Here is a 565,268-nt window from a genome sequence, read left to right on the forward strand (position 1 = left end):
ACAAGGCCAAGGCGTCCCAGACAGACAGTGGCAGGACAGGAATAGCTCCTGTTCCCTGGAGCCTGCTGCCCCTCCTGTATCGGAGCCCGGGAGTGAGCCCCTCCCCAAGGCCCCTGTCATGTGATGGGAGTGAAAAGAAGAGCCCCGCCAGGAGGGAGTGACCCTTCCCACCCCACCATCTCTGCCAGAGGCGCCACTCTTGGGAGGTGACCTGGGAGGGACAGTGACGGCGACTCCCAGCCTTGGGCCTGAGCAGCACTGGGGTGAGGGGAGCCGGCGGGGTGAGGGGGTGGGGCTGTCTCGGTACCAGAGGTAGCCCACGGCAGCCAGGGAGTGGGCGAGGACGGCGCTGGGTGACGAGTCATCGGGAAGCTCCTCGATGAGCTCCTGTGAGACGCAAAGGAGACAAAGGAGCGTGTGAGATTCAGGCCCAACTGACACCTCCCAGTGAGGAGATGACACAGCCAGTGCCCCACATGGCCAGCAGGATCCCCCACCGCCTCCCACTCCCTTCCTGCCCATCCGACTTGTCCCCCTTCCCGGATTCCTACCCAGCTCGCTCCCAATCCCCTTCTCTCCTCCTCCCTGTCAAAAATGCCCCCATTCAGCCCCATCCCGACGACCGAGCTGGGACCATGTGATTCCTTGGCCCCCACTGTCAGCTGCCCTCCAGCCCCACAATTCCCCCCCGCCCACTACTGACCAATCTCACAATTTCTCCCTTCTCTTCTCCCAAGTCTTCAGCCCCAGCAATCCTTGTCCTCTGCTACCCCCTCCAACACCACCCAGCCCCCACCCATTAGCCCGGCCCTACCTCTGCCAATCCCATGTCTCCCTCCTCCCTCCAGCTGCCGTATTGTGTGTCTCACTCACCAGGATCCTCTTCACCACAGCCACCTTGCAGCAGCGCGGCTCCAGCGTGTCCTCCCCTCTCTCCTGTGCAGCCAGACATGCGGGGTAGATGGCCTGAAGGAACAGGAGCTGCTGCCCCTCATCCTGGACCCACCGGGAGTGGGGTATAGCGAGAGAGAACCTGTTAGCTCGGGACCTTCCTGCCCCACCCAAACCAGCTCCTGGGCTCTGGCTTCAATGGGGGATTGTGGGGACCCGCCTATTGTCCAAATCCCCCCCCACTCCTACACAAGCAGGATCAGGAACTGGGACAGTGCCTGTGGGGGGAGAGGACCTGGGCTGTTGTGGGACAAACACCCCCATCTTGGGGGTCCCACATCATGGGTGTAAAAGGGCCCCATTAGGGATGGTGGATCAGGAGGGACAAGACCCTCGGCAGGGGGTGGGGATGCTGGGAAGGGACAGGGCAATCTTGGTTCCAGCCCAGGTGGGGAACATTTGTACCTTATCTCTGCACTGGAGCTGCTCTCGGATGACCTTGAGAGCAGCTTCATCTTTGGCCATGTCCACCCCTTCCTCCTGCTCCGAATCCAGGGGGGTCCCTGCACCAGGGAGGGAAGGACAGGGGCGTGGTGGGCAGAGCAGGATTCAAGACCCCCCTTCCCACCTCAGGCACCCAGGGCAGATGGGGCCCCAAACCTCCCTCTCAGGGATGCCTTCAGCCCCCAACAGCTGCAGAAGCCCAGAGCAGAGCCCTCCCTCCACTGGCCAGGACTCCAGGGGAGGTGCCGATTCCCCCGGCCCCGGAGCAGCAAAGACCAAAGTGGCAGCAGCTCTTCACACCCCCATCCCCAGGTCCCTGTGCGGAAGGGGCAGCTGTGTGACGGCTGCTGCTGTCCGTGGGGTTCGCGGGGCTCAGGCCAGACACCTGGGCTGGGGACCCTCCCCAATATCACTGGGAGAGCGTCTGGGCCCAGGGTGTTCACATCCCGTCCTCACCCCTCCCGGAGCCCAGCCTGGCTCCTCACCTGGCACAAAGCAGTGGACTCCATCCGTCTGGCTGCTGCCAGACGCCCAGGTGCTGCCGCTGTCCCAGGCTGAGCTGCCGGTGCTGGGACAGGGACCTTCCCCCTCCTGGCCGGCGGGGGCTGGAAGGTCCTCAGAGACCGGGCAGGGCGATGCCTCCTGATGGGAATGAGGGCTGGGGTCCTGGGGCCGCTGCTGCCCACACAACAAGCCCCAGAGCCACCCTGCCCGGCGCCCCTCCTGGGCTGGGTCCTGTCTGCAAAACCGCAGCCTGGGCCAGCTCCACTGGGGCCTGGTCGGGGCCGCTCCCAGCTCGGCGCCTGCGCCGGGAGCTGGGTTCCTTTTCCAGAAGGCCGGGCACTTCCGCCGTCTGGCCTGGACGGGACCTGCTTCCCCGCCAGCGGGGACACAGGGCTTGCTCTGCCCCTTGGGAAGGTGGCAGCTGCTTCCCTCAGGCTCTGGGGCCACCTGCAGAGCCTTCCTCCGCAACATCCGCAGGAGCCTGGCCATCCTGGAACCGAGCGGGGAGCAGGTGTGAGTCTGGGCTCAAGGCAGCCTTTCACTCATGGGCCTTTTCCGTCCCTCCTCCTCCCTGCTCCAACCACAGCAGCCCCTTCTGCCCCCACAGGAGTTCAGGGAGTGCCATCTACACACACGGGCAGGAGTTCATTGCATGATCTGCTCCCAACGTTCCCCCTCGTAATCCCTTCTGCTGCAATATCCAGGAAGTCTCATCCTTTTCCAGCAATGGGGTCAGTCCCAAAGACCATCGGTTCCTCTGCACAAGCAGCCCCCTCCTGTCGTCCCAGGCCACTCTCCCACCCAGGCTAGAGAAGGAACAGAACGCAGGAGTCCGGACTTCTCCTGGGAAATCATTCCCCACGTCAAAGACACAAAGACCCTAGGCACAGGAAGACCAGGGCCCTCCTCGTTCCCCATTGATTTCCAGGCTCAGCAGCTCACAGGGTCTGGCCCAGCTCCGAGACTCTCAGCCTGGGGAACAGTGTCCCACAAGGGAAGGGCTGGGAGCCCCATTGCTGGAACCTTTCCAAACACACTGGAGACGGCTCTGGAGAAGCCCCTGCCTGGCCTAAGAGGGAGGGGCTCTTGGGGGCTGTTTGCAAAGGAAATCCCCCTTTGGAGATAGTCTCTCCCCCAGACAGACAGGGGAAGCCACCGAGGAACCCGAATGCCACTCACTTGCTCTCAGTGATGGTACGATGGATGGCGGATGTTCAGGGTCAGCAGACGTCCCACGCCCTCCTCCTCACTCTCCAAGCCCAAGGCAGGCTGGAGAGGGTGGTGACCTCAGGAGTTACCCTGCCCAGCCAGCAGGCAGGGTGATGACACGAGGGCGATCGACTGGCTGTGAAAACAAGAGTCTGTCTGATTGCCAAGGGACAGAGAAAGTCAGCCAGCAGCAGGGGGTGCAGAACACGGCCCTAGGGCGGAGGTGACAGCGCCTCCGGGATCCTGACATCCCAGCACTTTACTCACCTTCCTGGAGCCTCCCAAGCCCACTGGGCTGTAGCGACGGGACCCCAACCCTACTGACGGCAAACGGGCCTCAGCTACCGGCTCAGGGTCACATCGAGTGTCAGAGCCATGGATGGACCCCTTCACTAACCACGGCCACACACTCCCTCCCACAGCTGGCAATTGCAATCAGGCCCTAATGTCTGGTCCCCCTGCCTTTGAGAGAGAGGGTCACTCCTGCTTCCATTGCTGCCTATTGATCTGTGGGACTTTGGGCAAGTTGCTCCCACTCTCTATGGCTCTCTGGGACTCACATCCCTGAATGGGCTTTAAAAAAAACAATGGTTCAAGTTTGGCCCCAACTAGTTCTTGTTTCTCGAGACTAGCCATTTCAGCAAAGTTTAGAATTCTTGACATTCAGCACCTGGAAACATCCCTTTCTCCTTCGCAAACGGCCTTAACATCCGTTATCTCACCCAGGCTCCCTGCTGCCTGGAGTTAGAGAATTGACCCTGTTCCCATTGGACCTATCCAAGGTGTCACACAGCAAAGCGGTGACGGAGCCAGAAAGAGAAGACAACAGTCCTGACTCCTGTTCTGACTAACAGACAACAACCTCCCAGAGGCAGGGATAAAGCCCAGGAAATAAGGTGTGAACATTTGCATGGAAACCGTTTTCTGTCAGAAAATCCATTCAGACAAAACCACTTTGTTTCTTGAAATCATAACAAGTAGGATGAAAATTCTTTGCAAAAATATTTGTTTGCAAAACAAGAGCATCTCCTGTTTGTCACAGTGCAGTCAACTGTTTCGTCGTACACAAAGGGGACACACTATGATCTAGCAAAAAGAAAAGGAGGACTTGTGGCACCTTAGAGACTAACGAATTTATTTGAGCATAAGCTTTCGTGAGCTCCAGCTCACTTCATCGGATGCATCTGTAGCTCTCGACAGCTGTAGCTCACAAAAGCTTCTGCTCAAATAAATGGGTTAGTCTCTAAGGTGCCACAAGTCCTCCTGTTCTTTTTGCGAATACAGACTAACACGGCTGCTACTCTGAAACCAACTATGATCTAGAAAATTAGATGAGATGCTTCAGTCTGAGCTAAGTAGTTGCTGCTCTTCACAATTTCAAAAGAATAAAATACAAAGAAAAGAGAATATTAGGTCATAATCGGATATGGCTCAGTGTGATCGGACACCTCCTAGTCTGCACTGCTCCGAGTGACACTCTTTAGTGGATCCCTTGCATCCACCCATGGCGAGGTAGGTGGGAGAGGATTGTTCTTCGTACTTGACAGAAGGAGAAACGAAGGCTGAGAAAGGGGCAGGGACTTGTCTTAGCTGATGCAGCCAGTCAGTAGCAGAGTTGCTCTCAAATGAGCTACAGACCAGAAATTGTTCATAGTAATTCTGCAGCAAGTATTTGAGAAGAATTGGAATGTTCGAGAGGATCATGAACTGCTCCGAGACAATGAATGGAGAGCAGCATCCACATTGGTCAGACATATAACTGGTTGTGACTTATTTGCTTGGTCATAAAAGAGAACAACAAAGACCAGAGTTTCCTCCCTGTCAATAGCCCCCTCCTCAGCCAATCAGGGTTGAGACTTTGAAGGGTGGGAGGCTAAGGGTTCTCATCAAATAGCCCAAAGAATGGCCCTGGTCACCACCGAGGCAATCACTCTCGGAGCCCTATTCCAGTCTCCTCTCTGTGAGGGCCTCCCACAACCCCCCCGGCCCCCGCTCCACACACAGAGCTCCTGGTGGTGGGAGGAGAGCAGAGGAAAAGGACAACGAAAGCAAGAAGAGAAAGGTAGGAGGGACAGAGGAAAAGGGAAAACAAAAAGGAGAAACCCCAATGTCCCCAGTGATTCTAAGGGACAAAGTCCTAGGTCGGAAATAAAATGCTGCCCCCACAATCGAGTCTTTTCGTTTCCTAAAAATCAGCCGGCACCTGATGGATCAGACTGAACAGGTTCCAAACCTCTCCGAGGCTCTTACCTTCTATACAGGGACGTCTGTTTTTGAGCAAAACCACTACAAGAAAAGGAGAAAACTCCAAAGAGGGTCCTCCTTGCGCTCACGAACGTGAAAGTGAATGCTCTCTCAGTCCTCCAGGAGAGACCTCGAGAAGGAGACGTGCTGAAGCAAAGCCACAGGGATCTCCGAGCTTGCCCCTGTCCTGCACCCCTGTCCTGCCTGGCTGATGTCAAGATCTCTCTGTGAGGTCATCGCCTCCCCACCACCTTTGTCCAAATAGGCTGAGGTCCTGCCAAAGGCCCTTGTGATGTCACTGCCACACCCACCCCTCCCCTGCAGTGCTGATGTCCTGCCCCTGTCCAGCCACACTGGATGTTTCAGCCGCTTCCCCGGGATCACCCCTCTCAATGACTCTTCCTTGTGGGGATGACACTGACTACACAGTAGAACACAGAGGTTCTTCCCCAGGCCGCAATTAGGTTTTCACAAGTTAGTCGACTTTATGGCCAGAAGCAACCGTTAGAGCATTTAATCTCATCCCCTGCGTATCCTAAGGCCTCCTGTATATCAGAAGAGCTGGGCTTTTCTTTTACTCAAATGTTTTCCAGAAAGGCATCTAGTCTTTATTCAAACAGATCAAGAGATGGAGAATTCATCATTTCTCTTGGTAGTTTGTGCCAATGACGAATCACCCTCTTACAAATCCGGGTCTTATTGTCATTATACTTTTTCTGATTTCTGCTTCCATCCATGGGGTCTTGTCATGCCTTTCTCTGCTACATAAAAGAGCCCTTTTATACTCAACATTTTCTCTCCATGAAGTCAAGCAATTCACCTCTCATTTGTCTTTTGTGTATACTAAACAGATTGAGCTTTTTCAATGTCTCATTAGAAGGCACCATCCCTATCACTCAATTACGAATCTTTTCTGTACCCTCTCCAATTGTTTTAACATAATATTCAAAATGTGGACACAAGAACTGGATTCAACATTCCAGCATCAGTCTCACCAATGCTCTTTCACTTCCCTTTCCATCCTCACTACTCTATCCAGCCAAGAATGGCTTTAACCTTTTTTACCACAGTTTCATATTGACAGACCATGCTGAGCAGCTCGTCCACTATGGCCCCGAAATCCTTTTCAGGGTCGTTGCTTTCCAGCGGATTGTCCCCCATTCTGTAGGGTGCCGCCTGACTCCTTTGTTACTGAAGCTATACGGTTGCATTTGGGTTTATTAAAACCTAATTATTTAGTAAGTATTTTAGAAGAACTAGCCGATTAGAGAGAGAATCATGAATTACTCCAAGACAATGAATGGAGAAAAGCGGCAAGAGCAATCAAATACATGTTTGGTTATGGCTTATTTCCTTGGTCTTAAAAGAGAGTAACGAGGACCTGAGTCTCCTCCCTCACAATAGCCCCAAGCTCCCCCAATCAGCACTGAGACTCTGAGAAGCAGAAAACTGAGAGTCCTCACCAGATGTCCCAGGCCACCGCCGGAGAGAGTCACTCTTAGAGCACCATTCCAGCCACATGTCTTTGAGAGGGCCTCCCGCAATGAGATTTGGAGTGCAACCCCCCATCCCCAACTCCACACGCACAGACAGGTCCTGGTGGTGAAAGGAAAGCAGGGGAAAAGGACAAAGATGCAAGAGAAGACGAGAAAGGAGGGAGAGACAGGAAAAGGGAAAACAAAAAGGAGAAACCCCAGTGTCCCCAGTGATTCTAAGGGACAAAGTCCTTGGTCAGAAATAAAATGCTGCCCCCACAATCTAGTGTTTTCCTTTCCTAAAAATCACCTGGCACCTGATGGATCAGACTGGTCAGGTTCCAAACCTCTCTGAGGCTCTTACCTTCTATACAGGGACGTCTGTTTTTGAGCAAAACCACTACAAGAAAAGGAGAAAACTCCGAAGAGGGTCCTCCTTGCGCTCACGAATGTGAAAGGGAATGCTCTCTCAGTCCTCCAGGAGAGACCTCGAGAAGGAGACGTGCTGAAGCAAAGCCACAGGGATCTCCGAGGTGGCCCCTGTCCTGCACCCCTGTCCTGCCTGGCTGATGTCAAGAACTCTCTATGAGGTCATCGCCTCCCCACCACCTTTGTCCAATAAGCTGAGGTCCTGCCAAAGGCCCTTGTGATGTCACTGCCACACCCACCCCTCCCCTGCAGTGCTGATGTCCTGCCCTTGTCCAGCCACACTGGATGTTTCAGCCGCTTCCCCTGGATCACCCCACACAATGAGCGTTCATTGTGGGCTCAAGTCGAACAAAGTAAAACATCAGAGGCTTCTCCCCGTGCTATGCTCAGTTTTTCATAAATTAGCAGACTTTATGGACAGAAGAGACAATTAGAGCATGTCATCTGACCCCCTGCCTATCACATGCTTTCTGGAGAGCATAGGAGCTAGTTTTTGACTACACATGTTCCAGAAAGGCATCTAGTCTTCATTAGAAGACATCAAGAGGTGGGGAATTCCCACCACTTCCCTTTCTAGTTTCTTCCTTTGGTGATTCATCCTCACGGTTGAATATGTGTGCCCTCTTTCTAATATGAATTGGTCTCTTTTGAGTTTCCAGCCACTGGGTCTTGTTATTCTTTTCTCTGCTAGATTAATGAGCCCTTTCATACCCGATCTTTTCTCTCCATGAAGTCACTTCAACACTTCAATGACCTCACCTCCCGATCTTTTTTATCATCTAAACAGGCTGAGCTCTTTCAATAGCTCACTTGCAGGCATTTTTCTCCAGCCCTCAAAACGTTTCATTGCTTTTTGCTGCCCCATCTCCAATATTTCCAAATCTTTTTTCAAAGGTGGACGCCAAAACTGGATGCAGGATTCCATGATCAGTCTTCCTCATGGTGTGTCACCCATAACTATTTCACATTTGGGGACAATGTATACCTTCAAACCAGTGGCACTGCTTTGGATACCCGCATGGCCTCACAGTATGCCCATATTTTTATGGCTGACTTAGAATAACGCTACCTCAGCTCTCGTCCCCTAATGCCCCTACTCTGCTTGTGCTACATTGATGACACCTTCATCATCTGGACCCATGGAAAAGAAGCCCTTGAGGAATTCCACCATAATTTCAACAATTTCCATCCCACCATCATCCTTAGCCTGGACCAGTCCACACAAGAGATCCACTTCCTGGACACTACGGTGCTAATAAGGAATGGTCACATAAACACCACCCTATACTGGAAACCTATTGACCGCTGTACTTACCTACATGCCTCCAGCTTCCATCCAGGACACACCACACGATCCATTGTCTACAGCCAAACTCTACGATACAACCGCATTTGCTCCAACCCCTCAGGCAGAGACAAATATCTACAAGATCTCTACCAAGCATTCTTACAACCACAATACACACCTGCTGAAGTGAAGAAACAGACTGACAGAGCCAAAAGAGTACCCAGAAGTTACCTACTACAGGACAGGCCCAACAAAGAAAATAACAAAACACCACTAGCCATCACCTTCAGCCCCCAACTAAAACCTCTCCAACGCATCATCAAGGATATACAACCTATCCTGAAGGACGCCCCATCACTCTCACAGATCTTGGGAGACAGGCCAGTCCTTGCGTACAGACAGCCCCCCAACCTGAAGCAAATACTCACCAGCAACCACACACCACACAACAGAACCACTAACCCAGGATCCTATCCTTGCAACAAAGCCCGTTGCCAACTGTGTCCACATATCTATTCAGGGGACACTATCACAGGGTCTAATCACATCAGCCACACTATCAGAGGCTCGTTCACCTGCACATCTACCAATGTGATATATGCCATCATGTGCCAGCAATGCCCCTCTGCCATGTACATTGGTCAAACTGGACAGTCTCTACGTAAAAGAATAAATGGACACAAATCAGACGTCAAGTATTATAACATCAAAAAGCAGTCGGAGAACACTTCAATCTCTCTGGTCACTCGAACTCAGACCTAAAAGTGGCAATTCTTCAACAACAATAAACTTCAGAAACAGACTCCAAGGAGAGACTGCTGAATTGGAATTAATTTGCAAACTGGAGACAATTAATTTAGGCTTGAATAAAGACTGGGAGTGGATGTGTCATTGCACAAAGTAAATCTATTTCCCCTTATTTCCCCCAGTACTGTTCTTGTCAACTGCTGGAAATGGCCCACCTTGATTATCACTACAAAAGGTTTTCTTCACCCCTCGCCCCCTCCCCCCCACAGCCCCCGCTCTCCTGCTGGTAATAGCTCACCTTTCCTGATCACTCTTGTTACAGTCTGTATGGTAACACCCATTTTTTCATGTTCTCTATGTATATAAAATCTCCACACTGTATTTTCCACTGCAGGCATCCGATGAAGTGAGCTGTAGCTCATGAAAGCTTAAGCTCAAATAAATTTGTTAGTCTCTAAGGTGCCACAAGTCCTCCTTTTCTTTTTGAAGATACAGACTAACACGGCTGCTACTCTTCCATGCCTCCACCCACTTTAACCCAAAACAAACTCAGGTTTTGGGTCAAAGGGGGTAGAGGCATGGAAGAGAGTATATAGTGACTAAAAAATTGATTTTAAAAGTGTCAGAACAATATTGTGAAACCAGGAAATTCCTATAGTCTTGACAATCTTTCACGAAAAACCCTTGCATTCCAAAAATAGTCACTTTTCTACAGACAATCCTTCCTTTGGAAAAGATTTTCAACCGTGTCTAGAAATCGCTCCCAGGTCAGTGTCTCTCTGAGTGTGGGGTGCACTCGTTTGCCCTCCCCTTCCCCTGGGGATGTGTATGAAGCACTAGTTGGAGGGGTACAGAAGAGGTATAAATAAAGATGATTAGGTCTTGACGAATACACATGTGGACTGTGTGTGGGGAGAGAGACATGACTGATTGTATTGCCCTGAAGCAGTGCACAGCTTCCAAAGATTTGGTGAATGCTTCTCTGGGGGTCTGATTCTGCAAACCAACTTCCAGGAGCATCAGATGTGCATCTGACAAGGCCCTGCTCCCTCCTCATGTCCAGGCCACCTGGCCAGTGGCTTGGCATGAGCAACTCTAAGGCTGGACTGCCATTTTCCTACCCCTGCCTCTATGTGCATTGTGAGCAGCTGCACTGCAGCACATCCAAGTGGCTAAAGAACAATCAACAGGCTTCACTCTTCTTCACTCTCTCATGTCTGTACCCGCGTGACCAAAGTTGCAATATTACAACAGAAAAACTTCAGAAACAGACTCCAACGAGAGACTGCTGAATTGGAATTCATTTGCAAATTGGATACAATTAACTTAGGCTTGAATAGAGACTGGAGGTGGTTGAGTCATTATACAAGGTAACCTATTTCCCCTTGTTTATTCCTCTAAACCTCCCCCCCCGCCCCCCCGGTTCCTCAGACATTCTTGTTAAACCCTGGATTCGTGCTGGAAATGGCCCACCTTGATTATCATACACAGTGTAAGGAGAGTGATCACTTTAGATAAGCTATTACCAGCAGGAGAGTGGGGTGGGGGGAGAGAAAACCTTTTGAAGTGATAAACACCCATTTTTTCATGATCTGTGTGTATAAAAACATCCTCACTGTATTTTCCACTTTATGCATCCGATGAAGTGAGCTGTAGCTCACGAAAGCTTATGCTCAAATAAATTGGTTAGTCTCTAAGGTGCCACAAGTCCTCCTTTTCTTTTTGCGAATACAGACGAACACGGCTGCTACTCTGAAACCTGACTACACAGAGTGCTGTCAGTTGCACAACGATAAAATGGAGAAATGTTGTGTGTGTTTAACCTCTTTCAATCAGTGGGCTCTTAAATGTTGCAAATAATTTCTAGCTCAACCAGAAGTTCGGGTCTTGAGGTAGGAGTCTCCCAGGCATTGTCTTCACTGCAAAAGTGTGTTTACATGGAAATAGCTATCTTGATGTAAAATCCGAGTGGAGACAAGGCACAGGTGGCTTTAACCTCTGTGTCACTTGTCCAGGTAAATTCCAGGCTGAGTGAATAGCATTCCTGGACTAGCTACACCAAGGTAAAAGACACCTCTCCCTCACCTCTACTAGTACTTTACATTGAGTTCGCCAGCTGAGTGTAAACACATACTTTTTGAGCTGGGAGGCTGATTTTTTTTGTTTGTTTTGCTGCTTTTTGGTGGTGCGGGGGGAGGGCACTGAAGCCATAATAGTGACATTCTCTAGCCTGTGTTATTTGTATTACTGTAGCACATAGGAGCCCCAGTCATGGATCAGGACCCGATTGTGCTAGGTGCTGTACAAAACAGTACAAAAGACAGTCCCTGCCCCAAAGAGTTGACAATCTAAGTATAAGACAAGAGACAGATGGAGACAGACAGACAGGGGAGTGCAAGAAAATAATGAGACTGTATTGGTCGGTATGATAGGCAGTGATCTCAGCACCCCAGGAGACAGGCTGTTGAATTTTTGGTAGACACCAGGGCAAAGAAGAGCTTTGATTTGGGAATTGCAGGTGGATAATGAGGTAGGTTTGCGAATGTTTAAGGGGCTCTCCTCCCAAGCATGTAGGGCATGTAGCAGAAAGCATGAAGGTGGTTGTCTGAAAATTTAACAAGTAGGTGTTGCTGGCAGCATGGACCGATTGGAGGTGGGAGTCAACACCTTGGTACGGTGAATGAGAGATGTCCGGTTGGGAGAGGACAGTACGTGAAGGGCCTTGAAAGCGAAGACAAGCAACTTCTGTTTGATGCAATAGAGAAGGGGGAGCCGGGTTAAATGGAGGCGGGGCTGAGGGCGGGGCGCACGTGGATCGGCCGCTGTTGTGATGACATCGGGCACTGGCGTCTCAGCTGTTCTCTTAGGTCGCGCTGTGGCTGTGAACTCACCCGGCGGGATCCGGCTGTGAGCCGGCCTGGCTGGTGCGCGGGACCTCAGCTCCTTCCCCCCGGCTGCGGCGCCGGGCGCTCTTCCCGCAGGGTGAGACGCTCCCGGTCCCAGGGGTCCCTGCCTGGGCCACCCAGGGCATGGGTGGGTGGGTGGGGGTGCTGCTCGCTGCTCCACGGTGATCGCTCGCTGCGCGGCGGGTTTTGCGGGCTGGTTACAGCCGCAGGTGGGCTGGGGCAAGGGGGCACCGCGGGCCCGAATGGGAGCCGGGGCTCGGGCGGGGGCTGGGGACCGCATGGGGAAGGCAGCGCGGTGGTGGGGGCCGGTTCTTCGCCAAAGGGCGGGGATTCTGGGCCAAAGGGGGGCGATTCGGGGGGCGGACCACGGGCCGAAGGGCGGGGGCGGGGTTCACATGTGGCACCAGGAAAGGGATGAACAAAATACCTGAAAGGAGGATAGGTGTGTTACTGCCTCAGTTTCCATAGATCCAGGTTTTTTAGGTCTACTTCTGAGTCCTCAGCTTGCCTAATCCCTATGGTATAACACAGCCCCAGTGCATGAAATGCAGCCACCTCTGGGTTGGGGCAGCTGGTAATAGTCATGCAGCAAGGTTGCCCAGGGATTGCTTGCCAAGTACTGAAATATAACTGCCTCTGGGGTTGGGTGCAGCAGCTGGTTGACAGCCATATAGTAACAATGCGCAGCAATCGCTCGTCCAGTGCCGAAACGCAGCCATCTCTGGGGTGGGACTCATCAAATGTTTAAATGTATAACAACGTTTTTGCAAAAAAATTTAATTGCATTTTTTCACTTAGAACAAACTCAGGTTTTGGGTCAAAGGGGGTGGAGGCATGGAAGAGAGTGATTTTAAAAGTGTCAGAACAATATTGTGAAACCAGGAAATTCCTACAGTCTTGACAATCTTTCCTGAAAAACCCTTGCATTCCAAAAATAGTCACTTTTCTACAGACAATCCTTCCTTTGGAAAAGATTTTCAACCATGTCGAGAAATCACTCCCAGGTCAGTGTCTCTCTGAGCGTGGGGTGCACTCATTTGCCCTCCCCTTCCCCTGGGGATGTGTATGAAGCACTCGTTAGAGGGGTACAGAGGAGGTATAAATAAAGATGATTAGGTCTTGATGAATACACATGTGGAGGGTGTGGGGGGAGAGAGATATGACTGATTGTATTGTCCTGAAGCAGTGCACAGCTTCCAAAGATTTGATGAATGCTTCTCTGGGGGAAGCAGTGAAACTGACTACACAGAGTGCTGTCAAAAGAAAAGGAGGGCTTGTGGCACCTTAGAGACTAACCAATTTATCTGAGCATAAGATTTCGTGAGCTACAGCTCACTTCATCGGATGCATTCAGTTGCAAATACAGTGGGGAGATTTATATACACACAGAACATGAAACAATGGGTGTTCCCATACACACTGTAAGGAAAGTGATCACTTAAGATGAGCTATTACCAGAAAAAAAAGCAGGGGGGGGGGGGAGAAAACCTTTTGTAGTGATAATCAAAGTGAGCCATTTTCAGAAGTTAACAAGAACATCTGAGGAACAGTGGGGGGGGGAGAATAAACATGGGGAAATAGTTTCACTTTGTGTAATGGCACACCCACGCTCAGTCTTTATTCAAGCCTAAATTAATTGTATCCAGTTTGCAAATTAATTCCAATTCAGCAGTCTCTCCTTGGAGTCTGTTTCTGAAGTTTATTGTTGTTGAAGAATTGCCACTTTTAGGTCTGAGTTCGAGTGACCAGAGAGATTGAAGTGTTCTCCGACTGCTTTTTGATGTTATAATTCTTGACGTCTGATTTGTGTCCATTTATTCTTTTACGTAGAGACTGTCCAGTTTGGCCAATGTACATGGCAGAGGGGCATTGCTTGCACATGATGGCATATATCACATTGGTAGATGTGCAGGTGAATGAGCCTCTGATAGTGTGGCTGATGTGATTAGGCCCTATGATGGTGTCCCCTGAATAGATATGTGGACACAGTTGGCAACGGGCTTTGTTGCAAGGATAGGATCCTGGGTTAGTGGTTCTGTTGTGTGGTGTGTGGTTGCTGGTGAGTATTTGCTTCAGGTTGGGGGGCTGTCTGTACGCAAGGACTGGCCTGTCTCCCAAGATCTGTGAAAACGATGGGTCATCCTTCAGGATAGGTTGTAGATCCTTGATGATGCGTTGGAGAGGTTTTAGTTGGGGGCTGAAGGTGATGGCGTCCAGGATTCCCAGGATTATGGATTTTCGGTAGCAGATAGAATACCCCTGGTCGGGGCTCTAGGGGTGTGTCAGTGTAGATTTGTTCCTGTGCTTCTTTAGGGAGTTTCTTGAGCAGATGGTGTAGTTTCTTTTGGTAATCCTCAGTGGGGTCAGAGGGTAATGGCCTGTAGAATGTGGTGTCAGAGAGTTGTCTAGCAGCCTCTCGTTCATATTCTGACCTATTCATGATGACGACAGCACCTCCTTTGTCAGCCTTTTTGATTATGTCAGAGTTGTTCCTGAGGCTGCGGATGGCGTTGTGTTCGGTACGGCTGAGGTTGTGGAGCAAGTGATGCTGCTTTTCCACAATTTCAGCCCATGCATGGCAGTGGAAGCACTCTATGTAGAAGTCCAGTCTGTTGTTTCGACCTGCAGGAGGAGTCCACACAGAATCCTTCTTTTTGTAGTGTTGGTAGGAAGCTTTCTATGGGTTAGTGTGTGGTAAGAATTCCCTGGGAATGGTGGGTAGAACTAGACATTAACTAGGGTGTCTTGATAACTTTTTCCCTTAATTTTGAAATGCAACTTTTCTCCTTTGTTCTCACTGGACTGAGCCTATTTTCTTGGAAAAAAACAATGTGGCCAGATGCCGCTGCCCCATTCTGGGAGTGTGAGGTGCCCATCTCCCACCTAAGCCCCCAAGTGAGCCATGGACCAGGGAAGATTGGCATTCAGCTGCCGATCTTGCATGTGAGGCCTGATCCTCCCAGCATGGCTACCAGATTGGGTCCCATTCAAACAGCTGTCCAATGAAAGAGGTGGTGGTGCCCACCTTATAACTTCAAGCCCAGTGGTTAAAGCCCTGAGCTGGAATATGGGGAACCCAAGTTCAGTCCCACCTCCCTACCAGGAAGTATTTGAACTGTGTGTCTCCCACCACTCAGATGGGCATGTTAATCACTGTGACGGGGTCCCCAGACTATGGGACTGCTGAGCCCTCTGTCCCACCAACCTGAGCTTCCCCTCACACCGTGATGCTGATGAGAAGCTACAAACCTCTAGCAGGTGCTGCCCTTACTCTGCCATCCACCGGCAGGGACTCACCCAACCGAGTTACACGAATGCTTTTGCGAGCAACTCATGAACCAACAATAGAGAGGCTCCAGCTGATTCCTCCAGTTCCTCAGCCTTGCACCGCAGAACTTTACCATCTTGCACAGAAGCCTGGCCAGTGTCAGTTCATTTCACCCAGTCCGTCCCCCCTTGATGTGGAGAGGACATACACTAGCCTTTGTAAACTGACCTGAGATTTCCCAAGCACTTCAACCAAAACACACTGTTTTAGGTAAAATATAAAAGAGATTTATTAGCTACAGAAAGATTATTTTAAGGGATTATAAGTAGCAAGTGTAGAGATCAAAGTTGGTTTCTCAAGAAATAAAAATAAATTTGCAGTCTGAGTTCTACAAACTAAATAGGATTTCAGTCAAGCAGTGTCTCACCCTGACAGATGGTACAAGCAGGCTACCGATCCTCACTACACAGGCTGGAATTGCTGTCCAGCCCGGGACCCTCTTCCCCCATTCAAAGTCTTTGCTCTTCAAATGTTCCTCCAGGTGTCAAGTTGTTTGGGGGATGTGGGGGTGGGGGGGAAGGAAGAAAAGCCAAGTATTAGGATCCTTCAGCCTCTCCTGTTATAGGTGTTCCACTTGGGATAAATAATGAGAGTGATGGAAACAGAGGGGTTGGATCCGGGGTCTCCCCCTGCTCAGGTGGGTGCCCCAACCATTGGACTACAGAGACATTCTCTTTCTCTCTCTGTCCCAGGGACTGTTCCATGGTAGATAAACACTTAAATGGATACTGGCCAGAAAGTGAGAATACTCTGGGGTCCTGTGGTCAGGGAGCCCATCTGAGGGGCGGGAGCTCCTGGGGCCAGTCCCCCAGCTCCAGTCGCTCCTTCATTATTTACCCACCATGAGCCAGCTGACATAGGGGAGACTGAAGAATCCCACCTTCAGTCTGTACCATAGCTCAGTGGTTACAGCACCCACCTAGAAACTGAGTAACCCCAGTTTAAATCCTTTCTCCTCCTGTAGCAAAGATGGGGGCATTGAACCTGGGTCTCCCACGTCCCAGGCAAGTGTGCTGTCACTGGCTTAAAGTTATGAGGTGGCCAGCAGCACCAAAACACCCCCCGTCCCGCCCTCCACCCACAGGTTGTGTGCAGCGCAGCAGGGGCCTAACTCGTTCCCAGAAGAAATGCCTCAGGCGGTGGGTTCCCATTCGTGGATTGCTAAGCAGAGATGGGGGCCCCCCAGCAATGCAGACGTAGGCACTTATCTTTGTGAGAGGGGCGGGGCTTAGGACACAACCCTGTTGTTCGCATCTCCCATTGGCTAGTTTAGATGGCTCCCCACCTACCATGCCGGCTCTTGTGGATGGCATTGTAAGGTATCTGTCTGTCTCCGTTCATTGTATAGGGAGACTAGGTGCCTAAGTCAGGCTTTGTGGGTCATAGTATTGTTCTTGTGATGTTCTAGGCACCTAAAGATGACGTGCAGTGACGCCCAGAGTTGCAACATCTAAGTCCCTTCATGGATGCCACCCCTAGTCATTGAAATTAGAAGCTCACAGAAAACAAAGTCACAGCCCTGGCCAAGAGTGGGGTGTCTCCCTTTAGATCCCATCTTTGTGCTGCGGGGAAGGAGGGGGGAGGAGGTTCCAGGGGACATAGAATTAAGAGGCCATCGGACTGGGTGGACAGGATGATGACAAGATCATAGATGCTTGGGTGTGTGAGGCTAGACAGGCTGATTTCAGGGTCCCCACTGGGATATACCCCCCGTCTCTCAGGGACACAGTTTGAGCTGGCTTTCCATCCCCAGCCAGAGCCAAGGGCACATTCTCTCCCCAGGGACGGAGCCCGGCGGGAAAGTGAAGATCGGGGCCTCATCTCCAGCATTAATAAATGTCACCTGCCCCTGTTCACAGTCCAGACAAACCCGGATCCTGCTGGGGGCCCGGCTCAGGTCTAGGGGGGTCATAGGGGAGGTGAGAGCCTGGTACTGGCCCTGCCTCTGATCCACAGCCCAGATCCCCTCCTTAGGGCTAAGGCTGATCCCTCCCTTCCTCCTCACAGACTCTCTGGCCACCCCCACAGCCCAGAGTAGCCCCACCCCCACCTCTACCTCCCAGTAATGTCTCCCTGAGGTGAACCCCTCACAGCCCAGCACACAGCGCTCAATGTCAAATCTCTCAGGATTCTTGTGGTGGGGCAGATCCTGCCATGTGTCTGCCCATCTCACACTTTTCCGATCCTTAGACAGGACAAGTTGTGGATGAGCCGTGTCTGGATCCAGCGTCACATTTGCTAGGGGGAGAGAGAATCAGAGCGTTAGGGGCACAGCTCCGCCCTGCGGGAGTGTCTCATCATATCAGTGACAGAATCTGTCCCCGCTGGAGTGTGAACCAGGAAATCTCCTTCCTCCAGGATTTACCCAGTTCTGAATGGGGAGCAGCTCTGAGATCTCAGCATTCACTCCTGAGTTTCACTCCCCAGTCAGAGACAGGTCAGTGACAGAGCATAAAGATTTACTGACCCAGTCCTGAGACAGAATCTTTCCCCTCGTGCACCCATCTATCCCCAGAGTGGGGATTAGAGACCCTGGAATCACAGGGAAGCCCTAGGAGATTTCCCCTCACATCATTCACATGGTCACAACTATCTTTTCTCTGATGTACCCTCCCTCCCTTGTATGTAAAGTCCTGGAGCTTGGACGTCTCTTGTTGACACCAGCCTGACGCCTGCTCCATCCTGCCACAGGTCGGAGATCTGTCGATAGTGACATGATTCCATAGATTCCCTAATTAAAACTCTGTAACTAGTCATCAGGGCCAGACAAAGAGAATTATCATTCTAGATTTTATTTCTAACAGACAGATTTTTATTTATGAGCAAGGAGCTTCTACAAGAGAAGAGAGTTGGGGTGGAGGGGCTGATATAAATGAATGAATGGAGAACGTGGATGAGATGGTTAAAAACAGCAGAAAGTTGGGATCTGATGGAGAGAACAGAAAGGGGAGATCACTATGAATGGAGAAAAGAAGCACAAGCTGAACACTGATCACAGGGACTCCTTGGTTTGAACTCGTGTGTCTGGTCAGGGCTCTTGTTCCTCTACCTGACACTAGGGCGGGGATCCTAAGAAACAGTAAGTGCTCAGGTTTCAGAGTAGCAGCCGTGTTAGTCTGTATCCGTAAAAAGAAAAGGAGGACTTGTGGCACCTTAGAGACTAACAAATTTATTAGAGCATAAGCTTTTGTGAGCTAGAGCTCCGATGCATCCGATGAAGTGAGCTGTAGCTCACAAAAGCTTATGCTCTAATAAATTTGTTCATCTCTAAGGTGCCACAAGTCCTCCTTTTCTTTTTAGTAAGTGCTCAGTCACTTGGAGCAGGGACGTTTCCAGAGTTATGGGAGCAATGTGTAAGCAGGACATGTGAGGATGGTCCATTCCTCTCCCTCCTTTGAACCTCAGCACCCTCCCTTCTTCCACCTGGGAAATATTATAGTTTTCTCCTTGTTTATTTGCACAGCGAAAGGGAGCAGGATCCCTCATTGACTAAATATGATTTTTAATTACCTGCATCACCCAGGGATCTCCTCCACTCTGGAAGCAAACACATAGATAGGGATGAGAATTAAGCCAGACAAATGCAGTATCAATAGGATTCATTATCATAGAAAAGGCTGTATCAGTGACAGACACGAATAATAATAATAAAAAAAACACCCTTACCTAGCTCTGTTCGAAGTTTACCTAAATAATAAACAAAAAAAAATGCCACACTCAAGACACATGTACAGTCCTGGCTTCCTACCCGTTACCGACGTAACAAGTTATGCAATTAGTATTGGTTGTGTCACTTATGATTTTCAAGTTGACATTGTCACAGTCATTGAAAAATCTTTCGTAACATAACATTGGTTCTGCCAGGAGAAAAACTGAACTTACTGATAGTGTTGAGATGTTTCCCTAAAAAAAGAAAACATAAGTACAATTATTAAGAGACATTTTCAGTGACTCCAGATTTCAAAGGATCTTTTCATTATGAGTCCTCAAGTAATAATAATGTTGCCCCTCCACCAAGCTGTTGCAGCTCTCCAGGGACTTGCATGTTGGGTTCCCAGTGGAAGAGAAATCAGTGACACAGGGTCTGGGTACCTTCTTAGTGTAATTTGATTATTTACATACATAGACCTGACCTAGAACACAGATGGTCACAAACAGCACACAGGCAATCAAAAACCCCATAAGGCAGGGATTTTCATAGGAGCCGAGGGGAGTTAAGAGCCAAAGCATATTGAATTCCAATGGGAGTTGGGAACCTAACTACCTCAGGCCCCACGGAAAATCTAGTTAAACTAGTGCAAACCTAGTTTTAGGCTTATCTTAAGATGAATAGGAACAGTTTTAAACTAAACTGAAGTAAGGTCTTCTTAAATTCATATGTGTCCACATAGGAGCTTGCTCTGGCTTAAAAAAAAAATCCATTTAAATTCACATCTTAAGCTGGTGTAACTTTCTCATGTAGAAAAGTCTAAACTGTCTGTTCTAAGGAGAAATCTCATTCTGATTACACAGCATTTTCCCCTTTGGAGCTTTACCTTTTAATTTGAACAGAAAAAGAGTAAGGCCGACGAACACCAACAAAATCACCAAAGTCACACTCCAACCCACCATCCAGGGAGATGCTCTTGGGAAAAAAGAATCTGAAACACAAAGCCCACCATTAGTTTGAAAACAGTAATAACCAAAAGTACACTTGTATTGTAGGAAAATGCGTCACATCAGGATTTGCGTCAAATATGTGTGGAAAAATTTGCTCCCTGCAATATAAAAACTGGCAGAAACCAATTTTAAAAAGAGGTTCTGGTCACACTCTTTTGGTAGTACTGAATGATGTATTAAATACTAAATACCACCCTACACCTCATCCCCTCCTCTCTCTCTCTCTCTCTCTAGGTGGAGCTAGTCACATCACTTGTTGTTAAACACATTTCCCATTATAGGGTCTTCTTTTCCTTTGCTCATTACTTTGCCGAACTTTACCATTTGGGGAGAAAATTTCCATGCTGGGTGTCTGCCTCAGGCTGAACTTTTCTTTTTGAAAAGTTTCAGCCAAAATGGTTCCACTATTTCTGAGAATGGGGTTAGGGAACACCACATTGTTCTGATCCTTAAAAAAAGAAAAATCAGTGTGTGTGCACACATGGGTATGTGTGTGAATAATTACCTATATAATTAGTAGTGGGCTTGTTTATATTTTAATTCTGCTTCCCTTACACACGTTCTTAATTTTGTTGACTAACCGGGGCTTCTGACCCCATCACCCAACCCAGGAGCCAATTCAGGGAAAAGTGATTCCTTCTTTTTATGAAATTACTACTACAGTTAAAACATGTAGGAAGAGAAATCATAATTACTCATCAAATTTCCCAACAGAAAACTTACACGTAAGTAAAATTTAAACTTTTGTAACACCGGGGAATTTCAGAGTAAAAGAAAATCTGAGGCTTTACGAGTGGAAATCAATAATTAAGGGAGAACAGATAAATATCCAAATACTCTTCACTTCAGCACAGGAATTCCTGGCATAGGAACTGATCCACTAAATGGGGGCATAGGAACTGATCCAAATCTTATTGATGTCTTTAACGGGCTTTGGATCACGCCCACAGGGTTTTGTTGTTGTGGCAACCCCTTTCCCTGTGAAGTTTGCTAAAGGGTGAGAAATCAAACTTCATATTAAAACGTGGACCTTTTAGTGAGTGACACACTCAAATGATTGTTCCCGGGGCTCCAGACTTTCATGGCCCTGCCTTGCTTCTGACCTGCCATGAGCAGAGACTCAACAAATCTCCTCTGTGTTGAAGAGATCACAGCATATCACTTCTCCCTCTGCATATTCACTGGGGCAAGAAGCCTAGTCCTTGATCCATCAATCCACTAGGAAGCAGAAAGTCCAACCAATCAGTAGGGCCCCCAATATATCTTACCACTGCCCTGTGGTGACTGGATGAGAATGAAAATCTAATGTGACTTTAAATATCCATTTCATGTAATATGGGACTACAAACACTAATCAACCTGTTCGAATCACAATAACATACATATATAGTGTTACTGCAGGGCACTTCCATTCATTAACATGTTTGGATTTCTTTTACATTTAACCTTAACCCTGAATCTACTGGGTTTAAAATGCTTGTTTTGGGGAGAACTACAATATCCCTGGAATGCATTTTACCCTAAAGTGTGCTCTCCACCTAAACTTTATCTTAACGTAGCTTTTTGTGAGGGAATATTTTAACTTGTGTATTATTTAACCATCTGATTTCTTCCTGTTGGATATTACAGCGTGGGGTTTTGGTGGTCACTGACCTGATATATAAAATGTTATTGATTCTTTTTCTCGGTTCAGGTGGGTGTTCCTTATGGCACAGGACAAATTCTTGTTTGAATTTTCTGTTATAACGATAGAATTTTTTATTTCAAAGAGACCATGTTGCTCTTCAGATTTGGTTTCAGTTGATGAAGATAAAGGCTGCCCTTTGAGATTTCTCCACAGCGCCTCGGGCTCTGGGTACCATCCGGCCGACTGACACACCACTTGGATCCCTCCATCCTGGTGACCCTCAACAGAGATGCGAGGTGCAGAGCCTGAAGCTAAAATGAATCCATGTTAAATCAGATAAATATACAGCCCAGCATATAAAAGTTTACATTTTCAACAAAAGGATTGAATACACTTTCTTTATGGCTGATATTCATGGAAACATGTCTTCAACGGGACTTGAGCACTTGTTAAACCTTTGCTTAACTGTGCTGCAGTCCTGGGGTCTCCGAGGTGGAAGCGAAAGCCTTACAGAATGTTGGAGCGTGTTATCAGCAGTGTTGTCGGTGATGTGAAGGGAGCAAGGAATTCAAGAGATTTTCCCCTTGAGTTCTGATTTTATAATGTTGGAGGCATATTTGTTATGCTTATGACCTCTGGGTGGCCAATGTGAGGTAGCTATTTGCTCTGAGACGCTTTAATGGTGCTCCGGGGAGTTGTGGCGTACGTGAAGGAGTTTCTCAAGATGGCAGCTCGGTTAGTTGTCACTGTGAACATGTACCAGAATAAAAGATCCCCTTTTTTAGTTCTAATCTCTTTTGGGTCTCCATGTCCACTGAAGGCAGGAGAAGGAATGGGCTTAATCTGCAGCAAGGGAGATTGAGGTTCGATATTAGGAAAAGCTTTCTAACTGGAAGGATAGTTAAACTCCAGAACAGACTTCCAAGGTCGACTGTTGAATCTCCGTCATTGGAGGGGTTTTTTAGACCAGGCTGGACAAACCCCTGTCAGGGACGGTCTAGAGTTACTTGGTCCTGTGTCAGCATAAGGGGGCTGGACTTGAGGACTTCTCAAGACCCCTTCCAGCCCTACAAAGGCGATGAGGATAAAATGAAAACAACAGGCACCAAGTTCTACACATTGCGTGAGTAAGTGAAAACCTCTTTTTTTTAATTGTAAAGAAAAAATGGCTGCATGTGGAAAAAATGAAAGAGCATAATGTATTCCAGGAGGACTGGATTCAGTACTCAGAGACAGACTCTCTCCGTACTTCATCACAAATGATACAGATGATGATAACAAGAAACACGCCATTTTATTGAGCGTTTGTGGAGCAAAAACCTATAAACAAATCCTTTCGATGCCTTTTAAATTATTATGGTAATTTTTTTCCCAACTTGACATCTATATTGGCTCCATTACACAAACTGTTATAGAATGGAAGAAATTCCAGTGGGGTCAAAAAATAGCTTTTGCAGAAGCAAGGAAATTACTAAAGTCATAAGACTGGCCATACTGGATCAGACCAATAGTCCATTTAATTCAGTAAGCTGTCTTCCAACAGTGGCCAGTGCCAGGTGCTTCAGAGAGAATGCACAGAATAGGTGATCATCAAGTGATAAATCCCCTGTCACCCATTCCCAGATTCTGGCAAACAGAGGCTAGGAACACTTCAGAGCATGGTTTTACATCCCTGCCCATCCAGGCTAATAGCCATTGATGGACCGATCCTCCATGAACTCATCTACTTCTTTTCTGAACCCTGTTATAGTCTTGGCCTTTACAACATCCTCTGGCAAAGAGTTCCACGGGTTGACTGTGTGTTGTGTGAAGAAATATTTCCTTTTGTTTGTTTTAAACTGCTGCCTATTAATTTCATTTGGTGACCCCTAGTTCTTGTGTTATGAGAAGGAGTAAATAACTCTCCCTTATTTACTTTCTCCACACCTGTCATGATTATATAGACCTCTATCATATCTCCCCTTAGTCGTCTCTTTTCCAAGCTGAAAAGTCCCAGTCTTATTAATCTCTCCTCATACAGAAGCCGTTCCATACCCCTAATCATTTTGGTTGCCCTTTTCTGAATCTTTTCCAAGTCCAATGTATCTTTTTTGAGATGGGGCAACCACATCTGCATGCAGTATTCAAGATGTGGGCATACCAGGGATTTATATACAGGCAATATGATATTTTCTGCCTTATTATCTTTCCCTTTCCTAATGATTCCCAACATTCTGTTAGGTTTTTTGACTGCTGCTGCACATCGAGTGGATATTTTCAGAGAACTATCCGCCATGACTCCAAGCTCTCTTTCTTGAGTGGTAACAGGTAATTTAGACCCCATCATTTTATATGTATAGTTAGGATTTAGTTCATTATGATAGTCAGAAAGGACTAGTATTGTCTGGTGACACGTCACCATACGAGGTGGGTGCGGTACTAGCCCACCAAATGCCAGCTGAATCTGAGCGTCCCATCAGTTATGCACCAAGGTCACCAGCTTCAGCAGAAAAAAAATACTATTCCCAACTAAAATGAGAAGGGCTAGCTGTGGTTTGTGGGGTAAAGAAGTTCCACTCTTACCTATATGCCAGGCATTTTTTTATACACTCAGACCATTAACCTCTGAAAGGTCTGTATGGTGAGAGCAAACCTGTACCCCAATGGCATCTGCCAGAATCCAGAGATGGACTCGCTTATCAGCTTATGACTATGAGTTTGAGTATAAACCTGGGAAAGCATTCACTAATGTGGATGTTCTGAGTAGATACTGAATAGCCTGGCCAAAGTACCTCAGCCTACAGAAACCCTCCTGCTTATTGCACTGCTGTTCACTTCTGTAATTGATGCAGCGCAGATAAGAAAGACAGAGAGGGACTGTAGTGGGGTGGCTGCCCCACTCCTATGCTAGATGGGGCTTCAGCAGGCCAGAGAGGCTGCGCAGGTGGGCGGCCAATCAGAGAAGGCCAATCAGAGAACTTTAAAAGTTTTGCTTTCAGAGAGTCATAGATTGTAATGCCAGACAGGACCACTGTGATCATCTGGTCTGACGTTCTACCTAACACAGGCCATAGGGCTTCCATTAATTCATTCTGTTTGCCAGAAGCTGGGAATGGGCGACAGGGGATGGATCACTTGATAATTGCCTGTTCTGTTCATTCTCTCTGGGGGCCCCTGGCACTGGCCACTGTCAGAAGACAGGACACTGGGCTAGATGGACCTTTGGTCTGACCCAGTAGGGCAATTCTTGTGTGTTTAAGTCCATACGCTGGGATTCAGCTAGAGCACATTTGATAACCACAGGTACTGGAGCGGGGGCAGTGTGTCTTGATGCCAATGGAACCGTCACTAAACAAAGATTTTTTTTTAATTATTTTAATGCAATTGAGGTGAGGAAATGTGCTCTCTTCACTACTGTCCCAGCCGAGACCAATTGCAGATCAGCTGATACCTGCAGCAAAGAGTGGCATATTTTGGGAGCAAACTCATCTTTAGGCCTGCCAGAAGCCTGTTGTGGATTTTCAGAGTTTGTTCTGATAACGTTTAACAGCATAAGCAGAACTGCATACGTGTAGTAATCATGTCTGTGAGGAGAAAAAAAGATAAAAGTAACAAAGCAAAAAAAGAGTGGTTTGAAGTAACCCTAAACCTGTACTGACAGAGGAGGAGAGAACATGGAAATGGGAGAGTAATTGTCAAGGCTAATTCCCACTCTGGCACTTCGAGTGCAGAGGGTGGGGGCCCGCAATGACTCTAAAAATTAATACTTGCCACTCCAGGCTTGTACTATTTCAAAGATTACAACATTTCTCTGACCTTGGATTGGTAGATGCTGCCACCACCAAGTGCAGAACCCCTTTGAGAGCCCAGGAAGGCGCACTTGGGAATTCCTTCCTGTAGGGTACCCTTAAGCCCTTTCTCACACACACACACACCTGCCCCCGGGAACAGCTGAGAAAGAAAAAAATAAAAAATCAGCTGTTGCCATCAGCTAATTAAAAAAAGTGCACAAACCTCTTAAGACACAAAAATCCAATCCTGTTCTTAAAAAAGGTAAATTTTATTTTAGAAAAAGAGAAAACACATCTGGGAACTCAGGCTATTGCTAGATTTTAAAAGAGCAACTACAAGGATTAAGCACCAAGAATAGCTTTCTTGAGGTCCAGCTTAAAGGTTACAAGCAAAACAAAAGCACCTGGGGTTGGCACAGGGGAATCCACAAGCCATAAAGAAATAAAAGGGATAAACCTAATCACGTCTTCCTAGACATTTCCTGCTCTACTTACGTATCTGGGGTTTCAAATGAGTAGTTTCTAGGTATGATACTGATTTTCATGCCTGGCCCAAGCTTCTTACAGCATAGCTGCTGCCCTGTCCGCCTCTCCCTGGGAGAGCAACGACAGACAGACAAAAGGGGAGTCTCTTCTCCATATTAAAAAGTTCTAGCCTTCCCATTGGCTCTTTTGTCCAGCTGCCCATTCACTTCCTTTTACCTACGCATAGCAGTGAGACTCTTTAACCCTTTACAGGTAGAGCAATTAGAGAACAGCTACTAAAAGGGATTTTATAGCGATTGGCTGACTGGGTGTCCATAAAAGGGAGCTACCGCCCCCCCACACCCCATTTATCACACTGATACATACATATAATATAACCAAGTTATAAATAAGCTTGGTTAATAAAGGGAGGTTGAAGCTGTATTGTCCATTGTTGGAGGTGACTGACGGGATCATCCCAATTAGCTTCCAGCCTGTGAATAATTGATTGCTACTTGCTGAGTGTTTTGCCTTAAAGATTTGTTAGACCCACCTGCTGAGTAAGTGAATCTCAATCCAACAACATGAACTGTTTAACTGAAAATGTTTTAGTATGAACAGATAAATTTAAGGATAATGACATAGAAAAATCTTGCCTCTCTCTCTGGCCCAATGACTTTTCTACTATTTATAAATATTTAAATAGTCATTGGGCCAGAGAGAGAAAAAGAGACTGTAGTCCAGTGGTTGGGGTATAGCCATGGGAGGTGGGAAAACCCCAGTCCAGACCCCCTCTTCCAATGGTTTGTCCAGATTGGATAAATAATCAAAGATTAATTAGAGCAGGAGGACTAGCCCTTGGGTCTCCCACCTACCAGGTGGGTACCCTAACCACTGGACTACAGAGAGTCTCTCTCTCGCGCCTAATGACTATTTAATTTAATGATTACTTTGAGGATCTCAGGGGCACCTAAATTTTGGACTGAAGTGGGGAGTTAGGTGCCCAAGTGCTTTTTTTTTGGGTCTGGGTCTAAGAGCCATCTAAAAAGAGACAGACACATGTTACTAACCTGCTACCTTCAATTCCAATACAGCTTCTTCATGAAAGACACCATCTTGAACAAAACAGCGGTACTGTCCTTCATCAGAAAGTCTGATATTGACAATTCCCAAGGCAACGTTCCCATCCACAATGCCAGCTTTCAAAAGCTCTGTCCTTCCATGATATTCTGGCATCTGCTGCCCATACTCATCCTTCCCATGCTGATACAGGTGCACAAACGAAGTGAACTCAGATCGGAACCATCTCACTTCCATGTTCTCAGCGCTCATCTTGGGGGACAAGTGACAGGGTAAAATAATGTCCTCACCCATGATGGCTGTGACAGGGTGATCAGGTCCAATCACTGTGAACCGGGCTGTAAAACGCACCAGGGCACAGAAAAGATAAAATAAATATATTAAATATTCTGTGCATCTATTGCAGTGCTCTGTCATTGAATAGGATGTGTCCTGAATTTATATATATGAATTTTACAACAAACAATGCATTTGGATAACCATAATTTGTATATCCATAATTTATATGAGTTTAAATCAGTGGTTCTTAACCTGGGGTGCACACACCCCCTGGGGGTGTGAGATGCCCTTTCTGGGGGTGCAAGACATGCCAGATTGTTTTAGAAGGTAAATCATCGAAAACACAAATTAGGCACAGGCACGTAAGTACAACTACTTTGTTTCATCACCTATGTATTTATTAACGATCACTGTAATATACAAACAGAAAATCTATTTTCAAGTTTTTAAGCTAATGGTAGTGAAATTATCTCGCTACAAAATACAGTGTACCGCCACGTTGGGGGGTGTTTCTTGACGCATGCACAGATGATGATGTGGCAGCTTTGTTTGAATTCAGTTAGCCGCTGTTAGCGCGCCGGTTACAGTTTACTTCCACAGCAAAACTCCAACATCTCTGGGTCGTACTTGTGGATTTGTGTGTGCCCACTGTACTATTTGTGGTGAGTAATAACATAAAACTACTTTACATATATTTAATATGCATTTAAAAGTGTATAGGCCCCCCATCTCCATTGATATATTTTTTCATTTCAGTAACCCTTGCCATGTTGAAGAAACGCAAACGGAATGACGACTATGTTCGTTACGGGTTCATTTGTACAACAGAGAAGGATGGAAATCAACGACCGCAATGTGTACTGTGCGGCTCGTTATTTTCAAATGCCAATCTCAAACCATCGAAGCTGTCTGAACATTTCAACAAACAGCATGGTGGTGAAGCTGCTGGACATGACATTGACACCCCGAAGTCTACAAGGGCACGATTTGATCATAGCGGAACCTTGAGGACGTTTGGGTTTGTGTCACTTGAGAAGCCCTTGTTACAAGCATCCTATCAAGTTGCATATTTGCGTGCCAAGGAAAAGAAGCACCCTACAGTAGCTGAGGAATTAGTGAAACGTTGTGCGTCGGGAATGACAAAAATAGTATTGGGACGAGATGCACGAAAGAAGCTTCAGCAGGTGCCCTTGTCAAATGACGTGATCCGTTCTAGAATTCATGTGATGAGCCAGGATATCTTGCAGCAAGTTCTAGAAGATATCAAAGCCAGTCCTCTTAAAGTGAGTATTCAGCTTGATGAGTCAACTGACGTTGATGGCTGCAGTCAGCTGTTGGTGTTTGAGCAGTACGTGAAGGAGAAAGATCTTAGACGAATTCTTGTACTGTGAACCATTGCAATTAACTACGAAAGGAATCGATGTGTTCAGTCTCATCAAAGACTTCTTTTTGAAGCATAAGATAATGTTTGAAGTGTGTGCATCAATTTGCACCGATGGTGCCTCTGCCATGCTAGGAAAAAATTCAGGATTTGTTGCCTACGTAAAGAAAGAAGTACCTCGTATCATGATCACACATTGTATGTTGCACCGTCGTGCCCTTGCCGCAAAGACTTTGCCTACAGAATTGAAGGATACTTTGTCTACTGCGGTGAGCGCAGTAAACTTCATCAGAGGACGTGCTCTAAATCATCGCCTCTTCCATGCTTTTTGCGAAGAAATTGGGGCCGAGCACACTGTCCTTTTCCATACAGAAGTGAGGTGGCTTTCCCGTGGCAGAATGCTTACTCATATTTTTGAAATGTGCGAAGAAATAAGTCTCTTTTAATCAAAGCAGAAATTTAGTTGATGACTTTGAAAATAGAGAGTTTATCCTTTGCCTAGTGTACATGGCAGATGTATTCACACACCTAAATGAACTCAACACATCTATGCAAGGAACTGGGATGAACACGGTAATGACCAGAGAGAAGTCATCTGCTTTTATTCAGAAACTTCCAGTTTGGATAAAGCCTGTTGAGAAGAAATTTCACTAACTTTCCTTTTCTTGAAGAAACAGTTGTTTTGGAAAATGAAGGAATGACCATCGCAACTGAAGTGACAAAGCATGTGCAACAGCTGAGTGACTCTTTCTAAGGATATTTTTCCACGGGAGATCTTGATGTGGCAAAGAAATGGATACTGGATCCATTTCTCTTTAACCTGGATTCCATCAACGCTAGTGATTTCATGAAAGATGATCTCATTGAATTACGAGCCAATGGTCGAATCCGAATAGAGTTTGAGACAATGAAGCTTGAGAATTTCTGATGTGCTAAACTAGCACCATTTCCACAACTGGCAAAGACAGCGCTGGAGATCCTTGTGCCATTTGTGACTACATACATGTGTGTGTGTGTGTGTGTGTGTGTGTGAGAGAGAGAGAGAGAGGATTTTCATCACTCTTACACATCAAAACAAAGGCCAGAAACCACCTAAATGTGAGTGATGACATGCGTGTGGCTACTTCAAAAAACGTTCCTCGTTTCTTGAACATCATTGAACAAAAGCAACAGCAGAAGAGTCACTGAGCCGGTAAACTTTAAAATGAAAAGTGTGTAATTTTTCATGTATTCTTAAGTTTACTGCGAAATTAAAATAAATATAATTATCTCTCTTTCATTCTATAGTTATGACATATCTAGATTTAAAGAACTGACCTACTTCAACGACTTTTGATAAGGGGTGCGAGAACATATTTTGAGAACCAAAGGGGTGCAGGCTGCAGTAAAAGTTAAGAACCACTGGTTTAAATGGAAGCTGAAATATGTTTTGCCATTACCCTTACAAGCGGCTCCTGACAGATTTAACTTGCATAGCATTAGCAAACATTTCAAATCACTGCTTTCTGTTGGAGATTGTTTTAAAGTTTTTTGACTGTTCTAAAAATATTTAAACTAATTTAAAGAACATTATTAGGGTACCATTCAGGAAATAATTTTTCTTCAGGAAGGGAGCAAAAACACATGTTTAATTTTAAGGAGATGCTTAAATGCTTTACTGAGTTAAAGCCTTAGGTTGCCAAATAAAGCACTGAATATGTTAGGAACCGACAGATTTAATGTTGCTGCTTTATTTCTCTCCACTTGTGTGTACGATGCAGTCTTCAGTTACGTGAGCTTACTAGCCTTGCCCCAGAACCCCCGCTTCATTCAGAGCCTGTTCAACTGGCATCCATGGAGAGGAAGAGGAGAAGGTTTCCTACAGCCAACCACTTGCTTGACTTGCTGCTCACAGGGCGTACTTTGCACTTGAGCTCTGTGAACTCAGCTGGGGTGTTGAGCTAATACTTTCCCTCCTCTCTCTGTTTTTCATTTTAAGTATCCTCACACCTTCTTGTCAACGGTCTAAATGGGCCACCTTGATTATCACGACAAAAGTTGTTTTTTCTCCTGCTGATAATAGGCCCTCTTAATTAATTAGCCTCTTACAGTTTGTATGGCAACTTCCACCTTCTCTGTGTGTGTGTGTGTCTATATGCACGTGTGTGTGTGTGTGTGTGTGTGTGTATATATATATATATATAAAAATCTTCTTACAGTATGTTCCATTCTATGCATCCGATGAAGTGAGCTGTAGCCCACAAATTATTTATGGTCTAATAAATTTGTTAGTCTCTAAGGTGGCACAAGTACTCCTGTTCTTTCTTCATCCACCCAAGGAGAAGTATGTGCAGGAGGCCTTGTCCCATCGCTTGAAAAGCTGGAAGAGGGAAACAATGTAGCTGACATGAAGATCCCCAGGGGTTATCTCCTGGGTCCACCCTGACAGACACTTTGAATGGGCAGATCTTTATAACGCTGTCACTCTTAGGATTAAGAGGGTAACTCATTTGTGTATATGTTCACTTCTTTTAACCTGTATATAATTTCTTTTTCTTAGCTAATAAGCCTTTTGATAGCTTATTACAGGATTGGCTTCAGGCATTGTCTTTGGCGTAAGATCTAGGGTACCAATTCATCTGGGGTAAGTGACTGGTCTCTTGGGACTGGAAGCAAACAGTGCATGATTTATGGTGTAAGTGACCTTTTATCACTAAGTCCAGTTTGTCTGGATGACAAGATAGGCTGGAGAGTCTGAGGGGACTGTCTGTGACTCCATGGTAAGACTGGTATAGTGACCCAGGAGTTTACATTTGTTACTGGCTTGGTGAAATCTAATTACAGACCACACCGCCAGCTTGGGGCGTCTGCCTTGTTTGACAGTCTGCCCTGAGGAAGGCACTCATGGCCGTGAGTCACTCCAGAAGCATGACAGTGGCTGAAGAGTTATTAATCCTGAAGTCAGGGGGAGACATTTTAATGTTACCTCATTTCAACCTCATCAGCTAGTCAAATTTTGGAGCCTCAGGGATGTTCCTGTGGGATGTACGCCAGATCTACACTACAGAGTTAGGCCGATTCAGGGCAGCTTAGGCTAACTTAACTATGGAAGTGCTACACTTACATTTTGCGCCTTCTGACACAACTACCCCGCTAGACTGACTTAATAACTCCACCTCCCCAAGCGGCATAGAGTCAAGGTTGACGTAGTTGGGTCAACGCGGTGTCAGTGTGGACACTGCATTGCCTACATTGACTGTTTCCAGCTCTCAGGAGCCTTCTTACAATGCCCTACACTGACAGTCCAGTCGATACAAGCACTCCTGGTGAGGACGCTCACCGCCGATACAAGGAGCAAAGCGTAGACACGCACAAGTATGCCGATGTACGATAGGTCGATGTCATTTCGTAGTGTAGACATGCCTCAACAAATTGGCATAGCCTGGTATTCTCTTTGATGCAATCTCGTTTATTGAAAGGGAATGTACCAAGTCCTGCTTTTCCAAGTGCAGGAGGAACCAAGAATACATGGAACAGTTTCGTAGCTTACACTCCCAACCTTCCCTAACCAACAGACCCAGAAGTTCTCTCTCGAGCTTTTCCCAGGGTCGCACTGTGCTCACAGGCTCCTGCTTGGCTTCCTTGCTTGCTTGTCTCCACCTCTCTCTCCTTGTCTGTTCTCAGTTCTGTGTGTTCGTGCTCTCACACCCACATTTGGTCAAAATACCCAGAGGATTCCTCCCTGCCCATGTCCTTTCACCCTTCACATCATTGGTGCTAGTCTCTGGGCAGACTCTATTAAGCCTTGTTTTAGGTGTGGCCCCTTTTATTGCCTCTTACAACTGTCTTAAGTGAAAGGGTGCATTCACACGTCAGTTTGAATAAGATTTTAACTCAACCCATAACAAAGTTTCACCCAGCTCATAACAATTGTTATTTATATTTTCTTGGTGTTGATACACTTGGGGATTTGTGCTAATTTTTGTTCACTTTGGAATAAACTAGTGAAACAGAGAAATTTTATCAATCAAAACAAATAAATCAATACTCTAAGAAGCAGCAGAAGCCATGGACATTCCTACCTGATTCTAGCTTGTGAACATAAAACGTAATGAAGAAAATGATAAAATGGGGTAGAAGGGTTCTGGCTCTGGAGCTGTGGCAGATTGAGAGAACTTTCATCTCACTGTTACTTGATCCAGATGACAAGAGAAAAGAGAGAAAACAAACAGTGTATTGAATGTAACATAGTTGCAATGATTTAAGACAAAAATGGTAGCATAATCCTAACCAGCAAACCATAACCTTGTTTTAAACACTTTATTTGACCCCTTTATACAAGATTTGGTGCCACTACAGGACCTTGGTTGTAACAATGATCTATACGGTCCCAGTTCACGTCAATAACATCACAACAGATTAGACCAGTGGTGGGCAACCTGCGGGCCACACGTGGCCTGTCAGGCTAATCCACTAGTGGGCTGCCAGTTTGTTTACATTTGCACGGCCGCCTGCACTTCCCAGTGGCCGCAGTTAAAAAATGTTTAAACAAAATGATGTTTTCATTAGAAAATGAATTTAAAAAAAACATTAAAAATGAATTTTCCTATGATTGGAATGTTTCTAATTTTTCAATGAAATGATGCTAAATGAGAATATATAGTTCAAATTGATTGAAAAAAGAAATTCTAATCAAATTGATCAAAACAATTTATTGACCCCTCCCCTATTCTTGCTAAAAGAAGAGTAACAATGATTGAAAAAAAAATTTGTTTCAATAATATTTGATTAAAAATGAAAAAGTCTATAAAATATTAAACAAAACAAAAGTGAATTATTGTTGTAAATGTGTTTTAAAATTATTTTTTTACTACCTTTAGTCCTATAGATTTCCTCAGGAAATCTCCCCTCCACACCCTTCACACAGTAGGAGATGATCTGTCAACCGCTGTGTAAATATGCCTCTTTCTAAATTATGTCATGAAGCCCTTATTCAGCAGCACACTTGAGCTCATGGTCTGCTTTAGGCACATGCTTAATCCCCCTCACTTCAGAAGGAGAACAGGATGCAAGTTTCTGTCTTGACTGATTGTGGAAATACTTTCAAGGGAAAAAAGGAAAATGATCAGAAACAACAGGATTCAGCGCCACAGGCAGAGGTAGAAACGGGCACGTTAAGAGGCAGAAGGACAGAACAGCCGGGAGTGTGGCACAGTGAAGCTCGTCCGGTATTCTCAGTACAGGAAGTTACTTGTTACAAATCTCCCTGGGACGTCACTGAGAACAAGGTCGGGCCCAGGGTTCTTGAATGAAACGTACCCGCAAAAGAAACAAATTTCGAACCCAACCTGCCGCGCAAATCCCGAGTTACGCCGCTAGGACAAGAGTCTGAAAGGCATCGGAGTGTCAATCGTTGTGAACCTACTTGTACTGTAGTGTTTCCACAACGTGTAAATCAAATTACACAGGGTTATTTAATCGTTGTGTTAGTAACAATCTGGCCAGGCAATGAGCAGTCCACATGAGGGGATACAAGCAATCATTTTGAAGCGAAATTAACCTACCTGATTGGTCCTTCTGGAGAAATTGTACAATCTCCAGGGTGGGATCAGACTCCGTGGGGTTTGTTGCGATGATTTCCACTGTCGGTGACTCTTTCAGTCGATCCCATTGCAGGGCTGATTCCCTGGCTACCAAATCGCTGCAGTTTCCCCAGCTTTTCCTCGCCCTTCGGGGGAGAAATCTCTGGGCTCCGACCAGAGCCCGGGGCTTCCCTCTGGCAGCGCTGCCCGAAATTGAAAGCGAAAGTCAAGTCACCCAGGCGGTCAGGTGACGAGATTAACATTTTCTCTTAAAGAAACAGCCACCGCCCAGCTGAGCTGGAAGGGTCCTGCCAAGCCAGCAGCCTCCAGCATTCAGGGGGGCCAAGATACCCAGAGCCATGGCAGTTCCCTGCAATCCTCTGCCAAAGGTTTCTAGGGAGGGCTGCTTTATTTCTTCCACCCTGGCAGGACCCTTTCCCGCACCCCTCAGGGTAACTAAGTTCAGCAGCCCCCTTGCAGTGCACAAGCCAGCCGCGTCCAGAGCCGGGCGGGTTCCGGGTGCCGGAAGCAGCTGTCTCTGCCTTTGTTTGTTAGTTTGTTTTGGCCATTCCATTTACTCTAGTTCACAGAAAAGCAGGACGAACACACTCTTCAATCTCATTCCCGGATTCAGATCACTTGGGACACCAGATTGCTGGAGTCTGCAGGGACAGACCCTTCCACCTCAGCAGGACTGGAGCTGTTTCTGTTAGAGAAGACTCGAAGGGCACGGCTACACTGGCAGATGTAGAGCGCTGGGAGTTAAACCAGCCTTCGGAGAGCGCGGCAGGGAAAGCGCTGAAGTGTGTTCACACGGTCAGCTGCAAGCGCACTGGGCGTAGCCACATTTGCGGCACTTGCAGTGGCATTGGGAGCGGTGCATTATGGGCAGCTATCCCACAGAGCACCTCTTCCCATTCTGGGGTTGTGGGAAGGGGGCATGCGGTGCAGGGCATTCTGGGTCCTGTCCCAACGCTCCATGATGCATCGGTTCACATCCCAGCAATCCCTGTGCTTCCGCCCACATTTGGCGCCATCTTTCAACATTTCTTGTACTGCATGCTCTGTCTTCCCTTCAGTCTGTGGGAATGGAGCCTGAACTGCTGAGGAATGCCAATTTGAATGCTGCCCCTGCGACCTGCTGTTTCTACAATGAGTTGGACCCAATACTGCGGGGAAGTCGAAACGCCCATTGTGATCCTTGGAGACCCCGCTTATCCTTTAATGCCGTGGCTCATGAAACCCTACCCAGGGAGCCTTGAAAGCAGAAAGGAGCAGTTCACCAACAGGCTGAGTTGGTGCAGAATGACTCTGGAGTGTGCTTTTGGCAGTTTAAAGGGCCGCTGGTGCTGCCTGTATGGAAATCTGGACCTGGTCAATGACAGCGTCCCCGCGGTTATGTCCACATGCTGTAACCTCCATAATATTTGTGAAGGGAAGGGTGAAAGATTCACTCAGGCATGGAACTTGGAGGTTCAACACCTGGAGGCTGAATTTGAACAGCCAGAGAGCAGGGCTATTAGAGGGGCCCACCGCGGGGCTGCAAGGATTAGGGATGCCTTGAGGAAGCAATTTGAGGCTGAAAGCCACCAGTAATGTTTGGTGCCCTGCACGAGAGTGAAGTGCAGTGGTTCCAATGTTAGTAGGAATCTGTGCTTGCAACACTGACTTGCAGTGCCTGTTGCTTTCATGGGCTAAGGTATCTTTTACTTAATGCAATAATAAAGAATGTTTTCAAAGCCAAAAAAGCCATTTATTGAAAATAAAATTCATTTATTGAAAAGGAACACAATTGCTTGGGAAACAGAAAGGGCAAGGGAGTGGGGTGGGGAATAGTTCAATCACAGATTGCGTATGTCCTGTTCTCATACTCAGTCTTCCTGTCTGGAGTGCTGTGCAATGAGTGTTGCACTTCTGGCTGGCTAAAATGCATGGTGATGGGGGTTGAGTGCAGTGGGTAAGGGTTGTAGTTTGCAGGGCTGGGTGGTGTGGTGAAGCTACAGGTGTTGAAGGCAGCTGGTGGCGATAAGAAAGGACAGCTACCTTTTCCATAACTGGTGTTCTTTGAGATGTGTTGCTCATGTCTATTCCACAATAGGTGTGTGTGCTTGGCATGTGCACTGGTGCTGGAAGTGTTTCCCCTAGCAGTACCCGTAGGGGGAGCACCCCGCGACCCCTGGAGTGGCGCTTCCATGGCGCGGTATAGGGGGAGCTGCATGCTCCCCACACCCTCAGTTCCTTCTTGCCAGACATCTCCGACAGAGGGGAAGGAGGGCAGGATGTGGAATAGACATGAGCAACACATCTCGAAGAACACCAGTTACGGAAACGGTAACTGTCTTTTCTTCTTCAAGTGATTGCTTCTGTGTATTCCACAATAGGTGATTCCAAGCTATATCTGTTGGAGGTGGGTAGGAGTTCACAGATTCCCGGGACGGAATACGGCCCTGCCGAACCCGGCGTCATCCCTGGTTTGGGAGACAATTGTATAGGGCGAGGTAAACGTGTGAATTAAAGACCAAGTAGTGGCCCTACAAATGTCCTGGATAGGGACGTGGGCCACGAAGGCAGCCGATGAGGCCTGGGCCCAAGTCGAGTGTGCCTTCACAATCGGTGGTGGAGGAACACTGGCCAGATCATAACAGGTGTGAATGCACGAGGTGATCCAATGGGAGAGGCGCTGGGTGGAAATCGACCGACCCCTTATGCACTCAGCCGAGGCAACAAACAGTTGAGATGACTTTCTGAACGGCTTAGTCTGTTCCAGGTAGAAGGCCAGTGCCCTACGCACGTCAAGCGTGTGGAGCAGTGTTCCTCATTGGACGAGTGAGGGCAGAGGACAGGCAGGAAAATGTCCTGGCCCACGTGATAGGCGGAGACCACCTTAGGGAGGAATGCAGGGTGTGGGCGGAGCAGAACCTTATCCTTATGGAAAACTATGTACGGGGGTTCGGAGGTCAGAGCCCTGAGCTCCGAGACCCGCCTGGCTGACGTGATAGCAACCAGGAAGGCCACCTTCCATGAGAGGTGAGACCAAGAGCACGTGGCCAGAGGTTCAAACGGGGGCCCCGTGAGATGGGATAACACCAAGTTCGGGTCCCACTGTGGGACAGGGGGCCTAGCATATGGAAAAAGACGGTCCAATCCCTTAAGGAAACGTCCAGTCGTAGCATGGGAGAACACCATGTGTCCCTGCACCGGAGGATGGAAGGCCGATATGGCCTCCAGGTGCACCTTGACTGATGAGGGTGCCAGGCCCTAGGTTGTCTAGGATAAGCTGGATTGGGGCAGGCACTGGGGAAACACGCTGCTCTGCAGCCCATCTAGAGAACCTGGACCACTTCACCAAGTAGGTGCGGCATGTGGAGGGCTGTCTGCTTTCCAGGAGGATGCACTGGACCCCCTCCGAACATGTCCGCTTCTCCCCGCCTAGCCACTGAGCAGCCACACCATGAGGTGGAGAGCCGCTAGGTTGGGATGGAGGAGATGGCCCCGGTCCTGGGAGAGCAGGTCCGGGCGGAGCAGCAGTGGCCTCAGCATGACCAGTGTCAGGCCCATGAGGGTCCCGTACCAATGCTGTTGGGGCCATGCTGGGGCAATTAGAGGACCCATGCCTTGTCCATTTTTACTTTCTCCAGGACCCTGCTGATGAGAGGGAATGTGGGGAAGGCATAGAGAAGCTGATCTGACCAGGACAGGAGGAGGGCATCTGAGATAGCGCCCTGTCCCATATCCCCCCAGAACAGAACCGGGGGCAATGCCTGTTCTTTGTCGTCACGAACAGGTCCACCTGGGGTGTTCCGCACGCTTGGAAGAGCTGGTGAGCCACTTCTGGGTGGAGAGACCACTCATGTTGGGAAGAGAAGTCCCTGCTCAAATGATCGGCTCGCGTGTTGCAGACACCGGCAGGTGGAAGGCCCTCTGGGAGATGTCATGGGCTATGCAGAAGTCCCATAGTCTGAGGTATAAACTGTTCAGGAAGGACAGGTACGGGAGGAAAGGTGGAGGAGTTTCACTGAATGTAAGAGAGCAGTATGATTCCTCAGAGCTCCAGTATGAAACTGGAGAAAAGCCTGTTGAGACTCTTTGGGTTAAGTTTAGAGGCAAGCGCAACAAGGATGATGTCGTGGTGGGTATGTGCTATAGACCACCAGATCAGAAGGATGAGATAAACAAGGCTTTCTTCGGACAACTAGCTGAAATCTCCAAATCACAGGCCCTGGTTCTAATGGGGGACTTCAATCACCCTGACATCTACTGGGAGAGGAATACAGCAGTGCATAGACAATCCAGGAAGTTTTTGGAGAGTGTTGGGGACAACCTCCTGGTACAAGTGCTGGAGGAACCGACTAGGGGCCATTCTCCTCTACAGCTTACAAACCGGGAAGAATTGGTAGAGGAAGTAGAAGTGGGTGGCAACCTGGGCAGCAGTGACCATGATATGGTTGAGTTCAGGATCCTGAAAAAAGGAAGAAAGGAGAGTAGCAAAATACGGACCCTAACCTTCAGAAAAGCAGACTTACACTCCCTTAGGGAACTGATGGGCAGGATTCCCTGGGAGGCTAATATGAGGGGGCAAGGAGTCTAGGAGAGCTGGCTGTATTTTAAAGATGTCTTATTAAGTGCCCAGGAACAAACCATCCCAAAGTACAGAAAGAATAGCAAATATGGCAGGCGACTAGCTTGACTTAACAGTGAAATCTTCAGTGATCTTAAATTCGAAAAGGAAGCTGACAAGAAGTGGAAATTTGGACCGATGACTAGGGAGGAGTATAAAAGTATGGCTAGAGCATGCAGGGGTGTAATCAGGAAGGCCAAGGCACAATTGGAGTTGCAGCTATCAAGGGATGTGAAGGGTAACAAGAAGGGTTTCTACAGGTATGTTAGCAACAAGAAGAAGGTTAGTGAAAGTGTGGGACCCTGAATGAATGGGGGAGGCAACATAGTGATAGATGATGTGGAAGAAGCTGAAGTACTCAATGCTTTTTTTGCCTCGGTCTTCACAGAGAAGGGCAGTCCCAGACTGCTGCACTAGGCAACACAGCATGGGGAGTAGGTGAGCAGCCCTCAGTGGTGAAAGAACAGGTTAAGGACTATTTAGAAAAGCTGGACATGCACAAGTGCATGGGTCCAGATCTAATGCATCCAAGGGTGCTGAGGAAGTTGGCTAATGTGATTGCAGAGCCATTGGCCATTATTTTTGAAAATTCGTGGTGATCGGGGGAGGTCCTGGACTATTGGAGTGCCTATCTTTAAAAAAGGGAAAAAAGAGAACCCGGGGAACTACACACCATCCAGCCTCACTTCAGTCCCCAGCAAAATCATGGAGCAGGTCCTCAGAGAATCCATTTTGAAGCACTTGGAGGAGAGGAAGGTGATCAGGAACAGTCAACATGGATTCACCAAGGGCAAGTCATGCCTGACCAACCTGATTGCCTTCTATGATGAGATAACTGGCTCTGTGGATATGGGGAAAGCGGTGGATGTGATATATCTTGACTTTAGCAAAGCTTTTGATACAGCCTCCAACAGTTTTCCTGCGAGCAAGTTAAAAAAGTATGGATTGGATGAATGGACTATCAGGTGGATAGAAAGCTGGCTAGATCGTCAGGCTCAGCGGGTAGTGATCAATGGCTCCATGTCTAGTTGGCAGCTGGTATCAAGGGGAGTGCTCCAGGGGTTGGTCCTGGGGCCGGTTGTGTTCAGCATCTTTATGAATGATCTGGATGACGGGATGAATTGCACCCGCATAGAAAGGTCTATGCTTTAACCCTCAGTTCTCTGTGCTAACCTAAGGACTTCCTATGCTGTTTCTAGATGATTAATAAATCCTACTCTTTGGACAATGCTGTTTGAGTGTCACTGCAAATGCCAGATGAGGTGCATTAGTCTTTGAAGAGTGGACGAGTCTCCCGCAGGAGTCTATCTCAGCTGGACTTGCTGAACAGAGCTCCTCGTGTGAAGCAGGAGTGCTGGAGCTCAGAGGCTCAGTGTAAGGAGGCGGTGAGACCCCCAAGGGGGTCTGGCACACTGAACTGATTCCTCTTAGAGATTATTTCAAAGCTGGGGGCATAGCACGGATCCTGTGGATCTGTGACACCTCCTAAGGTAGCCAACGGGTGATGCTGATGAGCAGGATGTGTCCTAAGCCTTGCCCCTCTCACAGAAATAGGTGTCACAGTTCAGAGCAACTGCACCTGTATCTCCCCTCAGTGATTCAGCAAGGGCACCCACTCTCAGGCTCCCAGCTCCCCAGCCATTGCTTCTGTTGGGTGGAGACCCAAGTCATTCTCCCTTCTGACCAGGGTAAGTCCAGGCTGCGCAGTGCCCTGCCTTCACTGTGTAATTCCCAGCCCAGACAGGTTGCCCTCGGACACCTGCTTGCTTTCCCTTCAGAGATGGATACAGTGTAATTGCTACAGGAATAAACAACCACCCAGCTCTTTCTAAGCAAGCTTAGCTTTATTCTTAAGGTAAAAAGATGACATTAAAAATAATAGAAGGACCTACGCACATGCTAATAAGCTTATCGGGCATCCCCCCACCCTAGGGGTTTCCTTGTGGTTCAAGCTCATCAGAGCTTCAGCTCAGAACAAGCACCCAGTGTTATGAGGCCTCAGCAGGCCAAGTCCTTCCAATCCTCCCCTAAGGATTGAGGCCCTCGGGGGACCAGGTTTCTGTCCATTTGCTGGACCAGGAAGAAGGCCCTGTGTCATTTTAAACTCAGGCTTTTATACAAAAAGCTTTGCTTTGTCTCTGGGTCTCTACAGAATCCAGTTCCAACTAGCATATGCAGACTTGGGGGGTGGGGGAAAGAGCGACTTCAAGGGTTGATAATGGGGGAAGTTCATTAGCATCCCTCCTCCCTACATACAATGCAACAACAACACTCACGCAACTGCAATTTTAAGACAATGGACCCCAAAAGTATTAACCCTCATTCAATGAGGTCTAACTTAATTCAAGAAAGTTTATTCTAATTCCATAAGGTGTGTTTAGATAACAAATATTCTGCTAGTAAGCCGGCAGACATCCTTCCAAAATCCATAGAGTCGCTTGTCAACCATCTTGAATAAGTTCTCAGTTCAGATGCCATGGGGTTGAACTTTCTCATGCCAATTCTTACCCCTGCTAGATCCCCAAACCTTTGCATATAAACTTGACCTGGTTCTCCCCCTCTCTCCTCCCATGCAGTGCCTAGGCTGCCCCAATGCTGGATGGAGGTTCCCTGCCCCCTGAGTCAAGGTGAGCTGAATTCCCTCTCCCCTCTGGCTCAGGATCTTTCACCATCTCCCAAGCAGCTTCTGATCCACCGCTTGGGCATTTCCCCCCTGGCTGGGTGCCATAGATTGGCAGTGCTCTGCAGCTGCCTCTGTGTCCCTCCTTGTGGCCTGAGACACTGCCAACCTCATGGTCTGTACAGCTCCTGGGTCCCTCCGATGGGTTAGCAGAGAGCTTAATTCCCAGAGCTGAGCTGTAGGGCCCAGCGGATTTCCCTTTCAGTCAGTAGGTTCTGTCCCTTCTCTGGAGCAGCAGGGATCTCACCCACTTGCCTGCAAACCTGGGGGTGTCACCTAATTGCTCTGGGACATGGGCGGTGGGTGAGTGACCGGCTCAGGGAGGCTAGGCCCCTGGCCACCACTTCCACCTGAGGCCATGGTCCCCACTTCCACTTCCCCCCAAGGCCAGATCCCCCTGCAGCCGTGAGCACCACCCAGAGCGCTGATTGGCCCCCCCCAACCCCAAAGCACTGGGCTGGCAGATGGCATGCAGCCCCCCAGAGCACAAAGCGGTACCCAGCCTCAGAGCAGCAGCCCCCCAGAGCACGGGGAAGGCGCAGACACCCCCCCCCAGGCCTGGAGTGGCAGGTGGCAGGCAGCCCCCCTTTGCCCCCAGCTCTGGAGCGCTGGGTGGCATGGCCCCAGTGCCAGGGCCCCCCCGGCACTGGGCAGCCCCAGCTATGCCAAGTCCCAGCCACCCTACCCCCAGCCCCAGCCGGCTTCCCTTCCTGGGAGAGGAGCAGCCTGCCTGGGCTGGGGCCAAGTAGCAGCGGAGGGAGGGGGCCTCTGGGCGGAGCATGGGTGGGGCCACGCGGGGCTGGTTGGGCAGGCTCAGCCTTCCCCTGCCTATTGAACGCGCCGCCCATGCTCTGGGAATCTAACCAGGGAATGTGACCCCCCCCCCGTTCCCCATCAGCTGTTCTGTCTGCGGTTTTGCTCACATCCTTTTGCCTGTTGGAGCTACCTGAGGGGGCTGATCCAGCCCTTCTGTGTTCACAGCCAGAACATCATTCCCCACAAGCAAAGAACGTGGCAAACCGGACAGCACAGCTACAGCCCGCACCCCCGACCCTTCCGGGGGCTGGGTAGAAATCTGTGACACAGGCAGCAGGAAGGCTTTTACACCCGGAGCCTCCATCCATAGTTCACACCCTGGGAGCGTCTGACGGTGTGGGGTTTCACTGCGTGGGGCTTATCTATGGTCTTAGAAATCCTGGTATCTCTCCTTCCAGTGTATGTATGTCTCCCCATTAACCTTCCGCCACTCCGGTCTCCAGAGCCTGTACTCGGTCGCTGGGGGCCAGGGGTTGCTTGCACCTAATGCCCACATATGCCACCTGCCCACAGGGGAGGTAATAACAGACACTGCATTCAGTGTAATGAACTGGAGAGCCCCCATCCTGCTGCTGGACTTCTGCCTGCATTACTTTGATTCTCGTAAGGGGGGTTGTATGTTTGCTCCTTGTATCTGTTTTTCTTTCTTGAGGGCTGGAGGGAGTTTAGAGACTGTTTATTAGGTCTATCTGGCTATCACGCTCCCTTTCTAAATTCCCTCACAGAACTCCCTTGTTTGCTGCTTCTCTTCACTAGCTCCTCTGGTTGTTTATGAGCTGGCTTTTTAACCCCCTGATCTCCCTGAATTAGACCTGCCCCCTCATCAAGGGATCCTAAAGGGATCAGGGGAGACGTACACGTGCTGGCTTTGGTCAAGGTAGAGCACCTAAAATAGCAGAGTAGCCGTGAAGGTGCGGGTGGTGGGATAGGCCAGACACCCAAGTACGATCCCGCCCCAGACTCTAGGTAGATACTTGAGCATCCAGCCTCTCCAGCTGCCCCCGCTGCCACAGCGACACTGGTCTTTTTAGCTCACAAGCTCAGTCAAAGCTTACGGGGTACGTCCACCCCAGCTGGAAATTCCACCTTCAGCTGCAACGTAGACGTCCCCAGAGAGAGAGCTGGGGCTGTGTGTGTGGGATTCAGTGTGAGGGCAGAAGCAGAGCCGCTGAGCAAGGCAGCGGGCAGGGCAGTAGCAGGAGAGAGAGACAGTTTGTAGTGAAGGAAACTCACATGGTCACCGGGCTTCCTCCGGAAAGGTCCACTGCATGCGAGCAGGCAGGAGGGAGCAGATGCTGACTGTCAGCCGGGGCCTTAAGCAACAGTGGCAGGATTCTCCCCTGCCCTGCCCCTCCTGCTGCCATTTACGCCTGGGCAGAGTGGGGGGTAAACCCTGCCAGCCAGAGTTCTCCTCTCACACCAACAGTGGCATTAAAACCAAGTTAGCCCTCACTTTGCACAGGTGTGAACACCGACGCAAGAGGACAGGCAGGGGGGAATCAGACCTGATGTGCACTAGAGGGAACAGGGTGGTGGCCAGGGGCACTAAAAGGGCTGCCACCCCTTCCTCCTGCCCCAGCTTTCAACCACTGCCAGGGACTGCTGCCCTTAGCTCCACTTTGTTCTAGTCACTAATGTTTTGGCCACTTAATTTCTGTCTTTCCTCATGGTTTCTGCTCTCTGCAGGACACCTTGTGGGCTATTGTCATCAGTCTGGGATCACAGAATTATTGAAATACAGGGTTGGAAGGGGCCACAAGACCTCATCAGTCTAGGCCCTGAGCTGTGGCAGGACCAAGTAAACCCTAGACTATCCCTGCCAGGTGTTTGTCCAACCTGTTCTTAAACCCCCCCCCCCCCCCCGGTGATGGGGATTCCACAACCTCTCTTGGAAGCCTATTTACAGTCCTCTTTGGAGCAGCCCTTAGCAGATTGGAAGGCTGTTCTCAGATCCCCTCTCAGCTTTCTGTTCTCAGGACTAAACATGCCTAGCTGTTTTTTCAACCTTTCCTCAGAGGTCAGGTTTTCTCAACCTTTGATCATTTTTTGTTGCTCACCTGTGGACTCATCTTTCCTAAAGAGGGGCACCCAGAATTGTACTCACTACTCCAGCTGAGGCTTCAGTGCGGGACAATTACATCCCCTGTCTTACACAGAACACTCCTGTTAATACTTCCCAGACTATTGGCCTTCTTCACAGTTCTGTTACATTGTTGACTCCTATTATTATTTGTGATCTACTATGACCCCCAGATCCTTTGCAGCCGTACTACCTCCTAGCCAGCTATTCCCCATTCTGTAGTTATGCATTTGATTTGTCCTTCCTAAATGAAATACTTTGCATTTGTCTTAATTGAATTTCATTTCATTGAACTCAGACCAATTCCCAGCCTTGGTGTCTTACAAGCGGAAGCTGCAGAGGAAGCAAAGGCCGGCTGTAGTCAGAGCGTGAGCCGCACAGCTATAAATTCTCTTTCAGCCTTGTCACATCCTGTGCAAGGGCTTCGGAAACAAATGAAACAATTCTACAGTTAAAAACAGCCACCTTCCAAAATTCCCTTGAAACTGCACTTATGGTGCAAAGTCACTTTAACTGGCTGAGAGTGATCCGGAAGAGCTGGAGATCAGTGACACAGACAGTCACTGCAGCTGAGTACAATGAGACCTTCAGCCTTGATACTCTCAGGGAGAACCCAGGCCCCATTTAAGTCAGCAGCAGAATTCCCCTTTGCCCTCAGTACTGTGCTGCGATAGGCGGCTGGAGGAGAGGCATTGGCTCATCCCAGTGGTGTCCCCAATGCATCTCTGGAAGGACCTAGCCACAAGCATTCCATGCTCTGTTTGTTCTGGTTTTGTACAGCACCTAGCGCAATGAGGCCCTGGTCTATGAGTGGGGTCCCTAGGCACTATTATAAAACTATTACTCCTCCTCTTCCCCTCCTCACAGTCTATGAACCTCAGCTTCACACCACACTTCCCCTCCTCCCTTCTGCCTCTGCACCTTACCTCTGGGCAATCTCATTAAAAACCATGGCTTTCATTATCATCTTTATGCTGACAACTCCTAGATCAGCCTATCCACTCTGGGTCTGTTTCTGTCAGTCCAAACTAAAACCTCCAGTCTGTCTCCCTGTCTCTGTCCTCACTGGTATCCCACCATCAGCTTAAATGCAACTGGTTAAAACAAAGCTCCTAATCTCCTCACATCCACCCTCCCACTCACCCTCCTTTCTCAGTCACCAAGGGCAGCCCCACAGGGGTGGTCACTCAGGCCATGAACTGGGCTTTCTCTTCGATTCAGCCCTCTCTGTAGCCCCAAATTTACCACTTCTTCCTTTAAAAAATGTCTTCAAGATCTGGCCTTTCCAATCTGGCCTTTCCAATACAATTGACAGAGTTCAGCAGAAAAATAGAAGTCTGAACTCTCCCCTTGCCTAACCATTGCCAGATGGCAATGGCTGGACGGCACCGTGGCACAGGTAGATTAACTATACAAATACAGGGAAGTGTCAGACTTTAGGGTTTCTGCAGCCAGACACAATGTCTGCACTAGAAACACTGTGGCAGCATAGGAGGAAATCCACCTCCCAAGGTCGACAGAAGCAGTGTACCATGGACCTAGTACTGTCTTCGCCAGGGGTTAGGTCGGCTTAGCGCAGTGGTTCCCAAACTTGTTCCACCCCTTGTTCAGGGAAAGCCCCTGGCGGGCTGGGCCGGTTTGTTTACCTGCCGTGTCCAGAGGTTCGGCCGATCGTGGCTCCCACTGGCCGCAGTTCATGGCTCCAGGCCAATGAGAGCTGCTGGAAGGGTGGTCAGCTTGTCCCTTGGCCCGTGCCACTTCCAGCAGCTCCCACTGGCCTGGAGCAGCGAACCACGGCCAGTGGGAGCCGCAATCGGCCGAACCTGCGGACGTGGCAGGTAAAGAACCCGGCTCGGCCCGCCAGGGGCTTTCCCTGAACAAGGGGCAAAACAAGTTTGGGAACCACTGGCTTAGCGGCATCTCTCAGGGGTGTGGATTTTTCACACCCCTCAGCAACGTAGCTGGGTCGACCTAATTTTCAAGTGCAGACCTGGCCTGTGGCTGTGGGCCTGTGACAGCTCCTGCCAACATGGAAACTCCGTGAGCAAACACTCATTTAGAAAGAGTCCTCCCCTATAGAAGACCGCTCCTTGCCCAGGACATACAGATGGTCCACTGGGGTGGGGCATGGGGGTGAGAGGCTGGTCCTGGCACAGGACAGAACCTGGGTTGTTTGGTGACCTAACTGTGCATTGGCAGACTGTCCAATATTGGGGTGTGTTTTTAAAGTGTCGCCTTAACTTAGAATCTCCAGGCTTTTGAACCTTAGCGGTTTTTGAGAAAACTACAGAATTCCCTTAGTATGGGGAGTTTTCCCCTTCCGTGATACTTCTCTCCCCTGCCGCCTTTAGCTCCAGTTTAACAAAAGCGCTCCCCTCCCCCCAGTCTAGAAGTTTCCTCAGGTCTTTGAGAATGGTGCTGCGGGGCAGGGACTTTTCACGGTTTGTTCTGTAGCAGGAATTTTTGCAGGGTTTTAATCGCCAGATCAGGCCCAGATGGGGCTTAAAATGTCTCCCCTGGACTCTGCCCTGGGCCCTTCAGCTCCTGCTGAAATAGCAGCTCAGCCTGGCCCAAGACTCTGGCCCTTTGTGCTCCAGAGTGGGAGGTGGATGAGTTAGTATCTGCAGCAGCTGAAGGGTTAAAGGAACCATCTCTCGTGTGTGGGGAGCTGCAGCCCCGGCACTTCCGCAGGGAGGGTGTTTGTGAGAAGAGGGGAAGTGTCCCAGCAGCAGAGAAAGCACAGCAAGAGCTAGGACTGGCAGAGTCTCTTTGCATATAGAATAAACGTATGGGCTCAAAGTTTTAGAACTGAAGGATGGAGCTTCCTGCGCTGAAAATGGGAGCTCAGGTCTGTACCTCCGTTCTGGAGACTGCAGAATGTGCCTGTGAAGGGCCTCACTGCACTGGCTGGTTGTGGGCTTAATCCCCCCGTGGGTCCCTGGTTCATGTGAGAATGAGAGCTACCCTGCCGGTGGAGAAGCACGTGGCGATCGCACTGTGGAAGCTGGCTACTCCAGACTGCTACCGATTGGTCGCTAACCGGTTTGGAGTGGGAAAGTCGACCGTTGGACTCAGCAACATGCGTGACATCGTGGTAGGCTTTGCACAAATGGGCTTCCCTAACTGCCACTTCACTCTGCCACTAATTCTTCCTCCTCCTCCTCCTCAGACCACTGAGGGGGCACAGACCGGCCACAACAGCACCTTCTGCCTCAGCACCGCAGCCTTAATCCCAGCCAAGTGCCGAGGGCAGGCCAGAGGGTAGGGGCCTGGAGAGTGAGCCCAGCTCATACTCATCCTGCAGTAGTTTGTCATGTCCCATGGGGCTGTGCCTGGCTCCCCATTGCGGGCTGAGTGAGGGGCAGGCTCACTCTACAGCCCCTCCCCTGTTTGCACCAGGCTGGGTTTAGGGTCACAGTGCAGAGGTGGAAGATGTCGCTGCAAGTGGTCAGAGCCCCCAGGTCACAACACCCACAGCAGGGAGCCAGGCCTTGCCCTGTGGGACAGAAAACACCACTGCAGGGTTTTGGGGGTGTCAGTACGCCCATGAACCCCTGATAAAACCGCCCTGCTGTGAACTTTTCCTCATCTCTGTGAGAATCCCATGTCTCATTCTTTATAACCCACTAGATGGGCTCTCTGGCCTATGAGACATCAGCAACGTTTGCTGTTTGCAGTCGGCATGCTCTTAGCAGGTATCTGAAAAGATGTGCAGCTTTCCGAGTCAGGGCAGACACTGTAAATTCCTCCAACCAACCCGAAGAGCTCTGGGATCTGCATGCCCCCAGGAGTGGGTCATGGGGCTCCCAGAGGGGAATGTGCCCTAGACATTGCCCCGCGAAGGTGTGCAGCTCCGAGCATGCTGAGATATATGGCTACAGCTGCACAAACCAGAAGGTGCAGGGGTCAGAGATAAAACCCGACTCTACCTACAGCCTGACAACGTGTGTCCCCAGACTGTGCCATCAAAACAGAGACACTCGGGCTGTACCTTCAAAATGAGATCGACGCTAGCTTGTCAGGGTAAGTTGAAAAGTCTGGACACCAACGGCTTCTGGGAAAACAATGCAGCAGAAACCAAGGTGCAGCACCTGGACCTTTCTAGCAGTTGGCCCCAAGACCTTATTGCCTATATAGGGCTTGATCCTGCTTCTATTGAAGTCAATGTCAACACTCCCACGGAGCCCACAGAGCAATAAAGCTACTGTGACTGCACTAAAAATCCTGCCTCTGATGCTCCAACCTGAGCTGTCGCCTCTTGAGGCTGGTGATCTGGCTGTTCAGGCACCTTAATTCTGGCACTTCACAGTGTTTGCACCCTTGACTTCACCACCGGAAGTTTTTTTTAATGTCGTTCTCTGCATGGAATTGAATCTCAGCTGTGCCATCATGCAGTGCCAGCCTGCGCTGTACGGCCTGCCTGCAGAGTGCCCTCACTGCGGGCAAGGCAGAGTTCAGGGACAATAACTTAGTCTACACTTGCAATTGAACAACAAAACTTTTGTCATTCACAGGTACTTAACCTGCCCCCCTCCCCGCCAACGATAAAAGTTTTGCTGTGGCAAGTGCACGTGTAAACGGCGCTTTGTCGACACAGCCTTGTCGCTAACAGCTGCATACTGTAGATGTAGCCTAAATGGTCTCCGGTTTACACTGTCTAAAGGACAGGAGAATTTGGCCAAAGCTTGCCACACAAAGCAAAGAGAGGTTTAAAATGGGAGGGGCTTTGAATCCTTAGCGTTCTCTAGCATTTATATTTACAGAAATTTACAGATAAATTTATATTTACAGAAATTTACAGATATATTTACAGATAAATGCCAGAGAGGGAGAGGAATTATTTAAGCTCAGTACCAATGTGGACACAAGAACAAATGGATATAAACTGGCCACTAGGAAATTTAGACTAGAAATTAAACAAAGGTTTTTAACCATCAGAGGAGTGAAGTTTTGGAATAGCCTTCCAAGGGAAACAGTGGGGGCAAAAGATCTATCTGGCTTTAAGATTAAACTCGATAAGTTTATGGAGGAGATGGTATGATGGGATAACATGGTTTTGGTAATTAAATATTCATGGTAAATAGGCCCAATGGCCTGTGATGAGCTATTAGATTGAGTAAGATCCGAGTTACCCAGGAAAGAATTTTCTGTAGTATCTGGCTGACGAATCTTGCCCATATGCTCAGGGTTTAGCTGATCGCCATATTTGGGGTCGGGAAGGAATTTTCCTCCAGGGCAGATTGGAAGAGGCCCTGGAGGTTTTTCGCCTTTCTCTGTAGCATGGGGCACAGGTCACTTGCTGGAGGATTCTCTGCTCCTTGAAGTCTTTAAACTTCGATTTAAGGACTTCAATAGCACAGATATAGGTGTGAAGTTTTTTTGTAGGAGTGGTGGGTGAAATTCTGTGGCCTGCGCTGTGCAGGAGGTCAGACTAGATGATCATAATGGTCCCTTCTGACCTAAATATCTATGAATCTATAAATTTCCAAAGCATCAGTAACCCTGACTTTCTACCTGGGTTTTGTGACATCCCCTCTTCTCCTGAAAGATCCCCTCAGGGCACTTGTAGCCCTCTGGTGAGTGTGTGTCACTCACACCCCCCTTGATGGCTGACCCACAGGATTTGTGGGTTTTTACAGCTCTGAACTTCACAGACTGACTCTTTAGCTCCAGCTGAAGGGACTTGTGCGAAGCGCTGTAGGTCCCCACTTCAATCCTCAGTGAGTGTTGGGGTGGGTTAGACAGTTCCTGCCTGTGGGGCAGGGGATATGCTCTCCCTCTACCCTTACAGCAATACACATCAGATTGGTTCATATTCTTCCTCCTCTCTCCATTGCCCCCTGTTCTCCCATCCCTTTTCCCCACCTCCATCCATTCCTTCTCTCCTTCCCTCTCCCTGTCCTTCCCCCTCTTTTACTCTCATTCAGTTTCAGGGATTTCCCCACCCACCCCCTGAATTTTCCCAACACCCCCCCTCAGTTTTGTGAACTAATTACATGCAATGTTGCCACTTTAGTGATTGTTTGGAAATTTGAATTGAAATTGAAACATTAATACACACTTTAAAAGCATATAAAGTATATGATAAAATACCTGTATCTGAAAAAGTATACTAGATTTGAAAAGTATGAACACAGACTAGCTTCCTTATACAGCTTTTGGTTTTTTTGTGACAATGTCAGTGCATTCGTTTAGGTGATGTTGGCCAACCTAATAATTTCAAATTATGATCTGTAAGCAAAGTCTAAATGAGCTCTCTCTGACAGCTAGTGATGAGCTGGGGGCTGGGGGAAAAGGCTTCAGGACTAGATTGTATTTACAGTCACACCTAATCTACCTAGGTATCCAGCAAACAGAGCTGTGTTGCCCAAGTGACAGATTTTGGCTGGGGTTGGGTTACAAACCACTTGACTGTGTGGGGTAATGAAATCTTGCTATTCTTATTGTATGAGTACAGGGCAGTAGAACTGCCCTTAGCCTGTGCTGATTGAGGGCAAGGGAGAGGGTGGGGACAGGTGTTTTGCCTGATGGTCTGCCTGAGTCACCAGTACTATTTGACCTGCCCCTCTCCCCTGTTTAAAGACGGAGCTGATTAGGCTTCATAGAGAGTCTTTTGGTTTGTTAAGGGACCACTAGAGCGGAAATCTCTGATAGTCTGGTCTAAGTGCTTAGACCCGCTGTGGGACAGTGTTTCTGTGGAAGAGACGGCCCAGGTTCCCCCCACCGAGAGCTGAAATCACTGAGAGTTGGGTGGAACCGTGAGAGATCGACTCTCAGAGGTCACAGTGGCAGGTGGCAGCGGAAGGTGACAGCACAGGGCCTTTGGGGCAGAGCAACAGAGCGAATGCTGGCATGACAAACAGCGGCCAGAGCATTGGACTATGTTTTAGTGACTTTTCTCCAGAAGCTAGATTTGTGACTGGGAAACTTATATAAATATATGTTTCCTAGTACACCAAGATTTTTAAAATGCATTATTTGCCAAGGTCATTATCTCACATCATCGCTATCTCAAGAAGTCATTATCTTGGGGAGTTTCTGTACTAAACTTTTTTTTATTATTATAATTATTTTTTATGTAAAAACGGCTATATTGGGTCAGATTAATGGTCCATCTATCCCAGTATCCTGTCTTCCAGCAGTGACTGTTCCGGGTGCTTCAGAGGGAATGAACAGAACAGGGAATCATCGATTGATCCATCCCCTGTCGTCCACTCCCAGCTTCTGGCGAACAGAGGCTAGGGACTTTCAGATCATGATGTTGCATCCCTGCCCTTCCTGGCTAATAGCCATTGATGGAGCTAACCTCCATGAATTTATCTAGTTCTTTTTTTAACCCTGTTACAATTTTGGCCTTCACAACATCCCTGGCAAAAAGTTCCACAGGTGACTGCGTTGTGTGAAGAAATACTTCCTTTTGTTTGGTATAAACTTACTGCCTATTAATTTCATTGAGCGACCCCTGGTTCTTGTGTTAAGTGAAGGGATAAATAACACTTCCTTATTCATTTTCTCCTCACCAATCAAGATTGTATAAGACTCTATCATATCCACTCTTAGTCGTCCCTTTTCCAAGCGGAAAAGGCCCAGTCTTCTCTCCTCATATGGAATCTGTTCCACACCCCTAATCATTTTTGTTGCCCTTCTCCGTACCTTTTCCAATTCCAATATATCTTTTTTGAGATGGGATGACCAGAACTACATGCAGTATTTAAGATGTGGGCATGTCATGGATTTATATAGTAAAAGTGGAGGAGCTTGGTTTGCCAGACTGATCAGCAAAGCCAATACTGACAACCGACATGAAAAGGTTGCAAAACACCATGCCTCTGGACTGCACCAACATGCAGAAAGCCTGCTAAGCCAGTCACTGTCAAAGCCAATTTTAGAAGAACTTAATGAGGCTGTTAAGAATGCTGGAGACACAACTCAGTTTATGACAGGTTTCAGAGTAACAGCCGTGTTAGTCTGTATTCGCAAAAAGAAAAGGAGGACTTGTGGCACCTTAGAGACTAACCAATTTATTAGAGCATAAGCTTTCGTGAGCTACAGCTCACTTCCTCAGATGCATCTTGGCAGTTGTCTTAAAATTGGTACTTGGCAGTTGTCTTAAAATTACTGCAACTGTTATTACTGGCTTTGAAAAGTATCCACTAAGATAGGACAGATCTAAGTCGTGAGGCTGGTGGACTACTTTTGTTACGAAGTTCAGAGAAGACTCTCGCCATTCTCTCTCTTGTAAGTCTATTGTTGAATCCACCTGGGTCATTAAACAATGTCATCCAGGCATCTGCTACAACAGTAGTAGATCTTTGTCCAGAAATAGAAGCTATCCTTGGATCAATCAGAGATATCCATTGAAAACGTACTGGAAGAAGCAAAGACTTCAGTCCAGAAGTTGACTAATGAAGGTACTTATATTGACTCCATAAGTGAAGAGGACAATAAATGTTTGTTAAGCCAGATGAAAAAGTACACAGACTTGATTCTTACAACTCTACAATAGAGATTTCTGGATTCTATTCAACCTCCACGTAGCTTTTACAGATGCCTGTCTTATAAAACACTCGCAGTTGAGTGGAGTGAGGCACTCCCAGCAATGAGGCTGCTATGTGATCAGGACAGAATAGAGAATTTTGAACACAGAGTGGAATATCATATGACGAACGAATGAAGATTTAACTTCAACTTCTTTATCATTACTAGTGGTTGGACCCAATCTTTGTGCTGTGTTTCCTGGGATGAAAGAAGTAGGAATTCATCTCTTGCTAATCCCAGTCACAACAGCTACAGTTGAGCATATTTTTTCCTCATTTAATAGAATTTTGTGTTCTGAAAGAAGTCGCCTTCTGCCTGATCATGAGCATATCATGAAGGACTGGAAGTAACAGACACACAAGAAGACACCAAAGAGTGCAAAATTACAACAAGAAACCAAGACCGATGTGGACGTAATGCTTCATAGTAGGCTTGAGTAGCCAACTTTCATTTTTGTGACTATTTTAAAACATGAGATAAATCTAATAAAATGGTTGTGAAACATTTTCCAGCTTTTACTATGGTGCCATACAGCCCACCTTTGCCCTCACGGTGTCAGCCCTCATCGGCCCTCACCACCACCACCCCCAAATATTCCAACACCCCCCCCCCAATTTCAATTCCTGGGGTAAACACTGGGGGGAATATTTTTCACCACAACCTCCAGGGCGGTAATTTTACAGGTGGGCCCCTTCCAACTGAACAAACAGCATGAGCCAATTCCAGGAAGGGAAACACCCCATTGCTGCTGCAAGCGGGGCATAGTGTGAACTCAGGAAATGGAAACAAAGCCTGTCCCACTGCCCGGAGGGAGCCATGGCTGCAGAGAGCCCCTTGGAAAGTCTCCAGGAGGAAGCGACATGTCCCGTCTGTCTGGAGTATTTCACAGAACCTGTCACTCTGGAGTGTGGGCACAATTTCTGCCAAGCCTGCATTGCCCAGTGCTGGGAGGGACCCAACACAGCCGCCTCCTGCCCTCAGTGCAGAGAAACTGTGCAACAGGGAAACCTCAGGCCCAACAGGCAGCTGGCAAATGTTGTAGAAATTGCCAGATGGCTGAGTTTCCAGGCAGCGAAGGGAGCAGGAGGGGACGGGGTGTGTGGGGAGCACCAGGAGACTCTGAAAATGTTCTGTGAAGAGGATCAAACCCCCATCTGTGTGATCTGCAGAGAGTCCCGGGCTCACTGCACTCACAGAGTGGTTCCCATACAGGAAGCTGCCCAGGAGTACAAGGTACCAAGTTGCTGTCCGGTCTAATGAGTAATAACTTTGGATTTGAATTACAGGGAAATGGCATCACAAGTTGCCCGAGACAGGTGTAACTGTGTCATTCAGCTGTGTGTAGCCTTCATTGCATGAAAGATGCTGTACAAATTAATGAGACTCCAGCCTGGCAAAAAAGGCAAGAGATGAAGATTTTAAAATTGTCTGATGTGGGAAAGTTTTCTCTGAGCAGCTGAATCCTTTTCAAACCCAGCTCCCACCATGAAATAAAGGAACTCTCTGCAGACTGGAAGCTATTAAATGACAAATGAGGTTTGACTCACAGGAGCGGCCGGCCAGTCTATGTGAGAGTACTGCCTTCAGGCTGGAGAAGGGGGAGCTACAAGCTGTGGCTGTTATTACTGATTGTATCACAGTGTTTATTATGGTTATTTGCATCCCCTACAGACCCCAGATGAGATCTGACCTCGATTGTAGGGGGTCCCGCACAAAACCCAGCGAGGGACAATCCCTGCCCTGAGCCATTTACTGTCTAACTGGATAAGAGAGTCAAAAGGTGGGAGGGAAAACTGAGGCACAAAAAGGAGAAGTGACTTGTCCAAGGTCACTCAGTAGGTCAATGTCAGAGCTGGGTATAAACCCCCATTTTTACAAGCCCAAGCCCGGTGCCCTAACCACTAGGCTATGTTGCCCCCCTCACCCCCCCCCAGCAGCACTGAGCAGTGATGAAGTGCAGACAGTAGGAGGAAAAGACTCCTTGATAAAAGCCCAAGGCCCAGCAGGGAGAGGAGGTTTCCCACTGCGATTCTGAACTCCCGTGTTGCTCCAGGAAGCGTTAAACTCAGATGCTGCCGGCCTGTACTAGAGGAGATCACTGGGCTAAACACTGTGTGGACTCCAAGCACCTTCAGGCCACACACAAAAGGGCTCCAGACAGTGCAGGTCCATGCCAAGTACCACTGGGATTAGACTGGGTTGTAGCCAAACTAACCCCAGGCTGGAGCTGACGGGTGCCAGTCTGACCTGTTCTGTGGTGTACGTGGGCAAGGCCCAGCCAGAGTGGTTCCATGAGTCCCACCAGGCAGCCTTTTGAAATCTCCCAGAATCCACTGCTTCCGGGATTTTTACTAGGGAATGGAAAAGTGGGGACCTGCCCAGGGGGCATTGCCACTGAAAGGGTTTAGGGCAGCACTGGGGCAAACCCCAACCGTTCTTTATACAAATCTGCCTGTCTAATTAGGGCGGCCACTGGGGCATCCCCAGAACATAGGACATGCCCACGCCTGCCTGCATGGGCCCTCCCACGCCTGAATTGGTCAGCCTGAGTGGGCCCACCACCACCTTTGTCAGCGCACCTCCACTGGCATCATTCTGCATGGAAGTGCTACTCCCACCCCTGCCCCCACCCCCACTAGTGTTCTCCTGCGTCCTCAATCTCCTCTTCTCTCTTTTTCATTGGCCAAAGCCACGTCCAGTGCTGGGTCCCTGCCGGACAGCGATAGGGCTCCACCAAACTGGGACTCTGCAACTTCAAACCAGACGAGTGGCCTCCCGACGTCTCATGGGGTTTGCCCTGGCGCTTGGACCAGCTCTGCCCAACCAGTGCCATCCCTACAGCTTCAGGGCTGAAATCCCAGCCCATATTGAAACCCTGGTGGCTTCTGGGATTTGTATCACTTGGTTCGTTAAACCTTCTACAAAACAGATATATTGATTCACCCCCATGTGACTTTAGTGTCCTGTTATGTGCTGTACCACTAATCAATTCACAAATACCAGTAAAGCTTGGTTATAATTGAGTCTCTCTCTAATTACTGAAAAGACTGAACCTGAATTGGTAACAAGTCTGAATATGACATGTTCCTAGTCTGCATTGAGAAGGTTTCATCTCCTTGGTGGTCCTGATGACACAAAATGATTAGGACCAACAATCATCTTGGGTTTTGGATGGAAAAACAAACAGCTCCACACCCCTCTCAACCATTCAAATAAAAGCTCCCAAATCATTTCTGTTTCTTCAGGAAAGAATCCAGGCCCATTTGAAGGCTCTGAGGGAAGAGAGAGAAAAGCTCCTGGGATTTAAAGTGATTGGAGAGGGGAAAAGCCTGGAGTATCTGGTAGGTTCCTGTTGATATTAACCAGCAGGGACTGGCCGTGGGAGGTCTGTTTGGAGGCAGACTCCTGTGTGGCCTTGGTGAATGTGGACTTGTGTGTGTTTCTCCCTGATCATGGATTGCTGGGTTAGATTCATGTGTAGACAAGTCCTTAGCTTCCATTTCAGTTGATGAGTTAATGTCTAGCCCTTGTGGCTTTCCCAGAAATCCTCTCCAGGTGAACTGAATGTCCCTGTGAGGTGCTGTCCACTGTGTCTGGTCATTTCGTGCATTAACATGTTTGTTTCTTTTTTGACCCCTGGTGCCTCTGTCAGAGGCTGGCTCCTGCCTCCTGCTGCTCTGGGTCTGAATTCCCAGACATCATGAATAACATAATATGCTAACATGGCAGGCATGGAAATCTCCCTTTCAGAGATATAGGGGTTGAAGGGGAAGCTGTGTCACCTCCCTGCGGGACTGGCTGCCTCAGGATAGTGGGGATGAAATATGGGCCTTTCACTGCTGGGGCCCTGGTTATCATTCAGCCCAGGACAGCCGTGGTCAAGAGTCTTTCCCACCTGAGGACTGTTTGGAGACCTGTGTGGAATGAGCTGGGGAGGGGGGAGTTGGTGTCTCAGTCTAGTTCCTAGGGGACAGATTTCTACAGCTGGGAGAAGTCAAGAAATTCTAACTCCAGGCCCATTAGAGCAGAGACTCACTAGTAAGCACTTATCATGAGTCACACAATGAAATATAATCACGTGAAATTGTGTCTCTCCAGGTGGGAGAAGGGGAAGTTCCAGCAGCCAGAGGAGATTTCTCCTGAACTGGAAGAGCAAGTCAGCGATTTCTCCCAGAAAACTCTTGCGCTATTGGAGGCTCTGAGGAAGTTCGAAGGTACCTAGAAGGGATCTAGGAGGGGGAACTGGGATCAGTGTCTGAGACTGCGGGAAGAGAATGGCGCTGGTCTATTGGTTCATAATTAGATGATGCTTCTATTTAATTGTTGGATGAGAATGCCACACACTTAGGGTCCAAGACACTCAGATTGAATAATTCAACCCCTTATTTGTTCCAAAAGCATGTCTTGCTATTACAACTACTACCGAAGTAAAAATGACAGACATAATGAAAGAAATGCTGCCCAGCTACTTTCTCCAGGGGCATAGGCAGGTCATGATGCATTTCTCCTATGATGCTCCAACTACCCCTCACAATGTCTAACGTATTATACGCATCCAGATTATATATTTATTAGTTCTTTTCCAATAACCTTTGTGTGTTATGCATTGTATCATCTAACTGGCAGGACTTTTGCTGTCCGAGCTATTTTCAAGTTATTCTCGTTTCTGATTCGTTCATTATCAGTCATTACACACTGATGTGCACGGGTCACTTTGACCCTTTTCTCCACATGGGATTTTTTGGACTTTGCTCACTGCTTCTTGGCAGTACATTTTGGGTGTCTGCTGTCTTTAAGCACATTGTGTGGTGAAAACATCTCCTTGTCCTACATAGCAATTTATGAACACATCACTTAATAACAAGGTCACTTAAGGCAACATTTCCCTTATATCAAACACAATGATTTCTGAAAATCTTATTTAATCCTATAAAAGAAAAGGTTCTACCAATCCCAAAGAATCAGACACATCATCTCCCAGGTTAATGAATGTTTCAGATCTTACCCAAATACATGCTACAGCCATTTTTTATTAACTAAACGAAACTTTATTAAAAACAAAAGAGAGAGAGAGTATGGTTAAAAGATGAATACACATACAGACGTGAGTTTGATTTATCGAGGTTCAGATCCATAGCAGAGATGGCAAGCTTTCTAGCTGTAAAGAGTTCTTTCAGAAATAGTTCATAGTCCAATGTCCAATATCACCTTCAGGGCGTACCAGCATAACTGAGACCTCAGTCTTGCGACTCAAACTTCCCCTGATGAAGCCTAAGCAGATCTGAGATGACAGAATCAGGACCCAAGGATCTTTTATACAAGGTCTTTTGACAAGTTGGGAGTTCAAAAGGATGTTGGTTCCATTGCTGGGAAATGCCTAAATGAGAGAGGAAAGAGGTTTCAGACCTTTTTATATTAAACACCCGAGCGTGTCTCTGTTTCTGTGTCATGATGAAAACACATTTCTAGGAGTTCAGAGTGGTGATGTTGTTATAAATATAAAAGCCTGAAATCTCACCTCTCTTATCCTTTCCCCCTCCAGACACTCTGCTGTCTGCACTGGAGAGAAAAAGAAGGCAACCATAGGAACTCACAGACAAGGTGAGATTGCAGCCTCTTCCCAGTGCTGGCCCCTCTCTGTGGCCCCAGCCCTGCTCCCCTTCCCCCGAGGCCCTGCCCCATGGCCAGGCCAGAAGCCAGAGCTGGGCTCCCACCCAGGGAGCCCGAGCAGCACTGGGTGCACCCTCCACCTGCCCTGGTGTGGCACACTCTGGGGAGCGGGGACATGGGGCGGGGACTGCTCTTAGGCCCCCCAGATACCCACCCAGGGCAGGTGGAGGGTCAAGGGCTCTCCCAAGCAGCCAAGGCTCCCAGCCTGGCCAGGGGTCCCAGGCTTGGCGGGAAGAGGAGTAATGGGGCAGGGCCACAGAGTGGGCGGGGCCACTGGTGGTGGGCCCTCGTGTCCCACCCCCAACTTCTACGAAGGGTCCGGAACGCCTGGGGAAATCCAAAGCTGACATCGCACAAACAATCTTGACACTGACCTTAGTGCTGAGTTCATGCCCATGCTGATGAACAGAAACACTCCCTGAGCAGCACCCAAACAGAGCTCTCTGCCCTGCGGGCTGACACATCCCTCTGCTTCACCCCAGTGCAGGGGGTCTCCCCATCACTCTTCTCCAACATCCTGCCTTTCCTTTGGGCAGGGCTGGGCTCTCCCATGAGAGCTGCTCACTGCTTCATAGACTTGGGAGACGCTCTCTCTCTGACACTGCCAGCTCCTCCTTTCTCTCTAGGCTGGGGATGGGGCTACCCCACCCAATGCCACCTGCTACTCTCTGGTTTTAAGCAGCTCTTCCCCAATGCTGCATCTTCCTCTCTGTTCCCCAGTGTGGGAGTGGAGGCTGACTTTAGGGGACAGATCTTTCCTCTGGGATATAAAGCTGGTACCTGCCTTCTCTGCTCCTTCAATAAAAGCTTCTGACACCTTCCTGGCTGTGTCTCTGCCACTGGGAATGGAGCAGCCCCAGCAGGGGGAGCAGGGAGCTGAAGCTTCTGGAAGCAAATGAGAAACAGAGTGAGGAAGTGCAGTGACATCTCTGCTCAGTCCCAGGTGCCCAGGACAGAGGCAGCTCCCTGGGATCCAGGACTGTCCTAGCCAGAACAGGGCTGCTGGAGAGTGTAAGAAATGGTCCCAGCCTCCCCCAGGGCTGAGCTCTGCCCCTAACGCTCTGATTCTCTCTCCCCAGCGAATGTGACTCTGGATCCAGACACGGTTTTTCCCCAACTCGTCCTGTCTGAGGATGGGAAAAGTGTGAGACGGGGAGACACGCGGCAGCGACTGCCCGACAACCCTGAGAGATTTGACTCTGCGCTCTGTGTGCTGGGCTGTGAGGGATTCACCTCGGGGAGACATTGCTGGGAGGTGGCGGTGGGGGGTGAAGGATGCTGGGCCGTGGGGGTGGCCAGAGCGTCTGTGGGGAGGAAGGGAGGGATCAGCTGTAGCCCTGCGCGGGGGATCTGGGCCCTGGAGCAGTGGGAGGGTCAGTTCCAGGCTCTCACCTCCCCTGCGACCCCCCTGCCCCTGAGCCGGGCCCCCAGCAGGATCCGGGTTTGTCTGGACTGTGGCCGGGGGCAGGTGACATTTATCGATGCTGGTGACGAGGCCCCGATCTTCACTTTCCCGCCGGGCTCCGTCCCTGGGGGGAGAATCCGCCCCTGCCTCCGGGTGGGGGGGGATCCCGGCTCCGCCTGCGTCCCTGAGACATGGGGAGGGGGCGGGGGGAAATATTCCAGGGGGGACCCTGAGATCAGCCTCTCTAGCCTCACACACCCTTGTCTCTATGACCTCTGCCTGTGGACTTTCTATCATGCCGCCTCTATGACCATGGAGGTTGCTTCCCTCTCAACTCTGCACCGCCTGGACTGTCAAACCATAGAGAGCATGGAGGGAGCGAGGTAGAGAAGCCGATCTCATCTCTGCCCAGGGATTGTGCGGCCTGTTTGTCACTGTCCTCTATGAGCCAGGAGGACTCTGGGGATCCTGGGTCTGACAGTGCCACTGAGACATGGCGGGGAACAGCCCACTGGGCATGGAAAAATGGGTCTCTCTAGCCACAGTCATCCTAGCCCCTATGCCCTGGAGGACTCCTGTCTACCCAACCCTCTGGCCTCTTAGCTCTATGGCCCCTGGAAGCTCCTCCCTCCTCGCACCACCAGGAATGGGAGGGGGGAGAACTCCTAGGGGTGCAGGAGGGGGAAAGGGGCCCTGAGGAGCAGAGGTGGGGGCTGTGGGGTCACAACTAGTGGAGGGGTTGGGGGCAGAAGTGATGTGGGGTTGGGGGGCAGAATTAATGTTGGGCTGGGGACAGGCAGATGTGGGGTGGCAGGGACACCGAATTAGTTAATTGGGATTTGGCATTTTGGGAAGAAGCTGGGAGCTCTGCACCAGCCAGGAGCCTGGGAGAGGGAGACCAAGGGACTGGGGAGTGCGCATTCATCCCAATATCCAGTAGAAATGAGTGGCTAGCGTAGACTCTTCCTACATCGGTAGAAGGGTTTTGCAATCAGTGCAGTAAATCCACCCCTAGGCGAGGCAGTAGCTAGGGCAACAAAGAATTCCCTTGACCTATCTGCATCTACATCAGGGGTTAGATTGGCCTAACTACATCACACAGGGTGTGAAAGTTTTCACAGCTCTAAGCAATGTAGCTAGGCTGACCTAAGTTTTAGGTGTAGACCAGGTCTCAGGAAGAATAAGGGTATGTCTACAGTCGCTACTACAGCAGAGCTACAGCTGGGTCACTAAAGTGCCATAGTGTAGATGCATCCTGCATTGACGGAAGTGTTTTTTCCATTGCTCTAGTTAATCCCCTTTTCTGAGAGGCCGCAGTCAGGTCACCAGAGGAATTCCATTGTCTGCACCAGGGGTTAGGTTGATCTAGCTATGGCACTCAGAGCACACAATGTTTCCCAGCCCTGAATAACGTCACCAGGTTGACCGAAGCGTTAAGTGTGGCGCAGGCCTAAGAGCGGTTTCCCTGGAGCTGGCTGAAAACACAGGGGCTGAGGGATGGGCTGGCAGCTTGGTGTGTGAGAGAAAGAAAGCCAAGAGAACCTATCGTGAGTGTGATCCCGGCAGGAAACTGAGTGACAGAGCTTGCTTCAGGCACAGGGTTCCCTGTGTTGGGGACACTGGGGCACGGCCAATAGGTAACTCGAGGGGATGGAAGACCACGAGTGTTGATGAAGCCCCCTCGCACTAGGCCCAAGTGTCCTTGGCCCCCCCTCCCGCCTGGAGGCACTCGCAGCAGCTCTGCGTACTAGGCCCAGGTGTCCTTGCCCCCTCCTCCCCCCCCCCCCCGCCTGGAGGCACTCGCAGCAGTTATGCTGAGGATCTGCAACAATATGTTGCAGAGTCAGACTGCCTGAAACTAAACAAGGCCAAACAGGGCAGATATGGAAGAACAATGTTGAATAAAGCAGCTTTATGTATGGTTTAAGAAATGATACAGAGCACAAGGGCACTAGCTGGGAACTGGATTGGCTGGCTATATGGATACTTAGGGCAGCTTGCTATTGGATAAGTATGCTGGGAAAAAGGATGTATAAAAGCCTGTGTAACTTCCTGCTCTGTTGTGCAGGATTTGAGATTTTATTCTCCCTGTACCTTTTTGCAGCTGCAAATAAACTATTCTGCTTCTCCACACCGTTGTGATTATTGGGTGTAGCACAGCGGGTAGCAAACCAACCCAGCTGTTGTTCAGCCTCTCGGCACTGGGTGCCAGCAACACCTGGAAGGGGAGACGTGGAGTTCTCAGTAAAGAAACTGTCTGCAGTTGTTTGTTCAGGACACAGGAATGTGTGGACATTGTTTGTAAATAATAAAGATTGCACCAAAGAAATAGCTGACTCCTATAATCCATTTCTACTCCCAATGGAAGAATCTAGCAACGCCCCAAACACTGGCTGACTGCTCATGTCAAAGGAGCAAAGGTGCAACCCGAGTCAGAATCTAGACCTATGGCAGCAAATGCGTTGGTGGGAAACATTTTCGGGGAGCTCCAGCAGCAAAGAGCCTGTGCAGAGGGGCAGATTGCTGCTCATTGTGGACTTGAGCATGTCCAGCTTTGTGTGATGAGCAGGCCCCATTGTCCCATCTCTCCAGCCTCACACTCCTCTGCCCAGAGTCAGACAAAACCCAAACTAGGATCCCTGGCTTGTATTTTCCCCCACCAGACCCAGTCCCCACAGTGATAATGAACTCAGTATTGGCCCAAGGAGAAAAAATGACAGGAAGAGACTGGGGCAGCTCGAACGGGGTGGAGGATTGGGGTGGGGAATGGGTTGGATTGTTACTTTCCTTTTTGTGTTTGGAGTTTTACAAAGTTAAAACCTAAAATCTTCTTTCTAGCTCTTACCTCTTGTCTTGAATGGGCTGGGCTGTAACCTTTAGACTGCAATGACATAAATCTTAGAAGATTTACCATATCACCCTGTGATGGTACACCCCATAAGGCTTTATGGAATTATGCTTATGAATGTATATATGACATAGCTGGAATATGTTTTATGCTACATATGCCATGTAACATATCTCTGTAAAGGTTATGTTCTACTGAATCTATTCCTCCTCTTTGTATACATGTATCATTTTTGTAGCTGAAGTTATGAATATTGGCTGTGTACTTGCCTGATTTCTAAGTAGCCTTAGTAAAAGCATTTGGCCAGCTTCTTGAAAAAGGAATGTGCAAGTTAAGTGCCCAATCAAGAATCACTTAAGCTAACAATGAACTTTGAGAGATGCCAATCCACGTCTGAGCTTCCCCAGGAATGTGGCTTGGCTGGTAAGGAACTCAATCATGCAGGGACATGTGACTTGCCCATGTGACTCCAAAACTCCATTTTGTAACTGGATTCTACACAGGGAGAGGGAGGGGTGTCCACCCAGAGGAGAAAGTCTATACAAATCCCTGGGAGACCCCTCTGTTTTGTCTTCAGCTGGCTCAAGAGATAGCCTCTCCACCCCCAAGGATACCTGGAAAGAAACTGGAAGAAAAGACAGTAACTACAGGGGGTGTGAGTGATTGCTGGACCCAGACTAGAGGGAGACTAGTCTGTAAAAGGAAGCTTATTGAAACATCTCTGAGGGTGAGGTTTTATCTGTATTCAGTTTTATTACTGTATTAGAGATAGATTTGCGTGTTTTATTTTATTTTACTTGGTGATTCACTTTGTTCTGTCTGTTACTACTTGGAACCACTTAAATCCTACTTTCTGTACTTAATAAAATCACTTTTTACTTATTAATTAATCCAGAGTATGTATTAGTACCGGGGGTGGGGGGTGCAAACAGCTGTGCATATCTCTCTATCAGTGTTAAAGAGAGCGAACAATCTATGAGTTTACCCTGTATAAGCTTTATACAAGGTGAAATGGATTTATTTAGGGTTTGGCCCCATTGGCAGTTGAGCATCTGAGTATTAAAGACAGGAACATTTCCTAAACTGCTTCCAGGTAAGCCTTGAGCTCTTAGGGGATGTGGTTCAGACCTGGGTCTGGGTTTGCAGCAGGCTAGCGGGTCTAGCTCAAACCAGGCAGAGTACTGAAGTCCTAAGCTGCCAAGGCAGGAAAGCAGGGGCAGAAATAGTCTTGGCACATCAGTTGGCAGTTCCCAAGGGGGTTTCTCTGATCCAACCCGTCACACACCCTTCGGCTCAAGTTTTGCTCCAGATTAATGAGTTGTTGCCATTTTCATGCCTTGTCAGAACCACACACCAGCTGCCTCTGACCTTAACCCAGGGAGCCCCTGTAGCCTGGCTGGTCCCAGGCGGGTGATTAGATGTTCAGCAACACACAACCAAGCCAAGGCTCCTCTGCACACACATTGTCACTGAAATAACTCAAGGGGGTTTAGTTCCCACCTATAGTTGTTTCAGTGCAAGTCTGTGTGTGGCTGTGGATGCCCTCATTGTGTGTTAATATAAGCCTTCTGCCAGGGGAAGCTGGCAGCAACCAGGGCTGGGTTCAATATCTAGGGATTCCTCTTCAACAATACAACACAGAACTGGCTCAAGCCCCCACCCAGCAACCTGGGGAAATTACACACCACCCCTGGGCACCTCTGGGAGGCAATACTTCCCCTCTCACAAGCACAGAGTCCGAGTGTAGAAAAGAATCTTTTAATGAAAGGAGGAAAATCACACAGCATTCATTTGGGAAAACGCTGCAAGCTGAATTAATAAACATAAAACCATGAGCAAAAGAACCACACTGGAGTACATTGGGCAGTGACCTTTTGTCTCAGGTTCTTAATTCGAGCAACCAAAAGTTCCTTTAATGTACCCATCCCTTCTCCCTCTGCCGCACTCACAGTGAAGACCCAGAATTTAAAGAAAAAAGAAAAGGAGGACTTGTGGCACCTTAGAGACTAACCAATTTATTAGAGCATAAGCTTTCGTGAGCTACAGCTCACTTCCTCAGATGCAGGACAGTGGGGTGGGAGTAGGTATTGTTTCATATTCTCTGTGTATATATAAAGCCTGCTGCAGTTTCCACGATATGCATCCGATGAAGTGAGCTGTAGCTCACGAAAGCTTATGCTCTAATAAATTGGTTAGTCTCTAAGGTGCCACAAGTACTCCTTTTCTTTTTGCGAATACAGACTAACACGGCTGTTACTCTGAAACCAGTAAATGTTTGCTTTTTCTCGGTGCAGATAAGCAGCTTGCTCTCTGAAACAGAGCTTTGAAAGGGCACTTCTGCATTCCTGTAGCTGATTTCACAACAATGAGAAGAGAGGCCACTTGACTTAAGGGGATTATGGGACGTTTCCAGAGGTCAATCAGAGAGCAGTAACGCAACTCCTCATTCACACTGACTTGTCTCACCCAATACACATCAGACGTTATCCCTCTCAGGGAGGTGGAGTACCAGGAGCGCTCTAGCCAGGGAGTCAGAGCGCTCTAAGTGCCTTGCCGGTGTGGACGGGGAGTAAGGGAGAGCGCTCTGGGCAGCTTTATTGCAGTATAATGTGCAAGTGTAGCCAAGGCCTGACTTGTGATCCAACACCAGCCAAAAGTGACCATTTTGGCAAAGCACTCCCATCATGCTGAACACCTAGTCAGGATGGATGTGTCCATGCAAACAAGGTCAGCTCCTGAAGTCCTGTTCCCCAGCTCACCAGTAGGTGTCAGGGGAGAGCTCATTCAGACCCTGCTTACATTCCGAATGTCCTAGTTTGATTGAGGGCACGTCTACGCAGCACCTGGGAGGTGTGATTCCCAGCTCGGGTACAGGTAAACATGCTGACACTGCGGGAGCGAGCACACTGCCAATAGCAGTGAGGCTATGGCAGCAAGAGGACGGATTGGACTAGCCGCTGGAGGGGAAGAAGCCCCAGTGCCCCATGGAAGGGGAGTCCCAGTGGTGCAGGGGGGCTGCAGCCAGCGCTCCAGGGCACAGGCTGGTGGAGGGGCTGTCTTTAGGTTGGACAGATTGTGCTGGAACCCTATGTCCTGGCCCCAGCATGGGGATGGATTTCACCTCCCCATCCCCCCTGCACTTCAGATGGAGAACCCCTGCAGAGACCCAGTGCACTCCTGGCCAAAATAACCTCCAGAACCAACCTCTGGAGATTGGTCAGGAATGCTGGGGGAGGGACCAGGGTGTTGAGCCGGTGCCAGAGCATGGACAGGACCAGTCGGTTAAGCACCAGCGCTCTCCCCCGGAGGGAGAGGCACTGGAGCAGTCCTGTCCAGCCCCGCAACCTCCCCGTCACCCTGCCCTGTGAACCAGGCCAGTTCTCCGGCGGAGACGGATGTGGGGCAGAAAGATAAACGCCAAGATAGAGCAGCGAACCCGCGCTCCACCGGATGGCCTGAAGCATGGGTGGGAGGGAGCTCGCCCACCCTCCTCCCCCAACCACCAGGCCAGAGTTCTTGACCCAGTTGACCCGGGCAGAGGAGGCTGCTGAATAAACAGCTTGGCAGGCCTCCACCCACACCAGGTCATCCGGGTCCTGGACCATGAGGAGCATGTCGTCAGCGTACACTGCCAGGACCGGCCGCACCTCCAGCTCACATAGCACCAACCCCATCAACCGCTTACGAAGGAGACGGAGGAAGGGCTCAATGGCCAGAGTGTACAGCTGACCCGACAGTAGACACCCTTGACGCACCCCTTGCCCGAAGCTGACCGGCTCGGTCAGGGTCCAGTTGAGCCTGACCAGACACTCCGCGTCAGCATACAGCGCCTGGAGAAACCCCGCAAACTGTGGCCCGAAGCCGAATACCTGCAGAGTGCCCAGGAGATACCCATGGTCCATCCGGTTGAACGCCTTCTCCTGATCCAATGACAGGAGGGCGAACGACAGACCATCCCTACACCCAAGCTCCAAGAGATCCTGGACCAGATAAAGATTATCGAAGATGGTACGGCCTGGGACAGTGTAGGTCTGGTCAGGATGGACCACGTCCACCAACACAGACCGCAGCCACAGCGAGATGGCCTTTGCCACAACCTTATAGTCCGTGCTGAGGAGCGAGACGGGACGCCAAGATCGTGGAGGTCCCCCTTCTTTGGCAGCAAGGTGAGCACCACTTGCCTGCATGACAGGTGGAGGACCCCACTCTCCAAGGACTTGGCCCAGAGGGTGGGAAGGTCTGGGCCAAGGACATCCCAGAACACGTGGTAGAACTCCACGGTCAGCCCATTCATGCCCGGAGGTTTATTGGTGGGCATGCAGTGGAGGGCTTCCGAGAACTCAGCCAGAGCAAGAGGCAGCTCCAGCCGGTCCTGGTTGCCCATGCTGACCATCGGGAGTTCGTCCCAAAGCACTCCGCAGGTATCAGCGTTGGTTGGATCCAGGCAGAAAAGGCTGGCGTAGACGGCCCAGGCCCTCTCACACATCTCCACCGACTCCATGAGGGGGGGTACTGTCAGCCACCAAAAGACAGATGATGTGCTTTTTAACCCCCCCTCTTCTTCTCCAGGGCATAGAAGAAGCGGGAGCCACAATTCATCTCCCGCAGGAAATGGATGCTGGATAGAACAAAGGCACCCCAGGCCTGAAGATCGTCAAGGGCCTGGAGCTCCTCCCAGTACACTCCACAGAGGGGTGGATTCCCGGGGCTGGCAGCCAGACACCTCTCCAGCTCTAAAAACCTCCCGCTCCAACTGCTCTATCACCACATCCCTCCATTGGCTGGCTCCCCGGGTGTGGCTATGGCAGAAGAGCCGGGCATGCACCTTCTCCACATCCCACCACCATTGCACTGAGGGAAAGGCCCACCTCTGGTCCTGCCAGGCCAGCCAGAACTCCTGGAAGGACGTCACAAAGCCCACATCCTCCAGCAGGCTGTTACTGAAATGCCAATAGGCCGGCCCCAGCCTCCCGGAAGCAAGCAAGGGCAGCTGGCTCCTTAAGAATCTCTGCAACTGGCTTAAATAATCATTTAGAGTGAGAAGTTTCTACTCATATCCAATCTCTTTAGTATATAAAGCTCAGATTGTATTTTGTTTATTTGCTAGGTAATCCGCTTTGATATGCTTGCTATCCCTTATAATTACTTAAAATCTATCTTTTGTAGTCAAGAAGCTTGTTTTTGCTTTATCTAAAACCAGTGTGTGTGGGAGTCATAACTTGGAGCACAAAGCTGTGTATATTCCTCTCCACATTGAGGGAGGGGGAGAATTTCAGGAGCTTATGCTGTGCAGTTCCCTGTGCAGCACAAGATGGTATAATTTTGGATTTAAACTCCGGGGGAGGGGGTGCCTTAAGAAGTGGGAGGAGCCTTAGCTGTCCCTTCCCATGCAGAGCTGATCACAGAGTCTGTATGAACTCCAGATGGGTGTGTCCCTACTATATGTGTGCTGGTAAAGTGCACACTGAAGCCTGGGAGAGGGCTTGGCAAGCTGGTCACAGCAGTACAGTGTATAGGGAGCAGAGGCTGGTTGGATGTGGGTGCTCAGTGGTACCCCAGGTCCAGGTGGCAGCCCGGGGGGAAACCATCACAACCCCCACCCCATCTACTGCAGTGTCCTGTGTGGGGGTAAGAGAGACAGTTTCTGCCCCACTCACCCCGCGCTGCATCCCTCTTGTGACTAAACCTCTGTACCCCATGTTCACCACTTGCTTATGGTTATGATATATAGTGTACAAAGTATGCCTGGTGGGGGATCATTGGAAAACTCATGATCTGCTGAATATCACGCTGTTGAAATGCGTGTAACACCAGTGCATGTAGAATGGTGAGATTTTACTCTATGTTTGTTACTAGGGTGACCATATTCCAGGTTCTCAAAAAGAACACTGATGAGGAGGGTAGCTGGGGGAGGGTGACGTTTTGGGTGCTGGAGGGGGTACTCACAAGGTGAGGGCAGTGTCAGTCGCTGTCAGTGTCAGGGCTCTGGCACAAGCCCAATACACAGAGACAGCTGTCAGTCAGCGCCTACCTGTGGGACCCCCTCCCCAGGGCTGGGATCTGGGGCCTGGGTGGGAGGGATCTGGCAGCAATCAATCAGCTGCAGAGGCAAGGGACTGAACCAATCAGCTGTGGATCTAAGGGAATGGACCGATCGGAAGCAGACCAATCAGGGCTGTTTCTCAGCTGCAGTGCATCTGCTCTGCAAAACCCCTGGGCATTTGCTGTTATGGGAAAACCCCACTCAGCAGGCTCAAAAAAGAGGCTCTGTCTGGGAAAACTCAGACGTATTGTAACCCTATTTGTTACTCAAATATGTCGTAATTCTGGGGAACACCCATAGACAAACTCCTCAGAGAGGACCGACCATTGGTGTTAGAAAACTATTATCTGGCATCTACCAATAGGAAGAAAGGGGTAAACAAAGAAATTTACAATTCATCTGAAGGCGGTTTGGAGCTAACGTATGCCACGGAGTTGCCTGACCTCATGATCCAGCAAAGACTTTTCCAGTATAAAGGGTGGGAGTATGAGGGGGGGGGGGAACCTCTGGCCATCTCCCCCCATCTCTACTCACAGCAGCAAGATCCCTGGAAAGACAATCACTGAACTGGGGGGAGTAGTCCTAGCTGGAAGGCTTTCCAGTGAGTATGGACTGCTGAAAGCTTTGGGGTGAGAGAAATCCTTTTGCTTGTAAGGGGACATCTACATGCCAAACCTAAGTTGACCTATATTATGGTTGACTTACAGCCACTAGAGTAATTACTGTGGTAGCCAATATCCACACTATTCTCCTTGGGTCGGCGGGGCGCATCCTCACCTGGAGCGCTTCCACTGATGGAGGAGCAGTGTGGGGAGCTGAGAGCCCGGTCTCTCAACTCCAGCCACAGCTCCCTCCCAGGAACGTGGCTTCCCCAAAAGCTCTGGGTGGGCTGCCCCCTGCTCTACTCCCCATTCCCCGGTGGGCTGCCCCCCCCATTCCTGTTTCCTGTAAAGAGTGAGGGAAGCCACCTGGGGCTTCTGCCCCACTCCCCCACCGTTCCCCTCCCAGTTTGACACCAGACCATTGGTAACTACTCTGAGTTAACTCTGAGATAACTACACTCTGAGTACAGTCTTTCAGCCAGTTGTGCACCCACCTTATAGTAATTTCATCTCGACCAATGAATTCCTCTCTGCTGGTCAGAACCAAGTGTAACCCAGCTGCCCCCTAGTTATTTCCCCCACCATCGAAAAGTAGATGTTGTCCCTGACGTGTTCCCAGAACATATTGCACATTGGGTGCTGCTAGGGTGGCCAGGTTCCCGGTTTTCGACTGTAAAGTCCAGTCAAAAGGGGGACCTGACAGTGTCCGGTCACATCTACTGACTGGACACCCAAAGTCTAGTTACTGCGGGTGGGGAGGCACTGGGTCATCACTCGCACCAGCCCCTACTCAGCCGGGGCTGCTTCCTACCTGCACTGGGCCACTGCAACTCCCTGCCCCGGCTCTACAGACAAGTCCCTCCTGACCTGGGCAGGGAGGGTGGGGAGAGGAGTGGATGGGGGGCAGAGCCTTGCAGGAAGAGGAGGGGTCGGGGCAGAGCCTCGGAGGGAAGAGGAGGGGCAGGAGTGCAACTTCGGGGGGAAGAGGCGGGGCAGGGGAGATTCCGGCACTCCTGCTGGACTGTCCGGTTTTTAAATATTACCAAGGTGGCAACCAAAGTAACTAGCTGAGAGGCTGTGAAAAATATTAGCAAACCTACAAATATCACTTTTCACAGCAGCAGACTTACTAGCTAGCAATAAATAAATTATGATTTTCATGTGTATATGTGTAAGGGGATTGTTGGCATCTTACTGAAACTTAATGGGGGGGGGGGGTCGGTTGGCCCTCTCCTAGTACCAAAAGCAAGGGGAATGGCCAATGAGTAATCAAGATCCTGAAACTGACAATGGGGAGGGGCCAATGCTCTAGGTCAGCCTGATTGACAGGGCAGGCAAGCCAATGAGGGAGTCAGCAGCCCAGGTATCATCCTCTGTGTCAGCTGGAGCTACTGGGACCAGAGCAGGGCCGGAGGCGCTAAGGAGAGAGCAGAGCTGGGCTGGGAGCAGAGCAGCACCAGCCAGAAGCAGGGAGGGGCAGCCCAGGGAGCTGAGCTGGGGGCAGAGGGAAGCTGGGGCTGGAGCAGTCTGGAGCCGGGGGCGGTGAGCAGCTGGAGAGAGTGAGGGGGACCCTGGGCTGAGGGCCCAGTGCAGGGAGATGCCCCCAGCCAAGGGGCCTTGCAGGCCAGACTTGGAGGGGGAGCATAACCCGGACAGCCGGAGACTGACACTGGGAAGAAGGGTCCTGCCGCCTAGAACCTGAAGGCACATGGCCACCACCAGAGCACGTGTCCAACAGGCAGCATCCTTGCAGCACTGCCAGGGGCTGGGCAGGAGGCCTGGCACATGTGAGGAACAGACTGTGAACTGCCCTGGCATCCCAGAGACACCTGTTTGTGGTTCTCCCTGTGCCCACAGAGCAGGATGTTGCGTTTACCTTGCACCTTTCCCATTTTTTCCTTAATTTTTTTTTTATTACTTGCTGTTTAATAAATTGTATTCGTTCTGAACTCTATGCGATGGTCAGAGAAGAGGGCAGGGAAGTTTCCAGAATGAAGAGAGCACCCCACAGTGGGAACACCCTTGCCCCTGTCCTGAGTGATCATGACAAGGTTGGGGGTTGAGTCCCACAGGAATCCTGGGCCCAGCCTTGTCAGGTTTACAAAGACTCTGCCTCACAGAACAGTGGAAGGAGAGTGCTCGAGGTCAGGCAGGTCTCTGGGTAAAGGGAGTGGGAGCGAGGACTCAGATCCTTCTCCTAGTCGATTCCACCGAGGTGGTGCATAAGCCAGGAAAGTTCCCCACCATAGCAGGACTGTTCCCTCACTTACTTATGTGCAAATCTCATGGTTTTTCCTAAAGTTAATTAAGTATTTTAGGAAAAAGCGTCAGAGCAGCCACCAGCAAGAGCTGCTGGCTGCACTCTGAGGCCACCAAAAATTTGGTCATGAGAACCCCTGGGCTAGATAATTGATTTGTGATGGTCCCTTCTGACTGTAAAAACAATGAGGCGTCCTTGTGGCACCTTAGAGACGAACAAATTTATTTGGGCATAAGCTTTCGTGGGCTAGAACCCACTTCATCAGATGATCATAAAGTCCATGAGTCTAACACAGGGGTAGGCAACCTAGGGCACGCGTGCCAAAGGCAGCATGCCAGCTGAATTTCCGTGGCACTCACACTGCTTGGGCCCTGGCCACCGGTCCCGGGGGCTCCGCTGCTGGCCTGGGGTACCGGCCGCTGGCCCCCTGCCAGCTGGGGTTCTGTCTGCCGGCCCCGCTCAGCCTGCTGCCAGCCCTGGGTCCTGGCCACCAGTCCTGGGGGCTCTGCTGCTGGCCTGGGTTTCCGTCCGCCGGCCCCGCTCAGCCCACTACTGGTCCCGGCCACCGGTCTGGGGGGCTGTGCTGCTGGCCTGGGGTCCCAGCCATTGGCCCGGGGCTCTACAGCTACGCCCAGCTGTGGCCCACTGACCCCAGCCTGGGGCAGTGAGGGGTGCAGACAGGGGCAAGAGGGAGCACAGCTCAGCACCCTCACCTTAAAAATTGTTCCAGCTCCACTGTACTGGGATATTTTTAAGTCCTGATTTGCTGCTTACATCACTCTCACGCCACGTGGAACAGCGCACTGCCTTGGACGTTGAGATTAGAACGTACATGCAAGAACTGGAATCAGAATTTTCTCACAGATTTCAAGATTTCCAGCGATTTGGCCCAGTGCTTTCTTTTCTAATTAAACCGGCAAAGTTCAACGAAAGCAACGTGGATTTGTCTGTATTTCAGTGGATGGGTGTTGAAGATTTTGAAATGCAGCTCATTCAGTTAACAAGCTCAGAATTGTGGGCATCAAAGTTTGGAGATCTGCCGAGTGCACTTGAATCCACTGAGAGAGATTATGGGGCCTCTATTCTGACCTGCTGGACACCCCTGCCAGTGAAATTTAACTGTTTGAAGAAAATTGCGTTTGCATTCAGCATTTGAATCCACATACCTGTGTGACCAGGTATTTTCACACATGAAATCTGTCCTCTGTCCCTCTCAGAGCCGGTTAACAACTGATCACTCAGAAGCCTGTGTGCACCTTAAATACGTGCCAGACATTGGAAAACTCAGGAAGGAAAAGCAAGGGCAAGGATCACACTAAACTGATAAGATCTGCACTTTAATTTCATTTTAAATGAACCTTCTTAAACATTTTAAAAACCTTATTTACTTTACATACAACAACAGTTTAGTTATATATTATAGACTTATAGAAAGAGACCTTCTAAAAACATTAAAATGTATGACTGGCAGGCAAAACCTTAAATTAGAGTGACTAAATGAAGACTCCACCCACCACTTCTGAAAGGTTGCCTGACCCCTGGTCTAACAGAAGCCGGACACAGAGATGCTGCATTTGTTGGGTTGATCGCTAGGACCCAGGAGCGGCTGGGGGGCGGCTCTGGGGGGAGCGATCGCTGGGGTCAGTCCCCGGCAGCAGGAAGTGACTCGCAGCCGCTGCGGGGACTCTGGCTCCCGGCGAGATCCCCGCGCCCCGGCGGCTGGTGCTGGGAGCCCGGAGCCCGGGCTGCAGCCGGGAGAGGGGAACCTCCAGCCGGGCCCTGCCCGCTGCTCCCCGGGAGCCTCTCCCAGGGCAGAGCCCCCAGCCCGGCCAGGGCCCCTTCCCGGCCCGGCCCCTGCCCCGGGGGGCCCCGCTCGGAGGGAAGGTAAGAGAGACCCGCCCCCCCCCGTCACCCCCGGGCTGCAGGGGGCGGGTTTGGCCCCGGGCTGCTCCCCGCGGAGCCGGCTGCGATTCCCTGCCCCGGGCCCGGGAAAGCTGCCGCCAGCCCCCGGTGTGTGCGGGGCGGGGGGGGGGAGCCACCCCCGGGGGAAGGGGCAGGATAGAAGGGGTCAGAAGAGGGGCGGGGGGCGTCGGCAAGCGGGGAGAACAGGGACGCGTGAGAGGGCAGGAGGCGGGTGAAGGGGGATCCAGGGCAGGATGGGATGGGGCGGGGGGGCAGTGGTTGCACTGAAGGGAGGATGGGGCAGTGCCTGGGAATCAAGCTGCGGAGTGGCGGGGGGGGGGGGGGATTATGGGGCTGAGGGGAACAAGGCTGGAATAGAGGGAAGATGTAAATCGGAGTCACTGCGAAGGAAAGGGGGGCTGTAGGGAGGGGAGGCTGGGGGAAGATGCTGAGAGCAAGAGGAGACTGGCGGGGGAAGGGAGAGCCCAGGGGCAGGGTTAAGGTACAGGAGCAGCTTCCCCACCCCATGGGGTGAGGGGTCTGCCCTGCCCAGCAGCCAGTGGGGATTTTCCCCCTAGAAATGGCCAAACCAGCAGTGGGGGGTGGGCAGGGTGACCATCCAGCCCGAATTGGGCAGGAGAGACCTGAAGTACAGAGTTTAAGTCCCTGTCCAGGGCTGAATGACTCCCGCACACCATTTGTCCCGGATTTCTGCCCGAGGCTCAGGGGCACCAGCCTGTTCCCCCTTAGCCCCCCTTGGCCACACGGCCCCAGGCCCTGCTCCTTCTCTTTCCCCGTCCCCTCCAAAGTCCCACCGGTTGGCCAGGCCAGAAGCTAGATCTGGGCCATAATAAGAGTCACCCAGGGAGCCAAGGCTGCAGTGATAAGAGCTGCCTGGGGAGCCCAAGACCTCCACCTCCCCTGGGCAGGGAGCTGGGCTTCCTGAGAGCAGCCCCTGGCCTGTGTACCCACTCCCCAGGGCAGCTGGAGAGTCTGGGGCTCCCCAGGCAGCTCTTATCACATCCTGGCCTGGCCAGGGGGCAGGGCCTCAGGAAGAGGAGGAGGTTCAGGGGGTGGGACCTTGGGGGACAGGGGGTGGGGCCATGGAGGGGGCGGGGCTTCTGCATATGTCTAGCTTTTGCCTTTTGAAAGGTAGTCACCCTAGGGGTAGGGGGCAGGCAGGAGACTTCCCTGAAAGGGCCATGAGTTTACCAGGCAAATGTCCACCCAGAATCCCTCCCCCCACACACACACACCCTGCTCCCAATTTCATATTTGCGTTTAAAGACAATCTCCTCATTTGGGGGGTCTGACACCTGGGTTGTCAGGACTGAACAGGTGCTGGTCTGATTTCAGAGCAGGATTCAGTGTCCAACCAGAGACACTGCGAGCCGCAAGGAGTGGAACTGGGGTTTTGTTCGGGTTCAGTTGCAGTCAGTGTATTCATTTCCAGTTCAAGACACCCCAAAATAATTCTGTTACCAGGCAGTGCCCGAGAAGGGGGAGGGGGTTGTTTGGGAGCAAGCCCTATGGCTTGCTTCAGTGTGGAACTGAATTTGGGGCATGGGGCCTGCCTCAGGTGGGACAACTGGAGGGAGGTGCTGCCCCAAGGGATGAGGACAGGTGAGAGGAGGCCTGCCGAAGGGGAATAAAAATTGAGCAGCCTTTTTCCTTGGGCTTGAAGAGTTACTGTTAACTTCTGGGACCAGGGAGCCCCCCATTTCTTCTCTCCCACCTCCCTCCCTGCTCCTGTGGGCTGCCCCCTTCCCTTCTCCTTCCATTCCGGTAGCGGTCACATGTCTGGGTGTTGTTTTGTTGTCTTGTTTTATAACGAGTGATATCAGAGTAGGTTTTATTTTATTTTGTCAACTATGGAGCTGAAAAATTGCTGAAACTTTATTTTAATTAGTGGACATTTTTTTTTCCCAAGTTCGACTCCGATTCTGGTTGACTGAGTAAGAGGAAAAATGATGGTTTAAGTCTGGTTCCAGTTCCATTAATAAATACCGGTTCAAAGTGGTTCTCTGGTTCTGTTCTGGTGTGAGTCCTGGTGGGCAAATGAAATTCTCAGCTGCTGAATTGTGCCTGGGGTCTGCGGGGGCAGCTCAGCGAGGCCCAGTCATGGGGGGCGCCTCTGGTTACTGCTAAGGCAGAGGAGGTTGGTGTCTGTCTCTCTCTCTCTGCTCATGATATTAGCGCCCGGGAGTTAGTTGAGCTTCCTGGGTCAGAATCTGCTGTCTCCTCCCTTGTGATCCTAGAGCCCAGACTGAGCAGCTGCTGCTCCCCCAGGATGGGTCTGTGCTGGGGAGAGACCTCATTAAAGTCCTCTCTGTGCCCAGCCAAGATGGGGACTTCCCCTGGTGGCTGCAGCTAGCCCCCTAGGCAACCCTGGGCTTTTCCCACACCAACTCCTGAGCCGGAGCCTGCAGGGCAGGAGAGAGAACATAGGGAAAGTGCTGGGGCGGGGCAGGAAAGTGACTCCACACAAAGGGCCCCTTTCAGGGACTTGCAGGTGAGTTTGTAGAGGAGGGGGAGGGGCTCCCCATGAGTCTGTGGGTCCCCGAGCTGCTGTTCTCAGTGACACAGCCAGGCTCACCCTGGAGAGCAAACGCCCATGGGAACGGGACAGTCCCCAGTTCTCCCAGGCAGAGGAGGCAGGGATGGAGACAGGAAGGGGAATGGTGAGACCGAAAGGAGCAGCAGGAGCAAGAAGTGGGGAGGGAGGTTCCCAGCCCTGTGCGGATCCCTTCCCTGCATCCCCCTGGGCAGAGTGACTCTCCTGGGAACAAGGTGAAGAGCTGACACAGGGACACACTGCCCTTGGGGCCAATGTCGGGGGGAATCCCCCAAAGTGGCTCCTTTGAGTCTGCTCTTTTCTAGCATTTGTCTTAGATACTCTGTCCCTGGGGGGTTTAAAACTGTCTCAGGGGGCTCAGTGCTGGTGGGAGGAGCCATGTCAGTGTTGGAATAAAGTGACTGAGGGTTTTCCCAGCATGGCAGAGTCCAGAGCGTCTGTCTGCAGAGAGAGAGCCTGGGGGGAATCGGGGTGTGACATGGACTCAAGCCCCTTCTGAAATCTCCCCCATCATCCTTCTCACCCTGACAGGCTGAGGAATCGCATCCACGTTTCACTGGTGACAGGGCAGGGAAATGGCTGTGATGGAGCCAGCTCAGGTAGGGGATTTTCAGGCAGTTGCAGGAGAGGATGTTGTAGAGGGTGAGGGGCAAGAGAGACACGGGGTGTGATATACTCTCTGGGACACATTGAACCTAGGCCTGATTTTCTAAAATAGGCCCATTGGCAGGAGGGACATTCCCCCATTTCTGAAACAGGAAACACCCCCGTGGGCAGACCTGGGAAAACTGACCAGACTCCCAGTGCTGGAGCCTAGATCCATTACCCAGATGCTGCTGTAAAATACAAAGGGAAGCTGGGGGGATTCCTGTCCTGGCTCAGAGCTCTGCTTCCCGTATCAGCCTGTGGCTGGCAGGCATGTGGGAAATGAGAAGACCCTGCCCTGCTCCGTCTGCTGTGGGGGCACAAAGATCTCTCACCTTCTCCCCACCCCCTGAAGCCTCCTGGCTGCTCTGATTAGGGTGAGGGTAGGATTCTGCTTTTCTGGACCTCTTCCCCCGTGACTAGTGGGATTGTGGCTGGGGCAGCAGGTGCTGAGTGGGAGACTCTTGTTGCTTCAGATGCCGGTGACCTTTGAGGAGGTGGCTGTGTATTTCACTCAGGGGCAGGGGGCTCTGCTGGACCCTGCTCAGAGAGCCCTCTACAGGGACGTCATGCAGGAGAACTACGAGACGGTGACTTCGCTGGGTAAGCAATTCCCATCCCCTCGGTTATTAGAAGTTGTGGGGTCTGCTTGTCTGACTCTGGTCAGATTCTTCCCTGGTCAGTTAGATTTGAGGAGGAGGGTCGCAAAGTCCACAGCTCCATTGTGAGAGACTTTCATCTCCATAGTCCATTCGAGGGAACAGGAGAGTCAGAAGCCTAATGGACAGGCTAATTCATCCTCATCTCTCCAGCTTTCAAGGGTCCAGAAGCAGAGTATTGCCCTGCCTGTATTGTTTCTCCTTCACACACTGTTAATCTGCCATTTTGGGACGAGCTCCATCGCTGGGGCGGGCTCTCAGTGCTGCAGGCTCCAGGGTGCTGGGACAATCTGTACAGTGCGGGTGCTCAGAGCCATTGAACCAAACTGTAAACCCTGGATAGAATGGAAACCACTTCAAGCCAGGGGGTCTGGCAGCTCCCCCAGCATCCCTAGCTCCAGCACCGATGTGCTGGTTTGGAAATAGGCAGGAGTTTAACACCAGAGCTGTGTGAGCCAGTAAGTCCCCCAGAGCTCATCTACCCTGAGAACTCCTCATGAGGTCATGACAACACCCCTCCTCCCACCTCCCTCCCCTCCCCTCCCCCCGCGATGTCTGCTACTCCCAAAAGGTCTGAGTTACCACAATCCCACGTAGGGCCAGGCTAAACTCAGAGAATATTCCCTGTGACAAATACTCTACCAATGTACCATGCACCCTGACCTTGCTTGATTTCACTCCCTGAGCAGGATTTCCCATTCCAAAACCTGACCTGATCGCCCAGCTGGAACAAGGGGAAGAACCATGGGTCACGGGTCTCCAGGCCGCTGAAGAAAGGAAGAGTCCGAGAGGCACCTGCACAGGTGAGGAATCAGGGAAACTGAGACAGAAACATCTGGCGAGTAAAGGAAAAAGCTGGGACTCCCAAAAATGTGCTGTGAACGACAGTCCTCAGTTCTTCCCCCTCTCACCCAGGTGAGGGCTGCAGTCAGCAGGTGTCATATGATCAAGGCAAATATCAGTCACGGCTTCCCACCCACCCTGTTAGCTGTCAGGAATTTCCTCCCTCACTTTCCTTCCCTGGGAGTGTTTGGGTGGGATGAGGAGGCAGAATCCAGTGTCTCCATCTGCCCAACAGTCACTGTGTTGTGTTTTCCCTCTTTGCTATTCCCCTTTCGGTCCCTTCTCCCCAGCACAGGCAGTGACTCCTGTCTGGGTTCTCTCTCTCCCAGCAGGTGATAGGACAGTGCGTGAGAACAAGGAGCAGAATCAGCAGCAGGAAGGTCCTGGGAAAGTGAAACCGCAGGGGATGTTTTTGAGAAGAGCTGAAGGGAATTTTTCCCAGTGCTTGGAACAGGGAAATACCTGGGGAGATCAACACAGATTAAAGATGCAGCTGGGAAGCTATCCGTGGAGGAAACTGGATGAATCCATTCAAGGTGGTGGAGGATGCAAAGATCCCAAGGAAACCACAGTCCAGCAGACAAACCACAATGAAGAGAAACCCTACAAATGCCTTGACTGTGGGAAAAGATTCCGTTTTAGTGCATTCCTTATTAGACATCGGAGAACCCACACAGGAGAGAAGCCCCATAAATGCCTGGACTGTGGGAAAAGTTTTGGTGAGAAGTCAAACTTTATTACGCACCAGAGACTACACACAGGAGAGAGACCCTATAAATGCCTTGAGTGTGGAAAAAGATTTAGTCAGAGATCACAGCTTATGGCACATCACAGAATCCACACAGGAGAGAAGCCCTATAAATGCTTAGACTGTGGGAAAAGCTTTACTAGGAAACCATATTTAATTATACACCAGAGACTGCACACAGGAGAGAGACCCTATAAATGCCTCAAGTGTGGGAAAGGTTTTATCGAAAGTTCATCCCTTACTAAACATGGAAGAATCCACACAGGAGAGAGACTCTTTCAATGCCATGAGTGTGGGAAAGATTTCATTCGTTGCTCACACCTTATTAAGCATCAGAGAATCCACACAGGTGACAAACCCTATAAATGCCTCGATTGTGGGAAAAGTTTCACTGACAAAACAAAACTTACTAGTCATGAGAGAATCCACACAGAAGAGAGACCACATAAATGCTTGGACTGTGGTAAAAGCTTCATTGAGAAGTCACTACTTATTATACACCAGAGAGTGCACACAGGAGAGACACCCTTTAAATGCCTTGAGTGTGGGAAAAGTTTTAGTCAGCGGTCACTCCGTATGGCACATCAGAGACTGCACACGAGAGAGACACCCTATAGATGCCTTGAGTGTGGAAAAAGTTTTAGCAAAAGTTCATACCTTACTAAACATGGGAGAATCCACACAGGAGAAAAACCCTATAAATGCTTTGAGTGTGGAAAAAGTTTTAGCCAAAGTTCATACCTTACTAAACATGGGAGAATCCACACAGGAGAAAAACCCTATAAATGCCTTGAGTGTGGGAAAAGTTTCCGTTTGCAATCAGGCCTTAGTACACATCAGAAGACCCACACAGGAGAGAAACCCCATAAATGCCTGGACTGTGGGAAAACTTTCAGTCAGCGCTCACACCTTACTCAACATGGGAGAATCCACACGGGAGAGAAACCCCATAAATGCGTGGACTGTGGGAAAACTTTCGTTCAGCGCTCACACCTTATTAAACATGGGAGAATCCACATGGGAGAGAGACCTTTTAAATGCCTTGAGTGTGGGAAAAGTTTCAGTAAGAGCTCAGCCCTTACCAAACATCAGAGAATCCACAATGATGTAAGAGACCCTAGAAATAGCTTGACTGTAGGAAAAGATTCAAGTTGACTTCCCGCATCAGTGATCCACACAACAAAGAGACCTTGAATGTCAGAGAAGGTTCCTTTTGGTGCTCCCAGAGTATCAGGCATCCGCAAATCCACACAGGGAAGAAACCTCTGAGATATTCTCAGTGTGAAAAATGCTCCAAGTGGAGCTAACACCACATTGGACATGGGAGTCTCCTCCGCACAACAGGGAAATTCTCTCAAAGCACTGACTAGGGCTAGCCATGGTGACAAACCCATTTCCTCGTTCCCACAAACATCAGGGGCGTTTGGCTCCCAAGGACCCAGCTGCCCATCACTGCGGTGAGGATCCAGCATCAGCCGAGCTTCAGCTGGTCAGTGACCCTCTGGTTCTGCCTGGTCGAAGCAAACCCCAAGCAGAGAAGGAGAAGCCCCCATGAGCTCCCCCTCCTGCTGCAGCCCTGGCTGCTGAGCTGATGGGCCAGAGGTGGGGGAAGGGAGAGAGAAACCCCTCCAGTCACTCCCGCTGCGTGGCTGAAGTTCCCCCCTCTCTCTTCCCTTCCCAGCCAGGATCCCCCTGGCATGGAGATGAGGAGAAGGACACTTGGGCCAGGCCCCGTCTTCAGTCTAGACCCCTGTCCCCACCCCCCATCTTCCACCAGGCCCTGGGCTGGGCTCCCCTACTGACCTGGGGCTGGTCCCTGCAGGGGGAGTGTCCCTGGGGGTTGGTAACTCCTCCCCTCCCCAAATTCCCCATAGTGCTGGGCTCTGGGGAATCAAATATTGAGGGACCAGGCAGATGGGTTCTGGGGACGACACTGGGGATTGAATGGTTGGGGCTGGGGGAGCTGGGAAGCAGGGGAAGCTGGGTGCTGGGGCTATTGAGTGTTTGGGGATGATGGGATAAGAGGTGAGGGAGAGCACAGGGGTAGAGAGGTGCTGCCTCTCATCACTCTCCCCCTCTGCCCCTTCTCCCTGCCCCCTCTGCATTCAGACAGCACCATTAGCAGAGACAGATTCCTACTGGGCATTTTCTTGGAAGCCTGGATTTCCTACCTCTGCTACAGCAGCATCAGCCGCTGAGAGGGAAGCAGCGTTGCCTAGTGGAAAGAGCACTGGCCTGGGACACAGGAGACCTAAGCTCTATTCCCCACTCTGCCAGCAGCTTGCGGGGTGACCTTAGAGCAGGGGTCCCCAACACGGTGCCTGTGGGTGCCATTGCACCCACCATGGCATTTTTGTGCTCCTGCAGGACACCCCGCTGCTGAAATGCCACCGAGAAGCGTTGCCGTTTCTCGGCAGCATTTCGGCAGCGACGCTTCTTAACCGGTGGTGGCATTTTGGCGGAGGGGTGTCCGGCGCCCGCCACAGTCTTCTGTAAAAGGTTGGGGACCTGTGCCTTACGGTGAGGGAATCAATTGGGAGTGATAATATCAGCCTCCGAGTGTCTGTCTAGGGCAGGAAAAGTTGGGATTAGCTAGTGCCGTCTCCTTTGTTCCTCCACCCTTTTTGCTAGTCTAGACTGACCCTGAGCAGTTTATTCCAACCCCCATTAGCAAAGTGATGGTTAGAGTCACTAAGTGCCCTCTTTGCAGTGAGATTGTCTCATTCCCAGACATCCTCACACTGCTCCAGGTTATGCTGAAAAGCATTTAATTATTTTGTTCTTATACACCAGAATTCAATAGATTCTAAAACAGCTGGAGCAGGGATAGTAAAATAATGTGGTGTTTTATCTTCTGTGTAGTTTGAGAGGGACTGGATGACTCTGGGGGATTCCCTCCTGCCCCCATCAACCTCACCCGTCTTCTCTCACAGAGCAGCCTCTGCCCAAGCTATGGAGAGTTTATCCTTTTCCCTTTCTACCCCTCCACCTTCATCTGTGTCATTTACCGCAGTGTCCTTTGCCCACCATGCTTAGGAATCACGCTTTGATTTTTTGATCCTCAATCAGGCCCCTGGGTGCTGGCGAAGAAAATGCCACATTCCTGAAGGGGAAATTCAAATGAACCCCAAAGCACAGTTTCAATCCGAGCCTCCATCTATTGGTAAAGTGGCATCTGGAGTTTTTCCAGCCAAATCCAGATCATCTGTAGACAGGACGTTTTTGGTTAGGTTTGTCTTTTTTTCCTTTTTCTTTTATTATGATGATGCTAAAACTTATTTAATAACACAGCCAAATAATGCGGCTGTGGTGAATAAAGCAGGTTTAGCCTGTTCAGAAGAAAATGGGTAAATTTGTTCTCCAGATTCTGAGTTTTAAGGTTCTCTGGGATTTCACTTTATGAATGGGAAAATGGTTTGTAGCCCACCCTGCATTGTGGGGTTTTCTCTCTTTCCCAAAGGCTATTCTGTCACATATTTTAATATTAGATTAGTTGAGAGAATGGAGCTCAGATGTGACTTCAAAAGACAAATGATCATTTGCCAAAATAGCCCATTCTGATTTTCTTTTCACGTTTCCCGAGCCTGTGTCATGAGATTTTCTTGTTCTTTGAACAATGACAATTATTAGTATCTATCAATAAAAACACTGAGGGCGAGTGCTGGATATGCACTCCGAGAGTCAGAGACTGAAATGGGGAAGGAAGTGATTGCCTGATCCCTGCAGAGATGTGAGATACAATTAGGATGGGGAGAGGGTGGGTGGGTGGCCAGGTCCTTGAAAGGGCACTCTTTGCTCTTGTGAGCCAGAGAGCTGAGGCTGAGAACTGTGAACTCACTGCACATGTCCCAGAAAGAGAGGAAATGTCCTACAAGTGCTGGGTGAAGTCATCCTTGAACTCTAAAGGGCTACTAATGATGCCCCAGGAGGACTGATGGGGAGAGGGGTCGCTGTCTCCCCATTGCTGAGAGGAGGAGGGAAGGCAAATGCCTCTCTCATGGATTGTGAGTGTTTTTATACTAGCTTTAACTTGTTCCTCTTCCCCTGGGGCCGATGTGTGGCTGGAGCACCAGTGTGCTGGGCTGGGGCTGAAATGCACGGTGCCAAGCTGGGCATTGGATGGTGGTAGTGGTGGTGGGGATTTAGCTTTTATTTCTTGCTTTGAAAAGAATAAAGTAGAATTTAGTTTCTCAAACTCCCAGTGTCCCTTGTCTTTAATAATGTGGCGGGAGCCATGGGTCTTTAATGGACACAGCAGCAGCCTGGGAGGTGTTATTTTGCCATCCCTGAGCGCCAAATATTGCAGGATCTGGCTGTGATGTTTTTCCAGGATGCCCTGGACTGTGAATCTCCTTGCTATCCCACCGCTCCCTGTGCCTCAGTGCAAGGAAGACATGCTTCTGCTGAACTGCGTGTCAGTTCCCTGTCACCTCCAGCCTTTTAGCTCCCCACCCAAACTCCCCAGGGCTCTGCCAGTCCTTACTTTGCCTTGCAGGTTAACACTAGGCATGACCTCGTCCTCCAGCTCCTCTGACGTGTCCTTCTGCAGTGTCCAGCCCCTCTCCACTGGACACTCAGAAATTCCCAGGTAAGCCGGCCCCAAAGGGACAATACCAGCTTGTTTGATTCAGTTGAGGATCAGCCCCAATATAACATCACAGCACTGAGATATAGTTTTAGTGAAAACAAACAGGAGATTATTACCAAGCAATAAGACCAACTGGTTACACATCAAATATAAGCTATAACAGGAGCTTGACTTTAACAAGTAAAATCCACGGCTAAAGCATTCTCCCATGGTCACCAGTCACCACCGCTGGGATCCCCCTTTTTATGAATGCAAAACGTTCTCTCCTGTTTGCTTCCTGAAGGCTTGCAGGGTGCAATTCTTGTCCCCCAGATATAGTCCAGTAAACTGCTGAAGTGTACCTCCCTCCCATTGATTCTTCTCCAGTGTGCTTTTTCTGTTGGTCCTATATGCAAACTGGGCTTCAGTTGTGTTCACCTACAAGACATCATTTACATATGAATCGTGGGAGGCAGATGACTCGATATCCCTTTGTCTGGCAAAACTTGTTTGTCTACCCTGCTTTGATTCAGACTTTAAAACATATTTTCCAGTATATAAACATAGTTCCTTAAAGATCATCTGCTCACACTTCTTGTAATGATCATGAGGAACAGTGTGACATGAGCCTTTATTGGAGACCACCCATGACCCATTGTGGGTAAATACTATGAAAGCAGTGCATTAGGTGTAGTGAGTTTGTCAGGCCTGATAGGCGTTGCTGTCATAGAACGATGCTCCCTTTTCCAGTTGACATTGAGGAGCTCTTAGGGTCATGCCAGAGCTTCCAGTTCTTCAGGTTTTCAGACTCTTCTATGGGTCTGTGGGGAAAATTTGTCATCTAAAAGGGAAGTCGCCTCTGGCTAGCATTTCCCATTTGCCTGCCTCCCATGGAAGGAGAGTCAAGCTGCCTGGGGAGGCATTTTTTTGAACCTAGGTAGAGCAGTTGTGGGTAGGAATGATAATAGTGTGTTTTGTCAAAGGGCTGTGAGATCTATTGATGAAAAGTGCTATCTGAGAGCCAGGCAATGTTCAGATTTATTTTTGACCTAGCTCAGTTCAGTCTCCCAGATCCTAATGGAGGAGGCAGCAGCTCGTGACCCAGGATGAACAAAGGGAGAGTTGGAGCACGGCCTCCTCTCTCTGAGCAGGGCCCAGACCCCTCTGCACACAACAGCTACTGAATCAACTCCCTCCACTGCCCACCCCTCCAGACCCCTATCCTGGAGGGATCAAGGGAAGTCCAGGCTGGATTAAGGCATAGGCAACCTAGGAATGAGTCTGGGGCTCCATTCATTGGCCGGGGGTGGGGGTGGAGAGGGCCCTCAGGAGCCTGCCCCACAACAGGGGTAAGAAGGAGCTGTGTTCGCTACCCACTCGGGTTTGGTTTAGGCTCACCCCCATTTCAGGCAGGGGGTGGGAGGAACACTGCTGAGAGAGTGATGTTGAGAGCTGGTCGGTGCGAGGGCTGAAATTGACTGAATGATGCTATAACCTCACAATGCCACTCACTCAATTTTGGACCCAGTGCCCCTCTCCCATTATGATGCGTGTTATGTTGTCAGACGTTTGGCTGCGTGTGTGTGTTCTGTTAGTGTGCTGTCCCAGCTCTGTGCAGGTAGCTGGCACAGCAGACCTCGAGCGAACCGCCCAATGACCACAAAATCCATTAAGGTACGAAGGCACCCAGCCAGGTTTATTATCGGCAAAGCATGGTCCTAGTATCCCTCAGATTCTACCGGACCACTAATGCATGTACACTTATAACAACGAACCCAGCTCAGTCAGTTGGAGGGACTTTCCACTGCCCCTGAGGCTGGACAAAGACACTTCCTCTGAGATGCATTTTTATACACCAATACGAACAAGTTACGTATTGCTCCTGACGTTACCAGGGTGCCACCCTCTGACATATTAGGGTGCTACCCATTGCCTTGTGCGTGTTGGTTCGATCAAAACATCCCTATTCATCATGCTGCCATCATGACCTTATCTTTAGGATGGGTCAGTATGTTCCTTCTATCTCTGGGGAATGTGCTGGTATTGAGGTGTTCTGGTACCACCTTTCTAGAATGTGTTTGCATGCATGGCCTGTGCCTAGTACTTCTTAGGTATGTGTGTTTCTGTAATATCAGCCCTGCTCTTGCCAGATTCTGTGAGCAGAGCCTGCCTCTTCCTCACAACTTAACATTGTTTATATCAGCCAAGTTTCGACTACTTTAGCCCAGGCCTCAGGCCTCATACCAGGCCTCTGATACATGGGCTTATGTTTCAGGCCCTCTTCTTACTACATTCCCCCACTTTTTGTTTTTTTATGGGGAGGATGTTTACCCATCATCCCAGAGAACCATAATGCATGGACTGAAGATGACCCAGTGGGCTAAACACTGTTATGTGGTCAACTTACTTTGCCATCCATACATTCATGCCCCATCTGTCCCTTGGTCTGCACATTCCTTCATATGACCGATGGACAGATTTTATTTTCCAATTGATTGTAGTCCCTTATAGTGGGCCTGGGAATGTTAGGCCCGGGACCATGACTGAGGAATGTAGTATTATGATTGAGCCTTAGAGGCACTCCCAAATAATTAATATATATGAATAATATGGATATGGCGTATATATTTGTAGCTTATATGGGTATATAGGTATGTGTACATATGACACCACCTTATATCCAAGCATAACCATGTTTTTCCAGTCTGCTGGTGTACTCTGGCCCTTTAACTTTGGTGACACAGATAGAAACACACTCCTATTAGAGCAATTGCAGTTATCACCTGTATCATCATTAGTAGTCAGCTGAGTGTTTTGAAATACTGGGCTAGGCATTGTTATAGGGTGTTCCACAGTGTTATGTATAGGAGAAGTAAAACATGAATTTGAAGTCGTGACACTACAAATGATGCCTTTATATATAAATGTCTTAGTTACTACACAGTACTGCCCATGTATGTTATAAGTTACTCTTACTGCTGGTGGTCACCCTCTGGTAAGCTTTGCTGGGCAGGGAACAAGAGCTGCTAGCTTCTCTGTTCCATGGATTGCATTGCTCTGTGACACACCAGTGGTTGACATAGATCCAGTTAAAAGAAAAGGAGTACTTGTGGCACCTTAGAGACTAACCAATTTATTTGAGCATAAGCTTTCGTGAGCTGTAGCTCACGAAAGCTTATGCTCAAATAAATTGGTTAGTCTCTAAGGTGCCACAAGTACTCCTTTTCTTTCTGCGAATACAGACTAACACGGCTGCTACTCTGAAATAGATCCAGTTGTTTTTTATGGGTGCTGCCTTTCAGATAACCTACTGAATGGACAGTAACCAATGGATCAAGTATTGCTGTGTCAGGATGTAGTATTGATATCCAGACACGGAAGAAGATTGTTTTGAATAACATGCGCCTCTGTTAGGATGCAGTGTCACTGACCCAAATTATGACTGGTACGGACAGGCAATTTGTGTACCCAGTTTGTAGGTACTATAACTTTTCTGTTTGTTTGTTTAACGCTTTGTTCTTTCCTTGCCTTCATGTTGTTTGCGGCCATTCATTTGTTAATTTTTACCTGTGCGGTGGTTACACAGTTTCGCAATGTTATGTGCCTTGTCAATGATGTACAGCAATACAGTACTCATACGGTTGCTTTTACATAGTAGCCAAGTTTAACTTAACAAACAGTGGTTTTTAGCTGATTGCCAACTTAGTTGTCATAGAGTATCAGAGTTGGAAGGGACCTCAGGAGGTCATCTAGTCCAACCCCCTGCTCAAAGGGGAACCAATCCCCAATTTTTGCCCCAGATCCCAAATGGCCCCCTCAAGGATTGAACTCACAAACCTGGGTTTAGCAGGCCAATGCTCAAACCACTGAGCTATCCCTCCTCCATATAGCCATTGTCCATATATGGTAGACTGAGGTGTATTTGACCAGTCTCTTATTTATAAAGCACTTCATTTTTCATGATGCTTGCGGGTTCCTTCACTGTATACTGATATCTTCTGGTGTTTTTGTGGTACGATATCTTCTGGTCTCTTTGGTCTGTAGGATGCAACCTTAAACAGCTTACGTTAGTTAACATAATAAAGTTTTTTGTTTGGTTGTTTGACATTTCTCTTGTTTTTAGTAACCCAAGTTTAAAACACAGATTAATTTAGTGTGTTTACAATGTAATAGGGACCAAGTCTTTTATAACTCAAGCTATACTTTTGCAATTGTTGTGTAGACATTCACTTTCACTTGAGGTGCATTACTAATATTTTACACTAAGTGGAATGCTTAATGGCTAAACTAGATGCTCACAATCTTCCATGAGAAGGTGCATTGCTTTCCCTTGCTGAACACTTTTTGAGCAAAAGAGTTAGTAACTTAATTTTTACCAAGCTTTTTAGACGTAATTTGCTTGTGATGCCAATTTCACTTTTGTTAACTGCTTAGAAACACAAACGTTAGCAACCACTACTTCCCTTTAACATAAGTTAAAAGAGAATAAAAATTAAACCAAAATGAATTTTAAATACAGGTCGATGCAAATAATTTGAAGGTATAAAAGTTTTCTGACACTTGGTTGTGTTGGGGGAGACAAAGGTGGAAGTGTGTTGAAAAGGTGGAAACCAGTTCAGTGACAGTATTGTTTGCTACTTTTCCCTCCTGTGCACTTACTTGTCCCGTTCTGACAGGCACCAATGAAGGTTTAGGTTTTACCGGAACCTGGCTTTTATCATACAGGGGTGGTTGCAATGTGGTGGACACTGTTTCAAGCAAGGACTCAGATCCTTCTGCTATTCGATTCCACCAGGGTGGTGTATAAGCCAGGAAAATTCCCCACAATAGCGGGGACCATTCCCCTGCTTATCTCTGTGCATATTTATTGGGTTTTTTTGTAAAGTTAATTAAGTATTTCAGGGAAAAGCATCAGAGCGGCCACCAGCAAGGGTTGCTAGCCCCACCCTTGAGGCCACCAAAAATTTGGTGGTGAGAACCCCTGGGCTAGATGCTCAGGACGGGCCCTTCTGACCTTAGAGTCTGTGAGGGTAACAGGAGCCGGGCACAGGGATGCTGCAGAAGGGTTGATTGATCGCTAGGACCCAGGAGCGGCTGGGGGGCGGCTCTGGGGGGAGGATCGCGGGGCTCAGGCCCGGCCCCAGGAAGTGACTCGCAGCCGCTGCGGGGACTCTGGCTCCCGGCGAGATCCCCGCGCCCCGGCGGCTGGTGCTGGGAGCCCGGAGCCCGGGCTGCAGCCGGGAGAGGGGAACCTCCAGCCGGGCTCTGCCCGCTGCTCCCCGGGAGCCTCTCCCAGGGCAGAGCCCCCAGCCCGGCCAGGGCCCCTTCCCGGCCCGGCCCCTGCCCCGGGGGGCCCCGCTCGGAGGGAAGGTAAGAGAGACCCGCCCCCCCCCGGCACCCCCGGGCTGCAGGGGGCGGGTTTGGCCCCGGGCTGCTCCCCGCGGAGCCGGCTGCGATTCCCTGCCCCGGGCCCAGGAAAGCTGCCGCAGCCCCCGGTGTGTGCGGGGCGGGGGGAGCCCGGGCCGGGCTGGGGGCTGGGACAGCCACACGGGGATGGACGGCGCACTGAGGAGGGTGGGAGCCGGGGTACAGGGGGTAAAAGACCCCCAGATGGGGTAAGCCAGCTGTAGTGCTTGCAAAAATCAGGGGAGGCGGGGGCAGAGGGGCTTTTCCTCCCCCTTTTGGCAGGATCTCAGCTCCCATTTCCCCGGCCGTGTCCTTAAAGGCCCAGTGCATCGCAGAGCCTGGACAGGGCCCCTCTCCCCTCCTGTATACGATGTTACTGATGTTAGAGGAGACTTGATCCAGTGCAATATTTACAGACCCTCCCCCGCCCCGAAAAAATATCATTGTCACACTGACTTTTAGTGTTTAAAAGAATCCAGTCCACAGTTTCTATGTTTGCATAACGCCGCCCAGTGCTTCATAAATGTGTTTTAGCCAGGGTGGCTGTTCCTCTGTGTTTGACTCCTCTTGGCATCCAGTCTATGATGTTTCACTCCTTTAAATTCTTTCCTTATAAAAATGTTCTTTTTATTACTCTGAGCTCTTCATCCTAAACTTCATTAGCGTTGTGCGGATGGACGTCATTGTGCCCTGGAATTCATATTTTTAATAGCAAATAATCATGGGAAATATTCATAGATGCTAGTATACCTTCAAATCAGCGGCACTGCTATGGGTACCCACATGGCCCCACAGTATGCCCACATTTTTATGGCTGATTTAGAACAACGCTTCCTCAGCTCTCGTCCCCTAATGCCCCTACTCTACTTGTGCTACATTGATGACACCTTCATCAACTGGACCCATGGAAAAGAAGCCCTTGAGGAATTCCATCATGATTTGAACAATTTCCATCCCACCATCAACCTCAGCCTGGTCCAGTCCACACAAGAAATCCACTTCCTGGACACTACGGTGCTAATAAGCGATGGTCACATAAACACCACCCTATACCGGAAACCTACTGACCGCTATTCCTACCTACATGCCTCCAGCTTTCATTCAGACCACACCACACGATCCATTGTCTACAGCCAAGCTCTACAATACAACCGCATTTGCTCCAACCCCTCAGACAGAGACAAACACCTAGAAGATCTCTATCAAGCGTTCATACAACTACAATACCCACCTGCTGAAGTGAAGAAACAGATTGACAGAGCCAGAAGAGTACCCAGAAGTCACCTACTACAGGACAGGCCCAACAAAGAAAATAACAGAACGCCACCAGCCGTCACCTACAGCCCCCAACTAAAACCTCTCCAACGCATCATCAAGGATCTACAACCTATCCTGAAGGACGACCCACCACTCTCACAGATCTTGGGAGACAGGCCAGTCCTTGCTTACAGACAGCCCCCCAACCTGAAGCAAATACTCACCAGCAACCACACACCACACAACAGAACCATTAACCCAGGAACCTATCCTTGCAACAACATAGGGCTGTGGCCACCACTTGCCAGGATACAGAGTGTCAGTCATTCTCTGTGCCCAGGCAGCAAGTCTGCAGTCACCCCTGCCCTGTAGGGGTCTTCACAGTGATCACACACCTGTGTCCCACCACCTTGATGCTTGAGTAACACATTGGGGAAATTGAGGTGCACACACACAGTATTCCAAGAAAACATTAAGAACATCCCCACTTCATCACACCCTGGGATATCAGTTGGCTGCTCGGCACAAGAGCATGCTCATGGCTGATGTGTGGGAAGGGTTTTCTGAGAAGTGTTTTGAAAGGAAGGAGACCCTGATGTTCTTCACATCCAATGAACCCAGGTGCTTCTGCTACATGTGGCCACATTACAGAGACAGGGCTAGATTCACAATGGCATGTAGGCACCCAAACCCCAGGCTAAGCACATAAATCTGGGATTAGGAGCCTAAATCCTAAGAACTAAGAATGATTCAAGGAAGAACACTAGATTTGTTTATGTGTAAACTGATGGCTCAAGGGAATATACCAAAGTTGTATTGTTCAAGCTAGACAATAGTTACTGATCATTCCTGGTTATGGGCAGTGTTCCTTCAAGGGAGCTCACAATGCAATTTGGCAGCTTCAGTATTTTGGATACCAATAAAGGATTTATTAAAGCTAACGTTAAAAAAAAATTACATAATACACAGGTTAAGAAAAGAGTCTGTGTACATCTGAGTATAGTGCTTAGAAATATCCACTAATACGAAGTTTGTTTTAAAAGTCAAAGATACATGAAGTACATAGTCAGCAATAACTCAAATTTAGGGGAATAAATTTAACAATACAGTGTAGATATTAGAATCCGAATACTTGGATACATCACTCATGAAATGAGTATACAGAGAGTTGTTTGTCGAAAGCAAATATATCATTGAGTGTAAATTGTCTCTCGGTAATTGAGAATTTGCAGGCGTGGGTTCGTTAACATCTGGAGCAGAGATTCCCCCATCATGCAGTGCTTCCCTGCTTTTCTGGTCCCAGAGTTCAATGCGGTTCTTGCCTTGGAATCTCTGTTCTCCATTCTGTATGCTAATGGGGGTGCTTCCTTGTCCCATCTTCTATGAAAATGAGGCTAGGGGAGTTGCCTTAATCCCGTTACCCTTGTCCGGACACCACCTTTTCATTGCTTTCTGTAAGTCTTTCTTCTGATTGGTTTTGGTTCAAGCAGAGGCACCGGGGCGGGGTGGTCCTTGAAGAGTCAGACAGGCCGGATACTGTGCCCTGGTTCCCCAAGAACACAGAGCTGATAGGTAACACTGCCTGCCCTGGGACTGGGGGCAGAGTCCAAGGCGGCTCGTTAATTGGGTGTTGCCACCAGAGGGCTCTGGTTATTGCTAAGGGAGAGGAGGAGGCGGGTGTGTGTCTCTCTCTGCTCAGGATATTAGAGCTCTGGAGTTGAGCTCCCTGGGTCTGAAGCTGCTGCCTCCTGTATTTTGACCTGGGAGCCCAAACCTAGAAGCTGCTTCTTATCCAGCAGAGGAGAGACCTTTGTTAAATCCCCCTCTGTGCCCAGCCCAGTTGGGAACTTGCTGTGGTGGCTGGAACCAGCCCATGGGGCAGCCCCGGGCTCTGCCGACACGAGCTCCTAAGCTGGAGCCTACAGGTGATGGGGGGGACCTGGGGGAAAGGGCTGGAGCCGGGCAGGAAAGTGGCTCTGCTCAAAGGGCCCCTTTGAGGGACCTGCTGGTGAGTTTGACCTACGTGGGGAGGGGGCTCCCTGTGTCTGTGCGTCCCAGAGCTGCTGCCCTCATGGATACACCCAGGTTCAAACCTCTGTTAGCAGTGGCTGATCTGCCTAATGAGACCAAAGCCCACAACAATGGAGCAGTCACCATTTCTCCTAAGGCGAGGGACAATGATAAAAAAGAAGAGAGGAGAGACTGGAAGGGGCACCAGGAAAAACAAATGGGGAGGGAGGTTCCCAGCTCCCAGACCTGCCCAGATCCATTCCCTGCACCCTCCTGGGCAGACTGACTCTCCTGGGAACAAGGGGAGGAGCTGAGAGAGGGAAAACCAGTTGCTGACTCTGCTGAACACGGCACTACTTGGGAGGGAAAGGGGAGAGTTAGAGGGAGTGACACAACAATGTCAGGGGGAATCCCCCAAAGTGGCTCCTTTGATTCTGCTCTTTTTCCGGCATTCAGCTCAGAGATGCTGTTACGGGGAGAGTTTAAAAGTGCCCCAGTGGGTTTAGTTCTTCTGGGAGGGGCCTGGCCTGGATGGTAATGAACTAATTGGATTTCTTCCCAGCATGGCAGAGTCCAGAGCATCTGTCTGCAGGGAGAGAGCCTGGGGGGAATCAGGGTGTGACATGGACTCAAGCCCCTTCTGAAACCTTCCCAATAGACCCTCTGGCCCTGACAGATTTCACTCGAGATCATCCCGTCTTCCAGGAGACAGGGAAGGGAAATGGCTGTGATGGAGCCAGCTCAGGTAGGGGATTTTCAGGGAGCTGCTGGGCAGGGGGAGGGAGAGGCAGGGAGGAGACAGGGTGTGATAAACCTGCTGATTTTCTGAGTAGGAGGGGGCATACCACCGTTTTCCAGACTCCCAGTGCTGGAGCCTGACCCCACTGGCCAGAGGCTGCTGTGAAATATGAAGGGAAGCTGTCTGGATTCTTATCCCTGTCCCTGACTCAGAGCTCTGCTTCCCATATCAGCCATATTATATGGCTGGCAGGTGTGTGGTAATTGGTAAATGAGAAGACCCTGCCCTGCTCCATCTGCTGGGGGGGTCAAGGAGCTCTTACCTCCCCACCCCATGAAGACTCCTGGCACTCTGAGCAGGATGGGGATGGGATTCTGCTACTCTGGCCCTCCCAGAGCTTCCGAGATGTTTTTTTTTTCTTTCTTCCTTTCCCATGTGACTAGTGGGATTGTGGCTGGGGCAGCAGGTGCTGAGTGCGGATCTCTTGTTGTTCCAGATGCCGGTGACCTTCGAGGAGGTGGCTGTGTATTTCACCCAAGGGCAGGGAGCTCTGCTGGACCCCAATCAGAGAGCTCTGTACAGGGACGTCATGCAGGAAAATTATGAGATGGTGACCTCGCTGGGTAAGGGATTCCTGTCTGCTCAATTATTATAAGTCATGGTGTCTTCATTTCTGACTCGGGTAAGGTTCTTCCCTGGTCAGTAGATTGAAGGAGAATGGGTTCCATAATGTGCAGCTGCCATGTGAGAGAAACTTTCAATGGGACACGGGTGTCAAAACCTAATGGAGATGCTAAACCATGCCCACCCCTCCTGCATTCAATAGGGCAGAAGTCGTTCATTGTCCTGTCTGTATTGTTTCTTATTGACACATAAAATCCCTCTCCCTTTCCCTTCTTGAGAATAGCTCCAACCCTGGAGAAGACTCTGGGCTCTGCAGATTTAGAAATAGGAAATGGTATATCTCCAGAGCTGTGTGCGCGTCAGCAAGGCCCCACAGCACACAGATCCTGGGAACTCCTTGTGAGGGTGTAACAATTCCCCTCACCTCCCCAGATGTCTGCCTCTCCCAAGACGGCTCAGTGACCATATTCCCGTCCTGTTGGATTCCGTGCTTCCCCAGCAGAGCATGGGGAGAGATACCACTCATGGAATGCCCTTTGTGACAGACACTCTCTCAATCCTTCATGAGCCCTGATCTGGTCTGATTTCCCCCCTGCACAGGATTTCCCATTCCCAAACCTGATCTGATCTCCCACCTGGAACGAGGGGAAGAGCTGTGGGTGCCCGATCTCCAGGCCTCCGAGGAAAGAGAGATCCCAAGAGGCCCCCACACAGGTGAGGACTGACACAGAAACCATCTGGGGAATGAAGGAAAACGTTGAGAATCCCAAAAATATAGCGTGAGTAAGAGCCCTTAGTTCTTCCTCATCTCAGCCAGGGCAGGGCTGTAGTCAGCAGATATCGCTCATGGCTCTCCACCCGTCCTGTTCGCTGCAGGAGTCTCCTTCCCAACGTTCCTTCCCTGTGAATATTTAGGTGGGATGTGGAGGCAAAATCCAGTTGCTCAGTGTTTACAGTGTTAGCGTGTTGGGTTTTCCCTTGGTGCTATTCCTCTTTCTCCCCAGCACAATGACTCCTGTCTGGATTGTCTCTTTTTCCCAGCAGGTGATGAGAGAGTGAATGAGAAGGAGGAGGGGAATCATCATGAGGAAGTTCCTGGGGAAGTGGAACCACAGGGGACCTTTGTGGGAAGAGCAGACGGGAGTTTATCCCAGTGCCTGAAAGAGGGAGAAGCCTGGGGAAATTGGCACAGGTCAGAGAGGCAGCTGGAAAACCACCCAAGGAAGAAAGTGGATGAATCTATTAAATGTGGGGGAGTATACAAGGATACCACAGCCCAGCAGACAAATCCGAAGGAAGAGAAACCCTATCAGTGCCTCGAATGTGGGAAAGGATTCATTCTGAGATCACACCGTGTGACACAACAGACAATCCATACTGGAAAGAAACCCCTTCAATGCTTGGACCGTGGGGAAAGCTTCAATAACCTCTCACTTCTTAATAACCATGGGAGGAGCCACATGGGAGAGAAACCCTATCAATGCCTTGAGTGCGGAAACTGTTTAAATTGGAAGTCAGCATTAATTACACATCAGATAAGCCCAACACGAGAGAGACCCCATAAGTGCTTAGAGTGTGGAAAATGTTTCATATGGAGGTCACACCTTGTTAAACATCGGGCATTCCACATAGGAGAGAGACACCACAAGTGCTTGGACTGTGGGAAAAGTTTCATACAGAGGTCAGACCTTATTAAACATCAGGCAATCCACACGGGAGAGAGACCCCATAAGTGTTTGGACTGTGGGAAAAGTTTCAGGAACAGATCAGCCCTTTCTAAACATGAAGCAATCCACACAGGAGAGAGACCCCATAAGTGCTTGGATTGTGGGAAAAGTTTCATACAGAGGTCAGACCTTATTAAACATCAGGTAATCCACACAGGAGAGAGACCCCATAAGTGCTTAAACTGTGGGAAAAATTTCATGAGGAGGTCAGACCTTCTTAAACATCAGGCAATCCACACAGGAGAGAGACCCCATAAGTGCTTGGACTGCGAAAAAAGTTTCCTATGGAGGTCAGACCTTGTTAAACATCAGGCAATCCACACTGGAGAGAGACCCCATAAGTGCTTGGACTGTGGGAAAAGTTTCATACGGAGGTCAGATCTTGTTAAACATCAGGCAATACACACAGGAGAGAGACCCCACAAATGCTTGGACTGTGGGAAAAGTTTCATACAGAGGTCAGACCTTGTTAATCATCAGGCAATCCACACAGGAGAGAGACCCCATAAATGCTTGGACTGTGGGAAAAGTTTCAGAAACAGATCAGCCCTTTTTAAACATCAGGCAATCCATACAGGACGGAGACCCCATAAGTGCTTGGACTGTGGAAAAAGTTTCATACAGAAGTCAGACCTTGTTAAACATCAGGCAATCCATGCAGGACAGAGATCCCACAAGTGCTTGGACTGTGGGAAAAGTTTCATACAGAGGTCAGACCTTGTTAAACATCAGCTAATCCACACAGGAGAGAGACCACATAAGTGCTTGGACTGTGGAAAAAATTTCATACGGAGGTCAGACCTTGTTAAACATCAGGCAATCCACACAGGAGAGAGATCCCACAAGTGTTTGGACTGTGGGAAATGTTTCATTCAGAGGTCAAACCTTGTTAAACATCAAGCAATCCACTCAGGAGAGAGACCCCACAAGTGCTTGGACTGTGGGAAAAGTTTCACACAGAGATCACACCTCATTAAACATGGGAGAATCCACACAGCAGAGAGACCCCATAAATGCTTGGACTGTGGGAAAAGTTTCAGAAACAGATCAGCCAGTGTTAAACATCAGGCAATCCACACAGGAGGGAGACCCCATAACTGCTTATGCTGTGGGAAAAGTTTCACACAGAGCTCAGACCTCATCAAACATCAGGCAATCCACACAGGAGAGAGACCCCACAAGTGTTTAGTCTGTGGCAAAGGTTTCATATGGAGGTCACACCTTGTTAAACATCAGGCATTCCACACAGGAGAGAGACCCCACAAGTGCTTGGACTGCGGGAAAAGTTTCATACAGAGGTCAGACCTTGTTAAACATCAGGCAATCCACACAGGAGAGAGACCACATAAGTGCTTTGACTGTGGGAAAAGTTTCAGAAACAGATCAGCCCTTTTTAAACATCAGGCAATCCACACAGGAGAGAGACCTCATAAGTGCTTGGACTGTGGGAAAAGTTTCATACAGAGATCAGACCTTATTAAACATCAGGCAGTTCACACAGGAGAGAGACCTCATAAGTGCCTAGACTGTGGAAAAAATTTCATGAGGAGGTCAGACCTTGTTAAACATCAGGCAATCCACACTGGAGAGAGACCCCATAAGTGCTTGGACTGTGAAAAAAGTTTTCTACGGAGGTCAGACCTTATTAAACATCAGGCAATCCACACAGGAGAGAGACCCCATAAATGCCTGGACTGTGGGAAAAGTTTCAGAAACAGATCAGCCCTTTTTAAACATCAGGCAGTCCACACAGCAGGGAGACCCCATAAGTGCTTGAACTGTGGGAAAAGTTTCATACAGAGGTCAGACCTTGTTAAACATCAGGCAATCCATACAGGAGAGAGATCCCACAAATGCCTCAACTGTGGGAAAAGTTTCATACGGAGGTCAGACCTTGTTAAACATCAGGCAATTCACACAGGAGAGAGACCACATAGCTGTTTGGACTGTGGGAAAAGTTTCATACAGAGGTCAAACCTTGTTAAACATAAGGCAATCCACACAGGAGAGAGACCCCACAAGTGCTTGGATTGTGGGAAAAGTTTCACACAGCGATCACACCTCATTAAACATGGGAGAATCCACACAGGATCTAAACTTCTGTGACACAGGGAGAGAAAGGTTTCAGAGTAACAGCCGTGTTAGTCTGTATTCGCAAAAAGAAAAGGAGTACTTGTGAGCTGTAGCTCACGAAAGCTCATGCTCAAATAAATTGGTTAGTCTCTAAGGTGCCACAAGTCCTCCTTTTCTTTTTAGGGAGAGAAAGGGTTAAGCAACTTGCATGTAATTGACCCAGATTCAACCTTTAGAGATATGTTAGAAAAGTGTTTCCACATTAGATAAGCTTGAGCTTTGAAATGTAAACTTGTGTTGTTAAAGACATGGAAGGAGATGGTAACTGTAGTAGTCTATGTTTACCTTTATCTTGTTAGAGGTTAACAATGGAACCTAACGGTTCCTGTCTAGGGCTGTATTCTGTTAAGTCAGAGATCAAAAGGGAATATTAACATGTAAATGAAACTTGGGTGTAATAATGTCATCGTCTGCATGTCTCTTTAAAGTTTGTGATTAACTGTCTATGAACTGCTTTATGGATAATTACCTTATGTTAATCCCTGAAATTAATTACTGGTGATGTTTAGGAAATAGAAGCTTACTTCAAAAGCCTAGTGAACAATAGTTCACCCAAGGACTGTGTGCTGACGAGAGGCTGCAAAAATCTGTATAAAAACTCTTGGGACCTGATCTTTTTATCTCAGATCTTCTTAAGCTTTATTTGGGGGAAGTTCGAATCAGAAGACTGAGATCTCCAGTCCAGCTGGACCTCCCAGATATCGAACATTTGGACATTGGACTAGAACATGATGAAATGATTCTGAAAAGGATTCTATTCAATTCTAAAGCACCATCTCTGCAGTGAAACTGACCTAAGGACTCTAATCATGTCTGTGTGTATAATGATCTTTTAACCAATACTCTCTCTCTTTTCTTCTTTTAATAAATCTTAGTTTTGTTCATAAGAATTGGCTGTAAGCGTGTTTTTGGGTAAGAACTGAAGTATTCATTAACTTGGTGGGTGATGTGTCTGATCCTTTGGGATTGGTAGAACTTTTTATAAGATGAACAAGATTTTTAGTAATCCCCATCATGTTGAAGTGGGATGTCTGGGAGGCAGCCCCAGGCTGGGTTGCTTCAAGGGAGCTGTGTTTTGGCCTCTGTGTAGCTGGTACAGTATTGTAGAAGCTGTTTGGTTGCTGGCTTGGTGAATTGAAATATTGGAATATCCACCAATTTTGAGGATTGTCTGCCCCATTCTTTGCAAAAAGAAAAGGAGGACTTGTGGCACCTTAGAGACTAACACATTTATTTGAGCGTAAGCTTTCATGAGCTACAGCTCACTTCATTGGATGCATTCAGTCGAAAATACAGTGGGGAGATTTATATACATAGAGAACATGAAACAATGGGTGTTAGCATACACACTGTAATGAGAGTTACATCTACCAATGTGATATATGCCATCATGTGCCAGCAATGCCCCTCTGCCATGTACATTGGTCAAACCAGACAGTCTCTACATAAAAAAATAAATGGACACAAATCAGACATCAAGAATTATAACATTCAAACACCAGTCGGAGAACACTTCAATCTGTTCGGTCACTCGATTACAGACGTAAAAGTTGCAATTCTTCATCACTTAAGATGAGCTATTACCAGCAGGAGAGTGGGATGGGGGGAGAGAAAACCTTTTGAAGTGATAATCAAGGTGGGCCATTTCCAGCACATTTCCAGGAGTTAACAAGAACGTCTGAGGAAGGGGGGTGGGGGGAGAGGAATAAACAAGGGGAAATAGTTTTACTCAGTATAATGACTCAACCACTCCCAGTCTGTATTCAAGCCTAAGTTAATTGTGTCCAATTTGCAAATTAATTCCAATTCAGCAGTCTCTCGTTAGTCTGTTTTCGAAGGTTTTTTGTTGAAGGATAGTCACTTTGAGATCACAAATCGAGTGACCAGAGAGATTGAAGTGTTCTCCGACTGGTTTATGAATGTTATAGTTCTTGACATCTGATTTGTGTCCATTTATTCTTTTACGTAGAGACTGTCCAGTTTGACCAATGTACATGGCAGAGGGGCATTGCTGGCACATGACGGCATATATCACATTGGTGGATGTGCAGGTGAACGAGGCTCTGATAGTGTGGCTGATGTGATTAGGCCCTGTGATGGTGTCCCCTGAATAGTGGGCACAGTTGGCAACGGGCTTTGTTGCAAGGATAGGTTCCTGGGTTAGTGGTTCTGTTGTGTGGTGTGTGGTTGCTGGTGAGTATTTGCTTCAAGTTGGGGGGTTGTCTGTTAGCAAGGACTGGCCTGTTTCCCAAGATTTGTGAGAGTGATGGGTCGTCCTTCAGGCTAGGTTGTAGATCCTTGATGATGCGTTGGAGAGGTTTTAGTTGGGGGCTGAAGGTGACGGCTGTCTGGGGAAGACAATGGGGACTGAATGGTTGGGGCTGGGGGAGCTGGGAAGCAAGGGGAGCTGGGTGCTGGGGCTATCAATTTTTTGGGGCTCATGGGATAAGAAGAGAGGAAGAGCACAGGGGTAGAGAGGTGCTGCCTCTCATCACTCACCCCCTCTGCCCCTTTCTCCCTGCCCCCTCTGCTTTTAGACAGCACCATTATCAGAGACTGGTTTCCACAGGGCCTTTTCTTCGAAGCCTGGTTTTCCCACCTCTGCTACAGCAGCATCAGCCTCTGCGAGGGAAGCAGCATTTCCTAGTGGATAGCAAACTGGCCTGGGACTCAGGAGTCTACTGGGAATAAATGGGGAGTAATCATATCAGTCTCCGAGAGTCTGTCTAGGGCAGGAAAAGTGGTTGGGATTAGCTAGTGCGTCTCCTTTATTCCTCCACCCCTGTTCTAGTCTAGACTGACCCTGAGCAATTTATTCCAATCCCCCATTAGCAGAGTGATTGTTAGAATCACTAAGTCCCCCCCTTTGGGATGAGATTGTCTCATTCCCAGACATCCTCATATTCCTCTAGCTTATGCTGAAAAGCATTTAATTATTTTGTGCTGTTTCTCCCGTATACACCAGCATTCAATAGATTCTAAAAGAGCTGGAGCAGGGATTGTAAAATAATGTGGTGTTTTAACTTCTGTGTTGTTTGAGAGGGACTGGATGAGTCTGGGGGATTCCCTCCTGCCCCCATCAACCTCACCTGTCTTCTCTCACAGAGCAGCCTCTGCCCAAGCTGTGGAGAGTTTATCCTTTTCCCTTTCTACCCCTCCCGCTTCATGTGTGTCATTTACCACAGTGTCCTTTGCCCACCATGCTTAGGAATAAAGCTTTGATTTCTTTGATCCTCAGTCGGGCCCCTGAAAACTTGAGAAGAAAATGTCACATTCCTGAAGGGGAAATTCAAATGAACCCCAAAGCACAGTTTGAGCTTCAATCCCTATTGCTAAAGTAGCATCTGGAGTTTTTCCAGGCAAATCCAGAACATTTCTAGATAGGAAGTTTTTGGTTAGGTTCGTCTTTTTTTCCTTTTCTTTTTTTTTCCCCATTACGATGATGCTAAAACTTTTGTCAATAACACAGTCAAATTATGTGCTGGTGCTGAGTAAAGCAGGTTCAGCCTGTTCAGAAGGAAATAGGTAAATTTATTCTCCAGATTTTGAGTCTTAAGATTCTCTAGGATTTCACTTCATGAATGGGAAAGTGGTTTGTAGCCCACCCTGGTTTGTGTGGGGGGGTTCTTTTTGGTGAAGCCTGTTCTGCCACGTATTTTGATATTAAATTAACAGGATGTAACTCAGATTTATTGAGGACTTCAAAAGACAAATGATCACTTGCTAGAATAGTCCTTTCTGATTTTCTTTTCACGTTTCCCTATGTCGTGAGATTTTCTTGTCCTTTGAACAATGAAAATGATCAGCATCTATCCGCAAAAACACTAAGGTTGAGCACTCCGAGAGTCAGAGACTGAAATGGGGAAGGAAGTGACTGCCTGATCCCTGCAGAGATGTGAGATACAATCAGGATGGGGAGAGAGTGGTTGGGTGGACAGGGCCTTGACATTATCTGATTAAAATATGACCATGTAGAGCATTGTTGCTACCACTGTGATAAAATTGCAATGAATCTTACACAAAGTGTGCTGTGTAAGGTGTCAATGGAAAGGGCATGATTTGCTGAATATGACTATGCTACTTGTATGTATGTACCATTTTTGTATTTGAAGTTATGACTACTGGCTCTATACCTGTATTACAAAAATGTTTGCTCCTGGGTAACACCCACAAGGTAGTTCACCTGCACATCTTGGAGGAACTATTCAAGTTGAGTGGCCCATCAAAAGAACACTTAACTCACAATGGCAGATGCCAACCTGCGCTGAACGGACTTTATGTAATGGCCTCTTCTGTGAGTGACTAAACGAAATCAGGCATGGACATGTGACTTGCCCATGTGACTCCACACACCATCTTGTTCCTGTGGTTTGCCACAGTGAGAACAATGAGGTTCCCTTCACTTGAGAGAAGTTATAAAAGGCCCTGGAAACATCTCTGTTTTGCCTTTTTCCTGCTCAAACCTGTGGACTATGGACTTATACTAATGGGAGCATTCTAACCAAAGAACTGAGGACTTTCCAATGATTTGGAAGCAGCCAGAGACTTGACTTAAGCCAGCAGTTTATTCCATCCCTGCTACAAGCCTGAACCAAGAACTTTGCATTTATTGTATGTATTTGATTCCTTTAATCAAATTTTAAGTCTCACCTTTCTTTCTTTTTCATAAATAAGCCTCTAGATTTTAGATACTAAAGGATTGGCAGCAGCATGATTATTTGGTAAGATCTGAGTTATATATTGACCTGGGTGTTTGGCTGGTCCTTTTGGGATCAGAAGAACCTGCTGTTTAATTAAATTAATTGTAAATAACCACTCATTAAGTTCAGAGTTTTTGGTGGTGATATAAGGGCTTGAATGCCTAAGGAAACTGCTTTTTGGACGTCTTGTTAGCCAGTGTGGTGAAACAGAAGTTTATTTTTGTTGCTGGTTTGGTATATGTCATGGGAGAATAATCACCAGTTTTGTGGTGTGTCTGCCTCATTTCTCAGCAGTTTGTCCTGAATTTGGTATTTTCAGTTGTGACCCAGGGAGGCACTGTTACAGGCACAGTTTGCTCTTGTCAGCCAGACAGCTGAGGCTGAGAACTGTGAACTCACTGCACATGTCCCAGAGAGAGAGGAAGTGTCCTAGGAGTGCTGGATGAAGTGATCCTTGAACTCTAAAGGGCTACCAATGATGCCCCAAGAGGACTGAAGTGGAGAGGGCTCGGTGTTTCCCCATTACTGAGAGGAGGAGGTCAGGCAAATGCCTCTCTCATGGATTGTTAGCGCTTTTCTACCAGCTTTAACTTGTTCCTCTTTCCCTGGGGCACGTGTGTAGCTGGAGCACCAATGTGCTGGGCTGGAGCTGAAATGCACCATGCTGAGCTGGGTGTTGGATGGGGTTGGGGGGGGGGGGAATTTAGCTTTTATTTCTTGCTTTGAAAAGAACAAAGTAGCATTTAGTTTATCAAACTCCCAGTGTCCCTTGTCTTCAATAATGAGGGGGAGGGGAAATGGTCTTTAATGGACTCTGAGGTTGTCCGGCTGTCACCCATTGATGCAGCTGGGGAAAAGGCTGGTATTCTGGGGTGTATTAATGTGTATTAATGTGAGTGTTGTGTGTAAGTTTGCAGGAGGTCGTTGTCCTGCTCCGCTGGGCACTGGGGAGGCCTCAGCTGGAGTCCTGTGTCCAGTACTGGGCACCACACTTTAGGAAAGAGGAGGACAAATTGGATCGAGTCCTGAGGAGAGCAACAAAAATGGTAAAAGGTTGAGAAAACCCGACCTGTGGCGGAAGGTTAAAAGAAGTGGGTCTATTAGTCTTGAGAAAAGCAGACTGGCCATGGTCTGCAGACCTGCTAAGGGCTGTTATACAGAGACTGGGGATCAGTTGTGCTCCGTGGCCACTGAAGGGAGGATGAGAAGTAAAAAGTGTTAAACTGCAGCAAGGGAGATTTAGGTGCGAGATTAGGAAACTTTCTAACCATGCAGGTATTTAAGCTCTGGAATAGCTTCGAAGGGAGCTTGCGGAATCCCTGGCATTGGAGCGGGGTGGGTTATTTGTTTTTTTTTAAGCCCCTTGGAGGTGTTATTTTGCCCTCCTTGAGCTCCACAGGCTGAAGGTTCTGGCTGTGACGTTTTCTCAGGGTGCCCAGGACTGTGAATCTCCTTGTTGCCTCAAGGCAAGGGGGACGTGCTGCTGCTGAACTGGATGTCTGTTCCCTGTCACCTCCAGCCTTTTAGCTCCCCACACAAACTCCCCAGGGCTCTGCTAGTCCTTACTTTGCCTTGCAGGTTCACACTAGGCACAACCTTGTCCTCGAGCTCCTCCATCATGTCCTTCTCTAGTGTCCAGGCCCTCTCCACTAGACACTCAAATTTCCAGGTAAGCTGTCCCCAAAGGGATCATACCAGCTTGTTTCAAGATTAGATACAGGCACTAACTGTGAAATATCAGTATCACCAGGCCTTTTAACATAAAGTGTGTTGTCATATAATGAAACAGTAGAACCACGAAGGCTTTTACAACGTGTTCTTATGTATCACTCCTAATAGGTTCAAGGGTTTTTCCAGAAAACCCTGCACATTGTACATTTTTACAGTTCTTGGTATCCGCACCACAGTCAGAAAAGTTAACATTAGCATTAAGATTAAATTTATTACAAGTGTACATTCACAATCAGTTTTGTTATGCCTTTGGCTCAATACCATTGGGGTTTTGGCATTTTAGGGTTAACCTAAAAAGAAAAGGAGGACTTGTGGCACCTTAGAGACTAACCAATTTATTTGAGCATGAGCTTTCACGCTGTAGCTCACGAAAGCTCATGCTCAAATAAATTGGTTAGTCTCTAAGGTGCCAGAAGGACTCCTTTTCTTTTTGCGAATACAGACTAACACGGCTGTTACTCTGAAACCTAGGGTTAACCTGTGGCACATAAACTTTTTCCCTTTCTCCCTGTTCCCGAGGGTCAAAATTTGAACTCTTTTGTGTAAGAGAATCCATTGGCTGGCTGGGTGAATCCTCTGCTAATGGCCGTGGGCAAGTCTTTCTCCCCCCAGTCAGTCCGGGAATTTGCATCAACACAGACACTAGCTTGTTTACTAGTTTTCAGATCCCCAAGTATTACCAATCCCAAGGCTGGACTCTGTCTTAAAGAGATACTATCCATTTTCACTAGCATGTTAGATTCAAGGTTCTTTTGTCCTTCCATTACCAACCTCTGCTTCCACATGGAATCAGATGTCAAGTCCATTACGAGACTACAGGTCATATTCAAATTGTCTAGAGATGAGAGTTTACCTGCTGTCCCCTGCATCCTTGTGGATTCAGTTATAGGGCTGTTCTGCTCTGAAAAACCAGTAACCCGATCTTTCCTCACTACCTGAGTCACAGACTGCTTACTTAAAGAATCGACATGGAGACATTCATGTTCCAACAACATTGTCTCCCCAACAAGCTGTCTAAGTATATAGGGCTGTTTAAACTCCCTAACAATTTTTTTTTCATCTGAAATCTTTTCAAAGCAAGGCCAGTGGATTCATATACATTTGAAAGACTCTGGCCCTTACAGTGTGGTTCCCCTCCGCCCTGGAGAGGGACAAGCTCCTCTGGACACCAAAGTGGGCGGAGCCAGCGAATCCTGCACCCGCCCCCTAGAGGTCAAGGCGCAGGACAGGAAGTATAAAAGCCCAACCCCAGAGCTCATTACAGGAGCAGCTGCTGGAGAGGCTAGATGCTTGTAGCCTAGCTGGGAGACCCCAGCAACAGACTAGAAGGCTGGCCCGCTTGACCAGAGCCCGGAGGAGCTGCCTAGTCTGCCCCTTGCCAGTTACCCACAGGAGCTGCCAAGCCTACCCCTCGCCAGTTTCCCTGAAGATCCCATGGTGCTGGACCCCCCCGGAGGACACCATCCAGAACCAGGTACCTCTGGAGGGGGAGTTCAGAAGTAGCCCATGGGCAGCCGACCCTAGTCTGGCTGCAGCACTGCCAAAGCCTATGTCAATGTGTTGAAGCCAGGATCCCTCCCTGACTCACTCAGCAGCTGGCCTTCTGCCGCTGCTAGGGCCCTGGGCTGGGACGCAGTGGAGTGGGTGGGCCTGCGTCCCCCCTGCCACCCAGCTTGTGGGTGGCAGTCTCCCCCTCTCCCAGGCCCCACTGAGCCAAGAGCCTGGGCTTATTGTTTACCTGCCTTTGCTCAGCCTATGCCTGAGGTCCTGAGCCATTGACTCTTTGCTGCCCTGCTCAGACCCGGGGCCTGCTAATTATATAACTGTTTGCTCACCCCCTGCCTGAGGACCTGAGCCCGTGACTCACTATTGCCTGCTGACCACGGGCCATGCGTGAATAACTGTCTGTGTTTGCCTCTACTGCTGCCATGGCGAGAGACTCCCGCGGCCAGGCTAATTCCCTGTCACAACTGGAAGGAAGTACCGAGGCGGTGTGGTCCCCCGCCTTCCCGGAGACGGATGGGCCCTGGCCAAACCCCTCCACACGTGGTGGAAAACGTGGGCAGTGATCCCCCGATCCTGGTGAGAAGGGATTGGAGGAGGAACGTGCCCGGGATGACCACGGATATGGACAAGCTCATTAAGTTCCTGGCCGTGAGCCAGCAGCAGGCAGCCCATCTCCAGCAGCTGGTGCAGCAGTTAGGGGTGCAGCAGCAACAGCTGATTTTGGAGCTGGGGTGCCAGAACCGGGACCACCAGCAGCAATGCCTGCAGCAGCTGGTGACTCCGCTCCCCCATCCTGCGGAACCCCAGCCGGGAGATGCCGCTGGGACGTCCAGCATAGCCCCGCCGATCTGGGTGACCAAGATGGGCCCCAACGATGACCCCGAGGCCTTCCTTGTGACCTTTGAGAGGGTGGCGTGAGTTGCGGGGTGGGTCTGAGACCAATGGGCCACCCTCCTGGCTCTGTGTCTGACCAGGACTGCCCAAACTGTGTAATGCGGGCTATCGACAGAGAAGGCACGGGCCTACACTCGGGTAAAGGCAGCAATTCTGGATGCCTTGGACATCAGCCCAGAAACCTTCTGGCAGCAGTTCCGGAGTCTGACCTACCCTACAGGTGCCTGACCTCAGTTGGTGGCCCTGGAGCTTAGGGAGGTGTTGGATGGGGCAGGGGTGTGGACAGGGGTTGGGGCAGTCAGGGGACAGGGAGCAGGGGGGTTGGATGGGGCGGGAGGTCCCAGGAAGGGGTGGTCAGGGGACAAGGAGCAGGGGGGATGGTTGGATGTGTCAGGAATTCTGAGGGGGGCAGTTAGAGGGCAGGGGGCCAGGCTGTTTGGGGAGGCACAGCCTTCCCTACCTGGCCCTCCATACAGTTTTAGAACCCCGATGTGGCCCTCAGGCCAAAAAGTTTGCCCACCTCCTGACCCAGATTGTCCCTGGGGAGCTCCACTTTCTGCCTTGCACACATCCCTGTAAGAATCCGGACAGCCTGGAGAAGAAAGACCTTTCCTTGAATCCATACTAATGGCTTCCTCTTAGAGAAAACAGGCTGACAGGGTCACTAGCCATGTGGGCTTTTCCTCTCATGGCAGAGAGTGAGGAACGCATTTTGAGACTTTGACCTCCGAGTCTCACGCACAACGCCCACTTGCTTTGAAATTAGCTCTTGTCTGTTAATGTTCCTCATTTTCATTCCACAAGGCTTCTTCCTCGTTTGATGGGTTATTTCATTACAGGGGTATGCACAATGCAAATGTTTGCTACTACATTATAACAAGGTATAGTTAAGTGAAAAAATGCAAGTAACATCCTATTGGTTGTCATGAAGTTTAAACACCAACTACACACGTATACATTTAACAGTCACTTTGATCTATCCTATCCTAATACACAAGTGAATTGGTCTAGGGCTCTGGCACCTGCTCTGCCAGTGTCAGACAGTTTACACCAGGAAACCTGGTGCAGGGATATAGAGATGCTCTGGCTAATCCCAACCACGTTTCCGACCACAGAGAGAACCTCAGAGAATGAGGCTACATAGGCAGGGGTGAGATCTCCACGTGTCCCACAAAAGGCCCTGTGGGAATCGGCCCCTCTCAGTGGTGCTGTCTGAATGCAGCGGGGGCAGGGAGAAGGGGCAGAGGGGGTGAGTGAGGAGAGGCAGCACCTCTCTACCCCTGTGCTCTCCCTCTCCTCTTATCCCATGATCCCCAAACACTCGATAGCCCCAGCACCCAGCTCCCCCAGCCCCAGCCATTCAACACCCAGTTTCCTCCCCCTAACCCATCGGCCTGGTCCCTCAATATTTGATCCCCCAGAGCCCAGCACCCTGGGGGATTCAGGGAGGGGAGGAGTTATCAGCCCCCAGGGACACTCCCCCTGCAGGGAACAGCTCCAGGTAAGTGGGGGAGCCCAGCCCAGGGGCTGGTGGAAGATGGGGGGTGGGGACAGATGTGTAGAGTGAAGGCGGGGCCTACCCCAAGTGTCCTTCTCCTCCTCTCCATGGCAGGGGGGTCCCAGCTGGAAGAGGAAGGGAGAGGGGGGAATTTCAGCCAGACAAGAGGGACCAGTTGGAGGAGTTTCTCTCTCTCTCTCTCTCTCTCTCCCTTTCCCCGCCTGTGGCCCATCAGCTCAGTAGACAGGGCTGTAGCAGGGCGGAGGGGCTGATGGGGGCTTCTCCTCTGCCTGGGGTTTGCTTAGACCAGGCAGAGCCAGATGTTCACTGACCGGCTGCTGCTGGATCCTCACCCCAGCGATGGGCAGGTGGATCCTTGGGAGCCAAATGCCCTTGAAATGCGTTTTTTCACCATGGCCAGCCCTTGTCAGGGCCCTGAGAGAATTTCCCTGCTGTGTGGAGGAGTCTCTGATGTCCAACATGGTGTTAGCACCACTTGGAGCATTTTCCACACTGAGAACATCTCAGAGGTTTCTTCGCTGTGCGGATTTGCTGATGCTGATATTCCAGGAGCACCAAATGAACCTTCCCCGACGTTCAAGGTGTCTCTGCTGTGCAGGTCACTGAAGTGTGAAGTAAAATTGAATCTTTTCCTGCAGACAAGCTATTTCTAGGGTCTCTCTCCCTTGCAGATTTCTGATGTTTGGTGAGCTCTGAGCTCTTACTGAAGCTTTTCCCACAGTCAAGGCACTTATAAGGTCTCTCCCTCGTGTGGATTCTCCCATGTAGAGTAAGGTGTGAGCGCCGAGTGAAAGTTTTCCCACAGTCCAGGCATTTATGGGGTTTCTCCCCTGTGTGGGTTTTCTGATGTGTATTAAGGGTTGATTTCAAACTGAAACTTTTCCCACACTCAACGCATTTATAGGGTCTTTCTCCTGTGTGGACTCTCCCATGTTTAGTAAGGGATGAACTTTCCATAAAACTTTTCCCACATTCGAGGCATTTATAGGGCCTTTCTCCCGTGTGAATTCTCCTATGGTTAGTAAGCGCTGAGTTTGTGATAAAATCTTTCCCACAGTTGAGGCATTTATAGGGCCTTTCTCCAGTGTGGATTTTCCCATGTTTAGTAAGGTATGAACTTTCCATAAAACTTTTCCCACACTCGAGGCATTTGTACGGTCTTTCTCCTGTGTGAATTCGCCCATGTTTCATAAGGGATGAACTTTCCATAAAACTTTTCCCACACTCAAGGCATTTATAAGGTCTGTTTCCTGTATGGATTCTCCTATGTTTAATAAAATACGAGGTCTGACCGAAAGTTTTCCCACAGTCCAAACATTTATGCAGTTTCTCTCCCATATGGGTTCTCTCATGTCTAACAAGGTGTGATGCAGTAATAAAAACTTTCTCGCACTGAAGGCATTTATGGCGTCTCTCTCTTGTCTTCAGACATGGATGTCTAATAAAGTTTGAGTGCTGAATGAAACTTTTCCCACACTTAAGGCATTTATATGGTCTCTCCGCCATATGGATTTTCCTATGATTAGTAAGATGTGAGTGCTGACTGAAGCTTTTCCCGCAGTCCAAACATTTATGGGGTCTCTCTCCTGTGTGGGTTTTCTGATGTGTATTAAGGGTTGATTTCAAACTGAAACTTTTCCCACACTCGAGGCATTTATAGGGTCTCTCTCCCGTGTGGATTCGCCCATGTAGAGTAAGGTGTGAGCGCCGACTGAAAGTTTTCCCACAGTCCAGGCATTTATGGGGTTTCTCTCCTGTGTGGGTTTTTTGATGTGTATTAAGGGTTGATTTCACACTGAAACTTTTCCCACACTCGAGGCATTTATAGGGTCTCTCTCCCGTGTGGATTCGCCCATGTAGAGTAAGGTGTGAGCGCCGACTGAAAGTTTTCCCACAGTCCAGGCATTTATAGGGTTTCTCTCCTGTGTGGGTTTTCTGATGTGTATTAAGAGTAGATTTGAAACTGAAAGTTTTCCCACAGTCCAGGCATTTATGGGGTTTCTCTCCTGTGTGGGTTTTCTGATGTGTATAAAGGGTTGATTTCAAACGGAAACTTTTCCCACACTCAAAGCATTTATAGGGTCTCTCTCCTGTGTGCAGTCTCTGGTGTATAATAAGACATGGCTTCTCACTGAAGCTTTTCCCACAGTCTACGCATTTATAGGGCTTCTCTCCTGTGTGGGTTCTCCCATGGCTAATAAGGTTTGCACTGAAACGGAATCTTTTCCCACACTCAAGGCATTTGTAGGGTTTCTCTTCACTGTGACTTGTCTGCTGGATTGTGGTTTCCTTAGGATCCTTGCATCCTCTGCCACGTTCAATAGATTCACCTAGTTTGTTCCTAAGATAATTTCCCAGCTGCATCTCTGATCTGTGTTGATCTCCCCAGGCTTCTCCTTGTTCCAAGCACTGGAAAAAATTCTTCTCAGCTCTTCTCAAAAATATCCACTGCGGTTCCACTTTCCGAGGACCTTCCTGCTGCTGATTCTCCTCCTTGTTCTCACTCACTGTCCTATCACCTGCTGGGAGAGAGAGAACCCAGACAGGAGTCACTGCCTGTGCCTGGAGAAAGGACAGAAAGGGGAATAGCAGAGAGGGAAAACACAACACAGTGACTGTTGGGGAGCTGGAGACACTGGATTCTGCCTCCATATCCCACCCAAACACACCCAGGGAAGTAAAGTCAGGGAGGAAATTCCCAACAGCTAACAGGATGGGTGGGAAGCTGTGACTGATATTTACCTTCAAAATATGACATGGGCTGACTGCAGCCCTGACCTGGGTGAGATGGGGCAGAACTGGGGGCTTTTGCTCATGGCACATTTCGGGAGTTCCAGCTTTTTCCTTCTCTCACCAGATGTTTCTGTCTCAGTTTCCCTGACTCCTCACCTGTGCGGGCCCCTCTCAGGCTCTCTCCTTCCTTAGTGGCCTGGAGATCCGGGACCCACGGCTCTTCCCCTCGTTCCAGCCGGGCGATCAGGTCCGGTTTGGGACTGGAGAATCCTGCGCAGGGGGTGAAATCAGGCAAGGTCAGGGAGCATGGAGCATTGGTAAAGTATTTGTCACAAGGAACATTCCCTGAGTTTTACCTGATCCTACATGGGACTGTGGTAACTCAGACCCTTTGGGAGCAGCAGAGATCTGGTGTGTGTGTGGGGGGTGTTGTTATATTCTCACTAGGAGGTCTCAGGCATGGGCAGCGGATATCAGAGGCAGGGGGAGGCTGAGCCTCCCCAAACAGCCAGGTGTGGCCCCGCCCACATTCCACCCCCAGTCCCCCTCCTGCTTCCTGCTCTGCAGGCGGCCGGCTCTTCCGCCTCCTGGCGCTGGGAAGGATGGGGCTGCGCTGCCCGGCAACCTGGCACTCCGGGGGGCCTGGGGCCATGCTGCCCAGCAACCATATTTCCCTCTAAGGTGCATGCCTGCAGAGCCATAGATGAGATAATGAAGGGCCACACAACTAATTAGTGGAGCCGTGCAGGTGTGACTCCGCTAATTAGGTGCCTCCTGGACCCTGGAGAGAGGATGTGGAAGGTGAGGGAAATAGGGGGTAGGTGGGGGGAAATAGTTTCTACACTCCCACCCACTCCCTAAGTTTGGAGTGTCTCAGGACTCCCACCCCCAGCTGGGCTGCATGCGGCAGCCAGGCAGAGCCGCGACTTTCCCCAGTGGCCGCCTCTCTGCAGCTCCAGCTGGGCTGCGGCGGCAGGGAGAGAGTCTGATTCTCAGTCTCTCCCAGCCCTAGCTGGACTGTAGGGGTGGGGAGAGACTTCTGTTGGAGAAAAAACACTGTTACTGCTTCCTGGAGTTAGTTTTTTGAAAAGAATCCAAATAAATCATCTCTTCTCCTCTGCAAAACGGTCATTAAAAGTCACATTTAATAACGTTTTTTGTAATCACAAAAGTGACAATGTATTCGTTCTGCCTAGCTTTTGCACTGGATGCCGTTCCAGAATTACTTAACTGGTACATAGGTTAATTAATGCTACTTCCACCAGCTGCTTAAAACGTTTGGACTTCACTTTGCTTGGAACATGTATTGCAGCTTTAAAGTTTGATTTGCAGTATCACTCTTGTATTTTCTATCCTGTCATGTCCCAGTCCCAGCTCCAGGGTTGCAGTGGCCTGGAGAGATGCCTCATCCTAATGGAAAGCACTTGGATTCCAGACAAGTGATTTCCATTAAGCTTTCACATTTGTTTGGGGAGAGGATTGGAAACCATTAAGGCCAGATCTTTGCTATCTGGTCTAGTTCTGGCCTTTGACTCATAAGTAGTAAGCACTAGGGCAGTGATCTCCAACCTTGTTACTCCCAAGATCACTTTTTGAATTTAAGGGCAACCCAGGATCTGCCCTGCCCTTTCCCCAAAGCCCTGTCCCACTCACTCCATTCCCCCTGCCTCGTCACTCGCTCTCCCCCACCCTCGCTCACTTTCACCAGGCTGAGGTAGGAGTTGGGGTTTGGGAGGGGGTGTGGGCTCTGGGCTGGAGACGAGGGGTTTGCAGTGTGGGAAGGGGCTCTGGGCTGAGTCTGGGGTTGGAGTGCAGGAGGGGGCTCTGGGTTGGGGCAGTGTTGGGGTGCAGGCTCTGGGAGGAAGCTCTGGGTTGGGGAAGTGTTGGGGTGCAGGAGGGGGTACAGGGTACTGGCTCTGGGAGGGGGGTCAGGGCTGGGGCAGAGTGTTGGAGTGTAAGAGGGGGTGGGGGTGCTGGCTCTGGGAAGGCGGTCATGGCTGGGGCTGAGGTGCAGGAGGGTCTTCGGGTACAGGCTCCAGGAGGGGGCTGAGAGCTGGTTTGGGATGCTGGCTCTGGGAGGGGGATCAAGGCTGGGCTTTGGGGTGCAGGAAGGGGTTTGGGGTGCTGGCTCAGGGAACGGACTCAGTGCTGGAGTTTGGGGTACGGCCTGCCGCTGGGCAGCACTTACTGCTAAGGCAGGCTCCCTGCCTACCCCAGCCCCACACCGCTCCTGGAAGGGGCCAACGTGCCCTATGGCCCCTGGGAGGGGGCGGGCAGAACGTTGCTCGGCACGCTGCCCCTCTCTGCAAGCACCGCCCCCGCAGCTCCCATTGGCCACAGCCCCATCCCCAGCGCCGAGCCACTGGCCCACCCAAGAGTCAGGCCGGCCCCAGAACCAGGCTGGTCCGCTGGCTCCCTCAAGCAGCAGGCCAGCCACAGTGCCGGGCGCTGGCCAGCAGCACCAGGACAAGCCACCTCACTCCCTATCCCCCTGAGCAACAGGTGGGCAGCGGGCGGTGCGTGGCCCTTCCACCCATCCCAGAGGACACGGCAGGCGGAATGGTGGCCTGGCGTGCAGGAGTGCTGGGGTGGCACCCCAGTGCTGAGCGGCCGAAGCAGGCTCCCTAGAGAGTAGCCTGCCTGGGTGGGGCCTAGTAGCTGCACTGCAGGTAGGAGGATGCAAAGAGTGGGCAAGGCCACCCATGGCTATTTAGGTAGGCACAGCCTTCCCTTGCCTACATTACACAGTGCCCATGATGCCAGGGGTTCTCAACCTTTTTCTCTCTGAGCCTCCCCCCTCTGCACCCCAACATGCTATAAAAACTCCTCAGCCCACCTCTGCCAAACCAACTGTTTTTCTGCATATAAAAGCCAGGGCCTGCATTAGGGGATAGGGAACAGGGCAATTACGTGGGGTCCCACGGAACATGGGGCCCCGCAAAGCTAAGTTGCCCAGGCTTTAGCTTCAGCCCTGGGCTTCTGTCCCATGCAGTAGGGCTTCCACTTTCTCCCCTGGGCACCAGCAAATCTAATGCTGCCCCTGCTTGGCGGCCCCCCTGAAACCTGCTCATGGCTCCCCAGGGCACCCTGGGCCTCTGGTTTAGAACCACTTCACTTTGCAAGCCATTCCTTCCTAAGCCATCCGGGCAGTCAGCTATGCAGACCCCACAGCTTCTAATAAGCAAAGGCACAGGAATCCCTTACCCAGGGAGGTCACCGTCTCGTAATTCTCTTCCATGACATCCCTGTAGAGGGCTCTCTGAGCGGGGTCCAGCAGAGCCCCCTGCCCCTGGGTGAAATACACAGCCACCTCCTCGAAGGTCACCGGCATCTGGAACAACAAGAATCCCCCACTCAGCACCTTCTGCCCCAGCCACGATTCCCCTATTCATCAGGGAGGAGGCCTAGAGAAGCAGAATTCCACCCCCACCCTGCTCAGAGCAGCCAGGAGGCTTCAGGGGGTGGGAGAAGGTGAGAGCTCCTTGTCGCCCCCAGCACACGGAGCAGGGCAGGGTCTTCTCATTTCCCACCCGCCTGCCAGGCACAGGCTGATACGGAAAGCAGAGCTCTGAGCCGGGGACAGGGACATGAATCCCGACAGCTTCCCTTCGTACTTCACAGCAGCCTCTGGCCAGTGGGGTCAGGCTCCAGCACTGGGAGTCTGGTCAGTTTTCCCAGCCCTGCCCAGGGGGGTGTTTCCTGGTTCAGAAATGCGGGATTGTTTCCCCTCCCCCGCACCCATCAATGGGCCTGTTCAGAAAATCAGGCCCAGGTTGATCACGTTCCAGCAGGTTTATCACACCCTGTCCCCTCCCTGTGTCTTTTCTGCCCCTCTCCCTCTACAACAACCCCCCTGAAGCTACCTGAAAATCCCCTACCTGAGCTGGCTCCATCACAGCCATTTCCCGTCCCTGTCCCCTGGAAGATGGGACCATCTGGAGAGAAACTTGGACGTGATTCCTCAGCCTGCCAGGGTGAGATGAGCAATTCGGGAGGGGGGGGTCAGAAGGGGCTTGAGTCCATGTCACACCCCGATTACCCCCAGGCTCTCTCCCTGCAGACAGACTGCCACGCTGGGAAGAAACCTAGTTAGTTTATTACCACCCAGGCCAGGCCCCTCTCAGCAGAACTAAACTCACTGGGGCACTTTTAAACTCTCCCTGTAACAGTGTCTGAGCGCAATGCTGGAAAAAGAGCAGAATCAAAGGCGCCTCTTAGGGGGATTCCCCGTGACACTGTTCCCAAAGGCAGCATGTCCCCCCACTCTCCGACCAGCCCAGTGATTCAAGAGAAATGAACTGGCTTTTCCTCTCTCTGCTCCTCACCACGTTCCCAGGAGTATCACTCTGCCCAGGGGTGAAGCAGGGAATGGATCTGTGCAGGTTTGGGAGCTGGGAACCTCCCTCCCCAATTCCTGCTCCTGCTGCCCCTTTCAGTCCCTCCACTCTCCCTTTCTGTCCCCTTCCCACTGCCTGGGAGAACTGGTGACTGCCCCCATTTACATGGGTGTTTGCTCTCCGGTAGACAGATCTGCTCCTGGGACAACTAACTGGGGTTTGAACCTCGCTGTGTCACTGAGGGCAGCAGTTCTGGGACCCGCAGACACATGGGGAGCTCCCCCCGCAACCCCCACATACCCCACTCCTATCCAGTACAAAACTCACCAGCAGGTTCCTGAAAGGGGCCCTTTGTGCAGACTCACATTCCTGCCCAGGCCCAGCCCTTACCCCCAGGTCTCTCTCCTCACCTGCCAGCTCTGGCTCAGGGGCTGGTGTCAGCAGAGCCTGGGGCTGCCCCAGGAGCTGGTTCCAGCTACCGCTGAAAGTGCCCACCTGGACTGGGCACAGAGGGGCTTTAATGAAGGTCTCTCCCAGGCCCTGACTCTGCTGCTCAGTCTGGGCTCCCAGCTCAAAATGGAGGCGGCAGCAGCTTCTGACCCAGGGAGCTCAACTCCAGGGCTACTTGTGGCACCTTAGAGACTAACCAATTTATTTGAGCATGAGCTCACGAAAGCTCATGCTCAAATAAATTGGTTAGTCTCTAAGGTGCCACAAGTACTCCTTTTCTTTTTGCGAATACAGACTAACACGGCTGTTCCTCTGAACTCCAGGGCTGTAATTACATGAGCAGGGAGAGACTCACACACCCCGGCCTCCTCCTCTCCCTTAGCAATAGCCGGAGCCCTTTGGTGGCAGCAACTAACAACTGAGCCTCCCTGCCCTGCCCCTGCAGCCCCCAGGACCAGGCAGGCAGAGGCTGATCCCACTGGCCCATCCGCACTCGCCCTCTGCCAGCGTCAGCAGTGACTCCGGTCTCACACCGGTGTGGCCGAGATCTGAATCCGGCCCGGAAATCAGACCAGGGCCCTGGGCAGCCCCAAACACTCAGGAAACAGACTCCAAAATCAGGAGTCGGTCTTTTTTTATTTTTAATCTAATAATAAGCGCGGGGGGTGGGGGGTTGCACAGAAGGAAGGGGGATGGCTGTGCAGATTTGCCTTGTAGCTTCTGTGCTCTGAGGGGTTGTTCGCCAGCCAACGCACCCCCATGCTTTTTTGACCATTTCTAGGAGAAAAAAAATCCCCACTAGCAGCTGGGAGGGGAATCCCCCTCGCCCCCCACACCCCATGGCGCGGGGGAGCTGCCTGGTATCCCTGGCTCTCCCTTCCCCAGCCAGTCTGCTCTTGCTCTCACCGTCTCCTCCCTCGTAGTGCTGCTCCCCCCCCCCCCATCTTCCCTTTATTCCAGCCTCGTTCCCCTCCGCCCCATAATTCTCCCCTTGCCCCCTAACTCCCCTGCAGCGCCCTGTCCTCCCTTCAGCCACCCCTCCCCAATCCTGCTCCCTGCATCCCTATCCCCATCCTCCCGGCCCCTCACACATCCCTGTTACCCCCGCCTGCCCCCCCCCTTTAGCCTCCTTCCCCTGCAGCCCGGGGGTGACGCGGGGGGGGGGCGGGTCTCTCTTACCTTCCCCCCGAGCGGGGCCCCCCGGGGCAGGGGCCGGGCCGGGAAGGGGCCCTGGCCGGGCTGGGGGCTCTGCCCTGGGGGAGGCTCCCGGGGAGCAGCGGGCAGGGCCCGGCTGGAGGTTCCCCTCTCCCGGCTGCAGCCCGGGCTCCGGGCTCCCAGCACCAGCCGCCGGGGCGCGGGGATCTCGCCGGGAGCCAGAGTCCCCGCAGCGGCTGCGAGTCACTTCCTGCGGCCGGGCCTGAGCCCCGCGATCGCTCCCAGACGCATCCCAGCTGCTCCTGGGTCCTAGCGATAATCCCGTCGCATGCAGCCGCCATGCCGCAGACCCTGCCTCCTGGGGCCCCACTTACCCTGGGCACAGTTGGGGGCATCGTGCAGAAAAGCCACAGGATCAATGGGAGGACAGAAAGGAGACTTCCCTCATCCTGGGGAGTGGGGGACAAGGGGGCCTTCTATGGAGACCGGGAATTGTTCTAGAGAGTCCCCAATATCAGGAGGACAGAGGTGATGTGGGGTGCCTCCTGGGCACCCCACCTCTCCTGGGCACAGGCAGTTTCTCCCAGAGCTCTGTAGACGTCCTGCAAAGAAACCACAGGATCAAAGGGGGGACAGAAAGGAGACGTGCAGATCCTGGGGAGGGGGGAGAAGTGGGGTTTCTAGGGAGACTCAGGGTTGTTCCAGAGGATCCAGGGATGACGGGGAGCCTGGAATACTCTGTGTATGATTCGCTCTGGTAACAGACTGGCACAGGGAGCAGTTGGTCACAGCTGGTCTCTTGTCGCCACACCCCACTCATAGGCTACCAGCCCTGGGCCTGAGCTCCCAGCTCTGCTCCCCTTGCTTGGGTCATGGAACTGTCAGAGCTTTACCACTGGGTTCCTCTGGTTATCTGTGGTCCAGATAGAGCCCGGGGTAGGTTAAGCAAAACCCCTCATATCCGCCCTCTAATACACTCTTCTCTTTGCCCTTGCAAGAGATACTAATGTAGGTACACTCCAACCTCACAAGAAGCACAGTGGGGACACACAACGGCAGTTTAATTCTAATGCTTTCATAAAAGTAGCATAACTTGTTGCACAGAAACTTGCCACTGAAGGCATACCCTTGACTATCTAATCCTTCTTCCTCAGCCTCCAGAGAAAGAGACTATCTTCTATGCACCTGAGCAGCCCTTTATATATGGCTCTCACTGGCTCTGATTGGCTGCTGCAACAAGCCTCCCCTTGATTGGCTCTCTCAATAAGCCTTTTCCTGGCTGGGTTCTGCACAGCCTCTCCAAGGCTGCTTTAACCCTTCTGTTAACCCACCGCAGGAAGCGGTGCAGGTTGCTGCATCTAATCAATTCAAAAATTTCAGGGAATGTCTTAGGCAGCCATATGGAGATGGTGGATGATGTGGGTGAAAACTGGAAAATTATAAGGGGAAATAGGGGACCCGTGGGTAGATGCATCTGCTTCAACCAGGTCTGCACGTGTTTATAGAGCAAAGAGCCAGCTGATGGCAGCCACTAAGGCCTGGCTCAACAAATGGACTTTGGTGATGCAAAGGCCAAATTTGAGAAGTCTAGAAAATCACTGGAACAACAGTAGGATTCACAAAGCCTGAGTTGATCACCTAGTGCTCCCTGTACAATCATAGAATCATAGAATATCAGAGTTAGAAGGTACCTCAGGAGGTCATCTAGACCAACCCCCTGCTCAGAACAGGACCAATCCCCAACCAAATCATCCCAGCCGGGGCTTTGTCAAGCCTGACCCTAAAAACATCTAAGGAAGGAGATTCCACCACCTCCCTAGGTAACGCATTCCAGTGCTTTACCACCCTCCTAGTGAAAAAGTTTTTCCTAATATCCAACCTAAACCTCCCCCACTGCAACTTGAGACCATTACTCCTTGTTCTGTCATCTGCTACCACTCAGAACAGTCTAGATCCATCCTCTTTGGAACCCCCTTTCAGGTAGTTGAAAGCAGCTATCAAATCCCCCCTCACTCTTCTCTTCTGCAGACTAAACAATCCCAGTTCCTTCAGCCTTGCCTCATAAGTCATGTGCTCCAGACCCCTGATCATTTTTGTTGCCCTCCGCTGGAAGCTTTCCAATTTTTCCACATCCTTCTTGTAGTGTGGGGCCCAAAACTGAACACAGTACTCCAGATGAGGCCTCACCAATGTCGAATAGAGGGGAACGATCACGTCCCTCGATCTGCTAGCAATGCCCCTACTTACACAGCCCAGAATGTCGTTAGCCTTCTTGGCAACAAGGGCACACTGTTGACTCATATCCAGCTTCTCGTCCACTGTAACCCCTAGGTCCTTTTCTGCAGAACTGCTGCCGAGCCATTTGGTCCCTAGTCTGTAGCGGTGCATGGGATTCTTCCGTCCTAAGTGAAGGACTCTATACTTATCCTTGTTGAACCTCATTGGGGGTGGGTTAATTAGCTCTCCTGCTGGCTTAGAGCAGGTACACAAGAGCAGCATTTCTCAAATGTGGCCACCATGGCCACATGCGGTGACCAGGGGCTTTTCTTGGGGACACAGCCTCCTGGGTGGTAATTTGTGGGGGGAGGGGGCAAAGCCTTCTGGACCCACAAATGCTGGAGGAGCAGGAAGCCAGTTGTGAGTTCCCCATCTTGTTGGGGGCCGTGGGGCTTGGGTTTCTGGCTTCAGCCCTGCAGTGGTGAGTGGCAGGCTCCAGCTATGGGGCTTCAGGGTCCAGCTCCGGCCCTGGGCTCAACCCCCTCTCCCCATCTCTCCTGCCCCCCACTGTCTCCTCCGGCCCTGGGTTCTGGCCATGCAGCAACAGGCTCCAGACCTCAGCTGCAGGGCTTTGGGTCCCGGGCTCACCATCACCTCCACCACTGTTGGTCCCCGCTGACACCCTACTCACTTCCCATCCTGGGCTTAATTTGTCCCCCAGCTTGCTGAGTCTGAGTAAGTCTGATGTGAAAAGTGATCCTCATATGTTTGTTAACCACGTTTCGCTGCCTCCCAGCTCGCTAGCAAGTCTGCTGCGGTGAAACGCGACGGTAACAAACATGCAAACATCACTTATCACAGCAGCAGACTTACCAGCTAACAAGTCTTTTAAAAGACTGTGTTTCTATTCTCTGTAGGTCCAGTAAAGAATAGAGGCAACTCAACTGTATATTATTTTTATTATTCTCTAAAAAAAAAAATCCTACAAAATAAACTACAATGATTTGGACATGTATATATGCATATTTATTTGTTTTTCATAAAGTGAATTAAGTGTTTTAGGAAAAATTATCAGAGTGGCCACCAGCGGGAGTTGGTGGCCATGTGCTGAGGCCACCAAATTCTTGTTCTGAGAACGCCTGCCCTAGAGAGCTTACAGTGGTGCAGCTGCATCAGTAGCCATAGCCTAAGAGTGCTGTCTAATCTCTTGATCTCTTTTTGGCCTAGCAAAGTGAGATCCTGCACTCAACTCGGTGGCACTGGTCTGTTTCGATGGCTGCATCTGATCAATTCCAACATTTCAGGGGATTTTCTAGGTGGCCATCAGAAGAAGGCGGATGATTTTGGTGACAATTGGGAAACAATGAGGGGGAAACAGGTGACAAACCTGAGTGGGCAGAGCACCAGTCCCTGACCCAGAGCAACAGGAGCTTCCCTGTAGACATCCAAGTACCCGACGGGGAGCTGCAGTCAGTGCCCACAGGGGGGAGCCAGCTGGGAGATGGGCAGAGGGGATCCCTGGGAGAGGGGCAGACATGAGGGGGTTTAAATAGAGCTCAGGGCAGGTTCATCTGGTCCTACAGGTAACCAGCAGAACCAAGTGGCAAAGCACTGACAGCTTCATGACCTGAGCCAGCGGAGCAGAGCTGGTAACTCCAGCCCAGGGTTGGTAGCCAGTGAGCCTGGTGTGGAGACAAGAGGCCAGCTCTGACCAACTGCTCCCTGTTCCAATCTGTTACCAGAGCGAATCACACACAAAGTGTCCCCTGCTCCCCGACACCCCTGGATTCTCTGGAACAACCCAGAGTCTCCATAGAAACCCCCCTTCTCCCTCCTCCCCGGGATCTGCATGTCTCCTTTCTGTCCCCCCATTGCTCCTGTGGCTTCTATGCACAATGTCTACATAAGGCTGAGAGAAGCTGCCCAGGGGAGGTGGGGCCTTAGGAGGCAGGTTATGGGGCACAGGGGCTGCATTAGATGGGTTGATCTAAGTCAAGGAAAGTGTGGGCCCCTTACTGAATGAGGGAGGCAACCTAGTGACCGAGGATGTGGAAAAAGCTAATGTACTCAAAGTTTTTTTTGCCTCTGTCTTCACGAACAAGGTCAGTTCCCAGACTACTGCACTGGGCAGCACAGCATGGAGAAGAGGTGACCAGCCCTCTGTGGAGAAAGAAGTGGTTCGGGACTATTTAAAAAAGCTGGACATGCACAAGTCCATGGGGCCAGATGCGTTGCATCCGAGAGCTAAAGGAGTTGGCGGCTGTGATTGCAGAGCCATTGGCCATTATCTTTGAAAACTCATGGCGATCCGGGGAAGTCCCGGATGACTGGAAAAAGGCTAATGTAGTGCCCATCTTTAAAAAAGGGAAGAAGGAGGATCCTGGGAACTACAGGCCAGTCAGCCTCACCTCAGTCCCTGGAAAAATCATGGAGCAGGTCCCCAAGGAATCAATTTTGAAGAACTTAGAGGGGAGGAAAGTGATCAGGAACAGTCAGCATGGATTCACCAAGGGCAAGTCATGCCTGACTAATCTAATTGCCTTCTATCACGAGATAACTGGCTCTGTGGATGAAGGGAAAGCAGTGGACATGTTGTTCCTTGACTTTAGCAAAGCTTTTGACATGGTCTCCCACAGTATTCTTGCCAGCAAGTTAAAGAAGTATGGGCTGGATGAATGGACTATAAGGTGGATAGAAAGTTGGCTACATTGTCAGGCTCAACGGCTAGTGATCAATGTCTAGTTGGCAGCCGGTATCAAGTGGAGTGCCCCAAGGGTCGGTCCTGGGGCCAGTTTTGTTCAATATCTTCATAAATGATCTGCAGGATGGTGTGGATTGCACCCTCAGCAAGTTTGCAGATGACACTAAACTGGGAGGAGAGGTAGATATGCTGGAGGGTAGGGATAGGATACAGAGGGACCTAGACAAATTGGAGGATTGGGCCAAAAGAAATCTGATGAGGTTCAACAAGGACAAGTGCAGAGTCCTGCAGTTAGGACAGAAGAATCCCATGCACCACTACAGACTAGGGACCGAATGGCTTGGCAGCAGTTCTGCAGAAAAGGACCTAGGGGTTACAGTGGACGAGAAGCTGGATGTGAGTCAACAGTGTGCCCTTGTAGCCAAGAAAGCCAATGGCATTTTGGGATGTATAAGTAGGGACATTGCCAGCAGATCGAGGGACGTGATTGTTCCCCTCTATTCGACATTGGTGAGGCATCATCTGGAGTACTGTGTCCAGTTTGGGCCCCACACTACAAGCAGGATGTGGAAAAATTGGAAAGCTTCCAGCGGAGGGCAACAAAAATGATTAGGGGTCTGGAACACATGACTTATGAGGAGAGGCTGAGGGAACTGGGATTGTTTAGTCTGCAGAAGAGAAGAATGAGGGGGGGATTTGATAGCTGCTTTCAACTACCTGAAAGGGGGTTCCAAGGAGGATGGACCTAGACTGTTCTCAGTGGTAGCAGATGACAGAACAAGGAGTAATGGTCTCAAGTTGCAGTGGGGGAGGTTTAGGTTGGATATTAGGAAAAACTTTTTCACTAGGAGGGTGATGAAGCACTGAAATGCGTTATCTAGGGAGGTGGTGAAATCTCCTTCCTCAGATGTTTTTAAGGTCAGGCTTGACAAAGCCCTGGCTGGGATGATTTAGTTGGGGAATTGGTCCTGCTCTGAGCAGGGGTTTGGAGGAGATGACCTCCTGAGGTCCCTTCCAACCCTGATAATCTATGATTCTATGATCGCTAGGACCCAGGAGCCGCGCAGTGGGTTGATCGCTAGGACCCGGGAGCGGCTGGGGGGCGGCTCTGCGGGGAGCGATCGCGGGGCTCAGGCCCGGCAGCAGGAAGTGACTCGCAGCCGCTGCGGTGACTCTGGCTCCTGGCGAGATCCCCGAGCCGCGGCGGCTGGTGCTGGGAGCCCGGAGAGGGGACTCTCCAGCCGGGCCCTGCCCGCTGCTCCCCGGGAGCCTCTCCCAAGGCAGAGCCCCCAGCCCGGCCAGGGACCCCTGCCCCGGGGGGCCCCGCTCGGAGGGAAGGTAAGAGAGACCCGCCCCCCCCCCGTCACCCCCGGGCTGCAGGGGGCGGGTTTGGCCCCGGGCTGCTCCCCGCGGAGCCGGCTGCGATTCCCTGCCCCGGGCCCGGGAAAGCTGCCGCAGCCCCCGGTGTGTGCGGGGCGGGGGGAGCCAGCCCGGGCCTTGCTGGGGGCTGTGACAGCCACACCTGGGGGACGGGGGCTGGAGAGGGGCAGGGGGGGTGTGTGGCCAAGGAACAATTGCCGGGGGTAACGGAGATGTGAGGCCGGGGGCAGGAAGGGGATGCAGGGGCAGGATGCGATTGGGGTCGGGGCAGTGGTTGCACTGAAGGGAGGCTGGGGTGTTGCAGGGGAATCCAGACCGGGGGGTGGTGGGGGTGGTGGGGAGGGTGAATTATGGGGCTGAGGGGAACGAGGCTGGAGTAGAGCGAAGATGTGAGGGGGGGGCTCTGGGAGGGAAAGGGGGGGATGTGGGGAGATGAGGGAGACTGTGAGAGCAAGAGGAGACTGGCGGGGGAGGGGAGAGCCCAGGGGCAGGGAGAAGGTGGAGGGGTGGGGAGAGATACAGGGTAGCTCCCCCACCCCATGGGGTAAGGAAGGGTGAGGGGGCTGCCCTGCCCAGCGGCCAGTGGGGATTTGTTTCCCTAGAAATAGTCAAACCAGCACTGAATTGGGCAGGACAGTCCTGAAGTGCAGAGTTCAAGTCCCGATCCCGGGCTGAATGACTCCCGGACACCATTTGTCCCGGATTCCCTGGGCCAGGGCTCCGTCCCTGCCTAAGGCTCAGGACCAGCGCCAGCCTGTTCCCTGTGGGGGGGATTGAGGTGTTATGAGGCCCCGCCCCTTACTCCTCCTCTTTCCCTGAGGCCCCGCCTCCTGGTCAGGCCAGAAGCCAGAGTCAGGCTATAATAAGACCCACCTGGGGACCCCAGGCTGCTTTGAGGAGCCCCAGAGCCTCCACCTACTCTGAGCAGTGGATCCTGGGGTGGGATACACTCTGGGGGATATTCTCTTGCACCCCAGCCCCCTGTACAGGGCAGGTGGAGGGTCACGGATCCCCATAGTGGCCCCGAGCTCCCTGAGCGTCTCTTATCATTCCATGGCCCGGCTCTAGCTTCAGGCTTGGCCAGGAGGTAGGGTCTCAGGGGGAAGAGGAGAAGCAGGGGGTCCGGCCTCCAGGGAGAGGAGGGGCGAGGTTACAGAGGGGATTGGGGCTCCTGCATGTGTCCTCCTTTTGCCTTTGAAAAGGTGGTCGCCCTAGGGATAGGGGGTGGGCAGGAGACTTCCCCCACAGGGCCAAGAATTTACAAGGCAAATGTCCACCCAGAACCCCTCCCCCTCACACACACCCTGCTCCCAATTTCATGTTTGTGTTTAAAGACAATCTCCTTATTTGGTGGGGTCTGGATCCTGGGTTGACAGGACTGAACAGGGGCTGGTCTGATTTCAGAGCAGGATTTGGTGTCCAACCAGAGTCACTGCGAGCCACAAGGAGTGGAATTGGGATTTGGTTTCATTCGGTGGCAGGCGGTGTGTTCGGTTCTGGATCAAGACACCCCGAAATGGTTCTGTGCCCCAGAAGTGGAGGTGGGAGTGAGCCTTGTTGCTTGCTTCAGTGGGGAACTGAATTTGGGGCATGGGGCCTGCCTCAGGTGGGACATTGGGAGGGAAGAACTGCCCCAAGGGGTGGGGATGGGTGAGAGGAGGCCTGTCTAAAGGGAAGAAGAATTGAGTAGCCTTTTTCCTTGGGCTTGAAGAGTTAATTTAATTTCTGGGACCAGGGAGCCCCCCACTTCTTCTCTCCCACCTCCCTCCCTGCTCCTGTGGGCTGCCCCCTTCTCTTCTTCTTCTACTGGGACAGGCCATTCCGGTAGCAATCACATGTCTGGGTGTTGTTTTGTTGTCTTGTTTTTGTAACAAGTGAGATCAGAGTAGGTTTTATTTTATTTTGCCAAATATTGAGCTGAAATATTGCTGAAACTTTATTCTAACTGGCAGCCGTTTCACCCTGAGGTCGATTCAGATTCACTGAGTAATAGGAAAAATGCTGGTTTAAGTCTGGTTCCAGTTCCATTAATAAATGCCGGTTCAAAGTGGTTCTCTGGTTCTGTTCTGGTGTGAGTCCTGGTGGGCAAATGAAATCTGCAGCTGCTGAGTTGTGCCTGGGGTCTGCAGGGGCAGCTCAGCGAGGCCCAGTCATGGGGGGCGCCTCTGGTTACTGTTAAGGCAGAGGAAGCTGGTGTCTGTCTCTCTCTGCTCATGATATTAGCGCCCGGGAGTTAGCTGAGCGTCCTGGGTCAGAATCTGCTGCCTCCTCCCTTGTGATCCTGGAGCCCAGACTGAGCAGCTGCTGCTCTCCCAGGGGGTCTGTGCTGGGGAGAGACCTCATTAAAGCCCACTCTGTGCCCAGCCAAGATGGGGACTTCCCCTGGTGGCTGCAACTAGCCCCCTAGGGCAACCCTGGGCTTTTCCCACACCAACTCCTGAGCCAGAGCCTGCAGGGGATGGGGAGAGACCCTGGGGGGAAAGTGCTGGGGCCGGGTAGGAAAGTGACTCCGCACAAAGGGCCCCTTTCAGGGACTTGCAGGTGAGTTTGTAGGGGAGGGGGAGGGGCTCCCCATGAGTCTGCGGGTCCCCGAGCTGCTGTTCTCAGTGACACAGCCAGGCTCACCCTGGAGAGCAAAGGCCCATGGGAACGGGAGTCACCAGTTCTCCCAGGCAGAGGGGAGAGGGAAGGAGACAGGAAGGGGAATGGTGAGACTGAAAGGGGCAGCAGGATCAAGAAGTTGGGAGGGAGGTTCCCAGCCCTGCCCAGATCCATTCCCTGCATCACCCCTGGGCAGAGTGACTCTCCTGGGAACAAGGGGAGGAGCTGACAGAGGAAAAGCCAGGTCCTGCCCTGGCTGAGTCATCCTGCTGCTGGTGAGACATGCTGCTGTGGAGGCCAATGGCAGGGGGAATCCCCCAAAGTGGCTCCTTTGATTCTGCTCTTTTCTAGTGTCTAAAAGAGTCTCAGGGGGTTCGTGCTGGTGGGAGGGGCCGGGTCGGTGTTGTAATAAAGGGACTGAGGGTTTTCCCAGCGTGGCAGAGTCCAGAGCGTCTGTCTCCAGGGAAAGGGGGTGTGACATGGACTCCAGCCCCTTCTGAAACCTCCCCCATCGCCCCTCTCGCCCTGACAGGCTGAGGAATCACGTCCACGTTTTGCTCCAGATCGTCCCATCTTCCAGGAGACAGGGAAGGGAAATGGCTGTGATGGAACGAGCTCAGGTAGGGCATTTTCAGAGAGTTGCAGGAGGGGGTGTTGTAGATGGGGAGGGGCAGGAAAGACATAGAATGAAGGAGGGAGGGGACAGGGTGTGTAAACCCCCTGTGACACATTGAACTTGGGCCTGATTTTCTAAAAAAGGCCCATTGGTGGGGGGGGGGGGATTGCCCCATTTCTGAAACAGGAAACACCCCCCTGGGGAAGGCTGAGAAAACTCAGTGCTGGAGCCTGGACCCACTACGCAGAAGCTGCGGTGAAATACGAAGAGAAGCTCTCAGGATTCCTGTCCCTGGCTCAGAGCTCTGCTTCCCGTAACAGCCTATGGCTGGCAGGTGTGTGGGAAATGAGAAGGTGCTGCCCTTCTCCGTCTGCTGTGGGGAACAAGGAGCTCTCACCTTCTACCCACCCCCTGAAGTCACCTGGCTGCTCTGAGCAGGATGGGGGTGGGATTTTGCTTTTCTGGGCCTCCTCCCCTGTGAATAGTGGGATTGTGGCTGGGGCAGCAGGTGCTGAGTGGGGGATACTTGTTGTTTCAGATGCCAGTGACCTTCGAAGAGGTGGCTGTGTATTTCACCCAGGGGCAGGGGGCACTGCTGGACCCCACTCAGAGAGCCCTCTACAGGGATGTCATGCAGGAGAACTATGAGATGGTGACCTCGCTGGGTAAGCGATTCCCGTCCCCTCTGTTATTAGAAGCCTTGGGGTCTGCATGTCTGACTCTGGTCAGGTTCTTCCCTGGCCAGTTGGATTGGTGGGAGAGGGTTGCATGGTCCACAGCTCCAGTGTGAGACACCCTTTTATCTCCACATCTCCTTCCAGGGAACAAGGGAGTCAGAAACCTAATGGACAGGCTAATTCGTCCCCATCTCTCCAGCTTTCAAGGGGCCAGAAGCAGGGTATTGCCGTGTTTAAAGAGGCTGGTTCTGGCAGGACACAACTGAGAGTGCCAATTCAGGACAAATTGCTTAAAGCAGGGCAGTTACGGCCCAAGGCTGGGATTTCTGTGCACACCAAGGCAAACCAAACCAGCCAAAGAGAGAAGACTTTGGTTTTACCCCACTGGCTAACCACAAGTCACACAAGCAATTCCCTTAGACACTCCAGTTTCCTAGTGTCTCCACCAGTGCCACTCATTATGGGAACAAATGGTTATGAAAACCAATACCCCAGTAAAAGAAAAAAGGTTCTTTCGATCCCAAAGGACCAAGCCCCAGACTCAGGTCAATATACAAATCAGATCTTACCCACAAATCACGCTGTTGCCAATCCTTAGAATCTAAAATCTAAAGGTTTATTCATAAAAGGAAAAAGATATAGATGAGAGCTAGAATTGGTTAAATGGAATCAATGACATACAGTAATGGCAAAGTTCTTGGTTCAGGCTTGCAGCAGTGATGGAATAAACTGCAGGTTCAAATCAAGTTTCTGGAGGACATCCACAGCTGGGATGGGTCATTCAGTCCTTCATTCAAAGCTTCAGTGTAGCAAAGTCCCTCCAGAGATCAGAAGCAGGATTGAAGACAAGATGGAGGAGCTGCAGCTGCTTTTTATATTCTCTTACCATGTGGTCTGTCTTTCTTTGTTTCAAAGACAAGCTGTCCATCACCTGGCCTGGAAAAACCTCAGAGTTCTGTCCATAGGCAGGTCCCTGCATGCCTTGCTGAGTCGCAAGGTGTGTCTGCCTTCTCTCAGTGGGTCAATTGTATAGCTGATGGTCCTTAATGGGCCATCAAGCAGGCTAGGCAGAGCTGGCACCAACTTGTCTGGGGTGTCACCCAGAAGCACAGCATAAGTTTGGAATACAGACAATATAGAGACGATACTTATATCTTTAAATACAAAAATGATACATGCAAACAGATAGCATAATCCTAACCAGCAACCCTTAACCTCATCTTAGATACCTTATTTGACCCCCTTTATACAAGGTTTGGTGCCACTTTGGGACCTTGGTTGCAACAATGTTCTATACGGTCCCAGTTCACGTCAATAACGTCACACCCTGTCTATATTATTTCTCCTTCATACAAAACTGTTCACTGGCCCTCTTGGGACTAGTTCCATAGATGGGGAGGGCTCTAGGTTCTGCAGGCTTGGAAATAGGCAGGAGTTTAACACCCGAACTGTGTGTGTGTCATCAAGTCCCCCAGAGCACACCTATCCTGAGACCTCCAAGTGGGGGTGTAACAACACCTCCTTCCCAGCTCCCAGATGTCGTCTGCTCCCAAGAGGTCTGAGTTACCACAGTCCCATGTTGGGTCAGGTTAAACTCAGGGAATGTTCCTTGTCACAAATAATCTACCAAGACTCTATGAGCCCTGAGCTTTCCTGATTTCACCCTGAGCAGGATTCCCCATTCCCAAACCTGATGTGATCGACCGTCTGGAACGAGGGGAAGAGCCATGGGTCCCTGATCTCCAGGCCGGTGAGGAAGGGGAGAGCCTGAGAGGCACCTGCACAGGTGAGGAGTCAGGGAAACTGAGACAGAACCATCTTGTGAGTGAAGGAAAAAGCTGGGACTCCCAAAATGTGCCATGAGTGAGAGCTCTCAGTTCTGCCCCATCTCACCCAGGTCAGGGCTGCAGACAGCAGGTGTCGTATCATCAAGCAAATTAGCAGCCACGGCTTCCCACCCATCCTGTTAACTGTTGGGAATTTCCCCCCTGACTTTACTTCCCTGGGAGTGTTTGGGTGGGATGTGGAGGCAGAATCCAATGTCTCCAGCTCCCCAACAGTCACTGTGTTGTTCGTTACCCCGTGCTATTCCCCTTTCTCCCTGTCGTAGGCAGTGATTCTGAATTCTCTCTCTCCCAGCAGGTGATAGGACAGTGAGTGGGAACAAGGAAGAGAATCAGCAGCAGGAAGGTCCTCGGAAAGTGGAACCGCAGGAGATAGTTTTGAGAAGAGCTGAAGGGAATTTTTCCCAGTGCTTGGAACAGGGAGAAGCCTGGGGAGATCAACACAGATCAGTGATGCAGCTGAGAAACTATCCCAGGAAGAAACTAAATAAATCCATTGAACGTGGCAGAGGATGCAAGGATCTCAAGGAAACCACAGTCCAGCAGACAAGTCACAATGAAGAGAAATCCTACAAATGCCTTGACTGTGGGAAAAGATTCCATTTCAGTGAAAACTTTCTTAAACATGGGAGAACTCACACAGGAGAGAAGCCCTATGAATGCCTGGAATGTGGGAAAAGCTTCAGCGAGAAGTCAAACTTTATCATACACCAGAGATTGCACACAGGAGAGAGACCCTATAAATACCTGGAGTTCGGGAGAAGTTTTAGTCAGAGGTCACTCCTTCTTCCACATCAGAGACTGCATACAGGAGAGAAACCCTATAGGTGCCTTGAGTGTGGGAAAAGTTTCAGTTTGAAATCAACCCTTAATAGACATCACAAAACACACACGGGAGAGAAACCACATAAATGCTTGGACTGTGGGAAAACTTTCAGTCAGCGCTCAAACCTTATTAAACATAGGGGAATCCACACAGCAGAAAGACCGTATAAATGCTTGGATTGTGGGAAAACTTTCGGTCAAAGCTCGTACCTTATTAAACATAGGAGAATCCACACAGGTGAGAGACCGTATAAATGCCTTGAGTGTGGGAAAAATTTCATTCGTCACTCACACCTCACTAAACATAGGAGAATCCACACAGGTGACAAACCCTATGAATGCATCCACTGTGGGAAAAGTTTCATTGAGAGAACAAAACTTACAAGACATCAGGCAATCCACACAGGAGAGAGACCCCATAAATGCTTGGACTGTGGGAAAACTTTCAGTCAGAAGTCACAACTTATTATACACCAGAGACTGCACACAGGAGAGAGACCTTATAAATGCCTTGAGTGTGGGAAAAGTTTTAGTCAGAGCTCAAATCTTATTACACATCAGCGAACTCACACAGGAGAGAGACCTAATCTATGCCTTGAGTGTGGGAAAAGTTTTAAGCACAGTTCATCACTAATTAATCACAGGAGAATCCACACAGGAGAGAGACCCTATAAATGCATTGAGTGTGGGAAAGGTTTTATAGAAAGTTCATCCCTTACTAAACATGGGAGAATCCACACAGGAGAAAGACCCCATAAATGCCTCGAGTGTGGGAAAGGTTTTATAGAAAGTTCATCCCTTACTAAACATGGGAGAATCCACACAGGAGAAAGACCTTATAAATGCCTTGAGTGTGGGAAAAGTTTCAGTTTGAAATCAACCCTTAATTCACATCAGAAAACCCACACAGAAGAGAAACCCCATAAATGCCTGGACTGTGGGAAAACTTTTGCTAGGCACTCATCCCTTATTAAACATGGAAGAATCCACATGGGAGAGAGACCTTATAAATGCTTTTACTGTGAGGAAAGCTTCAGTAAGAGCTCAGAGCTCACCAAACATCAGAGAATCCACAAGGGTGAGAGACCCTAGAAACAGCTTGACCGCAGGAAAAGATTCAATTTGACTTCACACGTCGGTGACCCACAGAATAGAATGTGGGGGAAGCTGCATTTGGTGGTCCTGGAGTATCAGGCACCTGCAAATCTGCACAGTGAAGAATCCTCTGAGATGTTCTCAGTGTGGAAAATGCTCCAAGTGGAGCTAACACCATGTTGGACATCAGAGACCCCTCCACACAGCAGGGAAATTCTCTGAGTGCCCTGATTAGGGCCGGCCATGGTGAGAAACCCATTTCCTCGTTCCCTCACACATCAGGGGCATTTGGCTCCCAGGGATCCGTCTGTCCATTGCTGGGGCGAGGATCCAGCAGCCGAGCAGCAGCTGGTCATTGACAGACTCCCCAGGCAGAGGAGGAGAAGCCCCGATCAGCCCCTCCTCCCTGCTACAGCCCTGGCTGCCGAGCTGATGGGCCACAGGTGGGGGATGGGAGAGAGAGAAACTCCTCCAGACGCTCCCTCTGGCTGGCTGAAGTTCCCCCCTCTCCCTTCCCCTCCCAGACGGGGTTCCCCTGCCATGAGGATGAGGAGAGGGACACTCTGGCCAGGACCCACCTTCACTCTACATACCTGTCCCCATCCCCTATCTTCCACCAGCCCCTGGGCTGGGCTCCCCCACTTACCTGGGGCTGTTCCCTGCAGGGGGAGTGTCCCTGGGGCTGGTTATTCCTCCCCTCCCTGAATCCCCCAGGGTCCTGGGCTCTGGGGGCTCAAATATTGAGGGACTAGGCAGATGGATTCTGGGGAGGAAACTGGGGATTGAATGGTTGGGGCTGGTGGAGCTGGGAAGCAGGGGGAGCTGGGTGCTGGGGCTATCGAGTGTTTAGGGATCATGGGATAAGTGGCGAGGGAGAGCACAGGGGTAGCAAGGTGCTTCCTCTCCTCACTCACCCCCTCTGCCCCTTCTCCCTGCCCCCACTGCATTCAGACAGCACCACTGGGAGGGGCTGATCCCCACAGAGCCTTTTGTGGGAGGCCTGGAGATCCCACCTCTGACTCTGCAGCATCAGCCTCTGAGCATCTGTCTATGGTAGGAATCGTTTTCAGGATTAGCCAGTGCATTTTTGTGACCCTGCACTGGATTTCGTAGTGTAAACTCACCCTGAGCATTTTATGTGTAAGACTAATGTTTTGTCATGGATATTTTTAATAAAAGTCACGGACAGGTGACCTGTCCGTGACTTTTACTAATAATATCCATGACAATATGGGGAGGGAGAAGGCTCCATCACCCATGCTGCTGGGGCTCTGGGGTCTTATGGTGGGTGGGCAGCTGCGGGGGCTCTGTCTGGGAGTTCCCCCCATCATTCTTGGCTTGGAGCTCCTGGGCCTCCCGCCACCTGTGGCAGCTGGGAGCTGTGGGGAGCCCCAGCCGCCCATGGTGACTCAGGACCATGGGAGCTACCCACGGCGGCCGGTAGCAGCTCTTGGCTGCCACAGGTGGCAGGGGGACCCCGAAGCTCCAAGCCACCATGGGCTGAAGTCACAGAGGTCTCTGGAAGTTGCAGATTCCATGACTTCCACAAATCCATAACAAAATCATATCCTTACTTATGTGTTCTGACCCCCTCCCATTCGCAGAGTGATCATTAGTCCCTGAGTTCCCTCTTTGGGGCTGGATTTTCTCATTCCCAGATAGTCAGTCTCACATTACTCCAGGCCCTGCTGAAAAGCATTAAAGTGTTTGTACATTTTCTCCCTTATGCACCAGAATTAACTAGATGCTAAAAAAGTAGGGAGCAGAGACAGTAAAATGTGGTGTTTTAGCTTCTGTGCTATTTTAGGGCAATGGGGTGAATCTGAGGGATTCCCTCTTTCCCCCAGCACCGTCACTCTCCACACTCAACACAGCAGCTTCTGTCCCAGCAATGGAGAGCTTTATCCTGTCCCCGTTCTACCCCTGCACCTCCCAAGGTGTCACTTTCCGCCGTGTACCTGGCTCTCCATGCTTAGGAATCACAGTTTTGATGTCTATGATCTTAAGTCAGACTCTGGAGGGCTTGAGAAGGAAGTGTCACAGACCTGGGAGCGGGCGGGGAAATCCCAATGAACCTCAAAGCACAGTTTGACTTGTAGCCCTGTTTCCATCTCTTGGTAAAATTGCTTTCAGTTTTTCTTTAGGCTAGTCCAGATCATTTGTAGATGGGTAGGTTTTTTGTCTTTCTTGCTCATACTTTAATTATATTGATGCTCAAACTTTTGCAACTAATACAACCAAATAATGAGGCAACAAATGAAGCCTTTTTAGCCACTTCAGAAGAAAATAGGTACCTGTTTCCCCCCTGATTTTGAGTCTTAAAGGATTCACTGAGATTTCACTTTATGAGTGTGAAAGTGTTTTATAGATTGTGGGTTTTTCTCTCTTCGTGAAGGCCGTTAGGTCACATACTTTGATATTGGTTTAGTTTGACAGGATGTCGCTCAGATTTGTTGAGGACTTCATGAGACAAATGGTCATTTGCCAAAATCATCCTTTTTTAGATTTTATTCTAATCTTTATATAACCCTTTGTCATGAGATTTTTGTGTGTGGTTTGAACGACGACAGTGATCAGTGTCTCTCAGCACAAGCACTGATGCTGCGAGCTAGAGTCACAGTGTGAGAGGCTGAGACTGAAACGGGGAATGAAGTTACTGCCTGATCCCTGCAGAGCTGTGAGATACCGTTGGGAGGGGGAGAAGTTGGGGGAACAGAGCTGGGAAACTGCTGGGTTTGCTCCTCAGAGCCAGACGGCTGAAGCTCAGAACTGTGAACTCGCTGCACCAGTGCCAGAGAAAAACTAGAATTGGACTGTGAGTGTCGCGTGAAGCTGCCCCTGAGCCCTAAAGGGCCATGGACAACATCCCAAAAAGAATGATGGAGGAGGGGGCAGCATCTCCCTACTGCTGAGATGCCAAGATTGGGTACATGCAAGAAGGGAGCCAGGGATGTCAACAGACCTGGGCCAGCCTTGGAGCCAGGCCGACCCCCAGCATTGAGGCCAGAGGGAAATGGGGAACCTGACAGCCCACCTGGTCACCGTGACACTGCATCCCGTATTCTTCACAGAGATACTATTACAGGGGTGGGCAAACTTTTTGGCCTGTGGGCCACATAGGGGTTGCAAAACTGTATAGAGGGCTGGGTAGGGAAGTCTGTGCCTCCTCAAACAGCCTGGCCCCTGCCCCCTATCTGACCGCGCCCACTTCCCACCCCTTGACTGCCCCCCTCAGAACCCTCCACCCATCCAACCCCCCCTGCACCTTGTCCCCTGACTGCCCCTCCCAGGACCCCTGCCCCCCCGGGACCCCACCCCCCTATCCAACCTCCCCGCTCCCTATCCACACCCCCACCCCCTGACAGGCCCCCCGCAACTCCCATGCCTGTCCACCCCCCCTTTCCCCATCCCCTTACAACCCCCCCCGAACCTCCGCCCCATCTAACCGCCTCCTGCTACCTATCTCCTGACGGACCCCCAGGACCCCCTGCCCTTTATCCATCCCCCCAGCCCCTTACCACGTGCCGCTCAGAGCAGCATGTCTGGCAGCCGCACCGCTCGGCTGGAGCCAGACACGCGGCGCTGCAGGAGCGTGCAGCCCCGCCACCCAGAGCGCTGCCTGCATGGCGACATGGCTGCGGGTGAGGGGGGACAGCCCAAGAGCCGGGCAGGACTGTCCCGCGGGCCGGATGTGGCCCACAGGCCGTAGTTTGCCCACCTCTGTACTATTATGATATGGTTATGGCACAAGTAGGATGTATTTTATACAAGATAGGACATGTGAGATATCATTGAAAAGGTTATGATTTACTGAATATGATTATCCTATTTGTATGCATCTATCATTTTTATATCTAAAGTTAGGAATATTGACTGTGTATCTGTATTACAAATGTGTTTACACCTGGGGAACGCCCACTAAGCAAAAGATTGGCAGTCTAAATGGCTGGCTAGGAAGGGCCATTGGAGAGAACAATAGATCTTCAACGAAGCTAAACTCCCACCAGGGAGCCTTCCTGAGGAAGCTACAAACCACCTCCAAGTTATGGCTGCTGGGATGCTACAGGGTCATGTGACCAGATCACCCGGTACTGGACTCCATCTTGGAGAACCAGTGTTTTTCCACTGAAAGGCGTGGGACCAAGCTTGGTGATAAAGGATTCCCACCATATGCAAAAGCTATTTAAGGCAGGGGAGTGACATCATCATGGTTCTTCCCTTATTCTCTGCCCAAAGGAGACTCTGGGAAACACCTGAGGAACAAGCACTGAACTGGGGGGAAGTGCTGAACCCAGGCTAGAGGGGTTTCTAGCCTGTGAAAGGAATACCTGGGAATTTTAAGTTGCAAACAAGGGCAGCTGGCCCTCTTTAAGAATACCTAAAACTGGCTTAAATCATCATTTAGGGTGAGAAGTTGCTATTCATATCCAATTTCTTTAGTATATTAAACTTAGATTGTGTTTTGTGTATTTGCTAGGTAATCTGCTTTGATCTGTTTGCTATCCCTTATAATCTTTTAAAATCTATCTTTTGTCGTTAATAAACTTGTTTTTGCTTTATCTAAAACCAGTGTGTGTGGAAGACATAACTTAGAGCAGAAAGCTGTTGTCTATTCCTCTCCACATTGAGGGAGGGGGTGAATTTCAGGAGCTTACGCTGTACAGTTCCCTGTGCAGCGCAGGATGGTATAATTTTGGCTTTAAACTCCAGAGGGGGATGCAGGAACTCTCAGGTGCCTTATCTGTGCCTTCCCATGCAGAGCTGATCACAGAGTCTGTATGAACTCCAGCTGGGTGTGTCCCTACTATATGTGTGCTGGTAACGTGCAGACTGAAGCCTGGGAGAGGGCTTGGCAGGCTGGTCACAGCAGTACAGTGTATAGGAGGCACAGGCTGGTTGGATAGGGGGGCTCAGTGGTACCCCAGTTCCAGATGGTACCCTAGGAGGAACCTGTCACAATCCCCTCCCCATCTACTGCAGTGTCCTGCGTGGGGACAAGAGAGACTGTCTCTGCCCCACTCACCCCACGCTGCATCTCTCTTGTGACTAAGCCCCTGTACTTCATGTTAACCACTTCAAGATGGTTATGATATATTGTATATAAAGAGTGCCTGGTGAGGAATCATTGGAAAACTGATGATCTGCTGAACATTATGCTGATGAAATGTGTGTAACACAACTGCATGTAGAATGGTGAGATTTTACTGTATGTTTGTTACTAGGGTGACCATATTCTAGGTCCCCCAAAAGAGGACACTGATGCGCAGGGAGCTGGGGGGTTAGAGTTGTGGGTGCGGGGGGGGTATTCATGAGGTGAAGGCAGTGTCGGTCACCGTCACAGTGGCAGGGTGCTGGCATAAGCTCAGAATGCAACGACAGACATCAGTCAGGACCTACCTGTGGGACCCCCTCCCCGGGGCTGGGAGCTGGGGCCTGGGTGGGTTGGATCTGGCAGCAATCTATCAGCTGTAGATGCAGGGGCATGGACCAATTGGGAAGTGACCAATCAGGGCTGTTTCTGAGCTGCAGTCTGTCTGCTCTGCAAAACCCCAGGACATTTGCTATTATGGGAAAACCCCGCTCAGACAGAGAAAGCAGGCTCATAAAAGAGGTTCTGTCTGGGAAAATCCAGATGTATGGTAACCCTATTTGTTACTGAAATATGTCATCGTTCTGGGGAACGTCCACAGACTAACTCCTCAGAGATGACAAAGGACCGACCGTGGGTGTTAGAAAACTCTTATCTGGCCATCCACCAATAGGAAGAAAGGGGTAAACAAACAAATTTACAATTCATCTGAAGGACGGTTTGGAGCTCATATAAGCCATGGAGTTGCCTGACCCAGCAAAGACTTTTCCACTAGAAAGGGTCTGAGTTTAAGAAGGGCGGGGGGGAAAGGACTCTGGCCACCTCCCCTTCCCCATCACTACTTTCAGTAGCATGATCACTTGAAAGAAAATAGGAGCATCATTGAACTCGGGGGAGTAGTCCTAGCTGGAAGGCTTTCCAGTGAGCATGGACTGCTGAAAGCTTTTGTGTGAGAGAAATCCTTTTGCTTGTAAGGGTATGTCTACACGCCAAGCCAACACCTATGTATATTAGGTTGACTTACAGCCACCACAGTAATGACTGCGGAAGCCGATGTCCACATGACCCTCCTTGGGTTGGTGAGGCGCGTTCTCACCAGGAGCACTTCCACCAACCTAAGAGGGGTAGTATGGGGAGCTGAGAGCCTGCTCTGTCAACTCCAGCGGCAGCTCCCACCTAGGAGCCTGACTGCCCCACAACTCTGGGTGGGCTTCACCCCTCTCCCCTCTCTGTTCCCTGCAAAGAGCAGGGTAAGCCACCTGGGGCTTCTTGACCCCCAGCGTTCCCCTCCCAGTTTGACACCAGATCATTGAAAGCTACAGTCTTTCAACCAGTTGTGCACCCACCTTATAGTAATTTCATCGAGACCAACGAATTTCTCCCTGCTGGTCAGAACTGAATCTAACCCTTCCCCCATCATCAGAAAGCAGAAGTTGTCCCCGACGCATTCCCAGGACTTATTGCACAGTGGGTGCTGCTAGGATGGCCAGGTGTCCAGTTTTCGACCGGAAAGTCCAGTCACAAAGGGGACCTAACAGTGTGCGGTCAGATCGACTGACTGGACACCCAAAGTCGAGTTACTATGGGTAGGGGAGGCACTGGGTCATCACCTGCCCCTGCCCCTACTCAACCGGGGCTGCCTCCTACCTGCATTGAGCAGCTCCAACTCTCAGCCCCCGCTCCACAGGCAAGTCCCTCCTGACCCAGGCAGGGAGGGGGAGAAGAGGAGTTGACGGGGGGAGAGCAGAACCTTGGGGGAAGAGGCGGAGTTGGGGCGGGGCCTCAGGGGAAAGAGGCGGGGCAGGGGAGGTTCCGGCTCTTCTGTTGGAGTGTCCGGGTTTTAAATATTACCAAGGTGGCAACCAAAGTAGCTAGCTGAGAGGCTGTGAAAAATACGAACAAGCATACACATATCACTTTTCACAGCAGCAGACTTAACTTGCTAGCAATAAATAAATTACGATGTTGATGTTGTCTCTGGGTAAGGGGACTGTTGGTCCCCCACTGACACTTAGTGGGGTGGGGGGGGTTGGTTGGCCCTCCCCAGCACCAAAAGAAAAGGGAACAGCCAGTGGGAAATCAAAATCCTGAGACTGACAGTGGGGAGGGGTCAGCACTCCAGGTCAGCCTGATTGACAGGGCAGGCAGGCCAATGAGGGAGTCAGGAGCAGTCCAGAGCCGGGTGCTGTAAGCAGCTGGGGAGAGCGAGGGGGGACCCTGGGCAGTGGGCTTGCAGCCTGGACTGAGAGGCAGATCATAACCATGACTGGGGTCGATGCTGGGAAGAAGGGTCCTGACACCCAGAGCACAAGGGCACCTGGCCACCTCCAGAGTAACTCTCCAAGCTGCTGAATCCCTGCAGCACAGCCAGGGCCTGGGCAGGAGGCCTGGGACGTGCGAGGAACAGACTGTGAACTGCCCAGGCATTCCAGAGGCGGCTGGTTGTGGTTCATCCCACAGAGCGGGGTGATGTGTTTTCCTTTCACTGTTCCCATTTTTTTATTACTTGCTGCTGAATGAATTGTATTTGTTCTGAACTCTGCAATGCTCAGGGAAGTGTCTGGAGCGGAGAAAGCACCCCGGAGGGGGGACACCCTAGACCCTGTCCTGGGGGTCGAGCCCCACAGGAATGCTGGATCCAGCCTTGTCCGGGTTACGGCGACTAGAGTGGAAGGGGAGCCCTCAAGGTCATTCAGGTCTCTGGGTGAAGGGAGTGGGAGTGAAGACTCCACCTGGGTGGTGTATAAGCCAGGAAAGTTCCTCACAACAGCGGGACCATTCCCCCGCTTACCTCTGTGCATATTTATTGGTTTTTCCTAAATTTAATTAAGTATTTTAGGGAAAAGTGTCAGAGCGGCCACCAGCGAGAGCCACCAACTCTGAGGCCACCAAAAATTTTGTCGTGAGAACCCCTGGGCTAGATGATCCTGATGGGCCCTTCTGATGTTAAAGTCTGTGAGTGTAAGGGCTTGTCCCCCACCGGCGAGATTAAAGCCCTGCCATGGCAGCGCTTGAAGGTGGCTTGTGTAGTCGTGGCACAGCAAAAAACCACCTCCGTGAGGGGCGTAGCTCCCACCCAGCGCTGGTGCGCTGTCTAAAGGGGCGCTTGCCGGAGCTGAAACTTGCAGAGCTCAGGGGGGTGGTTTTTTCACACCCCTGAGCGAGAAAGTTGCAGCGCTGTAAAGTACCAGTGTAGACAAGCCCAAAGAAGCCAGACGCAGAGATGCGAAGCGCGGTGCGGGGGATATCGCTAGAACCCAGGAGCAGCTGGGTGGGAGCGATCGCTGGGGTCAGTCCCGGCAGCAGGAAGTGACTCGCAGCCTGTGACGACACAAATCTCAACCCTCCCCTTTTGCAACTAGGTGCAGTTTCCGCCACGCAAAGTGACCATCTTGGCTACTTCTCAGGACTTGCTACTGCCTGGCCACGGTTGCACATCAGGAGGGATGGGGTTTTGGTGGAAAAACACTCACGATTTGCTTCCTCCTTGCTGATGTGCCAAATTGATTTTACCACCTGGTCCAGGGGTTGCGAATCAGGAGGGATGGGGTTTTTGTTCGAAAACAGTCACAATTCCCTCCCTCCTAGCTAATGTGCGCGGTTGATACGTGAAAAGGGAGGTAAGGTTTGGGGGTACCGAGCATGCCCATGAGCCCAAGGTGATACCACAGTGGCCCCTTTGATTTTATTCCCTGGCTTCCTCCTTGCTTATTTCCAATGACTTGGATGCCCATGCACCTGCCACTGGTCCAGGGATGGTTGCAAATCAGGAGGGATGGGGTTTTGTGGCCGAAAACACTCACGATTTGCTTCCTCTTTGCTGCTTTTATAATTTGCATTATACACATGGACACAAATACTGAGAATATTTTTTTTCAAATGAAAAACATTTATTATTATAATCTGGTATATAAATAAAAACATTTCTTTTGGTTGCATTATGTTTTGAACAAGAGACATTTAAACACAATGGGTTTTGGGGTTTTTTGGTAAAGAAGGGAACTATGCACAATTTTTGCAGTCGTATTCTTTCTTCTCATCAGTCAGGTAGTCTTGACTGGTTCCTTCTGGAATGCCGGGCATATGTGCCCACCTCTTGCAAGAATCACACTGGACCTTTGCTACATAACAATTGAGAAAATGAAATCACAGAAGTTATAATGTTACACATACTTTGCATTCACCCATGCTATTCCTTCCACATGTCAGCATTACCTAACAGATGTCTATCAGCATGATGAAAATGTTTACTGATGTGGAATTTTTACAAGAATCATGATCCTTAGGCAGTTTATGGCATTTATTTCTCATACAATTCTGTTTCTTACCATCATACAATCCTCACAGTTTTCCCTGTTGACAAGGTTGCAGAATGTGCAGTAGTCCTCCACACTTTCTGAAAAATCAATATAGCGCAGTGAAATGATGAATACGTTATGACCAACACTGAAAATGCAAACCTTGAGTTATTAATTAATGTCAATATTTTAATCCAGTCACTGGTTTGAATATATCTTTTCTTTTTTGAGAGTCATATTTTCTCAAATTTTTACTTTACTGCAGCTGTATATATGAATACCAATTTCATTCAGCTGGTCGATCAATAGGAACCATTCACCCCATTCAGATTTTTGAGTACTTGAAGATATTATTGATTCATAGTCACCATTACAGAACCAGACCTGTGAGATATCCCACTTCAGGGATATTAAGATAATGTCTGCTACGTGACATAATTCCACTCTTCCTGTTATCTTCACATGTGCCTAATGAGTCCACAGTACATGGTAGAAAGTAATTACCTGACTCCTTCTTTAGAAGAATTGCTATATGTTTTCTAAACGCAGTATTAGCCTCTTGGGTTGTTTCTACCATACTGATGTCTTTGTGCTGCAAATACGTTTCTGCAAACTAACAACACTGATATTTAGAATAAACATCATAATGACCAGAGGTGAAAGTGGGCCGGTCCAGCATACCGGTAAGAACCGGTACCGGCCCGTACACGGCTGACGTTACACTTCCTCTCTGGCAGTGCGTTATGCTTTAACATCGCTGCCCCCTTTATCACGTTCCCCCGCACATCAGCGACCCTGCCATAGGGTCAGGCAACGCTGTTGCATGCTACTGGCAGGGCCGCTGACAGTGGGGGAGCAAAAGGGGCCCTGTGTTCTGGCAATTTACAAGAGCCTGGTGCTCCTGGCCACTGCAGCAGCAGCAGCTGTCAGGAAGGGCTGGCTGGTGGAATCTGGCCCCCCAGCACCGCACCTTCCGCCGGAAACCCCATCCCTTCTGGGGGCCACAAGCCCACCCCACACACCTTGGCAAGGATGCCAGTGCAGTGCCCACTGGTAATCTCTGGCATTTACTTTCACCCTGGATAATTACACGTACATAACAAATGATAATGGCAATTTGGTATTCAATACCTTGAAGATGAGAGGTCCACAGTTGTGGCCATCACTGTGTCTGGGATGCTGAACAATTTTACTATTCCAATCAGATGAGGATTTTCTAGTTAATCGTTTGATGAAGTTTCTGAAATTTTTAGAGAGTATATTAGCAGACTGCATAAATGAGCTTTTCTTTCCTTTTTTTTCTTTCCTCTCCGGTTTCTGGACATAGATACAAATCAGTTCTATCTCTTTTTAATTAATGATTGAAATGACTTATTGCTCGCATATATACACACTTGCTTTCATAGGATTGTCTCACTCTTACACAATGTATCACCTGATTTGCCATGCCCCATGTTGATAATAACACATTCTCACTCATGCAATGTGCTACTGTTTCGTGTCCACATTCTGTGAAGTCGTTCCCCACAGTCAAATCACACAAGTTCACTCAAAGTCCATTACTAAGCATATTCAGTACAAGTCCATGCTGTTTCAATTTTTAGTTGTCGCTAACGGGAAGATATTACTCACTATTGTTACATTCCCTTTTAAAAAAAAAATGTCAGCAGAACAGTTCATGTCCACTGTAAAAGTAAGTATCTACTAAATCACCTCCAATTCCTCAGGCATGTTCTTTTGTATCTCATCTCGTCACACAAGGGGTCAATTATTAACAATTCTGTTTTTTTCACCAAGGCTATCTGGAAGTGTAAATATATTCACAAATTATACTGGTAATGCGATTATTTCAAAAATTTTATACTGACTTATCAAAAATCATCATGCAATTAGCATATTCTCATTTGTAATGTCTCAGTAACACACCAGAAAAAAGCATATTGTGAAATCATTGATCAATTCAATACAGACTGTATTCTTCCAAGTTACATTATCAGCGAAACTCGGACAGGAGCATTTTATTTTTAACATTCACATTCCACTTTCCTTTGCATGCACTGAACTCACTGAAAACCCGCAACACAGGGAATTATATCAGTGCTACCATAATTGTGTTACAAATCTCTTATTTAATACCACATTTATTGCCCACAATCCAGAAGTAGAATACAAAACATCTTCCCGCAAGAACCCAATGACCTGGTGTGTGGTAAGGAAGCAACGATATACCATTCTGAAGTAATTCACTCTGTATTTATTTTAAAAAAATTAGAAAAACAATTATAGTTTCCAGTGAAGCACACCATGAAATGTACATTACACTGTATTTCCCAATTTCATTAGATGCATTACTGTTAGAGTACTCCTCCACATCAAACATAGCCATGTATTTTCTGTTTCACCCTGGGTTTAACTCACTGAATGAAATTGTGCTTTGCTCATGCTACCTGTGAAAGTGTGTTAGCATTTACCTTCCCTTTCATTTGTGGAGCCCTGCCTGAGAGAATGACAGTGGAAACTACTGATGAGATGGCTTGTACCTGTTGACAGTCAACAAAGTTATTAATGCATTAATAATTCTGGCACATCAAGAACAGAATGAATTTAATATAGACAGACATGCAAGGGATCCTTAGTGTTACAAATCAGGTATGTAAGAGAGCCCTGTAAAAAGAAAAAGATTTGTAATCAGTGTGCTGTCTTACTTAATGTAGAAACTGATTAAGCTGTTTGCATACTTGTGTTTAACTGTACAGCCACTAACTGTGGCCCTCAGTTAGTCTAGTATTGTATGTCTGATATGCACCTCCAAATCATAGAATATCAGTGTTGGAAGGGACTTCAGGAGGTCATCTAGTCCAACCCCCTGCCCAAAGCAGGACCAATCCCCAGTTTTTGCCCCATATCCCTAAATGGCCCCCTCAAGGATTGAACTCATAACCCTGGGTTTAGCAGGCCAAAGCTCAATCCACTGAGCTATCTCTCCCTCCATCACTCCCTCCCACAAATACATTTCAGTAAATGTTTGGCAGCAGTAAATACACTGAAATGTTGCAATTTCAGGTTTATGTTGATATTTTAAGGGTATTTGGACTTAAATATGTTGTGCCACATATTCACGTGATTGTTTACTTATTGAATCAGTGTACACTTTCATGTACCTTCACGGTAAGTAGCCGACCTTTCCATCCGCTTTCTCAACCACGGAGCTCAAATATGCATCAATAACCTACAACACATGATGAAAGAAAAGGCACAATTTCAATAATATTTGATGAATCAATCCCGTTAACAAATACATGATTAGTGGTACTTAAATGTACCTCATCACTTATCCAGCTTCTCGGTTTCAGGCAATGAAATGCAGAGCCATGCAATTTAACGTTTCTCACTTTGGCCTCCAGTCTCTCTGTGTGTTTGCCGGTCATTACAAATTTGACTAGGAAAAAAATATTAACCCATATTATATGCATGGTAATACAGTTTCCTTTTTCTCTGTTTTACTACTGTGAATGCCACCACTTTGCATATGAAAACCTTTAACATAGTTCCATGTATGAAGTATGTTAATCTATTTAAGAAAGGTGCGGTAACCAATTACCTTTCAGAATCCATTGCTTGTCTTCCACCTCCTCCATAAGCATGTCATCAAAATTGTCATCAGCATCACTTGTATCATGGTTTGAAACATCTTGCCCTATATGCTCCTCTTCTTCCGTTGCTGTGACCTCGATGGTTTTCACCGTGCTGGCGTGAGATACAGTGCCCTCCACATTTCTAATCTCTTCTGAGGGTGTTTCTGGTTCAGTGTCACCAACTGCAATTTCAGTTCCGATTTTTCCCTCTGTTGTGCTTTCAGCAGCTAATGTGGGTGGCTCTTTACATGGTTTTAAGTGTGTGACACTGTACATGGTTCCTAACCGTTTCCCTGAGATAGTTTGTAATTTCACTCTCTTACCCTCAACAGTCGTAATTTTGTATGGTCCCTGATACCTAGGTTCCAGTACTCCTCCTTTTCTTGTTCTCTTTCTAGCGTTCAGTAACAGAACAGAGTCCGCAACATCCAATGTTATTTCCCCATATTTAGAAATCTTTCTTTTAGCATAATGTCTTTGTTGTTTTTCTTGTGCTTTAGAAATGTTACTTAGGGCCAGTGCAATGTCAGCATCATGTCTTGATTTCATATTTATGCTGTGCTCTTTGCAGAAATCTTCCCCAAATGTATTCATATCTGGGATCTTTGTAAACAAATGGAGAAGGGGTTGTATTTGTAAAATGAAGACACACTGAATGCCATGTGTACATGAAAGGTGCTGGTAATAACATACACTTACCGTGTAATTCTCTGAGACTTCTTCTGGAAGCACTGGGTCAGCACAAAACATTAGTCAAAAGGGTGAAATTTTTGTTGTTGCGTGTACTTTAGTTCACAAAGAAAACAAAATGGGGTCAAGTAATTCATCCCAATTACTCCCATTGTCATCAACCATCTTCTGCAATGCTCTGCAACAAATGCTCATTGACTGGTTTGTTTAAAAAAAGAAAGTCACACGTAAGGTCTTGACTGAAACAGATTATACATAATCAAAAAAGTGTAATACATGATGGAAAAGACTTTCCATGCAACACATTGCTTTTAAAGATCTTTTTGTGAGTTGCATCTTCTTGCATAGCACACTGTACTTGCCATTAGTACTGTAATATTCCCACCCATTCACTTACCTTTAGATGGATTTATTAGCATTTTCAATCAAGCCATTGGTTTGTGGGTGGTACGGGCTGGTGAAGCTATTCTCAATCTTTCACAGATATACAGGTTAAACTGAAAGAAAATAAGTTACACCATAAACTTACCTATAGACTTGTGTTAAGGAATGTTCCTTTGCGTATTTGACACTACTTTTATGTGTAATTAGCAACAGGAATAGCCCATCTTTTAATATTTGGTTTGTGCGTTTCTTTGGTAGATATGAAGACACCGAAAAATGATTTTATAGCAACCCTGACGGTGACCAACAACAGTTTATAAAAAAAAAGTGTGGTGATTGTTTGAGATCAACGGGTGACTGGAGAGTGAGTTCGACTACATAGTACAAATAACCAGAAAAAAACCCAGTGATTACCTTATTATTGAATTCCGGACCAAGATTGGTCAGTATCTGCTGTGGGCATCCACGTCGAACAATCATTTTGTACATGCCCTTTGCCACCTCAGATGCTGAATTACTTCTAAGTGGAAAGGCTTCCACCCATCTTGAAAGATAATCTATGGTTGTCAGTATATACTGGTATCCATCCTTTGTTACTGGTAATGGTCCTATTAAATCCATGCCCACCAATTCCCAGATCCGAGTGACCTACATACAAGGGTACCAGTTACAGTCATACCACACATGTTTCTTACTAAATGTTCTCAATAAACCCATATGTCATAAGCAGAGATTGTAAAGCCCATTTTTAAATACAGAAGAAGAAGAAAGAAAGAAAAAACAAAGAAAGAGAAGTACAGGAATGGGTAACCATACAAGAGTAAAGCTGAAGAAATATCCCCAGCCAGTGCAAAGGCGCATTAGAGGTAATTGCTGCACTGTGCTTTGCCCCTTGTATGTAATGGGCTCGTTTCAAAATCAAAGCCTCATTGTGTCGCAAGCAATAACAATGGATAATGATAAACAACAATGTGTCTGATTCCAAAATTCACCTTTATGCTTTTCAAGGAGGTATCCAGATTTAATTCCTTTCCCTCTTTCTGGCAAGTCAGACATGGTGCAATCGGTTTTTGAAGGAACAATATGATGATATTAACATTTTGTTATGGAAATCGTATTGCAAGGGAACAGAGTTCAATTTTGCACGCCAAATATATTTTTATATTTCTTTTATACGTTTTGAACTTCTATTTCAGTTGTAAATAGCCTTCTTCAGGATTTCGTTTCATTCCTTTACTTACCCAATTGGCATTGTCTTTGGTCACCCCTGGCCAATAGTGTGTTGATGTCAGCATATTCCTCGTTTTGAATATTCCTAGATGTCCACCCAATAGACTGTCATGATTCCTTTCAAAGAGTTGCGGGGCTTCTTTCATGGTATGCATGACGACAACCTTTCTTCCTTTTGCAGAATGGAACAATGTCCCCTCTGTTGATCATAGCAAATGGAGCATGGAGGATGATTAAGGTTTCTCGGGGCCCTGGGTCAGAGCAATTGTTGGGCCCCTACCCACCCTGTCCGAATTGTTGGACCCCTACCCACCCTGTCCACTGGCTGCACCACCTATGGCCCTATCCCTTTCGTCCTCTTCCCCAGGATCTCACCCATGTTCCACCTAAGCTCCCCACTGTTTTGCCTGCCCCACAACTCCTTTGCTCATTTCCCACCACTCCGCTCTCCCACACAGCCCCAAGACTGGAGAAGCTCTGTCCCCGTGTCACAGCCCCAGGGCTGTACCAGGGAGTGAGAGCTCCTCCAGTCCCAGGGCTGCGGCGGGGGTTTGGATGCTGCGGTTCTTTAGGGGACCAGGAGCGGGGTGCTGAACACACTTACTGAATATTTGTGACTCAGCTTCTACACGCAAGCAATGACGTGTGAACGTGGGATTGTAAGGGCTGGATTCACAGGCAAGATAAATGCAGCAAAAGGCAATCCTAAAATTTGTGAACTGTTATGAGACTTCACATAGACAAATAGTGATAAGAGACTCTTTTAAATACTCAAAATGTGTGACGCGGAGTTTGATGGAATGTAGGGAAATTATTTCACGGCATCGAGTCTCCTGTAGCAGTAAAATAGCACCGGGGCAGCAGGTTTTTATATTTTTGGGGGGCTGTCGAGAAATGGTCCAAGGGAGTTTTGCTGTGGGAGGGGGCTTGGGGTCAGTACTGGGTTTACAATGGTGCCGTGGCACCAGGCCCACCCTGGGAAGGGGCCCATTACAGGCCCCTCTAACCCATCCACGTAGCCGGGTCTGGCCCCTCACCTGGGGCAGTCCAGCACACAGGCCTTGCTGTGCGAGCAGCTCTCAGCCAGCAGGTTCCACGTGCCTGTAGGGGGCTCATCAGCCGCAGCTGGGGGCCACCATGCGGGCTCGGTAGGGCTGCTGGCCACGGGGCCAATGGGTGTGGGTGGGATCTCGGGAGTCACGTCCCAGGGATCTGCCCCGCTCCCCAGCACTGCTCCAGCTCTGAGCTGTCGCCGCTGCCTGGGACCTGTGGGGCCCCACCGGCCTCCCCGGGGGAAGAGCCCCCTGGGACTGGTGCAGAGGCTGGGCCAGTCTCAGCCAGTCACAGGGGACAGTGTGGGGGGGCTCAGCTGGGTGGGTCCTGCCAGGCAGGTGGGTCCTGAGGGAGCCTGGCCCGGGTAGGCTCTGCTCCTGCTCCAGCCTGGCTGATTGCACCACGTCCAAGGGGCCGGAGTTATCCTGCCCCAGGACCAGCTCTGGCTGCGCTGCCGGCTCAGCCTGGCAGACGCAGTCACCTCCCATCAGGGCCGGCTATTGTGGCTGGGGGTCAGGGTGTGGCAGAGTAGGTCTCTAGTGGGTCTGGGAGGGTGCTGGGCAGTGCGGGGTGGGGAGAGCTGTGTGTGTCGGGGTGCTGGGAAGTGTGGGGGGTCTGGGAGGGACACTGTGCAGTTGTGGCAGTGGGGCGCACTGGGCAGTGAGGGGATCTGTGAGGGGGGCTCTGGGCGGGGAGGTACAGGGCACTGTGCAGTTGTGGGAGGTGGTCGGCTAGGGGGGCACTGGGCAGAGAGAGGAGCTGTGGGGGAGTTCTGGGTGGGGGGGGCTGTGCTTGGCATAGTGGTCTGTGGGAGGGTACTGGGCATGGGGGTTTGTGGGGTCTCTGGGTGGTGTGGCACTGGGCGTAGCGAGTCAGAGGGGTGCTGGGCAGGGGGGTAGCATGGTGCAGCATGGGCCCGCCCCCAAGGGGAAGAAGCATGATGGCAGTGCAGGGCTGGGCTGGCCAGTGTGCGCCTGGCAGCTCCCGGTTTGTAAACAGTGTCCTTGTACTGGGCTGGGTGGAGCGGGGCTGTCCCTGCCGTGCCATGACCCATCTTCCATTGCCCCCAGCCAGCCCCTCGCTCTGAGGACTCTGCCCCTCTCCCCCATGTCCCCATTGCCCCCATGGGGGCCCACAAATATGTTTAGCACCAGGCCCACAAAAGGTTAATCCGGCCCTTTTCAGGGTGCAGGCTCTGGGATGGAGTTGGGGTGCAGGAGCGTTGCAGGCTATGGGGAGTTTGAGTGATGGGTGCAGGCTCTGACCTGGGGCAGTTGATTGTTTCTTCCTAAATGGAGTACTTTGCATTTCTTCTTTTTGAATTTCATCCTATTTACTTCAGACTATTTCTCCAGATCATTCTGAATTTTCATCCTATCCTCCCAAGCACTTGCAACCCCTCCCAGCTTGTTATCATTCACAAATTTTATAAGTGTACTCTCTATGCCATTATCTCACTCATTGATTAAGATTTTGAATAGAAACATACCCAGAACCGATCCCTGCAGAACCCCACTCCTTATGCCCTTTCAGCCTGACTGTGAATCACTAATAACTACTGTCAGAACTGTTTTCCAACTAGTTTTGCACCCATCTTATTTTAGCTCCATCTAGGTTGCATTTCCCTAGTTTGTTTATGAGAAGGTCATGGGAGATAGTATCAAAAGCCTTACTAAAGGCAAGATAGACCATGTTGACCACTTTCCCCCATCCACAAGGCTTGTTACCCAGTTAAAGAAAGCTATCAGGTTGGTTTTACGTGTGAGACTGCTTAAATTAGCTACATCAGATGGCCTTTATTAGCAAAGCAGGACCTGTGGCTGCTGCAGGAAGCCCGATCCTACAGATAGCATTTTCACACAGATGTGTAAGAAACTGCCACCTGTAGGGATGTGCTGCCTGTAACTGCTATATTTGGTGAAGCTAATTCCTACAGGTGGCAGTTTCTTACGCCCTAGGTATGTGAGGCTGCTATCTGTAGCAATTTGAAACCTGTAGCAGAGAGAGCGTGAATTCTTACCATTAGCAGTTCCTGAGAGCTGCGAAGGGCTGCACCTGTGGACGCTCAGGTAAACAGTGTCTTGCAGCCAGCTAGTGGCTTTCCCTTACAAGCCGCAACACATAGTTTGAAAACCCCTGGCCTAGCACAATAAGCAAACCTACCCTGCTATTTTCATTAGGAGCAAAAGAAACTAGTGCTGAATACTGCAGCTGACAGAATGTGTTGTAAACAAGTATCACACAGATCTGTCTCTTGTTAGAAGAGCTTTCTGCTAAACTCTGCACATGCCCAGCCCAATCACACTCCCTACCTTCATCTGGCTTCTCTCACTCAGCACAAACCAAAATCCACACAAGATGACATTTGGAAAGATGACAGTTTCAGTGGATGAACCTGCCAGATAATAGCTGCTCCTGCTACTGGAAATGTAGTGGGGGAATTGTCATAAATATAAAGGGAAGGGTAATCACCTTTAAAATCCCTCCTGGCCAGAGGAAAAATCCTTTCACCTGTAAAGGGTTAAGAAGCTAAAGGTAACCTCTCTGGCACCTGACCAAAATGACCAATGAGGAGACTTTCAAAAGCTGGGAGGAGGGAGAAAAAAAAAAGGGGGTCTCTGTCTGTCTGTGTGATGTTTTTGCCGGGGACAGAACAGGAATGGAGTCTTAGAATTCAGTAAGTAATCTACCTAGAGATGCGTTAGATTATGATTTCTTTAAATGGCTGAGAAAAGAGCTGTGCTGAATAGAATGAATATTCCTGTCTGTGTGTCTTTTTTGTAACTTAAGGTTTTGCCTAGAGGGATTCTCTATATTTTGAATCTAATTATCCTGTAAGGTATTTACCATCCTGATTTTATAGAGGTGATTCTTTTTTACTTCTATTAAAAATCTTCTTGTAAGAAAACTGAATGCTTTTTCATTGTTCTAAGATCCATGGGTTTGGGTCTGCGGTCACCTATGCAAACTGGTGAGGATTTTTACCAAACCTTCCCCAGGAAGTGGGGTGCAAGGGTTGGGAGGATTTTGGGGGGAAAACGTTTCCAAACAATGTTTTCTCAGGAACCCAGATAAAGTTTGGTAGTGGAAGTCCAAGGGTAAAATAGTTGGTACCTTGGGGAAGTTTTAACCTAAGCTGGTAAAAGTAAGCTTAGGAGGTTTTCATGCAGGTCCCCACATCTGTACCCTAGAGTTCATAGTGGGGAAGGAACCTTGACAGGAATATACCAGAGAAATTACACTGATCAGGCCTTCTGAGAATTTACCAGGGAAATCCAGAAACTTCATAATTTGGGATTCTGAAGAAAAGTACAGGGAAATGAGAGCCAGGATTTCCACTGACTTGCTGTGTCACCTTGGGCAAATTACATCACCTTGTGTGCCTCTGGTTTGTCCCCTCAACTTTCCCCTGCCGTGCTAACTCCAGAGGAAATAGGCCAACTACAATTCTGATTTCAGCAGCAGATCTTTTTACCCCTCTGGATCTATCGCCAGGTGTTAGATAGAAGTTGGTGTGCCTCCCACCTCTCTTGTGTAGTGTACAAAAGAGATCGAGAAATGATTTTTGCAAACAAACATTCCATTCCTACATGGAAACTATTGACATGCTTAATAAATGGAAGTGTGTCAACAAATTCTTTAAAAACAACTGTGTGGTAAGCAATACCTTTGAGAAACCATTCTTTGTCTTCATCACCACGTCATCAAAATCACCTGGGTGACTGCTTGAAACTCCTGACACTACACACCCCTCCTCTTCCATGTGTGTGACCTCCACTTGGTTGTTGTGAGGCTTGTGAGATACGTTGCCTCCCATTTCTCCTAACTCTGAGGTTTTCACAGTGTCATCTACAGCAGTTTCCTTTTCCATGTTTCTCTGTGATATGTTTTCCATATCTAATTTTGGAGGCTCTTTAAATACTTTTAGTTGGGAGATACTGTAGCTCACGAAAGCTTATGCTCAAATAAATCTGTAAGTCTCTAAGGTGCCACAAGTACCCCTTTTCTTTTTGTGGATACAGACTAACACGGCTGCTACTCTGAAACCTATACAACATTGCTTTACCTTTCCCTAACTTGTTTTCTAATTTAACTCTCTTACCCTCTACAGCAGCAATTTTGTATGGTCCCACGTAGGTAGGTTGTAGCTGCCCTCCCTTTCTTGTTTTCCTTCTCGAATTCAGTAACATGACAGTGTCACCAACCTTGAAGGTTATTTCCCCATGCTTATGAGTCTTAGTTTTGGCATACTGTATTTATTGCTTTTCTTGTGCTTTTCTTGTGCTTTTGAAATATTACTAATAGCCAGTTTAGTTCCAGCATCACGTCTAGCTTCAATTTTCATGATATACTCTTTGTAGTATTCTTCCTCGAGTTCCTCAAAATCTGTTGGTTTTGGAAACAAATGGAGAAGGAGTTGTTTGTAAAATGAACAATCACAGAATACCATATGCACCCGAAAGCTGAAGGACACTTACCGTGCAGTTGTCTCAGACTTGGTCTGGGAATCTTGCCTCAAAGCCATACAGTAGTCGATAGGGTGACAATTTGGTTGTCGTGTTTGGTTTTGTTAGCAAAGAAAATACGTCACCAAGAGATGCATCCCAATTAGTCGCATTGTCATCAACCAACTTGCACAATGCTCTGTAAAAAATGGTGATGGATTATTTGTGGGGGAAGGGGAAAGGACTGTCTTTACTGAGAGAAATTGTATACAATCAAAAAGGTGTAAAGAGGCCATCCTAGTGCAGTGGGATAATTCCTTTTACTTGAAATAAAAGACAAGCTGAGTTTCAATGTACTTAACATTTGAAACAATTTGTAGCTTCTGTCCTAGTGCATTCTCCTTTCTATTAATACTGTAATGTTCCCTGCCCTAAAATGACCTTTTGATGGATTTGTTTGTGTTTTCAGCTAGTCCGTTGGTTTGTGAATGGTTTGGGCTGGTGAAGCTAGGTTGTATTCCCCGTGTTTTTTGTGCACATCTCTAGGTTAAGCAGAAAGGGGGGAAAAAAATGTATGCCATAAACTTTCCTTTGGACAGGTTTGGTGTGTAACCCTAACCCTTTCCCCAGATACCTTATGAGGCATGCTTTATATGTAAGATCACGATGATATGAAAACGTGGAATATGGGGTACACTCCCCCCAGGAATAGAATGTCACACATTCACTTTCTGATATAGCTGTAAAACTACTCTTAAAAGTTTTCTAAATAAAATCCCTGTTTAAAAATGTATGATGTGTACCTTCTAGAAATGAAATTTAAATAGAGTCTTCCTGACTAGTGATTTAAATTATGATTTAAATAAATTTGATTTAAATCAAATCCACCATGGTTTAGGGCCAGCGTCATAGCCTTATGTACATGTTTATTACGCAAGAAATCTTAAGGGACACTTTCACTGTATGACAAGATGGTTAGTTGCCATCCTCAAAATACCCATTAGACAAACACTTGATACCAAACACATTTTTGGAGAACAGAGAACCAATCCCATATTCCTATATTTTCAGGACTGTTTAAAAAACATTTTGCAAGTGGAATTTCATGGCTATTGCATGAAAAACCCTTAATGAAAGTCTGAACATTTAAAAAGAAATCTTTATTAGTCCCTTTCCACCTCATAGTAAGTCACACAGTCTATTAATAAAAAAAAAAAAACCACTGAATGCACACACAACATTGAGAGTAGTGAAAAGCATTATAAATAGTATGTGAAATACTTAATTCCTTTGGCAAGCAAAATCTACCATTGTGCTTTATACAGACTTCCACCTCTGTCACTGTTACACACACAGAAGGAGCAAAGAGGTATCACCACAAAAATTACACTCAAAACTGTGGTACTCACATGTCACCTCATTGCTCTCTCATTTAATTTTTGAAACATTTTCTTTAGCCTTTGTCTTCACTGTTAAAACTTAACTTTTCTTGTGGTGTTTTGATAAGTTTTATTAGCAGTGAGAAAAAGGGGGTCTGGCAGCTCCCCCAGCACCGCTAGATCCAGCACCGATGTGCTGGTTTGGAAATAGGCAGGAGTTTAACACCAGAGCTGCGTGTACCAGAAAGTCCCCCAGAGCTCATCTACCCTGAGAACTCCTAGTGAGGGCATGACAACACCCCTCCCCCAGATATCTGCTGCTCAGAAAGCGTCGGAGTTACCATAGTCCCATGTAAGGTCAGCTAAAACTCAGGGAATGTTCCTTGTGACAGATTCTCTACCAATGCTCCATGCTCCCTGATCTTGCCTGTTTTCACCCCCTGTGCAGGATTCTCCATTCCCAAACCTGACCTGATCGCCCGGCTGGAACAAGGGGAAGAGCCGTGGGTCCCGGATCTCCAGGCCGGTGAGGAAAGGGAGAGTCTGAGAGGCACCCGCACAGGTGAGGAGTCAGGGAAACTGAGACAGAAACATCTGGTGAGAGAAGGAAAAAGCTGGGACTCCTGAAATGTGCCGTGAGCAAAAGCCCCCAGTTAGGTCTGCCCCATCTCACCCAGGTCAGGGCTGCAGTCAGCCCGTGTCATATTATGAAGGCAAATATCAGTCACAGCTTCCCACCTATCCTGTTAGCTGTCGGGAATTTCCTCCCTGACTTTCCTTCCCTGGGAGTGTTTGGGTGGGATGTGGAGGCAGAATCCAGTGTCTCCATCTCCCCAACTGTCACTGTGTTGTGTTTTCTCTTTGCTATTCCTCTTTCTGTCCTTTCTCCCCGGCACAGGCAGTGACTCCTGTCTGGATTCTCTCTCTCCCAGCAGGTGATAGGACAGTGAGTGAGAACAAGGAGGAGAATCAGCAGCAGGAAGTTCCTGGGAAATTGGAACCGCAGGAGACTTTTTTCAGAAGCGCCAAAGGGAATTTTTCCCAGGGCTTAGAACCGGGAAATGCCTGGGGAGATCAACACAGATCAGTGATGCAGCTGGGAAACTGTCCCAGGAAGAAACTGGATGAATGCATTCAACATGGCGAAGGATGCAAGGATCCGGAGGAAACCCCAGTCCAGCAGACAAGTCACAATGAAGTGAAACCTTACAAATGCCTTGACTGTGGGAAAAGATTCCTTTTCAGTGCAAACCTTATTATTCATCAGCAAACCCACACTGGAGAGAGACCTTACATATGCCTTGAGTGTGGGAAAAGTTTTAGTCAGAGCTCCCCACTTATTACACATCTGAGAAACCACACAGGAGAGAGACCTTATAAATGCCCGGAGTGTTGGAAAAGTTTCAGTTTGAAATCAACCCTTAGTACACATCAGAAAATCCACTCAGGAGAGAAACCACATAAATGCCTGGACTGTGGGAAAGGCTTCATTCAGAAGTCGCAACTTATTATACACCAGAGAGTACACACAGGAGAGAGACCATATAAATGCCTTGAGAGTGGGAAAAGCTTCATTAAGAGCTCAGCGCTTACCAAACATCAGATAATTCACAAGGGTGAGAGCAACCCTACGAATAGCTTGACTGCAGGAGAAGATTCAATTTGACTTCACACATCAGTGATCAACACAACAGAGACCTTGAATGTTGGGGAAGGTTCATTTGGTGCTCCCGGAGTATCAGGCATTTGCAGATCTGCACAGGGAAGAAACCTGTGAGATGTTCTCAGTGTGGAAAATGCTCCAAGTGGAGCTAACACCATGTTGGACGTCAGACTCCTCCACATAGCAGGGAAATTCTCTCAGGGCCTTGACCAACGCTGGCCATGGTGACAAACCCATTTCCTTGTTCCCTCGGACATCAGGGGCGTTTGGCTCCCAAGGACCCAGCTGTCCATCACTGGGGTGAGGATCCAGCAGCAGCCGAGCATCAGCTGGTCAGTGACCCTCTGGTTCTGCCTGGTCTAAGCAAACCCCAGGCAGAGGAGGAAAAGTCTCGATCAACCCCTCCTCCCTGCTGCAGCCCTGGGTGTTGAGCTGATGAGCCGCAGGTGGGGGAAGGGAGAGAGAGAAACTCCTCCAGCCCCTCCGTCTGCCTGGCTGAAGTTCCGCCCCCCCAGATGGGATCCCCCTGCCATGGAAATGAGGAGAAGGACACTTGGGCCAGGCCCCACCTTCACTCTAGACACCTGTCCCCACCCCCTATCTTCCACCAGCCCCTGGGCTGGGCTCCCCCACTTACCTGGAGCTGTTCCCTGCAGGGGGAGTGTCCCTGGGGGCTGGTAACTCCTCCCCTCCCCAAATCACCCATGGCCCTGGGCTGTGGGAGATCAGAAGTTAAGGGACCAGGGTGATGGGTTCTGGGGAGGAAACTGGGGATTGAATGGTTGGGGCTGGGGGAGCTGGGTGCTGGGGTATCGGGTGTGTGGGGATTATGGGATAAGAGGCGAGGGAGAGCACAGGGGTAACGAGATGGTGCCTCTCCTCATTAACCCCTCTGCCCCGTCTCCCTGCCCCCGCTGCATTCAGGCAGCACCACTGGGAGGGGCTGATTCCCGCAGGGCCTTTTCTTAGAAGCCTGGATTTCCCACCTCTGCTACTGCAGTATCAGCCTCTGAGAGGGAAGCAATGTTGCTTAATGAATAGAGCACTGGCCTGGGACCCAGGAGACCTAAACTTATTCCCAACTCTGCCAGCAGCTTGCGGGGTGACCTGAGACAAATCTGTGCCTTACAGAGGGGGAATAAATGGGGAGTGATAATATCAGCCTCCAAGCATCTGTCTAGGGCAGGAAAAGTGGTTGGGATTAGCTAGGGCATCTCCTTTGTTCCTCCACCACTTTTTCTTGTCTAGACTGACCCTGAGCAGTTTATTCCAATCCCCCATTAGCAAAGTGATTGTCAGAGTCACTAAGTGCCCCCTTTGCTGTGAGATTGTCTCATTTCCAGACATCCTCACATTCCTCCACTTTATGGTGAAAAGCATTTAATTTTTGGTGCTGTTTCTCCCTTATACACCTGGATTCAATAGATTCTAAAAGAGCTGGAGCAGGGCTAGTAAAATAATGTGGTGTTTTACCTTCTGTGTTGTTTGAGAGGGACGGGGTGAGTCTGGAGGATTCTCTCCTGCCCCCATCAACCTCACTCATCTTCTTTGACAGAGCAGCCTCTGCCCAAGCCATAGAGAGGTTATCCTTTTCCCTTTCTACCCCTCCCGCTTCATGTGTGTCATTTACCAAGTGTCCTTTGGCTGCCATGCTTCGGAATCACACTTTAATTTCTTTGATCCTCAATCAGGCGCCTGAGGACTCAAGAAGAAAATGTCACAAAACCTGAAGGGGGAATTCAAATGAATCCCAAAGCACAGTTTGAGCTTCAATCCTAGCCTCCATCTATTGGTAAAGTGGCATCTGGAGTTTTTTGAGCCAAATCCAGATAATTTCTAGACGGGAAGTTTTTGGTTAGGTTTGTCTTTTTTTCCTTTTTCTTTTATTATGATGATGCTAAAACTTTTGACAATAACACAGCCAAATAATGCGGTGGTGCTGAGTAAAGAAGGTTTGGCCTGTTCAGAAGGAAATGGGTAAAATTGTTCTTCAGATTTTGAGTCTTAAGATTCTCTGGGATTTCACTTCATGAATGGGAAAGTGGTTTGTAGCCCACCCTGGTTTGTGGGTTTTTCTCTTTTTGGTGAAGGCTGTTCTGTCACGTATTTTGACACTAAATTAGTTTGACAGGCTGTAGCTCAGATTTCTTGGGGACTTCAAAAGAGAAATGGTCATTTGCCAAAACAGTCCTTTCTGATTTTCTTTTCATATTTCCCTAGCCTTTGTCATTTTGTTCTTTGTTCATTTCTTGTTCTTTGAACAATGAAAATGATCAACATCTATCTGCAGAAACTCTTCAGGACGAGTGCTGGATATGCACTCTGAGAGTCAGAGATATGGAAGGAAGTGACTGCCTGATCCCTGCAGAGATGTGAGATACAATCAGGATGGGGAGAGGGTGGATGGGTGGGTGGCCAGGGCCTTGAAAGGGCACTCTTTGCTCTTGCGAGGCTTTGAACTGTGAACTCACTGCATAAGTCCCAGAGAGAGGAAATGTCCTACGAGTGCTGGGTGAAGTCATCCTTGAACTCTAAAGGGCTACAAATTAAGCCCCAAGAGGACTGCTGTGGAGAGGGGTCAGTGTCTCCCCACTGCTGAGAGGAGGAGGGAGGGCAAGTGCCTCTCTCATGGATTGTGAGTGGTTTTTCTACTAGCTTTAACTTGTTCCTCTTTCCCTGGGGGCCATGTGTGGCCGGAGCAGCAATGTGCTGGGCTGTGGCTGAAACGCACCATGCTGAGCTGGGCATTGGATTTTCGAGGTGTGCGGAATTCAGCTTTTATTTCTTGCTTTGAAAAGAATAAAGTAGAATTTAGTTTCTCAAACTCCCAATGTCCCTTGTCTTGAATAACATGGGCGGGGGGGAAATGGTCTTTAATGGACTCACTCAGACGCTGTCTGGCTGTCACCTATTGACGCAGCTGGGGAAAAAGCTGGTATCATTCTGGGGCGCAGTAACATGAGTGTTGTATGTAAGTTGCAGGAGGTCATTGTCCCACTCTGCTCGGCCCTGGAGAGACCAAAGCTGGAGTCCTGTGTCCAGTTCTGGGCACCACACTTCAGGAAAAATGAGGACAAATTGGATCAAGCCCCCAGGAGGGCAAAATAAAATGACCAGAGATCTAGAAAACCCAACCTGTGGAGGAAGATTTTAAAAAGTGGGCCTATTAGTCTTGAGAAAACCAGACTGGTGATGGTCTGCAGCCTTGCTAAGGGCTGTTATACAGAGACTGGGGATCAGTTGTGCTCCGTGGCCACTGAAGGGAGGATGAGAAGTAAAAAATGTTAAACTGCAGCAAGGAAGATTTAGGTGCGAGATTAGGAAACTTTCTAACCATGAGGGTATTTAAGCTCTGGAATAGCTTCGAAGGGAGCTTGTGGAATCCCCAGCATGGAAGGTGGGTGGGTTGTTTCTTTTCTAAGCCTGTTATTTCACCATCCCTGAGCTCCTCACACTGCAGGTTCCGACTGTGATGTTTCCTCCAGATGTCCCAGACTGTGAATCTCCTTGTTACCCCCCCCCCCCCAGCCTCGGCGCGAGGGAGACGTGCTTCTGCTGAACTGGGTGTCTGTTCCCTGTCCCCTCCAGCCTTAGCTCCCCACACAAACTCCCCAGGGCTCTGCTAGTCCTTACTTTGCCTTGCAGGTTCACACTAGACGTAACCTTTTCCTCCAGCCCCTCTGACGTGTCCTTCTGCAGTGTCCAGCCCCTCTCCACTGGACACGGAGAAATTCCCAGGTAAGCCGGCCCCAAAGGGACAATACCAGCTTGTTTGATTCAACTGAGGGTCGGCGCCAATATAACATCACAGCACTGAGAGATAATTTTAGTGAAAACAAACAGGAGTTTATCAATGAAGCAATAAGACCAACAGGTTACACATACAAACACCAGGTATATCGGGATTCAGACAGTCTGAGTTTAACTTTAACAAGTAAAATCCGTGGCTAAAGCATTCTCCCAGGGTTGCCAGCCGTCTTCACTGGGATCCCTCTTTTCACAAATGCAAAACGTGCTCTCCTGTTTTGCTTCCTGAAGGATTGCAGGGTGCGGTTCTTGTTCCCCAGGTATAGTCCAGTAAACCGCTCAAGTGCTCTCTCCCCCACCCCCCTGTATTTGTTCTCCAGTGTGTTCTTTCTGTTGGTCTATATGCCAGTGGCTCTCAAACTTTCCCAACCATTGTATCCCTTTCAGGAGTCTGATTTGTCTCCCAAGTTTCACCTCACTGAAAAATGACTTGCTTACCAAATAAGACAAAAATACACAAGTGTCACAGCCACCGCACTATTGCTGAAAAATTGCTTCTTTTCTCATTTGTACCTTATAATTTTATAAAAGAAATCAATTGGAATATAAATATTGTACCTACATTTCAGTGTGTGGTCTATAGAGTGGTATAAACAAGTCATTGTATGAAATTTTAGTTTGTCCTGACTTCGATAGTGCTTTTTCTGTAGCCTGTTGTAAAATGAGGCAAATATCTAGATGAGTTGATGTCCCCCTGGAAGACCTCTGCATACCCCAGGTGTACACGTACCCCTGTTTGAGAACCACTGCTATATGGAAACAGGACTTCAATTGTGTTCCTTACAATGCTTCATCTACCTATGAATTGTGGGAGAGAGATGAAAAGAAATCCCTCTTCTGGCAAAACCGGTTTGTCAGCCCCGACTGGATTCAGACTTTATATACCAGAAACTGTTTTAAACTTAATTCCTTAAAGATCATCTGCCCACGCTTCTTTCAAGGATCATGAGGAACAGTGTGACATAAGCCTTTATTAGCGACTTCCCATGACCCGTTCTGGATAAATACTGTAAAAGCAATGCATGAGGAGTGGGTCAGGCCTGATAGGTGTTGCCCTCATAGAACAATGCACCCTTTTCCCCTCAACACTGGAGCTCTTAGTGTCATACCCATGGACAGCGGGTAACCCCCCCCCCACGCCTTCGGGGAGCCTAGTGCCCTGGCTCCACCCCTTCTGCCAGAGGCCCTGCCTCTGGCAGCCCCCCTCACCCACCAGAGCCCTGAGTCCCCCCACTCCCACCATGTGCTGGAGGAGGACCGGATCCAGCCCCCGCCTGACCCCAGGCCAACCCAAGCACCAGTCCAAGCCGCTTGCCCAAGCCACCCTGAGGAGGGACACAGCAAGCAGTGGGAACCTCCAAGGGTGTGGAGGTGGAGTGGGCAAGAGGCAAGGAGGGACTCACAAGGCAGCACCTGGGCAGTGGGGGTTTCAGGGAGGGGAAGAGGCGGAGTGCACGTGGGATCACCACAGCCCAGGCGTCTGGTGGTGGCTAAGCCTGCTGCCCATGCTTAGACCAGAGCTGCTAATTCTTCAGCTTTTCAAACTCTTCTAGGGCTTGGTGGGGAAAATGTTTTATCTGCAATGGAAATCCCCCCTGGCTGGCATTTCCCATTAGGGTTGCCAGGTGTCTGGTTTTTGACCAGAACGCCCAGTTGAAAAAGGACCCTGCCCGCTACAGTCAGCTCTGCCAACCAAGCCGGTAAAAGTCCGGTCGGCGGTGCTGCAGGGCTACGGCAGGCTCGTCCCTACCGGTCCTGGCACTGTGCTGTGCCCTGGAAGGGGCCAGCAGGTCCGGCTCCCAGGTGTGTGTGTGAGGGGGAGCATGAGGGTCTGTGCACTGCCCCTGCCATTGGCTGGGAGCGGGGGGGGGGGCAGTGCCTGTGGGTGAGAGTGCACAGTTGTGCCCCCCCCCCCCGTAGGAGCCAAATCTGCTGACCACTTCTGGGGTGCAGCGCGGAGCCAGGATACAATGAGGGGGAAATGGGGACAATCCTGAGTGGGCAGAGCCATGGGGAGCTGCAGTCAGTGCCCACAGGGGGAGCCACTGGGAGATGGGCAGAGGGGATCCTTGGGAGGGGGGCAGACATGAAGGGGTTTAAAGACAGCCCAGGGCAGGTTCATGTGGACCAGCAAGTCAACCAGCAGAAGCCAGAGTCAAAGCTCTGACAGCTCCATGACCCGAGCCAGGGGAGCAGAGCTGGGAGCTCCGGCCCAGGTCTGGTGGCCACTGAGCCTGGTGTGGAGAGAAGAGACCAGTTCTGACCACCTGCTCCCTGTGCCAGTCTGTTACCAGAGCGGATCACACACAGAGTGTCCCCGGCTCCCGTCACCCCTGGATTCTCTGGAACAACCTGGAGTCTCCCTAGAAACCCCCCTTCTCCCCCGCCCCGGGCTCTGCTCGCCTCCTTTCTGTCCCCCCCGTGATCCTGTGGCTTCTGGGCAGGGCGTCTACATAGCCCTGGGAGAAGCTGGAGGAGCCCAGGGGAGGTGGGGCCCCAGGGGGCAGGGTCTGGGGCAGGCGGTTGCAGCGCGGTGGGTTGATCGCTAGGACCCAGGAGCGGCTGGGGGGCGGCTCTGGGGGGAGGATCGCGGGGCTCAGGCCCGGCCCCAGGAAGTGACTCGCAGCCGCTGCGGGGACTCTGGCTCCCGGCGAGATCCCCGCGCCCCGGCGGCTGGTGCTGGGAGCCCGGAGCCCGGGCTGCAGCCGGGAGAGGGGAACCTCCAGCCGGGCCCTGCCCGCTGCTCCCCGGGAGCCTCTCCCAGGGCAGAGCCTCCAGCCCGGCCAGGGCCCCTTCCCGGCCCGGCCCCTGCCCCGGGGGCCCCGCTCGGAGGGAAGGTAAGAGAGACCCGCCCCCCCGCAGGGTCACCCCCGGGCTGCAGAGGGAGGAGGTGCAGGGGTATGTGTGGGCAGGCGGGGGGAACGGGATGGAGGGGGCAGGAGGCCGGTGATGGCGATGCAGGGGGCAGGGTGGGATGGGGGGCAGTGGTTGCTTGCACTGAAGGGAGGATGGGGCGATGCAGGGGAATCGGGAGGACCTATGGGGCTGAAGGGAAAGAGGCTGAAATAGAGGGAAGATGTGGGGGGGCACTGCGAGGGAAAGGGGGGGGGATGTGGGGAGACTGCCTGGGGAAGGGAGAGACAGAGGCAGGGAGAAGGCAGAGGGATGGGGAGAGATTCAAAGGCAACGCCTCCGCCCCACGAGGCACTGGGGATTTTTTTTTCTCCTGAAACTAGTCAAAGCAGTATTTGGGGTGATCAGGGGACTAACTCCGCAGGGCTCAGAAGCTACAAGGCGAATTTCCACTCCCCCTCCCCAATTTATTATTTTCAGACAAACCCGTGATTTTGGGAGGTGTGTCTCCTGAGTGTTCGGGGCTGCCCAGGGCCCTGGTCTGATTTCCGGGCAGGATTCAGATCTCCGCCACACCGGAGTCAGACCGGAGTCACTGCTGGCTCTGGCAGGGGGTGAGTGTGGATGGGCCAATGGGATCAGCCTCTGCCTGCCTGTCCCTGGGGGTTGCCGGGGCAGGACAGGGAGGCTCAGGCATGAGCTGCTGCCACCAGAGGGCTCCGGTTCTGGCTAAGGGAGAGGAGGAGGCGGCGGGTGTGTTTCTCTCCCTGCTCCTGTTATTACAGCCCTGGAGTTGAGCTCTCTGGGTCAGAAGCTGCTGCCTCCTCCATTTTGATCTGGGAGCCCTGACTGAGACGCTGCTTCTTATCCAGCAGAGTCTGAGCCTGGGAGAGACCTTCATCAAAGCCCCTTCCCTGCCCAGCCCCCGTGGGAACTTTCTCGGTGGCTGGACCCAGCCCCAGGGGCAGCCTCGGGCTCTGCTGACAGCCCCTGAGCTGGAGCCGGCAGGTGAGGCGAGAGACCCCCGGGGGACAGGGCTGGGGCCAGGCAGGACAGTGACTCTGCACAAAGGGCCCCTTTCAGGGACCTGCTGGTGAGTTTGTATCGGAGGGGGAGGGGCTCCACCTGTGCCTGCAGGTCCCAGCAGGGCCAGTGCAAGGATATTTTGCACCCTAGGTGAAACTTCCACCTTCTAGAGGCTGCTGCCGCCTGGCTCCCCCCCCCCCCCCCCCCTGCACCGAGCAGCGCCCGGTTGCTGCTGCTCTCGGCGGGCCCCAGCTGAGCCTGGCCCCTTGCGTCTCCTCCGCCGCGGCGCCCCCCGCCCGCGTCCTCCCGGGTGGCCACGGCGGCAGCAGCCGGGGAGCCTAAGAGGAGGAGTGGCCCCCGGGCAAGCGGGGGAGACTCCGAGGTGAAGAGGCTGCTTGACCCTGGCACAGCGGCCCGAGCACTGGAGACTGACCGGGACCTGCCCCTAAGCAAGAGTGTAAAACGAAATGTTTGAGCGCCGCTTTTTGGCGCCCCCAAATCTTGGTGCTCTAGGGAGCCGCCTAGTTCGCCTAGTGGTTACACTGGCCCTGGGTCCCAGAGCTGTTGCCCTCACACAGCCAGGTTCAAACCGATCAGTCTACTGAAGAGCAAATGGCCATGTAAATGGGGCAGAATCAGTTCTCCCAGATAGAGGGAAGGGGAGAGAGGGATGGTGATAGAAACAGAGAGTGACTGAAAGGGGCAGCAGGAGCAGTAAGTGGGGAGGGAGGTTCTCAGGTCCCAGCCCTGCCCGGATCCATTCCCTGCACCTCCTGGGCAGACTTCCACTCCTGGGAACAAGAGGAGGAGCTGGGAGAGGAAAAGCCAGGTCCTGTCTCTCTTGAATCACTGGGCTGCTCGGAGCCTGGGGGGATGTGCTGCCTTTGGGGACAGTGTCAGGGGGAATCCCCCAAACTGGCTCCTTTGATTCTGCTCTTTTTCTAGAATTCGCCTCAGGGATGCTTTTACTGAGAGAGTTTAAAAGTGCCCTGGTGGGTTTAGTTCTGCTGGGAGGGGCCTGGTCTGAGGAGTAATAAACTAACCAGTTGTCTTCCTAGCATGGCAGAGTCCAGAGTGTCTGTCTGCAGGGAGATACTCCTGAGGGCATTATGCACCAAGAAATTAAAAGTTTTGTGCACAGTATTTTAAAATTCTGCAATTTTTTGGGGTCAAATAAATAAGGAAGCTCCAGCATGGGCATTAGGGAGCACAGGCCATTGGCTGCACAGAGGTGGGAGATCACTGTGCAGCTCCGCGCTTCCAGTACATGGACTCAGTGGTGAGGCTGCACCCAACCTTGACACAGCGCAAGGACTGGGCCTGCCCCAGAAACACCCCAGAGCCCTGCCCCCCATGCCAGGTGCACCAGGTGTGGGCAGGCAGGCTCAGCAAGGCAGGATCCCAGTGGGGAGGGTCTTGGTGTTGGAGGAATCCAGGTGTGGTTTGAGAGGGTCCTGTGTGGAGCAATCTGGGTGGCTCAGTGAGGGATCCATGTGAAGGGGGGATCTGGATGCACAGGGGCTTGTTTGGGGTTTATGGGTGGAACGGTAATGGGACTCTGCAGGGGGGTCCAGGTGAAGGTGGTTAGGGCTCAGCAGGGTGGGGTCTGGGTGTGGGTGGGGGATAGATCTCAGCAAGGAGGTCTGAATGTGTGGGCGATATAGAGCTCAGCCAGGGGGTCTGGGTGTGGGAGGCTTAATGGGGGCATCCAGATGCTGGGGAGTGGGGCTCAGTGTGGTTGCAATCCAGGTGCATCTAGTTGGGGGTAGGTAGGGTGGGGATCTGGGTGCGGGTGGCTCCTTGGGGTGGTCAAAGTGCAGGAGGAGTGGAGCTTGTCGGGCTGGGTGCGGAGGTGGGCGAGGCTCGGTGGAAGAGTCTGGCTGTGAGGGGGTCTGGATGCATGGGGATTGGGTGGATGCGGGACCAGCTCCCTGTACAGTCATCCCTTCCCCTGCAGCTGAGGAGTGATGGGTGCAGGAAGTGTGGGTGGGAGGGTGAGTTCGCAGAGCTTCCTACATCAGAGGAGAAATCTGGGGGTGCGTCTGACATGGCCTCAGGTGCCGTGCTGGAGAATAGGAAGTCCCGTCTTCTCCAGCCCAGCCAGGACTAACAGCTAAGCCCAACGCAGGGTAGGAGCCACCCTACCCGCCCCACAGTGATTTACCTCTCTGCCAGCTGCCCTGTGCACCAGAAACATACTTCTGGGGAGGGTCGCATGACTGCTTTTGTGGCTTCCCTTTGCTTCCCCATCAGAAAGTAATTTTTCTGCAGGGAAACAAAAATATACGGGGGACATAAATTCTGTGCATGCGCAGTTGCACAGAATTCCCCCAGGAGTAAGGGAGAGAGCCTGTGGGGGAATTGGGGTTTGAAATGGACTCAAGCCCTTTCTGTAACCTCCCCAATCTCCCCTCTCACCCTGACAGGCTGAAGAATCACATCCAGGTTTCAGTCCAGATCGGCCTGTATTCCCACGGGAGAGAGAAGGGAAATGGCTGTGTTGGAGCCAGATCAGGTAGGAGATTTTCAGGGAGCTGAAGGGAGGGTTGTTGTGGAGGGGAAGGGGCAGGAAACACACAGTGTGAGGCAGGGAGGGAGGGGATAGGGTGTGATAAACCTGCTGGGACAGGTTCACCCTGGGCCTGATTTTCCAAACCGGCCCATTGTGGGGGTGGGGACACCCCCCCCCCCATTTCTGAACCAGGAAACCCCCCCAGAGCAGGGCTGGGAAAACTGAACAGAGTCCCAGTGCTGGACCCTGAACCCATTAGCCAGAGGCTACTGTGAAATACAAAGGGAAGCTGTCAGGATTCCTGTCCCCCGCTCAGAGCTCTGCTTCCTGTATCAACCTCTGGCTTAGCAGGTGGATGGTAAATGAGAAGACCCTGCCCTCCTCCATCTGCTGGAAGGGACAAGGAGCTCTCAGTTTCTCCCCACCCCCTGAAGCCACCTGGCTGCTCTGAGCACGGTTGGGGTGGGATTCTGCCACTGTTGTCCTCCCAGAGCTTCCGAGATGTTGCTTTTTTCTTCTTCCTTTCCTGTGTGACTAGTGGGATTGCAGCTGGGGCAGCAGGTTCTGAGTGGGGGACTCTTGTTGTTTCAGATGCCGGTGACCTTCGAGGAGGTGGCTGTGTATTTCACTGAGGGGCAGGGGGCTCTGCTGGACCCCGGTCAGAGAACCCTCTACAGGGACGTCATGCAGGAGAACTACGAGACGGTGACCTTCCTGGGTAAGAGATTCCCGTCCCCTCAGTTATTAGAAAGTTTTGGGCCTGCATTTCTGACTCTGGTCAGGTTCTTCCCTGGTCAGTTAGATTGGAGGGGTATGGGTTCCATAATGCGCAGCTTCTGTGTGAGAGAGACTTGCATCTCCAAACCCCCTTCAATGGGACCAGGATGCCAAAACCTAATGGACGTGCTAAACCATCCACACCCATCCCCCAGCTTCCAAGGGGATAGAAACTGTGTATTGTCCTGTCTGTATTGTTTCTCGGTTGCACACACAATCCCTGGTCACCTCCCTTCTTGGGAATAACTCCAGCCATGGGGAGGGCTCTGGGCTCTGTAGGGGTTTAACTCCTGGGAACTCCTAGTGAGGGCGTAATAATTCTCCCCACCTCCTCAGACATCTGCCTCTCCCAAGGGGGCTCATCTATGTTCCCATCCCCTTGGATTCCAAATTTTCTCAGCACAGCATGGGAACAGGTTCAATTCATAGAATGCCCTTTGTGACAGACACTCTCCCAATCCTCCATGCACCCTGATCTGGGCTGATTTCACCCCCTGTGCAGGATTTCCCATTCCCAAACCTGACCTGATTGCCCGGCTGGAACGAGGGGAAGAGCCGTGGATCCCCGATCTCCAGGCCTGTGAGAAAAGAGAGATACCAAGAGGCACTCACACAGGTGAGGACTCAGTGAAACTGACAGCGAAATGATCTGGCGAGTGAAGGAAAAAGTTGATAAACCCAAAAATGTGCTATGAGCGAGCGCCCTTAGTTCTGCCTCGTCTCAGCCAAGGCAGGGCTGTAGTCGGCAGATATCGCTCACGGCTTTCCGCCCGTCCTGTTAGCTGCAGGAGTTTCCTTCCCAACTTTCCTTCCCTGTGAGTGTTTGGGTGGGAAGTAGAGGTAGAATCCAATTGCTCAGTCTTTACGGCGTTAGCGTGTTGGGTTTTTCCTTTGAGCTATTCCTCTTTCTCCTGGAGTGTCTGTCTCTCCCAGCAGGTGATGAGGAGGGGAATCATCATGAGCACATTCCTGGGGAAGTGAAATCACAGGGGACCTTTGTGGGAAGAGCTGAAGGGAATTTATCCCAGTGCTTGGAAGAGGGAGAAGCCTGGGGAAATTGGCACAGGTCAGAGAGGCTGCTGGAAAACCATGCGAAGAAGAAAGTGGATGAATCTATTATATATGGGGGAGGAGAAAAGGATCCCATAGCCCAGCAGAGAAATCCCCAGGAAGAGAAACCCTACCACTGCCTCCAGTGTGGGGAACAATTCATTCTGAGATCACACCTTGTTACACATCAAACAATCCATACTGGAGAGAAACCCCATAAGTGCCTGGACTGCGGGAAAAGTTTTAGCCGTAGCTCACACCTCATTGGACATTGGAGGACCCACACAGGGGAGCGACCCTATAAATGCCTCGACTGTGGGAAAAGTTTCATTGAGAGCTCACACCTTATTAGACATCAGAGGATTCATACTGGAGATAAACCACATCAGTGCCTGCACTGTGGGAAAAGTTTCATTCAGAAAACAGACCTTATATCACATCAGACAATCCACACAGGAGAGAAGCCCTATAAATGTTTGGACTGTGGGAAAAGCTTCAATAACCGCTCAAACCTTACTAAACATCGGCAAATCCACACAAGAGAGAGACCCTATAAATGCCTGGACTGTGGGGAAAGTTTCAGCCACAAATCAGACCTTACTGAACACTGGAGAATCCAGATGGGAGAAAGACCCTATAAATGCCTTGATTGTGGGAAAAGTTTCACACAGAGATCAGGCCTTGTTACACATCAGAGAATCCACACAGGCGAGAAACCCTATAAGTGCTTGGACTGTGGAAAAAGTTTCACACACAGATCAGCCCGTAATAGACATCAGACAATCCACACAGGAGAGAGACCCCATGAGTGCTTGGAGTGTGGGAAAAATTTCAGACGGAGATCAGCCCTTATTACACATCAGGCAACCCACACAGGTGAGAGACCCCATAAATGCTTGGACTGTGGGAAAAGTTTCCCACACAGATCATCTCTTATTAGACACCAGGCGAGTCACACGGGAAAAAGACCTTATAAATGCCTTGACTGTGGGAAAAGTTTCATGCACAGATCAAACCTTATCTTACATCAGAGAATCCACACAGGCTATAAACCTCATGAATGCCTTGCTTGTGGGAAAAGCTTCAGTAAGAGCTCAAACCTCACTAAACATCGGAGAACCCACAAGGGTGAGAGCAACCCTACGAATAGCTTGACTGTGGGAAAAGATTCAATCCAAGCTCACGCTTCAGCGATCCACACAACAGTGGGACCTTGAATGTTGGGGAAGCTTCATTTGGTGCTTCCATGGTATCAGGCATCCGCAAATCCGCACAGGGAAGAAACTTCTGAGATGTTCTCAGTGTGGAAAATGCTCCAAGTGGAGCTAACACCATGTTGGACATCAGAGATTCCTCCACACAGCCGGGAAATTCTCTGAATGCTCTGACTGGGGCTGGCCACAGTGACAAACCCATTTCCTCATTCCCACACACATCAGGGGTATTTGCCTCCCAAGTATCTAGCTGCGCATCCCTGGGGTAAGGATCCAGCAGCAGCCGAGCAACAGCTGGTCAGTGACCCTCTGGCTCTGCCTGGTCTAAGCAAACCCCAGGCAGAGAAGAAGCCACGATCAGCCCCTCCTCCCTGCTGCAGCCCTGGCTGCTGAGCTGATGGGCCAAAGGTGGGGGAAGGAAGAGAGAGAGAGAGAGAAACTCCTCCAGATGGTCCCTCTGCCTGGCTGAAGTTCCCTTCTAGAAACAAGAAAATTACTACAAAAATAGTAAAATCCTATGTACAAGAATAAAACACAGTCTTCCTGGAAAGTTTGGACAGCACAGCGCTAAGTATGATAGACCGCAGAAGCTCTGACTCAGACCCTGTGGGGTGAGAAGGAACTGACGATGCGGTCAGTCTGTCCCGCCCCTTATCGCCTGGGGTGGACCCACGAGGTGGTACAAGGGCACGTGCGTGGACCAGTGGACACTCCTACTTTGAAAAGCTCCAGCTCCGGGCCCAGAGTATGTGCATAATCCTCCTGGAGTACAATAGGGACCATCACTCGAAGAGGAAAGACTAGGCTAGGGCACATGTTCACTGTAGACACTTGTCCCCACCCCCCATCTTCCACCAGGCCTTGGGCTGGTCTGCCCCACTTACCTGGGCTGTTCCATGCAGGGGGAGTGTCCCTGGGGGCTGGTAACTCCTCCCCTCCCCAGGGCGCTGGGATTAAAGGTTAAGGGACGAGGAGGTATTTTGGAAGGAAACTAGACATTGAAAGGTTGAGGCTGGTGGAGCTGGGTGCTGGGCTATCGAGTGTTTGGGGATCATGGGATAAGAGGCGAGGAAGAGCACAGGGGTAGAGAGGTGCCGCCTCTCCTCACTCACCCCCTCTGCCCCTTCTCCCTGCCCTGTCTGCATTCAGACAGCAGCACTGGGAGGGACTGATTTTCACAGCCTTTTGTGGGAGGCCTGGAGATCCCACCTGTGTAGCATCAGCCTCGGAGGTTCTCTCTGTGGTCGGAAGTGCGGTTGGGATTAGCCAGCACATCTCTGTGACCCTCCACCAGATTCCTCCGGGGCTACGAGGGCGAGAGAGGTGACAGGACCCGGGCTGGGTCTGGGGAGAGGCACCCTGAGACAGGGCCAAGCCACCGCAGCTGGGTCCGGGCCAGGTTCAGGTCCGGGCCAGGCTGCAGTGGCTGGGTCCTGGCTACGCCCTGCCGCCGCAGCCGGCATTGGGCCGGGGTAGGGATGCCCTGGCCACGGCATAGCTGGGGCCGAGGGGCCACCCCAACAGGTCTGGGCTGTGGTATAGTTGGGGCCGAGGGAGGGCACCACGGCAGGTCCCCCGGCGGGTTCCCTGAGCACCTGTGCAGAGCGAAATAGGCTGTTTTTTAGTTTCTGTGCTATTTCAGGGTGATGGGGTGAGCCCAAGAGATTCCCTCCTTCCCCCAGCACCGTCACCTTCCACTCTCCACACAGCAGCCTCTGTCCCAGCAATAGAGAGTTTTATCCTGTCCCCGTTCTACCCCTCCACCTCCTAAGGTGTCACTTACCACCGTGTCTCTGGCTCTCCATGACGGAAAGTGTCCGAATCCAAATGAATCTGAAGGCACGTTTTGACCTTTCTAATCTTATAGCCTGGTTTCCGTCTCTTGGTAAAATTGCTCCCAGTTGTTGTCTGGGCTAGTCCAGATCATTTTTAGGTGGGAAGCTGCTTTGTTTTTATTATGATAACCCCTAAAACTTGTGTAACTAACATGACCAAATAATGAGGCAAGAAGTAAAGCAGGTTTAGCCACTTTAGAAGAAAATGGGTAAATATATTGTCCTGATTTTGAATCTGAAGATTCTCTGAGATTTCACTTTATGAACATGCTTTATAGCCCACCCTGTATTGTGGGTTTTTCTCTCTTCCCGACCACCGTTTGGTCACACATTTTGATATTAGTTTAGCTTGACAAGATGTAGCTCAGATTTATTGAGGAAATCACAACACAAATGGTCCTTTGCCAGAATAGTCCTTTTTAATTGTATTTTGACCTTTTTCTACCCTTTGTCATGGGATTTTTGTGCTGTTAGAACAATGACAGTTATCCATATCTGCACAAACACTGAGAGTGAGCACTAGATTTACACTCGGAGGCAGAGACTGAAACAGGGAATGAAGATACTGCCTGATCCCCGCAGAGATGTGAGATACTGTCAGGGAGAAGGCAGGGAGAACAGAGCTGGGAAATGGCTGGCTTTCCTCCTAAAAGTCAGATGGCTGAGGCTGAGAACTGTGAACTCGCTGCATCAGAGCCAGAGAGAGACTAGACGTAGCCTGAGTGTTGTGTGAAGCTGTCCCTGAAATCTAAATGGCTCTTGTCTTACACAGTGTTTCTTTTGTCTTTGTTTTGTTCTTCTAATAAAGTTCTGTTTTTTAAGAATCTGATTGCGTTGTTATGGTCCTAAGAAACCCAAGCTGGTCTGTGCTCAACTTGTTTATTCTCAAGCCTCCCCAGGAAAGGGGGTGTAAGGGCTTGGGGGGATAACTGGGGGAAGAGGAACTCCAAGTGGTCCTTTTCCCTGGTTCTTTGTTAAAGCACTTGGTGGTGGCAGCGTTTTACCTAATCCAAGGGCAAAGACTTTGTGCCTCGGGGAAGTTTTAACCTAAGCTAGTAGAAATAAGCTTAGGGGGTCTTTCATGTGGGTCCCTACACCTGTACCCTAGAGTTCAGAGTGGGGAAGGAAACTTGACAGCTCTGAACGACACCCCAAGAAAAATGATGGGGGAGGGGGCAGCGTCTCCCTATTGCTGAGATGCCAAGGTAGGATGCAGGCAAGAAGGGAGCCGGGGATGTCAACTGACCTGGGCAGCCTTGAAGCCAGACCGACCCCCATCACTGAGGCCAGAGGGAGATGAGGAGCCTGAGAGCCCTGCTGGTCACCCCCTTCCCATCTGCCACAGTGTCCTGAGTGGGGATGACAGAGATTGTCTCTGCCCCAATCACCCCACACTCATCCCTCTGACCTGAGCTCTTTGGATTCCCTGCTCTCAGGGTATTTCCTTTTGTGACAGGCTCCCAGAATCCCTCATGGCTTCTCAGCACTTTTCTCCCAATGTGTAGATGTTGCTCTGTTGCCGGTCCGTGGGGGAGTTGGGTGGAGCAACGGGCTGGGACTGAACTGAGCTGGGCTAGGGGTGGGGAAAGGAGTCTGCCTTTTGCTTGTCTGTTTAAATAATAAAGTAGAGTTTAGTTTCTCCCACTCCCAGTGTCCTTTGTGTTGCATGAAATGGCTGCCAACTGCAGAGGTAAGGTGAAAGGTTAAAGCAATCCAGACGTGGTCTGGAATGGAAATGCACAGTGAGGTCACCCAACCAACCTCACCCCTGCCCTGTCACAGGCTCCTCAAACTTCCCTTAGAGATAAAACTCTCTGAAATCTCGTGTCCCTCTCCCTGACCCCAGTACAAATCAGGACCAGTCTGACTGGGTCATGGGGCTCATCCTCCACTCCCCCCTGTCGCTAGTCAGGAGTAATCCCACTGGAGTCACGTGACTTGTCTACACCAGTGTGAGGTTGTTGTGAGAAGAGAATCAGACCATTGGCCTTTAGGTCTATTTGCAGGAGACAGACTCACACGTTGTGCTAAAGCGATTCTGATCGCTGAGCTGGGTTTCCCAAACCCGTGTTCTCTCAGCCTTACCACCGGTGTTCCCTCTAATTTTTCCCACCCATGTGCAGAATGAATTTTGTTATGTGCACCTATATGGAGGTGATGTGTGACACATTACCTTCATATCAGTGCACATAAAAAAATGCAATCTGGTGGTGGGGGTGGGGCCAAAGATTTCAGTGTGGGGGAGGGGCTCAGGGCTGGGGCAGAGGGTTGGGGTGCGGGGGTGTGAGGTCTCCAGCTGGGGGTGCAGGCTCTGGGGTGGGGCCGGGGTTGAGGGCCTCCGGGCTGAGGCAGAGGGTTGGGTGGGGTGGAGGGCTCCGGCTGGGGGTATGGGCTTGGGTGGGGCTGGGGATGTGGGGTTTGGGATGCAGGAGAGTGCTCCGGGGCTACATCAGGGATAGAGGACTCCCCCCAGCTCTGTCTCCTCACAGCAGTACCTGGGCTTGTGTGGGAGAGGCGCTTCTCCTTGCTGCGGCAGCTCTGGGGCTGGAGCCACAGGATAGGCTCCCCACACCTGGCCCCCGCAGGTCCAGGCTGGGGCTAGGTTCAGGGAGGGGCGTCCCGACCGTGGCTAGGTCTGGGCCAGGCCAACATGGCTGGGTCTAGGCTGGGCTACCCCGGCCGCAACTGGCTTTAGGCCGGGCTGCCCCAGCCCTGGCTGGCTCCAAGCCGGGCCATCTGGGTTCCGTTTGCACTGCCCCAGCTGAGGCTGGCTCCAGGCTGAGCCGCCTGGGTTCGGGCTTGGCTGGGCCACACTGCCGTGGCTGGGTCCAGGCCGGGCCACCGCAGCTGTGTTGAGGCTGCGGCTGGCTCTGGGCCGGGCCGCCCTGGCCGTGGCTGGCCCTGGGCCAGGCCCCCCCCCCCAGCTGGTTCCAGGCCACGCCCTGGCCGTGGCTGGCCACCTGGGTCCAGGCCGGGCCACCAAGGTTCATGGCTGGACCATGCTGCCCAGGTTCGGGGCTGGGCCAGGCTGCCACAGCTGGGGCTGGGCCAGGGTAGGTGCAGCACTGATAATGAGAAGAAAAGGAGAAAAAATCCAAGAAGATTTACACAAATTGGCAACAGGAAAAAAGCAAAATCAGAAAGGTTTCCTACCAAGTGGGTATTTAAAGGAAAAATAAGTGATCTTTATGCAGAGATTATATTAGTAATCCTTCAACAGAGAGAAAGTGATCAACATCTGGGAGGGTGCAGTAAAATTCAGTCAGGGATAAAGGGGAACAGGTGTACCACAGTCAGGGCCGTCCTTAGGCATACGCAGCAGACATAGCTGCGTAGGGCACCATGAAATTTGGGGCCCCAACTGCCAAACTGCTCAATATCAGGACAGTCCCAATTTTATCGGGACATCTTGGGCCATAGGCGTGGGAACTTAATGGTTCAGGGGGTGCTGCAGCACCCTCAGGTTTTAGCCAAGGCATCACTGCTGGATCCCCGCTTCCTGTTTCCTGGCCTGCCGGCACCCCACTGCCAGCCCACCAGTGCAAGGCTCCCAGCTGCTGGCCCCCCTCTCCTGGGTCCCCTCTGCCAACTTGGGGAGGGGGGGCGGACAGGGGTAAGGGCACTGACTTTCAGCACCCCCACTATTCAAAGTGTTCCCTCAACACTGGCTGGGGCTCTGAAGTGCCAAGCCCAAGAGGTGCCGGGGCTCTGAAGTGCCAGGCCCAGAGGTAAGGGGGCTATGAACTGCCCAGCCTAGAGGTGCTGTCTGGGGCCCACCCCTGGGAAGCCCTGGTACAAATTAAGCACTGGAAAAACGACATTCCTATGTCTAGGGTGAGGTGTCACACAGAGTCAGTGTCCCCGGGAAATGTGTCTCCTGCTGCTAGGGCTCTGGGCAGCCTCTCTAGGACCAGGACCTCTCACCCCCTCGTGCTTGAGGATATTGGGGACCCTCTGGAACAATCCCCAATTTCCATTAGAAACGCCCCTTCTCCCCCCTCCCTGGGGTCTGGATGGATCCCTTCTGTCCAGTCACTAGCAGGGTGGCTTCTATGCACGATGCCCCCTTAGTACGGGGAAAAGCTGCCGGAGCCCAGGGTAGGTTGGGCCTCAAGGGGGCAGGCTCTGGGGCAGAGCGCTGCAGCGCGGTGGGTTGATCCCTAGGACCCAGGAGCGGCTGGGGGGCGGCTCTGGGGGGAGGATCGCGGGGCTCAGGCCCGGCCGCAGGAAGTGACTCGCAGCCGCTGCGGGGACTCTGGCTCCCGGCGAGATCCCCGCGCCCCGGCGGCTGGTGCTGGGAGCCCGGAGCCCGGAGCCCGGAGCCCGGGCTGCAGCCGGGAGAGGGGAACCTCCAGCCGGGCCCTGCCCGCTGCTCCCCGGGAGCCTCTCCCAGGGCAGAGCCCCCAGCCCGGCCAGGGCCCCTTCCCGGCCCGGCCCCTGCCCCGGGGGCCCCGCTCGGAGGGAAGGTAAGAGAGACCCGCCCCCCCCCGTCACCCCCGGGCTGCTCCCCGCGGAGCCGGCTGCGATTCCCTGCCCCGGGCCCGGGAAAGCTGCCGCCAGCCCCCGGTGTGCGCGGGGCGGGGGGAACCAGCCCGCGCCTGCAGAACAGGCCCATTGGCACGGCTGGGGGGCGGGGGGGGATTCCCCCTTTTCTGAAGCAGGAAACACCCCCCCCCCCCCGGGCAGGGCTGGGAAAACGGACCAGACTCCCAGTGCTGGAGCCTGACCCCACTGGCCAGAGGCTGCTGTGAAGTACAGAGGGAAGCTGTCCGGATTCCTGTCCCTGTCCCCGGCTCGGAGCTCTGCTTCCCGTCTCAGCCTGTGGCTGGCAGGCGGGTGGGAAATGAGAAGACCCTGCCCCGCTCCGTGTGCTGGGGGGGACAAGGAGCTCTCACCTTCTCCCACCCCCTGAAGCCTCCTGGCTGCTCTGAGCAGGGTGTGTGTCTGGGAGGGGGATTCTGCTTTTCTGGGTCTCCTGCCCCATGACTAGTGGGATTGTGGCTGGGGCAGCAGGTGCTGAGCGGGGGACTCTTGTTGTTCCAGATGCCGGTGACCTTCGAGGAGGTGGCTGTGTATTTCACCCAGGGGCAGGGGGCTCTGCTGGACCCCGCTCAGAGAGCCCTCTACAGGGATGTCATGCAGGAGAATTACCAGACGGTGACCTCGCTGGGTAAGTGATTCCTGTGTCCTCAGCTATTATAAGCCGTAGGGTCTGCGTGTCTGACTCTGCTCAGTTGGATTAGGAAGGAATGGGTCTCAAAGTGAAGTGCTTCTCAACCAGGGGCCCCTGTGGGGCCGCGACCAGGTTTCAGGGGGGCCGCCATGCAGGGCCGGAGTTAGATTTGTGGGGCCCAGGGCACAAAGTGGGAGCCCCATTGCATGGGGATGGAGCTAAAGCCTGAACAACTGAGCTTTGCGGGGTTCACCGGTCCTCTTGGGACAAGCTCCATCCATGGGGAGGGCTTTTGGTGCTGCAGGCTCAGGGATGCTGGGACAATTTGTGCAGTGGGGGGCTGAGAGCCATTGAACCAAACTGTAAACTCTGGATAGAATGGAAACCACTTCAAGCCAGGAGGTGCAGCAGCTCCCCTAGCACCACTAGATCCAGCACCGATGTGCTGGTTTGGAAATAGGCAGGAGTTTAACACCAGAGCTGCATGTGCCAGAAAGTCCGCCAGAGGTCATCTACCCTGAGAACTCCTAGTGAGTGCGTGAGAACTCTCCCCCACCCCACATGCCTGCTCCTTCGAAAGGGTCGGAGTTACCACAGTCCCATGTAGGCTCAGCTTAAACTCAGGGAATGTTCCTTCTGACAAATACTCTACCAATGCTCCATGCGCCCTGAGCTTCCCTGATTTCACCCCCTGTGCAGGATTCCCCATTCCCAAACCTGACCTGATCGCCCGGCTGGAACGAGGGGAAGAGCTGTGGGTCCCAGATCTCCAGGCTGGTGAGGAAAGGGAGAGTCTGAGAGGCACCCGCACAGGTGAGGAGTCAGGGAAACTGAGACAGAAACATCCGATGAGAGAAGGAAAAAGCTGGGATTCCTGAAATGTGCCATGAGCAAAAGCTCCCAGTTCTGCCCCATCTCACCCAGGTCAGGGCTGCAGTCAGCCCGTGTCATATTATGAAGGCAAATATCAGTCACGGCTTCCCACCTATCCTGTTAGCTGTTGGGAATTTCCTCCCTGACTTTCCTTCCCTGGGAGTGTTTGGGTGGGATGTGGAGGCAGAATCCAGTGTCTCTATCTCCCCAACAGTCACTGTGTTGTGTTTTCCCTCTTTGCTATTCCCCTTTCCGTCCCTTCTCCCCGGCACAGGCAGTGACTCCTGTCTGGGTTCTCTCTCTCCCAGCAGGTGATAGGACAGTGAGTGAGAACAAGGAGCAGAATCAGCAGGAGGAAGGTTCTGGGAAAGTGGAATCGCAGGAGATGGTTTTGAGAAGAGCTGAAGGGAATTTTTCCCAGTGCTTGGAACAAGGAAATGCCTGGGGAGATCGACACAGATCACCGATTCAGCTGGGAAACTATCCTGGGAAGAAACTTGATGAATCCATTGACCGTGGTGGAGGATGCAAGGATCCCAAGGAAACCACAGTCCAGCAGAAAAGTCACAGTGAAGAGAAACCTTACAAATGCCTTGACTGTGGGAAAAGTTTCCGTTTCAGTGCAAGCCTTATTAAACATTGGAGAACCCACACAGGAGAGAAGTCCTATAAATGCCTAGACTGTGGGAAAAGCTTCAGTGAGAAGTCAAACTTTATTATGCACCAGAGACTGCACATAGGAGAGAGACCCTATAAATGCCTGGAGTGCGGAAAAAGATTTAGTCAGAGATCACCGCTTATGGCGCATCACAGATCCCACACAGGAGAGAAGCCCTATAAATGCTTAGACTGTGGGAAAAGCTTCAGTAAGAAGCCATGTCTTATTATACACCAGAGAATGCACACAGGAGAGAGACCATATAAATGCCTTGAGTGTGGGAAAAGTTTTAGTCAGAGTTCACACCTTACTGCACATCGGACACTGCACACAGGAGAGAGACCCTATAGATGCCGTGAGTGTGGAAAAAGTTTTAGCAAAAGTTCATCCCTTATTCAACATGGGAGAATCCACACAGGAGAAAGACCATATAAATGCCTTGAGTGTGGGAAAGGTTTTATCGAAAGTTCATCGCTTACTAAACATGGGAGAATCCACACAGGAGAAAGACCTTATAAATGCCTTGAGTGTGGGAAAAGTTTCAATTTGAAATCAGCCCTTAATATACATCAGAAAACCCACACAGGTGAGAAACCCCATAAATGCTTGGACTGTGGGAAAACTTTCAGTCAGCGCTCACACCTTAATAAACATAGGAAAATCCACACAGGAGAGAGACCATATAAATGCCTTCAGTGTGGTAAAAGTTTCATTCAGCACTCAAACTTTATTAGACATCCATGTCTGAACACAAGAGAGAGACGCTATAAATGCCTTCAGTGTGAGAAAGATTTCAATGCGCGATCGGACCTTATTAAACATGAGAGAACCCACACCGGAGAGAAACCGTATAAATGCTTGGACTGTGGGAAAACTTTTGGTCAGAGCTCATACCTTATTAAACATAGGAGAATCCACACAGGAGAGAGACCATATAAATGCTTTGAGTGTGGGAAAAATTTTATTCACCACTCAGTCCTCATTAAGCATCAGAGAATCCACACTGGTGACAAACCCTATAAATGCCTCGACTGTGGGAAAAGTTTTGTTGACAGAACAAAACTTACTAGACATCAGGCAATCCACACAGGAGAAAGACCCCATAAATGCTTGGACTGTGGGAAAACCTTCATTCAGAAGTCACAACTTACTGTACACCAGAGAGTTCACACAGGAGAGAGACCCTTTAAATGCATTGAGTGTGGGAAAAGTTTTATTCATAACTCAAAGCTTACTACACATCAGAGAACCCACACAGGAGAGAGACCTTATAAATGCCTGGAGTGTGGGAAAAGTTTTATTCATAACTCAAAGCTTACTACACATCAGAGAACCCACACAGGAGAGAGACCCTATGGATGCCTTGAGTGTGGGAAAAGTTTTATGGAAAGTTCATCCCTTATTAAACATGGGCGAATCCACACGGGAGAAAGACCCTACAAATGTCTCGAGTGTGGGAAAAGCTTTATGGAAAGTTCATCCCTTACTAAACATGGGAGAATCCACACAGGAGAAAGACCCTATAAATGCCTTGAGTGTGGGAAAAGTTTCAGTTTAAAATCAACCCTTAATACACATCACAAAACTCACACAGGAGAGAAACCCCATAAATGCCTGGACTGTGGAAAAACTTTCAGTCAGCGCTCACACCTTACTCAACATGGGAGAATCCACACAGGAGAGAGACGTTATAAATGCCTTGACTGTGGGGAAAGCTTCAATAAGAGCTCAGAGCTTACCAAACATCAGAAAATCCACAAAGGTGAGAGACCCTAGAAATAGCTTGTCTGCAGGAAAAGATTCAATTTGACTTCACACATCAGTGATCAACACAACAGAGAGACCTTCAATGTGGGGGAAGCCTCATTTGGTGCTCCTGGAGTATCAGGGATCCACAACTCCGCACAGGGAGAAACCTCTGAGATGATCTCACTGTGGAAAATGCTCCAAGTGGAGCTGACATCAGAGACTCCTCCACACAGCAGGGAAATTCTCTCAGGGCCCTGACTAGGGCTGGCCATGGTGGCAAACCCATTTTCTCATTCCCACACACATCAGGGGCATTTGGCTCCCAAGGATCCAGCTGCCCATTGCTGGGGTGAGGATACAGCAGCATCAGCTGGTCAGTGACCCTCTGGCTCTGCCTGGTCTAAGCAAACCCCAGGCAGAGGAGAAGCCACGATCAGCCCGTGCTCCAGCCCTGGCTGCTGAGCTGATGGGCCAAAGGTGGGGGAAGGAAGAGAGAGAAACTCCTCTAGATGCTCCCTCTGCCTGGCTGAAGTTCCCCCGTCTCCCTTCCCCTCCCAGTTGGGATCCCCCTGCCATGCAGATGAGGAGAAGGACACTTGGGCCAGGCCACACCTTCACTCTAGACCCCTGTCCCCACCCCCCATCTTCCACCAGCCCCTGGGCTGTGCTCCTCCACTTACCTGGAGCTGTTCCCTGCAGGGGGAGTGTCCCTGGGGGCTGGTAACTCCTCCCCTCCCCCAATCCGCAAAGGTGTTGGGTTCTGGGGGAGCAAAAATTGAGGGACCAGGAGTATGGGTTTTGGGGAGGGAACTGGGGATTGAATGGTTGGGGCTGGGAAGCAGGAGGAGCTGGGTGCTGGGGTATTGAGTGTTTTGGGGATCATGGGATAAAAGATGAGGGAGAGCACAGGGGTAGAAAGGTGCTGCCTCTCCTCACTCTCCCCTTCTGCCCCATCTCCCTGCCCCTCTGCATTCACACAGCACCACTGAGAGGGGCTGATTCCCACGGAGCCATTTGGGGAAGGCCGAGAGATCCCACCTCTGCTTCCGAGCATTTATCTATGGTAGGAAATGTGGTCGGGATTAGCCAGAGCATCTCTGTGACCCTCCACCAGATTTCCGAGTGTAACCTCGCCCTGAGCATCTTATGTGTGAGGCTAAGATATTGTCATCAATATTTTTAGTAAAAGTCACAGACAGGTCATGGGCAAAAACAAAAAATTCACAGAAGCCCGTGACCTGTCTGTGACATTTACTAATAATATCCATGACAAAACGGGGAGAGAGAAGGCTGCAGCACCCATTGCTGCTGGGGCTCTGGGGTCCCATGGTGGCTGGGCAGTTGTGGGGGCTCTGTCTGGGAGCTGCATGGGCCCTCTGCCTCCTGTCGCTCAGAGCTCCAGGGCCCTGCCACCCATGGCAGCTGAGAGCTGTGGGGTCCCAGCCACCTGTGGCAACTCATACATCTCGAGGTCACCCCTGGGAGCCAGGTGCTGTGGGGTATCTTCACGGCCTGCAGCAGCTCAGAGCTCTGGGGGGCAGCTCTTTGCTACTGCAGGCAGCAGGGGGACCCCGCAGCTCAGAGCCACTACAGGCTGAAGTCACAGATTCCTTGACTTCCGTTACCTCCGTAACAAAATTGAAACCTTACTGACATGTTCTGACTCCCTCCCATTAGCAGAGTGAGTGTTAGTCCCTGAGTTCCCCCTGTGGGGCTGGATTGTCTCATTCCCAGCTAATCTCACATTTCTCCAGGTCCTGCTAACAAGAATTTAGTGTTTGTTCATTTTCTGGCTTATGCACCAGAATTAACTAGATGCTAAAAATGTGGAAGTAGTGACAGTAAAATGTGGTGGTTTACCTTCTGTGCTATTTCAGGGCTATGGGGTGAGTCTGAGGGTTTCCTTCCTTCCCCCATCACTGTCTGCTCTCTACACACCAGCCCCTACTCCGCCAGGGCTGTCTCATACCTGCATTGGGCGACTGCAGCTCCCAGCCCTGGCTCCACAGGCAAATTCCTCCTGAGCTGGTTAGGGAGGGTGTAAAATGAGTGGATGGGGGAGGAGCGAGAGACAGGTGGGAGAGGGTGGATGGGGGAGAGGCGAGGCAGGTGTGGGGCCTCAGGGGAAAGAGGTGGGGCAGGGCAGGTTCCAGCACTCCTGCTGGAGTGTCTCGGGTTTTTTAAATTAAAAAGTTGGCAACACAAGTTGCTTGCTGAGAGGCTGTGAAAAATATTAACAAACATACAAATATCACTTTTCACAGCAGCAGACTTACTAGCTAGCAATAAATACGTTACAATGATTTTGGTGTGTATCTGGGTAAGGGGTCCGTTGGCCCCTTACTGAAACTTAGTACGTTTTTTTGCTTGACCCTTTCCCAGAGCCAAAAGCCAGGGGAAGGGCCAATGGGAAATCAAGGCCCTGAGAGTAGTCCCCAGGGCCAATGGGGAGAGGCTAATGCTCTAGGTCAGCCTTGTTGACAGGGCAGGCAGGCCAATGAGGGAGTCAGGAGCCCGTTCTCTGTGTGAGCTGGAGCTGCCTGCCAGTGAAGGGCAGAGCTAAGGGGAGAGCAGCAGCCTGGGCTGGGCTGGACACAGAGCAGCAGCAGTGCTGAGGCAGAGGGGAGCTGGGGCTGGGGCTGGGCCAGTCTGGAGCCGGGTGCGGTGAGCAGCTGGGGAAAGCGAGGGGGACCCTGGGCAGAGGGCCCAACGTAGGGAGATGCCCCCAGCCAGGGGCCTCGCAGGCCAGACTTGGAGCGGGAGCATAACCCCGACAGGAGGAGACTGACGCTGGCCACCACCAGAGCATGTGTCAAATCTGCAGCATCCCTGCAGGACAGCCAGGGCCTGGGCAGGAGGCCTGGGATGTGGGAGGGATAGACTGTGAACTGCCCCGTTTGTCATTTCCCCTGTGCCCACAGAGCGGGGTACTGTGTTTTCCTTTTGCCTTTCCCATTGTTTTCCTTATTTTTTTTTAAAATTACTTTCTGTTTAATGAATTGTATTTGTTCTGAATGCTATGCAATGGTCAGAGAAGATGTCAGGAAAGCTTCCAGAATGAAGATAGTACCCTGCAGTGGGGACACTCTCACCCCTGTCCTGAGTGATCACAAGACTGGGGGTTGAGCCCCTCTGGAATCCTTGGCCCAACCTTGTCAGGGTTATGGGGACTAGAGTGGAAGAGGAGTCCTCGAGGTCCAACAGGCCTCTGGGTGAAGGGAGCGGGAGCGAGGATTCAGATTCTTCTGCTATTTGATTCCACTGGGGTGGGGTGTAAAAGCGAGGAAAGTTCCCCACTATAGTGGGACCATTCTCCCGCTTACCTCTGTGCAGGGATCAGCACCACCATGTTGCGCAATGGACAGTTGACAACATTACCGGACTTAGGGATGGACATTGGTGGGGGGCAAAAGGGGGCTCCGGGCTGAGGCAGGGATTTTGGGGAGGTATGGGTTCTGGAGTGGGGCCAGAAATTAGGGGTTCAGGGTGCGAGATGGGGTTCTGGGGCTGGAGCAGGGGGTTGGGATGCGGGGGGGAGAGTGAGGGCTCGGGCTGGGGATGCAGGCTGTGGTGTTGGGCTGGGGATGTGGGATTTGGGGTGGAGGAGGGGGCTCCAGGCTGGGGCTGAAAGGTTCAGTGTGTGTGAAGGAGCTGAGGGCTGGGGCAGGATGTTGCAGTGTGGGGGTGCGTGAGGGCTCCAGCTGGCGGTTCAGGCTCTGGGGAGGGGCTGGGGATGAGCAGTTTGGGCTCTAGGAGGGGGCTCCAGGCTGGGACCGAGGGGTTTGGAGGATGGGAGGGGGATCAGGGCTGGGGGGGTGAGGGCTCCAGTTGGGGGTGCAGGCTCTGGGGGGGGGCTGGGGATGAGGGGTTTGGGGTGTTGGATGGTGTTCCAGGCTGGGGACAAAGGATTTGGAGGGCGGGAGGGGGATCAGGGGCAGGAGTGTGGGGCAAGGGAGGTGTGTTCAGGCTCCAGGCAGTGCTTACCTCAAGCAGCTCCTGGAAGCAGCATCATGTCCCTCCTCTGGCTCCTACTCGAGCTGCCCCGTCTGCAGGGCTCTGAGCCGCGGAGTCAGTGCTCGGGGCGGGGGAAGGGAGGCAGCGTGCAGAGCCCCCTGGCCGAGCCTCCGCCAGCAACAGCAGGGAGGGGAGCCGCTTGTGGGGAGCTGCCTGGGAGCAGCCCCCAGAGACCTCAAAATTTTGACTGTGGACACTTTGCCAACACATTACAGCCCTCTGCCTATGTGCACATCTCATGGGTTTTGCTAAAGTTCATTAAGTGTTTTAGGGAAAAGTGTCAGAGCGGCCACCAGCCAGAGCTGCTGGCCGCACTCTGAGGCCACCAAAAATGTGGCCGTGAGAACCCCTGGGCTAGATGCTCAGGACGGGCCCTTCTGACCTTAGAGCCTGGGAGTGTAACAGGAGCCGGGCACAGGGATGCTGCAGAAGGGTTGATTGATCGCTAGGACCCAGGAGCGGCTGGGGGGCGGCTCTGGGCGGAGGATCGCGGGGCTCAGCCCGGCCCAGGAAGTGACTCGCCGCCGCTGCGGGGACTCTGGCTCCCGGCGAGATCCCCGAGCCCCGGCGGCTGGTGCTGGGAGCCCGGAGCCCGGGCTGCAGCCGGGAGAGGGGAACCTCCAGCCGGGCCCTGCCCGCTGCTCCCCGGGAGCCTCTCCCAGGGCAGAGCCCCCAGCCCGGCCAGGGCCCCTTCCCGGCCCGGCCCCTGCCCCGGGGGGCCCCGCTCGGAGGGAAGGTAAGAGAGACCCGCCCCCCCCGTCACCCCCGGGCTCCAGGGGGCGGGTTTGGCCCCGGGCTGCTCCCCGCGGAGCGGGTGCGATTCCCTGCCCCGGGCCTGGGAAAGCTGTCGCAGCTCCCGGTGTGTGCGGGGCGGGCGGGCTTGGGAGCCAGCCTGCGCCCTACTGTGGCTTGTACTTGTCTACTTGTATTAGGTGAATTTAAAAATGCTATTTCTTTTGTTTTTTTACAGTGCAAATATTTGTAATCAAAATAAATATAAAGTGAGCACTGTATACTTCACATTCTGTGTTATAATTGACATCAGTATATTTGAAAACGTAGAAAACATCCACAAATATTTAAATAAATGGTATTCTGTTACTGTTTAACAGCACAATTAATCGCGATTAATTTTTTTAATTGCTTGACAGCCCTAGTTGTAATTTGAGTTCAGTGCTGACTGATTTCATGGGCTGGTCTCAAAACTCCTTCCATTTGCTTTCATCCACCAACGGTGCTTGCCTTCCTGGGGTTCTCAAACTTCATTGCATCCTGGCCCCCTTCTGACTGGAAAAACTGCTACACAACCCCAGGAGGGGGACCGAAGCCTGAGCCCACTGAAGCCCGGGGCGGGGGGACAGCTCGGGCTTTGCTTCAGCCCTGAGCGGTGGGGCTCAGGCTTCAGCACCAGGCCACAGCAAGTCCAATGCCAGGCCTGGCGACCCCTTTAAAATGGGGTCATGACCCACTTTGGGTTGCTGACCCACAGTTTGAGAACCGCTGCATGGTTTAGCCAATTGTTATTTTGTCTCTCTACTTAGCACCCTAGTGCTTTTTCACATGTCCCATTTGTATATAGAACTTGATTCCCAAATATTCGCTAATGGCCAGAATTTTCAAGGTTCAAGGCACCTGGATACTTTTTAATATGCCACTAGTAGCCTAAATCCTTTTAAAAATCTGTCCCTAGTGGCGTTATAGTATCTTGTATGAATTGCTTCTCAAAAGGACATTTCTATGGTATTATTTACTAAGCATAGATATACAACCCCAAGATCGATTGACAGCCCCAAGAATTCAAACCCCATGAGTTATGCACCCAAAAGTCTAGAATTTAAATAAAGAAAAAATAAACTTTGTTTTCCTTTTATTTATCTTTTTATGTCTGAGCCTTTAGAGCATACTCGCTTCATACTTTTACTGCTACCCCTTCCAAAGGGTCCATATACTTATGTGGAGGAAAAATCTAGTAGGCCTAGACTAATAGGCCTAAAACTTTGGTCAAGGTAATTGTGTATATGAAGCATAAGAAGAGAGTGAGGAAAATTCCATTGTGGGGCAATTGCATCAGCACAACTTAAGAAATGTAACCATAACCGCTCAAAGTTAGAAAAGACCGTTAACCACAAAGGAAACACCTGTCAATAACAGGAAAAGCTGTATTCCAAATAAGGTAAAGTACTGTTAAAGCTTGCATTACATGCCAAATAAGGAAAAGACGCTCTTGATGAAAGTGTGCTTAACTAATTTTGGTTTTCAGCTATATAAGCTCCTGTATTTTCTGTTTACGGTAGAGCAGCTCCGGCTGACTCTCCCTGTATGTGCATGCTTGACTAAAGCTGGCCTCAGGCTTGTTCTGATCCAAAACACAATGCGTGGTTAATTTTCCACCACACCTAGAATGGCTGTACAATCCTGTAACATTCAATGCCATTTTGCCCTTCCGGGAACATTTGATTCCCCACCACCACTTGTAATTAACAATTGATTTAAAAACCTTATTTCTGTGAGTAACCCCCCATTCTGCACACACTGAAATGCACATTTTACTTTTCTATGATGTCATTTATTGTATGTATTGATGTTGATTTTTCTACAACATTTTTTATACTTCTAATAGCTTATTTTAAGTTCACAGCCTTTTATGGGTGCTACATTTTTTGTGGTGATACCTTTCAGGACTGTTCTTCATTCTGACACATGTACTAATTTGTCCGGCCAAAGTCAAAGGTTTTTTAAAATGAACTGTTCTGTTTCTCCTTTGCCTTAGTCAGGAAGGAGGACACAGTGCTGACCACACCTATGCTGTGGAGAAATTTACCATGCATTGTGTTTGGATCAGAACAGCCTGAGGCTCCTTTATTACAAGCATGCAGGGAGAGCTCTGTCGAAAAAGGGAACACAGAAGCTTATAGTATAGATCAAAACCGCATTTCGTTACACATACTTCCTTATTAATATTTTCCCTTATTAGGAATACAGCAAAAACAAGCTTTTCCTGTTATTCACGGTTTGTTCTTTTGCGGTTAACGGCTTTCCTAACACTAATTGTTGCAGTCACATTAAACAAGATTGGCTGTTGCAATTGTGTCTTGTCAGTAATTTTCCACACTCTCTCCTCCTGCCCCTTGACCACTTACACAGTTTTCTTGACCAAATTTTAGGCCTACTCTTATTTTTCCTTTACACCTAGTTTACCTTTTGGTGAAACTGAATTACTTTGCCTCTTTTATGTTTTCACAGTGGGACAGCTAATGCAGATTAGTTACCCCATGGTATAAACACCCATTGTCTTATAGACACAGACTATACTGCTGACTCCGATGTTAAATGAACGATTATTGTTGATGGGCTGAAAACTCTGGCACTGATTGTGTGGCTACTACTCCTGCTCCTTTGCCAGGCTCTGTGTCTGAATGTCTGCGCCCATTTGTGAGGGCAACCTTGGAAAACCAGTTGAAGCATTTAAAACTAAAGGAATTAGTAGGGGATTCCACCCCCTCCCCATAATTTCCCTTATTCCTTTCCCTTTACTCATTGAGGGCTTGTCTGCATGGTCTGACACTAAAGGTCTGAAGTTAATGCACATAAATTCTAGCACCTTAACCCCCTGTGTGGATGCTCTCATTCAGAATTAAGGTGGCCTTAATTTTGACAGTGGCAGTCAGGGTAACCACAGACCAGTGCAGGAAACCTTCCCCCAAAATTCTAATAATTATCAGACCTTTGATCTGTCTTGAACATTTTTAAAGTTTTGTATCATCCAGGTGTAACCCACATTAGGTTTTTCAAGTCCAAAAAGGAGGAGTGAAGCAGTGAGGCACTCATCTCACCTTTCCTGAGCATTGCGTTGGGTAGAAACGCCATTACGATATTTCACAGTTTTGGCCTGACAAAATTTCAATAAATGGGTTAAGGTTGAAATTTAAAGTGATCTGGCTCCTTCTCCCTGCCCTGCGCCGGTTAGGACATCTGTCCTGAGCAGGAGAATAAAGGCCGGATAGTGATGGGAGATCGTGCTGTGCAGGGATCCCCTCTATAAGCAACTTAGACAAAGTGGGGGCACTCTTCTCCCATGAGAACGAACCAATTGATTCACGGTTTTGGTGCTTTAAAATGTAAAGATTCCTCTTTGATCTCAGCCTTTAGATGCTTGCTCACCACATGCTATGCAAACTTTATCTCTTACTAGCTAAGCACTGCCGGAAAATGTAACTTAGACAGCATTGTCTGTTACCTCTGTCTTACATGAGGATAGTTACATCAATGAGTCTGTGGCTGCGATAGGTGTGAGGACGCACCCTGACAGGCATAGCATAGGTATTTTCAGCTCACATAAAACATTATGATGTGTCTCAGCACAGGTGCAGCGTGCGGGGCTGATCTCCTGGTTCAAAAGCATCCAGAAATAGGCTGTGGGTGTAGTTACTAGACATGCTCTGTATTTGTTTCCAAAGCTGTATAGGATGTCCACCTCGCAGGCTGCTCCCTCTTTATTCACCTGATAGCTGAGGCAATCAGAGCTTGGAGGGGAGATCTGTGTTTAAGACAGTCCTGTGTCATGGAGTCCCAGTCTCGGTGCTCTGGGACTGCTCTGAATGAAGCCAGGCAGGACTCTAGTACGGTGTGTCTCCCCTCAGGGCACACTGGAACCAGGGCAAGAAGCCTCCTCAGCTTCAGCACCTCGTGGGTCTGACATTGGAGCGTTCAGCACCCCGTCACACCGTGAGCTCTCAGCAGGGAGTCCACCTGGATGAGACACCTGGGGAAGCCTTACACCGTGCCCCTTAAAGGGGCCATGCACCCCAGCTCTGCAGTCAGCAGTGACTCCCAACCAGCTTGGAAAACAGAAGGGTTTGTTAGTCGTTGGGAACGCAGCACAGAACAGAGCTTGTTAGCACAGAAATCAGGATCATTCAGCAAAGTCCATCTTGGGGGGGATCCAGAGCCCTGGACTCTCCCCGCTGAGTCCCAAACCAGGACACTGACCCGCTTCCAGCTGCCCAGCCTCAGTCACACCCAGCTGCCCTCCTCCATGCTTTCTCTCTTTCCTGGACAAACAGGTCACCTGGCCTCCCCCTCTCTCTTTGTTCTCCAACACCTTTGCCTGGCTCCTTGCAGAGGACGGGTTCCGGCCACCACTTATGAGGATACAGAGTGTTCAGCCATTCTCTGTGCCCAGGGAACGAGCCTGCAGTCACCCCTGCCCTCTAGGTGTTGTCACAATGATCACACACCCTTGTGCCACCACCTCGAAGCTTGAGTAACACATCAGGGAAACTGAGGCACACACGCATTATTCCGAGAAAACATTAAGAACATTCCCACTTTGTCACACCCTGGGGTATCAGTGGGCTGCTTGGTGCAAGAGCAGTGCTTGGTGCACTGATCATAGTGTTGTGAAAGGAAGGAGACCCTGACATTCTTCACATCCGATGAACCCAGGTGCTTCTGCTACATACGGTCACATTACAGAGACTGAGGGCTGGATTCACAATGGCATGTAGGCACCCAGACCCTAGGCTAAACACATAAATCTGGTATTAGGTGCCTAAATCCCAGTTTAGGCTCCATGGAGCCATACAAAACTCTTGACAAACCCCCTAGGTGCCAAAGCTCACTCAGCCGTAGCTATATTTTCAGGGTAAAAGTTACCTGGGGAACCTTAGTTTCTCCCTCTGAGCATGCGCCCTGCTAACTTCTCCGGAACATCTGGATCTAGATATCGGTAATGGCTACCTCTAGGAAATTGTGCTGGCCGCCATTTGTGCTGTAACGCCAGCAGGGAGTCCCGGGGGTCAGGTGGATGTGAGAGGTTTTGCCTACAGGCCAGTGATGAATTAATGAAGCCCTACAAATCCCCACAGTGGCCTAGCAGGGACAGTTCCATAGGCGGCACCCTGGCTGGGGCAGACATAAGGGGGTTTTGTCTAGAGCCCAGTGACGGGTTAATCTGGCCCTGCGAATCACCAGAGGGAACTTGGCTGCAAAGCACTGACAACTGAAAACTTTGTTGCCCGAGTTAGGGGAGCGGGCTTTGTAGATTAGGCCCAGGGCTACTTACTCCTGTGGGAATTCTACTCCAAAATGATTAAAAATTATGCACCAAAAAATTAAAAATTCTGTGCATAATATTTTAAAATTATGCAAATCACACACAGAGTCAGTGTCACCGTGAAATGTGTCCCCTGACGTTCTGGGCAGCCTCTTTAGGACCAGGACCCCTTCACCCCTGAATCCTGGTTGATATTGGGGACTCTCTGGAACAATTGTTGGTCTCCATAGACATGTCCCTTCTCCCCCCTCCCTGGGATCAGAATGGCTCCTTTCTTTTGTCCCATTGACTTGGCTTTTATGGATGCTGCCCCCATAGTGCTGTGGTCAGGAGACGAGGAAGCTCTGAGGGGCAGGGTCTGGGGCAGGGAGGTTTCAGTTGAATGGGTTTATGGCTAGGGCCCAAAAGGAGCTGGAGTGATGTGGGAGTAATCAGTGGGCTCCCTCATTCCCAGCAGCAGGAAGTGAATGGCAGTTACTGCAGTAACTGGTCACTGCTGTGCAGAATCCCCATTCCAGGCAAAATCCCTGGCTGCAGACAGGAGAGGTTTATATTGTAAGGCAGGAACATTCCCGCTGCTCCCCAGGAGCCTCTCCCAGTGCAGTAACCCCAGCCTAGCCTGGGCCCCCTTCCCAGGGAGGGCACTGCTTGGAGGGAAGGTATGAGAGACCTTCACCCCCTCTCCCCTCTATGAGAGCCGTGCCTTAACCCGGGCTGCAGGGGGAGGAGGCTAAAGAGGTGCACCGGGATGTGTGGGCAGGAGGGGCGAACAGGGATGCATTAGGTGACAGGAGATGGGTGATGGGAATGCAGGGGCTAGGATGGGGGCAGGGAGGATGGGGCAATGCAGGGGAGTCAGGCTGTAGGAGGAGAATTATGGGGCTGAGGGGAACGAGTCTGCAATAGAGGAAAGATCTGAGGGGGGGCACTGTGAGGGAAAGGGAGGATGTGGGGAGGGGAGGCTGGAGGGAGAATGTGAGAGCAAGAGGAGACTGGCTGGGGAAGGCAGAGCCAGATGGCAGGGAGAAGGCAGAGGGGTGGAAAGAGATACAAGAGCAGCTCTCCCACCCCATGGGGTAGGAGAGGGTGAAGGACTTCCCCACCCAGCAGCCAGTGGGGAATTTTTTTCCTGGTCCTGGTCAAACAAGCATGTGAGGTGAGGAGACTGTCCCCTCAGGGCTCAGAAACTACAAAGCAAATATCCACAGGCAGCCTCCTCCCCTCCGCGCACACCCTGCTTCCAATTTATGATTTGATTTAAAAATAAAAAGGACACACTCCTCCTGATTTGGGGTCTATCTCCTGAGTGTTTGGGGCTGCTCAAGGCCCTGGTTTGATTTCCATGCAGAATTCAGATCTCAGCCAGACCCCTTGTCAGACTGGAGTAACTGCTGGTTGTGGCAGGCAGATGGGCCAGTGAAATTAGCCTCTGCCTGCCTGGATCTGGGGGCTGCAGGGGCAGGACAGAGAGACTCATCCTTATCTGGTTATTGCCAAAGGAGGGCTCTGGTTATTGCTAAAGGAGAGGAGGATGCTGGTGTGCGTCTCTCTCCCTGCTCATGCTATCAGCGCTCTGGAGTTGAGCTCCCTGGCTCACAAGCTGCTGCCTCCTCCATTTTGACCGGGGACTCCAGATTGAGAAGCTGCTTCTTACCCAGCAGAGGAGAGACATCTGTTACAGCCCCTCTGTGCCCAGCCTAGGTGGGGACTTTCTCCGGTGGCTGGAACCAGTCCCTGGGGCATCCCCTGGCTCTTCGGTCACCAGCTCCTCAGCTGGAACCTGCAAGTGATGGAGAGACCCGGGGGACAGGGCTGGGGCCGGGCAGGAAAATGACTCTGCACAAAGGCCCCCTTTTAGGGACCTGCTGGTGAGTTTGGCCTACGTGGGGAGGGGGCTCCCTGTGTGTCTGCAAGTCCCAGAGCTGCCGTGCCCATGGACACAGCCAGGTTCAAACCCCTGTTAGCAGTGGCAGATCTGCCTAATGAGAGCAAAGGCCCACGTCAATGGGGCAGTCAGCAGTTCTCCCAGGGGGAGGGAAGACGATAAAAAGGGAGAAAGGAGAGACTGGAAGGGGCAGCAGGAGCAAGAAGTGGGGAGGGAGTTTGCCAGGTCCAAGACCTGTCTGGATCCATTCCCTGCACCCCCAGGGCAGAGTGACTCTCCTGGGAACAAGGCGAGGAGCTGCGAGAAGAAAAGCCAGTTGCTGACTCTGCTGAACACCTCACTATCTGGAGAGAAGGGGGGTAGCTTTAGAGGGGGTTACACGATAATGTCATGGGGAGCCCCCAAAGTGGTTCTTTCGATTTCCTCTTTTTCTAGCATTTGGCACAGAGATAATCTTACGGGGAGGGTTTAAAAGTGTCCCTGGTGGGTTTAGTTCTGCTGGGTGGGGCCTGACCTGGCAGCATGGCAGAGTCCAGAGCATGTGTCTGCAGGGACGGAGCCTGGGGGGAATCGGGGTGTGAAATGGACTCGAGCTGCTTCTGTAACCTCCCCCCATCACCCCTCTCGCCCTGACAGGCTGAGGAATCACGTCCAGATTTCGCTGCAGATCGTCCGGACTTCCAGGGGACAGGGAAGGGAAATGGTTGTGATGGAGCCAGCTCAGGTAGGGGATTTTCAGGGAGCTGCAGGGGAGTGTTGTAGAGGGGGAGGGGCAGGAAAGACTCAGGATGAAGCAGGGAGGGGACAGGCTGTGATAAACCTGCTGATATTCTGAGTAGGTCCATTGACGTGGGGGAGGGGGTGGAGAGACACTCCCCCATTTCTCAAAAAGGACACAACCCCCTTGGGCAGGACTGGAAACATTTTCCAGACTCCCAGTGCTGGAGCCTGAACCCACTAGCTAGAGGCTGCTGTGAAATACGAAGGGAAGCTGTCGAGATTCCTGTCCCTGTCCCCGGCTCAGAGCTCTGCTTCCCGTATCAGCTTGTGGCTGGCAGGCGTGTGGGAAATAAGAAGACCCTGCCCTGCTCTGTCTTCTGTGGGGGACAAGCAGCTCTCACCTTCTCCCCACCCCCTGAAGCCTCCGGGCTGCTCTGAGCAGGGTGGGGGAGGAATTCTGCTACACTGGTCTTCCCAGAGCTTCCGTGATGATTTTATTTTTTCTTTCTTCCTTTCCCGTGACTAGTGGGATTGTGGCTGGGGCAGCAGGTGCTGAGTGGGGGACTCTTGTTGTTCCAGATGCTGGTGACCTTCGAGGAGGTGGCTGTGTATTTCACAAAGGGTCAAGGAGCTCTGCTAGACGCTGATCAGAGAGCCCTCTACAGGGACGTCATGCAGGAGATCTACGAGACTGTGACCTCACTGGGTAAGGGATTCCTGTCCCCTCAGTTATGAGAAAATGTAGGGCCTCCATTGCTGAATCTGGTCAGGTTCTTCCCTGGTCAGTTAAATTGAAGGGGAATGGGTTGTATAATCCACAGCTGCCCTGTGAGAGAGACCTGCATCTCCATACCCTCACCAATGGGATAAGGGTGTCAAACCTAATGGACATGTTAAACCATCCCCATCCATCCAGCTTTCAAGGGGGAGAAGCCGTGTATTGTCCCATCTATATTGTTTCTCATTCATACAGATAATCCCTGTTCACCTGCCTCCTTGGGAATCACTCCAGCCATAGGGAAGGCTCTGCAGCTTTAGAAATAGGCCGGGGTTCTCTAGAGCTGTGTGTTTGTCAGCAAGGCCCCCAAAGTGCACAGATCCTGGGAACTGCTAGTGAGGGCGTAACAGTTCTCCCCAGATGTCTCCCCCCACCAAGGGGGCTCAGTGACCATGTTCCCATCCCCTTGGATTCGATATTCTCCCAGCACAGCACCGGGACATGGAATGCCCTTTATGACGGACACTCTCTCTATGCTCCATGCATCATAATCTGGTCTGATTTCACCCCCTGCGCAGGGTTTCCCATGCCCAAACCTGAGCTGATCGCCCAGCTGGAACGAGGGGAAGAGCCGTGGGTGCCCGATCTCCAGGCCTCGGAGGAAAGAGAGATCTCAAGAGGCGCCCGCCCAGGTGAGGACTGACATAGAAACCATCTGGCGAATGAAGGAAAATGTTGAGAATCCCAAAAATGTGGTGTGAGTAAAAGCCCTGAGTTCTTCCTCATCTCACCCAAAGCAGGGCTGGAGTCAGCAGATATCGCTCATGGCTCTCCACCCGTCCTGTTAGCTGCACAAGTTTCCTTCCCACTTTTCTTTCTCTCTGAGTGTTTCGGGGGGATGTGGAGGCAGAATCCAATTGCTCAGTCTTCACAGCATTTGCGCGTTGGGTTTTCTCTTGGTGTTATTCCTCTTTATCCCTAGCACAATGACTCCTCTCTGGATTGTCTCTCTCCCAGCAGGCGATGGGAAGGAGGAGGAGAATCAACATGAGCACGTTCCTGGGGAAGTGGAATCACAGGAGACCTTTGTGGGAAGAGCTGAAGGGAATTTTTCCCAGTGTTTGGAAGAGGGAGAAGCCTGGGGAAATTGGCACAGGTCAGAGAAGCTGCTGGTTAACTACCCAAGGAAGAAAGTGGATGAATCCATTAAATGTTGGGAAGGAGACAAGGATCCCACAGCCCAGCAGACAAATCCCAAGGAAGAAAAACCCTATCAGTGCCTCAAATGTGGGAAAGGATTCATTCTGAGATCACACCTTGTGACACATCAGACAATCCATACTGGACAGAAACACCTTCAATGCTTGGACCGTGGAGAAAGCTTCAATAAGCACTCAGACCTGAATAACTATAGGAGAAACCACATGGGAGAGAATCCCTATCAATGCCTCGAGTGCGGGAAACGTTTCAGTGGAGAGTCAGCTCTAATTATGCATCAGAGAATCCACACAGGAGGGAAACCCCATAAGTGCTCAGACTGTGGGAAAGATTTCACACGTAGATCAGCCCTTGTTATACATCAGGCAATCCACACAGGAGAGAGACCCCATAAGTGCTTGGACTGTGAGAAAACTTTTATACGTAGGTCAGACCTTGTGAAACATCAGGCAATCCACACAGGAGAAAGACCACATAATTGCTTGAATTGTGGGAAAAGTTTCATGTGGAGATCAGCCCTTACTCAGCATCAGGCAATCCACACAGGAGAGAGACCGCATAAGTGCTTGGACTGTGAGAAAACTTTTATACGTAGGTCAGACCTTGTTAGACATCAGGCAATCCACACAGGAGAGAGACCACATAATTGCTTGAATTGTGGGAAAAGTTTCATGTGGAGATCAGCCCTTGTTCAGCATCAGGCAATCCACATAGGAGAGAGACCCCATAAGTGCTTGGACTGTGAGAAAAGTTTTATACGCAGGTCAGACCTTGTTAAACATCAGGTAGTCCACACAGGAGAGAGACCCCATAAGTGCTTGGGCTGTGAGAAAAGTTTTCTACGTCGGTCAGCCCTTGTTAGACATCAGGCAATCCACACAGGAGAGAGACCCCGTAAGTGCTTGGACTATGAGAAAACTTCTATACGTAGGTCAGACCTTGTTAAACATAATTGCTTGGATTGTGGGAAAAGTTTCACAAATAGATCAGCCCTTGTTAGACATAAGGCAATCCACACAGGAGAGAGACCCCATAAGTGCTTGGATTGTGGGAAAAGTTTCCTGTGGAGATCAGCCCTTGTTCAGCATCAGGCAATCCACACAGGAGAGAGACCCCATAAGTGCTTGGACTGTGAGAAAACTTTTATACGTAGGTCAGAGCTTGTTAAACATCAGGCAGTCCATACAGGGGAGAGACCACTTAAGTGCTTGGATTGTGGGAAAAGTTTCCTGTGGAGATTAGCCCTTGTTCAGCATCAGGCAATCCATACAGGAGAGAGACCCCATAATTGCTTGGATTGTGGGAAACGTTTCACAAACAGATCAGCCCTTGTTAGACATCAGGCAATCCACACAGGAGAGAGACCCCATAAGTGCTTAGACTGTGGGAAAAGTTTCATGCAGAGGTCAGACCTTGTTAAACATCAGGCAGTCCATACAGGAGAGAGACCACATAAGTGCTTGGATTGTGGGAAAAGTTTCCTGTGGAGATCAGCCCTTGTTCAGCATAAGGCATTTCACAGAGGAGAGAGAACCCATAAGTGCTTGGACTGTGAGAAAAGTTTTATACGTAGGTCAGACCTTGTTAAACATCAGGTAGTCCATACAGGAGAGAGACCTCATAAGTGCTTAGACTGTGGAAAGAGTTTCAGAGACAGATCAGCCCTTTTTAAGCATCAGGCAATCCACACAGGAGAGAGACCCCATAAGTGCTTGGATTGTCAGAAAAGTTTCACAAACAGATCAGCCCTTTTTAAGCATCAGGCAATCCACACAGGAGAGAGACCCCATAAGTGCTTGGACTGTCGGAAAAGTTTCACAAACAGATCAGACCTTGTTAAACATCAGGCAGTCCACACAGGTGAGAGACACCATAAGTGTTTAGACTGTAACAAAAGTTTTACGTGGAGATCAGTCCTTGTTAGACATCAGGCAATCCACACAGGAGAGAGACCCCATAAGTGCTTGGACTGTGAGAAAAGTTTTGTACGTAGGTCAGACCTTGTTAGACATCAGGCAATCCACACAGGAGAGAGACCCCATAATTGTTTGAATTGTGGGAAAAGTTTCACACAGAGATCACACCTCATTAAACATGGGATAATCCACACAGGGGCTAAACTTCTGTGACACACGGCCAGAAAGGGTTAAGAAACTTGCAAAATAATTGACCCAGATTCAACTTTTAGAGACATATTCAAAAATTCTGTAAATGGTAAATACAGCCATTCCACGTTAGATAGACTAGAACTTTGAAATGTAAACTTTATTTTTAAAGACCTGGAAGAAGATGGTAACTGTAGTAGTCTGTGTTTACTTTTATCTTGTTAGAGGTTAACAGTGTAAACAAACGGTTCCTGTCTAGGGCTGTATTCTGTTGTCAGAGATCAAAAGGGAATATTAACATTTAGATGAAACTTGGGTGTAATAATGTCATTGTCTGCATGTCTCTTTAAAGTCTGTGGTTAACTGTCTATGAACTGCTTTATGGATAATTACCTTATGTTAATCCCTGTAATTAATTACCTGTGACGTTTAGGAAATAGAAGCTTACTTCAAACGCTTATTGTTCACCCAAGGACTGCCTGCTGATGAGAGACAGCAAAAATCTCTAGAAAAACTCTTGGGACCTGATCCTTTTATCTCAGTTCTTCTTAAACGTTATTTGGGAGGGAGTTTGAGTAGTAAGACTGAGATCTCCAGTCCAGCTGGACCCCCCTGATATTGAACATTTGGACATTGGACTAGAACGTGATGAAATGATTCCGAAAAGGACTCTTTGCAATTGTAAAGCACCATCTCTGCAGTGAAACTGCCCTAAGGACTCTGTTCATGTCTGTGTATATAATGATCTTTTAACCAATACTCTCTCTCTTTTCTTCTTTTAATAAATCTTAGTTTAGTTAATAAGAATTGGCTGTAAGCGTGTATTTGGGTAAGAACTCTAGTGTTCACTAACTTGGTGGGTAATGTGTCTGATCCTTTGAGATTGGTAGAACTTTTTATATGATGAACAAACCCCACCATATTCACTGGACTGTCTGGGAGGGAGCCCCAGACTGGGTTGCTTCAAGGGAACTGTGCTTTCGCCTCTGTGTAGCCAGTAATGTATTGTAGAAGCTGTTTTGTTGCTGGCTTGGTGAATTGAAATATTGGAATATCCACCAATTTTGAGGATTGTCTGCCCCATTCTTTGCAGTTTGCCCTAACTGAGGAATCTCAGTGTGCCCCTCAGGACACTGGTAACAACTTCACAAATGCCTTGCCTGTGGGAAAACGTTTCATTCAGCGATCGCACCTCATTAAACATCAGAGAATCCACCCAGGTGTGAGAGACCCTAGGAATAGCTTGACTGCAGGAAAAGACTCAATCCGAGCTCACACATCCGTGACCCGCACAACAGAGAGACCTTGAATGTGCGGGAAGCTTCATTTGGTGCTCCCAGAGTATCAGGCATCAGCAAATCCACGCATGGAAGAAACCTCTGAGATTTTTTCAATGTGGAAAATGTTCGACATGGCACTAACTCCATACTGCACACCAGAGACTCCTCCATACATGGGGGAAATTCTCTTAGTGCCCTGACTAGGGCTGGTCACAGTGGTCTTGTTGGGATTAGCCAGTGCATCTGTGTGACCCTCCACCAGATTTCCTGGTGTAAACTGTCTGACGCTGGGAGAACAGCTGCCAGCACATGCCAGAGCCCTAGACCAATTCACTTGTGTATTAGGATAGATCAAAGTGATTGTGAAATGTATAAGAGGGTATTTGGTGTTTAAACTTCATGACAACTAATGGGACATTACTTGCATTGTTTTCACTTAACTATATCTTGTTATAATGTAGTAGCGAACATTTCCATAGTGTATACCCCTGTAACTAAATAACCCATCAAATGAGGAAGAAGCCTCATGGAATACAAATGAAGAACTTGAACAGAAAAGAGCTAATTTGAAGAAAGTGGGTGTTGTGTGTGAGGATCAGGACTGGGAGCAACGTAATATGATGTGATTTTTGTTTAAGTGATCTTTTATCACAAAGTCCAGTTTGTTTAGGTGGCAAGACAGACTGGAGAGTCTGAGGGGACTGTCCATGAGTCTAGGGTAAGACTGGGATAGTGATCCAGGAGTTCACATTTGTCACTAGTTTGGTGAAATCTAATTACAGAACACATCACCAGCTTGGGGTATCTACCCGTTTTTCTGCCAGACTGCCTGTAGGTTGGCACTCATAGCTGTGAACCACTCCAGAGAGCGTGACAAACTCCCCCTGAGCATCTTATCTATTCTGATCCCCTCCGTTAGCAGAGTGATCGTTAGTCCCTGAGTTCTCTCTCTGGGGCCGGATTGTCTCATTTCCAGATAGTATCACATTACCCTGGGCCGTGCTGAAAAGCATTCAGTGTTTGTACATTTTCTCCCTTATGGGCCAGAATTAAACAAATGCTAAAAAAGTGGGAGCAGGGACAGTAAAATGTGGTGTTTTAGCTTCTGTGCTATTTCAGGGCGATGGGGTGAACCCGAGGGATTCCCTCTTTCCCCCAGCACCGTCACCCTTCACACTCAACACAGCAGCTTCTGTCCCAGCAATGGAGAGTTTTATCCTGTCCCCGTTCTACCCCTGCACCTCCCAAGGTGTCACTTTCCGCCGCATCCCTGGTTCTCCATACTTAGGAATCACAGGTTTGATGTCCGTGATCCCAAGTCAGAGCCCTGAGGGCTGGAGAAGGAAGTGTCACAAACCAGGAAGGGAATAAAAATTAATCTGAAGGCACATTTTGACCTTTCTGATCTTATAGCCCTGCTTGCATCTCTTGGTAAAATTGCTTTCAATTTTTGTCTAGGCTAGTCCAGATCATTTGTAGATGAGAAGCTGGTTTGTGAGTTTTTGATTTATTATGATGATGCTAAAACTTTTGTAAGTAACAGGATGAAATAACGAGATGAGAAGTAAAGCAGGTCTAGCCCCTTTAGAAGAAAATGGGTACACTTATTTTCTGGATTTTGAGTCTTCAGATTCTCTAGGATTTCACATTATGAACGTGAAAATGTTTTATCGCCCACCCTGTATTGTGGCTTTTTCTCTGTTCCCGAAGGCTGTTTGGTCACGTACTTGGATGTTAGATTAGTCTGCCAGGACGTAGTTCAGATTTATTGACGGTGTTAGGCGGCTTATTTCTTCACCCACTTACTTCCCTGGTCCTTCTCGCATGAACAGAGAACATCAATACCCGAAGTCCAAAAGTGCAAACAATTCGATGTTTATAGGGGTGAACTTCCAGCAAGCATGATTCGAGTTTCCTTCCTCAGTGTCCCCCTTCCCAGCTCTGACACCACAGAGCCTTACACCTGTGTCCCTGTTCCCATTCCTGCCCTTAGCCAAACATGATTCCAATTTCCCCACCCCCATTCCCTGTTCCCATTTCCCCCACCCACACACTCACTCCCTGATTGACTGCAGACTACATAGTAAAACTTGAGTTCTGCTTAGCTATACCTTAACCAATCATTTTCCTAACCAATCCTAACATATTGTAACATGATTATTTAACCAATTATATCCCACCACCTTAATTAGTTTACACCCAGCAAAATTAATTATACAGACAGAAACAATCACAGAACCAGACAGAGATTATACAGACAAACAATAGGAAAATGGGGACTACAGTGATAGAACAAACACAGAAATGAGGATTTCCCATCCCAGCTATTGATAAGTGAGTTCTTGCCAGACAGGATGCTATCAAACTAAGTTTCCTTTTACGTCCTCTAGGCTCTTCCCTTTCTCTGGCAGTGATAGGCATTATCAGGAGAGGAGTGTATTCCTAACAGCCCAATAGCACCTTCTTTCAATGTGACTAGGTTGGAATGTGAGGAGGTGACTGGTCTCTTCCCAGCTTATGGCTGCCTCTGCTGATTAGCCAAAGGCCTTAGCCTAAGCGCAGGGCCTCAGAGTGTCCCCGCAAGAGAAGGCCCTTACACTGGCAGACAGTGATTTTGATTCTTTCTTTTATACCTCTAGAACTAGCTAAGTGATAAGAATACACCTAAATTCTTAGCATATAGGCCTTTACAGACAGGCCTGAATATCTGTATCTTAACAGACGGCTTCATGAAACAAATGTTGATTTGCAAGAACACTCCATTTCAATTAAATTTGTATCTTTTTCTACCCCTTGTCAACTGATTTTTTTCCTCCAAACAATGACAATTATCAATATCCCTCAGCGCAAACACTGAGGGTGCAAGCTAGATTCACTCTCCCAGAGGCAGACACTGAAATGGGGAAGGAAGTTACTGCCTGATCGCTGCAGTGATGTGGGGCATAGCTAGGAGGGGTAGAGGGTGGGAGATGGTGGGGTGGGGAGGGGGAAACAGAGCTGGGAATCTGCTGGGTTTGCACCTGAGAGCCAGGCAGTTGAGGCTGAGAACTGTGAACTCGCTGCATCAGAGCCTGTCATAACCATACAGCTAAGGGTAGCCTAGAATTCCTCCGTACCTGTAAGGGGTTAAGAAGCTCAAATAACCTGGTTGGCACCAGACCAAAAGGACCAATGGGGAAAGAAGGTACTTTCAAATCTTGTGGGGGAAGGCCTTTTTTTGTGCTCTTTGTTTGTGCTCTCTGCTGGGACTGAGAGAGGCCAGGTAGAAATCCATCTCCTCCAACCAATCCTGAACCAGTCTCTAATATTACAAAAATAGTAAGTAAAGCCAGGCAAGGTGTGTTAGAATATGTTTTGTTTTAGCTTGTGAATTTTCCCTTTGCTAGAGGGAGATTTATTCCTGTTTTTTGTAACTTTGAAACTAAGCCGAGAGGGAGTTCCTCTGTGTTTGTGAATCTTTTGTTCCCCTGTAAAGTTATCTTCCATCCTGATTTTACAGAGGTGATTCTTTTACCTTTTCTTTCAATAAAATTCTTCTTTTCAGAACCTGATTGATTTTCAGTGTCCTACAGACCCAGGGGTTTCGGTCTGTGCTCACTTTGTAACCAATTGGTTAGGGTATTATTCTCAAGCCTCCCCAGGAAAGGGGGTGTAGGGCTTGGGGGGATATTTTGTGGGAATAGGAACCCCAAGTGGTCCTTTCCTTGATTCTTTGTTTAAATCACTTGGTGGTGGCAGCATACCACCCAGGGACAAAGGATTTGTGCCTTGGGGAAGTTTTTAACCTAAGCTGGTAGAAATAAGTTTAGGGGGGCTTCCATGCGGGTCCCCACATCTGTACCCCAGAGTTCAGAACTGGGAAACTGCTGGATTTGGTGCTGAGAGCCAGGCAGCTGAGGCTGAGAACTGTGAACTCGCTGCATCAGAGCCTGAGAGAGACAGGGATTCTCCTGCAAGTGTCTGGTCAAGTGGTGCTTGAATTGTAAAATGCTGTGAATCCCGCTCAAGAGGAATGTTGTGTGGAGGGGGCAGTGTCTCCTGACTGCTGAGAGGACAAGGCTGGGCTGAGATGAGAAGGAGGCCAGGGATGTCACTGGGCAGCTTTGAAGTCAGGCAGATCCCTATTGTGGAGGCCAGAAGGAGATGAGGAGTCTGACAGCCCATCTTGTTGGGGACACTGGGGCATGGCCACTAGGTAACTCGAGGGGATGGAAGACCACGAGTGTCGATGAAGCCCCCTTGCACTAGGCCCCGGTGTCCTTGGCCCCCCCTCCCGCCTGGAGGCACTCGCAGCAGCTCTGCGTGCTAGGCCCAAGTGTCCTTGGCCCCCCGCCTGGAGGCACACACAGCAGTTATGCTGAGAATCTGCAACAATACGCTGCAGAGTCAGACTGCCTGAAACTAAGCAAGGCCAAACAGGGCAGATATGGAAGAACAATGCTGAATAAAGCAGCTTTATGTATAGTTTAATAAATGATATAGAGAACCAGGGAACTAGCTGGGAACTGGATTGGCTGGCTATATTGATACTTGGGGCAGTTTGCTATTGGATAAGTATGCTGGGGAAAAGGATGTATAAAAGTCTGTGTAACTTCCTGCTCTGTGTACAGGATTTGAGATTCAAATCTCCCTGTACCTATTTGAAGCTTCAAATAAACTTTTCTGCTTCTCCACCCCGTTGTGATTATTGGGTGTAGCACACCGGGTAACGAACCACTCAAGCTGTTGTTCAGCCTCTCGGCACTGGGTGCCGGCAACAAGCTGGTCACCCCTTCCCCCATCTACCGCTGTGTCCTGTGTGGGGACGATAGCGACTGTCTCTGACCCACTCACTCCAATCTGCATCCCTGTAACCTGAGCTCTTTGGAGTCCCTGCTCTCGGGGGGTTTGCTTCTGTGACGGGCTCCCAGCGCCTCTCGCGGCTTCTCGGCACGTTTCTCCCAATGTGTAGCTGTTGCTCTCTTGCTGGCACTTGGGGGAGTTGGATGGAGCCGTGGGCTGGGCTGGGACTGGACTGGGCTGGGCTGGAGCTGGGGAAAGGAGTCGGCCTTTTGCTTGACCTTTGGAACAATAAAGTAGAATTTAGTTTCTCCCACTCCCAGTCTCCTTTGCTTTGCATGAAATGGCTGCCAGCTGCAGAGGTAAGGTGAAAGGTAAAGGTGATGCAGACGTGATCTGGGATGGAAATGTCACCCAGCCAACTTCATCCCTGCCCTGTCACAAGCTCCTCAAACTTCCCAAAGAGAGAAAACTCACTGAAAAATTGTGCCTCCCTCCCTGACCCCAGTACAAATCAGGAACAGTCTGATTGGGCTCCCGGGCTCATCCTCCTCTCCCTCCCCCTGGTACTAATCAGGAGTAATCCCACTGGGGCCCTGTGACCTATCTACACCAGTGTGAGGTTGTTGTGAGAAGAGAATCAGACCATTGGCCTCTAGGTCTATTTGCAGGAGACACACTCATGCATTGTGCTAAAGTGATTGTGATCACTGAGCTGGGTTTCCCAAAGCCCCTGTTCTCTCAGCCTTACCACCAGTGTTTCCTCTAATTTTTCCCACCCATGTGCAGAATGAATTTTGTTATGTGCACCTATATGGAGGTGATATGTGACACAATACCTTCATATCAGTGCACATAACAAAACGCACGTGGTGGGGGTGGGTCCAAGGGATTCAGAGTATGGGAGGGGGCTCAGGGCTGAGGCAAAGGGTTGGGGTGCAGGGCTCCGGCTAGGGTGCAGGCTCTGGGGTGGGGCCAGGAATGAGTTGTCTGGGATGCAGGAGAGTGCTCCGGGGCTACGTCAGGGACAGAGGACTCCCCCCAGCTCTGTCTCCCCACAGCAGTACCTGGGCTGGGGGGGAGAGGCACCTCTCCCCATTGTGGCTGCAGGATAGGCTCCCCTAGCTCAGTCCCCGCAGGTTCAGGCCGGGGCTAGGTTCAGGGAGAGGTGCCCCATGACAGGGCTGGGCCAGGCCACCCTGACCGCGGCTGGTCCAGGCTGGGCCAACACACTTGGGTCTCGGCTGGGCTGCCCCGGCTGCAACTGGATTCAGGCCGCGCCGTCCAGCCACGGCTGGCTCCAGGCTGGGCCACCCGGGTTTGGGCTTGGCTGGGCCACGCTGCTGCGGCTGGGTCCAGGTTGGGCTGCCCGGGTTCGGGGCTGGGCCAGGCCACCGGGGCTGGGTTCGGGCCGGGCTGCACCTGGCTTGGGGCTGGTCCGCCTGGGTTCGGGCCGGACCGCCCTGACCATGGCTGGCTCCGGGCTGCACTGTGCTGCCCCATCCTTGGCTGGGTGCCGACCGGGACGCCCAGGTTCGTGGCCAGGCCCTGTAGCCCGGGTTCAGGTTTGGGGCCGGGCCAGGCCACTGCGGCTGGGGCGGGGCCGGGCCGGGGTAGGTGCACCCCAGATGCAGCAGGTCCGGTCCACGGCATACTTGGGGCTGGGCAGTGGCCCTGGCCATGGCATATTGGGGGCTGGTCTTGGTTGGGGCCAGAGAAGGGGCGCCCATCTCCCGGCCGCGGCAGGTCCCCAGGTGGGTTCTCTGCGCGGCGCTAAATAGGCTGCTTACAGGGAACTTAGCTCACCACCTGCCTAATTCTACCCCAGTCCCATTGCAATCACTGGGGCTAGGGGCTGAAAGATTGTGGAGATGGGAGGGAATGTTATCGCTGAAATCTCACATGCATCATCCCCCCCGCCCCCATTTCTTCTGCTCTCTCCCTCTCCTTTTGCCTTCTCTCTCCCACACGTCCGGCTCAGCCCCCCAAGTCAGCGCCACATTTTGCACCAGTGCCGGTAGCCTGTGAACAGAGAGGCAGCTCCAAGCAATGCCTTAGCCAGCCCAATGCGGAGAGAAGTTTGCCACGTCTCAGAGGGGCTGATCAGCCGGCAGGCCGTGCCCAGTTTTCTCCTGCAGTGAGGCTGCAAGGGAGGCTGAGCCCCGGCACCAGAGGCTGCGATTTCTCTTTGCTGAGCTTTTCTCTCCCCTTTTGTGGGTCGTTGTTTTCTTTTGTCTCATAGGGAGCAGGATTGGACTCCAGCCACAGCTCCAACCTGTCTCACCTCATTTATTCTCTTTTCCCCTCAAAAGCACAGTTAGTACCATCCTTAAGGCAGCTAAAAGACTGTGAAGCAGGGATTTCCCCCCTATGGCAACAGATTCTATCCAGCTTGTTTTTACCATGAGAGGATGCCGTGCTAACTGCAGCCAAACCCCACTTCTCTGTTTAATGCTGGAGCGCCGAACGAGGGATTTGTTAACGTCTTACCCACCGCTGGGAATGAGACATCCCCATATCAACACCACAGCTCCTCGAACAGGGAGGAAACATCTCCATCAAGTTGCAGTGGGGGAGGTTTAGATTGGATATTAGGAAAAACTTTTTCACTAAGAGGGTGGTGAAACACTGGAATGCGTTACCTAGGGAGGTGGTAGAATCTCCTTCCTTAGAGGTTTTTAAGGTCAGGCTTGACAAAGCCCTGGCTGGGATGATTTAACTGGGAATTGGTCCTGCTTTGAGCAGGGGGTTGGACTAGATGACCTTCTGGGGTCCCTTCCAACCCTGATATTCTATGATTCTATGATTCCATTTTCAAATGTCGCTGGGAAAATTGATCCTTGTCGGGTTTAAACCCCAACCCCCCACGCTGTGAGAATGACTCAGCACAGTCAATTTTCTCCCAAACTGAGGGAATTTGGTATTATTCAGTAATTCCAGAGAGAAATAATCTGTGAAGGTCGAGGAGAATTTATAGCAGCATTTGATAATGAGGAAAAATCTGAGAAGATTTACACAAATTGGCTAAGTCGACAGGAAAAAGCAAAAATCAGAAAGGTTTTGTATCAAGTGGGTATTTAAAGGAAAAATAAGTGATCTTTATGCAGAGATTATATTAGTAATTCTTCAACAGAGAGAAAGTGATCAATATCTGAGTGGAGTGCAGTAAAAATGAGTAAGTGAATAAAAGGGAAAATGTGTACCACAATAATTGATTATGGGAGAGAAAAGGGGCAAGATTGGAGGATGTAATATGTTCCTATTCAATAATTCTATGGTAGAGCAGGAAAATTGGAGGGAATTTCTATCCACTTTACCCTCAAAATATTCCAGTAAAAGCATGTTCTGAATGGTGCAAAGTCGAGCGCTCTGAGGCAAGGCCAGAATCAAGGAATTTTGTTATGTGCACCTATATGGAGGTGATATGTGACACATTACCTTCATATCAGTGCACATAACAAAACTCATGTGGTGGGGGTGGGTCCGAGAATCAAGGATGTCTGGGCCTTGTTAATTCAGCCCCCTTGTGTCTGTGCATTATTATATAATCTTTAATGACAGGATCACAACTGCAGCGCTCATTAACACAGGACCCTGCCTCATTCAGGGTATGTCTATCTACACTGCAAAAATAAAACGAAACAAAAACACAAGCAAAAGAAGACACTGCAACAAGCCTCAGAGTGGGGGGTCAGCTGAATCTGGTTGTGGAGAGGGGCTTGGACTGTAGGGATAAAATTAGCAGAGCAGATGCAGGGGCTGGAGCCTGGGGTCTGAGATCCTCCCCACTTTCCAGGTTTCAGAGCCCCGACTCTGCCCAGCCCCGAAGGTCCCCAGGAAGGGGTGTTCTGTAAAGTCCAGCCCTGTCCTGGAACAGTCAGAGGAATGTTAAGGGTGTTCTCCCTTTAAGGAGTCAATGTGCAACAGTTTGTTACTTTTCCCCAGAGTCACTGAACAGTTCCATTTAAACACAGTGGCTGGATCGATCTCTTCCAGAATCCAATGAACCTTTGAAAAGGATTCTTCTGAGGATGGCCTTCAGACAAAAGTCTATTTCGAGCTGTGAGCCAGGCGACAGGCCCTCTGTTTTCAGGGCAGGGTCCTGCTTCTTTCTCCCCCGCCAGAGCTGGGTGTCTGCTAAAATGCAAAATGTTTAGCTCCTGCCCCCTCTGGTGAAATGGATGGGGTCACACCCCCTCTTTAGTTTGAGGGGGTCTGTTTACCTGAGATGCAAATACATTCTCATCGTCCTTCCAAGTCCTATGGCAGAAACTCCCAGGGCGATTTTTTTTTTTTTTACATTCATAATTGATGCAGCAAGCCCAGAGGTGCTTAGGCTTTGAACTGCCCAGCCCAGAGGTGCTTAGGCTATGAACGGCCAGGCCCAGAGGTGCTGTCTGGGGCCCACCCCTGGGAAGCCCTGGCACAAATTAAGCACTGGAAAAACGACATTCCTATGTCTAGGGTGAGGTGTCACACAGAGTCAGCGTCCCCGGGAAATGTGTCCCCTGCTGCTAGGGCTCTGGGCAGCCTCTCTAGGACCGGACCTCTCATCCCCTCGTTCTTGAGGATATTGGGGACCCTCTGGAACAATCCCCAATTTCCATTAGAAACGCCCCTTCTCCCCCCTCCCTGGGGTCTGGATGGATCCCTTCTGTCCAGTCACTAGCAGGGTGGCTTCCATGCACGATGCCCCGTTAATGTGGGGAGAAGCTGCAGGAGCCCGGGGAGATGGGTCCCCAGGGGGCAGGGTCCGGGGCAGGGGGGCTGCAGCGCGGATGGTTGATCGCTAGGACCCAGGAGCGGCTGGGGGGCGGCTCTGGGGGGAGGATCGCGGGGCTCAGCCCGGCCCAGGAAGTGACTCGCCGCCGCTGCGGGGACTCTGGCTCCCGGCGAGATCCCCGCGCCCCGGCGGCTGGTGCTGGGAGCCCGGAGCCCGGGCTGCAGCCGGGAGAGGGGAACCTCCAGCCGGGCTCTGCCCGCTGCTCCCCGGGAGCCTCTCCCAGGGCAGAGCCCCCAGCCCGGCCAGGGCCCCTTCCCGGCCCGGCCCCTGCCCCGGGGGCCCCGCTCGGAGGGAAGGTAAGAGAGACCCGCCCCCCCCGGCACCCCCGGGCTGCTCCCCACGGAGTTGGCTGCGATTCCCTGCCCCGGGCCCGGGAAAGCTGCCGCAGCCCCCGGTGTGCGCGGGGTGGGGGGAACCAGCCCGCGCCTGCAGAACAGGCCCATTGGCACGGCTGGGGGGGGGATTCCCCCTTTTCTGAAGCAGGAAACACCCCCCCCCCGAGCAGGGCTGGGAAAACGGACCAGACTCCCAGTGCTGGAGCCTGACCCCACTGGCCAGAGGCTGCTGTGAAATACGAAGGGAAGCTGTCGGGATTCCTGTCCCTGTCCCCTGCTCCGGCTCGGAGCTCTGCTTCCCGTCTCAGCCTGTGGCTGGCAGGCGGGTGGGAAATGAGAAGACCCTGCCCCGCTCCGTGTGCTGGGGGGGACAAGGAGCTCTCACCTTCTCCCACCCCCTGAAGCCTCCTGGCTGCTCTGAGCAGGGTGTGTGTCTGGGGGGGGGGGGATTCTGCTTTTCTGGGTCTCCAGCCCCATGGCTAGTGGGATTGTGGCTGGGGCAGCAGGTGCTGAGCGGGGGACTCTTGTTGTTCCAGATGCCGGTGACCTTCGAGGAGGTGGCTGTGTATTTCACCCAGGGGCAGGGGGCTCTGCTGGACCCCGCTCAGAGAGCCCTCTACAGGGACGTCATGCAGGAGAATTACCAGACGGTGACCTCGCTGGGTAAGGGATTCCTGTGTCCTCAGCTATTATAAGCTGTAGGGTCTGCGTGTCTGACTCTGCTCAGTTGGATTAGGAAGGAATGGGTCTCAAAGTGAAGTGCTTCTCAACCAGGGGCCCCTGTGGGGCCTCGACCAGGTTTCAGGGGGGCCGCCATGCAGGGCCAGCGTTAGATTTGTGGGGCCCAGGGCACAAATTGGGAGCCCCACTGCATAGGGCTGGAGCTAAAGCCTGAGCAATTTAGCTTTGTGGGGCCCCATGGGGCGTGGGACCCCGGGTATTTGCCCTGCTCCCTACCCCCGAATGCTGGTGCTGGCTTTTATAGGCAGACAAACAGTTGGTGTGGCAGAGGTGGGCCGTGGCGTTTTTATACCATGTCGGGGGGGCCTCAGAGAGAAGAAGGTTGAGAACCCCTGGTAGAGTCCACAGCTCCACTGTGAAAGATACGCTCCTCTCCATGCCCCCTTCAAGGAACAGGGGAGGCAGAAACCTAATGGACAGGCTAATTCATCCCCATCTCTCCAGCTTTCAAGGGGCCAGAAGCAGGGGATTGCCCTGCCTGTGTTATTTCTCCTTCACACATCATTCACCAGTCCTCTCGGGACGAGCTCCATCCATGGGGAGGGCTTTCGGTGCTGCAGGCTCAGGGGTGCTGGGACAATCTGTACAGTGGGGGGCTGAGAGCCATTGAACCAAACTGTAAACCCTGGATAGAATGGAAACCACTTCAAGCTGGGGGTCTGGCAGCTCCCCCAGCACCGCTAGATCCAGCACCGATGTGCTGGTTTGGAAATAGGCAGGAGTTTAACACCAGAGCTGCGTGTACCAGAAAGTCCCCCAGAGCTCATCTACCCTGAGAACTCCTAGTGAGGGCATGACAACACCCCTCCCCCAGATATCTGCTGCTCAGAAAGCGTCAGAGTTACCATAGTCCCATGTAGGGTCAGCTAAAACTCAGGGAATGTTCCTTGTGACAGATTCTCTACCAATGCTCCATGCTCCCTGATCTTGCCTGTTTTCACCCCCTGTGCAGGATTCTCCATTCCCAAACCTGACCTGATCGCCCGGCTGGAACAAGGGGAAGAGCCGTGGGTCCCGGATCTCCAGGACAGTAATGAAAGGGAGAGCCCGAAAGACACCCGCACAGGTGAGGAGTCAGGAAACCTGAGACAGAACCATCTTGAGAGTGAAGGAAAAAGCTGGGACTCCCAAAATGTGCTGTGAGCGAGAGCCCGCAGTTCTGCCCCTTCTCACCCAGGTGAGGGCTACAGTTACAGGTTTCGTATCATGAAGGCAAATATCAAGTCACAGCTTCCCACCCATCCTGTTAGCTGTCAGGAATTTCCTCCCTGACTTTCCTTCCCTGGGAGTGTTTGGGTGGGATGTGGAGGCAGAATCCAGTGTCTCCATCTCCCCAACAGTCACTGTGTTGTGTTTTCCCTCTTTGCTATTCCCCTTTCTGTCCTTTCTCCCGGCACAGGCAGTGACTCCTGTCTGGGTTCTCTCTCTCCCAGCAGGTGATAGGACAGTGAGTGAGAACAAGGAGCAGAATCAGCAGGAGGAAGGTTCTGGGAAAGTGGAATCGCAGGAGATAGTTTTGAGAAGAGCTGAAGGGAATTTTTCCCAGTGCTTGGAACAGGGAAATGCCTGGGGAGATCGACACAGATCACCGATGCAGCTGGGAAACTATCCCAGGAAGAAACTTGATGAATCCATTGACCGTGGCGGAGGATGCAAGGATCCCAAGGAAACCACAGTCCAGCAGAAAAGTCACAGTGAAGAGAAACCTTACAAATGCCTTGACTGTGGGAAAAGTTTCCGTTTCAGTGCAAGCCTTATTAAACATTGGAGAACCCACACAGGAGAGAAGTCCTATAAATGCCTAGACTGTGGGGAAAGCTTCAGTGAGAAGTCAAACTTGATTATGCACCAGAGACTGCACATAGGACAGAAACCCTATAAATGCCTGGAGTGCGGAAAAAGATTTAGCCAGAGATCACCGCTTATGGCACACCACAGATCCCACACAGGAGAGAAGCCCTATAAATGCTTAGTCTGTGGGAAAAGCTTCAGTAAGAAACCATGTCTTATTGTACACCAAAGACTGCACACAGGAGAGAGACCATATAAGTGCCTTGAATGTGGGAAAAGTTTTAGTCAGAGTTCAAACCTTACTGCACATCAGAGAATCCACACTGGAGAAAGACCCTATAAATGCCTCGAGTGTGGGAAAGGTTTTATTGAAAGTTCACACCTCACTGCACATCAGAGAATCCACACAGGAGAAAGACCTTATGAATGCCTTGAGTGTGGGAAAAGTTTCAATTTGAAATCAACCCTTAATACACATCAGAAAACTCACACAGGAGAGAAACCCCATAAATGCTTGGACTGTGGGAAAACTTTCCGTCAGCGCTCACACCTTATTGAACATAGGAAAATCCACACGGGAGAGAGACCATATAAATGCCTTAAGTGTGGGAAAAGTTTCATTCATCACTCAAACTTTATTAGACATCCATGTCTGAAGACAAGAGAGAGACACTATAAATGCCTTCAGTGTGAGAGAGTTTTCTATGCACGATGGAACCTTATTAAACATGAGAGAACCCACACCAGAGAGAAACCATATAAATGCTTGGTCTGTGGGAAAACTTTTGGTCAGAGCTCATACCTTATTAAACATAGGAGAATCCACACAGGAGAGAGACCATATAAATGCTTTGAGTGTGGGAAAAATTTCATTCATCACTCAGTCCTTATTAAGCATCAGAGAATCCACACTGGTGACAAACCGTATAAATGCCTTGACTGTGGGAAAAGTTTTGCTGACAGAACAAAACTTACTAGACATCAGGCAATCCACACAGGAGAAAGACCCCATAAATGCTTGGTGTGTGGGAAAAATTTCATTCAGAAGTCACAACTTACTATACACCAGAGAACCCACACAGGAGAGAGACCCTTTAAATGCCTGAAGTGTGGGAAAACTTATATCCATAACTCAAAGCTTACTACACATCAGAGAACCCACACAGGAGAGAGACCTTTTAAATGCCTGCAGTGTGGGAAAAATTTTATTCATAACTCAAAGCTTACTAAACATCAGAGAACCCACACAGGAGAGAGACCCTATGGATGCCTTGAGTGTGGGAAAAGTTTTATTCAGAAGTCACATCTTACTACACATCAAAGAACCCACACAGGAGAGAGACCTTATAAATGCCTGGAGTGTGGGAAAACTTTTATTCATAACTCAAAGCTTACTACACATCAGAGAACCCACACAGGAGAGAGACCTTATAAATGCCTGGAGTGTGGGAAAAGTTTTATGGAAAGTTCATCCCTTATGAAACATAGGAGGATCCACACAGGAGAGAGACCATATAAATGCCTTGACTGTGGGAAAACTTTCAGTCAGCGCTCACACCTTACTCAACATGGGAGAATCCACACAGGGGAGAGACCCTATGGATGCCTTGAGTGTGGGAAAAGTTTTATGGAAAGTTCATCCCTTATTAAACATGGGAGAATCCACACAGGAGAAAGACCCCATAAATGCCTTGACTGTGGGAAAACTTTCAGTCAACGCTCACACCTTACTCAGCATGGGAAAATCCACACAGGGGAGAGACCCTTCAGATGCCTTGAGTGTGGGAAAAGTTTTATGGAAAGTTCATCCCTTATTAAACATGGGCAAATCCACATGGGAGAAAGACCCTACAAATGCCTTGAGTGTGGGAAAAGTTTTATGGAAAGTTCATCCCTTACTAAGCATGGGAGAATCCACACAGGAGAAAGACCCTATAAATGCCTTGAGTGTGAGAAAAGTTTCATTCAGCACTCAGTCCTTATTAAGCATCAGAGAATCCACACAGGTGACAAACCCTATAAATGCCTCCACTGTGGGAAAAGTTTTATTCATAACTCAAAACTTACTAGACATCAAGCAATCCACACAGGAGAGAGACCCTTTAAATGCCTTCAGTGTGGGAAAAGTTTTATTCAGAATTCACATCTTACTATACACCAGAGAGTTCACACAGGAGAGAGACCCTATGGATGCCCTGAGTGTGGGAAAAGTTTTATGGAAAGTTCATCCCTTACTAAACATGAGAGAATCCACACAGGAGAAAAACCCTATAAATGCCTTGAGTGTGGGAAAAGTTTCAGTTTAAAATCAACCCTTAATACACATCACAAAACTCACACAGGAGAGAAACCCCATAAATGCCTGGACTGTGGGAAAACTTTCAGTCAGCGCTCAAACCTTACTCAACATGGGAGAATCCACACAGGAGAGAGACGTTATAAATGCCTTGACTGTGGGGAAAGCTTCAATAAGAGCTCAGAGCTCACCAAACATCAGAAAATCCACAAAGGTGAGAGACCCTAGAAATAGCTTGTCTGCAGGAAAAGATTCAATTCGACTTCACACATCAGTGATCAACACAACAGAGAGACCTTCAATGTGGGGAAAGCTTCATTTGGTGCTCCAGGAGTATCAGGGATCCACAAATCCGCACAGGGAGAAACCTCTGAGATGTTCTCAGTGTGAAAAATGCTCCAAGTGGAGCTGACATCAGAGACTCCTCCTCACAGCAGGGAAATTCTCTGAGTGCCCTGACAAGGGCTGGCCATGGTGACAAACCCATTTCCTCATTCCCACACACAGGGGCATTTGGCTCCCAAGGACCCAGCTACCCATCGCTGGGGTGAGGATACAGCAGCAGCTGAGCAGCAGCTGGTCAGTGACCCTCTGGCTCTGCCTGGTCTAAGCAAACCCCAGGCAGAGGAGAGGCCCCGATCAGCACCTCCTCCCTGCTACAGCCCTGGCTGCTGAGCTGATGGGCCAGAGGTGGGGGAAGAAGAGAGAGAAACTCCTGCAGATGCTCCCTCTGCCTGGCTGAAGTTCCCCCCCTCCCTTCCTCTCCCAGCCGGGATCCCCCTGACATAGAAATGAAGAGAAGGACACTTGGGCCAGGCCCCACCTTCATTTTAGACCCCTGTCCCCACCCCCCATCTTCCACCAGCCCCTGGGCTGGGCTCCCCGACTTACCTGGACCTGTTCCCTGCAGGGGGAGAGTCCCTGGGGGTTAGTAACTCCTCCCCTCCCCAAATCCCCCAGGGCGCTAGGCTCTGGGGATCAAATATTGAGGGACCAGGAGGATGGGTTTTGGGGAGGGAACTGGGGATTGAATGGTTGGGGCTGGTGGAGCTGGGAAGCAGGGGGAGCTGGGTGCTGGATCACCGAGCGTTTGGGGATCATGGGATAAGAGGCGAGGAAGAGCACAGGGGTAGAGAGGTGCTGCCTCTCCTCGCTCTCCCATTCTGCCCCATCTCCCTGCCCCCGCTGCATTCAGACAGCACCACTGGGAGGGGCTGATTCCCACAGAGCCATTTGGGGAAGGCCGAGAGATCCCACCTCTGCTTCCGAGCATTTATCTATGCTAGGAAATGTGGTTGGGATTAGCCAGAGCATCTCTGTGACCCTCCACCAGATTTTCTAGTGTAACCTCACCCTGAGCATCTTATGTGTAAGGCTGAGATTTTGTCATGGATATTTTTACTAAAAGTCACAGACAGGTGACGGGCAATAAAGAAATATTCACAGAAGCCCGTGACCTATCTGTGACATTTACTAATAATATCCGTGACAAAATGGGGAGGAAGAAGTCTGCAGCACCCATTGCTCCTGGGACTCTGGGGTCCCATGGCAGCCAGGCAGATGTGGGGGCCCTGGTTGCAGCTGCATGGGCCTCCTGACTCCCGTGTTTCAGAGCTCTGGGGCCCCTGCAGCCCAGGGAAGTTGGGAACTGTGGGGGGGCCTTGCCCCCCGCAGTGACTCATAGATCTGGTGGCCACTCCTGGCAGCTGGGTGCTGCGGGGTACTCCCACGGCCTGCAGCAGCTTAGAGCTCCAGGGGGCAGCTCTTTGCTACTGCACGCAGCAGGGGAACCCCGCAGCTCCAAGCCACCATGGACTGAAGTCACAGAGGTCTCTGGAAGTCACAGATTCTGTGACTTCTGCAAATCCATAACAAAATCGTACCCTTACTTATGTGTTCTGACCCCCTCCCATTCGCAGAGTGATCATTAGTCCCTGAGTTCCCCCTGTGGGGCTGGATTTTCTCATTCCCAGATAGTCTCACATTACTCCAGGCCCTGCTGAAAAGCATTTAGTGTTTGTACATTTTCTGCCTTATGCACCAGAATTAACTAGATGCTAAAAAAGTGGGAGCAGGGACAGTAAAATGTGGTGTTTTAGCTTCTGTGCTATTTCAGGGCGATGGGGTGAGTCTGAGGGATTCCCTTGTTCCCCCAGCACCATCCCCCTCCACTCTCCACATAGCAGCCTCTGTCCCAGCAATGGACAGTGTGATGTTGCACTCTATGTGATTTTTTAAAAATATGCTTATGAGTGTGAATATAATGTAACTGGAATATGCTTCATGCAAAAGGTCTCTTGTAAGGTATCATTACAAAGTTTATAATCTACTGAGTGTGGTCATCCTATTTGTATAAATGTATCACTCTTGTATCTGAAACTAGACATATGAAATATAACTCTGAGGTCCTATTGTAGTTATGCAAAGTGGGGGCCATTAATGGTGGTTTGGAATCTTAATGGCCCCCATTAACCAGGACAATTGACTGTAGATGGCTCTGTTTTACTTGGAAGTCTCCCTGTATATGTGTGTGCTGGCAAGTGGGTAATGAAGTCTTACAGTGACATGTGATTATGTCACCTGAACTGGAATCCATCTTTAACCTGGTGCTTTTCCATTGAGGAGGGGTGGGAACCCAGAGGGACAAAGGATTCCCACCTTATGCAAAAGATATAGAAGAGGGTGGAACAGAACAAAGGGGGCGGCCATCATGAGAAATCCCCTAGCTACCACCTGAGCTGGCACAAGGGCTGGACCAGGGGAAAGGGTTGTGCCCAGACTAGGAAGGCATCCAGTCTGTGAAAGAAACTTATTGAAACATCTCAGAGGGTGAGATTTTATCTGTATTCAGTTTTATTACTGTGTTAGACATAGACTTGCGTGTTCTATTTTATTTTGCCTGGTAATTCACTTTGTTCTGTCTGTTACTACTTGGAACCACTTAAATCCTACTTTCTGTAGTTAATAAAATCACTTTTTACTTATTAATTAACCCGGAGTATGTATTAATACCTGGGGGGAGGGGCAAACAGCTGTGCATATGTATCAGTGTTATAGAGGGCGAACAATTTATGAGTTTACCCTGTATAAGCTTTATACAGGGTAAAAGCTTTATACAGGGTAAAACGGATTTATTTGGGGTTTGGACCCCATTGGGAGTTGGGCATCTGAGTGTTAAAGACAGGAACACTTCTTACGCTGCTTTCAGTTAAGTCTGCAGCTTTGGGACATGTGGGTCTGTGTTGGAGCAGACCCTGGGTCTGTGCTGGAGCAGACTGGCATGTCTGGCTCCACAAGACAGGGTGCTGGAGTCCCAAGCTGGCAGGGAAAGCAGGGGCCGAAGTTGTCTTGGCACATCAGTTGGCAGTTCCCAAGGGGGGTTCTGTGATCCAACCTGTCAGTTTTATCTTCTCCTCATTCTACCCCTCTGTCTCTCACGGTGTCACTTACCACCATATCCCTGGCTCTCCAAGCTTAGGAATCACAGTTTTGATGTCTATGATCCTAAGTCAGACTCCAGAGGGCTGGAGAAGAAAGGGTCATAGACCTACGAGTGGGTGGGGAAATCCCATTGAACCTAAAGCACAGTTTGGCCTTTCAGATCCTATAGCCCTGTTTACACCTATGGGTGAAATTAGTTCCCAGCTTTTTCTAAGCTAGTCCAGATCATTTGTAGATGGGAAGATTTGTCTTTCTTTCTCTTTCTTTTAGTATAATGATGCTAAAACTTTTGCAACTAATACAACCAAATACGGAGGCGAGGAGTGAAGCTGGTTTAGCCACTACAGAAGAAACTGGGTACATTTATTTTCCTGATTTTGTGTCTTAAAGGATTCTCTGAGATTTCACTTTATGAACATGAAAGTGTGTTATAGCCCACCCTGGATTGTGGGTTTTTCTCTCTTCGTGAAGGCTGTTTGGTCACATACGTTAATATTTAGTTTGACAGGATGTAGCTCAGATATATTGAGGACTTCACGAGACAAATGACCATTTGCCAGAATAGGCCTTTTTTAGATTTTGTTATTTTAATCTTTATCTGACCCTTTGTCATGAGATTTTTGTGTGTGGTTTGAACAATGACAGTGATCAGTATCTCTCAAAACAACCACTGATGGTGCAAGCTAGATTCACAGTGCGGGAGACAGAGGAATGAAGTTACTGCCTGATCCCTGCAGTGATGTGAGATACAGTTTGGAGGGGGAAAAACGAGGGGAAACAGAGCTGGGAAACTGCTGGGTTTGCTCCTCAAAGCCAGACGGCTGAGGCTGAGAACTGGGAATTCACTGCATTAGAGCCAGAGAGCGACTAGACTTGGCCTGTGAGTGTCGTGTGAAGCTGTCCCTGAAATCTAAAGGACCATGAATGACACGAGGGGGCTGTGCCTCCTTATTGCTGAGATGCCGAGGTTGGGCTCAGGCAAGAAAGGAGCCGGGGATGTCAACAGGCCTGGGCAGCCTTTAAGTCAGGCCGACCCCCATCACCGAGGCCAGAGGGAAATGAGGAACCTGACAGCCCAGCTGATCACCCCCTCCCCCTGTATCCCAGTGTCCTGAGTTGTGATGACAAAGATTCTCTTTGCCACACTGATCCCTCTTGTGACTAACCCCTTGTGCCCCATGTTCACCACTTGCCTATGGTTATGATATATAGTGTACAAAGAGTGCCTGGTGAGGGATCACTGGAAAACTCACGATCAGCTGAATATTATGCCATCGAAATGTATGTACCACCAGTGCATGTAGAATGGTGAGATTTTACTGTATGTTTGTTACTAGGGTGACCATATTCCAGGTGCCCAAAAAGAGGACACTGATGAGGGGTGGGAGCCTGGGGGGGGGGTAGAGTTCTGGGTGCTGGAGGGGGTGTGGTGGGGGTATTCACGAGGTGAGGGCAGTGTCGGTCACTGTCACAGTGGCAGGGCATTGACACAAGCCCAGAACGCAGCGACAGCCGTCCGTCAGCACCTACCTGTGGGACCACCTGCCCAGGGCTGGGGCCTGGGTGGGAGGGATCCGGCAGCAATCAATCGGCTGCAGATGTAGGGGAATGGACCAATCAGCTGTGGATGCCAGGAACTAGACCAGTTGGGAAGCTGACCAATCAGTGCCATTCCTGAGCTGCAGCCCATCTGCTCTGCAGAACCCCTGGACATTTGCTGTTATAGGAAAATCCCGCTTGGACAGAGAAAGCAGGTTCAAAAAAGAGGCTCTGCGGGAAAACCCGGACATATGGTAACCCTATTTGTTGCTGAAATATGTCGTCGTTCTGGGGAACGCCCACAGACTAACTCCTCAGAGACGAGAAAGATCTGACCATCTGTGTTAGAAAACTCTTATCTGTCTGTCCACCAAGAGGAAGAAGGGGGTAAACAAAGAAATTTACAATTCATCCAAAGGACGCTTTTGGAGCTCACATATGCCATGGAGTTGCCTGACGCCATGACCCAGCAAAGACTTTTCCACTAGAAAGGCTGTGAGTATAAGAAGGGGGGGAAAAGCCTCTGGCCACATCCCCTTCCTCATCTCTACTCACAGTAGCAAGTTCGCTTGAAAGACAATAGGAGCATCACTGAATTGAGGGAAGTGGTCCTAGCTGGTCCCTCCTGTAAAGTTCTAAGCGCCACCAAAGAGCTGTAAGGCGGCAGGGAGCGCTGGGAGGGGGCGGAGCTGGGATGTGGGGCACTGGGGGTGGGGAGAAGGAGGCGAGGAGCAGGGAGCTTGGCTGCTGGTGGGTGCGGAGCACTTGATAATTTTTTCCCTGTGGCTCTCCAGTCCCAGAGCACCCATGGAGTTGGCGCCTATGGCTCCCTCCCAGGGGCCTAGCTGCCCCACAGGCTCTTAGTGGGCTGCCTGCCCACCACTCCCTGTTTTCCGTAAAGAGTGGGGGAAGGCACCTGCAGCTTTTCAACTCCCCGTTCCCTGCTGGGAGTGTGGGAAAGCCACCTGGGGCTCCCCCTCCATCACTCCCCTACCAGGTTGACACCAGACCATTAATAACTACTCTGAGTACAGTCTTTCAACCAGTTGTGCACCCACCTTATAGTAATTTCATCTAGACCAACAAATTCCTCCCTGCTGGTCAGAACTGAGTCTAACCCGACTGTCCCATGGTTACTTCCCCCACCATAAGAAAGCAGAAGTTGTCCCTGACATGTACCCAGCACTTATTGCACATTGGGTGCTGATGATAGGGTGGCCAATTGCCCGGTTTTTGAGCAGAAAGTCCAGTTAAAAAGGGAACCTGACATTGTCCGGTCAGATCTACTGACTGGCCACCCAAAGTCGAGTTACTGCAGGTGGGGAGGCACTGGGTCATCACCCACACCAGCCCCACTCAGCCGGGGCTGCCTCCTACCTGCATTGGGCGGCTGCAGCTCCCAGCCCCGGCTCCACAGGCAAGTCCCTCCTGACCTGGATAGGGAGGGTGTAAAATGAGTGGATGGGGGAGGAGCCTCCGGGGGAAGAGGCGAGGCAGGTGTGGGGCCTCAGGGGAAGAGATGGGGCGGGGAGGTTCCAGCACTCCTGCTGGAGTGTCTGGGTTTTTTAAATTACCAAATTGGGAACCCATATAGCTAGCTGAGAGGCTGTGAAAAATATTAACAAACAAACAAATATCACTTTTCACAGCAGCAGACTTACTAGCTAGCAGTAAATAAATTACAATGATTTGGGTGTGTATCTGGGTAAGGGGACTGTTGGCCCCTTACTGAAACTTAATGGGGGGGTTTTGGTTGGCTCCCTCCCAGTACCAAAAGCTAAGGGAAGGACCAATGAGAAATCAAGGCCCTGAGAGTAGTCCCCAGGGCCGATGGGGAGAGGCTAATGCTCTAGGTCAACCTCGTTGACAGGGCAGGCAGGCCAATGAGGGAGTCAGGAGCCCGTTCTCTGTGTGAGCTGGAGCTGCCTGCCAGAGAAGGGCAGAGCTAAGGGGAGAGCAGCAGCCTGAGTGGGGCTGGAGCCAGAGCAGCAGCAGTGCTGAGGCAGAGGGGGGCTGGGGCTGGGGCTGGGCCAGTCTGGAGCCGGGTGCGGTGAGCAGCTGGAGAGAGCGAGGGGGACCCTGGGCAGAGGGCCCAGCGTAGGGAGATGCCCCCAGCCAAGGGGCCTCGTAGGCCAGACTTGGAGGGGAAGCCTAACCCCAACAGGAGGAGGCTGACGCTGGGAAGAAGGGTCCTGCCACCTAGAGCCTGAAAGCACGTGGCCACCGTCAGTGCACGTGTCTGACCCGCAGCATCCCTGCAGCACAGCCAGGGCCTGGGCAGGAGGCCTGAGACATGTGAGGAGCAGACTTGGAACTGCCCTTACATCTCAGAGACGCTGGTTGTGGTTCCCCCCATGCCCACAGAGCGGGGTGACATGTTTTCCTTTCACCTTTCCCATTTTTTTCCTTTTTTTTAAATTACTTGCTGTTTAATTAATTTGTTCTGAACTCTGTGCAATGGTCAGTGAAGGTGTCAGGGAAGAGTCCAGAGCGAAGAGAGTACCCCGCAGTGGGGACACTGTCACCCCTGTCTTCAGTGATCACAACAAGATTGGGGGTCGAGCCCCTCAGGAATCCTTAGCCCAGCCTTGTCAGGGTTATGGGGACTAGAGTGGAAGGGGAGTCCTTGGGGTCAGGCAGGCCTCTGGATGAAGGGAGTGGGAGCGAGGACTCAGATCCTTCTGCTATTCAATTCCACTGGGGTGGGGTGTATAAGCCAGGAAAATTCCCCACAATAGAGGGACCATTCCCCCGCTTAGCTCTCTGTAGGGGTCAGCACCACCATGTTGCACAATGGAAACTTAACAAAATTACCAGACTTAGTGATGGACATTGGAGGGGGCTCCAGGCTGAGGCAGGGGGTTGGGTGTGGGAGGGGGTTCGGGCTCTGGGCTGTGGGTGCAGGTTCTGGGGTGGGGCCAGAATTGAGGGGTTCAGGGTTGGAGCTCTGGGCTGGATGTGATGTGTGGGGGGGTGAAGGCTCTGGCTGGGGGTGCAGGCTGTGGTGTGGAGTTGGGGATGAGGGATTTGGGGTACAGGAGGGGGTTTGAGGCTGGGACCAAGGGGTTCGGAGGATGGTAAGGGGATCAAGGCTGGGTCCTGGGGGCGGGGGTAAGCGATCCAGTTGCAGGTGCAGGCTCTGGGGTCGGGCTGGGGATGAGGGGTTTGGGATGTTGGAGGGTGCTGCGGGCTAGGACCAAGGAGTTTGGAGGGCGGGAGGGGGATCAGGGCTGGGGCAGGAGTGTGTGCCGCGGGAGGCATATTCAGGCTCTGTGCAGCACTTCCCTCAAGCAGCTCCTGGAAGCAGCGGCATGTCCCCGCTCTTGCTCCATCTGCAGGTCTCAGAGCCACGGGGAGGGGGAACGGAGGCAGCCTGCAGAACCCCCTGGCTGCGCCTCTGCCAGCAACAGCAGGGATGGGGAGCCGCTTGCGGGATCATCCCCCATTGACCTCAACACTGTTACCGTGGACACTTGTGTCCGGGTACAGACATGTTACAGCCCCCTACCTATGTGCACATCTCATGGTTTTTCCTAAAGTTAATTAAGTGTTTTAGGGAAAAGTGTCAGAGCGGCCACCAGCCAGAGCTGCTGGCCGCACTCTGAGGCCACCAAAAATGTGGCCGTGAGAACCCCTGGGCTCGATGCTCATGAGGGGCCCTTCTGACCTTGGAGCCTGTGAGTGTAACAGGAGCCGGGCACAGGGATGCTGCAGCGCGGTGGGTTGATCGCTAGGACCCAGGAGCGGCTGGGGGGCGGCTCTGGGGGGAGGATCGCGGGGCTCGGGCCCGGCCGCAGGAAGTGACTCGCAGCCGCTGCGGGGACTCTGGCTCCCGGCGAGATCCCCGCGCCCCGGCGGCTGGTGCTGGGAGCCCGGAGCCCGGGCTGCAGCCGGGAGAGGGGAACCTCCAGCCGGGCCCTGCCCGCTGCTCCCCGGGAGCCTCCCCCAGGGCAGAGCCCCCAGCCCGGCCAGGGCCCCTTCCCGGCCCGGCCCCTGCCCCGGGGGGCCCCGCTCGGAGGGAAGGTAAGAGAGACCCGCCCCCGGTCACCCCCGGGCTGCTCCCCGCGGAGCTGGCTGCGATTCCCTGCCCCGGGCCTAGGCAAGCGGCCGCCAGGTCCCGTTGGGGGCGGGGGGAGCCAGCCCGGGCCGTGCTGGGGCAGCCCCACGGAGTGGGGGAAAAGATCGGAGTGAGAGCTTTTTCTTCCCCCAAAATTAAACATATGCATGGCTGAGTCATTATGCACGCGTGCAATAGTGCAAAACTCCCCCAGGAGCAGCCGCTGGCCAGCGAGCCTCGTGTGAAGGCCAGAGACCGTCTCTGCTAAACTGCTGCCTGATCCAATCTCTTCCCATAGCGAATCAAACACAGAGTCAGTGTCTGGACAGCCTCTTTCGGACCAGGACCCCTTCACCCCTGAATCCTGGTTGATACTGGGGACTCTCTGGAACAATCAGGGGTTTCCACAGACATGCGCCTTCTCCCCCCTTCCTGGGATCAGATTCTCTCCTTTCTTTTCTCCCGTTGACTTGGCTTTTATGGATGCTGCCCCCATAGTGCTGTGGTCAGGAGACAAGGGAGCTCTGAGGAGCAGGGTCTGGGGCAGGGAGGTTTCAGTTTAATGGGTTTATGGCTAGGGCCCAAAAGGAGCTGGAGTGATGTGGGAGTAATCATTGGGCTCCCTCATTCCCAGCAGCGGGAAGTGAATGGCACTTACTGCAGTAACTGGTCACTGCTGTGCAGAATCCCCATTCCTGGCAAAATCCCTGGCTGCAGACAGGAGAGGTTTATATTGTAAGGCAGGAACATTCCTGCTGCTCCCCAGGAGCCTCTCCCACTGCAGTAACCCCAGCCTAGTCAGGGCCCCCCTTCCCAGGCTTCAGCCCCTGCTCCCAGGGAGGGTACCGCTTGGAGGGAAGGTAAGAGAGACCTTTACTCCCGCCCCCCAGGCAGCCGTGCCTCCCGTTTACACCCGGGCTCCAGGAGGAGAAGGCTAAAGAGGTGCAGGAGTGGGGAACAGGGATGCATTAGGTTACAGGAGATGGCTAATAGGAATGCAGGGGGCAGGATGTGGGGGCAGGGAGAATGAGTAATGCAGGGGAGTCAGGCTGTAGGAGGAGAATTATGGGGCTGAGGGGAATGAGGGAAGATGTGATTGGGGGGGCACTGTGAGGGAAAGGGGGGATGTGGGGAGGGGAGGCTGGAGGGAGAAGGTGAGAGCAAGTGCAGACTGGCTGGGGGAGGGAGAAGGCAGAGGGGTGGGGAGAGATACAAGGGCAGCTTCCCCACCCTATGGGGTAGGAGAGGGTGAAGGACTTCCCCACCCAGCAGCCATGGGCAATTTTTTTCCTGGAACTGGTCAAACAAGCATGTGAGGTGAGGAGACTGTCCCCTCAGGAATCAGAAGCAACAAGGAAAATATCCACAGGCCGCCTCCTCCCCTCCCCGCACACCCTGCTTCCAATTTATGATTTGATTTAAAAATAAAAAAGACACACTCATGATATTGGGGTCTGTCTCCTGAGTGTTTGGGGCTGCTCGAGGCCCTGGTCTGATTTCCATGCAGGATTCAGATCTCAGCCAGACCCATTGTCAGACCCGAGTCACTGCTAGCTCTGGCAGGAGGTGAGCGTGGATGGGCCAATGAGATCATAGAATCTCAGGGTTGGAAGGAACCTCAGGAGGTATCTAGTCCAACCCGCTCCTCAAAGCAGGACAAATCTCGAACTAAATCGTCTCAGCCAGGGCTCTGTCAAGCCTGACCTTAAAAACCTCTAAGGATGGAGATTCCACCACCTCCTTAGGTAACCCGTTCCAGTGCTTCACCACCCTCCTCGTGAAAAAGATCAGCCTCTGCCTGCCTGTCCCTGGGGGCTGCAGGGGCAGACCAGAGAGACTCATCCTTATCTGCTGCCACCAAAGGGCTCCGGTTATTGCTCAGGACGAGGAGGAGGCTGGTGTGTGCGTCTCTTGCTGCTCATGTTATCAGCGCTGTGGAGTTGAGCTCCCTGGTTCAACCGGGGACTCTAGATTGAGATGCTGCTTCATACCCAGCAGAGGAGAGATGTCTGTTAAAGCCCCTCTGTGCCCAGCCTAGGTGGGGACTTTTTCCAGTGGCTGGAACCAGTCCCTGGGGCATCCCCTGGCTCTTCGGTCACCAGCTCCTCAGCTGGAGCCTGCAAGTGATGGAGAGACCCGGGGGACAGGGCTGGGGCCGGGCAGAAAAGTGACTCTGCACAAAGGGCCCCTTTCAGGGACCTGCTGGTGAGTTTGGCCTACGTGGGAAGGGGGCTCCCTGTGTGTCTGCAAGTCCCAGAGCTGCTGTGCCCATGGACACAGCCAGGTTCAAACCCCTGTTAGCAGTGGCTGATCTGCCTAATGAGAGCAAAGGCTCAAGACAATGGGGCAGTCAGAAGTTCTCCCAGGGGGAGGGAAGACGATAAAAAGGGAGAAAGGAGAGACTGGAAGGGGCAGCAGGAGCAAGAAGTGGGGAGGGAGTTTGCCAGGTCCAAGACCTGTCTGGATCCATTCCCTGCACCCCCAGGGCAGAGTGACTCTCCTGGGAAGAAGGGGAGGAGCTGAGAGAAGAAAAGCCAGTTGCTGACTCTGCTGAACACCTCACTATCTGGAGAGAAGGGGGGTAGCTTTAGAGGGGGTTACACGATAATGTCATGGGGAGCCCCCAAAGTGGTTCTTTCGATTTCCTCTTTTTCTAGCATTTGATGCCGGGATGCTCTTACTGGGAGGGTTTAAAAGTGTCCCCGGTGAGTTTAGTTCTGCTGGGAGGGGCCTGACCTGGCAGCATGGCAGAGTCCAGAGCATGTGTCTGCAGGAAGGGAGCCTGGGGGAAATCGGGGTGTGAAATGGACTCAAGTCTCTTCTGTAACCTCCCCCCATCACCCCTCTCGCCCTGACAGGCTGAGGAATCACGTCCAGATTTCGCTGCAGATCGTCCCGTCTTCCAGGGTACAGGGAATGGAAATGGTTGTGATGGAGCCAGCTCAGGTAGGGGATTTTCAGGGAGCTGCAGGGGGGTGTTGTAGAGGGGGAGGGGCAGGAAAGACACAGGGTGAAGCAGGGAGGGGACAGGGTGAGATGTACCTGCTGATTTTCTGAGCAAGCCCATTGACAGTTGGAGGGGGGGGCGCGGCGGGACATTCCCCTATTTCTCAAACAGGACACAACCCCCTTGGGCAGGGCTGGGTACATTTTCCAGACTCCCAGTGCTGGAGCCTGAACTGACTAGCCAGGGGCTGCTGTGAAATATGAAGGGAAGCTGTCGGGAATCCTGTCCCTGTCCCCGGCTCAGAGCTCTGCTTCCCATATCAGCCTGTGGCTGGCAGGTGTGTGGGAAATGAGAAGACCCTGCCCTGCTCCATCTTCTGTTGAGGGACAAGCAGCTCTCACCTTCTCCCCACCCCCTGAAGCCTCCGGGCTGCTCTGAGCAGGGTGGGGGAGGAATTCTGCTACTCTGGTCCTCCCAGAGCTTCCGAGGTGATTCTGTTTTTTCTTTCTTCCTTTCCCGTGACTAGTGTGATTGTGGCTGGGGCAGCAGGTGCTGAGTGGGGGACTCTTGTTTCAGATGCTGGTGACCTTCAAGGAGGTGGCTGTGTATTTCACCCAGGGGCAGGGGGCTCTGCTGGATGCTGGTCAGAGAGCCCTCTACAGGGACGTCATGCAAGAGATCTACGAGACGGTGACCTCGCTGGGTAAGGGATTCCCGTCCCCTCAGTTAGAAAATGTAGGGCCTCCATTGCTGAATCTGGTCAGGTTCTTCCCTGGTCAGTTAGATTGAAGGGGAATGGGTTCTATAATCCACAGCTGCCGTGTGAGAGAGACCTGCATCTCCAAACCCTCACCAGTGGGATAAGGGTGTCAGACCTAATGGACGTGCAAAACCATCCCCATCCCTCCAGCTTTCAAGAGGGAGAAGCCGTGTATTCTCCAATCTGTATTGTTTCTCAGTCGCACAGAGAATTACTCCAGCCATAGGGAGGTTTAGAAATAGGCAGGGGTTTAACTCCAGAGCTGTGTGTGCATCAGCAAAGCCCCCAAAGTGCACAGATCCTGGGAACTGCTAGTGAGGGCGTAACAGTTCTCCCCAGATGTCTCTCTCCCCCAAGGGGGCTCAGTGACATGTTCCCGTCCCCTTGGATTCCAGATTCTCCCAGCACAGCACCGGGACATGGAATGCCCTTTATGACAGACACTCTCTCAACCCTCCATGCACCCTGATCTGGTCTGATTTCACCCCCTGCGCAGGGTTTCCCATGCCCAAACCTGAGCTGATCGCCCAGCTGGAACGAGGGGAAGAGCCGTGGGTGCCCGATCTCCAGGCCTCGGAGGAAAGAGAGATCTCAAGAGGCGCCCGCCCAGGTGAGGACTGACATAGAAACCATCTGGCTAATGAAGGAAAATGTTGAGAATCCCAAAAATGTGGTGTGAGTAAAAGCCCTGAGTTCTTCCTTACCTCACCCAGAGCAGGGCTGGAGTCAGCAGATATCGCTCACAGCTCTCCACCCGTCCTGTTAGCTACACGAGTTTCCTTCCCACTTTCCCTCTGAGTGTTTGGGGGGGATTTGGAGGCAGAATCCAATTGCTCTGTCTTTGCAGCATTAGCGTGTTGGGTTTTCCCTCGGTGCTATTCCTCTTTCTCCCCGGCACAATGACTCCTGTCTGGATTGTCTCTCTCCCAGCAGGTGATGAACGAGGGAGTGAGGAGGAGGAGGGGAATCATCATGAGCACGTTCCTGGGGAAATGGAACCACAGGGGACATTTGTGGGAAGAGCTGAAGGGAATTTTTCCCAGTGCTTGGAAAAGGGAGAAGCCTGGGGATATTGGCACGCGTCAGAGAGGCTGCTGGGAAACCACCCAAAGGAGAAAGTGGATGAATCCATTAAATGTTGGGGAGGAGACAAGGATCCCACAGTCCAGCAGACAAATCCCAAGGAAGAAAAACCCTATCAGTGCCTCGAATGTGGGAAAGGATTCATTCTGAGATCACACCTTGTGACACATCAGACAATCCATACTGGACAGAAACCCCTTCCATGCTTGGACTGTGGAGAAAGCTTCAGTAATGGCTCAGACCTCAATAACCAGTGGAGAAGCCACACAGGAGAGAAACCCTATCAATCCCTTGTGTGCTGGAAATGTTTCAATTTCAAGTCAGCACAAGTTACACATCAGATAAGCCAAACATGGGAGAGACCCCATAAATGCTTAGACTGTGGGAAAAGTTTCATACAGAGGTCAGACCTTGTTAAACATCAGGCAATCCACACAGGAGAGAGATCCCATAAGTGCTTGCACTGTGAGAAAAGTTTCACATGGAGATCAGCCCTTGTTCAACATCAAGCAATCCACACAGGAGAGAGACCCCATAAGTGCTTGGACTGTGGAAAAAGTTTCATATGGAGGTCAGACCTTGTTAAACATCAGGCAATCCACACAGGAGAGAGACCGCATAAGTGCTTGGACTGTGAGAAAAGCTTTATACGTAGGTCAGACCTTGTTAAACATCTGGCAATCCACACAGGAGAGAGACCCCATAAGTGCTTGGACTGTGAGAAAAGTTTCATTCAGAGGTCAGACCTTGTTAAACATCAGGCAGTCCATACAGGAGAGAGACCCCTTAAGTGCTTAGACTGTGCCAAAAGTTTCAGAGACAGATCAGCCCTTTTTAAGCATCAGGCAATCCACACAGGAGAGAGATCCCATAAGTGCTTAGACTGTGGAAAAAGTTTCATATGGAGGTCAGACCTTGTTAAACATCAAGCATTCCACACAGGAGAGAGACCCCATAAGTGCTTGGACTGTGGGAAAAGTTTCATACGGCGGTCAGACCTTATTAAACATCAGGCAATCCACACAGGAGAGAGACCCTACAAATGCTTGGACTGTGGGAAAAGTTTCATACGGAGGTCAGACCTTGTTAAACATCAGGCAATCCACACAGGATACAGACCCCATAAGTGCTTGGACTGTGGGAAAAGTTTCATACAGAGGTCAGACCTTGTTAAACATCAGGTAATCCACACAGGATACAGACCCCATAAGTGCTTTGACTGTGGGAAAAGTTTCAGAAATACATCAGCCCTTGTTACACATCAGGCAATTCACACAGGAGAGAGCCCTCATAAATGCTTAGACTGTTTAAAAAGTTTTGTATGGAGGTCAGACCTTGTTAAACATCAGGCAGTCCATACAGGAGAGAGACCCCATAAGTGCTTGGACTGTGGAAAGAGTTTCATATGGAGGTCAGACCTTATTAAACATCAGGCAATCCACACAGGAGAGAGACCCCATAAGTGCTTAGACTGTGGGAAAAGTTTCACACAGAGATCATATCTTATAACACATCAGAGGATCCACACAGGAGAGAGACCCCATAATTGCTTGGATTGTGGGAAAAGTTTCACAAACAGATCAGCTCTTGTTAGACATCAGGCAATCCACACAGGAGAGAGACCCCATAAGTGCTTGGACTGTGGGAAAAGTTTCACACAGAGATCACACCTCATTAAACATGGGAGAATCCACACAGGATCTAAACTTCTGTGACACACGGCCAGAAAGGGTTAAGAAACTTGCAGGATAATTGACTCAGACTCAACTTTTGGAGACATGTTCGAAAAGTGTGGAAATGGTAATTAGGGCCATTCCACGTTAGATAGACTAGAAGTTTGAAATGTAAACTTTTATTGTCAACGATCTGGAAGAAGATGGTAAGTGTAGTAATCTGTGTTTACCTTTATCTTGTTGGAGGTCAACAATGTAAACAAACGGTTCCTGTCTAGGGCTGTATTCTGTTAAGTCAGAGATCAACAGGAAATATTAACATTTAGATGAAACTTGAGTGTAATAATGTCATTTTCTGTATGTCTCTTTAAAGTTTGTGGTTAACTGTCTGTGAACTGCTTTATGGATAATTACCTAACGTTAATCCTTGTAATTAATTACCTGTGACGTTTAGGAAATAGTAGCTTACTTCAAAAGCCTATTGTTCACCCAAGGACTGCCTGCTCACGAGAGGCTGCAAAAATCTCTTGAAAAATTCTTAGGACCTGATCCTTTTATCTCAGATCTTCTTAAACCTGTAACGAAATAACGCATGAAACGAGGAAGAAGCCTCGTGGAATGCAAATGAAGAACTTGAACAGAAAAGAGCTAATTTCAAAGCAAGTGGGCGTTGTGTGTGAGGATCGGCGGTCAAAGAATCAAAATGCCTTCCTCACTCTCTGTCATCAGAGGAAAAACCTGTGTGGGTAGTGACCCTGTCAGCCTTTTTTTGTGTGAGAAGAAGCCGTAAGCATGGATTCAAGGAAAGATCCTTTACCTCTGGACTGTTTGGACTCTTCCAGGGAAGTGTCCTGGATAGAAAACGGAGCTCCCCAGAGACAATCTGAGTACCCCGAAAAGACTTTGGGGAAACTGTCAGTTTATTATATCACTGCCACCCTTTGGAATTACAAACTGACTCACCTGTGCGTACATTTTACCTGCTTTATCCTCTCAGTAGCTCTCACTTCCTTTCCTTAGCTAATGAACCTTCAGTTGGTTTACTACAGAATTGGCTGCCAGCGTTGATGTTGGTGTAAGATCTAGGGTACCAATTACTCTGGGGTAAGTGACTGGTCTCCTGGGACTGGGAGCAACGTGATGTGATGTGATTTTTGGTTTAAGTGACCTTTTATCACAAAGTCCAGTTTGTCTGGGTGGCAAGACAGACTGGAGAGTCAAAGAGTACTGTCGGTGAGTCTAGGGTAAGACAGGGATAGTGATCCAGGAGTTCACATATGTCACTGGCCTGGTGAAATCTAATTAGAGTATGTCCCACCAGCTTGAGATGTCTGCCTGGTTTTCTGCCAGGCTGCCTGGAGGTTGGCACTCCTAGTTGTGAACCACTCCTAGAGTGTGACAAACTCACCCTGAGCATCTTATCCTAATCCCCTCCATGATCAGAGTGATTGTTAGTCCCTGAGTTCCGCCTTTTGGGACTGGATTGTCTCATTCCCAGATAGTCTCACATTACTCGAGGCCGTGCTGAAAAGCATTTAGTGTGTGTACATTTTCTCCCTTATGGCCCAGAATTAAACAGATGCTAAAAAAGTGGGAACCAGGACAGTAAAATGTGGTCTTTTAGCCTCTGCAGTTTCAGGGCGATGGGGTGAGTCCGAGGGATTCCCTCTTTCCCCCAGCACCGTCACCCTCCACACTCGACACAGCAGCCTCTGTCCCAGCAATGGAGAGTTTTATCCTGTCCCCATTCTACCCCTCCAGCTCCCAAATTGTCACTTACCACCATGTCCCTGGCTCTCCAGGCTTAGGAATCACAGGTTTGATGTCTGTGATCCCATGTCAGAGCCCTGAGGGCTGGAGAAGGAAGTGTCAGAAACCAGAAGGGAATCCAAATGAATCTGAAGGCACATTTTGACCTTTCTGATCTCATAGCCCTGTTTGCATCTCTTGGTAAAATTGCTTTCAGTGTTTGTCTAGGCTAGTCCAGATAATTTGTAGATGGGAAGCTGGTTTGTGAGTTTTTGGTTTATTATGATGATGCTAAAACTTTTGTAAGTAACACAACGAAATAATGATGCGAGAAGTAAAGCAGGTCTCGCCCCTTTAGAAGAAAATGGGTTCACTCATTTTCTGGATTTTGAGTCTCCAGCTTCTCTGGGATTTCACATTAAGAATGTGAAAATGTTTTATCGCCCACACTGTGTGGTGGCTTTTTCTCAGTTCCCGAAGGCTGTTTGGTCACATACTTGGCTGTTAGATTAGTCTGCCAGGACATAGCTCAGATTTATTAAGGGCTTCATGAAACAAATGTTGATTTGCAAGAACACTCCTTTTCAATTAAATTTTAACCTTTTTTACCCCTTGTCAACTTATTTTTTTTCTTTGAACAAGGACAACTATCAATATCCCTGCAGGTCTGGGCCAGGGCTAGATTCAGGGAGGGGTGCCCCAACTGCGGCTGGGTCCGGGCCAGGCCAGCACGGCTGGCTCCAGGCCAGGCTGCCTGGGTTCGGGCTTGGCTAGGCCACGCCACCACAGCTCGGTTCAGGCCGGGCTGCCGCAGCTGTGTCCGGGCCGCGCTATGGCACCGCGGCTCCGGCTGGCTCTGGGCTGGGCCGCCCGGGTTCAGGTTTGGGGCCGGGCCAGGCCGCTGCGGCTGGGGTAGGGCCGGGCCAGGATGGAGTAGGTGCACGCCAGATGCAGCAGGTCCGGACCACAGCATACTTGGAGCTGGGTGGCGGCCCTGGCAATGGCCGGTTGGGGTCCGGAGTAGGATGGGGCCGTGGGAGGGGCGCCCCTCTCCCGGCCGCGGCAGGTCCCCGAGTCCCGGTGGGTTCCCTGCGCGGCGCTAAATAGCCTGCTGCACGGCCGCACAGCAGCCTAATTACCTCACCACCGGCCTAATTCTACCCCAGTCCCATTGCAATCGCTGGGGCTAGAGGCTGAAAGATTGTGGAGATGGGAGGGAATGTTATCGCTGAAATCTCACATGCATCATCCCTCCCGCCCCCATTTCTTCTGCTCTCTCCCTCTCCTTTTGCCTTCTCTCTCCTGCACGTCCGGCTCAGCCCCCCAAAACAGCGCGACATTTTGCACCAGTGCCGGTAGCCTGTGACCAGAGAGGCAGCTCCAAGCAATACCTTAGCCAGCCCAATGCGGAGAGAAGTTTGCCACGTCTCAGAGGGGCTGATCAGCCGGCAGGCCGTGCCCAGCTTTCTCCTGCAGTGAGGCTGCAAGGGAGGCTGAGCCCCGGCACCAGAGGCTGCGATTTCTCTTTGCTGAGCTTTTCTCTCCCCTTTTGTGGGTCGTTGTTTTCTTTTGTCTCATAGGGAGCAGGATTGGACTCCAGCCACAGCTCCAACCTGTCTCACCTCATTTATTCTCTTTTCCCCTCAAAAGCACAGTTAGTACCATCCTTAAGGCAGCTAAAAGACTGTGAAGCAGGGATTTCCCCCCTATGGCAACAGATTCTATCCAGCTTGTTTTTACCATGAGAGGATGCCGTGCTAACTGCAGCCAAACCCCACTTCTCTGTTTAATGCTGGAGCGCCGAACGAGGGATTTGTTAACGTCTTACCCACCGCTGGGAATGAGACATCCCCATATCAACACCACAGCTCCTCGAACAGGGAGGAAACATCTCCATTTTCAAATGTTGCTGGGAAAGTTGATCCTTGTCAGGTTTAAACCCCAACCCCCTGCTGTGAGAATGACTCAGCACAGTCAATTTCCTCCCAAACTGAGGGAATTTGGTATTATTCAGTAATTCCAGAGAGAAATAATCTGTGAAGGTCGAGGAGAATTTATAGCAGCATTTGATAATGAGGAAAAATCTGAGAAGATTTACACAAATTGGCTAAGTTGACAGGAAAAAGCAAAAATCAGAAAGGTTTTGTATCAAGTGGGTATTTAAAGGAAAAATAAGTGACCTTTATGCAGAGATTATATTAGTAATCCTTCAACAGAGAGAGTGATCAACATCTGAGTGGAGTGCAGTAAAATTGAGTAAGTGAATAAAAGGGAAAATGTGTACTGCAATATTTGACTATTGGAGAGAAAAGGGGCAAGATTGGAGGATGTAATATGTTCCTATTCAATAATTCTATGGTAGAGCAGGAAAACTGGAGGGGATTTCTATCCACTTTACCCTCAAAATATTCCAGTAAAAGGATGTTCTGAACGGTGCAAAGTCGAGCGCTCTGAGGCAGGGCCAGAATCAAGGATGTCTGGGCCTTGTTAATTCAGCCCCCTTGTGTCTGTGCATTATTATATGATCTTTAATGACAGGATCACACACTGCAGCGCTCATTAACACAGGACCCTGCCTCATTCAGGGTATGTCTATCTACACTGCAAAAATAAAACAAAACAAAAACACAAGCAAAAGAAGACACTCCAACAAGTCTCAGAGTGGAGGTCAGCTGACTCTGGTTGGGGAGGAGGGCGGGGAGAGGGGCTCGGGCTGTACGGATAAAATTAGTAGAGCAGATGCCGGGGCTGGGGTCTGAGATCCTCCCCACTTTCCAGGTTTCAGAGCCCCGACTCTGCCCAGCCCCGAAGGTTCCCAGGAAGGGGTGTTCTGTAAAGTCCAGCCCTGTCCTGGAACAGTCAGAGGAATGTTAAGGTTGTTCTCCCTTTAAGGACTCAATGTGCAACAGTTTGTTACTTTTCCCCAGAGTCACTGAACAGTTCCATTTAAACACAGTGGCTGGATTGATCTCTTCCAGAATCCAATGAACCTTTGAAAAGGATTCTTCTGAGGGTGACCTTCAGACAAAAGTCTATTTCGAGCTGTGAGCCAGGCGACAGGCCCTCTGTTTTCAGGGCAGGGTCCTGCTTCTTTCTCCCCCGCCAGAGCTGTCTGTCTGCTAAAATGCAAAATGTTTAGTTCCTGCCCCCTCTGGTGCAACGGATGGGGGTCACACCCTCTCTCTATAGCTTGAGGGGTCTGTTTACCTGAGATGTAAATACATTCTCTTCACCCTTCCAAGTCCTATGGCAGAAACTCCCAGGGGGATTTTTTTTTTTTTTTTACATTTATAATTGATGCAGCAAGCCCAGAGGTGCCGGGGCTTTGAACTGCCCAGCCCAGAGGTGCTGGGCCCATAAGCGTGGGAACTAGTGGTACAGGGGGGTGCTGCAGCACCCTAGGGCTTTAGCCAGGGCTCCGCTGCCGGCACCCTGCGCCCCATCTGCTGGCCCTCCAGGGCCCAGCTGCTGGCCCCCCACCCCCGGGTCCCTGCTGCCGGCTCGGAAGGGTGGGGGATAAAGGGACAGGGATAAAGGCACTGACCTTCAGCACCCCCAGTATCCAAAGTGTTCCCGCACCACTGGCGGGGGCTATGAACTGCCAGGCCCAGAGATACGGGGGCTATGAACGGCCAGGCCCAGAGGTGCTGTCTGGGGCCCACCCCTGGGAAGCCCTGGCACAAATTAAGCACTGGAAAAACGACATTCCTATGTCTAGGGTGAGGTGTCACACAGAGTCAGCGTCCCCGGGAAATGTGTCTCCTGCTGCTAGGGCTCTGGGCAGCCTCTCTAGGACCAGGACCTCTCACCCCCTCGTGCTTGAGGATATTGGGGACCCTCTGGAACAATCCCCAATTTCCATTAGAAACGCCCCTTCTCCCCCCTCCCTGGGGTCTGGATGGATCCCTTCTGTCCAGTCACTAGCAGGGTGGCTTCTATGCACGATGCCCCGTTAATGTGGGGAGAAGCTGCTCGAGCCCAGGGGAGGTGGGGCCCGCAAGAGGCAGGTTGTGGGGCAGGGGGGCTGCAGCGTGGTGGGTTGATCGCTAGGACCCAGGAGCGGCTGTGGGGCGGCTCTGGGGGGAGGATCGCGGGGCTCAGCCCGGCCCAGGAAGTGACTCGCAGCAGCTGCGGGGACTCTGGCTCCCGGCGAGATCCCCGCGCCCCGGCGGCTGGTGCTGGGAGCCCGGAGCCCGGGCTGCAGCCGGGAGAGGGGAACCTCCAGCCGGGCCCTGCCCGCTGCTCCCCGGGAGCCTCTCCCAGGGCAGAGCCCCCAGCCCGGCCCGGCCCCTGCCCCGGGGGGCCCCGCTCGGAGGGAAGGTAAGAGAGACCCGGCACCCCCGGGCTGCAGGGGGCGGGTTCGGCCCCGGGCTGCTCCCCGCGGAGCCGGCTGCGATTCCCTGCCCCGGGCCCGGGAAAGCTGCCGCAGCCCCCGGCGTGTGCGGAGCCGGGCTGGGGCTGGGGCAGCCAGACGGGGACGGGGGGGCGGGGACGACAGATGGGAGTGAGATCCGGGGTACAGGCCGTACCGGACAGGGCAGAGGGGGTAACCCAGGAATGGTGGGTGGGGGCAGAGGAGTAAAAGCGCCCCCCCCCCGATGGGGTGAGCCAGCTGCCGTGGTTGCAAAAATCAGGGGAGGCGGGGGCAGAGGGGCTTTTCCTCCCCCTTTTGGCAGGATCTCAGCTCCCATTTCCCCGGGCCGTGTCCTTAAAGGCCCAGTGCATCGCAGAGCCTGGACAGGGCCCCTCTCCCCTCCTGTATACGATGTTTCTGAGCTGCTAAAGGAGGCTTGATCCAGGGAAATATTTACAGACCCCCCGCCCCCCTCCCCAATAATTGTCCCACTTGTTTTTAGTGTTTAAAAGAATCTGGTTCACAGTTTATATGTTTGCCTAAAGCCGCCCAGCGCGTCATCAGTGTGTCTGAGGGCTTGGCTACACTTGCAGACGTAGAGCGCTTTGAGTTAAACCAGCCCTCGGAGAGCGCGGCAGGGAACGCGCCGCAGTCTGTCCACACTGACAGCTCCAAGCGCCCTGGGCGTGGCCACTTTTGCGGCACTTGCAGTGGCATTGGGAGCGGTGCCTTATGGGCAGCTCTCCCAGCATGCAAGTGGCTGCAACGTGCTTTTCAAAGGGGGTGGGGGGGTGGAGTGTGACAGGGACTGTGTTGTGTGTATGTGGGGGGAGAGGGAGTGGGTTGGGGGGGCTGAGAGCAGTCAGCAGGCTGTCTTGTAAGTTCAGACAGCAGCAGACCCCCCCCCTCCGCCCCCGCCTCGCTCGCTCTCACACAGCACTCCACAGTAGTGGCTGCTTTGTCTCGGAGCAGCAAAGCAGCCGGCTGTCAGAAACGGAGCTTTCACAGGGCGTATCCGCATTCCTGCAGCGATTCAAAAACAATGACAAGAGTGGCCACTTGACTTAAGGGGATTATGGGACATTTCCGGAGGCTGATCAGAGCGCAGTAATGCAACCCCTGGTCCACACTGGCGCTGCGGCGCTCCAGCGGGATGCAGCAAAGTTTATTCCACTCGCCGAGGTGGCATACCAGCAGCTCTGTAGCCGCAGAGTCAGAGCGCTCTATGTGCCTTGCCCGTGTGGACGAGGAGTGAGCTAGTGCACCCGGGTCTCCTTTATTGTGCTGTAACTCGCAAGTGTAGCCAAGCCCTTGCCACTGTGCCTATTCCCCTGGGTTTGACTCCCCTTGGAATCCAGTCTATGGAGTTTCACTCCTGTAAATTATTTACCTTTAAAAATAGTATTTTTATTACTCTGAGCTCTTCATCCTAAACTTCATTAATGTTGTGCAGGTGGACGTCATTGTGCTACGGAATTCATATTTTTAAAGGCAAATAATCATGGAAAATATTAATAGTTGCTCATAGCTTCAGCAGTCACATCTCACAGTGACACTGTAACATTTCCTGTTTCTATTGCAATATTGTCATTTGAGTTCAGTGCTGACTGATTTCATGGGATGGTCTCAAAACTCCTCCAGTTTGCTTTGATCCACCGATGGGGCTTGCCTTAGCTAATTACTTTGTCTCTCTGTCCAGCACCCGTGTGCTTTATCCCATGTCCCATTTGTGTAAAGAACTTGGTTCCCTAATATTCATTAACGGCCAGAATTTTCAAGGTTCAAGGCACCGAGATACTTTGCAATATGCCACTAGTGGCCAAAATCCTTTTAAAATTCTGTCCTTAGAGGCCTTAGAGTGTCTGGTATAAATTGCTTCTAAAAAGGAAATTTCTATGGTATTTTTTACTAAGCATAGATATACAACCCCAAGATAGATTGACAACCCCAAGAATTCAAACCCCATGAGTTATGCACCCAAAAGTCTAGAATTTAAATAAAGAAAAAAATAAATTTTGTTTTCCTTTTATTTATCTTTTGGAGTCTGAGCCTTTAGGGTGCCCTCGCTTCACACTTTTACTGCTACCCCTTCCAAAGGGTCCATATACCTAGAATGGCTGTACAGTCCTGTAACATCAGATGCCATTTTGCACTTCCCAAAACATGTGATTCCCCACCACCACTTGCAGTTGACAGTTGATTTAAAAACCGTTTTTCTGTAAGTAACCCCCCCATTCTGCACACACTTGAATTAAATGCACATTTTACTTTTCTATGACGTCATTTATTGTATGCATTGATGTTGATTTTTCTACAGCATTTTGTATACTAATGACCTATTTTAAGTTCACAGCCTTTTATGGGTGCTACATTTTTTGTTGTGATACATTCCAGGAATGTTCTTCATTCTGACACGTGTACTGATTACAGCCAAAGTCAAAAAAATTTTAAAACAAATTCTACTGTTTCTCCTTTGCATTGGTGAGGCAGGAGGACACCGTGCTGACCTCACCTAGTTTACCTTTTGGTGAAACTAAAATGTCTTACCTCCTTTATGTTTTCACAGTGGGATCGCTAATGCAGATTAGTTGCCCCATGGTATAAACACCCGTTGTCTTATAGACACAGACTATACTGCTGACTCCGATGTTAAATGAACCATTATTGTTGATGGGCTGAAAACTCTGATACATTGTGTGGCTACTACTCCTGCTCCTGTGCCAGGTGCTGCGTCTGAATGTCTGCGCCCATTTGTGAGGGCAACCTTGGAAAACCAGTTGAAGCACTTAAAACTAAAGGAATTTGCAGGGGATTCCACCCCCTCCCTCCAATTTCCCTTATTCCTTTCCCTTTACTTATTGAGATCTTGTCTGCATGGTCTGACACTTAGGGGATGGCTACACTCAAAACTTCAAAGCGCTGCCGTGGGAGTGCTCCAGTGCTGCGAGAGACACTAAAGAGCTGAAGTTAATGCACATAAATCCCAGCACCGTAAACCCCTGTGTGGACGCTCTCATTCAGAATTAAGGTGGCCTTAATTTTGACAGTGGCAGTCAGGGTCACCACAGACAAGTGCAGGAGACCTTCCCCCAAATTCTAATACTTATCAGGCCTTTGATCTGTCTTGAACATTTTAAATGTTTTGTATCATCCAGGTGTAACCCACATTAGATTTTTCAAGCCCAAAGAGAAGGAGTGAAGCACTCATCTCACCTTTCCTGAGCCTTTCCCTATGTGGAAACATCATTACGATATTTCACAGTTTTGGCCTGACAACCCATTTATTGAAATTTTAAGGTTGAAATGTAAAGTGATCCCTGCCCTGCGCAGGTTAGAACATCTGTCCTGAGCAGGAGAATAAAGGCCGGGTAGTGATGGTAGATCCTGCTGTGCAGGGATCCCCTTTATAAGAAACTTAGATGAAGTGGGGGCACTCTTGTCCCATGAGAATGAACCACCTGATTCTCGGTTTTGGTGCTTTAAAATGTAAAGATTCCTCTTTGATCTCAGCCTTTAGATGCTTGCTCACCACATGCTATACAAATTTTCTCTCTTACTAACTAGGCACTGCCAGGAAAATGTAACTTAGGGTACGTCTACACTACCCGCCGGATCAGCAGGTAGTGATCGATCTATCGGGGATCACTCTGCCGTCGACTCCGGAACTCCACCACGGCGAGAGGTGGAAGTGGTGTCGACGGGGGAGCAGCGGCCGTCGATCCCGCACCGCGAGGATGCGAAGTAAGTGATTCTAAGTCAATCTAAGATACGTCGACTTCAGCTACACTATTCTCGTAGCTGAAGTTGCGTATCTTAGATCAATTCCCGCCCCCCCGTGTAGACCAGGCCTTAGACAGCATTGTCTGTTACCCTTGTCTTAGATGAGGATGATTATATTGGTGAGTCTATGGCTGCGATAGGTGTGAGGACGCACCCTGAGAGACATAGCAAAAGTATTTTCAGCTCACATAAAACATCAAAAGCATCCAGAAATAGGCTGTGGGTGTAGTTACTAGACATGCTCTGTATTTGTTTCCAAAGCTGTATAGGATGTCCACCTCGCAGGCCGCTCCCTCTTTATTCACCTGATAGCTGAGGCAATCAGAGCTTGGAGGGGAGATCTGTGTTTAAGACAGTCCTGTGTCATGGAGTCCCAGTCTCGGTGCTCTGGGACTGCTCTGAATGAAGCCAGGCAGGACTCTAGTGCGGTGTGTCTCCCCTCGGGGCACACTGGCACCAGGGCAAGAAGCCTCCTCAGCTTCAGCACTTCGTGGGTCTGACATTGGAGCCTTCAGCACCCCTGTCACACCCTGAGCTCCTGGCAGGGAGTCCACCTGGATGAGACACCTGGGGAAGCCTTACACCGTGCCCCTTAAAGGGGCCGTGCACCCCAGCTCTGCAGTCAGCAGTGACTCCCAACCAGCTTGGAAAACAGAAGGGTTTGTTAGTCGTTGGGAACACAGCACAGAACAGAGCTTGTTAGCACAGAAATCAGGATCATTCAGCAAAGTCAATCTTGGGGGAGATCCAGAGCCCTGGACTCTCCCTGCTGAGTCCCAAACCAGGACACTGACCCGCTTCCAGCTGCCCAGCCTCAGTCACACCCAGCTGCCCTCCTCCATGCTTTCTCTCTTTCCTGGGCAAACAGGTCACCTGGCCTCCCCCTCTCTCTTTGTTCTCCAACACCTTTGCCTGGCTCCTTACAGAGGACGTGTTCCGGCCACCACTTATGAGGATACAGAGTGTTCAGCCATTTTCTGTGCCCAGGCAGCCAGTCTGCAGTCACCCCTGCCGTCTAGGGGTCTCCGCAATGATCACACACCCATGTCCCACCACCTTGATACTTGAGGAACACATTGGGGAAACTGAGGCACACACACACACACAGTATTCCGAGAAAAAATTAAGAACATACCCACTTTGTCACACCTTGGGATATCAGTGGGCTGCTCAGCGCAAGAGCATACTTGTGGCTGCTGTGTGGGATGCATTTACTGACAACACTGACTGTAGCGTTGTAAAAGGAAGGATACCCTGACGTTCTTCTCATCCGATGAACCCAGGTGCTTCCGCTACATGTGGCCACATTACAGAGACTGACTTCTGGATTCACAATGGCACATAGGCACCCAAACCCCAGGCTAAACACATAAATCTGGGATTAGGTGCCTACATCTCAGTTTAGGCTCCACGGAGACGTACAAAACTCCTGACAAACATCCTAGGTGCCAAAGCTCACTCAGCAGCAGCTATATTATCATGGTAAATATTACCTGGGGAACTTTAGTTTCTGCCTTTGAGCATGCGCCCTGCTAACTTCTCTGGCACATCTGGACCTAGATGTTGGTAACGGCTACCGCTAGGAAATTGTGCTGGGTGCAGTTTTGTGCTGTAACACCAGCAGGGAGCCGTGGCGGTGCGGTAGATGTGAGAGGTTTTGCCAACAGCCCTGTGATGGGTTAATGTGGTCCTACAAATAACCCCAGGGGCCTAGCAGGGACAGCTCCATAAGCGGCACTGTGGCTGGGGCAGACATAAGGGGGTTTTCTCTAGAGCCCGGTGATGGGTTAATCTAGCTCTGCGAATCACCAGAGGGAACTTGGCTGCAAAGCACTGACAAATAACAACTTTGTTGCCCGAGTTAGGGGAAACAGCATTGTATATTAGGCCCAGAACTAGTTACTCCTGGGGGAATTCTGCACCAAAAAATTAAAAATTCTGAGCACAATATTTTAAAATTATGCAAAATTCTGCATATTTTATTCATCAAAATAACAGAATATAATCACACCAGTTTCAATTATTTTGGGAATTTATTTCAAAATACCAGTCTGCAGGTACGTCTGTAACAATACAGAGAACAAAAAGATTCAGGAAATGTTTTTTGACAAATAGATTCCTTACTAGGCATATTCATTCAGAACTCTGAGTAATAATTTCTTGAAACTACATACAGAACCATATTTCCCATGCCCCTGAGAAGCAATATAAAGGTTTGGGGGAGTAAGGGGTAATGGAGGAGCTGAGGGAGAGAGAAGTAAATTGCTGGAAAGGAGCCTGGGTGTGAACTTGGAGCGTTTGGGGGTACGGGTGGGTAAAGCATGGAACAGGGTTTTTTGGGAAGCAGGGTGGGATTGTTAGGGAGCTTCCCCCATGCAGATCCTGGCTGACCCCTAGCCTCTCCCATTCAGTCAGGCACATCTGCCCCGTCCCCATCTGTTCCTGCCCCTGCCATGTGTCCTTGCACCCCCGTCTACATGTGTCCCTCTACCCCCACTCAGACACCCCCTCCCCCAATCCCATGTGCCCCTACACCACCTCCCCCATCCCCATGTGGCTCTGTGCCCCCACCCAGCCACTTCCCTGTCCTTAGGTGTCCCTGTACCCTCTCCCCATCCCCATGTGTGTCTGTGCCCCCACTCAGTCACCCTCTGTCCCTATGTAGCTCTGCACCGCCTCCCCCATCACCATGTGGACCTGCATCTCCCTCCCCTCTGAGGCCCTTTGCCTCCACTACCATTCACCCCCTGGCCCCACTCTTTCCTCCCCCACTAGCCCTTATGAGCCCCTGTCTGACCCCCCAGCTCCCCTCCAGCATGCCACGCTGTCTGTTTCCCCATAACCCCTGTCTCCTGACCTGGCCTGACAGGCGCTTTGAAGAAAGCAGACTTTCTCTCTTCCCAAGCTGGCTGGGAGCTGTTGCTGTGTTATATTACCACCATGCCCTCTGCTGGGAAAAAGATGGAACTGCATCAACAATGTTACAGAAGCTTTTTCTTCCCAAAAAATTAAAAAGATGCATGGCTCATTCATTATGCATGCGTGCAATAGTGCAAAACTCTCCCAGGAGTAGCTGCTCGCCAGCGAGCCTTGTGTGGAGACCAGAGACCGTCTCTGACAAACTGCTGCCTGATCCAATCTCTTCCCAGAGCGAATCACACACAGAGTCAGTGTCACCGTGAAACGTGTCCCCTAATGTTCTGGACAGCCTCTTTAGGACCAGGACCCCTTCACCCCTGAATCCTGGTTGATACTGGGGACTCTCTGGAACAATCAGGGGTTTCCACAGACATGCCCCTTCTCCCCCCTTCCTGGGATCAGAATGTCTCCTTTCTTTTCTCCCATTGACTTGGTGGCTTTTATGGATGATGCCCCCATAGTGCTGTGGTCAAGGGATGTGGAAGCTCTGAGGGGCAGGGTCTGGGGCAGGGAGGTTTCAGTTGAATGGGTTTATGGCTAGGGCCCAAAAGGAGCTGGAGTGATGTGGGAGTAATCAGTGGGGTCCCTCATTCCCAGCAGCAGGAAGTGAATCACAGTTATTCCCCTAGCAAAATCCCTGGCTGCAGACAAGAGAGGTTTATATTGTAAGGCAGGAACATACCCGCTGCTCCACAGGAGCCTCTCCCACTGCAGTAACCCCAGCCTAGCCAGGACCCCCTTCCCAGGCCTCAGCCCCTGCTCCCAGGGAGGGTACCGCTTGGAGGGAAGGTAAGAGAGATCTTTACTCCCACCCCCCAGGCAGCCATGCCTCCCGTTTACACCCGGGCTCCAGGAGGAGAAGGCTAAAGAGGTGCAGGAGTGGGGAACAGGGATGCATTAGGTTACAGGAGATGGCTAATAGGAATGCAGGGGGCAGGATGTGGGGGCAGGGAGAATGAGTAATGCAGGGGAGTCAGGCTGTAGGAGGAGAATTATTGGGCTGAGGGGAATGAGGATGAAATAGAGGGAGGATGTGATTGGGGGGGCACTGTGAGGGAAAGGGGGGATGTGGGGAGAGGAGGCTGGAGGGAGAAGGTGAGAGCAAGTGCAGACTGGCTGGGGGAGGGAGAAGGCAGAGGGGTGGGGAGAGATACAAGGGCAGCTCCCCTGCCCCATGGGATAGGAGAGGGTGAAGGACTTCCCCACCCAGCAGCCAGTGGGCAATTTTTTTCCTGGAACTGGTCAAACAAGCATGTGAGGTGAGGAGACTCTCCCCTCAGGAATCAGAAGCAACAAGGAAAATATCCACAGGCCGCCTCCTCCCCGCCCCACAGACCCTGCTTCCAATTTATGATTTGATTTAAAAATAAAAAAGACACACTCATGATGTTGGGGTCTGTCTCCTGAGTGTTTGGGGCTGCTCGAGGCCCTGGTCTGATTTCCATGCAGGATTCAGATCTCAGCCAGACCCATTGTCAGACCCGAGTCACTGCTAGCTCTGGCAGGAGGTGAGCGTGGATGGGCCAATGAGATCATAGAATCTCAGGGTTGGAAGGAACCTCAGGAGGTATCTAGTCTAACCCGCTCCTCAAAGCAGGACAAATCTCGAACTAAATCGTCTCAGCCAGGGCTCTGTCAAGCCTGACCTTAAAAACCTCTAAGGATGGAGATTCCACCGCCTCCTTAGGTAACCCGTTCCAGTGCTTCACCACCCTCCTCGTGAAAAAGATCAGCCTCTGCCTGCCTGTCCCTGGGGGCTGCAGGGGCAGACCAGAGAGACTCATCCTTATCTGCTGCCACCAAAGGGCTCCGGTTATTGCTCAGGACGAGGAGGAGGCTGGTGTGTGCGTCTCTTGCTGCTCATGGTATCAGCGCTGTGGAGTTGAGCGCCCTGGGTCACAAGCTGCTGCCTCCTCCATTTCAACCGGGGACTCTAGATTGAGATGCTGCTTCTTACCCAGCAGAGGAGAGATGTCTGTTAAAGCCCCTCTGTGCCCAGCCTAGGTGGGGACTTTTTCCAGTGGCTGGAACCAGTCCCTGGGGCAGCCCCTGGCTCTGCTGACACCAGCTTCTCAGCCAGAGCTGCAGGTGATGGAGACACCTGGGGGACAGGGCTGAGGATGGGCAGGAAAGTGACTTTTCACAAAGGGCCCCTTTCAGGGACCTGCTGGTGAGTTTGGCCTACAAGGGGAGGGGGCTCCCTGTGTGTCTGCAAGTCCCAGAGCTGCTGCCCCTATGGACACAGCCAGGTTCAAACCCCTGTTAGCAGTGGCAATGGCTGATCTGCCTAATGAGAACAAAGGCCCACGTCAGTGGGGCAGTCAGCAGTTCTCCCAGGGCGAGGGAAGAAGATAAAAAGGGAGAGTGGAGAGACTGGAAGGGGGAGCAGGAGCAAGAATTGGGGTGGGAGGTTCCCAGGTCCCAGACCTGTCTGGATCCTTTCTCTGTACCCCCGGGGCAGACTGACTCTCCTGGGAAGAAGGGGAGGAGCTGAGAGAAGAAAAGCCAGTTGCTGACTCTGCTGAAAACCGCACTAGCAGGGGAGATGGGGGGTAACTACAGGGGGTTACACGATAATGTCATGGGGAAACCCCCAAAGTGGCTCTTTTGATTCTGCTCTTTTTCCAGCATTTGGCGCAGAGATGCTCTTACTGGGAGGGTTTAAAAGTGTCCCTGGTGGGTTTAGTTCTGCTGGGAGGGGCCTAACCTGGCAGCATGGCAGAGTCCAGAGCATGTGTCTGCGGGGAGGAAGCCTGGGGGGAATCGGGGTGTGAAATGGACTCACGTCGCTTCTGTAACCTCGCCCCATCACCCCTCTCGCCCTGACAGGCTGAGGAATCACGTCCAGATTTCGCTGCAGATCGTCCGGACTTCCAGGGGACAGGGAAGGGAAATGGTTGTGATGGAGCCAGCTCAGGTAGGGGATTTGCAGGGAGCTGCAGGGGGTGTGTTGTAGAGGGGGAGGGGCAGGAAAGACACAGGATGAAGCAGGGCCACTGATCGGGGGGGGGGCATTCCCCCATTTCTCAAACAGGACACAACCCCCTTGGGCAGGGCTGGGAACATTTTCCAGACTCCCAGTGCTGGAGTCTGAACACACAAGCCAGAGGCTGCTGTGAAATACGAAGGGAAGCAGTCAAGGTTCCTGTCCCCGTGCCCGGCTCAGAGCTCTGCTTCCCGTCTCAGCCTGTGGCTGGCAGGCACGTGGGAAATGAGAAGACTCCGTGTGCTGGAGGGGACAAGTAGCTCTCACCTTCTCGCCACCCCCTGAAGGGTCCTGGCTGCTCTGAGCAGGGTGGGGGTGGGATTCTGCTACTCTGGTCCTCCCAGAGCTTCCGAGATGTTTATTTTTTTTTCTTCCTTTCCCATGACTAGCGGCATTGTGGCTGGGAAGCAGGTCCTGAGTGGGGGATTCTTGTTGTTTCAGATGCTAGTGACCTTTGAGGAGGTGGCTGTGTATTTCACCCAGGGGCAGGGGGCTCTGCTGGACCCCGCTCAGAGAGTCCTCTACAGGGACGTCATGCAAGAGAACTACGAGACGGTAACCTCGCTGGGTAAGGGATTCCCCTCCCCTCAGTTATTAGAAAATGTAGGGCCTGCATTCCTGAATCTGGTCAGGTTCTTCTCTGGTCAGTTAGATTGAAGGGGAATGGGTTCTATAATCCACAGCTGCCGTGTGAGACACTCTCTCAACCCTCCATGCACCCTGATCTGGTCTGATTTCACCCCCTGCGCAGGGTTTCCCATGCCCAAACCTGAGCTGATCGCCCAGCTGGAACGAGGGGAAGAGCCGTGGGTGCCCGATCTCCAGGCCTCGGAGGAAAGAGAGATCTCAAGAGGCGCCCGCCCAGGTGAGGACTGACATAGAAACCATCTGGCTAATGAAGGAAAATGTTGAGAATACCAAAAATGTGGTGTGAGTAAAGGCCCTGAGTTCTTCCTTACCTCACCCAGAGCAGGGCTGGAGTCAGCAGATATCGCTCACGGCTCTCCACCGGTCCTGTTAGCTGCATGAGTTTCCTTCCCACCTTTCCTTCCCTCTGAGTGTTTGGGGGGGATTTGGAGGCAGAATCCAATTGCTCTGTCTTTGCAGCATTAGCGTGTTGGGTTTTCCCTCGGTGCTATTCCTCTTTCTCCCCAGCAAAATGACTCCTGTCTGGATTGTCTCTCTCCCAGCAGGTGATGAACGAGGGAGTGAGGAGGAGGAGGGGAATCATCATGAGCACGTTCCTGGGAAAGTGGAACCACAGGGGACATTTGTGGGAAGAGCTGAAGGGAATTTTTCCCAGTGCTTGGAAAAGGGAGAAGCCTGGGGCAGGTCAGAGAGGCTGCTGGGAAACTACCCAAAGAAGAAAGTGGATGAATCCATTAAATGTTGGGGAGGAGACAGGGATCCCACAGCCCAGCAGACAAATCCCAAGGAAGAAAAACCCTATCAGTGCCTCGAATGTGAGAAAGGATTCATTCTGAGATCACACTTGGTGACACATCAGACAATCCATACTGGACAGAAACCCCTTCAATGCTTGGACTGTGGAGAAAGCTTCAGTAATGGCTCAGACCTCAATAACCAGTGGAGAAGCCACACAGGAGAGAAACCCTATCAATCCCTTCAGTGCGGGAAATGTTTGAATAGGATGTTAGCACTAATTACACACCAGATAAGCCAAAAACGAGAGAGACCCCATAAATGCTTAGACTGTGGAAAAAGTTTCATACAGAGGTCAGACCTTGTTAAACATCAGGCAATCCACACAGGAGAAAGACCCCATAAGTGCTTAGACTGTGGGAAAAGTTTCACATGGAGATCAGCCCTTGTTCAGCATCTGGCAATCCACACAGGAGAGAGACCCCATAAGTGCTTAGACTGTGGAAAAAGTTTTCTATGGAGGTCAGACCTTGTTAAACATCAGGCAATCCACACAGGAGTGAGACCCCATAAGTGCTTGGACTGTGAGAAAAGTTTTATACGTAGGTCAGACCTTGTTAAACATCTGGCAATCCACACAGGAGAGAGACCCCATAAGTGCTTGGACTGTGAGAAAAGTTTCATACAGAGGTCAGACCTTGTTAAACATCAGGCAGTCCATACAGGAGAGAGACCCCATAAGTGCTTAGACTGTGGAAAAAGTTTCAGAGACAGATCAGCCCTTTTTAGGCATCAGGCAGTCCACACAGGAGAGAGACCCCATAAGTGCTTAGATTGTGGAAAAAGTTTCATATCGAAGTCAGACCTTGTTAAACATCAGGTAATCCACACAGGAGAGAGACCTTATAAGTGCTTGGACTGTGGGAAAAGTTTTATACGTAGGTCAGACCTTGTTAAACATCTGGCAATCCACACAGGAGAGAGACCCCATAAGTGCTTGGACTGTGAGAAAAGTTTCATACAGAGGTCAGACCTTGTGAAACATCAGGCAGTCCACACAGGAGAGAGACCCCATAAGTGTTTAGACTGTGGGAAAAGTTTCATACAGAGGTCAGACCTTGTTAAACATCAGGTAATCCACACAGGATACAGACCCCATAAGTGCTTGGACTGTGGGAAAAGTTTCAGAAATACCTCAGCCCTTGTTAATCATCAGGCAATCCACACAGGAAAGAGCCCTCATAAGTGCTTAGACTGTGTAAAAAATTGTATATGGAGGTCAGACCTTTTTAAGCATCAGAGAATCCACACAGGAGAGAGACCCCATAAGTGCTTGGACTGTGGAAAGAGTTTCATATGGAGGTCAGACCTTATTAAACATCAGGCAATCCACACAGGAGAGAGACCCCATAAGTGCTTAGACTGTGGGAAAAGTTTCACACAGAGATCATATCTTATAACACATCAGAGGATCCACACAGGAGAGAGACCTCATAATTGCTTGGATTGTGGGAAAAGTTTCACAAACAGATCAGCCCTTGTTACACATCAGGCAATCCACACAGGAGAGAGACCCCATAAGTGCTTGGACTGTGGGAAAAGTTTCACACAGAGATCACACCTCATTAAACATGGGAGAATCCACACAGAATCTAAACTTCTGTGACACACGGCCAGAAAGAGTTAAGAAACTTGCAGAATAATTGACCCAGATTCAACTTTTAGAGATATGTTTGAAAAGTGTGGAAATGGTAATTAGGGCCATTCAACGTTATATAGAGTAGAACTTTAAAATGTAAACTTTGATTGTTAAAGATCTGGGAGAAGATGGTAACTATAGTAGTTTACCTTTGTTTACATATGTTTACCTTTATATTGTCATACGATGAAGTGAGCTCTAGCTCGCAAAAGTTTATGCTCAATAAATTGGTTAGTCTCTAAGTTTCCACAAGTTCTCCTTTTCTTTTTGCGGATACAGACTAACACAGCTGCTACTCTGAGATCTTTATATTGTTAGATGTTACCATAGTTTACCTATGTTTACCTTTATCTTGTTAGAAGTTAACAATGTAAAGAAACGGTTCCTGTCTAGGGCTGTATTCTGTTAAGTCAGAGATCAACAGGAAATATTAACATTTAGATGAAACTTGGGTGTAATAATGTCATTGTCTGTTTGTCTCTTTTAAATTTCTGGTTAACTGTCTATGAACTGCTTTATCAATAATTACCTTATGTTAATCCTTGTAATTAATTAATGGTGACGTTTAGGAAATAGAAGCTTACTTCAAAAGCCTATTGTTCACCCAAGGACTGCCTGCTCACGAGAGACTGCAAAAAATGTCTTGAAAAATTCTTGGGACCTGATCCTTTTATCTCAGATCTCGGATCTTTTATCTCAGATCTCAGATCTTCTTACTTATCTTACTGTGTAGCCAGTAAGATATTGTAGAGTATCTGGCATCTGCAAATCTGCACAGGGAAGAAACCCCTGAGATGGTCCCAGTGTGTACAATGCTCCAGGTGGCGCTAACTGCATACATGGGGGAAATTCTCTCAGTGCCCTGACTACGGCTGGTCACAATGGTCTTGTTGTTGGCATTAGCCAGCGCATCTCTGTGGCCCTCCACCAGATTTCCTGGTGTAAACACTCTGACGCTGGCAGAACAGGTGCCAGACCCCTAGGCTCATTCACTTGTGTATTAGGATACATCAAAGTGATTGTGAAATGTATAAGAGTGTATTTGGTATTTAAACTTCATGACAACTCGTGGGATGTTACTTGCATTGTTTTCACTTAACTATATGGTGTTATAATGTAGTAGCAAACATTTCCACAGTGTATAGCCCTGTAACGAAATAACCCATCAAACGAGGAAGAAGCCTTGTGGAATGCAAGTGAAGAACTTGAACAGAAAAGAGCTAATTTCAAAGCAAGTGGGCGTTGGGCGTGAGGATCGGCGGTCAAAGAATCAAAATGCGTTCCTCACTATCTGTCATCAGAGGAAAAACCCGTGCAGGTAGTGACCCTGTCAGCCTTTTTTTGTGTGAGAAGAAGCTGTAAGTATGGATTCAAGGAAAGATCCTTTACCTCTGGGCTGTTTGGACTCTTATAGAGAAGTGTCCTGGATAGAAAACGGAGCTCCCCGGAGACAAAATGGGTACCCCAAAAAGACTTTTGGGAAACTGTTTATTAAAAAAAAAAGGAGGACTTGTGGCACCTTAGAGACTAACAAATTTATTTGAGCATAAGCTTTTGTGAGCTACAGCTCACTTCATCGGATGCATTCAGTGGAAAATACACTGGGGAGATTTATATACACAGAGAACATGAAACAATGGGTGTTACCACACACACTGTAACCAGAGTGATCACTTAAGTTGAGCTATTACCAGCAGGAGAGCGGGGGGGGGGGACGGGGACCTTTTGTACAACCTTTTGCCCAGAGGTTGGCACTCCTAGTTGTGAACCACTCCAAGAGTGTGACGAACTCACCCTAAGCATCTTACCTATTCGGATCCCCTCCATGATCAGAGTGATTGTTAGTCCCTGAGTTCCCCCTTTTGGGACTGGATTGTCTCATTCCCAGATAGTCTCACATTACTCGAGGCCGTGCTGAAAAGCATTTAGTGTGTGTACATTTTCTCCCTTATGGCCCAGATTTAAACAGATGCTAAAAAAGTGGGAACCAGGACAGTAAAATGTGGTCTTTTAGCCTCTGTGCAGTTTCAGGGCAATGGGGTGAGTCCGAGGGATTCCCTCTTTCCCCCAGCACCGTCATCCTCCACACTCGACACAGCAGCCTCTGTCCCAGCAATGGAGAGTTTTATCCTGTCCCCATTCTACCCCTCCAGCTCCCAAATTGTCACTTACCACCATGTCCCTGGCTCTCCAGGCTTAGGAATCATATGCTTGATGTCTGTGATCCCATGTCAGAGCCCTGAGGGCTGGAGAAGGAAGTGTCAGAAACCAGAAGGGAATCCAAATGAATCTGAAGGCACATTTTGACCTTTCTGATCTCATAGCCCTGTTTGCATCTCTTGGTAAAACTGCTTTCAGTGTTTGTCTAGGTTAGTCCAGATCATTTGTACTTGGGAAGCTGGTTTGTGTGGTTTTGGTTTATTATGATGATGCTAAAACTTCTGTAAGTAACACGACGAAATAATGAGGCGAGAAGTAAAGCAGGTCTCGCCCCTTTAGAAGAAAATGGGTTCACTCATTTTCTGGATTTTGAGTCTCCAGCTTCTCTGGGATTTCACATTATGAATGTGAAAATGTTTTATCGCCCACACTGTGTGGTGGCTTTTTCTCTGTTCCTGAAGGCTGTTTGGTCACGTACTTGGCTGTTAGATTAGTCTGCCAGTACTTAGCTCAGATTTATTAAGGGCTTCATAAAACAATTGTTGATTTGCAAGAACACTCCTTTTCAATTAAATTTTAACCTTTTTCTACCCCTTGTCAACTGATTTTTTTTCTTTGAACAATGACAATTATCAATATCCCTCAGCGCAAACACTGAGGGTGTGAGCTAGATTCACTCTCCCAGAAGCAGACACTGAAATGGGGAAGGAAGTTACTGCCTGATCCCTGCAGGGATGTGGGACATAGGAGGGGTAGAGGGTGGGAGATTGGGGGATTTAGCGGGTGGGGGGAATCGAGCTGGGAAACTGCTGGGTTTGCTGCTGAGAGCCAGGTAGCTGAGGCTGAGAACTGTGAACTCGCTGCATCAGAGCTGGAGAGAGACAGGGATTATCATGCGCGTGTCGGGTCAAGCCCTACCTGAATTGTATAATGCTGTGAATCCCACCCAAGAGGAATGTTGTGGGGAGGGGGCAGCGTCTCCTGATTGCTGAGAGGACGAGGCTGGGCAGAGGTGAGAAGGAGGCCAGGGATGTCAGAGGACCTGGGCAGCTTTCAAGCCAGGCTGATCCCTATGTGGAGGCCAGAGGGAGATGGGGAGCCTGACAACCCAACTGGTCACCCGCTCCCCATCTACAGCTGAGTCCTGTGTGGGGATGATAGTGATTGTCTCTGCCCTACTCACCCCAACCTGCATCCCTCTAACCTGAGCTCTTTGGGTTCCCTGCTCTCGGGGGGTTTGCTTTCGTGACGGGCTCCCAGAGCCTCTTACAGCTTCTTGGCACTTTTCTCCCAATGTGTAGCTGTTGCTCTCTTGCTGGTCCATGGGGGAGTTGGGTGGAGAAATGGGCTGCGCTGGGGATTGAGAGAGGAGTCGGCCGTTTGCTTGTCCTTTGGAATAATAAAATAGAATTTAGTTTCTCCCACTCCTAGTCTCCATTGTTTTGCATGAAATGGCTGCCAACTGCAGAGGTAAGGTGAAAGATTAAAGCAATGCTGATGTGATCTGGGACGGAAATACGCAGTGAGGTCACCCAGGCAACCTCACCCCTACCCTGTCACAGGCTCCTCAAACTTCCTGTAGAAATAAAACTGACTGAAAAATTGTGCCCCTCTCCCCGACCCCAGGAAGAGTCTGACTGGGTCATGGGCTCATCCTCCTCTCCCTCCCCCTGGTGCTAGGCAGAAGTAATCCCACCGGAGTCACGTGACTTGTCTACACCAGCGTGAAGTTGTTGTAAGGGGAGAATCAGACCATTGGCTTCTCGGTCTGTTTGCAGGAGATTGTGCTAAAGCGATTCTGATCACTGAGCTGGGTTTCAGCCCAGTGCCCGTTCTGACAATCTCACCACCTGCCTAATTCTAGCTCAGTCCCATTGCAATCACTGGGGCTAGGGGCTGAAAGATTGTGGAAATGGCCAGGGAGGGAATATTTGAGCTGAAATCACTGAAATGTATTTTGCAAGGTTTATGTTAAACATCTGCTTCGCTCTCCTGCTTGGATGTTTTCTCTGGGGATCCCAGGGACAAAAAGGAGCAAGCGTTACCATCTTGGCTGCCAGTCCCCACTACGACTATCTACACCAGTGGTTCTCAAACTATGGGGCACGTCTCCCAAGCGAGTCACAGGAATGTGTCAAGGGAGGCGTGACCTGTGTGAGTTTTTATTTTTAAGAGAGCACTGGCTAGCAGCCCCAGGTGGCTGGGGAAGATGAAGGAGGGCCGTGCATATCTGGGAGGTGGGCATAAAGGGGACAGATGGAGCCCTGCTATCCAGGCTTGGGCTCTCCTCCCGCCACACAATCCCTCACCTGGAGGCAGGGGGGCTCCAGCTGTCAGCCCCAGGTGGAGCAGCAGCGCAGAAGTCAGGGTGGCAATGGGTGATAAGTCTGCGGTGAACAGTGATATTGGTGAATATCACTTTTCACATGGCCACCCTTCCTTCTGGGCTGCTGCTGGCCCGGCCAGCAGCCGCTGCTCTCTGCTCTGCCTTCAGAGCTGGGGTTGGGGATTTAAATTGTGACAGAAACAAATAAGGGGGGGGGGGGGGATGAAATAAATTGGAGAACCACTGCTCTAAACTATTACGGTCACCACTTTTGCAAAATGATAAATGTTGTGCAAAGTATGCCTTGAGAGGTATCATATAAAAAGTCATTGTCTGCTGAATATTATTGTCCTGTTAAAATGTGTGTATTAACATTGTGTATTTTGCTATATGTTTGTTACTGAAACATGCCGTAAAGCTGAAAAACACCCTCAGGGTCAGGTGCTCTGTAAATCTGAACGATTAGCTCCTCAGAGCCAGGTGCTAAGTGTCCATTGATTGCTTAACCGGCCATTCACTAGCAGGGGAGATGTGAATAAGAAATTTACTATTCACCTGAAGGATGGTTGGACGCTCACCTGGGCCACAGACTGATTGTCACCTGCCTTCTCCCCCTACCCCCACCTCCCGCCTGCTGGCAAACCTCAAAGAGGAGAGCGATATGCAAATACAGAGTAGCCTCCATTTTTACCTCTTTAGTACCCAGGAAATCTAGCCTGGGTACTAAGAACTGTGAACTGCCTGCAACATCGGGTGGGGTGAGAAAAGCTGTTTGCTTCACATCTTAATTACGTAGGTTGATAAAATGTAGGATTTAAAATGCATGTTGACCATTTATTTTTGCTGTAACCAAATTGGACCTTTTACATCTTTATCACTTGTGACCACTTAAAATCTACCTTTCTCTTGATAGTAAACTTGTTTTATTGTTTTATCCAAACCACTGTGTTTTCATCAAAGTGTTTGGGGAATTTCACTTCAGATAACAAGGCTGTTGCCTGACCAGCATCCTTTGTGGGGAGGACAAAGGAATTAAAGAGCTTGGACAGCACAATGCACAGACTGGGCAGTACAAGACTCACATTTCTGGGGTGCAAGGCTGGGACTAGTGAAATTGGTTTATGTTGCTCTGTAGTTTACTTCATGAGTGGCTGGCTAGTGGCACTCAGTCCTGTATAGCTGGGAGTGACTTTGAAGGCTGGTGGCTGTGTGGGAGAAGAGCCTGGAGGGGTTTGTTGTTGGAAGGGGGAAGCAGTGTGAAAGATGCCCTGGGATGGAGAACTAAGCAGTTCAACAGACTGTACCCTGGGGTATGTCTCCCACCCACTGTCTCCTGGGGCCCAGCATGGCACCATTGGGCTCTCATCATCCTGCTGCTGAAAGACGACCTGAGCAGGGCTAACCAGAGAGGGGGAACCAGCCAACATCCTCTATTCCACAAGCTTGGGCTAAATCCTGAACCATTCCTGGGATGTGACTTGGGGTTGTGCTGTCACCCTTCCCCTCACGCATCATTTTCCTTCCCCACCTTAGTTCTGCTCTCTCCTCTCTCTCCCTTCGCCTTGTGTCTCCTACAAGTCTGGCTCAGCCCGTCCCGACAACGCCACCTCTTCTTCAGCCCTGCTTGTAGCCTGTGACCAGAAACGCCGCAGCGCGGTGGGTTGATCGCTAGGACCCAGGAGCGGCTGGGGGGCGGCTCTGGGGGGAGGATCGCGGGGCTCAGGCCCGGCCGCAGGAAGTGACTCGCCGCCGCTGCGGGGACTCTGGCTCCCGGCGAGATCCCCGCGCCCCGGCGGCTGGTGCTGGGAGCCCGGAGCCCGGGCTGCAGCCGGGAGAGGGGAACCTCCAGCCGGGCCCTGCCCGCTGCTCCCCGGGAGCCTCTCCCAGGGCAGAGCCCCCAGCCCGGCCAGGGCCCCTTCCCGGCCCGGCCCCTGCCCCGGGGGGCCCCGCTCGGAGGGAAGGTAAGAGAGACCCGCCCCCGGCCTGCGGATAAAGAGATGCAGGGGGGCGTGTGGGCAGGACGGCGGAACAGGGATGCGGGGGGCAGGATGGGAGGGGGCGATGCAGGGGAAAGGGGGTGGCTGGAGGGGGACTGTGAGAGCAAGCGCAGACTGGTTGGGGAAGGGAGAGCCGGGGGCAGGGAGAAGGCAGAGGGGTGGGCAGAGATACAAGGCAGCCGGGAATTGTTTTTCCCTCGATCTGGTCAAACAAGCGTTGGGGGAAGAGTGGGCAGGGGACTAACCCCTCACACAGGGGGGGCATTTCAGACTTTGGGTGGGGGAGCAACTTTAACTGTGATTCCAGGGGCTACTGAGGCCCCTGAAAACTCTTCGGTTTTTTCAGATAATATCATAGAAATTAGCTGACAGGCTCACCAGATCTAATTCTTACATTTTAAAAAAAGAGAATGAAATAAATATTAGACCCACTCAGCTCTAATACTGACATGATCTAAGCTTGTGTCATGTCACTTAAGGGAATTTCAATCTCTATTCTGAGTTTTTTAGTAACTCTTGAATACAACAATTGAAAGAATTGTAGAAAAATCTGGATTTGTTCCTATCACCATTTTTTGCCGTTCACCAAGTTTGGAATAGATCATTTAACGTTCGGAACCATCCTCCTAGGGCAAGACCCCGTGAGTTTATAGGGCAGGTGCCTGGGGCTCTAGGGGTGTTACCCCACTACAAATAATTAACTTGAAGCTGACTCTAAACAGGAGTGAAACTGACGCTTTAAAGTCCCTTTCCCAGTATTGCCAACTCCAAATGTTCAGAATTGTGAGATTGGCTTTAAAATCATGAGGCTGTGTACAAATAATAGATTTGGTGCTTATTGCCTTCTGCTTTTTGAGCCTTTCGGGTGTACTGGGGTCTCATTTTGAAGCTTTCTCCACAGCCACAAGGGTGAGAAACTTCATTTTTCTTTAAGAAGGAAGGCTGAAATCATCACATTTCCACCTGACTCCAGGAGCTGGGGCTTTAAGGAAAACAATCATTCTCCTGAGGCTCATGAGAAAATCGTGAGAGTTGGCAATGCTGCTTTCGCTTTTGGTTAAAGTCTAGTTACTTTCCAGAAGGCTCTTCAACACGACAGTATAATGACTGAGTTGCAGTTCTCACAGGAGAATATTTAAAACCAAACACCAGGAAATTCCAGATTTGAAAACTGAGGGGGAAAAAATGAGACTTCTGAGGTGTATCAAGGCCATGGCAGGCAGGAAAGGAAAATAAACAGGCCCAGGAGCTCTGGGCAGCTTTTCCTCTTGAAAGGAAGTTGGAGGGTCAAATCTAGTCCTTAATCCAGTAAAACATCACCTCCACTCATAGATCTTAACATGTGCTGAATAACTATGCACTTCCTACTTAAATAGCAGAGTCATCTTATCCAGGGCTACACTCTGAAACCTGACATTTTATACACACTGGCTCAGGGATTGTATTTACTGGCATATTCTGAACTGTGCTGAGCGCACAGATGGTGCCCACTGAATAATACAAATCATGACAATTGTCAACTTTATAGACTCAGAGGATGCAATTTCTGTTCTTTGTTCTGGAATTTGCCTGGGTCCAGCTGCAACCCTAAGAATCTGAGCATGAACACACCTGATAGAATCATAGAATATCAGGGTTGGAAGGGACCTCAGGAGGTCATCTAGTCTAACACGCTCCTCAAAGCAGGACCAATCCCTAACTAAATCATCCCAGCCAGGGCTTTGTCAAGCCTGACCTTAAAAACCTCTAAGGAAGGAGATTTCACCACCTCCCTAGGTAACGCATTCCAGTGCTTCACCACCCTCCTAGTGAAAATGTTTTTCCTAATATCCAACCTAAACCTCCCCCACTGCAACTTGAGACCATTACTCCTTGTTCTGTCATCTGCCACCACTCAGAACAGCCGAGCTCCATCCTCTTTAGAACCCCCCTTCAGGTAGTTGAAAGCAGCTATCAAATCCACCCTACTGCTTCTCTTCTGCAAACTAAACAATCCCAGTTCCTTCAGCCTCTCCTCGTACTCCTACAACACTTTCTCATTCCTTCCTTTTCTCTATCTCAGAACAAAAAATGACAAACCAAAATGGTTTCCAGTTAAAATCCACATGAGTACCTCAGGTCGAGTGGGAACCTCTCTATACCACCGCTAGCCCTTCCCTGGGTTTTGGCCCCTTCTTTTCACCTATGCCCCCAAATCACCCCCTTTTCTGAATGTAGCCTTTACTCCGGGGGGAATTCTGGGCCGCTGACGCAAGGCAGAATTTTTGGGAAACTAAATGTTGTGCGTGCAGAATTTCCTTCCTTCCACAGAGCCCAGCTCACACAGAGAAGTCACTGCTGGGTGGCGGGAGAGGGAGCTAGGGGGTTCCTGGCAGCTGCAGTTCCCAGCATGTCCTAAGGGAAGGAGAGGGTGGTGCTCAGGAATCCCCGTGCAAGCCTGTGACTGAGCATCCGGCTGTTTTTCCCTCTGGATCTCTGGGGTGTGGGGGTGCAGGTATCTGGGCAAGGGGGGGCCCTGTAGCTGGGCTCTGGGGGGTGCAGGTGTACTGGCTGGGGGGAGCATGGCTGGGTTCTGAGGGGGAGGAGCTGTGAGTGTCTGGCCCCTTGGCTGGGCCTGGGGGGGGGGGATGGGAAGGGGGCAGAGGAACAGGAACTGGGGTGTCGTAGGGGTTTCTTTAACTCTCTGCTCCTGAGGGGATTTCTGTGTGTCTGTATTGTTACAGACATCCTTGTTGACCGGTATTTTGAAATAAATTACCAAAACAATTGAAACTGGCGTGATTATGTCGTGTTATTTTGACAAATAACTGTTGCAGAATTTTACAATATTGTGTGCAGAATTTTAATTTTTTGGCGCAAAATGCCCCCAGGAGTAAACTTTGGCGCAGAGAGCTTGTATTTCTTCGGAGTCCTCCACGTGCTTTCTTAAAACACCCTCCCCCACATCCCCACCTTCTGAAAAGGTTTTACAGGCAATTGCCAGCATGGTCTTATGTTAATCACCCTGCCTCTGTCTGTCAACAAAATACTGACTCTCTGCAGAACTCACATTCCGCACTGACTAGTGTGGTGTAGTTTCAAGCTCTACCTAGAAACACAACTCCTTTATGAAACTCCTGGGGGGGGGAAGCCCCCGCTGAGTCCCACAACTGGCCCCTCTGCCCTCACAGCTCAGAAGCTCCAAGGCAAATATCCACAGGCCACCCCCTCCCTTCCCGCATACACACACCCTGCTCCCACCTTCTTATTTGATTTCTAATAAAAGACAAACTCATGACCTTTGGGAGTCTGTTTCCTGAGTGTTCAGGGCTGGCTGGGCTGCCCAAGGCCCTGGGCCGATTTCTGTGCAGGATTCAGATCTCAACCATGCCCGGTGCCAGACCAGAGTCACTGCTGGCTCTGGCAGGGGGTGAGTGCGGATGGGCCAATGAGATCAGCCTCCACCTGCCTGTCCCTGGGGGCTGCAGGGGGAGTCCAAGGCAGCTCATTCATCGGGTGTTGCCACCAGAGGGCTCCGGATATGGCTAAGGGAGAGGAGGAGGCAGGTGTGTGTGTCTGTCTGTCTCTCTCTCTCTCTCTTCCCTGCTCATGTTATTATAGCCCTGGAGTGCAGCTCCCCGGATCAGAAGCTGCCTCCTGCATTTAAACCTGGGAACCCAAAATGAGAAGCTGCTTCTTACCCAGCAGAGGAGAGACCTCTGTTAAAGCCCCTCTGTGCCCAGCCAAGGTGGGGAATTTCTCCGGCGACTGGAACCAGCCTCTGGGGCTCTGCTGACACCAGCTCCTGAACCGGAGCCTGCAGGTGATGGGGAGACCTGGGGGAAAGGGCTGGGGGTAGGCAGGAAAGTGACTCTGCACAAAGGGCCCCTTTTCTGGACCTGCTGGGGAGTTTGGCCTACATGGAGAGGGGGCTCCCTGTGTGTCTGCAAGTCCCAGAGCTGCTGCCCTCACAGACACAGACAGATTCAAACCTTTGTTGGCAGTGGCCGTGGCTGATTTGCCTAATGAGAGCAAAGGCCCACGTCAATGAGGCAGTCACCAGCTCTCCCAGGGAGAGGGAAGATGATAAAGAGGGAGAAAGGAGAGACTGGAAGGAGCAGCAGGAGCAGGAAGTAGGGAGGGAGATTCCCAGCTCCCAGACCTGCCCGGGTCCATTCCCTGCATTCCCCTGGGCAGACTGACTCTCCTGGGAACAAGGGGAGGAGCTGAGAGAGGAAAATCCAGTTCCTAACTCTGCTGAATACAGCCTTACTTGGGGGGGGGGGGGGCTAGAGAGGGTTACACTACATCAGTGGTAAACCTTTCTTTATGCACAAGATCAACTTTTGAATTGAAGTGCAACCTGGGATCTATCCTACCCCTTCCCTGAGGCCCCGCCCCACTCCATTCCCCCTCCCTCCATCACATACTCTCCCACACCCTCACTCACTTTCACCGGGCTGAGGTTGGGGTTGGGGTGCTGGAGGGGGTGCAGGCTCTGGGCTGGGGCTGAGGGGTGTGGGGTATGGGAGGGGGCTCTTGGCTGAGCCTGGGGCAGGGGGTTAGGGTGCAGAAGGATGTGAGGGGTGCATGCTCTGGGAGGGGGGGTTTGGAGTTTGGGTGCAGGAGGCGGCTCTGGGATGGGGCAGAGAGTTGGTGTACAGGAGGGGGTGGGGGGTACAGGCTCTGGGAGGGGGCTCAGGGCTGGGGCAGGGGGTTTGGGGTGCTGGCTATGGGAGGGGCCTCTGGGCTGGGGCTGGGGTGTGGGAGGGGGTGCGGGGTACAGGGTCCAACCGGGTGACGCTTAACTCGGGCGGCGGTGCAGAAGGGCTAAGGCAGGCTCCCTGCCTACCCTGGCCCCATGCTGCTCCTGGAAGCGGCCGGCACATCCCTGTGGCCCTTGTGTGTGGCGGGGGGGGGGCACATAGCTCCGCTCTCTGCCCCCCTCTGCAGGCACCGCCCCCACAGCATCCATTGGCTGCAGTTCCCCATTCCCGGCCAACGGGAGCTGCATGGGCAGTGCCTGCAGACAGGAGCAGGGAGCTAAGACCCCCCTGCCCCCTCCCCCCAGGGGCTGCACTGCCATAGGGACATGCCGGCTGCTTCCGGGAGTGGCATGGGCCCAGGGCTTAGCCCCGCTGCACCGCCGGACAGTTAGCGGCCGGTGATCGCGATTGACTCTCAGAGGCTCCAGGGTCCACCGCTTGGTGATGACTGCACTACGCTGTAGGGCAATCCCTCGAAGTCGCTCCTTTGATTCTGCTCTTTTTCTAGAGTTTGACACAGAGATGCTGTTATGGGGAGAGTTTAAAACTGCTCTGGGGGGCTTAGTTCTGCTGGGAGGGGCCTGGCCTGGGTGGTAATAAACTAACTGGGTTTCTTCCCAGCATGGCAGAGTCCAGAGGATCTGTCTGCAGGGAACGAGCCTGGGGGGAATCGGGGTGTGAAATGGACTCAAGCCCCTTCTGACCCCCCCCCCCCCCAATTGACCCTCTCGCCCTGACAGGCTGAGGAATCACATCCACATTTCGCTCCAGATTGACCCAGGAGACAGGGCAGGGAAATGGCTGTGATGGAGCCAGCTCAGGTAGGGCTTTTCAGGGAGCTACTGGGCGGGAGGAGACAGGATGTGATAAACCTGCTGATTTTCTGAGTTGGCCTATTGGGAGGGGGGAAACATTCCCACATTTCTGAACCAGGAAACACCCCCCTTGGCAGGCCTGGGAACATTTTCCAGACTCCCGGTGCTGGAGCCTGAACCCACGAGCGAGGGGCTGCTGTGGAATACGAAGGGAAGCTGTCGGGATTCCTGTCCCTGGCCCCGGCTCAGAGCTCTGCTTCCCGTATCTGCCTGTGGCTGGCAGGTGTGTGGGAAATGAGAAGACGCTGCCCCGCTCCGTGTGCTGCGGGGGACAAGGAGCTCTCACCTCCCCACCCTCTGAACCTTCCTGGCTGCTCTGAACAGGGGGTAGGTGGGATTCTGCTTTTCTGAGCCTCCCAGAGCTTCCAAGATGTTTATTTTTTCTTCTTCCTTTCCCGTATGACCAGTGGGGTTGTGGCTGGGGCAGCAGGTGCTGATTGGGGGACTCTTGTTGTTCCAGATGCCGGTGACCTTCGAGGAGGTGGCTGTGTATTTCACCCAGGGGCAGGGGGCTCTGCTGGACCCCGCTCAGAGAGCCCTCTACAGGGACGTCATGCAGGAGAACTACGAGACGGTGACCTCGCTGGGTAAGGGATCCCTGTCCCCTCGGTTATTAGAAAGTTTCTGGCCTGCATTTCTGACTCTGTTCAGGTTCTTCCCTGGTCAGTTAGATGAGAGGGGAATGGGTTCCATAGTCCATAGCTGCCGTGTGAGAGAGACCTGCATCTCCAAACCCCCTTCAATGGGACCAGAGTGTCAAAACGGACATGCTAAACCCTCCCCACCATTCCAGCTTTCAAGGCCAAGATGCCGTGTATTGTCCTGTGTGTATTGTTTCTCATTTGAACACAGAATCCCTGTTCACCTCCCTCCTTGGGACTAGCTCCAGCCCTGGGGAGGGCTCTGGGCTCTGCAGGGGTAACTCCAGAGCTGGGTGTGCATCAGCAAGGGCCCCAGAGTGCACAGATCCTGCAAACTCCTAGCGAGGGTGTAAAAATTGTCTCCACCTCCCCAGACATCTGCCTCTCCCTGGGGGGCTCAGTGACCATGTTCCCATCCCTTTGGATTCCTTATTCTCCCAGCACAGCAGGGGGACAGGTTCCATTCACGGATTGTCCTTTGTGACACTCCCAATCCTCCATGCAACCTGATCTGGTCTGATTTCACCCCCTGCGCAGGATTTCCCTTTCCCAAACCTGACCTGATTGCCCGGCTGGAACGAGGGGAAGGGCCTTGGGTCCCAGATCTCCAGGCCTGTGATGAAAGAGAGATCCAGAGAGGCACCCGCACAGGTGAGGACTGACAAACCATCGGGCAAATTAAGGAAAAAGTTTTGAATCCCAGAAATGTGGTGTGAGTAAGAGCCCTCAGTTGCTCCTCATCTCAGCCAGAGTAGGGCTGTAGTCAGTAGATATTGCTCATGTCTTTCCACCCATCCTGTTAGCTGCAGGAGTTTCCTTCCCAACTTTCCTTCTGCGTGAGTGTTTGGGTGGGAAGTAGAGACAGAATCCAGTTGCTGATTCTTTGCAACTTGAGTGTGTTGGGTTTTCCCTCGGTGCCATTCCTCTTTCTCCCCAGCACAATGACTCCTGTCTGGATTGTCTCTCTCTCCCAGCAGGTGATGTGACAATGAGTGAGAAGGAGGAAGGGAATCATCATGAGGAAGTCCCTGGGAAAGTGGAACCACAGGGGACCTTTGTGGGAAGAGCTGAAGGGAATTTTTCCCAGTGCTGGGAACAGGGAGAAGCCTGGGGAAATTGGCACAGGTCAGAGAGGCTGTTGGGATACCACTCAAAGAAGAAAGTGGATGAATCTATTAAATGTGGGGGAGGAGACAAGGATCCCACAGCCCAGCAGACAAATCCCAAGGAAGAGAAACCCTACCACTGTCTCCAGTGTGGAAAAGGATTCATTCTGAGATTACACCTTGTGATACATCAGACAATCCATACTGGACAGAAACCCCTTCAATGCTTGGACTGTGGGGAAAGCTTCAATAACTGCTCAGATCTTAATAACCATGGGAGAAGCCACACGGTTGAGAATCCCTATCAATGCCTCGAGTGCAGGAAACATTTCAGTGGGGAGTCAGCAGTAATTATGCATCAGAGAATCCACACAGGAGGGAAACCCCATACGTGCTTGGACTGTGGGAAAGATTTCACACGGAGATCAGGCCTTACTACACATCAGGCAATCCACACCGGAGAGAGACCCCATAAGTGCTTGGACTGTGGAAAAAGTTTCACATGGAGATCAGGCCTTGTTACACATCAGGCAGTCCACACCGGAGAGAGGCCCCACAAGTGCTTGGACTGTGGGAAAAGTTTCATGCAGAAATCACACCTTATTAGACATCAGACAGTCCACACAGGAGAGAGAGCATATAAATGCTTGGTGTGTGGGAAAAGCTTCAGTAACAGCACAAACCTTACTAACCATCGGAGAATCCACAGAGGAGAGAGACCCTATAAATGCCTCTACTGCGGGAATGGTTTCCGTTGGAAGTCAGCCCTTATAATACATCAGAGAATCCACACAGGAGAGAGACCCCATAAGTGCTTGGACTGTGAGAAAAGTTTCACACAGAGATCAGCACTTGTTACACATCAGACAGTCCACACAGGAGAGGGACGCTATACATGCTTGGAGTGTGGGAAAAGTTTCCTTTGGAAGTCAGGCCTTATAACACATCAGAGAATCCACACAGGAGAGAGATCCCATAAGTGCTTGGACTGTGGGAAAAATTTCATACAGAGATCATCCCTTACAAGGCATCAGAGAATACACCGAGGAGACAGACCCTATAAATGCCTCGAGTGTGGGAACTCCTTCAGTTGGAAGTCCGATCTTATCACACATCAGAGAATCCACACAGGAGAGAGACCCCATAAGTGCTTGGATTGTGGGAAAAACTTTAGGTGCAGCTCACAACTCACTCAACATCAGAGAACCCACACGGGAGAAAGACCCTATAAATGCCTTGAGTGTGGGAAAAGTTTCATTGGGAGTTCTCATCTTGTTGCACATCACAGAATTCACACTGGAGACAAACCTCAGAAATGCCTCAACTGTGGGAAATGTTTCAGGTGGAAGTCTGCCCTTATAACACATCAGAGGATCCACACAGGAGAAAGACCTCATAAGTGCTTGGACTGTGGGAAAAGTTTCACAAACAGATCAGCCCTTGTTTTACATCAGAGAATCCACACAGGAGAGAGACCCCATAAGTGCTTGGACTGTGGGAAAAGTTTCACACAAAGATCATGCCTGATAACACATCAGGTAACCCACACGGGAGAAAGACCCCATAAGTGCTTAGACTGTGGAAAAAGTTTCACACAGAGATCAAACCTCATTAAACATGGGAGAATCCACAAAGGTGTGAGATTCAATCTGAGCTCACACATTAGTGATCCACACAAAAGAGAGAGCTTGAATGTGAGGGATGGTTCATTTGGTGCTGCCGGAGTATCAGGCACCCGCAAATCTACATAGGGAAGAAACCTCTGAGATGTTCTCAGTGTGGAAAATGCTCCAAGTGGAGCTAAGACAATGTTGGACATGAGAGACTCCTGCACACAGCACGGAAATTTTCTCAGGGCTCTGACTAAGCCATAGTAATCAATTTCCTCATTCCCAGACACATCAGGGGCATTTGGCTCCCAAGGACCCAGCTGCCCATCACTGGAGTGGGGATCCAGCAGCAGCTGATCATCAGCTAGTCAGTGACCCTCTGGCTCTGCTTGGTCTAAGCAAACCCCAGGAAGAGAGGGAGAAGCCCCGATCAGCCCCTTCTCCCTGCTACAGCCCTGGCTGCTGAGCTGATGGGCCATGGGGGAAAGGAAAGAGAGAAACTCCTCCAGCTGCTCCGTCTGCCTGGCTGAAGTTCCCACCTCTCCCTTCCCCTCCCAGCCGGGATCCCCCTGCCATGGAGATGAGGAGAAGGACACTTGGGCCAGACCCCACCTTCACTCTACACACCCTTCCCCACACCCCATCTTCCACCACCCCTTGGGCTGGGCTCCCCCACTTACCTGGAACTGTCTCCTGCAGGGGTAGTGTCCCTGGGGCTGGTTATTCCTCCCCTCCCTGAATCCCCCAGGGCACTGGGCTCTGGGGGATCAAATATTGAGGGACCAGGCTGACGGGTTCTGGGGAGGACACTGAGGATTGAATGGTTGGGGCTGGGGGAGCTGGGAAGCAGGGGGAGCTGGGTGCTGGGGCTATCGAGTGTTTGGGGATCATGGGATAAGAGGCGAGGGAGAGCACAGGGGTAGCGAGGTGCTTCCTCTCCTCACTCACCCCCTCTGCCCCTTCTCCCTGCCCCCGCTGCATTCAGACAGCACCACTGGGAGGGGCTGATTTCCACAGGGCCCTTTGTGGGAGGCCTGGAGTTCCCACCTCTGCCTTCGCAGCATCAGCCTCTGAACGTCTGTCTATGGTAGGAAAATTGTTGGAATTACCTAGCACGTCTCCCCTGACTCTCCAACACTCTTTCTAGTCACACTGACCCTGAGTATATTATCTATTCTGATCCTCGCCATGAGCAGAGTGATTGTTAGTCCCTGAGTTCCCACTTTGGGGCCGGATTGTCCCATTCCCAGCCAGTCTCACATTACTCCAGGCCGTGCTGAAAAGCATTGAGTGTTTGTATATTTTTCTCCCTTAGGGAGCAGAACTAAACAGATGCTAAAAAAGTGGGGGCAGGGATAGCAAAATATCGTGTTTTAGCTTCTGTGCTATTCCAGGGCAATAGGGTGAGTCCAAGGGTTTCTCTCCTTCCCCCATCACTGTCATGTTCCACTCTCGACACAGCAGCTTCTGTTCCAGCAATGGAGAGTTTTATCCTGTCCCCGTTCTACCCCTCTGCCTCCTAAGGTATCATTTACCACCGCGTCCCTGGCTCTAGATGCTTAAAAATCAGTTTTGATTTCTATGATCCTCCGTGAGACTTCGGAGGGCTGGAGAAGAAAGTGTCACAGACCTCCGAGGGAGGGGAAAGGAGGAATCCCAAAGAACCTCAAAGCACAGTTTGACCTTTCTGATCTGTTTCCATCTATTGGTGAAATTGCTTCCAGACTTTTCTGAGCTAGTCCAGACCATTTGTAGATGGGAAGCTTTTTTGCCTTTGTTTTCTTTTCTTTCTTTTATTATGATGATGCTAAAACTTTTGTAGCTAATACAACCAAATTATTAGGCAAGAAGTGAAGTTGGTTTAGCCATTTCAGAAGAAAATGGCTATATTTATTTTCCTGATTTTGAGTCTTCAGATTCTCTGAGATTTCACTTTATGAATGTAAAAGTGTTTTATAGCCCACCCTGGAGTGTGGGTTTTTCTCTATTCCAGAAGGCTTTTGGTCACAGACTTTGATATTAGTTTAGTTTGGATGTAGCTCAGATTTATTGAGGACTTAATGAGACAAATAATCATTTGCCAGAATAGTCCTTTTTTATTTTATTTTAACCGTATTCTACCCTTTGTGATGTGAACTTTGTTTTATTTGAACAATGGCAAAGGTCTGTGTGTCTCAGCACATACACTGAGGGTGCCATCTCGCGTCACGTCCGAGAGGCAGAGATGGAAACGGGGAATGAAATCGCTGCCTGACCCCTGCAGTGACGTGACTTAGGGCCCAGCCACCCTTCAGAGGCTGCTGCGGCGGAACTGCACTGATGCAGCTTTTGCTCTTCGAGGGGGATGCTACGTGGACCAAGGAGAGGGGTTCTCCCATCGGTGTAGGTCACCCACCTCCCCAAGAGGGGGCAGCTACGTCGATGGGAGAAGTCCTCCTGTTGCCATAGTGCTGTCTACACCAGAAGTTAGGTTGGTCCAGCTGCGTCGCTTGGGGGTGTGGAGTTTCACAACTGACGTAGGTTGCGAGTGCAGATCAAGCCACAGCATCAGGAGGAGAAGAGGGTGGGAGGTGAGAACAGAGCTGGGAAATGGCTGGGTTTGCTCTTCAGAGCCAGACGGCTAAGACTGAGAACTGTGAACTCGCTGCACCAGAGCCAGAGAGACACTAGACCTGACCTATGAGTGTTGTGTGAAGCTTCCCCTGCAATCTAAAGGACCATGAACGAAACCGCAAAAATGATTGGGGGAGGGGGCAGCGTCCCCCTATTGCTGAGGTGCTGAGGTTCTGCACAGGCAAGAAGGGAGCCAGGGATGTCAACAGACCTGGGCAGCCTTGAAACCAGGCCAACCCCTAGCATTGAGGCCAGAGGGAAATGAGGAGCCCTAGAGCCCTGCTAGTCACCACCTCCCCATCTGCCGCGGTGTCCTGTGTGGGGACGAGAGAAACTGTCTCTGCCCCACTCACCCCACACTCATCCCTCCTTTCTGAGATCTTTGGATTTCCTGCTCTCAGAGTGTTTCCTTTTGTGATGGGGTCCCAGTGTCTCTCGTGGCTTCTCACCACTTTTCTATCATTTATAGGTGTGGCTCTGTTTTTGGTTCTTGTGAGAGTTGGGCGTGGCACTGTGCTGGGATGGAACCGAAAAGTACCCCCCTGAGCTGGGCTGGGGGTGGGGAATGGAGTCTGTCTTTGTTCGTCCTTTGGAATAATAAAGTAGCATTTAGTTTCTCCCACTGCCAGTCTCCTTCGTTTTGCATTAAATACCCACCAGATTCAGAGTGGAAGTTAAAAGTGAAAGCAATGCAGATGTGGTCTGGGATGGGAATGCTCAGTGAGGTCACCCAGCCAGCCTCATGCCTGCCTTGTTGCAGACTCTGTCTAACTTCCCATAGAGATAAAACTGTCTGCAATCTGGTGCCTCTCTCCCTGACCCCAGTACAAATGAGGAAGAGTTTGACTGGGTTTCTGGGGTCATTATCTTCTCCCTCACCCTGGTGTAAACCAGAAGTAATCCCACTGGAACCCTTTGAACTGTCTACACCAGTGTGAAGTTGTTGTGAGAGGAAAACCAGACCATGGGCCTTTAAGTGTGTTAGCAGGAACAATACTCACACATAGAGAGTGGTATTGTCACCCCAACACTTCAAATATCATGAGTCAGACCCCCCAAAATCGTGATATTGGCTGAAAAATCATGCCATTCTTCCATAAGACGAAATCACAATTTCTTTTGAAGCCCACCTGTTTTTTGATCTCCTCCTGCCTACTCCCAGTGTAGTGTGACTAGCACGGCACTGCCCACCCGTGCATATTTATGGAAAGGAAGTGGATTTGGGCTCCTGCTGCAGGAGTTCCCACAATAATGCAAAGATCTTTACGCAATTATGGAGCAAGGCCTGCAGGTGCCACTTCCTATCTCTTGCCCGCCCAGGCCATGGCAGTAACCTGTTCCCATAGCTGCTAAAGTTTGTACAGCTCCATGCAGGACATTTAGCACCCTTGTGAAAGTCACTAGTTTCCCCTAAATGGTCCCTGGCCACCAGTTGTGAGAGGGACAAGCACAGGAGGAACATTGAAGACTCACGGATGAGGAAGCTTTTCTCCCCCTCAAAAAGTCGAGGCATGCCCCATATCTTTTGTGGCCCTTCTAATGCCTCCGATCCTGTCCTGCCGATCTCCGGCAGGAAGCCCTGACTCAGGAGTGGGGGATGCAGAGGAAGATGATGGAATCTTCACTCTGCCTTGCTCCTGGTCCGGAGCAGTAGCAGTGCCTGGAGCAGCCCTACCATCTGCCCCGTTCTATCTCAGACACATGGAAATAAATTGGTTCGTCTCTAAGGTGCCCCAAGTACTCCTTTTCTTCTTGAAAGCAATGGGGCCATTAGCAGTGCAGTAGTACAATGAAACGTGTAAGATTTTGCAGGATTGGGAATTTAGTTTGCTTGGCTTGGGGGTTTCTCTCTACTGATATTCGGTCTGTTCCTCACACCACAACTTTCCCCAGTTTCCTTCTTCTCTGACTGCAAAGTAAGTGTTCCTATGGATACCAAGATTATTTTTAATACGGTAGCAGCTAGAAGCTGCACCCAAGACCGAAGCTCTGTTGTGCTCAGCATGGTAGTCTATATACAGAGCATGAGAGACGGCGCCTAAGGGACAGAGCTTCTTGTCTAAATACACAAAACAGACAAAGTCACGATTCTGTAGGTACTGGGAGCGTCTCCATGATTAAAGCTGGGTGCTTAAAGTAGGTTTTCAACTTCCCACATGTAAGAGAAATACATAAAGCATGGGGCCATGTTCCCAGCTGGTGTAAATCAGCCTAGATCCAACAAAGTCAACACAGCTTTGCTAGGTGACAGCCAGTGAGATTCTGGCCATTGTTTCTGCCCTGGAATCACAGTGTGATTAAGTGATTAGCTCCATTGTTGTAGCTGGAAATAGCTATTCTCTGTGATTTAGCTTCTCCAGGTTTGTGCTCTCTGGCAGCCAGATGCTGCATCCTTGCCCTTTGAACTGGGATCGCCCCCAAAATAAAGTCACACAGTCCTGTGTCTCCAGCTTTTTCCCTTTAGATCCCACCTTTTAGGCCATGTGCATGCTGAGAGAAAAGAGGGTTTTTTTAACTAAGGGTCCCCAAACATGAGAAACAGATCTTGTACAAGCCTGCTGGAGACAAGGTAAGTCACAGCTTCACCTTGTTGTACCTGATCGAGATGCACCCCACCCCATAGTGTTCCTCTCTACCAGTTACACTGAGGTGAAACTACCATTTGCATTGTCTACACCAGGGTTGGTCAATAGGCGGGCCAGGGGACAAATCTGGATCTCCAGACACTTTTGAACAGACTGCAAAATCTTTTATTATCATTATTGTTATTATTGTTGTATTGTTTTCTCAGGAATGTGGACCTTGAATATACCCTGACCAAGAAATTAGGACCCTGACCAAAAAAAAAAAAAAAATTGTCCTGATCTACAGTATGAGTTTACAATAAGAGAAAGAGAATCAACATCCTAGTGCAGACAAATCCTCAGAGACCGTCTCTTGGAGCAGGCTTCGCCCTTTAACACCTCCATGGCCACCTCAGTTAATGCTGATGGGCAGGAGAAATGCAAAATATTTCATATGTCTTTACCCAGCTTTGAATACATTTCAATCCACACGGGAACCAAGCTAAAGAGTCAGCACTCTATGGCACGCAGCTGAGGAATTCCTGATTTATGTGGCTACAGCCAGCACAAGAGACAGAGCACAGGCTAGCCAGTGACATGTCAGAGTAAAACCCCAGCTCTCATCAGAGGGACATGCCGGCCTATTCCCCATTGTTGTTGTGTCCTGCTGAACATCTAAGTTCCTAACTCCCCTCCCCAGGGAGAAGCAGAATTATGGTCACACCCTGGGTGATGACCAGGTGCAGCTTGTGTGCTGGTAACAAGCTGTGGCCTGTTTGCTCTTGGTTGATTCTCACTTGAGCTCATCAGTATTTTCTCCTGTCATCACCCTGAAAGTGAAAAGGTCTATAACTCTCTAATCACACCCGCAGCAGGTTGGATCATATTAAAGAAGTTCTGTATTAAAATCACAAATGAGTTTGATTCCCCATAGTTTAAAATCCAGGGTATTACTAATTAAGAGGTCTCTTGGTTTTTGGTACTGTATCTCTCCCTCTACGTGTGAAACTTGCAAGCTGCTAATTGCGTTAGTACATTCTAAGACAGTCTGTTCTCAAAGCAATTCACACAGAGAGAGACTCAAAGCAATACTCTGTAACAACAGAAACAGCACCCAGAGACTCCCCGCCCTTTTATTGTATTAACAATTGTGATTAAAATAGAGATAGAGGATGTATGTGGATGGATGCTTGGTGTGGATAATAACTGAATGATCAGGGAGGTGCCAGCCTAAGAATGCAGTGTCCATTGGCTGAAGAAGGCGTCAAGTGGAAATAACCAGAGGACCCCCGGAGGGCAGACTGGAATTCACCCAACAGCCTCAAGAATGGGAGAACCAAAGAACAAGATAACATCTGGCAGTATGGAGCCGTCAGGAAATGTGACATCTGCTGATTGATTCAGCAACAGCATGATGAAGCAATTCCCATAGACTGGCATAGGAAGAAATTCCTATAAAAATGGACTCTAGAAAGTGAGAATTTTGGGGGTCTGATTCTGCAAACCAACTTCCAGGAGCATCAGATGAGCATCTGACAAGGCCCTGCTCCCTCCTCATGTCCAGGCCACCTGGCCAGTGGCTTGGCATGAGCAACTCTAAGGCTTTTAACCATGATAACAACCTTGCAGAACCTGTGTGTGTGTTTGTATGAATGAATGTGTGAATAAATATGAGACCGAATGGAATGTTATAGCTATAACTAACTGCTTACTATGATTCTTTCTGTATTCACAATAAATGTGGTATTTTGCCTTTTCCCCTTTAATAAGATCCTGCTGGTTTTTATTTTATTAGTATAACAAGAACCCCTGAATTCATGCCCTGCACACTAGGTAATAATATTTGCACCAACATGCCTTCAAGGGTGTCAGCGAAAAGCTCAAACAACGAGGAGTCCTTGTGGCACCTTGGAGACTAACAAATTGATTTGGGCATAAGCTTTCCTGCGCTAGAACTCACTTCATCAGATGCATGGAGTGGAAAATATAGGAAAAGGTATATATGTACTTGTGGGGTTGGGGGTTTAAATTGCGACAGACACAAAGAAGGGGGCCCGATTAAATGAATTTGAGAACCGCTGCTGTACACTATTATGGTCACCACTTTTATAAAATGAAGATAAAACTTCTACAAAGTATGCCTTGTGAGGTATCATATGAAAAGTCATTGTCTGCTGAACATTATTGTTCAATTAAAATGTATGTATTAACATTGGGTATGGAGTTATGAGATTTTGCTACATGTTTGTTACTGAAACATGCTGTAAAGCTGAAAAACGCCCTCAGAGCCAGGTGCTCTGTAAATGTGAAAGACTAGCTCCTCAGAGCCAGGTGCTAAGTGTCCATTGATTGCTTAGCCGGCCATTCACCAGCAGTTGAGTTGTGAATAAGAAATGTACTGGTTTCAGAATGGTAGCCGTGTTAGTCTGTATCAGCAAAAAAGAACGAGGAGTCCTTGTGGCACCTCAGAGAGTAACAAATTTATTTGGGCATAAGCTTTCATGGGCTAAAACCCACTTCATTGGATGCATGCAGTGGAAAATACAGTAGGAAGATAGATAGATAGATTAGATATACAGAGAACATGAAAAAAATGGGTGTTGCCATACCAACGCTAAGGAGACTAATTGATTAAGGTGGGCTATTATCAGCAGGAGAAAAAAAGCTTTTGCAGTGCTAATCAGGATGGCCCATTTCCAACAGTTGACAAGAAGGTGTGAGTAACAATAGGGGAAAAATTAGCATGGCGAAATAGTTTTTAGTTTGCCTAATGACTCGTCCACTCCCAGTCTTAATTCAAGCCTAATTTAATGGTGTCCAGTTTGCAAATTAATTCCAGTTCTGCAGTTTCTCATTGGAGTCTGTTTTTGTAGTTTTTTGTGGAAAAATTTGCAAAAAGAAAAGGAGTGCTTGTGGCACCTTAGAGACTAACCAATTTATTTGAGCATAAGCTTTCGTGAGCTACAGCTGTGAGCTGTATGCTCAAATAAATTGGTTAGTCTCTAAGGTGCCACAAGGACTCCTTTTCTTTTTGCGAATACAGACTAACACGGCTGTTACTCTGAAACCTGTGGAAAAATTGTGACTTTTAGGTCTGTGATTGAGTGTCCAGGGAGATTGAAGTGTTCTCCGACTGGTTTTTGAATGTTATAATTCTTGACATCTGATTTGTGTCTATTTATTCTTTTGCATAGAGACTGTCCGGTTTGGCCAATGTACATGGTAGAGGGGCATTGCTGGCACATGATGGCATATATCATATTGGTAGATATGCAGGTAAACAAGCCCCTGGTGGTGTGTCTGACATCATTAGGTGCTGTGATGGTGTCCCTTGAATAGATATGTGGACAGAGTTGGCAATGGGCTTTGTTGCAAGGATAGATTCCTGAGTTAGTGTTTTTGTTGTGTGGTGTGTGGTTGCTGGTGAGTATTTGCTTCAAGTTGGGGGGTTGTCTGTTAGCAAGGACTGGCCTGTCTCCCAAGATCTGTGAGAGTGAGGGATCGTCCTTCAGGGTAGGTTGTAGATCCTTGATGATGCTCTGGAGAGGTTTTAGTTGGGGGCTGAAGATGACGGCTTGTGGTGTTCTGTTACTTTCTTTGTTGGGCCTGTCCTGTAGTAGGAGACTTCTGGGTACTCTTCTGGCTCTGTCAATCTGTTTCTTCACTTCAGTAGGTGGGTACTGCAGTTTTTTCACCTGAAAAATGGTTGGAAGCTCACGTGTGCCACAGACAGATTGTCGCCTGCCCGCCAGCTGGGGGTTAACCTTGAAGACGAGAGTGGTATAAAAACAAGGGAGAGTGGCTTCCATTTTTACCTCTCCTTCTAAAATCTACCTTTCTCTCGTTAGTAAACTTGTTTTATTGTTTTATCCAAACCAGTGTGTTTTCATCAAAGTGTTTGGGGAATTTCACTTCAGATAACAAGGCTGTTGCCTGACCAGCATCCTTTGTGGGGAGGACAAAGGAATTAAAGAGCTTGGACAGCACAATGCACAGACTGGGCAGTACAAGACTCACATTTCTGGGGTGCAAGGCTGGGACTAGTGAAATTGGTTTATGTTGCTCTGTAGTTTACTTCATGAGTGGCTGGCTAGTGGCACTCAGTCCTGTATAGCTGGGAGTGACTTTGAAGGCTGGTGGCTGTGTGGGAGAAGAGCCTGGAGGGGTTTGTTGTTGGAAGGGGGAAGCAGTGTGAAAGATGCCCTGGGATGGAGAACTAAGCAGTTCAACAGACTGTACCCTGGGGTATGTCTCCCACCCACTGTCTCCTGGGGCCCAGCATGGCACCATTGGGCTCTCATCATCCTGCTGCTGAAAGACGACCTGAGCAGGGCTAACCAGAGAGGGGGAACCAGCCAACATCCTCTATTCCACAAGCTTGGGCTAAATCCTGAACCACCCCTGGCATGTGACTTGGGGTTGTGCTGTCACCCTTCCCCTCACGCATCATTTTCCTTCCCCACCTTAGTTCTGCTCTCTCCTCTCTCTCCCTTCGCCTTGTGTCTCCTACAAGTCTGGCTCAGCCCGTCCCGACAACGCCACCTCTTCTTCAGCCCTGCTTGTAGCCTGTGACCAGAAACGCCGCAGCACGGTGGGTTGATCGCTAGGACCCGGGAGCGGCTGGGGGGCGGCTCTGGGGGGAGGATCGCGGGGCTCAGGCCCGGCCGCAGGAAGTGACTCGCAGCCGCTGCGGGGACTCTGGCTCCCGGCGAGATCCCCGCGCCCCGGCGGCTGGTGCTGGGAGCCCGGAGCCCGGGCTGCAGCCGGGAGAGGGGAACCTCCAGCCGGGCCCTGCCCGCTGCTCCCCGGGAGCCTCTCCCAGGGCAGAGCCCCCAGCCCGGCCAGGGCCCCTTCCCGGCCCGGCCCCTGCCCCTGCCCCGGGGGGCCCCGCTCGGAGGGAAGGTAAGAGAGACCCGCCCCCCCCGGCACCCCCGGGCTGCAGGGGGCAGAGGATAAAGAGATGCAGGGGGACTTGTGGGCAGGAGGGGAGGAGGGGGGGAGGAGGCGGGTGATGGGGATGCAGGCGGGCAGGATGGGATGGGGGAGGGACAGGGATGATGGGGCGATGCAGGGGGAGGGGGGATGTGGGGTGGCTGGAGGGAAACTGTGAGAGCAAGCGCAGACTGGCTGGGGGAGGGGAGAGCCTGGGGCAGGGCGGGGGGGGGGGACACAAGGCAGCTCCCCCGCCCCATGGGGTAGGAGAGGGTGAGGGGCTGCCCCTCCCAGCAGCCAGCCAGATTTCTTTTCCTGGATCTGGTCAAACAAGCTTTGGGGAGTGAGTGAGCAGGGGACTAACCCCGCACACGGGGCAGGCATTTCAGATTTTGAGTGTGTGGGGGGGGGCAACTTTAACTGTGATTCCAGGGGCTACTTAGGCACCTGCAAACTCTTGAGGTTTTTTTGCTGACAGGCTCACCAGATCTAATTCTGACATTAAAAAAAGAGCATTAGATAAATATTAGACCCACTCAGCTCTAATACAAACATGTTCTCAAAGCTTGTGTCAAGTCAGGTGAGGGACACTGGTTAGGTTTTGGGATTTTTGGTAACTCTTGAATACAACAATTGAAACAATTGTAGAAAAATCTGGATTTGTTCCTATCACCATTTTTTGCCGTTCACCAAGTTTGCAATAGATCATTTAACGTTCGGAACCATCCTCCTAGGGCAAGACCCCGTGAGTTTATACGGCAGGTGCCTGGGGCTCTAGGGGTGTTACCCCACTACAAATAATAACTTGACACTGACTCTAAACAGGAGTGAAACTGACACTTTAAAGTCCTTTCCCCAGTATTGCCAACTCCAAATGTTCAAAATAGTGAGACTGGCTTTAAAAATAATAGATTTGGAGTTTTTTATTTGCCTTCCTGACCTCTGTGCTCCTTTGCATGCTGTCAAGCTGGATGTCCTTCCCAACCACCTGTGACCATTTGCTGGAGTCTCAGAGAACCGACTGCCCTGTTTTGCTCCCATCCGTGAGTCCTCTTTTCCTGCAGCATGCCGCAGAGAGATAGGCTGGGCCAGTGGATAGGGAGCTGGCTCTGGGAGACCTGGGTTCTACCCCCCATGCACTTCCTGTATGACCTCAGGCCAGTGCCTTAGGGACTGAATTTCAAAGTTTTTTAGGCACCCAAAGGTGCAGCTAGGCATCTAGTGGGGTTTACAAAGCACCTGACCTTCGAGGCACTTTTGAAAATCGCATTAGGTGCCTAAACACCTTTGAAAATCTGGCCTTTAGTCTGTGTGTGCCTCAGTGTCCCATCTGTTCAATGGGGATAACAGCACTGCTCTGCCTCGCCGAGGGGCTCTGAGGCGGTTAGACCTTGTGAGGCGCTCAGGCACTGTGGTGACGGGGCCCCATAACTACCACAGGTCGAGTGGGAACCTCTCTATACCACTGCTAGCCCTTCCCTTGGTTTTGGCCCCTTCTTTTCACCTATGCCCCCAAATCACCCCCTTTTCTGAATGTAGTTCTGTTATTTCTCTGACCACACCACACGATCCATCGTCTACAGCCAAGCTCTGCGATACAACCGCATTTGCTCCAACCCCTCAGACAGAGACAAACACCTACAAGATCTCTGTCAAGCTTTCTTACAACTACAATACCCACCTGCAGAAGTAAAGAAACAGATTGATAGAGCCAGAAGAGTTCCCAGAAGTTACCTACTACAGGACAGGCCTAACAAAGAAAATAACAGAACGCCACTAGCCGTCACCTTCAGCCCCCAACTAAAACCCCTCCAACGCATTATTAAGGATCTACAACCTATCCTAAAGGATGACCCAGCACTCTCACAAATCTTGGGAGACAGGCCAGTCCTTGCCTACAGACAGCCCCGCAACCTGAAGCAAATACTCACCAACAACCACATACCACACAACAGAACCACTAACCCAGGAACTTATCCTTGCAACAAAGCCCGTTGCCAATTGTGTCCACATATCTATTCAGGGGACACCATCACAGGGCCTAATAACATCAGCCACACTATCAGAGGCTCGTTCACCTGCACATCCACCAATGTGATATATGCCATCATGTGCCAGCAATGCCCCTCTGCCATGTACATTGGTCAAACTGGACAGTCTCTACGTAAAAGAATAAATGGACACAAATCAGACATCAAGAATTATAACATTCAAAAACCAGTCGGAGAACACTTCAATCTCTCTGGTCACGCGATTACAGACATGAAAGTTGCGATATTACAACAAAAAAACTTCAAATCCAGACTCCAGCGAGAAACTGCTGAATTGGAATTCATTTGCAAATTGGATACTATTACTTTAGGCTTAAATAGAGACTGGGAGTGGCTAAGTCATTATGCAAGGTAGCCTGTTTCCTCTTGTTTTTTCCTCCCCCCCCCCCCCCCAGATGTTCTGGTTTAACTTGGATTTAAACTTGGAGAGTGGTCAGTTTGGATGAGCTATTACCAGCAGGAGAGTGAGTTTGTGTGTGTATGGGGGTGGGGGGGATGTGAGAAAACCTGGATTTGTGCAGGAAATAGCCCAACTTGTTTATCATGCACATTGTGTAAAGAGTTGTCACTTTGGATGGGCTATCACCAGCAGGAGAGTGAATTTGTGTGGGGCGGTGGAGGGTGAGAAAACCTGGATTTGTGCTGGAAATGGCCCACCTGATGATCACTTTAGATAAGCTATTACCAGCAGGACAGTAGGGTGGGAAGAGGTATTGTTTCATATTCTCTGTGTATATATAAAGTCTGCTGCAGTTTCCACGGTATGCATCCGATGAAGTGGACTGTAGCTCACGAAAGCTCATGCTCAAATAATTTGGTTAGTCTCTAAGGTGCCACAAGTCCTCCTTTTCACTTTAGATAAGCTATTACCAGCAGGAGAGTGGGGTGGGAGGAGGTATTTTTTCATGCTTTTTGTGTGTATATAATAAGATCTTCTACACTTTCCACAGCATGCATCCGCTGAAGTGAGCTGTGGCTCAGGAAAGCTTATGCTCAGATAAATTGGTTAGTCTCTAAGGTGCCACAAGTCCTCCTTTTCTTTCTTAAAACACTCCCCGCATTCCCCTCCCCATTAAATCCCAGTTCCTGAAAAGGGATTACTGTTTTACAGGCAATTACCAGCACTTTCTTATGTTAATCACCCTGCCTCTGTTTGTCAACACAATACTGACTCTCTGCAGGACTCACATTCCGCACTGACTAAGAGCTCCACCTGGGACCACAGCACCTGCATGAAACTCCTTGTGGGGTGGGCTGAGTCCTGCAATTGGCCCCCCTGCCCTCACGGCTCAGAAGCTCCAAGGCAAATATGCACAGGCCACCCCCTCCCTTCCCGCATACCCACACCCTGCTCCCACCTTCTTATTTGATTTATAATAAAAGACAATCTCATGACCTTTGGGGGTCTATTTCCTGACTGTTCAGGGTTGCCTGGGCTGCCCAAGGCCTTGGGCTGATTTCTGTACAGGATTCAGATCTCAGCCACACCTGGTGTCAGACCAGAGTCACTGCTGGGTATGGCAGGGGATGAGTGCGGATGAGCCAATGGGATCAGCCTCCACCAGCCTGTCCCTGGGGGCTGCAGGGGGAGACCAGGGCAGCTCATTCATCAGGTGTTTCCACCAGAGGGCTCCAGTTCTGGCTAAGGGAGAAGAGGAGACTGGTGTGTGTCTCCCTGCCAATGTTATTATAGCCCTGGAGTGCAGCTCCCCGGATCAGAAGCTGCTGCATTTAGACCTGTGAGCCCAGACTGAGAAGCTGCTTCTTACCCAGCAGAGAAGAGACCTTTGTTAAAGCCCCTCTGTGCCCAGCCAGGATGGGGACTTTCTCCAGTGGGTGGAACCAGCCCCTGGGGCTCTGCTGACCCCAGCTTCTGAGTTGGAGCCTGCAGATGATGAGATGTGGGAAAGGGCTGGGGGCCGGGCAGAAAAGTGACTCTTCACAAAGGGCTCCTTTCAGGCACCAGCTAGTGAATTTGGCCTGCGTAGGGAGGGGCTCCCTGTGTCTGTGAGTCCTAGAGCTGCTGCACTCATGGACACAGCCAGGTTCAAACCCTGTTAGCAGTGGGAGGGACTGATCTGCCTAATGAGAGCCAAGGGAGAGTGGAGGAACTGGCAGGGGCAGCAGGAGCAAGAAGGGGGGAGGCAGGTTCCCAGCTCCCAGACCTGCCCAGATCCATTCCCTGCACCCTCCTGGGCAGACTGACTCTCCTGGGAACAAGGGGAGGAGCTGAGAGAGGAAAAGCCAGTTGCTGACTCTGCTGAACACCCCACTACTGGGGAGGGGGGGGCGGCTAGAGAGGGTTACACTACACTAGTGGTTTCCAACCTTTTTACGCAAAAGATCAACTTTTGAATTTGGATCTACCCTGCCCCTTCTCTGAGGCCCCGCCCCACTCCATCCCCCCTCCCTCCATCACATGCTCTCCCGCACCCCCACTCACTTTCACTGGGCTGTGGCAGAGGGTTGGGGTGCTGGAGGGGGTGCAGGCTCTGGGCTGGGGCTGAGGGCGACTTCCCCCAGCGCCGGTGGGTGCCCGTACCCGCTTGCTCCCTGCCCCTCCCCAACTCCACCCCTTCCCCATCCCCATTCCCCGCCCCCCTTCCAACCCCTTCCCCAAAGTACATGCCCCAAATCCACCCCCTCCCTGCCCCTATTGGATCCCTTCCCCAAATCCCCACCCTGGGAGAAGCAGGACCCATCCGCGTGCTCGGGGGCAGGGGGGTGGGGAGGCAGAGCGGAGGTGAGCTCGGGTGGGGAGCTCCTGGTGGGTGCTCTGCAGGCACCAATTTTCCCCCGTGGGTGCTCCAGCCCCAGAGCACCCACGGAGTCAGCGCCTATGCCTGAGGGGCTTGGGGTATGGAGGGGGCTCTTGGCTGAGCCTGGGGCAGGAGGTTGGGGTGCAGAAGGCTGTGAGGGGTGCAAGCTCTGGACCGGAGTTTGGGTGCAGGAGGGGGCTCTGGGCTGGGGCAGAGTGTTGGGGTAGAGGCGGGGGTGCAGGGTGCTGGCTCTGGGAGGGCCTTTGGGTGCAGGAGGAGGCTCAGCGCTGGGGGAGGGGGCTCAGGGCACAGGAGGGGGTTTGGGGTGCTGGCTCTGGGAGGGCACTCTGGGCTGGGGTTGGGGTTTGGGAGGGGGTGCATGTTGCAGGCTCCGGCGGGGTGGCACTTACCTCAGGCAGTAGTGCTGCAGGGCTAAGGCAGGCTCCCTGCCTACCCTGCCCCCACGCCACTCCTGGAAGTGGCCGGCCGGTCCCTGTGGCCTGGGGGGGGCGGACCTAGCTGCGCGCCCTGTCCCTCTCTGCAGGCACCGCCCCCACAGCATCCAGTTGCAGTTCCCCGTTTCTGGCCAATGGGAGTTGCGTGGGCAGGGCCTGCAGACAGGAGCAGCGAGCTGAGACCCCCCCTGTGCCCCACCCCCAGGGGCTGCGCTGCCGCAGGGACGTGCCGGCTGCTCCCGGGAGCGGCATGGGGCGAGGGCAGGCAGGGAGCCTGTCTGAGCCCCGTTGCACCGCTGGACATTTAGCAGCCTGTGATCGAGGTCGACTGTCAGAGGCTCCAGGGTCCACTGGTTGGTGACAACTGCACTACTTTGTAGGGCAATGCCTTGAAGTGGCTCCTTTGATTCTGCTCTTTTTGGCGCAGAGATGCTGTTACGGGGAGAGTTTAAAACTGCCCCGGTGGGTTTAGTCCTGCTGGGATGGGTCTGGCCTGGGTTGTAATAAACTTGGTTTCCTTCCAGCATGGCAGAGTCCAGAGCGTCTGTGTGCAGGGAGAGAGCCTGGGGGGAATGGGGGTGTCACATAGACTCAAGCACCTTCTGAAACCCCCCTCCCCTCCCATTGCCTCTCTCGCCCTGACAGGCTGAGGAATCACATCCACATTTTGCTCCAGATCGACCCAGGAGACAGGGCAGGGAAATGGCTGTGATGGAGCCAGCTCAGGTAGGGGATTTTCAAAGAGCTGCTGGGCGGGTGGAGGGAGAGGGAGGGAGGAGACAGGGTGTGATAAACCTGTTGATTTTCTGAGCTGGCCCATTGGCTGTGGGGAAACATTCCCCCATTTCTGAAACAGGTAACACCAGTGATGAGCTGCCAAAAGCTGAAGAACTGGTTCCTTCATTCACTCCAGGTCTTCGGCGGCGCTTCGGCGGCAGGTCCTGAAGGACGTGCCGCTGAAGTGCCACCGAAGACCTGGAGCGAGTGAAGGACCTGCCGCCACTGTGCCACTGAAGACCCGGAGCGCCGCCAGGTGAGTAAAAATGAAAAAGGGATTCTCACGGGAGCCTCCCCAGCCGAGAGATCAGGCAGGCCAGATCCCTTTAACAACTGGTTCTAAACCGGCTTCAGAAATTAACAACCGGTTCGCATGAACCGGTGCGAACTGACTCCAGCTCACCACTGGGTAACACCCCCCCCAGCAGGGCTGAGAACATTTTCCAGACTGACAGTGCTGGAACCTGACCCCACTGGCCAGAGGCTGCTGTGAAATACGAAGGGAAGCTGTTGGGATTCCTGTCCCTGTGCCCGGCTCAGAGCTCTGCTTCCTGTATCTGCCTGTGGCTGGCAGGCGTGTGTGAAATGAGAAATGCCGTGCTCCGTCTGCTGGGGGAACAAGGAGCTCTCACCTTCTCCCACCCCCTGAAGTGTCCTGGCTGCTCCGAGCAGGGTGGGGGTGGGATTCTGATTTTCTAGGCCCCCCAGAGCTTCCGAGATGTTCATTTTTTCTTCTTCCTTCCTTGTGTGACCAGTGGGGTTGTGGCTGGGGCAGCAGGCGCTGAGGGGGGACTCTTGTTGTTCCAGATGCTGGTGACCTTCGAGGAGGTGGCTGTGTATTTCACCCAGGGGCAGGGGGCTTTGCTGGACCCCGCTCAGAGAGCCCTCTACAGGGACGTCATGCAGGAGAACTACGAGACGGTGACCTCACTGGGTAAGGGATTCCTGTCCCCTTGGTTATTAGAAAGTTTCTGGCCTGCATTTCTGACTCTGTTCAGGTTCTTCCCTGGTCAGTTAGATGAGAGGGGAATGGGTTCCATAGTCCATAGCTGCCGTGTGAGAGAGACCTGCATCTCCAAACCCCCTCCAATGGGACCAGAGTGTCAAAACGGACATGCTAAACCCCCCCCCCCCCCATTCCAGCTTTCAAGGCCAAGAAGCCATATATTGTCCTGTGTGTATTGTTTCTCATTTGAACACAGAATCCCTGTTCACCTCCCTCCTTGGGACTAGCTCCAGCCCTGGGGAGGGCTCTGGGCTCTGCAGGGGTAACTCCAGAGCTGTGTGTGCATCAGCAAGGGCCCCAGAGTGCACAGATCCTGCAAACTCCTAGCGAGGGTGTAAAAATTCTCTCCACCTCCCCAGACATCTGCCTCTCCCAAGGGGGCTCAGTGACCATGTTCCCATCCCTTTGGATTCCTTATTCTCCCAGCACAGCAGGGGGACAGGTTCCACTCCTGGATTGTCCTTTGTGACAGACACACTCCCAATCCTCCATGCAACCTGATCTGGTCTGATTTCACCCCCTGCGCAGGATTTCCCTTTCCCAAACCTGACCTCATCGCCCGGCTGGAACGAGGGGAAGGGCCGTGGCTCCCGGATCTCCAGGCCTCGGGGGAAAAAGAGATCCCAAGAGGCACCTGCACAGGTGAGGACTGACAGAAACCATCGGGCAAATAAAGGAAAAAGTTGAGAATCCCAGAAATGTGGTGTGAGTAAGAGCCCTCAGTTGTTCCTCATCTCAGCCGGAGTAGGGCCGTAGTCATCAGATATTGCTCATGTCTTTCCACCCAGCCTGTTAGCTGCAGGAGTTTCCTTCCCAACTTTCCTTCTGCATGAGTGTTTGGGTGGGAAGTAGAGACAGAATCCAATTACTCAACCTTCACAGTGTTAGCAGATTCCTCTTTCTCCCCAGCACAATGACTCCTGCCTTGATTGTCTCTCTCCCAGCAGGTGATGAGCAAGGGAGTGAGAACGAGGAAGGGAATCACCATGAGGAAGTTCCTGGGGAAGTAGAACCACAGGGGACCTTTGTGGGAAGAGTTGAAGGGAATTTTTCCCAGTGCTTGGAGGAGGGAGAAGCCTGGGGAAATTGGCACAGGTCAGAGAGGTTGTTGGGAAACCACCCAAGGAAGAAAGTGGATGAATCTATTAAAACTGGGGGAGGAGACAAGGATTCCACAGCTCACCACACAAATCCCAAGGAAGAAAAACCCTATCAGTGCCTTGAATGTGGGAAAAGATTCATTCTGAGATCACACCTTGTGACACATCAGATAATCCATATTGGAGAGAAACCTCTTCAATGCTTGGACTGTATGGAAAACTTCAATACCTGCTCACTTCTTAATAACCATGGGAGAAGCCACACGGGAGAAAATCCCTATCCATGCCTCGAGTGCGGGAAATGTTTCAGTGGGAAGTCAGAGCTAATTAGACATCAGGCAATCCACACAGGAGAGAGACCTCACAAGTGCTTGTACTGTGGGAAAAGTTTCACACGGAGATCAGGCCTTGTTACACATCAGAGGATCCACACCGGAGAGAGACCCCATAAGTGCTCGGACTGTGGGAAAAGTTTCATATGGAGATCACATCTTATTAGACATCAGAGAGTCCACACAGGGGAGCGAGCATATACATGCTTGGTGTGTGGGAAAAGCTTAACTAACAGCACAAACCTTACTAACCATCAGAGAATCCACAGAGGAGAGAGACCCTATAAATGCCTCGATTGTGGGAACTCTTTCGGTTGGAAGTCCAATCTTATCACACATCAGAGAATCCACACTGGAGAGAGACCCCATAAGTGCTTGGACTGTGGGAAAAGTTTCACATTGAGATCAGCCCTTGTTACGCATCAGAGAATCCACACCGGAGAGAGACCCCATAAGTGCTTGGACTGTGGGAAAAGTTTCACATGGAGATCACGCCTTGTTACACACCAGGTAATCCACACAGGAGAGAGACCCCATAAGTGCTTGGACTGTGGGAAAAGTTTCACACAGCGATCAGCACTTGTTACACATCAGACAGTCCACCCAGGAAAGGGACGCTATAAATGCTTGGAGTGTGGGAAAAGTTTCAGTTGGAAGTCAGGCCTTATAACACATCAGAGAATCCACACTGGAGAGAGACCCCATAAGTGCTTGAACTGTGAGAAAAGTTTCACATTGAGATCAGCCCTTGTTACACATCAGGCAATCCACACTGGAGAGAGACCCCATAAGTGCTTGGACTGTGAGAAAAGTTTCACATTGAGATCAGCCCTTGTTACACATCAGAGAATCCACACCGGAGAGAGACCCCATAAGTGCTTGGACTGTGGGAAAAGTTTCACACAGCGATCAGCACTTGTTACACATCAGACAGTCCACCCAGGAAAGGGACGCTATAAATGCTTGGAGTGTGGGAAAAGTTTCAGTTGGAAGTCAGGCCTTATAACACATCAGAGAATCCACACTGGAGAGAGACCCCATAAGTGCTTGAACTGTGAGAAAAGTTTCACATGGAGATCAGCCCTTGTTACACATCAGGCAATCCACACCGGAGAGAGACCCCATAAGTGCTTGGACTGTGGGAAAAGTTTCACATGGAGATCACGCCTTGTTACACACCAGGTAATCCACACCGGAGAGAGACCCCATAAGTGCTTGGACTGTGGGAAAAGTTTCACACAGCGATCAGCACTTGTTACACACCAGGTAATCCACACCGGAGAGAGACCCCATAAGTGCTCGGACTGTGGGAAAAGTTTCATGCAGAAATCACACCTTATTAGACATCAGACAGTCCACACAGTAGAGAGACCCCATAAGTGCTTGGACTGTGGGAAAAGTTTCACACAGAGATCAGCACTTGTTACACATCAGACAGTCCACACAGGAGAGGGACGCTATACATGCTTGGAATGTGGGAAAAGTTTCAGTTGGAAGTCAAGCCTTATAACACATCAGGCAATCCACACCGGAGAGAGACCCCATAAGTGCTTGAACTGTGGGAAAAGTTTCACATGGAGATCAGCCCTTGTTACACATCAGGCAATCCACACCGGAGAGAGACCCCATAAGTGCTTGGACTGTGGGAAAAGTTTCACATGGAGATCACGCCTTGTTACACACCAGGCAATCCACACTGGAGAAAGACCCCATAAGTGCTCGGACTGTGGGAAAAGTTTCATGCAGAAATCACACCTTATTAGACATCAGGCAGTCCACACAGTAGAGAGACCCCATAAGTGCTTGGACTGTGGGAAAAGTTTCACACAGCAATCAGCACTTGTTACACATCAGACAGTCCACACAGGAGAGGGACGCTATAAATGCTTGGAATGTGGGAAAAGTTTCTGTTGGAAGTCAAGCCTTATAACACATCAGAGAATCCACACAGGGGAGAGACCCCATAAGTGCTTGGACTGTGGTAAAAATTTCATACAGAGATCAAACCTTACTAGGCATCAGAGAATCCACACAGGAGAGAGACCCCATAAGTGCTTGGACTGTGGGAAAAGCTTTAGCTGCAGCTCACAACTCACTCAACATCAGAGAACCCATATGGGAGAAAGACCCTATAAATGCCTCGAGTGTGGGAAAAGTTTCATTGGGAGTTCTCATCTTGTTGCACATCACAGAATTCACACCGGTGACAAACTTCAGAAATGCCTCAACTGTGGGAAATGTTTCATGTGGAACTCTACCCTTAAAATACATCAGAGGATCCACATAGGAGAAAGACCTTATAAGTGCTTGGAGTGTGGGAAAAGTTTCACACTAAGATCATGCCTGAAAACACATCAGGTAACCCACACGGGAGAAAGACCCCATAAGTGCTTGGATTGTGGGAAGAGTTTCACACTGAGATCAAACCTCATTAAACATGGGAGAATCCACACAGGATCTAAACTTCATAAATGCCTTGCCTGTGGAGAAAGCTTCATTCAGCGATCACACCTCATTAAACATCAGAGAATCCACTAAAGTTTGAGATTCAATCTGAGCTCACACATCAGTGATCCATACAACAGAGAAAGCTTGAATGTGGGGAAAGGTTCATTTGGTGCTTCTGGAGTATCAGGCACCTGCAAATCTACATAGGGAAGAAACCTGAGATGTTCTCAGAGTGGAAAATGCTCCAAGTGGAGCTAAGACAAAGTTTGACATGAGAGACTCCTGCACACAGCACGGAAATTTTCTCAGGGCTCTGACTAAGCCATAGTAATCAATTTCCTCATTCCCACACACATCAGGGGCATTTGGCTCCCAAAGACCCAGCTGCCATCACTGGAGTGAGGATCCAGCAGCAGCTGATCATCAGCTAGTCAGTGACCCTCTGGCTCTGCTTGGTCTAAGCAAACCCCAGGCAGAGAGGGAGAAGCCCCAATCAGCCCCTCTTCCCTGCTACAGCCCTGGCTGCTGAGCTGATGGGCCACAGGGGAGAAGGGAGAGAGAGAAACTCCTCCAGCTGCTCTGTCTGCCTGGCTGAAGTTCCCCCGTCTCCCTTCCCCTCCCAGCCGGGATCCCCCTGCCATGGAGATGAGTAGAAGGACACTTGGGCCAGACCCCACATTCACTCTTGACACCCATCTCCATCCCCCATCTTCCAGCAGCCCCTGGGCTGGGCTCCCCCACTTACCTGGAGCGTCCCTGGAGCTGGTTATTCCTCCCCTCCCTGAATCCCCCAGGGCGCTGGGCTCTGGGGGATCAAATATTGAGGCACCAGGCTGATGGGTTCTGGGGAGGACACTGAGGATTGAATGGTTGGGGCTGGGGGAGCTGGGAAGCAGGGGGAGCTGGGTGCTGGGGCTATCGAGTGTTTGGGGATCATGGGATAAGAGGAGAGGGAGAGCACAGGGGTAGAGAGGTGCTGCCTCTCCTCACTCACCCCCTCTGCCCCTTCTCCCTGCCCCCGCTGCATTCAGACAGCACCACTGAGAGGGGCTGATTCCCACAGGGCCCTTTGTGGGAGGCCTGGGGAGCCCACCTCTGACTCGGCAGCATCAGCCTCCGAGCATCTGTCTATGGTTGGAAAATGGTTGGGATTAGCCAGCTCGTCTCCCCTGACGCTCCAACACTCTTTTTAGTCACACTGACCCTGAAGTATATTATCTAGTCTGATCCTCGCCATGAGCAGAGTGATCGTTAGTCCCTGACTTTCCTCCTTTGGGGCCGGATTGTCTCATTCCCAGCCAGTCTCACATTACTCCAGGCTGTGCTGAAAAGCATTGAGTGGTTGTACATTTTCTCCCTTAGGGGGCAGAACTAAACAGATGCTAAAAAAGTGGGGGCAGGGATAGTAAAATGTGGTGTTTTAGCTTCTGTGCTATTTCAGGGCAATAGGGTGAGTCCGAGGTATCCCCTCCTTCCTGTATCACCATCACCCTCCACACAGCAGCCTCTGTCCAAGCGATGGAGAGTTTTATCCTGTCCCTGTTCTACCCCTCTGCCTTCTAAGGTGACACTTACCACCGTGTCCCTGGCTCTAGATGCTTAAGAATCAGCTTTGATTTCTGTGATCCTCCATGAGACTTTGGAGGGCTGGAGAAGAAAGTGTGACAAACCTGCAAGGGAGGGGAAGGGAGGCATCCCAAAGAACCTCAAAGCACAGTTTACTTTTCTGATCGGTTTCTATGTATTGCTGAAATTGCTTCCAGACTTTTCTGTGCTAGTCTAGATCATTTGTAGATGGGAAGGTTTTTTTTCTTTTTGTTTTTATTTCTTATGATGATGCTAAAACTTTTCAGCCGTGTTAGTCTGTATCCGCAAAAAGAAAAGGAGGACTTGTGACACTGTAGCTCACGAAAGCTTATGCTCTAATAAATTTGTTAGTCTCTGAGGTGCCACAAGTCCTCCTTTTCTTTTTGCTAAAACTTTTGTAACTCATACAACCGAATTATTAGGCAAGAGGTGAAGACAGTTTAGCCACTTCAGAAGAAAATGGCTACATTTATTTTCCTGTTTTTGAGTCTTCAGGTTCTCTGAAATTTCACTTTATGAGTGTAAAAGTGTTTTATAGCCCACCCTGGAGTGTGGGTTTTTCTCTATTCCAGAAGGCTGTTTGGTCACAGACTTTGATATTGGCTTAGCTTAGATGTAGCTCAGATTTACTGAGGACTTAATGAATGCCAGAATAGTCCTTTTTTATTTTATTTTAACCGTATTCTACCCTTTGTGATGTGAACTTTGTCACCCCCTTCCCATCTGCTGCAGTGTCCTGTGTGGGGACGAGAGAGACTGTCTCTGCCCCACTCACCCCACACTCATCCCTCCTTCCTGAGATCTTTGGATTCCCTGTTCTTGGAGTGTTTCCTTTTGTGATGGGGTCCCAGTATCTCTCGTGGCTTCTCGCCACTTTTCTATCATTTATACGTGTTGCTCTGTTGTTGGTTCTTGTGAGAGTTGGGCGTGGCACTGTGCTGGGATGGAACCGAAAAGTACCCCCCTGAGCTAGGCTGGGGGTGGGGAACGGAGTCTGTCTTTGTTCGTCCTTTGGAATAATAAAGTAGCATTTAGTTTCTCCCACTGCCAGTCTCCTTCATTTTCCATTAACGACCCAGATCTGCAATTGGACTTAGGTGCCCAAAGCCCAGCTTTAGACCCCTGACTCCCAGAATTAGGTGCCACTCAAATCCAGAAAGCCGCTGCCTGGCCCCTCACTCAGCACCAACATTTCTGTAGGAAAATTTCCCAATGTTTCTAAATTTCTGCTTCTGGGCCTGGGCCCTGCTGCCTCACGCTAGGCATCCAGCGCCTGCGTCACATCTAAACCCCAGAAGGATCCTCAATCAGAAGGCCGGCAGTGGAAAGCCTCTCTTGTCTGTGGAGCCCAGTCCTGTAAGAGAGCGTGCTGAGCACCCCTTTTGGATCAGGGCTCAGACAAAACCCAGGGGAGGTGCTGGCAGAGGCTCTTTTATAATATTGAACCCAGTGGTTAGGGCACTCCCCTGGCATATGGCAGACTCAGGTTCTACTCTCCGCTCTGCCTGACGGGGAGGAAGGATTTGAACGCAAGTCTCCCACTGCTCAGTTGACTGCCCTAACCACGGGGATCTGGGACATTCTGATGTGAGGCTCCTGTAATCTTTTCTGATCAAACTGCTCCACTCTGGCTAAATAATTAAATAGTCCCTGGGTCAAAGCGAGAAGGTGACAATGACTCTATAGCTTGGACACTGGGAGGTAGAAGATGCAGGTGCAGGACCCTGCTTCAATGGCTATTTAATTATCGTCCCTTTCCTGCAGGAGGGAGCGTTCCATTGCAAACCAGTGGGTTCAACCTTTGACCTTTCTTTGGGTTGTGACCTAGGCTCAGTTGAGAGATTCCCCTGTAGATGCTGCTTCCGGAGCACTCCCAGTGCCCAACACCAGGGGGAGCAGCAGAGTACGACCAGGCACAGGGTCACCATCTGATCAGTGCCTAGAACGGTCACTGGGGTAGGTCACTTGCGGGAGGGCAGGGAGCAGCACATGATCTCCTGCTGGGATGATCTCAGAGAAACAGAATGTTCCGGTTGAGTGAAATTTAGACCTTTCCCTCTCCGGATCAGACTGAAATCTCAGCATATTGAAAATATTTCTGGAACTAACTATTCTGAAATGTTTTTCTGCAGAAATGTGGAAACAGAAAATGTGGGTGGACATTTTAGACTGAAAATGAAATAATTCAACTGTTCGACATTACATTTTGATTCTCCTGATCAGAATCTAGAGTAATGTCATAAAAAGCAACATTTCCAGGTTTCAGATTTTGCTGAAGCGATACTTTCAGGTGACAGACGTTTTTGTGTGAAAAATGTCAACTAGCTGTAATTATAGAGTACTTTAGATGCAGAGGAATTGAGATTTCTAATAAAGATTGTTCAAATTGTTCATGTTTTAAAAACTATTTGGATTATTCAGTAAGTAAATATAATTTCCTCCTTTCTCCTGTTTCATTTCCATTAAGCCAGAACAGAAATTACTTTGCACAGAGGAAACAATAAATAGTCTCTCACAGGAAAGAGCATGTTACTTGCTGTTACTCTCCTGTTACTCAGAGATCTGAGCACTGATAACATCCCTGTATTTATTGGTGAATAACAACGGCACCTACCATCAGTTCCTGGATTTTCCTTTTCCTCACTCTGGTTAAACACCATATTCTCATCTCCCTCTTTCTTCAAACTCCCCAAACAGCTCCAAAATTGATCCTAAGAAGAGAAAAGTTGCTCTGTGTTTTGGAGATTTTACCTCAGGAACAAAATGTATCAAGATACTATGGGCCTAGACCGTCACAGGAACAGCTCTGCAATCCACAAAGCTGAGTTAGGTGTCTAGACTCCCTGTAGAATATCCCTCAGGTCAGCATCTCCCATTGGCTGGCTTAGGCAGCTCTCTGCCTAGCATGCTGGCTTTTGTGTCACCCATTGTAAGACACATCTCCCCATAACTCAGGCTTTGTGGCTCACAGTGTCATTCCAGTGATTTTCCAGGCAGCTAACATTTAGATGCAGTGACATTCAACATTGTGATACTACTCCTGGGGATATTCTGTGCTACTGTGCACACGCAGAATTTATGTCCAGCTGCAGAATTCTTTTCTTCTGCAGAACATACACTCTGCCTGAGAAGTGCTGCAGTTTCGCCTTTCACCCACCAGGGGCGACCATGGCACCAGAACAGCTGAATCTATTTGTGAAAAAAATTTACCAGATTTTTTTTTTGGTCTGTTACAGATATAGTTGCTGACAGGTATTTTGAAATAAATTACCAATAATTGAAACTTGCATGATTATATTGTGTTATTTTGACACATAAAATATGCAGAATTTTAAAATACTGTGTGCAGAGTTTTTAATTTTTTGGTGCAGAATTCCCCCAGGAGTACAATATCTAGGTCCCTTCATGGATCTTGCTCTTTGTCTCCAACTCAAAAGGAGAGAACAAAGTAACCAGCTGTACATTTTGATTATGGTTTATGGAAAATATTTTTTCACTGGTTTGTACTGGGGTTGGCAATACTGTGCCAGTGAGAATTCAGCCCTTAATTCTCGACAATTTACCCATGGAAAGCCCACTAAATGAGTGTCACCAGTTATCAAAAACAGCAGAATCAACAGAAAGGGAAATGGACAGAGAGGGTAAGCTCTGGGACTGCACACGGAGCCGTGCTGTAGGCCCCAAGAAGAAAATGAGCACAGCCCCTCTGAACTGGGGGTGAAATAAAAAGATAAAGGAGAATGCTCAAGTTTACATTTAGATCCCTAGATCCAGATCCTCTAAGGTATGTAAGCTCCTAACTCACATTGACAGAAGTGGGAGTTAGATTCCTAAATACCTCTGAGGATCTGAGACTTAGAGTCTCACTTGGAGAAAACAGCTCTGGAAACATAAACTGATCAATGACCATGCACTACTGCCAGCACCAAGTATTCAAAATTCATGAGATTGGCTGAAGGAATCATGAGATCTTGTGTAAAATGTATCACTTTTTTGGTGCTGAGTGATGAGGTTTCACTTTGGTCATTCTCAAGTTTTTCCACTAATCCACAAGAGAAAATAACTCTTCAAACTTTTAAGCTTCTCCTGCAAGAAACTTGTATTAAAAATATATATATAGAGAGAGAGAGTTTCTCCTATATTCACAGGATTCCAGGAGCTGGGGATTTAACAAAACCAAAAGATATTGAAGGAATCCAGATGACATTAAGAGAGTTTATGAAACACACTTGTGATTTGTGTGTGATTTGGTGTGGAAAGGGAACAGCATCACTTCTTATCATTGCTGATACCTTTCTGTCCCCTGTCACTGCTGTATCTGGACACCTCACAATCTTCAATGTGCTTATCTCCTGAAATATCTCCTGAAAAATATACCTGGAATAATCCATCTAAATCCACAGAAACTGTGAGTAGGGCAAGGAAATTCATTAGGTTATCATTTGTTTTGGCTTGGGAATTTTCCTATGCTACAGAAGTAGTTTCATTCCTGTTTTTGTAACTGTGAAGCTGAGCCCCGAGGGGAATCCTCTGTGTTTTAAATCTTTTTCTTACCCTGTAAAGTTACTTTCCATCCTGATTTTGCAGGTGTGATTCTTTTACTTTTTTCTTTATAAATAAAGTTCTTCTTTTAAGAACCTGATTGATTTCAGTGTCTTGAAGACAAAGGGTCTGGTCTGTGCTCACTTTGGTAAGGCAACTGGTTGGTAGTTTATTCTCAAGCCTCCCCAGAAAAGGGGGTGAAGTGGCTTGGGGGCATATTTTGTGGGGATAGGGATTCCAAGTGACCCTTCGCTGAATATTTTGTGTAAATCACTTGGTGGTGGCAGCAATACCAGTCCAAGGACAAGGAAAGGGATTTGTACCTTGGAGAAGTTTTAACCTAAGATGGTAAAATATAAGCTTAGGGGGTCTTTCATACGGGTCCCCACATCTGTACCCCCGAGTTCAGAGTGGGGTGGGAACCCTGACACCAACTCAGTCAGACTGGATGCCATTGCCACAAATGGCGTCCGGTCCGACTGAGATGGGAACCCTAGCAGCACCTCCTGGCTTGAAGTGGTTTTCATCATACACAGAGCCAGCACAGTGGCTGTATGATCTCTAGATTATTCTTGGGCATGATGTATGTGGAGATCTTTCTAGTTCATCATGAAATAAATTTTCAGATTATGTGTTGTAATTTGATCTTTGATCACTAACAGAAATGAGCTGATGCTGAGCTACAGTGGGTAAGATGAACATTTAAAAATTTGTCAAGGGGGAAATTAACATTAGAGACAAAGTATGTTCATTAATTAACAAATTAAGGGGGTGAAATTAACGATGGCTCAAAAGTAGCTGAGGTACCAAACTTTTTTTTAAAAAACCCTCTTAAAAGTCACTCGATAACTAAATGACGGATTTTAGCAACATAGATCTAGACTAAAATAAATTTTCGCAGCCAAATATTACAGATTATTCAGATTGGTTTGGGATTATGTGCACTGAAGGGTTTATACAAATAGTTATGATAAATACAAAGGATTAAGCTGGAAGGATTTGGGAGAATAAACACGTCAATGAAATTCACGGATGGTACTCAAGTTTGTGAGACTCTGGCACCCTCAGAAATAAAGAGAAAGTAAACAGGAGCTAAGATTACTTACAGCTGGAAGAGAAGGACTCACAGCACAGCTATAAAATGGCTGCCTAGGGGCAGCAGTTGCTTGTATCTGCACAAGAGCAGACACCTCATGTTTGTTTCTTGACATCAGGGAAAGATCCCAGGTGGTCGTTCTTTAGCTCTGCTCTTGCAGTGAAGCCCTGAAACTTCCAAAGCTGGGCTGGGTGTGGGGATAATTAGCCCCTGAACGTGCATGGGGCAGCAGCCCTGTGTCTACTGGTGTCACAAGGGGCTTGTACCTGCCTTTGTAATATACCAACATGTGCCGGTGAGGGGCAGAGCGCGATGAAGTCCGCAGCAAGCATCTTCTGACCTAAGCACGGAGCTGCCTTCCGCCACCTCCCGCCTGAGCCTGCTTGTTTCAGTGAAGTCGAAAAACCTGCTGCGGAAGCTCCCGGTCCCAGCATTGTTATTAGCTCCACCAGATACACCTCCACATTCCTATTGGCTGAGCAAACAATAGCCAGCCCAGGAAGGGGAGGGGCAGAAGAGGAGGGAGTAGTAGTGTGGCTGAGAGCTTCGCTGTCACTCCTGGCTGGAGAGGGCGGAGGAGTAAGGGCGGCAAGCGGCGTGAGGGCCGCTGTCACCTTTGGGTTTTGCATTTGCTGCTGCGGTTCTCGCCAGTCAGGAGGTGGAACCGGTACCTCAGATTCGAACGCTGCCGCTCCTGCTTTGAGGGCTGGGCTTTTTGGTTCTGCTGGGTGCGGGGGCATTCCTCTCGCTCCCCGCTGGTGAGGGGAGGTGGGAGAGGAGTAAGCAGCATCCTGGTAAGAAACTCAGGGGTTTGGCTTCAGCCCCCAATCTGCCCCCCCAGATGGCAGCCTTGTTAGCCTCACGACACCTCTGTGAGGTGCATTTTAGAAAGGGAGACGTGTGAGACCGATAGGCCCTGACCAGGGGCAGCTCTACCTATTGTGCCGCCCAAAGTAGTCGCCGCCGAATTGCTGCCGTGGCAGGGAGAGCAGCGGGGCTGCAGCCGAATTGCCACCGCGGGACACGGACTGCTGCCCCATTCTCATTGCCGCCCCAAGCACCTGCTTGGAGCGCTGGAGCCTGGAGCCGGCCCTGTCCCTGACACACGCAGCCCTGCCCTGGCAGGTATATTACGTCTCTGTCCCACCATCTTCTCTCTTTTACACCAAAGGGGGTGATGTGGGGGCTCTGCCGAAAGCTAAGAACTAGCCGATTATTCCTGTTGTTGTGAGGGGTGTTTGTAGGGGAAACTATTTTGAGAGCTGTGGAACATGTAGGATATTGGGCTCCAAATGTGTTGGAAGTGAAACCTGCCCCCTGAGGAAGGGGAGTCTGGGACCCGACCCACTCTGCACTCTCCCTGGACGGAGCCAGTTTGTGTTGCTGTCTGGGGAAGACGCAGTGTTGAGCACACTCAAAGACACAGGAGAGTTCTCAGAAGAGGGGGGGTCCCTGGGCTAAGAGGCAAGAGCCTGTGACTGTATCAGAGAGGAGAACAAACCCAAGCAGGGATCCATTACAGAGTGACTCTGCCAGCGGGGGCTGGGTTGACTCATAAAAAGTGGCTCCAAGCCCTTTGAACTGGACAAGCCCTGCAAGGACTAACCTCTGGATGAGAAACACCTTATTGGCCAGGAAAGTGACTGGTTTGTAAGTACAGGCTGTAAACTGTGCTTTGTGTTTCTCTTTTACCTGTAACTTGGGTTTCCCAACCCTTACACTGGCTTTGGCGTGAATCAGTCTCCAGCTCCGTTAAATAAACTGCAGTTGGGTTTTTCTATAGATGCTCTTCAGTGCCTTGTGTGGAGGAGAGTGTTGGCCTGTGTTGGATCGGGGTTGTACTGCTTGCATGGATGCAGCGGATGGTGGACATTGTGGGTGTCCCGAAGATGGCATGCCTGTGCACTCGAGCATAACCAAGTTGGGGAGGTGTAAATTGCCAGCCTGCACTGGGAAAGAGTGGTTCTCATGGAGCCTCAGAGCAGCGCACCTGTGTTACCAGCAGCCCAGGCCTGGGGAGTGTTTCCCCTGATGGGCACAGACAGGGCTCCTTCCACTGTGAGCAGCTGGTGGTGATTCACCCTGAACACCTCAGGTAACCCTGAGAAGTGTCAAAGAAAGCCAGGCACAGGGGTTCTGATGCACAAAGCAGTTAGGTGACAGTCCCAGTTTCAGGGCCATTGTGATGCACAAAACTCCTGCTACACCCCAGAAGCTCCTAAATTCACTCAGCTGCTAAGTTTTCATGGTAAAACATTCACTGGGTGCCTGTGTTTCAGCCTGTGAGCATGCACATTGCTGCCTCCTTGTGGGCATCTGGACACCTATCTCCCACCTCTGCCCCAAAGCTTCTTCTCACTTGGTGCCTAACTCATGTGAGGGCCCAGCCCTATAGACATGCTCACAGGGGCTGTTCACTAGATTGTCACATTCAAAGTCCAGCTGAGGGAGGGGGTGGTGCCAACCTTTAACTTTTAGCCAAGCGGGCAGAGCATCACTTGTTCACAGGTTCAACCCACAGGCTATGTTCAGAGAATGTCCACCAGATCGGGCCCTGCAGGTGAATTAGATGGGGGAGTGTCCATCTTCCCCCGATTTGTGGATGACCCTCGGGCTTAGGGGGATGATCAGCATCCGGATGTGTAGAGACAAGTAGCAGCGCACAGCCTCAGAAGCAGAACATGGGGACCTAGAGAACTTTTACCCTGAAAACTTAGGCACTGAGTCACTTTTAATGTGCAGAGACAACCCAGATGCCTGGGCTATTATCATAGTGATGTTTGTCTGTCTGTGCCCTGATGGTGCTTAGGTCTGAGATGTTAGTAGGGAAACAAATCCCTGGTCCTGCCCCCCAGATTACTGCAGTTTAGAGGGGGAAACCTCCTAACACTCAAACCTTATTATTACTAGGGAACCCCCTAACACTCAGTCCTTATATGTGAGCAAAGAGGGAGGGTCATAGATCAGCACCATTCTCTGAGGGATGCTTCATTTTCATGCCACAAGAGGGCTGCATTTGGGAGCTCCAAATACTTATTCTTCTCCCTAGTCAAGAAGGAGCTGACCCCACAGAGCCAAGCAGAGCCCTTGGGTGTATCCACGCCCCACTGAGGGGTTTCCTGGCTCAAGGGGACGTCAAAGGTTCTGGCTATTTTGAACATCTGCCTGAGTTAGTATAACAAGAGTTTTTTGCTTTGGATGTTCCGAGATACTTTGTAGCACCACCTTAATAGAAGCTTACAGGAAAATCTCACAAAGGGTTTAAAAATGCTATAAAATTCACTTCTCCCAATTGACATAATTAAGGTGGTGATAGTATCAGGACACTTCGGTTTGCATAAAACAGTAATTAGTTTTAAGATTACAGCTCTAATTAAGTAGAAATTAATGACAGTTTAAATTTAGAAAATCCAAAATGGTAGAGACAAGGATGATGCAGTTCAAATAAAGGCCTGGTCTACAGTATGAGGCTATTTTGGAATTAGCCAAGTTAATTCGAAATAAAACTGATTCCGTCCACACGACCAAACCGGTTTTTTAGATTTAAAGGGCTCTTTAATCCGATTTCTGTACTCCACCTCGGCAAGTGGAGTAGCGCTAAAATCGAGATTGCAGTTCCGGGTTACAGGTACTGTGGACGCAATTCAAAGTTATTGGCCTCTGGAAGCTATCCCGAATGCTCCCTTGTGACCGCTCTGGACAACACTCTCAACTCCGATGCACTAGCCAGGTAGGCAGTAAAAACCCTGGGAACTTTTGAATTTCATTTCCTGTTTGGTCACCATCAGCACAGGTGACCATCAGCACAGTCCACCATCACAGGCAACCATGCAGAGTCCGCCATCACAAGAGACCATGCGGTCCCGGATTCGTAGACGAGCTCCAGCATGGTTCGAACGGGAGGTACTGGATCTCATTGCATGTTGGGGAGATGAATCTGTTATGGCAGAGCTATGTTCCAAAAAAAGAAATGCAAATACGTACGCTAAAGTCTCCAGGGCCATGACGGAAAGAGGCTACTCCAGGGACACAGAGCAGTGTCATACAAAAATCAAGGAGCTCAGGCAAGCGTACAAAAAAGCCAGGGAGGCAAAAAGGCGCTCTGGGTCACAGCCCCATACATGCCACTTCTACCGTGAGCTGCATGCAATTATGGGGGTGATGCCACCACTACCCCACCAGGGGGGAATTGCATGGAGTGAGGAGGATGAGTTATTGGAGGATGAAGAGGAGAAGGAGGACAGTGCACAGGCGGCAAGTAGGGAATCCGTTTCCCACCCCCCCCAGCCAGGAACTATTCTTAACGCTGGAGCCAATAGCCTCCCCCCACTCCCAAGGCATGCTCCCGGACCATGACCCTGGAGAATGCACTTCTGGTGAGTCAGAGCCTGACCGGTACCATGTGGTGGGTGTGGGGGGTAGGGGGAAACCCAATTGTGCTGGGCCGTTTGCGTTTAGTTTAAAGGGCTCATCCCTGCTCAGAGCCTCACTGGACCCACACGGTGGATGTGGGGAAGGGGCAGTGGGGGTGTTGTGTGAAGCGATCATCCCAGAGAGCCCATTGGCCCTTCTTTTATATGGCAAACCCTCCAGGCATTGCTTGCTATGGGAAAGGGGGCCTGGCAGTTTAAAAGCATTGAAATGACTGCAGAAGAAGCAGAACGCCATGTGCCCCTAGGGCTTACCATGGCTGCCTGCAAGCTGAATTCTGTTGCCCGGCTGCATGTGATGGCTTACTCACACCAAAGTGGCAGGCACTTCAGTATAAGAGGCAAAATGCGACCTTGTACAGAAAGAACATGTGCTGTGTACTATGAATTGCCTGTTTCAATGAGAAAGAGTGTCCCCTTTGTTCCCTAAAATGTATCTTTTAAATTACAACCCTCCCTTTTTCTCCTCACGCAGGTGCAAATGTTTCAACGCGACCCCTATCTACTCCATCCCAGAGGCTGGTCCAGATTAGAAGGCGGAAAAAATGAACTCGGGAAGACATGTTCGCCGAGTTCATGCAGTCCTCCTGCACTGATAGGGCCCAGCTGAATGTGTGAAGGCAAACAATTGCGGAGTCCCGTGAAGCGTTAAATGAACACGAAGAGAGGAAGGACGCACGCGATGAGAGCAGGCAGGATGCTATGGTCAAGTTCATTGGGGAGCAAACTGACATGCTCCACTGTATGGTGGATCTAATGTGGGAAAGGCAGCAAGACCACAGACTGCCACTGCAGCCCCTGAATGATCGCCCTCCCTCCTTCCCAAGTTCCATAGCCTCTTCACCCAGATACCCAAGAACACGGGGGTGGGGGGATGAGAGGCTACTGGGAGCCACACACTCAACCCCAGATGATTGCACAAGCAGCAGAAAGCTGGCATATCCGAAATTTTGATTTGGTTTCTGGACTTGTCCTTCCCTCCTCCTCCACCCCCACCCCCCCCCGTCTACCTTCTGATTTCTCTCAATGTGTTGTGCAACAAATAATAAAGAACGTTTTTTTAAACACTTGTGACTTTATTTCCTTTCATATATATAGGGGGCGGGTAACTTCAAGAGAAACAAACACAACTGTCACACCGTAGCCTGGCCAGTCATGAAACTGGTTTCAAAGCTTCTCTGATGTGCAGCGCGCCCTGCTGTGCTCTTCTAATTGCCCTGATGTCTGGCTGTGTGAAACTGACCACCAGGCGAGTTGCCTCAACCTCCCACCCCACCATAAATGTCTCCCCCTACTCTCACAGATATTGTGGAGCATACAACAAGCAGCAATTACAATTGGAATATTGGTTGTACTGAGATCTAACCGACGCAGTAAACTGCACCAGCGCGCTTTCAAACATCCAAAAGCACATTCTACCACCATTCTGCACTTGCTCAGCCTATAGTTGAACTGCTCCTCACTACTGTCCAGGGTGCCTGTGTACAGCTTCATGAACCATGGCATTAAGGGGTAGGCTGGGTCCCGAGGATAACTATAGGCATTTCAACATCCCCAACAGTAATTTTCTGCTCTGGGAAGTAAGTCCCTTCTTGCAGCTGTTCAAACAGACCAGAGTTCCTGAAGATGTGAGCATCATGCACCTTTTCTGGCCATCCCACGTTGATGTCAGTGAAACGTCCCTTCTGATCCACCAGTGCTTGTAGCACCATGGAAAAGTACCCCTTGCGGTTTACATACTGGCCGCCCCGGTGTTCCGGGGCCAAGTTAGGGATATGGGTTCTGTCTATCGCCCCGCCGCAGTTAGAGAACCCCAGTGCATTAAAGCCATCCACAATGGTCTGCACATTTCCCAAAGTCACTACTCTTGATAGCAGCTGGTCAATGATTGCATTGGCTACTTGCAGCACAGCAGCCCCCACAGTAAATTTGCCCACTCCAAACTGATTCCCGACTGACAGGTAGCTGTCGGGCGTTGAAAGCTTCCACAGGGCTATGGCCACTTGCTTCTCAACTGTGAGGGCTGCTCTCATTTTGGTGTCTTTGCTCTTCAGGGCAGGGGACAGCAAGTCACAAAGTTCCATGAAAGTGGCCCTATGCATATGAAAGTTTTGCAGCCACTGGGAATCATCCCATACCTGCAACACTATGCGGTCCCACCAGTCTGTGCTTGTTTCCTGGGCCCAGAATCAGCGTTCCACGGCATGAATCTGGCCCAACACCATCATGATCTCCCAATCGCCACATGCCGTGCTTCTAGGAACGTCTGTGTCCATGTCCTCATCACTATTGTAATCGCGCTGTCATCGCTTCCTTGCCTGGTTTTGCAGGTACTGCACATACTGCTGGATAATGTGTGAGGTATGTACAATGGTCAAAACAGCAGCGGAGATCTGAGCGGGCTCCATGCTTGCCGCGCTATGGCGCCTGCATGGGTAATCCTGGAAAAAGTTCGCGAAAAGTAGGAGAGCGGAGTGGCAGCAGAAGAGGTGCTGTTCGGTTCACGATAGCCGAAGGAAGGCGGGAAATGGTTGTCTTCTGCTTTCATGGAGGCGGGAGCCCAGGACAGACAACATGGAGAAGCTCGGTAGAGCGGCGAGAGTGGGAGATCAGAGTTGGCGGCAGAAGCTGTGCCGCTTGGTTCACGATGGCCGAGCAGAGTTGACAGCGGAAATGACTGCATGTGTTAAAATATCCTGTGTATTGGGGCGGCTGTCCCACTTTGGCCTGGGAGGACCTAGAGCAGCCTTGGAGCGGCTGCACAGAGCCCAGCCAATGGCAAAAGAGCTCATTAAGAACTAGTCAGGAAAGGGCTTGCTGGAGCAGATATAAGGGGCTGCTCAGCAGACCAGAGCTCAGTCTCTCCCTGGAGGGTGAGGGAGAAGGATTCGTTGGATAGAGCAGTGCTGAGCAAGAGAGAGCTCCACCCTGACTGGCTACTGGGACCCCTGATACCAAGGGCCAGAAAGGTGCTGGGGCTGCAGGGAAGTGGACCAGGAAAGCAGACGCTGGGGGGTTGCAGCCAACACGGTGTGTGGCTGCTGTCCAGTTTGGGGGGGGGGGGCAGTTCTTCCCCCTCACCTTGCAGTGCACTTGCCACTGAGGAGCGTGGCCAATCCAGACTTCAGTTTGCCCCTCAGGTGAGGGACTAGACTTTGGGCTGCTGAGGCAGGTGCAAGGACTGAGGATTCTTGGTACCCCTGGATTGTATCCTCCCCCCCCACCCCAAAGGGTTGAGCTGGGGGCACAGCTGGAGGGTCGCCATCTGAGAGTGACATAGGTCCGCAGACAGTGCAGAAGGAGGAGATAGCAGACTGATGGCAGGTGAGACACCACCTGAAAGGTGGTATACTCAACTGGACTGAGCTAATTCCCAGAGCAGCCAGCAGGAGGTGCCATGGTGGTGAGTCTGCACCCCATTACAGCCTGTGTCTTTTATTTTGTTGCACCACTTCAATCATATGATACTTTAAACTTCATTCTATTGCTTTTTACTACCTTCTGTGCATACTTTACTCCTGTTGGAATTCTGCAACTGTTCCATTTGGAGCCAGTGTACTGTTGCAGAATTCCAACAGGAATAATTCTTTCTGGCTTTATTAAATACATTGTAACCACTTATTTTCTATTAAATAAATCTTTTGTTTTTGAAGAATTTCTGCTTGTGTGGCCATCCTTGAGTGGAAGGCTGAATCTGTGTCCTTTCAGGGGTCAGCAAGACAAATCTGGGGAGCCTTCTGTGGGTCAGAGTCAAGCCCCCCGGTAATACCCTGGCAATCCCTTTATGGTGGGACACAGCTTTGTTACCCTTTTGTTAAATTACAAATTTGTAGGTAACATAATTGGTGTCTAAATTTTAAGGCAAAAAATTGGCATCCCTGGGTGGGCTCAAGGTACGACTTTAAACCCTGATCTTGAAAGGCTTATTGTAAAGTCCAGGAGGGTATAGCACCTCCTACTGGATAAAAGGATGATTGACACCAAGCAGTATTTTTTTCTTTCTCTCTTCTTTCTTTCTTCTTCTGACAGATACAAACACATATTACATTGCACATTTCATTACATACACATCCGTATACATACACATACCTGCTCGCAGGCAGCCATGTGCAAGTTTGAATGGTAAGTAAAACTTGTCACTCAGGTGTGGCTGAAATATCTTAATTGTACTCAGATTTAATCACTACCTGGCTGGATTTGACACACACACACACATATATATCTGGCAGCCTGTAGGTGTGGCTGGATTGAACAGATGTACACACACCACACACATACAATACCCATTACATACATACACACACATATATATACCCCATACACATACACATGTACATACATAGACAAACACATCTTGAGCTGGCTGTATTTCAAGGAATCCCTGTTGAGGTTACAGGGACAAACCATCCCGATGTGTCGAAAGAATAGTAAATATGGCAGGCAACCAGCTTGGCTTAACGGTGAAATCCTAGCGGATCTTAAACATAAAAAAGAAGCTTACAAGAAGTGGCAGGTTGGACATATGACCAGGGAAGAGTATAAAAATATTGCTCGGGCATGTAGGAATGATATCAGGAGGGCCAAATAGCACCTGGAGCTGCAGCTAGCCAGAGATGTCAAGAGTAACAAGAAGGGTTTCTTCAGGTATGTTGGCAACAAGAAGAAAGCCAAGGAAAGCGTGGGCCCCTTAATGAATGAGGGAGGCAACCTAGTGACAGAGGATGTGGAAAAAGCTAATGTACTCAATGCTTTTTTTGCCTCTGTCTTCACTAACAAGGTCAGCTCCCAGACTACTGCACTGGGCAGCACAACATGGGGAATAGATGGCCAGCCCTCTGTGGAGAAAGAGGTGGTTAGGGACTATTTAGAAAAGCTGGACGTGCACAAGTCCATGGGGCCGGACGAGTTGCATCCGAGAGTGCTAAAGGAATTGGCGGCTGTGATTGCAGAGCCATTGGCCATTATCTTTGAAAACTCGTGGCGAATGGAGGAAGTCCCGGATGACTGGAAAAAGGCTAATGTAGTGCCAATCTTTAAAAAAGGGAAGAAGGAGGATCCTGGGAACTACAGGCAAGTCAGCCTCACCTCAGTCCCCAGAAAAATCATGGAGCAGGTCCTCAAAGAATCAATCCTGAAGCACTTACATGAGAGGAAAGTGATCAGGAACAGCCAGCATGGATTCACCAAGGGAAGGTCATGCCTGACTAATCTAATCGCCTTCTATGATGAGATTACTGGTTCTGTGGATGAAGGGAAAGCAGTGGATGTATTGTTTCTTGACTTTAGCAAAGCTTTTGACATGGTCTCCCACAGTATTCTTGTCAGCAAGTTAAAGAAGTACGGGCTGGATGAATGCACTATAAGGTGGGTAGAAAGTTGGCTAGATTGTTGGGCTCAACGGGTAGTGATCAATGGCTCCATGTCTAGTTGGCAGCCGGTGTCAAGTGGAGTGCCCCAGGGGTCAGTCCTGGGGCCGGTTTTGTTCAATATCTTCATAAATGATCTGGAGGATGGTGTGGATTGCACTCTCAGCAAATTTGCGGATGATACTAAACTAGGAGGAGTGGTAGATAAGCTGGAGGGCAGGGATAGGATACAGAAGGACCTAGACAAATTGGAGGATTGGGCCAAAAGAAATCTGATGAGGTTCAATAAGGATAAGTGCAGGGTCCTGCACTTAGGACGGAAGAACCCAATGCACAGCTACAGACTAGGGACCGAATGGCTAGGCAGCAGTTCTGCGGAAAAGGACCTAGGGGTGACAGTGGACGAGAAGCTGGATATGAGTCAGCAGTGTGCCCTTGTTGCCAAGAAGGCCAATGGCATTTTGGGATGTATAAGTAGGGGCATAGCGAGCAGATCGAGGGACGTGATCGTCCCCCTCTATTCGACATTGGTGAGGCCTCATCTGGAGTACTGTGTCCAGTTTTGGGCCCCACACTACAAGAAGGATGTGGATAAATTGGAGAGAGTCCAGCGAAGGGCAACAAAAATGATGAGGGGTCTGGAACACATGACTTATGAGGAGAGGCTGAGGGAACTGGGATTGTTTAGTCTGCAGAAGAGAAGAATGAGGGGGGATTTGATAGCTGCTTTCAACTACCTGAGAGGTGGTTCCAGAGAGGATGGTTCTAGACTATTCTCAGTGGTAGAAGAGGACAGGACAAGGAGTAATGGCCTCAAGTTGCAGTGGGGGAGGTTTAGGTTGGATATTAGGAAAAACTTTTTCACTAGGAGGGTAGTGAAACACTGGAATGCGTTACCTAGGGAGGTGGTAGAATCTCCTTCCTTAGAAGTTTTTAAGGTCAGGCTTGACAAAGCCCTGGCTGGGATGATTTAATTGGGGACTGGTCCTGCTTTGAGCAGGGGGTTGGACTGGATGGCCTCCTGGGGTCCCTTCCAACCCTGATATGCTATGATTCTATGATCTTTCCTTTCTTCTCTTTTTACCTCTTTCCTTTCTGACATTGACGTATAAACACACACACACGTAAAAACCAATACACATACACATCTGGCAGCCGTGCAAATTTGAATGGTACGTAAAACTTTTCACTCAGGTGTGGCCAGGATATCTTAATTGTACTCAGGTTAAATCACTACCTGGCTGGATTTCTCACGCACACACAGCAGCCTTTAGGTATGGCTGGCTATATATATATATAAGTGTGTATTTATATACACACACATCTAAAACTGGTTTCGTTTGAATAAAAGCATACTGAAAGGTAAGTGAAAGCTTTCAGTTGTAAGATATTAAGGGAATTTAAGGTAAATAATTCTATGCTCATAAGAATGAGCCCTGTTTTGACTGATATGCCCGAGAAGGGTTAATTTGGTTACAGTGGATAGTAATATGATGATATGAACGTTTTGTTTTTGAGTGTTCAAGTGATCACAGCTATGGAAGGAGAGGGCGATCATAAGAACACTTTCATTTATTTTCTGCTCCTGGAGCAATTATTGGAGGACTCCAATGGAAGGGGACCCTGTTTGAAAGAGAGGCAGATTTGGGGGTCTGGCACCAAGGAAGAAGTGGGAGGCCTTGGAAGACAGGCTCTATTAAGACCTCGTTGCTAGGACCACTACAATCCTAGGTCCCAGCGGTGGGCTAGGATTGGTAACAGTGTAAGAAGCAATGAAGAGTCATCCAAATAAATGGTTGCTTAGACTCTTAGAAGGATCTGGCAGCCATGCAAGTTTGAATGTCCAATTAGTGTCCTTTTAAAATCAATTTTTTTTAAAGTATTCTTCCCCAGAAGGTCTGAGATCATGTCCCCTCAAGGCTACATATCCTTTGAGTCAGTCTTTCAGAAACTCTGTCCCTGCACAACACCGTGACATCTGGTCCTCAACTGGACCCTTTCCATGTGAGCGAGAGATGCAGAAGGCTCGGCGGTGCCAGCACCTCTCCATGTGCTCCGCACTAATCCTTGGGGATCAAGGCCCAGGGTAACGCAATATCCTCACCAGCCATGGCAGCGACTGGGTGACCAGGGCCAGTCACTGAGACCTGGGCAGGGAATCTCCGGGGGCAGAAGGAAAATAAACACAGACAACCCTGGTGCTGACATCATATTTCAGACCACTTCAGGGGTGAAAGTAAGTAGAGGGACTTATTGGTATGTTGGGTCCCTCCTGGGCAAGGTGTCGGGGGGTGGCTCTGACCCCTGGAATGGGCGGGGCCTTGGGTGGAAGGAGCAGGGCTGGGGATCAGTCTCCCCCAGCCAGCCCTTCATGGCAGCTGCTGCCATGGTGGCCAGGAGCCCTGGGGCTGTGGCAGTCGGCACCCCAGGGCTTTGGAGGTAATTTGAAGGACCCAGGGGTCCCAGCTGCTGTCCCTCCCCCTCCCCCGTCACAACAGAGCCAGGAGAGAACCCAGGAGTCCTGATCTCAAATACTCTACTGCTGTCTAGTAAATGGTTGTGTAACCCCATGGCAAAATGTTTGTCAAGCTCCCTCCACTAGCGGCTGAGCCATAGAAACAAGAGCAATTAATCCTGAAACTCAAGTAATAGAGAAGGGTTATTTTGAAGGGTGATTTTGTGATTGAAGGTCATAATTTTTTTCAGGTTTCAGAGTAGCAGCCGTGTTAGTCTGTATTCGCAAAAAGAAAAGGAGGACTTGTGTCACCTTAGAGACTAACCAGTTTATTTGAGCATAAGCTTGATGTGAGCTATAGCTCACGAAAGCTTATGCTTAAATAAACTGGTTAGTCTCTAAGGTGCCACAAGTCTTCCTTTTCTGTTTGCATAATTTTTTTCAGTGCTTTATTTCATTCAGACCATAATGCTTTAACTATAATCTGTAGCTTCTGGTCTGACCTGCTGGAAACTCCAGGTGTTCCACATTGCAAACAGTTGTCACACGTTTCAATTGCTGGTATCCCACACTGGCCGGTTTGCAGGTTGACAGTGAGAAACTGGCTCCCTGCTACTGCTATTTAATCACATTGCCCCTGTGGTTGCAGCTCTGTACTGTGCGCTGGTGATATTTGGAAGATTTCTCTTTCAAGATCTTCCCATGTCTCTGTGGGTGGGTGGGGCTATGGATCTTTTTCTTAAACCTTGACCCCAGAATTCTGTACACCGTCTATCAGTCTGCTTTGCAGACTGGGAGGCCGATCTCAGCACAAACCACTGAGAGAACCTGGGTTCTGGGCTTATCGCTGGGAGCAATGCTGTTGCGGGTGCTGGTGGTGAACTCAGAGCTGATTTATCCATTGTCCACCTTAGGCCTCACCCACCTGCTCTATGGCTACAGTCTTATCAGAGAACTTGGCCCCCTTGTTCTGAGTCTGAAGCTACTCTCAGCGACTGCTCCCGGGGATGGAGGTTCAGGCATCCTGTGATTTTTTTTTTTTTTTTTGGTTGGGGTGGAGAACGACAGGCAGGCAGAGCACCTGTCTGAGATGTGAGATTCTCCCAGGCCAAACAGGCACCTGCTATTCCCATCTGTCAGGGGGATGAGACCATCCCATGGTGGCACAGTTTGAAGCCCATCTTAGAGTCCATCACTTGTACGGGGAGGCGGGGGGTGTCTGTACAAGAGGGAGTCCCAGAGAGTGGGTTTGGTCACAGATTTTCCATTCCCTGTGAGGATTTCGGAGTGTAGGCGATGAAGGGGGGTAATTTAGAGGAGTTCTGAATTTTCAGACATTTTTTGGAAGAATTAGAATGCTGGAGATTGCTCACCAGAGTGGATTCCACTAGGTTCTAACTCACTTCAGCGGATGGTCAGAGGGACCTGAGGGAATGGCAGGAACGCTCCCACTTGTATTCCCTTGCACAGGAGCACAAGGAGGCTCAGGGCACATGCATGGCTCGACTGTATAACGCTACCTAAAGGAATCTGGTCTCATACACAGGGGCACATGCCCACTTAGCATGGGATCCACATGGACACATACTCGAAGAAGAATCTTCTGATTCAATGAACAGCAGCTTGTTGTCTGGTGAACTAAGGGAATGCAACAGACCCAAGGGCTGCCTGATCGCTCCTTAGGGGTCTCCCACTCACACACCTCTCAGCTAGTGTCTTGCCCCCGTTTCCTCCCCATCATTCCTGCCCGCTGCCATAGAAGCAGTGGTATGGACGCTGAGGAGCAGGCAGTACAGACAGAGCCCTGGACAAGGGAGCACACAGTGTGGCATTGACAGAACACTAGTTCTTGTGGCCACTCATGGGTGTGTGCAAGGGAGGGGGGGCGTGAAAGCAGGGGCAAAAGACTCTGCTGGAGCGGGGAGAGTGAGCTCCTCCAGCCCTGAGACAGGGTGGGAGATAGCTCCCCAAGCCGTGGGGGGAGAGCCAGCTCGTCTGGCTGCCGGGAAAAGCAAGTTCCACAGACTCAGGGCTGCAGGGGGAGGAGGGAAGGGCCAGCTCCAGTCCACCAACCCTGGGGCCACGGTGGGGAGAACCAGTTCCTCCGGTCACGGGAGTCGGGTTTCTCGTCCCCTCAGGTTTGTGTGTGTTGGGGGGGGGTGGTGGGAGAGCCAGCTCCTCCAGCTACAGGGAGAGGGAGAGCCAGCTACTCTGGCAGCGGGGCAGTGGTGGAGAACCAGCCCCTCTGGCTGCAGGGGGCACAGAAAATGCCCCTCCAAATGCAGCCACATTTTTATTCCTGTGCATGCTCCTGTGGCCACTTTTTCCCTCCAGCCAGCGGCGTATATCCATGAAGTCGGTGTTCTTTGTCAAGGCAGCTTTTTCCATGTGAATGGGCCTCCACTGTGAAACCTGGTATCTGTCAGCTTCCCTCTGCACAACTGGTCAAGTCACTCTCCTTCTCTGAAAAACAACCAGGAGTCCGTTGGCACCTGAAAGACTAACAGATTTATTTGGGCATAAGATCTGGTGGGTAAAAAACCCACTTCTTCAGATGCGTGGAGTGAAAATTACAGATGCAGGCATAGATATACTGATACATGAAGACAAGGGAGTTAGCTCACAAGTGGAGAACCAGTGTTGACAGGGCCAATTCGATCAGGATGGATGAGGTCCACTCCCAATAATTGAGAAGGAGGTGTCAATACCAAGAGAGGGAAAGTTGCTTTTGTAGTGAGCCAGCCACTCCCAGTCCCTCTTCAGGCCCAAATTGATGGTGTTAAATTTGCAAATGAATTGTAGCTCTGCAGTTTCTCTCTGAAGTCTGTTTCTGAAGTTTTTTTGTTGAAGTATGGCTACTTTTAAATCTGTTATAGAACGTCTAGGGAGATTGAAATGTTCTCCTACCGGCTTTTGTATGTTACCACGCCTGATGTCCGATTTGTGTCTGTAATTTTCACTCCATGCATCTGAAGAAGTGGATTTTTTACCCACGAAAGCTGATGCCCAAATAAATCTGTTAGTCTTTAAGGTGCCGCCGGACTCTTTGTTGTTTTAGTGGATACAGACTAACACGGCTACCCCATGAGACTTGTCTCCTTCTCTGAAGCATCCTTTAGTGTTAGTCTTGAACAATGGTTGCAACCTCTTTATACCACTTGGTGTGGCTGGAGACACCTTCGCTGGGCTCAGGTGTGTGTACTGTACTCCTGGGGGAATTCTGCACCAAGAAATTACAAATTCTGTGCATGTTTTAAAATTCTGCATATTTTATTTGTCAAAAATAACACAATAAAATCACACCAGTTTCAATTATTTTAGTAATTAATTTCAAAATACTTGTCAGCAAGTATGTCAACGACACAGACAGCAAAAAAGATTCCTCTGGGAAGGGAGCGTTAAACCCTAAAATAGGTGGCCAACCTGTGGCTCCGGAGACACATATGGCTCTTCAGATGTTAATATGCAGCTCCTTGCATAGGTGCTGACTCTGGGGCAGGAGCTACAGACACCAACTTTCCAATGTGCCTGGAGGGGGAGGGGGCTCACTACTCAACCCCCTGCTCTGCCCCAGGCCCTGCCCCCACTCCACCCCTTCCCCCAAAGCCCCCGCCCCTTCCCCTGATCATGCTGTGCCCTCCCTCCTCCCCCTCAGAGCCTCCTGCACATGCAAAACAGCTGATCATGGCAGGCGGGAGGCATGGGGAGGGGAGAGGGGGAGGCGCTGGGGGCTGGAGGCGGATGAGCTGATGGGGGGGCTGCTGACATATTACTGTGGCTCTTTGGCAATGTACATTGGTAAATTCTGGCTCCTTCTAAGGTTGGCCACCCCTGCCCTAAAACAATCCAGTTCCAGTTGGGGGCTGCTGGAGGGGGTTGTGTGAGGCCCCCCCCCCCCCGGCCCAGACACATGCTCCCTTCCCTCTCTGGCCCCCCAGAGCCCAGCCGTAGGCTCAGCTTTGTCTCGCTGGTGGACGTGGTAAAGCCCTGTCCTTCCTCACCTTTTGCCAGAGCCGGGTCTCCCGGGCCCACTCCCATCTCTGGTGGATGATCAAGCCCTGCCGCACAGCGTACAGAGCCTCCATCCCTGCCCAGGCACTCGGCTCACTGCAAGAGGGAGAGTGGGCTCTGCAGAGTCCAGCAGCCCCTCGTGGTGGCCAGCAGCTCTGCAGCCCCAATTCTGTGCAGCACATGGGATTCTGTGCAAAATCTGCACAATTCCCCCAGGAGTAAGTTTCACATCGAGTTTTACACGTCATTTTCTCTAGCACTCGTTTTCCATCTGTGTATTTCTCTGAATCTCCCTAACCCTTCTCTATTCCTTATCACTGATCATTCCACCTCAGGTTCCGAGGTCCTTCCCCTGAGTTTATTCCGTCATCTCTTGCTGCTCACTCAGATCATTTCCCTCCTCAGGATAATTTTGCATTCACTCTTCATTTGAATTTCCCTCCACTTTCTCCAGGCTTCTCTCTTTACACTGGTTTTACTTTATTTTTCCCTTTTTTATTCTTTCATTTCTTCTCTCCCTTAAACTTGCCCTGTGCGTGACCCTCCACATCTTCATCTAGCTGACATCACCCTGCCCTCTAACTCCTTCCCACCTAACCAGCCCTTCCTTCATGACTTGTAGGTCACACTCCTCAGTCCCTGGCTCTTCCACTCCCAGGATCCCTGCTGGTACAGAGCTTCCAGATTCTCCCCAACTCTCCAAATACTAATTAATTCTGTGTCCCTCCCACCCCCACATCTGCCTGTCCCCAGATGTTAATTCTCCCCCAACTCCACATCACTCCTTCCCCCAGCCCCTCCATCAGTTCTGACCCTTCCCAGCCCCCACATCTTCTCCTCAGAGCACCTATGATCCTCTTGCAGCTCCAGGGGTTCTTCCCCCTTCCCTCCCCTCCCCTTTCTTCCCCTCCCACCCCTGGTACTGCAGAGAGGAAGGAGGAGTTTCCAGGCATAGGTGCTGACTCTGTGGGTGCTCCGGGGTTGGAGCACCCACAGGGAAAAATTGGTGGGTGCAGCAGCCAACCTCCCCTCCCTGCCCCACCTCATCTCTGCCTCCACCTCCTCCTCTGAGCGCACTGCTTCCCTGCTTCTTCTCCCAGTGCTTGCTGCCACAAAACAGCTGTTTTGTGGCGTAACAAGCTCCGGGAGGGAAGGGGGAGGAGCAGGAATGCAGAGAGCTCAGGGGAGGAGGTGGGGAAGAGGTGGGGCCAAGGCGGGGATTTGGGGAAGGGGTTGGAATAGGGGCAGGGAGGGGGCAGAGTGGGGGTGGGGACTTTAAGAAAGGGGTTGGAATGGGGGTGGGGCAGGGGCAGAGTTGGGGTGGGGCTGAGGGGGGTCGAGCACCCACCGGTGCCAGCAGAAGTGGGTGCCTAAGTTTCCAGGGGTCATAAAGCTAAGAGGCCAGAGGATTGGGTAGACAGGAGTCCTCCAGACAATAGGGGCTAGGATGACTTGGCTAGAGAAGCCCATTTTTGCATGTCCAGTGGGCTGTTTCCCCCCCTCCATGTCTCAGTGACACTGTCTGACCCAGCATCCCCAGAGTCCTCCTGGACCACACAGGACAGTGGCAAACAGGCTGCACAATCCCTGGGGCAATGAGATTGGCTTCTCTGCCTCTCTCACTCCCTGATTTCTATGGTTTGGCAGTGCAGAGGCTGCACAGAGTTGAGACCAGAAGCAACCTCCAGGGTCACAGTGATGGCATGATAGAAAGCCCGCAGGCAGAGACAACGGTGTGTGAGGCTAGGGAGGCTGATCTCAGGGTCCCCAGAGGGATATTCCCCCCTCCCTTACATGTCTCAGCGACACAGTCTGAGCCGGGATCCCCACCCGACCCAGAGCCAGCGTCGGATTCTCTCCCGAGGGATGGAGCCTGGTGGGAAAGTGAAGATTGGGGACTCGTCACCAGCATCAATAAATGTCACCTGCCCCCGGGTACAGTCCAGATAAACCCGGATCCTACTGGGGACCTGGCTCAGGGTCAGGGGGGTTTCAGGGGTGGTGAGAGCCCGGAACTGATCCCTGCACCGCTGCACAGCCCAGATCCCTCCCTCAGGGCTGAGGCTGATCCATCCCTTCCTCCTCAAAGAGACTCTGGCCACCCCCACAGCCCAGTATCTCCCACCCCCCACCTTCACCTCCCAGGAATGACTCCCTGAGGTGAATCCCTCACAGCCCAGCACACAGAAACAATAGTCAAATCTCTCAGGGTTGTCGGGCAGTTGCTGCCATGTGTCTCCCCATCTCACACTTTTCCGATCCTGAGACAGGATGAGTTGGGGATGAGCCGTGTCTGGATCCAGAGTCACATTCGCTGGAGAGAGAAAGAGAATCAGAGTGTTAGGGGCAGAGCTCAGCCCTGAGGGAGGCTGGGGCCATTTCTCACACTCTCCAGCAGCCCTGTTCTGGCTGGGACAGGCCTGGATCCCAGAAAGCTGCCTCTGTCCTGGCGGTCTGAGGCTGAGCAGAGGTGTCACTGAAGCTCCTCACTCTGTTTCTCATTTGCTTGCAGAAGCTTCAGCTCCCTGTTCCCTCTGCTGGGGCTGCTCATTTCCCAGCAGCAGAGACACAGGCAGGAAGGTATCAGAAGCGTTTGGTGAGGAGGGAACGGAGGAGGCAGGTACCAGCTTTAAACCCCGGCGAGAAGCTCCCTCCCCTAATGAAGCCTCCAGTCCCAGGCCAGGGAACAGAGAGGAAGGTGCAGTGCAGGGGAAGAGCTGCTTAAGACCAATGAGTTGGAAGTGGCATAGGGTGCGGGTAGCCCCATCCCCAGCCCAGAGAGAAGGGAGGAGCTGCCAGCCTCAGAGGTAGCGCATCTCCCCAACCCAGGAAGCAGCTCCAATGGGCGAGCCCAGCCCTGACCAGAGGAAAGGCTGGATGTTGGAGAAGGGCGATGAGGAGTTTCTGGGTAAAGCAGAGGGATGTGGCAGCCCTCAGGGGAGAGAGCTCTGTTCGGGTGCTGCTCAGTGAGAATGAGAGGGCATGAACGCAGCATCATTTCATCCGTGGGCCTGAACGCAGCACTAAGTTTGTTGTTAGGAGTGTTTGACTTCACTTTGGGATCTCCCCAGGAGTGCTGGAAGCTTGAGAGATGTTGCGGGGGTCACAAAGTCCTGCTGTCTGTGGCCCCACCCCCTCCATAGCCCCGCCCCACTTCTCCTCTTCCTGCTGAAGCCCCACCCCCTGGCCAGGCTGAGAACCTTGGCCCCTGTGGATGACCTTGAGCGGATCACTGCGGACTATGTGGCTCTAGGAAGAAGAATAAAGGAGTTGGAGGCGCAAGTGGTGTTCTCGTCCATCCTCCCCGTGGAAGGAAAAGGCCTAGGTAGGGAGCGTCGAATCGTGGAAGTCAACGAATGGCTACGCAGATGGTGTCGGAGAGAAGGCTTTGGTTTCTTTGACCATGGGATGGTGTTCCATGAAGGAGGAGTGCTGGGTAGAGACGGGCTCCATCTTACGAAGAGAGGGAAGAGCATCTTTGCCAGCAGGCTGGCTAACCTAGTGAGGAGGGCTTTAAACTAGGTTCACCGGGGGAAGGAGACCAAAGCCCTGAGGTAAGTGGGAAAGCGGGATACCGGGAGGAAGCACAGGCAGGAATGTCTGTGAGGGGAGGGCTCCTGCCTCATACTGGCAATGAGGGGCGATCAACAGGTTATCTCAAGTGCTTATATACAAATGCACAAAGCCTTGGAAACAAGCAGGGAGAACTGGAGGTCCTGGTGATGTCAAGGAACTATGACGTGATCGGAATAACAGAGACTTGGTGGGATAACTCATATGACTGGAGTACTGTCATGGATGGTTATAAACTGTTCAGGAAGGACAGGCAGGGCAGAAAAGGTGGGGGAGTAGCACTGTATGTAAGGGAGCAGTATGACTGCTCAGAGCTCCGGTACGAAACTGCAGAAAAACCTGAGTGTCTCTGGATTAAGTTTAGAAGTGTGTGCAACAAGAGTGATGTAGTGGTGGGAGTCTGCTATAGACCACCGGACCAGGGGGATGAGGTGGATGAGGCTTTCTTCCGGCAGCTCACGGAAGCTACTAGATCGCATGCCCTGATTCTCATGGGTGACTTTAATTTTCCTGATATCTGCTGGGAGAGCAATACAGCGGTGCATAGACAATCCAGGAAGTTTTTGGAAAGCGTAGGGGACAATTTCCTGGCGCAAGTGCTAGAGGAGCCAACTAGGGGGGGTGCTTTTCTTGACCTGCTGCTCACAAACCGGGTAGAATTAGTGGGGGAAGCAAAAGTGGATGGGAATCTGGGAGGCAGTGACCATGAGTTGGTTGAGTTCAGGATCCTGACGCAGGGAACAAAGGTAAGCAGCAGGATACGGACCCTGGACTTCAGGAAAGCAGACTTCGACTCCCTCAGGGAACGGATGGCCAGGATCCCCTGGGGGACTAACTTGAAGGGGAAAGGAGTCCAGGAGAGCTGGCTGTATTTCAAGGAATCCCTGTTGAGGTTACAGGGACAAACCATCCCGATGAGTCGAAAGAATAGTAAATATGGCAGGCGACCAACTTGGCTTAATGGTGAAATCCTAGCGGATCTTAAACATAAAAAAGAAGCTTACAAGAAGTGGAAGGTTGGACATATGACCAGGGAAGAGTATAAAAATATTGCTCGGGCATGTAGGAATGTTATCAGGAGGGCCAAATCGCACCTGGAGCTGCAGCTAGCCAGAGATGTCAAGAGTAACAAGAAGGGTTTCTTCAGGTATGTTGGCAACAAGAAGAAAGCCAAGGAATGTGTGGGCCCCTTACTGAATGAGGGAGGCAACCTAGTGACAGAGGATGTGGAAAAAGCTAATGTACTCAATGCTTTTTTTGCCTCTGTTTTCACTAACAAGGTCAGCTCCCAGACTGCTGCGCTGGGCATCACAAAATGCGGAAGAGATGGCCAGCCCTCTGTGGAGATAGAGGCGGTTAGGGACTATTTAGAAAAGCTGGACGTGCACAAGTCCATGGGGCCGGACGAGTTGCATCCGAGAGTGCTGAAGGAATTGGCGGCTGTGATTGCAGAGCCACTGGCCATTATCTTTGAAAACTCGTGGCGAACCGGTGAAGTCCCGGATGACTGGAAAAAGGCTAATGTAGCGCCAATCTTTAAAAAAGGGAAGAAGGAAGATCCTGGGAACTACAGGCCAGTCAGCCTCACCTCAGTCCCTGGAAAAATCATGGAGCAGGTCCTCAAAGAATCAATCCTGAAGCACTTGCATGAGAGGAAAGTGATCAGGAACAGCCAGCATGGATTCACCAAGGGAAGGTCATGCCTGACTAATCTAATCGCCTTTTATGATGAGATTACTGGTTCTGTGGATGAAGGGAAAGCAGTGGATGTATTGTTTCTTGACTTTAGCAAAGCTTTTGACACGGTCTCCCATAGTATTCTTGTCAGCAAGTTAAGGAAGTATGGGCTGGATGAATGCACTATAAGGTGGGTAGAAAGCTGGCTAAATTGTCGGGCTCAACGGGTAGTGATCAATGGCTCCATGTCTAGTTGGCAGCCGGTATCAAGTGGAGTGCCCCAGGGGTCGGTCCTGGGGCCGGTTTTATTCAATATCTTCATAAATGATCTGGAGGATGGTGTGGATTGCACTCTCAGCAAATTTGCGGATGATACTAAACTGGGAGGAGTGGTAGATACGCTGGAGGGGAGGGATAGGATACAGAAGGACCTAGACAAATTGGAGGATTGGGCCAAAAGGAATCTGATGAGGTTCAATAAGGATAAGTGCAGGGTCCTGCACTTAGGACGGAAGAACCCAATGCACAGCTACAGACTAGGGACCGAATGGCTAGGCAGCAGTTCTGCGGAAAAGGACCTAGGGGTGACAGTGGACGAGAAGCTGGATATGAGCCAGCAGTGTGCCCTTGTTGCCAAGAAGGCCAATGGCATTTTGGGATGTATAAGTAGGGGCATAGCGAGCAGATCGAGGGACGTGATCGTTCCCCTCTATTCGACATTGGTGAGGCCTCATCTGGAGTACTGTGTCCAGTTTTGGGCCCCACACTTCAAGAAGGATGTGGATAAATTGGAGAGAGTCCAGCGAAGGGCAACAAAAATGATTAGGGGACTGGAACACATGAGTTATGAGGAGAGGCTGAGGGAGCTGGGATTGTTTAGCCTGCAGAAGAGAAGAATGAGGGGGGATTTGATAGCTGCTTTCAACTACCTGAAAGGGGGTTCCAAAGAGGATGGCTCTAGACTGTTCTCAATGGTAGCAGATGACAGAACGAGGAGTAATGGTCTCAAGTTGCAGTGGGGGAGGTTTAGATTGGATATTAGGAAAAACTTTTTCACTAAGAGGGTGGTGAAACACTGGAATGCGTTACCTAGGGAGGTGGTAGAATCTCCTTCCTTAGAGGTTTTTAAGGTCAGGCTTGACAAAGCCCTGGCTGGGATGATTTAACTGGGAATTGGTCCTGCTTTGAGCAGGGGGTTGGACTAGATGACCTTCTGGGGTCCCTTCCAACCCTGATATTCTATGATTCTATGATTCTATGTGGAGAGCCCCTGTCCCTCCACCTGGCCTGGGCAGAGATCTGGGGGCACAGAGAGCAGCCCTTGGCCCATAGAATCATAGAATATCAGGGTTGGAAGGGACCTCAGGAGATCATCTAGTCCAACCCCCTGCTCAAAGCAGGACCAATCCCCAATTTTTGCCCCAGATCCCTAAATGGCCCCCTCAAGGATTGAACTCACAACCCTGGGTTTAGCAGGCCAATGCTCAAACCACTGAGCTATCCCTCCCCCCCAATATCCCCACTCTCCAGAGTGCGTCACCCAGAGCAGGTGGAGGATGCAGGGCTCCCCAGTGCAGCTCCCCAGTGGCAGCCTGGCTCTAGTTTTTGGCCTGGCCAGGAGGCAGGGCCTCAGGGGAAGAGGAGCAGGGGTGGGGCAACTGAGAGGGGCCAGCACTGGGAAGAGGCTGGAGCTGTGGGCAGCGGAGAGCTGATCAGCTGCCCCAACATGAAGCACTGTCTGCGATGCTCCACGCCTGCCCAAGGCTTGAGGTTTGGGGGAAACTTGGCCTCCTGCCACCAAACTATGCCCATGTTAAAAATTGGGGGTGGGGGCATGCCCCCCTGGTCCACCTTGTTCCTGTGGCCCTGGATCTCCTCGCTGTTCAGTGTGTTTTAGGGCTCTGTGTGCCATGGCCACTGTTGGTTTGTTTGGTAACTTTAGCTACAATCTCATGAAGATGTTTTCACTGGAATTTTCTCATAATTTAAAGACAATCTCCAGCTGCAAACTCACCCAGTCTGTGTGCTCCTAGGGGTTCCCCTCTTTTTGTCTCCACTTCATATGGCAGAGCGTCTGGAGCAGGAAAGGAGAAAAGAGACGAGATGTCAGGCTCTCATATCTATAATGACAACCTCACTCTGAACTCATAGACCTGTGTTTTAATTATGATAAAGAACCAGATCGAGACACATTCAGGTATTTAATATAAAAAGTTCTGAAACCTTCTATTTCCTCTCTCATTCAGGCCTCTCCCAGTAATGGCAGCAACATGATCTTCCATGAAGCCTCACAACCATCTCAGGACACACAATCTGTAACAGAGATTTACTTTTCCCTCATCATCCCCTCCCACCCTTCAGACTCCAGTTGGTTTGTCTCATTCACTTACTGCCTTTTATAGTAATCTAGACCCAGATCATACAAAGACTTTGGCATAAAAGTAATTTTACCCACTTTGGTCCCTTTGACACTAATGGGCTGTTAAGAGGCTGTGAAATCCTGGCTCTAATTGTGAGTCTGTTTACTCAGTTTCTCTAGCATGACCAGCACGATGGGGCCTTGTCCTTCATAGGCAGATATAGGAATAATAATAAAATCATTTTTTCAATGTGGAAAGTGAGGCTCAGAGAAGGTGGTTCAGTGAGCCAGATTCACCCCTGGCAAAAGGAAAGAGGGGAGGGGCCATTTGTGACTCCGCTGTTCAGTGGCTGCAGGGGCTGGTGCAGACTTTGGCCCAGGCTGAGGAAGTTCTGAAGCCAGACAGAGCTACCTCCCTCTGACAATGGCCCCTGTGTGCCTTGCCCAGCGTGCAGTGTCAGAGGCCCAGCTTTACACTGCCCACCTCCCTCTGTCCCTCGTCCACCCCCCCTCCCTTTTCCACCCGCCCTCGCCACCCCCACCCCATTCCCAGCCCTCTCAGGAACACGCCTTCTGCCTGCAGCTGCTGGGGAGGAGACACAAGAGGCTCCTGTGCTGGAGGGATCCCTCACCGGGGGGGAGGGGCTTTCTCCTTCCCTGCAGCCCATTTGGCCCAGACTAGCTGCCGTACGGGACCAGAACCCAGTGATGGGCTGGGGCCAGCTTTTGGACAGACCGAGATGGAGCGTTTATACTGACTGACTTAGCTTTGGCCTGGACTCTGGTTAGCAGTTTGCTTGGCAAAAGGAAATGTTGCCTTAAATTGCCTTGTTATTAAGTGATGTGTTCATAAGTTGCTATGTAGGACAAAGAGATGTTTTGACCATGCAACAGACACCCAAAGGAGCAGTTAGCAAAGTCTGCAACACCTATGCAGAGAAGAGAATAGAGACATGAAAATAGCTTTGACAGCAAAAGCCCTGCTTTTAAAAAGCTCATGCATGTGTAGTCTGAGTTATAAAAGGTGCTTAATATTCATAACACTCAAAGGTGATTGGAAAAGAAAAGACAGTTACCTTTTCCATAACTGGTGTTCTTCGAGATGTGTTGCTCACATCCATTTCACAGTAGGTGTGCGTGCTCGCCATATGCACTATTAATGGAAGTTTTTCCCCTAGCAGTACCCATAGGGCAGCGCCTCCATGGCGCAATATAAGGGGCGCTGTGCACTCCCCCAATCCTCAGTTCCTTCTTGCCGGACAACTCTGACAGTGGGGAAGGAGGGTGGGATGTGGAATGGACACGAGGAACACATCTCAAAGAACACCAGTTTCAGAAAAAAGAACGAGGTGTACTTGTGGCCTTTGTCCACACTAGGAGTTGAGGTCGAATTTAGCAGCATTAAATCGATTTAACCCTGCACCCGTCCACACGACGAAGCCCTTTTTTTCAACTTAAAGGGCTCTTAAAATCGATTTCCTTGCTCCACCCCCGACAAGGGGATTAGCGCTGAAATCGGCCTTGCCGGGTCGAATTTGGGGTACTGTGGACACAATTAGACGGTATTGGCCTCTGGGTGCTATCCCAGAGTGCTCAATTGTGACCGCTCTGGACAGCACTCTCAACTCAGATGCACTGGCCAGGTAGACAGGAAAAGGCCCGCGAACTTTTGAATTTCAATTTCATGTTTGGCCAGCTTGGCAAGCTGCAGGTGACCATGATGGAGTCCCAGAATCGCAAAAGAGCTCCAGCATGGACCGAACGGGAGGTACGGGATCTGATCGCTGTATGGGGAGAGGAATCCGTGCTATCAGAACTCCGATCCAGTTTTTGAAATGCCAAAACATTTGTCAAAATCTCCCAGGGCATGAAGGACAGAGACCAAAACAGGGACCTGAAGCAGTGCCGCGTGAAACTTAAGGCGCTGAGGCAAGCCCACCAGAAAACCAGAGAGGCGAACGGCCACGCTGGGTCAGAGCCCCAAACATGCCACTTCTATGATGAGCTGCAGGCCATTTTAGGGGGTTCAGCCACCACTACCCCAGCCGTGTTGTTTGACTCCTTCAATGGAGATGGAGGCAACACGGAAGCAGGTTTTGAGGACGAGGAAGATGATGATGATGAGGTTGTAGATAGCTCACAGCAAGCAAGCGGAGAAACCGGTTTTCCCGACAGCCAGGAACTGTTTCTGACCCTGGACCTGGAGCCAGTACCCCCCGAACCTACCCAAGGCTGCCTCCCAGACCCAACAGGCGGAGAAGGGACCTCTGGTGAGTGTACCTTTTAAAATACTATACATGGTTTAAAAGCAAGCATGTTTAATGATTAATTTGCCCTGGCATTCGTGGCTCTCCTGGATGTACTCACAAAGCTTTTGTAAAAGGTTTCTGGGGAGGGCAACCTTATTCCATCCACCATGGTAGGACAGGTTTCAGAGTAACAGCCACACTCCAAGCCAGTAGCACGTACTCTGGAATCATTGTAGAACAAAGCCTTGCAGTGTATGTTTGCTTGTGTTCTTTATCCGTTCTTTATCTCTCTGTGTTATCGTCAGGAGAGTGATATCATTCATGGTCACCTGGTTGAAATAGGGTGCTTTTCTGAAGGGGACATTCAGAGGTGCCCTGGAATCATTGTAGAACAAAGCCTTGCAGTGTGTGTTTGCTGGTGTTCTTTATCCGTTCTTTATCTCTCTGTGTTATCGTCAGGAGAGTGATATCATTCATGGTCACCTGGTTGAAATAGGGTGCTTTTCTGAAGGGGACATTCAGAGGTGCCCATTCCTGCTGGGCTGTTTGCCTGTAGCTGAACAGGAATGTTCCCCGCTGTTAGCCACGGGGACGGGGGAGGGCCTAGCCACACACTGTGGGGAGGCAAAATGCAACCTTGGAGCGAAAGCACATGTGCTACGTATGTAATGTTAACAGCAAGGTTTACCGTGAAAGAGTGTACCCATTGTTCTATAAAATGTGTCTTTTTAAATACCACTGTCCCCTTTTTTTTCCCCACCAGTTGCATGTGTTTCAATGATCACAGGATCTTCTCCTTCCCAGAGGCTAGCAAAGATCAGAAGGTGAAAAAAACGCACTCGTGATGAAATGTTCTCTGAGCTCAGGCTGTCCTCCCGCACTGACAGAGCACAGAGGAATGCGTGGAGGCAGACAATGTCAGAGTGCAGGAAAGCACAAAATGACTGGGAGGAGAGGTGGCGGGCAGAAGAGAGTAAGTGGCAGGCTGAAGACAGGGCTGAAGCTGGAAGGTGGCAGCAGCATGATGAGAGGAGGCAGGATTCAATGCTGAGGCTGCTGGAGGATCAAAGTAATATGCTCCAGTGTATGGTTGAGCTGCAGGAAAGGCAGCAGGAGCACAGACCGCCACTACAGCCCCTGTGTAACCAACCGCCCTCCTCCCCAAGTTCCATAGCCTCCACACCCAGACGCCCAAGAATACGGTGGGGGGGCCTCTGGCCACCCAGCCACTCCACCCCAGAGGATTGCCCAAGCAACAGAAGGCTGGCATTCAATCAGTTTTAAACTTTTAAAGTGCTGTGAGGACTTGTCCTTCCCCCTCCACCACCCCTCCTGGTGCTTCTCTCCTCCACCATCCCTCCCGGGCTACTTTGGTAGTTATCCCACTATTTGTGTGATGAATGAATAAAGAATGCATGAATGTGAAGCAACAATGACTTCATTGCCTCTGCAAGCGGTGATCGAAGGGAGGAGGGGAGGGTGGTTAGCTTACAGGGAAGTAGAGTGAACCAAGGGACGGGGGGTTTCATCAAGGAGAAACAAACAACTTTCACACTGTAGCCTGTCCAGTCATGAAGCTGGTTTTCAAAGCTTCTCTGATGTGCACAGCGCCCTCCTGTGCCTGTCTAACCACCCTGGTGTCTGGCTGTGCATAACCAGCAGCCAGGCAATTTGCCTCAACCTCCCACCCCACCATAAATGTCTCCCCCTTACTCTCTCAGATATTGGGGAGCGCACAGCAAGCAGTAATAACAATGGGAATATTGGTTTTGTTGAGGTCTAACCGAGTCAGTAAACTGCACCAGCGCGCTTTTAAACCTCCAAATGCACATTCTACCATCATTCTGCACTTGCTCAGCCTGTAGCTGAACAGCTCCTGACTACTGTCCAGGCTTCATGAGCCATGGCATTAAGGGGTAGACTGGATGCCCAAGGATAACTATAGGCATTTCAACATCCCCAATGGTTATTTTCTGGTCTGGGAATAAAGTCCCTTCCTGCAGCTTTTGAAACAGACCAGAGTTCCTGAAGATGCGAGCGTCATGTACCTTTCCCGGCCATCCCACGTTGATGTTGGTGAAACGTCCCTTGTGATCCACCAGAGCTTGCAGCACTATTGAAAAGTATCTATTGCAGTTTATGTACTCGTCGGCTTGGTGCTCCGGTGCCAAGATAGGGATATGGGTTCCGTCTATGGCCCCACCACATTTAGGGAATCCCATTGCAGCAAAGCCATCCACTATGACCTGCACATTTCCCAGGGTCACTACCCTTGATATCAGCAGATCTTTGATTGCGTTGGCTACTTGCATCACAGCAGCCCCCACAGTAGATTTGCCCACTCCAAATTGATTCCCGACTGACCGGTAGCTGTCTGGCATTGCAAGCTTCCACAGGACTATTGCCACTCGCTTCTCAGCTGTGAGGTCTGCTCTCATCTTGGTATTCTTGCACCTCAGGGCAGGGGAAAGCAAGTCACAAAGTTCCATGAAAGTGCCCTTACACATGCGAAAGTTTCGCAGCCACTGGGAATCGTCCCAGACCTGCAAAACTATGCGGTCCCACCAGTCTGTGCTTGTTTCCCGAGCCCAGAATCGGCGTTCCACCGCATGAACCTGCCCCATTAGTACCATGATGCATGCATTGCCAGGGGCCATGCTTTGAGAGAAGTCTGTGTCCATGTCCTCATCACTCTCGTCACCGCGCTGAGATTGCCTACTCACCCGGTATTGCTTTGCCAGGTTCTGGTGCTGCATATACTGCTGGATAATGCGTGTGGTGTTTAATGTGCTCCTAATTGCCAAAGTGATCTCAGCAGGCTCCATGCTTGCCATGGTATGGCGTCCGCACAGAAAAAAGGCACGGAACGATTGTCTGCCATTGCCCTGACAGAGGGAGGGGCGACTGACGACATGGCTTACAGGGTTGGCTTACAGGGAATTAAAATCAACAAAGGGGGTGGGTTTGCAAGAAACAGAATGGCCCCCTCAAGGACAGAACTCAAAACTGGGTTTAGCATACCGTTGATTTCACAGAGGGAGGAAGGAGAAAATGAATACAAAACAAATCTGGTCTATTTCTTGTTTTGATCCACTTCATCTATCTTTGTACATCTTGCTGGCAGCAGACTGTGCAGTACGACCGCTAGCCGTCGTCATCTCCTGGGTGCTCGGCAGAAGACGGTGCAGTATGACGACTAGCCATCATCTTCTGCTGGCTGGAGGTTAAAAGATAGTACACTGCCGGTAGGACTGAATCGCCATGAGACGAAACTTAAAAGGGAAATGACCTGGCTGAGTCACTCCCATGTTTACCCAGGTGCCCGGTTAAAAGAGCACCCAGGACTACGTCGATGACAGCTACCAGTCATACAGCACTGTCTGCTGCCAAAAGGCAATAAACTGCTGCTGTGTAGCAATGCAGTACCACGTCTGCCAGCACCCAGGAGACATACGGTGACAGTTTGCTGAGCGGGCTCCATGCTTGCCATGGTGTGGCATCTGCACAGGTAACTCAAGAAAAAAGGTGCAAAACGATTGTCTGCCCTTGCTTTCATGGAAGGAGGGAGGGAACGGGGGCCTGACAATATGTACCCAGAATCACCCATGACAATGCTTTAGCCCCATCAGGCACTGGGATTTCTACCCAGAATTCAAATGGGCGGTGGAGACTGTGGGAACTGTGGGATAGCTACCCACAGTGCAACGCTCCGGAAGTCAACGGTTGCCTCGGAACTGTGGACACACTCCGCCGACTACATGCACTTAGAGCATTTGTGTGGGGACACACACAATCGACTGTATAAAAACGCTTTCTACAAAACTGATTTCTATAAATTCGACCTAATTTCGTAGTGTAGACATACCCTGAGAGACTAACACATTTATTTGAGCATAAGTTTTGTGGGCTAAAACCCACTTCATTGGATGCATGCAGTGGAAAATACAGTAGGGAGATGTATATATACACCCAGAGAACATGAAAAAATGGGTGTTGCCATACAGACTATAACAAGAGTGATCAATTAAGGTGAGCTGTTATCAGCAGGAGAAAAAAACCTTTTGTAGTGATAATCAGGATGGCCCATTTCCAACAGTTGACAAGAAGGTGTGAGTGAGAGTAGGGCAGGGAAAATAAACATGGGAAAATAGTTTTACTTTGTGTAATGACCCATCCACTCCCAGTCTTTATTCAAGACTAATTTAATTTAGTTTAATCTGCTACCCAAGATCCATAAACCTGGAAATCCTGGATGCCCCATCACCACAGGCATTGGCACCCTGACAGCAGGATTGTCTGGCTATGGAGACTCCCTCCTCAGGCCCTACGCCACCAGCACTCCCAGCTATCTTCGAGACACCACTGACTTCCTGAGGAAACTACTATCCATCGGTGATCTTCCAGAAAACACCATCCTGGCCACTATGGATGTTGAAGCCCTCTACACCAACATTCCACACAAAGATGGACTACAAGCCGTCAGGAACAGTATCCCTGATAATGTCACGGCAAACCTGGTGGCTGAACTTTGTGACTTTGTCCTCACCCATAACTATTTCACATTTGGGGACAATGTATACCTTCAAGTCAGTGGCACTGCTATGGGTACCCCCATGGCCCCACAGTATGCCATGTAGATCCTTAATGCGTTGGAGGGGTTTTAGTTGGGGGCTGAAGGTGACCGCTAGTGGCGTTCTGTTATTTCAGCCCCCAACTAAAACCCCTCCAACGCATTATTAAGGATCTACAACCTATCCTAAAGGATGACCCAACACTCTCACAAGTCTTGGGAGACAGGCCAGTCCTTGCCTACAGACAGCCCCGCAACCTGAAGCAAATACTCACCAACAACCACATACCACACAACAGAACCACTAACCCAGGAACTTATCCTTGCAACAAAGCCCGTTGCCAATTGTGCCCACATATCTATTCAGGGGACACCATCACAGGGCCTAATAACATCAGCCACACTATCAGAGGCTCGTTCACCTGCACATCCACCAATGTGATATATGCCATCATGTGCCAGCAATGCCCCTCTGCCATGTACATTGGTCAAACGGGACAGTCTCTACGTAAAAGAATAAATGGACACAAATCAGATGTCAAGAATGATAACATTCATAAACCAGTCGGAGAACACTTCAATCTCTCTGGTCACGCAATCACAGACATGAAGGTCGCTATCTTAAAACAAAAAAACTTCAAATCCAGACTCCAGCGAGAAACTGCTGAATTGGAATTCATTTGCAAATTGGATACTATTAATTTAGGCTTAAATAGAGACTGGGAGTGGCTAAGTCATTATGCAAGGTAGCCTGTTTCCTCTTGTTTTTTCCTACCACCCCCCCCCCCCCCAGATGTTCTAGTTTAACTTGGATTTAAACTTGGAGAGTGGTCAGTTTAGATGAGCTATTACCAGCAGGAGAGTGAGTTTGTGTGTGTATGGGGGTGGGGGGATGTGAGAAAACCTGGATCTATGCAGGAAATAGCCCGACTTAATTATGTAAAGAGTTGTCACTTTGGATGGGCTATCACCAGCAGGAGAGTGAATTTGTGTGGGGGGGTGGAGGGTGAGAAAACCTGGATTTGTGCTGGAAATGGCCCACCTGTTGATCACTTTAGATAAGCTATTACCAGCAGGACAGTGGGGTGGGAGGAGGTATTGTTTCATATTCTCTGTGTGTATATAAAGTCTGCTGCAGTTTCCACGGTATACATCTGATGAAGTGAGCTGTAGCTCACGAAAGCTCATGCTCAAATAAATTGGTTAGTCTCTAAGGTGCCACAAGTACTCCTTTTCTTTTTGCGAATACAGACTAACACGGCTGTTCCTCTGAAACCTGTCAACATTCAAAAACTATTCAGAGAACACTTCAATCTCCCTGGTCACTCGATTACAGACCTAAAAGTCGCAATATTACAACAAAAAAACCTTCAAAAACAGACTAACAAGAGACTGCTGAGGTGGAATTAATTTGCAAACTGGACACCATTAAATTAGGCTTGAATAAAGACTACGAATGGATGTGTCATTACACAAAGTAAAACTATTTCCCCATGCTTATTTCCCCCCACTACTGTCACTCACACCTTCTTGTCAACTGTTTGAAATGGGCCATCCTGATTATCACTACAAAAGATTTTTCTCCTGCTGATAATAGCTCCCCTTAATTGATCACTCTCATTATAGTCTGTATGGCAACACCCATTTTTTTATGTTCTCTGTATATATATCTTCCTACTGTATTTTCCACTGCATGCATCCAATGAAGTGGGTTTTAGCCCATGAAAGCTTTTGCTCAAATAAATTTGTTAGTCTCTAAGGTGCCACAAGTCCTCCCCGTTCTTTTTGCTGATACAGACTAACATGGCTACCACTCTGAAACCAGTTACAGAAAAGGTAACTCTCTTTTCTTCTTCACGTGATTGCTCATGTGTATTCCGCAGTAGGTGATTCCCAAGCTATACCTGTTGGCGGTAGGTAGGAGTTCACAGACACTTGGGACGGAGCCCTGCCCTGCCCAACACGGCGTCTGGGAGGTGATCGCATAATGCGAGGTGAATGTGTGCACCGATGACCATGTTGCAGCTTTACAAGCGTCTCGAATAGGGACGTGAGCCAGAAAGGCAGCGGACGAGGCTTGTTCCCTTGTAGAGTGCACTCTCACAGTTGGCGACGGGGGGACTCCCGCCAGGTCGTAACATGTACGGGTACACAAAGTGATCCGGCTAGAGAGCTGCTGAGTGGAGATAGGTCGACCCTTCATTCCTTCAGCCGTGGCGATAAACAACTGTGTAGATTTCCTGAACGGTTTTGTCCATTCCAGGTAAAAAGCCAGGGCCCTTCTCACATCTAGCATGTGGAGACGGCACTCCTCACTAGATGCGTGAGGCTTGGGACAGAGGACTAGAAGGAAGCTATCCTGGCCCATATGATAGGCTGAGACTACTTTGGGGAGGAATGAAAGGTGTGGGCAGAACTGGACCTTGTCTTTATGAAAAAACGTATATGGGGGTTCGGAGGTCAGGCCCAAAGCTCTGAGACTCTCCTAGCTGAAGTGATTGCCATGAGAAAGGCTACTTTCCATGCAGGAGGAGGGGGTGTGGGCTGCAGGCTCTGGGGCAGGGGGTGAGGGGTGCAGGCTTCGGGACAGAGTTTGGGGGCAGGCTCTGGAAAGGAGTTCGTGGCCAGGACAGGATGTATGGGAAGGGGGTGGGGGTGCAGGATCTGGGAGGCAGTTTGGGTACAGGTTGTGGACTGGTGCCAGAGGAGGGGGTGAGGGATGTAGGCTCTGGGCTGGGACAGGGGGTGCAGGAGGAGGGGTGAGAGGTGCAGACTCTGGGACGAAGTTTGGGTGCAGGCTCTGGGCTGGGGCAGGGTGCAGGCTCGGTGAGGGAGTTTGGGGGCAGGAGGGGAGGTGTGGGAAGGGGGTAAGGGGTGCAGACTCTGGGAGGAGGTGGGGGATGCGGCGTTTACCTGGGGCTCCTAGGCGGGGTGGGCTGGGGGCGGGTCTCCATGTTCTGCTACCCCCAGGGTCTGCCCCTGCAGCTTCCTATTGGCCACAGGAGTGCTTGGGATGGGGGCAGCAGGCAGAGACCCAGCCCCGTCCCACCCTGCCCAGGGGCCACAGGGAGGGGCCAACAGCCACAAGGAGTGAGCAGGCAGGAAGCCACTCAGCCCCGCTGTGCTGCCGGTGGTGGGTGGGGGCCCTGGGCCATTTTAAATCACCTGGGGGACGTGCGGGGGAGAAGCGCTCGGGGGCAGCAGGTGGGGCCGTGGGAGAGACACGGTCCCAAACATTGCTGGAGCCGGGTCCCGGGCCAGGAATATTCCTGGTGCCCAGGCACCACGGGCCCATATAACTGGCCACCTATGTGTGTGGCCTTGCACAGGCTGGTGGAAAGCGGATACGGCTGCCAGGTGCACTTTGACGAACGAGGGCGCTAGACCCTGGGCTCTTAGATGAAGGAGGTAATCCAGTATTAGCTGGAGGGGAGCAGCCACTGGTGAGACGCCAGGATTGGCGGCCCATCAAGAGAACTTTGACCATTTTGCCAGATAAGCCTGATGCGTGGAGGGCCTCCTGCTTTCCAGGAAGGCTTGCTGGACACCCTCCAAACAGGTCCTTTCCTCTTGGTCTAACCATTGAGCATCCATGCCATGAGGTGGAGGGCTGCAAGGTTGGGGTGGATGAGGTGACTTGGTCCTGACAGAGAAGGTTTGGGTGGCCCAGCAGCAGCCATGGGTGGGGCAACGGACAGGTCCGTCAGAGTCCTGTACCAGTGTTGTCTAGGCCATGCCAGGGCAATCATGAGGATGTGAGCCTTGTCCAGCTTGATTTTTTGCAGGACCTTGCTGATCAACAGAATTGGAGGAAAGGCATATAGCAGCTGGCCCAACCAGGACAGAAGGAAGGCGTCGGAGATCACGCCCTTGCCCAGGACTCTCCTGGAGCAAAACTGGGGGTACCGGCGGTTCTGCCTGGTCACAAAGAGGTCCACTTGGGGAGTGCCCCACGTTTGGAAGATCATGTGAGCCACCTCCAGATGCAGCAACCACTCGTGCTGGGAGGAGAAGTCCCAGCTCAGGTGATCCACCTCGAGAGTTCTGGATGCCAGGTAAGTGGTAGACTTCCAAGTCGATATTGTGGGTGATGCAGAAATCCCACAGCAGGAGGGCTTCCAGGCAGAGGGCTATAGAGCGGGCTCTGACTTGCGTGTTGGTGTAGAACATCAAGGCCGTGTTGTCCATGAGAACTCTGACTACCCCGCCTGCAAGGCACTAGTGAAAAGCCATGCAGGCCAGACAGACTGCTCAGAGTTCTTTGATGTTTATGTGCAGGCCCAGTTCCTGCGCAGACCACAAGCCTTGGGTCTGGAGGTCTCTGACACGGGCTCCCCACCCCAAGTCCGATGCACCAATTCTATGGTGGGGGAGTGGCTCCTGAACGGGACCCCTTGGAGCTTGTTCTCCGGGGTGGTCCACCAAAGGAGGGAGGCAAGTATGGTCTCAGGCATGGTGAGGACTTTGTCCAACCTGTCTCCAGACTGGGAGAACGTCGAGGCCAACCAGAGCTGAAGGGGCCTCATTCTGAGTCTGGCATGGCGTACCACGTACATGCATGCTGCCATGTGGCCCAGGAGCTGGAGGCACTCCCTGGCCGTTGTCACAGGAAACCCCTAATGAGATCCCTCAAGGTTTCGAACCTGTCCGGAGGAAGAGAAGCTCTGGCCGATGTCGCATCGAGAATTGCGCCAATGAGCTCTATTCGTTGTACCGATACCAACGTAGATTTGATGTTGTTTACCAACAGCCCCAGTGCGGTGCACATGGGCAGGAGGAGTGTTACATGGTCCTGTACCTGTGACCTGGAGCTGCCTTTGACCAACCAGTTGTCAAGATAGGGGAAGATCTGGACCCCCCCGACGTTTGAGGTAGGCTGCCACCACAGACATACACTTGTGAAGACTCTGGGTGCTGTTGAGAAGCCAAACGGGAGGTCGGTGAACTGGTAGTGTTCCTCTCCTACCATGAAGCAGAGGAAACATCTGTGTCCCTCGAATATGTGAATGTGAAAGTACGCATCTTGGAGATGGAGGGCAGCGTATGAGTCTCGGGGATCCAGGAAGGGAATAACGGAGGCCCGGGAGACCACACAGAACTTGAGTTTTACCATGTATTGGTTTAGCCCTCACAGGTCCAGGATGGGCTTGAGACCCCCTTTGGTCTTTGGGCTAAGGAAATAGTTGGAGTAGTAACCTTTGTTCCTGAACTCTGCAAGCACCATCTCCACCACTCCTAGGTGAAGGAGCTGCCACACCTCTTGCTCGAGCAGACTCTCCTGAGAGGGGTCTCTGATGTGGGACAGGGAGGGAGGGAGGGTGGGTAGGTGGAGTTGAAAGAAATTGGAGGGTATGGCCCCGGGAGATGGTGTTGAGTACCCAGCGGCCTGAGGTCAGCAGTGACCACTCTGGGAGGAGTGTGTAGAGATGGTTGGAGAAGGGTAGGGTGGGGGGATCCCTAGTGCAGACTGGTAAGTCATCCCCAGGTGTCCCATCAAAATGTGCACTTACCCACCTGCTTGCCCTTAGAGGGGCCAGGTTGGGGGGCGGACTGAGCCTGCCACTGTGAATGCTTCTTATAGGTTCTAGATTTCCTGTAAGAAGGTTCGTGCCAGGAGTGGGTGGCTTGGCTGGGGACCTGCTGAGACTTAAACTTGGTCCTGGCCGGGGCCGGGACATAGAGGCCAAGAGTCTTTAAGGCCATGCAAGAGTCCTTGAGACCGGTGTAATTTTATGTCTGTTTGCTCTGCGAACAGGGCCTTGCTGTCGAAGGGGAGGTCCTCCAGGGAGCTCTGTGCCTCATTGGACAGCCTGGACAAGAGTAGCTACGACGCCCTCCGCATGGACACTGCAGAAGCCATGGTTCTTGCTGCCATGTTTGACGCGTCCAAGGCTGCCTGAAGGGCTGCTCTGGCAGCAGCGGTGCCCTCCTCCACCAGGACCTTGTACTCTTTCCTGTCACGTTCCTGGAGGGAGTCCGTAAACTTAGGCATTGACCACCACAAGTTAAAATCATATCTGCCCAGCAGGGCTTGGTGGTTTGCCACCCTCAGCTGAAAGCTTGAAGAGGAATGAAGCTTTCTGCCTAACAAGTCCAGCCTCCTTGAGTCCTTATTCTTTGGGGTGGGCATGGGCTGGCCTTGGTGCTCCTTGTGGTTGACTGCCTTGACCACAAGGGAGTTGCGGGAGGGTGAGTGTACAGATATTGTGCCCCTTGGTGGGCACAAAATATTTCCGCTCTTCCCTCTTAGAGATGGGGGGCAAAGAAGATGGGGTCTGCCATAGGGCAGTGGAGATTTTTGTCACCCCCTTATGGAGCAGGAGGGCCACCCTAGCCAGCACTGTGGCTGAGAGGACATCAAAGAGGGAGTCCAAGGGCTCCTCAACCTCCTCAGTCTGTAAGTTGAGGCTTGAGGCCACTCTTTTCAGGAGCCCTTGGTGGGCCTGTGTATCCTCCTGGGGAACAGGAGAAGGGGGCGCCATAATGGCCTCATCCAGGGAGGATGAGGATGGACGTGCGGTGTCTGGTCCCCTTCTGAGTGTGGGACCAGAGAGGAGCATTCCACTGACCCCCTGCCTGGGTGGTTGAGAGCAATCACTCGAAGAAGAACTAATAAATATATAATATGGATGTGTATAATATGTCAGACATTGTAAGAGGGTAGTCGGAGCATCATAGGAGAAATCCCCTGTGACCCACCTATGCCCCAGGTAGGGCTGTCCTTAGGGGGCTGTGGGGCCTGGGACAACCTATCCTCCACCCCAGTAACTGGGTAATATTTCTTTCAGTATGTCTGTCATTACGTACTCTCATAGTAATTGTAATGGCAAGGCATGTTTGTGGTAGAAATAAAGGTTTGAATTAATCCACCTGAGTGACTTGGACCCCAACTGTGTGACATTCTCACCCAACAATTAAATAGAAGTGTCATCTAATTATGAACCAGTTGGCCAGAACCATTCTCCTCCCTCAATCTCAGAGGCTTATCCTAATTCCCCGCCCTCATCCCTCCACCCCCACAGATTCCTTCTTTGTACCTTTGAACTTCCTCAGAGTCTCCATTAGAGCACCAGTTTTCTGGGAGAAATCACAGAGCCTCTTTTCCAGCTCAGGAGAAATCTTCACTGACTGCTGGAACTTCCCCTTCTCACACCTGGAGAGAAAACATTTCACATGGTTCTATTTCAATTAGTGACGCATTATAAGTTGTTGCTAGTCAGTTGCTGTTCTAAAAGGCCTAGAGTCAGAATTCCTCTACTTCTCCCAGCCTTAGTGCAGATGCAACACAAACCATGGCCATGCAACCTTCCCCCCAAAGGACCAGCTCTGGGGACAAAAGGGGACATGAGTCTCTATAGCAAGTTCACTCTTTGGCCTCCATGCTCTGAGGGACAGGAGGTTTCCTTGTTAAGTGTTGTAGAAATCTGTCAACTTGGAACTAGACTGAGTCCCCCCTCCCCCAGCTCATTCCACACAGCTCTTCACACATTCCTCAGGTGGGAAAGACTCTTGACCATGGCTGCTCTGGGCTGAATGGTAACCAGGGCCCCAGCAGTGACAGGCCCATATTCCATCCCAACAATCCTGAGACAGCCAGTCCCCCAGGGATGTGACATCTCTTGGAAATACTGGAGGTCAGTTTTTCCCACTGAATGGAGAATTCCAGAGTCTTCTATAAAAGGGTGAGAATCTCAGGATTAAATGGATCAGAGAGATTTGTATCCAGAATATGACCTTCCCCACACATTTTGCTGTAGCGCCCTGGGGAGATGCGGTGCTAACATCACCACCAAGATTTTTCTCAGCATTGTGAAGTGTGAGGGGATGTGAGAGAGAGCCACGTACCTGCTCAAGGTGCTTCTGAGATCCTAGAGGAGAGAGAGAGGGAAAGAATTTCAGTCCCACCTGAAAAAAGAAAAGGAGGACTTGTGGCACCTTAGAGACTAACAAATTTATTAGAGCATGAGCTTTCATGAGCTACAGCTCATCCGATGAAGTGAGCTGTAGCTCACGAAAGCTTATGCTCTAATAAATTTGCGAGTCTCTAAGGTGCCACAAGTCCTCCTTTTCTTTTTACAGATACAGACTAACACGGCTGCTACTCTGAAAAAAGTCTCACCTGACACACTTAATTTTCCAAGAAAGGGATTTTGAAATATGGGGAAGAGAGGCCCTGCCCTGACTACATTGCCATATATTCACTGAAGTAATGGGGCTTTTGTCTCTCTTAATATCTATGTGTCTGTGACTCTGCAATGACCAATGGTCATTCACATTTCAGGAATGCACACATGGAATTACACGGTGGTCTCTGATTGCTGGACTCCTGTGCTCATGTTTTAGGAGCTGTCCTGTCCCTGTGGTGGGATCTGGAGTATTTCTAACTCAGTCTCACCTGCAGGAATTCATTCGCTGGCTTCTTATACTTCCCCTCCAGGTCACTGATCAACTTGCTGAGACAGGAAATCTCCTCAGAGAGTTTGGTGATATTTTCCTTCTGTATCTTCACAGTCACCTCTTCTAGCTTTTCCAGCTGGGCCAGCAGGAGTCGCTCTTGTTCCTCCAGGAACTGCCACAGTTGCTGAAATTCAGACACAATTTTCTGCCTCTCCTTTTCTATGTGTTTCTGTAAAGCAACAGGGAAAGGGCTGGTCAGGGACAAGGAAGCAGCGTGGGGTCCTTCCATCGAGTGCTGAGTGTGCAGAGGGGAGAATTTCCTTTCAAACCCTAAAATTTCTGACACTTGACTCTCCCCTGTGGTCACTTGGGAGAGGATTCTCTCTCATCTTTTTCATTTCTCAACAGTGTCTCTAAAAAGGGATGTTTCCATTTCTGAGGTGGTCAGGACATTGTGTTATCAATGGCCTCTGAGCATGGAGACCTAGAGCAGCAGGAGGCAGGACTCAGCATTACACTGACAGAAGTTCCAAGGGAAAAAAGGAATCAAAGAATTCACCAACGCAAGAAATGACGCAGACACAGGGAAAGTCACAAGGGCTAGAAATTAACTCATTCACTGAGATGAAAGCTTAGATTCTGCACATGAACCTAACACAGAAAATCTAGGATCATGGAGGAACACACACAAGCCCACGTTCACCAAGGCCACACAGGAGTCTCCTTCCAAACAGACCTCCCAGGGTCAGTCCCTGCCGGTTAATAACAACAGGCACCTACCAGATACTTCCGGCTTTTCTTCTCTCCAGTCTCTTTTAATCCCAGCAGCTTTTCTCTCTCTTCCCTCAGAGTCTTCAAATGGGCCAGGATTTTTCCCTGTAGAAACAGAGATGATTTGGGAGGTTTTATTTTGAGAGATGAGAGGGGTGTGTAAGGGGATGTTTTCCCACCCAAACCGAAGGTGAATGTTGGTCCTAATCGGTTGATGACACCAGGGCCACCAAAGAAATTAAACCTAACAATGGAGACTGGCAGTGTATCATATTCAGGCTTATTGCCAGTTCAGATTCAGTCTTTTTAGTAATTAGAGAGAGAGCTCCATTATCCAAGCTTGATTGGTATTTATTAATTAATTACTAGTGTGAAGGGTTGGGTCACAGAAACCCCTTTGGGACTGCCACCTGATGTGCTGGGACTATCTCTAAGCCCGTTTTCCCTGGCAGTTTGGGACTTCAGTGCCTTGCCTGGTTGTGCCAGACATGCCAGCCTGCTGCAAACACAGACCCAGGTCTGAACCACGTCCCCCAAAAGCTGCAGGCTTAACTGAAAACAGCTTAAGAAGTGCTCCCGTCTCCAGCACCCAGATACCCAGTTCCCAATGGGATCAAAACCCCAAATAAATCTGTTTTACTCTGTATAAAGCTCATACAGGGTAAACTCATAAATTGTTCGCCCTCTATAACACTGATAGAGAGATATGCACCGCTGTTTGCTCCCCCAGGAATTAATTACTTGCTCTGGGTTAATTAATAAGTAAAAAGTGGGTTTACTAAACATAAAAAGTAGGATTTAAGTGGTTCCAAGTAATAACAGACAGAACAAAGTGAATTACCAAGCAAAATAAAATAAAACATGCAAGTCTAAGCCTAATACAGTCAGAAACTAAATGCAGGTAAATCCCACCCTCACAGATGTTCCAATAAGCTTCTTTTACAGACTGAACTTCCTCCTAGTCTGGGTCCAGCCATCACTCACACCCCTGTAGTTACTGTCCTTTGTTCCAGTTTCTTTACGGCATCTCTTTGGGGTGGAAAGGCGATCTCTTGAGCCAGCTGAAGACAAAATGGAGGGGTTTCCCAGGGGCTTATATAGTCTCTCTCTTGTGGGTGGAAACCCCTCTCTCCCCCTGTGTAGAATTACAGCTACAAGATGGAGTTTTGGAGTCACATGGGCAAGTCACATGCCCATGCATGACTCAGTTCTTTACAGGCTGACGCCATTGTCCACATGCTAGTTTGAACCTTTCCAGTAAAGCTCAGATGTGGATTGGTGTCTATCAAGGTCCATTGTTAGCCAAGTACTCCCAATTACTTGAATAACCCCTTCACACTATGTTGACCAGATTTGCCTTAGGTGCTTCCTACAGGAAACACTTTAAATACAAGCAAAGAGCCAAGCCCATAACTTCAGATATAAAAATGACACATGCATACGAATAGGATGAATACATTCAGTAGAACATAACCTTTGCAAAGATATGTTACATGGCATATGTAGCATAAAACATATTCCATTTATGGCATATTTACATTCATAAGCATATTTCTATAAAGCATTATGGGGTGCAACATCACAACTAGTACAGCATAGAACAGGAAACTGGGGTCATGTGGTAGTGAATCAATTAATGTGATTTTCAGAAGATTAACAAAGTGATACAAATCCCAGAAACCACCAGGGCTCGAAATATGGGCTGGGATTCTCCAAGCAGCCCAACTCCCAATTGAATTTCAGCCTTGAAGCCCTGGGGATTGCACTGGCTGGACAGACCTGGTCTAAGCATTACAGACAAACCCCATTAGACAGGCTGATTTTTGGTAAGAATGGTTGGGGTTTGCCCTAGTGCTATCTTGAATGCTTTTCATAGAAATGCCTTCTGGGTAGCTATCCCTACAGTCCCACTGCCTAGTAAAGGTGGCAGAAGCAGTGGATTCTGGGAGGTTTGAAAATGCTGTATTGTGGGACTCATGGAACCATTTTGGCTGGTCCTCGCCTACGTACACAATAAAGCAGATGAATGACCCCGCTCAACACCGCCCAAAGGTTAGTTCTGCTGCAATCAAGCCTAATCCTTGTAGTATTTGGAATGAGCCTGCACTCTCTGGAGCCCTTTTGTGTGTGGACTCAAAGTGCTCGGGGTCCCACACAGTGTTTAGCACATTGATCATCTCTAGTGCAGGCCGGTATCTGAGTTTAACCCCTCATGGAGCAACATAGGAATTCAGAATCCCCGTGGGAAACCTCCTCTCCCTGCTGGGCTCCCCGGGGACCTCTATTAAGGCATCTTTCCCTCCTAGTGTCTGTACTTTATCACTGCTCAGTGCTGCTGCTAGGGTGGCAGTTATTGCCCAGTGGTTTGGGCACTGGACTAGGTCTTGGGATACCTGGGGTGTATTCCCAACTCTGCCACTGACCTGCTGTGTGACCTTGGACAAGTCACTTCCCTCTCTGTGCCTCAGTTTCCCTTCACACCCGTTCTCTTGTCTACTTAGTCTGCAACCTGCTCAGGGGAGGGATTGTCCCTCAGTGTGTTTTGTGCACGGCACAGATCTCATTTCAGAGCTGTAAGGGCTGCTGTGAGCCAAATAAAAATAAGAACAATTATAAACCATGATACAAATCAGTAATAACAGCCACAGCTTGTAACTTCCCCTTCTCCAGCCTGAAAGCAGCACTCTCACATAGACAGGCCTGCAGCTCTTGTGATCTCAGCTTCCCTGATCATTTAACAGCTTTCATTTCATAAAAAGTTCCTTTATTTCACCAGTGGAAGCTGGGTTTGGCAAGGATTCAGCTACTCAGATAAAAGTTTCCCAAATCAGGTATCTTTAAAGAATTTTTTTTTTTTTTTTGCCTTTCTTGCCAGTCCGCCAGAGCTGCATGATGTAGATACACTTGTGACAGGCAACTTGCAGTGAAATTAATCTGTAATTAAAATCCAAAGTTATTGCCCATTAAACTTGAGAGAAATTCCCTACCTTGTACTCCTGGGCTGCCTCTTCTACGGAAACCACCGTGTGAGTTCTGTGAGCCCGGGATAGATAGCAAACCAGACAGATGGGGGTTTGGTCCTTTTCACAGAAGAGTTTCAGAGTTTCCTGGTGTTCCCCACACATCCTCTCTCCTCCTGCTGTCTTTGCTGCCCGTAAACTCAGCCATTTGGCTATTGCTACCAGGTTTTCCAGCCACCTGTTGGGCCTGAGGTTTCTCTGTTGCACAGTTGCTCTGCACTGAGGGCAGGAGGCGGCTGTATCGGGTCCCTCCCAGCACTGGGCGATGCAGGCTCGGCAGAAATAGTGCCCACACTCTATTATCACTGGGTCTTTAAAATACTCCAGACAGATGGGACAAGTAGCTTGTTCCTGCAGACTTTCCATGGGATTCTCTGCAGCCATGGCTTCCCCTGGACAGTGTAACAGAGTTAGTTTCACTTTTCTGAGCTCATAAATATGCTCCACCTGCAACACAATTGAGTGTCACCAGGTTCCCCTTCCTGGAACTGACTCAGGCTGTTTGCTGAGGTGGAGCGAGCCACTGATAACAAAGTGGCCAGGAGGGCGAAGGAGGGCAGGGGGAAGAATGCAGGCACCCCGGGGACGCGCCTGGGAGCACGTAGCTTTAACAATTAAAATCTGGGGTGGAACGTGATCAAATGTGCCCCTATGGCTCTTTGCTCCTGTGGACAGTCACTGAGACTTCACAGGACATCAGCATCCCCCTGTCACAATGTGCTTGCAGGAGCAGGGTCTGTGTGTTTCTAAGGAAGGATAGTCAAGCTATTGTATATGTGTGTGTCTATAATTTTGATGTATAATATTGCTGTTTGTTTTTAAGCATTTTTCTTTATTTACTGAGTGAAATTTTCATACTTGCAGAATATGATGGGTTTGAAGCTTTGTTTTTATATTTTTCTCAATTTAAATTTTCACAGTTGTGGGAAATTAGTGGGGGATAAAACAATAGCGAGTCAGACTACAATTATTTAATGACAGCAGACATTGAGATTCAAAAAGTTAAAGCTTTATAACCATTAAAACACAAATTGTCAACATCACATGTGAAAAGATGCAAAATAACTCTCCTTAAGTCAAACTCGAATAAGTTCTCATGCAGCACTGTTCCTTTTGTGACTGTACATTGTGATTATCGTCAATGGAAATATATAGTCATTGGTTTGCGTGTGTACAGTGAAATCAACATTTATCACCGTTTACTGATAAACTCTATTCCTTCTAAGCCTAGGGATATTAAATTCACAGGCTAAAAATTTTGTTAATCTGGAGTCCATGTTTCAAAGGCCTGATTCTCATTTACATTAAGGCTGCTCTTGCTCAATGTAAACAGGCCTTAATGCAAGCAGTGTCACCATCTCTCATAATTTTATCAAGAGTCTCATTCTATTTGGTGCATTTGCTAAAGCCCTGTTAGAGGGTTTATTCCTTCACCCTCTCACTTCCCTGGTCCTTCTCGCATGAACAGAGAACAACAATATCCGAAGTCCGAAGGTGCAAACAATTCAATGTTTATTGGGGTGAACTTCCACCAAGCTTAAATCCAAGCTCCTTTTTCCTTATTTTTGAATCCCAACTTACTTCCTGTTTGCCCCTAATTTATATAGCAATAGTCTCAGCTGTACCTTAACCAATCATTTTACTGAAATCTATCTGACCAATCCTATCATATTGTAACATAATTCTCTAACAAATTATATCCCACTACCCTAATTAACTTACACCTAGCAAAATTAATTATACAGCAGACAGAAAGAATTAGAGAACCAGACAGATTAACAATAGAAAAGTGGGGGCCATAAAGATAAAACTTACAGAAATGAGGGTTTCACAACCACAACTTATTGAGAAGTGATTTCTTGCCAGACAGGATGCTATCAAACTAAGTTTTCTTCAACCATCTTTAGCCCAATAGCACCTTATTTCAATGTGACTAGTTTGGAATGTGAGGAGGTGACCGTTTGCGTCCCAGTTTATGGCTGCCTCTGCTGCTTAGCCAAAGGCCTTAGCCTAAGCACAGGCCTCAGACTGTCACTGTGAGAGAAGGCCCTTACACCCGCAGACAGTGATTTTGATTCTTTCTTTTATACCTTTATAACTAGCCACGTGATAAGAATACACCGAAATTCTTAAAGTATAGGCCTTTACAGACAGGCCTGAAAAGCCCCAGCTCCTGGAAGCATGGGATGAGGTGAGACTCTCGGCTTTCATTTTCTATGCAACGGAAGATTCTCGCCCTCTCAGTTGCAGAGAAAATCTAAAAAAAGTGACCCAAGTGCCACCTACAGGTCTGAGCAACCAAAACCCAAATAGAAACAATCTAATGTTTATTATGATTACATTTCATAGAATCACAGAAGATTAGGAAGAGACCTCAGGAGGGTCATCCAGTCCAATCCCCTGCTCAAAGCAGGACCACACCAACTTCATGATTTTGAGGAGCCTGACTTGTGCTTTGTAAATGCCGGGGGTTGGCAATACTGTGCCACACAGGTGCTGACTTCTCGTTTCCCCTGGAGGTGCTCCACTCCTTTGCCCCCCAGGGCACATCACTTAGGGCAGGCCAGGGGGTGGGAGCTGAAGGAGAGGAGGAGGAGGAGCAGGGGTGGGGCCACTGAGAGGGATCGGGATTCACTGCCGGTCGGGGGCTAAGGCCACTTCAACTCCCCCACCAGGAAGAAGCTGGCTCTGCTGGCAGGGGCTGCACTTCACATCGAGGGAGCTGATCACCTTCTCAGCTCCCCGACCAGGAAGCGCAGCCCCTGTTGGTACCATTCCACGTCTGCCCAAGGCTTTCAGTTTGGGGGGTTCACCTGGCCCCTTGCTGCTCAAACAATGCCCATGTTAAAAAGGGGGGGAGCATGGCCCCTTGGCTCCAACTGGTTCCAGTGCTCCGGTGGACATTGCATAGCTTCCATCCACTGCTACTGGCTCCCAGGAGCCGTTCCATGGTGCCCCACACTCACAGTCCAATCAATACGAGCGCCCCTGGTGAGGACATGCCCCGCCAACACAAGAAGCAAAGTGCAGACAGCACAAGTGATGCAGTTACCATGGCAGCTGTAGGCCGACATAAGTTAGGTTGACTTAATATTTTAGTGTAGACATGCCCTGAGTGATATTCTACCTGGGTCTTATTGAAACAGATCTTTAACCACCCACCGCTGGGGAGAATGTTTACTAGAACCAGTGAAAAGTCGGATCCAGTATGGTGAATGCACAGGAGTTTATTTGAGAATGAATCACACAAGCAGTATAAGGTTATCTAATGCATGTCTCCCGAGTGAGCCTCAATTCCCCGAGCACAAACCCTCAGTAACTATGCTGGCCTTACACTGTATCCTGATTGGCAAACAAAGTGGGTGTAGGTATCACTTCTAGATGAAGGCTCTTCTCTTCTCTGTCACTTGGCTTGTCAAATATTCCCCAAGGCAGAGTCTTGGCTACTCGGAGATTGTCTTACGGCATTACAGGTGTCTTCGGAAGTTAATTAAGGAACGTTTCCTTCTTTCTAAACCTGATTTACTTTACTTAATATTTATACCTTTTTTTCTCCAAGAAGTCACATGTTCCAGAAACATTCCCTGTGGATGTTTTATTACTAATTTTCTCTAATTAATATTTTGGAAGGGAGTGCACAGAGGTACCGACCAAAGATCACTCCATGTTTACCCTCTTATCAATGACAGGTTTCAGAGTAACAGCCGTGTTAGTCTGTATTCGCAAAAAGAAAAGGAGTACTTGTGGCACCTTAGAGACTAACCAATTTATTTGAGCATAAGCTTTCATGATCTACAGCTCACTTCATCGGACGGCATGATGTCTTCCAAAGTGGGTCATTTTTCTCCAGGTCAGCTTGTGCCAAGCTTACCGATCGCTTGTCTTCATGCATCTGACAAAGTGGGTTCCAGCCCATGAAAGCTTATGCCCACATAAATTTGTTAGTCTTTAAGATGCCACAGGACTCCTCGTTGTTTTTTCAGAAACAGACTAACATGGCTACCCCTCTGAAACATGTTTTTTTGCATTTTCTTTACCTAGTGGGCTGGCATATTGACTGACATATTCCAAAGGTTGGTATTGAAACATACACACAGAATAGAGCCAGCCAGTGAATTTCCACTGATGCTAAGAGAAGAATCCTGTTCCCAGAATCCTCGAGCAAATTCAGACATGTCAAGCCATACCACATTCATTCATAACAACCACAGCGCAACACAAAACAACCGCAGCCGATGAAGCGGGCTGTAGCTCACGAAAGCTCATGCTCCAATAAATTAGTTAGTCTCTAAGGTGCCACAAGTCCTCCTGTTCTTTTTGCGAACCACATCATACTAATTCAGCACCGTCCCAAGAGGTCTCATTGCCAGGAGGATCAGCCTCACTCCCAGCTTGGATGGAACTGAACGGAACTCAGACCCAGAGTTACCTTATTTCACTGTCCCTGGCAAAGAGTTTCATCTGCTTTTCTTCATTTCCCCTCCCCCATCAATTATTTTAGGGCAGCAGAAGTGAAACCCAGGAGCAGTGGGGAGGAGACTGGAGAGACAAATTCCTCAGTCTGTGCCAGCTTCAGCTATTGGTGCCGACACCATACTTCCCCGAGTGCTTGGCACAGCAGCAGAGTTGAAGAGGGGGGAGATCTTTGCACCCCATGCACAGGAGAAAGGAAAAAACAGGTTGGGACAGTTACTGAGCTGGAAACTCCACCAAAGAAAACCAAAATGGGAAAAATGGAGGACATGTGCAGGGGGGAGGGTGAGCATTGCACCTGCTGACTGCAACAGCCCCCTCTCCACTTGGCCTCAGGACCCTTTAGATCCCAGCGGAGCAGGGCCGACTTTACAAATCCTGGTGCCCTCCACAGCCCGAGCACCTGCACCCCTGCTTGCAGATTGGGTAAAATGAGTTCCCTGTGGGAAACGCCTGCAGGAACCATCCCTCTACTAATGACCAATTGACAAGGCAGCCATCAGACCTTAAGAATATCGTTCAGGATGTGAGTATGTACTTTGTGAATGTCTGTGCGGTCGCCATCCTTGGTCTTTATGTGTTTCTAGAGGTTCTAAATCTGAAACATGTAGCAGAGGTGACTTCCACTCTGTTGAGCTTGAAACTGTCACCACCAAAGCTGAATCCAGGGAGGTGTAACACCACCTTACTCAATTCACTTTAAATAAAATAAAAGGCTACATGGTATATTTTCTATTGGTGCTGGGGGGACACAACAAAGCAGGGAAGCAAATCCCATGACTCTGCTCACAACAATTGCAGCTGGAATATTAACAAGGAACAAATCAGAATTGTCTTTCCTGCTTTATTTACTATAAATACCCATCTGAGTGAAAAGGAGCCGAGAAGCAGCTTTAATACCCACAACAATGGAAAAGAGACCTACAGATTTTGGAAACAGCTTTTTTAATGGCACTAAAATGACAACAAAGTAAAGGAAGTAACACTGTCTCACTTTCAGTGACAGTTTATAATTCTCTGTCCCTCTTGCATTCCCTTTTCTTTCATACTGTTCCTTTTTGACTCACCATTTTTTCTAGAAAGAAAAGGAGGACTTGTGGCACTTTAGAGACTAACCAATTTATTTGAGCATAAGCTATCGTGAGCTACAGCTCACTTCATCAGATGCATGCACTCACTTCCAATCCCTGTTTATTTCTGTGTCTCTTCCACTCTCCTTGGATCACTGTCACAGCCCTGGTCTACACTAGGACTTTAGGTCGAATTTAGCAGCGTTAAATCGATTTAAACCTGCACCCGTCCACACAATGAAGCCCTTTATTTCGACTTAAAGGGCTCTTAAAATCGATTTCCTTACTCCACCCCTGACAAGTGGATTAGCGCTTAAATCGACGTTGCCGGCTCGAATTTGGGGTACTGTGGACACAATTCGATGGTATTGGCCTCCGGGAGCTATCCCAGAGTGCTCCATTCTGACCGCTCTGGACAGCGCTCTCAACTCAGATGCACTGGCCAAGTAGACAGGAAAAGAACCGCGAACTTTTGAATCTCATTTCCTGTTTGGCCAGCGTGGCAAGCTGCAGGTGACCATGCAGAGCTCATCAGCAGAGGTGACCATGATGGAGTCCCAGAATCGCAAAAGAGCTCCAGCATGGACCGAACGGGAGGTACGAGATCTGATCGCTGTTTGGGGAGAGGAATCCGTGCTATCAGAACTCCGTTCCAGTTTTCGAAATGCCAAAACCTTTGTGAAAATCTCCCAGGGCATGAAGGACAGAGGCCATAACAGGGACCCGAAGCAGTGCCGCGTGAAACTGAAGGAGCTGAGGCAAGCCTACCAGAAAACCAGAGAGGCGAACAGCCGCTCTGGGTCAGAGCCCCAAACATGCCGCTTCTATGATGAGCTGCATGCCATTATAGGGGGTTCAGCCACCACTACCCCAGCCGTGTTGTTTGACTCCTTCAATGGAGATGGAGGCAATACGGAAGTAGGTTTTGGGGACGAAGAAGATGATGATGAGGAGGTTGTAGATAGCTCACAGCAAGCAAGCGGAGAAACCGGTTTTCCCGACAGCCAGGAACTGTTTCTCACCCTAGACCTGGAGCCAGTACCCCCCGAACCCACCCAAGGCTGCCTCCTGGACCCAGCAGGCGGAGAAGGGACCTCTGGTGAGTGTACCTTTTAAAATACTATACATGGTTTAAAAGCAAGCATGTGAAAGGATTACTTTGCCCTGGCATTTGCGGTTCTCCTAGATGTAGTCCTAAAGCCTTTGCAAAAGGTTTCTGGGGAGGGCAGCCTTATTGCTGTAGAACAAAGCATTGCAGTGTATGTTTGCTGGCATTCAACCAAAATCCGTTCACGCGGTGGGAGGAGGCAAAATGCGACCTTGTAACGAAAGCACATGTGCTATGTATGTAATGTTAACAGCAAGGTTTACCCTGAAAGAGTGTAGCCACTGTTTTATAAAATGTGTCTTTTTAAATACCGCTGTCCCTTTTTTTTTCTCCACCAGCTGCATGTGTTTCAATGATCACAGGATCTTCTCCTTCCCAGAGGCTAGTGAAGCTTAGAAAGAAAAAAAAACGCACTCGCGATGAAATGTTCTCCGAGCTCATGCTGTCCTCCCACACTGACAGAGCACAGACGAATGCGTGGAGGCAAATCATGTCAGAGTGCAGGAAAGCACAAAATGACCGGGAGGAGAGGTGGAGGGCTGAAGAGAGTAAGTGGCGGGCTGAAGACAGGGCTGAAGCTCAAAGGTGGCGGCAGCGTGATGAGAGGAGGCAGGATTCAATGCTGAGGCTGCTGCAGGACCAAACCAGTATGCTCCAGTGTATGGTTGAGCTGCAGCAAAGGCAGCTGGAGCACAGACTGCCACTGCAGCCCCTCTGTAACCAACCGCCCTCCTCCCCAAGTTCCATAGCCTCCACACCCAGACGCCCAAGAACGCGGTGGGGGGGCCTCCGGCCAACCAGCCACTCCCCCACAGAGGATTGCCCAAAAAAAAGAAGGCTGTCATTCAATAAATTTTAAAGTTGTAAACTTTTAAAGTGCTGTGCTTAAAGTGCTGTGTGGCATTTTCCTTCCCTCCTCCACCACCCCTCCTGGGATACCTTGGTAGTCATCCCCCTATTTGTGTGATGAATGAATAACGAATGCATGAATGTGAAGCAACAATGACTTTATTGGCTCTGCAAGCAATGATTAAAGGGAGGAGGGGAGGGTGGTTAGCTTACAGGGAAGTAGAGTGAACCAAGGGGCGGGGGGGGTTCATCAAGGAGAAACAAACAGAACTTTCACACCGTAGCCTGGCCAGTCATGAAACTGGTTTTCAAAGCTTCTCTGATGCGTACCGCGCCCTCCTGTGCTCTTCTAACCGCCCTGGTGTCTGGCTGCGCGTAACCAGCAGCCAGGCGATTTGCCTCAAACTCCCACCCCGCCATAAACGTCTCCCCATTACTCTCACAGATATTGTGGAGCACACAGCAAGCAGTAATAACAGTGGGAATATTGGTTTCGCTGAGGTCTAAGCGAGTCAGTAAACTGCGCCAGCGTGCCTTTAAACGTCCAAATGCACATTCTACCACCATTCTGCACTTGCTCAGCCTGTAGTTGAACAGCTCCTGACCACTGTCCAGGCTGCCTGTGTATGGCTTCATGAGCCATGGCATTAAGGGGTAGGCTGGGTCCCCAAGGATACATATAGGCATTTCAACATCCCCAACAGTTATTTTCTGGTCTGGGAATAAAGTCCCTTCCTGCAGCTTTTGAAACAGACCAGAGTTCCTGAAGATGCGAGCATCATGCACCTTTCCCGGCCATCCCACATTGATGTTGGTGAAACGTCCCTTGTGATCCACCAGAGCTTGCAGCACTATCGAAAAGTACCCCTTGCGGTTTATGTACTCGGCGGCTTGGTGCTCCGGTGCCAAGATAGGGATATGGGTTCCGTCTATGGCCCCACCACAGTTAGGGAATCCCATTGCAGCAAAGCCATCCACTATGACCTGCACATTTCCCAGGGTCACTACCCTTGATATCAGCAGATCTTTGATTGCGTGGGCTACTTGCATCACAGCAGCCCCCACAGTAGATTTGCCCACTCCAAATTGATTCCCAACTGACCGGTAGCTGTCTGGCGTTGCAAGCTTCCACAGGGCTATCGCCACTCGCTTCTCAACTGTGAGGGCTGCTCTCATCTTGGTATTCATGCGCTTCAGGGCAGGGGAAAGCAAGTCACAAAGTTCCATGAAAGTGCCCTTACGCATGCGAAAGTTTCGTAGCCACTGGGAATCGTCCCAGACCTGCAACACTATGCGGTCCCACCAGTCTGTGCTTGTTTCCCGAGCCCAGAATCGGCATTCCACAGCATGAACCTGCCCCATTAGCACCATGATGCATGCATTGTCAGGGCCCATGCTTTCAGAGAAATCTGTGTCCATGTCCTGATCACTCACGGGACCGCGCTGACGTCGCCTCCTCGCCCGGTATCGCGTTGCCATGTTCTGGTGCTGCATATACTGCTGGATAATGCGTGTGGTGGTTAATGTGCTCCTAATTGCCAAAGTGAGCTGAGCGGGCTCCATGCTTGCCGTGGTATGGCGTCCGCACAGAAAAAAGGCGCGGAACGATTGTCTGCCGTTGCTCTGACGGAGGGAGGGGCGACTGACGACACGGCTTACAGGGTTGGCTTCAGGGAGCTAAAATCAACAAAGGGGGTGCCTGTACATCAAGGAGTATTTCAGGCAGGACTGCACAGAGGGTTCCAATAAGAAATGGTGCACCTAAGTTATCGTTGTTATTGGAACAAGGAGGTTAGCCTGGCCTCTGATTGATACATGGCTAGATTTACCTCGCTGCACCTTCTCTGTGAGTGACTGCAGTGTGACCTAGAGGAATGAGTCCCCTAGACAGGGGAGGAGGCAAATGAGTACAAAACAAATCTGGTCTATTTCTTGTTTTGACCCACTCCATCTATCTTTTACATCTTTGGCTGGCAGCAGACGGTGCAGAAGGACTGCATGCCATCCACATCTCATGGCTGCTCGGCAGAAGATGGTACAGTACGACTGCTAGCCATCCCCATCTCTTGCCTGCCTGGCAGAAGATGGTACAGTACGACTGCTAGCAGTCCGTATCGCCTGCCCGCTCACCATAAGACGGTTCAATAGGACTGACTGCAGGACTAAAGAGAATGACCTGGTCAAGTCACTCCAAATTTAGTCCCTGCGCCCATGTCTGCCCAGGCGCTCCCAGCCGACGCGGCCAGGAGCACCTCGGACACGATGAGGACGACTACCAGTCGTATTGCACCGTCTGCTGCCAGAAGGCAAGGGGTTGCTGCTACTGTGCAGCAAAGCCGTACCGCGTCTGCCAGCACCCAGGAGACATAGGGTGACGGTTACCTGAGCGGGCTCCATGCTTGCTGTGGTATGGCGTCTGCACAGGTAACTCAGGAAAAAAGGCGCGAAATGATTGTCTGCCCTTGCTTTCACGGAGGGAGGGAGGGAACGGGGGCCTGACGACACGTACCCAGAACCACCCGCGACAATGTTTTAGCCCCATCAGAGTGCTCCATTGTGAGTGCTCTGGACAGCACTCTCAGATGCCCGATTGTTTGCCATTGCTCTGACGGAGGGAGGGGCGCTTACAGGGTTGGCTTCAGGGAGCTAAAATCAACAAAGGGGGTGGCTTTACATCAAGGAGTATTTCAGGCAGGACTTCACGGAGGGTTCCAATAAGAAATGGTGCACCTAAGTTATTGTCCTTATTGGAGCAAGAAGGTTAGCCTGGCCTCTGATTGATACATGGCTAGATTTACCTCGCTGCACCTTCTCTGTAAGTGACTGCAGTGTGATCTAGAAGAATGAGTCCCCTAGACAGGGGAGGGGGGGAAGCAAATGAGTACAAAACAAATCTGGTCTATTTCTTGTTTTGACCCACTCCATCTATCTTTTACATCTTTGGCTGGCAGCAGACGGTGCAGAAGGACTGCATGCCATCCACATCTCATGGCTGCTCGGCAGAAGATGGTACAGTACGACTGCTAGCAGTCCGTATCGCCTGCCCGCTCACCATAAGACGGTTCAATAGGACTGACTGCAGGACTAAAGAGAATGACCTGGTCAAGTCACTCCAAATTTAGTCCCTGTGCCCATGTCTGCCCAGGCGCTCCTGATCGACCTCACAGAGGCGACCAGGAGCACCTCAGACATGACGATGACGGCTACCAGTCGTACTGTACCGTCTGCTGCCACAAGGCAAGGGGTTGCTGCTACTGTGTAGCAATGCCGTACCGCGTCTGCCAGCACCCAGGAGACATAGGGTGAGACATAGCCTGAGCGGGCTCCATGCTTGCCATGGTATGGCGTCTGCACAGGTAACTCAGGAAAAAAGGCGCGAAATGATTGTCTGCCCTTGCTTTCACGGGGGGAGGGAGGGAACGGGGGGCTGACGATATGTACCCAGAACCACCCGCGACAATGTTTTAGCCCCATCAGGCATTGGGATCTCAACCCAGAATTCCAATGGGCAGCGGAGACTGCGGGAACTGTGGGATAGCTACCCACAGTGCAACGCTCCGGAAGTCGACGCTTGCCTCGGTACTGTGGAAGCGCTCCGCCGAGTTAATGCACTTAATGCACTTAGAGCATTTTCTGTGGGGACACACACACTCGAATTTATAAAACCGATTTCTAAAAAACCGACTTCTATAAATTCGACCTTATTCCGTAGTGTAGACATACCCACAGATCATTCCCCCTCATGGTCTCCATTCTTTCCCCTCTCACTGCCTCTGGCTGTTTCACCTTTTCAGAGTGTTTTCCTTTCATTGTTTTCATATCTAGTTTTCACCCTTTCTCCAGGACTCTCTGTTGGTTTTGTTTTGCTTTGACATATTTTCCTTTTGTTTCTTCTATTCCCACCCTGTCCAGTGTTAACAACCCCAAAAGTTAAAAATCGTGAGACAATCAAAAAGCAGGGGTTTGACACCCACCTCCCGCCCCCCGCCAAAAAAGCGGAGGTTTCAAAATTATATTATATAATGTATCTGGTTCATCTTGTGATTTTTGTCCATTCCCTGCTCATCCCCATGTGTGTGATTACAATGGTGCCAACCCTCCCAGCTTCGTAGAGGAAGGTGCCTTTGGCCCCTGCCACAGGAACAGGTCCATAAGTAGTGCAGGGTGAGAGGGGCAGCCACCCAGGGTGCAAAGCCAGCGGGAGCAGGAAAATGGGCCGGTGTGCAAGTGGGGCTCATGCCCCCCCACCCGCCCCCGATTTCTGCCTTCCATTTAGCACAGAGATTTTCAAACTGAGGGGGGCACCGGCAGATCAGAAGCTGGTGGAAGCCACCTGGCCTGCTCATGCTTTGGGAGCCAGGGAACTGGCTGTCTGCCCAGTGTTAGGAAGGAAACTGGAATCATAGAAGGAACCATAGAAGGAAACTGTTGTCCCAGGACAAGTCTGCTCTCTCTGGGCTGTGCCTCTGGCTTTGGGGCTGCAGCTCTGCTCCCAGGACAGGGTCTGCTCTCTCTGGGCTTCTTTTCTGGTCCCTCTGGATCTGGCACAGCTCTGCTCCCCAACTTAGCTTGGGCCCCTGCTTTCTCCTTAGCTCGGCCTCACTCTGTCTGACCCAGGCAAATCCAGCTCGCACAGAGGATGGGACCTCCCTGGCCTCCTGACTCTGATTAGCCTGCCCACCCTGTCATTCATGCTGACCTGGAGCATTGGCCTCTCCCCATTGTTCCTGGGGACTATCAGTCTCAGGGTCCTGATTTCCCATAGACCCTTCCCCTTTTAGTACTGGGAGCTAGCCAACCAACCCCGCCCCCCCCCCCACTGAATTTAGTAAGGGGGCAACAGTCCCCTTACATATCACATCCACTCCCACATTCAAGGAAAGAGGCACATTGCCTCATGGGAACAGATATCTGGATGTTGATAAAATATGATCTTTAATTACCTTCTTTTATAGGTGCCACAGATCTTCTCCATGCTAAATCCAGCCACAAAATTAGAGAGGAGAGCGAGTCTGAACCGGTATTGCATGAGTCAATATTGTACAAACAAATACACTGAGGGAAAAATCAAGTTATAAGTTCATCAGAAGCTTCACTGGGTTGCATGAGTGTCTCTCTCCCAGGGTGGATCTTCACTGCAGAGTTAGGCCAGCATCAGATCTGGCTGTTGCCCCAATCTGTTTATTGCACAAGCACAAAAACTCTGACTCAAGACTGGTGGTGCTTTACACTCAGGCTAGCTGGCAAGACTTTAAGTGTAGGCTTTAGCCCAAGTACCACTTTAATTCAGGTTGGTTACATGCCCACTTTGCCGTCTGGAGGGAGGTTAATCGTCTCAGGGGCTGATAGTCCTCCAGTGCCTTCCCACAATTCCTCCTGGGCCATATTTTCTTGGCCACTACCTACTTTACTACTGTATTGGTTATCAATTTTTCAGATTAGTTTTTTGTGGAAAATTCATCCAGTTTAGTCTTTCCCCACATTTTATAAAGACACATTAAAAAACACACACCCCAAAAGAATGATAGTAATAAAGAAAGCAAGCAAACAAAAAAAGATTTCCTATTGTAACAATTAAAAAATAATAATTTAAAAGCAAACAACTCCACCACAGTTAAAGAAACAGCCACATGAGACTCCAAATTGGAACAAAAAGTTTCTTGTCAGAGGAAGGATAATGATACTTACTTATTTCGTTATCTCGTTTCTCTAAAAACGAAAGAGAAATAAATATATATTTTTGTTAGGCATTTCTATTTTCTTACCTTTTATTTCACTTTGTCATCAAAGTGAAGGCTGAGAGAAATCAACATCCTCTTCAGAACATCAGACAAGAGGATCCAGTGGTCCCTTCTGATCTTAAACTCTGACTTCACGACTCTATTGCTTACCAGTTTTTTAAAGTAGCTTTTGGTGTGCAATCTATCCAATTTAGCATTTCCCCACATTTTACAGAATTACACTAACCCTTCCAAAAAAGAATAAAAACCTGCCTCTTAGAAATCTCTAATGATGGAGATTCTACATCCTCCTTAGGCAACTTATTCCAGTGCTTAACTACCCTGACAGTTAGGAAGTTTTTCCTAATGTCCAACCTGAACCACCCTTGCTGCAATTTAAGCCCATTGCTTCTTGTCCTATCCTCCACGGTTAATGAGAACAATTTACTTCCTTCTTCCTTGTAACAACTTTTCATATACTTGAAAATTATCATGTCCCCCCCACCCCCCAGTCTTCTCATCTCCAGACTGAACAAACTCAATTACTCTATTGCTTACCAATTATTCAAATTAGCTTTTTGTGGGAAATTTATCCAGGTTAGTCTTTCACCGACATTTTATGAAGTTATATTAATGTCCATAATCATAATAATAATAAACAAAACAACAACAACAATAATAATAATGAATAAAGTAAGCAAACAAACAAAAACAGGTTTAATAATGTAAAAAAATAAATAAATAAACGTTACATTTAAAAGCAAACAACTCCACAATTGATCAAACTTCCTGTGCCAATGATGGAGTACAAAAGTTTAAAACCATGCCCTTTGGACTTCCTGGGGTCACTGCCACTTTCCAGCAGCTGATGGACAGAGTGCTTCGGCCGCATGGGTCCTACACAGCCACACACATTGATAATATCATCATCTGCAGTGACAGCTGGGTTTCATGGCCACCCCAACCAAGTGTCAAGTGGCCACCCATGATGTCTCTTACGTATCATATTCTGTGGGGTGGGGAAGGGGAAGCTACGACCTTTGTTGGAAAAACTCCAAGCCCTAGTGGGCTGCCCTGTCCCTTTCACTAACAAGCCAGTCTAGTGGCTTATTCAAATAGCGGGGTACTATCAACGGTTCATCCTACCACGGCTGCCGCTTTGACAGACCAGGTTAAGGACACTGCAGCCAAAAGGGTCTATTGGATCAAAAGCTGTGACAAGGCATTTAGGGCACGACAAGAGGCATTGACCCAGGAGCCTGTACTATTCCACTCAGCCTTCTCAAAGCCCTTTATTCTCCAAACAGATGCGTCCGATGGCAGACTCGGAGCAGTGCTATCTCAACAAGTCAGAGGAGGAGAACACCCTGTTGTCTATCTCATCAGGAAGTTGTTCCCACAGGAGGTAACCTAATTAGGCATTGAGAAGGAGACTCTGGAGGTGAAATGGAGCCACTGATGACTTAATGCTATTATTGGTGATGGCAGCCTTTACAGTGCCTTTACAGCACAGTAGCTTGCTGTCTCAGGAGTGTCAAAAATCACAAACCCCCCACCCCAAGTGCAGCAAGTTTGAGCGCTGTAATGCACCAGTGTAGACAGGCTCTGAGCGTCGACCTGGTTGACCAGGAGTGCTGGGAGATCTCTCTCCCCAGCGCTCGCAGGTGACCCCACAGGCAGCGGTTTGCTGTCTAGTGAAGACAGAGCCAAATGCTTCACAACCACTGCGCGCCTCCGGAGGGAATTCTGCTGAAACCAGCGGGCTCTCACCTTGGCGTGGAGTTCTGGGAGATGGTGCGTTTAAGCATGCGGGAGTATGGAGGGTCAACTCTGTTCCGGTCCCAGAGGCTTGAATTATCTGGGGATCCTGGGGCTCAGAAGATTGGGTTCCCCTTTCTTCAATCCGGTGGCACCTCACCAGGTCTGGGATACACACACCAGTAAACAGAAACCTTCTCAGTGCCCAGCATTCAAACCCCCTTAACTCTGACCAGGTGGGTTCTGGAGACATGAATGGAGAGGTCTCCCCCTCAGGCTGCCACATCCCTTTGCCTTGGGCTGAGGGGGGCTCTTTCCTGGATGCTTCTCCCTGTTTCTGGATAAGAGTCTCTCCCTCCAGGGCTGCCACCTCCTGCTCCCTTTGCCTTGGGGTGCGAAAGTTTCTATTAATGGTTCTTCCTGGGCTGGGGAGAGGCTGTCTCCTGTTCCACCGTTCTCTGTGGCCAGGATAGAGCAGCTGGTGGTTTTAACCATAGATACCTGTGGCCAGGAGCTGCCCCGACTCTGCTGCTGGGAATGTGGCAGCCCCGGGAGGGGGAGCAGGGAGATAGAGCAGGGGAGGAGGCAGAAAAGCAGCAAGATAGACCGGAGAACCCAAGGGGACTGTCTGTGACTCCATGTTCAGGCTGTTATGGTGCTTGAGAGGATCACATTTGGTACCTAGCGTGGGGTTTGTACCCTGGTTTGGAACTGTTTGCCCTGAGGTTGGTATTCACATTTGTGAGCTACTCTAGACAGTGGAGTTGAACCTGCATCTCCCACATGCCACCTGAGGGCTCTCACCATGGGGGTGAAAGTTATAAGGCAGGTGACATCAAAAAACCCACCTCCACCTTCTCCCCACCCCCACACTCACACTTTGTGTGGAGCGAGGCAGGTGCCTGACTCATTCCAGCAAGAAAGGCCGTAGGAGCCTGAGCCACTGACCGTCAGGCGCTAGGTTCCCGTCTGTGGGCGGCTGAGCAGAGACCGACGCCCCCCTGCAGCCCCGGTTTAGGCACCTGTCGGTGAGAGGGGGCAGGGCTTAGGCCACCCCTCCCCCCTTGTCCCCTCCCCCCTTGTCAGCATCTCCCCTTGTCTTGCTTAGATGGCTCCCCGCCGAGTGAGCTGGCTTTTGTGAATGGCACTGTAAGGTGCCTCTGATGCCCACACATTGTCTAGGGGGTTCAGGCCCCTGACTCAGCTTTGCAGAGTGTGATTTTCTGGTTGCCTACAAACTAGGCCCTGTGACGCTCAGCATTGCAACACCAAGTCCCTTTGTGGATTGCACCCTGTGCAACCAGTCATCTCTCTGCAGCGCACAGCTGAGCAATTCCAGATTGACATGGGCGTGCACAGGACAGAGACAGAGCACAGACTGGAGAGTGACACATCCCAGTAAAACCCCAAACTCTCCTCCTAGAGGTGCGATATTCCCTGTGGGATCTAGGGGGACACAACCAAGTCAAGAAGCAAATCCCACGGCTCTGCCCCCGACAACTGCAGCTGGGACATTCAAGCGGAACAAACAAGAAGAATTGTTTGTAATGTTTTATTTACAGTAAGTAACTAAAGGTGGTAAGTAAAAGGAGCCGAGAAGGAGCCTTAATAACCACAGCATGGCAAGGAGATCCCCAGCTACGAGAACAGTTTTCTTAATGGCACCAAAATAGCACCAATGGCCAGGAATTAATACAGGGAATTATTAAATTACAGTCTCACTTTCAGTAACATGTCATAAATCTCTCTGTTCCCTTTCTTTTCATACTCTCCTTTTCTATTCATTTTTCTAACCCGCACTTCTGATCCATTTAGTTTCCTGTGTCTCTCCCACTCTCCTCCCCTACCTGTTACAGATCATCCCCCATGGCTGCTCCATTCCTCCCCCTCATAGAGACTGGGGTCTGTGAGGCTAGAGAGGCTGATTTCCGGTTCCCCCTTTGCTATGGGTCTCAGGGGCACAGTCGGAGCCGGGATCCCGGCCCCACCCCGAGCCAGGGGCGGATTTTCTCCCCAGGGACAGAGCCCGACGGGAAAGTGAAGATCGGGGCCTCATCACCAGCATCGATAAATGTCACCTGCCCCCGGTCACAGTCCAGACAAACCCGGATCCTGCTGGGGGCCCGGCTCCAGGGCAGGAGGGTCACAGGGGAGGTGAGAGCCCAGAACTGATCCCCCCACCGCCCCACAGCCCAGATCCCTCGCTCAGGGCTAAGGCTGATCTGTCCCTTCCTCCCCACAGACTCTCTGGCCACCCCCACAGCCCAGCGTTGCCCACCCCCTACCTCCACCTCCCAGCAATGTCTCCCCGAGGTGAATCCCTCACAGCCCAGCACACAGTGCTCAGTGTCAAATCTCTCAGGGTTGTTGGGCAGTCGCTGCCTCGTGTCTCCCCATCTCACTTTTCCCACCCTCGGACAGGACGAGGTGGGGATCAGCCGTGTCTGGATCCAGAGTCACATTCGCTGGGGAGAGAGAATCAGAGCATTAGGGGCAGAGCTCAGCCCTGGGGGAGGCTGGGGCCATTTCTCACACTCCCCAGCAGCCCTGTTCTGGCTGGGACAGGCCTAGATCCCAGGGAGCTGCCTCTGTCCTGGGCACCTGAGACTGAGCAGGGATGTCACTGCACTTCCTCAGTCTCTGTAAGGAGACCCACTTCATTAGTTTCCCATTTGCTTGCATAAGCTTCAGCTCCCAGCTACCCCTGTTGATTCTGCTCCATTCCCAGCAAGAGAGACACACCAAGAAAGGTTTTAGTGGGGAGGGAGCAGAGGAAGCAGGTACAGTTTTGAATCTGAGACGGAACCTCCCTCCCCTAATGCAGCCTCCACTCCAAGGGCTGGGAACAGAGAGGAAGGTGCAGCATTGGGGAAGAGCTGATTAACACCAGAGAGTAGGAGGTGGCATTGGGTGGGGTAGCCCCATCACCAGCCCAGAGAGAAGGGAGGAGCTGGCAGCATCAGAGGAAGAGCATCTCCCCAATCCAGGAAGCAGGGAGCAGCTCCAATGAGAGAGCCCAGCCCTGCCCAGAGGAAAGGCAGGATGTTGGAGAAGGGCGATGAGGAGACCCCCCTGCACTGGGATAAAGTAGAGGGATGTGTCAGCCCTCAGGAGAGAGAGCTCTGTTCGGGTGCTGCTCAGGGAGAGTGTTTCTGTTCATTAGCATGGGTATGAACTCAGCACTAAGGTTGGTGTCAGGATTATTTGTGTTCCGGCACCTTGGCAGAAGTTGGGGAGGGGGCCTGTGGCCCTGCCCTCTCCCTGGCCCTGCCCCACTCTTCATCTTCCTGCTGAGGCCCTGTCTCTGGCCAGGCTGGGAGCCGTGGCCACTATGGAGAGCCCCTGACCCTCCACCTTCCCATGTCCCCACTCTCCGGCGTGCACCACCCAGGGCAGGGGGAGGGTCCGGGGGGAAGAGGAGCAGGGGTGGGGCCACTGAGAGGGAGAAGCACCAGGAAGAAGCTGCACTACACAGGGCGCAGTTGATCAGCCGCCCCTCCATGAAGCACAGCCAACGCTGCGATGCTCCACGCCTGGCCAAGGCTTGCAGTGTGGGGGGCCAACACGGCCCCCTGCCCCCAAACTATGCCCATGTTCAAAAGTGGGTGGGCTTGGCCCCCTGGGCCCCCATGTTCCAGTGCCCCTGGATCTCCTCGCTGTTTAATGGGTTATTTTTAGGGCTGTGTGTGTCATGGCCACTGTTGATTTGGTTGGTAACTTTCGTTACAATCTCAGGAAGATGTTTTCACTGGAATTTTCTCCTAATGTAAAGACAATCTCCAGCTGCAAACTCACCCTGTCTGTGTGCTCCTAGGGATTCCAGTGCAGACGGCAGAGTGTCTGGCAGGGGAAAGGAGAAAAGAGATGAGATTTCAGGCTTTCTTATTTATAACAGGTTTCAGAGTAGCAGCCATGTTAGTCTGTATTCGCAAAAAGAAAAGGAGTACTTGTGGCACCTTATAGACTAACCAATTTATTTGAGCATAAGATTTCGTGAGCTACAGCTCACTTCATCGGATGCATTCAGTGGAAAATACAGTGGGGAGATTTATATACACACAGACCATGAAACAATGGGTGTTTATCATGCACACTGTAAGGAGAGTGATCACTTTAGATAAGCTATTACCAGCAGGAGAGTAGGGTAGGGGGAGAGAAAACCTTTTGAAGTGATAATCAAGGTGGGCCATTTCCAGCACATTTCAAGGAGTTAACAAGAACGTCTGAGGAACAGTGGGGGCGGGGAGGGGGGGGGAAGGAATAAACAAGGGGAAATAGTTTTACTTTGTATAATGACTCAGCCACTCCCAGTTCTATTCAAGCCTAAGTTAATTGTATCCAATTTGCAAATTAATTCCAATTCAGCAGTCTCTCATTGGAGTCTGTTTTTGAAGTTTTTTTGTTGAAGGATAGCCACTTTTAGGTCAGAAATCGAGTGACCAGAGATATTGAAGTGTTCTCCGACTGGTTTATGAATGTTATAATGCTTGACATCTGATTTGTGTCCAGACAGCCCCCCAACCTGAAGCAAATACTCACCAGCAACCACACACCACACAACAGAACCACTAACTACAATACCCACCTGCAGAAGTGAAGAAACAGACTGATAGAGCCAGAAGAGTTCCCAGAAGTCACCTACTACAGGACAGGCCCAACAAAGAAAATAACAGAACGCCACTAGCCGTCACCTTCAGCCCCCAACTAAAACCCCTCCAACGCATTATTAAGGATCTACAACCTATCCTGAAGGATGACCCAACACTCTCACAAATCTTGGGAGACAGGCCAGTCCTTGCCTACAGACAGCCCCCCAGCCTGAAGCAAATACTCACCAACAACCACATACCACACAACAGAACCACTAACCCAGGAACCTATCCTTGCAACAAAGCCCGTTGCCAACTGTGCCCCACATATCTATTCAGGAGACACCATCACAGGGCCTAATAACATCAGCCACACTATCAGAGGCTCGTTCACCTGCACATCCACCAATGTGATATATGCCATCATGTGCCAGCAATGCCCCTCTGCCATGTACATTGGTCAAACTGGACAGTCTCTACGTAAAAGAATAAATGGACACAAATCAGATGTCAAGAATTATAACATTCATAAACCAGTCGGAGAACACTTCAATCTCAATAAGACCAACGTCTTTGCAGCCTCACAACCATCCCAGGACACAATCTGCAAGAGAGATTTACATTTCCCTTTCTCATCCCCTCCCACCCTTCAGACTCCAGTTGGTTTGTCTCATTCACTCACTGCCTTTTGTCGTACCCTAGATCCAGATCATACAAAGACTTTGGCAGAAAAGTAACTTTACCCACTTTGGTCCCTTTGGCCAGGGGTTGGCAGCATCATGTTGTGCGACGGACACTTGACAAAATTACCGGAGTTAGTGACGGACACTGGCGGGGGGTTATGTCATTCAGTCATCATTCAACCCGTAAAATAACACACAATTTTCCACACTGAAAAAACCATAACCTAGCTCGTTAATAAATAATAGTAATAAACTCAACTCACGTTAGTGTTTTTGAATGTACCTCACTGCCGCAGTCAATATTTTTTCTGTGGGATGGGGGCATTGAAATAAATATTTATCCTAAAACCATATTTCAGTGCTTTGTTGTCACTAGTTTTTTATTTTTCTTGTTTAAATAATATGTCTGATGGGAGGATGAGTGTCTGTGTGTGTGTGTCCCATCTCTACACCACTTACCCCATGTCTATCCCCTGTCTGTGTCCCTTACATGGGAGATCCCCCATTGTGTCACAGGATGTGGGAAGCAGAGAATGGGGGTCTCTCAGTGGAGCAGGGTTTCCCTTCCCTTCACTGTGACCAGGGCACCCCTCTCCAGGCAGGGGTTATCCCAGGGTGGGTGGGAACCTCCTCTGCCTCCTGACCAGGACATAGGGACAAGCTCTGGCTCTGGCTGTGAGGGGAGGCACTGAAGGGCAGGGGCTAGGCTGAGGGGGGATGTGCAGTGGGTTCAGCACTGAGGGGCTGGAGGGAGCTCGGCTGAGGGAGGCTGTGCAGTGAGGGGGCAGCACTGAGGGGCTGGAGCTAGGCTGAGGGGGGCTGTGCATCCAGCCACAGAGAAGTTAGCAAAGTCCAATACCCCCTGTGTGGAGACAAGGGTCAAAGTGGCGTGTGCATAATCAGTAAAAAGAGTACTTGTGGCACCTTAGAGACTAACCAATTTATTTGAGCATAAGCTTTCGTGAGCTACAGCTCACTTCATCGGATGCATACTGTGGAAACTGCAGAAGACATTATATACACACAGAGACCATGCGAATACAGACTAACACGGCTGTTACTCTGAAACCTGCATAATCAGTGGGAATAAACCAATCAGAGAAGAGAACAATAACATGAAAATAGCTTGAACAAAAAAAGCCCTGCCAATGATATGTTCATGCATGTGTAGTGTGTGACCTATATAAGGAACTTAATATTCATACCACTCAAAGGTGATTGGAAAAGAACTAGTAAATATGCAATTTGGATGTGTATAATATGTCAGACATTGTAAGGGGTGATCAGAGCTTCGAAGGAGAAATGCCCCATGACCTACCTACGGTCCGGGAGAAGGGAACTGACCAACACTTCTTTCTATATGCGATGGCTAGTAGCAAATATCCCAATGGCTGGTGATGGGGCACTAGACGGGGAGGGCTCTGAGTGAGAGAGAAATCTTTCCCAGGTGTCTGGCTGTTGGGTCTTGCTGAAATCCTCAGTGTCCAGCTGACCACAATATTTTGGATAGGGAAGGAATTTTCCACCAAGTCAAATAGCCAGAGACCCTGGGGATTTTTTTTGTTTTTTGTCTTTTGCCTTCCTTTGCCATATGGGGCACATATCATTTACCGATGTTAAACTAGAATAAATTATGGATTCTCTGTAACTTGAAGTCTTTAAATCATTATATGAGGGCTTCAGTAATTCAGCCAGAGTTTACAGGTAAATTGCAGGAGTGGGTGGGGAGGTTCTGTGGCCTGCAATGTGCAGGAGGTCAGAGTAGATGGATCATGATGGTCCCTTCTGACCTTAAAGTCGATGAGTCATTTCTTACTTTGTAACTGTAATTGAAAAGCAAGTTTCTGGTGCAAACAAAGGTTTGAATTAATCAACCTGAGTGTCTTGGACACAAATGTCTGGCCATCTCACCCAAAAATTAAATAGAAGCATCATCTAAGTGTGAACCAATTGACCAGCACCATTCTCTTCCCACAGTCTCAGAGGCTCATCCCAATTTCCATTCCTAGATCCATTTTAGGTACCTTTGAATTTCCTCAGAGTCTCCGTTAGCACAATAGTTTTCTGGGAGAAATCGCTGACTCGCTCTCCCAGTTCAGGAGAAATCTCCTCTGGCTGCTGGAACTTCCCCTTCTCACACCTGGAGAGAAACAATTTCATGTGATTATATTTCATTGTGTGACTCATTATAAATTCTGGCTAGTGAGTCGCTGCTCTAATATGCCTGGAGTTAGAATTCCTCGACTTCTCCGAGCCTCAGAGCAAGTGCAACACAGCCCATGGCCATACAATCTTCCCTTCAAAGGTCTCATTAATATTCTTCAGCTCTGGTCTGAAGAGATCAGCTCTGGGGACAAAAGGGGAATTGAGTCTCCATGGCCAATTCACTCCTTGGCTTCCATTCTCTGAGGGACAGGATGTTCCTATATAAAGTGCTGTAGAAATCTGTCCACTAGGATCTAGACTGAGACCTCCCCCCTCCCCAGCTCATTCCACACAGGTCTCCTAACAACCCTCAGGCTGGGAAAGACTCAGGTGGGAAAGACTCTTGACCACTGCTGCCCTGGGCTGAATGGTAACCAGGGCCCCAGTAGTGACAGGCCCATATTCCATCCCCACAATCCTGAGGCAGCCAGTCACTCAGGGATGTGATATCTTGAGGAAACACTTGAGGTCAGTCTTTCCCACTGAATGGAGAATTCCAGAGTCTTCTGTACCAGGGTGAGAACATCAGGATTAAGTTTATCTGAGAGATTTGTATCCAAAATGTGACCTTCCCAACATACGTTGCTGTGGAGATCGGTGCTAACATCATCTCCATGCTCTTTCCCAGCATTGCCAAGTATGTGTGGGAGTGAGAGAGAGAGCCACGTACCTACTCAAGGTGCTTCTGACATCCTAGAGGGGAGAGAGAGGAGAGAGAGAAATTAAAAAAATCTCAGATTAAAAAACCCCACCTGAAACACACTTGGGATTCCAGGAAAGGGATTTTGCAAATACAGGGAAAATCAGCCCTGCCCTGGCCCCGGGGCCATGGTTTCACTGAGCTAATGGGGCTTTTCCATCTCTAATATCAATGTGTCTGTGAGTCTGCAAAGAACAATAGTCATTCACATTTCAGCAATGCACACATTGAGTTACACTGAGATCTCTGACTGCTGGACCCCGGTGCCTGTACTTCAGGAGCTGTCCTGTCCCTGTGTTGGGATTTGGGATGTTTCTAGCTCAGTCTCACCTGCAGGAATTCACTTGCTGGCTTCTGACACTTCCCCTCCATCTCACTGATCAGCTCACTGAGACGGGAAATCCCCTCTGAGAGTTTGGTGATATTTTCATTCTGTATCTTCACAATCTCCTTGTCCAGCTTTTCCAGCTGGGCCACCAGGAGTCGCTCTTGTTCCTCCAGGAGCTCCCGCAGTTGCTGAAATTCAGACACAATCTTCTGCCTCTCAGTTTCTGTCTGTTTCTATAAGAAATAAGGACAGGGCTGGTCAGGAACATGGATGGAGACTGTTGACCTTTCATACAGTCTTACAAGAGCGAGTTTCTTTACAATCTCTAACACATCTGTGTAGAGACCAGGCCATGAGCCGACAGGCCTAGTGCTCAGAGCTGCAGTCAGAAGTCAGGAACTACAGCCGAAGTCAGAGCTGGAGTCAAAGTCAGGATCTCACCAAGGGTTGGGGCTACAGTCGAGCTCAGAAGTCGTGCCAAAGGCTGAGCCAGAATCAGTGTCTGGAGTCACACGGGGGATCAGGACTGGAGTCGGAGTCAGGCAGCCGCGTGAAGGGTCAAACCAAAGTCAGACAGCAGTACTGCAGGTCAAACCTGAGTCAGGAACAACTCCAGGGCCAAGCCAGCGTCAGGGTCCAGTCCAGCAGCAGATCGGGAGTTCACTCAGTTGTTTGGACAACTTCCCGTGACTCCTGCTGGCGTAATTCATGCAGCCGAACGTCTGCTCCAATCAGGAGCTTCGTAGGCAGATCCGCTGGTAGGCCAGAGTTCCACTAGCCCCTCCCCTGCTGGCTCTGGAGAGCGGTCGGGTTGTAATGAGAGTCTCTGTGGGCTGAGGTTCCAAACCCACCATTCTTCACATCCTGACACTTGACTCTACACTGTGATCACAAAGGAGAGGATTTTCTTACAGCTTCCCATTTGGGCCCAATCTCTCTGCAAGGGCTGTCTCCATGTCTACCGGGATATAGTCAGTGCGGTTTGGGAGAAATTTTGTGAAAGCCACAAGGGGTAGTAATTAACTCATTAACGAAAATGCATCTTAGATCCTGCAGAAGATGCTGTTGTCCTTCTCCAGGGAGAGAACATTTCTGATATGCACACGCCCACGCACACACACACACACAGTATCCCATGATCATGGAGAAACACACACAAGCCCACAGAGAAATCTACCAATAAACATCCCTCCCAGCTCCATGTCCCAGCAGGCGAAGAACAGGCACCGACCAGATACTCCCGGCTTCTCTCCTCTCCAGTCACTTTCAATCCCAGCAGCTTTTCTCTCTCTTCCCTCAGAGTCTTCAAATGGGCTTGTATTTTTTCCTGAGAAACAGAAATGATTTCGTGGGTTTATTTTGAGGGTTGTAGGGGGTGGATGAGGTGTTTTCCCACCCAAAATTCAAGATAACAGTCAGTCTTCCTAGATAGACTAGGTGGGTAAGGCAATATCTTCTGCTGGCCCAGCTCCTGTTGGTAAGAAAGCCAAGCTTTTGAGCTTACACACAACTCAGCTCTGGGGAACGTACTCTTTCCTAGGCCTGAAGAAGAGCTCTGTATAAACTTGAAAGCTTGTTGTTCACCCACAGAAACTGGCCATGAGCAGATATTACTTCACCTACCTTGTCTCTCTAATATCCCGGGACCAACAACAATATTGTATACAACAGTGAGTCTTTCTAGAGATAGGACATCCGAGACACCAAGGAAATGAAAGCTTATTTATGGAAATTGACCGTGTTTTGTATTCAGATTGTTTGAAGTTTTTACATCCACTTTCTCCATTGAGTGGAACCAGTGGAAAACTGGTGTCCCATGGCGGTGAATCTATAAAGCTATTTTTGAGAAGATTTAACAAACAGTGATACCAATCCCAGAAGCCACCGGGGGCAGCCATGTAGGCTGGGATGCTCAAAGGAGTCCAACTCCATTGACTTTCAGCCTTGTACCCCGGGGGATGGGATGGGTTGGACAGCACTGATGTAAGGACTAGGGCAAACCCCATTAGATGTGTTGACTTGTGTTAGGAACAGCTGGGGTTTGTCCTAGTGCTGTCCTAGCCCCTTTCCCTGCAATGGCCTCTGGGTAGCGACCCCAAAGTCCCTAGCAAAGACCCCAGAAGTGGTGGATTCTGGCAGATTTCAAAGGGCTGCCTGGTGGGACGAACGGAACCACGTTGGCTGGTCCTTGCCCATGAACACACGAGAACAGGTCAGACTGACACAGGTCTGCACTGCCCAGGGGTTAGTTTTGCTGAAGATAAGTCTGATCCCAGTGGCATGGACCTGCACTGACTGGAGCCCTTGTGGGTGTGGACTGAAGGTGCTTGGGGTCCCACACCATGTTCAGCCCAGTGATCTCCTCTAGTGCAGGCCGGCAGCATCTGAGTTTAACCCTCATGGAGCAGCACAGGAATTCACAATCCCCGTGGGAAACCTCCTCTCCCTGCCGGGCCTAGGAACTGTATCAAGGAGTCTTTTCCTCCTACTGTCTGTACTTCATCACTGCTCAGTGCTGCTGAAAGGGGCAGAGTAGCTAGTGGTTAGAGCACTGAAGTGGGCCTTGGAAAAGCAGGTTTTTAAATCCAGCTCTGCCACTGATCTGCTGAGTCACCTTGGACAAGTCACTTCCTCTCACTTTGCCTCAGTTTCCCCTCCCACCATTTGTCTGTCTTGTCCAGTTAGACTGTAAATGACTCGGGGCAGGGATTGGCCCTCACTGGGTTTTGTGCAAGGCCCCCACAATCGAGGTCAGATCTCATCTGGGGTCTCCAGGGGATGCAAATAACAATAAACACTGTGATACAACCAGTAATACCAGCCACAGCTTGTAACTCCCCCCATCAGCTTTCATGAAGTGAAGGCTACACACAGCTGAATGACAGGGTTACACCATTAAGCTGTAATTAACATCCCAAGTTATTACCCATTAGACTGGGCAGCAACTCCCTACCTTGTACTCCTGGGCAGCTTCCTGTATGGGAACCACCGTGTGAGCACGGTGAGCCCGGGATCTGTCGCACACCACACAGATGGGGGTTTGATCCTCTTCACAGAACAGTTTCAGAGCCTCCTGGTGTTCCCCACACACCTCGCCCCCTCCTGCTCCCTTCACTGCCTGGAAACTCAGCCGCTTGGCGATTTCTAGGATATTTGCCAGCTGCCTGTTGGGCCTGAGGTTTCTCTGTTGCACAGTTTCTCTGCACTGAGGGCAGGAGGCGGCTGTGTCGGGTCCCTCCCAGCACTGGGCGATGCAGGCTCGGCAGAAATTGTGCCCACACTCCAGAGTGACAGGGTCTGTGAAATACTCGAGACAGACGGGACATGTCGCTTCCTCCTGGAGACTTTCCACGGGGCTCGCTGCAGCCATGGCTCCCTCCGGGCAGTGGGACAGGCTTTGTTTCCATTTCCTGAGTTCACACTATTCCCCGCCTGCAGCAGCAAGGGGGTGTTTCCTTGCCTGAAAGTGACTCATGTTGTTTGCTGGGCAGGAAGAACCCGACCAATTTCACCCCGGGAGGCTTTTGTGAAAAAATGAACAGTCACACCCCTGACAGGTAACTTTCAGTGAAATTAGCCTGTAATTAAAACCCCAAAGGGCTCCCGGCCTCCAATCAGCCCCTGTGCTGGTGGGGAGGGTCACTGAGGCAGCCCCCTGTGAGGATGAACCTGGAGGAGCAGCAGCTGTGTGTCTAAGGAGTGATAGTCAGGCTTGGCAGACATTTTTTATAATATAAAATTTTGACAGATAATGTTTATTTTAAGCAATTTTTATATTTATTGATTTAAACTTTCACCGTTGCACAACAATCTGGGTTTTAAGCATTTCATTCCAATTTAAATTTTCACAGTTGTGGGAAATTCTGGGGGGATCAGACAATATTTTGGTCAGGCCAGAACTAATTAATGACACTTGACACTGAGATTCAAAAAGTTGAAGCTTTAGAACCGTTAAAATTGTCTGTGAGGAGCTAAATCTCCTCCCTCCCGCAGCAGCTCCCCCAGGGCAATGACCCAGAGCCTCCCCCACCACCACAGGGACGGAGGCTGAGAGTCCATCTGCTGGCGGCTCAGGGGCCTGTGGAATGTGCTGGGATCTCAGCCTGGGCCCTAGGGGGCAGGTGACCCTGTCACACAACCACGCCCAGCAAGGCCTGCTCCCATTTTCTCCCTGTTTGTCCGTCCCGGCAGAGAGACCAGGGACTGCAGGGAGACCAAGCTCCCGTCCCCCACGTGAGGGCTGGGACCCAATGCCCGAGGGCAGCCGATGTGAGGGGAGCTCGCACTAGGGGCCTGCAGGGTACGTGGTGTGGGATAAACAGAGACCTCTCAGGCCACTTGCCCATTGCGGCTGCAGGAGGGGATGTGGGGACAGACGGAGGAGGCCTGGGGCAGTCTGGGAAGCCGCCATCGGGGACACGGCGAGGGAATTCAGCTGTGGCGGGGAAGCCGTGCTGCGCAGAGATGCTGCTGCGGATGCAGCTAGTTACCCGGGTCCAGCGCCGCAGCAGGTTAACAACGTGCTTACTAGACGTTGCAGCTCAGCGGAGTGAAGTGCTGCCCTTTTGCTGGTCTCCGCGCGGCTTGAGATTTGCAGGCATCCCTCAAACACCTTTCCCCTGCTGCTGTCTCAGGTACCTGAGTCTTCACTCAGCGTTGCAGAGCAGAGCAGATTCAGTGCTTTGGTACAGGGTTACGGAAAGGAAAGAGACTGGCATGGTACATATAGTACCTGTAATTTCTGTCCCCTGGCTGTCAGATGCACCGTGTGCAGCTGGTTACTTAGAGACATTCAGTCAGACAGCTGCGGTGGCCTTTTTCTGCTCTGCCCCTTTCGCAGTAAATGGTGGCTGTAACTTTCCCCACTCCGGTCCCTTTGGCATCACTGGGATGCTGAGACCTTTCAGGATCAGGACACCGAATCGTAAGCTTTCTAGGTCTATTTGCTCAGCATCTGCTTAGAGCTCAGCACCCTGGGGCCCTCATCCTCCACAGACTGTAATGCGAAGAGACACACAGGCATTGTATAGATGGGGAAACTGAGGCGGGGAGAGGGCTGGTTCAATGGGCCCCCTATTCACTGGCTGCAAGGGCCAATGCAGACCTGAGCAGCAGCTTGGCGAGTCCTGAGCTCCAGCCAGAGCTGCATCCCTGGTTTAATGGTCCTAAGGGGCTTTGCCAGGGTGCAGAGTACAAGAGATGCAGCTTCACCCTGGCCACACCCCTCTGTCCCTTTCCTCCCCTTCCTCCTCCAGCCTGTCCATGCCCCATCCCCACTCCCTCCCGCCCCTCCCAGGAGCACTCCCTGTGCCTGCAGCTGCTGGGGAGGAGGCACAAACAGCCACTCTAGCCGGCACAGGAGCCAGAGCACAATGATGGGCTGGGTCCAAATCGCAAGAATGTCTTTTGATTTAGGGTCCAAATTTGGGGACTGAGCTAAGTGCTGAGGGGCTGGTTCTCCAAGGGGCTGGGCACCGGCAGCGCCCACTGACTCCGGCTGCAGCTGCGAATGCGGGTGGAACACGTGCCCTGAAGTCCTGTGTTTCGAGGAGATAAACTGAGACACCCCAAATTAGGCCACTGTTGTAAATTTAGGCCTCACGGACTTGTCCATTAACAGCAGTACGTGGGCTAAGTCTCACTGTATGTTGCTGTTTATACTAGGTCACTGCTCGGTCCCACGTTTGTAAGCAGCAGAGGTGCTGACCTCATGGGTCCTCCAGAGCTCAAACACCCACGGAAAAAATACAGGGGGAGCTCAGCACCCACCAGCCACAGCTGTTCTGCGGGGCTGCCAATGAGCTGTTTGGTGGCTGGGGGAGGTGCCTGGGGGAGGGCGGAGAGCAGCGAGCTGCAGATTGGCTCCGGCTTCGGGGCGGGGTTGGAGCAGGGGTGGGAAGAGGCAGACAGAGGGCAAGGCGTTAGGGGAGGAGGCAGAGTGGGGGTGGGAAGAGGCGGAGTGAGGGCAGGGCCTCAGGGATGGGCATAGTGGGGGTGTGGCCTCAGGGTGTAGCGGGGGTGAAGCACTCCCAGGGAAAAATAAAAGTCAGCGCCGATGGTAAGCAGAGAGCTAGCAGTGTAAGGCCCATATTATATCCCCAGTGTCTACAGGCAGCCAGTACCCCAGGGATGTAACAAGTTCATAATCTTTCCCACGGGATGGGTAAACCCACCGTTTTGTTCACAGGGCGAGAACCTCAAGGTTAACTTGAACAAAGTGAAAGTAGCGGAAATGTGGCTCCTGTCCACACTGTGCTGAGGTGCCCTGGGGAGATGTGGCTTTCACCTCGTGGCCAAGCCCCTGCCCAGTCTCAAGAAGTGTGAGGGGCACTGAGAAGGAGCCACGTGCCTGGTCGAGGTGCCTCTGACGTCCTAGAGGGGAAAAAGAGAGAAAAGAGCGCTCGGTCTAATATGTCTCACAGTGGGGCCCCTGATGGGGCTGTCGGACTCTGGGATACGGGGCGATGGCTCTGTGCATGGTAAGTTTAGATCCTCCTTTCAGCAAATGCAGAATGGGGGAAGGGATCAGAGTTTGCAGCAACATCAGGGGATGAGATTTCAGCAAACCATGTGCTGGCAGTTGCAGAATCCAATCCGTGAAAGGCCCCAGCCCAGCAGACCACCTGGATACATGTGTTATCCGTGCAGTTCTCAGCACACTGGGGAGTTCTGCATAAAAATGGCTGGCTGGGTCTGGCCCACTGAACTCAAGGCCAGCACCAGCCTCTGACAGCCCTGACAACGCTGAGTGCAGGAATGAGAATCAGCCAGTGGCTCCCTAAGGGGTCTGCGGATAAACCAACCTGTCCTGGGAATGGAAAGGGGGAGGCAGCCAAAGACTAGTCAGGGACAGTAAATACTGCAGGGAAAGAATTAGGGAACACAAGCAAACCAGAGAAACGGTAACCGGCAGGCATCAACAAGGATCAGAAGGGATTTTACAAACACCGGAAATCGAGACCCTGCCCTGGCCCCAAAGCCATGGATTCTCTGAGTGAATGGGGCTTTTCATCTCTAACATCTGCACGTCTGTAACTCTGCTAAGAACAATAATAATTCCCGTCTCTGCCATGCACACACTGAGTTACGCTGTGATCTCTGAGTGCCGGACTCCAGCGCCCAGGATTCAGGAGCTGTCCTGTCTCTGTGCAGGGGTCTGGGTGGCTGGAACAGTCTCACCTACAGGAATTCACTCGCTGGCTGCTGGCCCTGCCCCTGCAGCTCACTGATCAGCTTGTTGAGACAAGATATTGGCTTGGAAAAGTTGGTGGCATTTTCACTTAATTTCTTCCCAATCTCCCTGTCCAGTTCCCCCAGCTGGGCCAGCAGAAATTGCTCTTGGTCCTGGTTTCAGAGTAACAGCCGTGTTAGTCTGTATTCGCAAAAAGAAAAGGAGTACTTGTGGCACCTTAGAGACTAACCAATTATTGGAGCATAAGTATGCATCCGATGAAGTGAGCTGTAGCTCACGAAAGCTTATGCTCAAATAAATTGGTTAGTCTCTAAGGTGCCACAAGTCCTCCTTTTCCTCTTGGTCCTGGATATTCCAGCCCAGAGAGTCAAAATGAGAAACAATTTCCTGCCTCTAAGCTTCTGTCTTTCCCTGTGATGGCAGGTCACGGACATGTGGAGACTCATGGGCCATTTCATCACCCTCCTCCTCCCCTAACACGTACATAGCACTTCTCATTTGTAGAGCTCAAGCACTTTACAGTGAAGGTCAGTGACGTTCTCCCCATTTCACAGATGGGAAACTGAGGCACGGCGCAGTGAAGACCCAGATCCCCAGTGGGACTTAGGTGGCTAAAGCCCAGGTTTCGACCCCTGACTCCCAGAATTAGGTGCCACTGAAATCCAGAAAACCTCTGCCTGGCTGCCTCTAACTCTGCAGGGGCCTCAACTCACTCAGCACCATTTCGATGGGAAAATTTCCCAAGGTTCCTGAATTTCTGCTTCTGGGCCTGGGCCCTGCTGCCTCCTTCTCGGCGTCCAGACACCTGCCTCACGTCTAAACCCCAGAAGGAGCCTCCAAGCAGAAGGCTGGCAGTGGAAAGCCTCTCTTGCCCGTGGGGCCCAATCCTGTAGCAATGCCCTGAGCACCCCTTTTGGATCAGGGCTCAGACAAAACCCAGAGGAGGTGCTGGCAGAGGCTCCTTTATAACATAGAGCCCAGTGGTTAGGACACTTGCCTGGCGTCTGGGAGACTCAAGTTCTACTCCCTGCTCTGCCTGACGGGGAGGAAGGGTTTGAACACAGGTCTCCCACGGCTCAGGTGACTGCCCTAACCACAGGGGTCTGGGATATTCTGATGTGAGGCTCCCACAACCTTTTCTGATCAAGCTGCTTCACATTGGCTAAATAATTAAATAGCCCCTGAGTCAGAGCGAGGGGGTGCAATGAGTCTATAGCAGGGGTGGGCAAACTTTTTGGCCTGAGGGCCACACATGTATGGAGGGGCAGGTAGGGAAGGCTGGGGGAGGCTGTGCTTCCCCAGCCAGGCGTGACCCGGCCCCTGCCCCCTATCCAAGCCCGCCCCTCTCCCTGCCCCTTGATTGACCCCCGGATCTCCCACCTCCTGTCCACTCCCCTTGCCCCCTCACTACCCCCTGGGACTGCCACCCCCATCCAAACCCCCTGCTCCCTGTCTGCCCCCCTGGGACCCCCAACCCCATCTAATCCCCCCCCCGCTCCCTGCCATGCCCTGGGAGCCCGCCCCCATCCAACTATCCAAATTTTGTTTCTGGTTTTCATGTTGCAATTTTAGTTTTTCCAATTCCTGTTCCAAATTTTCCTTTTCATACTCACAGGCATGGTGCTTTTCTGTGAGCTTATTTACAGCCTGAGACATAGCACAGGTGACTCGTGCTGCTGTTTGGACTTTCTTGGGAAAATAGCCCTGTTGATTCCCCAACAAGAAGTTGTCCAAACCTTTCTTGTGCAGTGTAGAGACTGCAGCAGTCACACATGGATCAGACCCCAAGCTTTTAAACACCTGTCTTAACAAGCACTCATCAACCATAGCTGGAGGCCTCAGGGTGTCCCCCTTCTTCTCAGGAGTAAACCCACCTTGCTCGCACTTGCAGAACATCATAGACTTGAAGATAACACGAATTCAACTCCATGTGCCTATGTATTTTCCTCTCTCCCAATAATCTGATCCCAATCTGATCCAATCCTCAATTCCTCGGCCACTGAGTCTAATATCTTAAGACAAGAATTTAGCTTATCCAACCAGTTCAGAAACAGTTGACTTAGTCACTGGCACGGTCACCATCCTCGGCTACAAAATATTGAAATGGATCTTTAACGACTGACAGCTGGGCAGAATGTTCCCGGTACCCGTCAACAAGTCAGAATCAGTAGACTCCATGCAAAACAGTTTATTTGAGAAAGAATCACAGACGCAGTATAAGGTTATCTAATGCACGTCTCCCTAGTGAGCCTCAATTCCCCAAGCACAAACCCTCAGTATTTATACTGGCCCCACACAGTATTCTGATTGGCTAGCAAAGCGGGTATAACTATCAATCTAGATGAGAATTTATCTCTTTCATTGTCTTCTATTCTCAGTCACCTGATCTATCAAGGATTCCCCCGAGGCAGTGGTTTTCAAAGGAGTCATATGCCCTGTGGACATTTTATTACTAATTTTCTCCTAATTAATACTTTGGAAGGGACTGCAGAAGGGGTACCAACCAGACATCACCCCACGTTGGTGCTCTCATCAATCATTCACTCAAGCTGTCAGTTAAATGCCTTCCAAAGGGGTCATTTTGCCCCGGGTCAGCTTGTGCCAAGCTCACTGATCTTGTGTCTATACATTTTCTTTACCTAGTGAGCCGGCATATTGACTGACAAAGGTCGGTAACAGAACAGATACGCAGAATAGAGAATTTCCACTTTAACCGTTTGAAACTAAGGAGGCCCTGCTCCCAGAATCCTCTAGCAAATTCAAACATGTCAAGCCGTACCACATTCATGTTCACCACATTCATTAATAAGAAGCACAGTAATTCATAATAATTCAGCACCGTCCCAACACCCTGGACAGTGAATCTCCTTGTTTCCACCCCTGTCTCAGTGCGAGGGAGTCGTGCTTCTCCTTCAATGGGTGTCAGTTCCCTGTCACTCCCAGCCTTTTACCTCCCCACAAAAACTCATCAGGGCTCTGCCAGTCCTAACTTTGCCTTGCAGATTAACACTGGGCACAACCTTGTCTCCAGCCCCTGTGATGTGTCCTTCTGTAGTGGCCACCCCGTCTCCACTGGACACTCAGACATTCCCAAGTAGGCCATCGGGACAACACCAGCTTCTTTGATTCATCTGAGGATCAGTGCCAACAGAACATCACAGCACTGAGATGTATTTTTAGTGAAAACAAACAGGAGTTTATTAGTTAAGATTGAAGAGATAGTGAGCGAAGCAGTAAGACCAACAGGTTACAAACCAATCATCAGGTATAACAGGATTCAGATAGGCCGAGTTTAACTTTAACAGGTAAAATCCATGGCTAAAGCATTCTCCTAGGGCCACCAGCCACCACTGATGAAATCCCCCTTTTCATAAATGCAAAGCATGCTCTCCTTTTGGCTTCCTGAAGGACTGCAGGGTGCTGTTCTTGTCCCCCAGTTATAGTCCAGTAAACCGCTGAAGTGATCCCCCCACCATTGTCTGTTCTCCAGTGTGCTCTTTCTGTTGGTCCTATATTCCAGTGGCTCTCAGCCTTTCCCCACCATGGTACCTCTTTCAGGAGTCTGATCTGTCTTGCCTCCTTGGCTCACTGAAAAATGACGTGCTTCCAAAATCTGACAGAAAAAGACAAAAGTGTCACAGCTACTATTAGTGAAAAATTACTTCCTTTCTCTTTTTTATCATATAATTTTAACAAAGAAATCAATTGGAATGAGGGATTTCAAGTGATTAAAAAAATTAATCCTGATTAATCACATGATTATTTGAACTGTTAAACAATAATAGAATACCATTTCTCTAAATATTTTTGGATGTTGTCTCCATTTGCAAATATATTGATTTGAATTACAACACAGAATACAAAGTCTCCAGTGCTCACTTTATTTTTTATTACGAGTATTTGCCTGTAAACCCCCCCAAAAGAAATAGTATTTTTCAATTCACCTATTACAAGTAGTGTAGCTCAATCCCTTTATCATGAAAGTTGGACTTACAAATGTAGAATTATGTAAAAAATACCTGCATTCAAAAAATAAATAAATAAATTAAATAAAACAATGTACAATTTCAGAGCCTGTAAGTCCACTCAGTTCTACTTCTTGTTCAGCCAATCGCTTCGACAAACAAGTTTGTTTCCATTTGCAGGAGGTAATGCGGCAAGTGAGACGAGGCAATCTGATGACACGGTTGCAGCCGGAGTCGCAAGATATTTACATGCCAGATGTGCTAAAGATTCCTCTGTCCCTTCATGCTTCAACCACCGTTGCTTAACGTCCCTTCCCCTGGCCTGTTATACCTGCTGCCCATGCTCAGACCAGAGCTGATCATTCTTCAGCTTTTTAGCCTCTTCTAGGTTCTGTGGGGAAAATTTTTCATCTGCCAGTAGGGTTCCCAACTCTCCTGGACTGGACGCCATTTGTGGCAATGGCGTCTGGTCCGGGAGAGTTGGAAACCTTATCTGCCAGAGAAATCCCCTCTGGCTGGCATTTCCCATTTGCCTGCCTCCTGCCGAAGGAGAGTCAATTGGCTTCACCCACGGACATAGCTGCTATCTCCCATTGGGGTGGATTAATTACCTCTCCCGCTGGTGCAGTACAGACAACTGCTCCCTGTAGGAATGGTGCCACTGACCTTCACCCTACTCTTACTAAGCATAAGATTGTGCTGACTGCTTTATACAGGGGTTAAAAAGAGGCAAAGGGGGCAAATCAGAGAAGGGGGGCAGCTAGGGTCTGATCAGGGGGGAAAATTGACTGGTCGGGGGGGTCATGAACCTGACAAACACCTGCCAGGAATGGTCCAGATAATACTTAGTCCTGCCATGAGTGCAGGGGACAAACTGTTCTCTGTCATCATTTGTTCCGTCAGAGAGCAGTTGTTTTTCCAATAGCAGTTTCTTACAAACCTTTTACATATCTGCAACTGGTGCAGCTAGCACATTCCTACCGGGAACAGTTTCCTGTACGACACTCGCCAGTTCCCACTGTGTGCAGAGCAGGGGGGAAGCCAACCCTGCGGGGAGCTGAAAGACACCTGAAGAGGGGAAGGGGGTGTAGAAAACGTGGGATTGTGGCGGGGGGGATGAAGGACGGCTCAGGGGCAGGAGGGGGATGGAGTGGGCAGGGCAGGGGGCATGGGGTAACGCAGGGGAATAGAGAAGACTTATGGGCCAGACGGGAACAGAGCTGCAATAGAAGGAAACTGGTGGGGGGGGTCACTGAGAGGGGAAGGAGGGATGTCAGGCTGGGGGAAGCTGGGAGTAGACTGTGAGAGCAAGAGCAGACTGGCTGGAGGAGGGAGGGAAAGAGGGTGGGGTCAGGGAGAAGGAGAGGGAAAGATACAATGGCAGCTCCTCACCCCATGGGGCAGGAGAGGGGGAGGGGCATTCTTTTACTGCAAATAGTCAGGGAAGCTTTGGGGGTAGGTGGAGGTTTCTGCCTAAGGGCTCTGAAGCTACAAGGCAGGTGTCCAGACTAGGGATGAAAATAGCATTTTACAAAAGTAACCGTTTCAACTATTAAAATTGTATTGGTTACACGTTAAAGGAATTCACAACATAGGCCCCCGCCCAGGATACTGGCTCTCGCCCCCACCCGGCATCCCTGCTGCCACCATGACTGGTTTAGCCGTGCAAAGCACAGGCAGACAGGCTGGAATTGCTCTGGGCCCAGTGGAATGATTTTTAGAGAAGGGGTGCGGTGTCCCCCCTTATCCCTCTCTGTGCCCCCCCATCCCATTGAGGTGGGGCCGGGAGTAGGGCCATGGCTTCGGGGGGGGGGTCGGGATGCAGACAGGGGTAAGGGGCCTGACGCTGGACGCGGAAGGTGATGAAGTCATCCCTGCAGTACTGTCATTTCCTCCCCCCATGGGGTGTCCCGGTCCATGGCCTGCACCCCGTGGAACCCTGGGGGAGGGCAGGGACAGAACTAGGTTAGCAGCCAGAAGTGCTCAAAGATCAGGAGTCTCCCCCATCCCCATCAGCTGACAGAGATTACCAAAGGGGGGGGGGCTTTTTATTTGTCCTCTGGATTTGCTCCTTTCTGAGGACGCTGGGAAGAAAGGTCCTGTCACCGAGAGCCTGAGGGCGTGTGGCCACCGCCAGAGCACGGGTCTAACCCGCAGCATCCCTGCAGCACAGCCAGGGCCTGGGCAGGAGGCCTGGGACGTGGGAGGGACAGACTGTGAACTGCCCTGGCATCCCAGAGACCCTGGTTGTGCTTCCCCAGGGCCCACAGAGTGGGGCTAAGTGTTTTCCTTTCACCTTTCCCATTGCTTCCTGATTTCTTTTATTAGCTGCTGTTTAATAAATTGCATTTGTTCCGGGGTATAGACAATGGTCAGGGAAGAGGCCAGAGAAGCATCCAGAGTGGAGAAAGTACCCAGAGTGGGGACGCTTTAGCCCGTGTCCTGAGTGGTCACAACCAGGTTGGGGGGGGCCGAGCCCCACAGGAAGCCAGGGCCCAGCCTTGTCAGGGTTATAAGGACTTTGCTACACAGGAGAGTGGAAGGGGAGCCCTCAAGGTGAGGCAGGCTCTGGGTGAGGGAAGAGGGAGCAAGGACTCAGATCCTTCTGCTATTTGATTCCACCAGGGCAGTGTTTAAGTCAGGAAAGTTCCCCACAGTAAGGGGTCCATTTCTCTGCCTACCTCTGTGCATGTTTACTGGTTTCCCCGAAAGTGCATTAACTAATTTAGGGAAAAATGTCAGATCCTCCACCAGTGAGAGTTGCTGTCCGCTGAGAACCCCTGGGCTCGATGCTCAGGACGGGCCCTTCTGAACTTCGAGCCTGTGAGTGTAACAGGAGCCGGGCACAGGGATGCTGCAGCGCGGTGGGTTGATCGCTAGGACCCAGGAGCGGCTGGGGGGCGGCTCTGAGGGGAGCGATCGCGGGGCTCAGCCCGGCCCAGGAAGTGACTCGCAGCCGCTGCGGGGACTCTGGCTCCCGGCGAGATCCCCGAGCCCCGGCGGCTGGTGCTGGGAGCCCGGAGCCCGGGCTGCAGCCGGGAGAGGGGAACCTCCAGCCGGGCCCTGCCCGCTGCTCCCCGGGAGCCTCTCCCAGGGCAGAGCCCCCAGCCCGGCCAGGGCCCCTTCCCGGCCCGGCCCCTGCCCCGGGGGGCCCCGCTCGGAGGGAAGGTAAGAGAGACCCGCCCCCCCCCGGCACCCCCGGGCTGCAGGGGGCGGGTTTGGCCCCGGGCTGCTCCCCGCGGAGCTGGCTGCGATTCCCTGCCCCGGGCCCGGGAAAGCTGCCGACAGCCCCCGGTGTGTGCGGGGCGGGGGCAGGATCACGTTACCCCCTCCACCCGCAATCTGCCTTTTTGTTTCCCTGCCCTGGCCGGGCTGGTGTGGACGGGGGCTGCAGATCAGGGAGATGTGAGGGGGGCAAATAGGGAGGGGCAGAAGGGGGGCCGGGGCCAAACTGAATTACAGTATTCTTGTCAGCAAGTTAAGGAAGTATGGGCTGGATGAATGCACTATAAGGTGGGTAGAAAGTTGGCTAGATTGTCGGGCTCAACGGGTAGTGATCAATGGCTCCATGTCTAGTTGGCAGCTGGTATCAAGTGGGGTGCCTCAAGGGTCGGTCCTGGGGTCGGTTTTGTTCAATATCTTCATAAATGATCTGGAGGATGGTGTGGATTGCACTCTCAGCAAATTTGCGGATGATACTAAACTGGGAGGAGTGGTAGATACGCTGGAGGGGAGGGATAGGATACAGAAGGACCTAGACAAATTGGAGGATTGGGCCAAAAGAAATCTGATGAGGTTCAATAAGGATAAGTGCAAGGTCCTGCACTTAGGATGGAAGAATCCAATGCACCGCTACAGACTAGGGACCGAATGGCTAGGGAAAAGGACCTAGGGGTGACAGTGGACGAGAAGCTGGATATGAGTCAGCAGTGTGCCCTTGTTGCCAAGAAGGCCAATGGCATTTTGGGATGTATAAGTAGGGGCATAGCCAGCAGATCGAGGGACGTGATCGTTCCCCTCTATTCGACATTGGTGAGGCCTCATCTGGAGTACTGTGTCCAGTTTTGGGCCCCACACTACAAGAAGGATGTGGATAAATTGGAGAGAGTCCAGCGAAGGGCAACAAAAATGATTAGGGGTCTAGAACACATGACTTATGAGGAGAGGCTGAGGGAGCTGGGATTGTTTAGCCTGCAGAAGAGAAGAATGAGGGGGGATTTGATAGCTGCTTTCAACTACCTGAAAGGGGGTTCCAAAGAGGATGGATCTAGACTGTTCTCAATGGTAGCAGATGACAGAACGAGGAGTAATGGTCTCAAGTTGCAGTGGGGGAGGTTTAGATTGGATATTAGGAAAAACTTTTTCACTAAGAGGGTGGTGAAACACTGGAATGCGTTACCTAGGGAGGTGGTAGAATCTCCTTCCTTAGAGGTTTTTAAGGTCAGGCTTGACAAAGCCCTGGCTGGGATGATTTAACTGGGAATTGGTCCTGCTTCGAGCAGGGGTTTGGACTAGATTACCTTCAGGGGTCCCTTCCAACCCTGATATTCTATGATTCTATGATTCAGGGTGGAGGCCCCAGCTGGGGGTCGGGGAGGGAGCGGGGCCCAGGGGCACAATCGGGGGGGGGGGGGGCAGCACAGGCTCTGGATCTGGGCTGGCGGGGCCCTGATGCACCCCCTGGCTTGAAGGGGTTTCCATCCTATCCAGGCTTTACAGTTTGGTTCAATGGCTCTCAGCCCCCCTGTTATAAATATAAAGGGAAGGGAAACCACTTTTCTGTACACAGTGCTATAAAATCCCTCCTGGCCAAAGGCAACATCCTGTTACCTGTGAAGGGTTCAGAAGCTCAGCTAACCTGGCTGGCACCTGACCCAAAGGACCAATAAGGGGAAAAGATACTTTCAAATCTTGGGGGGGGGGGGGGAGGCTTTTGTTTGTGCTCTTTGTTTACATGGTTGTTCTCTCTTGGGACTGAGAGAGGCCAGACAGAAATCCATCTTCTCCAACCCATCCTAATCCAAGTCTCCAATTTTGCAACCAGTATAAGTACAGGCAAGGCGGATTCGTTTATCTTTTGTTTTATGTGAATTTTCCCTGTGTTAAGAGGGGGGTTTATTCCTGTTTTCTGTAACTTTAAGGTTTTGCCCAGAGGGGGATCCTCTGTGTTTTGAATCTGAATGCCCTGTAAAGTATTTTCCATCCTGATTTTACAGAGATGAGTTTTACCGCTCTTTTTTTTTTTTTAAATAAAATCCTTTTTTTAAGAACCTGACTGATTTTTACATTCTTCCAAGATCCAGGGGTTTGGGTCTTTGATGATTTTGTAACCAATTGGTTAGGATATTATTCTCAAGCCTCCCCAGGAAAGGGGGTGTGTAGGGTTTGGGGGGGCTATTTTGGGGGGAAGACGTCTCCAAGTGGTCTCTTTCCCTGTTCTTTGTTTAAAACATTTGGTGGTGCCAGCATACTGTTCAAGCACAAGGCAAAGTTGGTACCTTGGGGAAGTTTTTAACCTAAGCTGATAAGAATAAGCTTAGGGGGTCTTTCATGTGGGTCCCCACTTCTGTACCCTAGAGTTCAGAGTGGGGAAGGAACCTTGACACCCCACTGTACAGATTGTTTCAGCCCCCCTGCCTGGGACTAGGAGCTGGGAAGAAGAACGAGGTACAGCTGGTGGGGGATGAATCTAGGGCTGGGGGAGGCAAGTCCCCCTCCCACTGTAGGGGCAGGACCCCAGACCCTGAGCACCCCCAACATCTCCCCCGACCTGCTGAGCATGTGGCCCCAGCCTTCCCGGTCCTGGGGCCCAGGGAGGGCACATGGCCCCAGCCTGAACCCCCGGGGGCAGCCTAAGGAGAAGCCTGACATGCTCCTCACAGGGGCCGTGCACCCCACCTCCGCAGTCAGCTGTGACTCTCAGCCAGCTTGGAAAACAGAAGGGTTTATTGGTCGCTGAGAAAACCGTGTGGAACAGAGCTTCTTAGCACAGAAATCAGGAGCATTCAGCAAAGTCCATCTTGGGGGGAATCCAGAGTCCCGAGCCCTGGGCTCTCCCCGCTGAGCCCCAAATCAGGAGACTGACCCACTTCCAGCCCCGCATCCTCAGAGACCTCAGGATACAGAATTTTGGCCATTCTCTGTGACCACGCAGCCACTCTGCAGTGACACCTGCCCTCTTGAGGTCTCCGCAGTAACCACTCACCTGTATCCCACCAGCTTGATAGTTGAGTAATACATGGGGAAACTGAGGCACTCACACATTATTCAGAGAAAAAATTAAGAACATTCCCCCTTCATCACACCCCTCTGAGACCAGCCCCAGGGGCACTTTTGCAGTGACTGGAACCACTCTGACTATACCAGCCCCTGAGCCTGAACCTCCAGGTGATGGAGAGACCTGGGGAAAGGGTTGGAGCTAGGCAGGGAAATGACTCTGCACAAAGAGCTGATTTCAGGGACTGGCTGGTGAGTTTGGCCTAGAAGGGGAGGGGCTCCCTGTGTCTGTGAGTCCCAGAGCTCCTGCCCTCAGTGACACAGCCAGCTTCAAACCCCTGTTACCAGTGTCAGTGGCTGAGCTGCCTAATGAGAGCAAAGGGCTATGGTAATGGGACAGTCACCTGTTCTCCCAGGTTGAGGGAAGAAGATAAAAAGGGAGAGCGGAGAGACTTGAAGGGCAGCAGCAGCAAGAAGTGGGGAGGGAGGTTCCCAGCCCTGCCCAGATCCATTCCCTGCACCCTCGGGGCAGTCCGATCTCCTGGGAACAAGAGCAGGAGCTGAGAGAGGAAAAGCCAGTTGCTCGCTCTGCTGAGCACCGCACTACGGAGGGAGACGGGAGAGAGCTAGAGGGGGTCACAATACACTGTAGGGCGATACCCTGAAGTGACTCCTTTGATCTGCTCTTTTTCCAGCGTTTCGCTTGGAGATACTGCTCTGGGGAGGTTTAGAAGGGACGTGCTGGGTTAGTTCTAAGCAGGGGGGGCTGGCCGGGGAGGTAATGAACTAACTGGGTTTGTTCCCAGCATGGCAGAGTCATAGAATCAGAGCGTCTGTCTGCAGGGAGAGAGCCTGGGGGGAATCGGGGAGTGACATGGACTCCAGCCCCTTATGAAACCTGCCCAATCTCCCTGCTCCTCCGACAGGCTGAGGAATTGTGTCCACGTTTCGCTTCAGATTGTCCCATCTTGCAGGGGACAGGGCAGGGAAATGGCTGTGATGGAGCCAGCTCAGGTAGGGGATTTTCAGGGGGCTTTTGGTGGTGGGGGAGGGGTAGTGTAAAGGGGTTAATCACCCGGGGTGGGACGGGGTGCGATAAACCTGCTGGAACGTGATCAACCTGGGTCTGATTTTCTGAAAAGGCCCATTGACGGGGGGAGGGAGGGGAAACAATCCCCCATTTCTGAACCAGGAAACACCCCCCTGGGCAGGGCTGGGAAAATGGACCAGACTCCCAGTGCTGGAGCCTGACCCACTGGCCAGAGGCTGCTGTGAAATACAAAGGGAAGCTGTCAAGGTTCCTGTCCCTGTCCGTGGCTCAGAGCTCTGCTTCCCGTCTCAGCCTATGGCTGGCAGGCGAGTGGGAAATGAGAAGACCCTGCCCCGCTCCGTGTGCTGGGGAGGACAAGGAGCTCTCACCTTCTCCCACCCCCTGAAGCCTCCCAGCTACTCTGAGCAGGGTGCGGGGAGGATTCTGCTTCTCTCTCCGTCCTACCCCATGACTAGTGGGATTGTGGCTGGGGCAGCAGGTGCTGAGTGGGGGATTCTTGTTGTTTCAGATGCTGGTGACCTTTGAGGAGGTGGCTGTGTATTTCACCCAGGGGCAGGGGGCTTTGCTGGACCCTGCTCAGAGAGCCCTCTACAGGGATGTCATGCAGGAGAACTACGAGACAGTGACCTCGCTGGGTAAGGGATTCCTGGCCCCTTGGTTATTGGAAACTGGGGAGGTCTGCGTGTCTGACACCGGTCAGGTTCTTCCCTCATCATGCTCCAATGAGAAGAGGGTGTCAAAACTTAAGGCACATACTGAATCATCCCCACCCAACCCCCCTATCTTGCAAGGTGGAGAAGCCGTGCATTGTCCTGTCTGTGTTGTTTCTCTGTCGCAAACAGAATCCCTCTTCTCCCCCCTCCTTGGGAACAGCTTCAGTCATGTGGAGGGCTCTGGGTTTGGCAGGTTTAGAAATAGGCAGGGGTTTAACACGAGAGCTGGGTGTGCATCACAATTGCCCTCACCTCCTCAGACGTCTGCCTCCCGCAAGGGGGTTAAGGGACCACATTCCTGTCCTCTTAGATTCCACATTCCCCAGCACAGCACTGGGACAGGTGTCACCCATGGAATATCCTTTCTGACAGATGCTCTCTCAATCCTCCACAAACCCTGATCTGGTCTGATTTCACTCCCTGTACAGGATTTCCCCTTCCCAAACCTGGCCTGATCACCCGGCTGGAACAAGGGGAAGAGCCGTGGGTGCCCGATCTCCAGGCCTGTGATGAAAGAGAGATCCCAAGAGGTGCCCACACAGGTGAGCGCTGACATACAAATCATGTGGTGAATGAAAGAAAAAGTTGAAAATCCCAAAAATGATATATTAGTAAGTGCCCTCAGTTCCTTCCTCATCTCACCCAGAGCAGGGCTGCAGGCAGCAGATTTCACTGACATCGCTTCCTGCGTGTCCTGTTCACTGCAGGAGTTTCCTTCCCAACTGGGAAGTGGAGGCAGAATCCAATTGCTCCATCTCTGCAGCTTTAGTATGTTGGGTTTTCCCTCAGTTCTATTCCTCTTAATTTCTCCTCAGCAGAATGACTCCTGTCTGCATTGTCTCTCTCCCTGCAGGTGATGAGAGAGTGAGTGAGAAGAAGGAGGGGAATCAACATCAGGAAATTCCTGGGCATGGGGAACCACAGGGGATTTTTGTGGGAAGAGCTGAAGGGAATTTTTCCCAGTGCTTGGCACAGGGAGAAGCCTGGGGAAATTGGCAGAGGTCAAAGAGGCTGCTGGGAAACCACTCAAGGGAGCAACTGGATGGATCTATTATATGTGGGGAAGGACACAGGGATCCCACAGCCCGGCAGACAACCCCCAAGGAAGACAAACGCTATGAATGCCTCGGTTATGGGAAAGGATTCATTCTGAGACCGGCGCTTCTTATGCTTCAGGCAATAAATACTGGAGAGAAAACACTTCAATGCTTGGACTGTGGGGAAAACTTCAATAAGCGCTCAGATCTTAATAACCATGGGAGAAGCCACATGGGAGAGAAACCCTCTGGGTGTCTTGAGAGCAGGAATTCTTTGAATTGGAAGTCAGCACTGATTACACATCAGCTAATCCACAGAGGAGAGAGACCCCACAAGTGCTTAGACTGTGGGAAAAAATTCGTTCGAAGGTCAGGCCTAATTAAACATCAGAAAATCCACACAGGAGAGAGACCCCATCAGTGTTTAGACTGTGGGAAAACTTTCATACAGAGGTCAGACCTTGTTAAACATCAAGCAGTCCACACTGGAGAGAGACCCCATAAGTGCTTAGAGTGTGGAAAAAGTTTCACAGAAAGGCCAACCCTTCTTAAACATCAGGTAATCCACACAGGAGAGAGACCCCATAAGTGCTTGGACTGTGGGAAAAGTTTCACATGGCGATCAGCCCTGGTTACACATCAGAGAATACACACGGGAGAGAGACCCCATAAGTGCTTAGACTGTGGGAAAAGTTTTATACAGAGGTCAAATCTACTTAATCATCAGGCAATCCACACTGGAGAGAGACCTCATAAGTGCTTAGACTGTGGAAAAAGTTTCACAGAAAGGCCAACCCTTCTTAAACATCAGCTAATCCACACAGGAGAAAGACCCCATAAGTGCTTAAACTGTGGAAAAAGTTTCACAGAAAGGTCAACCCTTCTTAAACATCAGGTAATCCACACAGGAGAGAGACCCCATAAGTGCTTGGACTGTGGGAAAAGTTTCACATGGAGATCAGCCCTGGTGACACATCAGAGAATACACACAGGAGAGAGACCCCATAAGTGCTTACACTGTGGAAAAAGTTTCACAGAAAGGCCAACCCTTCTTAAACATCAGGTAATCCACACAGGAGAGAGACCCCACAAGTGCTTAGACTGTGGGAAAAAATTCATACGGAGGTCAGGCCTAATTAAACATCAGAAAATCCACACAGGAGAGAGACCCCATCAGTGCTTAGAATGTGGGAAAAGTTTCATACAGAGGTCAGACCTTGTTAAACATCAAGCAGTCCACACCGGAGAGAAACCCCATAAGTGCTTAGACTGTGGAAAAAGTTTCACAGAAAGGCCAACCCTTCTTAAACATCAGGTAATCCACACAGGAGAGAGACCCCATAAGTGCTTGGACTGTGGGAAAAGTTTCACATGGAGATCTGCCCTGGTGACACATCAGAGAATACACACAGGAGAGAGACCCCATAAGTGCTTAGACTGTGGGAAAAGTTTCATACAGAGGTCAAACCTACTTAATCATCAGGCAACCCACACAGGAGAGAGACCTCATAAGTGCTTAGACTGTGGAAAAAGTTTCACAGAAAGGCCAACCCTTCTTAAACATCAGGTAATCCATACAGGAGAGAGACCCCATAAGTGCTTGGATTGTGGGAAAAGTTTCACATGGAGACCAGCCCTGGTTACACATCAGAGAATACACACAGGAGAGAGACCCCATAAGTGCTTACACTGTGGGAAAAGTTTCACAGAAAGGCCAACCCTTCTTAAACATCAGGTAATCCACACAGGAGAGAGACCCCACAAGTGCTTAGACTGTGGGAAAAAATTCATACGGAGGTCAGGCCTAATTAAACATCAGAAAATCCACACAGGAGAGAGACCCCATCAGTGCTTAGAATGTGGGAAAAGTTTCATACAGAGGTCAGACCTTGTTAAACATCAAGCAGTCCACACCGGAGAGAAACCCCATAAGTGCTTAGACTGTGGAAAAAGTTTCACAGAAAGGCCAACCCTTCTTAAACATCAGGTAATCCACACAGGAGAGAGACCCCATAAGTGCTTGGACTGTGGGAAAAGTTTCACATGGAGATCAGCCCTGGTGACACATCAGAGAATACACACAGGAGAGAGACCCTATAAGTGCTTAGACTGTGGGAAAAGTTTCATACAGAGGTCAAACCTACTTAATCATCAGGCAACCCACTCAGGAGAGAGACCTCATAAGTGCTTAGATTGTGGAAAAAGTTTCACAGAAAGGTCAACCCATCTTAAACATCAGCTAATCCACACAGGAGAGAGACCCCACAAGTGCTTAGACTCTGGGAAAAAATTGGTACGGAGATTTGGCCTAACTAAACATCAGAAAATCGACACAACAGATACCCCATCAGTGCTTAGACTGTGGGAAAAGTTTCATACAGAGGTCCCACCTTGTTAAACATCAAGCAATCCATACAAGATGGAGACCATAATACCATAAGACTCTGGGAAAGGTTTCAGAAACAGATCAGCCCTTCTAAACAACAGGCAGTCCACGCACAAGAGAGACCCCCGTAAGTGCTTTGACTTTGGAAAAATGTTTCAAATAGATGTTATCCCTTGTTTTACATCAGAGAATCCACACACAGGAGTAACCCCATAACTGCTTAGCCTGTGAAAGACCTTTGAAATGGAAGTCAGAACTTGTTTCAAATTAGGCAATCCACACAGGAGAGAGACCCCATAAATGTTTGGATCATGTGAAAAGTTTCACACAAAGATCAAATCTTATAACACTCAGAGGATCCACACAGGAGAGAGACCCCATCAGCACTGACTGGAAGAAGATAGTAGGGCTGTTGATTAATTGCTGTTAACTCGTGTGATTAATTCAAAAAAATCCATTGTGGTTAGAAAAATTAATCTCAGTGAATCACATTGTTAAACAATAGAATACCAGTTGAAATTTGTTAAATGTTTTTGGATGTTTTTCTATGTTTTCATATCTATTGATTTCTCTCACAACAAAGAATAGAAAGTGTACAGTGCTCACTTTATATTATTTTTGATTTCAAATATTTGTACTGCAAACATGCAAAACAAAAATAGCATTTTTCAGTTCCCCTCATACAAGTGCTGTCGTGCAATCTCTTTATCAGGAAAGTGTAACTTAGAAACATAGATGATTTTAATTATATAAGTGAACTGAAAAATAAAGCAATTATTTTTAAAGTTTAAATAGTTTAAAGCCTAGAAGTCCACTCAGTGCTACTTCTTTTTCTGCCACTCGCTAAGACAAACAAGTTTGTTTACATTTACGGGAGCGAATGCTGCCTGCTTCTAATTTATGATGTCACCGGGAAGTGTGAGAAGGCGTTCCCATGGCATGTTTGTAGCTGGCAGCACAGGTATTTAAGTGCAAGATATGCTAAACATGCCTATGTCCCTTCGGCCACCATTTCAGTGGAGGATGCTCATTTAAAAAAAATAATGAATTAATTAAATTTGTGACTGAACTCCTTGAAGGAGACTTGTATGTCCCCTGTCCTGTTTTACACATGTTCTGCCAAATATGTCATCATATCGAAGTCACGGAGAATGACCTAGCACATGGGGGGACACTTTCACTGCAGATTTGACAAAACGCAAAGAAAGTAACTATCTGAGATTTCGAAAGATAGCTACAGCACTCGGCCCAAGGTTTAAGAATCTGAAGTGTCTTCCAAAATCTGAGAGGGACGAGGTGTGGAGCATGCTTCCAGAAGTCTTAAAAGAGGAACACGCTGATTGGGAAACTGCAGAACCCGAACCACCAAAATAGAAAATCAACTTTCTGGTGGTGGCATCTGACTCAGTTGAAGAAAATGAGCACGTGTCGGTCTGGTCTGCTTCGGATCGTTATTGATTAGAACCCGTCATTAGCATGGAGGCATGTCCTCTGGAATGGTGGTTCCAGCAGGAAGGGACCTAGGACCCTTTAGAGCATCTGGCACGTAAATATCTTGTGACGCCGGCTGCAACAGTGTCACGTGAACGCCTATTTTCACTTTCAGGTGACCTTGTAAACAAGAAGCGGGCAGCATGATCTCCTGCACATTGTAACCAAACTTGTTCTTCTGAGTGATTGGCCGAACAAGCAGTAGGATTGAGTGGAGTTGTAGGCTCCAAAGTTTTACATTTGAATGCAGTTATTTTTTGTACATAATTCTACATTTGTAAGTTCAACTTTCATGATAAAGAGATTGCATACAGTAGTTGCAGTTGGTGGATTGAAAAATACTATTTCTTTTGTTTTTTACAGTGCAAGTATTTGTAATAAAAAATATAAAGTGATCACCGTACACTTCGTATTCTGTAAAAACAACAAGGAGTCCTTGTGGCACCTTAGAGACTAACACATTTCTTTGGGCATAAACTTTTGTGAGCTATAACCCATCATCAGATGCATGGAGTGTATTCTGTGTTGCAGTTGAAATCAATATATTTGAAAATGTATAAAACATCCAAAATATTTAAATAAATGGTATTTTATTATTGTTTAAGAGCACGGTTAATCACGATTAATTTTTTTAATCACTTGACAGCCCTAGAACATAGTAATTGTAGTAGTCTATGTTAATCTGTAACGAGATATAGATTAACAGTATAACCAAAGGGTTTCTGTCGACGACTGTATTTTGTTAATTCAGAAGTCAAAAGGAAATATTAACATTTAAATGAAACTTGGGTGTAATAATGTCATTGTATATATATCTCTTTTTAAAGTTTGTGGTAAACTGTCTATGAACTGCTTTATAGATAATTACCTTATATTAATCCATGTAGTTTTATTACCTGTGATGTTTGGGAAATAGGAGGTTACTTCCAAAACCTATTGTTCACCCAAGGACTGCCTGCTGTCGAGAGGCTGCAAAAACTTCTATATAAACTCTTGGGACCTGATCCTTTTATCTCAGATCTTCTTAAGCTTTCTTCAGGGGGAGTTCGAGTCGTAAGACTGAGATCTCCAGTCCTCTCTGGACCGCCCTGATATTGAACATTTGGACATTGGACTAGAACGTGATGAAATGATTCTGAAAAGGACTCTTTTCAATTATAACGCGTCATCTCTATGGTGAAACTGACCTATGGACTCTATTCGCATTTGTATGTCTAATGATCTTTTAGCCAATACTGCCTTTTCTTCTTTTAATAAATCGTACTTTAGTTAACAAGAATTGGCTGTAAGCGTGGACTTGGGTAAGAACTGAAGTATTCATTAACTTGGTGGGTAACATGTCTGATCCTTTGGGATTGGTAGAATTCTTTATATGATGAAGATTTTCAGGAATCCCCATCAGAATCTCAGAGGACATTTTCCCACATCAGGTATCATTAAAGACCTTCCTCTGTTCCTCTGTATTTTGTTACAGCATCTCCCATACCATGAACGGTTTACAGAGCTGAATGATACCTCATGCCTGTGCCAGGTAACTTTCAGTGAAATTAGCCTGAAATTAAAATCCAAAGTTATTACCCATTAAACTTGACAGCAGTTCCCTCCCTTGTACTCCTGTGCAGCCTCCTCTGGGAACCACCGTGTGAGCTTGGAGAGCCCGGGACAGATGGCAAACTACACAGATCGAAGTTTATCCTCTTCACAGAAGTTTTGGAGCCTCCTGGTGTTCCCCACACACCCCGTCCTCTCCTGCTCCTTTTGCTGCCTGTAAACTCAGCCGCTTGGTGATTTCTACCATGTTTGCCAGCTGCCTGTTCAGCCTGATGTTTCTGTGTTGCTCAGTTCCTGAGGGCAGGAGACGGCTGTATCGGATCCCTCCCAGCACTGGCTGATGTGCCGACACACCAGAGTGACAGCTTCTGTGAACTACTGCAGACAGACGGGACATGTAGCTTCCTCCTGGAGACTTTCCAGGGGGTTCTCTGTGGCCATGGCTCCCTCTGGACCATTTAGTGAAAAATGTACCACTAGGGCTCTGGTCTTGCAATGAGAGGCATCCCCCTGTGAGGATGAGCTCTGGAAGGGATTACCTAGGGAGGTGGCGGAATCTCCTTCCTTAGAGGTTTTTAAGGTCAGGCTTGACAAAGCCCTGGCTGGGATGACTTAGTTGGGGATTGGTCCTGCTTTGAGCAGGGGGTTGGACGAGATGACCTCCTGAGGTCCCTTCCAACCCTGATCTTCTACGATTCTATGAGCCTGCAGGAGCAGGATTTGTGTGTCTAAGGCGGGATAGTCAGGCTTGGTAGAATTCTTTTTTTTTTTTAATATATATTTTTAAGCAATTTTATATTTATTGATTTAAACATTCACAGTTGCACAAAAATCTGGGTTTTTAGCATTTCATTCCAATTGTCCTCCATTTAAATGTTCACAGTGGTGGGAGATTTAGGGCGGGATCAGACAATATTTGGGTCAGACAATAACTATGTAATGACAGTAGAGACAGATTCCAAAAGTTAAAGCTTCACAACCATTAAAATAGAGAATGTCAACATCACATATCCAAATATGCAAAGTAAATATTCTTAAATCAATGTCTAATAACTTCTCAGGAAGCATTGTTCTTACTGTGCCTATTGGTAAATTTCAGTTATTAGCAGTGGGAGTAGTTTTTCCTGGTTTTTGTGTGTAGAGTGAAATCAACATTTACAGACATCAACCAATAAAGTCTAATCCTTCGAAGTCTAGTGATATGAAATTCACAGGAGAAAACCTAGGTTAAGCTGAGATCAATGTTTCAAAGGCCTGATTCTCATGTACACTAAGGCAGCTCTGGCTCAGTGTAAAGAAGCTGCGGTGTTACCGGCACTCAAGATTTTCTAATGAGGTTCATTGTATTTGTTGTGTTTGTTAAAGCCCCAGCTCCTAGAAGCATGTGATGAGGAGAGACTCTTGGCTTTCCTTTCCTAAACAAAGGAAGTTTCTAGCTTTCTTGATTGCAGAGAAAAACTTGAAAATATGATCTGAGTGCAGCCTAAAGGTCTGAGAAACCAGAAGGCAAATAGAAAGAATTCAACATATATTATTATGTGTATGTTTCATAAAAGGCAATCACATCAATTGTTAAGTTAACAAAAGTTAACTGATTGTTAACTGAGAAGCCCAGGCCAAAAAGTTTCCCTGCCCCTGTCCTAAGGGAAACCTGTTTTCCACCTGCCCTCTGCGGGGGCTGGGGGCTGGCGCTGGAGGAATGGAAAGTTGCCAAGCAGAAGACAGACACCAAGGTGTGATGCTGGAGGAGGGCTTGCACCTTGTTCTCTGTGTATCGCCGGCAGTTATACGTTATTGCACGGCTCCTTCTAAGCCAGCACACTGATTGTTAACTGAGAAGCATTACAGAGAACACAGAATTAAAAAAACCCATCAGGTTAAACTCAGATTCCTGGGTGTGCTTAAGTACCTAAGATGATCTTACGGAAAGGAGTTTGGCGCTGTTGTGTTCACAGCAGACAGATAGAGAAGTTATGTCTTAGAATTCAGAACACACAAGAAATCAAAATAGGGTATGTCTACACTACGGAATACGGTCGAATTTATAGAAGTCGGTTTTTTAGAAATCGGTTTTATATATTCGAGTGTGTGTGTCCCCACAGAAAATGTTCTAAGTGCATTAAGTGCATTAACTCGGCGGAGCGCTTCCACAGTACCGAGGCTAGAGTCGACTTCCGGAGCGTTGCACTGTGGGTAGCTATCCCACAGTTCCCACAGTCTCCGCTGCCCATTGGAATTCTGGGTTGAGATCCCAATGCCTGATGGGGCTAAAACATTGTCGCGGGTGGTTCTGGGTACATATCGTCAGGCCCCCGTTCCCTCCCTCCCTCCGTGAAAGCAAGGGCAGACAATCATTTCGCGCCTTTTTTCCTGAGTTACCTGTGCAGACGCCATACCACTGCAAGCATGGAGCCCGCTCAGGTAACCGTCACCCTATGTCTCCTGGGTGCTGGCAGACGCGGTACGGCATTGCTACACAGTAGCAGCAACCCCTTGCCTTGTGGCAGCAGACGGTACAGTACGACTGGTAGCCGTCATCCTCATGTCCGAGGTGCTCCTGGCCACGTCGGCTGGGAGCGCCTGGGCAGACATGGGCGCAGGGACTAAATTTGGAGTGACTTGAGCAGGTCATTCTCTTTAGTCCTGCAGTCAGTCCTATTGAACCGTCTTATGGTGAGCGGGCAGGCGATACGGACTGCTAGCAGTCGTACTCTACCATCTTCTGCCGAGCAGCCATGAGATGTGGATGGCATGCAGTCCTTCTGCACCGTCTGCTGCCAGCCAAAGATGTAAAAGATAGATGGAGTGGGTCAAAACAAGAAATAGACCAGATTTGTTTTGTACTCATTTGCCTCCTCCCCTGTCTAGGGGACTCATTCCTCTAGGTCACACTGCAGTCACTCACAGAGAAGGTGCAGCGAGGTAAATCTAGCCATTTATCAATCAGAGGCCAGGCTAACCTCCTTGTTCCAATAAGAAAGATAACTTAGGTGCACCATTTCTTATTGGAACCCTCCGTGAAGTCCTGCCTGAAATACTCCTTGATGTACAGGCACCCCCTTTGTTGATTTTAGCTCCCTGAAGCCAACCCTGTAAGCCGTGTCGTCAGTCGCCCCTCCCTCCGTCAGAGCAAGGGCAGACAATCGTTCCGCGCCTTTTTTCTGTGCGGACGCCATACCAAGGCAAGCATGGAGGCCGCTCAGCTCACTTTGGCAATTAGGAGCACATTAAACACCACACGCATTATCCAGCAGTATATGCAGCACCCGAACCTGGCAAAGCGATACCGGGCGAGGAGGCGACGTCAGCGCGGTCACGTGAGTGATCAGGACATGAACACAGATTTCTCTGAAAGCATGGGCCCTGCCAATGCATGCATCATGGTGCTAATGGGGCAGGTTCATGCTGTGGAACGCCGATTCTGGGCTCGGGAAACAAGCACAGACTGGTGGGACCGCATAGTGTTGCGGGTCTGGGACGATTCCCAGTGGCTGCGAAACTTTCGCATGCGTAAGGGCACTTTCATGGAACTTTGTGACTTGCTTTCCCCTGCCCTGAGGCGCATGAATACCAAGATGAGAGCAGCCCTCACAGTTGAGAAGCGAGTGGCGATAGCCCTGTGGAAGCTTGCAACGCCAGACAGCTACCGGTCAGTTGGGAATCAATTTGGAGTGGGCAAATCTACTGTGGGGGCTGCTGTGATGCAAGTAGCCCACGCAATCAAAGATCTGCTGATATCAAGGGTAGTGACCCTGGGAAATGTGCAGGTCATAGTGGATGGCTTTGCTGCAATGGGATTCCCTAACTGTGGTGGGGCTATAGACGGAACCCATATCCCTATCTTGGCACCGGAGCACCAAGCCGCCGAGTACATAAACCGCAAGGGGTACTTTTCGATAGTGCTGCAAGCTCTGGTGGATCACAAAGGACGTTTCACCAACATTAACGTGGGATGGCCGGGAAAGGTGCATGATGCTTGCATCTTCAGGAACTCTGGTCTGTTTCAAAAGCTGCAGGAAGGGACTTTATTCCCAGACCAGAAAATAACTGTTGGGGATGTTGAAATGCCTATATGTATCCTTGGGGACCCAGCCTACCCCTTAATGCCATGGCTCATGAAGCCGTACACAGGCAGCCTGGACAGTAGTCAGGAGCTGTTCAACTACAGGCTGAGCAAGTGCAGAATGGTGGTAGAATGTGCATTTGGACGTTTAAAGGCGCGCTGGCGCAGTTTACTGACTGAGGTTTTACTGACCTCAGCGAAACCAATATTCCCACTGTTATTACTGCTTGCTGTGTGCTCCACAATATCTGTGAGAGTAAGGGGGAGACGTTTATGGCGGGGTGGGAGGTTGAGGCAAATCGCCTGGCTGCTGGTTACGCGCAGCCAGACACCAGGGCGGTTAGAAGAGCACAGGAGGGCGCGGTACGCATCAGAGAAGCTTTGAAAACCAGTTTCATGACTGGCCAGGCTACGGTGTGAAAGTTCTGTTTGTTTCTCCTTGATGAAACCCCCCGCCCCTTGGTTCACTCTACTTCCCTGTAAGCTAACCACCCGCCCCTCCTCCCTTCAATCACCGCTTGCAGAGGCAATAAAGTCATTGTTGCTTCACATTCATGCATTCTTTATTCATTCATCACACAAATAGGGGGATGACTACCAAGGTAGCCCAGGAGGGGTGGTGGAGGAGGGAAGGAAAATGCCACACAGCACTTTAAGCACAGCACTTTAAAAGTTTACAACTTTAAAATTTATTGAATGACAGCCTTCTTTTTTTTGGGCAATCCTCTGTGGTGGAGTGGCTGGTTGGCCGGAGGCCCCCCCACCGCGTTCTTGGGCATCTGGGTGTGGAGGCTATGGAACTTGGGGAGGAGGGCGGTTGGTTACAGAGGGGCAGCAGTGGCAGTCTGTGCTCCAGCTGCCTTTGCTGCAGCTCAACCATACACTGGAGCATACTGGTTTGGTCCTGCAGCAGCCTCAGCATTGAATCCTGCCTCCTCTCATCACGCTGCCGCCACATTTGAGCTTCAGCCCTGTCTTCAGCCCGCCACTTACTCTCTTCAGCCCGCCACCTCTCCTCCCGGTCATTTTGTGCTTTCCTGCACTCTGACATTATTTGCCTCCACGCATTCGTCTGTGCTCTGTCAGTGTGGGAGGACAGCATGAGCTCGGAGAACATTTCATCGCGAGTGCGTTTTTTTTTCTTTCTAAGCTTCACTAGCCTCTGGGAAGGAGAAGATCCTGTGATCATTGAAACACATGCAGCTGGTGGAGAAAAAAAAAGGGACAGCGGTATTTAAAAAGACACATTTTATAAAACAGTGGCTACACTCTTTCAGGGTAAACCTTGCTGTTAACATTACATACATAGCACATGTGCTTTCGTTACAAGGTCGCATTTTGCCTCCTCCCACCGCGTGACTACCCCCTCAACCTTCCCCCCTCCCTGTGGCTAACAGCGGGGAACATTTCTGTTTAGCCACAGGCAAACAGCCCAGCAGGAATGGGCTCCTCTGAGTGTCCCCTGAAGAAAAGCACTCTATTTCAACCAGGTGACCATGAATTATATCTCACTCTCCTGAGGATAACACAGAGAGATAAAGAACGGATGTTGTTTGAATGCCAGCAAACATACACTGCAATGCTTTGTTCTATAATGATTCCCGAGTACGTGTTACTGGCCTGGAGTGGTAAAGTGTCCTACCATGAAGGACGCAATAAGGCTGCCCTCCCCAGAAACCTTTTGCAAAGGCTTTAGGACTACATCTAGGAGAACCGCAAATGCCAGGGCAAAGTAATCCTTTCACATGCTTGCTTTTAAACCATGAATAGTATTTTAAAAGGTACACTCACCAGAGGTCCCTTCTCCGCCTGCTGGGTCCAGGAGGCAGCCTTGGGTGGGTTCGGGGGGTACTGGCTCCAGGTCTAGGGTGAGAAACAGTTCCTGGCTGTCGGGAAAACCGGTTTCTCCGCTTGCTTGCTGTGAGCTATCTACAACCTCCTCCTCCTCATCATCTTCTTCGTCCCCAAAACCTGCTTCCGTATTGCCTCCATCTCCATTGAAGGAGTCAAACAACACGGCTGGGGTAGTGGTGGCTGAACCCCCTAAAATGGCCTGCAGCTCATCATAGAAGCGGCATGTTTGGGGCTCTGACCCAGAGCGGCTGTTCGCCTCTCTGGTTTTCTGGTAGGCTTGCCTCAGCTCCTTCAGTTTCACGTGGCACTGCTTCGGGTCCCTGTTATGGCCTCTGTCCTTCATGCCCTGGGAGATTTTCACAAAGGTTTTGGCATTTCGAAATCTGGAACGGAGTTCTGATAGCACGGATTCCTCTCCCCAAACAGCAATCAGATCCCGTACCTCCTGTTCGGTCCATGCTGGAGCTCTTTTGCGATTCTGGGACTCCATCATGGTCACCTGTGCTGATGAGCTCTGCATGGTCACCTGCAGCTTGCCACGCTGGCCAAACAGGAAATGAGATTCAAAAGTTCGCGGTTCTTTTCCTGTCTACCTGGCCAGTGCATCTGAGTTGAGAGTGCTGTCCAGAGCGGTCACAATGGAGCACTCTGGGATAGCTCCCGGAGGCCAATACCATCGAATTGTGTCCACAGTACCCCAAATTCAAGCCGGCAACGTCGATTTAAGCGCTAATCCACTTGTCAGGGGTGGAGTAAGGAAATCGATTTTAAGAGCCCTTTAAGTCGAAATAAAGGGCTTCATTGTGTGGACGGGTGCAGGTTTACATCGATTTAACACTGCTAAATTCGACCTAAAGTCCTAGTGTAGACCAGGGCATAGAGAGAGAGAAAACCAGGCTGCTCCCTAAACCACAGCCACACAACTCACCCCACCTTGCTCTAAGCTGGCTGTCTGGAAAACACGGTCAGCGTCTGCTCAGTGGAGTGCTGCAGAGCCCCTGTTGCAAGCAGGACCAAAGAACCTCTCCTCACCTATGCTCTTGAAGCAAGAGCTTGCAATTCCAAGGGCCTCAGAACAGCGCAGGTGCCTGCCCACACCTTACAAAGTGACCAGAAGGGGAGCTGGTGCTGCTTACCTCGTAACCGAGTGATTAGTGCACTCCGCTGTGATGTAGGAGTGCTAGGTTCAATTCCCCCATCTTCTGAAGATCGGAAAGCATGTGAGCAGGGATTTTCCAGGTGCATGTTTTAGGCAACAGAACAATTCTCATTCTCACTCCCCCCGAATTCGATGACTCTTTAAGTATTTATTCTCAATGGAACAGCTTCAACAGGAGAGAGTGAGGGAGCCCCACCTGAGAATAGCCCGTGGGTAGGGCATGCTCTTGAGAGATGTGGGAGGCCCATGTCCAAATCTTTTCTCCTCCCCAGGCAGAGGGGGTATTGAATGCAGGTCTCTGACATCCTGGGTGACTGCTTTAATCAGTGGGCTGAAAACTATAATATGGGCATCTTCCCCACCAGGTCCTCCTTGATTTTAATGGCACCTCTTCCAGGAGAGGTGCTCAGAGCATGCATACCAGATCTGTCCTCACAGGGGTTACAGGCAGGGGAGTTGTGCATACCTTCCCCTGGTGTGTGGATCATGCTGGAGCTTACATGAGAGACAGGCATCCAGATGAGGCATGACGACAACCTAAAACTGGAATTTAGAGGCCTAAATCTGGGGTTTAGGCGCTCAACTACCTGTGTAGACCTGGACCATATTTTCTACTGATAACGTGAACATAAATTCAGAAGCAAAACTTTATTAACATAAAGTAAAACTGCGTCTTTGGTGCCCCCCGCCATTTGTTAAACTTTTGTCACAAACAGTACCCCGAGCTCAGCGCCACCCAAGTCCGGCATCCCAGGCAGTCACCTGGATCGCCTGCCCCTACATTTGGACCCGTGAGAAATTCTTCTGCCAGGAAATAGTCGGTAAAAATGATGCTACAAAGCAGGAGCTAGAAGCCTTGTGGTTAAATACACCTCTCCTTTTTGTTCTTTATATTTCCATGCACTTCACAACCCTTATCGCTAATGAAAAACCACACCCCCACACCAGAGAGGCAACAGACACTTCCACAGCCCCTAGCGGTGCGTGGAGAAGCAGTGTTTGAGAGGGGGTGTGAGCAGCAATGCCAGCTGCACCATGCATCCAGATCAGGTTCTGCAGGTGGGTGCTGGGAGGAGGGGGGGGGGGTTACAGGGATTGGCATGAAGGGGGCTCGGTGCGGGGAGCCCACGGGGGCCAACGGCGCCAAAATACAAGTTCACCCAGGGCATCATTTTCCCTAGGGCTGGCCCTGGACATACATGTTGATACAAAGCACAAGGCCCAGTGTGCAGGCTGGACAGTAACATACTACTGTAAGGCCCAGGCTAGCATCATAGTGACCTACACGGCTCTCCTCACTGGTGTTGGGTTCACACAACCAATTTAAGGGGAAACAATCCCACATCTGCCTTCAAAATTCAAACATCACAGGTGGAAATTAAAGTTCTTCCCCCTCCCATCCCTGGGGTGGCAGGGAGGGAGAGGGAGGAGCTTCCAGGGGCCATAGAGATGAGGTATCCGGCTTTGGGTAGACAGGGGTCCTCCAGGGGCTCAGAGATGAGCGAGAAGGCTGGGTAGATGGGAATGGTTCAGGTCATAGGCGCTAGGAGGACTGGGGCTAGAGAAGCCCATTTTTGCTTTCCCATGGGGCTGTTCCCCCTCATGCCTCAGTGGCAGTGGCTGACCCAGGATCCTCAGAGTCCCCTTGGATCACAGAGGACGGTGGCAAAGAGTCTGCACAGTCCCCGGGGGCAGTGAAATTGACCTCTCTGCCTCCCTCACTCAATGCTCTCTATGGTTTGATAGTCCAGAGACTGCACAGAGTTGAGGCCTGATGCAACTTCCAGGGTCATAGAGAAAGCTTGACAGAAAGTCCACAGGAGGAGGTCATAGAGCCTATGGTCTGAGGCCAGAGAGGCTGATCTCAGGGCCCCCAGGGGAGGGGGTGGAAGTCAGAAAGAGGCGAGGGGCAGGCAGGGGCGCAGGGGAAGGGGTGGAATGGGAGTGGGGAGGGGACCGAGCAGGGGCAGGAAGAAGTGGGGCGGAGACTTAGGGGAAGGGGTGGAGTGGGGGCAGGGCTGGGGCTGAGGGGGAGTTGTCCCAGGCCCCACAGCCCCCTAGGGATGGCCCTGCCCCTCTTCTCCCGTGTCTCAGGGACACAGTCTGAGCCGGGAATTACCCCCACCACCCAGAGACAGGGTCAGATTCTCGCCCCAGGGACGGAGCCCGGCAGGAAAGTGAAGATCGGGGCCTCGTCACCAGCATCAATAAATGTCACCTCCCCCTGGTCACAGTCCAGACAAACCCGGATCCTGCTGGGGACTCAACTCAGGGGCAGAGTGGTCACAGGGGAGGTGAGAGCCCAGAACTGATCCAGCGCATACCCCACAGCCCAGATCCCCTATTTGGGGCATATCTCTCCCTTCCTCCTCACAGACTCTCTGGCCAACCCCACAACCCAGGATCCCTCATCCCCCACCTCCACCTCCCAGCAATGTCTCCCCGAGATGAATCCCTCACAGCCCAGCATAGAGGGCTCAGTGTGAAATCTCTCAGGGTTGTCGGGCAGATGCTGCTGCATTTCTTCCCACTTCCCACTTTTCAAATCCTCAGACAGCACAAGGTTGGGATGAGCCGTGTCTGGATCCAGAGTCACATTCGCTGTGGGGGAGAGAGAATCAGAGCATTTGTGGCAGAGCTCAGCCCTGGGGGAGGCTGGGACCATTTTTCACTCTTCCCAGCAGCCCTGTTCTGGCTGGGACGGGCCTGGATCCCAGGGAGCTGCCTCTGTGCTGGGCACCTGAGACTGAGCAGAGATGTCACTGCAGTTCCCCACTCTGTTTCTCATTTGCCTGAAGAAGCTTCAGCTCCCAGCTTCCCCTGCTGGGCCTTCTCCATTCCCAGCAGCAGAGAAACTGGGGTAAAGGAGGGGGATGTGTCAGCCCTCAGGGCAGAGAGCTCTCAATTTAGTATTAAAGGTTCTGTGAATGTCCATGAGAACCCCATGGTCAGAGTTAAGGGTGTTTGGATGCTGCTCAGGGAGAGTGTTTCTGTTCATCAGCATAGGCATGAACTCAGCACTAAGGTTGGTGTCAGGATCTTTTGTGTGACTTCAGCTCGGGATCTCCTCTGTATTTCATGGTTTCATTGTAGTGCTGGGTGTGTCATGACTGGTGTTGGTTTGGTTGGTAACTTTAGGTGCAGTGTGTTTTCATGGGAATTTTCTTATAATTTAAAGACCGTTTTCACCTGCAACCTCACCCTGTCTTTGTGCTCCTAGGGTTTCCCCTCTTTTTGTCCCCAGTGCAAATGGCAGAGTGTCTGGAGGGGGAAAGGCGAAAAGAGGCGAGATTTCTTGCTTTCATGTTTGTAACAATATCCCCACTCTTAACTGACCTAACTTGGTTTGAATTTTGACAGAGAAACAGAGAGGGACAGGGACACACTCAGATCTTTAATATAAATATAAACAAATCTGAAACCTTCTTTTACCTCTCTCATTCAGGCATCTCACAGCAATGAAATCAACAGCCATTAGGTCTCACAACCACCCTAGGAGATACAATCTGTCAGAGAGATTTCCTTTCCTCTCATCAGCCCCTCCCAACCTCCAGACTCCAGCTGGTTTGTCTCATTCGCCTATTGCCTTTTCTCAGACCCTAGACCCAGATCCTGCAAAGACTTTAGCAGACTTTGGTCCCTTTGTTGCATCCGATGAAGTGAGCTGTACTAACGAAAGCTTATGCTCAAATAAATTGGTTAGTCTCTAAGGTGCCACAAGTACTCCTTTTCTTTTTGCAAATACAGACTAACACGGCTGTTACTCTGAAATTTGGTCCCTTTGACATTAATGGGATGTTAAGAGTTTGCAGGCTCAGGGCTTGTAGTTGTAGGTCCCTTGGGTTTATTCACTCAGCATCTCTACAGAGCTCAGCACAATGGGGCCCTCGTCCTCCATAGAATAATAAAATTGTTTAATAAGTGTTGAGATTGGAGCTGGGAGAGTGTTGGCTCAATGGGCCAAATTCACCCTAATTGGCAGAGAAATAGAGGGGGCAGTTTGCGACTCCCCCAGTCAGTGGCTCCAGAGGCCCGTGCAGACCTTGGCACAGGCAAGGCAAGTCCTGAGATGCAGCCAGAGTAGCATCCCTGTGTCTGTGACCCCCACGGGCTTTGCAAGTTGGGAGAGAAAATCAGGGACTCAAAATTAGGCCATTTTGCTAAATTTGGGCCTCAATGGTGTGACCTTTGTTAACTCATGAATGAATGTGAGACGTCCTGACACCTGGGCACCTGTTACACCAGCTCAATTGCTTTCCTGTCATTCAATAGATATGACCCCCGTGGCCAGAGCCCATCCCCTCCCACAGTCTCAGGGGCTCATCCCACTTTCCCCACCTAGATCCCTTCTCAGCACCTTTGCATTTCCTCAGAATCTCCATTAGGGCAACAGTTTTCTGGGAGAAATTGTTGAGTCTCGCTTCTAGTTCAGGAGAAATCTCCACTGGCTGCTGGAACTTCCCCTTCTCACACCTGGAGAGAAAACTTCACATTTGTACATTTCATTTAGTGACACGTTATAATTTGTTGTTAGTGAAAGCTGCTGCTCTAATGGGCCTGGAGTCAGAGCAGGTGGGACACAGGCTGTGGTCGTGAAATCTTCCCCCAAAGGTCTCATTAATATTCTTCAACTCTGTCCTGGAGAGACCAGCTCTGGGGATAAAAGGAGGCAATTGAGTCTCCGTGGCCAATTCACTCCTTGGCCTCCATGCTCTGAGGGACAGGAGGTTCCCAGGTGAAGTGTTGTAGAAATCTGTCCTCTAGGAACTAGACTGAGACACTAGCTCCCCACTCCCCAGCTCATTCCACACAGGGCTTCAAACAGCCCTCACGTGGGAAAGACTCTTGATCGCTGCTGCCCTGGGCTGAATGGTGTCCAGTTCCCCAGCAATGATAGGCCCATATTCCATCCCCACAATCTTGAGGCAGCCACTCCCCCAGCGATGTGACATCTCTAGGAACTACTGGGTCAGTCTTTCCCACTGAATGGAGAATTCCAGAGTCTTCTGTAATATGGTGAGAACCTCAGGATTAAACAGATCAGAAAGATTTCTATCCAAAATGTGACCTTCCCTACACATTTTGCTGTAGAGCCCTTGGGAGATGCAGTGCTAACATCATCACCACCACCACCATCACCATCACCAAGCTCTTTCCCAGCATTGTGAAGTGTGAGGGGGAGTGAGAGAGAGCCATGTACCTGCTCAAGGTGCATCTGACATCCTAGAGAAGAGAGAGAGAGAGAGAGAGAGAATGTCAGTCCCACTTGACAGAGGCAGTGGTTCCCAGGGAAGGGATTTTGCAAATATAGGGAACAGAGGCCATGGATTCCCTGAGCTAATGGGGCTTTCCCTTCTCGCATATCTCTGTGTCTTTAATTCTGCAATGACCAGTTGTCATTCACATGTCAGCAATGTACGCGCCAAGTTACAGTGAGATCTCTGACTGCTGGACCCCTGTGCTTATGATTCTGGAGTCCTCCCTTCCCTGTGTGGGGATCTCCAATGTTTCTAACTCAGTCTCACCTGCAGGAATTCACTTGCTGGCTTCTGATACTTCCCCTCCAGCTCACTCATCAGCTCACTGAGATGGGAAATCTCCTCTGAGAGTATGGTGTCATTTTCTTTCTGTATCTTCACTATCTCCTTGTCCAGCTTTTCCAGCCGGGCCAGCAGGAGTCACTCTTATTGCTCCAGGAACTGCCTCAGTTGCTGAAATTCAGAAACAATTTTCTGCCTCTCCTCTTGTGTCTGTTTCTGTAAAGCAACAGGGAAAGGGCTGGTCAGGGACAAGGAAGCAGCCTGGGGTCTTTTATGGAGTGCTGAGTGTGCAGGAGGGAGAATTTCTTTGCAAACCTAAGATTTCTGACACTTGATTCTACCCTGTGGTTACTTGGGAGAGGATTCTCTTACACCTCTTTCATTTCTCCCCAATGTATCTGGAAAGGGATGTTTCCATGTCTGACGTCAATGGCCTCTGAGAATGGAGATCCAGAGCAGCAGGAGGCAGGACTCCGCATTACACTGATAGAAGTTCCAAGGGAAAAAAGAAATCAAAGAATTCACCAACCCAAGAAATGACGCAGACACAGGGAAAGTCACAAGGGCTAGAAATTAACTCATTCCCTGACACAAGAGCTTAGATTCTGCACATGAACCTAACACAGAAAATCTAGGATCATGGAGAAATGTACTGATGCCCACATTCACCAAGCCCACAGAGGAATCTGCCTAAAAACAGACCTCTCACCACAAGTCTCAGCAGGTCAGAAACAACAGGCACCTACCAGATACTCCCAGCTTTTCCCCTCTCCAGTCACTTGAAATCCCTGCAGTTTTTCTCTCTCTTCCCTCAAAGTCTTGCAATGGGCCTGATTTTTTTCCTGGAGAAAGAGAAATTATTTGGGAGGTTTCATTCTGAGGGTTCAGAAGGGTGGGTAGGGGGATGTTTTTCCACCCAAACCCAAGGTGATTGTTTGTCCTAATGGATTTATGACATCAGGGGCACCAAGGGAATGAATCCGAACAACGGAAATAGGGAGAGTGTCATATTCCAACTTGTTTCCAATTCAGTCATTTTATAAATTAGAGAGAGACCTCAATTATCTGAGTTTGACTGGTATTTATTCATTCACTAATTAGTAGCACAGCACATAACAGGAAACTGGAGTCACATGGTGGTGAATCAATTAAGGTGGTTTTCAGATTACAGAAGTGATACTAATCCCAGAAACCAACCGGGCTCCAAATATGAGCTGGGATTCTCCAAGGAGCCCAACTCCCAGTTGAATTTCAGCTCTGAAGCCCTGGGGACTGCACTGGTGTGACAGAGCGGGACTAAGTGTTAGGGCAAACTCCCAACTCGCAAATATAGACAGGCCTGCAGCTCTTGTGTTTTAAGCTGCACTGATCATTGAACAGCTTCTGTTCTGTAAAAAGTTCCCTTGTTTCACCAGTGGAAGTTGGGTTTGACAAGGATTCAACTTCTCAGCTTCTGTTTTCTAAACAAAGGATGTTTCTAGCTCTCTTCCTTGCAGAGAAAAACTTTTAAATATCACCCCAGTAGCTCTCCTTCAGCCTCTTCAACTCCTCCCCCTCCTTCCTGTTTCCTGTCCTTTCAGACTCCCAACAGCCAGTGCTCCCAATTCTAATAATTACAAGCAACATCTAAACACCACAAGACACTGGAAAGAAAGCAGTTCTACAACTTTAATTCATTTCACTTTCAATGTCCTAATGCTCCAATGTTTGGGTTTCAAACACTGACCAGGACTCTTGGTCTAAGAAATATTTTCAGTCAGATACAGAGCCTTTAAAAATAAGTTTTAAGTGCTGGAACTAGGGGTACTGGGGATGCAGCACCCCCTGGCTTGAAGTGGTTTCCATCATATACAGGGCCAGCACAGTGGCTACATGATCTCTAGATTATTCTTGGACATGATATTTTTGGAGATCTTTCTGTTTCGTCATGGACTGAACATTTTCACATTATGTGTTGTAACTTGATCTTTCACCCTTAATATAAATGAGCTGATGCTGAGCTACAGGGGTTAAGATGTTTTCCGGAACGAAATATTCTCTAATGTTTCCCTGCAGAAATGTGGAAACAGAAAATGTGGACAGACATTTTAGACTGCAATTGAAATGATTCCACAATTTGCAATTACACGTTGATTCTCCTGATCAGAATCTAGCCTACTGTCGTAAAAAGCAACATTTCCAGGGAAACCCTGATTTTCCTGAAGCCACACTTTCAGGCAAGTGCTGGGAGGGAGGGAGAGGAGGGGGAATGCGGCGCCCTTGGGGAAGAGGCGGGGCCGGGACAGGGATTTGGGGAAGGGGTCCAATAGGTGCAGGGAGGAGGTGGAGTTGGGGAGGGACTTTGGGGAAGGGGTTGGGATGGGGGTGGGGCAGGGGTGGAGTCAGGGCGGGGAATGGGGGTTGAGCACCCACCAGCGCCGGGAAAAGTTGGTGCCTATGGTTTTAAAGAAAACTATTTGGATTATTGACTAAGTAAATATAAGTATTGCAGAAAGGGATCTAGGGGTCATAGTGGACTACAAGCTAAATATGAGTGAACAGTGTGACACTGTTGCAAAAAAAGCAAACATGATTCTGGGATGCATTAACAGGAGTGTTGTGAGCAAGATACAAGAGGCCATTCTACCGTTCTACTCTGCATTGATTAGGCATCAACTGGAGTATTGTCTCCAGTTCTGAGCACCACGTTTCAAGAAAGATGTGGAAAAATTGGAGAAGGTCCAGAGAAGAGCAACAAAAACGATAAAAGGCCTAGAAAACATGAGCTATGAGGGAAGACTGAAAGAATTGGGCTTGTTTAGTTTAGAAAAGAGAAGACTGAGGGGGGACATGATAGCAGTTTTCAAGTATCTAAAAGGGTGTTACAGGGAGAAGGGAGAAAAATTGTTCTCCTTGAGCTCTGATGATAGAACAAGAAGCAATGGACTTAAATTGCAGCAAGGGAGGTTTAGGTTGGACATTAGGAAAACTTCCTAACTGTCAGGGTGGTGAAACACTGGAATAAATTGCCTAGGGAGGTTGTGGAATCCCCATCACTGGAGATATTTAAGAACAGGTTGGATAGACATCTACCAGGGATGATCTAGATGGTGCTTGGTCCTGCTGTGAGGGCAGGGGACTGGACTTGATGATCTCTCAAGGTTGTTATGCCAAGAAAACTACACAGGATCATTTCAGGGGACAAGACAAGAAAATGCCATGTTTATTATGATAACACAATTTGATTTATAACCAATAACTAATATCTTGGGTTCGATGCCTGTGACGGCTAACTGGCCAGGAAAGCCGGGCACAAGGAAGAGCTGGGTCTCCGTTGGGCATGCACCGATGCCCTTCCATGTTGGCTGCAGAATGGTACCCTCCCCAAAGTCTTCCATCTCATCCATCCTTTTTTGTAGGCTTTAGTTTCAATCTAGAGTCTATAGGTCTTGCTGTGTCACGCTGCCTCTGGGTTTGGTGTGATTGATCACCCGTCAATTGCAGACATGACTTTCAGCCTAGGACCTGGCTCTGATGTTTCTTCAATTGTACTTTTGTTCTTTTCTTTTGAGGGTGGACTCCTCTTACTTTGTCAGGGCTGTTGTCCGCATCTTCAGCCACTGGGTGTTTACACTTTATTTTATCAGGAAGGCTGGGGCTGGAGGTTGATTCCACCATCCATACATACCTCATTCACACATCTAAACTAAACTAATAAGATTACATTAGGCTTTTGCAAAATGGAGTAAGCATTTTTAAAATGGAGTTTAGGACAAGTTAAAATGGAGTTTGAGTTACAATATGGACAAGTGTAAGAAATGGCAAACAGTGAGCAGAAGTTACAATGTTGAAAGAGTTCAAGTTTCAGTGATTTAAGCAGCAATTGGATTGAAAGTGAAACTCAATTAGCCAGTTTCTGGGGTAACCGATTTTATGAATGAATGTTGCAATGCCAGACAGCTACCGGTAAGTCGGAAATCAATTTGGAGTGGGCAAATCTACTGTGGGGGTTGCTGAGATGCAAGTAGCCAACATAATCATTGAGCTGCTGCTATCAAAGGTAGTGACTCTGGGAAATGTGCAGGTCACACGAGATGGCTTTGCTGCAATGGGATTCCCTAACTGTGGTGGGGCTATAGACGGAACGCATATCCCTATCTTGGGACCGGACCACCAGGGCAGCCAGTACATAAACCGCAAGGGGTACTTTTCAATGGTGCTGCAAGCACTGGTGGATCACAAGGGACATTTCACTAACATCAACGTGGGATGGCCAGGAAAGGTTCATGATGCTCGTGTCTTCAGGAACTCTGATCTGTTTCAATGGCTGCAGGAAGGGATTTACTTCCCAGACCAGAAAATAACTGTTGGGGATGTTGAAATGCCTACACTTATCTTTGGGGATCCAGCCTACCCCTTAATGCCCTGGCTCATGAAACCGTACACAGGCACCTTGGACAGTAGTCAGGAGCTGTTCAACTATAGGCTGAGCAAGTGCAGAATGGTGGTAGAGTGTGCATTTGGATGTTTAAAGGGTCGCTGGCGCAGTTTACTGACTCGCTCAGACCTCAGCGAAACCAATATTCCCATTGTTATTGCTGCTTGCTGTGTGCTCCACAATCTCTGTGAGAGTAAAGGGGGAGACGTTTATGGCAGGGTGGGAGGTTGAGGCCAATCGCCTGGCCGCTGAATACGCGCAGCCAGACACCAGGGAGGTTAGAAGAGCACAGCAGGAAGTGGTGCACATGAGAGAAGCTTTGAAAACCAGTTTCATGACTGGCCAGGGTACCGTGTGACACTTCTGTTTGTTTCTCCTTGATGAAAACCCGCCCCCTTGGTTGCCTCTAAATTCCCTGTTAGCCACCCACCCTTCCCCCTTCGATCACAGCTTGCTTGCAAGGGAAATAAAGTCATTATCATTTAAAAAACATGTATTCTTTATTAATTGATTATAAAAATAGGGAGATAACTCACAAGGTAGCTCAGGTGAGGTGTGGGAAGAAGGCAGGAGGGAAGGAAAAGGCCACTTTAAAACTTCTTGAATGACAGCCTTCTGTTGCTTGGGCTGTCCACTGGGGTGAAGTGGTTGGGTGCCCGGAGCCTCCCCACCTCCCTCCCCCCATGTTCTTGGGCGTCTGGGTGAGGAGGCTATGGAACTTGGGGAGGAGGGAGGGCAATTAAACAGTGGCTGCAGCGGCAGTCTGTGATCCTGCTGCCGTTCATGAACCTCCACCAGAGGCCGGAGGATGTCCGTTTGATACTGCAGTAGCCCCAGCATTGCCTCATGCCTCCTCTGATCTTCCTGCCACCACCTCTCCTCACGTTCATCGGCCACTTTCCTGTACTCTGCTATTGTGTCCCTCCACACATTCTGCTGAGCTCTGTCAGTGCCAGACGACTGCATGAGCTCAGAGAACATTTCATAGCGCATGCATTTTTTTCGCCGCCTTATCTGAGATAGCCTTTGGGACGGAGGAGGGAGGCTTGAAACATTGGCAGCTGCTGGAGTGAAAAAAAGGGAGTGAAGTATTTTAAAAGATACATTTTACAGAACAATGGCTATACTCTTCCACGGTGAACTAAACTATTCACATTACATAGCACATGTGATTTTGGTACGAGGTCGCATTTTGCATCTTATATTGAGTGCCTGCAGCTTTGGTGTTAGAGATCACACACGCAGTGCCGGGCAACAGAATTCGACTTGCAGGCGGCCATGGTAAGCCATAGTTTTTCGGCTTCTGCAACCTTCATAACAGCAGCGCCCTCCTCTCCCATACCAAGCAAAGCAGGTTGAGTTGGCCATTTAGTGCTGCGGTTTTCCTGTTAACATGCAGCAGCAAAAACCAAACTAACCCGCCCCGCCATTCAATTTTCTGGGATGATTGCTTTATCTCTCCCCCCACTGTGTGGCTGGTATCAGGGAAGATCCCTGCTAGCCAAACATGAACAGCTCAGCGCCAAAGCTCCCCCCCACCTCCACCGCGTGGCTAACTGTGGGGAGGATTTCCTTTCAGCCACAGGCAAACAGCCCAGTAGGAATGGCCACCTCTCAATGTCGCCTTAATTAAATTCCCCTATTTCAACTAGGTTACCATGAATGATATCACTCTCCTGAGGATAACACAGAGAGATAAAGAATGGATGTTGCTTGAATGCCAGCAAACACCGGGACCATACGCTGCCAGGCTTTGTCATGCAATGATACCAGATTACTTGCTACTAGCATGGCGTGGTAAAGTGTCCTACCATGGAGGACGGAATAAGGCTGCTCTCCCCAGAAACCTTCTGCAAAGGCTTTTAGAGTACCTCCAGGAGAGCTTCATGGAGATGTCTCTGGAGGATTTCCACTCCATCCCCAGACACGTTAACAGACTTTTCCAGGAGCAATACTGGCCACGAATGCATCCCCCATCCTCAGGGCTACTTAATCATTAAAAAACGCTTGCTTTTATAACATGTATTATATTTAAAAGGGTACACTCACCAGAGGTCCCTTCTCCGGCTTGGTTGGGTTGGGAGGGTATTTCAGTCAGGGTGATAAAAAGATCCTGGCTGTCGGGGAGAATGGTGTGCTGTGTGCTCTCCTTAAGCTCGTCCTCCTCCTCCTCATCTTCCCCATCTGAAAAATCCTCAGGCATGGAGGAGAGTACCCCATCATTGGAGTCCACGGACAAGGGTGGGGTAGTGGTGGCGGCTCCCCCTAGAATTGCATGCAGCTCAGCGTAGAAGCGGCATGTCTGGGGCTCTGTCCCGGAGCGTCTGTTTGATTCTTTGGTTTTCTGGTACGCTTGTCTGAGCTCCTTAAGTTTCACGCGGCACTGTGTTGCATCCCTGCTGTAGCCTCTGTCCCTCATGGCCTCGGAGATTTTTTGAAATGTTTTGGCATTTCGTCTTTTGGAACATTGTTCTGATAGCACGGATTCCTCTCCCCATACAGCGATCAGATCCAGTCCCTCCCATTCGGTCCATGCTGGAGCTCTTTTTCAATTCTGAGACTGCATGGTCACCTGTGCTGATGAACTCGCCTGGGGCGAACAGGAAATGAGTTACAAAAGTTCCTGGGGCTTTTCCTGTACACCTGGCCAGTGCATCCGAGTTCAGAGTGCTGTCCAGAACGGTCACAGTGGTGCACTGTGGGATAGCTCCCAGAGGCCAATACCTTTGAATTGCGTCCACACTAACCCTAATTCGAAACAGCGATGTCGATTTCAGCGCTAATCCCCTCATTGGGGAGGAGTACAGAAATCGGTTTTAAGAGCCCTTTTTTTATGTCGAAAAAATGGCTTCATTGTGTGGACGGATGCAGGGTTAATTCGATTTAACGCTGCTAAATCCAACATAAACTCGTAGCATAGACCAAGCCTTAGCGATTGGCAGAAAAAGAAGTAGCACTGAGTGGACTTCTAGTCTCTAAAGGTCTTAATTGCTTTATTTTTGAGTGCACTTATATAATTAAAATCATCTATGTTTCTAAGTTACACTTTCCTGATAAAGAGATTTCACTACAGTACTTGTATGAGGTGAACTGAAAAATACTATTTGTGTTTTGAATGTTTATAGTACAAATATTTGTAATAAAAAATAATATAAAGTGAGCACTGTACACTTTCTATTCTTTGTTGTGAGAAATCAGCATATGAGTAAACGCAGAAAAACATCCAAAAACATTTAACAAATTCCAATTGGTATTCTATTGTTTTACAATGTGATTCATTGAAATTAATTTTTCTAACCCCAATGAATTTTTTTGAGTTAATCACACGAATTAACTGCAATTAATCAACAGCCCTACTATCTTCTTCCAATTTTTTAACAACACCAGTTTACATTTCAAAGTTCTACTCTATATTACTTGGAGTGGCCCCAAATACCATTTACACAGTTTTCTAACATGTCTCTAAAGGTTGAATCTGGGTCAATTAGCCTGCAAGGTTCTTAACTCTTTTGGGCCAGGTGTCACAGAAGTTTAGATCGTGTGTGAATTCTCCCATGTTTAATGAGGTGTGATCTCTGTGTACAACTTTTGCTCAGTCCAAGCACTTATGGAGTCTTGTGGATTCCTTGATGTAGAACAAGGACTCATCAGTTTCTGAAATGTTTCCCACAGTCTAAGCCAGGGGTGGCCAAACTACGGGCTGCGGGCCACATCCGGCCTGCGGGACTGTCCTGACCGACCCGCCTGAGCGCCCGGCGGGGGAGTCTGCTCCCAGCCCATCCCCTACCTTCCCTGCTCTCCCGGAGCCTCAGCTGCACCGTGCGGGCAGCGCTCTGAGGGGTGGGGCTGCGTGCTCCTCCGGGAGAGTGGTGCAGCGTGTCTGGCTCCTGCCGGGCCACCAGCAGCATGGTAAGGGGGCCGGGGCCGGAGGGTTGGATAAGGGGCAGGGAGTCCCAGGGGGGAGTAAGGGGACGGGGGCTGTTGGATGGGCGGATGTTTTGGGGGGGGCGGTCAGGGGGTGGGGAACGTGGGGGGATTGGATAGGTGTGGGAGTCCCGGGGGCCTGTCAGGGAGCAGGGGTGTGGATAGGGGTTGGAGCAGTCAGGGGACAGGGAGCACGGGGGAATGGGAAGGGGGTGGGGTCCTGGGGAGGTGGTTTGGGGCAGGGGCCCCTGGAGGGGGCAGTCAGGGGGTTTAGATAGGGGATGAGTGTTGCAGTCCAAATACAAGACAGACAAAGCTTTAAGCAAGCAAGCGGGCTGGTCTGCCGACGGGCTGGTCTGCCTTGTCAGCTTTCCACCCTCTCTTTTATTCTCCCCCTCCTCCTGCGCATTACATACTCCATCAGATAAAAGGAATACACTGGCTTTGTTTAAGATTCTTATTTACCAATTTCTATCTACCGCATTCCTTGCTCTTGGGCCTTGAGCCCAGTCCTGGGAGGCTTCCCACGGTTCATGTCCTTAGGGCGAGTTTCCAAGGTTCATGCCCTTGAGAGGAGCCGTGTGTGCACTGCTCCTACACAACACTCAGGGTGTGCCCTAAATGTTGCCAAGTGCATGAACCCTGCATGAATCCTTCAGATGAGGTCCTGGGGGGTGGTTAGGGGTGGGTGGGGGGTCTCTGGAGGGGGCGGTCAGGGGACAAGGAGCAGGAGGGATTGGATGGATCAGGGATACTGAGGGGGGCAGTCAGAAGGCAGGAAGTGGGAGGGGGTCAGATGGAGGCGGGTCCAGGCTGTTTGGGGAGGCACAGCCTTCCCTGACCCAGCCCTCCATACAAGTTTTCAACCCCGATGTGGTCCTCGGGCCAAAAAGTTTGCCCACCCCTGGTCTAAGCACTTATCGGATCTCTCTTCAGTGTGGATTGTCTGATGTTTAACAAGGTCTGACCTCTGTATGAAACTTTTTCCACAGTCTAAGCACTTACGGAGTCTCCCTCTTTTGAGGACTGCCTGATAATTAAGAAGCCTTGACCACGGTATGAAAGTTTCTCCATAGTCTGAGCACTTATGGGGTCTCCTGTGTGGATTCTCTGATCTAAAACATGGGCTGAGCTCCTTATAAAACTTTACCCACAGCCTAAGCACTTATGGGATCTCTCTCCTCTGTGGATTAGCTGATGTTTAACGAGGTCTGACCTATGTAGGAAACTTTTTCCAGTCTGAGCACTGATGCGGTCTCTCTCCTGTGTGGATCCTCTGAGTGTTATAAGATTCGATCTTTGTGTGAAACTTTTCACATGGTCCAAACACTTATAGGGTCTCTCTCTTGTGTGAATTGCCTAATTTGAAACAAGTTCTGACCTCCATTTAAAAGGTCTTTCACAGGCTAAGCAGTTATGGGGTCACTCCTCTGTGTGGATTCTCTGATGTAAAACAAGGGATGACATCTATTTGAAACATTTTTCCATAGTCTAAGCACTTATGGGGTTCTCTCGCGTGTGTGGATTGCCTGATCTTTAGAAGGGCTAATCTGTTTCTGAAACCTTTCCAAGAGTCTTATGGTCTCCCTCTTGTATGGATTGCTTGATGTTTAACAAGGTGGGACCTTTGGATAAAACTTTTCCCACAGTCTAAGCACTTATGGGGTATCTCTCCTGTGTGGATTGCCTGATGTCTAACAAGGTGGGACCTCTGAATAAAACTTTTCCCACAGTCTAAGCACTTATGGGGTATCTCTCCTGTGTGGATTGCCTGATGTCTAACAAGGTGGGACCTCTGAATAAAACTTTTCCCACAGTCTAAGCACTTATGAGGTCTCTCTCCAGTGTGGACTGCCTGATGTCTAACAAGGTGGGACCTCTGGATAAAACTTTTCTCACAGTCTAAGCACTTATGAGGTCTCTCTCCAGTGTGGATAGCCTGATGTTTAACAAGGCCTGACCTCCGTATGAAACTTTTTCCACAGATTAAACATTTATGGGGTCTCTCTCCAGTGTGGATTGCCTGATGATTAAGTAGCGTTGACCGCATTATGAAACTTTTTCCACACTCTGAGCACTTATGAGATCTCTCTCCACTGTGGACGGCTTGATGTTTAACACAGTGGGACCTCTGTATGAAACTTTTCCCACAGTCTAAGCACTTATGGGGTCTCTCTCCTGTGTGTAATCTCTGATGTGTAACCAGGACTGATCTCCATATGAAACTTTTCCCACAGTCCAAGCACTTATGAGGTCTCTCTCCTGTGTGGATTGCCTGATGTGCCATAAGATTTGATCTTTGTGTAAAACTTTTCCCACAGTCCAAACATTTATGGGATTTCTTTCCTGTGTGGATTATCTGATGTTTTGCAAGGTTTGACCTCCGTATGAAACTTTTCCCACAGATTAAGCATTTATGGGGTCTCTCTCCAGTGTGGACTGCTTGATGTTTAACAAGATCTGACCTCCGTATGAAACTTTTCCCACAGATTAAGCATTTATGGGGTCTCTCTCCAGTGTGGATTGCCTGATGAACAAGTAGGGTTGATCGCCGTATAAAACTTTTTCCACAATCTAAGCACTTATGAGGTCTCTCTCCTGTGTGGACTGCTTGATGTTTAACAAGGTCTGACCTCCATATGAAACTTTTCCCACAGTCTAAGCACTTATAGGGTCTCTCTCCTTTGTGGATTGCCTGATGTCTAACAAGGCGTGACCTCTGTATGAAACTTTTCCCACAGTCTAAGCACTTATGAGGTCTCTCTCCAGTGTGGATTGCCTGATGACTAAGTAGCGTTGACCTCCGTATGAAACTTTTCCCACAGTCTAAGCACTTATGGGGTCTCTCTCCTGTGTGGACTCGATGATGTAAAACAAGGTATGATCTAAGTATGAAGCTTTTCCCACAGAGTAAGCACTTATGAGGTCTCTCTCCTGTGTGGACTGCTTGATGTTTAACAAGGTCTGACCTCCGTATGAAACTTTTCCCACAGTCTAAGCACTTATGGGGTCTCTCTCCTGTGTGGACTCGATGATGTAAAACAAGGTATGATCTAAGTATGAAGCTTTTCCCACAGAGTAAGCACTTGTGGGGTCTCTCTCCAGTGTGGATTGCTTGATGTTTAACATGGTCTAACTTGCATATGAAATGTTTCCCGCAGATTAAGCACTTATGGGGTCTCCCTCCAGTGTGGCGTTCCTGATGTCTAACAAGGTGTGACCTCCGTATAAAACTTTTTCTACAGGCTAAGCACTTATGGGGTCTCTCTCCCGTGTGGATTGCCTGATGATTAAGTAGGGTTGACCTCCGTATGAAACTTTTTCCACAGTCTAAGCACTTATGGGGTCTCTCTCTTGTGTGGATTGCCTGATGTCTAACAAGGTGTGACCTCTGTATGAAACTTTTCCCACAGTCTAAGCACTTATGAGGTCTCTCTCCCGTGTGGATTGCCTGATGATTAAGTATGGTTGACCTCCGTATGAAACTTTTCCCACAGTCCAAGCACTTATGGGGTCTCTCTCCTGTGTGGATTCGATGATGTAAAACTAGGTATGATCTAAGTATGAAACTTTTCCCACAGAGTAAGCACTTATGGGGTCTCTCTCCAGTGTGGATTGCTTGATGTTTAACATGGTCTATCTTCCATATGAAACGTTTCCCACAGATTAAGCACTTATGGGGTCTCCCTTCAGTGTGGCATTCCTGATGTAAAACAAGTTGTGACCTCCGTATGAAACTTTTTCCACAATCTAAGCACTTATGAGGTCTCTCTCCAGTGTGGACTGCTTGATGTTTAACAAGGTTTGACCTCCGTATGAAACTTTTCCCACAGTCTAAGCACTTGTGGGGTCTCTCTCCTGTGTGGATTCGATGATGTAAAACAAGTTGTGACCTCCATATGAAACTTTTTCCACAGTTTAAGCACTTATGGGGTCTTCCCACAAAGGTGCCCTGTGATTCCCTGTACCCAGGAATCTCCTGCTGTTGATTCTCCTCCTCGTTTTCACTCACTCTCTCATCACCTGCTGGGACAGAGAGACAATCCGGACAGGAGTCATTGTGCTAGGGAAAAATTAAGAGGAATAGCACCGAGGGAAAACCCAACATATTAAAGCTGCATAGATGGAGCAATTGGATTCTGCCTCCAAATCCCACCCAAACTTTCACAGAGAAGGATCGTTGGGAAGGAAACACTTGCAAGTAACAGGACATGTGGGAAACAATGTCAGTGATAGCTCCTGACTGCAGCCCTGCCCTGGGTGAGATGAGGAAGGAACTGAGGAAACTTACTGATACCACGGTTCTGGGATTCTCAATTTTTTCCTTCATTCCCCAGATGGTTTCTGTGTCAGTCCTCACCTGTGTGGCTGACTCTCGGGATCTCTCTTTCCTCACCGGCCTGGAGATCGGGCACCCACGGCTCTTCCCCTCGTTCCAGTCGGGCGATCAGGTCAGGTTTGGGAAGGGGGAATCCTGTACAGGTGGTCAATTCAGATCAGAGGAGGGTATGGAGGACTGAGAGAGCGTCTGTCAGAAAGGACATTCCGTGGGCGGCACCTGTCCCTGTTCTGTGCTGTGGAAAGTAGAATCTAAGAGGACGGGAACATGGTTACTGAGCCCCCTCGGGGGAGGCAGACGTCTGGGGAGGTGAGGGGAATTGTGATGCACACCCAGCTCTCGTGTTAAACCCCTGCCTATTTCTAAACCTGCGGAGCCCAGAGCCCTCATACGGAGGTCAGACCAAGGAGGAGGGAGAAGAAGGATTCTGTGAGTGACCGAGAAACAACACAGACAGGATAATACAAGAGTTCTTCACCTTGCAAGCTACGGGGTACTGGTGGGGATGATTTAGTATGCGCCTTAGGTTTTGACACCCTGGTCTCATTGGAGTGTGATGAGGGAAGAACCTCAGCGGTGCCAGACACACAAACCCTCCCCGCACCCCGCAGCTTCCAATAACCAAGGAGCCACGAATCCCTTACCCAGCGAGGTCACTGTCTCGTAGTTCTCCTGCATGACGTCCCTGTAGAGGGCTCTCTGAGCGGGGTCCAGCAGAGCCCCCTGCCCCTGGGTGAAATACACAGCCACCTCCTCGAAGGTCACCGGCATCTGGAACAACAAGAGTCCCCCGCTCAGCATCTGCCGCCCCAGCCACAATCCCGCTAGTCACGGGGGAGGAGGGCTAGAGAAGCAGAATCCTCCCCCCACCCTGCTCAGAGCAGCCAGGAGGCTCCAGGGGGTGGGGAGAAGGTGAGAACTTATTAACGCGCCCCCCCAGCAGATGGAGGAGGGCAGGCTCTTCACATTTCCCACTCGCCTGCCAGCCACAGGCTGAGACGGGAAGCAGAGCTCCGAGCCGGAGCAGGGGACAGGGACAGGAATCCCGACAGCTTCCCTTCGTACTTCACAGCAGCCTCTGGCCAGTGGGGTCAGGCTCCAGCACTGGGAGTCTGGTCGTTTTCCCAGCCCTGCCCAGGGGGGCTGTTCCCTGTTTCAGAAATGGGGGAATATTTCCCCCTTCCCCCCTACCCACCAGTGGGCCTGTTCAGAGAATCAGGCCCAGGTCGATCATGTTCCAGCAGGTTTATCACACCCCGTCCCACGCCGGGTGATTAACCCCTCTACGATGCCCCTCCCCCACCACCAAAAGCTCCCTGAAAATCCCCTACCTGAGCTGGCTCCATCACAGCCATTTCCCTGCCCTGTCCCCTGCAAGATGGGACAATCTGAAGCGAAACGTGGACGCGATTCCTCAGCCTGTCGGAGGAGCAGGGAGATTGGGCAGGTTTCATAAGGGGCTGGAGTCCATGTCACTCCCCGATTCCCCCCAGGCTCTCTCCCTGCAGACAGACGCTCTGATTCTATGACTCTGCCATGCTGGGAACAAACCCAGTTAGTTCATTACCTCCCCGGCCAGCCCCCCCTGCTTAGAACTAACCCACCACGTCCCTTCTAAACCTCCCCAGAGCAGCATCTCTGAGCCAAACGCTGGAAAAAGAGCAGAATCAAAGGAGTCACTTCAGGGTACTGCCCCACAGTGTATTGTGACCCCCTCTAGCTCTCCCCCATCTCCCTAAGTAGTGCGGTGCTCAGCAGAGCAAGCAACTGGCTTTTCCTCTCTCAGCTCCTGCCCTTGTTCCCAGGAGAGCTGACTGCCGCGGGGGTGCAGGGAATGAATCTGGGCAGAGCTGGGAACCTCCCTCCCCACTTCCTGCTCCTGCTGCCCCTTCAAGTCTCTCCACTCTCCCTTTTTATCTTCTTCCCTCGCCCTGGGAGAACTGGCGACTGCCCCATTGTCTTGGGTCTTTGCTCTCATTAGGTGGCTCAGCCACGGACACTGGTAATGGGGGTTGAACCAGGCTGTGTCACTGAGGACAGAAGCTCTGGTACTCACAGACACAGGGAGACCCTCCCCTTGTAGGCCAAACTCACCAGCTAGTCCCTGAAAGGCGCCTTCCGTGCAGAGTCATTTTCCTGCCCAGCTCCAGCCCTTTCCCCAGGTCTCTCCATCATCTGCAGGCTCAGGTTCAGGGGCTGGTGTGGTCAGAGGAGTTCCAGCCACTGCAGAAAGTGCCCCTGGGCTGGTCTCAGAGGGATTCATGAAGCGGGATTGTTCTTAATGTTTTCTCTGAGTACTGTGTGTGTGCCTCAGTTTCCCCATGTGTTACACAAGTATCAAGCTGGTGGGATACAGGGGTGTGATCATTGTGGAGACCTCTAGAGGGCAGGCGTGATGGCAGAGTGGCTGCCTGGGTGTAGAGAATGGCCAAAATTCTCTATCCTGGCAAGTGATGGCCAGAGCCCCTCCTCTGCAGGGAGCCAGCCAAAGGTGTTGGAGAACAAAGAGAGAGGGGGAGGCCAGGTGAGAAAGCATGGGGGAGGGGCAGCTGGGTGTCAGTGTGGATGGGGGGCTGGAAGCGGCTCAGTCTCCTGGTTTGGGACTCAGCGGGGAGAGCCCAGGACTCAAGACCCTGGATTCCCCCCAAGCCAGACGTTGCCGAACGCTCTTGGTTTCTGTGCTAACAAGCTCTGTTCTATGCCGCCTTCCCAGCGACCAATAAACCCTTCTGTTTTCCAGGCTGGCTGAGAGTCACAGCTGACTGCGGAGGTGGGGTGCACGGCCCCTGTGAGGAGCATGTCAGGCTTCTCCTTCGGCTGCCCCTGGGGATCAGACTGGGGCCATGTGCCCTCCCTGGGCCCCAGGACCGGGAAGGCTGGGGCCACATGCTCAGTGGGGGGATGTTGGGGGTGCTCAGGGGTTAGGGTCCTGTCCCTACAATGCGAGGAGGGCTCACCCCCGACCAGCTGTACCCATTGTTATCCCCGGCTCCTAGTCCCAGGCAGGGGGCCTGAAACAATCTGTACGGAGGGGGAAGCACTGAGAGCCATTGAACCAAACTGTAAAGCCTGGATAGGATGGAAACCCCTTCAAGCCAGGGGGTGCGGCAGGGCCCCGCTAGCCTAGATCCAGCGCCTGTGCTGCCCCCCCACCCACCCACCCTGACTGTGCCCCTGGGCCCCGCTCCCTCCCCGACCCCCAGCTGGGGCCCCCCATCCTGCATCCAGTTTAGCCCCCGCCAACCTTCTGCCCCTCCCTATTTGCCCCCCTCATATCTCCCTGAGCTGCAGCCTCCGTCCGCACCAACCCGGCCGGGGCAGGGAAACAAAGCAGCAAGTGGGGGGAGCGGGGGGTAACGTGATCCTGCCCCCGCCCCGCACACACCGGGAGCTGGCGGCAACTTTCCCAGGCCCGGGGCAGGGAATCGCAGCCGGCTCCGCGGGGAGCAGCCCGGGGCCAAACCCGCCCCCTGCAGCCCGGGGGTGCCGGGTCTCTCTTACCTTCCCTCCGAGCGGGGCCCCCCGGGGCAGGGGCCGGGCCGGGAAGGGGCCCTGGCCGGGCTGGGGGCTCTGCCCTGGGAGAGGCTCCCGGGGAGCAGCGGGCAGGGCCCGGCTGGAGGTTCCCCTCTCCCGGCTGCAGCCCGGGCTCCGGGCTCCCAGCACCAGCCGCCGGGGCTCGGGGATCTCGCCGGGAGCCAGAGTCCCCGCAGCGGCTGCGAGTCACTTCCTGGGGCCGGGCCTGAGCCCCACGATCGCTCCCCCCAGAGCCGCCCCCCAGCCGCTCCTGGGTCCTAGCGATCAACCCACCGCGCTGCAGCATCCCTGTGCCCGGCTCCTGTTACACTCACAGACTGTAAGGTCAGAAGGGCCCCTCATGAGCATCGAGCCCAGGGGTTCTCACGGCACATTTTTGGTGGCCTCAGAGTGTGGCCAGCTCTGACACTTTTCCCTAAAATATTGAATGAACTTTAGGGGAAGCCAGTCAACATGCAGGGAGGTAAGCGGGGAAATGGTCCCATTACTGTGGGGAACTTTCCTCACTTTACCCCCCACTGCTGTGGAATCAAACAGCAGAAGGATCTGAGTCCTTGCTCCCTCTTCCCTCACCCAGAGCCTGCCTCACCTTGAGGGTTCCCCTTCCACTCTCCTTTGTGGTAAAGTCCTTATAACCCCGACAAGGCTGGGCCCAGGCTTCCTGGGGGGCTCGGCCCCCAACCTTGGTGTGACCACGCAGGACACGCGCTGGAGCGTGCCCACTCCAGGGTACTTTCTCTGCTCTGGACGCTTCCCTGACCTCCTCCCTGACCATTGTCTATACTCCAGAACAAATGCAATTTACTAAACAGCAACTAATTAAAAAAATAATCAGGAAAGAATGAGAAAGGCGAAAGGAAAACACTTAGCCCCACTCTGTGGGCACGGGGGCAGTTCACAGTCCATCCCTCCCACGTCCCAGGCCTCCTGTCCAGGCCCTGGCTGTGCTGCAGGGATGCCGTGGGTCAGACACGTGCTCTGGCGGTGGCCACACGCCCTCAAGCTCTAGGTGACAGGACCTTTTTCCCGGTGTCCCCGGAAAGGTGCAAATCCAGAGGACAAATAAAAAGCCCCCACACTTGGTAATCTCTGTAACTGATTGGGGGGAGGGGAGCAGGGGGTTGGACTCATGATCTTTGAGCACTTCTGGCTGCTGACCTAGTTCTGTCCCTGCCCTCCCCCTGGGTTCCACGGGACGGAGGCCTTGATCTGGTGTTATACCAATAAAATAAAAACCAACAGGATCTTATTAAAGGGAAAAAGGCAAAATACCACATTTATTGTGAATACACAAAGAATCATAGTAAGCAGTTAGTTATCGCTATAACATTCCATTCAATCTCATATTTATTCACACATTCATTCATACAAACACACACACACACACACACACACAGGTTCTGCAAGGTTGTTATCATAGTTACCAGCCTTAGAGTTGCTCACGCCAAGCCACTGGCCAGGTGGCCTGGACATGAGGAGGGAGCAGGGCCTTGTCAGATGCTCATCTGATGCTCCTGGAAGTTGGTTTGCAGAATCAGACCCCAAAGTTCTCACTTTTTAGAGTCTATATTTATAGACCAAGTGGGGGGGGGGGGCTTTTTATTTGTCCTCTGGTTTGCACCTTTCCGGGGACACTGGGAAGAAAAGTCCTGTCACCGAGAGCCTGAGGGCGTGTGGCCACCACCAGAGCACCTGTCTGACCCGCAGCATCCCTGCAGCACAGCCAGGGCCTGGGCAGGAGGCCTGGGACGTGGGAGGGACAGACTGTGAACTGCCCGGGCATCCCAGAGATGCTGTTTGTGCTTCCCCGGAGCCCATAGAGTGGGGCTAAGTGTTTTTCTTTCACCTTTCTCATTGCTTCCTGATTGTTTTAAATTACTTGCTGGTTAGTAAATTGCACTTGTTCTGGGGCATAGACAATGGTCAGGGAAGAGATCAGGGAAGCATCCAGAGCGGAGAAAGTACCCAGAGTGGGTTTGCTCTAACCTGTGTCCTGAGTGGTCATAACCAGGTCAGGGGGCTGAGCCCTTCAGGAAGCCTGGGCCCTGCCTGGTCGGGGTTATAAGGACTTTGCCACACAGGAGAGTGGAAAGGGAGTGTCATAAATATAAAGGGAAGGGTAAACACCTTTAAAATCCCTCCTGGCCAGAGGAAAAACCCTTTCACCTATAAAGGGTTAAGAAGCTAGGATAACCTCGCTGGCACCTGACCAAAATGACCAATGAGGAGACAGGTTTCAGAGGAACAGCCCTGTTAGTCTGTATTCGCAAAAAGAAAAGGAGTACTTGTGGCACCTTAGAGACTAACCAATTTATTTGAGCATGAGCTTTCGTGAGCTACAGCTCACTTCATCAGATGTATACCGTGGAAACTGCAGCAGACTTTATATACACACAGAGAATATGAAACAATACCTCCTCCCACCCCACTGTCCTGCTGGTAATAGCTTATGTAAAGTGATCAACAGGTGGGCCATTTCCAGCACAAATCCAGGTTTTCTCACCCTCCACCCCCCCACACAAATTCACTCTCCTGCTGGTGCTAGCCCATCCAAAGTGACAACTCTTTACATAATCAAGTCCGGCTATTTCCTGCATAGATCCAGGTTTTCTCACATCCCCCCCACCCCCATACACACACAAAAATGAGGAGACAAGATACTTTCAAAGCTGGAGGGGGGGAGAAACAAAGTTTCTCTCTGTCTGTGTGTTGCTTTTTCCGAGACCAGAGCAGAAATGCAAGTCAGATCTCCTGTAAAGAGTTAATAAGCAATCTAGTTAGATATGCCTTAGATTCTGTAGCTCACGAAAGCTCATGCTCAAATAAATTGGTTAGTCTCTAAGGTGCCACAAGTACTCCTTTTCTGTTTTGTTTAAATGGCTGATAAAATAAGTTGTGCTGAATGGAACGTATACTCCTGTTTTTGCGTCTTTTTGTAACTTAAGGTTTTGCCTAGAGGGATTTTGAATCTGATTCATGTTTTGAATCTGATTACCCTGTAAGGTATTTACCATCCTGATTTTACAGAGGTGATTCTTTTACTTTTTTTCTTCAATTAAAATTCTTCTTTTAAGAACCTGATTGCTTTTTCATTGTTCTTAAGATCCAAGGGTTTGGGTCTGTGGTCACCTATGCAAATTGGTGAGGATTTTTATCAAGCCTTCCCCAGGAAAGGGAGCATAGGGCTTGGAAGGATTGGGGGAAAGACGTTTCCAAGCGGGCTCTTTCCCGGTTATATATTTGTTAAATGCTTGGTGGTGGCAGCAATAAAGTCCAAGGGCAAAAGGTAAAATAGTTTGTACTTTGGGGAAGTTTTAACCTCAGCTGGTAAAAATAAGCTTAGGGGGTTTTTCATGCAGGTCCCCACATCTGTACCCTAGAGTTCAGAGTGGGGAAGGAACCTTGATAGGAGTCCTCAAGGTGAGGCAGGCTCTGGGTGAAGGGAGTGGGAGCGAGGACTCAGATCCTTCTGCTATTCGATTCCACCCAGGAGATGTTTAAGTTAGGAAAGTTCCCCACAATAGCGGGGCCATTTCCCCACTTACCTCTGCGCATGTTTAGTGGTTTCCCCTAAAGTTCATTCAGTATTTTAGAAAAATGTGTCACCCATTCCCCACACTAGATGGAAGACGGTCCCTCCCTTCTGTCCTCAGTACATCTACTGAAGCCACTGCCCTTCACCCTGCCCTTATTAGCAGTAAAAATCTGCTGACTGCTATTTACAGGGGTTAAAAAGGGGCAAAGGGGGCAAAATGGAGCAGGGGGGTGGCCAGGGTCTGAGCAGGGGGTGGAAATTGACTGATGGGGCGTCAAGCAGCTGGAGGCAGCATTAGGAGAGGGGCTAAAAGGCAAAATCAGGGCTGGGGAGGTGGAGCAGGAGTTAAGCTTGGGGTGAGGTGCTGGCAGAGGGTGTCAGAGGGCAAAACCCGGCACAGGCAGGGCCACAGTGGGTAACAGTTACCCCAGTGGGACTGAGACCCCAGTGCTTGCAAAAATGGTGGGGGGCAAAGGGGCTTTTTAATTTCCCCTCTCACAGACAGCACCTCTGAGCATGGGCTTCCCAGGGCTGGGTTCTTAAAGGCACAGGCATCCCAATGCCTAGTCAGTGCCGCTCCTCTTGGTCTGATCTAACCCACTGAGGCTACGTCTACACGAGAAAGTTCAAAGCGCTGCCGCGGGTGCCAGTGCTCCTGGTAATCCACCTCGACGAGGGGATTAGCTCCGAGCACCGGGAGCCGAGCCTGTCCACACGAGCGCTTTAAAGAGCTCACACTTGCTGCGCTCAGGGGGGTGATTTTCACCCTCCTGAGCCAGCAAGTTAGAGCACTTTAATTGTCAGTGTAAATAATCCCTGAGACTTAATTCAGTGAAACATTTTACATATATCCCCTCAGAAACAAAGAATCCCTTATCACTGTATCTGATTGCATAGAGTCTCCTCGCAGTTGTCTTGTCTATTGCTGGGATTCCCTGAATTCCCTGAATTTTTAAATTTAATTTTTTTTCTTCTCAGTTTAGAGCTCACTGAATTTCTGGCCTAGTGTCAAAACTTTTGGAGTCAAGCTACCAATGGGGATTGCATTGTTGCAACTGTTATTTTGTCTCTCAATCTAGCCCTGAGTGTTTTTCCTCATGCCACTGTATACAACTTGATTCTCAAATATTGAATAAAGGCAGTATATTAGCTCGTATAATGTCTTTACCATGGAAAAAAATATATTGTAATGACTGCCATCATGGGTCAGACCAATAGTCCGCCTAATCTAGTATCCTGTCTTGTGAGAGTGATAGTGATGTGCCCCATGAGGGTTAATGTGTATACAGGGCATTGTACCATCCAGAAACATATGCAGCTGCGACAGGTCCTACTTTGCTAAAAGAGGCCATCTGATGTAGCTAATTTCTACAGAGAGCAGTTTCTCACACCACAGGTACGTTTTCCCTCAGTTCTATTCCTCTTAATTTCTCCTCAGCACAATGACTCCTGTCTGCATTGTCTCTCTCCCAGCAGGTGATGAGAGAGTGAGTGAGAAGAAGGAGGGGAATCAACATCAGGAAATTCCTGGGCACGGGGAACCATAGGGGATTTTTGTGGGAAGAGCTGAAGGGAATTTTTCCCAGTGCTTGGCACAGGGAGAAGCCTGGGGAAATTGGCAGAGGTCAAAGAGGCTGCTGGGAAACCACTCAAGGGAGCAACTGGATGGATCTATTATATGTGGGGAAGGACACAGGGATCCCACAGCCCAGCAGACAACCCCCAAGGAAGACAAACGCTATGAATGCCTCGGTTATGGGAAAGGATTCATTCTGAGACCGGCGCTTCTTATGCTTCAGGCAATAAATACTGGAGAGAAAACACTTCAATGCTTCGACTGTGGGGAAAACTTCAATAAGCGCTCAGATCTTAATAACCATGGGAGAAGCCACATGGGAGAGAAACCCTCTGGGTGTCTTGAGAGCAGGAATTCTTTGAATTGGAAGTCAGCACTGATTACACATCAGCTAAACCACACAGGAGAGAGACCCCACAAGTGCTTAGACTGTGGGAAAAAATTCGTTCGAAGGTCAGGCCTAATTAAACATCAGAAAATCCACACAGGAGAGAGACCCCATCAGTGTTTAGACTGTGGGAAAACTTTCATACAGAGGTCAGACCTTGTTAAACATCAAGCAGTCCACACTGGAGAGAGACCCCATAAGTGCTTAGAGTGTGGAAAAAGTTTCACAGAAAGGCCAACCCTTCTTAAACATCAGGTAATCCACACAGGAGAGAGACCCCATAAGTGCTTGGACTGTGGGAAAAGTTTCACATGGCGATCAGCCCTGGTTACACATCAGAGAATACACACGGGAGAGAGACCCCATAAGTGCTTAGACTGTGGGAAAAGTTTTATACAGAGGTCAAATCTACTTAATCATCAGGCAATCCACACTGGAGAGAGACCTCATAAGTGCTTAAACTGTGGAAAAAGTTTCACAGAAAGGTCAACCCTTCTTAAACATCAGGTAATCCACACAGGAGAGAGACCCCATAAGTGCTTGGACTGTGGGAAAAGTTTCACATGGAGATCAGCCCTGGTGACACATCAGAGAATACACACAGGAGAGAGACCCCATCAGTGCTTAGAATGTGGGAAAAGTTTCATACAGAGGTCAGACCTTGTTAAACATCAAGCAGTCCACACCGGAGAGAAACCCCATAAGTGCTTAGACTGTGGAAAAAGTTTCACAGAAAGGCCAACCCTTCTTAAACATCAGGTAATCCACACAGGAGAGAGACCCCATAAGTGCTTGGACTGTGGGAAAAGTTTCACATGGCGATCAGCCCTGGTTACACATCAGAGTATACACACGGGAGAGAGACCCCATAAGTGCTTAGACTGTGGGAAAAGTTTTATACAGAGGTCAAATCTACTTAATCATCAGGCAATCCACACAGGAGAGAGACCCCATAAGTGCTTGGACTGTGGGAAAAGTTTCACATGGAGATCAGCCTTGGTGACACATCAGAGAATACACACAGGAGAGAGACCCCATCAGTGCTTAGAATGTGGGAAAAGTTTCATACAGAGGTCAGACCTTGTTAAACATCAAGCAGTCCACACCGGAGAGAAACCCCATAAGTGCTTAGACTGTGGAAAAAGTTTCACAGAAAGGCCATCCCTTCTTAAACATCAGGTAATCCACACAGGAGAGAGACCCCATAAGTGCTTGGACTGTGGGAAAAGTTTCACATGGAGATCTGCCCTGGTGACACATCAGAGAATACACACAGGAGAGAGACCCCATAAGTGCTTAGACTCTGGAAAAAGTTTCACAGAAAGGCCAACCCTTCTTAAACATCAGGTAATCCATACAGGAGAGAGACCCCATAAGTGCTTGGACTGTGGGAAAAGTTTCACATGGAGACCAGCCCTGGTTACACATCAGAGAATACACACAGGAGAGAGACCCCATAAGTGCTTACACTGTGGGAAAAGTTTCACAGAAAGGCCAACCCTTCTTAAACATCAGGTAATCCACACAGGAGAGAGACCCCACAAGTGCTTAGACTGTGGGAAAAAATTCATACGGAGGTCAGGCCTAATTAAACATCAGAAAATCCACACAGGAGAGAGACCCCATCAGTGCTTAGAATGTGGGAAAAGTTTCATACAGAGGTCAGACCTTGTTAAACATCAAGCAGTCCACACCGGAGAGAAACCCCATAAGTGCTTAGACTGTGGAAAAAGTTTCACAGAAAGGCCAACCCTTCTTAAACATCAGGTAATCCACACAGGAGAGAGACCCCATAAGTGCTTGGACTGTGGGAAAAGTTTCACATGGAGATCAGCCCTGGTGACACATCAGAGAATACACACAGGAGAGAGACCCTATAAGTGCTTAGACTGTGGGAAAAGTTTCATACAGAGGTCAAACCTACTTAATCATCAGGCAACCCACTCAGGAGAGAGACCTCATAAGTGCTTAGATTGTGGAAAAAGTTTCACAGAAAGGTCAACCCATCTTAAACATCAGCTAATCCACACAGGAGAGAGACCCCACAAGTGCTTAGACTCTGGGAAAAAATTGGTACGGAGATTTGGCCTAACTAAACATCAGAAAATCGACACAACAGATACCCCATCAGTGCTTAGACTGTGGGAAAAGTTTCATACAGAGGTCCCACCTTGTTAAACATCAAGCAATCCATACAAGATGGAGACCATAATACCATAAGACTCTGGGAAAGGTTTCAGAAACAGATCAGCCCTTCTAAACAACAGGCAGTCCACGCACGAGAGAGACCCCCGTAAGTGCTTTGACTTTGGAAAAATGTTTCAAATAGATGTTATCCCTTGTTTTACATCAGAGAATCCACACACAGGAGTAACCCCATAACTGCTTAGCCTGTGAAAGACCTTTGAAATGGAAGTCAGAACTTGTTTCAAATTAGGCAATCCACACAGGAGAGAGACCCCATAAATGTTTGGATCATGTGAAAAGTTTCACACAAAGATCAAATCTTATAACACTCAGAGGATCCACACAGGAGAGAGACCCCATCAGCACTGACTGGAAGAAGATAGTAGGGCTGTTGATTAATTGCTGTTAACTCATGTGATTAATTCAAAAAAATCCATTGTGGTTAGAAAAATTAATCTCAGTGAATCACATTGTTAAACAATAGAATACCAGTTGAAATTTGTTAAATGTTTTTGGATGTTTTTCTATGTTTTCATATCTATTGATTTCTCTCACAACAAAGAATAGAAAGTGTACAGTGCTCACTTTATATTATTTTTGATTTCAAATATTTGTACTGCAAACATGCAAAACAAAAATAGCATTTTTCAGTTCCCCTCATACAAGTGCTGTCGTGCAATCTCTTTATCAGGAAAGTGTAACTTAGAAACATAGATGATTTTAATTATATAAGTGAACTGAAAAATAAAGCAATTATTTTTAAAGTTTAAATAGTTTAAAGCCTAGAAGTCCACTCAGTGCTACTTCTTTTTCTGCCACTCGCTAAGACAAACAAGTTTGTTTACATTTACGGGAGCGAATGCTGCCTGCTTCTAATTTATGATGTCACCGGAAAGTGTGAGAAGGCGTTCCCATGGCATGTTTGTAGCTGGCAGCACAGGTATTTAAGTGCAAGATATGCTAAACATGCCTATGTCCCTTCGGCCACCATTTCAGTGGAGGATGCTCATTTAAAAAAAATAATGAATTAATTAAATTTGTGACTGAACTCCTTGAAGGAGACTTGTATGTCCCCTGTCCTGTTTTACACACGTTCTGCCAAATATGTCATCATATCGAAGTCACGGAGAATGACCTAGCACATGGGGGGACACTTTCACTGCAGATTTAACAAAACGCAAAGAAAGTAACTATCTGAGATTTCGAAAGATAGCTACAGCACTCGGCCCAAGGTTTAAGAATCTGAAGTGTCTTCCAAAATCTGAGAGGGACGAGGTGTGGAGCATGCTTCCAGAAGTCTTAAAAGAGGAACACGCTGATTGGGAAACTGCAGAACCCGAACCACCAAAATAGAAAATCAACTTTCTGGTGGTGGCATCTGACTCAGTTGAAGAAAATGAGCACGTGTCGGTCTGGTCTGCTTCGGATCGTTATTGATTAGAACCCGTCATTAGCATGGAGGCATTTCCTCTGGAATGGTGGTTCCAGCAGGAAGGGACCTAGGACCCTTTAGAGCATCTGGCACGTAAATATCTTGTGACGCCGGCTGCAACAGTGTCACGTGAACGCCTATTTTCACTTTCAGGTGACCTTGTAAACAAGAAGCGGGCAGCATGATCTCCTGCACATTGTAACCAAACTTGTTCTTCTGAGTGATTGGCCAAACAAGCAGTAGGATTGAGTGGAGTTGTAGGCTCCAAAGTTTTACATTTGAATGCAGTTATTTTTTGTACATAATTCTACATTTGTAAGTTCAACTTTCATGATAAAGAGATTGCATACAGTAGTTGCAGTTGGTGGATTGAAAAATACTATTTCTTTTGTTTTTTACAGTGCAAGTATTTGTAATAAAAAATATAAAGTGATCACCGTACACTTCGTATTCTGTAAAAACAACAAGGAGTCCTTGTGGCACCTTAGAGACTAACACATTTCTTTGGGCATAAACTTTTGTGAGCTATAACCCATCATCAGATGCATGGAGTGTATTCTGTGTTGCAGTTGAAATCAATATATTTGAAAATGTATAAAACATCCAAAATATTTAAATAAATGGTATTTTATTATTGTTTAAGAGCACGGTTAATCACGATTAATTTTTTTAATCACTTGACAGCCCTAGAACATAGTAATTGTAGTAGTCTATGTTAATCTGTAACGAGATATAGATTAACAGTATAACCAAAGGGTTTCTGTCGACGACTGTATTTTGTTAATTCAGAAGTCAAAAGGAAATATTAACATTTAAATGAAACTTGGGTGTAATAATGTCATTGTATATATATCTCTTTTTAAAGTTTGTGGTAAACTGTCTATGAACTGCTTTATAGATAATTACCTTATATTAATCCATGTAGTTTTATTACCTGTGATGTTTGGGAAATAGGAGGTTACTTCCAAAACCTATTGTTCACCCAAGGACTGCCTGCTGTCGAGAGGCTGCAAAAACTTCTATATAAACGCTTGGGACCTGATCCTTTTATCTCAGATCTTCTTAAGCTTTCTTCAGGGGGAGTTCGAGTCGTAAGACTGAGATCTCCAGTCCTCTCTGGACCGCCCTGATATTGAACATTTGGACATTGGACTAGAACGTGATGAAATGATTCTGAAAAGGACTCTTTTCAATTATAACGCGTCATCTCTATGGTGAAACTGACCTATGGACTCTATTCGCATTTGTATGTCTAATGATCTTTTAGCCAATACTGCCTTTTCTTCTTTTAATAAATCGTACTTTAGTTAACAAGAATTGGCTGTAAGCATGGACTTGGGTAAGAACTGAAGTATTCATTAACTTGGTGGGTAACATGTCTGATCCTTTGGGATTGGTAGAATTCTTTATATGATGAAGGTTTTCAGGAATCCCCATCAGAATCTCAGAGGACATTTTCCCACATCAGGTATCGTTAAAGACCTTCCTCTGTTCCTCTGTATTTTGTTACAGCATCTCCCATACCATGAACGGTTTACAGAGCTGAATGATACTTCATGCCTGTGCCAGGTAACTTTCAGTGAAATTAGCCTGAAATTAAAATCCAAAGTTATTACCCATTAAACTTGACAGCAGTTCCCTCCCTTGTACTCCTGTGCAGCCTCCTCTGGGAACCACCGTGTGAGCTTGGAGAGCCCGGGACAGATGGCAAACTACACAGATCGAAGTTTATCCTCTTCACAGAAGTTTTGGAGCCTCCTGGTGTTCCCCACACACCCCGTCCTCTCCTGCTCCTTTTGCTGCCTGTAAACTCAGCCGCTTGGTGATTTCTACCATGTTTGCCAGCTGCCTGTTCAGCCTGATGTTTCTGTGTTGCTCAGTTCCTGAGGGCAGGAGACGGCTGTATCGGATCCCTCCCAGCACTGGCTGATGTGCCGACACACCAGAGTGACAGCTTCTGTGAACTACTGCAGACAGACGGGACATGTAGCTTCCTCCTGGAGACTTTCCAGGGGGTTCTCTGTGGCCATGGCTCCCTCTGGACCATTTAGTGAAAAATGTACCACTAGGGCTCTGGTCTTGCAATGAGAGGCATCCCCCTGTGAGGATGAGCTCTGGAAGGGATTACCTAGGGAGGTGGCGGAATCTCCTTCCTTAGAGGTTTTTAAGGTCAGGCTTGACAAAGCCCTGGCTGGGATGACTTAGTTGGGGATTGGTCCTGCTTTGAGCAGGGGGTTGGACGAGATGACCTCCTGAGGTCCCTTCCAACCCTGATCTTCTACGATTCTATGAGCCTGCAGGAGCAGGATTTGTGTGTCTAAGGCGGGATAGTCAGGCTTGGTAGAATTCTTTTTTTTTTTTAATATATATTTTTAAGCAATTTTATATTTATTGATTTAAACATTCACAGTTGCACAAAAATCTGGGTTTTTAGCATTTCATTCCAATTGTCCTCCATTTAAATGTTCACAGTGGTGGGAGATTTAGGGCGGGATCAGACAATATTTGGGTCAGACAATAACTATGTAATGACAGTAGAGACAGATTCCAAAAGTTAAAGCTTCACAACCATTAAAATAGAGAATGTCAACATCACATATCCAAATATGCAAAGTAAATATTCTTAAATCAATGTCTAATAACTTCTCAGGAAGCATTGTTCTTACTGTGCCTATTGGTAAATTTCAGTTATTAGCAGTGGGAGTAGTTTTTCCTGGTTTTTGTGTGTAGAGTGAAATCAACATTTACAGACATCAACCAATAAAGTCTAATCCTTCGAAGTCTAGTGATATGAAATTCACAGGAGAAAACCTAGGTTAAGCTGAGATCAATGTTTCAAAGGCCTGATTCTCATGTACACTAAGGCAGCTCTGGCTCAGTGTAAAGAAGCTGCGGTGTTACCGGCACTCAAGATTTTCTAATGAGGTTCATTGTATTTGTTGTGTTTGTTAAAGCCCCAGCTCCTAGAAGCATGTGATGAGGAGAGACTCTTGGCTTTCCTTTCCTAAACAAAGGAAGTTTCTAGCTTTCTTGATTGCAGAGAAAAACTTGAAAATATGATCTGAGTGCAGCCTAAAGGTCTGAGAAACCAGAAGGCAAATAGAAAGAATTCAACATATATTATTATGTGTATGTTTCATAAAAGGCAATCACATCAATTGTTAAGTTAACAAAAGTTAACTGATTGTTAACTGAGAAGCCCAGGCCAAAAAGTTTCCCTGCCCCTGTCCTAAGGGAAACCTGTTTTCCACCTGCCCTCTGCGGGGGCTGGGGGCTGGCGCTGGAGGAATGGAAAGTTGCCAAGCAGAAGACAGACACCAAGGTGTGATGCTGGAGGAGGGCTTGCACCTTGTTCTCTGTGTATCGCCGGCAGTTATACGTTATTGCACGGCTCCTTCTAAGCCAGCACACTGATTGTTAACTGAGAAGCATTACAGAGAACACAGAATTAAAAAAACCCATCAGGTTAAACTCAGATTCCTGGGTGTGCTTAAGTACCTAAGATGATCTTACGGAAAGGAGTTTGGCGCTGTTGTGTTCACAGCAGACAGATAGAGAAGTTATGTCTTAGAATTCAGAACACACAAGAAATCAAAATAGGGTATGTCTACACTACGGAATACGGTCGAATTTATAGAAGTCGGTTTTTTAGAAATCGGTTTTATATATTCGAGTGTGTGTGTCCCCACAGAAAATGTTCTAAGTGCATTAACTCGGCGGAGCGCTTCCACAGTACCGAGGCTAGAGTCGACTTCCGGAGCGTTGCACTGTGGGTAGCTATCCCACAGTTCCCGCAGTCTCCGCTGCCCATTGGAATTCTGGGTTGAGATCCCAATGCCTGATGGGGCTAAAACATTGTCGCGGGTGGTTCTGGGTACATATCGTCAGGCCCCCGTTCCCTCCCTCCCTCCGTGAAAGCAAGGGCAGACAATCATTTCGCGCCTTTTTTCCTGAGTTACCTGTGCAGACGCCATACCACTGCAAGCATGGAGCCCGCTCAGGTAACCGTCACCCTATGTCTCCTGGGTGCTGGCAGACGCGGTACGGCATTGCTACACAGTAGCAGCAACCCCTTGCCTTGTGGCAGCAGACGGTACAGTACGACTGGTAGCCGTCATCCTCATGTCCGAGGTGCTCCTGGCCACGTCGGCTGGGAGCGCCTGGGCAGACATGGGCGCAGGGACTAAATTTGGAGTGACTTGAGCAGGTCATTCTCTTTAGTCCTGCAGTCAGTCCTATTGAACCGTCTTATGGTGAGCGGGCAGGCGATACGGACTGCTAGCAGTCGTACTATACCATCTTCTGCCGAGCAGCCATGAGATGTGGATGGCATGCAGTCCTTCTGCACCGTCTGCTGCCAGCCAAAGATGTAAAAGATAGATGGAGTGGGTCAAAACAAGAAATAGACCAGATTTGTTTTGTACTCATTTGCCTCCTCCCCTGTCTAGGGGACTCATTCCTCTAGGTCACACTGCAGTCACTCACAGAGAAGGTGCAGCGAGGTAAATCTAGCCATGTATCAATCAGAGGCCAGGCTAACCTCCTTGTTCCAATAAGAAAGATAACTTAGGTGCACCATTTCTTATTGGAACCCTCCGTGAAGTCCTGCCTGAAATACTCCTTGATGTACAGGCACCCCCTTTGTTGATTTTAGCTCCCTGAAGCCAACCCTGTAAGCCGTGTCGTCAGTCGCCCCTCCCTCCGTCAGAGCAACGGCAGACAATCGTTCCGCGCCTTTTTTCTGTGCGGACGCCATACCAAGGCAAGCATGGAGGCCGCTCAGCTCACTTTGGCAATTAGGAGCACATTAAACACCACACGCATTATCCAGCAGTATATGCAGCACCAGAACCTGGCAAAGCGATACCGGGCGAGGAGGCGACGTCAGCGCGGTCCCGTGAGTGATCAGGACATGGACACAGATTTCTCTGAAAGCATGGGCCCTGCCAATGCATGCATCATGGTGCTAATGGGGCAGGTTCATGCTGTGGAACGCCGATTCTGGGCTCGGGAAACAAGCACAGACTGGTGGGACCGCATAGTGTTGCGGGTCTGGGACGATTCCCAGTGGCTGCGAAACTTTCGCATGCGTAAGGGCACTTTCATGGAACTTTGTGACTTGCTTTCCCCTGCCCTGAGGCGCATGAATACCAAGATGAGAGCGGCCCTCACAGTTGAGAAGCGAGTGGCGATAGCCCTGTGGAAGCTTGCAACGCCAGACAGCTACCGGTCAGTTGGGAATCAATTTGGAGTGGGCAAATCTACTGTGGGTGCTGCTGTGATGCAAGTAGCCCACGCAATCAAAGATCTGCTGATATCAAGGGTAGTGACCCTGGGAAATGTGCAGGTCATAGTGGATGGCTTTGCTGCAATGGGATTCCCTAACTGTGGTGGGGCTATAGACGGAACCCATATCCCTATCTTGGCACCGGAGCACCAAGCCGCCGAGTACATAAACCGCAAGGGGTACTTTTTGATAGTGCTGCAAGCTCTGGTGGATCACAAAGGACGTTTCACCAACATTAACGTGGGATGGCCGGGAAAGGTGCATGATGCTCGCATCTTCAGGAACTCTGGTCTGTTTCAAAAGCTGCAGGAAGGGACTTTATTCCCAGACCAGAAAATAACTGTTGGGGATGTTGAAATGCCTATATGTATCCTTGGGGACCCAGCCTACCCCTTAATGCCATGGCTCATGAAGCCATACACAGGCAGCCTGGACAGTGGTCAGGAGCTGTTCAACTACAGGCTGAGCAAGTGCAGAATGGTGGTAGAATGTGCATTTGGACGTTTAAAGGTGCGCTGGCGCAGTTTACTGACTCGCTTAGACCTCAGCGAAACCAATATTCCCACTGTTATTACTGCTTGCTGTGTGCTCCACAATATCTGTGAGAGTAAGGGGGAGACGTTTATGGCGGGGTGGGAGGTTGAGGCAAATCGCCTGGCTGCTGGTTACGCGCAGCCAGACACCAGGGCGGTTAGAAGAGCACAGGAGGGCGCGGTACGCATCAGAGAAGCTTTGAAAACCAGTTTCATGACTGGCCAGGCTACGGTGTGAAAGTTCTGTTTGTTTCTCCTTGATGAAACCCCCCGCCCCTTGGTTCACTCTACTTCCCTGTAAGCTAACCACCCGCCCCTCCTCCCTTCAATCACCGCTTGCAGAGGCAATAAAGTCATTGTTGCTTCACATTCATGCATTCTTTATTCATTCATCACACAAATAGGGGGATGACTACCAAGGTAGCCCAGGAGGGGTGGTGGAGGAGGGAAGGAAAATGCCACACAGCACTTTAAGCACAGCACTTTAAAAGTTTACAACTTTAAAATTTATTGAATGACAGCCTTCTTTTTTTTGGGCAATCCTCTGTGGTGGAGTGGCTGGTTGGCCGGAGGCCCCCCCACCGCGTTCTTGGGCATCTGGGTGTGGAGGCTATGGAACTTGGGGAGGAGGGCGGTTGGTTACAGAGGGGCAGCAGTGGCAGTCTGTGCTCCAGCTGCCTTTGCTGCAGCTCAACCATACACTGGAGCATACTGGTTTGGTCCTGCAGCAGCCTCAGCATTGAATCCTGCCTCCTCTCATCACGCTGCCGCCACATTTGAGCTTCAGCCCTGTCTTCAGCCCACCACTTACTCTCTTCAGCCCGCCACCTCTCCTCCCGGTCATTTTGTGCTTTCCTGCACTCTGACATTATTTGCCTCCACGCATTCGTCTGTGCTCTGTCAGTGTGGGAGGACAGCATGAGCTCGGAGAACATTTCATCGCGAGTGCGTTTTTTTTTCTTTCTAAGCTTCACTAGCCTCTGGGAAGGAGAAGATCCTGTGATCATTGAAACACATGCAGCTGGTGGAGAAAAAAAAAGGGACAGCGGTATTTAAAAAGACACATTTTATAAAACAGTGGCTACACTCTTTCAGGGTAAACCTTGCTGTTAACATTACATACATAGCACATGTGCTTTCGTTACAAGGTCGCATTTTGCCTCCTCCCACCGCGTGACTACCCCCTCAACCTTCCCCCCTCCCTGTGGCTAACAGCGGGGAACATTTCTGTTTAGCCACAGGCAAACAGCCCAGCAGGAATGGGCTCCTCTGAGTGTCCCCTGAAGAAAAGCACTCTATTTCAACCAGGTGACCATGAATTATATCTCACTCTCCTGAGGATAACACAGAGAGATAAAGAACGGATGTTGTTTGAATGCCAGCAAACATACACTGCAATGCTTTGTTCTATAATGATTCCCGAGTACGTGTTACTGGCCTGGAGTGGTAAAGTGTCCTACCATGAAGGACGCAATAAGGCTGCCCTCCCCAGAAACCTTTTGCAAAGGCTTTAGGACTACATCTAGGAGAACCGCAAATGCCAGGGCAAAGTAATCCTTTCACATGCTTGCTTTTAAACCATGTATAGTATTTTAAAAGGTACACTCACCAGAGGTCCCTTCTCCGCCTGCTGGGTCCAGGAGGCAGCCTTGGGTGGGTTCGGGGGGTACTGGCTCCAGGTCTAGGGTGAGAAACAGTTCCTGGCTGTCGGGAAAACCGGTTTCTCCGCTTGCTTGCTGTGAGCTATCTACAACCTCCTCCTCCTCCTCATCTTCTTCGTCCCCAAAACCTGCTTCCGTATTGCCTCCATCTCCATTGAAGGAGTCAAACAACACGGCTGGGGTAGTGGTGGCTGAACCCCCTAAAATGGCCTGCAGCTCATCACAGAAGTGGCATGTTTGGGGCTCTGACCCAGAGCGGCTGTTCGCCTCTCTGGTTTTCTGGTAGGCTTGCCTCAGCTCCTTTAGTTTCACTGCTTCGGGTCCCTGTTATGGCCTCTGTCCTTCATGCCCTGGGAGATTTTCACAAAGGTTTTGGCATTTCGAAATCTGGAACGGAGTTCTGATAGCACGGATTCCTCTCCCCAAACAGCAATCAGATCCCGTACCTCCCGTTCGGTCCATGCTGGAGCTCTTTTGTGATTCTGGGACTCCATCATGGTCACCTGTGCTGATGAGCTCTGCATGGTCACCTGCAGCTTGCCACGCTGGCCAAACAGGAAATGAGATTCAAAAGTTTGCGGTTCTTTTCCTGTCTACCTGGCCAGTGCATCTGAGTTGAGAGTGCTGTCCAGAGCGGTCACAATGGAGCACTCTGGAATAGCTCCCGGAGGCCAATACCATCGAATTGTGTCCACAGTACCCCAAATTCGAGCTGGCAACGTCGATTTAAGCGCTAATCCACTTGTCAGGGGTGGAGTAAGGAAATCGATTTTAAGAGCCCTTTAAGTCGAAATAAAGGGCTTCATTGTGTGGACGGGTGCAGGTTTACATCGATTTAACACAGCTAAATTCGACCTAAAGTCCTAGTGTAGACCAGGGCATAGAGAGAGAGAAAACCAGGCTGCTCCCTAAACCACAGCCACACAACTCACCCCACCTTGCTCTAAGCTGGCTGTCTGGAAAACACGGTCAGCGTCTGCTCAGTGGAGTGCTGCAGAGCCCCTGTTGCAAGCAGGACCAAAGAACCTCTCCTCACCTATGCTCTTGAAGCAAGAGCTTGCAATTCCAAGGGCCTCAGAACAGCGCAGGTGCCTGCCCACACCTTACAAAGTGACCAGAAGGGGAGCTGGTGCTGCTTACCTCGTAACCGAGTGATTAGTGCACTCCGCTGTGATGTAGGAGTGCTAGGTTCAATTCCCCCATCTTCTGAAGATCGGAAAGATTGGGAGAGAAAATCAGGGACTCAAAATTAGGCCATTTTGCTAAATTTGGGCCTCAATGTTGTGACCTTTGTTAACTCATGAATGAATGTGAGACGTCCTGACACCTGGGCACCTGTTACACCAGCTCAATTGCTTTCCTGTCATTCAATAGATATGACCCCCGTGGCCAGAGCCCATCCCCTCCCACAGTCTCAGGGGCTCATCCCACTTTCATGGCCTCTGAGAATGGAGATCCAGAGCAGCAGGAGGCAGGACTCAGCATTACACTGACAGAAGTTCCAAGGGAAAAAAGAAATCAAAGAATTCACCAACCCAAGAAATGACGCAGACACAGGGAAAGTCACAAGGGCTAGAAATTAACTCATTCACTGACACAAGAGCTTAGATTCTGCACATGAACCTAACACAGAAAATCTAGGATCATGGAGAAATGTACTGATGCCCACATTCACCAAGCCCACAGAGGAATCTGCCTAAAAACAGACCTCTCACCACAAGTCTCAGCAGGTCAGAAACAACAGGCACCTACCAGATACTCCCAGCTTTCCCCCTCTCCAGTCACTTGAAATCCCTGCAGTTTTTCTCTCTCTTCCCTCAAAGTCTTGCAATGGGCCTGATTTTTTTCCTGTAGAAAGAGAAATTATTTGGGAGGTTTCATTCTGAGGGTTCAGAAGGGTGGGTAGGGGGATGTTTTTCCACCCAAACCCAAGGTGACTGTTTGTCCTAATGGATTTATGACATCAGGGGCACCAAGGGAATGAAACCGAACAACGGAAATAGGGAGAGTGTCATATTCCAACTTGTTTCCAATTCAGTCATTTTATAAATTAGAGAGAGACCACAATTATCTGAGTTTGACTGGTATTTATTCATTCACTAATTAGTAGCACAGCACATAACAGGAAACTGGAGTCACATGGTGGTGAATCAATTAAGGTGGTTTTCAGATTACAGAAGTGATACTAATCCCAGAAACCAACCGGGCTCCAAATATGAGCTGGGATTCTCCAAGGAGCCCAACTCCCAGTTGAATTTCAGCTCTGAAGCCCTGGGGACTGCACTGGTGTGACAGAGCGGGACTAAGTGTTAGGGCAAACTCCCAACTCGCAAATATAGACAGGCCTGCAGCTCTTGTGTTTTAAGCTGCACTGATCATTGAACAGCTTCTGTTCTGTAAAAAGTTCCCTTGTTTCACCAGTGGAAGTTGGGTTTGACAAGGATTCAACTTCTCAGTTAAAGGTTTCCCATGTCAGGTATCTTTAAAGACTTTATTTTTTTGCCTTTCTTGCCACTCTGCCAGATCATTTATTTTTCTTTATTATTATTTATTTATAATAGCAGCTCCCATACAGTGAAGGCTTTGCAGAGCTGCATGATACAGATACACTTGTGACGGCAACTTGCAGTGAAATTAACCTGTCATTAAAATCTAAAGTTATTGCCCATTAAACTTCACAGCAACTTGACAGGACTCCTGGGCAGCCTCCTCCATAGGAAACACCTTAGGAGCGCGGTGAGCCCGGGATCTGTCACACACCACACAGATGGGGGTTTGATCCTCTTCACAGAACAGTTTCAGAGCCTCCCGGTGTTCCCCACACACCCCGCCCCCTCCTGCTCCCTTCGCTGCCTGGAAACTCAGCCGCTTGGCGATTTCTACCATGTTTGCCAGCTGCTTGTTGGGCCTGAGGTTTCTCTGTTGCGCAGTTTCTCTGCACTGAGGGCAAGAGGCGGCTGTATTGGATCCCTCCCAGCACTGGCTGATGTAGGCTGGGCAGAAATTGTGCCCAGTCTATAATCACTGGGTCCTTAAAATACTCCAGACAAATGGGACAAGCAACTTCATCCTGGAGACATTCCACAGGGTTCTCTGAGGCCATGGTTCCCTCTGGGCAGTGTAACAGGGTTGGCTTCACTTTCCTGAGCTCAGAAATATACCCAGCATCCCCCTGTCCTAAAGCGCTTGCATGAGCAGAGGCTGTGTGTCTGGAGTGATATTTAGGCTTGAAAGAATTATATATATATATGTTTATTTTACAGTATTTTTTCAATATTTATTAAGTTACATTTTCACAGTTGCACAAAAATCTGGGTTTCAGCATTTCCCCCCCAATTTTTATTAATTTAAATTTTCAGTTGTGGGAAATTATGGGGGGATACGACAACAGTGAGTCAGTCGACAATTCTTTAATGACAGTCGACACTGAGATTCAAAAAGTGAGGGCTTTATAACCATGAAAACACAGACTGTCAACATCCCCTGTCAAAATATGCAAAGTAACTCTCCTTAAGTCAAACCTGAATAAGTTTTCAAGCAGCGTTGTCCTTAATTTCCATATCTGTAATTTTCATTTATTATCAATTGAAATATTTTGCCATTGGTTTGTGTGTATACAGCTATATCAGTAAAAAGCTAATCATTCCACCCCAGTGATATTAAACTCACAGGCTAAAAACTTGGTTAAGCTGAAATCCATGTTTTCAAGACCTGATTCTCATTTACAATAAGGGCTGCTCTGGCTCAGCGTAAAGGGGCTGCAGCGTCACCAACTTTCATGATTTTATCATGAGTCTTGCAATATTTGTTGTGTTTGTTGAAGCCCCACCTCCTGGATGCAGGTGATGAGGTGAGGTGCTCGGCTTCTGTTTTCTAAACAAAGGATGTTTCTAGCTCTCTTCCTTGCAGAGAAAAACTTTTAAATATCACCCCAGTAGCTCTCCTTCAGCCTCTTCAACTCCTCCCCCTCCTTCCTGTTTCCTGTCCTTTCAGACTCCCAACAGCCAGTGCTCCCAATTCTAATAATTACAAGCAACATCTAAACACCACAAGACACTGGAAAGAAAGCAGTTCTACAACTTTAATTCATTTCACTTTCAATGTCCTAATGCTCCAATGTTTGGGTTTCAAACACTGACCAGGACTCTTGGTCTAAGAAATATTTTCAGTCAGATACAAAGCCTTTAAAAATAAGTTTTAAGTGCTGGAACTAGGGGTACTGGGGATGCCGCACCCCCTGGCTTGAAGTGGTTTCCATCATATACAGGGCCAGCACAGTGGCTGCATGATCTCTAGATTATTCTTGGACATGATATTTTTGGAGATCTTTCTGTTTCGTCATGGACTGAACATTTTCACATTATGTGTTGTAACTTGATCTTTCACCCTTAATTATAAATGAGCTGATGCTGAGCTACAGGGGTTAAGATGTTTTCCGGAACGAAATATTCTCTAATGTTTCCCTGCAGAAATGTGGAAACAGAAAATGTGGACAGACATTTTAGACTGCAATTGAAATGATTCCACAATTTGCAATTACATGTTGATTCTCCTGATCAGAATCTAACCTATTGTCGTAAAAAGCAACATTTCCAGGGAAACCCTGATTTTCCTGAAGCCACACTTTCAGATGAGAAACATTTCTGTGTGAAAAATGTCAACTAGCTGTAATTATGGAGGGCTTTAGCTATGGAGGAATAGAGATCTCTAATAGAGATTGTTCAAATTGTTCATGTTTTAAACATAGGTGCCGACTCCATGGGTGCTCCGGGGCTGGATCACTCACTCAGGGGAAAAAATTAGTGAGCGCTCTGCACCCCGTGGCAGCTCCCCGCCCCAGCTCACCTCCACCTCTACTCTGCCTCCTCCCCTGAGCGTCCCTTCCCCGCTTCTCCCCCTAGCTCCCAGCGCTTCCCGCTGCAAAACAGCTGTTTCGCGGAGGCAAGTGCTGGGAGGGAGGGAGAGGAGGGGGAATGCGGCGCCCTTGGGGAAGACAAGGGGCCGGGACAGGGATTTGGGGAAGGGGTCCAATAGGTGCAGGGAGGAGGTGGAGTTGGGGAGGGACTTTGGGGAAGGGGTTGGAATGGGATTGGGGCAGGGGTGGAGTCAGGGCGGGGAATGGGGGTTGAGCACCCACCAGCGCCGGGAAAAGTTGGTGCCTATGGTTTTAAAGAAAACTATTTGGATTATTGACTAAGTAAATATAAGTATTGCAGAAAGGGATCTAGGGGTCATAGTGGACTACAAGCTAAATATGAGTGAACAGTGTGACACTGTTGCAAAAAAAGCAAACATGATTCTGGGATGCATTAACAGGAGTGTTGTGAGCAAGATACAAGAGACCATTCTACCGTTCTACTCTGCATTGATTAGGCATCAACTGGAGTATTGTCTCCAGTTCTGGGCACCACGTTTCAAGAAAGATGTGGAAAAACTGGAGAAGGTCCAGAGAAGAGCAACAAAAACGATAAAAGGCCTAGAAAACATGAGCTATGAGGGAAGACTGAAAGAATTGGGCTTGTTTAGTTTAGAAAACAGAAGACTGAGGGGGGACATGATAGCAGTTTTCAAGTATCTAAAAGGGTGTTACAGGGAGAAGGGAGAAAAATTGTTCTCCTTGAGCTCTGATGATAGGACAAGAAGCAATGGACTTAAATTGCAGCAAGGGAGGTTTAGGTTGGACATTAGGAAAACTTCCTAACTGTCAGGGTGGTGAAACACTGGAATAAATTGCCTAGGGAGGTTGTGGAATCCCCATCACTGGAGATATTTAAGAACAGGTTGGATAGACATCTACCAGGGATGATCTAGATGGTGCTTGGTCCTGCTGTGAGGGCAGGGGACTGGACTTGATGATCTCTCAAGGTTGTTATGCCAAGAAAACTACACAGGATCATTTCAGGGGACAAGACAAGAAAATGCCATTTTTATTATGATAACACAATTTGATTTATAACCAATAACTAATATCTTGGGTTCGATGCCTGTGACAGCTAACTGGCCAGGAAAGCCGGGCACAAGGAAGAGCTGGGTCTCTGTTGGGCATGCACCAATGCCCTTCCATGTTGGCTGCAGAATGGTACCCTCCCCAAAGTCTTCCATCTCATCCATCCTTTTTTGTAGGCTTTAGTTTCAATCTAGAGTCTATAGGTCTTGCTGTGTCACGCTGCCTCTGGGTTCGGTGTGATTGATCACCCGTCAATTGCAGACATGACTTTCAGCCTAGGACCTGGCTCTGATGTTTCTTCAATTGTACTTTTGTTCTTTTCTTTTGAGGGTGGACTCCTCTTACTTTGTCAGGGCTGTTGTCCACATCTTCAGCCACTGGGTGTTTACACTTTATTTTATCAGGACAGGCTGGGGCTGGAGGTTGATTCCACCATCCATACATACCTCATTCACACATCTAAACTAAACTAATAAGATTACATTAGGCTTTTGCAAAATGGAGTAAGCATTTTTAAAATGGAGTTTGGGACAAGTTAAAATGGAGTTTGAGTTACAATATGGACAAGTGTAAGAAATGGCAAACAGTGAGCAGAAGTTACAATGTTGAAAGAGTTCAAGTTTCAGTGATTTAAGCAGCAATTGGATTGAAAGTGAAACTCAATTAGCTAGTTTCTGGGGTAACCAATTTTATGAATGAATGTTGCAATGCCAGACAGCTACCGGTAAGTCGGAAATCAATTTGGAGTGGGCAAATCTACTGTGGGGGTTGCTGAGATGCAAGTAGCCAACATAATCATTGAGCTGCTGCTATCAAAGGTAGTGACTCTGGGAAATGTGCAGGTCACACGAGATGGCTTTGCTGCAATGGGATTCCCTAACTGTGGTGGGGCTATAGACGGAACGCATATCCCTATCTTGGGACCGGACCACCAGGGCAGCCAGTACATAAACCGCAAGGGGTACTTTTCAATGGTGCTGCAAGCACTGGTGGATCACAAGGGACATTTCACTAACATCAACGTGGGATGGCCAGGAAAGGTTCATGATGCTCGTGTCTTCAGGAACTCTGATCTGTTTCAATGGCTGCAGGAAGGGATTTACTTCCCAGACCAGAAAATAACTGTTGGGGATGTTGAAATGCCTACAGTTATCTTTGGGGATCCAGCCTACCCCTTAATGCCCTGGCTCATGAAACCGTACACAGGCACCTTGGACAGTAGTCAGGAGCTGTTCAACTATAGGCTGAGCAAGTGCAGAATGGTGGTAGAGTGTGCATTTGGATGTTTAAAGGGTCGCTGGCGCAGTTTACTGACTCGCTCAGACCTCAGCGAAACCAATATTCCCATTGTTATTGCTGCTTGCTGTGTGCTCCACAATCTCTGTGAGAGTAAAGGGGGAGACGTTTATGGCAGGGTGGGAGGTTGAGGCCAATCGCCTGGCCGCTGAATACGCGCAGCCAGACACCAGGGAGGTTAGAAGAGCACAGCAGGAAGTGGTGCACATGAGAGAAGCTTTGAAAACCAGTTTCATGATTGGCCAGGGTACCGTGTGACACTTCTGTTTGTTTCTCCTTGATGAAAACCCACCCCCTTGGTTGCCTCTAAATTCCCTGTTAGCCACCCACCCTTCCCCCTTCGATCACAGCTTGCTTGCAAGGGAAATAAAGTCATTATCATTTAAAAAACATGTATTCTTTATTAATTGATTATAAAAATAGGGAGATAACTCACAAGGTAGCCCAGGTGAGGTGTGGGAAGAAGGCAGGAGGGAAGGAAAAGGCCACTTTAAAACTTCTTGAATGACAGCCTTCTGTTGCTTGGGCTGTCCACTGGGGTGAAGTGGTTGGGTGCCCGGAGCCTCCCCACCTCCCTCTCCCCATGTTCTTGGGCGTCTGGGTGAGGAGGCTATGGAACTTGGGGAGGAGGGAGGGCAATTAAACAGTGGCTGCAGCGGCAGTCTGTGATCCTGCTGCCGTTCATGAACCTCCACCAGAGGCCGGAGGATGTCCGTTTGATACTGCAGTAGCCCCAGCATTGCCTCATGCCTCCTCTGATCTTCCTGCCACCACCTCTCCTCACGTTCATCGGCCACTTTCCTGTACTCTGCTATTGTGTCCCTCCACACATTCTGCTGAGCTCTGTCAGTGCTAGATGACTGCATGAGCTCAGAGAACATTTCATAGCGCATGCATTTTTTTCGCCGCCTTATCTGAGATAGCCTTTGGGACGGAGGAGGGAGGCTTGAAACATTGGCAGCTGCTGGAGTGAAAAAAAGGGAGTGAAGTATTTTAAAAGATACATTTTACAGAACAATGGCTATACTCTTCCACGGTGAACTAAACTATTCACATTACATAGCACATGTGATTTTGGTACGAGGTCGCATTTTGCATCTTATATTGAGTGCCTGCAGCTTTGGTGTTAGAGATCACACACGCAGTGCCGGGCAACAGAATTCGACTTGCAGGCAGCCATGGTAAGCCATAGTTTTTCGGCTTCTGCAACCTTCATAACAGCAGCGCCCTCCTCTCCCATACCAAGCAAAGCAGGTTGAGTTGGCCATTTAGTGCTGCGGTTTTCCTGTTAACATGCAGCAGCAAAAACCAAACTAACCCGCCCCGCCATTCAATTTTCTGGGATGATTGCTTTATCTCTCCCCCCACTGTGTGGCTGGTATCAGGGAAGATCCCTGCTAGCCAAACATGAACAGCTCAGCGCCAAAACTCCCCCCCACCTCCACCGCGTGGCTAACTGTGGGGAGGATTTCCTTTCAGCCACAGGCAAACTGCCCAGTAGGAATGGCCACCTCTCAATGTCGCCTTAATTAAATTCCCCTATTTCAACTAGGTTACCATGAATGATATCACTCTCCTGAGGATAACACAGAGAGATAAAGAATGGATGTTGCTTGAATGCCAGCAAACACCGGGACCATACGCTGCCAGGCTTTGTCATGCAATGATACCAGATTACTTGCTACTAGCATGGCGTGGTAAAGTGTCCTACCATGGAGGACGGAATAAGGCTGCTCTCCCCAGAAACCTTCTGCAAAGGCTTTTAGAGTACCTCCAGGAGAGCTTCACGGAGATGTCTCTGGAGGATTTCCACTCCATCCCCAGACACGTTAACAGACTTTTCCAGGAGCAATACTGGCCACGAATGCATCCCCCATCCTCAGGGCTACTTAATCATTAAAAAACGCTTGCTTTTATAACATGTATTATATTTAAAAGGGTACACTCACCAGAGGTCCCTTCTCCGGCTTGGTTGGGTTGGGAGGGTATTTCAGTCAGGGTGATAAAAAGATCCTGGCTGTCGGGGAGAATGGTGTGCTGTGTGCTCTCCTTAAGCTCGTCCTCCTCCTCCTCATCTTCCCCATCTGAAAAATCCTCAGGCATGGAGGAGAGTACCCCATCATTGGAGTCCACGGACAAGGGTGGGGTAGTGGTGGCAGCTCCCCCTAGAATTGCATGCAGCTCAGCGTAGAAGCGGCATGTCTGGGGCTCTGTCCCAGAGCGTCTGTTTGATTCTTTGGTTTTCTGGTACGCTTGTCTGAGCTCCTTAAGTTTCACGCGGCACTGTGTTGCGTCCCTGCTGTAGCCTCTGTCCCTCATGGCCTCGGAGATTTTTTGAAATGTTTTGGCATTTCGTCTTTTGGAACATTGTTCTGATAGCACGGATTCCTCTCCCCATACAGCGATCAGATCCAGTCCCTCCCATTCGGTCCATGCTGGAGCTCTTTTTCAATTCTGAGACTGCATGGTCACCTGTGCTGATGAACTCGCCTGGGGCGAACAGGAAATGAGTTACAAAAGTTCCTGGGGCTTTTCCTGTACACCTGGCCAGTGTATCCGAGTTCAGAGTGCTGTCCAGAACGGTCACAATGGTGCACTGTGGGATAGCTCCCAGAGGCCAATACCTTTGAATTGCGTCCACACTAACCCTAATTCGAAACAGCGATGTCGATTTCAGCGCTAATCCCCTCATTGGGGAGGAGTACAGAAATCGGTTTTAAGAGCCCTTTTTATGTCGAAAAAATGGCTTCATTGTGTGGACGGGTGCAGGGTTAATTCGATTTAACGCTGCTAAATCCAACATAAACTCGTAGCATAGACCAAGCCTTAGCGATTGGCAGAAAAAGAAGTAGCACTGAGTGGACTTCTAGTCTCTAAAGGTCTTAATTGCTTTATTTTTGAGTGCACTTATATAATTAAAATCATCTATGTTTCTAAGTTACACTTTCCTGATAAAGAGATTTCACTACAGTACTTGTATGAGGTGAATTGAAAAATACTATTTGTGTTTTGAATGTTTATAGTACAAATATTTGTAATAAAAAATAATATAAAGTGAGCACTGTACACTTTCTCTTCTTTGTTGTGAGAAATCAACATATGAGAAAATGCAGAAAAACATCCAAAAACATTTAACAAATTCCAATTGGTATTCTATTGTTTTACAATGTGATTCATTGAAATTAATTTTTCTAACCCCAATGAATTTTTTTGAGTTAATCACGCGAATTAACTGCAATTAATCAACAGCCCTACTATCTTCTTCCAATTTTTTAACAACACCAGTTTACATTTCAAAGTTCTACTCTATATTACTTGGAGTGGCCCCAAATACCATTTACACAGTTTTCTAACATGTCTCTAAAGGTTGAATCTGGGTCAATTAGCCTGCAAGGTTCTTAACTCTTTTGGGCCAGGTGTCACAGAAGTTTAGATCGTGTGTGAATTCTCCCATGTTTAATGAGGTGTGATCTCTGTGTACAACTTTTGCTCAGTCCAAGCACTTATGGAGTCTTGTGGATTCCTTGATGTAGAACAAGGACTCATCAGTTTCTGAAATGTTTCCCACAGTCTAAGCCAGGGGTGGCCAAACTACGGGCTGCGGGCCACATCCGGCCTGCGGGACTGTCCTGACCGACCCGCCTGAGCGCCCGGCGGGGGAGGCTGCTCCCAGCCCATCCCCTACCTTCCCTGCTCTCCCGGAGCCTCAACGCACCGTGCGGGCAGCGCTCTGAGGGGTGGGGCTGCGTGCTCCTCCGGGAGAGTGGTGCAGCGTGTCTGGCTCCTGCCGGGCCACCAGCAATGTGGTAAGGGGGCCGGGGCCGGAGGGTTGGATAAGGGGCAGGGAGTCCCAGGGGGGAGTAAGGGGATGGGGGCTGTTGGATGGGCGGATGTTTTGGGGGGGGGCAGTCAGGGGATGGGGAACATGGGGGGATTGGATAGGTGTGGGAGTCCCGGGGGCCTGTCAGGGAGCAGGGGTGTGGATAGGGGTTGGGGCAGTCAGGGGACAGGAAGCACGGGGGATTGGGAAGGGGTTGGGGTCCTGGGGAGGTGGTTTGGGGCAGGGGCCCCTGGAGGGGGCAGTCAGGGGGTTTAGATAGGGGATGAATGTTGCGGTCCAAATACAAGACAGACAAAGCTTTAAGCAAGCAAGCGGGCTGGTCTGCCGACGGGCTGGTCTGCCTTGTCAGCTTTCCACCCTCTCTTTTATTCTCCCCCTTCTCCTGCGCATTACATACTCCAACAGATAAAAGGAATACACTGGCTTTGTTTAAGATTCTTATTTACCAATTTCTATCTATCACAGTCCTTGCTCTCGGGCCTTGAGCCCAGTCCTGGGAGGCTTCCCACGGTTCATGTCCTTTGGGCGAGTTTCCAAGGTTCATGCCCTTGAGAGGAGCCGTGTGTGCACTGCTCCTACACAACACTCAGGGTGTGCCCTAAATGTTGCCAAGTGCATGAACCCTGCATGAATCCTTCAGATGAGGTCCTGGGGGGTGGTTAGGGGTGGGTGGGGTGTCTCTGGAGGGGGCGGTCAGGGGACAAGGAGCAGGAGGGATTGGATGGATCAGGGATACTGAGGGGGGCAGTCAGAAGGCAGGAAGTGGGAGGGGGTCAGATGGAGGCGGGTCCAGGCTGTTTGGGGAGGCACAGCCTTCCCTGACCCAGCCCTCCATACAAGTTTTCAACCCCGATATGGTCCTCGGGCCAAAAAGTTTGCCCACCCCTGGTCTAAGCACTTATCGGATCTCTCTTCAGTGTGGATTGTCTGATGTTTAACAAGGTCTGACCTCTGTATGAAACTTTTTCCACAGTCTAAGCACTTACGGAGTCTCCCTCTTTTGAGGACTGCCTGATAATTAAGAAGCCTTGACCACGGTATGAAAGTTTCTCCATAGTCTGAGCACTTATGGGGTCTCCTGTGTGGATTCTCTGATCTAAAACATGGGCTGAGCTCCTTATAAAACTTTACCCACAGCCTAAGCACTTATGGGATCTCTCTCCTCTGTGGATTAGCTGATGTTTAACGAGGTCTGACCTATGTAGGAAACTTTTTCCAGTCTGAGCACTGATGCGGTCTCTCTCCTGTGTGGATCCTCTGAGTGTTATAAGATTCGATCTTTGTGTGAAACTTTTCACATGGTCCAAACACTTATAGGGTCTCTCTCCTGTGTGAATTGCCTAATTTGAAACAAGTTCTGACCTCCATTTAAAAGGTCTTTCACAGGCTAAGCAGTTATGGAGTCACTCCTCTGTGTGGATTCTCTGATGTAAAACAAGGGATGACATCTATTTGAAACATTTTTCCATAGTCTAAGCACTTACGGGATTCTCTCGCGTGTGTGGATTGCCTGATCTTTAGAAGGGCTAATCTGTTTCTGAAACCTTTCCAAGAGTCTTATGGTCTCCCTCTTGTATGGATTGCTTGATGTTTAACAAGGTGGGACCTATGTATGAAACTTTCCCCACAGTCTAAGCACTTATGGGGTCTCTCTCCTGTGTGGATTGCCTGATGTCTAACAAGGTGGGACCTCTGGATAAAACTTTTCCCACAGTCTAAGCACTTATGGGGTATCTCTCCTGTGTGGATTGCCTGATGTCTAACAAGGTGGGACCTCTGAATAAAACTTTTCCCACAGTCTAAGCACTTATGAGGTCTCTCTCCAGTGTGGACTGCCTGATGTCTAACAAGGTGGGACCTCTGGATAAAACTTTTCTCACAGTCTAAGCACTTATGAGGTCTCTCTCCAGTGTGGATAGCCTGATGTTTAACAAGGCCTGACCTCCGTATGAAACTTTTTCCACAGATTAAGCATTTATGGGGTCTCTCTCCAGTGTGGATTGCCTGATGATTAAGTAGGGTTGACCGCATTATGAAACTTTTTCCACACTCTGAGCACTTATGAGATCTCTCTCCACTGTGGACGGCTTGATGTTTAACACGGTGGGACCTCTGTATGAAACTTTTCCCACAGTCTAAGCACTTATGAGGTCTCTCTCCTGTGTGGATTGCCTGATGTGCCATAAGATTTGATCTTTGTGTAAAACTTTTCCCACAGTCCAAACATTTATGGGATTTCTTTCCTGTGTGGATTATCTGATGTTTTGCAAGGTTTGACCTCCGTATGAAACTTTTCCCACAGATTAAGCATTTATGGGGTCTCTCTCCAGTGTGGACTGCTTGATGTTTAACAAGATCTGACCTCCGTATGAAACTTTTCCCACAGATTAAGCATTTATGGGGTCTCTCTCCAGTGTGGACTGCTTGATGTTTAACAAGATCTGACCTCCGTATGAAACTTTTCCCACAGATTAAGCATTTATGGGGTCTCTCTCCAGTGTGGATTGCCTGATGATCAAGTAGGGTTGATCGCTGTATAAAACTTTTTCCACAATCTAAGCACTTATGAGGTCTCTCTCCTGTGTGGACTGCTTGATGTTTAACAAGGTCTGACCTCCCTATGAAACTTTTCCCACAGTCTAAGCACTTATAGGGTTTCTCTCCTTTGTGGATTGCCTGATGTCTAACAAGGCGTGACCTCTGTATGAAACTTTTCCCACAGTCTAAGCACTTATGAGGTCTCTCTCCAGTGTGGATTGCCTGATGACTAAGTAGCGTTGACCTCCGTATGAAACTTTTCCCACAGTCTAAGCACTTATGGGGTCTCTCTCCTGTGTGGATTGCCTGATGACTAAGTAGCGTTGACCTCCGTATGAAGCTTTTCCCACAGAGTAAGCACTTGTGGGGTCTCTCTCCAGTGTGGATTGCTTGATGTTTAACATGGTCTAACTTGCATATGAAACGTTTCCCGCAGATTAAGCACTTATGGGGTCTCCCTCCAGTGTGGCGTTCCTGATGTAAAACAAGTTGTGACCTCTGTATGAAACTTTTTCCACAGTCTAAGCACTTATGGGGTCTCTCTCCTGTGTGGATTGCCTCATGTCTAACAAGGTGTGACCTCCATATGAAACTTTTCCCACAGTCTAAGCACTTATATGGTCTCTCTCCTTTGTGGATTGCCTGATGTCTAACAAGGCGTGACCTCTGTATGAAACTTTTCCCACAGTCTAAGCACTTATGAGGTCTCTCTCCAGTGTGGATTGCCTGATGACTAAGTAGCGTTGACCTCCGTATGAAACTTTTCCCACAGTCTAAGCACTTATGGGGTCTCTCTCCTGTGTGGATTGCCTGATGACTAAGTAGCGTTGACCTCCGTATGAAGCTTTTCCCACAGAGTAAGCACTTGTGGGGTCTCTCTCCAGTGTGGATTGCTTGATGTTTAACATGGTCTAACTTGCATATGAAACGTTTCCCGCAGATTAAGCACTTATGGGGTCTCCCTCCAGTGTGGCGTTCCTGATGTAAAACAAGTTGTGACCTCCGTATGAAACTTTTTCCACAATCTAAGCACTTATGGGGTCTCTCTCCTGTGTGGATTGCCTGATGTCTAACAAGTTGTGACCTCTGTATGAAACTTTTTCCACAGTCTAAGCACTTATGGGGTCTCTCTCCTGTGTGGATTGCCTGATGTCTAACAAGGTGTGACCTCCGTATGAAACTTTTTCTACAGGCTAAGCACTTATGGGGTCTCTCTCCTGTGTGGATTGCCTGATGTCTAACAAGGTGTGACCTCCGTATGAAACTTTTTCCACAGTCTAAGCACTTATGGGGTCTCTCTCCTGTGTGGATTCGATGATGTAAAACTAGGTATGATCTAAGTATGAAACTTTTCCCACAGAGTAAGCACTTGTGGGGTCTCTCTCCAGTATGGATTGCTTGATGTTTAACATGGTCTATCTTCCATATGAAACGTTTCCCACAGATTAAGCACTTATGGGGTCTCCATTCAGTGTGGCATTCCTGATGTAAAACAAGTTGTGACCTCCGTATGAAACTTTTTCCACAGTCTAAGCACTTATGGGGTCTCTCTCCTGTGTGGATTGCCTGATGTCTAACAAGGTGTGACCTCCGTATGAAACTTTTTCTACAGGCTAAGCACTTATGGGGTCTCTCTCCTGTGTGGATTGCCTGATGTCTAACAAGGTGTGACCTCCGTATGAAACTTTTCCCACAGTCTAAGCACTTATGAGGTCTCTCTCCCGTGTGGATTGCCTGATGATTAAGTAGGGTTGACCTCCATATGAAACTTTTCCCACAGTCTAAGCACTTGTGGGGTCTCTCTCCTGTGTGGATTCGATGATGTAAAACAAGTTGTGACCTCCATATGAAACGTTTCCCACAGATTAAGCACTTATGCGGTCTCCCTTCAGTGTGGCATTCCTGATGTAAAACAAGTTGTGACCTCCGTATGAAACTTTTTCCACAATCTAAGCACTTATGAGGTCTCTCTCCAGTGTGGACTGTTTGATGTTTAACAAGGTCTGACCTCCGTGTGAAAGTTCTCCCACAGTCTAAGCACTTATGGGGTCTCTCTCCTGTGTGGATTGCCTGATGTTTAACAAGGTTTGACCTCCGTATGAAACTTTTCCCACAGTCTAAGCACTTGTGGGGTCTCTCTCCTGTGTGGATTCGATGATGTAAAACAAGTTGTGACCTCCATATGAAACTTTTTCCAGAGTTTAAGCACTTATGGGGTCTTCCCACAAAGGTGCCCTGTGATTCCCTGTACCCAGGAATCTCCTGCTGTTGATTCCCCTCCTCGTTTTCACTCACTCTCTCATCACCTGCTGGGACAGAGAGACAATCCGGACAGGAGTCATTGTGCTAGGGAAAAATTAAGAGGAATAGCACCAAGGGAAAACCCAACATAGTAAAGCTGCATAGATGGAGCAATTGGATTCTGCCTCCAAATCCCACCCAAACTTTCACAGAGAAGGAACGTTGGGAAGGAAACACTTGCAAGTAACAGGACATGTGGGAAACAATGTCAGTGATAGCTCCTGACTGCAGCCCTGCCCTGGGTGAGTTGAGGAAGGAACTGAGGAAACTTACTGATACCACGGTTCTGGGATTCTCAATTTTTTCCTTCATTCCCCAGATGGTTTCTGTGTCAGTCCTCACCTGTGTGGCTGACTCTCGGGATCTCTCTTTCCTCACCGGCCTGGAGATCGGGCACCCACGGCTCTTCCCCTCGTTCCAGTCGGGCGATCAGGTCAGGTTTGGGAAGGGGGAATCCTGTACAGGTGGTCAATTCAGATCAGAGGAGGGTATGGAGGACTGAGAGAGCGTCTGTCAGAAAGGACATTCCGTGGGCGGCACCTGTCCCTGTTCTGTGCTGTGGAAAGTAGAATCTAAGAGGACGGGAACATGGTTACTGAGCCCCCTCGGGGGAGGCAGACGTCTGGGGAGGTGAGGGGAATTGTGATGCACACCCAGCTCTCGTGTTAAACCCCTGCCTATTTCTAAACCTGCGGAGCCCAGAGCCCTCATACGGAGGTCAGACCAAGGAGGAGGGAGAAGAAGGATTCTGTGAGTGACCGAGAAACAACAAAGACAGGATAATACAAGAGTTCTTCACCTTGCAAGCTACGGGGTACTGGTGGGGATGATTTAGTATGCGCCTTAGGTTTTGACACCCTGGTCTCATTGGAGTGTGATGAGGGAAGAACCTCAGCGGTGCCAGACACACAAACCCTCCCCGCACCCCGCAGCTTCCAATAACCAAGGAGCCACGAATCCCTTACCCAGCGAGGTCACTGTCTCGTAGTTCTCCTGCATGACGTCCCTGTAGAGGGCTCTCTGAGCGGGATCCAACAGAGCCCCCTGCCCCTGGGTGAAATACACAGCCACCTCCTCGAAGGTCACCAGCATCTGGAACAAGAGTTGCCCACAAAGCATCTGCCGCCCCAGCCACAATCCCACTAGTTACGGGGGAGGAGGGCTAGAGAAGCATAATCCTCCCCCCACCCTGCTCAGAGCAGCCAGGAGGCTCCAGGGGGTGGGGAGAAGGTGAGAACTTATTAACGCGCCCCCTCCAGCAGATGGAGCAGGGCAGGCTCTTCACATTTCCCACTCGCCTGCCAGCCACAGGCTGAGACGGGCAGCAGAGCTCCGAGCCGGAGCAGGGGACAGGGACAGGAATCCCGACAGCTTCCCTTCGTACTTCACAGCAGCCTCTGGCCAGTGGGTTCAGGCTCCAGCACTGGGAGTCTGGTCGTTTTCCCAGCCCTGCCCAGGGGGGCTGTTCCCTGTTTCAGAAATGGGGGAATATTTCCCCCTTCCCCCCTACCCACCAGTGGGCCTGTTCAGAGAATCAGGCCCAGGTCGATCATGTTCCAGCAGGTTTATCACACCCCGTCCCACGCCGGGTGATTAACCCCTCTACGATGCCCCTCCCCCACCACCAAAAGCTCCCTGAAAATCCCCTACCTGAGCTGGCTCCGTCACGGCCATTTCCCTGCCCTGTCCCCTGCAAGATGGGACAATCTGAAGCGAAACGTGGACACGATTCCTCAGCCTGTTGGAGGAGCAGGGAGATTGGGCAGGTTTCATAAGGGGCTGGAGTCCATGTCACTCCCCGATTCCCCCCAGGCTCTCTCCCTGCAGACAGACGCTCTGATTCTATGACTCTGCCATGCTGGGAACAAACCCAGTTAGTTCATTACCTCCCCGGCCAGCCCCCCCTGCTTAGAACTAACCCACCACGTCCCTTCTAAACCTCCCCAGAGCAGCATCTCTGAGCCAAACGCTGGAAAAAGAGCAGAATCAAAGGAGTCACTTCAGGGTACTGCCCCACAGTGTATTGTGACCCCCTCTAGCTCTCCCCCATCTCCCTAAGTAGTGCGGTGCTCAGCAGAGCAAGCAACTGGCTTTTCCTCTCTCAGCTCCTGCCCTTGTTCCCAGGAGAGCTGACTGCCGCGGGGGTGCAGGGAATGAATCTGGGCAGAGCTGGGAACCTCCCTCCCCACTTCCTGCTCCTGCTGCCCCTTCAAGTCTCTCCACTCTCCCTTTTTATCTTCTTCCCTCGCCCTGGGAGAACTGGCGACTGCCCCATTGTCTTGGGTCTTTGCTCTCATTAGGTGGCTCAGCCACGGACACTGGTAATGAGGGTTGAACCAGGCTGTGTCACTGAGGACAGAAGCTCTGGTACTCACAGACACAGGGAGACCCTCCCCTTGTAGGCCAAACTCACCAGCTAGTCCCTGAAAGGCGCCTTCCGTGCAGAGTCATTTTCCTGCCCAGCTCCAGCCCTTTCCCCAGGTCTCTCCATCATCTGCAGGCTCAGGTTCAGGGGCTGGTGTGGTCAGAGGGGTTCCAGCCACTGCAGAAAGTGCCCCTGGGCTGGTCTCAGAGGGATTCATGAAGCGGGATTGTTCTTAATGTTTTCTCTGAGTACTGTGTGTGTGCCTCAGTTTCCCCATGTGTTACACAAGTATCAAGCTGGTGGGATACAGGGGTGTGATCATTGTGGAGACCTCTAGAGGGCAGGCGTGATGGCAGAGTGGCTGCCTGGGTGTAGAGAATGGCCAAAATTCTCTATCCTGGCAAGTGATGGCCAGAGCCCGTCCTCTGCAGGGAGCCAGCCAAAGGTGTTGGAGAACAAAGAGAGAGGGGGAGGCCAGGTGAGAAAGCATGGGGGAGGGGCAGCTGGGTGTCAGTGAGGATGGGGGGCTGGAAGCGGCTCAGTCTCCTGGTTTGGGACTCAGCGGGGAGAGCCCAGGACTCAAGACTCTGGATTCCCCCCAAGCCAGACGTTGCCGAACGCTCTTGGTTTCTGTGCTAACAAGCTCTGTTCTATGCCGCCTTCCCAGCGACCAATAAACCCTTCTGTTTTCCAGGCTGGCTGAGAGTCACAGCTGACTGCGGAGGTGGGGTGCACGGCCCCTGTGAGGAGCATGTCAGGCTTCTCCTTCGGCTGCCCCTGGGGTTCAGGCTGGGGCCATGTGCCCTCCCTAGGCCCCAGGACCGGGAAGGCTGGGGCCACATGCTCAGTGGGGGGGATGTTGGGGGTGCTCAGGGGTTGGGGTCCTGTCCCTACAATGCGAGGAGGGCTCACCCCCGACCAGCTGTACCCATTGTTATCCCCGGCTCCTAGTCCCAGGCAGGGGGCCTGAAACAATCTGTACGGAGGGGGAAGCACTGAGAGCCATTGAACCAAACTGTAAAGCCTGGATAGGATGGAAACCCCTTCAAGCCAGGGGGTGCGGCAGGGCCCCGCTAGCCGAGATCCAGCGCCTGTGCTGCCCCCCCCCCCCGATTGTGCCCCTGGGCCCCCCTCCTTCCCTGGCCCAGGATGGGGCCCCCACCCTGCATTCAGTTTGGCCCCGGCCCACCTTCTGCCCCTCCCTATTTGCCCCCCTCACATCTCCCTGAGCTGCAGCCTCCGTCCGCACCAACCCGGCCGGGGCAGGGAAACAAAGCAGCAAGTGGGGGGGGGGGTAACGTGATCCTGCCCCCGCCCCGCACACGCCGGGAACTGGCGGCAGCTTTCCCAGGCCCGGGGCAGGGAATCGCAGCCGGCTCCGCGGGGAGCAGCCCGGGGCCAAACCCGCCCCCTGCAGCCCGGGGGTGACCCTGGGGGGGGGCGGGTCTCTCTTACCTTCCCTCCGAGCGGGGCCCCCCGGGGCAGGGGCCGGGCCGGGAAGGGGCCCTGGCCGGGCTGGGGGCTCTGCCCTGGGAGAGGCTCCCGGGGAGCAGCGGGCAGGGCCCGGCTGGAGGTTCCCCTCTCCCGGCTGCAGCCCGGGCTCCGGGCTCCCAGCACCAGCCGCCGGGGCGCGGGGATCTCGCCGGGAGCCAGAGTCCCCGCAGCGGCTGCGAGTCACTTCTTGCGGCCGGGCCTGAGCCCCGCGATCGCTCACCCCAGAGCCGCCCCCCAGCCGCTCCTGGGTCCTAGCGATCAACCCACCGCGCTGCAGCATCCCTGTGCCCGGCTCCTGTTACACTCACAGACTCTAAGGTCAGAAGGGCCTGTCCTGAGCATCTAGCCCAGGGGTTCTCACGGCCACATTTTTGGTGGCCTCAGAGTGTGGCCAGCTCTGACACTTTTCCCTAAAATATTGAATGAACTTTAGGGGAAGCCAGTAAACATGCAGGGAGGTAAGCGGGGAAATGGTCCTGTTACTGTGGGGAACTTTCCTGACTTTACCCCCCACTGCTGTGGAATCAAACAGCAGAAGGATCTGAGTCCTCGCTCCCTCTTCCCTCACCCAGAGCCTGCCTCACCTTGAGGGCTCCCCTTCCACTCTCCTGTGTGGTAAAGTCCTTATAACCCTGACAAGGCTGGGCCCAGGCTTCCTGAGGGGCTCGGCCCCCAAACTTGGTGTGACCATGCAGGACACAGGCTGGAGCGTGCCCACTCCAGGATATTTTCTCCGCTCTGGACGCTTCCCTGACCTCCTCCCTGACCATTGTCTATACTCCAGAACAAATGGCAATTTACTAAACAGCAACTAATTAAAAAAAAAAAATCAGGAAACAATGAGAAAGGCGAAAGGAAAACACTTAGCCCCACTCTGTGGGCACGGGGGCAGTTCACAGTCCATCCCAGGCCTCCTGCCCAGGCCCTGGCTGTGCTGCAGGGATGCCGCGGGTCAGACACGTGCTCTGGCGGTGGCCACACGCCCTCAGGCTCTAGGTGACAGGACCTTTCTTCCCAGTGTCCCCGGAAAGGTGCAAATCCAGAGGACAAATAAAAAGCCCCCACACTTGGTAATCTCTGTAACTGACTGGGGGGAGGGGGTCAAGGGGTTGGACTCATGATCTTTGAGCACTTCTGGCTGCTGACCTAGTTCTGTCCCTGCCCTCCCCCTGGGTTCCACGGGACGGAGGCCTTGATCTGGGACACCGCCGGGGGCAGGGTAAATGCCAGTACAATGGGGATGACTTCATCAACTTCCACGTCCAGCTTCGGGCCTCTTACCCCTGTCTGTGTCCCATCTCCCACCCTCCCGGAGCCATGGCCCTGCTCCCGGCCGCACCTCAAGGGGGTAGAAGGGCACAGAGAGGGATAAGGGGGAGGCAGTGTAGCTCTAAAAATCCCCCCCCCCCCCGCATCCCATTGAGGTGGGGCTGGGAGCAGGGCCACGGTTTCAGGAGGGGGGAGTCGGGATGCAGACAGGGGTAAGGGGCTTGAGGCTGAATGTGGAAGCTGATGAAGTTATCCCCATCATACTGGCATTTCCCCTGCCCCTCGTGGGTGTCCCAGTCCATGGTCTGCACCCCATGGAACCCTGGGGGGCAGGGACAGAACTTGGTCAGCAGCCAGAAGTGCTGAAAGATCACAAGTCTGCCCCACTGACCCCCCTCCAATCAGTTTACAGAGATTACCAAGTGGGGGGGGGGGCTTTTTATTTGTCCTCTGGTTTGCACCTTTCCGGGGACACTGGAAAGAAAAGTTCTGTCACTGAGAGCCTGAGGGCGTGTGGCCACCACCAGAGCACCTGTCTGACCCGCAGCATCCCTGCAGCACAGCCAGGGCCTGGGCAGGAGGCCTGGGACGTGGGAGGGACAGACTGTGAACTGTCCGGGCATCCCAGAGATGCTGTTTGTGCTTCCCCAGAGCCCATAGAGTGGGGCTAAGTGTTTTCCTTTCACCTTTCCCATTGCTTCCTGATTGTTTTAAATTACTTGCTGGTTAGTAAATTCCACTTGTTCTGGGGCATAGACAATGGTCAGGGAAGAGATCAGGGAAGCATCCAGAGCGGAGAAAGTACCCAGAGTGGGTTTGCTCTAACCTGTGTCCTGAGTGGTCATAACCAGGTCAGGGGGCTGAGCCCTTCAGGAAGCCTGGGCCCTGTCTGGTCAGGGTTATAAGGACTTTGCCACACAGGAGAGTGGAAGGGGAGTGTCATAAATATAAAGGGAAGGGTAAACACCTTTAAAATCCCTCCTGGCCAGAGGAAAAACCCTTTCACCTGTAAAGGGTTAAGAAGCTAAGCCCTGGTCTACACTAGGACTTTAGGTCGAATTTAGCAGCGTTAAATCGATTTAAACCTGCACCCGTCCACACAATGAAGCCCTTTATTTCGACTTAAAGGGCTCTTAAAATCGATTTCCTTACTCCACCCCTGACAAGTGGATTAGCGCTTAAATCGACGTTGCAGGCTCGAATTTGGGGTACTGTGGACACAATTCGATGGTATTGGCCTCCGGGAGCTATCCCAGAGTGCTCCATTCTGACCGCTCTGGACAGCACTCTCAACTCAGATGCACTGGCCAGGTAGACAGGAAAAGAACCGCAAACTTTTGAATCTCATTTCCTGTTTGGCCAGCGTGGCAAGCTGCAGGTGACCATGCAGAGCTCATCAGCACAGGTGACCATGATGGAGTCCCAGAATCGCAAAAGAGCTCCAGCATGGACCGAACGGGAGGTACGGGATCTGATCGCTGTTTGGGGAGAGGAATCCGTGCTATCAGAACTCCGTTCCGGTTTTCGAAATGCCAAAACCTTTGTCAAAATCTCCCAGGGCATGAAGGACAGAGGCCATAACAGGGACCCGAAGCAGTGCCGCGTGAAACTGAAGGAGCTGAGGCAAGCCTACCAGAAAACCAGAGAGGCGAACAGCCGCTCTGGGTCAGAGCCCCAAACATGCCGCTTCTATGATGAGCTGCATGCCATTTTAGGGGGTTCAGCCACCACTACCCCAGCCGTGTTGTTTGACTCCTTCAATGGAGATGGAGGCAATACGGAAGTAGGTTTTGGGGACGAAGAAGATGATGATGAGGAGGAAGTTGTAGATAGCTCACAGCAAGCAAGTGGAGAAACCGGTTTTCCCGACAGCCAGGAACTGTTTCTCACCCTAGACCTGGAGCCAGTACCCCCCGAACCCACCCAAGGCTGCCTCCTGGACCCAGCAGGCGGAGAAGGGACCTCTGGTGAGTGTACCTTTTAAAATGCTATACATGGTTTAAAAGCAAGCATGTGAAAGGATTACTTTGCCCTGGCATTTGCGGTTCTCCTAGATGTAGTCCTAAAGCCTTTGCAAAAGGTTTCTGGGGAGGGCAGCCTTATTTCGTCCTTCATGGTAGGACACTTTACCACTCCAGGCCAGTAACACGTACTCGGGAATCACTGTAGAACAAAGCATTGCAGTGTATGTTTGCTGGCATTCAACCAGAATCCGTTCTTTATCTCTCTGTGTTATCCTCTGGAGAGTGAGATAGAATTCATGGTCACCTGGTTGAAATAGAGTGCTTTTCTTCAGGGGACACTCAGAGGAGCCCATTCCTGCTGGGCTGTTTGCCTGTGGCTAAACAGAAATGTTCCCCGCTGTTAGCCACAGGGAGGGGGGAAGGTTGAGGGGATAGTCACGCGGTGGGAGGAGGCAAAATGCGACCTTGTAACGAAAGCACATGTGCTATGTATGTAATGTTAACAGCAAGGTTTACCCTGAAAGAGTGTAGCCACTGTTTTATAAAATGTGTCTTTTTAAATACCGCTGTCCCTTTTTTTTTCTCCACCAGCTGCATGTGTTTCAATGATCACAGGATCTTCTCCTTCCCAGAGGCTAGTGAAGCTTAGAAAGAAAAAAAAACGCACTCGCGATGAAATGTTCTCCGAGCTCATGCTGTCCTCCCACACTGACAGAGCACAGACGAATGCGTGGAGGCAAATAATGTCAGAGTGCAGGAAAGCACAAAATGACCGGGAGGAGAGGTGGAGGGCTGAAGAGAGTAAGTGGCGGGCTGAAGACAGGGGTGAAGCGCAAATGTGGCAGCAGCGTGATGAGAGGAGGCAGGATTCAATGCTGAGGCTGCTGCAGGACCAAACCAGTATGCTCCAGTGCATGGTTGAGCTGCAGCAAAGGCAGCTGGAGCACAGACTGCCACTGCTGCCCCTCTGTAACCAACCGCCCTCCTCCCCAAGTTCCATAGCCTCCACACCCAGACGCCCAAGAACGCGGTGGGGGGGCCTCCGGCCAACCAGCCACTCCACCACAGAGGATTGCCCAAAAAAAAGAAGGCTGTCATTCAATAAATTTTAAAGTTGTAAACTTTTAAAGTGCTGTGCTTAAAGTGCTGTGTGGCATTTTCCTTCCCTCCTCCACCACCCCTCCTGGGATACCTTGGTAGTCATCGCCCTATTTGTGTGATGAATGAATAACGAATGCATGACTGTGAAGCAGCAATGACTTTATTGCCTCTGCAAGCAATGATTAAAGGGAGGAGGGGAGGGTGGTTAGCTTACAGGGAAGTAGAGTGAACCAAGGGGCGGGGGGTTTCATCAAGGAGAAACAAACAGAACTTTCACACCGTAGCCTGGCCAGTCATGAAACTGGTTTTCAAAGCTTCTCTGATGCGTACCGCGCCCTCCTGTGCTCTTCTAACCGCCCTGGTTTCTGGCTGCGCGTAACCAGCAGCTAGGCGATTTGCCTCAACCTCCCACCCTGCCATAAACGTCTCCCCCTTACTCTCACAGATATTGTGGAGCACACAGCAAGCAGTAATAACAGTGGGAATATTGGTTTCGCTGAGGTCTAAGCGAGTCAGTAAACTGCGCCAGCGCGCCTTTAAACGTCCAAATGCACATTCTACCACCATTCTGCACTTGCTCAGCCTGTAGTTGAACAGCTCCTGACTACTGTCCAGGCTGCCTGTGTACGGCTTCATGAGCCATGGCATTAAGGGGTAGGCTGGGTCCCCAAGGATACATATAGGCATTTCAACATCCCCAACAGTTATTTTCTGGTCTGGGAATAAAGTCCCTTCCTGCAGCTTTTGAAACAGACCAGAGTTCCTGAAGATGCGAGCATCATGCACCTTTCCCGGCCATCCCACGTTGATGTTGGTGAAACGTCCCTTGTGATCCACCAGAGCTTGCAGCACTATTGAAAAGTACCCCTTGTGGTTTATGTACTCACCGGTTTGGTGCTCCGGTGCCAAGATAGGGATATGGGTTCCGTCTATGGCCCCACCACAGTTAGGGAATCCCATTGCAGCAAAGCCATCCACTATGACCTGCACATTTCCCAGGGTCACTACCCTGGATATCAGCAGATCTTTGATTGCGTGAGCTACTTGCATCACAGCAGCCCCCACAGTAGATTTGCCCACTCCAAATTGATTCCCAACTGACCGGTAGCTGTCTGGCGTTGCAAGCTTCCACAAGGCTATCGCCACTCGCTTCTCAACTGTGAGGGCTGCTCTCATCTTGGTATTCATGCACTTCAGGGCAGGGGAAAGCAAGTCACAAAGTTCCATGAAAGTGCCCCTATGCATGCGAAAGTTTCGCAGCCACTGGGAATCGTCCCAGACCTGCAACACTATGCGGTCCCACCAGTCTGTGCTTGTTTCCCGAGCCCAGAATCGGCGTTCCGCAGCATGAACCTGCCCCATTAGCACCATGATGCATGCATTGTCAGGGCCCATGCTTTCAGAGAAATCTGTGTCCATGTCCTGATCACTCACGGGACCGCGCTGACGTCGCCTCCTCGCCCGGTATCGCGTTGCCATGTTCTGGTGCTGCATATACTGCTGGATAATGCGTGTGGTGGTTAATGTGCTCCTAATTGCCAAAGTGAGCTGAGCGGCCTCCATGCTTGCCTTGGTATGGCGTCCGCACAGAAAAAAGGCGCGGAACGATTGTCTGCCGTTGCTCTGACGGAGGGAGGGGCGACTGATGACACGGCTTACAGGGTTGGCTTCAGGGAGCTAAAATCAACAAAGGGTGTGCCTGTACATCAAGGAGTATTTCAGGCAGGACTGCACGGAGGGTTCCAATAAGAAATGGTGCACCTAAGTTATCGTTGTTATTGGAACAAGGAGGTTAGCCTGGCCTCTGATTGATACATGGCTAGATTTACCTCGCTGCACCTTCTCTGTGAGTGACTGCAGTGTGATCTAGACAGGGGAGGAGGCAAATGAGTACAAAACAAATCTGGTCTATTTCTTGTTCTGACCCACTCCATCTATCTTTTACATCTTTGGCTGGCAGCAGACGGTGCAGAAGGACTGCATGCCATCCACATCTCATGGCTGCTCGGCAGAAGATGGTACAGTACGACTGCTAGCCATCTTCATCTATTGCCTGCCTGGCATAAGATGGTACAATACAACTGCTAGCAATCCTCATCTCTTGCCTGCCTGGCAGAAGATGGTACAGTACGACTGCTAGCAGTCCGTATCGCCTGCCCGCTCACCATAAGACAGTTCAATAGGACTGACTGCAGGACTAAAGAGAATGACCTGCTCAAGTCACTCCAAATTTAGTCCCTGCGCCCATGTCTGCCCAGGCGCTCCTGATCGACCTCACAGAGGCGACCAGGAGCACCTCAGACATGACGATGATGGCTACCAGTCGTACTGTACCGTCTGCTGCCACAAGGCAAGGGGTTGCTGCTACTGTGTAGCAATGCCGTACCGCGTCTGCCAGCACCCAGGAGACATAGGGTGACAGTTACCTGAGCGGGCTCCATGCTTGCCGTGGTATGGCGTCTGCACAGGTAACTCAGGAAAAAAGGCGTGAAATGATTGTCTGCCCTTGCTTTCACGGGGGGAGGGAGGGAACGGGGGCCTGACGATATGTACCCAGAACCACCCGTGACAATGTTTTAGCCCCATCAGGCATTGGGATCTCAACCCAGAATTCCAATGGGCAGCGGAGACTGCGGGAACTGTGGGATAGCTACCCACAGTGCAACGCTCCGGAAGTCGACGCTTGCCTCGGTACTGTGGAAGCGCTCCGCCGAGTTAATGCACTTAATGCACTTAGAGCATTTTCTGTGGGGACACACACACTCGAATATATAAAACCGATTTCTAAAAAACCGACTTCTATAAATTCGACCTAATTTCGTAGTGTAGACATACCCTAGGATAACCTCGCTGGCACCTGACCAAAATGACCAATGAGGAGACAAGATACTTTCAAAGCTGGAGGGGGGGAGAAACAAAGTTTCTCTCTGTCTGTGTGTTGCTTTTGCCGAGACCAGAGCAGGAATGCAAGTCAGATCTCCTGTAAAGAGTTAATAAGCAATCTAGTTAGATATGCCTTAGATTCTGTTTTGTTTAAATGGCTGATAAAATAAGTTGTGCTGAATGGAATGTATACTCCTGTTTTTGAGTCTTTTTGTAACTTAAGGTTTTGCCTAGAGGGATTTTGAATCTGATTCATGTTTTGAATCTGATTACCCTGTAAGGTATTTACCATCCTGATTTTACAGAGGTGATTCTTTTACTATTTTTCTTCAATTAAAATTCTTCTTTTAAGAACCTGATTGCTTTTTCATTGTTCTTAAGATCCAAGGGTTTGGGTCTGTGGTCACCTATGCAAATTGGTGAGCATTTTTATCAAGCCTTCCCCAGGAAAGGGAGCATAGGGCTTGGAAGGATTGGGGGAAAGACGTTTCCAAGCGGGCTCTTTCCCGGTTATATATTTGTTAAATGCTTGGTGGTGGCAGCAATAAAGTCCAAGGGCAAAAGGTAAAATAGTTGTACTTTGGGGAAGTTTTAACCTAAGCTGGTAAAAGTAAGCTTAGGGGTTTTTTCATGCAGGTCCCCACATCTGTACCCTAGAGTTCAGAGTGGGGAAGGAACCTTGACAGGAGACCTCAAGGTGAGGCAGGCTCTGGGTGAAGGGAGTGGGAGCGAGGACTCAGATCCTTCTGCTATTTGATTCCACCCAGGAGGTGTTTAAGTTAGGAAAGTTCCCCACAATAGCAGGACCATTTCCCCACTTACCTCAGCGCATGTTTAGTGGTTTCCCCTAAAGTTCATTCAGTATTTTAGAAAAATGTGTCACCCATTCCCCACACTAGATGGAAGATGGTCCCTCCCTTCTGTCCTCAGTACATCTGCTGAAGCCACTGCCCTTCACCCTGCCCTTATTAGCAGTAAAAATCTGCTGACTGCTATTTACAGGGGTTAAAAAGGGGCAAAAGGGGTGAATTGGAGCAGGGGGGTGGCCAGGGTCTGCGTAGGGGGTGGAAATTGACTGATTGGGGGGGTCAAGCAGCTGGAGGCTGCATTAGGAGAGGGGCTAAAAGGCAAAATCAGGGCTGGGGGCGTGGAGCAGGAGTTAAGCTTGGGGTGAGGTGCTGGCAGAAGGTATCAGAGGGCAAAACCCGGCACAGGCGGGGGCACGGGGGGTAACAGTTACCCCAGTGGGACTGAGACACCAGTGCTTGCAAAAATGTTGGGGGGCAAAGGGGCTTTTTAATTTCCCCTCCCACAGACAGCACCTCTCAGCATGGGCTTCCCAGGGCTGGGTTCTTAAAGGCACAGGCATCCCAATGCCTAGTCAGTGCCGCTCCTCTTGGTCTGATCTAACACACTGAGGCTATGTCTACACGAGAAAGTTCAAAGCGCTGCCGTGGGTGCCAGTGCTCCTGGTAATCCACCTCAACGAGGGGATTAGCTCCGAGCACCGGGAGCTGAGCCTGTCCACACGAGCGCTTTAAAGAGCTCACACTTGCTGCGCTCAGGGGGGTGATTTTCACCCTCCTGAGCCAGCAAGTTAGAGCACTTTAATTTGTCAGTATAAATAATCCCTGAGACTTAATTCAGTGAAACATTTTACATATATCCCCTCAGAAACAAAGAATCCCTTATCACTGTATCTCATTGCATAGAGTCTCCTCGCAGTTGTCTTGTCTGTTGCTGGGATTCCCTGAATTCCCTGAATTTTTAAATTTAATTTTTTTTCTTCTCAGTTTAGAGCTCACTGAATTTCTGGCCTAGTGTCAAAACTTTTGGAGTCCAGCCACCAATGGGGATTGCATTGTTGCAACTGTTATTTTGCCTCTCAGTCTAGCCCTGAGTGTTTTTCCTCATGCCACTGTGTACAACTTGATTCTCAAATATTGAATAAAGGCAGTATATTAGCTCGTATAATGTCTTTCTCCATGGAAAAAAATATATTGTAATGACTGCCATCATGGGTCAGACCAATAGTCCGCCTAATCTAGTATCCTGTCTTGTGAGAGTGATAGTGATGTGCCCCATGAGGGTTAATGTGTATACAGGGCCTTGTACCGTACAGGGCCTTGTACCATCCAGAAACATATGCAGCTGCGACAGGTCCTACTTTGCTAAAAGAGGCCATCTGATGTAGCTAATTTCTACAGAGAGCAGTTTCTCACACCACAGGTACGTGAGACTGCTATCTGTAGGAATTAACTTCATCAGATTGCAGTGTTACAGATAGCATTTTCACACCCATATACGTGTAAGAAATTGCAACCTGCAGGGATGTGCTATCTGTAGGACCAGGCTACCTGCAGCAGCGACAGGTCCTACGATGCTAACAAAGGCCATCTGATGTAGCTAATTGCTGCAGAGAGCAGTCTCACCTACCTACAGTGTTGAGAAACTGCTATCTGGAGGAATTAGCTTAATCAGATTGCAGTGCTGCAGGTCTCCCATGACCTTCTCATAAACAAACTATGGAAATGCCACCTAGATGGAGCTAAAATAAGATGGGTGCAAGTGATTCACAGGCTGAAAGGGCTGAGTCAGGCTGAAAGGGCATAACCAGTGGGGTTCTGCAGGGATCAGTTCTGGATAAGTTTCTATTCAAAATCTGAATGAATGATTGAGATAATGGCACAGAGAGTACAATTATAAACTTTTGTGAATGATAACAAGCTGGAAGCATACAAAATGGGAAACGACTTCCTAGGAAGGAGTCCTGCGGAAAGGGATCGGAGGGTCATAGTGGACCACAAGCTGAATCCGAGTACTGTGGAAAGGGACCTATGCAAGAAAACAGACCGTCACTCTGGGATATCTCTCCTCTGGGCTGATGAGCTCTCAGCTGGAGTAAAAATTGGAGAGAGGCCAGAGAAGAGAAAAAAAAATTAAGGTTTAGCAAACATGACCTGTGCGGGAAGGAGCCTCTGTTTACAAAAGCTGTTTCTTACAATCTACACATAGAAATAACTGCTACAGGGAGCGAGAGGGAGAGAGCGAGCGAGCACTTTTCTACGTGTAGCAATTTCACCTACACTGCAGTGGAAGAAGCTGCTGCCCGTAGGCATTTCCTACATCAGGTAGCAGTTTACTACACTAGCAGTTTCTTACCCTCCACTACCTATCGGTAACCGCTCCCGGTAGCACATTCCTAGGCGGAGCACTTGAAAACAGGACACCTGACACAGAGAGGGGAGGCGCAGCCTGACGGGTTGATCGCTAGGACCCAGGAGCGGCTGGGGGGCGGCTCTGGGGGGAGGATCGCGGGGCTCAGGCCCGGCCGCAGGAAGTGACTCGCAGCCGCCGCGGGGACTCTGGCTCCCGGCGAGATCCCCGCGCCCCGGCGGCTGGTGCTGGGAGCCCGGAGCCCGGGCTGCAGCCGGGAGAGGGGAACCTCCAGCCGGGCCCTGCCCGCTGCTCCCCGGGAGCCTCTCCCAGGGCAGAGCCCCCAGCCCGGCCAGGGCCCCTTCCCGGCCCGGCCCCTGCCCCGGGGGGCCCCGCTCGGAGGGAAGGTAAGAGAGACCCGCCCCCCCCCGTCACCCCCGGGCCGCAGGGGGCGGGTTTGGCCCCGGGCTGCTCCCCGTGGATGGGGGCTGCAGATCAGAGAGATCTGAGGGGGGCAAATAGGGAGGGGCAGAAGGTTGGCAGGGGCTAAACTGGATGCAGGATGGGGGGCCCCAGCTGGGGGTCGGGGAGGGAGCGGGGCCCAGGGGCACAATCGGGGGGGGGGCAGCACAGGCTCTGGATCTGGGCTGGCGGGGCCCTGATGCACCCCCTGGCTTGAAGGGGTTTCCATCCTATCCAGGCTTTACAGTTTGGTTCAATGGCTCTCAGCCCCCCTGTTATAAATATAAAGGGAAGGGAAACCACTTTTCTGTACACAGTGCTATAAAATCCCTCCTGGCCAAAGGCAACATCCTGTTACCTGTGAAGGGTTCAGAAGCTCAGCTAACCTGGCTGGCACCTGACCCAAAGGACCAATAAGGGGACAAGAAACTTTCAAATCTTGCAGGGGCGGGGAAGGCTTTTGTTTGTGCTCTTTGTTTACGTGGTTGTTCTCTCTTGGGACTGAGAGAGGCCAGACAGAAATCCATCTTCTCCAACCCATCCTAATCCAAGTCTCCAATTTTGCAACCAGTATAAGTACAGGCAAGGCAGATTCGTTTATCTTTTGTTTTATGTGAATTTTCCCTGTGTTAAGAGGGGGGTTTATTCCTGTTTTCTGTAACTTTAAGGTTTTGCCCAGAGGGGGATCCTCTGTGTTTTGAATCTGAATGCCCTGTAAAGTATTTTCCATCCTGATTTTACAGAGATGAGTTTTACCTCTCTCTCTCTATTTTTTTTAATAAAATCCTTTTTTTAAGAACCTGACTGATTTTTACATTCTTCCAAGATCCAGGGGTTTGGGTCTTTCATGATTTTGTAACCAATTGGTTAGGATATTATTCTCAAGCCTCCCCAGGAAAGGGGGTGTGTAGGGTTTGGGGGGCTATTTTGGGGGAAAGACGTCTCCAAGTGGTCTCTTTCCCTGTTCTTTGTTTAAAACATTTGGTGGTGCCAGCATACTGTTCAAGCACAAGGCAAAGTTGGTACCTTGGGGAAGTTTTTAACTTAGGCTGGTAAGAATAAGCTTAGGGGGTCTTTCATGTGGGTCCCCACTTCTGTACCCTAGAGTTCAGAGTGGGGAAGGAACCTTGACACCCCACTGTACAGATTGTTTCAGCCCCCCTGCCTGGGACTAGGAGCTGGGAAGAAGAACGAGGTACAGCTGGTGGGGGATGAATCTAGGGCTGGGGGAGGCAAGTCCCCCTCCCACTGCAGGGGCAGGACCCCAGACCCTGAGCACCCCCAACATCTCCCCCAACCTGCTGAGCATGTGGCCCCAGCCTTCCCGGTCCTGGGGCCCAGGGAGGGCACATGGCCCCAGCCTTAACCCCCGGGGGCAGCCTAAGGAGAAGCCTGACATGCTCCTCACAGGGGCCGTGCACCCCACCTCCGCAGTCAGCTGTGACTCTCAGCCAGCTTGGAAAACAGAAGGGTTCATTGGTCGCTGAGAAAACAGTGTGGAACAGAGCTTGTTAGCACAGAAATCAGGAGCATTCAGCAAAGTCCATCTTGGGGGGAATCCAGAGTCCCGAGCCCTGGGCTCTCCCCGCTGAGCCCCAAATCAGGAGACTGACCCACTTCCAGCCCCACATCCTCAGAGACCTCAGGATACAGAATTTTGGCCATTCTCTGTGACCACGCAGCCACTCTGCAGTGACACCTGCCCTCTTGAGGTCTCCGCAGTAACCACTCTCCTGTATCCCACCAGCTTGATAGTTGAGTAATACATGGGGAAACTGAGGCACACACTCACTATTCAGAGAAAAAATTAAGAACATTCCCCCTTCATCACACCCCTCTGAGACCAGCCCCAGGGGCACTTTCTCAGTGACTGGAACCACTCTGACCATACCAGCCCCTGAGCCTGAACCTCCAGGTGACGGAGAAAGGGTTGGAGCTGGGCAGGGAAATGACTGCACAAAGAGCTGATTTCAGGGACTGGCTGGTGAGTTTGGCCTACAAGGGGAGGGGCTCCCTGTGTCTGTGAGTACCAGAGCTCCTGCCCTCAGTGACACAGCCAGCTTCAAACCCCTGTTACCAGTGTCAGTGGCTGAGCTGCCTAATGAGAGCAAAGGCCTATGGCAATGGGACAGTCACCCGTTCTCCCAGGTTGAGGGAAGAAGATAAAAAAGGAGAGCGGAGAGACTTGAAGGGCAGCAGCAGCAGCAAGAAGTGGGGAGGGAGGTTCCCAGCTCCCAGCCCTGCCCAGATCCATTCCCTGCTCCCCCGGGGCAGTCCGCTCTCCTGGGAACAAGAGCAGGGGCTGAGAGAGGAAAAGCCAGTTGCTCGCTCTGCTGAGCACCGCACTACACTATGGAGGGAGACGGGGGAGAGCTAGAGGGGGTCACAATACACTGTGGGGCAGTACCCTGAAGTGACTCCTTTGATCTGCTCTTTTTCCAGCATTTGGCTCGGAGATGCTGCTCTGGGGAGGTTTAGAAGGGACGTGGTGGGTTAGTTCTAAGCAGGGGGGGCTGGCCGGGGAGGTAATGAACTAACTGGGTTTGTTCCCGGCATGGCAGAGTCATAGAATCAGAGCGTCTGTCTGCAGGGAGAGAGCCTGGGGGGAATCGGGGAGTGACATGGACTCCAGCCCCTTATGAAACCTGCCCAATCTCCCTGCTCCTCCGACAGGCTGAGGAATCGCGTCCACGTTTCGCTTCAGATTGTCCCATCTTGCAGCGGACAGGGCAGGGAAATGGCTGTGATGGAGCCAGCTCAGGTAGGGGATTTTCAGGGGGCTTTTGGTGGTGGGGGAGGGGTAGTGTAAAGGGGTTAATCACCCGGGGTGGGACGGGGTGCGATAAACCTGCTGGAACGTGATCAACCTGGGTCTGATTTTCTGAAAAGGCCCATTGACGGGGGGAGGGAGGGGAAACAATCCCCCATTTCTGAACCAGAAAACACCCCCCTGGGGAGGGCTGGGAAAATGGACCAGACTCCCAGTGCTGGAGCCTGACCCACTGACCAGAGGCTGCTGTGAAATACGAAGGGAAACTGTCAGGATTCCTGTCCCTGTCCCCGGCTCGGAGCTCTGCTTCCCGTCTCAGCCTATGGCTGGCAGGCGAGTGGGAAATGAGAAGACCCTGCCCTGCTCCATGTGCTGGGGAGGACAAGAAGCTCTCGCCGTCTCCCAGCCCCTGGAGCCTTCTGGCTGCTCTGAGCAGGGTGCGGGGAGGATTCTGCTTCTCTCTCCGTCCTACCCCATGACTAGTGGGATTGTGGCTGGGGCAGCAGGTGCTGAGTGGGGGATTCTTGTTGTTTCAGATGCCGGTGACCTTCGAGGAGGTGGCTGTGTATTTCACCCAGGGGCAGGGGGCTTTGCTGGACCCTGGTCAGAGAGCCCTCTACAGGGACGTCATGCAGGAGAACTACGAGACAGTGACCTCGCTGGGTAAGGGATTCCTGGCCTCTTGGTTATTGGAAACTGGGGAGGTCTGCGTGTCTGACACCGGTCAGGTTCTTCCCTCATCATGCTCCAATGAGAAGAGGGTGTCAAAACATAAGGCACATACTAAATCATCCCCACCCAACCCCCCTAGCTTGCACGGTGGAGAAGCCATGCATCGTCCTGTCTGTGTTGTTTCTCGGTCGTACACAGAATCCCTCTTCTCTCTCCTCCTTGGGAACAGCTCCAGCCATGTGGAGGGCTCTGGGCTTCGCAGGTTTAGAAATAGGCAGGGGTTTAACACGAGAGCTGGGTGTGCATCACAATTGCCCTCACCTCCTCAGACGTCTGCCTCCCGCAAGGGGGTTAAGTGACCACGTTCCTGTCCTCTTAGATTCCACATTCCCCAGCACAGCACTGGGACAGGTGCCACCCACGGAATATCCTTTCTGACAGATGCTCTCTCAATCCTCCACAAACCCTGATCTGGTCTGATTTCACTCCCTGCACAGGATTTCCCCTTCCGAAACCTGGCCTAATCACCCGGCTGGAACGAGGGGAAGAGCCGTGGGTGCCCGATCTCCAGGCCTGTGAGGAAAGAGAGATCCCAAGAGGTGCCCACACAGGTGAGCGCTGACATACACATCATCTGGTGAATGAAAGAAAAAGTTGAGAATCCCAAAAATGACATATTAGTAAGTGCCCTCAGTTCCTTCCTCATCTCACCCAGAGCAGGGCTGCAGGCAGCAGATATCACTGACATCGCTTCCCACAGGTCCTGTTCACTGCAGGAGTTTCCCTCCCAACTGGGAAGTGGAGGCAGAATCCAATTGCTCCATCTCTCCAACCTTTAGTATGTTGGGTTTTCCCTCGGTTCTATTCCTCTTAATTTCTCCTCAGCAGAATGACTCCTGTCTGCATTGTCTCTCTCCCAGCAGGAGATGAGAGAGTGAGTGAGAAGAAGGAGGAGAATCAACATCAGGAAATTCCTGGGCACGGGGAACCACAGGGGATTTTTGTGGGAAGAGCTGAAGGGAATTTTTCCCAGTGCTTGGCACAGGGAGAAGCCTGGGGAAATTGGCAGAGGTCAAAGAGGCTGCTGGGAAACCACTCAAGGGAGCAACTGGATGGATCTATTATATGTGGGGAAGGACACAGGGATCCCACAGCCCGGCAGACAACCCCCAAGGAAGACAAACGCAATGAATACCTCGGTTATGGGAAAGGATTCATTCTGAGACCGGCGCTTCTTACGCTTCAGGCAATAAATACTGGAGAGAAAACACTTCAATGCTTGGACTGTGGGGAAAACCTCAATAAGCGCTCAGATCTTACTAATCATGGGAGAAGCCACACGGGAGAGAAACCCTCTGGGTGCCTTGAGAGCAGGAATTGTTTGAATTTGAAGTCAGCACTGATTACACATCAGCTAAACCACACAGGAGAGAGACCCCACAAGTGCTTAGACTGTGGGAAAAAATTCGTACGAAGGTCAGGCCTAATTAAACATCAGAAAATCCACACTGGAGAGAGACCCCATCAGTGTTTAGACTGTGGGAAAACTTTCATACACAGGTCAGACCTTGTTAAACATCAAGCAGTCCACACCGGAGAGAGACCCCATAAGTGCTTCGACTGTGGAAAAAGTTTCACACAAAGGCCAACCCTTCTTAAACATCAGGTAATCCACACAGGAGAGAGACCCTATAAGTGCTTGGACTGTGGGAAAAGTTTCACATGGCGATCAGCCCTGGTTACACATCGGAGAATACACACGGGAGAGAGACCCCATAAGTGCTTAGACTGTGGGAAAAGTTTCATACAGAGGTCAAACCTACTTAATCATCAGGCAATCCACCCTGGAGAGAGACCTCATAAGTGCTTAGACTGTGGAAAAAGTTTCACAGAAAGGCCAACCCTTCTTAAACATCAGGCAATCCACACAGGAGAGAAATCCCACAAGTGCTTAGACTGTGGGAAAAAATTTGTACGGAGGTCAGGCCTAACTAAACATCAGAAAATCCACACAGGAGAGAGACCCCATCAGTGTTTAGACTGTGGGAAAACTTTCATACACAGGTCAGACCTTGTTAAACATCAAGCAGTCCACACCGGAGAGAGACCCCATAAGTGCTTAGACTGTGGAAAAAGTTTCACAGAAAGGCCATCCCTTCTTAAACATCAGCTAATCCACACAGGAGAGAGTCCCCATAAGTGCTTGGACTGTGGGAAAAGTTTCACATGGCGATCAGCCCTGATTACACATCAGAGAATACACACGGGAGAGAGACCCCATAAGTGCTTAGACTGTGGAAAAAGTTTCACAGAAAGGTCAACCCTTCTTAAACATCAGGTAATCCATACAGGAGAGAGACCCCATAAGTGCTTGGACTGTGGGAAAAGTTTCACATGGAGATCAGCCCTGGTTACACATCAGAGAATACACAAAAGAGAGAGACCCCATAAGTGCTTAGACTGTGGAAAAAGTTTCACAGAAAGGTCAACCCTTCTTAAACATCAGGCAATCCACACAGGAGAGAGACCCCACAAGTTCTTAGACTGTGGGAAAAAATTTGTACGGAGGTCAAACCTACTTAATCATCAGGCAACCCACACAGGAGAGAGACCTCATAAGTGCTTAGACTGTGGAAAAAGTTTCACAGAAAGGCCAGCCCTTCTTAAACATCAGATAATCCACACAGGAGAGAGACCCCATAAGTGCTTGGACTGTGGGAAAAGTTTCACATGGAAATCAGCCCTGGTGACACATCAGAGAATCCACACAGGAGAGAGACCCCATAAGTGCTTAGACTGTGGGAAAAAATTTGTACGGAGGTCAGGCCTAATTAAACATCAGAAAATCCACACAGGAGAGAGACCCCATAAGTGCTTAGAATGTGGGAAAAGTTTCATACAGAGGTCAGACCTTGTTAAACATCAAGCAATCCACACCGGAGAGAAACTCCAAAAGTGCTTAGACTGTGGAAAAAGTTTCACAGAAAGGCCAACCCTTCTTAGACATCAGGTAATCCACACAGGAGAGCGACCCCATAAGTGCTTGGAGTGTGGGAAAAGTTTCACATGGCGATCAGCCCTGGTTACACATCAGAGAATACACACGGGAGAGAGACCCCATAAGTGCTTAGACTGTGGGAAAAAATTTGTATGGAGGTCAGGCCTAATTAAACATCAGAAAATCCACACAGGAGAGAGACCCCACAAGTGCTTAGAATGTGGGAAAAGTTTCATACAGAGGTCAGACCTTGTTAAACATCAAGCAGTCCACACCGGAGAGAAACCCCATAAGTGCTTAGAATGTGGAAAAAGTTTCACAGAAAGGCCAACCCTTCTTAAACATCAGATAATCCACACAGGAGAGAGACCCCATAAGTGCTTTGACTGTGGGAAAAGTTTCACATGGAAATCAGCCCTGGTGACACATCAAAGAATACACACAGGAGAGAGACCCCACAAGTGCTTAGACTGTGGGAAAAAATTTGTACGGAGGTCAGGCCTAATTAAACATCAGAAAATCCACACAGGAGAGAGACCCCATAAGTGCTGAGAATGTGGGAAAAGTTTCATACAGAGGTCAGACCTTGTTAAACATCACAAAATCCACACCGGAGAGAAACCCCATAAGTGCTTATGTTTATAATGTTATTAATGCTTATAATGTTTTTCTATGTTTTCATATCTATTGATTTCTCTCACAACAAAGAATAGAAAGTGTACAGTGCTCACTTTATATTATTTTTGATTTCAAATATTTGTACTGTAAACATGCAAAACAAAAATAGCGTTTTTCTGTTCCCCTCATACAAGTGCTGTCGTGCAATCTCTTTATCAGGAAAGTGTAACTTAGAAACATAGATGATTTTAATTATATAAGTGCACTGAAAAATAAAGCAATTAAAAAGTTTAAAGCCTAGAAGTCCACTCAGTGCTACTTCTTTTTCTGCCACTCGCTAAGATAAACAAGTTTGTTTACATTTATGGGAGCGAATGCTGCCTGCTTCTAATTTATGATGTCACCGGAAAGTGTGAGAAGGCGTTCCCATGGCATGTTTGTAGCTGGCAGCGCAGGTATTTATGTGCAAGATATGCTAAACATGCCTATGTCCCTTCATGCTTCGGCCACCATTCCAATGGAGGATGCTCATTTAAAAAAAATAATGCATTAATTCTATTTGTGACTGAACTCCTTTGAAGAGTTCATGTTTAGCTATTCCACCTGGAAGCAGGCAGGGCACACCCTGACTGTTTTGTAGAAGCAATGCACACATTGCTCTATCCAAGGACAAGGGCTAGATATGAACCATGAGAACTTGATTGTTTGGACAGCAACTGTGGGAGGCTTTCTTAGCCTGGGCTCAAGGCCTGAGAACCAGGATTGTAGTAGATAAAGGATGGTAACTAAGTATATTAATCAACGTCATACATTCCTTTGGGTAGCAGTGTGTAATGCTTAGGGGGAGAAATATAATAAAAGGAGAAGGTGGAAGGCGGGGGGGCAGAACAGCCCATCTCCGCTGACCAGCCTGTTTGCTTGCATAAAGCTGTGTTCTGTCTGATCATTGAACCGCCACAACTGGCGCCCAACGTGGGGCCCTCAGCACTCACCTCGCCCGGCAAGGGTTTCAGACGCGTCACTCATCCGCTTCGTGGATCCCAGTGAGTGTTTTTTATTGTGGTAAGTATGGGAAGCTCCCTCTCTGTTTTGCAAGTGCAACACCGCAATGAGCTGCAGTATTTGCTGCGTAAGGCTCAGCATGACTGCCCGGCTCGAGCACTTACTCTCCTGCTACAGGAGGTGCGTGCCCAGTGCCCGTGGTATCCTGAAGCCGGAAGCCTTAAGCTAGCGGACTGGGAGCGATTGGGCCAGACATTGCACGAAGAGCCTCGGGCGCCCGTGCAGGCTTTACATGCCTGGCACCTCTGCCGTGACGCGATACAGCGTGTCGCCTCCGACAGGCCCTCCCTCGCGAGGCTGGTGATCTCGCCACCCCCGTCCGCTCCTGCAGCCATCCCTCCCCCTGCTTCGCCCCCAGTGCCTCTATTACCACCGCCTCCCTGGCCTTCCCCACCGGAGCTGGTGTGTGATCACCCTCCCCCCGTGGGGCCCCCCAGAGGGTCATCTGCATCTGCTCAGAAGCTTTCGCTGGTGCAACAAATGGTTCACGCAGCGAAAGCTCGATCAGATCTTACAGCGGAGGAGCTGGCTGATCTGGTCTCCGTTTGCCCGGTGACCTGGCAGAATGATGAGCAGGGCAACCCCGTGGGCACCTGGACCACTTTGCCATACTCGGTGGTTAGAGAGGTAAAGAAAGCAATTCGTGCATTTGGCCTGACTAGCACCTTTGTGCGTGGTCTCATTGAAGGGATGGGTACTGGGTACTCCCTAATTCCTGAGGATTGGAAAACGCTGCTGCGCATGATGTTGTCACCCAGTCAGTATGTTATTTGGCTTAGTGAGTATCGGCAGATGGCAGAACGCCAAGCTCAGGTACATAGAGAGCACGGTATCATTTATGAGCATTTGGCAGGGGAGGGCCCGTTTGCTACTATCGAGATGCAGTCTCAACTCCCTCAGGCCGTCTTCCCCATTATTTCCACCTGTGCCCAGCATGCTTTCAAGAAGGTCCCGGATTCAGGCAAGCCTACCAAAAGCTTTGTCAGTATCCGTCAGGGTGCCTCAGAGTCCTTTTTGGATTTTACCAACAGATTGCATGAGGCTATCCTCCGACAGGTGGATAACACTGAGGCAGCTCACGAGCTCCTGTTAAAATTGGCAGTTGAAAATGCAAACGAGGATTGCCACCGTGCTCTCCAGGCAGCACAAGCCTCTGGTATTTTAGAGCTCTCAGACATGCTGCGGGCGTGCCAGAACATTGGCACACAAGCCCACAAGGCTGGAGTTCTGGCTGCCGCCCTCAGAAAAACTGGGAAGGAGGGGAAGCGTTGTTACCGCTGTGGAAAGGAGGGTCATTTTCAGCGGGAGTGCCGCTCATCTAAGGCACCAGCCTGACCCTCAAAGAAGTGCCCCAAGTGTGGGAAAGGTTATCACTGGGCTAATCAGTGTCGTAGCGGGTCGGGAAACCGTGCGACGGGTCCCCCCCCGAACCCAGGGCCAAATGGGGGTGTTTCCTACTCAGACAACCGCTCCTCTGCCTTAAAATCCATAGACTCTATGAGGGCGGCGACTGCTGGAAGTGCAGGGCTTGATTTGATCATGCAGGAGGACACTGACTTTCGGCTGCCAGGGGAGGTCTGTGCCATACCTACACAGGTGACGGGACCTCTCCCTGCCGGCTTTGTAGGTCTTGTTCTCCCTCGCTCACATGCTGGGAAACAGGGCTTTTTTGTCATTCCAGGGGTCATTGATGCTGATTACACTGGCATTATTAAGGTTCAGGTGTGGACTCATCTTCCACAGTCGCTCCCGCGTGGACAGTCAATTGCACAATTGATTTTAGTCCCCTATCAGGTGCCAGCTGCCGAGGATCGAACTCGGGGCGGAGGCGGCTTTGGATCGACGTTGTCTCACTCGCCGTCTCACAGCGCGTCTTCTCCACTTGTTGCTCTGACAATTTCAGTCCGCCCCTCGAAACCTCAGTTAACACTTCTCTTAAATGATGTTCCTTTTACAGGGCTGGTGGACACTGGAGCTGACGTTACGGTGATTCATGATCTGGAGTGGCCGGTTAGTTGGCCTACGGTTCCTTCTAGAGAATTGTGGGGGATCGGGGGTAGTAAACCCGGGCGCCAAAGTTTGTCTTGGGTCACGGTCTCTAAACCGGGAGGCCGTACCCTTGCTACTATCCGCCCTTTTGTGCTCCCTGTCCACCTCAATATTTGGGGCCGTGATTTACTTACAAAGTTAGACACCACCCTCGATATTAACATCTGATGGCCCAAAACCCTCCCTCACCCACCGTGCCCTCCGCCTTACCCTTGGTATGGCAATCCTTAGAGCCCGTATGGATTGACCAGTGGCCCCTCCCTCTAAAAAAGCTAAAAGCGCTTCATTCACTTGTGCAGCAGCATTTGCAAGCACAGCGATTAAAGAGCTCCACCAGTCCCTGGAACACCCCGATGTTTGTTATTAAAAAAAAAAAATCGGGTGCTTGGCGGCTGTTACATAATTTAAGGGAAATAAATAAACGCATCCAACCTATGGGCCCCTTGCAATTTGGCTTACCAAATCCAAATTTAATTCCTCAAACCAATCAATTTTGTGTGTTAGATTTAAAAGATTGTTTTTTCACCATCCCCCTTTGCCCTCAGAATTAGCTGCTGTTATTTTGGCCTTTCAATTTTTTGCTGATTGTCCCTTTAATTTAATTGTGGATACCCATTATGTTTATCAGGTAATTGATCATTTACCCCTTGCCCTCATTACCCCTCAGGTTGATGCAGACCTCCTTCGCCTGTTTTTGTTTTTGCAGCACCTTTTTGCCACTTGTCATTTCCCTTACTTTGTTGCTCATATTCACAGTCATACCCCTCTGCCTGGGCCACTCACTGAGGGCAATGCATGCGCCGATCGCGCGTTGCGTGGTCAGGTAAATTCCCTTTTTTCTGACCCCATTGAAAGCCATGCCTTTTTTCATCAGTCTGCCTCTGTTTTGGCCCGGCAGTTTCACATTCCTGCTGATCATTCATGCACGTTCCATTGTCCGTTCCTGCCCCCACTGTGCTGCTGCTGCTCCTACTTTTTCTTATGCCGTTAACCCCCGAGGTACCGCAGCAAATCAGCTGTGGCAGATGGATGTTATTCATGTGCCACAATTTCGCCCCTATTCGTTTTTACATGTTTTCGTTGATACTTATTCAGGCTTCCTTTGGGCAACCCCACAATGTGGGGAAGCCACTAACAAAGTTATTCACCATTTGCTGGCCTGCTTTTCTGTTATGGGTCGCCCCTGCCAAATTAAAACAGATAATGCCCCAGCCTACTGCTCTGCAGCCCTCTCCACCTTTTGTGCCCGCTGGGACGTCCGTCTTAAACACGGAATCCCTTATAATTCCACGGGCTAAGCCATTGTTGAACGTGCCAATCGCACACTCAAAACCTTGCTAGATAAATAATTAAAACAAGGGGAGCTGCGTCTCCGAACCTTAGGAGACATTCAACAACAAATGCATATCCTCTTGTTTACTTTAAATAATTTAACACTGAACGCAGATCAGCAGACCCCTGCAGATCGGCATTTTCACAAATCTGAGGTACTGGAAAGACTGCGTGTCTTTTACCGTCAGCTGCCCGATCCACAGTGGCTGGGCCCAGTACCTCTAATCACTTGGGGTCGGGGATATGCTGCTGTGTCTCTCCCTGCAGGACCGTTGTGGGTTCCAGCTCGGTGTGTGCGACCGGCACTTAAACAACATGGCATGGCACCAGGGGCTGTCGAATCCCATACCAGAGTTTCAGCTGACCTTGGAGGAGACCGCGTTGCCCCCCGGGTCGACAACAGTGGGACGGAGACGGAGGAGGCGTAGTGTCCCAAACCGGCCCGTGACATGGGGAGCAGTAAAAGCATTGGTCGCCGCGGCCCAACGAAGACTGGCAGCAAACCAACAGCCAGAGACTTCTGAGACTTTGTTTGTGGCAATTCTCGCCCAAATCACTGCTAATTCTGTGATGATTGTGTGCCTTTTGTGCCTGCTATTTCCTGTAGGGGTTGGCTTGGAAGCGCTTCCCCTGTTACAAGCCCGAATGACATATAACCTATGGGAAAGATTGGCTTCAATAGCAAATGTTACTAATTCTGTAGCAGCCGGAGATTTGTTAGGTACATGCCTTATTCCAGTATGTCATCACCCTGAGGAGATGGAGAATAAGACACTGTTCTCTGCTTATGCGAATCTTTCCTCCCAGTACTCTAGCATGGCTAATTGGGGCCCGGCCAACTATACTCTGCCTCGCACGGCTGTATCCCTCCACACACCGTACCCGGCCGGGGCTCACAGTGTCACCTGTGCGCGTGTAGTTAACTGCACTAGTACAAAGGTGCCCTTGGGCTGTCGAAAAATTTCTCAACCCCTTTTAAATGGTTCCCATGCTGTTAATGTTTCATATAATTATGGCCATATCATCCTACCATCAGGATGGTTTTTTATTTGCGGTTCACGCACCTTTAATTATATTCCTGCAAATTTAAGTGATGGCACCCTTTGCTGTCTTAGTAGAATGACACTTATATTGCCTTTTGCTGGTCACAATTGTAGTAAAAGAAGTGTACCCCTTTTAGATGATTATATTGCAGATGTTGAGCTTTTTGGTTATTCTGTGTTTGTAATCATTGGGCTTATTTTTTTGCTGCTGCTGTGTACAATGTATTCCTTCCTTGTTAAGACTTTGTAAAATTTCGCCCTGGAAAGCTCCCCAGGTTATGTCCTTGTCTGTCTGGGAGTTAAATAGCATGACAAAACAAATTGTCGGCTACCATGACATGGCCAAATATCATTAAATAAAAACGGGGGGATGTAGAGTTCATGTTTAGCTATTCCACCTGGAAGCAGGCAGGGCACACCCTGACTGTTTTGTAGAAGCAATGCACACATTGCTCTATCCAAGGACAAGGGCTAGATATGAACCATGAGAACTTGATTGTTTGGACAGCAACTGTGGGAGGCTTTCTTAGCCTGGGCTCAAGGCCTGAGAACCAGGATTGTAGTAGATAAAGGATGGTAACTAAGTATATTAATCAACGTCATACATTCCTTTGGGTAGCAGTGTGTAATGCTTAGGGGGAGAAATATAATAAAAGGAGAAGGTGGAAGGCGGGGGGGCAGAACAGCCCATCTCCGCTGACCAGCCTGTTTGCTTGCATAAAGCTGTGTTCTGTCTGATCATTGAACCGCCACACTCCTTGAAGGAGACTTGTATGTCCCCTGTCCTGTTTTACACACGTTCTGCCAAATATGTCATCATATCGAAGTCCCGGAGAATGACCTAGCACATGGGGGGATACTTTCACTGCAGATTTGACAAAACGCAAAGAAAGTAACTATCTGAGATTTCGAAAGATAGCTACAGCACTCGGCCCAAGGTTTAAGAATCTGAAGTGTCTTCCAAAATCTGAGAGGGACGAGGTGTGGAGCATGCTTCCAGAAGTCTTAAAAGAGGAAGACACTGATTGGGAAACTACAGAACCCGAACCACCAAAATAGAAAATCAACCTTCTGCTGGTGGCATCTGACTCAGTTGAAGAAAATGAGCACGTGTCGGTCTGGTCTGCTTCGGATCGTTATCAATTAGAACCCGTCATTAGCATGGAGGCATGTCCTCTGGAATGGTGGTTCCAGCGGGAAGGGACCTACGACCCTTTAGAGCATCTGGCACGTAAATATCTTGCAACGCCGGCTGCAACAGTGCCATGAGAATGCCTGTTCTCACTTTCAGGTGACCTTGTAAACAAGAATCAGGCAGCATGATCTCCTGCACATTGTAACCAAACTTGTTTTTCTCAGTGACTGGCTGTACAAGAAGTAGGACTGAGTGGAGTTGTAGGCTCCAAAGTTTTACATTGTTTTATTTTTGAATGCAGGTATTTTTTGTACATAATTCTACATTTGTAAGTTCAACTTTCATGATAAAGAGATTGCATACGGTACTAGCAGTTGGTGAATTGAAAAATACTCTTTCTTTTGTTTTTTACAATAATTTATAATAAAAAAATATAAAGTGCTCGCTGTATACGTTGTATTCTGTAAAAACAAGGAGGAGTCTCCTGCAGCTATGGAGGCTACTCGGCTCTGGAGCACCTGCCCTGCAGTTCTCTAGCTGGGAGATTTCAAAAGGCTGCCTGGTGGGACCACCACTCTGACTGGGCCTTGCCCACGTACACCACAGAACAGGTCAGACTGGCACCCGTCAGCTCCAGCCTGGGGTTAGGTTGGCTACACTCCAGTGTAATCCCAGTGGGACTTGGCATGGATCTGCGCTGTCTGAAGTCCTGTTATGGGTGGACTCAAGGTGCTCGGGGTCCCACACAGTGTTTAGCCCAGTGATCTCCTCTCATGCAGACAGGAGTCAGAGTTTAACCCCTCATGGAACAGCACAGGAGTTCAGAATCCCAGTGGGAAACCTCCTCTCCCTGCTGAGCCTGGGGCCTTTATCAAGTTGTCTTTCCCTCCCGATAGACACACTTCTTCACAGGAGGTTGATGTTGAGGTGGCAGCAGGGTGTAATGCTTAGCACAGTGGAGTGGGACTGGGGAGTTTTGGGTTCGAGTCCCGTCTGTGCTGGTGATCCTGGGCCAGTAATTGCTCTTCTCTGTGCCTCAGTTTCCCTCCCACCCTAGTTAGGCTGTAACCTGCTCAGGGCAGGGATTGCCCCTGGCTGGGTTTTGTGCAGGGCTCAGATCTCATATGTGGTCTGTAAGGGCTCTTGTGATGGAAATAGAAGTAATAATAAATTCTATTAAACAAACCAACTTGTACCTTCCTCTCCTGCAATGTGAAGATAGCACTCTCACAGATTGGGTCTCAGCTCATGTGATTTAAACGTCACTGGTGTTAACAGCTTCCACTCAGTAAAATGTTCCCTTATTTCACCAGTGGAAGCTGGGTTTGAAAAGCATTCAGCATCTCCAATAATTTTCCCTCATCAGATATCTTTGAAGACTCCATTTTTTGCCTTTGTTGCCACACTGCCAGATCATTTATTTTGTCATGACATCTCCCAAACAGTGAAGGCTTTGCAGAGCTGAATGCTGCAGTTACATCTATGAGAGGGAACTTTCAGTGAAATTAGCCTGTAATTAAAACCCAAAAGTTAACCCATTAAATCTGACAGCAATTCCCTACCTTGTACTCCTGGGTAGTCTCCTGTATGGGAACCACCGTGTGAGCGCAATGAGCCCGGGACTCTCTGCAGATCGCACAGTTGGGGGTTTGATCCTCTTCACAGAACTGTTTCAGAGCCTCCAGATGTTCCACACACACCCCGCCCCCTCCTGCTCCCTTTGCTGCTTGTAAACTCAGCCGCTTGGCGATTGCCTAGCCCCTGAGCTCCCGGCTATGGAGCCAGGGAGGGGTTGGATAAGGGGCAGGGGATCCCAGGGGGCCGTCAGGGGACAGGGAGCAGGAAGTGGTTGGATGGGGCAGTCAGGGGAGGGGGAGCAGGGGAGGGATAGGGGGTGGGGTCTGGGGGGGTGGTTAGGTGCGGGTGGATATGCATCAGGGCAGTCAGGGGACAGGGAGTGTTTGGATAGGTGTGGGAGTCCTGGGGAGCCTGTCAAGGGGCAGGGGTGTAGATAGGGGTAAGGGCAGTCAGGGGACAAGGGGCCGGGGGGGTTGGATGGGTTGGAGATTCTGAGGGGGGCAGTCAGGGGTCGGGAAGTGGGAGGGAGTGGATGGGGGTGGGGGCCAGGCTGTTTGGGGAGGCACAACCTTCCCTACCTGGCCCTCCATACAGTTTCACAGCCCCGATGTCGTCCTTGGGGCCCAAAAGTTTGCTCATCCCTGGCTTCGACAAACAAGTTTGTTTCCATTTGCAGGAGGTAATGCTGCAAGTGAGACGAGGCAATCTGATGACACTGTTGCAGCCGGGAGTCGCAAGATACTTACATGCCAGATGCGCTAAAGATTCCTCTGTCCCTTCATGCTTCAACCACCATTGCTTAATATCCCTTCCCCTGGCCTGTTTTATACCTGCTGTCCATGCTCAGACCAGAGCTGATCATTCTTCAGCTTTTCAGACTCTTCTAGAGTGTGTGGGGAAAATTGTTCATCTGCCAGTAGGGTTCCCAACTCTCCTGGACCGGATGCCGTTTGTGGCAATGGCGTCTGGTCCGGGAGAGCTGGAAATCTTATGTGCCAGGGAAATCCCCTCTGGCTGGCATTTCCCATTTGCCTGCCTCCTGCCGAAGGAGAGTCAATTGGCATTTATTTATTTTTGGAGCTTCTCTCACAGACGTAGCTGCTGTCGCCCATTGGGGTGGATTAATTAACTCTCCCGCAGGTGCAGTACAGAAAACTGCTCCCTGCAGGAATGTGCTCCTTATGGTGAACTGAGCATGCTCAGTAACATCTGCTGAAACCACTGTCCTTCACCCTGCCCTTACTAAGCATAGGATTGTGCTGAGTGCTTTTTACAGGGGTTAAAAAGGGGCAAAGGGGGCAAATGGGAGGAGGGGGGCAGCCAGGGTCTGAGCAGGGGGTAAAAGTTGACTGGTCGGGGGGTCATGAACCTGACAAACACCTGCCAGGAATTGTCCAGGTAATACTTAGTCCTGCCATGAGTGCAGGGGACAAGAGAAGAGTGCAGGGGACAAACTGCTCTCTGTCCTCATTTGCTCCCTCAGAGAGCAGTTTTTACACAATAGCAGTTGCTTAAGAACCATTCACACATCAGCAACTGGTGCAGGTAGCATATTCCTACAGGGAGGTTTCCCATCTGCCACTGTGTGCAGAGCAGAGGGAGGTCAGCCCATGCTGCACTGGGGGCTGGGACAGCCACATCTGGGGGGGGAAGGGGGGAGCTGAAAGAAGGCTGAAGAGGGTGTAGATAAGGTGGGATTTAGGGGGATGAGGGATGGGTCTGGGGCAGATGCAGGAGGCAGGGAATGGCTGAAGTGGGGATGGGGTGATGCAGGGGAATCAGGGAAGACTTAGGGGCCAGATGGAAACAGGACTTCAATAGAGGGAAACTATCAGTGGGGGGGTCACTGAGAAGGAAAGGGGGAACATGGGGAGGGGAGGCTTTGAGAGCAAGAGCAGACTGGCTGGGGAAGGGAGGGAAAGAGGGTGGGGGTCAGGGAGAAGGAGAGGGCGGAATACAAAAGCAGCTCTCCCACCCCACGGGGCAAGAGAGGGGTAGGGGCTGCCCCACCCAGCAGCCAAAGGAGAATTCTTTTACTGCAAATAGTTAAGGAAGCTTTGGGGGTTTGTGGAGGCTTCCACCTAAGGGCTCAGAAGTTACAAGGCAGGTATCCAGATTAGGGATGAAAATAGCATGTAAAAAGTAACCCTTTCAACTATTACAATTCTACTGGTAACACGTTAAGGAGTTCACAACATGGGCATCTGCCCAGCATCCCGGCTGCCGCCATGACGGGTTTAGCCCGGCAGAGCACACACAGAACAGCTGGAATTGCTCTGGGCCCAGTGGAACGATTTTAGAGTAGGGGTGTGGTGCCCCCCTTGTCCCTGTCTGTGCCCCCCACCCCTTTGATGTGGGGCCGGGAGCAGGGCCATGGCTCTGGGAGGGTTGGAGTTGGGACACAGACAGGGGTAAGAGGCCCGAGGCTGGACGTGGAAGCTGATGAAGTCATCCCCATCATACTGGCATTTCCCCTGCCCCCCGGCGGTGTTCCAGATCAAGGCCTCCGTCCTGTGGAACCCAGGGGGAGGGCAGGGACAGAACTAGGTCAGCAGCCAGAAGTGCTCAAAGATCACAAGTCCAACCCCCTACTCCCAATCAGTTACAGAGATTACCAAATTTGGATGCTTTTTGTTTGTCCTCTGGATTTGCACCTTTCTGGGGACACTGGGAAGAAAGGTCCTGTCACCTAGAGCCTGAGGGCGTGTGGCCATCACCAGAGCACGTGTCTGACCCGCGGCATCCCTGCAGCACAGACAGGGCCTGGGCAGGAGGCCTGGGACGTGGGAGGGACAGACTGTGAACTGCCCCCGTGCCAACAGAGTGGGGCTAAGTATTTCCTTTCTCCTTTCTCATTGTTTAGTGATTTTTTTTTTATTAGCTGCTGTTTAGTAAATTGCATTTGTTCTGGAGTATAGACAATGGTCAGGGAGGAGGTCAGGGAAGCATCCAGAGCGGAGAAAATACCCTGGAGTGGGGATGCTCCAGCCCGTGTCCTGAGTGGTCACACCAAGGTTGGGGGCCAAGCCCCTCAGGAAGCCAGGGCCCAGCCTTGTTGGGGTTACAAGGACTTTGCTACACAGGAGAGTGGAAGGGGAGCCCTCAAGGTGAGGCAGGCTCCGGGTGAAGGAAAAGGGAGGGAGGACTCAGATCCTTCTGCTGTTCGATTCCACCCAGGGGGTGTCTAAGTTAGGAAAGTTCCACACAGTAACGGGACCATTTCCCAGCTTACCTCCATGCATGTTTACTGGCTTCCCCTAAAGTTCATTAAATATTTTAGGGAAAAGTGTCGGAGCGGCCACCAGCGAGAGTTGCTGGCCTCACTCTGAGGCCACCAAAACTTTGTTTGGGAGAACCCCTGGGCTAGATGCTCAGGACGGGCCCTTCTGACCTTAGAGCCTGGGAGTGTAACAGGAGCCGGGCACAGGGATGCTGCAGTGTCGTGGGTTGATCGCTAGGACCCAGGAGCGGCTGGGGGGCGGCTCTGGGGGGAGCGATCGCGGGGCTCAGGCCCGGCCCAGGAAGTGACTCGCAGCCGCCGCGGGGACTCTGGCTCCCGGCGAGATCCCCGCGCCCCGGCGGCTGGTGCCGGGAGCCCGGAGCCCGGGCTGCAGCCGGGAGAGGGGAACCTCCAGCCGGGCCCTGCCCGCTGCTCCCCGGGAGCCTCTCCCAGGGCAGAGCCCCCAGCCCGGCCAGGGCCCCTTCCCGGCCCGGCCCCTGCCCCGGGGGGCCCCGCTCGGAGGGAAGGTAAGAGAGACCCGCCCCCCCCCGGCACCCCCGGGCTGCAGGGGGCGGGTTTGGCCCCGGGCTGCTCCCCGCGGAGCCGGCTGCGATTCCCTGCCCCGGGCCCGGGAAAGCCGCCGCCAGCCCCCGGTGTGTGCGGGCGGGGAACCCTGGCACAGGCCCTGGCAGGCAGGGCGGAGGGGGAAACCCAGGAATGAGGTGAGCAGAGGGAATAAAAATTCCCCCCAGATAGGTCGAGCCAGCTGCAGTGGTTGCAAAAATAGGGGGGAGTGGGGCTTTTCCTTCCCCCTTTCCTAGGATTTTAGCTCCCATTTCCCAGTTCATCGCAGTGCCCGGACAGGGCCCCTCTCCCCTCCTGTATAAGATGTTACTGAGGTGCTAGAGGGGACTTGATCCAGTGAACTATTGACAGACACCCCCCTCCCCTCCCCCAGATCTCACGGTCACACCTGCTTTGAGCGTTTAAAAGAATCCGGGTCTCAGTTTCTGTGTCTGTGTCAAGCCGCCCAGCGCTTCATCCATGTGTCCTAGTCCCTGTCCCTGTCCCTCTGAGTTTGACTCCCCTTGGAATCCAGTCTGGGCAGTTTCACTCCTTCACATTCGTTCTTTAAAAAAATATTCTTCTTACTCTGAGCGCTTCATCCTAAACTTCATTAGCCTTGTGCGGAGGGTCGTCACGGTGCCCGGGTATTCCTATTTTTAACGGCAAATCATCACGGGAAATATTAACAGTTTCTCCTTGGCATTGATCAGGCCGGGGGACACCATGGTGACCTCACCCTGTTTACCTTTTGGTGAGATTAAGGTACTTTGCCTCTGCTCTGTTTTTGCGGCGGGCTAGCTAATGCAGGTGAGTTACCCCATGGGAAAAACACCCTCTTTCTTATAGACACAGACTGTGCTGCTGACTCCGATGTTAAATGACCCGTTATTGTTCATGGGCTGAAAACTCTGATACTGAGTGTGTGTCTCCTAATTCTGCTCCTGTGCCAGGTGCTGCCTCTGAATGTCTGCGTCCATTTGTGGGGGTGTCACGGAAAACAAATTAAATCTTTTAAAACTAAAGGAATTAGCAGAGACCCCCCCACACACACACACACAGCCCCTCTCACCAATTTCTCTCATTCCCTTCCCTTTACTTCTTCAGGTCTTGTCTGCGTGGTCTGATGTTAAAGGTGTGACGTTAATCCACATGAATTCCAGGGCTTTAAACCCCTGTGTGGACGCTCTCGTTCAGAAGTCAAGTGGCCTTAATTTAGACAAAAAGAAAAGGAGGACTTGTGGCACCTTAGAGACTAACCAATTTATTTGAGCATCAGCTTTCGTGAGCTACAGCTCACTTCATCGGATGCTGTAGCTCACGAAAGCTCATGCTCAAATAAATTGGTTAGTCTCTAAGGTGCCACAAGTCCTCCTTTTCTTTTTGCGAATACAGACTAACACGGCTGTTACTCTGAAACCTTAATTTAGACAGTGGCAGTCAGGACAGCCACAGACCAGGGCAGGAGACCTTCCCCCAAACATTATAAATCTTCAGGTCTTTGATCGCTTCTTGAACATTTTTAAGTTTTGGATAGTCCAGGTGTAACCCACATGCGATGTTTCAAGCCTAAAGAGAAGGAGCGAAACAGTGGGGCGCTCATCTCATCTTCCCTGACTGTTGCCTTGAGTAGAAACGCCATTAAGATATTTCACAGCTTTGGTCCAACAGAATGTCAGTAGATGGGTTGAGGTGGAAATGTGTAAGGTGATCTCGCTCCTCTGCTGCCTCCTGCAAAGGACAGGACATGCTTCCTGAGCAGGAGGGCGAAGGCAGGACAGTGTCAGGCAGATTCTGCTGTGAGCATGGAGAGTGTTGGCCTGGCTGCTCGGTGATCCCCTTTGTAAGGAACGTAGCCCAAATGGCGGCACTCTTGTCCCATGGGAATGAACTATAAAGACTCCTTTGGTCTCTTGCCCTGGTGAGAGTGTGCCCTGAGGGGTAGACGCTGCACCAGAGTCCTACCTGGCTTCATTCAGAGCCGTTCCAGAGCATGGAGATGGTGACTGCCCTAAACACCTGTCTCCTGTCCATGCTCTGATGGCCTCAGCTCTCAGGTGAATAAAGAGGGAGCGGCCAGGCCAGGTGGCATGTGCCCAGTGAAAACATCCAATGCAGCTTTGGAAACAAATACAGAGCATGTCTGATAACTGCCCCACCCTACTTCTGGATGCTTTGGAGCAAGATCAGCCCTGTGCTGAGACACAGCATGACAATGCGTGAAGTGAGCTTAGTATATTTTTATTACACCTGCCAGACTGTGCCTCACACCTTTGTGAGCATCGCAGTCACAGACTCACCGACATGACCATCCCCATGTACAACAGGGGTAACAGACAATGCTGTCTCTCCAAGTTACATTTCCCTGGCAGAGCCTAGTTACAAGGCAAATATCCACAGGCAACCCCCTCCCTTCCCGCACACACTGCTCCCAGTTTACATTGGATTTTTTTTTAAAAGAGACAAACTCATGATCTTTGGGGCTCTGATTCTTGAGTGTTCAGGGCTTCCCTAGGTCTTGGTCTGATTTCCAGACAGGTTTTAGATTTCACCCACACCGGAGTCAGACCGGAGTCACTGCTCGCTCTGGCAGGGGGGAGTGCGGATGGGCCAATGGGATCAGCCTCCGCCTGCCTGTCCCTGGGGGCTGCTGTGGGAGTCGAGGGCAGCTCATTCTTCAGGTGTTGCCACCAGAGGGCTCCGGCTATGGCTAAGGGGGAGAGGGGTTTACACTGCAATGGGGGGAAATCTGCCAAAGTGCCCCTTTGATTCTGCTCTTTTTCTAGCGGTTGGCTCAGGGATGCTGTTACTGGGAGGGTCTAAAGAGCCTGGGGGAAATCAGGGGGTGACATGGACTCCAGCCCCTTCTGTAACCTCCCCCATCACCCCGACAGGCTGAGGAATCACGTCCACATAGCCAGCTCAGGTAGGGGATTTCAGGGAGTTGCTGGGTGGGGGGAGGGAGAGGCAGGGAGGAGACAGGGTGTGATAAACCTGCTGATTTTCTGAGTAGACCCATGGGTGGTGAGGGAGGGGAGAGGGGACATTCCCCCATTTCTCAAACAGGATATAACCCCCTGGGCAGGGTTGGGAACATTTTCCAGACTCCCAGTGCTGGAGCCTGAACCCACTGGCCAGAGCCTGCTGTGAAATACGAAGGGAAGCTGTCGGGATTCCTGTCCCTGCCTCCGGCTCAGATCTCTGCTTCCCGTATCAGCCTGTGGCTGGCAGGCATGTGGGAAATGAGAAGAACCTGCTCTGCTCCGTGTGCTGGGGCGGACAAGGAGCTCTCACCTTCTCCCAACCCCCTGAAGCCTCCTGGCTGCTCTGAACAATAGGAGTCAGTTTCTGCTACTCTGGCCCTCCCAGAGCTTTGAGTTTTCCCCCCTTTCCTGTGACTAGTGGGATTGTGGCTGGGGCAGCAGGTGCTGAGTGGGGGACTCTTGTTGTTCCAGATGCCGGTGACCTTCGAGGAGGTGGCTGTGTATTTCACCCGGGGGCAGGGGGCTCTGTTGGACCCCGCTCAGAGAGCCCTCTACAGGGATGTCATGCAGGAGAACTATGAGACAGTGACCTCGCTGGGTAAGGGATTCCCGTCCCTTTGGTTATTAGAGGCCGTGTAGTCTGCATGTCTGACTCTGGTCAGGTTCTTCCATCGTCCCTTAGATCAGAGGCGAACGGGTTCCATAATGCACGGCTGCCATGTGAGAGAGACTTGCATCTCCATGCCCTCTCCAGTGAGATACGGTGTCAAAACTTAACGGACATGCTAGCTCATCCCCACCCCTCCAGCTTTCAAAGAGGCAGAATTCATTCATTGTCCTGACTGTATTGATTCCCATTCACATACACAATCCTTATTTACCTGCCTTCTTGGGAATAGCTCCAGCCATTGGGAAGGCTTACAAAGAGGCATGGGTTTAATGCCAGAGCTGTGTGTGTCACCAAGGCCCCTAGACTGTTCAGATCCTAGGAACTCCTAGCGAGGGTGTAAAAATTCCCATCACCTCCCGAGATGTCTGCTTCTCCCAAGGGGGCTCAGCGACCATGTTCCCGTCCTCTTGGGTTCCACGTTCCCCAGCAGAGCACAGGGACAGGTTCCGCTCACAGAATGTCCTTTGTGACAGATGCGCTCTCAATTCTCTATGCACCCTGATCTGGTCTGATTTCACCCCCTGCGCAGGATTTCCCATTCCCAAACCTGACCTGATCGCCCGCCTGGAACGAGGGGAAGAGCCGTGGGTCCCGGATCTCCAGGCCTGCGAGGAAAGAGAGAGCCTGAGAGAGGCCCACACAGGTGAGAACTGACAAAGAAACCATCTGGGGAATGAAGGAAAAAGTTGAGAATCCCAAAAGTGTGGTATCAGTAAGTGCCCTCAGTTCTTCCTCACCTCTTCCAGAGCAGGGCTGTAGTGAGCAGACATTACTCACTGCTCTACACCCGTCTTGTTAGCTGCAGGAGTTTCCTTCCCATCTCTCCTTCCCTGTGAGTTTTTGGGTGGGAAGTGGAGGCAGAATCGAATAGCTCAGTCTTTGTGTTGGGTTTTCCCTCGGTGTTATTTCTTTTTCTCCCCAGCACAATGACTCCCGTCTGGATTGTCTCTCTCTCCAAGCAGGTGCTGAGCGAGTGAGTGAGAGCGTGGAGGGGAATCACCATCAGGAAGTTCTTGGGGAAGTGGAATCACAGGGGACCTTTGTGGGAAGAGCTGAAATTTCCCAGTGTTGGAAACAGAGAGAAGCCTGGGAAAATTGGCACAGGTCAGAGAAGATGCAGGGAAACCACCCAAGGAAGAAAGTGCATGAATCTATTAAATGTGGGGGAGGGGACAAGGATCCCACAACCCAGCAGACAAATTCCAAAGAAGACATACGCTATGTATGCCTCGGTTATGGGGAAAGATTCATTCTGAGATCACATCAGACAATCCATACTGGAGAGAAACCACTTCAGTGCTTGGACTGTGGGGAAAGCTTCAATAATCGCTCAGCCCTGAATAACCATGGGAGAAGCCACAGAAGAGAGAAACCCTCTCAATGCCTCGACTGCGGGAAATGTTTCATTTGGAAGTCAGAACTAATTAGACATCAGTTAAGCCACACAGGAGAGAGACCCCATAAGTGCTTTGATTGTGGGAAAAGTTTCAAACAGAGGTCAGACCTTTTTAATCATCAGGCAATCCACACAGGAGAGAGACCCCATAAGTGTGTGGAGTGTGGGAAAAGTTTCAGTCGGAGGTCAGTCCTTGTTATTCATCAGAGAACCCACACAGGGGAGAGACCACATAAGTGCTTGAACTGTGGGAAAAGTTTCATTCAGAGGTCAGACCTTCTTAAACATCAGAGAATCCACACAGGAGAGAGACCTCACAAGTGCTTGGACTGTGGGAAAAGTTTTAGTCGGCGGTCAGCTCTTTTTAAACATCACGCATTCCACACTGGAGAGAGACCCCATAAGTGTTTAGACTGTGGAAAAACTTTCATATGGAGGTCAGACCTTGTTAAACATCAGAGAACCCACACAGGAGAGAGACCCCATAAGTGTTTACACTGTGGGAAAAGTTTCACACGGAGGTCAGTCCTTGTTAATCATCAGAGAATCCACACAGGAGAGAGACCCCATAAGTGTTTAGACTGTGGGAAAAGTTTCACATGGGGCTCAGACCTTCTTAAACATCAGAGAATCCACACAGGAGAGAGACCCCACAAGTGCTCAGACTGTGGAAAAGGTTTCATATGGAGGTCAAACCTTGTTAGACATGGGTCAATCCACACAGGAGAGAGACCCCACAAGTGCTTGGACTGTGAGGAAATTTCACACAGAGATCACACCGCATTAAACATGAGAGAATCCACACAGGATCTAAAATTCTCTGTCACAGGGACAGAAGGTGTTAAGGAAATTGCATGTAATTGACCAAGATACAGCCTTTAGAGACATGTTCGAAAAGTGTGTCCTCGTTAGATAAACTAGAGCTTCGAAAGGTAAACGTGTATTGTTAAAGACATGGAAGAAGATGGTACCTGAAGTAGTCTTTGTTTAGCTATATCTTGTTAGTGGTTAACAATGGAAATAAACGGTTCCTGTCTAGGGCTGTATTCAGAGATCAAAAGGGAATATTAACATTTAGATAAAACTTGCTTGTAATAATGTCATTGTTTGTCTCCTGAAAGTTTGTCGTAAACTGTCTATGAACTGCTTTATGGAGAATCACCTTATGATAATCCATGTAATTAATTACCAGTGATCTTTAGGAAATAGAAGGTTACTTCAAAAGCCTATTGTTCAGCCAAGGACTGTGTGCTGTCATGACGCTGCAAAAATGATCCTTTCTTTTTTGATCTGCCGAACCTTTATACCGAGGGGAGTGTGAGTCAGAAGATGGAGATCTCCAGTCCTATCTGGACTGCCCTGACATTGAAATTGGACTAGAACTTGATGAAACGATTCTGTAAAGGATTCTTTGCAATTCTAAAGCATCAGCTGTACAATGAAACTGAGCTAAGGACTCTATGCATGTCTCTGTGTATAATGATCTTTTCACCAGCACACTCTCTCTTTTCTTCTTTTAATAAATCTTAGTTGAGTTAATAAGAATTGGCTGTAAGCATGTATTTGGGTAAGAACTGAAATATTCCTTAACTTGGTGGATAATGTATAGGATCCTTTGGGATTGGTGGAACTTTTTAATGTGATGAATAAGATTTTCAGCAGTCCCCATCATGTTGAAGTGGGCTGTCTGGGAGGGAGCCCAAGGCGGGGTTGCTTTAAGGGATCTGTGTTTTGGCTTCTGTGTAGCAGTACGGTATTGTAGAAGCTGTCTTGTTGCTGGCCTGGTGAATCTAAGGGTAAGTCTATACTACGAAATTAGGTCGATTTTTCAGAAGCGATTTTATACAGTCGATTGTGTGTGTCCCCACTAAGCGCATTAAATTGGTGGAGTGCATCCACAGTACCGTGGCTAGCATCGACTGTCAGAGCGGTGCACTGTGGGTAGTTATCCCACAGTTCCCGCAGTCTCCGCCACCCACTGGAATTCTGGGTTAAGCTCCCAGTGCCTGATGGGGCAAAAACATTGTTGTGGGTGGTTTTGGGTACATGTCATCAGTCTCCCCTCCCTCCCTCCATAAAAGCAACGGCAGAGAATCATTTTTCGCCTTTTTTCACGGATAACCCACGCAGACGCCATAGCATTGTAAGCATGGAGCCCGTTGAGATCACCGCAGCAGTTGTGAGTATTGTAAACACCTCACGCATTATCCTGCAATATGTGCAGAACCTGGAGAGGAGGTGACACCAGGACGATGACGATAGTGATGAGGACATGGACACAGACTTCCCTCAAAGCATGGGATGTGGCAATTGGGACATCATGGTGGCATTAGGGCACGTTCATACCCTGGAACGCCGATTCTGGGCCCGGCAAACAAGCACAGAGTGGTGGGACCGCATAGTGTTGCAGGTATGGGATGATTCCTAGTGGCTGTGAAACTTTTGCACGCGTAGGGCCACTTTCATGGAATGTTCTGACTTGCTTTCCCCTGCCCTAAAGCGCAAGAATACCAAGATGAGAGCAGCCCTCACAGTTGAGAAGCAAGTGGCAATAGCCCTGTGGAAGCTTGCAACACCTGACAGCTACCAGTCAGTCGGGAATCAATTTGGAGTGGGCAAATCTACTGTAGGGCCTGCTGTGGTCCAAGTAGTCAATGCAATCACTAACCTTCTGCTATCAAGGGTAGTGACTCTGGGAAATGTGCAGACCATTGTGGATGGCTTTAATGCACTGGGATTCCCTAACTGTGGTAGGGCAATAGACGGAACCCATATCCCTATCTTGGCACCGGACCACCTTGGCAGCCAGTACGTAAACCACAAAGGATACTTTGCAATGGTGCTGCAAGCAATGGTGGATCACAAGGGACGTTTCACCGACATCAACGTGGGATGGCCGGGAAAGGTGCACGATGCTCGCATCTTCAGGAACTCAGGGCTGTTTGAACAGCTGCAGGAAGGGACTTCCCAGATCAGAAAATTACTGTTGGAGATGTTGAAATGCCCATAGTTATCCTTGGAGACTCAGCCTACCCTTTGCTCCCATGGCTCATGCAGCTGTACACAGGCAGCCTGGACAGTAGTAAGGAGCAGTTCAACTATAGGCTGAGCAAGTGCAGAATGGTGGTAGAATGTGCATTTGGACCTTTAAAAGCTTGCTGGAGCTGTTTGCTTACTAGGTTAGACTTCAGTGAAACTAATATTCCAATTGTTATTGCTGCTTGCTGTGTGCTCCACAATATCTGTGAGAGTAAGGGGGAGACATTTATGGCGGGGTGGGAGGTTGAGGCAGATCGCCTGCCAGTCGATTTTGTGGAGCCAGACACCAGGGCAATTAGAAGAGCACAGCCGGGCGTACTGCACATCAGAGAAGCTTTGAAAACCAGTTTCATGATTGGCCAGGCTACGGTGTGACAGTTGTATTTGTTTGTTTCTCCTTGATGCAAACCCACCCCCTTGGTTGACTCTAATTCCCTGTAAGCCAACCACCCTCCCCTCTTCAATCAGAGCTTGCAAAGGAAATAAAGTCACTATCGTTTCAAAACCATGTATTCTTTATTAATTGATTTAAAAAATAGGGAGATACCTCACAAGGTAGCCCGGGTGGGGTGGGGAAGGAGGGAAGGACAAGGCCACACGACAAATCAAAACTTATTTTATGCCAGACTGCTGTTGCTTGGGCAATCCTCTGGGGTGGAGTGGGTGGGTTCCTGGAGCCTCCCCTTCCCCTGGCGTTCTTGGGCATCTGGGTGAGGAGGATATGGAACTTGGAGAGGAGGGTAGGCGGTTATTCAGGGGTGCCTTCTCCGGCTTCATGGTCCGGGAGCACGTCTTGGGGGGGTATTGGCTCCAGTGAGGTGAAAAGTTCTAGGCTGCTGGGGAGAATGATTTCTCCGCTTGCCTGCTGTGTACTCTCCTCCTCCTCTTCCTCATCCACAAAATCCTCCTCCCTCTTGCGTGAGACTCCCCCCTTGCAGGTGTCCACGGACAGTAGTGGGGTAGTGGGCCCCTCCCTAGAATTTCATGCAGCTGATCTTAGGAGCAGCATGTCTGAGGTTCTGACCCGGAGTGACCGTTTACCTCCTTTGTTTCTGGTCGGCTTGCCTGAGCTCCTTAATTTCCACGCGGCACGGCTGTGTGTCCCTGGGGTAGCCTCTGTCCACCATGCCCTGTGCAATTTTGGCATATATATTAGCATTTTGTCTTTTTGATCGGCGTTCTGCCTGCACCAGCAATCAGATCCAGTGTCTCCCGTTTGGTCCATGCTGGAGCTCTTTTGCGATTCTGGGACTGCATGGTCACCTCTGCTGCGGAGCTCGCCAGGCTGATCAAACAGGAAATGAAATTCAAAAGTTCCCGGGACTTTTCCTGTGTACCTGGCTAGTGCATCTGAGTTGAAAGTGCTGTCTAGAGTGGTCACAATGGAGCACTCTGGGATAGCTGCCAGAGGCCAATGTCGTCGAATTGCATCTACACTACCCCAAATTCGACCCAGCAAGGTTGATTTTTGCACTAATCCCCTCGCCGGAGAGGAGTACAGAAGTCGATTTTGAGACCCCTTTAAGTCAACAAAACAGGGTTGGTCGTGTGGACAGATAGAGCATTAAATCGACCTAACGCTGCTAAATTCGACCTAAACTTGTAGTGTAGACCAGGGCTCGCAAGCCGCCACCAACGGAGTGGGGGCATCCACCAATGGTCCCCAGTCCTCGCTGGCCCACAGCTCCCCACTCCTCCTGGGCACTGGGGAATGCCCTGTGGTTCCCCACTACCCATGGGCATCGTGGGATCCCCCTCAGTGCCCCAGTTGCCATGTGTGTCTGGGACCTCTGGAGTTCCCAAGGGCCCATGGATAAAGGGGGGAATCCTGAGTAGCTCCCCAGAGCTTGGGAATGTTTGGGAATTTCCCTGGGGGCAGGGAGGAAATGGCTCCCCAGTCCCCATGAGTTGGGGGGGGAATCCCCTGTTGCTCCCCAGTTCCACCCAGGGCTTTGGGGGAATTCCTGCGGCTCCTCAGGCCCTGCGGATGGGAGGGAATCCCCCTTCAACCTTTCCAGAGGCCATGGGGTTGGGAATCCTGCTCAGGAATCTGTCCTCAGCTCCCCAGTGCAAGGTGCAGCGAGGAGAACTTTTGAAGCTCCCTATTCCGCATGAGTGTGGGGGAATGCAATCTCTGCGGGCATTGGGGATCGCCCCCACCCCATGTGCTGCTTTGTTTCCCTGCCCCTGGCTGGGCTGGTGTGGATGGAGGCTGCAGCTCAGGGAGATCGGAGGGGCAGAAGGTGGGCTGAGGCCAAACTGAATGCAGGGTGGGGTGCCCCATCCTGGGCCAGGGAAGGAGGGGGGCCCAGGGGCACAATCAGGGAGGGGGAGCAGCACAGGCTCTGGATTTAGGCTAGCGGGGCCCTGCCACACCCCCTGGCTTGAAGGGGTTTCCATCCTATCCAGGCTTTACAGTTTGGTTCAATGGCTCTCAGTGCTCCCCCCACCCCCCGCCCTGGTACAGATTGTTTCAGGCCCTCTGCTTGGGACTAGGAGCCGGGGATAAAAATGGGTACAGCTGGTGGGGGATGAGCCCCTCTCCCACTGTAGGGACAGGACCCCAACCCCTGAGCACCCCCAACATCCCCCCCACTGAGCATGTGGCCCCAGCCTTCCTGGTCCTGGGGCCCAGGGAGGGCGTATGGCCCTAGTCTGAACCCCAGGGGCAGCCGAAGGAGAAGCCTGACATGCTCCTCACAGGGGCCGTGCACCCCACCTCCGCAGTCAACTGTGACTCTCAGCCAGCCTGGAAAACAGAAGGGTTTATTGGTCGCTGGGAAGGCGGCATAGAACAGAGCTTGTTAGCACAGAAACCAAGAGCGTTCGGCAACGTCTGGCTTGGGGGGAATCCAGAGTCTTGAGTCCTGGGCTCTCCCCGCTGAGTCCCAAACCAGGAGACTGAGCCGCTTCCAGCCCCCCATCCTCACTGACACCCAGCTGCCCATCCCCCATGCTTTCTCTCTTTCCCAGGAAAACAGGTCACCTGGCCTCCCCCTCTCTCTTTGTTCTCCAACATCTTCGGCTGGCTCCTTGCAGAGGATGAGCTCTGGCCATCACTTGCCAGGATAGAGAATTTTGGCCATTCTCTACACCCAGGCAGCCACTCTGCCATCACGCCTGCCCTCTAGAGGTCTCCACAATGATCACACCCCTGTATCCCACCAACTTGATACTTGTGTAACACATGGGGAAACTGAGGCACGCACACACAGTATTCAGAAAAAACATTAAGAACATTCCTGCTTCATCACACCCCTCTGAGACCAGCCCAGGGGCACTTTCTCCAGTGGCTGGAACCACTCTGCCCATACCAGCCCCTCAGCCTGAGCCTGGAGAAACCTGGAGAAACCTGGGGAAGGGGCTGGGGCTGGACAGGAAAGTGGTGCTGCACAAACGGCCCCCTTCAGGGACTGGGTGGGGAGTTTGGCCTACGTGGGGAGGGGATTCCCTGTGTCTGCGAGTCCCAGAGCTGCTGCCCTCCATGTCACAGCCGGGTTCAACCCCCGTTACCAGTGTCAGTGCCTGAGCTGCCTAATGAGAGCAGAGGCCCATGGCAATGGGACAGTCACCCGTTCGCCCACAAAGAGGGAAGATGATAAAAAGGGAGAGCAGAGAGACTTGAAGGGCAGCAGCAGCAAGAAGTGGGGAGGGAGGTTCCCAGCTCCCAGCCCTGCCCAGATCCATTCCCTGCACCCCCGGGGCAGTCCGCTCTCCTGGGAACAAGGGCAGGAGCTGAGAGAGGAAAGGCCAGTTGCTCGCTCTGCTGAGCACCGCACTTCTGAGGGAGACGAGGGAGAGCTAGAGGGGGTCACAATACACTGTGGGGCAGTACCCTGAAGTGACTCCTTTGATCTGCTCTTTTTCCAGCATTTGGCTCAGAGATGCTGCTCTGGGGAGGTTTAGAAGGGACGTGGTGGGGGGCGGGGGGGGGGGGGGGGGGCTGACCGGGGAGGTAATGAACTAACTGGGTTTGTTCCCAGCATGGCAGAGTCATAGAATCAGAGCGTCTGTCTGCAGGGAGGGAGCCTTGGGGGACTCGGGGAGTGACATGGACTCCAGCCCCTTGTGAAACCTGCCCAATCTCCCTGCTCCTCCGACAGGCTGCGGAATTGCGTCCATGTTTCGCTCCAGATCGTCCCGTCTTGCAGGGGACAGGGCAGGGAAATGGCTGCGATGGAGCCAGCTCAGGTAGGAGATTTTCAAGGAGCTTTTGGTGGTGGGGGAGGGGTAGTGTAGAGGGACGGGGTGTGATAAACTTGCTGGAACATGATCAGCCTGGGCCTGATTTTCTGAACAGGCCCATTGGTGGTGTAGGGAAGGGAAACATTCCCCCATTTCTGAACCAGGAAACAGCCTCCTGGGCAGGGCTGGGAAAACTGACCAGACTCCCAGTGCTGGAGCCTGAACCCACTGGCCAGAGGCTGCTGTGAAATACAAAGGGAAGCGGTCAGGATTCCTGTCCTCGTCCCCGGTTCAGAGCTCTGCTTCCCGTGTCAGCCTGTGGCTGGCAGGCATGTGGGAAATGAGAGGACCCTGCCCTGCTCCGTGTGCTGGGGGGACAAGGAGGTCACCTTCTCCCATCCCCCTGAAGTTCTGGCTGCTCTGAGCAGGGTGTGGGGAGGATTCTGCATCTCTAGCCCTCCTCCCCCATGACTAGCGGGATTGTGGCTCAGGCAGAAGATGCTGAGTGGGGGACTTTTGTTTCAGATGCTGGTGACCTTCGAGGAGGTGGCTGTGTATTTCACCAAGAGGCAGAGAGCTCTGGTGGTCCCCGCTCAGAGAGCCCTCTACAGGGAGGTCATGCAGGAGAACTACAAGACTGTGACCTCGCTGGATAAGGGATTCCTGGCTCCTTGGTTATTGGAAGCTGGAGGGCTGGCGTTGTTTTCATGTCTGATACTGGTTAGGTTTTTCCCTTATCACCCTGCAATGAGACCAGGGTATCAAAACCTAGTCATAGAATCTCAGGGTTGGAAGGGACCTCAGGAGATCATCTAGTCCAACCTCCTGCTCAAAGCAGGACCAATCCCCAACTAAATCATCCAACAGATTTTTTTCCCCATATCCCTAAATGGCCCCCTCAAGGACTGAGCTCACAACCCTGGGTTTAGCAGGCCAATGCTCAAACCACTAAGCTATCCCTCCCCCGCAAGGCACATACTAAATCATCCCCACCCGACCCCCCTCGCTTGCAAGGTGGAGAAGCCATGTATTTGGACATGTGATGTTGACATTCTCTATTTTAATGGTTGTGACGCTTTAACTTTTGGAATCTGTCTCTACTGTCATTACAGTTATTGTCTGACCCAAATATTGTCTAAGCCCGCCCTAAATCTCCCACCACTGTGAACATTTAAATGGAGGACAATTGGAATGAAATGCTAAAAACCCAGATTTTTGTGCAACTGTGAATGTTTAAATCAATAAATATAAAATTGCTTAAAAATATATATTAAAAAAAAAAAGAATTCTACCAAGCCTGACTATCCCGCCTTAGACACACAAATCCTGCTCCTGCAGGCTCATAGAATCGTAGAAGATCAGGGTTGGAAGGGACCTCAGGAGGTCATCTAGTCCAACCCCCTGCTCAAAGCAGGACCAATTCCCAACTAAGTCATCCCAGCCAGAGCTTTGTCAAGCCTGACCTTAAAAAGCTCTAAGGAAGGAGATTCCACCACCTCCCTAGGTAACCCCTTCCAGAGCTCATCCTCACAGGGGGATGCCTCTCATTGCAAGACCAGAGCCCTAGTGGTACATTTTTCACTAAATGGTCCAGAGGGAGCCATGGCCACAGAGAACCCCCTGGAAAGTCTCCAGGAGGAAGCTCCATGTCCCGTCTGTCTGGAGTAGTTCACAGAAGCTGTCACTCTGGCGTGTCGGCACGTCAGCCAGTGCTGGGAGGGATCCGATACAGCCGTCTCCTGCCCTCAGGAACTGAGCAACACAGAAACATCAGGCTGAACAGGCAGCTGGCAAACATGGTAGAAATCACCAAGCGGCTGAGTTTACAGGCAGCAAAAGGAGCAGGAGGAGACAGGGTGTGTGGGGAACACCAGGAGGCTCCAAAACTTCTGTGAAGAGCATCAAACTTCGATCTGTCTGGTTTGCCATCTGTTCCGGGCTCATCGAGCTCACACGGTGGTTCCCAGAGGAGGCTGCCCAGGAGTACAAGGGAGGGAACTGCTGTCAAGTTTAATGGGAATTAACTTTGGATTTTAATTACAGGCTAATTTCACTGAAAGTTACCTGGCACAGACATGAGGCATCATTCAGCTCTGTAAACCCTTCATGGTATGGGAGATGCTGTAACAAAATAACTGATTTGACAGAGTGGCAACAGAGGCAAGTCTTTAACGAGACCTGATACGGGAAAATGTCCTCTGAGATTCTGATGGGGATTCCTGAAAATCTTCATCATATAAAGAATTCTACCAAACCCAAAGGATCAGACATGTTACCCACCAAGTTAATGAATACTTCAGTTCTGACCCAAATACATGCTTACAGCCAATTCTTGTTAACTAAACTAGGATTTATTAAAAGAAGAAAAGACAGTATTGGCTAAAAGGTCATTAGACATACAAATGCGAATAGAGTCCATAGGTCAGTTTCACCATCGAGATGGCGCATTAAATTGAAAAGAGTCCTTTTCAGAATCATTTCATCACGTTCTAGTCCAATGTCCAATATCTGGGAGGTCCAGAGAGGACTGGAGATCTCAGTCTTACAACTCGAACTCCCCCTGAATAAAGCTTAAGAAGATCTGAGATAAAAGGATCAGGTCCCAAGCGTTTATATAGACGTTTTTGCAGCCTCTCGACAGCAGGCAGTCCTTGGGTGAACAATAGGTTTTGGAAGTAACCTCCTATTTCCCAAACATCACAGGTAATAAAACTACACGGATTAACATAAGGTAATTATCCATAAAGCCATTCACAGACAGTTTACCACAAACTTTAAAAAGAGAAATATATACTATGACATTATTACACCCAAGTTTCATTTAAATGTTAATATTTCCTTTTGACTTCGGAATTAACAAAATACAGTTCTAGACAGGAACTCTTTGGTTATATTGTTAATCTATATCTCATTACAGATTAACATAGACTACTACAATTACTATGTTCTAGAGCTGTCAAGCAATTAAAAAAATTAATTGTGATTTAATCGTGCTCTTAAACAATAATAGAATACCATTTATTTAAATATTTTGGATGTTTTATACATTTTCAATATATTGATTTCAATTGCAACACAGAATACACTCCATGCATCTGATGAAGTGGGTTATAGCCCACAAAAGTTTATGCCCAAATAAATGTGTTGGTCTCTAAGGTTCCACAAGGACTCCTTGTTGTTTTTACAGAATACAAAGTGTACAGTGATCACTTTATATTTTTTATTACAAATACTGGCACTGTAAAAAACAAAGGAAACAGTATTTTTCAATCCACCAACTGCTAGTACCGTATGCAATCTCTTTATCATGAAAGTTGAACTTACAAATGTAGAATTATGTACAAAAAATACCTGCATTCAAAAATAAAACAATGTAAAACTTTGGAGCCTACAACTCCACTCAGTCCTACTGCTTGTTCGGCCAGTCACTCAGAAGAACAAGTTTGGTTACAATGTGCAGGAGATCATGCTGCCCGCTTCTTGTTTACAAGGTCACCTGAAAGTGAGAACAGGCATTCTCATGGCACTGTTGCAGCCGGCGTTGCAAGATATTTACGTGCCAGATGCTCTAAAGGGTCCTAGGTCCCTTCCCGCTGGAACCACCATTCCAGAGGACATACCTCCATGCTAATGACGGGTTCTAATTGATAACGATCCGAAGGAGACCGGACCGACACATGCTCATTTTCTTCAACTGAGTCAGATGCCACCAGCAGAAGGTTGATTTTCTATTTTGGTGGTTTGGGTTCTGTAGTTTCCCAATCAGCGTGTTCCTCTTTTAAGACTTCTGGAAGCAAGCTCCACACCTCGTCCCTCTCAGATTTTGGAAGATACTTCAGATTCTTAGACCTTGGGCCGAATGCTGTAGCTATCTTTCAAAATCTCAGATAGTTACTTTATTTGCGTTTTATCAAATCTGCAGTGAAAGTGTCCCCCCATGTGCTAGGTCATTCTCCGGGACTTCGATATGATGACATATTTGGCAGAATGTGTGTAAAACAGGACAGGGGACATACAAGTCTCCTTCAAGGAGTTCAGTCAAAAATGTAATTAATGCATTATTTTTTTTTAAACGAGCATCCTCCACTGGAATGGTGGCCGAAGCACGAAGGGACAATAGGCATGTTTAGCATATCTTGCACATAAATACCTGCGCTGCCAGCTACAAACATGCCATGCGAACACCTTCTCACATTTTCAGGTGACATCATGAATTAGAAGGAAAGCAGCATTCGCTCCCGTAAATGTAAACAAACTTGTTTGTCTTAGCGAGTGGCAGAAAAAGAAGTAAAAAGAAAAGGACTTGTGGCACCTTAGAGACTAACAGATTTATTTGAGCATAAGCTTTCCTGAGCTACAGCTCACTTCATCGGATGCATTCAGTGGAAAATACAGTGGGGAGATTTATATACATAGAGAACATGAAACAATGGGTGTTACCATACACACGGTAAGGAGAGTGATCACTTAAGATGAGCTACTACCAGCAGGAGAGCTGCGGGGGGGGGAAACCTTTTGTAGTGATAATCAAGGTGGGCCATTTCCAGCAGTTGACAGTGGAGGAACAGTGGGGGGGGGGGGGAATAAACATGGGGAAATAGTTTTACTTTGTGTAATGACCCATCCACTCCCAGTTTCTATTCAAGCCTAAGTTAACTGTATCCAGTTTGCAAATTAATTCCAATTCAGCAGTCTCTCATTGGAGTCTGTTTTTGAAGTTTTTTTGTTGAAGAATTGCCACTTTTAGGTCTGTAATCGAGTGACCAAAGAGATTGAAGTGTTCTCTGACTGGTTTTTGAATGTTATAATTCTTGATGTCTGATTTGTGTCCATTTATTCTTTTACGTAGAAACTGTCCAGTTTGGCCAATGTACATGGCAGAGGGGCATTGCTGGCACATGATGGCATATATTACATTGGTAGATGTGCAGGTGAACGAGCCTCTGATAGTGTGGCCGATGTGATTAGGCCCTATGATGGTGCCCCTGAATAGATGTGGGGACACGGTTGGCAACGGGCTTTGTTGCAAGGATAGGTTCCTGGGTTAGTGGTTCTGTTGTGTGGTTGCTGGTGAGTATTTGCTTCAGGTTGGGGGGCTGTCTGTAAGCAAGGACTGGCCTGTCTCCCAAGATCTGTGAGAGTGATGGATCGTCCTTCAGGATAGGTTGTAGATTCTTGATGATGCGTTGGAGAGGTTTCAGTTGGGGGCTGAAGGTGATGGCTTGTGGCGTTCTGTTATTTTCTTTGTTGGGCCTGTCCTGTAGAAGGTGACTTCTGGGTACTCTTCTGGCTCTGTCAATCTGTTTCTTCACTTCACCAGGTGAGCATTGTAGTTGTAAGAATGCTTGAGAGAGATCTTGTAGGTATTTGTCTCTGTCTGAGGTGTTGGAGCAAATACGGTTGTATCGTAGAGCTTGGCTGTAGACAATGGATCGTGTGGTGTGGTCTGGGTGAAAGCTGGAGGCATGTAGGTAGGAATAGCGGTCAGTAGGTTTCCGGTATAGGGTGGTGTTTATGTGACCATCGCTTATTAGCACCATAGAGTCCAGGAAGTGGATCTCTTGTGTGGATTGATCCAGGCTGAGGTTGATGGTGGGATGGAAATTGTTGAAATCATGGTGGAATTCCTCAAGGGCTTCTTTTCCATGGATCCAGATGATGAAGAAGTAGCAATGAGTTGACTTCGAGGCTCTAAACTTTTTAATTGCTTTATTTTTTAGTGCACTTATATAGTTAAAATCATCTATGTTTCTAAGTTACACTTTCCTGATAAAGAGATTGCACGACAGCACTTGTATGAGGGGAACTGAAAAATGCTATTTTTGTTTTGCATGTTTACAGTACAAATATTTGAAATCAAAAATAATATAAAGTGAGCACTGTACACTTTCTATTCTTTGTTGTGAGAGAAATCAATAGATATGAAAACACAGAAAAACATCCAAAAACATTTAACAAATTTCAACTGGTATTCTATTGTTTAACAATGTGATTCACTGAGATTAATTTTTCTAACCACAATGGATTTTTTTGAGTTAAACACACGAGTTAACAGCAATTAATCAACAGCACTGCTATCTTCTTCCAGTCTGAGTGCTGATGCGGTCTCTCTCCTGTGTGGATCCTCTGAGTGTTATAAGATTTGATCTTTGTGTGAAACTTTTCACATGGTCCAAACACTTATGGGGTCCCTCCTGTGTGAACTGCTTTATTTGAAACAAGTTCTGACCTCCATTTACAAGGTCTTTCACAGGCTAAGCAGTTATGCGGTTACTCCTGCGTGTGGATTCTTTGATGTAAAACAAGGGATGACATCTATTTGAAACATTTTTCCATAGTCTAAGCACTTACGGGGTTCTCTCGCGTGTGTGGATTGCCTGATCTTTAGAAGGGCTAATCTGTTTCTGAAACCTTTCCAAGAGTCTTATGGTCTCCCTCTTGTATGGATTGCTTGATGTTTAACAAGGTGGGACCTCTGTATGAAACTTTTCCCACAGTCTAAGCACTGGTGGGGTGTCTCTCCTGTGTGGATTTTCTGATGTTTAATTAGGCCAAACATCCGTACGAATTTTTTCCCACAGTCTAAGCACTTGTGGGGTCTCTCTCCTGTGTGCATTAGCTGATGTTTAAGAAGGGTTGGCCTTTCTGTGAAACTTTTTCCACAGTCTAAACACTTATGAGGTCTCTCTCCTGTGTGGGTTGCCTGATGATTAAGTAGGTTTGACCTCTGTATGAAACTTTTCCCACAGTCTAAGCACTTATAGGGTCTCTCTCCTGTGTGTATTCTCTGATGTGTAACCAGGGCTGATTTCCATGTGAAACTTTTCCCACAATCCAAGCACTTATGGGGTCTCTCTCCTGTGTGGATTTTCTGATGTTTAAGAAGGGTTGGCCTTTCTGTGAAACTTTTTCCACAGTCTAAGCACTTATGGGGTCTCTCTCCGGTGTGGACTGCTTGATGTTTAACAAGGTCTGACCTCTGTATGAAACTTTTCCCACAATCTAAGCACTGATGGGGTCTCTCTCCTGTGTGGATTTTCTGATGTTTAATTAGGCCTGACCTCCGTACGAATTTTTTCCCACAGTCTAAGCACTTGTGGGATTTCTCTCCTGTGTGTATTCTCTGATGTGTAATCAGAGCTGATCTCCATGTGAAACTTTTTCCACAGTCTAAGCACTTATGAGGTCTCTCTCCAGTGTGGGTTGCCTGATGATTAAGTAGGTTTGACCTCTGTATGAAACTTTTCCCACAGTCTAAGCACTTATGGGGTCTCTCTCCTGTGTGTAATCTCTGATGTGTAACCAGGGCTGATCTCCATGTGAAACTTTTCCCACAGTCCAAGCACTTATGGGGTCTCTCTCCTGTGTGGATTACCTGATGTTTAAGAAGGGTTGGCCTTTCTGTGAAACTTTTTCCACAGTCTAAGCACTTATGGGGCTTCTCTCCGGTGTGGACTGCTTGATGTTTAACAAGGTCTGACCTCTGTATGAAACTTTTCCCACATTCTAAGCACTGATGGGGTCTCTCTCCAGTGTGGATTTTCTGATGTTTAATTAGGCCTGACCTCCGTACGAATTTTTTCCCACAGTCTAAGCACTCGTGGGGTCTCTCTCCAGTGTGGATTAGCTGATGTTTAAGAAGGGTTGGCCTTTCTCTGAAACTTTTCCCACAGTCTAAGCACTTATGGGGTCTCTCTCCAGTGTGTATTCTCTGATGTGTAACCAGGACTGATCTCCTTGTGAAACTTTTCCCACAGTCTAAGCACTTATGGGGTCTCCCTCCTGTGTGGATTACCTGATGTTTAAGAAGGGTTGGCCTTTCTGTGAAACTTTTCCCACGGTCTAAGCACTGATGGGATCTCTCTCCTGTGTGGATTTTCTGATGTGTAATCAGTGCTGACTTCCAATTCAAACAATTCCTGCTCTCAATGCACCCAGAGGGTTTCTCTCCCATGTGGCTTCTCCCATGGTTAGTAGGATCTGAGTCGTTATTGAGGTTTTCCCCACAGTCCAAGCATTGAAGTGTTTTCTCTCCAGTATTTATTGCCTGAAGCGTAAGAAGCACCGGTCTCAGAATGAATCCTTTCCCATAACCGAGGCATTCATAGCGTTTGTCTTCCTTGGGGGTTGTCTGCCGGGCTGTGGGATCCCTGTGTCCTTCCCCACATAAAATAGATCCATCCAGTTGCTCCCTTGAGTGGTTTCCCAGCAGCCTCTTTGACCTCTGCCAATTTCCCCAGGCTTCTCCCTGTGCCAAGCACTGGGAAAAATTCCCTTCAGCTCTTCCCACAAAAATCCCCTGTGGTTCCCCGTGCCCAGGAATTTCCTGATGTTGATTCCCCTCCTTCTTCTCACTCACTCTCTCATCACCTGCTGGGAGAGAGACAATGCAGACAGGAGTCATTCTGCTGAGGAGAAATTAAGAGGAATAGAACCGAGGGAAAACCCAACATACTAAAGCTGCAGAGATGGAGCAATTGGATTCTGCCTCCACTTCCCAGTTGGGAAGGAAACTCCTGCAGTGAACAGGACCTGTGGGAAGCGATGTCAGTGATATCTGCTGCCTGCAGCCCTGCCCTGGGTGAGATGAGAAAGGAACTGAGGGCACTTACTAATACGTCATTTTGGGGATTCTCAACTTTTTCCTTCATTCACCTGATGGCTTCTGTATCAGTCCTCACCTATGTGGGAGCCTCTCGGGATCTCTCTTTCCTCACAGGCCTGGAGATCGGGCACCCACGGCTCTTCCCCTTGTTCCAGCCGGGTGATCAGGTCAGGTTTGGGAAGGGGAAATCCTGTGCAGGGAGTGAAATCAGACCAGATCAGGGTTTGTGGAGGATTGAGAGATCGTCTGTCAGAAAGGACATTCCGTAGGTGGCACCTGTCCCAGTGCTGTGCTGGGGAAAGTGGAATCTAAGAGGACGGGAATGTGGTCACTGAGCCCCCTCGGGGGAGGCAGACGTCTGAGGAGGTGAGGGCAATTGTGATGCACACCCAGCTCTCGTGTTAAACCCCTGCCTATTTCTGAACCTGTGGAACCTAGAGCCCTCCACATGGCTGGAGCTGTTGCCAAGGAGGAGGGAGAAGAGGGATTCTGTGTACGACCGAGAAACAACACAGACAGGACAATGCACGGCTTCTCCACCATGCAAGCTATGGGGGTTGGGTGGGGATGATTTAGTATGTGCCTTATGTTTTGACACCCTCTTCTCATTGGAGCGTGATGAGGGAAGAACCTGACTGGTGTCAGACACGCAGACCCCCCCAGCTTCCAATAACCAAGGGACCAGGAATCCCTTACCCAGCGAGGTCACCGTCTTGTAGTTCTCCTGCATGACGTCCCTGTAGAGGGCTCTCTGAGCAGGGTCCAGCAGAGCCCCCTGCCCCTGGGTGAAATACACAGCCACCTCCTCGAAGGTCACCGGCATCTGAAACAAGAGTCCCCCACTCAGCACCTGCTGCCCCAGCCACAATCCCACTACTCATGGGGTAGGACGGAGAGAGAAGCAGAATCCTCCCCGCACCCTGCTCAGAGCAGCCAGGAGGCTCCAGGGGCTGGGAGACGGTGAGAGCTCCTTGTCCCCCCAGCACACGGAGCAGGGCAGGGTCTTCTCATTTCCTACATGCCTGCCAGCCACAGGCTGACACGGGAAGCAGAGCTCTGAGCCGGGGACGGGGACAGGAATCCCGACAGCTTCCCTCTGTACTTCACAGCAGCCTCTGGCCAGTGGGGTGAGGCTTCGGCACTGGGAATCTGGTCCGTCTTCCTAGCCCTGCCCAGCGAGGTGTTTCCTGGTCAGAAATTGGGGAATGTTTCCGCTCCCCCCAATCCACCAATGGGCCTGTTCAGAAAACCAGGCCCAGGCTGATCACGTTCCAGCAGGTTTATCGCACCCCGTCCCACCCTGTGTGTTTAACCCCTCTACACTCCCCCTCCCCCACCACCGCAAGCTCCCTGAAAATCCCCTACCTGAGCTGGCTCCGTCACGGCCATTTCCCGTCCCTGTCCCCTGCAAGACGGGATGATCTGGAGCGAAACGTGGACGCGATTCCTCAGCCTGTCGGAGGAGCAGGGAGATTGGGCAGGTTTCACAAGGGGCTGGAGTCCATGTCACTCCCCGATTCCCCCCAGGCTCTCTCCCTGCAGACAGACGCTCTGATTCTATGACTCTGCCATGCCGGGAACAAACCTAATTATTTTGTTACCTCCCCGGCCAGCCCCCCCCCCCCCCGCTTAGATCTAACCCACCACGTCCCTTCTCAACCTCCCCAGAGCAGCATCTCCGAGCCAAATGCTGGAAAAAGAGCAGATCAAAGGAGTCACTTCAGGGTATCGCCCTACAGTGTATTGTGACCCCCTCTAGCTCTCCCCCGTCTCCCTCCGTAGTGCGGTGCTCAGCAGGGCGAGCAAGGGGCCTTTCCTCTCTCAGCTCCGGCCCTTGTTCCCAGCAGAGCGGACTGCCCCGGGGTGGGGGGGCAGGGAATGGATCTGGGCGGGGCTGGGAACCTCCCTCCCCACTTGCTCCTGCAGCCCGGGGGTAACGGGGGGGGGCGGGTCTCTCTTAACTTCCCTCCGAGCGGGGCCCCCCGGGGCAGGGGCCGGGCCGGGAAGGGGCCCTGGCCGGGCTGGGGGCTCTGCCCTGGGAGAGGCTCCCGGGGAGCAGCGGGCAGAGCCCGGCTGGAGGTTCCCCTCTCCCGGCTGCAGCCCGGGCTCCGGGCTCCCAGCACCAGCCGCCGGGGCGCGGGGATCTCGCCGGGAGCCAGAGTCCCCGCAGCGGCTGCGAGTCACTTCCTGGGCCGGGCTGAGCCCCGCGATCCTCCCCCCAGAGCCGCCCCCCAGCCGCTCCTGGGTCCTAGCGATCAACCCACCGCGCTGCGGCATCTCTGTGCCCGGCTCCTGTTACACTCCCAGGCTCTAAGGTCTGAAGGGCCCGTCCTGAGCATCGAGCCCAGGGGTTCTCAGGGCCACATTTGGTGACCTCAGAGTGTGGCCAGCAAGTGTCACTGGTGGCCGCTCTGACACTTTCCCCTATAATCTGCACTAACTTTAGGAGAAACCAATAAATATGTACAGAGGTAGGCAGCGGGAAGGGTCCTACTGTTGTGGGGAACTTTTCTGGCTTATACACCACCCTGATGGGATCGAATAACAGAAGTACAGGAGTCCCCTCTCCCACTCCCTTTACCCAGAGGCCTGTCTGACCTTGAGGATGCCCCTTCCACTTTAGTCCCTAAACCCCCACAAGGCTGGGCCCAGCATTCCTGAGGGGGCTTCACCCCCACTCTTGTTGCGATCACTCAGGACAGAGGCTAGGGTGTCGTATCCCCGGTCTGGGGCGCTCTCTTCACTCCGGACGCTTCCCTGATGTCGTCACTCAGGAGTGCACAGAATTTAGAACAAATACGATTTATTAAACAGCAAGTAATAAAAAATTCAGGAAGAAATGGGAAAGGAAAACATGATGTCATCCCACACGGCCCAGGGTCCCCCCTTGCTCTCCCCAGCTTCTCACCGCACCCAGCTCTGGACTGCTCAGGCCCCACTTTCCCTCTGTCTCAGGGCTTGTGCTGCTCTTCTTCCACCCCAGCTCTGGCTGCTCCTCTCCCCTTAGCTCTGCCCTTCTCTGGCAGGCAGCTCCAGCTCACTCAGAGAACGGGCTCCTGACTCCCTCATTGGCCTGCCTGTGCTGTCAATGAGGCTGACCTAGAGCCTTGGCCTCTCTCCCTTGGCCCTGGGGACTAGTCGCAGGGTTTTCATTTCTCATTGGCCCTTCCTGTCTTTTGGTACTGAGAGAGGGCCAACCAAAACCCCCCATTAAGTTTCAGTAAGGGGCCAACAATTATGGGGTCAGGCATCTTCATGGTGTATGTGAGCTCCAAAGCATCCTTCAGGTGAATTATACATTTCTTTGTTTCCCCCCTTCTTCCCGTTGGTGATGGTCGGCCAGATAAGAGTTTTCTAACACCAATGGTTGGTCCTTCATCATCCCTGAGGAGTTTGAGTGGGACAATCCCCAGAACTATGACATATTTCAGGAACAAAAACTTTGACATATATCTGGATTTTTACAGACAGATCCACTTTTTTGAGGCTGCCAAGTGGGTTTTCCCATAACAGGAAATGGCCGGGGGTGTTTGCAGAGCACAAGCGCTGAAGCATAGAAACAGCCCTGATTCGTCACCTTCCCAACTAGCCAGTTCTCCTGCATCCACAGCTGATTGACTGCTGCCAGATCCCGCCCACCCAGGCCCAGGTTCCCAGCCCTGGGGAGGGGTTCCCACCAGTCAACGCTGAGGGACAGGTGTTGCCACCCCCCTGCCACTGTGACAGCAGTCAACACTGCCCTCACCTTGTGAGTACCCCCTCCAACACCCCTAACTCTACACCCTCCCGCCAACTCCCCCCCCCCATCAGTGTCCTCTTTTGGGGCACCTGGAATACATTCAGCCTAGCAACAAACATACATTAAAATCTCACCATTCTACATGCACTGGTGTTACTTGCATTTCAACAGCACAATATTCAGCAGATCATGAGTTTTCCAGTGATCCCTCACCAGGCACACTTTGCACACAATATATCCACACCCGACGCAGGGGTTCAGTCACAAGAGGGATGCAGTGTGGGGTGAGTGGGGCAAAGAAACTCTGTCATCCCAACACAGGACATGGTGGTACATGGGGAGGGCATCTCCCTCTGGGCTCAGTGAGGGATCGGCCTGGCTTCAAGGCTGCCCAGGTCTCCTAACATCCCCGGCTCCCTTTTTGCCTGCTCCCAACCTCAGCATCTTAGCAATAGGGAGATGCTGCCCCCATAATTTCTCTTGGGGTGTCGTTCATGGGCCGTTAGATTTCAGGTCCAGCGTCACACTACACAGGCCAAGTCTAGTCACTCTCTAGCACAGGTGCAGTGAGTGCACAGTTCTCAGTCTCAGCCGTCTGGCTCCACGGAGAAAATCCAGCAGTTTCCCAGCTCCGTTCCCCTTCACCTTCTCCTCCTCCCAACAGTAGCTCACATCACTGCAGGGATCAGGCAATAAATTCATTTCTGTTTCAGTCTCTGCCTCTCAATCTAGTTTGCACCATCTATGTTCATGCTGAGAGACACTGATCACTGTCATTGTTCAAACCACACAAAAGAATCTCATGACAAAGAGTTAGATAAAGACTGAAATAAAATAAAATCTAAAAAAGGATGATTTGGCAAATGATCACTTGTCTCATGAAATTCTCAATAAATCCGAGCTACATCTGCCAAACTAAACTAATATCAAAGTATGTGACCTAACAGTCTTCATGAAAAGAAAAAAATCCACAGTCCAAAGTGGGCAATAAAACACTTTCCCATCCATAAAGAGAAATCTCAGAGAATCCTTCAAGACTCAAAAAATCAGGAAAATAAACAGACCCATTTTCTTCTGAAGAGACCAAACCGCTTTCATTTTTCAGTTGTATTAGTTGCAAAAGTTTTAGCACCATTATATTAAAAGAAAAGAAAGAGAAACCTTCCCATCTACAAATGATCTGGACTAAGCCTAGAAAAAGCGAGGAAACAATTTTACCAACAGCTAGATACAGCTCTGAGATCTGAAAGGACAAACTGTGCTTTGAGGTTCATTGGGATTTCCCCACCCACTCCCAGGTCTGGGACACTTTCTTCTCCAGCCCTCTGGAGTCCGACTTAGGATCCTAGACATCAAAACTGTGATTCTTTAGCATGGAGAACCAGGGACCCAGTGATAAGTTACATCTTGGGAGGCGGGGGGTAGAACGGGGATGGGATAAATCTCTCTATCGCTTGGGCAGATGTTACAGTGTCAAGAGTGGAGGATGATGGTGAGGGGGGAACGAGGGAATCCCTCAGACTCACTGCATCGACCTGAAATAGCACAGAAGCCCAAACACCACATTCTATTGTCCCTGCTCCCCATTTATTTAGCATCTAGTTAATGCTGGCCCGTAAAGGGAAAAATGTACAAACAGTAAATGCTTTTCAGTGTGGCCTGGAAAAATGTCAGACTATCTGAGAACGAGACAATCAGGCCCCAAAGGGGGAAGTCAGGGACTAGCAATCACTGTGCTAATGAGAGAGGGTCAGAACACATAAGTAAGGCTACAATTTTGCTATGGAGCTCGCAGAAGTCATGGAATCTGTGAGTTCCAGAGAGCTCGGTGGCTTCAGACCATGGCAGGTAGGAGCTGCGGGGTCCCCCTGCCACCTGCTGCAGCCGAGAGCTGCCCACCAGAGCTCGGAGCTGTTGCAGGCCATAGGGGTCCTGCAGTTCCTAGCAGTCACGAGCGGTGTTGGGGGCCTCTGAGGCTCTCAGCCATGGGTGGCACGGGGCCTCTGCAGCTCTCTACCAGACCCTCACAGCTGCCCAGCCACCATGGGACCCCAGAGCCACAGCAGCCATGGGTGCTGGAGCCTCCTCCCTCCCCATATCGTCATGGATATTATTAGTATATGTCACAGACAGGTCACAGACTTATGCAAATTTAGCTTTATTGCCCGTGAGCTGTTCCTGATATTACTAAAAACATCCAGGAAAAAATCTTAGCCTTACACGTAAGATGCTCATGGTGCGTTTATACTCAGAAATCCGGTTCAGGGTCACAGAGATGCGCCGGCTAATCCCGACCATGTTTCCTACCATAGAGAGACGCTAAGTGATGCTGTGGAGGCAGAGGTGGGATCTCCAGGCCTGCCACAAAGGGCCCTATGGGAATCAGCCCCTCCCAGTGGTGCTGTCTGAATGCAGCGGGGGCAGGGAGAAGGGGCAAAGTGGGTGAGTGAGGAGAGGCAGCACCTCGCTACCCCTGTGCTCTCCCTCGCCTCTTATCCCATGATCCCCAAACGCTCGATATCCCAGCACCCAGCTACCCAGCTCCACCAGCCACAACAATTCAGTTCCCAGTGTCCTCCCCAGAACCCATCACTCTGGTCCCTGAATGTTTGATCCCCCAGAACACAGCGCCCTGGGGGATTTGGGGAGGGGAGGGGTTACTAGACGCCAGGGACACTCCCCCTGTAGGGAACAGCTCCAGGAAAGTGGGGGAGCCCAGTCTAGGGGCTGGTGGAAGATGGGGGATGGGGACAGGTATGTAGAATTAAGGTGGGGCCTGGCCCAAGTGTCCTTCTCCTCATCTCCATGGCTGGGGGATCCTGGTTGGGAGGGGAAGGGAGAGGGGGGAACTTCAGCCAGGCAGAGGGAGTGGCTGGAAGAGTTTCTTTCTCTCCCTTCCCCTCTGTGGCCTACCTGCTCGGCAGCCAGGGCTGCAGCAGGGAGGAGGGGCTGATCGGGGCTTCTCCTCCTCTGCCTGGGGTTTGCTTCGACCAGGCAGAGCCAGAGGATCATTGACCAGCTGCTGCTCGGCTGCTGCTGGATCCTCACCCCAGCAATGGGCAGCTGGATCCTTGGGAGCCAAACGCCCCTGATGTGTGTGGGAACGAGGAAATGGGTTTGTCACCATGGCCAGCCCTAGTCAGGGCCCTGAGAGAATTTCCCTGCTCTGATGTCTAACATGGCGTTAGCTCCACTTGCAGGATTCAAGGTCTCTCTGTTGTGTGGATTACTGAGCTCTGAGCTGCACCAACTGCTTCAAGTCAGCAGCCTTACAAAAAAAGCAGCCAGTTATGAAGCGAATGAGCAACAGTGAACAGAGGACGGGCAAACAGAGGCCAGGAGTTTGCCTGGGGGGACGTTCCCACCGGATGTTTTTGCCTTTCAGGCTTCTGTGAGCAGTAATGACAGGTTTCAGAGGAGCAGCCGTGTTAGTCTGTAGCCACAAAAAGAACAGGAGGACTTGTGGCACCTTAGAGACTAACCCATTTATTTGAGCATGAGCTTTCGGGAGCTACAGTGGTACGCCCGTTCAGTCAGTCCTGGGGTGGCTGAGAACGTCGGCGCGTAGCTAGTGCACAGCTCCTGGATCTGCTGTCGCTGCATACGCCCAAGGGTCATGGAGAGGTTCACCTCTTCCACACCACCAGCACATTTCCCTTCGTAGTAGACACCTTCAGGCCACTCAGCGTCGTCTCCTCCCTGGGCTGTAAACTGACAAACCTTTAATTCTCTGGAATAAAAGGGCTTTAGAGAATTAATACCAATTAATACTTTTTGTTCTTTTTGAGCATCCTGTAGGTTTTCTTTAGCAAGGGCTAAAGAGGTTCGGAGGGTGTTTTGTAGGTTGGTTACAAAGTCCAGAATGTTAGTTCCTGGAGAAGGTGTAAATCCCTCCCATTGCTGCTTCACCAACTGTAATGGCCCCTTAACCTCGCGGCCATATACAAGTTCAAATGGTGAAAACCCTAAACTGGGATGTGGTACAGCTCTGTAGGCAAAGAGCAACTGCTGCAACACTAGGTCCCAATCATTGGAGTGCTCATTTACGAATTTACGTATCCTGGCCCCCAAAGTCCCATTAAACTTCTCCACCGGGCCATTTGTTTGATGGTGGTAAGGAGTGGCAACCAAGTGATTTACCCCATGAGCTTCCCAAAGGCATTGCATAGGTCCTGCCAGGAAATTAGTTCCTGCATCTGTGAGGATGTTGGAGGGCCAACCTACCCTGGCAAAAATGTCTGCTAGTGCTTGGCACACACTTTTAGCCCTGGTGTTGCTTAGAGCTACTGCTTCTGGCCATCGGATGGCAAAATCCATGAAAGTCAGTATGTACTGCTTTCCTCTGGTTCTTTTTTTTGGAAAAGGACCCAGACTATCCACAGCTACTCGCTGAAATGGAACTTCAATGATGGGGAGTGGCTGGAGAGGGGCTTTGACCTGGTCTTGGGGTTTTCCCACTTTTTGGCATACCTCACAAGACCTGACATAGGTAGAAACATCCTTGCCCATTCCCTCCCAGTGGAATGACCTTCCCAACAGGTCTTTGTTCCTGTTCACCCCAGCATGGCCACTAGGATGATCACGGGCTAAGCTCAAGAGCTTGGCCCGGTATTTAGTTGGAACTACCAACTGTCTCTGAGGATGCCAGTCTTCCTGGTGTCCCCCAGAAAGAGTTTCCTTGTATAAAAGTCCTCTTTCTACAACACACCTGGATCGATTAGAAGAGCTGAGAGGCGGTGGGTTGCTCTGTGCCGCCGTCCAAGCTCTCTGGAGGCTTTCATCTGCTTCCTGTTCAGTCTGGAACTGTTCCTTTGATGCTGGAGACATCAGTTCCTCATTGGATTGTGGACCTATGCTTGGTCCCTCTGGAAGCGATGTAGGGGATGGGGCTGTTTCCATTGACATGTTGGGGTTCAGGCTCTGGCTGAGCCTCTTGTGTAGGGTTATCGGCTGTTGCCGGTTCAGGTTCGGTGGGGCCCTCTGGTGTTGGGGTTGCAAGTACTGGATTCAGTGAGGACAATGGGTCTGGTGCTGGTTGTTCTGCCGGTTCCGGTTCTGGGACTGGCTCTGTTTGGGTCTCTGGGACTGGATCCACAACTGCTGTTGCAGACATTGGCCTGGGATCCGGGTCCATCACCTCTGACCGGGTCCTGGTAGAAGTTTCCGGAACAGAGTTAGGTGTGACGGCTTGTTTAGCCTGGCTGCGGGTGACCATTCCCACCCTCTTAGCTCGCTTCACATGATTGGCCATGTCTTCCCCCAGCAGATATAACAGGCCAGGGGAAGGGACGTTAAGCAACGGTGGTTAAAGCATGAAGGGACAGAGGAATCTTTAGCGCATCTGGTATGTAAATATCTTGTGACTCCGGCTGCAACCGTGTTATCAGATTGCCTCTTCTCACTTGCCGCATTACCTCCTGCAAATGGAAACAAACTTGTTCGTCTAAGCGATTGGCTGAACAAGAAGTAGAACTGAGTGGACTTACAGGCTCTGAAATTGTACATTGTTTTATTTATTTTATTTATTTATTTTTTGAATGCAGGTATTTTTTACATAATTCTACATTTGTAAGTTCAACTTTCATGATAAAGGAATTGAGCTACACTACTTGTAATGGGTGAATTGAAAAATACTATTTCTTTTGGGGGGGTTTACAGGCAAATACTTGTAATAAAAAATAAAGTGAGCACTGGAGACTTTGTATTCTGTGTTGTAATTCAAATCAATATATTTGCAAATGGAGACAACATCCAAAAATATTTAGAGAAATGGTATTCTATTATTGTTTAACAGTTCAAATAATCATGTGATTAATCAGGATTAATTTTTTTAATCACTTGAAATCCCTGATTCCAATTGATTTCTTTGTTAAAATGATATGATAATAAAGAGAAAGGAAGTAATTTTTCACTAATAGTAGCTGTGACACTTTTGTCTTTTTCTGTCGGATTTTGGAAGCACGTCATTTTTCAGTGAGCCAAGGAGGCAAGACAGATCAGACTCCTGAAAGAGGTACCATGGTGGGGAAAGGCTGAGAGCCACTGGAATATAGGACCAACAGAAAGAGCACACTGGAGAACAGATCATGGTGGGGGGACCACTTCAGCGGTTTACTGGACTATAACTGGGGGACAAGAACAGCACCCTGCAGTCCATCAGGAAGCCAAAAGGAGAGCATGCTTTGCATTCATGAAAAGGGGGATTTCATCAGTGGTGGCTGGTGGCCCTGGGAGAATGCTTTAGCCATGGATTTTACCTGTTAAAGTTAAACTCAGCCTATCTGAATCCTGTTATACCTGGCGTTTGGTGTGTAACCTGTTGGTCTTACTGCTTCGCTCACTATCTCTTCAATCTTAGCTAATAAACTCCTGTTTGTTTTCACTAAAAATATATCTCAGTGCTGTGATGTTCTGTTGGCGCTGACCCTCAGTTGAATCAAAGAAGCTGGTGTTGTCCCGATGGCCTACCTGGGAATGTCTGAGTGTCCAGTGGAGGGGGGCTGGCCGCTACAGAAGGACACATCACAGGGGCTGGAGACAAGGTTGCGCCCAGTGTTAGTCTGCAAGGCAAAGTTAGGACTGGCAGAGCCCTGATGAGTTTTTGTGGGGAGGTAAAAGGCTGGGAGTGACAGGGAACTGACACCCATTGAAGGAGAAGCACGACTCCCTCGCACTGAGACAGGGGTGGAAACAAGGAGATTCACTGTCCAGGGTGTTGGGACGGTGCTGAATTATTATGAATTACTGTGCTTCTTATTAATGAATGTGGTGAACATGAATGTGGTACGGCTTGACATGTTTGAATTTGCTAGAGGATTCTGGGAGCAGGGCCTCCTTAGTTTCAAACGGTTAAAGTGGAAATTCTCTATTCTGCGTATCTGTTCTGTTACCAACCTTTATCAGTCAATATGCCGGCTCACTAGGTAAAGAAAACGTACAGACACAAGATCAGTGAGCTTGGCACGAGCTGACCCGGGGCAAAATGACCCCTTTGGAAGGCATTGCACTGACAGCTTGAGTGAATGATTGATGAGAGCGCAAACATGGGGTTATGTCTGGTCGGTACCCCTTCTGCAGTCCTTTCCAAAGTATTAATTAGGAGAAAATTAGTAATAAAATGTCCACAGGGCATGTAACTCCTTTGAAAACCACTGCCTCGGGGGAATCCTTGATAGATCAGGTGACTGAGAATAGAAGACAATGAAAGAGACAAATCCTCATCTAGATTGATAGTTATACCTGCTTTGCTAGCCAATCAGAATACTGTGTGGGGCCAGTATAAATACTGAGGGTTTGTGCTTGGGGAATTGAGGCTCACTAGGGAGACGTGCATTAGATAACCTTATACTGCGTCTGTGATTCTTTCTCAAATAAACTGTTTTGCATGGAGTCTACTGATTCTGACTTGTTGACGGGTACCGGGAACATTCTGCCCAGCTGTGAGCAGTTAAAGATCCATTTCAACATTTGGTAGTAGAGGATGGTGACCGTGCCAGTGACGAAGTCAACTGTTTCTGAACTGGTTGGATAAGCTAAAATCTTGTCTTAAGATATTAGACTCAGTGACCGGGGAACTGAGGATTGGATCAGATTGGGATCAGATTGGTTACAGATTATTGGGAGAGAGGGAAATACACAGGCACGTGGAGTTGAATTCGTGCTATCTTCAAGTCTATGATGTTCTGCAAGTGCGAGCAAGGCGGGTTTACTCCTGAGAAGAAGGGGGACACCCTGAGGCCTCCAGCTATGGTTGATGAGTGCTTGTTAAGACAGGTGTTTAAAAGCTTGGGGTCTGATCCATGTGTGACTGCTGCAGTCTCTATACTGCACAAGAAAGTTCTGGACAACTTCTCGTTGGGGAATCAACAGGGCTATTCCCCCAAGAAAGTCCAAACAGCAGCACGAGTCACCTGTGCTATGTCTCAGGCTGTAAATAAGTTCACAGAAAAGCACCATGCCTGTGAGTATGAAAAGGAAAATTTGGAACAGGAATTGGAAAAACTAAAATTGCAACATGAAAACCAGAAACAAAATTTGGATAGTTGGATGGGGGTGGGGGTCCCAGGCATGGTCAGGGAGCGGGGGGGTTAGATGGGGTTGGGGGTCCCGGGGGGCAGTCAGGGAGCGGGGGGGGGGGGGTTGGATGGGGGTCGCGGTCCCAGGGGGCAGTCAGGGGGCAAGGGGAGTGGATAGGAGGTGGGAGATTTGGGGGTCAATCAAGGGGCAGGGAGAGGGGCAGGCTTGGATAGGGGGCAGGGGCCGGGTCACGCCTGGCTGGGGAAGCACAGCCTCCCCCAGCCTTCCCTGCCTGTCCCTCCATACAGTTTTGGTATCTGATGTGTCCCTCAGGCCAAAAAGTTTGCCCACCCCTGCTATAGACTCATTGTCACCCTCTTGCTCTGACCCAGGGGCTATTTAATTATTTAGCCAATGTGGAGCAGCTTGATCAAAAAAGATTGAGGGGGATCCTCACATCAGAATATCCCAGACCCCTGTGGTTAGGGCAGTTACCTGAGATGTGGCAAAGCTCTGTTCAAACCCTTCCTCCCCATCAGGCAGAGCAGGGAGTAGAACCTGTATCTCCCAGATGCCAGGCGAGTGTCCTAACCAGTGGGCTCTATGTTATAAAGGAGCCTCTGCCAGCACCTCCTCTGGTTTTGTCTGAGCCCTGATCCAAAAGGGGTGCTCAGCGCACTGCTACAGGATTGGGCCCCACAGGCAAGAGAGGCTATCCACTGCCGGCCTTCTGCTTGGAGTATCCTTCTGGGGTTTAGACATGAGGCAGGTGTCTGGACGCTGAGAAGGAGGCAGCAGGGCCCAGGCCCAGAAGCAGAAATTCAGGAACCTTGGGAAATTTTCCCATCGAAATGTTGGTGCTGAGTGAGTTGAGGCCCCTGCAGAGTTAGGAGCAGCCAGGCAGAGGTTTTCTGGATTTCAGTGGCACCTAATTCTGGGAGTCAGGGGTTGAAACCTGGGCTTTAGCCACCTAAGTCCCACTGGGGATCTGGGTCTTCACCGAGCTGTGCCTCAGTTTCCCATCTGTGAAATGGGGAGAACGTCACTGACCTTCACTGTAAAGTGATTGAGCTCTACAGATGAGAAGTGCTATGTACGGGCTAGGGGAGCACGAGGGTGATGAAATTGCCAATGAGTCTCCACATGTCCATGACCTGCCACCACAGGGAAAGACAGAAGCTTAGAGGCAGGAAATTATTTCTCATTGGCTAAGGTCTGCATTGGCCCTTGTAGCCACTGAATAGGGGGCCCATTGAACCAGCCCTCTCCCTGCCTCAGTTTCCCCATCTATACAATGCCTGTGTGTCTCTTCGCATTACAGTCTGCGGAGGACGAGGGCCCCAGGGTGCTGAGCTCTGAGCAGACGCTGAGCAAATAGACCCGGAAAGCTTACAATTCAGTGTCCTGATCCTGAAAGGTCTCAGCGTCCCAGTGATGCCAAAGGAACCGGAGTGGGGAAAGTTACAGCCACCATTTACCGCGAAAGGGGCAGAGCAGAAAAAGGCCACCCCAGCTGTCTGACTGAATGTCTCTAAGTAACCAGCTGCACACGGTGCATCTGACAGCCAGGGGAGAGAAATTACAGGTACTATATGTACCATGCCAGTCTCTTTCCTTTCCGTAACCCTGTACCAAAGCACTGAATCTGCTCTGATCTGCAATGCTGAGTGAAGACCCGGGTACCTGAGACAGCAGCAGGGGAAAGGTGTTTGAGGGATGCCTGCAAATCTCAAGCCACACGGAGACCAGCAAAAGGTCAGCACTTCACTCCGCTGAGCTGCAACGTCTAGTAACCATGTTGTTAACCTGCTGCAACGCTGGACCCGGGTAACCAGCTGCATCCGCAGCAACATCTCTGCGCAGCACGGCTTCCCCGCCACAGCTGAATTCCCTCTCCGTGTCCCCGATGGCGGCTTCCCGGACTGCCCCAGGCCTACTCAGTCTGTCCCCACATCCCCTCCTGCAGCCACAATGGCAAGTGGCCTGAGAGGTCTGTGTTTATCCCACACCACGTACCCTGCAGGCCCCTAGTGCGAGCTCCCCTCACACCGGCTGCCCTCGGCCATTGGGCCCCAGCCCTCACGTGGGGGACAGGAGCTTGGTCTCCCTGCAGTCCCTGGTCTCTCTGCTGGGACTGACAAACTGGGAGAAAATGGGAGCAGGCCTTGCTGGGTCTGGTTGTGTTACAGGGTCACCTGCCCCCCTAGGGCCCAGGCTGAGATCCCAGCACATTCCACAGGCCCCTGAGCCGCCAGCAGATGGACTCTCAGCCTCGGTCCCTGTGGTGGTGGGGGAGGCTCTGGGTCATTGCCCTGGGGGAGCTGCTGGGGGAGGGAGGAGATTTAGCTCCTCACAGACAATTTTAACAGTTCTAAAGCTTCAACTTTTTGAATCTCGGTGTCAAGTGTCATTAATTAGTTCTGGCCTGACCAAAATATTGTCTGATCCCCCCAGAATTTCCCACAACTGTGAAAATTTAAATTGGAATGAAATGCTTAAACCCCAGATTGTTGTGCAACGGTGAAAGTTTAAATCAATAAATATAAAAATTGCTTAAAATAAACATTATCTGTCACAATTCTATATTATAAAAAATGTCTGCCAAGCCTGACTATCACGCCTTAGACACACAGCTGCTGCTCCTCCAGGTTCATCCTCACAGGGGGATGCCTCAGTGACCCTCCCCACCAGCACAGGGGCTGATTGGAGGCCGGGAGCCCTTTGGGGTTTTAATTACAGGCTAATTTCACTGAAAGTTACCTGTCAGGGGTATGACTGTTCATTTTTTCACAAAAGCCTCCCGGGGTGAAATTGGTCGGGTTCTTCGTGCCCAGCAAACAGCATGAGTCACTTTCAGGCAAGGAAACCTCCCCCCACCCCCGCCAGCTGCTGCAGGCGGGGCATAGTGTGAACTCAGGAAATGGAACCAAAGTCTGTCCCACTGCCCGGAGGGAGCCATGGCTGCAGCGAGCCCCGTGGAAAGTCTCCAGGAGGAAGCGACATGTCCCATCTGTCTGGAGTATTTCACAGACCCTGTCACTCTGGAGTGTGGGCACAATCTCTGCTGAGCCTGCATCGCCCAGTGCTGGGAGGGACCCGACACAGCCGCCTCCTGCCCTCAGTGCAGAGAAACTGTGCAACAGAGAAACCTCAGGCCCAACAGGCAGCTGGCAAATGTCCTAGAAATCGCCAAGCGGCTGAGTTTCCAGGCAGTGAAGGGAGCAGGAGGGGGCGAGGTATGTGGGGAACACCAGGAGGCTCTGAAACTGTTCTGTGAAGAGGATCAAACCCCCATCTGTGTGGTGTGCGACAGATCCCGGGCTCACCGTGCTCACACGGTGGTTCCCATACAGGAAGCTGCCCAGGAGTACAAGGTAGGGAGTTGCTGCCCAGTCTAATGGGTAATAACTTGGGATGTTAATTACAGGTTAATGGTGTGACCCTGTCATTCAGCTGTGTGTAGCCTTCACTTCATGAAAGCTGATGGGGGGAGTTACAAGCTGTGGCTGGTATTACTGGTTGTATCACAGTGTTTATTGTTATTTGCATCCCCTGGAGACCCCAGATGAGATCTGACCTCGATTGTGGGGGCCTTGCACAAAACCCAGTGAGGGCCAATCCCTGCCCCGAGTCATTTACAGTCTAACTGGACAAGACAGACAAAGGGAGGGAGGGGAAACTGAGGCAAAGTGAGAGGAAGTGACTTGTCCAAGGTGACTCAGCAGATCAGTGGCAGAGCTGGATTTAAAAATCTGCTTTTCCAAGGCCCACTTCAGTGCTCTAACCACTAGCTACTCTGCCCCTTTCAGCAGCACTGAGCAGTGATGAAGTACAGACAGTAGGAGGAAAAGACTCCTTGATACAGTTCCTAGGCCTGGCAGGGAGAGGAGGTGTCCCACTGTGATTCTGAACTCCTGTCCTGCTCCATGAGGGGTTAAACTCAGATGCTCCCGGCCTGCACTAGAGGAGATCCCTGGGCTGAACATGGTGTGGGACCCCGAGCGCCTTCAGTCCACACCCACAAGGGCTCCAGTCAGCGCAGGTCCATGCCACATGCCACTGGGATCAGACTTATCTTCAGCAAAACTAACCCCTTGGCAGTGCGGACCAGTGCCACTCTGATCTCTTCTCATGTGTTCATGGGCAAGGACCAGCCAACATGGGTCCGTTCGTCCCACCAGGCAGCCCTTTGAAATCTGCCAGAATCCACCGCTTCTGGGATCTTTGCTAGGGACTTTGGGGTAGCTACCCAGAGGCCATTGCAGGGAAAGGGGCTAGGACAGCACGAGGGCAAACCCCAGCTGTTCCTAACACAAATCAACACATCTAATGGGGTTTGCCCTAGTCCTTAGATCAGTGCTGACCATCCCGTCCCATCCCCCAGTGTACAGGGCTGAAAGTCAATGGAGTTGGACTCCTTTGAGCATCCCAGCCGACATGGCTGCCCCCGGTGGCTTCTGGGATTGGTATCACTGTTTGTTAAATCTTCTCAAAAACAGCTTTATAGATTCACCATCATGGGACACCAGTTTTCCACTGGTTCGACTCAATGGAGAAAGTGGATGGAATAACTTCAAACAATCTGAATACAAAACACGGCCAATTTCCATAAATAAGGTTTCATTTCCTTGGTGTCTCGGATGTCCTACCTCGAGAAAGACCCACTGTTGTACACAATATTGTTGTAACTGTATTGGTCCCGGGCTATTAGAAAGACAAGGTAGGTGAAGTAATATCTGCTCAAGGGCAGCTTCTGTGGTGAACGAGAAGCTTTCAGGCTTACACAGAGCCCTTCTTCAGGCCTGGGAAAGAGTGTGTTCCCCAGAGCTGAGTTGTGTGTAACTCTTTTACCAACAGGAGCTGGGCCAGCAGAAGGTATTGCCTTACCCACCTAGTCAATCTAGGAAGACTGACTGTTGTGTAGAATTTTGGGTGGAAAAACACCTCATCCACCCCCTACAACCCTGAAAATAAACCCACCAAATCATTTCTGTCTGTCAGGAAAAAATACAAGCCCATTTGAAGACTCTGAGGGAAGAGAGAGAAAAGCTGCTGGTATTGAAAGAGAGAAGCCTGGAGAGGAGAGAAGCCGGGAGTATCTGGTCGGTGCCTGTTGTTCTTCGCCTGCTGGGACATGGAGCTGGGAGGGATGTTTATTGGTAGATTTCTCTGTGGCCTTGTGTGTGTTTCTCCATGATCATGGGATACTCCGTGTGTGTCTGCAGATGTTCATATCACAAGTGTTCTCTCCCTAGAGAAGGACAACAGCATCTTCTGCAGGATCTAAGATGCATTTTCGTTAATGAGTTAATTACTACCCCTTGTGGCTTTCACAAAATTTCTCCCAAACCACACTGACTATATCCCGGTAGACACGGAGACAGCCCTTGCAGAGAGATTGGGCCCAGATGGAAAGCGGTAAGAAAATCCTCTCCTTTGTGATCACAGTGTAGAGTCAAGTGTCAGGATGTGAAGAATGGTGGGTTTGGAACCTCAGCCCACAGAGACTCTCATTACAACCCGACCGCTCTCCAGAGCCGGGGGGGAGGGGCTAGTGGAACTCTGGCCCACCAGCGGATCTGCCTACGAAGCTCCTGATTGGAGCAGACGTTCGGCTGCATGAATTACGCCAGCAGGAGTCACGGGAAGTTGTCCAAACAACTGAGTGAACTCCCGATCTGCTGCTGGACTGGACCCTGACGCTGGCTTGGCCCGGTGTTGTTCCTGACTCAGGTTTGACCTGCAGTACTGCTGTCTGACTTTGGCTTGACCCTTCACGTGGCTGCCTGACTCCGACTCCAGTCCTGATCCCCCGTGTGACTCCAGTCACTGATTCTGGCTCAGCCTTTGGCATGACTTCTGAGCTCGACTGTAGCCCCAACCCTTGGTGAGATCCTGACTTTGACTCCAGCTCTGACTTCGGCTGTAGTTCCTGACTTCTGACTGCAGCTCTGAGCGCCTGGTCTCTACACAGATGTGTTAGAGATTGTAAAGAAATTCTCTCTTGTAAGACTGTATGAAAGGTCTTCACGCTCCATCCATGTTCCTGACCAGCCCTTTCCTTATTTCTTCTAGAAACAGACAGAAACTGAGAGGCAGAAGATTGTGTCTGCATTTCAGCAACTGCGGCAGCTCCTGGAGGAACAAGAGCGACTCCTGCTGGCCCAGCTGGAAAAGCTGGACAAGGAGATTGTGAAGATACAGAATGAAAATATCACCAAACTCTCAGAGGGGATTTCCCATCTCAGTGAGCTGATCAGTGAGATGGGGGGGAAGTGTCAGAAGCCAGCAAGTGAATTCCTGCAAGTGAGACTGAGCTAGAAACATCCCAAATCCCAACACAGGGACAGGACAGCTCCTGAAGTACGGGCACCAGGGTCCAGCAGTCAGAGATCTCAGTGTAACTCAATGTGTGCATTGCTGAAATGTGAATGACTATTGTTCTTTGCAGACTCACAGACACATTGATATTAGAGAAGGAAAAGCCCCATTAGCTCAGTGAAACCATGGCCCCGGGGCCAGGGCAGGGCTGATTTTCCCTGTATTTGCAAAATCCCTTTCCTGGAATCCCAAGTGTCTGTCAGGTGGTACTGAGATTTTTTTAAATCTCTCTCTCCCCTCTAGGATGTTAGAAGCACCTTGAGTACGTACGTGGCTCTCTCTCACTCCCACACATACTTGCAGTATGACTGGCAATGCTGGGAAAGAGCATGGAGATGATGTTTTTAACGCATCTCCACAGCAACATGTGGGGGATTTTGGATACAAATCTCTCAGATAAACTTAATGCTGAGGTTCTCACCCTGATACAGAAGACTCTGGAACTGTCCATTCAGTGGGAAAGACTGACCTCATGTGTTTCCTCGAGATGTCACATCCCTGGGGTAGTGGCTGCCTCAGGATTGTGGGGATGGAATATGGGCCTGTCACTGCTGGGGCCCTGGTTACTATTCAGCCCAAGGCAGCAGTGGTCAAGAGTCTTTCCCACCTGAGTCTTTCCCAGCCTGAGGACTGTTTGGAGACCTGTGTGGAGTGAGCTGGGGAGGGGGGAGTTGGTGTCTCAGTTTAGTTCCTAGTGGACAGATTTCTACAGCACTTTACATCGGAACCTCCTGTCCCTCAGAGCGTGGAGGCCAAGGAGTGAATTGGCCATGGAGACTCAATTCCCCTTTTGTCCCCAGAGCTGATCTCACCAGACCAGAGCTGAAGAATATTAAGGAGTCCTGAGAAGGGAAGGTTGTACGGCCATGGGCTGTGCTGCACCTGCTCTGAGGCCGGGAGAAGTCGAGGAATTCGAACTCCAGGCCCCTTAGAGCAGCGACTCGCTCGCCAGAACTTATCATGAGTCACACAGTGAAATATAATCACGGGAAATTGTTTCTCTCCAGGTGTGAGAAGGGGAAGTTCCAGCAGCCAGAGGAGATTTCTCCAGAACAGGAAGAGCGAGTCAGCGATTTCTCCCAGAAAACTATTGTGCTAATGGAGACTCTGAGGAAGTTCAAAGGTACCCAGAAGGGATCTAGGAATGGAAATTGGGAAGAGCCTCTGAGACTGTGGGAAGAGAATGGTGCTGGTCAATTGGTTCACACTTAGATGATGCTTCTATTTAATTGCTGGGTGAGAAGGCCAGACATTTGGGTCCAAGACACTCAGGTTGATTAATTCAAACCTTTGTTTGCACCAGAAACACGCTTTTCAATTACAGTTAGAAAGTAAGAAATGACTCATAGGGTATGTCTACACTACGAAATTAGGTCGAATTTATAGAAGTCGTTTTTTTAGAAATCGGTTTTATATATTCGAGTGTGTGTGTCCCCACAGAAAATGCTCTAAGTGCATTAAGTGCATTAACTCGGCAGAGTGCTTCCAAAATACCGAGGCTAGAGTCGACTTCCGGAGTGTTGCACTGTGGGTAGCTATCCCACAGTTCCTGCAGTCTCCGCTGCCCATTGGAATTCTGGGTTGAGATCCCAATGCCTGATGGGGCTAAAACATTGTCGCAGGTGGTTCTGGGTACATATCGTCAGGCCCCCGTTCCCTCCCTCCCTCCGTGAAAGCAGCAGCAGCAATCGTTTCGCGCCTTTTTTCTTGAGTTACCTGTGCAGACGCCATACCACGGCAAGCATGGAGCCCGCTCAGGTAACCGTCACCGTATGTCTCCTGGATGCTGGCAGACGTGGTACTGCATTGCTACACAGCAGCAGTTTATTGCCTTTTGGCAGCAGACAGTGCAGTATGACTGGTAGCCGTCATCGACGTAGTCCTGGGTGCTCTTTTAACCGGGCGCCTGGGCAAACATGGGAGTGACTCAGCCAGGTCATTTCCCTTGTTTCGTCTCGTGGCGATTCAGGCCTACCGGCAGCGCACTGTCTTTTAACCTCCAGCCAGCAGAAGATGATGGCTAGTCATCATACTGCACCATTTTCTGCCGAGCACCCAGGAGATGACGATGGCTAGTGGTCGTACTGCACAGTCTGCTGCCAGCAAGGTGTATAAAGATAGATGAAGTGGCTCAAAACAAGAAATAGACGAGATTTTTTTTGTATTCATTTTCTCCTCCCTCCCTTCCTCTGTGAAATCAACGGCCTGCTAAACCCAATTTTGAGTTCTATCCTTGAGGTTTTGAGTTCTATCCTTGAGGGGGCCATTCTGTTTCTCGCAAACCCACCCCCTTTGTTGATTTTAATTCCCTGTAAGCCAACCCTGTAAGACATGTCATCAGTCGCCCCTCCCTCCATTAAAGCAATGGCAGACAATCGTTCCGTGCCTTTTTTCTGTGCAGACCCCATACCAAGGCAAGCATGGAGGCCGCTCAGATCACATTGGCAATTAGAGCACATTAAACACCACACGCATTATCCAGCAGTATATGCAGCACCAGAACCTGGCAGAGCGATATCGGGCGAGGAGGCGACGTCAGCACGGTGACGTGAGTGATGAGGACATGGACACAGTCTTCTCTGAAAGCATGGGCCCTGCCAATGCATGCATCATGGTGCTAATGGGGCAGGTTCATGCGGTGGAACGCCGATTCTGGGCTCGGGAAACAAGCACAGACTGGTGGGACCGCATAGTGTTGCAGGTCTGGGACAATTCCCAGTGGCTGTGAAACTTTCGCATGCGTAAGGGCACTTTCATGGAACTTTGTGACTTGCTTTCCCCTGCCCTGAAGCACATGAATACCAAGATGAGAGCAGCCCTCACAGTTGAGAAGCGAGTGGCGATAGCCCTGTGGAAGCTTGCAACACCAGACAGCTACCTGTCAGTCGGGAATCAATTTGGAGTGGGCAAATCTACTGTGGGGGCTGCTGTGATGCAAGTAGCCCACGCAATCAAAGATCTGCTGATATCAAGGGTAGTGACCCTGGGAAATGTGCAGGTCATAGTGGATGGCTTTGCTGCAATGGGATTCCCTAACTGTGGTGGGGCCATAGAGGGAACCCATATCCCTATCTTGGCACCGGAGCACCAAGCCGGTGAGTACATAAACTGCAAGGGGTACTTTTCAATAGTGCTGCAAGCTCTGGTGGATCACAAGGGACGTTTCACCAACATCAACGTGGGATGGCTGGGAAAGGTACATGACGCTCGCATCTTCAGGAACTCTGGTCTGTTTCAAAAGCTGCAGGAAGGGACTTTATTCCCAGACCAGAAAATAACCGTTGGGGATGTTGAAATGCCTATAGTTATCCTTGGGGACCCAGCCTACCCCTTAATGCCATGGCTCATGAAGCCGTACACAGGCAGCCTGGACAATAGTCAGGAGCTGTTCAACTACAGGCTGAGCAAGTGCAGAATGGTGGTAGAATGTGCATTTGGACGTTTAAAGGCGCGCTGGCGCAGTTTACTGACTCGCTTAGACCTCAGCGAAACCAATATTCCCACTGTTATTACTGCTTGCTGTGCGCTCCACAATATCTGTGAGAGTAAGGGGGAGACGTTTATGGCGGGGTGGGAGGTTGAGGCAAATCACCTGGCTGCTGGTTACGCGCAGCCAGACACCAGGGCGGTTAGAAGAGCACAGGAGGGCGCGGTACGCATCAGAGAAGCTTTGAAAACCAGTTTCATGACTGGACAGGCTACGTTGTGAAAGTTCTGTTTGTTTCTCCTTGATGAAACCCCCCGCCCCTTGGTTCACTCTACTTCCCTGTAAGCTAACCACCCTCCCTTCCTCCCTTCGATCACCGCTTGCAGAGGCAATAAAGTCATTGTTGCTTCACATTCATGCATTCTTTATTCATTTGTCACACCGCGTTCTTGGGTGTCTGGGTGTGGAGGCTATGGAACTTGGGGAGGAGGGTGGTTGGTTACACAGGGGCTGTAGCGGCCGTCTGTGCTCCAGCTGCCTTTGCTGCAGCTCAACCATACACTGGAGCATATTACTTTGATACTCCAGCAGCCTCAGCATTGAATCCTGCCTCCTCTCATCATGCTGCCACCACCTTTCAGCTTCAGCTCTCTCTTCAGCCCACCACTTACTCTCTTCAGCCCGCCACCTCTCCTCCCAGTCATTTTGTGCTTTCCTGCACTCTGACATGATTTGCCTCCACGCATTCGTCTGTGCTCTGTCAGTGTGGGCGGACAGCCTGAGCTCAGAGAACATTTCATCGCGAGTGAGTTTTTTTCGCCTTCTAATCTTCGCTAGCCTCTGGGAAGGGGAAGATCCTGTGATCATTGAAACACATGCAGCTGGTGGAGAAAAAAAAGGGACAGTGGTATTTAAAAAGACACATTTTATAGAACAATGGCTACACTCTTTCAGGGTAAACCTTGCTGTTAACATTACATACATAGCACATGTGCTTTCATTACAAGGTCGCATTTTGCCTCCCCCCACCACGTGGCTAATCCCTCCCCCCCTTCCCCCCTCCCCCTGGCTAACAGCGGGGAACATTTCTGTTCAGCCACAGGCAAACAGCCCAGCAGGAACGGGCACCTCTGAGTGTCCCCTGAAGAAAAGCACCCTATTTCAACCAGGTGACCATAAATGATCTCACTCTCCTGAGGATAACACAGAGAGATAAAGAACGGATGTTGTTTGAACGCCAGCAAACATACACTGCAATGCTTTGTTCTACAATGATTCCCGAGTACGTGTTACTGGCCTGGAGTGGTAAAGTGTCCTACCATGAAGGACGCAATAAGGCTGCCCTCCCCAGAAACCTTTTGCAAAGGCTTTGGGAGTACATCCAGGAGAGCCGCGAATGCCAGGGCAAATTAATCATTACACATGCTTGCTTTTAAACCATGTATAGTATTTTAAAAGGTACACTCACCAGAGGTCCCTTCTCCGCCTGCTGGGTCCAGGAGGCAGCCTTGGGTGGGTTCGGGGGGTACTGGCTCCAGGTCCAGGATGAGAAACAGTTCCTGGCTGTCGGGAAAACCGGTTTCTCCGCTTGCTTGCTGTGAGCTATCTACAACCTCCTCCTCATCATCATCTTCTTCGTCCCCAAAACCTGCTTCCGTGTTGCCTCTATCTCCATTGAAGGAGTCAAACAACACGGCTGGGGTAGTGGTGGCTGAACCCCCTAAAATGGCATGCAGCTCATCATAGAAGCGGCATGTTTGGGGCTCTGACCTGAAGTGGCCATTCGCCTCTCTGGTTTTCTGGTAGGCTTGCCTCAGCTCCTTAAGTTTCACGCGGCACTGCTTCGGTTCCCTGTTATGGCCTCTGTCCTTCATGCCCTGGGAGATTTTGACAAAGGTTTTGGAATTTCGAAAACTGGAACAGAGTTCTGATAGCACGGATTCCTCTCCCCATACAGTGATCAGATCCCGTACCTCCCGTTAGGTCCAGGCTGGAGCTCTTTTGCGATTCTGGGACTCCATCATGGTCACCTGTGCTGATGAGCTCTGCATGGTCATCTGCAGCTTGCCACGCTGGCCAAACAATAAATGAGATTCAAAAGTTCGCGGGCCTTTTCCTGTCTACCTGGCCAGTGCATCTGCGTTGAGAGTGCTGTCCAGAGCGGTCACAATGGAGCACTCTGGGATAGCTCCCGGAGGCCAATACCATCTAATTGTGTCCACAGTACCCCAAATTCAAGCCGGCAAGGCCGATTTAAGCGCTAATCCACTTGTCAGGGGTGGAGTAAGGTAATCGATTTTAAGAGCCCTTTAAGTCGAAAAAAAGGGCTTCATCGTGTGGACGGGTGCAGGTTTACATCGATTTAACGCTGCTAAATTCGACCTAAAGTCCTAGTGTAGACCAGGGCTTAGAAGAGAAAAATGGCTTCTGAATTTTCTGTATTTTGGGGAATTTATCTCACAAACAAAATTTATCAAGAGACAGCGGGCTCCAGAGAGTCACAGGAACAGCCCTGCAATCCACAAAGCTGAGTGAGGGGCCTAGATTCCCCATGCAATTCCCCTATGCTCAGCATCTCCAAATGGCTACCTTAGGCAGCTCCCTGCCTAATATGCTGGCTTTTGTGTAACCTATTCTAAGACACTTACATCGCCCCATAACTCAGGCTTTCTGGCTCACAGTGTCATTCCAGTGATTTTCTAGGCAGCTAGTTTAGATGCAGTGACATTCAGCATTGTAATACCTGAGTCCCTTCACATATCTCACTCTTTGTCTCCAAATAAGAAGGAGAGAGCAAAGTCCTCCAGCATGCAGCAGCCTCATGAGGCTGGGGGCCCTGCCTGCTTTCCTGGTCCCAGATGGCCCCCAGGACTCCTAAGGGAAGGATGAGCTAGTGAGGGACACTGCAGTTAGGTTGGTCATTTTGTGCTATGTGATCTGAACTCTCTTGGGCTTTATCTGGTTAAGTGAAAGAGCAATAGTGTGTTAGATTGTGCAAAGAGTCTGTCTCTGTGTGTGAAATGCTTCACAACTATTGCGTGCCTCCAGAGAGAGTTCAGCTGAAACCAGCATGCTCTCCCCTTGGCGTGGAGTTTGGGAGATGCGAGTTTAAGCACGCGACAGTCTGGAGGGTCAGCTCTACACCAGGGGATTAGGCAGTGGGTTTCACAGCTGAGATAGGGGTAGAGTCCCTAAAGAATGTGCCCAGGGACCCCAAGATTGGGGCAGTGGATGGGCTCTGTTCCGGTCCCAGAGGCTTGACTTCTCTGCAGATCCTAGGGCTCAGATGCTTGCATTCCCCTTACAACAGTCCACTGGCACCTAACCAGGTCTGGGATACACACACACACACACACACCAGTAAACAGAAACCTTCTCCTGGCCCAGCATCCAAACATCCTTAACTCTGACCATGTGGGTTCTGGTGAATATTTCTACATGTCTGAAATATTAAATTCAAAGATATGAATGGAGAGATCTCCCCCTCAGGGCTGTCACATCCCTTTGCCTTGGGCTGAGGGGGGCTCTTTCCTGGATGCTTCTCCCTGTTTCTGTATTTAGGGAGAGGCTCTACCTCCAAGGCTGCCACCTCCTCCTTCCTTTGCCTTGGGGTGGGAAGGTTTCTATTAATGGTTCTTCCTGGGCAGGGGAGAGGTTGTCTCCTGTTCCACATCTTCCACCCTTCTCTGTGGGCAGGATGGAGCAGCTGGTTGCTTTAACCAGATACCTGTGGCCAGGAGCTGCACAGGCTGGGGAGTGACACATCCCAGTAAACCCCAAACTCTCCTCCTAGGGCAGGATATTCTCTATGAGGACAAATTTCCTGCTTCCATATTTATAAAGCATCCCCACTCTGAACTGACCTAGCACACAGAGAGCCATTTCACAACTGGAGCAGACCCCCACTAGACCCCACCCCCAGCTGGGGCACCTCAGACGCCCTAACACTGACCAACAATTAGCAGAGGAGACTGGGTGCCACTCCCCTCCCCAGCCCAGTGTGGCCACCCCCTCTGTCCCCAGCCCAGCTGGGCCAGTCCCTCCAACTCCCCCGAACCCTGCTACAAAGCCTGTGTGTCCTCCCACCCCCACAAAGCCTGTGTGTCCCCCCCAGGTGCACTGCAACTGCCAGGGGAGCAGGGCAAAGGCAGGTAAATCGATACTGCCCCACTGCAGCTACTGCTGTTCCCCCTCCCTCAAACCAAGAACCCCCCTGCAGTGACCCAGATGCAGCCACGTGGGGGTGGGGAGTGCAGGATTGAGGCAGCCAGTACCCCCCACCCCCATACGAACAAGTCAAGGCCCCTGCACCGGAGCCCGGCGCCCGCAGCCACACGGCGCTGCAGGAGGAGCGAGGGGCGGGGCCAGCAGCACCCAGGGGATCCCGAAAGCGAAACCAAACATTGCGCAGGTGCAGTAACGAGCCTTTACAGCTTTTTTTAAAGCCGATTGGGGAACCGGGAGCCAATCGCGCTCTCGGGAGGGAAATTAAAACCCAACCCACCAAACAAGGCAGAAGCCCCGCCCCCAGGGGCCCGCCCCAGGTCACGCACCAGGCTCCTCCAAGGATGGAACCGGCCACATGAATTGCAGGAGAGGAGCCGAGTGAGGCCGGCCCGGCTCTGCCTGGGCCGCTCCTGCAGCCGGAACCAGGGGTTTCCTTTCCTGGGACTGACTCGGTTGCTGCTGGGCAGGGAGGAGCCCACGGGGAACATTCCAGCCTGCAGGCGTCGCTGTGACATGGGCCCCTCGGGCCCTGTGGCGGGTGGGCGTCCCCCGAGGGCGATGCCCTTGAAGGACCAGAGTCTGTGTGTCTAAGGAGGGATAGTCAGGCTTGGCAGAAATCACTGAGATATATGTATAGAATATTAATGGATAGCATTACAGCTAGTTTTAAGCATTTTTTTCCTTATTTATTGAGTTAAATTTTGACAATTGCACAAAAATTTCGGTTTTAGCGTTTCTTTCCAATTGTTCTCCATTTCAGTTTTCACAGTTGCGGGAAATTATGGGGGGATACGTCAATAGCGAGTCAGAGCACAGTGATCTAATGCCCCTAGACACCGAGATTCAAAAAGTTGAAGCTTTACAACCATGAAAACACAGATGGTCACATCTTTGCAGAGTCACTCGCCTTCAATCAAACTCGAATAAGTTCTCAAGCAGCCTTGTTCTTACTTTGCATATCTGTAATTATCATTTATTATCAATTGAAATATTTTTTCATTGGTCTGTGTGTAGACAGCAAAAGCAAGGTTTGCCAACATTTATGAATAAAAGCTCATCCTTCCAAGCCTTGTGATAATAAACTCAGAGGCTAAAAGCTTGGTTAAGCTGCAATCAGTGTTTTCAAGACCCAATTCTCATTTACACTAATGCTGCTTTGGCTCAGTGGAAAGGGGCTAAAGCATCACCAACTTTCATGATTTTATCACGAGTCTTGCAATATTTCGTGTGTCTGATGAAGCCCCAGCTCCTGGAAGCGTGTGAGGAGGTGAGACTCTCGGCTTTTGTTTTCTAAACAAAGGAAGCATCTAGCTTTCTTTGTTGCAGAGAAACACTTAAAAATTTCACCCCAGTGCAGTATAAACCTCTGAGACACCAAAAGGCAAATAAAATAATACAAATATTTACTATTTATTATTATTATTATTAAATCTCATAATTTGGGGGGGGGCTGGGCTGCTTAAGATTTTTAAAGTACTGTGCCAGTGAGAATTCACACCATAAATCTCTATCAGTTACCCAAGGGAAGCACCCTAAATGAGTGCCATCATTTATCTAAAACAGCACAGTGAGCTGACAGGGAAATGGACAGAGAGGACAAGCTATGGGAATGCACATGGAGCCGGGCTGTAGGCCCCAAGCAGGACATGAGCGCAGTCCCCCCAGGCAATTCCGGGCCCCAGGGCAGAACAGTCAATGGGCCCGTGCTGGTACCCACATGCACAAGCTGCACCCACATGGACTCTGTCTGCTGGATATTTGGGTGGTGCTGCACCTTTGCTGGCTGGTGCCCAGCGAGATGCCGGCTGCCCTGCGGGGGGCGCTCTTCCGGCATGGCCAGGGATTCCACATGCCCACCTGGCTGCCTTCGCCACCATCGATACCACCCCACACACCATAGGTGCTGGCTTTTGGTTGTGCTGGTGAGTGCCGCATCCCGGCTCCACTCCCTTCCCCAAGGCCAAGCCCCCACTTTGCCCCACTCCACCTCTTCCTGCCCCCGCTCTGCCCCCTCCCCCTAGATCCCCTTCCCCGAGTGACTCCTGCACACTGCTCACTCCTTTCTGCCCTCTCTTGCCTTAAGCGTGAGAAGTGTGTGTGTTTGGCTCAGCCTCCCCGCAAAACTGACAATTTTCAGCATATTTATACACAAACTTCCTTCATATTCTAGTTATTGAATGTGTTTCTATCATTGGTATCCTAACAATGTCATCATTATTAAAATAGTAATGAATGACATCATTACGTTATCATGAATTACAGCGTATTAAAATCATTACACTCAGCTACAAGCTGTCTTCAGTAATACCACTGTTGGCTGTGGGAAGAAGGTGGATGGGAGGCACAAGCAGTGGGGAGCCTTTCCCCTCTCCCTTCTTCTTTTCTCCTCTCCCTTCCTATCGGTCTCCCTGCCCCTTTCCCTCCCTCTTATTTCTTCTCTAAGTCCTTGCTCCCTCCCCTTCCTGATGTTTCCCACTGCTTTCTTCCCACCCATGTCCTTTTATCCATCTCTCTCTGCTCCCCACCTCCTGGTGGCTCTGTCTAGTGCCCGCAGAGGAGGTTCCCCCTCCTCGGGTAGGAAGGGTGGCCTAGTGGTTAAGACACAGGCTTGGGGCTCAGGTGTCCTGGGTTTGGTTCTCTGCTCTGCCACTGACTCCCTGCTTAGTCTTGGGAAAGTCACTTCACCTCTGGGTGCCCTAGATCCCACCTGCCAAATGATGCTACTGCTGACCCTGCCTCCTAGGCTGAATCCCTTCATGGCTGTGTGGTGATGGGGGAAATGGAGATACCAAGGTGAGTAGATTTGGGCTGAATTTCTCCACAGCCTGAGAGTGAGAGCCAGCTCCATGCAGGGGGCACGGGAGAGGGAGGGGCTCAGGCCAGCTCCGCATACAGGGGGGTCAGGGCTTCAGCCCTGCACCTTCTTCTGCGGTCATGGGCTTCTTCTTTCCCCCCACCCCGCCCAGCGTGGCTCCTGACGCGGGGCGTTTCCTTCCCCTAATGTGCCACTGCACCCTTCCAGCGCGTGCGCTGAGGAGCCCTGCAGCCTGCTGGGGCGATTTCAAAGGGCCCGGGGCAGCCAGCTGCCACCAGCACTACCAGGCACTGGCAGCAGCCGCGACTGGAGGCCCTGGATGTCAGGGGGTGGGTTCCTGTTTGTGGGTTGCTAAGCAGAGACAGACACCCCTCTGCACCCCAGATTTAGGCACCTATTCATGAGAGGGGTGTGGCTCAGGACACCCCTTCCCCCCTCGTCGGCATCTCCCATTGGTTACCTTACATGGCTCCCCGCCTACTGAGCTGGCTTTTGTGAATCCCACTGTAAGGTGCCTGTGTTGCCCATGCATTGTCTCGGGAGTTCAGGCCCCTGACTCAGCTCTGAGGGTCACAGTGCTGCTGTTCCTGTGATTGTCTCACTGCATAAAATTACTCACTGTGATGCTCAGCATTGCAACACTCGAGTCCCTTCATGGATTGCCCTCTGTGCAACCAGTCACCTCTCCGCAGAGCACAGCTGAGCAATTCCTGATTGACACGGGTATGCACAGGACAGAAACCCAGCACAGGCTGGAGAGTGACACATCACACAGTAAAATCCGAACTCTCTTCCAGGAGGTGCAACATTCCCTGTCGGGGTTGCGGGGACACAACCAAGTTGGGAAGCAAATCCCATGACGCTGCCCCCAGCAACTGCAGCTGGGACATTAAAGTGGAACAAACAAGGAGAATTGTTTGTAATGGTTTATTTACAGTAAGTAGCTGCAAAATAGCAAAGTAAAAGGAGCAGAGAAGGAGCTTTAATGACCGCAGGAGCTTGGCCAGGAGATCCCCAGCTACTGAGAACAGTTTTCTTAATGGCACTAAAATAGCACCAATGGCCAGGAATTAATATAGGGAATTAATGAGTGACAGTCTCACTTTCAGTAACACGTCATAAATCTCCCCGTCCGGCTCACATTCCCTTTCTTTTCATTCTCTCCTTTTCTATTCATTATTGTTCTAGCCCTCACTTTCCAAACCCTGGTTATTTTCCTGTGTCTCTCCTCCCGGTCACAGATCATCCCCCTTGGCTGCTCTCTTCTTTCCCTGATTTTATCCCTTCCCCAATTGCTGATCCCAGGCTGGGAGACCCCAATGAGATCTAAAGACACAGATCTGTACAAACCGCTCCCTGCTGCTGCTGCTTCTCCCCAGCCCCCCAACCCCTGATTGATTCATGCTGGGTCCCCCCCTCTGCCTGCCCCCAGCCCGGCTGTTAGTTCTGCCCCCTGCCCAGCCCCCGCCTCTGCCCCTCAGGGCCCCTCTGCCCCTCCTGCAGCCCCAGGGGTTCCTCCCCCTCCCCCTCCCATGCCTGGGGCTGCAGGGAGGGAGGGGGAGGAGCTTCCAGGGGTCATAGAGAAAAGGCGCCACGGGCTGGGTAGATGGGAGTCCTCCAAGGTCATAGAGACCGGGGTCTGTGAGCCTAGAGAGGCTGATTTCCGGTTCCCCCTCTGCTGTGGGTCTCAGGGACGCAGGCGGAGCCAGGATCCCTCCCACACCCAGAGCCAGGGGCGGATTCTCTCCCCAGGGACGGAGCCCGGCGGGAAAGTGAAGATCGGGGCCTCGGCACCAGCATCGATAAATGTCACCTGCCCCCGGTCACAGTCCAGACAAACCCGGATCCTGCTGGGGGCCCGGCTCAGGGGCAGGGGGGTCACAGGGGAGCTGAGAGCCCGGAACTGACCCCCCCGCCGCTCCACTGCCCAGATCCCCCCCTCAGGGCTAAGGCTGATCCATCCCTTCCTCCCCACAGACTCTCTGGCCACCCCCACAGCCCAGAGTAGCCCCACCCCCACCTCCACCTCCCAGCAATGTCTCCCCGCGGTGAATCCCTCACAGCCCAGCACACATTCCCAATAGTCAAATCTCTCAGGCTTGTCGGGCAGATCCTGCCGCGTGTCTCCCCATCTCACACTTTTCCCACCCTCAGACAGGACGAGGTCGGGATGAGCCGTGTCTGGATCCAGAGTCACATTCGCTGGGGAGAGAGAATCAGAGCGTGAGGGGCAGAGCTCGGCCCTGGGGGAGGGTTTGATGGCGTCAGTGACAGAATCTGCCCCAGTTGGGGAGTGACTCAGGGAATCTCCTTCCTCCAGGATTTACCCATCGTCACCTCAGAGATCTCAGCACCGGGCTGGGGAAGTCACTGCCCTCGCAGAGACGGGTCAGTGACGGTGAAAGGAGCAGCTGGGCCAGGCCTGGGACTCAGAATCTTTCCCCTCCTGCCCCCACCTCTGCCCGGGGAGGGAACAAGAGACTGGCAGCCCCAGCAGATGGTACAACTCAGTGAATATTGACAGAGCTTCCCCCCACCCCACCTTCACTCTCACTGTGTCCCAGCTGCCCCTGTGCTGGACTTTGCTATGGGGCCTCCCCACTGCACCTGGACTGCTCTGAAATGTCACAGCTCGGACAGCAACAGGCCACACGGTACCACGATTGAACCTGCCCAGAATGTCACTGCTCAGCAGCAGTCGCAGCACAAAGTACATTAGCTTGGGGCAGGGAGTGAGGGGGCTAAACAAGGGAAGGGGGTTCATGGTGGAAGCTATGAATGTCGGCGGGGCCAGGACAGATTAAGGTTTTGTGAGGCCCTGGGCCACAGCAAGTGAAGGCCCCTTCCCACCCCTTCTCCCTGCAGAACCCCCACTCCCCACACTCCTGCTGGGGAAATGGGGCCGGGGTGCAGGGGCGTGCCCTGCTCTGCCCACCTGGTGCTCCAGCTGCAGAGCAGGGCAAGACCCCCCACCCCGACGCCATTCCCTGGCTGGAGTTCTGGGCGGATGGAGTGGGGCAAGCCCCCCGAGCCCTGACCCCACTCTCTGGCAGGAGCACTGGGCAGGCAGAGCGGGTTGGGGCACAGAGGCGCCCATTTTTCTGGGGCTCCTGGGCACAGGCCACATTGGCCCAGTGGCAAATCCGCCACTAGGGAGGAGGTACAGAATAGGTGGCTGATGGAAAGAGGGGGCGGGTCATGCCAGTAATGGGGAGGCTGACTTGACGTCCTGTTTACCAGAGACGGGACCATGCTGGGGTCATGGTGGATGGAGAGAGGAGAAAAGACACAAGCTCCCAGCAGTGATCACAGGAGCTTCCCAGACCTGTATAATGGAGCCAGGGGAGCCCCTGTCTGTGATCAAGGCTCAGTTCCTCTGCTTGAGACAGGAGCAAGGGTCTCACACAGACACAGTCCCTGCTCACCCGGTCAGTGTGGGGTCACTGCAGAGCTCCTGGCTTTCTTCATGGGGGAAAAGATGAAGGAAGAAACAAAGGGACACTGGAGATCGGACATCAGCACGGGGAGACAGAACAAACTCCCCCTGGAGAAGTGGCTGTGGAGGTGCATGTCCCACTGGTTCCGTACAAGGGGTGGCAGCGGCTGTCACAGATCTCTGCAGGGTGCAGTGCACATGCGAGCGGTGGAGGGGCAGGAAGCGTAGATGCGATATGCTATGGATTCAGTATGGTGTGGTAGGACATAGGCACAAACCTCACCTCAGCTTGTGATGCGCCGTGAAATGAAGGGTTCTAGGGAGATCTGCCCTGAACAATCACATCCACTCCCATATACAAAGAAAATGAGGCACATTGCCTCATGGGAACGGGTATTTGGACATTGATAAAATATGATCTTTAATTACCTTCTTCTATAGGTGCCACGGATCTTCTCCACCCTAAAACCAGCAACATAATTAGAGAGGAGAGCAGATCTGAACACGTATTGCATGATTCAATATTGTACAAACTAATACACTGAGGGAAAAAAAGTTATTCGTTCATCAGAACCTCCACTAGACTGCATGAGTGTCTCTCTCCCAGGGTGGATCTTCACTGCAGGGTTAGTCCAGAATCTTACCTGGCCGTTGCCCCAACCTGTTTAATGCGCAAGCACAAAAGCTCTGATTCAAGTTTGGTGGTGCTTTCCACCCAGGTTAGCTGGCAAGACTTTGGGTAGAAGCTAGAGCCCAGGTATCACTTTACTTCAGGTTGGTTACATGCCTACTCTGCAGTGTGGAGGAAAGATAATCATCTCAGGTGCTGATAGTCCACCTGGGCCTTCACACAATTCCTCCTGGGCCATAGTTTCTTGGCCAATACCTACCTTACTACTGTATTGCTTATCAATTTTTCAAATTAGGTTTTGGTGTGAAATTCATCCAGTTTAGTCTTTCCCCACGTTTTATAAAGTTACATGAACAAACAAACCTCAAAAGAATGATGAGGATGATGCTGATAAAAAAGCAAACAAATAACTAAAAAGGTTTCCTATTGCAAAAATTTTAAAATTTAAATTTAAAAGCAAACAACCCCACCACAATTAAACAAACAGCCACATGAGTCTCCAAAATGGTACAAAAAGTTTCATTTTAGAGGAAAGATAATGATACTTACTTATCTCGTTATCTCGTTTCTCTGAAAAGGAAAGAGAAATAAATCGAATTTTTTTAGGCATTTCCCTTTTCTTATGTTTTATTTGTCTTTATCATCGATACGACAGTAAAAACTGAGAGAAATCAACATCTTCAGGACATCAGACAAGAGGATCCAGTGGTCCCTTCTGGTCTCACACACATGTGACTCTATTACATCTCAGTTTTTCAAATTAGCTTTTGGTATGAAATCTCTCCACTTTAGTGGTTCCCCACATTTTATACAATTACACTAACCCTTCCACAAAATAATAATAATAAAAAGCAAGTAAACAAAAAAAGGTTTCATATTACAACACAATTGTAGAAGTTAAATTTTACAGTGAACTCCACAACATTTTAACAAACTGCCCCATGAAGATCCAATTACAAAAAAAAAAAGTCCTTTTCAGAGTGTGGATAATGACACTTATCAATTTCTATATCTCGTTTGCCTAAAAATTAAACAGACACATAATGTTTGTTAGGAGTTTTCCTTTTTTTATGGTTTATTTCTCTTTATCATCACTGTGACAGGTAAGACGAATTATTTCTATTCAATCTCTTCTTCAGGAAATCAGACAAGACCAGTGGTGCCCAAACTTTTCCGATCACTCCCCCCTTGCAGTAATGAAATCTGTCGGCGCCCCCCCTTCCGTTACTGCAGAGTTGACTCAGCAGAGGTGCTTGGGCTGAAGGGGGAGCTGGGGGCAGAACTGGGGATAGGGGAGGAGCAGAGGTGGCCTGGGGGAGGGGAGGGAATTTGGTAGGAACTGACCTGGGGGCGGAGCAGGGGGAGGACTGGAACTGTGGCAGGAGCTGGAGCTTAGTGGGGGGCAGGGGGCGGAGCGCAGCTGCAGATGGGATTGGATCTGGGCTGGGGGCAGAGCGGGGCTGGGTGGGGCTCCCTCCCTTCTCCCCATGGGGGCTAGCAGGGATCCTGCCTTGCACCTGTTCAGGGCTGTTTTAAGAGAGGGGATTTAGGGGCTGCAGGCCAGGGCCCCAGGCAAAGGGGGGCCCCCGCAAAAAGATCTCCAGACCACCAAAAGTGTAGATCTTTTTGCAGGGCCGCCTTAGCCCAGGGCTGTGGGCTGCAGCCACTGAAGCCCCTGCATTCCAGCCCAGCCCGGCGTTGGCGAGGAGGCGGCTCTACACACTGGCATGTCATTCCCCCCTCCGCTGGGCTGGAGCTGCGAGTGCCGGGAAACTCAGTCCCACACGCTTCCTTGACTTGCAGACACCGCCCCCGCAGCTCCCATTGGCCAGGAATCACAGCCAATGGGAGCTGTGTGGGGTGGTGCCCGCAGGCGAGCACAGGACAGAGCATGGAGCCACGTGCCCCCCCTCCCCAGGGCCTGCACCACCAAAGGGGGGCTGTCCCAGGTAAGCGCCCCGCACCACAACCTGCTGCCCCAGCCCTGAGCCCTCTCCTGCACCCTAACTCCCTCCCAGACCCCACACTCCCAACCTCCTGCCCTGAGCCCCTTCCCACGCCTTAACTCCCTCCCAGACCCCAGCCCTGAGCCCCCTCCTGTACCCTAACACCCTCCCAGACCCCACACTCCCAACCTCCTGCACTGAGCCCCTTCCCACGCCTTAACTCCCTCCCAGACCCCATCCCCACCCCAGCCCTGAGCCCCCTCCTGTACCCTAACACCCTCCCAGACCCCACACTCCCAACCTCCTGCCCTGAGCCCCTTCCCACACTCCAGTCCCCTTGGTGCCAGCCTGGAGCCCACTCCTGAATCTGAAAGCCCTCATCCCCAGCCACACCCTAGAGTCCACAACCCTAGTCAGAGCCCTCACCCTGCCCCAATCCACAGCCCCCTCCTGCACTCTGAATCCCTCATTTTTGGCCCTACCCCAGAGCCTAGGGGGCCCCACAAACTCTAATAGTCCCAGGCCCCCAGAAGAGTTAATTGCGGACCTGTGCCCACTTGAATTTCCTCCACGTGCCCCTAGGGGCCTGCCCCACAGTCTGAAGACCTCTGAACTAGAGGATCCAGTAATCCCTTCTGGTCTTAAACAGTAAGACTCTTTAACTGTATTGCTTATCAATTTTTCAAATTAACTTTTAGTGTGAAATTCATCCTCTCTAGTCTTTCCCCATGTTTTATAAAGATATATTAAAGTTGACCCCCGCCACCCCCACACACATCTTCCCAAAAGACTGATAATAATAACCAAGTAAGCAAACTAAAAGGCTTCGTACTGCAGCAATGTTAAGTTAAATTTAAAATCAAACACCTCCACCACTGCTACACAAATTCCCACGTTAGAATCCAAAGAGGTACAAGAAGTTTCTTGTCATAGGAAGGATAATGACACTTACTTATTTCTTTATCTCGTTTGTCTAAAAATGAGAGAGAAATAAATAGATATTTTTGTTAGGTGTTTCCCTTTCCTTATGTTTTATTTCTCTTTATCATCAATATGACAGTGAAGGCTGAGAGAAATCAACCTCCTTTTCAGGACATCAGAGAAGAGGATCCAGGGCTCTCTTCTGCTCTTAAACTCAGTGACTCTATTGCTTATCAGTTTTTCAAATTAGATTTTGGTGTGAAATCTACCCAATTTAGCACTTCCCCACATTATATACAATTACATTAAACCCTACAAGAAAGAATAATAATAAAAAGCAAGTAAGCAAACAAGGGCATTTGTATTGCAACAAAATTGTAAAAGTTAAATTTAATATCAAATAACTCCAAACCATTTAAACAAACTCCCACATGAAGATCCAATTCTCGGCCCCCGCCAAAAAAAAAATCCTTTTCAGAGTGTGGATAATGACACTTACCAATTTCTATATCTCGTTTGCCTAAAAATTAAACAGACAGGCACATAATGTTTGTTAGGTGTTTTCCTTTTTTTATGGTTTATTTCTCTTTATCATCACTGTGACAGGTAAGACGAATTATTTCTATTCAATCTCTTCTTCAGGAAATCAGATAAGACCAGTGGTGCCCAAACTTTTCCGATCACTCCCCCCTTGCAGTAATGGAATCTGTCGGCGCCCCCCCTTCCGTTACTGCACAGTTGACTCAGCAGAGGTGCTTGGGCTGAAGGGGGAGCTGGGGGCAGAACTGGGGATGGGGGAGGAGCTGGGGCTAGAGGCAGAGGTGGCCTGGGGGAGGGGAGGGAATTTGGTAGGAACTGACCTGGGGGCGGAGCAGGGGGAGGACTGGAACTGTGGCAGGAGCCGGAGCTTAGTGGGGGACAGGGGGCGGAGCGCAGCTGCAGATGGGATTGGATCTGGGCTGGGGGCAGAGCGGGGCTGGGTGGGGCTCCCTCCCCTCTCCCCATGGGGGCTAGCAGGGATCCTGCCTTGCACCTGTTCAGGGCCGGTTTAAGAGAGGGGATTTAGGGGCTGCAGGCCAGGGCCCCAGGCAAAGGGGGGCCCCCGCAAAAAGATCTTCAGACCGCCAAAAGTGCAGATCTTTTTTCAGGGCCGCCTTAGCCCAGGGCTGTGGGCTGCAGCCACTGAAGCCCCTGCATTCCAGCCCAGCCCGGCGTTGGCGGGGAGGTGGCTCTACACACTGGCATGTCATTCCCCCCTCCCCTCGGCTGGAGCTGCGCGTGCCGGGAAGCTCAGTCCCACACGCTTCCTTGACTTGCAGACACCACCCCCGCAGCTCCCATTGGCCAGGAATCACAGCCAATGGGAGCTGTGTGGGGTGGTGCCTGCAGGCGAGCACAGGACAGAGCATGGAGCCACCTGCCCCTCCTCCCCAGGGCTTGCACCACCTAAGGGGAGCTGTCCCAGGTAAGGGACCTCCTGCCCCAGCCCTGAGCCCCCTCCTGCACCCTAACTCCCTCCCAGACCCCACACTCCCAACCTCCTGCCCTGAGCCCTCTCCTATACTCCAATCCCCTTGGCGCCAGCCTGGAGCCCCCTCCTGCATCTGAAAGCCCTCATCCCCAGCCACACCCTAGAGTCCACAACCCCAGCCAGAGCCTTCACCCCCTTCCACACCCACACCCTGCCCCAATCTACAGCCCCCTCCTGCACTCTGAATCCCTCATTTTTAGCCGTACCCCGGAGCCTAGGGGGCCCCACAAACTCTAATAGTCCCAGGCCCCCAGAAGAGTTAATCCGGCCCTGCGCCCGCTTGAACATTCCTCCACATGCCCCTAGGGGCCTTCCCCACAGTCTGCAGACCTCTGAACAAGAGGATCCAGTCATCCCTTGTGGTCTTAAACACTATGACTCTATAACTCTATTGCTTATCAATTTTTCAAATTAGCTTTTGGTGTGAAATTCATCCTCTCTAGTCTTTCCCCATGTTTTATAAAGCTATATTGAAGTTGACGCCCCCACACACACACACCTTCCCAAAAGCCTGATAATAATAACCAAGTTAGCAAACTAAAAAGGCTTCGTACTGTAGCAATGTTAAGTTAAATTTAAAATCAAACACCTCCACCACTGCTACACAAACTCCCACATTAGAATCCAAACTGGTACTAAAAGTTTCTTGTCATAGGAAGGATAATGACACTTACTTATTTCTTTATCTCGTTTGTCTAAAAATGAGAGCGAAATAAATAGATATTTTTGTTAGGTGTTTCCCTTTCCTTATGTTTTATTTCTCTTTATCATCAGTATGACAATGAAGGCTGAGGGAAATCAACCTCCTTTTCAGGACATCAGAGAAGAGGATCCAGGGCTTTCTTCTGCTCTTAAACTCGGTGACTCCATTGCTTATCAGTTTTTCAAATTAGATTTTGGTGTGAAATCTACCCAAATTAGAGCTTCTCCACATTTTATACAATTACATTAAACCCCACAAGAAAGTATAATAATAAAAAGCAAGTAAACGAACAAGGGTTTTGAATTGTAACAAAATTGTAAAAGTTAAATTTAAGATCAAACAACTCCAAACCATTTAAACCAACTCCCACATGAAGATCCAATTACCAAAAAAAAAAAAAAATCCTTTTCAGAGGACGGATAATGACACTTACCAATTTCTATATCTCGTTTGCCCAAAAATTAAACAGAAATACCCATATTGTTGGTTAGGAGTTTCCCTTTTCTTATCTTTTATTTCTCATTATCATCAATACGACAGTTAAGACTGAGAGATTATTTCTCTTCAAACTCCTCTTACGGAGATCAGACTAGACCAGTGGTGCCCAAACTTTTCCTGTCACGAGCCCCACTTACCAGTAGCAGCGTCTGTCTCAGCCCCTCCTCCCCCCTCCATTACATCACAGTTGGCTGAGTCCAGGAGCTTGGGCTGAAAGCAGAGCTGGGGATAAGGGAAGAGCTGGAAATAGAGGGCTGGGAGTGGCGAGGGATTGTGGGCAGAGTTGGGCTGGAGGCAGGGCAGGCGGGGAGGGGAGCTGCAATTGGGTGGGAGCTGGGCTGAGGGAAAAGTGGAGCATTCTTCTTCTTTTTTTAGGACCAGATCAGCAGATCACACGTTCTTTTTATGTTAAATTTCTAAATTGCCCTTATTTATTTATTAGAATAAAACCTTTACTGTATATTTCTCCCTCTGATATTTACCTTTCATTTTAAAGAGAGAAACAGTGAGGCCAATGAAACCAAACAAAACCACCAGGGTCACACTCAGCGCCACCATCCAGGGATTTACCCTCGGGAAAAAGGGATCTGAAAAAGAAAACACCCAGGGCTTGCCTTAGTTCGGAAGTGGTGACTAAAAGCAGATTTTTTTTTTCAAACAAATACATAAATAGTGCCCAGCAGGATTTGTGTGAGCTAAGAGTGAAAGAATGGCCATGCCCACATGACACAAAAGACCAGAAACTGATTTTAAATATGGCTCCAATCAACACAGCTTTACCACTGATTTATCCTTGAAAACACAGCCCTGATTTGATTCATTGCTACTCAGAGTGCCATAGAGATCAGGGGCAAATTCTCTGCTCATAAAACCCCATTGATTCCAATAGGCTTATACCAGAAAAGGATTTGGCCCTTAACAGTAAGCAATATTCAGAAACTGCCAGATTAATTAGCATATTTTTGAAAAATCCACTGTTACCTCCTAATATTGGGAAAAACCATAATCACAATTTGTCCAAGCACTTGTGCATCAAATTAACTAATTTCCATTTGCTCTTCTTGTGTTCACAGTGATTCGGTCATCTAAACAGGATGGAATTTTCAAATGTGCCTGGTGTCTTTTCCACACATGGTTTGTGCTCTGATTTAGTGAACCTGGGCCAACCCTCTTATGGAGTCATTCTTAAATTGGTTCAAGAGTTGACAACATATCAGGGTTGCACCAATTTAAATAAATTGATGCACAAAACCTTAAATCATAAATCAGCTTCATAGCGCTCTATCTCCATTTAGTTAAAGTCGATAAAAAATTGACTGAAACTAAATCTATTAAGGGCACTCTGAAATTTATACAAGGTGTTTTCACACAAGCGGATAGCATCACTTAACTAGTTAATCAGTGCATCTTTTGTGTGTAGACAAGGGGTAAAATGAGTCCTCTAGTGGATCCAGACCAAAGTAATTAAGGAGCACAAGTCCCATTGAAGATCAGAAAAACAATATCACATGACTTAGGTGACATTTCACACAAGTAATGAAGTTGGGAAGTGAACAGATCACTAGAGCCCTGCGTGGATACAAAATTGGTATCCGCATCCAATCTGCAAACCCCCCAAAATGATGAGGGTATCTGCATATATATATCTGTGGGTTTACAGGGCTCTACAGATCACAATCAAGCCAGAGTACAAAATTTATCACATTCCAAAAAATTAAGGTGAATTTAAGGTTACAGGAACCTACTGAATCAGTGGATTGAGTGAAAATTTCCTCTAAAAATGTGTATAGTCTAAATACTCACAATTAAGGGGATCAAGTTCCCTAAACTGTGACCCTGTAAAGACACCAGCCTCCCATATTCTGTATTTGTACATGGATTATGAAATATCCACCACAGATATTTCCGTTCTTTTCTTCCTATATTTTGTTTGGTTTCTAGTGGTGGTGAGTTCAGTGTGGGATTTGGATGGTAACTGACCTGCTATATAAACTGCCGATTCCTTTTCTTGATTGAGAACGGTGTTCCTGATGCAACAGGACAAGTTTTGGTTTGAATGTTCTGTTACAATGAGAGCAGTTTCTGTTTCAAACAGGTTGTTATCTCCTGTGGATGTTTTTTCAGAGAGTGATGGTAAACGTCGCCCACTGAAATCTTTCCACAGCACTTCAGGCTCTGGGTACCAACCAGCTGATCTACAAACCACCCGAATCCCTCCATCTTGGTGATCCTCAACAGAGATGAGAGGAGCAGAGCCCAGACCTAAGGAGAAAATATATAAGGGTGTTAATGCCATACATTAATTTATAAAGCAGAAGGGATGAGGGACAGTTTGGGGATCCCTCACTCACATGAGAATGCACTAATTCATGCGGGTAGTCAGTAGAAGGGATAAATGAATACTGGAATGTCTGATATCCCAGTGCTCATGGACACATAAAAATGTGAACAAATATATAAAATAATTTCACTGAGTCAGAGGGAGATATTGTTGGCTCAAGACAGGAGCAACTGAGTGCTGAGCACCTTTGGAGATATGACCACGTAGATACCTGAATAGGATCTGAACATTTGAAACTCTGATAAATATATCTATCTAATGCACTAATTATTTTTTTAAAATCAAATTGGCTTCATGGTTACGTTGTTAAAGCAGCAAGGGAGAAATAATTAGTCTTGACTAAGAGTGGTAAATACATAATTTCCCCTTCCCACTAGGACACTCTGCAATCCATATACATCATATGATTATGGTATGATTATGATATAATTATGTAGCATCTTGTGCAAGATGTGTCAAATAAGGTGTCAATGGAAAAGTTATGATTTGCTGAATAAGATAATCCTATTCGAATGCATGTATCACTTTTGTATCTGGAGTTATGAATATTGACTATCCATCTGTATTTTAAATGTTATTGTTCTGGGTAACACCCACAACTAGCCTTTCAGGTACAACAGTGAAGAAATTAGACAGGGTGAATGCCCATCAGCGAAAACAATGAGCCATGGAAAAGTCTTGTCCTCACCGGGAGACACTTCAGACAGCCTATGAATAATGCTGCCATGACTCATCAAGAATGCAGGCGCATATGACTAGATAACATGATACTGAATTCCTTTTTGGTACCTATACTGTTCCACAAACTGGGCTGGGAACCTGGCTTGGAACAAAGGGGTTCCCGCCATATGAAAGAAACTGTAAAAGGTTGAAGTGACATCACCAATGGGCCTCACTTTCCCCATAACTAAACTCCTGGATATACCTCTGGAAGAGCACGGACTTTGAACTGGGGAAGTGCTGGTCCCAGGTGGGAAAGATGGAAACCCTGCCTATGTATGAAACATCTACAAACTGCTTGTAATATTTAACAGGGTGAGACACTGTTTGATTCAAACCCTGTGTGGTATATTAGGCTTAGACTGAGTTTTTGTCTAAGCCTAATATCTGTTTGATCCGTTTGCTTTGATTTATAATCTATCTTTCTGTAGTTAATAAATCTCTTTTTTTTTTTTTTTTAAATTTAACGTAAAACAGTGTGGTTTGAGTGAAGTGTTCGGGCAAAATCTCAGCTCAGTTAACAAAGATTTTGTGCATATTCCTCTCCACACTGAGGGAGGGGAAAACTGGGTAATTGTAATAATCTTTACTGGTCAGGCTTTTGACCAGGGTGGGTCCTAGGTTGGGGTGCTGGGGTGTGTTTTGGCTGAAGCCTCGCTATTGTTGGTTCATGAGTGCCTGGCCAGATGCATTCATGAACACAGCTGGGTGTGGTCCCGCCTCTGGATGTTGGTGTGAGTGCAAGTGTGGAGGGCTTTACAGCTTGCCATAATGTCACAGTGCAAGAGGGAACCCAGATTGGTGAGACAGAGGTCTCAGCTGTACCCCAGTTCCCGGTGGTACCGGGGGGGAACCCATCACCCCCACCCCCACCATCACCATTATACAGTGTCAGCAAATAAGAACACTGCATTTGATTTTAACTACACCCCGAAGCAACAACCAACCCATCAGAAGGCCACAAATGTCTGTCAGTCCCACCTTAGCCACACATCCTAGAAATGACTGCAGAGCAACTGGAAGGCCATAGTTGTCAAGAAGTCCTTTCCCTCTTAACTGAAGACTCCTTTTGGGAGTCAATCAAGATTGGGCAAGAAAGTGCCTTGGCCATCCTGAAAATGTGTTTAATAACATGTTGGGAAAGTTTTCCGCATATTTTCCCAAGTATGAAAGTGGCTGTTTGCTGAAATTTAGATATGCTGTGTTATTGTAAAATATTTCACAAGCAGGGAGTCACAGTTGTTGTAATAGGAAAGACCACACAAAGCTAAAACGGACACAAGGCACTGACCTGCTATCCGCAGTTCCAATACGGCTTCTTCATAAAAAGTATCATCTTGAACAAAACAGAGGTATTGTCCTTCATCAGAGTGTCTGATATTGAGAAGCCTCAAGTGAACATTTCCATCTGTGAGTCCGGCTTTCAAAAGCTCTGTCCTTCCCTGATACTCTGGCATCTGCCCTTCATACTGATCCTTCCCATCACGGTACAGGTGCACAATGGTTAAAACCTCAGAGCGGAACCATCTCACCTCCATGTTTGCAGCGCTCATCCGGGGGGACAGGTGACAGGGTAACACAGTTTCCTGACCCAGGATGGCAGTGACAGGGTCACGAGGTCCAATCACTGTGAACTTTGCTGGAAATCCACCAGGACAACAAAAACAACAAAAAGCAGGTCAGAGGAAAATGTCAATTTGATATGAAGGACACAGTCAAGAGGTTCCATTTCAGATAAACTTTCCAAAAACTTCAGCCAGCGACAGACACCTGGCATGGAACATTTCAGCCTGAATGCCTAAGAGAAAGCAGCGCTCATGGGCAGTTGGACTGGGGCTCTGTTATAAGAATACTCAGCCTGTGTGTATGGCACAGCACACAGCACTGAGATGGGGCATGGAGCTGATAACAGGCAAGCTTGGTGCATGACCCAGACACAGATCATGGGACAGAGAGTGGGGAGCTGAGAATTGGTAGGTTCAGTGCATGACAGAGGCACACAGTGCTGACATGGGGTGAGAAGCTGAAGACAAGTGTATTCAGTCCATGTCACAGTCACACATCAGAGAAACTGAGGCAGAGAGCTGAGTATGGACATGCTCAGTGTATAGTTGAAATAAACTTACTATTCAACATCCCGTTTTTCTGAGTGCTCTCAAATTGACACGCTTACTGACATTGCCATGAAATTTGCTGGGCCTCAGCAGGAATAAGAGTAGGGTTGGTGAGCCATATTTGGTGTTCTTTCACCAAGATGTTCCTGAGGCATGGCCCTATTGCTAGAGCCAATTTGGGGGCTATTATGGTTCAATACTTCACATGCTCAAGAGACCAAATGACCAGACTTTGTGAACATTATTGCCTAAAGACAAAACGGTGCACTTCGGAAACCAGACATCCATACCCTCCTCCTGGGAAGCAATTCTTATCTCACAGCATGCCCCCACAAACCCACTTATACCGTGGCTGTTTACAAGTGAAAAAGCACTTTATACGTCACCTGGGACCCAACCCATCAGTTCCTTAACTTGTTGTTCGGTACCTTCCTTAACCCCTTTTTTTGGATACCACATTCCAAACCAGGTGGGTGTAGAGGTACATCCCAACCACTGCTAGGACACACCTTTCATGGCCTTGATAGGCTTCCTATTTTCTATTGTGAACACTAACTTCAGAATTGTAAAGTGGGATATTCAATATCGGTGAACAGAATTGTGGGGAGAACATAAAACACTCAAGTTAACTTCCCAACTCTCTCCCTCTCTCTCTCTCATATGTGTATTATGGGACTACTGTGCATATAATGCCTAATAATACAGTGTACACGACACCTAACATATATGGATTAGCTAACAGGCCCAATTAAAAAAAAGTCACGCAACATCATTATATTCTGGTTTTTCTTTTGTTTTTGTGCACATTAGTCTCAAATTATGGCTCTGATCTTTTTGGGTTTTTTTTACATCTGAAACCCACTAAGTTATTTGATTTTCTTATTTCTTATTCTTATTCTTAAACTCTTCAATAAGTGTCCTCTGAATTCCCTGGGCATCTTTGACAATCTTTTAAAAATACTTGTGTGAAGAAACAGACCTGTGCACTGTCCCAGGAGCAAATAAAATCACCCAGGAGCAACACAATCAGGGCAAAAATTGAATAATGAAGGTGCTGATCTTGCTGTGGGGTGAAGTTTATACACTGTGAGTTGTTACACTGACTTTGAGTGAAGCATGTTGTTAAGGCACTTCAGGGGCTTAAATTAATCCCCTAAGATTCAGCAGACACAGTGCGGATTCCTACCTGATTCCATCTTGTGAACATAAGAAGTAAGGAAGAAAACAATAAACCCAGGGAGAGGAGAGCTGGCTCTGGAGCTGTGGCAGAATGAGAGAACCTTCATCTTCTTCACTGGAACTTGACCTAGAAAACAGGAAGAAGGAGGAAAAAACTTTCCATAGTGAGCATAACACTGACTAACATTAAATTATTAAAAAGTCAAACATTAAAGAAGGCACAGTGAATAAAAAAGGGACAAATGCATTGTTAAGTGGACTCCCTCATATTTGGAGTGAGAACAGCCATTGCATTAAAATGGAAAGTGTGTTTCCTTTATGGGCCTGATTTTTTCCCATCTCTACAAAATCCACATTAAAAAAAGAAAGTCAGAACAGTGGAGAAGTTGGCAGTAATTCCATCAATGGAGAAAAAAGTTTTAAGGAATGAGAAAGTGTGTGTGTGAGAGAGAGAAAGATTCGTGTGTTGTCTTGTGTTGTCTGCAGTGGCACTTGAACAGTTTTTAAAGTGTGGGTGCTGAAAGCCAGTGAAACTGCCCCCACACTTTTCACCTCATGCCCCCCTTACCTCTCTCCATGGCCTCCACCCCCTCCCCTCAGAGCTGGGGCTGGGACCAGGGCTGTGTCTCCAGGGGTGCAGGGACACAGACAGGGGTCAAGGGGCTGAGGCTGGTGGCGGACATGGGGCCAAGAGTGGGAAACTGCCATGTCAGCAGAGGCAGAAAACTAGACTGATGGCCGCTGGGTTTGGTGCAGGAAATTTTCTGTATTCAAAATAGAGGAAGTTACAGATCTCCCCCAAGAACAGTCTTGGGCCCACTGCTCTTGAATAAAATTCAGCAAAACAAAGACATGACAAATTCAACAAGCTGTAAAAGTCTCGTGTTACACTGCTGTGAAAACAATCCGCAATGTATGTGACAGTCCCTCACTTTGAACGTAGACGTACTGTCAAGTTCCCAGAAAGAGAGAAACAAATTCTCACAGGATTATTTACTCCTTGTGTTTTGAATAATCTGTCCCAGCAATAAGGCTCGTGCATTAGACGTTAGAAACAGTCCTTCTGGAGCAAAATTAACCCACCTGGTTGGGTCTTCTGAGAAGTTTAACATCTCCCGGGTGTGGCCAGACTTGGCTCCTCTGGCTGGGACAGTCCCATGCTCGGTGACTGTTCCCGTCGGTCACGGAGGCGGCTCAGCTCATTCTGGCGATCGAGGAGCTGCAGTTTTGTCTCGGGGCTTCTCCGGGGAAGGTTGTGAACAGAAACGGGGGTTTGTTCCGATCGATAAACGTGCGCTGGGCTCGCAGCCTTCGCCCGGGGACAGTGAAAGTAAAACTGGAAATTGCCTCAGTCCAACCCCTGTCCCGGGGGAGGTGAGAGTCTCCTCTTAAAGACACAGCCCCAGTCCCGCGGGGCCGCCAGTGGGGGGGGGGGACCGGAACTTTGTGTTAAAATTTAACATAAAGGGGGTTTGTTGTTGCGGGGGGGATTGTTGTTTTTGGGGGTTTTTTTTTCTATTTAGTTTATTAGATTCAGCAAAAGCAGGAAGCAGATTCTCTCTGAAATCAGGCCTGGATTCAGGTAACTGGGTCACCTGAACAGCGGACTCTCAGCCCAGTCCGGATTTCAAAAAGAGAAAAGCTTTTGCTGAATATCATAAACTAAATGGCAACCCCCCCGCCCCCCCAACCAACAACAAATCCCCTTTTGTTAACATAAAGTGACAGTTTCCCACTGAAGATCGTGACCTTCCAAAACAGCAAGGTCATCAGAAGTGATTTGCTCTGTTGTTGCCGCCTGCTGGCCCCGGTCTATGAGAGAGACAAGGTGGAGGATGTTTGATCTTTTACTGGATCAACTTCTGTTGGGGAAAGAGACAAGCTTTCCAGCAACACAGACCTAAAGAAGAACTCGGTGTAGCTCCAAAGCTCCTGTCTCTCAACAACAGGAGTTGGTCCCCTAAAAGATTTTATATCCCCCACCTGGTCTGAGTTCAACAAAACTCAAACTTCTGAAAACCAAGAAATACAGAGTTAAGGTAAAAAGAAAAGGAGTATTTGTGGCACCTTAGAGATGAACCAATTTATTTGAGATGCACAAATCCAGGTTTTCTCACCCTCCGCCCCCCCGCCCCCCACTGCTGGTAATAGCCCATCCAAAGTGACCACTCTCTTCACAATGTGTATGATAATCAAGGTGGGCCATTTCCTGCACAAATCCAGGTTCTCTCACCCCCTCACCCCCCTCCAAAAACCACACACACAAACTCAATCTCCTGCTGGTAATCGCTTATCCAAAGTGACCACTCTCCTTACAATGTGCATGATAATCAAGGTGGGCCATTTCCAGCATAGATCCAGGTTTTCTCACCCCCCCCCCCACCCCCATACACACACAAACTCACTCTCCTGCTGGCAATAGCTCATCCAAACTGACCACTCTCCAACTTTAAATCCAAGTTTAACCAGAACGTCTGGGGGGGGGGGGGTAGGAAAAAACAAGGGGAAATAGGCTACCTTGCATAATGACTTAGCCACTCCCAGTCTTTATTTAAGCCTAAATTAATAGTATCCAATTTGCAAATGAATTCCAATTCAGCAGTTTCTCGCTGGAGTCTGGATTTGAAGTTTTTTTGTTTTAAGATAGCGACCTTCATGTCTGTGATTGCGTGACCAGAGAGATTGAAGTGTTCTCCGACTGGTTTTTGAATGTTATAATTCTTGACATCTGATTTGTATCCATTTATTCTTTTACGTAGAGACTGTCCAGTTTGACCAATGTACATGGCAGAGGGGCATTGCTGGCACATGATGGCATATATCACATTGGTGGATGTGCAGGTGAACGAGCCTCTGATAGTGTGGCTGATGTTATTAGGCCCTGTGATGGTGTCCCCTGAATAGATATGTGGGCACAGTTGGCAACAGGCTTTGTTGCAAGGATAGGTTCCTGGGTTAGTGGTTCTGTTGTGTGGTATGTGGTTGTTGGTGAGTATTTGCTTCAGGTTGCGGGGCTGTCTGTAGGCAAGGACTGGCCTGTCTCCCAAGATTTGTGAGAGTGTTGGGTCGTCCTTCAGGATAGGTTGTAGATCCTTAATAATGCGTGGGAGGGGTTTTAGTTGGGGGCTGAAGGTGATGGCTAGTGGCGTTCTGTTATTTTCTTTGTTAGGCCTGTCCTGTAGGAGGTGACTTCTGGGAACTCTTCTGGCTCTATCAATCTGTTTCTTCACTTCCGCAGGTGGGTATTGTAGTTGTAAAAAAGCTTGATAGAGATCTTGTAGGTGTCCCTCTCACATTCCCTTTCCTTCTCCCTGTTCCTTCATTGTCTCTTTTTCTACTCAGCATTTTTCTAGCCCTCACTTGTGATACCTGTTTATTTTCCTCTCCCACTCTCCTCTCCTCTCTCCCACAGATCATCCCCCTTGGCTGCTCCATTCTTTCCCCTGATTTTATCCCTTCTCCTCCTGCTGCCCCAATGAGATCTAAGGACACAGATCTGTACAAAACGCTCCCTGCTGCTGCAGAGCTTCCAGCTTCTCCCAAAACCCTGATTGATTAATTCTGTACCACCCTCACCTCTGCCTGTCCCCAACCCGATTGTTCATTCTACCTCCTGCCCAGCCCCCACATCTGCCTCTCAGGGCCCTCTGGCAGCTCCAAGGGGCTCTTCTTCCTCCCCCTCCCGTCCCTGAGGCTGCAGGGAGGGCAGGGAGGAGATTCTAGGGGTCATAGAGATGAGGAGCCAGAGGGTTGGGTAGCCAGAAGTCCTCTATGGTCATAAAGACTAGGGCATGCGAGGATAGAAAGGCTGATTTTGGGGCCCCCAGTGGGATATTCCACCCGCTGTCTCAGGGACATAAGCTGAGCCTTGATCCCCCCACCCCCAACCAGAACCAGGGTCGGATTCTCTCCCGAGGGATGGAGCCTGGTGGGAAAGTGAAGATCGGGGCCCCATCACCAGCATCACTAAATGTCACCTGCCACCGGTCACAGTCCAGACAAACCCGGATCCTGCTGGGGACCTGGCTCAGGGGCAGAGGGGCCTCAGGGGAGGTGAGAGCCCGGAACTGCCCCCTGCACTGCCCCACAGCCCAGATCCCCTGCTCAGGGCTAAGGCTGATCCATCCCTTCCTCCTCACAGACTCTCTGGCCACCCCCACAGCCCAGAGTTCCCCATCCCCCACCTCCACCTCCCAGCAATGTGTCTCCGCGGTGAATCCCTCACAGCCCAGCACACAGGCCCGAGAATCAAATCTCTCAGGGTTGTCGGGCAGTTTCTGCCATGTGTCTCCCCATCTCACACTTTTCCCATCCTCAGACAGGACGAGTTGGGACTGAGCCGTGTCTGGATCCAGCGTCACATTCACTAGGAAGAGAGAGAATCAGAGCGTTAGGGGCAGAGCTCAGCCCTGGGGGAGGCTGGGACCATTTCTCACACTCCCCAGCAGCCCTATTCTGGCTGGGACAGGCCTGGATCCCAGGGAGCTGCCTCTGACCTGGGCTCCTAAGACTGAGCAGGGATGTCACTGCACTTCCTCAGTCTTTTTCTCTTCAGCTGCCAGCTCCCTCTGCTGGGGCTGCTCCATTCCCAGCGGCAGAGACACAGCCAGGAAGGTGTCAGAAGTTTTTATTGAGGAGGGAACAGAGGAGGCAAGAACCAGCTTTAAACCCCAGAGGGAAGCTCCCTCCCCAATGCAGAGACGGGTCCGTGATGGAGTGAAAGGATCTTTCCCCTCCTGCGCCCACCTCTCCCCAGGGAGGGGACAAGAGACTCTGGCAGCCCCAGCAGATGGTACAACTCAGTGAACATTGGCAGAGCCTCCCCGCACCCCATCTTCAATCTCACTGTGGCCCAGCTCCCCCTGTGCTGGACTTTGCTGTGGGGCCTCCCCACTGCACCCGGCCTGCTCTGAAATGTCACAGCTCGGACAGCAACAGGCCACACGGTACCAGGACTGAACCTGCCCAGAATGTCGCTGCTCAGCAGCAATCACAGCACAAAGGTCCAGTAGCCTGGGGGAGGGAGGGGTCAGCACCACTGAAGGGGGTTCATGGTGGAACGAGGCAGAAGCAATGCGTGTGGGGGGAGCAGGGGCAAACTAGGGTTTTGTGAGGCCCTGGGCCAGAGCAAGTGGGGGCTTCTCCCGACCTCTTCTCCCTGAAGTCCGCCATCCCCCCCTGCGCTTCTTCCAGGGAAATGGGGTCAGGGCACAGGGGCTTGCCACACTCCGCCCACCTGGCGCTCCAGCCGGATAGCAGGGCAAGCCCCTGCACCCCCAACTTCCCTCCCCGGCTGAAGTGCCAGGTGGGTGGAGTGGGGCAAGCCCTTGAGCTCTGACCCTGCTCCTTGGCAGGACTGCTGGGCAGGCAGAACAGGTTGGGGCCCAGAGGCGTCCATTTTTCTGGGGCCACCCAATTGGCTGGGGCCCCTGGGCACAGGCCCTGTTAGCCCAGTGGCTAATCCGCCACTAGGAGGATGTGTGGAACAGGTGGCAGGTGGCAATAAGGAGAGGGTTATGCCAGTGATGTGGAGACTGAAGTGACGTCCTGTTTACCAGAGACAGGAGCATACCTGGGTCATGGTGGATAGAGAGAAGAGAAAAGAGACAAGCTCCCAGCTCTGATCACAGGAGCTTCCTACATCTTTATAATGGATCCAAGGGAATCCTTCTCTGTGATCAAGGCTTGAGGCTGGAGCAAGGGTCTCACACAGACACAGTCCCTGCTCACCCCATCAGTGTGGGGCCACTGCAGAGCTCCTGGCTTTCTTCAATGGGAAAAAGATGAAGGAAGAAACAGGGAGACACTGGAGATCAGCCATCAGCACAGGAAGATTAAACAAACTCCCCCTGGAGAAGTGGCTGTGGACTGGATCTGTACAATGAGTAGGAGCTGCTGTCACAGATCTCTGCAGCGTGCAGCGCACATGCTGGCAGTGGAGGGGAAGGAAGAGCAGATGCGATATGATGTCGATTCAGTATGGTGTGGTAGGACATAGGCACAAACCCTGCCTCATGATGCGCAGTGAAATGCAGGGTGCTGGGGAGGTCTGCCCTGAACGATCACATCAACCCCCACATTCGAGGAAAAAAGGGGCACATTGCCTCATGGGAACAGATATTTGGACATTGATAAAATATGATCTTAAATTACCTTCTTCTATAGGTGCCACAGATCTTCTCCACCCTAAAACCAGCCACATAATTAGAGATGAGAGCGGATCTGAACACGTATTGCATGATTCAATATTGTACAAACTAATACACTGAGGGGAAAAAGAAAGTTCTTCCAGACATATACTAAAATGTAAAGCATCAGAACCTCCATTAGGTTGCATGAGTGTCTCTCTCCCAGGGTGGATCTTCACTGCAGAGTTAGCCCAGGATCTTACTTGTCTGCTTCCCCAAACTGTTACTTGTGCAAGCCCAAAAACTCTGACTCAAGTTTGGTGGTGTTTTACACCCAGGCTAGCTGGCAAGACTTTGGGTACAGGCTATTGCCCAGGGTCCACTTTATTTCAGGTTGGTTAGGTCCCACACTTTGCAGTGTGGAGGGAGGTTAATCATCTCAGGGGCTGATAGTTCACCAGAGCCTTCTGACAATTCCTCCCGGGCCATATTTTTTTGGCCACTACCCACTTTACTACTGTATTGCTTACCAATTTGTCAAATTAGCTTTTGGTGTGAAATTCATCCAGTTTAGTCTTTCCCCATATTTTATAAAGTTACATGAAAAAGCAACCACCCACATCCCCCAAAGGAATGACAGTAAAAAAGCAAACAAACAAAAAAGGGTTTCCAATGGCAACAACTTTAAAAATTAAATTTAAAAGCAAACATCTCCACCACAATTAAACAAACTGCCACACAAAGATCGAATTTTGTTACAAAAACTTTCTTGTCAGAGCAAAGACAATGATACTTACTTATTTCTTTATCTCGTATGGCTAAAAATTAAACAGAAATAAATACATATTTTTGTTCGGCATTTCCCTTTTCTTATTTTTTAGCTTTCTTTATCACTAATATGACAGTGAAGGCTGAAAGACATCAAACTCATCCTCAAAATGTCAGACTAGAGGGCCCAGTGGTCCCTTCTGGTAAACTCTGTGACTCTATGTGACTCTATTATCAGTTTTTCAAAATAGCTTTTGGTGTGAAATCTCTCCAATTTACCATTACCCCATATTTTACAGAATTACAGTAACCCTTCCCAGAATAATAATAAAAAGAAAGGAGAGAAACCAAAAGATGTCATATTGCAACAAAAGTGTAAACGTTAAATTTAAAATTGAACAACTCTACAACAATGAAACAAGCTCCCACATGAGGATCCAATTTGATACCAAAAATAAATAAATGCTTGTCTGAGGAAGGACAATGACACTTACCAATTTCTATATCTCGTTTGTCTAAAAATTAAACAGAAATACACATATTGTTTGTTAGAAGTGTCCCTTTACTTATATTTTATTTCTCTTTATCATCAATACTAATGTTAAGGCTGAGAGATTGTTTCTATTCAACCTCCTCTTCAGGACAGTAAGGTGAGAGGATCCAGTGGCCCTTTCTCGTTTTAAACTCTGTGACTCTATAATTAATTCCTTCTCAGTTTTTCATTGGTGTGAAATTTATCCACTTTAGTCTTTCCCCAGATAGTATAGAGTTACATTACAAAACAACCCGCCATTCTTCCCCAAAAGAATAATAATAATAATAAAATAATAATAATTAATAATAAATCATTCATAATAAAGCAACAAGCAAACAAACAAAAGGTTTCATATTGCAAGAACTTTAAAAGTTACATTTAAAAACGTTCTTGTCAGAGCAAGGACAATGATACTTACTTATTTCTTTATCTCGTAGGTCTAAAAATTAAACAGAAATAAATACATATTTTTGTTCAGCATTTCCCTTTTCTTATTTTTCAGTTTTCTTTATCACCAATATGACTGTGAAGGCTGAAAGACATCAAACTCATCCTCAAAATGTCAGACTAGAGGACCCAGTGGTCCCTTCTGGTCTTAAACTCTGTTACTCTATGACTCTATTGATCATCAATTTCTCATATTAACTTTTTGCAAGAAATTTATCCAGTTTAGTCTTTCCCTACATTTTGTTAAGTTACAATACCCCCTACAAAAGAATAATAATAAAAAGCAAGTAAGCAAACAAAAAAAAAGTTTAATATTGCAACAAAATTGTAAAAGTTAAATTTAAAAGCACACAACCCCACCACAATTAAACCAGCTCCCACATGAGGATCCAATTTGGTATTAAAATTTTCTTGTCAGAGAAAGGATAATGACACTTACCAATTTCTGTATCTCTTTTGCCTGAAAATCAAACCGACAGACACATATTGTTTGTTAGGACTTCCCCTCTTCTTATGTTTTATTTCGCTTTCTCATCAATATGAAAATTAAGGCTGAGAGATATTTTTTTCTATTCAATCTCCGCTGGAGGAGGTCAGATTAGAGGATCCAGTCATTTCTTCTGTTCTTAAACTGTGTGACTCTATGATTCTATGGCTTATCAATTTTTCATATTAGCTTTTGCTGTGAAATTCATTCAGTTTAGTCTTTCCCCACATTGATTAAAGTTACATTACAAAACAAACCCCTGTCTGCCCCCAAAATAATTCTAGTAATAATAAAAAGCAAGCAAACAAACATAAAAGATTTCATATTGCAACAATTTTGAAAGTTCCATTTGAAAACAAACTTCCACATGAGGATCCAAACTGGTACAAAAAGTTTCTTGTCAGAGGAAGGAGAATGACACTTACTTATTTCTTTATCTCGTAGGTCTAAAAATTAAAGAGAAATAATATATACATTTGTTAGGCGTTTCCCTTTTCTTAGGTTTTATTTCTCTTCTTCAGGACGTCAGACAAGAGAGGGACAAGTGGTTCCTTCTGGTCTTAAACTCTGTGACTCTATTGTTTATCAGTTTTTCAAATTAAATTTTGGTGTGAAATCTCTCCAATTTAGTGCCTCCTTCCCACATTTTATCATGTTACTGTAACCTCCCTCCACCAAAAAATAATAATAAATAAAAAAACAAACACGCAGACAAACAAAAACAGGTTAAATGTTGCAACTGAATTGTAAATGTTCAATTGAAAATCAAACAACTCCACAACAATTAAACAAACTCCCACATGAGGATCCAATTTCATACAAAAAATTTCTTGTCAGAGGAAGGATAATGACACTTACCAATTTCTATATTTCGTTTGCCTAAAAATGAAGCAGAAATACACAAATTGTTTGTTAGGTGTTTCCCTTTTCTTATGTTTTATTTCTCATTATCATCAATGTGATAAATAAGGCTTAGAATTTTTTTCTACTCCGCTGCCTCTTAAGGAGGTCAGACTAGATGATCTGGTCGTCCCTTCTGCTCATAAACTCTGTGATTCTGTTAGAATCATAGAATCCTAGGACTGGAAGTCTAATCCCCTGCATTCGTGGCAGGACTAAATATTATCTAGACCATCCCCGACAGGTGTTTGTCTAACCTGCTCTTAAAAGTCTCCAAACATGGAGATTCCACATCCTCCTTTATTCCATTTATTACTTACTCTGCCAGTTAGGAAGTTTTTCCTAATGTCTAACCTAAACCTTCCTCATGGCAATTTAAGCCCCTGCTTCTTCTCCTATCCTCAGAGGTTAATGACAACAATTTACTTCCCTCCTCCTTGTAACAACCTTTGATGTACTTGAAAACTGTTATCCCGTCCCCCCTCAGCCTTCTCTTCTCCGAACTAAACAAACCCAATTACTCTATTGCTTACCAGTTAATCAAATTAGCTTTTTGCGTGAAACTGATCCAGGTTAGTCATTTCCCCCATTTTATAAATTCATATTACCTCCCCCCATGAGAATAATCATAAAAAACAAGTAAGCAACCAAAAAAAACCAGGTTTAATAATGCAAAAATAAATAAAAAGGGTAAATGTAAAAGCAAACAACTCCACAACAATTAAACAATCTGCCGATGATGGAGTACAGCAGTTTAGAACCATGCCCTTGGGACGACATGGGGCCGCTGCCACTTTCCAGCAGCCAATGGACAGAGTGCTGCGGCTGCAGGGATCCGACACGGCCACCTACACGGACAATATCATCATCTGCAGGGAGAGCTGGGACGAGCGTATGGAGCATGTCCCTGCGGTATCTGGGGCTCTCAAAGAGGCGGGTTTGACGGCCAACCCAACCAAGTGTCAGCTGCCCACCCAAGAAGTCACTTACCTAGGGTAGGATGTCAGGGGAGTGGGGGGCGGGGTGGGGGAGGGGGAGATACGACCTTTGGTACAAAATTCTTAGTGGGCTGCCCCCTCCCTTTCACAAAGTAGCAAGTCCGGTGGTTTATGGGATTAGCAGGATACTATTGACGGTTCATCCCAAACTTTGCTACCATGGCTGCCCAGTTGACAGACCAGGTTAAGGACACTGCACCCATGTCAGGCATTGGGAGAAGAGGAACATCCTGTTCTCTATCCCAGCAGGAAGCTATTTCCACAGGAGGTAGCCTAATCAGTCATCAAGAAGGAGGCCCTGGAGGTGAAATGAGCCATTGATGCCCTTACTTGTAGGGTTAGCCCTTCTACCTAGTAACTGACCGTGCACCAATCCACTGGCTGCGCTCAATGACAGGCCATAATCCAGGCATTATTCAGTGGCTTCACTCAATGAAGCCATACAGCTTTCGGGTGGTAAAAGCGTGGACTTCTTTTTCACAGGACGGTGGGGACATGAACTGGCCCCAGGACACCCCAGCCCAGGGTCTGAGAGGGAGGGTGGGCGAGGGAGTATACAAACCCCACACTGCGTCTCACGTGGTGAAAGGACAGTACTGGGCCCAGGTAGCCCCACCCATCCAGCCCTGCAGAGCATGCTTCAATTGGAGAGAGGGCTGGAAAGGGAGCAACCCAGCTCAGACGGGAGAGGCTGGGGAGGAGGACAGACCTGCCCTGAAGGCTCCTGACAAAGGACTGACCGTATACTTAGCCCCATCAGGGCTGATGGTTTCATTGCCTTTTCTTTTTCTTTTCACCTTATCTTGGATTGGAACCGGGGGGGAGACCAGCAGTTGGTTGGAAGTGACCCAGGGAGGGTAACTCGGAAGACAACTTTGCGGACCAGACACTGTTGACCCTCCTAAGGCCCTGGCTCAGAGCCCAGAAGAGTGGGTGGGCCCAGGCTCCCCTTCCACTGCCCACCTCCCTGCCCTTCTGATTCAAGAGGGCCAGGACTGCAAGATCTGCCCACTGGGAGGGGGCACTAAGTGTGCTAACCACTAGGTCACATAACCCACCGATGACCCTATCACGCTCCTATAGGGGGATCCAATTGTGTACAAAAAATTTCTTCTCAGAAGGAAGAAAATGACACTTACCAATTTCTAGATCTCGTTTCACTAAAACATAAACAGAAATATGTTATAAATTTTTTTATAAGCTTTTCTTGCCTTATGTGTTATTTCTCATTATCATCAATACAAAGTTAAGGCTGGGTGATTATTTTAACTCAACTTCCTTGTTTCTATTGCTTCCCCATCAAAAGGGAAAGTTTATCTAATTTAGACTTACCCCAAATTTTATTAAACTTGTTTAACACACCCTGTCCTGGGGCACAGCCCCATCCTAGTCAGGAAAAGACGAAAACGCCTCTGGGCTCAAGTGGCCTCATTCCTGCAGGGCCTGCTCCACTTGGAGGAAATGATCTCAAAAGAGAGAGGTTGTCACAGGAAGGGGGCCGCAACCAGCAAAAAGGCTGCTGGAACTCAGAGGAGCTGATTTCTGCAACAGAACCACTGGGAGGAAGAGAACGTGTGACCCTCTGCCACTCACAAGGGCCCTTCAGACCAGGTACAAACAGGGATGTGTGCAGAAATTTAAATTTGACCCCTTTTGGAGGGGCACATTCTGTACCCATCCCTGGAGCTCGCTCCCCTCACTGTTCTGGCCAGGGAAGGACTTTGCTCTTTCCCCTATGCCCACCTTGGCAGAGCACTCTTCCCTCCCACACAGGAGCTTGCTCTTTCCCCCACACCAGCAGGAGTTCGCTTTACCTTGCCTCCGCCCTGGCCCTGGCAGCAGGTCACTCTTCCCTGCCTCTGCAGCCCTGGGGTTGTAGAAGCTCTGTGCCCTCGATGATTATTTGGGGCCCCGTGCCTCTGCTTGACCCCCCTCCCCCCCATGCATGACCCTGGGTACAAGCTGACTGCAGCAGGAGCGGCTGAAGATAAATCCTGTCATGGGGTTCAGCTGTTCTTAAACTTCTGTCATGAATTCACTTGATCGATGCTACACTCGCTGGTGACTGGACTTGCCATTATTTTCTCAGATGCTCCATCGATATGTGGTCTAAGGCCCAGACAACTAAGCAGCACCCAGACTTATGTCTTCTAGCCTGCCCTGAGAGCAAACAGTCCTTTTACCCCAATGGATAGTAATGTCACATTAGAGGAAACTGAGGCACAAAAAGTTCATTAAAGTAATGCAGAAAATTCCCATTTCAGCACACCTTCATTGACAAGCCAGATCTCTATAGATTCTTCTCAAAGACTCTGAGACTGAGGCTGGTTTGCATTGAAAACTTACACTCCTCGTACACGTAGCTATGCTGACCTAACCCCCTAATTCAAAGGACTTTTAAGGGGAAAGGGTCTTTGGAAACATCCAAACAGGCCCTGAAATGGTCCAACCTGTTACACATACTAACCCTCCCCCACCCAGCAAACACACAGAAATAAAAATAAATCCGAGAAACCAACAAGCGTATATGCAATTGTGTAACTTGGTCAAAGTCTGTATTTGTGGAAAAAAGGGAAATTGAAACTTACCAACTTCTTCAGTAAGTTTCGCTGAAAAGTACAGAAATAAATGTAAATTAATATCATCTCCTTGCTTCATTAAAAGTGTTTGAAGACGACTTCCTATAGGTACACAATTCATTAGGAAGGAAGTCTGATTGATTTGGAAATCAGGCAGATATTCTTTATGGATGAAGTTCAGCAGGTTAAGGACAGCTGTGCCTGAGTTATGTGACAGTGGGTATGATTTTTTAATTTCCTCACTGAGGAAGAAATGTGTTTCTTTACTGATTTACCACAAGGGCATTTCTACAGGGCCTCTCACTGTAATGTCCAGGTGCACTACACTTTATTAGCAGAAAAGAGATTTGAAGGACAAATATGAGAGGCTAGGCTTTGCAGAACCTTCTCTCAAGTGGGACCAGAGACAGACAGTGGTAATCTCCTGAGAACTAGCAGCAGAGGGAGATGAAGGACCAAGCAGAACACAGATGTATCTGCTATGATCCGATTCTCTGACTCAGTTCTATTGCCCAAGACTCTCCTCTCTCCTATTCTACTCCCCACCCCCTACACACACAGTCCTCTTCTGCTCTCCCCCCCACAGCCCTCCCCACCACCTTCTATCAATAAATTCACATGCATTCTTCTTCTTTATACAGGACAAGGTCAGCAGATCACACCTTCTTTTAATATTAAATTCCTAAATTGCTCTAATTTATTTATTCGAACAAAATCTTTATTTACAGTATTTTTCTTCCTCTGATATTTACCTTTCATTTTAAAGAGATAAACAGTGAGGCCAATGAAAGCAAACAAAACCACCAGGATCACACTCAAAGTCGCCATCAAGGGATTCACCCTCGGGAAAAAGAGATCTGAAAAACAAAACACCAGAACTTGTCTCAATTTGGCTGATTACAGTCAGATGTTTTTATTTCATACAAATACATAAATGGTGCCCAGCAGGATTTGTGCAAGACAAGAGTGAAAGAATGGCCATGTGTACACTACACAAAAATGTGTAGATCGCTGGGTTTGCTCTGGCCCCTGCCTAAGGGCCAGAGCATACACACTCCAGGGAGGCCCTGTTCCTGCCTAAGGGCCAGAACCCCTTGACTATTTGGGGTTCAGCCCCATTACACCGGTTGGGATGCTAACATCAGTTTGCTAATTTCCCCTGAGACTAGGCAGCAATCCCAGTGGTATAGTGAGGCGGTGTGGCCTCCCTCCAATCCAGAGTGGGAGGGACGACCACCGCACCACTACACGAGGGTAAAATGAGTCCATTTGTGGATCTTGACCAAAGTGATGTAAGAAGCACAAGTCCAACTGAATGTCAGTAGAAACAACATCACATGACGTAGGTGATGTTTCCCACAACAAGCAATGAACAATGAGTTGGTGCAGCAACAAGATCACAAAGAAGCCACATGACAAAACTTACCACATTCAAAAAAATCACTGAGGTGAAGTTAAGGTTGCAGGATCATATTGTGTCAGTGGATTGAGTGAAAATTTCTCCTAAAAAATGCTGGAAGATTTGTGTGTGTGTGCATACATGTGTGCAGGCTAGTATCAGGAAAGTCAGACTTCACATTAAATTTACATGAAATCCCAAACTCTGATTTTCTGAATACTCACAACTAAGGGAATCAAATTACTTAAACTGTGATCCCGTAAATATACCAGTCTCCTATTTTCTGTGTTTGTACGTGGATTCTGAAATATCCACCACAGATGTTTCCGTTCTTTTCTTCCTATGTTTTGTTTGGTTTCTGGTGGTGGTGAGTTCAGTGTGGGGTTTGGATGGTGACTGACCTGCTATATAAACAGCTGATTCCTTGTCTTGATTGAGAACGGTGTTCGTGATGCAACAGGACAAGTTTTGGTTTGAATGTTCTGTTACAATGAGAGCAGTTTCTGTTTCAAACAGGTTGTTATCGCCACGGGATTTTGTTTCAGAGAGTGATGGTAAACGCTGCCCATTGAAATCTTTCCACAGCACCTCAGGCTCTGGGTACCAGCCAGCTGATCGACAAACCACCCGGATCCCTCCATCCTGGTGACCCTCCACAGAGATGAGAGGAGCAGAGCCCAGACCTAAGGGGAAAACACATAAAGGTTTCAATTCCATGAATTAATTTATAAAGCAGAAGGGATGAGGGACAGTTTGTGGATCCCTTACTCACACTAGAAAGCACTTGTTCACGGGGGTAGTCAGGAGAAGGGATAAATGAATACTGGATAAATGAAGGGATAAATGAATACTCAGTCTTGTCTAAGAGTGGTTAATATGTAGCTCCCCATCACCACCGTCACCACTACAGAGTCTCAGCAAATAAGGCTGCATTTGATTTTAACTACACCCCTACATAACAACCAACCCATAAGAAGGCCATAAAAGTCTGGCAGCCCCACCTTAGCCACACATCCTAGAAACGACTGCAGAGCAATTGGAAGGCTTTATGTGTCCAGAAGGCCTTTCCCTCTTAATTAAAGACCCCTTTGGGAGTCAATCAAGACTGGGCAAGAAAGTGCCTTGCCCATCCTGAAAATGTGTTTAATAACACGTTGGGAAAGTTTTCAACATGTTTTCCCAAGTATGAAAGTGGCTGTTTGCTGAAAGTTAGATACACTGTGTTATTGCAAAATATTTCACAAGCAAGGAGTCACAGCTGTTGTGATAAGAAAGAACAAAGCCTGCAGACCACACACAGTTAAAACTGACACAAGTTACTGACCTGCTACCCGCAGTTCCAATACGGTTTCTTCATAAAAAGTACCATCTTGAACAAAGCAGTGGTATTGTCCTTCATCAGAGGGTCTGATATTGAGAATCCTCAAGGGAACATTTCCATCTGTGAGTCCGGCTTTCAAAAGCTCTGTCCTTCCCTGATACTCTGGCATCTGCCCTTCATACTGATCCTTCCCATCACGATACAGGTGCACAAAGGATACAAATTCAGGTCGGAACCATCTCACCTCCATGTTTGCAGCGCTCATCCGGGGGGACAGGTGACAGGGTAACACAGCTTCCTGACCCAGGATGGCAGCGACAGGGTCAGGGGGTCCAATCACTGTGAATTTTGCTGGAAAATGCACCGGGACAGCAATAACAACAACCACCTTGGTGAGGCAGAGAACTGGGAATGGACGTGCTCGGCGTATAGTTGAGACAAGCTATTCAAGTAGCCCCTTTTTCTAAGTGCTCTCAAACTGACACGCTTACTGACATTGGCATGACATTTGCTGGTCCTCACCAGGAACAAGGGGAGGGTTGGTGGGCCATATCTGGTGTTCTTCCACCAAGGTGTTCCTGAGATCTAGGCCTGTTGCTCTAGGCAATTGTTGTACTATTGTGGTTCAATACTTCATATGATCAAGAGACCAATTAACCAAACTTTGCCAAATGTATTGCCGAAGGACAAATCAGTACGCTATGAAAAGGAGACATACATATCCTCCTTCTGGAAAGCAATCCTTACCTTGCAGTGTGCTCACCTTACACAGAAATTGTGCTTCAAAAATACACCACCAAAACCACTTATATTTATACCAGGGGTGTTCGCAAGTGAAAAAGCACTTTATCCATCACCCCATCCAACTCCCCATTTCTTAATCTTGTTCTGTACGTTCCTTATTGCTGTTTGGGACAGAACATTCCAAACCAGGTGGGAGTAGACGTACATCCCAGCCACTGCTAGGACATGGCATTCATGTCTCTTGGCTTTGATAGGCTTCCGATGTTCTATTCTGAACACTAACTTAACTTTAGCAAAGTTTGGTGGGATATTTGATGTGGGTGAACAGAATTGTTAGAAGAGCATAATACATTCCGTTAATTTCCCAACACCATATGTAAAGAGAGAATTACTGTGCATATAATACCTAATAATAAGGTGGTGTATACCACACCTAACATATATGTTTTAGCTAACAGGTCCAATAAAAAAACTCACATGACATAGAATATCAGGGTTGGAAGGGACCTCAGGAGGTCATCTAGTCCAACCCCCTGCTCAAAGGGGGACCAATCTCCAATTTTTGCCCCAGATCCCTAAATGGCCCCCTCATGGATTAAACTCACAACCCTGGGTTTAGCAGCCCAATGCTCAAACCACTGAGCTCCCTCCCCCAAATAGACTCCTAGTGGAATCAAAACTAGCTCTGATATTCCACAGTGGAGACAGGAGGCGGTGCAATTGTCATGTAGGGCCCTCACCAGGGGCCCACACCATCAGGTATTAATACCTGTCCCCAGCCTCTCTCAAATATTCTAGTTCTTATTACATTTTTGTGCACATGTGGGGCTCTAACTATGGCTCCGATCTCTGGTATATCTCAGATCCTCTAAGATAATTTATGTACTTTATGAATTATTCTTGTTATTGTTAAACTCTTCAACAGGTGTCCAGTCAATGCTCTGGGTATCCTTGACAACCTTTTCAAGAGACTCGTGTGAAGAAACAGACCTGAGCCCTATCCCAGGAGCAAATAAAATAACCCCGCAGCAGCAACAGAATGAGAGCAAACAATGGATAATGAAGGTGCTGATCTTGCTGCGTGGTTACATTTACACACTGGGAGTAGTTACATTGACTTTGAGTGGAGCATGTTGTTCAGACACTTCAGGAGCCTAAATAAATTCTCTAAGAAACAGCAGCCACGGGGCGAATTCCTACCTGATCCCATCCTGTGAACAGAACAGGTAAGGAAGCAAATGATAAACCCAGGGAGAAGGGAGCTGGCTCGGGAGCTGTGGCAGGATGAGAGAACCTTCATCTGCACTGTAACTTGATCTAGACAACGGGAAGAAGGAGGAAAGAAAACTCATCTTAGTGAACATAACACTGAGACTAACAGGAAATCATTAAAGTCAAACATTAAAGAGGACACATTAAATAAGAAAGGAATAAATGCATTATTAAGTGAACTTCTTCATATTATGTAGTTAGAACAGCCATTTAAATAAACGGAATATGTGTTTCCTTTATGAGTCTGAATTTGTCCCATCCCTACAAAATCCACATTAAAAAAGTCAGATCGGTGTAGAAGTTGGTAGTAATTCCGTCAATGGAGAAAAAAGTTTTAAGGAATGAGAAACTGTGTGTTTGTCAGGTTTCAGAGAAGCAGCCATGTTAGTCTGTATTCGCAAAAAGAAAAGGAGGACTTGTGGCACCTTAGAGACTAACCAATTTATTTGAGCATACGCTTTCATGGGCTACAGCTCACTTCATCGGATGCATGTGTGTTTGTGTGTGAGACAGAAAGATTCTTTGTTTTTGTTTGTTTTTTACCCATTTCTTTTCTTTCAACATATCAGAGGCAAAATGATTCAGTCCCATAAACAGAATTATCAAGTATCCGAGGTAACATAGAAAGAGGCTGCCCATAAAGTTGGATTTGCAAGCGTTTGTAACTTACTTTTCAAAACAGAAATCTACAATAAGTTAATTCATAGCCAGACTCCCTTTGAATGCATTGAGAGCAGGATCAGGTCCAGTTTTCCTGAATAAAATATAAAGAGGAAAGACAAAAAATTCTTACATCAAATAGCCACAATAGTCTGATGTTAAATTCCAATGAAAGGGGAGGAAACAAAATAGCTCAGATAAAATTTGGAATATATAGTTCAAAAGCAAAGTTTATATTCAGAGTCAGATACATTTATCTGGGATTACTGGATCATTTTGCAGCTATTTATTCACTCAAAGACTAAATGTCTCCTAGGAGATATCTAAGAGCAGTGGAGAGAGTACTCAAGTGACAGAAGCTCACCTACCTGATGACCCCTGGAAATCAGCTTTGGAACAGTTTTGAGCTCTCCCTGGCATCTCCAGGTTTTCTATAATCCTCATCCATTCTCCTCTGGGGGGTTTACATTTTCAGTGATGATTTCAGTGAGGACAAATTAAGTGAGGAGAAATGACAGAGACAAGGAGCTGGATCCCAGGCTTTGCTTCCAAATGTCTGCCAAAACGGTGTCTCTTTTTTGTCAAGACACTGAAGCGAGATGTGTCTCTCTCGATGCCTCCACCGCGCTAGAAAGCGAAAGTAGGAAAGGGAGGGGCACGGGGGGGGTTTCCGTCCCTTCACCCCCACATTGCCCTTTGGGGTGAAGGATCCTCTCCCGGAGAAGTCCACCCAGGGGTCCCGTCTTGACTCAGATCTACCCAAGGGCCCCAGTTTGGCGGAAGCCCCGTGAGAATTTCGCAGAGACTCGGCTCCCTGCTCCGCGAGACCTGCTACATGCGGGACCGGATTTCTGACGGCGCTGGGTTCACACGCATCAGGGGCCCCTCGGTCGCTCCACTTCTGCTGCAGCCCAGCGGCCGCGGCGCCGGCTCCGCTCTCCAGCCCCTTCCCCTAGGACCGGCCCCGGGGCTTCTCCTCCGCCCCCCACCCCGCCCACTCGCTCCTGCTCTGCGCTGGCGGCTGAGGGCTCCTCTCATCCCCCCCCCCCCCCCCGCCCGTCACTGGCAAGCAGCCTGTGGGGGGCCGGAGAGGAGCGCTAGGACCAGGGAGAAAGTGGGCGGGGGGGGATCCTGTTTACCCCTCCCCAGCCCTGCTGCGCCTGCAGTTTACTCCTGGCACCTCCCTCGCTCCAGGGACCAACCCTAGCTCCCGCCCCGCTGTGCTTTTGCCCCAGGCCCTGCCCCGCTCCAGTCAGCAGGGACTAATCCTCCCCCCCTGCCCCACTGTGCTGGTCTTGCCCCTGGCCCCTGCCTCGCTCCAGCTGGGGACCAATCTTTCCCCCCCCACATGCCCCCCTGGGCTCTTGCCCCTGGTCCCTGCCTCGCTCCAGCTGGGGACCAATCTTCTCCCCCCCCCCCCCACATGCCCCCCTGTGCTCTTGCCCCTGGCCCCTGCCTCCCTCCAGCTGTGGACCAATCTTTCCCCCCCCCCACATGCCCCCCTGGGCTCTTGCCCCTGGTCCCTGCCTCGCTCCAGCTGGGGACCAATCCTCTCCCCCCCCCCCACATGCCCCCCTGGGCTCTTGCCCCTGGCCACTGCCTCCCTCCAGCTGGGGACCAATTCTTCCACCCCCCACATGCCCCCCTGGGCTCTTGCCCCTGGTCCCTGCCTCGCTCCAGCTGGGGACCAATCCTCCCCCCCCCACATGCCCCCCTGTGCTCTTGCCCCTGGCCCCTGCCTCCTTCCAGCTGGGGACCAATCCTTCCCCCCACACACATGCCTCCCTGTGCTCTTGCCCCTGGCCCCTGCCTCCTTCCAGCTGGGGACCAATCCTTCCCCCCACACACATGCCTCCCTGTGCTCTTGCCCCTGGCCCCTGCCTCCCTCCAGCTGGGGACCAATCCTTCCCCCCCCCCACATGCCCCCCTGTGCTCTTGCCCCTGGCCCCTGCCTCCCTCCAGCTGGGGACCAATCCTTCCCCCCACACACATGCCTCCCTGTGCTCTTGCCCCTGGCCCCTGCCTCCCTCCAGCTGGGGACCAATCCTTCCAACCCCACTGTGTCTCGCTGTCAGGGTAGATAACAATCAATGATTTTTAAAAAAAATTAAAAAATTGGATTTTTTCATTTAAATTGGATTTTTTTGAGAAAATGCTTTTTGAGAAAAAAACCTATCTAAAGATGAGATATCTTTGAGCTATAACCTATCATAGAATAGGGATGATACATTATATTTCTATAGTATGAGACAATATATTCATGTAATGTTTGAGAAAAGTTTTGTAAATGAGTTCTAATAGTTGATGGATTAGGGACCCAATCTTATGGGGTTCCACAGGTTTCTCTATAGATTATTTAGGTTAATCTTTCCATCTACCCAATGGGACTCAGTGCTCAGTCTAGAAGACACCATCAGAGATGCTTAATTTTTCAGTTCTCAGACTGCGGATTTGGGTCTCCAGAGGTAACATGCTTGTTAACAGCAAAAATGTTTTAAAATAAATAAATAATATGTAAAGGTGAGAAATAACTGACCTCACCTCTATTGTCCCTTTGCAAATTTGTGTACATGGAGTCAATCCCTTTGTACCTCTCTCTAAAAGTGCAAAGTTTCAAAAAGTTCAATGACTAGAAGACTGTTGGGGGCAGAATAGATCTGGACAAGGAGAAGAAGTCTGGAGATAAATGTGAGAAGTGAGGGACATATGCTTTTTTGTTAAAATATTATATGTTTGCTGTTGAAGGAAAAAATCCAGAATACTTAACGTTGTTTTCGTTAAATAAAACAATTTAAATGTCTGTCTGGTGATGTTCTCCTCCTAATACAGCCAGGCAAGAAAATCCTCCAATTATTAATGATTAACCTGTTGAATTGGAGATCGTTCACCTCCCAATGACAATAAATATCTGCTTCAATTACCTTTGGTAAATGAAATAACCAATCATTCATTTTCTAATATAGCTGTAAAACTAATCCGAAAAGTTTTCAAAATAAATCACTGTTTAAAAATGTATAGTGTGTACCTTCTAAAAATGAAACCTACATCGATCTCTGAGTTGTGAAGAATATGTATTAAGGTTGTAACAACAAACAAGAATGCACATTTATATAGAAAACCATGATTAAATCGAGACTTCCTGACTAGTGATTTAAATCATGATTTAAATCAAATGCACCCTGCCCGCTGTGCTCTTGCCCCTGGCCCCTTCATTCCCCAGGGCGCCCCACAAATATGTTTGGCGCCGGGCCCACAAAAAGCTAATCCGGCCCTGTTTAATACAATCATAATAACCATTATATTTTTCATCTGCTGTGCCAAATGAAAACTCCCCTTTTAATTACTTCTGTAATAAACAGCCCTTGTACGCTACACTGGAGTTTATGGTGAAGGGAGCGTCTTTATTGCTGTAAGGTCGAAGGTTAAAGCCAAACCTCTCTCTGTTCTCAGGTACAAATCAAACAGGGACCAAACTGCGTAAGTTGTTAGTTCTAAGTTCTGACTGGTCAGCAGACATAGTGCTCCCCTTGTGACAGGATCCCCCGCGTGCAAACTGGATCCGGGGTACCACTGTGGCCCCTTACGTCTCCAGCCTGGGCTGTCTCTCACAATGCTTTGAAGCAGTAAACCCCATTGGGAGCTGTCGTCACTCAGCTCAACAGTAGGTGGAGCCCCACACCCAGCTGGATTGCCTGAATTCTCCCAGAGCCACTCACACATCACACAGAGAAAGACACCAGCCAATATCCCCCAGCTCCCCAGCCTTGCACCCCAGTGTAAGTTTATTGCCCAGTGTGGAGAGGACATGCACCAGCCAGAAATGGAAATCCAGCTGAGGTGAGAAAGGAGAGCTTGCCAGAGATGTGGCTTGTTACCAGGGCTGCTGTAAAGTTGGATACAATGTTGCACTATTTAATGCACTACACTGTGGAATTTGTATGTTCTTGCAGCTGGATGGTGTGAGCTGAAATTATTTTCCTTAAGGGGAAGGCTGTCATTGCTCCTTGTTTTGCTGGGGAATGCATGTCTGGAGATCTGTAGCCATCAGTCACTCGCCTTCATACTGCTGCTGTTTCATGTGGCTGGGCCCTGCAGCCAGAACTCTTTTATAGCAGAGTGGATCTGAGATCAGGATCAAGAGGGAATCTGGGGAGTGGCCTTCTGGAGCCAGAACAGGAGCTGCAGCTGCGATGGGAAAGGCGTGCTGGGCAGAGGCATCCTGGGGAAGCAGCTGGTTACTTCCTGAGCAACCAGATACAATGTTGTTACAGATCCTTACTCACATTGTGATGAGATACATTGTTACCCCTGTGTAAGGCAAACTGGTTACATGGTTGTAAACTTGCTTCTAACCAGCCTTGCTGCTTCATGGCATCCAGATGCTGTCAGCTCTGGTGCATGGGCTCAGGGGGAGGATCCCACTGCTGCTGGGTTTTTGTTGCTGGTGAACGTATTGCCTGAGAATTGCAGTCTTCAATCAGATACATGTGACATGCAGTTATTTTTGGCCAACAGAAGTGGCCTCCAGGGGCTGAGGTGGAAGTTGGAGAGATGAATCCCTCATCCCATGTCACTTGCAGCTGACTGTGCCAATGAGACAGTTCCCAGACTGTTTAGTGTAACAGCGGGATGGGAGAGTGGGAATACTCTCCAACAAGGACACACACACACAAAACGAGGGTTGGGGGAAAGTGAAACAAGCTAGAGGCCATGAGTACAAATCATCCCACTTCTACTGAGTGTGGTTTCAGAGTAACAGCCGTGTTAGTCTGTATTCGCAAAAAGAAAAGGAGTATTTGTGGCACCTTAGAGACTATTGGTTAAATAAATTGGTTAGTCTCTAAGGTGCCACAAGTCCTCCTTTTCTTGGAGTGTTGTTTGTGTTTGCAGGCACCTCCCAGCCCTTATGACTGACCATGACCTCCTATTCACAGACCTAGAAGGCAACCTAGTATTGGACACCTTTGCAGCCCATTTTGCTAATAAGTGAACAGAGGTCGCACAAAGTCACTGAAGTCAAAGCGGGGAACAGAATCAGGGTCTCCAAATGGAATCCCAGGTCTTAGCTACTCAGCCCCACGGCCTTGGCTGAAAGTGTCAAGTATCTGTTCATTGGTTCACCTGTTGCTAACGGTTACACCACACCAGAGCCAGCAACAGGAGACCAGAGCCCTGATCCCAAATGTTCTGCTGATGACTGGCAAACACTGGTGTAAGCCATTAGCACAGCCTGTGTCATGTTCCCTCCAGCAGCTGGCCCACACACAGCCCAACAATTATTCCCAGAGCTGAAGTGGTGTGGTGGGGATCTGAAGAGACATGATTTAAATCAGCGGTTTTCAAAGTCTGGGTCACAGCTCTGCAGGGTTCACCCCTGGCAGGGAAGGTGGCCGCTTCTTTATTTGTATCCCACAAGGTTTCATCTACATTTAATGGGTTATTTAGTTGCAAAGAAATATACAATGGAAATGTAATTACAGGGGTATATGCAATCTACATGTAAGATAACAACAAACAGCCTTTATTAGTTTTCATGAAGTTTCCACAA

At 49.9% G+C, this 565,268-nt stretch overlaps 19 protein-coding genes, 3 long non-coding RNA genes and 2 pseudogenes across 53 annotated transcripts in view; 14 read left to right on the plus strand and 10 right to left on the minus strand.

Moving 5' to 3' along the window:
* Positions 1-15,743: 15,743 nt before the first annotated feature.
* On the minus strand, positions 15,744-34,420 carry LOC140898058 (butyrophilin subfamily 1 member A1). 4 transcript variants are annotated; one of them, XM_073311500.2, is made up of 9 exons: positions 34,330-34,420; positions 32,848-32,957; positions 27,117-27,464; positions 21,838-22,122; positions 20,061-20,165; positions 19,408-19,428; positions 19,192-19,212; positions 19,036-19,062; positions 15,744-17,763 (listed from the first exon to the last, which is right to left on the minus strand). In XM_073311500.2, the coding sequence occupies exons 2-9, from the start codon at positions 32,945-32,947 to the stop codon at positions 17,243-17,245; spliced, it is 1,428 nt and encodes a 475-aa protein (XP_073167601.2). In that variant the 5' UTR covers positions 32,948-32,957; positions 34,330-34,420; the 3' UTR covers positions 15,744-17,242. The 4 variants fall into 4 exon arrangements, with proteins under 4 accessions (XP_073167601.2, XP_073167602.2, XP_073167603.2 ...); XM_073311501.2 differs by having other exon boundaries at positions 32,848-32,951; positions 34,330-34,414; XM_073311502.2 differs by lacking the exon at positions 34,330-34,420 and adding an exon at positions 30,983-31,145 and having other exon boundaries at positions 32,848-32,895.
* A 19,370-nt stretch (positions 34,421-53,790) lies between these two features.
* Positions 53,791-60,541, plus strand: LOC140897508 (zinc finger protein RFP-like; annotated as a pseudogene).
* A 14,409-nt stretch (positions 60,542-74,950) lies between these two features.
* On the plus strand, positions 74,951-98,632 carry LOC140898078 (uncharacterized). The gene is given in 6 exon segments (XM_073311538.2): positions 74,951-76,945; positions 76,947-76,983; positions 77,506-77,632; positions 78,378-78,491; positions 78,861-80,386; positions 95,418-98,632. Coding segments are annotated over 6 exon segments (4,245 nt in total). The 5' UTR covers positions 74,951-76,802; the 3' UTR covers positions 97,716-98,632.
* An 8,857-nt stretch (positions 98,633-107,489) lies between these two features.
* LOC140898034 (uncharacterized) lies at positions 107,490-409,762 on the minus strand. Of its 3 annotated transcripts, XM_078848516.1 has the most exons (6): positions 409,689-409,707; positions 115,573-115,783; positions 114,704-114,791; positions 114,030-114,156; positions 110,982-111,095; positions 107,490-110,614 (listed from the first exon to the last, which is right to left on the minus strand). In XM_078848516.1, exons 3-6 carry the CDS (start codon positions 114,758-114,760, stop codon positions 108,669-108,671), a joined length of 2,244 nt encoding a protein of 747 aa, XP_078704642.1. In that variant the 5' UTR covers positions 114,761-114,791; positions 115,573-115,783; positions 409,689-409,707; the 3' UTR covers positions 107,490-108,668. The 3 variants fall into 3 exon arrangements, with proteins under 3 accessions (XP_078704642.1, XP_078704641.1, XP_073167536.1); XM_078848515.1 differs by lacking the exon at positions 115,573-115,783 and having other exon boundaries at positions 409,689-409,762; XM_073311435.1 differs by lacking the exons at positions 110,982-111,095; positions 114,030-114,156; positions 114,704-114,791; positions 115,573-115,783; positions 409,689-409,707 and adding an exon at positions 110,835-110,943.
* On the plus strand, positions 122,854-135,288 carry LOC140898050 (uncharacterized). Of its 3 annotated transcripts, none has more exons than XM_073311486.2 (5): positions 122,854-123,023; positions 126,199-126,286; positions 126,821-126,947; positions 128,632-128,745; positions 129,099-135,288. In XM_073311486.2, the coding sequence occupies exons 2-5, from the start codon at positions 126,263-126,265 to the stop codon at positions 130,718-130,720; spliced, it is 1,887 nt and encodes a 628-aa protein (XP_073167587.2). In that variant the 5' UTR covers positions 122,854-123,023; positions 126,199-126,262; the 3' UTR covers positions 130,721-135,288. The 3 variants fall into 3 exon arrangements, with proteins under 3 accessions (XP_073167587.2, XP_078704643.1, XP_078704644.1); XM_078848517.1 differs by having other exon boundaries at positions 122,944-123,023; positions 129,102-135,288; XM_078848518.1 differs by lacking the exons at positions 122,854-123,023; positions 126,199-126,286 and adding an exon at positions 126,403-126,616.
* On the plus strand, positions 174,054-195,598 carry LOC140898075 (uncharacterized). Its single transcript, XM_073311535.2, has 6 exons — positions 174,054-174,129; positions 174,707-174,833; positions 175,536-175,649; positions 176,018-178,129; positions 181,633-181,635; positions 192,772-195,598. Exons 2-6 carry the CDS (start codon positions 174,707-174,709, stop codon positions 194,853-194,855), a joined length of 4,440 nt encoding a protein of 1,479 aa, XP_073167636.2. The 5' UTR covers positions 174,054-174,129; the 3' UTR covers positions 194,856-195,598.
* LOC140898072 (uncharacterized) lies at positions 205,720-228,693 on the plus strand. Its single transcript, XM_073311531.2, has 5 exons — positions 205,720-205,969; positions 206,545-206,671; positions 207,702-207,815; positions 208,183-211,050; positions 225,102-228,693. The coding sequence occupies exons 2-5, from the start codon at positions 206,545-206,547 to the stop codon at positions 226,376-226,378; spliced, it is 4,386 nt and encodes a 1,461-aa protein (XP_073167632.2). The 5' UTR covers positions 205,720-205,969; the 3' UTR covers positions 226,379-228,693.
* On the plus strand, positions 241,210-246,273 carry LOC140898037 (uncharacterized). Its single transcript, XM_078848514.1, is given in 5 exon segments — positions 241,210-241,940; positions 241,942-242,055; positions 242,566-242,692; positions 242,876-242,989; positions 243,315-246,273. Coding segments are annotated over 5 exon segments (2,301 nt in total). The 5' UTR covers positions 241,210-241,853; the 3' UTR covers positions 245,174-246,273.
* LOC140898084 (uncharacterized) lies at positions 254,336-294,423 on the plus strand. The gene is made up of 7 exons (XM_073311542.2): positions 254,336-255,491; positions 257,175-257,255; positions 257,770-257,896; positions 258,488-258,601; positions 258,925-260,691; positions 279,275-293,304; positions 293,834-294,423. The coding sequence occupies exons 2-6, from the start codon at positions 257,232-257,234 to the stop codon at positions 281,791-281,793; spliced, it is 4,551 nt and encodes a 1,516-aa protein (XP_073167643.2). The 5' UTR covers positions 254,336-255,491; positions 257,175-257,231; the 3' UTR covers positions 281,794-293,304; positions 293,834-294,423.
* Positions 271,740-277,614, plus strand: LOC140898088 (uncharacterized). The gene is made up of 4 exons (XR_013634577.1): positions 271,740-271,818; positions 273,777-273,831; positions 276,686-276,766; positions 277,469-277,614. It is a non-coding gene; the product is annotated as an uncharacterized LOC140898088 (long non-coding RNA).
* LOC140898057 (uncharacterized) lies at positions 306,990-358,779 on the minus strand. Its single transcript, XM_078848370.1, is given in 15 exon segments — positions 306,990-307,504; positions 312,455-312,514; positions 326,656-326,771; positions 327,464-327,486; positions 328,014-328,244; positions 328,796-328,891; positions 331,774-332,268; positions 348,740-349,187; positions 349,189-349,249; positions 350,580-350,624; positions 354,081-354,196; positions 354,932-354,954; positions 355,292-355,522; positions 356,521-356,616; positions 358,243-358,779. Coding segments are annotated over 15 exon segments (3,078 nt in total). The 5' UTR covers positions 358,765-358,779.
* On the plus strand, positions 368,832-378,223 carry LOC140898027 (uncharacterized). Its single transcript, XM_073311410.2, is given in 6 exon segments — positions 368,832-369,614; positions 373,589-373,676; positions 374,222-374,348; positions 374,855-374,968; positions 375,280-377,803; positions 377,805-378,223. Coding segments are annotated over 6 exon segments (3,261 nt in total). The 5' UTR covers positions 368,832-369,297; the 3' UTR covers positions 377,896-378,223.
* LOC140898060 (zinc finger protein RFP-like) lies at positions 390,108-429,423 on the minus strand (annotated as a pseudogene).
* On the minus strand, positions 403,159-419,937 carry LOC140898029 (uncharacterized). 7 transcript variants are annotated; one of them, XM_073311413.1, is made up of 6 exons: positions 419,746-419,937; positions 408,282-408,658; positions 407,519-407,606; positions 406,832-406,958; positions 406,209-406,322; positions 403,159-405,874 (listed from the first exon to the last, which is right to left on the minus strand). In XM_073311413.1, exons 2-6 carry the CDS (start codon positions 408,317-408,319, stop codon positions 403,425-403,427), a joined length of 2,817 nt encoding a protein of 938 aa, XP_073167514.1. In that variant the 5' UTR covers positions 408,320-408,658; positions 419,746-419,937; the 3' UTR covers positions 403,159-403,424. The 7 variants fall into 7 exon arrangements, with proteins under 7 accessions (XP_073167514.1, XP_073167523.1, XP_073167522.1 ...); XM_073311422.2 differs by lacking the exon at positions 419,746-419,937 and having other exon boundaries at positions 403,159-405,871; positions 408,282-409,306; XM_073311421.2 differs by lacking the exon at positions 419,746-419,937 and having other exon boundaries at positions 407,519-407,689; positions 408,282-409,306.
* LOC140898038 (uncharacterized) lies at positions 414,747-417,806 on the plus strand. The gene is given in 2 exon segments (XM_073311451.2): positions 414,747-417,340; positions 417,342-417,806. Coding segments are annotated over 2 exon segments (2,385 nt in total). The 5' UTR covers positions 414,747-415,046; the 3' UTR covers positions 417,433-417,806.
* A 4,521-nt stretch (positions 429,424-433,944) lies between the features above and the next one.
* Positions 433,945-435,828, minus strand: LOC140898085 (uncharacterized). The gene is made up of 2 exons (XR_012154907.1): positions 435,513-435,828; positions 433,945-434,524 (listed from the first exon to the last, which is right to left on the minus strand). It is a non-coding gene; the product is annotated as an uncharacterized LOC140898085 (long non-coding RNA).
* Positions 435,829-435,960: 132 nt separating this feature from the next.
* Positions 435,961-446,149, minus strand: LOC140898026 (uncharacterized). Of its 12 annotated transcripts, none has more exons than XM_073311399.2 (6): positions 446,064-446,149; positions 444,657-444,904; positions 443,894-443,981; positions 443,209-443,335; positions 442,586-442,699; positions 435,961-442,251 (listed from the first exon to the last, which is right to left on the minus strand). In XM_073311399.2, exons 2-6 carry the CDS (start codon positions 444,692-444,694, stop codon positions 438,962-438,964), a joined length of 3,657 nt encoding a protein of 1,218 aa, XP_073167500.2. In that variant the 5' UTR covers positions 444,695-444,904; positions 446,064-446,149; the 3' UTR covers positions 435,961-438,961. The 12 variants fall into 12 exon arrangements, with proteins under 12 accessions (XP_073167500.2, XP_078704628.1, XP_073167501.2 ...); XM_078848502.1 differs by having other exon boundaries at positions 444,657-445,033; positions 446,064-446,147; XM_073311400.2 differs by having other exon boundaries at positions 444,657-444,805; positions 446,064-446,134.
* Positions 446,150-459,498: 13,349 nt separating this feature from the next.
* On the plus strand, positions 459,499-464,922 carry LOC140898077 (uncharacterized). Its single transcript, XM_073311537.2, has 4 exons — positions 459,499-459,698; positions 460,244-460,370; positions 460,877-460,990; positions 461,300-464,922. The coding sequence occupies exons 1-4, from the start codon at positions 459,576-459,578 to the stop codon at positions 463,927-463,929; spliced, it is 2,994 nt and encodes a 997-aa protein (XP_073167638.2). The 5' UTR covers positions 459,499-459,575; the 3' UTR covers positions 463,930-464,922.
* A 7-nt stretch (positions 464,923-464,929) lies between these two features.
* Positions 464,930-470,203, plus strand: LOC144929321 (uncharacterized). Its single transcript, XR_013634576.1, has 3 exons — positions 464,930-465,057; positions 467,015-467,067; positions 468,642-470,203. It is a non-coding gene; the product is annotated as an uncharacterized LOC144929321 (long non-coding RNA).
* Positions 470,204-475,717: 5,514 nt separating this feature from the next.
* Positions 475,718-484,572, plus strand: LOC140898071 (uncharacterized). 4 transcript variants are annotated; one of them, XM_078848531.1, is made up of 5 exons: positions 475,718-475,941; positions 478,765-478,904; positions 479,434-479,560; positions 480,162-480,275; positions 480,592-484,572. In XM_078848531.1, the coding sequence occupies exons 3-5, from the start codon at positions 479,434-479,436 to the stop codon at positions 481,890-481,892; spliced, it is 1,542 nt and encodes a 513-aa protein (XP_078704657.1). In that variant the 5' UTR covers positions 475,718-475,941; positions 478,765-478,904; the 3' UTR covers positions 481,893-484,572. The 4 variants fall into 4 exon arrangements, with proteins under 4 accessions (XP_078704657.1, XP_078704659.1, XP_078704660.1 ...); XM_078848534.1 differs by having other exon boundaries at positions 475,720-475,941; positions 480,595-484,572; XM_078848533.1 differs by lacking the exon at positions 478,765-478,904.
* Positions 484,573-490,581: 6,009 nt separating this feature from the next.
* On the minus strand, positions 490,582-499,001 carry LOC140898035 (uncharacterized). The gene is made up of 4 exons (XM_073311437.2): positions 498,223-499,001; positions 497,554-497,680; positions 496,934-497,047; positions 490,582-496,625 (listed from the first exon to the last, which is right to left on the minus strand). The coding sequence occupies exons 1-4, from the start codon at positions 498,244-498,246 to the stop codon at positions 494,677-494,679; spliced, it is 2,214 nt and encodes a 737-aa protein (XP_073167538.2). The 5' UTR covers positions 498,247-499,001; the 3' UTR covers positions 490,582-494,676.
* A 12,568-nt stretch (positions 499,002-511,569) lies between these two features.
* LOC140897511 (E3 ubiquitin-protein ligase TRIM39-like) lies at positions 511,570-518,888 on the plus strand. Its single transcript, XM_073310230.2, has 5 exons — positions 511,570-511,594; positions 511,682-511,986; positions 513,614-513,714; positions 516,001-516,116; positions 517,395-518,888. Exons 1-5 carry the CDS (start codon positions 511,570-511,572, stop codon positions 517,538-517,540), a joined length of 693 nt encoding a protein of 230 aa, XP_073166331.1. The 3' UTR covers positions 517,541-518,888.
* An 8,041-nt stretch (positions 518,889-526,929) lies between these two features.
* Positions 526,930-542,949, minus strand: LOC140898053 (butyrophilin subfamily 1 member A1). Of its 3 annotated transcripts, XM_073311490.2 has the most exons (11): positions 542,566-542,949; positions 541,490-541,609; positions 539,481-539,828; positions 537,109-537,390; positions 535,611-535,715; positions 534,602-534,622; positions 532,896-532,916; positions 532,428-532,448; positions 530,079-530,099; positions 529,328-529,360; positions 526,930-527,664 (listed from the first exon to the last, which is right to left on the minus strand). In XM_073311490.2, exons 2-11 carry the CDS (start codon positions 541,587-541,589, stop codon positions 527,150-527,152), a joined length of 1,467 nt encoding a protein of 488 aa, XP_073167591.2. In that variant the 5' UTR covers positions 541,590-541,609; positions 542,566-542,949; the 3' UTR covers positions 526,930-527,149. The 3 variants fall into 3 exon arrangements, with proteins under 3 accessions (XP_073167591.2, XP_073167593.2, XP_073167594.2); XM_073311492.2 differs by lacking the exons at positions 532,896-532,916; positions 534,602-534,622 and having other exon boundaries at positions 542,566-542,948; XM_073311493.2 differs by lacking the exons at positions 532,428-532,448; positions 532,896-532,916; positions 534,602-534,622 and having other exon boundaries at positions 542,566-542,948.
* Positions 542,950-544,117: 1,168 nt separating this feature from the next.
* LOC140898048 (butyrophilin subfamily 2 member A1) overlaps positions 544,118-565,268 on the minus strand; it is a 23,884-nt gene continuing 2,733 nt past the window's right edge. The window contains exons 1-15 of one of the 3 annotated variants that reach the window (XM_073311483.2): positions 560,549-560,668; positions 558,989-559,105; positions 557,048-557,395; positions 556,125-556,406; positions 555,077-555,181; positions 554,334-554,354; positions 552,885-552,905; positions 550,706-550,726; positions 550,273-550,293; positions 549,800-549,820; positions 549,332-549,352; positions 548,873-548,893; positions 548,408-548,428; positions 547,636-547,668; positions 544,118-545,848 (exon numbers count right to left, since the gene is read on the minus strand). In XM_073311483.2, the coding sequence (XP_073167584.2) occupies positions 545,331-545,848; positions 547,636-547,668; positions 548,408-548,428; positions 548,873-548,893; positions 549,332-549,352; positions 549,800-549,820; positions 550,273-550,293; positions 550,706-550,726; positions 552,885-552,905; positions 554,334-554,354; positions 555,077-555,181; positions 556,125-556,406; positions 557,048-557,395; positions 558,989-559,088 (1,554 nt within the window). In that variant the 5' untranslated portion in view covers positions 559,089-559,105; positions 560,549-560,668 and the 3' untranslated portion in view covers positions 544,118-545,330. Of the gene's footprint in view, positions 545,849-547,635; positions 547,669-548,407; positions 548,429-548,872; positions 548,894-549,331; positions 549,353-549,799; positions 549,821-550,272; positions 550,294-550,705; positions 550,727-552,884; positions 552,906-554,333; positions 554,355-555,076; positions 555,182-556,124; positions 556,407-557,047; positions 557,396-558,988; positions 559,106-559,730; positions 559,810-560,548; positions 560,669-565,268 lie in introns of those variants that run through there. The other 2 variants (XM_073311482.2, XM_073311481.2) reach the window with 2 other exon arrangements.

This window comes from Lepidochelys kempii, chromosome 14 (assembly GCF_965140285.1).
Source record: "Lepidochelys kempii isolate rLepKem1 chromosome 14, rLepKem1.hap1, whole genome shotgun sequence".
In the NCBI taxonomy this organism is placed as follows: Eukaryota; Metazoa; Chordata; order Testudines; family Cheloniidae; genus Lepidochelys; species Lepidochelys kempii.

Excerpts from the sequence above, each read along its gene's own strand:
- LOC140898058 (XM_073311500.2), bottom strand. The coding sequence starts at position 32,947 with ATGAAAGTTCTCTCAATCTGCCACAGCTCCAGAGCCAGAACCCTTCTA. Across the intron at positions 22,123-27,116 it reads ATTGGAATTGAAGGTAGCAG|CTTCAGGCTCTGCACCTCGC; the intron begins GTTAGTAACATG and ends GATTCATTTTAG. Across the intron at positions 20,166-21,837 it reads AATAACATTTTATATATCAG|ATTCTTTTTTCCCAAGAGCA; the intron begins GTCAGTGACCAC and ends TTTGTGTTTCAG.
- LOC140898034 (XM_078848515.1), bottom strand. The coding sequence starts at position 114,760 with ATGGTCCCATCTTCCAGGGGACAGGGACGGGAAATGGCTGTGATGGAG. Across the intron at positions 111,096-114,029 it reads CGAGACGGTGACCTCCCTGG|GATTCTCCAGTCCCAAACCG; the intron begins GTAAGGGATTCC and ends CCCCCTGCGCAG. Across the intron at positions 110,615-110,981 it reads CCTGAGAGGGGCCCGCACAG|CAGGTGATAGGACAGTGAGT; the intron begins GTGAGGAGTCAG and ends TCTCTCTCCCAG.
- LOC140898050 (XM_073311486.2), top strand. The coding sequence starts at position 126,263 with ATGGCTGTGATGGAACGAGCTCAG. Across the intron at positions 126,948-128,631 it reads TGAGATGGTGACCTCGCTGG|GATTCCCCATTCCCAAACCT; the intron begins GTAAGCGATTCC and ends CACCCTGAGCAG. Across the intron at positions 128,746-129,098 it reads CCTGAGAGGCACCTGCACAG|CAGGTGATAGGACAGTGAGT; the intron begins GTGAGGAGTCAG and ends TCTCTCTCCCAG.
- LOC140898075 (XM_073311535.2), top strand. The coding sequence starts at position 174,707 with ATGCCGGTGACCTTCGAGGAGGTGGCTGTGTATTTCACCCAGGGGCAG. Across the intron at positions 174,834-175,535 it reads CCAGACGGTGACCTCGCTGG|GATTCCCCATTCCCAAACCT; the intron begins GTAAGTGATTCC and ends CCCCCTGTGCAG. Across the intron at positions 175,650-176,017 it reads TCTGAGAGGCACCCGCACAG|CAGGTGATAGGACAGTGAGT; the intron begins GTGAGGAGTCAG and ends TCTCTCTCCCAG.
- LOC140898072 (XM_073311531.2), top strand. The coding sequence starts at position 206,545 with ATGCCGGTGACCTTCGAGGAGGTGGCTGTGTATTTCACCCAGGGGCAG. Across the intron at positions 207,816-208,182 it reads CCCGAAAGACACCCGCACAG|CAGGTGATAGGACAGTGAGT; the intron begins GTGAGGAGTCAG and ends TCTCTCTCCCAG. Across the intron at positions 211,051-225,101 it reads ACATCAGAAAATCCACAAAG|GAGAGAGATCCCATAAGTGC; the intron begins GTGAGAGACCCT and ends CAATCCACACAG.
- LOC140898084 (XM_073311542.2), top strand. The coding sequence starts at position 257,232 with ATGGCTGTGATGGAGCCAGCTCAG. Across the intron at positions 258,602-258,924 it reads CCAGAGAGGCACCCGCACAG|CAGGTGATGTGACAATGAGT; the intron begins GTGAGGACTGAC and ends TCTCTCTCCCAG. Across the intron at positions 260,692-279,274 it reads ACATGGGAGAATCCACAAAG|GAGAGAGACCTCACAAGTGC; the intron begins GTGTGAGATTCA and ends CAATCCACACAG.
- LOC140898029 (XM_073311413.1), bottom strand. The coding sequence starts at position 408,319 with ATGACTCTGCACGGAAGGCGCCTTTCAGGGACTAGCTG. Across the intron at positions 406,959-407,518 it reads CTGTGATGGAGCCAGCTCAG|ATGCCGGTGACCTTCGAGGA; the intron begins GTAGGGGATTTT and ends TTGTTGTTCCAG. Across the intron at positions 405,875-406,208 it reads CCCGAGAGTCAGCCACACAG|CAGGTGATGAGAGAGTGAGT; the intron begins GTGAGGACTGAC and ends TCTCTGTCCCAG.
- LOC140898026 (XM_073311399.2), bottom strand. The coding sequence starts at position 444,694 with ATGACTCTGCACGGAAGGCGCCTTTCAGGGACTAGCTG. Across the intron at positions 442,700-443,208 it reads CGAGACAGTGACCTCGCTGG|GATTCCCCCTTCCCAAACCT; the intron begins GTAAGGGATTCG and ends CCACCTGTACAG. Across the intron at positions 442,252-442,585 it reads CCCGAGAGTCAGCCACACAG|CAGGTGATGAGAGAGTGAGT; the intron begins GTGAGGACTGAC and ends TCTCTGTCCCAG.
- LOC140898077 (XM_073311537.2), top strand. The coding sequence starts at position 459,576 with ATGAAACCTGCCCAATCTCCCTGCTCCTCCGACAGGCTGAGGAATCGC. Across the intron at positions 459,699-460,243 it reads CTGTGATGGAGCCAGCTCAG|ATGCCGGTGACCTTCGAGGA; the intron begins GTAGGGGATTTT and ends TTGTTGTTTCAG. Across the intron at positions 460,991-461,299 it reads CCCAAGAGGTGCCCACACAG|CAGGAGATGAGAGAGTGAGT; the intron begins GTGAGCGCTGAC and ends TCTCTCTCCCAG.
- LOC140898071 (XM_078848531.1), top strand. The coding sequence starts at position 479,434 with ATGCCGGTGACCTTCGAGGAGGTGGCTGTGTATTTCACCCGGGGGCAG. Across the intron at positions 479,561-480,161 it reads TGAGACAGTGACCTCGCTGG|GATTTCCCATTCCCAAACCT; the intron begins GTAAGGGATTCC and ends CCCCCTGCGCAG. Across the intron at positions 480,276-480,591 it reads CCTGAGAGAGGCCCACACAG|CAGGTGCTGAGCGAGTGAGT; the intron begins GTGAGAACTGAC and ends TCTCTCTCCAAG.
- LOC140898035 (XM_073311437.2), bottom strand. The coding sequence starts at position 498,246 with ATGGCCGTGACGGAGCCAGCTCAG. Across the intron at positions 497,048-497,553 it reads CAAGACGGTGACCTCGCTGG|GATTTCCCCTTCCCAAACCT; the intron begins GTAAGGGATTCC and ends CTCCCTGCACAG. Across the intron at positions 496,626-496,933 it reads CCCGAGAGGCTCCCACATAG|CAGGTGATGAGAGAGTGAGT; the intron begins GTGAGGACTGAT and ends TCTCTCTCCCAG.
- LOC140897511 (XM_073310230.2), top strand. The coding sequence starts at position 511,570 with ATGGCTGCAGCGAGCCCCGTGGAAA. Across the intron at positions 511,595-511,681 it reads TGCAGCGAGCCCCGTGGAAA|CCTGCATCGCCCAGTGCTGG; the intron begins GTCTCCAGGAGG and ends ATCTCTGCTGAG. Across the intron at positions 513,715-516,000 it reads AGAGAAGCCGGGAGTATCTG|GTGTGAGAAGGGGAAGTTCC; the intron begins GTCGGTGCCTGT and ends GTTTCTCTCCAG.
- LOC140898053 (XM_073311490.2), bottom strand. The coding sequence starts at position 541,589 with ATGAAGGTTCTCTCATTCTGCCACAGCTCCAGAGCCAGCTCTCCTCTC. Across the intron at positions 532,917-534,601 it reads CAAACGAGATAAAGAAATAA|GCAAACGAGATATAGAAATT; the intron begins GTAAGTGTCATT and ends TTTAATTTTTAG. Across the intron at positions 529,361-530,078 it reads GAAACGAGATAACGAGATAA|GGTGGAGAAGATCCGTGGCA; the intron begins GTAAGTATCATT and ends TGCTGGTTTTAG.